The sequence below is a fragment of the Lepisosteus oculatus genome, chromosome 15, assembly GCF_040954835.1.
Source record: "Lepisosteus oculatus isolate fLepOcu1 chromosome 15, fLepOcu1.hap2, whole genome shotgun sequence".
In the NCBI taxonomy this organism is placed as follows: domain Eukaryota; kingdom Metazoa; phylum Chordata; class Actinopteri; order Semionotiformes; family Lepisosteidae; genus Lepisosteus; species Lepisosteus oculatus.
The window spans coordinates 30,842,155-31,337,909 of record NC_090710.1 but is presented as its reverse complement, the minus strand read 5'-3'; the positions used below and the strand labels follow the sequence as shown (position 1 = coordinate 31,337,909).

At 44.4% G+C, this 495,755-nt stretch overlaps 20 protein-coding genes and 2 long non-coding RNA genes across 62 annotated transcripts; 8 read left to right on the top strand and 14 right to left on the bottom strand.

Moving 5' to 3' along the window:
- Window positions 1-2,399: 2,399 nt before the first annotated feature.
- On the bottom strand, window positions 2,400-20,447 carry LOC107079496 (interleukin-1 receptor-like 1). The gene is made up of 11 exons (XM_015364125.2): window positions 19,333-20,447; window positions 14,310-14,389; window positions 11,886-12,120; window positions 11,206-11,368; window positions 9,423-9,573; window positions 8,585-8,650; window positions 8,089-8,245; window positions 7,383-7,525; window positions 6,819-6,956; window positions 5,206-5,370; window positions 2,400-3,147 (listed from the first exon to the last, which is right to left on the bottom strand). The coding sequence occupies exons 2-11, from the start codon at window positions 14,380-14,382 to the stop codon at window positions 2,831-2,833; spliced, it is 1,608 nt and encodes a 535-aa protein (XP_015219611.2). The 5' UTR covers window positions 14,383-14,389; window positions 19,333-20,447; the 3' UTR covers window positions 2,400-2,830.
- A 148-nt stretch (window positions 20,448-20,595) lies between these two features.
- Window positions 20,596-39,901, bottom strand: LOC102699051 (interleukin-1 receptor type 1-like). Of its 8 annotated transcripts, none has more exons than XM_069179135.1 (12): window positions 39,493-39,901; window positions 33,116-33,386; window positions 32,937-33,006; window positions 30,595-30,829; window positions 28,857-29,028; window positions 28,355-28,529; window positions 27,118-27,183; window positions 26,487-26,625; window positions 24,812-24,963; window positions 24,423-24,566; window positions 23,666-23,830; window positions 20,596-22,347 (listed from the first exon to the last, which is right to left on the bottom strand). In XM_069179135.1, the coding sequence occupies exons 2-12, from the start codon at window positions 33,116-33,118 to the stop codon at window positions 21,929-21,931; spliced, it is 1,740 nt and encodes a 579-aa protein (XP_069035236.1). In that variant the 5' UTR covers window positions 33,119-33,386; window positions 39,493-39,901; the 3' UTR covers window positions 20,596-21,928. The 8 variants fall into 8 exon arrangements, with proteins under 8 accessions (XP_069035236.1, XP_069035234.1, XP_069035237.1 ...); XM_069179133.1 differs by lacking the exon at window positions 39,493-39,901 and adding an exon at window positions 34,256-34,567; XM_069179136.1 differs by lacking the exon at window positions 39,493-39,901 and adding an exon at window positions 34,256-34,567 and having other exon boundaries at window positions 33,214-33,386.
- A 90-nt stretch (window positions 39,902-39,991) lies between these two features.
- LOC102698856 (interleukin-1 receptor type 1-like) lies at window positions 39,992-65,382 on the bottom strand. Of its 4 annotated transcripts, none has more exons than XM_069179142.1 (12): window positions 65,289-65,382; window positions 63,900-63,968; window positions 51,441-51,515; window positions 50,713-50,959; window positions 50,188-50,371; window positions 47,453-47,618; window positions 47,284-47,346; window positions 46,642-46,774; window positions 45,137-45,282; window positions 44,180-44,323; window positions 43,113-43,280; window positions 39,992-42,531 (listed from the first exon to the last, which is right to left on the bottom strand). In XM_069179142.1, exons 3-12 carry the CDS (start codon window positions 51,505-51,507, stop codon window positions 42,170-42,172), a joined length of 1,680 nt encoding a protein of 559 aa, XP_069035243.1. In that variant the 5' UTR covers window positions 51,508-51,515; window positions 63,900-63,968; window positions 65,289-65,382; the 3' UTR covers window positions 39,992-42,169. The 4 variants fall into 4 exon arrangements, with proteins under 4 accessions (XP_069035243.1, XP_069035242.1, XP_069035244.1 ...); XM_069179141.1 differs by having other exon boundaries at window positions 65,285-65,380; XM_069179143.1 differs by lacking the exons at window positions 63,900-63,968; window positions 65,289-65,382 and adding an exon at window positions 59,136-60,059.
- Window positions 65,383-73,018: 7,636 nt separating this feature from the next.
- On the bottom strand, window positions 73,019-86,793 carry LOC102698656 (interleukin-1 receptor type 2). Its single transcript, XM_015364130.2, has 12 exons — window positions 86,596-86,793; window positions 84,751-84,835; window positions 83,952-84,198; window positions 81,963-82,143; window positions 81,581-81,755; window positions 80,705-80,764; window positions 79,524-79,659; window positions 77,535-77,680; window positions 76,821-76,880; window positions 75,720-75,855; window positions 74,848-74,993; window positions 73,019-74,610 (listed from the first exon to the last, which is right to left on the bottom strand). Exons 1-12 carry the CDS (start codon window positions 86,611-86,613, stop codon window positions 74,483-74,485), a joined length of 1,518 nt encoding a protein of 505 aa, XP_015219616.1. The 5' UTR covers window positions 86,614-86,793; the 3' UTR covers window positions 73,019-74,482.
- A 5,193-nt stretch (window positions 86,794-91,986) lies between these two features.
- LOC102689948 (mitogen-activated protein kinase kinase kinase kinase 4) lies at window positions 91,987-192,297 on the bottom strand. Of its 11 annotated transcripts, none has more exons than XM_069179028.1 (32): window positions 191,734-192,297; window positions 191,272-191,337; window positions 152,440-152,496; window positions 147,143-147,268; window positions 145,617-145,727; window positions 145,152-145,242; window positions 144,637-144,767; window positions 144,146-144,200; window positions 143,559-143,637; window positions 140,162-140,337; window positions 139,228-139,300; window positions 135,438-135,648; window positions 133,736-133,897; window positions 132,526-132,612; window positions 130,901-131,113; window positions 127,986-128,147; window positions 126,381-126,623; window positions 121,758-121,864; window positions 120,170-120,309; window positions 119,427-119,524; window positions 117,007-117,182; window positions 115,819-115,936; window positions 110,168-110,350; window positions 107,077-107,194; window positions 106,298-106,465; window positions 104,987-105,130; window positions 102,863-102,997; window positions 98,410-98,510; window positions 97,763-97,912; window positions 97,203-97,362; window positions 96,740-96,879; window positions 91,987-95,734 (listed from the first exon to the last, which is right to left on the bottom strand). In XM_069179028.1, exons 1-32 carry the CDS (start codon window positions 191,788-191,790, stop codon window positions 95,651-95,653), a joined length of 4,122 nt encoding a protein of 1,373 aa, XP_069035129.1. In that variant the 5' UTR covers window positions 191,791-192,297; the 3' UTR covers window positions 91,987-95,650. The 11 variants fall into 11 exon arrangements, with proteins under 11 accessions (XP_069035129.1, XP_015219596.1, XP_069035131.1 ...); XM_015364110.2 differs by having other exon boundaries at window positions 106,298-106,468; window positions 191,734-192,296; XM_069179030.1 differs by having other exon boundaries at window positions 106,298-106,468; window positions 115,828-115,936; window positions 191,734-192,296.
- A 6,976-nt stretch (window positions 192,298-199,273) lies between these two features.
- Window positions 199,274-205,030, top strand: LOC107079497 (uncharacterized). The gene is made up of 5 exons (XR_011181617.1): window positions 199,274-199,348; window positions 200,980-201,041; window positions 203,850-203,879; window positions 204,739-204,777; window positions 204,888-205,030. It is a non-coding gene; the product is annotated as an uncharacterized lncRNA (long non-coding RNA).
- Window positions 205,031-210,203: 5,173 nt separating this feature from the next.
- On the top strand, window positions 210,204-213,373 carry LOC138216035 (phospholipid scramblase 2-like). Its single transcript, XM_069178754.1, has 4 exons — window positions 210,204-210,288; window positions 210,810-211,027; window positions 212,501-212,659; window positions 212,949-213,373. The coding sequence occupies exons 1-4, from the start codon at window positions 210,204-210,206 to the stop codon at window positions 213,117-213,119; spliced, it is 633 nt and encodes a 210-aa protein (XP_069034855.1). The 3' UTR covers window positions 213,120-213,373.
- Window positions 213,374-213,375: 2 nt separating this feature from the next.
- lonrf2 (LON peptidase N-terminal domain and ring finger 2) lies at window positions 213,376-232,687 on the bottom strand. Of its 2 annotated transcripts, none has more exons than XM_069178753.1 (12): window positions 230,286-232,687; window positions 225,642-225,760; window positions 223,969-224,091; window positions 223,555-223,692; window positions 223,241-223,463; window positions 222,740-222,842; window positions 221,056-221,170; window positions 219,070-219,191; window positions 218,060-218,218; window positions 217,737-217,764; window positions 217,043-217,192; window positions 213,376-216,394 (listed from the first exon to the last, which is right to left on the bottom strand). In XM_069178753.1, the coding sequence occupies exons 1-12, from the start codon at window positions 231,052-231,054 to the stop codon at window positions 216,236-216,238; spliced, it is 2,208 nt and encodes a 735-aa protein (XP_069034854.1). In that variant the 5' UTR covers window positions 231,055-232,687; the 3' UTR covers window positions 213,376-216,235. The 2 variants fall into 2 exon arrangements, with proteins under 2 accessions (XP_069034854.1, XP_015219610.2); XM_015364124.2 differs by having other exon boundaries at window positions 217,602-217,764; window positions 230,286-232,685.
- Window positions 232,688-240,000: 7,313 nt separating this feature from the next.
- Window positions 240,001-241,596, top strand: LOC107079499 (uncharacterized). Its single transcript, XR_001480429.2, has 2 exons — window positions 240,001-240,679; window positions 241,175-241,596. It is a non-coding gene; the product is annotated as an uncharacterized lncRNA (long non-coding RNA).
- Window positions 241,597-246,133: 4,537 nt separating this feature from the next.
- chst10 (carbohydrate sulfotransferase 10) lies at window positions 246,134-261,408 on the bottom strand. Of its 4 annotated transcripts, none has more exons than XM_069178976.1 (6): window positions 261,264-261,408; window positions 259,538-259,683; window positions 251,701-251,804; window positions 249,213-249,441; window positions 248,584-248,689; window positions 246,134-247,939 (listed from the first exon to the last, which is right to left on the bottom strand). In XM_069178976.1, exons 2-6 carry the CDS (start codon window positions 259,650-259,652, stop codon window positions 247,402-247,404), a joined length of 1,092 nt encoding a protein of 363 aa, XP_069035077.1. In that variant the 5' UTR covers window positions 259,653-259,683; window positions 261,264-261,408; the 3' UTR covers window positions 246,134-247,401. The 4 variants fall into 4 exon arrangements, with proteins under 4 accessions (XP_069035077.1, XP_069035076.1, XP_069035078.1 ...); XM_069178975.1 differs by having other exon boundaries at window positions 261,250-261,407; XM_069178977.1 differs by lacking the exon at window positions 261,264-261,408 and adding an exon at window positions 261,161-261,185.
- Window positions 261,409-266,003: 4,595 nt separating this feature from the next.
- Window positions 266,004-270,689, top strand: nms (neuromedin S). The gene is made up of 7 exons (XM_015364132.2): window positions 266,004-266,338; window positions 267,201-267,250; window positions 268,675-268,728; window positions 268,819-268,845; window positions 268,926-268,979; window positions 269,088-269,162; window positions 270,474-270,689. The coding sequence occupies exons 1-7, from the start codon at window positions 266,263-266,265 to the stop codon at window positions 270,543-270,545; spliced, it is 408 nt and encodes a 135-aa protein (XP_015219618.2). The 5' UTR covers window positions 266,004-266,262; the 3' UTR covers window positions 270,546-270,689.
- On the bottom strand, window positions 270,605-276,737 carry pdcl3 (phosducin-like 3). The gene is made up of 6 exons (XM_006639333.3): window positions 276,628-276,737; window positions 276,089-276,209; window positions 274,922-275,012; window positions 274,351-274,494; window positions 273,478-273,686; window positions 270,605-272,073 (listed from the first exon to the last, which is right to left on the bottom strand). Exons 1-6 carry the CDS (start codon window positions 276,631-276,633, stop codon window positions 271,931-271,933), a joined length of 714 nt encoding a protein of 237 aa, XP_006639396.2. The 5' UTR covers window positions 276,634-276,737; the 3' UTR covers window positions 270,605-271,930.
- Window positions 276,738-280,350: 3,613 nt separating this feature from the next.
- LOC102697841 (TBC1 domain family member 8) lies at window positions 280,351-301,385 on the top strand. The gene is made up of 20 exons (XM_069178856.1): window positions 280,351-281,563; window positions 285,098-285,208; window positions 285,690-285,808; window positions 286,251-286,479; window positions 287,060-287,300; window positions 287,683-287,890; window positions 289,209-289,406; window positions 290,334-290,492; window positions 291,171-291,321; window positions 292,016-292,230; window positions 293,379-293,496; window positions 294,147-294,432; window positions 295,091-295,220; window positions 295,373-295,471; window positions 295,950-296,018; window positions 296,909-297,155; window positions 297,773-297,838; window positions 298,481-298,567; window positions 298,918-299,018; window positions 299,377-301,385. Exons 1-20 carry the CDS (start codon window positions 281,437-281,439, stop codon window positions 299,788-299,790), a joined length of 3,375 nt encoding a protein of 1,124 aa, XP_069034957.1. The 5' UTR covers window positions 280,351-281,436; the 3' UTR covers window positions 299,791-301,385.
- A 1,660-nt stretch (window positions 301,386-303,045) lies between these two features.
- Window positions 303,046-341,886, bottom strand: rpl31 (ribosomal protein L31). 2 transcript variants are annotated; one of them, XM_069178858.1, is made up of 5 exons: window positions 341,883-341,886; window positions 307,609-307,715; window positions 307,081-307,206; window positions 305,885-305,997; window positions 303,046-303,119 (listed from the first exon to the last, which is right to left on the bottom strand). In XM_069178858.1, exons 2-5 carry the CDS (start codon window positions 307,713-307,715, stop codon window positions 303,088-303,090), a joined length of 378 nt encoding a protein of 125 aa, XP_069034959.1. In that variant the 5' UTR covers window positions 341,883-341,886; the 3' UTR covers window positions 303,046-303,087. The 2 variants fall into 2 exon arrangements, with proteins under 2 accessions (XP_069034959.1, XP_069034958.1); XM_069178857.1 differs by lacking the exon at window positions 341,883-341,886 and adding an exon at window positions 308,403-308,485.
- On the top strand, window positions 309,158-313,845 carry cnot11 (CCR4-NOT transcription complex, subunit 11). Its single transcript, XM_006639331.3, has 7 exons — window positions 309,158-309,820; window positions 310,316-310,480; window positions 311,070-311,222; window positions 311,764-311,966; window positions 312,553-312,755; window positions 312,966-313,062; window positions 313,472-313,845. Exons 1-7 carry the CDS (start codon window positions 309,502-309,504, stop codon window positions 313,667-313,669), a joined length of 1,338 nt encoding a protein of 445 aa, XP_006639394.1. The 5' UTR covers window positions 309,158-309,501; the 3' UTR covers window positions 313,670-313,845.
- On the bottom strand, window positions 314,277-332,322 carry zc3h13 (zinc finger CCCH-type containing 13). 7 transcript variants are annotated; one of them, XM_069178849.1, is made up of 21 exons: window positions 332,129-332,322; window positions 330,995-331,126; window positions 330,569-330,678; window positions 329,984-330,098; window positions 329,373-329,481; window positions 329,030-329,157; window positions 327,871-327,909; window positions 327,599-327,750; window positions 326,729-326,926; window positions 325,738-325,908; window positions 325,296-325,624; window positions 324,424-324,834; window positions 323,613-323,855; window positions 322,342-322,783; window positions 322,023-322,129; window positions 320,531-321,679; window positions 318,757-319,200; window positions 317,677-317,823; window positions 316,991-317,191; window positions 315,973-316,136; window positions 314,277-315,640 (listed from the first exon to the last, which is right to left on the bottom strand). In XM_069178849.1, exons 2-21 carry the CDS (start codon window positions 331,109-331,111, stop codon window positions 315,470-315,472), a joined length of 4,947 nt encoding a protein of 1,648 aa, XP_069034950.1. In that variant the 5' UTR covers window positions 331,112-331,126; window positions 332,129-332,322; the 3' UTR covers window positions 314,277-315,469. The 7 variants fall into 7 exon arrangements, with proteins under 7 accessions (XP_069034950.1, XP_069034951.1, XP_069034953.1 ...); XM_069178850.1 differs by having other exon boundaries at window positions 323,613-323,852; XM_069178852.1 differs by having other exon boundaries at window positions 323,613-323,834.
- cpb2 (carboxypeptidase B2 (plasma)) lies at window positions 334,574-345,748 on the bottom strand. Its single transcript, XM_015364060.2, has 11 exons — window positions 345,624-345,748; window positions 342,975-343,062; window positions 342,515-342,639; window positions 341,973-342,081; window positions 340,026-340,127; window positions 338,773-338,871; window positions 338,045-338,155; window positions 337,328-337,418; window positions 336,350-336,552; window positions 335,799-335,883; window positions 334,574-335,110 (listed from the first exon to the last, which is right to left on the bottom strand). The coding sequence occupies exons 1-11, from the start codon at window positions 345,692-345,694 to the stop codon at window positions 334,923-334,925; spliced, it is 1,272 nt and encodes a 423-aa protein (XP_015219546.2). The 5' UTR covers window positions 345,695-345,748; the 3' UTR covers window positions 334,574-334,922.
- A 558-nt stretch (window positions 345,749-346,306) lies between these two features.
- lcp1 (lymphocyte cytosolic protein 1 (L-plastin)) lies at window positions 346,307-365,330 on the bottom strand. The gene is made up of 16 exons (XM_006639206.3): window positions 365,223-365,330; window positions 359,253-359,340; window positions 357,348-357,511; window positions 356,480-356,609; window positions 356,223-356,355; window positions 355,459-355,540; window positions 354,786-354,951; window positions 353,979-354,121; window positions 352,791-352,886; window positions 351,539-351,734; window positions 350,637-350,715; window positions 350,369-350,483; window positions 349,533-349,666; window positions 348,995-349,118; window positions 347,797-347,921; window positions 346,307-347,135 (listed from the first exon to the last, which is right to left on the bottom strand). Exons 2-16 carry the CDS (start codon window positions 359,311-359,313, stop codon window positions 347,003-347,005), a joined length of 1,881 nt encoding a protein of 626 aa, XP_006639269.2. The 5' UTR covers window positions 359,314-359,340; window positions 365,223-365,330; the 3' UTR covers window positions 346,307-347,002.
- Window positions 365,331-367,345: 2,015 nt separating this feature from the next.
- On the top strand, window positions 367,346-380,056 carry LOC107079482 (leucine-rich repeat-containing protein 63). 5 transcript variants are annotated; one of them, XR_001480420.2, is made up of 13 exons: window positions 367,346-367,405; window positions 368,095-368,296; window positions 369,736-370,215; window positions 370,720-370,881; window positions 371,764-371,924; window positions 373,493-373,591; window positions 374,132-374,268; window positions 374,599-374,682; window positions 375,480-375,719; window positions 376,715-376,931; window positions 377,117-377,243; window positions 377,876-377,987; window positions 378,471-380,056. XR_001480420.2 is itself a non-coding variant. In XM_015364046.2 (11 exons), exons 2-10 carry the CDS (start codon window positions 368,200-368,202, stop codon window positions 376,914-376,916), a joined length of 1,662 nt encoding a protein of 553 aa, XP_015219532.2. In that variant the 5' UTR covers window positions 367,346-367,405; window positions 368,095-368,199; the 3' UTR covers window positions 376,917-376,924; window positions 377,117-377,508. The 5 variants fall into 5 exon arrangements, 3 of the variants coding, with proteins under 3 accessions (XP_015219532.2, XP_015219530.2, XP_015219531.2); XR_001480419.2 differs by lacking the exon at window positions 378,471-380,056 and having other exon boundaries at window positions 377,876-378,280; XM_015364046.2 differs by lacking the exons at window positions 377,876-377,987; window positions 378,471-380,056 and having other exon boundaries at window positions 376,715-376,924; window positions 377,117-377,508.
- Window positions 380,057-380,133: 77 nt separating this feature from the next.
- On the bottom strand, window positions 380,134-397,443 carry rubcnl (rubicon like autophagy enhancer). Its single transcript, XM_069179250.1, has 16 exons — window positions 397,182-397,443; window positions 394,580-394,678; window positions 392,205-392,325; window positions 391,098-391,691; window positions 389,944-390,038; window positions 389,069-389,270; window positions 388,706-388,768; window positions 388,086-388,146; window positions 386,153-386,288; window positions 385,296-385,432; window positions 384,290-384,354; window positions 383,309-383,547; window positions 383,018-383,079; window positions 382,530-382,683; window positions 381,942-382,032; window positions 380,134-380,677 (listed from the first exon to the last, which is right to left on the bottom strand). Exons 2-16 carry the CDS (start codon window positions 394,601-394,603, stop codon window positions 380,565-380,567), a joined length of 2,157 nt encoding a protein of 718 aa, XP_069035351.1. The 5' UTR covers window positions 394,604-394,678; window positions 397,182-397,443; the 3' UTR covers window positions 380,134-380,564.
- Window positions 397,444-405,034: 7,591 nt separating this feature from the next.
- Window positions 405,035-486,608, top strand: lrch1 (leucine-rich repeats and calponin homology (CH) domain containing 1). 5 transcript variants are annotated; one of them, XM_015364284.2, is made up of 21 exons: window positions 405,035-405,408; window positions 439,517-439,661; window positions 445,300-445,426; window positions 447,239-447,344; window positions 451,616-451,752; window positions 452,844-452,974; window positions 456,237-456,324; window positions 458,267-458,372; window positions 459,800-459,915; window positions 461,122-461,189; window positions 461,552-461,638; window positions 462,719-462,799; window positions 462,903-462,939; window positions 463,724-463,840; window positions 464,674-464,730; window positions 465,952-466,021; window positions 467,880-467,984; window positions 476,011-476,120; window positions 476,898-477,035; window positions 477,251-477,328; window positions 480,596-482,812. In XM_015364284.2, the coding sequence occupies exons 1-21, from the start codon at window positions 405,183-405,185 to the stop codon at window positions 480,812-480,814; spliced, it is 2,349 nt and encodes a 782-aa protein (XP_015219770.1). In that variant the 5' UTR covers window positions 405,035-405,182; the 3' UTR covers window positions 480,815-482,812. The 5 variants fall into 5 exon arrangements, with proteins under 5 accessions (XP_015219770.1, XP_015219773.1, XP_015219772.1 ...); XM_015364285.2 differs by having other exon boundaries at window positions 405,037-405,408; window positions 482,652-486,608; XM_015364287.2 differs by lacking the exon at window positions 463,724-463,840.
- A 624-nt stretch (window positions 486,609-487,232) lies between these two features.
- Window positions 487,233-493,394, bottom strand: esd (esterase D/formylglutathione hydrolase). 2 transcript variants are annotated; one of them, XM_006639204.3, is made up of 9 exons: window positions 493,308-493,394; window positions 492,683-492,752; window positions 491,918-492,006; window positions 490,739-490,837; window positions 490,398-490,522; window positions 489,840-489,959; window positions 488,895-488,993; window positions 488,585-488,752; window positions 487,233-487,434 (listed from the first exon to the last, which is right to left on the bottom strand). In XM_006639204.3, the coding sequence occupies exons 2-9, from the start codon at window positions 492,748-492,750 to the stop codon at window positions 487,354-487,356; spliced, it is 849 nt and encodes a 282-aa protein (XP_006639267.1). In that variant the 5' UTR covers window positions 492,751-492,752; window positions 493,308-493,394; the 3' UTR covers window positions 487,233-487,353. The 2 variants fall into 2 exon arrangements, with proteins under 2 accessions (XP_006639267.1, XP_015219774.1); XM_015364288.2 differs by lacking the exon at window positions 493,308-493,394 and adding an exon at window positions 493,259-493,280.
- Window positions 493,395-495,755: the final 2,361 nt, after the last annotated feature.

Sequence of the window (495,755 nt, the reverse complement as noted above, 5' to 3'; positions counted from 1 at the left end):
ATGCTCTACTGACCACAACCTGCCTCTGTTGTTATTACCTCTCAGACCAGGGAGACCTCTTGTGCTCTGGCAGGCTAGATAAGGTCTCCATTCAGCACTGAAGAGGAGCACTCTTCCATGCTCCCTAATTTATGATATTTTCAAAAATATTATTGAAAATGCTAAGCTACAATTACACAGCTAAAATACCTACAGTAATACAATACGACATGCGGATCCAGTATTCAATGGCAATCAGTACAAAGTGTCATGCTTCTGCGCTCTGTAGCGTGTCAGTTTGTCAGATGCACGTCAATAAGTTTTTCACAAAATTTGTTTATACTAAAAATACTAACAATACTAACAAAAATAGAGATGGGCAGAGAGAATGTGAATGTTAATGTTCAAGAATGTTAAGAGAGAGGGTGTCCAGTCCTTGTCCTGTAAGGGTCAATGTGTCTGCAGGGTGTCCAGTTCTGGTGCTGGAGGGTCAGTGTGGCTGCAGGGTGTCCAGTCCTGGATGTTTATGGGTCAGTGTGTCTTCAGAAGGGTCCAGTTCTGGTCTTGGAGGGTCAGTGTGTCTACAGGGGTGTCCAGTCCTGGTCCAGTCAGTGTGTCTGTTGGTTTTCTAGGTCTCTATAAAGCAACAGCAGCTGAAGAGCTGGGAGAAGCTGGTAAATTGGTCAAATAACTAGCTGGTTTAGCTTGCTGAGATTTGAGTTGGAATGAAAACCAGTAGGCACTCCAGCCCTGGCTCTCCTAGATCAGGATTGTGATCCCTGAGGAAAAAGAGTATGTAATTTGTATATCATTTGAGGAACATTGCGTATAAGCTTACAGCTTCCACGTGTCCATTGGTTTAAAACATTGGAAAAGTAAAAAGTAACTATGACTATAAAGTTCAAGATCCCCTTAAATTTGAACTGTAAGGTCAACTAAAGGTCAGGACTTTATGTTCATTCAGTAAAAGGAGGAGCAGTCATTTGTATAATCGAAAGATTCGAATTTTCATACTGATTTAAAGGATCTAGACAACCAAGGCACGCCGGAAGGAAACCTAACTTCACTTTAAAGTAAGATGGAAAACTAAATATGTTACATTTCAAACGTTTGAACTGCCACTCAAAGAGAGACCGAGGTTGCAGTTGCAGTTTTTGCGCAGTCGAGGATGTTGTAAAAATGTACTTCCACAGTACTATCATGGCCTATTTCAAACATGTGGTGGAACAGTGTTTACCATTGCTGCCTTGCAGCACTGGGGCCCTGGGTTCCATTCCTTGAGTGCTGTCTGTGTGGAGATTGTATGTTCTCCCTGTGTGGTTACTCTCTGGCTGTGGTCATGTCCTGTGGTTGCCACCCCCACAGTCCAAAGTCACACTGGTCGTTTATTTGGCCTCTGGGAAAACTGGCCTTGGTGTGAGTGTTTGCGTCTGTGTGTGTGCCCTGCAATGGACTGGCGTCCTGTCCAAGATGTATCCTGCCTTGCGCCCACTGCTTCCCAGTTATACGCTCTGGCTCCCTCAGGACCCTGTTTTGGAAGGAGTGTCTCCATCACACAGCTTAACAAGCAGATGAAGAGTTAATACTGTTACGGGCACCGCCGGACCTCGTTAATTACCAATCAGCATCAGTATTTGAGAATATAATTTGTCATTTAACAAGACACTCCAATATGAACATGGCTTCTGAAAAGATTTCTTGTGGCTAATTTTTACATACTGTAGAGTGCTTAGAAACCTAACAAGTCTCCCACAGATCTGATGAGCTGGCGATGTGCAGAATTCCCCCGGTGTGCTTACCCTCTTAACCTCACATTTGAGAAGTGTGGTAGCATAAAAAGAGGATGTACATACAGTACATCCCTCGTGGCCTGCCCCCCCTCCCCTTCCAGTACAGCTGTGTGTCAGACGAGCATATTAACTGGTACAGTCACTAAACAGTGACGTGGTTTCCATTATAAAATAGAAATGCAACGAAAATGTAAAAGCCTCAGCCCTGAAACTTGTGATTTTTCATCAAAAAAAGGGAACAAGGCTAGCAGTTTGTATAAGATGGCATGCTGTGTTTTTTTTTTACCATTTCTTATGGGAAATGTGTTCGCGTGGTGAGACTGGTTTAGATTCTGTTGCTTCGACTGACTGCGCTGACCCTTGAAGGTTCTAAGAAGAAGGAAGCCAGTCGTTTTGACGTTGTCTTTCCTTTTTAGGTATAGGAGGAAATGAATGAATGACAAATGTTTGACTTCATTAATCCAATCAACACTAACCAAGCAATATAGATACGTTTATATTCCTATAATAGATATCATACCTAAGTATTATAACTATTTGTGGGAAAATTGGAAAGCATGTTCCTTTCAATCACAAAATGAAATAAAGCATTAAGCAACATCTTTTTAATTATTTGATACATTTATTACTCACAAAAATAATATATAAAATGAGCTAGTGATGATTTTTGTAAAGACATTACAGGATAAAAGCAATCGAGCAAAGAGCCATCCGCCCATTATATGAAAAAGAGAACAGGCTCAAAAATGCAATATGTGAACCCCTTTCTTAACATTTAACTCTTGCTACTATTTCCGACTGCATAGTAGCAATGCATTAAATCCGCTTCACACCTCAGGGAGCTTAAAGAGAACAGAACCGTTTCTCATTGAAAGAAACTGGATCGTTCAGAGATTCCAGGCAAGATCACAAAGCCCTTGTTAAACACATTGAGGAAACAGGTCTTTAGCAAAAGGGCACAAATAAAAGAACAGCCAAGACTGCCAGGCCTAGCACACAAGAGAACTGGATTTGAAGGCACAATCGACAGGTAGCACAGTCCCAGCTGAAGCGCTTCCAGCTTAGCTTGACGTGTGGCCTGGCATCCGGTATCTCACATGTTTCCAAAACCCTGAGTTGGGTGACATTTCTCCTTTCCATTTCAGAGGTCTTCTCTTCTGAATAACGTGTTGGAGAGTGACGGGGAGATGCTCATAGCTAACGAACTTTTCAAGCTCAATCATGATGGCCTTCATTTCCTCTTGAACCAGGGCAGTGTACAATCCAAATTTTCTATCAAACACCTCTTCAGAGGTCTCCTCTGATGCAGATCCAGGAAATAAAATGAAGATGAGCCTTCTGCTCAGCTTTATACTGGTTTCCATAATCTCAATGAGATCTGTACACAAAACGAGAAACACTGTTGTCAGAACTACATAGTTTCATGTTAGCTTAAGGAGAAAATGAAAAGAAAGATGCTAACATGCTCGATAACAACTTCAGATTTTAGGATGGAACTCTGAGGGTGAATCTGAATTATAATCCACGTAAGCAGACTGATGCACGAAAGAAATGCATCGCTGACGTCTAAGTGAATTTTATCATATAGTATCAACTGACAGCAAACAAAATCGCAGAACTACAGTAACTGAAATGTAGAAAAAAATGTGTCTTCCTGCACATGAAAGCAAAGCCTGCATTCCTGCTCAGGGCTGATCATCCTCTGGGCTGATAGCTGGGAAATGTTCTGCCACACTTCCTGGTTCACATGTCTTCTGTCCTGTTGTTGAAGGACAAGACAGCAGTTGGGGAATTAATACCCCATCACCACTTAAGATGTTCTGTGGGCCACAGAGGTTGTAGATGCCAACATATTAGCCCAGCGTGGTCCCTGGCCATGTAAATCATTTTCATGATCATGGTGGGCTGCAGTCCTCCTGTTAATGCAGGGTGCAAGAGCACCGCCAGTCCAGAAAGCATGGCAGCCTTGTCTGGACCACATTCCCCAGAAGCCTTTGCAGAATGAGCTGCTGCCACCCTAGTCACCTGACCGTGTGACCCTTTAAAAAGCAGGAAGCCGAGGCTGTCTGTGTCCAGTGGTCAATTAATCTGCCACCTGGGGGGCAGGGGGCAGGGGGCAGGGGGCAGGGGGCAGGGGGCAGGGGGCAGGGGGCAGGGGGCAGGGGGCAGGGGGCAGATACTGTGTGCAACTGTCACCGAAGGGAGAAAGACTCACCATGGAACTGGGGTCCTGGAGAACTCACGAGTCCAGTGAAACTGAATTTTGAGATTTTTTTTGTGGGGGAGAGTGTTTTTGGATATCTGGGAGAGAGACTGGGTAGTCTTTGTGAGAGTGTGTGATCTCCTGTCACAGCCTGAGGAACAGTGAGTCTGTCTCCCAATAATGCTCAATATGTTTAAAGTATATGTAAATATTTCATGATATGTCTTTGTTGTAAATGTCTGTAATATATCTGTAGATTTTATTTTATTTATTTTTTAGTTCTGCTTTGTTTTGTTTCATGTTAATTTTATTTTTATCTGCTTTGGCAACACTGATTGTACCCAATCGGTCATGCTGATAAAGCCTTGAATTGAATTGACTCAGTTTCATGAAGAGTCTCAGAGGGAGACTTTAGTGTTGTGGGTTGTTTGTTTAGAAGCTGGTAAGCAGTTTAGCTGCCTGGCATGATAAACAGAAACTGTAGAAGTCTAAACAGGAGCTCAAAAAGGAGCTGAGGCCTTTTGTGTTTGGTGGGTTTCTGATTTCCCTCACTGTAAATAAAGAGCACTGTTTTTTTTTTTACCTAACACCTATGTGCCAGTGTCTCTTGTCCTGGACCTGCCTATGTTAGAAGATCCCATTACAGCACGCAAAGTGGGGAAACACCCAGGGTTACTCCCTCCTGGAATGTCTTGTGCTACAGCCCCTGCAGTCTGAAAACAAGCACGCTTGAGCGCAGAATGTGACAGTCCTGGACTAGTCTGCTGATGGCTTCATTCTCATTGGCTCACACTCAACAGGCGTTGCTCAGCAGGGACATGGTTGTATATTTTCTTTGCTCGTGCATTTGTTAAAATCACATATTTTGAATGGCTATTCCAACAGATTCCTAATCAGATAATTCTGCCCTTTTTTAGACAACTCAGTAACCAGCCGGTGAGCACATGGATTGTAACGAGATTACATGACTTGAGCTCAGTATTTTGTTATCCTGGGGGAATACACTACTTAATAAATAGGTGTATCTGGTGATTTTATACAATGTAAATATCATTATACCCGGGCTATTAATATACAAAACACAGACCATTGCTTTTTCATTTAATTCTTCATCAGTGTATTAAGAGCTGATTTTCAAAAATACTGATGGTGTCAGGGAACAACAAAGAATTTAAGCAAGTGAAGAAATATCGCATAGAAATGTCATATTTTAATTATATTATAATAGGTTACCTTGGCCAGGTAAATCATCTCTTCCATAAATAAAAAGTTTATAGCCACACTTCGTTTCCAGAATTTTAGGCATAACCACGTTGACGAAACTGTAGATCTTCTCTTCTGACGATTTTTGAAGGTTGTGTCTTGGATAAACAACATATGCATCGTACACCTTTCCGTCTGAAACAGTCAAGATACATCTACCTCATTTCCTGGACACATCGAGACATCACGAACAACCGCAGGTATTTATCAAAGACCCTGATGACCAGATCTCGTTTCCTTAAAAAATGTAGGACGCAAGCACAGGAATAAAAATATAAAATTCTGCGGAAGTTATAAAAGTTGCGTAGTATATGTTAACAAACGAGAAGGCCAGCTGTGATATTTAATCAGCAGTTTGTAAGAATCCAAAACAATATGTTTAAAATCTGGATCGCTGGAGACTGATGGCGTGTCTAGTATAAGAGAGTCATCTTGTGGTCAGACGTAGTAATTGCATGCGCCACAAAAAAAACCAGCATTAACAATACAATGGTATTAACGAGACTCTCCAAAGTGCTGGATATGGCCCTTTTCATTACAAAGGATCCCAAAAGGATTTGTAAGTATCAGGGGACGAAATTCATCCACTTCTGAAGTGCAGCACCCTATTCACAGTACAGTACTCCATAAACTGACACACAACAAGCCCTATTTCTGCAATCATTACAGGAAAAAGAGATCAATGTGTGTGGTGTTCACTTCCTTGCCATTTAAGCAGAAAGATCATGATTTTTCCAGAACAATCCGGTCTTCACTATATCGTTAAATAAACTGGAACGTATATTTCCAGTTCTGAGCTATCTGAGCTAAAGGTTGGAATAGATGCTGCTCAGGGCAGTGGCTCTGTGACTCAGGATCTGTGGCTGGGAGGTTGCCGGTTCGTATCCCACGGCCGGCAGAGGAATCCTACTCCATTGGGCCCCTGAGCAAGGCCCTTAACCCCAGCTGCTCCAGGGGCGCCGTATAAATGGCTGACCCTGTGCTCTGACCCCCAGCTTCTCTCCCTGTCTGTGTGTCTCATGGAGAGCAAGCTGGGGTATGGGAAAAGACAAATTCCTAATGCAAGAACTTGTATATGGACAATAAAGTGATCTATTGCTTTGAGGTAATGTAGTCAGAGAGGTGTGCAAAGCATTGTTCAGTACATTCAACTTTTTCAATGCTACTGGAACGGTTCCACAGGTTGCACAAGACAAATGTTTTATGGGATTTTAAAAAAATAGGAAGTATAAAAATGTATGTTTGACCCCACACCGATCCAGAGGCATCAGCCTGATATGCAGTCTGCCTACAACTGGCACCTTATTAGATTTGCCTGCAGTACTTACAGTACTACTTCTGTTTCACACTCCTTGATAATTACATTTGCAAACTACGTTAAGAACTGTTTTGCCGTACGGCAGGCAATTTTGCATCCACCAGTTACCCGCACGGACGCCAGGAGACAGAGATAATTAAACAGACTGTAATATCAAGATTTTGCCGATCGTGTTCCACCCTCGATAAAACCTCTTTTAAAATGACAGGCTAGAGATAGCTGGCAAAGAAATGTAAGGTTGAATGTGCTGTAATTCAACACTTACCTCTGTGAGCGCAGTAAGGTTTGAGCAAATCCCGGTAGATTAGCACAAAGTCAATCATATAATACTTGACCGCCACGTACATCAGGAGAAGGACTAGCAAGACAGGCAGGCTTATCGCAAAGCTTCTATAGATTGTTGCTGTATTAACAAGCAATGAGAAGAAGTTAAGAATTCAGAGAGATCTGTACAAAAGAAAATGTGCTAATTGCAGAAAAAGACTTCCTAGAATGAAATTCTGTGAGTGGCAACAAATGTAATGTATAACTTACACATTTCATTTTGGAAGTATGTTTATGATAGACAGGTTAGAAAATGCTAAGATTTGGAGAAAATTTCCCACCACCCTTAAATATGCCCAGTTTCCTGTTTTTATTAACAAAATGAACTCAAGACCCCAGAAAGAGGAACAAAAAATGTAAAATGCAAGACAGGCAGCAAAAGTAAAGGAGCTATTTTTTCTTCTGGCCTTGTTGTGTCATGGAGTTATTCTGGTGATCTGGCCTCCACCGTAGCACAGTGAGTTTTATATGTCCGATGTTTTAAAACGTCAGAGAGACCACTTACGCTGGGGCTGAATGAAGACAAAACCTTCAAACCACTTAATACTGTTCATTGCAGTGCACTTGAACTCTGAGTGGAAGTCCTGCTGAGAAACACGGGCGATGGAGAGAGTGGCCTTGTACAGGGTCTGATTGTTCTCTGTGTATCTGGAAAAAACAATCAGACAATAATACAAGTAATGCTTCCTGTTTGGGAAATATAGGACAAAAACGTTGTTTTGCCCTTGGGCAAAGTTAGATTGACAATCTAACTTTCAGTCAATGATTGACTAAAACAATCCTCGCAGTTTGTCATTAGTTCTCCATCCATGTGGCGTATCTGCTGCTAACACATCCTTTGAGCTTCCTGTTCAAAACTGTATAACAATTCTGTTCATATCATATAAAACATTTCCCTTTCATTTAACATCTGCATAGGAGTACAAACGAGGACTGTAATACTTACTATAAATGAATGCATTAGAATTATAAAGGTTACATATTTGAAAGGAACAACAGAGGTGCTTCTTTAAAAAAAATAAAAATAATAATTTTCATTTTTTTTGTGCAATCAATTTTCCTTTAAATCTGTAACTAAACATCCAAGACGTTAGCTTTGTCTTAATATCTTAAATTTGTATGTCATATAAATTTTGTTGTGGTCTCTCTTCTGACATAAACAGGAGCCAGGGAGCCAGGGAAATGGCTTGGTGTTTCCTCTTTCCATACACCTTTCATTCACCCCCCTGGGGCTCCACCACCTTGTCACGTTCTGCGAGTATCCGTTCGAAAATCTCACAGACGTCCCGTTCTTTTCCCACCATACTGAGCAAGTGTCTTCCACATCGAAACCGAAGAAGACTATACATTCAATTTTTTGGGGGGAACCTACAAAAAAAAAATTTCTTCAGAGTATTTCTGCACGTAATTCTGCCACACACAATTGGGGACAGCAACTATAGTGTTCCAGTCTTCCAAAGTATATCTGGGTTGCATGCAGTAGGGTGAAACTTAGTTCTAGTGCTTTTTTTCATTAGTGGATAAATCGCTTGATAAGCAATAAAAGTTCTTTCTTTGTTTAGAATACAGATGTTACAGGCATTTAGGGGCTGGTGACTCACTGCAATACACTGATACTAGGGCAGGTGATGCAGTCTGCTCCTTTAGCCTTCTGTCAGTCCTGCTCTGATAATGGATAGCTGTTAAGTGGAGGAGAAAGGTCCTTACCAGGCTCAGCTATCACAGTGTTGTTGGCTGGATACTGGATCACTGGGGCATGCAGCGCTGAGGGAACTGCACAAGAAGAGAGCAAAAGGCATTTTAAAGGCTCCGGCAACTGCATTAGTCCGGGGCCAGGAAAATAAACAGCTGCACGCAAGGTGAAATCTGCCCTCCACAAACGATTGGAAAAATTTGTGGTGGTTTTTTTTTTTCCCTCACTTAATCGATTAACAGCCACTGCAACCCAAACCCAGAATCAAATTCTCATGATGCACAATAAAGAGAAAAAAACCAACATTTGACATCTCTGAGATCCCTTACATGGCAGCTGGATGAGATTCTTCTATCAGTAACCTACCAATAAAAAAATTTAAAAAGCAAGTCTCCACAGTCCCCTCTCATCTGTAATCTGCTTAGTCCAGCAGAAAACGGAGATAATCGTTTCTTACGCACCTGGACTTTCACCTGGCCTGAGTAGTACCTGTCGAGGTCTTGGTAGCCCAGCCTGCCCAAAAGCACATCTGGCTGCTGTTCTTACTCAGCCTGACAGTGGATTCTGCTCTAAACATACGTGTCTATTGCTGGGTTCTTTTAGAATTTTCCTAGAACTTTTTGATTGTTGGCTCTGAATCAGGAATGAGGAAAATAGGACATGGCTTTTAAGCAGAATTGTCCCAAAATAATATCTTTGAACATGATTAAATCTGCTTCAGAGCAATAGCCCATCCAGTACAAGTGTAGCTTCATAAAAGTAACACAGTACATATCACACAGACTCTACAGAACATCTTCCATTTACAATCTATCATTTAAAGAAGTGTGGCTTTGCATTTTGCTTTCTTACCTTCAACTTCTAGTTGGAAGGATCTTGAGAAATTGAACACCTTCCCGTTATGCTCCCAGATGCACTTACACGTGTAGATTCCATTATCGCCCGGGTTTGTATCAAATATATACACATGGTCTTCTGTAGCATTTGGAAGAACCTGAAAATCCTAATTTGTGAACAGAAAGTAAAAAAAGCTGGTGAACACACGACATGAACTACGTGCCAAAGTGAAGCTCTTCTGGAAAATGTGTGCACTGCTACCAACAGCTCAGAAAAGAGAATGTGACACTCTAGGGTCAGGAAACAGACTACAGTATCTCTGATTCTTTTTTAAATTTAGAAACAACTCAGACAACTGCAGATTTGCATGCAGGTATATTCTAGGAATCAGAGTGTAAAATTCTCATTAAGTGGGTCGGGAGCAGAAACAGTCTCACATATCGGGGAAATCGAGGCCTTACCTACCTAAACTGCCAGCCATAAAAGGCAACTTTGACAAATGAAAAAAGGACATCCTGCCCACGTGGGTGGAGACAGAGGAACTGCCTGTATCAAAGCGTCCCGATGTCCAGGGCCGTCACTTTTGACTTGCGGGCCCTGAAAGTAGTTGAACTGTTGTGGAACCAGCGCCGGGAGCTAAGGTGACACCTGCAGGACCCCCTGCTTCTGCAAGGGCTCCGAGCACCCTCGGCGATGTTAGCCAGACAGCGGACACCCCCGCCTCACCCAGAGGAGCCCTACCCTGCCCTGTCTAGATCTGTACGTCGCTACCTCGTCAGGTATTCTCCGTTCGCACACATCTCCCGGGGAGGAGGAGGAGCCAGGGCAGTGAAGTAGAGCTTGTGCCCAAAAAGGGAAATGAACCAGAGGGAAAAAAAACAAAAAATCTGCGCCACGTGGTAAAGACTTTGAAAAAAAGGGAAGGGGGACGCTACAATATCGGAGCGCCCTCCCCTTGCGTGGGCAGCAGTGTAAGAAGAGAGGCAGGAGACTGGAACTGCACCTCTCTGGTTCTAGTGCCCTTTTCTGGTACATTCACAGGAGAGGCAGGTAGGAGGGCAGAGAACTGAGAGAATAACGGCTCATCTTGGGGGTTTGGCATGAGAGAGGGGGTCCCCTTATTTATAGAGAGAGGGGGAATGAGTCTGCAAAATTTGGACAGTCAAGCTCAGCCCAGGGGGCAGGACGCTACAGAGTATCTACAGCAGTCTTGTGGCCACCAGTGTATTAATAATACCTGAATGATCATGCCAGTGTAACAAGTAATCATTTCTGATGAGCTCAATCAAAATGCATGTTCTGGTTTGCTCTGTTGCTGGAATTCTATCTAAAAAACATGTTTCTACCCTTGAATTCAGATTGTTCTTGTTCTCTTCCTACCCTGAGCCTTCTCTGTTCAAGTAGGAGTCTTTTTTCCCATTAATTAGTGTAAATAAAATATAGCAATAAATGCAACACATCAATAAATGCTATTTAAAACAGCACAAACAGAAGAGATTAAAATCATCTAGTAACAGCTGAAGGAATTAAAAGACCATCAACATACAGTATCTAGAATTCTAAATCTAATAATAAATTATAATTATTACAATTATATGACACAATTAGTCAGGGTTAGTGCTCTGTCGCACCTACAGCACACCAATACCGGTTCTTGCTTAAATTGTTCTTTTTTAAATTTTAGTTTACTGTCCTTTCATGACATGTTTCCTGAATTGAGTACAGTCTAATTCTTATTGACATAAATGGCCCTGCATACATTATGTGTTATAAATGAAATTAACTAGGATGTACTTGCCTTGAACCAGGTTACAGTCGCATTGGGATACAAATCAGGACATAAGATCTTTTGATTAACTGCAGAAGTCGTGACAGGGGTGTAGAGGACAGAGGAATTGAAAGGCTTTGCTTCATAGACAGTCACCTTCCTCTCAAAATACGAACACTCATCGGTCGTATTCCTAAAACAGGACATTTACTCAGGTTTCGTTGTACGGAATTTCAGCTTGACAACACTGAACTGACATACAGTAACAACAGCCTACTTTCCAAGATGTTTTCATCAATAAGTCTCAAGGATTTAGGAAAAGAGACTTTAGGCACTGGTTTGTAACAATTAGAGAAAGATTGACATTAGTGACCTTTTTTCAATTAAGTGTGATTTTTTACGAGTTACAAGATGGCAGTATTTTGTAGCAGAACAAAAAGCTTGGAATAGGATTTGTGCATTGGCGAAATGCAAACTGAAGTACTGTACTGTATGTATTGAACTGTATGGTAGAAAGCAAATGATACGTGTAGGGAAATGCTTTCCTGCTTCTGCTGTGAAGGTTTTAACATCTAAAATGCTAATGCTTCATAGCTCAATTAAGGTCAAGAATGGACACATACTTTAATATCTACACTCATTTATTTCAGGAATGATTCTGTTGTGTTGTGTCGGCCCTCCTCTGGCAAAGCAAACCTCTATAAATTTACCAGACACAGGTGTACGTCCCAGAGTCCGTCAGGAGAACGGGCAGGAAGTACAGTATTCCCTCATGGTGGTGGATTCGCTCTGCTTCGGAAAAAGGCAGCTCCAGATTCTTATGGCTGTACCACGTGAAGGCCACCCCGCTGCTGTCATCTGCATCCACTCCCAGATAACAGAGCAAGCGCACTGCCTCCTGCTCGGTGACGAAGCTCTCCCCGCGGTCTGCGAACTCACAGCTGTCTGGAACAACAGGACACACGGCGCCATCTACAGGCTGACGATTGACTGAAGCACGCCAGCATCATCCGGACAACCACCTTGTCAGTCCAGTCTCTCGCCCTGAGTTCGTTTGTTTGGAGAAAAAAGGGGGGGGCCGGCTCTCGTGCATCCATGCAGCATTAGACCGAGAACTTTGTCTGCGCCAGATTGGAATTCATTTGGCTGCATGGCTCTGACATCGGTTGCTCTCCTGCCTTCAACAGTGGTACTTACAGTATATCTAGGCCCCCACGGCAGGATTTTAGTCTTATTGAACGATTCCCTGCTCTTCTTTTTAATTGTAATTAAAATGAATTTAATTTGAGGAAATCGGAATAATCATGCGGCTGGCACAGGAATGAGCATTGCTGCCACACAAGGCAGGGGCCCTGGGTTCACTCCCTGGAGGGATATCTGTGTGAAGCTCACATGTTCTCCCCGTGTTCGCGCGGGTTTCCACCTTCGATCCAAGTACGTCGCTGGCAGCTTCACTGGCTTATGTGTGAGCACACAGTACGTGTGTGTGTTTGTGTCTGTGTGTGAGCCCTGTGATGCACAGTGCTGGCGGTACCGTCCTGTACCCAGTACTGGTGCTCAGAGCTTATCAGGACAGGCTCCGCGCCACCACGACCCTCCACTGGACACACAGTTATGGAAAGTGATGGTGATGTGGTGAAAATGAATGTCAAATAACAGTGCTTTCCTTCACTGCAGTTCTGTGCCTTGCTGTGGTCTGCCAGTCAGTGACCAGCACTTTCTTAGACTGGGACCTTGTGCCACTTGTGCCTGGAGCTACTAACTCAGATGTTTCCCTAATCCTTTTTCAGTTCCTGTGATTGTGCTCTAACGACTAGCATTAAGAACTCTTTTTTACTTTATGCAGTAGCCCAACCTCTGGTTCCCTATCTGCAGACAGGACTAGGGAAAGTCTCATTCACATGTCACTGCCCTTAGTATCACGTTTCGCTCCATGGAATCTGAAGGATGCAAACCTAATTACATGACAGGACAGAGACATTCACAAGCACTTCTTTGTTTTTAAGCAATCACTGCAGTCCTGTAGAGATGCCCTTTCTGATTCCAGCTCAGCTTTTTTTTGTCAAATGCTCAGAAAAAGGGACAAATACCTATAACCCTATTTCTAAGAGTACATAATCTCTCAGACCCAGCTAATGACATGCTAACTGAAGAATCTACTCTCCTGTGCACAAAGTTCTCTGAGTTTTTACATGATAAAATTGATAACATCAGAGGTCAGATTGTGTCTTGCGATTCCACAACTGGAAACTGAGAAATCAATCTTGATTTCAATGGTTGCTGCTTTGTAGAGTAGACATTAATATTGTTTTTCTACAACAGCTCATTGGATGCTTTTTATTTATTTCTATTTTACTTTTTCTTCCTCTCTCATTAATAGGAATTGTTTCTTCAGCCTTCAATCTAGATGGTTTTGAGAATTTTGACTCAAAACCAGCAACACATTGAAAACCGGGCAGCCCAGATTCTAATGAAAACTATAAATTCAGAGAATATTCTTCCTTAAGCGCTTCCTGTTCCTCAGAAATTCAGAGTAAGGTTCAAAGTGCTCTAGCTTCCTTTTAAGACTTTGGGTGGATTATCTTAAGATCACAATAGCGATCACATTTAACAATTAATGATTAAAGATTACAAGTACTTGATTTTTAAACACCCCCATCCTGCCTGCTCTCTTGAGCCCTCGCCTCCGGCCCCTAGCATGTGGCACAGTCTAGCTGGCTGGGCTTTGTGCTCCTTTGCTCAGAGGCTGTGAAGTGCTCTTCCATCCCTTGTAAAAATCTTGTCAAGTTGTTTAGGTCCTGGTTAAGCACACACCTTTTTTACACTTGCTTTTCCTTCTGTGTGAAGAGCTTTTTGTTAGTGTGATTTTCTACTGAACAAGTTGTAGTGTTTGTCTCAATGTGTTGTTTGCTGTAAGGTGTTGTGTGCGTTTCTGGCGTGACAGGCAGTGTTTAAACTCAAGACGGTTATTACAAATATTGAAAACGAATCTGTTTTCTGAATGTGTCCGTGCCACTACACTCTACAGATAAGTTAAAGGATTATAAATTTGGAATTCATTTTTTAAAGTAAATAAAGTAATTTGTTTAAGTAAGCTTGCAACCACTGTTAATCAAATAAAGTAGTGATCCTACCTGCTATGTCTGATCTGCCTCTTGTTACAATCCAGGTCATAAGGAGGTGAGAAAGGAGTAAAAGATGGACCATTTTGGTTCTACGGAAATAAAAAATATTGTTTAGAAAATAAAAATAAAAACTAAAATTTCCATTTTATCTTTTTTTTTAAATACCCAACTGAATTGTGCTCCAGCAGATTCTTGTTTTGTTAAGAAAGAAATGCTGTGGAATCATAATGATTACCATTATGCAATGTTTGAAACTATATTAGAACAAAAAGTGTTTGGCTAGGGTTTATCGTCCAACCTGAAAGTGTTTGAAGAAATTCAAATATGTTCCAGGTGTACAGCTACTGAAAAAAATATTGATCAAGAAATCTTTGCAATCGAAGTTGGATGTTCTTTCCCATCAGAAATACCACAGTGATATTTATGATATTGCAATATCTGGAAATGTTTTTTTCTTTCTTCTTCCAGTAATACTAACTCTTGATTTTCAGGTTTGCAATGCAGAAATACGTTATGAAATTACAATGTTGAAGCTGGTCACTAATTAATCAAGCACTAAAAGCCACAGCATTACCCCACAGAGACAAACTGTGCCAAAAACTGACAGCTGACAAAAACTCCAGTTTGAAAAGAAAGTTCCTTCTTGAAATTCAAATAAAAACCACACTTCTATCTGAAATTCTAATTAAACGTTGTGTAATGCTCAGTCCTTTTTTAATGTTTTACATTTCTAAAGTAGTTTAGTTCTCTTTCTTCAGTAGAGAACTATGTTAAATGTTTAATATAGAATGTATATAGATAACTAATAAAATTATTGCAAGATTTCAAATAGAAAGAATATTGATGCAATCATTGTATATTTCTATGCATTAACTATATGAAATGTGAGTACTCACCTCACTGTAAGCTGAGATAAAATTAACAAATTTCACTCAGGCTTTTCCTTCTTCAGCGCCTTTCCTTGTAATCTTTAAATCAGTAGTTAGATTACAGTTTGCTTACAAGAACTTGCAGTACATCTAAATTTGCATTAATCTGCTAAAGTGATATATCAGATTAATTCTCCCCCTCAAAACAGGAACTGACAGAAAGCACGTTTGTAGGAATATCTCTTTTTTTTAGCTTACAAACCAAATACTTTGGACTGATTGCAGGATCCATACTCAAACTAAAGTTGACAGAACAGTGGAGCTGATAAAGACAGTCAAACTGCATAACTTTGGTCTTGTCAAACTTTGACAAGAAAAAAAAGGGAAAAAAAGGGTTTGTTGCATTTTTATCCTCAGCTAAGCAGTGCAGATACAGCTTAATTAAGGTCAGAGAGGTCTAGTGCATAGTTTTTGAAATCGAACTAGATCAGGTTAAGTGATGGTAACACTATAGCTTAGCAGATATCTCACAGAAAGTAAAATTCAAAAGTTTAAGGAACCAACAAAATGGTTATGCCCATTTTTTTATGACACACTTATGATAACAAAATGTTTGTACAGTAGATATAGTAGTATATACAGTAGTAGAGTATTTCCAGGGGATACTGTTATTATTTATAACAATCCAGAAGCAGCGCTAAGGATGTTATCAGATGTATGGAAACAATAATTATGATATATTACTGCGACTGTGCTGAAACCTTTGTTCCAGTTTTTGAAAGTACCACTGGTGTTTTGTTACTAACTTGTGCTTTGTTACTAACATCCCATTCTGTTGGGAATGGTGTTCCCTCCACTGACTAGAGTTTTGTGACATATCTGTGGATAACAGCAGCTCATTGTCTGACTGGAAGGTGTTACAGGAAGTGATCAGGTCAGCCCAGTCCATCACTGGAGTCCAGCTCCCCTCTACTGTGCACATGTTTACAACCCGCTGCCTCAGGAAGGCTGGGACTATCGCTAATGATACCAGTCATCCTGGTTTCTCACTTTTCTCCCTCTTCCCTCTGGGGAGCATTAAGGCATGAACTTCCAGATTCAGAGACATTTTCTTCCCACAAGCTGTCAGATTACTGAACTCTACCCCCACCACTGACTCACACATGTGTTTTTTCTCACACTGCTTGTCTGGCTTTGTTTTTACACTGTATATTATTTAACTCGTTGCTGTTGCTGCTTTTCTGTGTTTATATTTTTTGGTGATTCCTTTAATGTCTTTGTACAGGAGCACACATGCAAATAAGCATTTCATTGCACTTGTCCATATGACAATAAACTGAAGTGAACTGAACTGAAAACGATAATAAAAAGTCGTCATAAGGACCTCAGTCACACCAGATACCCATGTGTGCATCAAAGACTCAGGTCCTGTGGCAAGGTGGTAGTGCACTAAATTAAGAATAAGAACAAGAATAAGACTAATTTCTTATATCAACTATACATTATTGTTAGTATAATAACTATATAATAATCTCCTAACCATGTGGAAGATTTTATTTTCAGAATGCATTTATATGATCTATAAAAGTAAAAAAGTGCTGACAAGTCAGAAGGACAGGCATCATCAATAGCATTTAAATAAAGTTTTAATGTCATTTGTGTGAAGGACATTTCCTAGGCTCAGACAGCAGGTACAATCTTCTCAGCACCATCAGACAGCTGCGAACAAATGATACTTGGAATTGCACTTAAATCAGAAAACAGGAAGCAGTTCTTTAAACAAGGGGTTGTGGGATTTTGGAGCAAGCCGCCCAAGCAAGTTGTTGATACCGATACCCTGGGTTCTTTCAAAAAATGACTGGATGAGCTCCTCGCAACAGTTAACTTAGATCCTCATTTGTAACCTTTCTTATGGTCTCATGCAATGAGAGCCACAAAATTATTTGTTCATCCAATGGCAGGTTACAGTTTCATACACTAAATAACAAATAGATTCCAGTAATGGCTAACATATAATAAACGTAAATAATAATCATAATTTATTATATCAATTATACATATTGTTATTTGAATAGTTCTATAATAATCTCCAAAAAATGTGGAAGATTTTATTTTCTGCCTGCATTTACTGTATGTGATCTATAAAAGCAAAACTGTGCTGAAACATAGCTAAATCATCTCGAATGTACAAATAGAGGTTATTTACTGGTTATATTTTATGTCTTCACCTACAGAAGCTGTAGGCATCGTGGGACCAGGCAGCATCATTTGCGCTGATGTTGTTGCCACTTTGTCTTTTACTGAAATAAGAAGCTTCAGTATTGCTGAGGATGATTGTTGTGACTGGCTATAATTGTCACGATCATTACTCCTCCTCTTAAGGGCGCTCCAGCCCTTCCTCGTTCTGTCCCATTCCCCACACCTGTTCCTTATTCCAGCCCCTCTTTAGTTCCACCTTTAAAGCCAGACGCAGGCATTTGCCTGGGGCTTCTCATTGAATCCCGTTTCGTGAGAGCCCGGGGTCCTGCTGCGTCTGGCTCCGTTATGGTTTTAGTTTCCTGTTCCTGATTTCCTGTCTCGCCGGTCCCGACCCGGTTCTGGTTTTTAAATTACTTTCGATGGATCCCCTGGTCTCCTGTATTGGATTTCCCTTTTGGATTTATGCTTGGATTGTTTGCCCCGGACTCACTTCCCCTGGACACCTGCTCACCTCGGACACGCCCCCCTGTCTCCATCCCTACTCCTGCATGATATTTTTCCTATTGTTTCTCCACCTTCCGGATCGTGTCGTCCGCATAGGGCCCGGAAAGAACTGCTCCTGACAATAATCCTTTGGGCCCGTTCATGTATTCATAAGGACACATAAAAATGAAAGGGAGCACTTTCAGACCATACAGCCCGTTTGCTAGTTAGTAGGTCTGGTGTTACCCAGCGGTTTCTTGAAAGAAGCCAGGGTATGGACTTCGACAGCATGGCCAGGTAGCGTGTTCCACACTCTCACAACCTTGCAGATACAAAATGCCTCCTGCTCTCAGTTTTATGTGTAGTTCCTGCAGTTTCCGTCACTGCAGGTTTGATATGTTTCATTCTACATATTCTTTAAGTCTTTATTCAATCTCCTGGACGCAGAAAGCGTTTTTCAGCAGAATGTTATAGAGCGTAAACTCCAGCTTCTCTCAGACATTAGGAAACTGTAACTTCCTGGCTCCAAGTGCCTCGTTCAGTTCATTTCGTAACATGCTACGGCCCTCTTATTTCCTAAGCTTCAGATATTGATCTTAAGGTTTAGACAGTCTTCCTCAGTCTCCGGCCTTTTTCCTTGTGGCCCTTCAAACACCAGCTGTTGACGTGAATTTGTTTTTCCCCATTTTTCTTCTATTGTTTGTTTTCTCACCAATGCCTTCTGATAGGTCAGAATTGGAACCTTAACTCCAAAGAGCACCCCTCATGTCAATGCAGTCTGTGATAATGAGCTGTTTTCAATTTACAGTACATTTCATTGCTGTCTATTGTCTGTTAGTGTTTGATCTTGATCCTAGGTGTTTATTTTTTTACATGTTATTTCATATGATAGAATCACATGGTCAGCTGGAGGAGGGGCAGGTTGGCGCAGTGGTTGGCATTCTGCCTCGCTCGGAGCACTTGGTGGTCCGTATGTTCACCCGGGGTTTCCTCCGGGCGCTGCGGTTTCCTCCCACGGTCCAGAGGCATGCTGGTAGCTTAACTGGCTTTTGGGAAAACTGGCCCTGGTGCGAGAGTGTGTGTGTGTGCCCTGTGAGGGACTGGTGCACCCTGCCGTGCGCTCGTTGCTCTCTGGGATAGGCTCCGGCTCTCCCGTGACCCTGAATGGGATAAAGCGGATATAAAGTGGATCGATGCCCAACGGGAAGCTAGACTCCGGAAATATAGAAAGGGAAATACATTGCTCGTACCTCCTAATGCTGTCCTCACATACTGCTAGGTTTTCCCTCTCCGAGGAAACTGGTTTTCCTGTAATGTACAAGGCTCTGCCAGTTCACTGCCAATGTCTTTGCCTGGTCCAGACTTAGTGGAATAATAAAAGATAAGATCACTTTATTGGCCATATACAAAGATCATTTCATCTTATCATGTCATAGTAGCCCACAATGTTTGGTGAATAGCTTGAAATATAAATGTCCTACCTTTAAGACAAGTGCTATGTGTCACATGTTCTGGCCATCTCCTGCACCACACATCCAGCGACAATAATGTTATACAAACAAATAAAATACATCTTTATCGAGACTATACAATATTGTGATCTGCTCTAAGTTGTCTCTAACATAAAGGATCGTGATGTGTTTTTACATGTATCGCCCACCCCTAAAGTCAGTTTGACAAAAAATAAGAATTTCGCCTTTTATTCTATCAGCGTCAGATCTCTACTTTGTAGATGTGAGCAGCTTAAAGGGCAGGAAGGAAACTGTTACATTTTGCTTCATCACTTGCATATCTTCAACGGACATTAAGATAAAAAACATTCTCAGAATCATGGGTTTTTTCATCCAAGTAAGCAAACAAAGTGCACACTAAAAATGTTGAATTCAAAGTTTAAAAACATCTTGTCACTTACAGTGAGTAATGACATGGACTGAAAGCAGAAAGATAAGGATTTCAGTACTCAAGATTGCATTGCTAACAAGATCCTTGTTATCATGAGAGGATTAGGTGTAAGACAAGTGTGGGTTCTAGATTATAAAGGGATGCAGCAATCGTGGGAGGAAGAGTTATTTTCATGCATCTGATAATTTCTTTGAAATTATTTGTCACTTTGAAGGAGCTGAATTCTTCTTCAGTCACTTCCAGGTGAGTTTTAAGATCAGTTTCAGGGACATATTGTAGGAATGTGAAGTTCAGAGATGTTTGCAGACATTCCTTCAGAAGCTAATTTATGATATATGAATCTGTCAGCCTAAGGTGCCAGTGAGACTTTTAAGAATCCCTTTCCCCGCGACTTGGAAAACCAAACACTTTGAGCGTTTACCTATTCAGCCGGATGGAAAAAATGCCCTCCCCATAATGAAACATCTTTTCCGCATCACCCTACCAATCCTGATCAGACTTGCAGGTCCACACTGCCGTGGCCGATGCTGGCAGCCTGGTGGCACAGCTCTTGGGACCTGTGTGCCTTCTGTGTGGAGCCAGCACACTATCCCCGTGTCTGTGTGGGTTTTCTCCCATATAGACACAGGTTTACTTCCTTCACCCTAATGCATTCTTACTACATCACCTGGTGTCTCTAAACTGTCCCAGTACACCTTGTGAGGGTCTGGTGTCCTGTCCAGTGTGTACCCCAGCTGTGGACTCCATGGCATCCAGCATAGACTCCGTACTGCCACGAAATTAGGACGAATCAGCGCTGGTGAGCGCGTTTCAAACCACAATAAAAGAAAAAACGTACACAGTCAATTGTAAAACCTTGAATTTTCAACACGAAATACACAAGAGTTCCAGGTCTGCGCAGCGCCAGGATCTGTGACTTCGAACGAGGCGACAAAACATCTCGTGATGTCAAGTGGCCCTGTGACACTGCAAACAAGCAGGACCGTGACGACATCGCTTTCAATCCAACAGAAATATTGCTCTCGATTTTGAGATGGTTTTTCTGAGGAATTCTACTTCCTTGTTAACTCTGCATTTGGATCACGCTGGGAACGTTTCAGATCACATGTTTGAACACCGTTATGACATCAGTCATTACAGGGACTAGTGAGCAGGAAGGGCCGCCTCACATTGCAACTCTCGTGAGCTCTCGCTCTTGCCCCTGGCGAAACCAGAGGTTTGCGACAACGTGGCGACTTGCACTACTTTCACAAAGTTTACAATTTTGTGCTTAATTAAGAATTTTTCATCTTTTAAAAAAAAATGTCAATACATTTATTTTGTTACCGAGATTTAATAACCAGCCTCAGAAATTGGGACTGTTCGCAGATGCAGTTCCCCCTGAACTGACTTTCTGAGAACGGATGAAGTTGTTGAGCAGGCGCTCCAGTACCTTCATGCCCACCAGAAGGGGTGATTATTTTTATCTCCATATGCAAAAGATGCATTAACAGAGATCTGCCAGACACTGGCTGCTGTAGGTGCCTCTGAAATTAAGGGACATTTCAGCATCTCTGTACAAATGATTCAAACCGAGTCACTGTGTCAGTCTGACACTGAAAACACGGCTGTGCTAAGGCAGGAAACAATGAACCTTGCGTCGGGTACACTTGGAACACAGTGTACAGTACATATGAGCCCAGCAGATGCCTCCCACGCTCCCTGCTTTGGGCCTGCAAATGATGACAGAAGTATAATTCTTTTTTTTTTCTTCAAGATAACTGACCAAAGGGACTGTGCAGGACTACAGCGCGCACCACAGAGCACAGCTCGCAGGGCGTTGCTTCCTTTCTAATAATAATAATAATAATGATGATTCTTTATTAGCCCTATACAATTTCTTGCATTAGGAATTCATCTTTTCACATACCCCATCTTTTTCTCCAAGGAGACACACAGACAGGGAGAGAAGCTGGGGGTCAGAGCGCAGGGTCTGCCATTTATACAGCGCCCCTGGAGCAGTTAGGGTGAAGGGCCTTGCTCAGGGGCCCAACGGAGTAGGATTCCTCTGCCGGCCGCGGGATACGAACCGCCGACCTTCCAGCCACAGGCGCAGATCCTGAGCCACAGAGCCGCCGCTCCGACATCGCTCTCCGCGCCGAGCCGCTGCGGTCCCGCCTGCGCGCCGAAGGGTTTTCACAGCACACGCGTCCCGGGCCGGAGGCGGGGCGGGAGCAGGGAGAGCCGTCTTCGCTGGGAGCTCGGGGCTGTGGGCAGCAGCGGCTCTGCGCGCTCGGGGTAAGGAGGCATGCTGCAGCGCAGGCACTTCCAGAACCGCGTGTTTGTTGTCCGAAGCTGTTCTCCGCGGGAGTTCTCCCATCTTAAGGCTCCTTGCTTTTGCTTTATGTACCTGATAGACTCCGGCAAGAGAGAGTAGTTGATGTCCTTGTCCATCTCCACAAGGATGACTTTGATGCCGTCCTTGATCAGGGCGTCATACAGCCCAGCCTGCTGCTCGAAGGCAGCCTGGCTCCAGCCCTCCCCCTGGTGGGCTGTGAGAATGAGGATCAGCCTCCTGCTTTTCCTGATGGCTTCTTCAACAGCACTGTGCAGGGCTGCAAGACAAGCCATCACACACAGGAAGGTGAGAGCACGCCCCCCACCCATCGCACACAGGAAGGGGAGAGCACGCCCCCCACCCATCACACACAGGAAGGGGAGAGCACGCCCCCCACCCATCACACACAGGAAGGGGAGAGCACGCCCCCCACCCATCACACACAGGAAGGGGAGAGCACGCCCCCCACCCATCACACACAGGAAGGGGAGAGCACGCCCCCCACCCATCGCACACAGGAAGGTGAGAGCACGCCCCCCACCCATCGCACACAGGAAGGTGAGAGCACGCCCCCCACCCATCGCACACAGGAAGGTGAGAGCACGCCCCCCACCCATCACACAGGAAGGTGAGAGCACGCCCCCCACCCATCACACACAGGAAGGGGAGAGCACGCCCCCCACCCATCACACACAGGAAGGGGAGAGCACGCCCCCCACCCATCACACACAGGAAGGTGAGAGCACGCCCCCCACCCATCGCACACAGGAAGGTGAGAGCACGCCCCCCACCCATCGCACACAGGAAGGGGAGAGCACGCCCCCCACCCATCGCACACAGGAAGGGGAGAGCACGCCCCCCACCCATCGCACACAGGAAGGTGAGAGCACGCCCCCCACCCATCGCACACAGGAAGGTGAGAGCACGCCCCCCACCCATCGCACACAGGAAGGGGAGAGCACGCCCCCCACCCATCGCACACAGGAAGGTGAGAGCACGCCCCCCACCCATCACACAGGAAGGTGAGAGCACGCCCCCCACCCATCGCACACAGGAAGGTGAGAGCACGCCCCCCACCCATCGCACACAGGAAGGGGAGAGCACGCCCCCCACCCATCGCACACAGGAAGGTGAGAGCACGCCCCCCACCCATCACACACAGGAAGGGGCACAGCTGAGGCTGGTGAGTCCCAGCTCACTGTGGAGAGACCCGTCTCCAACAGCTTAGTAAAAGCTACAGAAGAACCCCTTGTTACATACTGTAATTGAATCTACTGTAAATCAACGTAAAGCTCAGCTTTACAGCACTTCTACAAAAAAAGAGACCTTAAAAGGCTTCCTACAAGGTTGGTAGAAATGTCTGTGCATTGTGGGATAAAATGTGTCCAAATTCGTTGTGCCCAGTGATCTCTTCCTTGTCCTCTTGTCATGTATTTATAAGATCTGACACTGTTTTCCCTTCTTAAAGGACTGTTTTGAAGAATGCAGTGCATTATTGATGAAATGATATTCTGTATGTAATGTGCTTTTATGCTACAATGAGGGAATTCTGCATATGTTAATTATTTAAATTTAAAGCAAAGCCTTGGAGTTACCTTCTCCAGGAAGATCATCTCTGTCGAAGATGAACAGCTGGTACCCATGCCTGTTCTCAAGCATTTCAGGAAGGATATGCAGAGCAAACTCTGCTGCCCTTGCGGAGACTAAGGAATTGTCTTTTGGATAACTCACATAGGCGTCATAAAGTTTTCCATCCGAAACTGCAATGAATCATCAATAAGGTTAACAGTTGTGTTTTTTATCTATTTGATACCATGAAGTAAAAATCCAAAGAAGCAAACTGATCATAGTGAATTTCTATTTAATCCCAATAGTAAAGACATGGTAGCAAGATTACATGCGTAAGATTAATTGCAGAAAAAAGTACTGATATTCATACAAGTATTTTCATGGTGTAGCATCTAAAAGTCTAAAAAGACCTTGCCATTCACTTATGCACTATACAGAGTAAACCAGAGCTGTCAGGATCTACAGAAGAGAAGAGACTATCTTTAGCAATGCAAACAACTGGTAAAAGAAATGATGGGACTGTGAATCTCTTAACACAGGACAGTAGGTACAGTAGTAGCACAGCCCATTACCAGCTGCAAACTAAGAGACATACATATCTCAGTTACCCTGTTTAACTGCTGTCAGGTCCTGTCATCAATTCCACCAGCCTCTTTGTAGTTAATTTATAATTCACACATACAGTACACTCCTCCAGCAAGCTGAATTATAGGCGCCTGAGTTGAAATCAATGCACTGCTATGGTAAAGAGTTTATAACACTATTTTGTGGAGTCATACTTACTTTTCTCATTCCTGAAGGCATGAGATAGTTTGCGATAACTCAGGACCATGTCGACCTTGAAATAATGATAAACCAGGAGCCCAGCCACAATCAAGGGGAAGAAAATGGCAACTATTATATAGAGGTGAAAGGCTCTCCGTGGTGCTATGTCAGGAGACAAGAGACAAGCAGGCAAAAAATAAGCACAGTGCAACAACCCTTTTCGTAACAGACACAGATCTAGTTACATTTCTGCTCAACCTGAACCTGAAACCCCTGCTGTGCTCATTTTAGGACATCGAATTTTCATCCAACAATTACAAGTACAGTTTAAGACCTCCTCTCATGTTAAAAGGGGATTTTCACAGCAAACAAGAACCTCACAATAAAGACTGATACAATAGGCAAACCTGGAATAAGTCGAACATGTCCTCTGTCAGCTCCTTGTGGATTCAAAACAATGCACGTTAAGGGCATGTGGTAGAACTCATTAGTCACTTCTGGGATTGTCAGGTTCAAATACCCATACATTCCATATCTTCCATCCTTGTGCTCTTTCAATCTGGAAGCAAACCAGTACAAAAGGAGCCCTGTTAATTATTTTTCCTTCTGTAGTGGGATCTACAGGGGACGTTATTGTTTCCCCATCATGCAATGCAGACAAGTCACTCTTGGCTGCTCACATATTGTCTGATGTAGAATTTAAAAGATATGATGACGTTCACAGTCCTGTAAAGGGCTATGTGTATAAATTGCACTGCAATGCTATATCTGTGGGCAGGACCAGAATCTTACAGCCATGCATGCTCTCCTGTGTGGTGTTGCAGGGGTTTGTAGCTGTGAGACCAGACGTGATAAAAAGACAAATTACTGTCCCAAATGAGCATTACAAAAACATTGAGTTCCTTAAGGAAGCCACATGCTTTTTTATCTGGCCTCATTCGAGGTGTTTAACAAAAACCCATTTCTTCTCTGATTGTGTTCTTGCAGTATTTGTTACCACCGGAGGCAGAATATTGTCCAAAAACGCGAAGTAAACTATGTTACGCCGACGAACCTCATCAGGGCCACATTTAGCATTTAAATCAGAGCACAGCTCTGTAACAGATACCTTAGTGAAATCCTGTATTTGGCCACCATGAATGAATGCCTGATATTTCTGCAATATCACAGTGAACTTACATAACGCCAAACTGTCTTTCCAGTTGTCTGCTGTTTTTTCTGAGAGCCGGACGGCACAGTTGAGAAATCTTTGATGACCATCTTTCCTTTTAAGCAACGTGTTATAAATGTCGCTAAGCTATCTTTTCTTCATCTAAGAAAATTAGACGTATTCTTTCTCAGTCCAAAACTGGGAGACTACTGCATGCTTTTGTAGCACTTAGGCTAGGTCATTGTAATAAATCTTTCGTAACACTAGTCATCTAACTGTATGTCACGACTCCTTCATTCCTCAAGGATGATCGTCTTCCAAAAACCTGTGATCTTTATCTCAAGGTCCCTCTAGGTATCACAGACAGAAAGTGTCTCTGCCCCGTCTCTGAGTTAGTCCAGACTCCCTGCTGCAACAGGGTCCTCTTCTTCCTTGCTGTCAAAGGTACAGTAGCTAGATTACCATTGTACAACTGCCTGCATCACTGCCCTCCGCTTGCCCACAACTTGATAAACATCCAATTCAGGCTGGGTTCCCAGGTGCTCAGGTGGGCTGACAGTCTAAAACGCAGCTGTTAGCGAGCAGGTCTGTGTCCCAGCCATGTACAGACTGGGTGGTGGCATCAGGGCCATACAACCTCCATTTCAGGAACAACATACCGTACCAAGGTGATGTTGGTGAATTTGCATGTGGCGCCACACATTAAAAACTCTCTGAGTGTGAAATAGATTACATGCATCCAAAAATGTTGGCTAGGCCAGTGTAGCTGTGCAACACTCTCAGACATCAAATCAGTGCCAATGGGATGATTGATTAAAAAACACTGTTATGACGATTAAGACAAAATTATTGTGATCTCAATTATATATTCCAAAAAGTAAATTGTGATGACAGGCTCTGAATGTACCACAATGATAAAACAGTTTACTTACATTTTCAGCTCTTCTATTAGTTGTTTGTCTTTATACTGCTCAATCACGGTGTTATTTATAGTCCAGTATACCAATGTCTCATTCTCTGTGTATTCTCTGAGACCAATAAAAACAGTGCAGGTCAAGACCATTTTGTGGCCTAGGAAACAAAAAAAATTCAAAGCTTTACACATACTTAATTAAAATGTTACCAATATTACATTCTATAAAACAAAAGAACAACTATGATGTTTAAAAAGTCAGTGTTAATGTTTCATTATTAATCAAGGTCTGACAATTTGAAAGCCTGCAATCTTATTTAGAATTACAAGTATTTTTGTTTTTGGAAATACGTGGTATAGAAACTGATGTTAGACATTTCCCCTAAGATATAAAGTAGAGCAGAACACAGAGTCAAGAGCAACACCCCCTATGGAACACAATAAAACAAAACAGTGGCCTAAACAAACTGAAAGTGTGACCCCTTGTGGTGGCATAAAAAGGAATTTCAAACGGATAAAAAAGTGTGTATAATAAAGGTTTATGTTCATCGGCTTAAACAAATCCCTTAAAATATCTTTTGCAGGCAATGTCAAGACGGAGAATTAACAACGATTTTCAGATTGTTATCTCTGCTATCACATCTGCTTACCGAGCTCAGCTTCAATGCTTTCGTTCTTGGGATGTAAAACTTTTGGCGTTTCCACCACCATTAGTTCTGCAACACATAAAACATGTAGGTTCTCTTCAATTGTCTGCTTCTCTGTAATGCTGTGCACATTTTGTTTGCCTTTTCACTTACTAGACATTTTTGATAGTGATGTGGTTTAATATTTGGTCTTTCAAGACAACATAAGGCCATCAGGGATATACAGTATGGCGAGCAGCTGTATCACCCTGCAATTTATAACGGAACTCAGCAGGCGTGAGCCTGGTCAGTACCTGGATGGGAGACCTCCTGGGAAAAACTAAGGCTGCTGCTGGAAGAGGTGTTAGTGGGGCCAGCAGGGGGCGCTCACCCTGCGGTCCATGTGGGTGCTAATGCCCCAGTAAAGTGACAGGGACACTATACTGTAAACAGGCGCTGTCTTTCAGATGAGACGTAAAACCGAGGTCCTGACTTCCTGCGGTCATTAAAAATCCCAGGGCGTTTCTTAAAAAGAGTAAGGGTGTCCTGGCCAAATTTCCCAATGGCCCTTATCAATCATGGCCTCCTAAAAATCCCCATCTATGAATTATCTTCATTACTCTTCTCTCCTCCCCACTGAGAGCTGGCGTGTGGGGAGCGTTCTGCGAGGGAGTTATAACTGCGAGGAGCTCATCCAGTCATTTTTTGAAAGAAACCAGGGTATCGGTATCAACAACTTGCTTGGGCGGCTTGCTCCAAAATCCCACAACCCCTTGTTTAAAGAACTGCTTCCTGTTTTCTAATTTAAGTGCAATTCCAAGTATCATTTGTTCGCAGCTGTCTGATGGTGCTGAGAAGATTGTACCTGCTGTCTGAGCCTAAGAAATGTCCTTCACACAAAGGACATTAAACCTTACTCTGGAGAGCTATTGATGATGCCTGTCCTTCTGACTTGAAAAGTGTCAGTGGTCTTTCATAGCACAAAGTTTGTTCCTTGTTGTGTCATTAATTCTAATGTGCATCCATCCCGTGTGTTTGATATATTCCTGCTCTGAGAGTCTTAACAGGTCTTTGTACATCCCAGTAGAGGATATTCTTTTAAGTGCTTGAGCAGTTTAATAGTGCTTCTAGTCAATTCAAACCGTCTGAAAACCATCTACAGTTCTAGTTAGGGAACATACCAAATAAATAACACTGAATGACTGAGAACACGTTTTCAAAGTTTTTCTTCAAAGCACTAGAATTGAGAGTGAAGTATTACCATTAGGTGATATCTTTGTTGTGCCCAGACTTGAAGCTATGAGTGTTTTCCCCTTGTGTGTAAAATTGATCTGACAGGTGTAATTTCCAACATCCACGCTATTTACATTGGCTATATAAAGTCCTCCTCTCACGGTGCTCATTTTGTCTTTATTCATCTCAATGGGCACACAGTCCTGCAATGCGAAAAAAGGTTATTTCATTTCAGACATGATGTAATCAGAAACTCTCAGGTGTCTGCGTGTAAATCAAAGATCCTCACTTCTTGTATTCTCTCACTATCAGTTTCCATGAAGTGCGGTGTCCTTTAAAAAAACAATTCAGCATCCTTTCCTCAGAACCAAACTATCTGCACAGCCATCATAAGAGCTGTTTATTTGAGGAAAGTTTCCAAAACTGACATGAACACATCAGAACTAAAGCTGAGATCGACAGTCCTACGGTATAATTATATTACACTGAAACTGAAAGTACTCCTCCCCCTGTAGTGTAGGTCATCTTACCTTAAACCACCTGACGTCAGGCTGTCTATCTAAAGTGCTAATTTCTTTGTATCCAAAGCAGGAAATGATAACTGGGCTGTTGAGGGTTATGAAGTTGAAGTAGTTCACATAGGAGCATGAACTCGTCTTCACAGACAGGAACATCTTCATTTCGAAGGGGAACTCTGGGCCTCTGGACAGAGCAAAGGATTCAAGCAATGAATTTTGAGAGCAGGAAAGGGTTTTCAGAACCGAGACAACGGGATGCTCACATGGCTCACAGCGAAACTACGGAACAAAGCCAGGGAGGGACGAGAGGGAAACTCCTACTGGCATCCCTCCCAGGGTGAGAAGGGCCGCCGCAATCGCCTGCCCTTTAAAAGGGGTGAATTTCGGTGATGCAGCTGTCCTCTCTACCACGGGATGGGGAGACTGTCTTGCTGTCTGTGTTGTCCATGAAAGGACAATTTACAATTCCAGCGTCTTTATCTAATTCACCATTTTATTTTCCCCCCAATGAGAGTGAGCCGTGTCATTTCTACCTGTCAAAAAAACAGCTAAAAACAATACACATTTAACCTGGGAATACGTCCTGACACTGTGTTGTAGTTCATCTATACGAAAGACGGAACACGTGCTCCTTTAAATCATTTTTTTTCCCCAACAAGAGGAGAGTGACGATATTCTACTGTTGCTAAAGTCAATGCTACTTTGCACAAGAAATTATTATTGCATATACAGTACAGTACAATGCAATATAAAGTATTAATATAGTAAGCAACATTGTTCACAAATTAATTATTGCATTTAAATGCAATCATTTTCTCATAGAAATCAGATATTTTTCTCTTTATAAACGCTATACTATCTCGTATAAATGAGATGATTTTTTTTCTCCGTGGCGCTAATGAACTACTGCACCGATCAGTACGTGTCAGGACTGTGGGAAGAGAGTGGAGCAGCCAGAGGAAACTCACAGGAACACGGGGAGAACATATAAAACCCTCACAATAGCACCCCAGGAATTGAAGCAAGTGGCAACAATTCTACTCACCATGTTACCATGCCAGCCATGATGCACAATACAGGATAATACATAATGTATTCAACATGAGTGAATCGTGAACAACCACTTACTGCAGAGCGCAATAAAATACCTTTCTGTGCCCAGCTCTCATATTAATGTTTTGGTTAATAAAGTTTTTATGTGTTGTTCAGTTGTTTGCTTTTAACATTAATACCAATTTCATCTTAAACTGTAATCTTAATCAGAATGAAGACCAACTCCAAACCTCAAAGAGAAGTGAGACAAGACTCCTTCACCAATCTGAGCAATGTGTATAGCATTCTCATCACGCCTGTGCGATACTGAAGAGTGGGACACAACTACTCATCCCTTAACACCATGTAAAACTTTACTGCAGCAAAGAGCAGAAATTAGAAGCATTTTTACATTTAATTCACAAATGTACACTCCGCCGGATTTGAACATCAAAGGGTTAATCAGTCCTGCCAGGATTTAAGGGTGACATAAGGAATTGTTTAACCTTACTGAAATATTAGCCTAGATAGGACCGTCTATGGTGTTCACTATGCAATTAAAAGTTTGTCAGCAATTAAAAACATGACAGTTTTAATTTGCAGTCATGAACATCTGCAGCACAATTATGTATTTGATAAATACTGCCCGTGTGGTATATTTGCAAAGACTCTAATTAGCACTGTGTTAAGGACCCAATCTGGGTGCAGCCCGTCTTACCTTATGTCACACCCATAGTATCCCGAGTCAGACAGCTCTACTGGTAGAAACCACAGCATGTCCTCGTGTGCCTCTACCCTTGAGCCCGTTTCATTCAGGCTCGTATTTCCATCTCTGGACCAGGCTACGGTCAGATTGTTGAAGCTCTCCCTGAAGAACGAATAGAGCCGGCATTTCAGCACAAAAGCCTCTCCGACGCCCACGTGGTAGGACTCGACCTCAACGCCCGCGCCCGCTGGAAGAGAAGGGACAGGGGGGCAAGACCCTAAGAATAGGAACTTGGGGTGTCTCCCGCTGGGGTGCAGGAGCGGATTTCAGCACAAGGCCTTCCTCAAAGGAAGCATTGCAGGCTCAGCTGGGACTCAGCTCTCCTGATCATCAGGAATGCTTTTAACACCAAGTCCACAAAGGACACGTACTGTAGGTGCACCTAAGGGCAAAGGAATGGTGGCAGCCAACAAGTGGTCATTTGGGCACATGTTGGTCATTTGGCTGCCAGTAGCAAATTGCTTCGAGGACCTCATCCAGACTTTTCTTAAAAGAAATTGGAGTATCAGCTTCTATGACACAGATGGAGTCACCAAACTCTGTGAACAACATTCATTAAAAAATTAAAAGTTTAGGCCTCTTTTCCTTCTAATGCATATGAAGGAAATGGGAAATGATTTCACAAAAATCTTTCGGGATGACAATTTGAGAGTCTCCACGGACACTCTTCATGTTAGGCTTTGATTTTCTCACACAAGGTGTTGAAAACATCTCTTCAATGCAAGGAAATGTGGTGACGTTTGGGAAGCGAACACGATTTATGCAGCCTTTGGTGTCTATTATTTTACACAATCAAACTTGGGGCAAACTGTACACTGTGCATCGGTTTAAAGTACTGACAGGTTTGCACCCAGTTTGACCACTGGAAATTTCCAAAGGGGAAAATCAGGCCTTAATATTTCAATTTAAAATGTATTACATCGTCACTATGTTCTACAGTTCCATTTTCTTTTCAAATGAACTCCTTATAATATATACTTGTAGCAGTTAACTAACATTTTATCTTTGCCTTTCTTCCTTTTCTGAGTATTATAGTGCTCCGTTTTTTATTTTAAAATACTGGTGTCCAATGACAATGTTTTCTTAACTGGAAATAAAGCAAGCCAGAAACAGGATATACCTGTTCTTGTGTGCACTCTGTTTAAAAAGGGCATTCAAAGAGGTATCTATCTTAAAGGAAAAACGAGCCGTTTCTAGATACTTTCAAAGTTCATTAAAAGAACAACAATGGAGTTTAAGCAAGAGAAGAAGCTGGGGTGAAGGTCAAGGTCTTACAGCAGTTCTGTGTTCCTTTAAAAAATAACAAGGCCAGTGAATGATTTTTTTCACAGCTAGATTTCCGTTTTTATGTCCCCACGTGTGACTTCTCAACCACAAGACCAGCCAAGCAGCCTGTGGTGTTTCCTCTGCGGTGCCAATGCTTACAAAAGTGGGTTGTGCGAGACGAATGGTTCAGGCAGACGACGCAAAGGGAGAGTGGAAGAAGCAGATTCTCTGCAGTCCTGAAAAACGAGCAACGCTATATCGGAACTGAAATTTATTTAAATGCATGATTTATTCCGATTGCCTGTGTTCAATATCCATTATGTTATCCATATGTTGTAATAATAATAATTGCTTACACTTATATAGCGCTTTTCTGGACACTCAAAGCACTTTACGGGTAATGGGGATCCCCTCCTCCACCACCAGTGTGTAGCCCCACCTGGATGATGCGACGGCAGCCATAGTGCGCCAGAACACTCACCACACACCAGCTATCAGTGGGGAGGAGAGCAGAGTAATGAAGCCAGTTCATAGAGGGGGATTATTAGGAGGCCATGATTAGTAAGGGCCAATGAGAAATTTGGCCAGGACACCGGGGTTACTCTTTTCGAGAAACGCCCTGGGATTTTTAATGGCCGCAGAGAGTCAGGACCTCGGTTTTACGTCTCATCCGAAGGACGGCGCCTGTTTACAGTATAGAGTCCCCGTCACTATACTGGGGCATTAGGACCTACACAGACTGCAGGGTGAGCGCCCCCTGCTGGCCTCACTAACACCTCTTCCAGCAGCAACCTTAGTTTTTCCCAGGAGGTCTTCCATCCAGGTACTGACCAGACTCACACCTACTGAGCTCCAGTGGGCAGCTGCAGGGTGATATGGCTGCTGGCCATATGTAGACAAACCACTCCACCCCATTAACATGGCAGAGAAGAAAACAGCAGATCCTGCATTGCAAAATAACAGCTACACTAAAACACTCAAATGCACTGTAAATGTGACAGAACTGCCAGCACTGAACTTTATCTTACCTTCGCTGTCGACGCAGGACGTCGAGAAGAGCCAGATGCAGAAAATAACGAGAAACCTCCTGGTCATTCTCTGCGGTCAAGGAAGAGGAACGAGCAAAAGCATTTTAATTGCAATATTTGTTAACACTTCACAACATGCTACGGACGTGGTGTTTTATTTTTTTTAAACTGTTATGTACCATGTAAAATAGGCCTGCTCCTTTCTGAAAATGTACATTTCTGCCTTTAGAGCTTTACAGAAAGTTCCTTTTTTAGAGTGGATGTGAAAGATGCTTACTCAACAGCTCAACAGTTCAACAAATGCTGGAGTGCAAACTATTGAGCTGGCCCACCCCTGCCTGTCATTCCTGGGCTGAGCTTATAATTTAATCCAAGGTGAGTGATCCACAGCATCCTATCAGGTACATGGAGATCCACCTTTGATGAAAATGGTAACATCGATCTGATCTCCTTGGCAAAACAGAAGCAAAAGACAAAATTGGCATTCTGCTCTTTTCTCATACGTTAGTTCACCATTTGACAACTAATCTTTTTATCTCTGCTCTCCCTAATGTAAATCTTGATACCTGCGTGTGCTCTGCACGTTTCATGCCTATAGAATGCATACAGTATGCACGAATAAATGCACATCTGTATGCATACTGTACATGTTGTGTCTGTGTATGGTTGTTCTGTACCAGTCTCCAGAAGCAACTCATTTACATAAAACATCAATTTCAAAGCATAAACAGCGCATTTAAGCAAGAAATTAGATTCCTGCCCAAATGTAGGTAAAAGTGATTAATGTGGATATCATTCTAATAGAAAACATGTTCAAGCTAATAGGTAGTATGCTGTTGCTCAGATTATAAGACTGAAAATATTACACATGCAGTTAAAGTTTTTGGAAAAATCACAAAAATATAATTATGTATAATAATATATACAGTACTTATTCTGTCCTTGCAATACTTTCATTGTAATGAGTTGAGATATTCTGATAACTGGTAAAAAACACTGCTCAAGTAGCTTTTACATACTGTAAACAGAGAGTTTTAGATGTAAAGTTTCAAAGGCACAGGGACATATAGTAACATATTTTAAGCAATGATGAATATTAGTATTTTTTATAAGGACAATTTTAACAAAACGAGAAGAAAACTATCCTGATTGTGGTGCGTTTTCTAGTTTCAGGTACGTTATCTCGTAGTATAGGAATGAGTGGTAAAGCACGGACAAAAGTTTAAGGTGGACACGCTGACAAATCTTTCATCATTTCTCACAAAGAGATCTCTTATATTCAAAGTTCGGTTTTCTGTCTCAATGATAAATGTACTTACCGCATCTGCTTACGGTGTTCAGAAAGGCTTGTAAACACCGTAATGCCCTGTTTTTTAACTTCAAGTTTTCAAGTTTTTCATGAAGGTGTTGGCGGTTATTTACCTTTAGTTTTGAATTTCATAGTTCAAAATATAAAAAAACATACATTTAACATAAAATGCAGGCTACATTTCGTATTTGGCGATCAATAAAGAAAATGCTCTTCCGACGTGTCGCGGTAAAGAAGAGCAGGTTTCTCCTCGAATGAGCTTTAAGGAAATGCATCTCCTTTCTTTCCAGAAAGAAGGTGCTCAGATCTTACAAGAACTGAAAAGGCGGAAGTCTTTCAGTGTACTGTAGGTACACTGACCCGCATCGTTAAAACTTAGATTGCAAAATGTACAGGACAAACGGGAAAATCAACAAAAATAAAAAAGGGTGAATTTCGGATTTTGGTTTGCTTTCTCCTACGTTTAAATACGTTTAATTGCGGTATTAATTGCCTCATCTACTATTAAAATGTATGTAGAATGTTAATACATATAAATTATTGTGATAAATAATTATTCCACACCGGTATTTACTGCTTTTCCAACCAAGAAAATGTTTGGCATCTGTAGAAAGGGGTGCTTAAGGTTTCTGATTATACTGCAACCCCGGACTGCACGGCGTATTGTCGCCGATGGATCCGAAACGCGCATACAATTTGTACGTGGAAACAGAAATCGCGTGTAAATGTCACTTCAAGGTGTGCCTACATTATGAAAATACTTGGTAACATATTCCAGAATATTTCCACTGTTCAGACCAAAACTTAGCACCAAACACAGAAGCAGTCCCAGCAGCGGTCATGATAACAGGTTAAAAACGAGGAATGACGGTAATCTTCTTGATGAAAGCACAAATTGGCTTAATTGAATTCTGAAACGAAGCTTTGATTGTTATTAAGATTTCTGCAGTGTTAGAATGGGTGCTGTAGAACCGTTACTGTCACCTGACAGGTTTTGGATATTGGGTTGGATTCCAGATTCGGGTGCCTGACGTGAAGTTTGCATGTTTTCCCTGTGTGTGTGTCTTGATTTTTGCTGGGTGTACCAATCTCCTCCCACTTACTAAAGACATGCCGATTAGATCAATTTCTATCATCTCTAATTTCTCCAATGTGTATGTATCCAACCTGTGATGGACAGTTTTGACTGTGATGTCCGAAATTGTGCTTTCACCCTGTATTTCCATGAAAGGCTCCAGTCTGCCTTTACCAGGAAGAAACAGGTTTCGGATTACGGATGGAATGGAACGGATTTACTGTAACGTACGAAGACTCTGATACAGTATCATGGTCACCAGCTACATGACCACCAAGACAAACTGTACGATGCGGGTTGCTTTGTTACATTATTTTAACACAAGACATGGTTACTTCTGCAGAAAAAAAATGAAACGTGTGGAATAATAACAATTTAGTTTCAATGCATTATTCTTAAAAATAAATCAAATGACTTGGAATTGAAGGAAATGCAAGGCGGTTTCACGGGTTTATAATAATAATAATAATAATAATAATAATAATAATAATAATAATAATAATAATAATAAAACTTTATTTTATATAGCGTCTTTAAAGTCTGCTTCTCAAAGCGTTTTACAGAATGACAACAATAAATAAAAATACACAAGATAAAACACAATATACAGAGAAGGATGTTGGTAGTATCCAGAGATGAAATGCTTAGTTCTTTACTTTATTAGCCATATACAATTTCTTGCATTAGAAATGTGTCTTTTCACCTACCCCAGCTTGCTCTCCATGAGACACACAGACAGGGAGAGAAGCTGGGGGTCAGAGCGCAGGGTCAGCCATTTATACAGCGCCCCTGGAGCAGCTGAGGTGAAGGGCCTCGCTCAGGGGCCCAACGGAGTAGGATTCCTCTGCCGGCCGTGGGATACGAACCAGCAACCTTCCAGCCACAGGCACAGATCCTGAGCCACAGTGCCACCGCTCCACCTGATCTCGTATGCTGTGTCTTCATTATGTAGACACGCCATACGATATCGAATGAGGATTTTCAAAGGCAGGCAGGAGACGTCCTTCACACAAGTACTGACTTGCAAAGGATACAAAGCCATTCTGATCAAGCTCTGCCACATTCTAAAATAAGTGAACGCATTAAGATTTTCACTTTCACCTTAGTGCCAGTAATTTGGAAATTCCCTACATGTCAAGCAAAATGAAATGAATTAACATGATTTTTTTCCTGAAGCTATTACAACCCATAGCAGATGGGGATTTTCATGATTTCCTATGGAGCAAAAGTTGATGGATAGCAAAATGTCAAGTAAACTTATTTATTACTGTCTTCATTGAATTTGCTATTGTGTTATTTGCTTATTTCTCTCACAAGCTTAGAGTAAGGTGAAGTTACATGAGATTAGTCCTGATCTTGAAGTAGTGACTAGGTTTGAATCCTCCTTTGGCATCTTAGAACATGAAATTAGATCATCTAGGAGCCTTCATTTGAGATTTCAGGTAGAAAACACTCATTCATTTGTTTACGCCTTGTCAAAACATCGAGCCATTTCCTTTAAAATGTACTGGTATTAACATTGTTTTAATCACAAAATTCACCGATTAGACCTTAACCTTTCTCTTCAAGCCCCCTCATTAAAGCAATTCAGGCTCCGAATGATGAAAATGTGTTTGGTTCCCATTTCTAACTAAAGAAATATCAGAATCACACACACTTGTGTTCTGAAAGATGAAACAGTTCTAAAGAGGAGTTGTTGCAGCAATTTAGGTCAAGATGTGACCTGATTTATTTTATAGGTCATGGCTTCAAATCTGTAATTAAGTGACACACTATTCACAAAACACTTCGCAATATCACTTTCCTAGCTTTAAAATAGTGGTTACTAAAACTAGGACATGCAAAAACCCCTACAGTATCTTCACTAACATATATTTACTGATTAAGAAGAAAAAAAGTAAGAAGTGATGGTACAGACTGGAAACCCATTTAAATCCTATTATGCTTTAGTAGTTCAGGTGGGTAGCTGCGTCAGCATGCGTAGGCTGCAAAGGAACAAGTAATAGGTTTATTCCATGCTGAAAAAAAGAAGAAAGAGAACACAACGTTTCGGCCGTGGAGCCTTCTTCAGGTGTGAGAGAGACAGGGCAGTAGGCAAAGGTAAAGTAGCTGGAGAACAAAGGTTGGGAGGGAGGAGGAGTGAGAGGCGGGAGCAGGGGACAGAAAGAGAGGCCAATCAAGAGGTGTGAAGTCAGAATGGGTGCAGAGAGGTGTGAAATGAAACTTCCAATGAATGGAGAAAATTTAAAAGAACAGTAATCTGTCGTTAAGGGAAGGGAGAATGTGTGATCCTAACTGCAGAATAATTTTAGTTTCGGTGGTCTTTCTGATGTATGAGTTCGGAAAACCGTCTTTGAGAACACAGATGGAGAGATTAGTGTGGTCGTGGCCGTCAGAGGTGAAATGAGAAACAATGGGCTTGGAGAGATCTTTAATCTTCACAGCCCTGACGTGTTCTCTGAAGCGGTCTCCGAGTCTCCTTCCTGTTTCACCAATGTAGATGGCTGGGCATTTACTGCAAGAGATACAGTAAATAAGGTTGCTGGAGGTACAAGATGCTGTCTGGGTGATCCGGAATTGTCCTGAGGGGCCTTGAATGAGTGTGGTGGTGGCTGTGTACTTGCAGGTGATACAGCGAGCTCTGTTGCAAGGGAAAGTGCCTGGTGTGGATGGTTGTTGAGGGCGGTCAAGGGAGCTGTGAACAAGGAGGTTACGCAGATTAGGTGGTCGGCGATATGAGATGATAGGGCGATCAGAAAAGAGGGCCCCAATGGAGGGATCATCCTGTAGGATGGAAAAATTCTGGTTAATGGTCCTGGGGATAGGAAGTGTGTTAGGGTGGTAAGGAAGCACCAAGGGAATGCGGTTGTTACGGCGGGAGTTCCTGATCGGGTTGATGGTCCGGGGGGTGTTTTTGGCTCGGGCAAGGGCCCTGTCAATCACACTGCTGGGATATCCTCTGTTGATAAAAAATGAGTACATTTCGAGGGCTTGGTTCTCGAAGTCGATGTCGTCGCTGCATAGTCTTCGTAACCTAAGGAACTGTGAAAAAGGAAGAGAGTTTTTAGTGTGGTTGGGGTGAAATGAGCTGTACAGGAGGTAGCTGTGTGAATCCGTGGGTTTGTAATAAACTGAAGTGGAAAGTCGGGGGTAGTTGATAGACAAGTGGATGTCTAGAAACGGAAGAGTGGTGGAAGATATGTGAACTGTATATTTGAGGGACGGGTGGAAGTTGGTGAAATGGTGCAGGAAGAACTCGAGCTGATCGTTGGAGCATGTGGCGGCACCGACGCAATCATCAATATATCGTTTGTAGAGGTCAGGGACATAGCCAGTGTAGGAGGCGAAGAAGCGTTCTTCTACCCAGCCGACAAAAATGTTGGCATAGCTGGGTCCCATTCTGGTGCCCATGGCAACTCCACTGACCTGTTGGTAAAAAAGATTATTGAAAGAGAATGCGTTCAGTGTGAGGACCAATTCTGCAAGGCGTACCAGGGTGTGGGTGGGTGGATCAAGCACTGTGCGTTTGTCCAGCGTGTGCTTGAGTGCTGTAAGGCCGTCATTATGGGGAATGACGGTGTACAGAGATGTGATGTCCATGGTAAAAATGTGGCATTCGGTACCCTGAAATTGGAAATCATTGAAAAGTTGGAGCGCGTGGTTGGTGTCTTTGATGTATGAGGGAAGATCTTCAACCAGCGGTCTCATGAGGCTGTCGAGAAAGGCTGAGATGTAAGTAGTTGGACAGTTACATGCTGATACGATGGGGCGTCCAGGGGTGTCCGGTTTGTGGATTTTGGGGAGGAGGTAAAATTGAGATACCTGTGGATGTTCTATTATGCTTTATATTAATACTGTAATATTTAAAACCTAATATTTATAAGGGAATCGATTGTACAGTAAGCTATAAATAAGGGGAAAAAATAAAAAGTAGACCTTGAAGCAAAGTGATGGTTCAGACTGGAAACCCATTTACTGTAAATCATTTATGTTTATACTGTAATAATACTTAAAACATAATATTTAGGTGGCCCTAATTAATATTAAGGCCACCAATTGCACAGAAAGATGTTTTGCATAAATACAGAGAAATAAAGATGCTAAATAAATGATATACTAAATCCATTCAATATCACATTCTCAACCACACTCAACACAAACGGTCTACTTACTCCGTGCATCATCTCAACAGAGCAGCGTATCCATTGCTTGTTCTCTCAATAACAAACAGCTCCTTCCGACAGGCAGGGGATTTTGAAGGCTACCTGGAGCTGATCGCTCTTGCCGAGAGTCTGGGCTCCTCTGTCCTCCAGTCCCGTCAGGGGTGTTTGACAGGGGAAGTGGCAGATCTTACACACCCCCAGTCAAGAGCCTCTCACTAGCAGGCAATGCCTGAGTTGTGATGGGCTGCTTCCAGGGGGGTGGCCTTGAAGAATGGGACACAAAGCCTGAAGGGCACTATTACCTCTCTGATCCAATACTGTTTAACAGGCCAAGAGGTGTGAATGAAGGAGGCGGGAATTCCAACAGGAAAACTGGGACCTGACAGCTGCTCCCCTTCCAGGTCAACAGCCCACCCCTATTGTCAGGGAATAACGAGCCGAACACTTAAACACAGATTTGTCTTCGCTTTCCGGTAAAGCGAAATAATAAAGCCAACGGAGAAGGGGGGACACATAAAAGAAGACAGGAGATATTTATTTATTTACAGCACTTTACAGAGAAACACAGACATGTTCACTATGCCTCTGCACAGGGTATTTACAAGAATTTCTAGTTTCAAGGGCCCCTCAAACTCCAGTGTCGGCAGAACCTGGAAACAGAATGAACTTCTGCGGAGCAAAGAGAGGGCACCTGTTTCTTATAAAACAAAAGATTCAACTCAGGAAGGAGTTACTAATGAGTTCATTACTCCTTAAAAAAAGGGATATTAAGCAAATTGGAACCTTCCAAACAATGTACTACTAAACATGTGGAAGATTTTCTTTAACATGGTGAAGATCATAAATAGGAAATCAGTATTAATATCATTGGTATAATCAATACCACAAGAATACAGTCCCTTACCTAAAACCTACAGTTGGTCTTTTCAGTGCTCAGATTATTTACAGTGTAAGTGTTCTTTTCTGATCAACTTAAGTGCAACTCTGTTATTAATTACAGTACATCAATCTGTTATTGCCCTGTTTCTCATTGTGGTATCTTCTAGATTTTTTGTCTTTCTCTCTTTACTACTGAAATTTCTGAATATTATTTGAATAATGAGACCTAAAGTCTCAAACACTTGAATGAGCAAAGGTGAAGACATGTTTTTGTGTTTTTGTACATATTACAGTAAAACACAAAGGAAAACTCAATGGAAATCATCTGAAACTCTGGTTTCTCTGAGTTAATTTAGAAAATGTCTTCCCACACAGAAACTTGCACAATATGTTTGGGGTTTCTCAACTGAACCAGCATTAAAAAACCACACTCTATACCCTGAGTGACCTATTTTCAAGACTAAGAAGCATGATTTTAAAGATCATTTACATCACCTTGCAAAATACTGATGGTATACTCTACATTGTTGAAATCAGCTAAATGCATCCACGTCCACACTTTAGTTGTTGCACTAGCAAGCTCACATTTTCTCCCATAATACCCTTTAAAGGAATAGTTTCCATTAGCTGAATTTCCCCTTTTCAGTTTCTCACTGGTTTTGTCTTATTATGGTGTTCTGTGTGGTTCTCTTCTTGGGGATTTTTGGCACATATCTTTATTTTAATTACTGATTTCCTATCCTTTTTCAAAAGGGCAAAAAACATGCATTATAAGGACCTTCAAGTATTTCCCTGTAAAAGTCCAACTTCAATTAAAAGGGGAACTGCAGTAACAATTTCTCAGACTAGTTATTAAATTTTGGAAACTATATAAATTCATTGACAGTATAAAATTTCGAATTAAGCACACAATTGTGAACTTTGTGAAAGAACTATGAGTTGACTCAAACTTGCATTCGACTTCCCATGTATTGCAAAGTGATGCAGCCCTTCCTGCTCACTAATCACTGTAATGACTAAAGCCGATGTCACACTACAGGACTCGACAAGACTTTTGGTCGGAGAGCGTGTCAGATTTAACGACTGCAGTTGCTGAATCTCGCTGCCTTTGCTGTCCTAGAGGGCGTCAAACCACACGACTAGGAATCGCAGGGGGTGACTCATTGCATGACTCCCTCACGACTTTTCATCACGGTTCCAAATCTCGTATTGTGCCGCGAAAGAACCGCGAGGTCGCCTCATTTTGGCAGCAGACTGACTTGGAGCAATAAGAGGAGGAGCACCGCACGCGAGCCAACACACAGCAAACACGAAATATCGAACAGACATCTGCGCGGGCTCCAGAGTTCGACCAGCCTCTCCTCCATCTGCACGGTCCAAAACACTCGCTTTCCTTCCTTCCTTGCAGCCACACTGTACTTCCGGCTGAGCGCTCACTGGCTGTTGACTGTCACAGACACAAGAGCCCCCTCCCACGACTCGCGACCCGCTACAAGAAAATCAAACCAGCTTGATATTATCGTAGCGGGTCGCGGAGAGTCCTAGGGGCTGTTAAGAGCGCTATGACTGAGTCGCTGGGGGGTGTCACGCTACACAACCGACGGTCACGGGCGCGAGCTGCAACTCTCTGCAACTCGCTGTGATTTTCTTGCGATGATGTAAATGAAGGCTACGGCTGACAATCCTAGGAAACGTCGTGTAGTGTGCCCGCATAATGTAATGTGATGTAGAGTACGAGCGAATAAGTACAGGTTGTGCAGCACCCTGTTTGATGTAACACGGTCACTTCAGAAACAAGTCTGTGATCCTAAAGATTTAACAGTATGGTCTTCTCTGTACAGGATGGGCTGTGCTTCACTGGCATGTGGTACCGTACCTGCTTCCAAAATCTTGCAAACGGGGAAAATGATATGTTGGAGCTACCACCTTTCCATCTTATGGCCCCCTGTTTCTGCTTTAAATACCTAATAGATTCAGGAAAGTCTGAATAATTCTTGACGTCCTCTAACTCGATCAGAATGGCCTGCACAGTCCCCTCGATCAGGGCACTGTGCATGCCAGATTGCTGCTCGAAGTACACGTTGCTGTCTGTGTCCCCAAAGGTGGTGGATGTGTAAATGATAATGAGTCTTCTGCTCTTCTTTATGTTCTCGGTAACATCTACCACAGCTGTTAAAAAATAAAAACAAAGGCACGTACGTAGATTAGATCTAAAAATTTGATTTGATATTTGGTTTTTTTTTTAATTGGTTTAGCATCACTGATTATCTTTTTGTAGAAATGTTTTTGACATCACTACTTAGGGCTACGAACCCTACAACCGCACGAGGGGAAAATGTGGAAGTATAGTACAGTATGTGTCTTGCCCAACACATCCACCTTTCTATCTCACTCTAGGATAAGTCCCTTTGCCTGCTGGAGCCAGAGCCACGCCTGTTTTCAAATGTTATTTTCTGATGATTTTAGCACTATAGTGGTAAAACTCCCTCCCTCTCACGCACGTTATCATTCTTCACAATTCAAGAAGGAACCGCAGTCTCATTTCGTTTTACCTTTGAAACTTTTCTGCCATAACACTCGGTTCTTTCCATGTGCTAGACTGGGTACCAGCACAATGGGAAACTTTCATTTCGGCTTTCAATGGCAACAGCAGCTCAAAGCAGGGAGAAACACTTCAGCAAGATCAGAAGCAAAAGGACTTTGCAGAATCGGATAACTCTCTTTTTAGAAAAACCAATAAAAAAGCCTACCTTCACCAGGCAAACCATCCCTTCCAAATATGAAGAGTTTATATCCACATTGTCTCTCCAGAACATGGGGCAGAGCTTGCAGAGTAAATGTTTCTGCACTGGTGGAGGTAGTCGAGTTGTAGAGTTTTGGGTAGATGATGTAAGCATCATAAACCTTTCCATCAGAGTCTAGACAAAACAAAGAGCATCAGATTTCAGGCATCAGCTTTGATCGCAGGTATGAAGTGTATCCTAATCGAGCAGTACACCGGCTACACAACAACTGTCATTAGATCTGATTGAATTACAGAATCGTGATATAACCAACCACTGGGCCATTTCTCTATGAGTATATTTACAAATGTGCAAATCAAGACTCTGACAGACTCAGAATTTGTTACCCTCAGGCCTTGATGTCAGTCATTCATTTCACCCTGCGACTGGAGGAATCGCTTCAATCAATTTCGGAAACTGTTCACTCTCGGCTCAGCGCACAGGTAAAAGCCCGTCAGCTACACGACTGGGGGAAACGAGCGCCGCGCACGCCTTGGTCGGCGCCGCTTGTGAACCACATGAGAAACGGAGAACCGCCTCAAGGCCCGTGTGTGAGCTCCACGGCGTCTTGCAGAAGAGCTGCCCCGCAGTGGGGCGTGAGGCGGGAGTGTCTCGGAAGCGCATATTTGCAAACAGCGCCCTCTAGCCAAGCCTGCAGACTGGCCCCGGGGGGGGTTCAGCGCTAGAATCGCAGTGGGTCGCTTCACCTGAACGCTCCCATATTAACTACGAGCCCCGATACATTCACGCCAATCCAGAGCTTGAGGCGGCTCTCGCATACGACGCTGCGAGTTGTAAGGGACCGAGCAAACCGAGAATGTACTGTTCCTGCACGGTCGGTCGGTCAGTCAGTTGAGCTTTGCCACCGTGTGAATCCTGGTCACTCTACAGCAAAGACATGACCAGGCTTGCGCTGACACGCTGCACACACGCACACACACACACACACGTCTTCGCAGTCTGAACCACTCGGGAGACACCTTTCCGTCACTCGCCCTGTTGTTGGGCACCAATGAGATAAGGCGTGCCTGTACCTGTTTGTCTGTAAAGATGATGAAAGGATCCTCTAAACCAGAGAACGATGTCCATCTTGAAGATCTTGTAGGTAACGACAATAATTACAAGGACAAAAGTAAGCGCGGTGAGTGTACATCCAATGCGCACGATTAAGCTGAGATCTACAAATAAAAAAAAGACAAAAAATGTGTTCAGTTGGACCATCAGTTAAAGGTCCGCGCTTCTTAAAAGGTCGTTCTCAAGGGTCCAGTTAATATTTTTTTTTTTGTCAGGAAGGTGATGTTCAGATGTTCAGAAAGTTTTCAATTAGCAGAGAGTTATAAATAACACGATTCCCCTTAACATAAATATGTCTTTCATTAGGAAGCAGACATTTTACATTGGTGTTTACAAGACATACTGTAGGTCATGTAAGATTGACCATACCTTTAAATACTACATTACTAAATACTAAACAAATACTAAAAAAACACGGGTCTACTTTTAATCTAGTAACATTGCTTCTTCCTTTTACTGTGTAAATCCCCTGAACTAAAACATTAGAAATCCGAAAAAGCGATGCAAGCGCGCCACCTACTGTTCAGGAAAGATTATTAAATTAGCGGAGACTTCAGTCTATCCTGGTGTCCTCGCCCAAAAATCAGAATACGGTTTTCTCAAACTGAATCTTGTTCTAGTAAAATTATATTAACCTATCAGATAATTTAGTAATTATATACTGGAGGGTGTTATTAAACGGAACTCATAATAACGTTAATTTAATAAAATAAACTGCAAGGTTAAATGAGAATGGTGAAGAAGCTCTCTCCAGTTACATGCGTTGTGTTTTTCTGGACATTGAGAGATAAAGTCCTGATGTAGTTCAAGCAGGGAGCTGCGTCAGCATGCGTAGGCTGCAAAGGAACAAGTAAAGGTTTATTCCCTGCTGGAGAGAGAAGAAATTCGGGAGCAGCATCTCGACACCCGGTCTTTACCATGAGGCTGTAAGACGAAGGAAGCCGCCGCAGATCCTTTCGCGCTCACGACGTAACAGGTGAAGTTTCTGTTCAGATCCTCTTCCTTCACCTCGGAAAACATCAGGGGGGTCTGGATGAGGGCGCCGCCCTTCACCTGCGTTTCACTGCAAAAACCGCAGAGACGGAGTTCAGGTCACCTCTCCGGTTCGAAGAACCCCCAAAAAAAGTTCGTAGTGAAACTTGAATGCACTCATCCCTCTCTGTACGAACGTGGCTGGTTCCAACATTTCCGTTTCGTAAGAATCATTCAGTGTAAAAGCGACACTAAACTACCACCGAAACATCAAAGTCTCAGTTTAATCTCAAGCATTCCTAACTGGAAGCAAACAAGTTGGGTTTCGGTACTTTTCTGATGTTTTTCAATGGTCTGCCATCCATAATGGCAAAGTATATGTTTTCAACAGGTCGAATTGACCAATACTTGTTTTTTTTATGCATGCTGTTGTGTTTAAATGCATTACGAAGCATCAACTAGAGAATTAAGGTCTCCACGATCCCCTTAGTACACAAAAACCTCACATACGACAGGAGCCAATTGAAATTCTAAACTATACGATTATTAGGTCACTTAAAAGTACTGTGCACTCAAAAACAGAATACCCCCCCCCCCCCCAAAAAAAAAAAAACTGTAAAGAAACCGCCTAGCTGTCTGGTGGACACAGTGTGCATTCGTAGCAATCTCAACAAACCATCCCACTGTATTAAGTAAATGTGTGAAACAACATTATTTTTGACAAATTATGCATGCTATATATATATAATATATTGCATATAATATAGTTATATAATTCTGCTCCATGGCTAGTAAAATACCCCTTCAATTCCTGTAAAGACAGCTCAGACAACAGAAGCCGAGAGGAGCGAAAATAAAAACGGAAGAACACGTATTAGCGTCTAACACAAAATAGGGACGAGCCGTAGTGTACAGTATATGGTTTGTATCGCTCATTTTAGCGCGTACTCGCGAGTCAACTATGCGTTTAAAGACCAGGGAGGGTGCTGCTTTAAGGCATGTGTTGTCTGACGCAGTTCGTGACCTTTTGTTTTGACTACTTTTAGACTTGCGGTCGCCTCCTCAAACGGGCCACCTCGGACGCTCCTGCGGCGCTGAAAGATCGATCTCATTTCAGCACCAGGTAGCAGAAAATTACAGAGTTCAGCTCTGAAGCGCTCGCATAGTACGGGCTTTACAAGGTGTGGATGCTGCACACTGGTGGTGGTGGAGGGGATCCCCATTACCTGTAAAGCGCTTTGAGTGGAGTGTCCAGAAAAGCGCTATATAAGTGTAAGCAATTATTATTATTATTATTATTATTTGAAAGAGGCACAAGGTGTATGAATCAAGTGCCATGTCTCTTTTGTTGTTGTCGTTGCGTGTTAACATTCACCGGTCCGCGGGAACACTGAATGAAAAGCCGCCACTCAACTCTCGTCAGATCTTTTCAGAAACAGACGGTACACACTTCTGCCGCCCTTGAAAGACGCGAGCCGAGCTGTCTTCGGGAATCAGACTTTGGTCGTCTATCCACAGCACGTCGGCGGAGTGTTTCCCCTTTCCTCCCAGGAACACCGTGCAGTTCGTGCTGAAGGCGGACCCTGCAAGACCGCGGCGAACGCGTTTTTGCACATGCAGCGATAAAAGAAGATAACACACCAAAGTGATCACATTGTACTTCCCACCCCCCCAATAACACCTTCTTTTGTAGCAGCTCTTGTGCAATTAGGTTCCCCGTATTTGTCAGCAGGTTTAATCTCTTTTCGGTTTTGAATATCACTCGAGTAGTCCCATGCAGAACCAAGTCACACTTGCGTCTGACGTTATTATGGATCAGAAAAGTGCCCTCATTTCAAAATGATACGGGGGGAGCCCCAATGTATAACTTGTAACAGTTATAACATTTTATTTAAGGGTTTTTTGTAACACCTGGCCTTTCTTCAGTAGACTGAGTAATGTCATATGCGCAGTTTCATTACGGCAGCACCGGGTGCTGCTTCAGCCAGCACCTTCATTGTTATATCGATCCTGTTGATGAACGATGCACAGTAAGAACTGTCCGCGATGGTGGACAGGAGTTCAGGCTTACAAAATACTACACAATACTTACCCACAGCAACTCCAACCGTGTTATTTATAGGATAAGTCACTTTCGGTCGCAAATGCCACTCCTCTGTAAATAAATAAGGCAGAGATTAAATGGCAGATCTAGAAGCCTCAGAGAAAGGAGATATGATCTACGCTATGTTTTAAAATGTGTTAAATACCAGCATGCTTACCGATGATATCGGGGTCTATAGTTCTTGATGCTGTGTATGTCGTCCCATTCAAGCTAAATGTTATTCGGCAGGTGTAGTTGCCTTTGTCTGCTGAAGAGACGTTTTGTATGAAAAGCTTATTGCTGTCGTACGTGTATTTGTCTCCTTCCACGAGGTGTACACAATCCTGCAAGGGAAAGAAAGGTTATGCTGTCTCAGTGACTTGTTTGAGATTGGTACCAGAAGACTCAGGGCTGTTTGTCTACAATGTTCCTACAGTCTGTCCACTTCCCTGTGAGGTTTTGACAGCACTTTTACAGTATGTAGGGTTTCTATAGTCTACAATGTTCTGTAGATTTTCTACAGGCTTCACACCGCTCTGTAGAGTTTCTACAGTGGGGGGAATCACAGCCAGAGATGTGTACACACTGTTCCACCTGTGACAGTGGAAGGAATCTTCCCCCGTTCACCACGAGGGGGCGCCTAACACCCCCGAGGCGGCCCTCTAAACTGCCGCGTGAGGATGTCTCTCATCAGCACCACCTGAGTTTCTAATTAAGAGCCCCTCTATTGCATTCTCACGCGACTCCCATTCCTTAGACCCACGCCATTGACTCCACAGCTGTGGTGCACTTTCATCTCTAAAAAAATATTTTTTTTCTCAGTTTTTCTCTCAAGCCTTATTGCTCGTGCTAGCTCACCTCGGTAAAGAACCATAAGTTTTGAGCGACTACACACCTCTACCTCCTCTCTAGATATCGATCCTCTAGCCTGTGACAAGGCAGTCCGAAGCCCCACACTGTTACAAAATAACATCAGCATCTTAACACGTATGAGCATGTTTTTGTCTTAAAATGTATAACTTAAGAAACCTCAGTAGCACTCTTCATAATGCTGTGTTTCGTAAAACTTGGTTGCTCCCCAGCGCAACATTAAAGGATGAAGATATTAATTAATTGCCCCCTTAAGGATAATACTTTCTCTTCAAAACAGACAGGCACAGGAAATAAACCCGGAAAGTTAACACTTTCACAAGACTTTCAGAATGTGTCAAACTTGCATAAGATTCCTTCACAGGAGACAATAGAATGAAACGAAGACCCGCCTTGAACAAATGTTATTCTGGTTACAGCTACAAAGGTTATATTTGTGTTCTTGGACCCTTCTGATAAGAATCTGGGAGCATTCTCTTGTGCCAGAGTACTTTGACAAAACATAGCAGGGGAGATGTCTGCATCTTAAAGGCCTATTCTCACCATCTCAGGTAGAGTAAACCCAAAGAAACTCTCCTCCTCCTTTTCTCTTTAGTTTTTAAGAGGACTGTCTTCTCGATGCATTGGTTTTTGAAAGCATGAGTGTTGTCCGCCCGGAAGAATGGCATTATACGGTATTTCATTGCTAGGATCTGTGATCTTATCAACTTTTGTCTGATTCTCTTTTTTTTTTCTCCTTTCCCCGCAAGGTTTCCTGGTCCCAGTCAGATAGTGGCATCACTCAGGCTTGAGGCCGTGATAGGACGTCCTGGGAGCTCGGCCAGTTGCTTCGCTGGGCAAGTATCTCTGCTGGCTGATTTCCTGGCACCAGCAAACGGCTGTCTGAGCTGCGATCTCTCTTGCAGCAGCAGTTTCCTGTGACCCTCGGTACCACACCGCTACAGTGGTTATCATCCCGTTATTCCTCAAGACTGCCGTTTAAACCAGCTTCTCCCCTCAGTCCCTGCTCCCACCCTGTGTGGTCCTGAGCCTCGCTTGCTCCAGAGTTTGGCTGTCATGTTTTTCTCCTGGTTGTTTGTGTTGGTGTTTCCCAGACTCTGAGCTGTGCCTAGATAGGGTCGACAATACATCTGCCACAGGATCCCCCACCCAGGCATCACAGCATGAACATGAAGGAATGTGAAGGATAAGAGTTGGCAGTCCTGGACACAAGCACAATATAGCCAGCAGCTCCATCACCCTGCAGCTCCCAGCTCCCAGCTCCCCGCTGGCCGCCCACTGGAGCTCAGCAGTGTGAGCCTGGTCAGCACCTGGATAAGAGACTCCTAGGAAATCTAAGATTGCTGCTGGAAGAGGTGTTAGAGGGACCAGACGGGGGCGCTCACCCTGCGGTCTGTGTGGGTCCTAATGCCCCAGTATAGTGAAGGGGGCACCGTACTGTAAAAAGACACCATCCTTCGGATGAAATGTAAAACTGAGATCCTGACTCTGTGTGGTCATTAAGAATACCAGGCCGTTTCTCGAAAAGAGTAGGGGTGTTACTGTTTGGCATCCTTGCCAAAAGTTCCCATTGGCCTTTACCAATCACATCTATCTCTGATCTGGCTTCATCACTCTGTTCTCTTCCCCACTGAGAGCTGGTGTGTGGGGAGTATACTGGCGCACTCTGGGCTACACACTGTCTGATGGGTGGTGGTGGAGGGGATCCCCTTTACCTGTAAAGCGCTTTGAGTGGAGTGTCCAGAAAAGCGCTATATAAGTGAAAGGAATTATTATTAATATACTTGAATACACTCTTGCGCTTTCATTCTGGATTATTAATGCTAATGAAAATGTATTACATTTAATGCAATGTAGCCTTTAAGCTGTTCAACAGTTTATCAAGGTGTGTTGTAACCTGCAAGCACCACTCAATTTCTCTATATTCCAAAAGTGATGTAAAATTGTAACCTTGTGTAATTTCAGGATTTCCCTTTAATGGGTGTTTCTTTGACTTTCTCATTCATTACAAACCTGTAAAGCAAGATTAAGCAGAGCACTTACCTTATACCACAAAAACTCATAGTCTGTCTCTTCGTTCATAAAGATATTTGTTTCAGGACAGCTAAGAACCCCGTTTGCTAATGCAGAGAGCTTCTGCCCAGACTTGGCGATATTATTGCAGTCACCTTTCTTTGTTTCATTTACTATCAGAAATGTAGCTTGTTTTTTGCACCATTCAGGGGTTCTGAGAAAACAAACAGATACGTTATTGATTAGGACAGATACACACTAACTGTACAGGTAATGTCCAGCCAGGCAAGATGCACATCATTTCAATACCACAAGAGGGCAAGAAGAGGCAGCACTAGAAAGACATCTATCACAATGAGTGGCTTTGAACAGGAAAAGTCTTGCCAGTTTGCAAATCCCCGTTAACTGTAATGTAGAATCTCAAGCATTACAACCCCCTCACCTCCAGCCCTAAGTGTACAATACAGTATATGTTTTATTATTATTATGAAATGATGCATGTATATAGCACTGCTCCGTATTCACATATAGAAGGTATTGTAAACACAAGTTTACCTGAGAATGCACACGTAGTGGCCTGTGTCTGCTAGAACAGAAGGCAGAAACCAGAGTCGAATTCCCTGTGCTCGGATTCTGCCCCCCTCCCCAGAGAACTCCTGCCGGGTCTCATTTTTATACCATGAGATAGTATACGTAGTGTTGTGGCCATTGGCCAGATGCTGTAAGGAACATTTCAGCATCACAGGCTCTTCCTTCAAGCTGTAGTACCTCTCAAAGTCCACGAAATAATCAGTGCAGTTCTCTGTGCAGAGAGAAATACAGCTGGAGTGAGTCAGCAAGCATACAGCTGGGAGTGTAATATTTACAGTAGATTGCAGGACTCTCGTCCTCAGGGGACAGTGGAGTTACATGACTGATCCCACAGGCAGCAGCCCCAGCTATAACGTTATTCCATTTACTCAGACAAAACAAACAACAGCAACAACAACAACAACAACAACAGTGCTGTCAGCATAACCATTGATGGTTAACGGACTAAAGCGATATTACCTGGACATTTGATGTAGCATGCTTGTGTCTTTGGAATCTGACCACATGAAGGAATGCTTGTTTTATTTACTGTCGATTTTTTAAAAAAATCAGACTTTAGAAAATAAACAGCTGGTCACAAAAGTTCTAGTTGGGGTCAGCTAGTGACTTGCAGAGGAGCACCATGATACTGAACAAGCAGTGGAGGTGCATTGGAATCTGGAATTCAGAATAAAAAGGCATTTTGTACCTACCTTCACTTATGAAAGGGTGGACATACAAGCATGAGGCAAGCAGGGCGAACAGCAACAGAAGACCCATAACTGAACCTGCCAACAATACAGGAGAATTACAACAGAGCCGGACTGAGTGGGACAGCAGATCAGAGGAGCCAGAAGGGCAGATGTTCGCTCTGCCTAGCTCTGAATGAGAGGAATACTTGAATGGCGCGACACTAGATGCTTTTGCAGTTTGTGGGTGGATCTCTCACAGACAGTGTGACTGTGGTGAACAACTGTCATAAAAAAGGCCGTTTCCAAAGGGGAGCTGTAAATAGTACGAAGAGGCAATGCCATCTTATCCCTTTGGCACAGACAGCTACAGCCTACTGTAGAGACAGCAGCTCTATCCGTGCAAAAGGGATAAGATGGCAGAGTGAGCATGCTGAGTGAATCTTCTCTTCAGAAGATGTTGTGAGTGGTCTCTGAAACAGCTCACGACTGGGATATCGGTGTGAACTGGGCTTTGTTGTTCGGGGAGTAAACTGCCCAGGACAATTGGATTCCACCCTGTATTAATCAGCACACCAGAAAACATCGACATACAGTAAGTAGGGTTTACACGCACATATCCCACAATCAACAAGAATCCAATTCAGTTCTCAATACTGTATTCATCCCCGGGAAGAACAGTTTAAGAAAACTACCTACTGTATGATTTACTAATTAACTACCAAAACTCTTATTAGAATTATTATAATTTCTGCCAGATTAAATGGAAAAAAAGAATCAGTCAGTAAGTAAATTAATAACTGGATAACCTTAGTTGATGGAAGTTAGTTGAGCAGACTTTTTTCACTACAGCTCCGACACGTGATTTCTGGGCTCCACTGTTATTGCGTTCACATACACAATATACAGTATACATATTTTTTTTAATGATATAGTAACGATTGAGCGATGTTGTTGAATGTTGTTTTGTATTATGGTGTTGTACTGATGTTGTGTTGTGTTGTATTATGGCTGTATATGTTACAATACATGTTTATGAGCTGCTGATGTGCAGAACAAGTTCTCTTTGGCAATGAAAGGTCAATTCAATTCTATTCCATTCAATTTGATCCGTATTTAATTTGTATTTTATGTCCACAAAGCTCTCTGAAAAAGAATAAGGAATACATCTGAATATTTTGTTACGGTATATTCGTCATGTTCTTGTGTTGTATATGTTATACTATATGTTCATGAGCTGTTGACGTGCAAGACAAATTCTCTTTGGAAAATTAAGGCTAATTCAATTCCATTCAATTTAAGGTGTAATTCTCAGTTTACGTCCAGGAAGTCCTCTGTGAAAGAATGAGGAATACATCGGAACATGCTGCTCTGTTCATCGGAAGCTTTGCCGTTCCCTGGTTGAAATGCAGAAGACGGCTCCAGTGGGGTGCGTCTGGCCTGGGGTACACCATGTCAGCGTGCGACACACTGAGGTCTTTCCATCTCTCATCAGCCAGTTCCTGCCATCACAACACCAAGAAAAAAACCTGCCACAGCTCTAGAGCACAGAGCTAAGAAACAATATCCACTGTACCTTCCGAGCTCCCGAGGGCTATAAAAAGCCTCATGTGTCTTGTTCGATCTCAGAAGAAGTATCAACGTTCACGCTCCTGTCCGAGGTGACTGCCGGCCAGCTGCTCCCGAATGGGGTCACGGAGTTACCCAAGAAAATCCGATCGGGAACGAGCCACTGCAAGGAACGCTGCCACCCCGGCCTCACGGAGCTCTGACACACTGAGCTGGCAGGACTCCCCCGCAGGGCTGAGCAAAGTCCAGGGACAGTCTCTCGCATGTACAGTAAATCACAGATACCCCCGAGAGAGAGAGGCCTCCACTGCAAGACTGCGACTGCACAACTCTCTCCCACTTCGGCTTCAAGCCAAAGACTAAAATAAGAAGTATGGAAATGCGTAGCATTTACCAGTGACAAAAAGAACGAGGCCACTTCAGATATCAGGTTTCAGCTCAACACCTTAATCACAGTTATTAAAAAAGTAGGCTGGAAGTGTCATCTCTGGGTTGTTTGTTGGAACGCTGTCTTTAAAGCCTTTCAATATTCTCGTGTGAATTGAATTGTTACAGATTTCCAGTCAACTATTTAAATCTATAAGTTTCCCTGAAATCTGCGTATTTTTAGGCATGAACTTAAAACTGTAACCAAGCTCTATTATTAGTTCAGTTAAGGGCTGAATTAATCAATCTCAAGATCAGATGGAAAAAAACACCAAAACATTTTTGAGTTTTTATTTTAAGTTTTTAAAGAGTCTCTTAACCACTTTTAGCGCAGGATTAACCTCAGGCACAGTTCTCTGATGACACCTCTTCACTCATAGCTGACAATAACCCGGTTATCGATGCCACTGGCAAAATTTATCCCAAACAAAGCCATTGGCCTCTCCCCCCTTCCAGCCATTTTCCATCAGTGGATTATTTCATCAACCAAATTCATCAATCAAGCTCCTGAGGCCCCTTCCATACCCAGGAAACAGGTCTGTCCTCACCCTAGGACAAGTTCAGGTGCTCCAATCTCTCTGCAGCAGAGACAATATTGTCATCAAACCAGCGGACAACGGTGGTGCTGTTGTGGTGTAGGAAAAAGACCTATATATCAACGAAGCCTCCAGACAACTTCCTAACATTTATTACTAACGAACCCCCTATAGTCCTCTTCCACAGGATTCTACTACTAACTACCAATAGGAAGTGGTATCCACCATCTCTCTTCTCCTCAGCAATAAGGAATTTAAGCTTCTCATCGTTGAACATCCTCAGGTATCTTAATTTGACCTCCTTCCGAAAAATCTACAAATCCAACACCCCAAGACACCCTGTCGTCTCAGTATGCAGCCGTCCCTTCACTCACATATCAGCCTTTCTCAAAAACGATAAGAAACCACTGGTCAAAGGGCTTCCTTCATTCCCCACAATTATTCTTGCAGCCCTCAAGCACATGCCGGCCAAACACACAGTTTCCTGACCTCCCCATCATCTCATATCGCTGACCACTTAATCTGCACAACCGTCTTGCTCACAGATCCCCTGACCGCCCTCAGCAATCATCCCCACCAGGCACTTTCCCCCCACGGCATCACCTGTAAGGACGGTATATATCCGATAAAACAAGCATTCAAGGCCCCTCTGGACAGTTCTGTGTCACCCAGAGGACATCGTGTATTTCCAGCGACCTCATGTTTCTGCACCTCATGCAGAAAATGCCTGGCCACTCACATTGGTGAGACAGGAAGGAGACTAGCAGACCGTTTCAGGGAACATGTCAGGGCTGCGAGGATCCAAGTTCTCTCCAAACCCATAGGTCCCCATTTCTCCTCTAATGGCCACCATCTTTCTGATATCTCCGGGTCTTACAGGGGTTTCGGGACTCCTATTGCAGAAGGACATCCAAAACCACAACCGTCCTTAAACTTGGATCACATCTTCCCCTTCCTCTCAACCACAGACTAATCTCCTTCTAAATCCTCTCCATTCATTTCCAGATTTAGCCCTTTCATACCCTCTTCCAATTCCCCCTTAGTTTGGACACTCATTCTCACCTGCTACACACCCAATCTCTTCTGCTCCCCGCCCATTCTCGCTTCCTGTTTTGTTCTCCTATGCCTTATTTCTGTGCACTTTCCCTCTCTCCTCCACACTTGAAGGAGGCTCTACAGAGGAAATGCTGTGTTACTTTCCCCTTGCTTCAGCATTGGATGAACCTTCCTACCCCTTCCTTGCAGCCCATGAAGGTTGATGCCGCTCCCAACTTAAGTCTGTTAAAATGCATTATGTTAATACAAGTCTCACAAAACCTCTTGCAAGACTTATCAACCTCTAACATCAGATTAGTTCACCACAAGTCAAGAGGAGTGAGTGTGTTTGCCTGTATGAATGTATTCAATAGCCACAAAGCCAAAAAAAAGCTGCTTCTTGGGTTTCGCTGTTCACTCCCATATACAACCACATAATTTATCTTGCATTCAGGCAGCTCTGAGACCAACACATTTATTTAAGCCCTTTCTTGGTCAGGTCAGTCTACTTGTTACTGTTTTTGCAAATATTGATATTGTATTGATGCCTTCTTATTTAATGTTTTCAGTCTTGGGGTGATAATATGCGTGCTCACATACTGTACAATCCATATATGCCTGTAAGTATGAACCAGGTATCATCGGGCAGAAACGCCATTTGTGTTTTTACAAAAGACAAAGGATTGTACTCTACAAGGATAACAACATAATAACAGTTACAAATGGGAATTATGCCCGTTGGCCCTAATAGCCTACTTGGTCTTTAGTAGCCAGTTGACCCCATGGTCTCTCATTGAAAGATGCCAGGGTATCGGCTTCAACCACACGGCTGGGCAGCTTGTTCCACTCCCACAACGATCTGGGCCACGAAGAGCTTCCTGTTCTCAGTTTTAAATACACTTCCTCGAAGTTTCCACTGGTGCGTTCTGAAGAAGTCCACGGGCTTGATTTTGTCAAAAACTTTGAGGATTTTGAACGCTTGATTCCGAAGTTTTGTTTAGGTTTTATTTTATTCTGTGTCGCTGTCTTTAGTGGGTATGTACAGAAATGGCACTGTGTACAGATGTTGTGAGGTGCAACATATTTCATACACTCAATTGTGATGTAAGCTATTTTTATTAACATGTGTTATACAGTAAGTAATTATGTATTATTATTTATTATTAGTGAAAGGTAGGACTGAGTGATTAGCTTGCACTAGCTGCAATCAGGGTTTTTTTGAATACTGAAAAAACCATAATGCAATAACTCATTATGGAAAAATATATAGAAATTACTAAGAAGATTGGACGTGTTGTTCTTGACAAAAATGTAACAATGAGTAACAATGAAAAGCTAACTTTACTCAGAAGAGATGCCAGAGATGAGCGAAGCTAAACGTAGACATGTGGGAGCCCCACAGGGAGGCTGCAGTACATACAATACGCAGGAAGGTAAATATTTACTTTTGTTAATATTTGTGTGCCAGGAAAGGATCAGGATGTCCTCCGTTTATGTACTCACGAACGATGTGCAACATATTCTGCTAGCAGGCAGTGTGCTGGTGCAACCCAGAGGACATCGTGCTATACTTGGTACTAATATATCACAAGACACCATCATCGTCTGTATACAGTACTAGTTGTTGCTGACCAACTGGAGATACTGACTGCAAATGGCTTCTGTTTATGGCCACAGACCCTGAAAAGATCACTGTGAACACAGTGATTGGTTGGAACACAGCTCCGAAATCACCTCTTCTCTGTTTTTTTTTTAAATTGCTGAGGTAGCTACTGCAAATTCTGGCAGCGACTAAAGGTTTTAAAGAAACAGATGCAGACAGGAGATCATCCTCATTCTGCCTGAAAGTTTTTTTTAAACTACTTTTTCAAGAAATTATCAACTCATCCATGATTGCCTAACTTATTTTGGTATTATAATAGCACGGATTTCTTACATTATTTTTATGCTTTCCTGTTACAGTCTATGACACACAATGTTTCCTGTCAGAAAATTGTTTTACTATTAGAATCAACCACAACAAGCGTGGGTCAGCCTTGGCTTAAATCACTGATTCACTGTGTGCCTCATTAATCACTTTTCATTTCACAGTCTTGGCAGAGCCAAGATCCCCTGACAACTCTCAGGGGGTGGTTTTATAATCTTTAATACTCACAGCTCTGTGTCAATGTACGTTTTGGGTCCCAAGTTATTTTTTAATACAAACTGCGAAATTAAAAATGTCAAAGTTCAGTTTTACTTTGTGCAGGTGTTTTAGATGATAGAAAACAGGAGGGGGAACTACCTGATTAAAGGCTTAAATGAAATCAGTGTGATACAACATTCCTGAGCCCCCACTGCTGCACAATGCTCCCACAGAGAGATTTGGCAGTGGAATATTTTGGAATCTTACTGTCTATTTACTGGAATCAGCGTCACAAAGATAAGCTTTTTGCGGCTCCTTACATTTCTAGACAGCCACAAAGAAATCTGAATCAACATCCAGCACATTAAAAGCTTGCGTAAAAATCAGGAAGCTAACCAATGGCCTTTCAAAGTGAATACTTGGAAATTTGAGCAATGTACAATGTTGGTATCACAATTTGATTACTCTGCATTTGTTGAACTTAAACTTTACACCTGAGACGTTAGGTTCCTGATGCATGACACCACTGCCTCACAGAACCCGACACAGCAACTCCTGGGCAATTGTCCCAGAACGGCAACAATAAAATGAAGCAACTGGATAAAATTGGAAAAGCAAGAGGAAGCACTTTTCATCCCATTCTGAAAATCCCAGGAAACCGGAAAACAAAGCTGGGAGTGAAATCCTCATCCTGAACCCTTATACTGTAAATGTTGATTAGTCTGTGGACAGAATAATACAGCGGGTTCACTCTCTTGAATTATATTCCTGTGTAATACTAAGATTTTGGCTGGATATTAATGGGAAGTGTTTTGTTGCCAAACTTGGTCTGTGCAAGTACTGTACTCACTGATTCCCTGAACTCTTGCAATGATAGTGATCAAGAACAGATGACTTTCACATAGAAACCTTGCTTCCTGTACATTGTCATCCCTTTTGGTGTTTTATCTTTGTATCTTAAACACCAAGTACCAGTATAATTGGTGTTCATATTCCTTTCTGTACTTTTATCTGGTTAGATTTAAAATGCGTTTTAGAAGCAAAGGCAACACTAATCTTACAGTATGTATCCAATGTTTCGAGATCTATACGAACAAAACATCTCAATGTGCACGTTAGATGCACTTTAGAGCACTGAAATTTGTGGACAAAGTCTGTGGTTGGGTTTTGGAAAAACAGATTACAAATGACTCTCAGGCTGTCTAACCCAACTCAACCCCTGTATCTGATTAAAACAGCCCCCACACCTTTTAATATCTGGAAACTTAAAAAACATAAAGAGTTCACATGGAACTAATAGACCTCACTGTGTTCAGCAAGGGGAAATCATGAACTATTAAAATAACTATTGGTTATAACACAGCAGCCCGGGCTAGCTCCCAAGAACAACTCTGCCTGGGACTGACTGGACTGACAACAGAACATTCATTTCCCACGATTCAGGACTCAAATATATTTTTAAACCCTTCCTGAATGCAATTGATTGCAATCCTGTAATAGCCAAGATCTCACGCAATTACATCAGGGCACAGTATATTCTTTAAGTGTCAAAGCTCTTTTACAAACGTACAGTATGGCTTCAACGATAGCAGCATTATGGAACAGTATGAGCTTAGGGTGGACAAAATAATACAACAGCTTCACCCTCTTGAATTATTTTCCTGTGTAACACTAAGGTTTTAATGTTAGGACAGTATTCTTGTTTTATTTTGCATTAGGTAATCTATGCGGCAGGACCTACCCAAGCAAAACAAATATTGATTCCTGGAGAGTAATTAAAAACGTTCTGTTCTCCACAGCTTGTTCAACATTGGCTGAAGTTTCCCTGCAGCCAATTGAGATAGTCTGTGTAGATGCACCCCAAGTTAATAGCCCTGCATAGTAATCCACAGTTCAAAATAGAGTGAGAAACCAAAGAACCGACACAGTATGTAACACCGATGCCAAGACTTGTCCTTAAAGAGCACAAATGCATAGTAGAAAAAAGGAAACAGTTTATACCGTAGATCATTCAAAGATAGTACTTACAAAAAAACACATTCTGACTCAAGCCACCCTCTGAACCAGTGAGTTATTTAAAAAAAAAACAAGAGAAAAATCCAACCCTGAAGTGTGATCTTCAGATTCACAGCTGGGCATCCAGAGCTCTGAAAGGAAATACAACGTAGATACAAAAGACGTTTCCTGTTTATACTTCAGCATCAGCATTTGACAAGCTGCCCCAGGCTTCCTAACCTCATTACATTCCACTGCTTTTATTGACCAAGAACCGCAAAAACCTCAACTTATCAGGGTTAATCCAGCAGATGAACAAGAAACACATATGCAAAGGTGGGAGAGGGTTTCAGTGTGAAATTTCATACCCACTTTAGACGCAGGATCTATGAATGCGAGCCAAGCCAAACGCAGGTATTGGCTCTGGAAGAAGTGGCAATTCTCTCGGCGCAGTTCCAGGGCACTGACATGACAGTGTGGAGAAACGCATGTGCAGCACATGTATGCATGAGCTCACGGGTTCAAAACACAGTTTCGTCTTCAAGTCTGGCGTGCAGCTGGGGGTGGGGGACTTAGGGGAAGAAAAAAACCCCACGGCATCTACACTTGCCCTTGAAGTCACACGTTGAGTCAAAACAGCTACCAGCAGCCTCACCTCAGGGATGAGCTGAGTCCCTCAGAGCCCGCTGCCTGAGGTGGATGGTTATTTCTCCTTCTGCACGGGGAAAACCTTTGCTCTTTGAATTATTTGGTGCAAAGGCTAGGTTCTTTCTGACATTATTTAGAAGTGCAGGAGTTAATAAAACATTCTCTTTTGTGTAAAGTGTAATGGGAAAAAGCCCTCAAGCGGTCTCTCAGGTTTCAATCTAGTTTAAGGGATGGAGAATTACTCAGGATAATGTGATAATTAGTGATCTTTTCTACTGTATATGAAATGGTTTTAATATTCAAACTTGATTCAAACTATTTCAGTATAAATATTCAAACCCAAGAGTTTTCTTGTCTTCCTGATCAGCTCTTTGAGTACAAATGTGAGATGACCTTGAAACCCGAGGTCCACATTTTCTGAATATACTGTATTTAATTAAGCAGGCGTGTTAGTTCATCACTCTGCAGGAGCTGCCATGCATGCTTCCATCAGGTGGCAAACATGCTGCAGACAGTTAAGAGTCTCAACCTGTTGGAGAGTTAACGGGTTTGAATCACCGTGTTAATAGAACAATTTAGGTTAAAGCTGTCAAACCTTCGTAGTTGCCTTTAAACCTTGAGAACACTTCACACCATTTTAAAAGTTCTGTGTTTTGGGGGGAAAGATGTACGGTATTAATTGTTATGTCTGTTCACTTAAACATGGGCATCCGGAGCTTCTAGAGTGTCTGCACACAGTATCTTCCCAGACCGCACACTAACTACTGATGCGCAGGCAAGAGGAGTCAAGGACAACAAGCACCAACGCCTGGAGGGGCTTCGGAGCTGTCAGATGGGCGAACTGCACCCCACTTACTGTGACACTGAGGATCTCCGCAAAAGTAAAGAGTCGCAAATTACAACTGTCAGGGATGCAAAGGGAGCAGAAGACTTTTCCATATCTTCGTCATTATTCCACAGTAAGATTCGCAGCAGGGGTAAAGACGATGCCTAAACTGCCTTTGCCAAGAGGATGTGGAGGGAGGACTGAAGGACAAAATGAGCAACCTTGCCCACTGTTATTCCAAACAGAAGTCAAACAATTTTCACCAGCAGAAGCAGCGAGATCTGTGTCCTTTAGTGCAACGTGCAACACAAGGAATGATGGGGAAATGGTGACTTTTTTTTCCCATCATGACCCCGACCTAATAATGTCTCAGAGTGTCTGGTCTGTTTTCCCCTTTTCACATCATTCAGGTGACTTGGAGACGTAACATACTGTAGTACGAAAGAGTCTTTCTGGTGGAGTCCCACTGACATACTGTAGGTGTTCTTCTGGGCAGACAAAATAGGAAGTTTTACTTAATCAACGGAAGGATGATTAAGAAAACTGGGTAACCTTTAGAGATTCTGTAACAAAAGGGGATAAAGTAACAATGAACCAAATTAGTCAGGAAGGTCTCTGATTAATCAGACGGCACCTCCTGTCTCATCTTTTTTTTTTTAACGATTTAAAACATTTCAGAACCGGATGGGTAAGACCGCTTTTACCCTGTCCTGATGATCAGACATCATACTCACAGAAAGAAAGCTATATGAGGTAGAGGGCACAGATCAACGGTGCCCAGTGTTGGGCAGTCCGTGTGTTGACACATTTCCTCGGCCTCTTCGAAGACAAAATGTAAGAACTTGTCCAACGGGTCACAATCAACTTGCTGAACTTGGCCATTAAGAGGTGAGTATGCAGATACTATGGCCTCACAGGACCAGGACTGAACACCTCCACTGTATGTTAATGGAAACACAGCGTGTCCGTTGTTAGTTCAAACCCAGGAAGCCATGAGCACTGACAGAATCTATCAGAGAAGCTGCACACAGACCAGGGGGATCTTCCTCGACTCCATCCCTGAGCAAGCTGCAGATCGCTAGGTGAATGACACTGCATGGCGATGGCCGACACAGACACATGCTGCCATCCAGCCTGTCCCATAAGCGCACGACAGCCTTACTTCCAGCGGTGCAGAACGCCCATTCACTCACGCTGGTGCCAGACTGGGACAGCAAGTTCTGGGAACGCTTGCTGTGTGAGAGGGGGCACTGTCCCGTGGAGATATTAAAGGATCATGCTTCAGCTGGAGCACACATTTCAAAATGTGGTAAACATGGCCAACAGCATGACCGAGGTTCGTGAGAAAAGACGTTTCACCAATATCCAGGGGACTGCGGTCCATATTGTTGTAAAAACAGTTCTCACACAGCCACTGCTTGTCTCCTGCTATTGCATATTTATCTGTCTCGCTTGCACACACCTGGGCTGTGGCACTATCACAGAATAGAAATCTGTGGGGCAGAACAAAGTTTGTAATAGTAGAAGATTTCATGTATTTAAAATCAACTCAAGGGTTATAATACGACGACAAATTATTAAAAAGGAACACACAAAATGAACACCAGCATGCAACAACTCATTTATTCCTTATTTAGTACACAGGCAATCTTATCTGAAGGTTTTGCGCTGCAGAATTCTGTCTCTTAGAGGTTGTTTTTTATTTTTGTCTTTTCCCGTCAGCCCTCTGCATGTTTCTGCTCGCTCGTTCTCCAACACATACTGTACGACACTGAGCTCAGCATTCCATTTTTCCTTTATTCTTTCGGAACAGCGCCCCGAAATGACCATAACTGTTATCTTCCATTTCAAGCATGAATTCCATTCCAGATTTCACAATTAGGGTCATTATCCTGCTGGAATTTACATTTCTGTCCCTCAAGTCTTCTAGCACTGCAAGCTAACCTGTGACTGAGAGAGTAAGCCTGCCACCAAGCAACCTACATCATCAACACTGAGGCCCACACAACAACACATACTGTACTGCCGCTTTCTCAGTGGAAACAGAAATCTGTTCTGAAATCGTCTGACAGGAAAAAGATAGTCCAAAAAAATCCAAAGGTTTCTTTATTTTTTAACTATTTGGAGAAAAAATCAAATCATTTTACTTCGGATTTTGACCGGATACTGTTTTCTGCCAAAAGAAATTCATGTGGTCACTGTCCGGCTTAATTGCTCACTGGAGCATTTCTTAACCACCATCTCTCAATTGTCATGTCAAATCTCTTGCTGTAACTTAAGGCGGGTGTTTTGGGGCTCCTCAAACTATTCCTCTTTCACCTTCTAGAGAGATCTTCTTGGCTCTTGGCTGAATAGTTCCTATTCTCCTGTGTTTGTTATAAATGGCCCTGTGCTGTTTCTCAGTAAAACATACATGTCTTATTTCTTGTTTCTTTGTATCACTGCCATTTTGAGACTGTTGCTTTCCCCTTTGGTTTTAATAGTTTTCATGTATTTCCAGTTTGTTTTTCAGTCCTTTTTTTAATTATTTATTTTCTTATTGTGCAATAATCATCAACGTATGGTTTTCAGGCATGACAAATGTTAATGATTAGAAAATATGAAATAGCTTGTTCAGAATACTTTGCATTTGACACATGCCTGGTAACAACTTGTTGCAATTGTTTTATTGCAAAGCTGAATCTCATTTGTACAGTATGTCTGATTAGAACAAAACAGAAACTGATTAAACCACTTTCACCAAAGAATTCTTCAGTTTATCTTTTAATTTGTCAACTTTTTGCTCTGTCCCCAACTACACATTAGTCTGAGAACCTCACAGGAATAAGAAGGGAAGATACAGATTATGAGAACAAATAAACTAAATTTTATTTTTGGGGCCAGTCTTCATTCACCTTTAAGTTTTTATAATGGCTAATAATCAAAAGTGAATATGTGAAAGTGAATCAGTCATAGTATACTGTATTATGTGCCTCTGGCACGCTGCAAGTAAATACAATTTTCATTAAATAGAGAAGTGCACACGTTTCCTTAGCATTCTTCAATAGGGTTAGTTTCACATGTATGGACTTATACAGCATGTACCCACCCCATGAATCATCACACCTGTGCTGCTTATGGTGAATCAGGTATGCTGTACTGTACCTTCTTGAAAAAAGAACTAAACATTTTTTTTCTATCGAAATAAGCTTGGTAATGAAATTATAAACTGCACTGTTTCCAGGAAACACAAACATGCCAACCGCAACATGCCACAGCAGTTCTTCGTTAAACAATCCAGCCTATTTAGTTAAAAAACGTAAAACAACCAAATCGATGGTTACCTCTCGATTCTCCTCCCCCGGTCTTCCTTCAGACCTTCCCCTCGGCTGGCAAACTGCACCCCTCCTCATCTGCAAGCGACATTTCAGGATAAAAGAGGACGGATTGAAAAGCGTGTCGGCCCCCCCGTTTTCTGCCTCGACCAAGTAGTAGTAGTAGTAGTATTAATAATAATAATAATAATAATAATAATAATAATAATAATAATAATAAGCGGACACAGTCTGTAAAAGCCCCCTCCTGTCCGGCACATTCCGCCTCCCTCCCCACCACCAGTACTGGTGCAACGCTCACAACTGGACCTGGAGGACTGGTATGAACCGATTCAAAACGGTCGCCAGTTCGCTTCAATCATCACCAGTATATTGTAAACTGCCTTGGCATTTTTGCGGTCATAACCTGGCCCCTCACTGGGTTTTGAAACGCGGTGACCTGGTTACCAGTAGATACCAGTTTAACCTTTTGGGTTTTTTTTTTGCATGAAACGCACTGCAAGATTCTTTTAAACGAATAAAATCGCATTTGAGCAAACTACGAGAACAGCTACAGTAGCTCTCTTAAAGTTGATTTTGACACAGGATAACTGCATTTAACTGGGGACGGTCTGATTCTACCAAGCGAGAAAATAATGATGCTCATGAGTTCATTTTTCACTACCCGAGACATTTTGTGACGGCAGATTTCTAAGGCAAGTCATAAAGAGACAAAGTCACCAAGAAGTGTTAATCTTTCATCTGCGGGACTTGTGACAGATGATCGCGTTAACCCGCCTCGTCTCGAAGAGTCAAAAGGAAAACTTTGTTTAAAGTGAAATGTCTACCCTGTTTCCTCTTCATCCACGTTTTTCCAGTTTCGTACAAGAAGCCAGACTGCGATCCAAGGTGAAAGACTAATTCCTGACTCGGTACTCCTGTCCTGGACAGATTGCAATGGGTTTTTTTAAGAGCAGCCTAAAATTTGTTATCCCTCTGTAGCTAAATGTTACTTCGGTAGTATGTTGAACACGTGTGATACTAATCCAAACTGAAGAAGAAGAAGAAAAAACAGCTTCGATCCATGAAGTGTTAGTTCAGGATCGCACTACAGGCTACAGTACACATAATAATATGAAGAATTAAATGAAAAAAATAAGTTTGACAGTAGTGTATGCGACACAGTAACGCAGAAGACCCGATATTAAAGTTTTCGATTCCACATATCAAGCATATCAATGTAAGAGTTCATGTCTTTGCCGAAGAAGGAACAATTCGCCTCCGGGTCTTTTTAGTTTAAAACCATTGCTTAAAACTTTCCCACGGACACGTTCCCTGCCATTTCGCACAAACATTTGATCTACTGTAAAATAGAATTTAACATAAAGGAGAAACTATAAAAAAGTCAGATGTACCTGCCTAACTAGACGTCTTTGCCTCGTTAGTTCCAGAGAGCAGCCGAGCCATAACTGTGACTGTTATGAGGATAAGTATTCCGCAATTTCCTTGACAAATATTGTGCAATTTGCAGGTTTACAAAGTCAGGGAGACACTGTACGCATGCACCATGAAGTGCCCGGGGCCGTGTCTCTTATCGGATTTAGCTAGGAGCTAGTCAAAACCATGAATTTCCTGCTAGGGTTGCTTTTCAAGATTCAAAACAAAAAAAAAGGTAAACCCTTTTTATAAGTGTAGATGTTCTGTGCTCTGTTCTTGTTTTCTTTATTCGTGGGACTTGGGGGAAATAAAAGGCGTTATGGTACTTTGTACTGTATGCTTCCTGAGAAACCTCTATCGCCATTTAAAAAAATCACATCCAGCTGCAAATGTGCCTTTTTGGATTGAGATATATATATATATGTGTGTGTGTGTGCAGTCCTTAACCATTCAACGTTTCTTGTAAAACGCCTAGTCTTCATTTTTTTAAGGAGCCATGATCAGAAGAAAGCATTTCAGCGGAGTGAGAGTCAGCCGCAGCCCGGACTCGGTCCGGAGAGCTGGGCGAAGAGGGCGGGATTAGGGGTGAACGGGAGCCCACTCAGAGCACAGACACGCAAGCACGTTTTTGTTTAACTCTAGGCTGCCTGTCATTGGAATAATGCGGGAGAAAACTGGAACACCATGAGAAAACACAGGCACACACGGGTAGAGCTTGCACAGTACATACAGGAGACACACTAGTCTCGCATTGTAACGTTCAAAATATACCGTGTAAGACGTGAACTCTGCTCCAATGCGACTATTAATCCAAATCCATTTAATATGCAACACAAAAGCTTTTGTTAACTGGAAGACAAGTGAGGTGCTCATTGCTAATGTGGGTACTAACGAAAGTGGAAATCACATTCAAGTTTCTACAAACTCCGCACCTCACGTCTCATTTTTTTTCCTTGTTCTTACACAACAGCCACGGGACACGCTAGCACACTGACTTCTGTGGCCGCAGAGTGATTACTGGTAACCTTTCCAGAGCTCTTGCACTATGTTGGAACGCTGACTCAGCGGAATTCTTGTATTGTGATATTAGGCCTTGTGTTCTCTTTTCATACAGTCAATGACAACACTGTTGGTTTGACCTCCTGCTGAAACTTTGCAAAATTTAAGGAATGTGCAATATAATAAGATAAGATCACTTTATTGGCCATATACAATTTCATGTATTAGCAATCTGTCTTTTCTCATACCCCAGCTTGCTCTCCATGAGACACACAGACAGGGAGAGAAGCTTGGGGTCAGAGCGCAGGGTCAGCCATTTATACAGCGCCCCTGGAGCAGCTGGGGTTAAGGGCCTCGCTCAGGGGCCCAACGGAGTAGGATTCCTCCTAGAAGTCTCATTAAATACAGGTGAAACACTTTCAAACACTGGATAGGATAACCCATTTGTGCTCTGTATTGGGAATGTACAGTATATTTCTTTTAAATGTTAGTTCATTTCTGAATTAAAGAAAATACACAGAGCACAAAATTATTATGCCTGAGCTCATAGCTCCTCGATGATAGTTTGGCATACATAGGTTGCTTAGGTAAAAGAAATTACTTGGCTCAAAAGTTGAATTAAGGCAGTTATCAGTTCTACTCACTGAAGGGTGCAGACGTGATACGAGGTTAGAAGAAAAAATCAATCTGCTCACTAAAATGGCAACAACAACAATAATAATAAAGGGCTTTTCCAAGATGGAAACTATTTTAGAAATACATTTTCGAAAATGCCGTGCAATTGAAAATCAAGGAAAAATCATGACTCAGACTGACTGGGGAAAAGCCAGAAATCTAGACAAAGAGTCTTTTTGTGGCAGAAACCAAGACAACTACAGCACTGTTGTCTACTGCTGTTATAAGCTTATTCCTGGACCTTTAACAGCCCAAACACCAGTGCAGTGAAAAATATCTGTCACGATCTCGGTCCCTCCTCTTAAGGGCGCTTATTTTACCTGATTAGGCGCACCTGCCCCCTGTTCTGTCTCCTTATCTAAACCTGGTGCTCTTGCTATTCCTGGCTCAGCACTGGGAGATGGACACCTGGAAGTCCGCCTACCAGCCGGTCCAGGAGAGACGTACCGGTTTTTAACCTTGTTTGTCTCGGATGGATCTCCCGGTTTTGGACTCTGGACTGCCCCGGATTCTGATTTTGTTTTCCTGCGCCACGCCCCCCCCCCCGAGCACTAGATCACCGTCGTCACGCCCCCCCTGTCTGTCTTGTAACTGGCTCCTGTTACAATAACGTCTTCACAATGCCCACAAAATAAACAGTTATGGTCCTTCTCCTGGCGAACATTGGTGCGGCCAGTCTTAATGGCTGTCTGTAACTCCCTTTATTGGACAATTGATGGTGATGCTGTAGAATTAAATCTCAGTGCTTTATAAACATGATAAAAACATTACATTCTTATAATAAAACTGCAGCTAGACTGTGAATCACATTTTGTTAGAAAATATTGAAAAACCTAGGTAGCTTTAGCATACTGTATATATGCTCTTAAGACACATCGATTAGAGGTTATCGTCTGCTTACAGTGTATGTTTTCTGATTTTTCCATGAGAAAAAGGCAAAAGAAAGCATATTTAGTCCTGTAACTGTGTTGTGCTGCATGTAACCGGAGTCAGAGATGTTTTCTGAGAACATAAATAGAGACAGTTTCTTTTAACAGTCAATGTGAAGTAGCTTAAAGATACTGATTCAAAAAGAAGGTTACGAAAAATAGAGAACACCTGGAAATACTGGAAAAAGACTGAGCAGGTTAGTCAATAATTAGAATGAATAATCATAACTCCCGAATTATAAAGATATGCCAAGAATAAACCCAAGCAGTTGGTAGAGGGACCTGAGATCATTTGTTCTCTGGCACAGCTATGGCAAAAAGAACAATAAGTCAAGCACACTGGGATAAACTAATATTTATTAAAATGGCAGTGACTCACACTAAACAACGCACAACATAACCTACGAGTCACTCTATTTACAAACAAGGAGTCTCAGAGGCCTACATCCAGACCACGCAAAAAAACCCCAGACTGTTACCAAGTATTCAAAGATCCTTTATAACACCTACACAGGTCAACGGGAGAGATAAACCTGTCCAGTAAACTAGACAGCACATGATGTACAGTTAAATATCTCTCTCTAAATCTGAATGATTCAAAGTCAATGGGTGTTACGACCTTAAAAATATGTCTAGGGTTTGACCAAAAGCCACAACATAAAAAGAACACTCGAGAGATCAGCTTCCCCTGGGAAAACAAATCAATTTTATTATCATCGCAAAACCAGGGAAATCGGGAGGGGAAAGACAAAAAAAGAATAAAAACCTAAGAAAAAGCTAACGGACTATAAAAGAAAAATAAACCAACTAGACAGACTAGAACCAGGAAAAAAAGGTGGTTGTGCCCAAACAATAAGGCCATACCAAAATAAAAAAGGTGCATTCTACACTAACCAAACCGAAAACACACAGAAATATCCAACACGTCTTTCCCCAGCCCAAAAACCACACACCGCTCAACTATCTCCGTTCCCCCTGTCCAATCTCTCAGCACCCCCTGTTTGCAGTCCTGTCTTCCCCTTTTAAATGCTCCCACCTCCTCTACTTAATTAATTGGCAAAACCTGGGAAAAGAGGAGAAAGCTATTAAAAAATAAAAATAACACTCTGACCAAGGACCGTAACAATGTGTCTCTCCATCTACATGCCTTTTTATCCCTCTGTTCCTCAGCCTTTAATCGCCCTTAATTATTTGCAGAGAACTTAATTAACCAAGGTAAGCCAGACGATTCCTTTGATCAATGTGACAAAGACCCGATACAACTCAGTAAACACCACAGTCCCTTTCTTGCTCTGAAGCTCCCTAGAACTGTAAATGTTGACACTGGCCAGGTTCCAGTTCTATTGGGCATCTTTAGCCAGCTCAGTGTAAAAAAGGGGTAAGACAGGGCTATTATTCATCTTGAAAGATAAACTGGGAAGCACAAACGACCTTTATCGAACAGTTCAATGCAGACCAGTCCCCAGGTGTACTGTATGTTCTGTACGTTTATTTCTACTGCTGTGTCGAAAATCAACAGACAAAAAAAAGTCTAAACAATAACAATATTTTTACACAAAGTATGTACAGGCACTGAAAAACAATTTCCTGTTTCACGTTTAATTTGGAAGGGTGCGCTCCAAAGAAAACCTGTATTGAAAATGTTTTGTGGGAAAAGGACTGTGTTCTGGAGAAGCAGAAAGTACTGCTTTACTCTGTACTGTACAGTATCAACTCGAGTCAATTAAATGCTTGTGTTAAACGGGCAAAATGAATGTGAACAGAATTGCAATTGAATGTTTGCTCTCGGCACAGCCGTGTCAGTGACATTAAGGGAAGTCAGGGCAGTGACAAGACATAACCCAGACTTTCAGTGTTGAGCTTCAGCTGTGATAACACAGGGACATGTGCTGTGGGAGTTTTCACTGCTGTTGCATTACTTGTCTTAATACACCACTATCCCAATAGAAGTCATTACTGAAAAGAAACCGCAAAGCCAAAGGAAAGGAAATGACCAAGCGAAAAAACAGAGTGTTGCGCCAGATTGCTCTAGCTTCCTTTACTGTTGGGTGCAAAGGACAGAGAGTGACAGAACTGGTCTTCCTTGTAGTGGACATGTCCTGGCACTAAGCTGTTATGAAGCTGTTATCAGAAGCTATGGTGTGTTTAGTTTACCATCTTGACCAGTTGGAAGTTAAAGAAAACGGATCCAACAGAACACAACCGGATAAGCAGTAAGAAAAAAAAACGAGATCCACACTCATGCAAGAGACACAAATACAACTCGAGCCGAGAAAGTCAGATGAAAAAGAAAGTGGTCCGTGCCATATGCTGTATGGCTTGATGTAACAAAATCCTGTTCCCCTGTATTCATTTATAAATGCCCCAACTCAAATTCAATCAGCTTTGAGCCGTGAAATCCGAACCAAAGGACGTCAGTGGAAAGTACATGGACGCACGTTTTAAAAACCCAGACCAGGTGGCATGCCTTTTACACAAATATGTATATGGCAATGGCCAAGCTGCTGAAGCAGATACCCTTCTGTCAAGACACAGCTCGATGAGATCAATTAGCTATTAACAGCCACATGGGCTAGACAGGCCACATGTCATCGTCCCATAGATAACTGTTCTTAGGATCTTAAGGAATTGATTTAATGCAAAAGTCTGGAATCAATGTTTCACTGTATTCATGTAGTCAGTTTATGAATACAGTTTATATAATGGTTAGGTTTAAAAAGCTGTTATACTTGAACTAAAGCAACCACACACCACAAACAGAATAGACATTTCAGCCACTGTGCGCTTTCATTTTAAACTCCCTCTTGTGAACATGTGGGACACGATGAGTTTTCCAGGAGCATTTTTAATAAGAGCTTTGAAACAGCTCTTCTATACAGTATGTATATACTTACAGTATATGTAGGTTACATAGTCTTGTTGGTTGCAATGTTAGAGATTTCTTAAACAAAAGACAGGCATTTTTTTCTGTGATTAGTTTTGAGTAAGGTGCCATTTCCTGACGGCTTCAGAAGAATGTTGTGTTATTTCACACTTTTGTGAAATGGAACGATTACAGGTGAACAGACTTGAACTGTTTTTCTCAGCAATGTCTGGTGCAATGAATTTCGAGTTTCCTGTTCACTGTTCATTATGCACTCTGAAAATATCCACTTATTAAGATGTGATGTTATCCCAAGTGTGTCTTTCAGAAATAAAAATATTGCAAAAATATTGAACCCTATGCACAGCTCTCAGTTTGTGGCTTTCAGGTTTGCAGTCAAGACACTTTGAAGTTTCGATTAGTATTTGTTACGTACATTTGCCATGATTGCATACATATTCAGACATTCTGCTGTGGCTGAAGTGGGACATACAGTATATACTGCAGATTTTCTTATATACTGTTTCCTTTCCTAATAGAAAATGTGCTTCCCAAAACTCTTCCCAAAGACCTGTCAGATGTGAACTGGCACGAATAAAGATGATGTGGAAAGTCAGAATACACTACAAAATTAAAACCACAGATGGTCGTTCCTTTATACTTTCAGCATTCAGTGCTGTAGGTTTAAACTAAATAAATATTAAATTGACATCAAACCTATCACATATTAACTCATATTAACTCTAATGTGACATGCACTTCAATCAAATTTACTGCCCACACAATGGGTAGTGAATGGTACTTAGTAATTTATTAACCCTCAGGCACAGTGCGTCCATTTGTAGACAATTGTTTGGAATTATGTAAATTCCTCTCTTGTGTGCCACCTTGTGGTTTTTTTTAGATGTTGCTCTTGATGTTTGATATCTCTCTGTATAATAATAATAATAAACTTTATTTTATATAGCGCCTTTAAAGGTGGCTTCTCAAAGCGCTTTACAGGATGACAATAACAATAAATAAGAAGACTACAACAATAAATAAGAAAATTTCACAAGACAGGACACAATTATAATTACAACAATACAACAATAACAATAGAGGAGACCGTGGAAGATGGTATTAAGAAGAGCAGAGGGGTGAAGAATGGAACCAGTTCAGTAAAGGCTTTTCTGAAGAAGAAGGTTTTGAGTCTGGATTTGAAGGAGTTTAGAGAAGGTGACTCTCTAATATCCTTGGGCAAAGAGTTCCAGAGCTTGGGGGCATAGCAGGAGAAGGCCCTGTCGCCCATACAATGTAGACGGGCTTGGGGGACAGTAAGGAGGGCAGAATTTGAAGAGCGGAGGTTGCGAGGTGGGGAGTAGGGCGATAAAAGTTCAGACAGGTATTGAGGTGCCAAGCCATGTAAAGCCTTGTAGGTGAACATGAGGATTTTAAAGTCTACGCGGAATTTGACCGGAAGCCAGTGCAAGGACTCCAGGATAGGAGTAATGTGAACACTTGCACTAGACCTGGTCAGGATTCTGGCTGCTGAATATATTTGATGATGTACTGTATATATGTATGATGTACAGTACAGTATAGACAGTGATATAGTGGCTTCCTCCTAGAAAATTCTAAAAAAAGAAAAAGAAATTCTAAAATCCACTGACTCAAGCAAGCAAGCAAACACTGGCAAAATGTGGGAACCTAACGAGCACGTTGGGATAGATGTCCTAGTGTCATTTGCAACTTTTTCTCCATCCATTTTCTAACCGCTTTATGCGATACAGGGTCACAGGGCAGACGCAGCCTATCCCAGCAAGCAACGGGAGCAAGGCAGGATACACCCTGGATGGGACGCCAGTCCTTTGCAGGGCAGACGTTCAAGCGCTTAAACCACACATACAGTAAGGTGGATGCTGCACACTGGTGGTGGTGGAGGGGAGATTATTATAATTATTATTATTGAATAGTACTGATATTTGACTGCTGCAGTCCTGCAGATTCTTAGTGTCTCAGTTCAGTGCTTCAAGCACTGTAGCTCCTCATCTGCCATAGGTGTCTTTAAAACCTCAGCTGCACAGGACAGGGGAAAGCATTGTTTGGACTGCTGTTTCCATGACAGCAGTAGCCTCCAAATGTATTCATTAACCTGATAAACCGTAACTCAATATTGATGCAGCAAAGGAAATGAAGACGCTTCTCATGATGTTGCAATACTCACTGTATGAATTAAAATGTAATAAAAAAGGTACAGAATGATGTGAATTTTCAGTTCAGTTCAGTTTATTTGTCATATGCACCAGCGCAATTAAATGCTTATTTGCATGTGCGCTCCCATACAAAGAGATTAAAGGAATCACCAAAAACATAAACACTGAACAGCAGCACTACTTCCAGCGAAGTATTGCAAGAGACAGCGAGTTGTAAAAATGTCCACAGTAGAGGGGAGCTGTACCCCAGTGATGGACTGGGCTGACCTGATCACCCCCTGTGACCCCTCCTGGTCAGACAACGAGCTGCTGTGATCCCACACGTGAGCACACTCTCGCTCTCAAAGGGCTCAATATATGTAATTACATATAATTTCAAATATACATACGCTGAAAAATACTCTGTCAATTCAATACTAAAGGTAATAGTCAGTTGTTAATCTGGTAGTTTCACTTAGTTTCCAAATCTTGAATCTTCAGCAGGTCACCTTCACTGCAAGTGTATCAAAGCAGCTGAACAGAGAAGTAAAAACTAAAAACTGCCTGTACCACTTGAAGATGTGGAAAGTCAGAGAACCATCCAAAGATATGAGGAAAAAAAACGCTTTGTTCTCCAGAGCTCTAGTGACAACTATGAAAATGCCCATGAGTTTTCAAACAGTTTCAACTGTGGAGCCCAAGACATTGAAGGATGGTGGGATGGCTGCTACCCAAATGTGCGTCAGAAAATTGGTCTAAAAGGCAAACACAAGACAACAATCCGGCAGCGTCAAAAATCAAACTGGCCTCATCAGGACATAGTGTAGTGTCTCCACGACGACCATTCAGGTGAATCTGGGCACCTGCGGAAGGCGAGAACTTGAAAATGATGTGGATAGATGACACAAACGAGAGTTTCTGGTCCTCCCTAGACCTCACCAGAAGCGCAGGAAAGCAAAGCTCATGTTAAAGCAGAGAATGCCACCCTTTTTGTGACGAGACTGACGCTCTAAAGTACGTTGTGATATTTCAGCCAAATACTGTAGCATTCGGTCAGACTGCTCGGGCTTGGTTGCAAACAGAGTTTACAAAAGGATAACAACATGAAGGACACCAGGTTCAAAGACCAGATGGGTGAGAGTGGGAGTTATTGATTGGTACAGTAATCTGTGGAAAGCTCAGATACAGGCTGCACACTCTGGGGAGCCGAGGAGGTTCTGCGGAAAAGGAATGTTTTCCCCATGCGGCATTTAAGAATCGAATAAATGACTACAGGAAGCACCTCCCTCAGAATATCAAAGATAAAGGAAGAGTCAACAATAATGATTGCTGGGGTACAAATACAGTAAATTTAAGCATCCTGCATTTGACAGATGCCCTGTTTATACATACAGACCTTTAGTTTTATTACTCATTTGTATAACAAAACACTGAATGTACGTCAAGGATGTTTATACTAAATCAAGTTTTAGTGACGGCTCATCTGGGATATAAATACATTTAGAGGCTCCAGTGCTTGCTGGAGGCGAACACCTCTTAAGATTTCGCTAAGAAATAATCCTTTTTGGAACGGGGCTTGAACAGATGGTAGAGGAATATGCAGACAACAGAGAGGAAGGTGGCTGTCCCGGTCAATCCCACTATAAGCCACGTCAACTTTGAATCTGGAAAATAGTAAAAAATGGAAAAAGGATGAAAAAAACAGGAAAGATGCTGAAATTCACAGATCTAGCAGAGTACATCACTGAAAATTAAAAAAAGAGGGTCATTTAAAATGCGTCGTTTTTCTTTGTTAAATTTTGTTCATGGGGGCATTTGAGTAATATGAATTCAGGAATGCTAAAGCACGGTTACAACTCGATCCACTAGACGAGAGGCAAGTGTTACAGATTTTGACCTACCTTCTAAATTAACCTGAACAATAACTTCATGGTATCCTTTGCTGTTCTGTGCAACACACTTAATTTCTGCTCTGGTATCCTCCTCGCGCACCTCAGAGAAGATGAGAATGATCTCAGAATAGATAGTTCCATTTTTACTGTACACTCTGCAAAAAGAAGGAAGCCAAATTAACATGACTGTTACACAATGTTTAGATCTCTGCTCCATTTCGTTAAGCATGCTCGGCGCTTTCTGAGTTGCAGCCAGTAAAACGACTCCACACATGTTGCTTGGTGTTGCAGTAGTGGTGCTGTGTTTTGCTTGTAGTTAAATTGAAGAAAGATAGATTTTCAGAGTGTGTTGCACGTAAGAAATTGAGGTTTATGGGAACACAGGGGAATGATGAAGAATATAGATAAGATAAGATCACTTTATTAGCCATATACAATTTCTTGCATCAGGAATTTGTCTTTTCTCATACCCCATCTTGCTCTCCATGAGACACACAGACAGGGAGAGAAGCTGGGGGTCAGAGCGCAGGGTCAGCCATTTATACGGCACCCCTGGAGCAGCTGGGGTTAAGGGCCTTGCTCAGGGGCCCGAGGGAGTAGGATTCCACTGCCGGCCCCGGGATTTGAACCAGCGACCTTCCAGCCACAGGCGCAGATCCTGAGCCACAGAGCCACCGTGTATGCTAATGATGCCCTTCAAGCATATTTAAGTGTATTTGTGATAATTAATATTTAATTCATAAGCTGATATTTGCCCAGCAGAGGCCCGCATACACTCTGCATACACTGTTTTTTAAATAAAAATGAGAGTGAACGGCTTCATCAACGGGACTAACGGGACTGCGATGTTCAATGAAGAAATGTAAGTTTCTCAAGATTACCTCTTATCCTCCTGCGTGACTCGACCACTCATGAAAGAGTCTTCGATCTCCCGGCCATTCATAAGCCACGTGACTTCGGTGGCGTTTTCCAGCTGATGGCCTGTATTCACTCGACAGGGGATTATCAGACTGGAGCCTTCAATTAGCAAAATTAACAGCAACATTAAGAAGTGAATCAACATAGAGACACCAGGGCAGTAATACAATACAGGCCGCCCCCCCCGCATATGGAAGGTTTACAGTATGATCCCCAAAACCTTACAGATACCAAAATCTACCCAATTCGGATTTCCCACTTTTATGGTGTGTTGGCATTTACAAGATACTGTTATGATCACGGTGCTGTAGCGATTCAAAATTAGACCGTTCACGGCACTAGAAAACACGTTTCAGCCGCGATTAACCGGGGATCACTGCGAACATACAGCAGACCTCCGGAGAAGATGGGCTAACAAAGATGTCTGCCTCTGCTTCTGCACGCTGCATGATTACATTTCCAGCTAATGTCAATTTTTTGCATCTCATGAAATTCTATGATTACTGTACCCCAAACACAGTCTTGTACGAAGACTTGGATTTAAGTAAGTCAGGGTAAGTTCAAGGATAAGTACCCTTAAGTGAGGATAGAAACCAGGAACAGTATAAATGGACAAGAGTTATAAAGCATAGTCATGATCGTTTTACAGCCCAGAGCTCTTGCTCAAGAGTAGACTGACTTATTGTAAAGCACTGTCTCTATTCTTGCTCCAGACTGAACCAAGACAGTTTTAGACAAACAGGAAAAAAAAGTGAAACATTAATTTTTAAAGTAGAAGATGTGTGCTTAAAAGTTGGTCACAAGAGCATTTGAAAGCAGAAGTATTTTTATGTGATATTTTGACCTAAGGTTGCGTCAGCATGCGTAGGCTGCAAAGGAACAAGTAAAGATTTATTCCATGCTGAAAAGAGAAGAAACACAATGTTCAGCTGTGCAACCTTCTTCGTAACTGCACTGTACTTAAAATTGACAGATACAATTGCAAATAATATGAGGGTAATCCTAACAATTATAACACACAGTATAATAATAACGTATAACAGTTTGTAATAGTAACGACTTACCAAGTCTGCTCACAAAGATGACATTAACTGGATAGATGATCCTTGGAGCAGGAATTTCATCTGTCACCAACACAAGATACTGAAGTTAGTGTTCACAGTATACAGTACCAGTCATCAGCCTGATCACTTCATATTCACTATGTAGAAAAGGTGAAGCTGTCATTATTCAAATTGGAGAGCCTCTTTAGAAGAAGGTATTGGATTTGTCACAGGCAGCAATGTTTGTTTTATATATCTAAAGACTAAATAAGGAAGTAATATAATTTCAAGATTGATTTATTAGTAAATATGTAACATGACTGCCTGACATCTCGTATCACATACAGGTTAATAACTTTGCACTAACATGGAACCTTTTTTAAATTATAATTGACATAATAATTATAAAGTTCTCGAAAGAATTTTCTGAATTATATTTAGGTGCAGTTAAACTTGATCAAGACAGCCTGATCCATACCGTGATATTGGAGTTATCCTCCTCAATATTTGTATTACCTAGGCTATTGATATATATTTCCGCACCACAGAAAGCAACATTTACAGAGCCACCCTGAATCAATAAAGATCCTGCTAACCCATTTTAAGTTCCTCAAGGCTTGGCAGTGAGTGATGAGGGCTAGATTACCCACTTGTTCGGCTAACTACACACAAACACTGGCTGCCCCATCTGGGGATAATCATAATCAATGGCTTTTTCTGTCCAGACTGGCATACCTATCAACTTTATCTTCACAGTCGACTCATGTGATCCCAGACCGTTTCTGGCAATGCATTTGAATTCCGTACTGACATCCTCTTGGCGTACTTGAGAAATGATTAGGTCTAGCCCAGCAAAATTGCCCTCTGGCTCAGTGAGCACACTGTAAAGAAAAACATGACCTTAGGTTAGCGTAACTTTTCCCAATGACTCATGAATAGGCATGGGTATGTAATTGTAACCGTGCAGATTTTGTGGATTGAGGAAAAAGCAGAAACTTCCCCATATATTTCATCGTCACTCTCATGATGGCAGCACACTCAGAAATTTAACTTATCATATTGTTTCAGACAGATTGGAACTCGAGCGTCCCTGCTTGAGTGCCTTACTCAGAAGGTTTGGAGCAATGGGTACTGTTTGGCAGAAGTAGTTCCAGTAGGGAGCTGCGTCAGCATGCGTGGGCTGCAAAGGAACAAGTAAAGGTTTATTCCCTGCTGGAGAGAGGGTGTGAAGAAGCCAAAGAAGTCTCCACAGCTGATACGCTGTGTTTTTTTTTCCTTCTCTTTTCAGCCTGGAATAAACCTTTACTTGTTCCTGTTTGGCTGTATTGGCGTAGCTGTCCTGGGGTCAGCAAGCAAGGGAACATGGAGGACGATACTGACGATAAAAAGGAGTCCTAATACTTTACTCAGGCTAATTAACTCAACTGTAAATCATTAAGACCGCCGTGTTAAAGAGTAAAACACCCAACAGCGACTGGGCCATTGGGAATGTACTATAGCATAAATACAGGCCCAGGCATAGCAGTTAAGAGAGGAGCAGACAGGAGACAGGAAGACAGAACAGGGAGGTGAAGAAGGACCATTATCATAACCATCATCCTCTTCTTCATTGGACATTAGTGCCATGAGAAGGTGGCTCCTTGAAATCTGATTCCTTTATTGAGGAATCCACAATCTAAGAACATCTCACCTCTTTGAGTCCTGCCTTGGGGTCTAAAGGAGAACAGGGAGTTCCCATTCATTTGTGAGCTCCTTTCTAGAGAGGGCTGTTTAGTCCTAAAGGATCCAATTTGTTTATTAGGCCCTGTGTGTTCTCTCTTTGGCCTGTAAAGGTGTTTTATGTATTTAGAACATAGAACAGAATTTATGGTTTTCTTTGTCTATAGAAAATAGGCTCCTGGTGCTCACTGATCTGTGAATATCTGTGTATAGAGTAACTGGTGTATGATGTGCAGTGTTCTGTGATTATATACCTGTGTTATTTGTTGTTAACAAATACTTGTCTATGTGTGGACCTGATTATTAATCTATTCTATCAAGCTGTGTCAGAGAATAATGGACACAACTGCCACATAATACTCAGTATTCCTTGACTTTAGGTGGTAAGATTTATAAAGACTTTACTCAGGATAATTAACTAAACTGTAAATCACCCTCTCATATTGTAACAATAACAATAATTTGGGAGAAAAAACACACTATTACTTGTAATTTAAATGTAATTTCACACATCACTCTAAAACACCCTTTGCACAAAAAGAGGATGATGTAAATTATGTAAAGTGAAGGCAGACATTTCAGGCACCTCTTCTTCAGAATTTTCAGTTCACGTTTGGCACATAAAAGAAAATTTTACTGAAGAAAACCTTGTCTAGCAAGCTGTGTTTCTAGACAGTAAAGGCCATGGATCGATTAAACAGGCAAGCGATGTGTTACTCGCTGACGTGCAATACTTCTTTGCAGTCTCGGCTATGACCCAGGACCAGTTTGGTTGAAAGGCTGTGTGATCCCTGTGTAAGTTAACTGGATTTCCCTCTCCCTAACCACACCATCTCCCACCATCAGGAATGGGTGAAAACCAGATATGGGGGGAACACGCGGGAAAGATTTGTGCGCTCAGGGAACTATATTTTTGCAACGCACGTGGAACCAGAAATGAAACATACTGAGATACTTGTGCCTATCAGGAATATGCATGGTCACAGCGCACTGAAAAGAACTTACTATTCCGGGCCTTCTGTCACTCTCTTATCAGGAAAATCCATGAATACGTATGAGTTATTTGCCAACCACATAATGTAAGGTTGTTGGGTGGTCTGGAATCCCATGAACACTTTACAGGGTACTAGTAATGTGGATCCTGCAATAGAAAATGCGTTAAAATGCATTAGTGACTGGTTACAAATAAACGTTAACATTCTGTCCAAAGTTATTAAGAGTTTCTAAAGTGCGTATTATTAAAGTTAGTGCAGTTATTAAATTCCATACACTGTTAAAAAGACATACTACATCTACTACAAATTTAAATTTGTTGCAATAATGGTAAATACAATTAGAAGGCTTCTCTCACATTAATTTTAATAATATGTTCAGAGCAAGTGGACAAGATGGTAATATGCATATGTAAAAGTTTAAGAAGCATTAAAATATTTGCAAAAAAAACTTGAGAGGGCTATAACATCAGCAGTCAGTAAGTTTGGAAACAAAGGTCCCAGAAGAGAACGTATCAGGTGGCTTTTCTTTGTTAAAAAAATACATAATGCGAGAACTCCGGCCATTGAACACTGAATCTTGTATCTAGGCTCTTAGAACCACTATTCTATCTAAAAGACAATACATTTTTGTTTTTGTTTGTAGCTGAGCATACATCATAAAGGCTCATATAAATTATAAAATTATAATATAAAATAAATACTTTTTGAAGGAGTGCTATACTATTCACATGTTTAAAATATTCAGTTTTAAACCAAGGAAACCCAAACTTCACACCAGACATCAATGTTGTTTAAATATGATTGTTTGACCCTCTGCTATCTTTGGTCTGCAAATAATTTTGAATTGTTACAACATCTAACGGCTCCTCTTCCTTTTGGAAGCAGTATGAAATCAACACTTAAGACTAGATTAGAAAGACCACATTCCTAAGAGACCAGAGCCCTGTATGAGAAAATGAGGAGTCAAAAAGCAACTTGACTCCACTCAGAAGGTCATGAGAAAGAGAGGTTACAAGTAAAGCTACAATTCTAGAAACTCCTGTGTAATGCAGACAGGGAGAGATGAAGCTACTCCTGCTTCAGTCATTTCATTTTCATTTTCAAGCTTACTGGCAACATTGTGTCCAATCCAATGTAAACATACTTCTTCAGGAATACATTGGGCCCTCAGTATTGTTTGGCTTTACTTACCTAAAGAGGTCTCAACTGTGTTGTTCAGAGGATTAGTTATGCGTGGTTTCACTGGCTGGGCTTTAAAAAAAAAAGGTTTACCATCAATTTCCCGCTGGCATCATTACAGAAAATCAACAACACAAAAGTCCTTTTAAATGCTCGGTTATTTAGGAAACATTTGTTTTTCCAGACCCATATAGAGTAAGCTAAACTAGTCTCCCACCAAGGCAGCCAAAATGTCCCTTCTCATTGCTTTAAGTGTCCTCTTCGAACCCGTCCAATTCAGTCTCAGGCGATTTCACAGCACAGAAACTGCCCCTGTTAAAGTTACTAATGATCTTCTGATGGCAGCTGATTCTCATTCTTGATCTCCTAGACCTCAGTGCTTCCTTTGACACTGTTGAGTACATTTTACTCTCAGTGTCTGGAGTGCCTGACACTGCTCTTAAACGGTTCAACTCTTGTCTTACTCATCGCCAATACTTGTCTCTCTTGGGGGTTTTAGTTCCCACTTGGGCAGATATTAAAATCACACAGTTTACGATATTAAGGAACTGAAAATCATGGAGTGAACAGAACCCCTTTAGGCTGTACCTGCAAAACTGTGTGCTAACTTAGGCTGTCCAAGACAGACTTCAGTGAGACAACCAAAAAATCTTTAGTTATTTAAGGAAAATTTGAGACATTTGATGTTAATTAAGTACTTCAATATCAACTCACTGAAATTATGCAAGGGACTCGGGAAAGAATTTGTAATTTCATAAAAAAATTTAATTAAGTAAATTAACAAAAGGCTTTTATCCCACTGTCAGGAAGAATTTTTGTATTAACAAGAAAACAGAACCCTATTTATGGTTGCTATAAGGTAAACATTTCAATGCTTTTTATAAATACCTGTAATCTGCAGTTTAATTACCCTTGACACTTTATAGTGTGTGTTGTTAAATGGAAAATTTAGCTCGCATGTGTAATATCCTTCATCGCCAGATTTCACATCTCGAATGAGGAGAGATGTCCCGGTCTTCTTGTAACGCGTTTTGTTTTGCGAGGCTGGAATAGGGGTGGATTCCTGAAACAAATACAGACATTATAAATACATTTTGTACGAATTTTGTATGTACAAAATACATTATATTGAAGCTGGCTGCACTCTCAAGAGATGAACATAGCCATTGTAAAATCGTTATCGATACGGTCACAGTAACAGTACGTAATCTTTCAGATTGAGCGTGAAAACGAAGTCCCAAGTCAAATGACACGCAAAAGGACTTTCTACCTTGTACCACTTCAGCTCCTCCGTCTTGGCGCTTTTCATGTATTCTGTTAAACGGGGGCAGAACACTCTTCCGTTGCTGCCGGAGTCCGCCGTGTTCGTGAACGAGAGGTCGTTCAGATTATCGTGTTTGCTCTCGTAGACCCTTAGAGAGAAAGGGCTGACGAGGCAGTAGGAGGCATTCCTGCGGAAGGGACATGAGAGACATCAGCCCCAGGACGGTACCATACAGTCAGCCCCCTATCCCTGGTCGATCCAAACCTCCCAAGACCCGATTTCCCATGGGAATGCTTTCGGCTGGGGGGGAATCCAGCACGGACCTACTAAAAACAAGATGGCGGAACTCCCAGATGAAAATAACTGCAGATTTATAATGGTAAGGTTTTTATACACAGTAGATGTTCTCATTTTTTAAAACCTAACGTTTGTTAATGTCCATCGATTCAGTATACAATAGGATATGAAGGGAAGACACACTGGCACCACTGTTAGTGGTGGGAGGTGGGTGGTGTGGAAAATGCACGAGTATCATGCCGGTAGGCGCGTTTTGATGGTGTAATCATCTTCAGTCCTTTTACTCTCGGCGAGTCGTCTGTCTCAGGTACAGGATTAGACAATAGAGATATTCTAGAGATGCAGTAAGTATGAGACCACGGGGCTCAGCATTGCTGCCTCACAGCGCTGGGGCCCTGGGTTCGATTCCAGATATACAGTACATGCGTGGGGTTTGTGTGCTCTCCCGGTGTCCCTGTGGGTCTGCTCTGGGTGCTCCAGTTTCCTCCCCCAGCCTGAAGACATGCGATAGGTTAATTGTCTACCGGGAACATTGTGTGTGTTTGTGCCCTACAATGGACTGGCACCCTGTCCAGGGCGGATCCATCGCCTGCTGGGATAGGCCCCAGCCCCCCTGCAAACATGGACTGGATGAAGTGGTTAGAAAACAGATGGATGGGAAGTTGGGGAAGATGGGAGATGCTCAATGGTGGGAAGTATGTTGAGACAATGATTTCCCAGCTGTCTATGTTTCACCTAAGTGTCGGTATTTTCCCTTTGCACGGCGGGTACTTCCAGACTATACTGTCCTGAACACTCTGCCAAGCTGTCTGTTACTGGCCTCACTGGTGTGCGTTAAAGTAAGAACTGGTAGCGTCCTCAGATAAATGTCTCTAATACCACATTCACGGTGTGAGCTTACGAAAGCATGAACACAAGTCATGAAACCCGGAGGAGCCGGAGCGACTCTGCAGGAGTGAAAAGGCTACAGTAAACTCCTCCTCAAAGTTATCCAGACAGCAGACGGATTGTCGGGATACAAAAACACTTGAACGTCATGGTGTTAGAAATACCATACATGCAACTGTTCTTTTTTTTTTAAATATGAACATTGAAATTCATACCAGTCTTTACTTTTGTTTTGTTTCTATCACCACCCGTTGAAAGTACACCTTCATACTAAAACAGCTCTCAAACTCTCTTATCTCCCTCAACTCTGTCTGAACCTGTTCTGTCTTCCCTGTTGGTACTTTTTTGTCGGTCATGTTGTATCAGACTGTGCCATAAAACAAATTCCCCCCAGGGGATAATAAAGCTTGAATTGAATGGACAGTATGAATACATTTCGGGGCCACAGTATGTGCATATATAGGCTTTAGAGGTGGTTCAACTGCACTTAAGTGTACAAGAGTGTACACAATGTCTAAATCATGCACCGTGCAGAAGGCAAGTTCCCGAGAGCTGGAGTCCTGCAGATTTTTTATGTCTTCTTCAAACCAGCAGCAGCTGAAGAACTTTTAAAAGTATTAAATTGTTCCAATTAAGATAATGATGATGATGAGCTTAATCAGGCCATAAAGAGCAGAGAAGGAAAAGACAACCTACTGATTCTGCACTCTTCTGGGAATGGGGTTCTACAAGACTGCTTGAAATAATCGGATTCCATTTCTTCCAAAACCCGACACAGCGCAGCAGTCGTGGAGGGGGCTGGAGACTGACCTGAGAATGCAGCTGTAGTTCCCAGAGTCTCTGACCACAGCAGGTAAAAACCACAGCAGCTCGCCCTGCGTGTGCACCCTGCCTCCTTGCGCGGAGATGACCTGCCCGGCGGAGTTGTTGACCCACTGGAAGGTGAAGCCCGGTTCCGCAGAGCGACCCAGGTACCTGGCCAGAGAGTGGCACTTCAGCACCACTGCCTCCCCCTGCAGGGCGTACAGGGTGTCCTCGGGAGGGAACTGGACACACTCTGGAAAGGAAGCAGTGGAGACAGGAATGTCAAGGAAACAGCAAGCTCTCATTTCCCCGAAAAAAAATCCCCAACACTGCTTTTTTTCTTCTGTTTTCAATCCTAAACAGTTGGCAATCACCAGGTGGGGAGGTTTCAAAACTTGTAACAGAAGCCTCAGCTCTTCCTAATGCTTAATGTGAATCACGTAGTCAGAAGAAGCCAGGTGGCTTTTTTCCTTCAGAATACTTGATGTGACATGTACTTGACTACTGCCATTCAACACTGAATCTTGAATCTAGGCTCCTAGAACCACTCTTTTCTCTATAAGTACAAACAAAATTCATTTTTGTTTGAAGCTGAGCATACATCCTAAACTCTCAGACAATAAAACATAAAATGCCTTTGCCTTTTGAACCCTTTGGGGGAGAACTTGTGCAAAACAGCAACGGGCATTAAAAAAATTGAAATGAACATTCCTGTCTATCTTACTTCAAACCTACGTAAAACACACCTTTAGCTGTGATTAATTTTACTACCTGTAGGATTTGGTTTTTAGACCTTGGTACGTACCTTTGGTGGGCATCTGAGGGAGTCTGAAAGCAGAGGCTCTGCTCACAAGTGACACGATAAGCAAAGCAGGAGAGACCAAGTGGGGCTGCAGAGGAAACGGAAACTGTCAAAGACTTCATTGTGAAAGGAAAAACCGAGATAAAACACACAGTGGTTCTCTCTTGTGGCACTGGTTATTTTGATTAAGAAACCAATGGAAAATCTCAAAGAAAATCTTAGTGCTCCTTAAGATGTGCCGTCTTTCCGGACACAGAACTTCTAAACTGATGAGAAGGACAGGTCAAGCAGAGAGGGCTGCTTGCAGAACAGGCACCACAAGCATAATCTTAACGAAGACGACCATTGTCTCCGAACTAAAAACACTCTGGACAAAGCCTATCTTTAACTCTGTAATAATCTTAATGTGTCAATTGAAAAAGCCATTTTTGAAGTAGGGCATTTACTGGAGCAATCTGAGTGACATCAAAGGTACAACAGTAGTGCCCCATCCAGTAACTGGAACCCAGGACGCTCCAGGCAGAGCGCTAATCACTACTCCACACCGCTGCCCCCGAATTGATACACAGTACAGTACACAATAATCTCCATACACGACTGCCTTCCCCATTCGACAGCTGTAGAAAAGTGCTTCAGCATTTTTGATTCAACAAACAGGGCTGCACATTGATTTTGTTTTTAAAACATCAAGAAACAGCCCCATATTTGGATACGTGTTTGCTGTTCCTGTAGGTGAGATGGTTGCATGCACAGTCTTTGTAGGAGGCAGTGAAAAAATGAGCTAGATGTAGTCAACAATGCTTGACCAGGAACACAGTAATAACAGATTCGTACATTGAACAGGAAATAGAGGAAATGAATGGAAAGTTCCAGATCCGATGACAAAAGCCCTTTGCATCATAAGGTTACTGAAAACACCTCAAGGTGTGTGTGTGAGATGTCCACAATATCTTTGTCATGATATGACCTGCAGCTTAGTAAATTACAAAGGTTCTGTACCTCCTGGATTTACAGACCTTGAGTTTCTGTTACACAGTTAGCAAAAACGGTTCGGGACCAGATGATCTTGATTAAGTCCCTTCAGTCTTTTTAACCAGTAATCTCAGTATTTATTACAAAGCCAAGCACAGAGGTTAAAATGTCTAGGATGTGCAACAGACCAGCAATTCTAACATACCTAAGGCTCATTTTAGAACATTCTTTCACTCCACTTTAGCACTTAAGGAATCTGGTGCTTATATTCAATACTGCGAGTGACGTTTCCAAAGCCTAACTTACTACTGTACATATAATAGACGGCTGCATGTGTGGTTTAAGCATGTAGAATGTGTGATGATTGTACTTCATGTGATTCCTGTAACGTGCTGTCCTTAATAACATTCATATATAGTGCCTTCAAATTTATCCTAAATATGTATGAGAGAACGTCTAGCACTTAAATTTGTCTAGAAAACAGGAAACATAAAATGGAACAATGCAGATATACTTATTTTTCTTTCCTCCATAATTCCTGAAATTATATAAGATTTCAAAACAGATATGCTCTAAAATCTGGAACACCATCTAAAGGGGTTAAATTGGAAAAAAAAAGAGATTAAGTAAGAATCTATGTGTACTATAGATTCTGAGTCATTTAACTGTGGAAATACAAAAGAACAGAATACAGGTAAAAGTGCAACAATTAAGCCTCTAAGACTGGATACTGTTAGTAATTCAATTAAATAAAAAAAAATCTCAGACTAACCAAGCAGCTACAAATGTCAGAAAAGTCAGATTTTTTAGATTTTATATTTTAAAAATGTCATTTCTCTGGAAAGTATCATGCAATATATAAAACAGGTCCCTTACCTTATCCCAGAGAAGCATGTTATTAAATCAGGAAAGACACTTTACAATAATGTTCCTTTTCTTGGATGATCAGAATGACAGCAGGGGAACCTGACTGTGACATTTATAGACTTGTATACTACACAAGGAGTGGAAATTCCTGGGCATTTCTCAATCAGCAGAAACACTGGCATATCTTCGGTTTCAGCTGCAACACATGCTGAAATGGACATAAAGCAATATTCTGTGTGAACCACCTAAGGGAATGATGGCAAATGGGCTCCATTCATAAAAAAACACAAAAGCCTTTCCCACCACATTTAAGACACTAACAAGTTTTTTTTCTCAGAATGTGGTATGAGCTTCCTTCATGTGCATAATTTTAAAGCACAGCACATTTCTCATTTCATGGGTAAAATTCGAGGGCTGTCATTTATAAGTCAAAACAGAAATCATTACTGATGCATTTTCTCCTGAAGGAAAAAAAATAGTCAAAGTGGACTTCACAGCTTTTTCTTGAGAGACAGAACATGAATCTCAAAAGGGCAGATGTGTATCTGCAGAATGTCCAGCATTTAGGCTTGTGAATAACAAAGTACATAACCTTGAAAATCATGCTATCGTGCTGCGTGTTGTTATCCTGTGCTGCAGTTACCCGATTGTGGCAGACGTGTGTAATTCTATTTTTCATATTTCTGTCGTTTAAATTTGTCTGGATTCATTTATTTATATGTGGAAGTGCAGGTTACTCCTTTGGAATTGCTCATTATTATCGTAAGACAACAGTGAAAAAAAATCCTACCCTCCCACACCACAACACCACAAAAGGATTTTGCTTCAAGAGAAGATGTGGACAAGTTAAAGGTGGAGACATTTTTGAAGGGTTTAAAAGCTTGAGAATTGGATTGAAATAAGAAATGTGTGGCTAGAATTGCCATGCTGAGCTGATCTCGCAACCATAAAGAGATTTCATATTTAAAGCCCGTTAACAACACAGAAAACCAAAATGCATCCGGTCATCACAATGAGTTTGTTATTTTAGCGCTAAGAGAGCACAAAAGAGATTAGTCAAAAACACAGCTCCTAGGATTGAAACCACTTGTGAATCGTAACACCAGTTCTACAGTAGATTTCCATGTGGCTTTTTAATAATTGGCTAGAATTCATGGTTTGTTCTTTTTGAAAAGCCTTAGCACCAAAACATTTCGCAAACGCAGCCCATCGCATCTGGAACAGTATGTTTAGGAACATGCTAAGGTATTGTGAAGAAAGGAAGGAAGCTGGTCTAGCCTTCCAGTTCCTCAAACAGCCTGCACCGCTAACCAGAAATGCTATTTTAACGGTTTATTAAGTGCTGAAAGAGCAAAAAAAAAAAAACCAGAGCCATCCTTTTTGTAGCTAAACACCCCCAATCTTTGGGTGCCGCCATATTCCTTTTCCTCAATATCTGGACAGAATATCCTGCAGCCCTCCGGCGTGACTGGATCCTGGTCTTTCTGTACATTATGAGTAGGAGGCTGTCTGCCTCTCAGATCCAGGGTGCCGAGGGGAGGACAGTCTCAGCTCAGACTGCTGATGCTGCCAACAAAGCGCTGTCCTTATGACTCCGCTGGGGCTACATGTCTTCTTTGGGCGAGAACGCCAGCAGGGAAGGGGGACGATTTGTTTCTAGAAAATCTAGAAGCAAACAAACAAACAAACAAACAGGGGCCTCAGGTTAAGACTGGGTATAGATGAATATCAACAGAATGCTTTCCTTAAGTATTCCAGGGACTGTTCATCTGTGCCGTGTGTAGGCTGAATTGGGATATTACAGACTTCAAACTTCTGAGGCAAAAATGCAGTTTGCCTCCAATTTACAAGGAAAATGTATTTTTTTTATTTCAAACACCCATTTTTTAATCCATTTTACTGCTTCCCAAACTAGATTAATTGCACATTCTTGAAGCATTATTGTGCTACGTGCCTCTCGTGTTTAACAGACATGTTTTTTTCCCTGTAATACTGATTAAACTTGACACTTTGAGCAAGACAAGGCCCAGAGGTCACAGTGCTTGTCTGTGCTGGAGCTGCAAAACAATCAGACTTATTCCTGCTCCTGACATGTACTGACTCCATTAAGGCGCTCCCCTACAGGAACTCTGTGTCCCTACTCCTAAAAGTTGCAGGAAGTTCACACTTCCTTATCTATAACAATTTCCTGCGCCTTCAATTTGCATCGCTGAAAAAACAATGTCTACAGTGTGCAGACAAACGTTTAATTATTTCACAGTTGGCTACATTTCAGAGGCATGACAACAGAGGACGTGGCAGAGCTTTTAAGAGAGAGTCCCATGGAAATGGTGGATGACAGCTTCACGGAATGTCCTGGAGAACATTTAGATCTTTCCTTGGAGTTTATTGCACGTTTTCCTCGACTACTACTAGGTCTACTCAGTTCCTACGCAAACGTGACCCGCTATGTAAAAATAACCAACGTGCCTTGATAGAGACCAGCCGAGTCCCAGCAGACAGACAGCAGCTTTCCAGTATTTAGGGCTCTAGATCCTAGAAAGATAAATGAGAACACAAGACCAAAACTGACATTTCTGAGTCACTCAGTGATACCTCCCTACCATGAGTGGCAGGAACCTCCAAAATCCAATGATTCAATAAAGTTGCGTAATGGAGTTGCGTGCTGTGGGAATTCAATTTGAAGCATGTTTCACAGTGTTGCCCAATTAAGCTTCCCGTTGCATGCTTGCAGGTTGTCATGCACAGAACACCAGTAAATGTCGCTTATCCTGTCCAGACATCCTTTTTACCAATGTCCCCGCGCAGACTAAAGTGTTGTCCAGAGGCTGGTACTCCCTGGTGCCCGGTGTCCTCCAGGTGTGGCCCCAGCTCACTGCAAGCTTCTAAGGATAAGATGGTGATTGCAAATGGACATCACACATCATGAAAACTCAATCAACATGGACTTTCTGTGACGGGGGGGCAGTTTTAATCGAAAAGCATGGACTCAAAAGCCATGTTCCGTTTGCTCTGGGGGAAACCGCACAAGCACGGCTCGGCGTGCTGCGGGTTCTTGGGGGAACCAATCCCAAAGTGGTGGCGTGCGACATTCCCAGTGGCTGGAAATCAAGGGTGGAGGACACTGGCGTTCAAGCGGGCTGGCTCCCATGATCCTCCAGGGCAGCATCCACCGTCACACCAGCTCAACCCATGGCGTTCATTTCTGACGTGGAAGTGACGCAGTCCGGCCGGCTCACGGCGTACTGCGAGGTTTCAGTCACAAATCAGGATTGAGAAACAAGCTCGTTTCGGATGGCATTTACGAAATCGAGAAAACCAGTGCCAATTCCAGTTTACAAAAACCCTCAGGCCTGATTTGTTTTGCTAAAGACCGCAAGAGTGACCCACGTTTTTGTCACATCCATTCCCTTCATTATACCCAGCACAATCTGTAGTGTTGAATTTTTTTAGTCCTGTTTAACTCTGCTGTTGAAAACCTCAACACTGGAAGACAGAGCTGCACTGGCACCTGTCATGAGCTGGCCACCATCGTGACTAGGTCACCTGTAAACCACAAACAAAGACCCCTCTATTTTAGTTTGCTTTTTTCAGATGTTAGAAATATTTCAGCATAATGGTAAAATAACATTTCAAAATGAGAACAAATGTGTACAAAAAACATTAGGGTAGAGCCATCCTTGTTTCAATTAATACATTTCAACAACCATCCTTCCTGTTTAATTGCTACATGACACAGTCTGAATGCATGTGCTGATAGTAGTTATGTAGGCACTATGTGGCAGCAGTTTTATCCAAAATGACAGACACAAACTAAACTACAGCATACACCAGCAGGTCCTGCCCCAGGGTCATATTTAGCATAACAGGACTTCACAGAAAATGACAGAGCACACAAGTGAGAGGTCAGCTCAGATATTGATCAAATCCAGGACTTATATCAGGAACCTCTTAGTAGCAAAAGTATTTTCTTGGCCACTGTTCACTTAGACTCCTGGTAAATGTCTTCATTCTTGCACATTATGGTGTCTTTTGTGACGTTAGCCTGCTGGTGGCTCTCAAGCAATGGTGTGTTAAATGAAGATGACAGTACATTTCTAAAAAAACACAGACAGGCTTTCGGTATTTGTAATTAGACAGAAGGTAAACCTTTAAAGCGTCTTAAATCCCCTGGGGAGTGTTTTTTCTCCTCAAACTTCAAACTTTTGTTTATGAAACATGACCATCCATGAAGCTGAATAAAAATGAAACAGGTCGCTCTGTAACGGAAACGCTCCACTCCCCCCCTTCCAAAAAAAAGATTTTGCAGAGAGAAGAGCAGCCACTGTTTTTGACACCGGTGCGTGCTGGGATTTTGATTCAGGCGGGCGCCAAGGCTGGGACATTGCCCATCGCCGGAGTCGGTAAAACTCCCGGTGGCGACGCTCTCCCAGCGGAACGGCGGCCCCAGCGTCACCGCGGGCTGGTGACGACACTTCCTGCAGGACTGCTGGTCCGGGAGAAAACCCGAGGGTGGGGAGCAGACCGAGACGCAACCGGTGGCTCAAACTTGAGTTTCCGTGCGTTATATAACAGTTCCTTCTCAGCTGCGTTTCGCAACGCAGCCGGCCGCTGTCCCCAACACCACTTCCTTTCTGTATCGGGGGTAACGTCTGCAACTTCTGAGCCACGTTTTCTTTTACTTCAAGGGTTGCAGTTACCACCTCCCACCGATCACGCAGGCTTCCAAAAAAAGTTGACCAAGGGGGGAAAAATAAAAACCCATTCATCCTCCCGGTGCCGGTCAGTTCAATGGTATTTTTCTCCTGATCTGGAAATGCCGATTTCTGTGCCTCCGCCCTCCACCACACACCCTCCCAAACAAACCAGTGCCCTAAACCTGTAGCTCAACATGGACAGTTACTTGAGGCTTCAAGACCACCGCTCGGAAAATCTGCAAACAGGCTTCCTGAAAGGCTACTTAATCATAATTCACATACGATCAAATCTGAGTTGTAATACATCACATATTATAATGTGAATACAAATTATATATTCACATCATAGAGGTCAGTTCCTTGTTTTGCAATTCCTGCAGCCTTGTCAACCAACAGAAATGCCCTACTGATGATGTCCTGCACTTATACAGTATATTACACTTTAAACTGTCTTGGGCGGAGGCACCTGGCAAAACAGCAAAGCTACTTCATCACCACATCACTTAAAAGTCTCCATTGTGCAGCTTTTGCTCATTTTGTTTTGGCTTCAAATCGTCTTTACATTCTCTTCACAACAACTTCAAGCATCTTCACAGCACACGTCACCACACTCTGGAAACACACGCTTCCCCAGATCTTAATCGCGGGATTTATTGCCTTGTTAGTACTGCGTTCGTGGCAGACAAAAACAAAACACGCTGTATATGACTTCCGAGTTTATTCAAGAAAAAACGGCCTTTAGGAAAATACAAGAATTCCCATAATACACAGAAGACATAAGTTAGATAGCATGGCAGAAACATAGGATGAAAACATTTTACCTGTACCTGGTCTGCTTTGCAGCTAGATATCTAGTAATAAACCCTTAATTTGTCATTTGTATTACTTTTGCATTTAAAAAAAATCAGCAGAGTTTAGGGTTATGGGTGACAAAACTGTGCACTTATAATAATACAAACCAAGCTAAAAAAAACACAGAATGCTTTCAAATAAACCTTAAATATGATGCACATTAGTGTAACAAAACATTGTTTCTGTAAACATTTTCTCAACATAACATGTGCATAATAAAAACACTGCAGTCGTATAATTAGGGTTACATAAAACACAGAAATAAAATTAACTATCATTAAGCTTAACTAAATCTAGAAGTTAAAAATATGATGCTTAAGAGTTCTTCAAAATGTTCTTGACGTAGTGGTTTTGTAATACTGTTACTTTTAAATGCCACCTTGGCACATTTCTTACAGTGGGAGCTGCGAGTCACAGACTGCGGAGAGAAAATGTTTTCTACTTGAAGCTTCAACAGATTTCTGCTAATGGTAAAGTCACTTATGTCTGAAAGGCCTTAACTGTATTGAGCAACAAGAACGAGAGACTCAGTAATTGAGGGACTAATTACCATAAAGACCGCATATGCACCGTTTGTTTTCTTTTAGGATTTCACATAGAAGAACGTCCGATCAAATGCTTCGCCACTACAAGTGCAGCGCCTTGAAAGGGTCAAGAACAGAAAGCAAATCCGAAGGACTGACCGCCCCCTAGAAAATGCGTTTTCCGGCCTTTGAGAACCGCAATCCCCTTTTGGCTACGGAGAGCTCCTCTTGGGGAAAACGGAAGAGGTAACCCCCGCTCTTCAGCTTTGCGGAAGAGTCTGAAGAACGGAAAGCGGGGCAGACTCGCAAACTAGACGCCGAGCCCAACCTCGATCGCTTTATCCCTCAAGCCGAGAGGGGGTCCTGTCCGCGTTTTCTCGGCCCTCACACCCGGACCGCTCGCTTTACGCCGGTTGGGTCTGCAGGGTGGCTCCAGGCTGGCTGAGAGCCGTGTAAACATCACCAGCCTGTGCCGAGCTGTCCTGGAGCTGGGCTTTACTCAAAGGGGCTCAGAGCTGTGTAGCCTAAACGCAAGCCAGCCTTAGGGCAGATCTGACAGCACCTGGCTGTGGGAAGAGCTCATGCCAATGAGTTCTACCACACGATGCCTAAAACAACGACTGACTGGATAATACTATACTTAACCTGTAGGAGTTTTTGTATAAAAAAAGATGCACACTCTGAACGGAAGTCTTTTACTCAAAACCGATCACGCATTAACAACCTGATAATCCCCTTCATAAACACGCCAACGTCTTCACTTGTCTATAAAAGTTATATGACTACCTAGAGGCTGAGCACAGTATGCATACTGACATTGGTAAACAGATTTTTTTTTTTACTAGTTGAAACAATCACATTCAAAACTGCAAAAGTTTAATAAGAGGGAGAGCATAAGAACTGTACATGAACACAGACAGGCACTGACTGAAGATATTTCAATTTATTTCTTTTTAATATGGTGTCAGAAAAAACGCAATGGGAGTAAAATAGCCATTGTTTTAAAACATACAACGTCTTTCTTATCAAATATGAATTTTATATTCTTCTGCCCCACATTTTTAAGTAAAAAGAACTAAATTATTTTTGGTTACATTAGTTTTTTTTTGGCTAAAAAAATGCCAAAGAAATCCACCAACCTTAGCACTGATGAATACTAAACTGTGACATGTCCGTCTGGGAAGGGAAATTCTGCAGTGGCAGTCAATATATAATCACATACAGTACATATCCTAATTCAGGGAGCTTGTTGCTCAGGTCTAAACTGTCAGTGTTAATGGGATATTAGATTCATTTTGCTACATCAAGTGGGAAACCAGTTACTTAACAGATGAAATCGTTAAAAGTACAACCTACCATTTAAAAGTTAAACAAGTGTACAGATTCAATAAAATGCCTACATATCATGCTGTTTCACACTGAGTCTGCAGAAGTCTAAGCCCTATAGAAACACTGAGATCCTGTTCAATAAATGAACAGCTTAAGGCAGCTGTCAGCACAGTACCCAAAAGGAGCCTACAGTAGGATAATGCAATACCAAGGTGTTTTATTACCTTACCCAAGTATTATACACTTCATCTCTCAAGTAATGAAAAAAATGAAAACGCAGAACTGCTGAAATGTTGCTGGAAATTTCAGGATTTTCTTTTCAGAGAACAAAATGGTTCCAGGTCTTCCTCTCTCTTCTCCTTTATTAATAACGCTCCAGGTTCAGATGTGGAGGTCCTGCATCAATGTTGCTGAAGATTATGCTCTTTACCATTAAGTCATATTTTTCTACATTCTCGAGATAAGATTTAGTGCATTGCATTCAGTAAATAAAAAAGATTAAAAAACACCACTGGTTTCCTACGACATACAGTTGAGAATTCTAACAAAAACACCATCTCCTACAAAGTCTGAAATGTAACTGAAGTAAGCAGTCGTGTCTGTATTAATCATCCTAAAACTATGCACGTGCTTCTGCTGTCTCATGCTCCTCCACTTCTGATCATTATTTGAAAGCAAGTAATTTGTCACTAGTGCTTTCAGACCAAAATCAATTTGCTGGCATGATAACTACAGTCCCTTCTTGTTTAAAAACAGTCCCAACAAGTCTACCATCAATTTGGTTTTTACTAAAATAATGAAAATATGAGACGTCTATCGTATTTGAATTCTCGAGATACAAAACATGAAACCACCTCCTGTAGTGCTTGTGTTTCAACATGAGGTAGGTCAAAAAAAAAAACCAAAAGGGATTTTTCCAAGCGCAAACCTTTTCAAAATGGGAAAAGAACAGTTGCGCTTTTATACCAGAAAACAATGAGCGTTACTCTGACATTTATCTTAACCCTGCAACTTAACTGAAACCTCTGGCCTAACACAACAACATAAGTGACTGACATGTCTCAGGTTCTTTGCTTTCAGGTGCAAACCGGCTCGAAGCAAGCACTCCAATCACCACCTCTTCCCTGCACTGAACTTTAAAACACTACAACCTGCCCCTGCCTCCCATCATCAGCGGTAACTCCATCGAAAAGAAATGCAGTTAAATACGCTATAGTAGTAATACTTTATAGTCTAACCCTCCGGGATTCTGCTGCAGCCTTCCCTCCCTCACTCTCACATGCAGATCCAGCGTTTGCCATACTGTATTATTCAGGTTAGGGCTCTGGGATTTTGTCAACAAGCAGAGTCATCTGAAGCCAACAGAATCTATACAGAGGTGAAGCGCTACTGTCTAACGGCGTCTCCGAGCCGCGGCGTGGCTGGAAGAGAACCGCCTTAACACGAACAGCACCAGGAGCTTTCACAGCCTTCGTGGTTCCCCCCCATCCCCCCACCCCTCCCCGTTTAGCAACTCCTAAATGTATCATCACCAGGTGACAGCGTTAGATATCGTATGGCCTCAGTGCAGCTTGCTCTCCAGTTGTAGATTAGTTCAAGGTTTTTTCCGACGTTCCGGGTGTTGTGAAGCGCGGGTGTCCAGCGTGTTCCCTGCTCTCCCTCCTACCAGCTCAGGAGCGAGCTCCTTCCAAGGGTCATGAAGTAAACTTGGCTCGATCCTCCGGACCGCACCGAAGCGAAGAAGACCTGGAACAGACAGAGCGAGTCTCTCAGTCTCTCCCCTTGTGCTAATGACATGCCCCGGCTGCAAATGTGCTGCTCCCTGTGGCTGAAGCCGGGGCATGTCGGTAGCACCTTCAGAGTAACCTCCAATCGGACTACAAACCGATTGACGTGCCAATCGCACCGACTTAGAAAGGGACAGAAGACTGTTTTTTTTTGTCAATTCAAAATCTGTTTTCACCGATAAAGCTGAAACAGCTCCCATCTGTTAAACTCTAACTTTGTTCTGGCCACTGGGCACAGGCTGTGACTGCAGGGGCTCTATTCTGCAAACATCCCTCGAAAACAGCACGCCATACAAAGCACCATTCCAGCTGGAGTCTGCAGCTCCAGACCTGTGAATGCTCATACACAACCCTTGAAAGAACACCGTGATCTCCTGTATGGAAAACAGCTCATACAAATGCATATAGTCAGGAGTGCTGTTTTGTGTTGAGAAAAAATATACACAAGCTTTAAGAAGCATGAAAGTGTGAACTGGTTAACAAATAAACAGTAAGGAAAAGCTTAAACTGTAGGTGCAATTCAAGTTCTAGGCCATCAAAAATAACGTGAGGGGAATATTTTACCCTCGGCTGCAATATTTCTGTTGAGAAAAAGATTTTCAGCCTTTTCTCACAATGACTCTCATAAACAAGTTGAATTCGGCATTACACCGTAGATACTACTGCAAGAAGGTGGAGCTGCTTATGTAACGGAGGGTTCTGTAATTCTGGAGTCTAGACAAGTTCCTTAAAACCGCCCTTCGGCTCTCCTGTTATTGTGCATTTTAATTTTGGTAATGGCTAGGCTGAGGTCATGAAACAACGGTGGAGATGCTCAGCACTGCAACTTCCCTCCAAAACCTTTTGCGCTTATGTCTTGCTATACAAGAAGAGGAAGTTTCGACCGTCTCGGGAACGTCACTCGACATCCCAGGTAAAAGGCGGGAACCCCCAAGAGGGGCCAACAAAGACGTGTCCCCCTGACCTTGTCGTTTCTTTCGCACAGGAACTTCAACCTCTGGGCCCTCTTGTGCATGAACACGCCGTCCAGGTGGCCCGTCTCCACGGAGCGGATCTCGATGGCCTTCTCCCCCCAGCCCATGATCTGGTTGGAGCGGATGTAGGCTGTGCAGCGAGGAAGAGGGGGGAAGAGGAAGACGACGGCAGGAGTGAGAGAGTGGGGACACTCCCGCTCTTCAAACTTCACCACAAAGTGAAAAGACTCCAACTGTCGGTCGGCGGTAGTAATGGGCGCTAGAGAACGGAGGCTGATTTCAATCCTCAGCCACACGTTCTTTTACGCAAACACTAGGCCTGACCGAAAAACGGAAACCGCCACAGTTAGAACCCACGGTCATCGGAGATATCCTGGGGCGGACACAGCTACCAAGCTCTTTCATCTTTCAGGGACCAAGCGACGGCGTTGCCGGCACCAGGCAGGGCCTTACCGACGGACGTGGGCATCTCTCCCCACTGCAGGACCACGTCCTTGGTGATCCTGCCGTACGTGTTGACGTAGACGCCCTCGTCCTCGTAGCACACCAGCAGCTCGATGCCGTCGGTGTTGGGGAGGATGATGATGGCGTGCGGCTGGATGCTGCTCTGGATCTGAAGGGGGGGGGGGGACGACGAGGGGAAAGGTGGGTTAGCCAAACGCCGGAAGCGAACAGTCTCTTTGCTGTACAAGTGAACCATGCTCTTTCATCGTTCAAGGACACGGAAAAAGACTCAATGGGCGCTATAGTATCCAGTACACAGCACAAGGGAGCGTGCCGGTGATTTAAATTTGGAAGAAGAGGTCCACACGAGTTTGTAGAGCTCAGAAAAGCAAAAAAACGCCGCTGTGCCCTCCCTTTCCCAAGGGGAAGCGGTCGGAACCACGTTCATCACGAACGAGGAAACGAACGGTCGGTGGTTTCTAGGCCGTCCGACGGGGCGAGTGGGCGTGGGTCTGCAGCCCGGGGCAGACACGCGCCCCACCCCTAGCAGCCGCTAGCCGAGTTCTTACGTGCGTGGGCAGGTAGATGTCGTAGACCGTCCCGGAGTCCACGTCCACCGCGTGGAACCCCGCACAGGAGCCGTAGATCACCTTTAGCCTCTGCCCTTCCTCCACGGTCAGGTCCACCAGCAGCGGCTTGTGTATCAAGTCCCCAAACGACTGCAAGTCAGGACAGAGGCACGCCGTCAGCGTCCGAGCCCAACCGGCGGCAAGGGCAGCTCTGGCAAATGCCCCCGGTGCCGGCAGAGAGCCGCGGTGACGGCAAAAACCCGCGAGAGGAGCAGGTCTCAATCATCAACTGACGAGCTCGTTCGTCCGTAACGACACCCAGGTCACGCTGACTGAAAGAGGTGCTTTTTTAACTTTAACCAGCTCATATCTCTTGAACATGTGTAAAAAACCGATCCGCCAAATTCTCATTGTCCACATAATATCAATATAATATATTAATCTATAACTTAACACAAACTAAGAAAGGAGATGTTTTCCTTTTTTGTTTTAATAATGGCTAATAGTCGTTCTAACCTATTCTATTAAAACAGTATCTTTGAGGACAGGCCGATAGAAAAGTGAAATTGGAACAGGTAAAGATTATACTGATTGACTGACTGTTTCAGGCAAAAACCTGTCAGGAAAGAACATCAAAAGATTCTCACCTTAAAGGCCATGAACTTGTGATACGGCTTTGGTGCCCATGCATAGACTTCCACTGAATTCTTCAATGCAATGACTAAGAACTTGATTCGCTCGTATTTTACTAGATAGAAAACGGGAAAGAAAAAGAGTCAAAAACTGTTGCCAATGTCTCAATATCCTTGCAATAGCAACAAAATGTATCAATTCGTGACTTAAGAGAAATGTAGACAGCAGATGTTTTCCTTTCATGTTCTATTTCAAAATGCTCAATGTCAGATGAGCTATTTCTACTTTAAACATCTGGGCAGATGTCAAACGACTAAGGGCTCAGCTTTACAGCCAAACTGCAATAATGAACCCAAGATCAGTTTAAATCTTTTCATAAGAACTCAAGAGGTTCTGGCTATTATAAGACGAACATGAAACCTCTTCCTTGGACACCAGCACGTAAAGGACTAATTTTGCACATGATATTTAGAATACATTTCTTTTTCTTAAACTTTTAATACACACGTGATCTGGATTTTCCCCTACAAACGAGTCAATGCATTGTTGAGACGCATCAGTTTTTGGTTTTTGTAGTTCTGTAGTGTTGCAACAATACAGTTCTTGTAATGTCCGTATCCACTCTTGGGTTTTCCTCTTAGGAGCACATCCTTTCTGGGGGGGCTGGGGGTTTATAAACCCTTCAAGGTGTGTTCTGCTGTTGGAAAGAGTCAAGGGGCCAGTCAAGTGACGAACCCCACCTAGAGCCACCAACCTTTTTGACAGCAAAATTACAACCCGTAGTCCTGTAGAGCATGATCTATGCTTTTATGTTCTCAGAAAGGCTGGCATGAAATTGATTAATTCTTTAACATTTATACTGTTTTTAGTTTTAGTAAATTTGTAAACTACTTCCAAAATATCACGGGCAGGAATATAAACTATAGACTTGTTCCATAAGAAACTATGAGGTTCTTATGATTTTAGTTTTATTACAAAATGTCCATTTTCCATCTCATCATAAGGCACAACTAGAGCTCCTTCTTTCCTGTTGCCATGGGAAAAACGCGGCTGAACTCCTTCTCTTGGTCCCTGCGCAAGAGGTCAAGTACTGGATGAAAAAGCCAGGAGCACAAAGATCACAAACGACAGGAGGCTGGCAGTCAGGAGTTAATTGTGAGAGCAGCTTCACCTCCTAGAACCTGTACTTTGGTTTTCTTTTGTAACCCCCAAAGTACATTTCTGATTCAGGCTCGTACTTGCTCTAGTGGCGGAGGAGAGGAAAACAGTCACCCTCTAGAGCGAGCCCTGCAGGAATGTACAGATAGTAAAGTAATTTTGTCGTGCTGATCGCGTACGTACGATACAAGCATTTAGTTGTGTCATTTACCATTTTAGGGGCAGCTAGAAGGAACTGAAATGCCAAACATAGATCATAGTTATTAACCACCCATTAGAGTTACTAACAAATGGTACAGTCATTTCAGCACAGCTGCTAGACACCTTACTTATTTGAAAGCGAGACATCTTCTCTGAATACACTTGACACCTATTTTTGACAGGCAAAGAGAGTCATATCTGCTACATCACAAGGCATGCCATGACTGATCAAATGAAATATACTGTACTACTGGCTTTCTTAGGATGGGAACAGTCTTGTTCCTCAATCATGTCTGGAAAAATATAATTAGCAATGATTTTTTGTGTTGTGTGGGGGAACCGGAGATTCAAGCACAATCTTTTTTGGGTCAGAAAGTACAGAAACTCTCCACTGTGGTCTTGAGCCTGACTTCCTGCTACTGTTGGTGTATCCAGTGCTCGCGGTAATGTGAAGCTCTACTTCCCTGCAGGAAAGTACAAAACAGAGAAACCTCTGGGGCTAGAGCTGCAGGACGAAGTACACTGCTTACACTGTCATTTTTTGCACACCAGGACGTGGAATCTTCACATCTGATTATTCTCATCCATTTTAGGGGAATATGTTGCACAATTACAGGATGTGCAGGATAAGACCGGTCTTTTTATTCATCATAGCCAGACAGCTGCTCTAATCTGTGCAGCACAGATAACACTACTAGAGCAATTCATTGCCCGCTGAACGTTAAACACGGCAAGCTGTGCTCAACGTCATCAGCCTCACCACAGTACTGAACTCGTCAGAAATGCAGAAATGTTTAAGACTGGAGTCTTAAAAAAACGTATTAACCAAAGTAGCCTAGCTTTGCCACAGCCCTTCATTACAAGTTTAAATAATTTCATGTGTAGCTAAATTCAAACAGAACTGCAGTTCTTTTCTGAAAAATTGCATAAATAAGATGTAGTTCCTCTTTGTTAAGAAATTTCCAGCTGTCTTTGAAGCTCAATTAGAACATGTGCCTGACCTTTAAGACTGCTATATGCAAATCCTATACCTTCCAGTACTACAATTTTTTCAGCACAATGCCTTCTCATTTGCACGTAAAAACTCTCTCGAAGTCCTACACTTTTCTTCCAGCTCAGAATCCACACATTTAACCTAACCAGGGTCTGAATGCTGTGACAGGTTAAAACGTGGTTTCTAAACTCCTTAGCCATTAAAAACAATTGTGCATTGACAAATTGTAACGCGCTCTTTATGCATATTCTGCTAAAAAGGTCCATTTGCAACCAAACTTGACGATCCTGTTATAAAGCACCAGCTTTTGGGCTACAACAGTATGGTGTACCAAGAAATCTAACACATCAAGATATTTACAGAGTCTGAATAAAACTGGGCACAGGGCAATAATGTTCGAGATAAGAAAATTCAGCTCGTCCGGTTGGTCATTATACTGCTACTGCCATTCAGAACAAAGGGGATGGATTTCAAAATACACCAGGACACTCCAACCTAAAACCTGGTATCCAACAGGCACCTGCAGGCGGGTTCCAACAGAGAACGTTCTAATTTGTGGTGAAAAAGCTTGATCCACGCCTGCGTCTTCTTTGCTGTTTCAGCTCAATTACACTTCATGAAGTTATGAACACGTGCGAAAACAGCCGAATCCAGCCATACCAGGCGAAATGCACACAAGAATACACGCGCGCACTGCGCAAAGTCGGAGACTAGGGATCTGCTCTTTACGTTGGGCTGCTTTCTCTCTCTTCTTCCCGGAATGTATCATCTTACTGTGGAGACAGCCCTGTTCTAATAATACACTTCATTTCACTGATGCTTTTTTCGGAATAGCCGCAATTTGGCAAAATTGGATTATTAAAAATGAAATTGAAAGATGCAACAACATCTGTTTTTTTATAAAGTGCAACAGAACTGGTAGCGACAATAATACTTTCAATTTTCTTTTGCCACATGCCTATTTTGTTTTGAGGTACTAAGTCCTAATTTCACTACTTTTTTAATAAGAAAACAACAATAGTTCCGTACAGGATTAATTCCGAAACTGGGGACAGGCAGTTTTCTCAGAATCCACAAAAATGACAATAGAACTATATAGAGAAACTGGATCCCTCCTTAATTCAAGTCTTTGATAAAATCTGTTTCTTGTTTCATCTAACCACCGACACTACCTGCTTTGCAGCACACTGCTTTCCTTACAGTATTCTTCCTCCGCATTAGCAACAAGAACATTATGTTAATCGCATATAAATGTATTTGTCCGAGTGTCTTCATGAAGTTCGTCCATTTTCAAAGACCGTTTCTGAAAACAACACTGGAGCGACATGATCGCAAACGTATTACCAACACAGCCACTAATTGGTGTAATAAAAATTTAATTTTGACATAACTGATAAAATACAGTATATTCAGAGTCTGTTAGTGGCCGTTAAGGATTTTTTTGGGGGGGGAATATATACGTATTTGTACATTCAAGTTTTTGACCGTTTGCTGCTCAAAAATCACCAAGTTGAAAAAGTGTAGCAAATGGCTTGCTTGCGTGGATTCTCAGACGAAGCCATGTGTATGCATAAATGGGCTATTTGGTGTATGTTTATCATACAATAGATTCATTCACTGCTTGGCTGTTTATCGCTTCACGGTTGTTATGGGAAGGCCTGTTTCCCATGTGGTATGTTCTCAGATAATTACTGTAAAGCAATATCAGGCTGTGATGAGTCAGGCATCTGAAAAAAGGTCCTGAATCACCCAGTTTTCTAAACAATGGAATTTAAAAAGCACACTCTAAACCTGGTGTTTCTGACTGATTTTATGTTGGAACCGCATCTCAAACTTCGGGTGCATGTTCTATACAAAAATGGCGATGATATACAACAGATTTAGTTTTGGGTAGATGTCTGCACAGTAGTGATGTGTGGGTTGACTCACACCCACAGGCAGGTAAAAAAAAAGATTTTAGATCGGGTCAGGCGGGTGGGGGTAAAGAAAAAAAAGCCGACCCGCGTTTGACTACTGCATAGAATGCTTCCTGTCACATTCTCCACAAAGCAAACCAGTTTATGGTTTTGCAATCCCATTCCCTTTTACTTCACACTGAGGTCAAGGGGACGTACCAACTTTATAGTGCACACAGCCTTCCAAATCCCCCACTGTTGTCCAGCCCTGCTTCTTCTCCACTTCTGGGTCATTGTGCAGGATCTTGTTCCTTAACCACGACAGGTAGTAAACACGCAGCTTGTTCTTCTTGCCTTGAGGAGAACATGGGCACCAGAAAACAAAGACCAAGAGTCAAAACCACAGACAATGACCGAAGTACAGGTTTACTCCCTTTAGTTAAGCTTCTCAATGTTATTTTTGAGTTTATTACTGCCATAGATACTTTCACCATTTATTCTGCTCCCATTTCATTTTGGATGCTTTTGCAAAACAGCACGTTTCATATTTGTGCAGATCATGTCGGTTCTACATGCGTGACGGAAGAATGGTCATGCACATCCTGCTGGCTTCCCGAGAAGAACGTTATCAGGTAGATCCCGCAGTAGCAACCTTTGTTCTGCTCCTGGACTCGCACATTCTGTACATTTCCGTGTCAGGAGGCTGCATACGGACTTCTGCTCTGGGCGCTCTTGAATGACATTTTAATTATGGAAAACTGCAGTCTTGCAAAGGAAACTCATTTGCTCAGGAAGGTCAAGGGTCTGACTTGAATTGAATTTCTTAAACTGAAAAATTTTTAGGGAACCCTGAGTGTATGTGCAATCAAAGATTGAACTTTTTACTCCGGGCTGTCCTTCTGAATCTAAAGCATAACGTCACAGAAAACTTCATATTTTAAGTGATGGTAACTTTGATACGACACAGATCTTTTCTTATTAAATTCCATTGAGTTTGTTTCCAATTGCATCACTCTTAAACGTAGGAAAAACAAATGCAGCCAAATCAGAACATTAGTCTGAAAGACTGTTATATTTGATGTCACATATTCTGCAAAACGCACACATTCCTTGCTCAACTTCCTATTTGTCCAGCAGTAGTCATAACTGATGGCAACACTTCCTGACAACGCTTGTGTGTGTGTGTATGTTTTCAAGGGGAAATTATGGCCACAAAGGGGAAAAAAACACCACCACACATGTAGGCACAATTCAGCTTTCCCCTTTTAACGAACTAACAAGTCTAATGCTTGCATTTCAAAAACATCCAACGCAACAACGTAACTGTTGACAAAGTAACTGTGAATCAGAATCAAATCAATGTTTGCATTTAAGACTGAAAACTGGCTTGAAATGTACATTGTAGGTAAAAACCCATTCTGTTTCACTTCAATGGCAGTGATATTTATAGTACTGGTATTACAGTACAGAAGTAATCAAAGAAACCTTTTTTTTAAAAGCTTGAAGCTACTTAAATTAAAACACTAGCAAACAGGAAAAAAGAACTAACAGTGTTCCTCTCAGACGTTAATTTGTGGCTAAGGTCTAATCTGCTGAAATGACAGTATAGCAACAAATCTTTTGGGTTATACTGTATATCAGGTGGCTCAAACCATGTATATTTCAATGCCCTTTAAATACCTGCAGGCTGCTGGTGAACCTGATTTGGTTAAACTCTGTACATACTGAGGAAGACAGACACCACTTGTTTTGAGTGTTTACAGAGAAATTGTGTGACATTTTGGAACAACTGGAAAGCAGGGGTCAAGCTTTATCAAAAATGCTACTGAAATCTGTATGTTTAAAGTTAATCCTGAATACATATTGGCCCTGAAATACTGCCTATGCTCAGGAAGCGTCGTTAAAACTGACATTCATGATAACAGAGAAAGTCTGAAGCAGATAGTGAGTTATAAATGTATTTAATTTTTCTAACAGTCTAAACTTATTTCAAAGGTCATGTTACATCATAGGGCAATACGGGCGTTTAGAGAGTTCAAACCTCTTTCAAGTCCCATTTTGGGGGTGTTAGCCCCAATATCCTGGCCAGATTTCCCTCTGGACTTTACTCCTAATAATCCCCATCTCTGAACTGGCCTCATCACTCTGCTCTCCTCCCCACTGAGAGCTGGTGTGTGGGGAGAGGACTGGAGCTTCATCCAGGTGGGGCTGCACACTGGTGGTGGTGGAGGGGATCCCCATGACCTGTAAAGCGCTTGAGTGGGGTGTCCAGAAAGGCTCTATATAAGTGTAAGCAATCATTATTATTTGCAGCTCTGGGCACATGGGAGAAAGGCATCTTACCTGAGATTGTCACCAGGACATTAAGGCCTTCAAGCACGTCCATCTGTTGGAAGCGCCTGCGGCCGATCAGGGGGTACACCTTCCCCTGACCGCTCCTGTCCAGCAGCATCAGGCCACTCTCAGTGCCCACTAACAAATTGACCCCTGCGGACAGCAAATGCATGGTTACCCCTTAGCGGTTCGACAGCTCCTCCCGCTCTGTGCAACTCCTCTCTCACTCGTTTCAGAACAACGTTTTAAAGAAAGCTTTCATTAAAACCTCACACACGAAACAATACGCTTCCCCCGTCCAACGTTCGCCCTTATTCACAACGGTTAAGGAAATGTAAACCAGTAAGGACCCTTCTGCCCAAAACTCGTACTGAATGTTGTTCCAGCTGTTTTTTTTTTATTGATCCAGTGTTTTACATCCCTCACGTTACATTCAGTGTAACGCAACACCGCACTAAGAAAACTGTTTCCCTTTAGTGACTTGTAGCGTGTGCCAGCAGGAGGCTGAGAGGGAGCAGGGGCAACAGAACAACAGAGCAGAAAAATGATCAGTAAAAAAAGCTCTGTTGGTTCCCGATAACTTCAGGTGCGAGATGTGACTATTCCATATCAATGCACAAAATCACTCTCCTGCAGGCTTTATTTTCTGAATGTGTGCTCCGTGTACTTGCTGCCCCCTAGTGGAAGCATTGGGAAACCTCATGGGTGTCGCGAGAGATCACAGTTCACTGGAACCTCTCCCTTGACAATAACTTGGGAAACGTTTTCATGAGATCAAAAGATGCACCTCTGCCAACCCGCACTCATCTGCAGAGAGAGCACCGCACCCAAGCCAACGTCACAACCCCCAGCGGAAAAAAGTGAACTTTTTCTCCATCCCCTGGAAAACACTTTCTACCCGTTTCTTAGCCCCCCAAAACGACTTGAGGATACAGCCCGTCAGCTGTGACAGCTGGTGTATCTCATGTACACTGCTGCTGCTCCTATTGTGCACTACATCGTTGGCGCACACACTATTGCCAGTTTTATGTTCTTGTCTCCAGCAATGCGTGATGTCAAATGAAGCCCTTCAGTGTACACGGGTACACGTGACGAGCCTCGAGCCTGAACTTGAAACCCAAAGAGAACTACTGTAGTTTGTTTCTTAGCTATTTTTTACTTCATTTACACAGAATTACTTGCTCATCATACACGCGTGTCTCTTGGTTAAGGGGTTCACGTTGTGTTAAATGTATTTTGTATTGTCTTGTGTCTTTTACCGGCCTGCAAGGCACGTGTCCGACCTGGGACAACAGAGTGAGCAAAGCTTGGACCACGTACCCCACAACGCGGCGCACAGGATCTCCGAGTTGAACCTCTTCTTATACTTCCGGATCTCTGGGGTGTCGCTTTGGGGCCGCGTGTTGGTGGGGTTCACGTTCACCACCGAGCCCTTCCGGGTGGGGTCCTGCCTCAGGGCCTCCGATCTCAGGGCTTCGCTGCTGTAGCCTGCTGAAAGGGGAGCTGGCGTTTCCCTGGGGCTGTGGTTGTCTCTCGCAAGAGTAGAGGCGCCATCACCCCCAGAACACACACGCTGCTGTAAAAGCCCCCCCCCCGGTTTTGAAACTTCACGGTATCCAGTGGTGCACGGCTGACATTAAAACATTTTCTGTGTGGTAATTAAGGCTGGTTGAAGGAGATAAAGGAGAGGCTGGCATTAACTGTTCCTACATTCATTTGGATCTGGGAACCGACTGCAGCTTTCACTTTCCGCACTTGCACTGACCAGCACAGGCATACAGGAACAGCGGCTGCATTTTTAATACCTCTCGGTGTAACAAGCACACACATCCAGCTGCGTGGCTCTTTCAGAATGGAAAAAAAGGGTCCGATTTCAAACCGGACTCTTGTGCCTTTCAGAAAGTGCTGATCTTTCGGGGACCCCTGTAAAGGAATTACAGTGTAAAGTCACCGCGCTTCACCGAAGCGATGGACTAATTATTCCCCTTTCCGACCTGGAAGAGACCCTTCCTGGCGTGCAAGGTGGCGATTCAGGGCAGGGCCGGTCCTGCACCGCAGGGCCCAGGTGAGGCGGGGTGCTGGCCTGGGGACGTGCTTACCCACAGCCGGAACGGTGGTCCCGCTGGACGGGGAGATCTGCAGCAGCCGCGGGTCAATGAAAGGCGTGAAGGAAGAGGAGGATTTGTGTTTCTGCAGTGTATTACTGGCAGACTGCGTCTGGAACACAGAGGTCAGCGGATGAAGGCCTGGGAAAGCACCAGCCTCAGGCAGCGGCGATGTGAATGGAGCACACAGAAGGCTGAACCCCCAGCGTTAAGAGGCTGAGCCCCAGCGTTAAGAGGCTAGTGCATTTGCAGTGCCTGAAACATGGTCTACACAGGACAGCTTAAGGGTAAAAAAAAAGCAAGGACTTTTTTTAAAGGTGTGATTATGGACAGAGCTCAGCCCCCTATAATCTGGTTAGACTGGACATCTGCTAAAATGACAAAAAACCTACACTTTCGCAGATTTGGTTTGAAACACAGCTCGGGTTATTAAAAATTATTTCTTCTCATCTCTCGCATGTAAGCCTGACCATCAAAATAAATATTTAAACCTAACATTTAAATTCTACTCACTATAAGAACTGGATGATCATGTTTTTTTTTCCCGATATCCCAGATCTTGATCATGCTATTGGACTTTTTCTTTTTAATTTGGACATATTTAACACTGGCTGCACGTCTTCAGACTAAAAATCCACACAGGCCGATAAAGGACTGGAGCTGAACTACTTTTCCTGGTTGTAATATTTGCATAGTTCCCACTGATTGCTAAAAAACAATTATAGGAATGACCTCTATGGAAAACATTCCTTCAGAACCTCAAAGGGCAGATATAGACTATATATACGATCTTAAAACGATCACGTCTGTACCACAAAATAGTCAGTAAACAGGTGTAAATTCATCAAAATCTAATGTGGTCAGTGGGAACTGACAGATGTCCCTATGCAGCCTGCTATAGAACAGTAAGACGTGATAAGGTATATTTTGACCAAAATAGCAATCAATATCAAAGGTAATAGCAATAGTATCAATCAGCAATTTATCCACCCATTTAGCATTTCAAGAGGAATTTGTTTCCTCTGATGCGGAAATAAATCTAAACAGTGCATGGAGGCCACTCTCATATCTGTGATACCAGCTTGGCACCAGCCACAGCAAAACCCAGACGTCTGCAGCATTGCCAGTGGAGTGGACAGGTGTGCTGGACACAAGGGTAAGGCCAGCCAGCACTGCAGAACAGACTCAGAAAAACCAGACTCGCACAGACTGCTCCCGTGCAGGGCTGACTGTTGAATCAGGCAGATGATGAGAGTGGTGCACCATCCACACTGCTCAGACCACGGGACAGCCAGGCTTAGCTTTTCTTCTCTAACGAGCTACAGCCCTCATTACTGGGAGCTTGAAGCCTGTCGATTGGTCCAGTGAAGCTGTTCCCCCACCCCACCTTCCCGCAACCCCTCAAAACAAAGCAGACTTGTGAAGAAAAAGGGCAGGGGTTTTGGAGAAGCACGCAATGAGGTAGTTAAACAACAAACCACAAGGACGACCACAAGAACCACAGACATAAAAGACAGAACAGGGTGGGGAAAACAAAACAGACGGAACGGTCATGGGAAACTAAAATAGAAGGGACGATTGGGGGGAAAAAACTTGCCAGTTTAGCATGAGCAAAACATTATGGTTACATTCTATCAAATGGGATGACGCCTGCCTGCAGAGTTCTATACTAACTTTTTGGAACTAAAATGCCTAAAAGCCCATTTCACACAGGTGAGTCACAACCGCGTGGCCTGGCACAGCGCCGGTGCGAGGCGGCTTGCAGACAGCCCAGAGGTGCCACAGCCGTCCCAGCGGAGGGCTGCCCTGCCTCAGAAGCCGTGTGGTTTAAGGAAGACGTCAACACGTCAACCCGTGGCTCTGCAGGAATGGGTGCCGCTTTCAAGTCAGTATTCTTTCACAGTCAGTGCGGTGCGAGGCTGGAGGGCGCAAGAAGTGGGAGTCGTAACGTTGAGGGCTGGACAGGAAGCGAGACGCGGCCACAGGGCCAATGCTTTTTGTGAGGACGGATGACAAGCTGCACGAGCGTCTCTGCGGCTGTGCAAAAGACGCAGGTTTGGGGCCGATGGCAATAGCTCCGAAACGCGCGGCATCATCACGAGCTGCGGAAAATGTTCCGTGTCCACCTTTTTGTCAAAGGTCCCAGAATAACAAGACTACAAAGAGATCAGCTGATCATCAATTTGCAATCTAGCCACAACTAGACTAGGCTTTCAGTACCTTGATCGCGATGCCACTCTGCAGCAGAGCTCAGAGCTCAGGACATGCAAGCCTCCGTCCCTTCAGTTCCAAGTACAGGTGTTCGCAAGAGTGGGGTGTCTCCTGCTAGGAGTTTTGTTGAAATGGAGAGCCCTGACACCCCTTTAACAGCACTGACTTCTGCCAGTTCGAAACTGCAATCCCTAGGCCCATCTTGGAGACGATTAGAAGAACGATTTAGAAACCCAGCACATATGTATACGTGCACATATGTTCCTTAACGAAAGAAAAAAGCATAAATGTCACGCGGATCCATGTCGTGCTGTAGACGGAAAATGGAATCTTTGGTATTTAACTATTCAGCAGTTTTAGGAATCTGTTAAGACGTTACAAGCTTCGTAAAGGCGAAAACAAGTCTCTCTTAGTTCACAACTTAACAATGAGGAGTAAAGAGTCGGTGCCTTGCTCAGTCAGACGCACAAGTGACAGTCCACATCCAAAAGCTGTCTTTAGAATCTCATCGATCGCACTGATCTCATCAGGAGCTTCCGCCTGGACGAAGGGCACCGGCCTGCAGCTGTCTTTGCCACAGAGCAGAAACAAGCTTCAAAGGCCCCTGCCGCCTCGCAGGCTGCGAGAGGCGAGGGGCAGCTGGAAGCGAGCTCGCGGTGAAACCTGGTGAAAACTGGCAAGTCGGGGGGGGTGGAGGGGCACTACTGCGCTCTAGCGTCGCCCCGCTCACTCGGCAGGGGGGCGGCCGAGTCACACCGGGGGGGCGGGGAGGCGCGGCGGGGCTTTCGACAGAGGAGCGAGGAGCCGAGAGAGGAGCAGCCAGAGAGAGCGGCCGGCAGCGGGGGGGACGCGGGACGCGGGACGCGGGACGTACCTCGTGAGCAGCGAGCTTGTCCAGGGGAGTCTGGGGGGACATGGAGGGTGTCGGCTGGCTGGAGGATGGGGAGGAGGTGGAAGAGGAGGAATGGCTTTGCTGTATGAGATCTGGCAAGAGGTGAATGCGACCGGCAAAGCCATTGCTCTCCTGATGACTGGGGTGCTTTTTGTCACCTGCGCTCTGCAAGCAGAAACAGGCACACTTGGTCTGGCTCATGGGCTGCGGAAACTAGTCTACTTTGCTGATGCAAAAATAAATAAAAAAGAGAAAGAGGTCAAACGAATCCACATTTGAAAACCCATCCGGGGATTCTGGATTAACACTTGAAATGGAAATCTAAGAAGTAAATTGATTCTTAAAATGCAGAGAGCTTTGCAAAAAATATACTGGTGCTTTTAGAAAATATATTTCAAGGATGTAATTGCTGTGCTACAGTACGAGCAGAACTTTAGAAAACAGTGCGTCAACAGAGTACTGTTTAGGTTCCTTTAGAAGACAATGTACCAAAACAATATATGCTGTCTGGGTCATTAGATTAGCTGAAAGTAACGGATAAGCTTTGAATAACAAATCTAGTGGTGCTTCTTCTTTCTTTTTATGATGTAATCTGTTTTGTCTTAGTGAAAGGGGAAGTTTTAGAAGGGACAAGGCGCTGAGCTTTTTTACAGCGCAACATCTTATAAAAACCCTGTACTGCTTGTAACAAATTGAGTCTCCGGTTGCACTTTGCGAAGTGGCAACAGGGCTCCCAATATTGCAATATTGAAATAAAGACCTTACTCAGGTGAGAACTCTCTCTTGTGGCTTCCTTGATAGGTACATTTCCACGACACACTAGAACTACTGGAGGCACAGCTGCAACTACAAGGACCAAAGCGATCACTCTTACCTTGACAAAACATGAAAAACATTCCCAAGTAAGGGAGAACAATCTGATACTAGACTGCTACTGTATGTACTTAGGACTGTCCGATACAGCAACCACACAAAAGGAAAATGTAAACTGACATTAGAAAAGAAACAAGTTTATATAAAGAGGATTTATACTGTATATGCAACTCCAGCCGCATTGGTATCTGGATTGGTGTAAATAAACAACTGCACAGAAATGGGCTTATTAATGTGAAATACGACATATAAAAGAGTGCAGCTCCAGAATCGATACTTGAACAGAAGGGAGTTCATATACAAGCAAACCCGTAAAATACAATTAAAGAAGAACCCTGGTATTCAAAAGGGCTCTGCACCTTGCAGTCGTCACGAATGGCGAGACAGCGAATGCAGGACCTAATAGTTTAAGGGACAATAGGGTATGGTTCTGTGGCTCACTAAACAAGCAGTATTTCTGCAGCAATATTTGCTATAATTTGACTATTTCAGAAATAGTGTTAGTATGTAATGTTAATACTCAATGAAAATGAAGACTATAAACTTAAAGCATCATTTTTCCCCTATAATTCAGTTATTGCACGTGCAAACAAATTAGTTACTGTATATTATAGCTTACCGTGTATTAGACTTTTAGTATTGCACATTTTCTTTACTTTGTACAGCGTTTCTAGAACTATTATAAATGCAGTGCCACTGTACTGTAAAGGTTTATTACAGCACAGTAATAAAAGACTCTCCTATACCTGCAGCTTGTCTAGTTCTCTTTCTTATTGTTAATAAGGCACACGCCACGATACTTGGTAGCTAAGACTGTAATAATGTAGGGGCCAAGATGGGTTTCATTACGTTTTTTATATCACTGAATAACACTCATGATACAGGCATTACTTTCCTAACAAGTCCACACACAGCGCACATCTAATGCTTTCCTGACAGAAACTGAATAACTAAAGCGTCACACCCATGATGCACTGCTACGTAAACGTGAAACAAGCCCTGCCTCTTCTACAGAGACAGATGCAGGCTGGGAGAAGCAGAAATGCAGAAAAAGTGGTCATTACTCATTTTGTGCAAGCAGGTGAAAAAGTGAATGTAGAACTCACAAATATCAAGGTTTTACTGTACCATACTGTTATAATTAATAATAATAATTGCTTACACTCATATAGTGCTTTTCTGGACACTCCACTCAAAGCGCTTTACAGGTAGTGGGGATCCCCTCCACCACCACCAATGTGCAGCCCCACCTGGATTTATGCATGCATAAGGTTTACTAATAACCCTTTGCTTTCTGGAACAGCCTATGTTTTATTCCTGTCCATTATTCTTTTACAAAACTATATAAAACTAGATCAATACCAACACACCATAAACGTGTCAGCAGAAACAAATACAAAAACAGACATGACATATGGCGTAAGGTGCAACTATTGTAATTAAAGGATTCTGTAAATAACCTTTCAAACAGAAAGGGGATTATAGAGGCACGAGAGGTAATCCTACAATTAAAACTAAACAGGTGCTACAAAAGGAAAAGCACAATGACAGTATTTTTCCAAATGTATTAAGAGTGCACAAGCTTGAACGCAACTATGCATATTTACACAGCTATAACAGTGGATCAGATTATTTGACGGGTGTTAGAATACTTTGGAACACTAACAAATGCAGATAAAACTGAATTAAAAAATGATAGAAACGAGCACTCCAGTAGCTCTAATGTTAAGCACAAAGTGAAAATGTTTTTAAAAAGTTAAGCACAAAGTTCCAATTAAAAAAATAATTGAGGGAACGTGGCCTGGTCCTGAGGACACAGCTATCGGAGCCCCTGACAAACCCAGTCAGAATTTCACACCGATGATAGAGGACTTTCCAATGCCCAAATTATGATAAGCATACTTTTAAGAGTTGATTTTATTTTGGAGGAATAGAGTAGGTTTTTAGCACCCCATATAAGGCAAATTCTTGAATTTCTATTTTCCTTAAATCTGTTATTTCAATAACTAGGAAGACTAACAAAAAAAAGCCTATATTTGCAGTGTCAGGACAAGGCTACTTTTTTTTATGAGAACTACCGACAACCTGTGGGAGTTCCGGAGAGCTGATATTTGTTATCACAGTAGACTCACAAAACAACACTAAGCTCCCAGAAAGGGGGAACAGACCAATTCTGTATTGGAAAAGTTTGAACTGAGGGAAAGGACGCTGTGATTTGTGTTTTAGAAGAGTGAAGACAGTCCCAAAAACAGCATAGATATAAAGGATGGAGACAGGATTTTATAAGGGGAACCAGAAATATACCAGGTACAATGTCAGATTTAGAGCTAGGGACAATAGCAGGACCAAGTCAGGCAAGAAGCTAAGAGCATAGACACAGGGCCATGTAGGACACCTGTGAAAATGGAGGCATGACATTAGCTGCATAAGCCATAGACGCACATGTGCAATTACAGGGCCTGATCTATGGATGATCAGGGGGTGTAAAGGCAGGTGACAAAAGTTGAATGTTGCAGATATGGGTTAAACTGGACTCCAGCTGGAGTATTAAAATAAAAGGTAAGAGGGTGAAACCTTAAATGGAAAAATAGGGACCATAATGCGCTAGAATAGCAAGCAGAGTGCATGGGACACCTGAGCTCATAAATACCCAAAAATCAGAGGTAAGTGATGGAGGCAATAAATAACCCGGGCACACCAATATCTAGAGGCTGAATACATGTCACTGAGGAGACTAGCTGAATGCCCACAGCTTCCACAATACAGCAAACAGGCCTGAGACAGAAGCTGGCCTTAACAGCACGACGCACACGGATACACCTGCGCCTAGGGATGTGACTCACTGAGGAAGACACCCCAGGCTGAGGAATAACGACGGGGCTTTTCTTGGAGGGAAGCAGGAGAAAACTGAGGTGGAAACGGCATGCTGCCAGAAAGCAGAAAGCAGAGGAAATGGCGAGCAGCGCAGCAGCTGGCAGCATTGCGACTGCTACCAAACCAGCTCCCGCTGGAAAACTGCTTGGGTTATTGGAGAGCCATGGCCAGCCCACGACGTGCCGAGGGAATGATGCTGGTCACGGACAGGAAGAGCGGAAAAGTGACGTCAACACTCAGGCAGGTAGCTGCTGGCTTCACACGGCAGCCGGTGAACTGCCTTCAACAATTTACTTTCTCTGCCAGGTAACGAACAGTATGAAAAATTCAGATCAACAAACAGAAGCTGTTACTGAAGTAAATAGCAGACGCATATGAAGGCACTATGACCTAAATCATAAGAAATCTTTGCTTATATGCAAGACTCTTCAGATTTCGGCAGTATCGTCCAAATCGAAAACTTGCAAATTTACATTTACCTAGAATAGGAAACAAAACCCCACCCACAATCCTGAACGTTTAATTTTTTTTTTGGCATTACCAAAAAAAATTAAGGTAAAAGAACTCTGAAAAACCCCATGAGAAAATGAGAAATCGGATATGTTCATTTGAAAAAAGGCGAAGTGCTGCAGCACCATCTAAATCAAGCCGATAATACAAATAAGTAACTGGCTCCAACATACCATTGCAAGTGAGAGGCAACAGACCAGCTGTTTACAAAGAAACGGAAAATAAATGCCGTTTAGGAAAGACGACAGAAGCAGCAGCTGACTTTCAGGAACACTTTAAATGAGCCAGGAAACTGTGAGCCACCTGGGATTGAGCAGAGGAGCAACAGGGAAAGGGAAAGGGGTGCCTTTTACCTGCATTTATTCTTATACGGGCATGACTGAGGGGCTGGTCTTAGTCTCAAAACTTCAGCAACTCCAACGCACCCACTTAAAGCACCATAAACTTGACAGCATCTTACATCTTTTTTCTCTTGCTCCAGTTTTGAAAGTTTCTGAACTGCAAGCGTATGAAAAGAGTGCACTAGTGCTTCACTGCTCTAGCCTAGTCACTGAGCATCACGATGCACAGTAACGCTCAGCACTCCTGGAGCGGAGTAGGGTTATCACACAGCCCCTCCTGAGAGTGCTCATCAGCTCGAACGTGGTGGGAGAGCAGAACAGAAGGCTGGGGCACTAATGCTCAACGAGATCAAAACCTCTTACAAGACTTTTGCTCATAAGTTAATGGTCCAGTAAATGCAGCAAAGCATTTTGGAACATGGGCTTAAATAAACATGTATGTAAAAAACACGCAGAGGTCTAAAGAGACCTGCACAGTTTGCAGCAATTTATAGCAATTTATGAACTTGGTATTATACACAGCTGTTTTGAGCACCAATATGTTCAACAGAAAAACATACATTGAAGAAACGGGCCCTTTGAAGAAACGGGCCTTTAGGTCAACCACAGTTGTAACACTACTACCGAAGAAGTGGAAGATCCAGTGAACTCTTTAACATTCACTGCTTAGGGGAGTTGAAAAGAGCAAACAATTTTTTAGAGGTTTCCTCATTTTCCTGAGAAAGCAAAAGGAACTAACTAAAGACTCTCAGAATCTGGTCTTTCTTGCTTCCTGTCTTAGTAAACCGAAAAGAAAGTGGAAAAAGAGTGGGTGTGAGAAGCATTTAGTTGTGCAAACAGTTGTGAAACAGTTGCAAACGGGGGAATATCGTCCTCACAAACTAACTCAGCCTGTTTCCTTCGCTGCTCTGTGAGCTGTATCAATGACAGGAAGCATGCACACAATCAAAAGTCAAAAACAAAAGAAAAACAAACAGGATGGGGTCAGTGACTAAATTAAAATGTTCTTAAACACAAACCAAAAGTATACTATACCTGTCTTACAATTAAAGTGCCATCTTTGGAGGGGGTGACTGCAGGATCACTCTCCACTTCATCGTGAACGATCATTGTCTTCACAGATTCTGTCTCTCCGTTACTCAACTTAGAAGATCTGGTGGAAGCAAGCCAGTGGCAGAAGGATTTATGACAAATCACAGAAATGGTGTGAACACAAACAAAAAGTATTCTTCCTACCAGCGATGTAGCTCTTGCTGCATTTATGATTTAACCAGAGGCTATTTTTATATATATATCAACCATACAGGCTTGAAGCTTTGCTTACCATAATGAGGGGATATTCATGACCAATGTGTAAGTGTTCATTTCACAGCAATTTGTTAAATAAAATGTTTAAACGCATTCTGAAACAGTATGTGATCCTCATTTATGAAGATTATTTTATTAGCACACATCTCTTTGTAACTGTTTTTTTATCCTTCACAAACAGCCCATTCCCTAGAAAAGCTCGTTAAATGTACATCTTGATCTCAGACCAAGCCAGTTACATCACTAATAGACCCAAGAGGCTTTGTTTTCCCAGCTCTGACCTATTTTTAAGTAAAAGCAAACAGTCTCCCTTCAATTAGCAAAAATTAAACCGTCCACAGCCCTTGCCTGCATCCTAAACACTGTGCATTAAGTGAAACAGGATTTTTTTTAATGTAACCATATGAATTTTAATTTCCATAAATTTGCATGTCATAAAAACAACATGTTCTCCGTATTAGTTAATTTGCTATGAATATCTTAAGCTTTCTTGCACAACGATCTTCTCAGTTTAAATCCCTCAGTCTCGCTCCATCTGTCCGCTACTTGGCTGAAGCAGCATTGAAAACACAAGCAAAACTGAAGGCGCTTTCCATTTTAAAACGCAAAACGAACTGGGAGGAACTCTTGTCATCTTCATCTAACTCCACCCCTTAACATCACGCTCAAATCTGGCACGCCGTGCCAGCTAGAACCAAGGCCACATGCTCCTCACCCATCGCGGCAGACAAAAGAACATAAGGCTACGTCTTCGGCAATATGTCAGAAGAGTTTTGAGAATGAATATGTGCCAGATTTCTGTGTGGGAAGCGTTGTGTTTTCAGGTTCCCTCCACCGGTAAGTTAATCAGCTGAAGGAGTGAAGAGAAGGGGCTGGACAGGCTCAGTGAAGTGGAATCAGGGATCTGGCACATACACGGCTCTGGAGTCTTCAGGGCCCGAGGTGGACTCGTCCGCTCCCTCCTGGTCCAGCTCCTCGTCCTCCTCGTCCGTGGTGCCCGACTCGTCACTGGACGAGGAGTAGTCGGTCACTTTGTGGGGCGGGCGGACGTCCTCCACGGCCCGCAGCTCCTTGGCCAGGGCCGTGAGGTCCTGCGGACGAGGGGAGAGGCATGGGCGGGGCACCCGAGAGGCCGGGCCGCGCGTTTCCGCTGCCGGCCACCCCTGGGCCCCCGCCGGCCCCCGAGACGGGCGTCCCGAGGCGTCACCGCGAGCCAGACCGGGGCCGGCGGAGCTCACGAAGAGGACTGCCCCACCGGGCTGAGAGAGCAGCCGACAGAACTCCCGGACACATTCCGGGACCCGGGGCAGGCAGCGGAAACGGCGGGCGGAGCAGAGTCACCGCAGTGCGGCCGTGCCGTTAATGTCAGGGAAATGGGGATGAATGATGGACTTCATCAAGGTGCAAGTTATGAACTCTGCTGAAGGTCCCAAATCAGAAATGACACCGTGTGCAGTTCTAAGGCTTCAAATCTTTCTGTCCCTCCCCAACTCGTTCACTCGCATTCCACCACCCCCCCAAAATGGGTGACATCAGACGCAACGACGACGAGCCACGCGATTTCAGCCACGTTTTTCCATCTGACAGAAGAGAGTACAGTAGGGTCTCGACATCTGTGGCTTTAACACGCGCAGTTTCACCTGTGATGAGGCCTGGCTGACGGTGTCTTGTACAGGAGAAGAGCAGGGCTGGAAGCAGCCGAGCTGAAGGTTAAGTGCCACTGTTGAATTAGCGGCACAACACTCTAGGACTGAGACGAATCTAGGGCGAGAGAGCCTCTCCCTGCCCCCTGCCCTGGTACCCACTACCCAGCACCCCCACCTCCTGTTTCTGCATGGTAGCGAATGCTCCAGGTTCTGTGCCAGCAGTGTGGGCAACGACAGGCTGGAGACGACTGTACAGGCCCTCCGACAGTCCGAGTCAGTGCAGCAGAGAGATCAAGTACGAGCTGGACGCAGAGCATGGATTCATGTTTATTTTAGCTGATTACTTTAAGTTTGTGATCTTTTGATCTTGTTTGCATCTTTTAACTGATCAGTTTAAAGCATTATTTAAATAAGCTTAAAGCCAATGCATTAGTATTTTAAATGATCATATAAGGGAGGGTTTAACTTTTTTCTTTTAACCACACATATAGTACTATATACTTTAGTACATTATACATGCGACTGTATAATACAAGTGGACAAGTGGTGATTTGTGAATGTGGCCAGCGCTGCTCTGCACTGACCCCCCGTGAATGTCGAGACCCTGCTTTACGTACACACTCTGCAGGAATGCCTGTGATTTCAAAGATGAAGGCTCATCTGCCTCTGTTACCGTAGTTTCAGAAATATCACTTTGTTCATAAAAAAAGCTAATAAAAGTCACAAGCCAGAAACATTTTGTGAAAGAGCACTGGATGGTAATAAACTAATTTACAAGTGTGGTAATGCCTCCTCTCTATTGATTGAAATTCCCCTACAGACCTCTTGTAAGTTCGATCGGAAATGCAGGTGGTTTTGCTTATACAGTTTGCCCACTAGAGCAATGCCATAAAACCGTAATAACAGACGATTACGATTATATCACCTACTGGCAATGACCGTCATTCAGGAATGAGCCATCCTTTCATTACAGGACTTTACATTTTCAAAGAGGATACTGCATCAGCTAACCCGGCCAATCTAAGATGGGTAGAATGAAACAATGTGAATTTGTGGGTTTGGATCTCATTTCTTTAAAAAAAAAATGGGACAGTTATGCTTGGGGCAGGGTGTAGGAACGGATCCATTTGATACTACAACAGCAAGCCTTCCACCAAAAGCAAAGGGCTCGGGTCTCTCAGATGGGACAGGCAGTAGCAGGCAGTGACTTCATGATTCACATGAATTCAAATGAGATGCAGTTTGATGACAGAGCTTACCACTTCACCCTACAGAATTCACAATCATATGATTAGGCCATTGATGCCACATGGTGATGTTGGCAGCGCAGCCAGCGAAAGAAGAACAAAAAAACGCACAGGTCAGCATATTGGTACATGAATTGCCGCTAAACTTTGTTGCAAACAAGATAGCACTGCTGTTACTGAGCTAGAAACTCTATGCATTTAATATTAGATGCACATTCCCAGCACTGACTGCAATACGGAGTGCAGAAACCATTATACAAAATGACCTCAAAACAGTAAACAGTAACAGGTTGAAGAGTTTGGCACATCACAAAATTGCTCAATGCAGCAGAAGGTGCAAAGTTGACACCTACAGGTTCGTAGAAAATTTGAGGAATTAGGAACTGTTTTAACATCCTTTACAATAGTAATCACTCCAGAAAATAAACACACAAGTACTTACAGCAGGCCTGCTCGGTCTGAAAACATCTTTCTTCTCTTCAGGCTTTTTTGCAGCATTTTCTTGCCGCTGTGATGGAGAGCCCTCCGATTTTGATGACGCTGAATACAAAGAAGGGCATATAAACATTATAGGTCTTGACAAAAATGCTCAGGGATCACATGTATATACGAACATCGTTTGTGTTGATCTGAAGAACAGTTTTTACAATGCAATGGTTATGACTATACTGCAGAACTACACAATAACCGCTGACAAGGAAGAAATACAACCCAACCTAAGAAACCGCTGACCTGCTTGTCTGTAATAACCAGCACTACGACACTCCCAGCAGTTTAAAAAGAGAGGATTTTATATGATTTTCAAGCTATTGCAGCACAACATGGTCAAAAGCAGATGTAAGTGGCTGCAGTTCGCTTGGCTCGGCATCTAGCCCGAGGATAACGTGCAGGGATGTCAACCAACGGTGCAGGAGATACGTGCTGCAGGCCGTGCAGGGCGCCGGCGTGCCTGTCTCACGGCCACTGGGGTCACTTTAACCGGTGAGCTGTCACAGTGTGCCTTCCTGAGATCGTCCCGGGCCCGATTTAAAGCGCTCTCCAGCGCAGACCCGGGCTTCCTTGCTTCGTCAGGAGCTAGAGGGCTGCCGCCAGCCCCGACACAACAGGCGAGCCCTCAGGACAGGGCCGGAGCCGGAGCCAGGTCACGCCCGGGTCCCCCCCCACCCCCCCGCCGGCGGGGCTTACATCTCACGCGGAACCTCTCCCCGGAGCCACTCTGGGAGCCGGGCTGGGAGCCGGAGTTGCTGGAGCCCGAGGAGCTGCCGCTGCCGGGGCGCGGGACCAGCTTCTCCACCCGCTCCCACAGCAGGCGCGGCTCGGCGTTGCTGCGGGGAGACAGGGCCCCGGGGGGCCGTCAGCGAAGGGGGCCCCCGCACGCCTCGGAGCGCGCGGCGGCGGGCTAGCGAGGAGCGCGGCGGCGGGCTAGCGAGGAGCGCGGCGGGGCCTTCCGGGGGCCCGGTTACCACCCAACCGGACCGGCAGAGACGACGACGACGATTCACGTATCGTAAAAACATCGGCCATTAAAATAAGAGTGATCCCCACGTCCTTCAGGAGAGACCCTAAAAACGGTCATATGGAACGACCCCCCTCTGCCGTCTCCTCCCTGCAGAGGCATTTTAGTTGCTCAGGCCGCTTCTCATATCAAGCTAACGACGCCGACGTTGCTGCCGAGCAAGGCCCCCGCTGTCACCCGCCCCGCTACACATCGTTCCTCACCGACAGCGCGGGTGCGCCGCAAAAAATTCACCGCGCTTCACCACGTTTTTCAAGGCCCCGTTTTTTCGCGGCTTTTGATCCAGAAATGGGAAAAAAAATATATCAGGGAAGCTCCAATTCTAACTTTAAATAATTCTTCTTGTAGATCAGGCAAGTGGCGCGTGGCTGAAATCGTGAAGCGTCGTGCCCCAGGATGAAAGATGAGCTGATACCACCACACAACGCGTCGCTCGTCCAATCAGTGGATCAAGGTTTGATCACTGATTTTAAATTCCGAAACGGTGTGCGGAGAGAAATCTTCCCTGGAGTGGCAAGAGACTCTGCTGGGTCCGACAAGGTCACAATTCCCAAGGAGTTGGGGATGCTGTCTAATGCTAATTGTTTTTCCTGGTTTGTAGGTACATTAATTGTATGTACCTGTACGTTGAGAATGCAGAGGAACAAGTAAAGGTTCATCCCCTGCTGAAAAGAGATGAAAGGAAACAACGTTTCGGCTGAGGAGCCTTCTTCGAGTGTGACACCCGAAGAAGGCTCCACACGCACCTCCGAAGGCTCCTTCACATATCCGAAGGAGACCCCACAGCTGAAACGTTGTTCCCTTTCATCTCTTTCCAGCCTGGAATAATCCTTCTTTCTTTGCAGCCTTTGCATGCTCACACACCTACCTATTAGAACGGCTGTTGGGAATGCATCCTTATGGATATTATTTCCCCTTTTGCTGTAAGTGGCGTTATTTGGGAACACAACTTGGATTTACAATCGGATGCTCTGTACCGTATATGGCACCTGCAAGCGAAGTGCAAACTAATTCACGGTCCCTAATCCAAACATAATCCAGGAATTCTATCCTCCACATTCACACTGTTCTTGTTCTCCCTCAGACAGCGCCTCACGACGGACGACGCGTATCGGGGGACTGCTCCTACAGAGCTCTCTGTGGCGGAGCAACGCCGGGACCGGACGCACGACTAAAACGACGCACAAGCGCGCATTTCCAGACGAGCGGGAGCGCGGCCGAGGTCTCGGGGATTGGGGATTGGGAGGTGGGCATTACCTGGAGGAGCTCCTCTGGCCAGCTGGGCCGCTGGGCTGTCCGACAGCCTGCAGGGGAGAATCCCGCCGCGACAGGACCGGGGACCGGGACGTCGTCCTCACTGGAACCTTCCGAGCAGAAAGACACTTTCACAGGGGTGGGAAGCAGAGACAGACACGCCCGCGGACAGCCTCCACCGCGCCCTCCCTCTCCGACTGCTTTGCCTTTGTACAATTCTTTCAGGACCGTGGAAGACGGGGGTGGCTCTTCGGAGTTTGTACATTAATGGCTCCCTGAGGCAGCACATTTTCAGAGAGGAACGTCTGTCGATTAATAATCTGTATAATTATTTCTGACGATAAAAGATCATGTAACCTTCAAGCCTCATTAAGCAAGTAAAAGAATGGGACACGCTAGGCCCCGATATTAAAGCACATGATGAACCGCGACACTGCAGCTCTGCAATGAAACGGACAGGAGGAACCCAAGTGGTCTACAGGCGCTCTCGAGAGAGACTTTCTGAAAGATCTTTCTCATTTCATAGTGGCGTGCTAGCCCAAGTACACTTTAGTAATATTCAGTATTTTTTTATGCAAGAGCCCTGAAAACCTCAAACAAAATGTAATACATTTAGGATGTCTACATTTCTTGTGTTACCTTCATTAAAACTTTTTAGATTATGATCAGGCTAACTGTTCTTGTGTATAGTTTGGGGGGGGGGGGGAAAGTGTTACACTGGAGGGAAAATGCATATTTGTGCATAACCTTTTGCGGCTTCTGCAAACTACGTTTTTCTTCCTTTAAAAGAGTGCATGATAACAGGTGTTTGATGTACACAATTATTTGAACAAATGAAAGCTACAGAGTTCCCAAAAGCTCCCAAGTTAGTCTGATATTTCAATAAGAATTTATTTCAATGTTCCAGAATGCCATTAAGACAAAACACCCCCTTCCACCGAAGGGACCAGGAACAGAACCCCAGATCTAAAGCAGTTGTTTAAGCAGATGAACTTGGTAAACGAGGGTGTCCGAGTGACGCCAGAGCCTCAGCATGGCAACACAAACTGGTTAACAGGCGATAGTCTCGCAAAACCACAGGAGAAGTTCCGAACAGCATATATTGTAGCAGGAAGTACAGTATATGCTGTACTGGCCAAGGTAAGCCAGCCCCTTCTTGGTTAGCTGACAAAGATGAATGGGGCAGATGCACAAAAGGTTTGTGTAATGAGGTATTTTAATTAAATAGATACATTACACGTATAAATACCAATAAAAAGCACTAGGGGTATAAAATTTATTCTGTAACGGGAGCAAATCTATTCTTGTCTGAATGTTAGTCGGTTAATAAAGCAATCACCCTTCCTTTCAGAAGCCAAAATAAGCACCACATTAAAGGTTATCGTGAAGATAGATCAAGTAGTGGAAAACAGCCATGAATGTGTAAAACAATTTTTATATGTATACAAAAAGGGAATTTAATTCCCTAAATGAAAGCTCAGTGAAGAGGTCTACAGTAATCTGAACTCTGTACTTGCATAAACAGATTAAAAGAAAATGACGTTTTTGAGTAAAGGACAGACAAAATAACTGAGTAAAAGTGCTATATGTTTAAAATCAATATCCCAAATGTAGCAAAAGTCTGTTGCAGATGAAACAGTCAGCCTTCATCAGACATCGAAGCAGCTGCTCTTTAAATACAAGCACCAATTCAGATGACAAACGGGTGACTATACCAGCATTCATTAAGAATAAACATAAAAGGTGAAATTTATGTATATTGCTGCAACCCTCTTATAAGGAATCTAGTAAAACGCTTGTGAAAAACATTTTGTCAAAGGAAGTGTTTGAAAGTTGCGCACAGGGATGAGCCAACAGACTGACTACCGATAAACCCAATAAAATAAATCCGATGGTTGCTTGCCCCTTCACAGTATAAAAAAATACAAAAGGCAAGGATCGGTGAAAAGGGTTAAAGAGATGCTTGTTGATGTTTCACGTTGGCAGATCCAATACGCTTCCCGTTTTGTAAAAACATGGATACCCCCTCAGTTATCAATGTGTTCTTACTGATGCTGAGATTAATTCAGAAGCTTAACTCCTATTCTTACCATCTACTGATCGACGCTTTATCATGTTGAATCACCTTGTATTATTATTTCCTAATTATGTATTCTGCTCTTTATGAGGCCTTTACTCAGTAATTCTTCTCCAAGATTTATGGCTACATGTACACTATTCCTTGTTAAAATTGAGTTATGTTAATGGTGATTTAATGGTGAAAATTACTTACAAACTAGTGGTACAGCTAAACATTCCAAAAATTCAGACACTGGATTTATAAAAAATAATAATATTCTGTTGGAAATGAGACAATGTATTTTTGCATTAAAGGAGAATAACAAGTACGCACAGTTTGGGATTCTCACCTATTACACAAAATGAAAGATTTATGTTGGAATTTACTCAGCTTTGAACTTTTTGGATGTTAGCGAGGAGAAAGTAGTCTTACGACAGATGAGTTTAGAATTTTTTTCATAGCAGTCTGCTTTTAAAAAAATATCAATAAGACAGGTTTATGTAACCTTTTTAGTTGGGAAGGATGAATGTCCAATTATCTCAGGAAAAGTAAATATTTTAACATAACCCACGATTACAAAACCCATGATTCTACACATCAAGTGATATCAATAACTAGATTAGCTAGAACATTAACACACACTCCGCAACCTTTTAAAAATACTACACTTAAAATTTGGCAAAAGCAGTTTGTAAAATAGTGCACTAAATAATCCCACTTTATTAATCCCTGCAGAAAGCAATTTATGATACTTTCCTAAAAAAAAAAGATCAGGTAAAACAAACCCAATTGCAGGAATGCTGTTACCAAACAGTAAATCCGGTAATGTTTTCCATGTTATCTACTCTCCCTGGGGACTTCGCTACGTAGCTGAATTCTAGACCTAGAATTTGTAAACCCAGGAGTGCAATACCATGCAAATGAGGGGATCCTTATTCATGACTTGTGTTGGAATGGAGAACATAAAACATACCAGAAGGAGCTGATTGTGTTCTCTCCAACCTACTGAAACCCGGGATCTGTCAAGTGGGAACATGAACAGCTCGAGGTTTTCACCGAATCGACTGCTGCGTCGCCCGTTTGTCACCCATCCTTGCTTTCGATGAACACTGGCCGTTCCAGCGGAAGGTGGCAGACTTTCGCACACGAAATTAAAGTGTGAGATTTCAAGCAAGTGTTCTTATTTTCTCATTTATTATTTTTGTTTCTCTCCAACAGCACTTTCACCCATGTTTTTGATTGAGCACCCTCACACCTGGAAACACTGTCAATTGAAATTTAAACAATTAGGAGATGGAGGGCATAGTGTTCATGCTTCTCTGTATTTTATACCGAGTTTTATCTCAGTTTCCATTATTTCCAATACCACTTTTGATTAGGGAGTGCAAATGGCATTTAAAAACTTTATAGTGTGTTTAAGTATTAATAGAGTAATAAATGTGGTAAAAATAATCCTCTACTGTAGATTTGGATGTTCGTAAACCTACAACACTAACCCTAAGGAGTAACTTTCATTACTGTTTATAACATCACTACTAACGTAATAGCTCAGGCACCTGTAACAGCCTTGAAGAGTAAAAAGCTTAACATTCATATCATTCCAAAGTCTCCGACGAAAAGTAAAGCAAAATTTTAAATCCCCACGTTCCCTTTGATGAAATGTCAGAAATGACCTATTCACATCCTTTTCACTGTTGTGAAAGTTGAACAAAAACAGATTCCCACATCGGTCACGTTTCCAAATGAGCAGCAGACCAGCCCCAGCATGTGATTGCAAAATCTAGCCTTTCACAGGCCAGGATATGTGAATGATTATAAAGTTTCCTTCTCTGTGAATACAGGTATTCAAGCATTTCTACTACAACATTCCTTGAGCTCAACAAATGTATCAACATGTATACTCTCACAGGCTCATCTAAAAGCCTTGAACATTTTCTAAGAAACACAGTTAATCGATCTTTGTTTTTTGATATTAGAGATCTCAAAATGGCTTATCCTTGAATCGCTTTTAAAAACCTGAGTGCTAAAAGTTCTGAATGAAAGCAGCAGACTGCCCGGTCAGGGGGGTCTACGCAACAAAACTCGTTTTGTCTTCACAAAAAGGCTCTAAATTTAGCAAGAGACATGAAACCTCAAGCTGGATGGAGGTTCCACAGCTTTACCGGTGTCCTAAACCTGTCCAGAACAAAACACAGGTTTTAACATCGAACTGAAGAGAAGCTCAAGCAGTCAATGTGTCTTTTCAAACTCTGCTTCTATGTACGCACCGGTCTCAAGGCCTGGGCGACTTGCTTGCCAACGCAAGAATACCCTGCCCGTTACATCCCATTTGGGGACACAGCGGTGGTCAGTCTCTGTGGGGCCGCATGCAGACAGAAGCCACAGGCATCACACAGAAGACTTCTTCAGATTGGCAAAAGCCTTGAAATCCCAGGGCTGCCATGACTACAGCCTGGGCACTGGAGGATGCGTCACCCGAGTCGCCGCACACGCGGAGGGCCTGCTGCTCTTTGGACACCCGTTTCCCGATGGCAGGAAGCAGGCGAGTCCTGCATGCCTGTCCTTACCCTGGGAGGGACCTCCTCACTCTCTGCCTTAGTCCGGGCCCCTGGGTACCTATCCTTGGGGCTAGGCTCAGGCATGTCTGCTCTAGGCTCAGAGACTGGCTGCATGGCAGTGCGTGAAGGTGGACATGGGTCCTGAGAGCGAAGATGAAGATGTGCAAAAACAGGAGAAGGGTCACTGAAGGAATGGGATCGAGAGACGGGGGAAGCGTTACTCTTGAGAGATGCCAGTTGGGACCACTGTACCTTACAGGGAGAGAATAAACAACATTCAGCTTGGAGTTTGGTGCAGTGCACAGTACAGACCAAAAGGGGGAAGGAGAATGGGGGGGGGGGAAAATGGACATGATTTCAGACAAACAGATTCTTGATTATATACGCGCGCACGTGCACACACACACACGGAAGCTGAAAAACAATGCAGGTTATACAAGCATGTGCCTCACTGGTGTTCTCAGGGGTTAAGAAAAACACAAAACTGCATCTACATAACATGATTTTAAGTTTTGTAAAGCTGGTAACAGAACTATAAACATCAGTAATCTCATGACCATCTGTGGCTTCATGACATCTTGGAATATTTGCTCCCTTTAGGACGTTGCTGCCTGTTTCCCTCACAGGAAGGCTGTAAAATTATGGCTTTTAACAAAAATCAATAAAAAAGGCAGCTGAACCAACACCTCCTTTATCCTAACTATTTTTGGCAATATTATTGTACAAATGACAAGAAGGTGCTACTCAGATGCGAGAATATTCTGATGGGCTGTTAACAACTGGTATACAGCTGTCTGTGCCACTTTTGAGTCAGATTGCCTAAAATGAGGATCTAAGATAGGGGCTTCTTAAATTATTTTTTTTACATACTTAAATCTGAAGCACGTCTGACTGGCAGTGTACCTTCCGGTTAACTGGAACCGGCAGTAAACCAGTCAGTTCACTGAAACGTACGGCAGATGCTTGGAATCATCCACAATTTAATATTTCACCTATGCAACTTCAAAGTGTGTACACCACATCTCATGGAGTGCATATCCACAGATTCCCATCGTAAAGGAAATCCATAATCGGGGGATCAAATACTTTCGCACTTGCAGACGGCTGGCACAGGCTTCTCAAGCCCGCTGGGTAGCAGGATTCACGGTGCTCACTATGCCTGCTTCACTGCATGCGCTCTCTCGCCACGGCATGCAGGATAAAGCAGCTGTTGGCACTACCGAGCAGACTAGTCAGAGAGCGAAAGGGGTGAACTGTGCTGGGCAGCATGGATGGGTGGCAGGCTGGCAGCATGCAGGGGGGGGGGGGGGGTTTCCTGCCATCAAGACTAAAGCTGAGCCTAAGAGCGGGCGGGGTGGCGGCGTGGCATCGGGTGAGGATATTCGACTGCAGCACTCAAAGCCAGACGCCACTCGTTACCTTGTCACCTGCTTCTCGACGGACCGCCTGCGCCAGAACCTCGGCGTCCAGGTGGGAGAACATCACGAAACGGGAACACACAAGGTTGCTCCCCACACACACACACACACTACGCGAACAACTGCAGAAACATCATCCTGACCGGGGAGGCGCGTTACCTGAGAGGAGGGTGACCGCGGGGGAGACGATTTGTACCTGAGGTTCCACAGGCCTGTGCAGGGCAGGTGGGACGGGCTCAGAGTTGCCATTCGAGAAGGACTCCGATCGCGAAGGCACTGGGGGGTCCAACACTTTGCAGGGCTGTCTGGACTGTGCTTGAGGTGAGCCCTGAATATTCTTTCGGAACCTCTCGTCAGCCTGAGTGGACAAACGGGGAACAGGCTCTCATCGACGTCCAAACAGGGCAACCAACGCTCAGTGCTGCCACAACGGGACCAGACACGTTGACGGCACGACGGAGACTCTTGAGATGAAACATCTACGCCCCCCACCCCACCCCCCCAGGCAATGCTGGGATTGTACAGGGTACGCCAACAAGCAAGCTGGAAAGGGTTTCAAGCAGCCAACTTGGTTAACACTGGTTTGGGAAACATGCGGGCGGAGGGGGAGACAAGCATCACTGGGGTGGAGAACATTCTCACCAATCACTGTCAAGCACACCACATCCCGTTTTGAAGACGCTGATCTAAGCAGATAGAAGATATCTGGAGAGCAGCTCGACAAGCTCTCCATTGTAAGGCACTCATCTCTCCGCCCTGGCCTGAATGGTGGGACTACGGAGGGTAATCTCAACTAGCACTTCTACCTGAAGAACGCCGATGGCCACATGGACCATCATGTCCATGTGAGGCAGGGTGATGATTTTTAAGAACCTCAAAAGGAGCCAGAACACTTTCAAGACGTACAAGTCGATACACATAATTTTAGGCTTAATAACCGATCCCTCGTGTAAGGATATAAGAAATCACTTTATTAGCCATATACAATTTCTTGCATTAGGAATTTGTCTTTTCACAGACCCCAGCTTGCTCTCCATGAGACACACAGACAGGGAGAGAGAAGCTGGGGGTCAGAGCTCAGGGTCAGCCATTGTACAGCGCCCCTGGAGCAGCTGGGGCTAAGGGCCTTGCCCAGGAGCCCAACGGAGTAGGATTCCTCTGTCGGCCGCGGGATTTGAACCGGCAACCTTCCAGCCACAGGCGCAGATCCTGAGCCACAGAGCCACCGCTCCGCCCCAATAGAAATGGCAATAGCAGAGAATAATCTGAGTGCTGTCGCATGATCTAGCAACTACTTCCAACCGAAGTCTTTTTCCACTAATAAATGTAAATTGAGACCGTAAAAATATCGGCTTGTAGCACGTTATTAATTTTTACTCCTTACAAAAACTTAACATCCTCCATCAATGTGGCGAAAGACTGGCACAATGTGACCCTGCCCACTGAAATGTTACAACTGCTCCTAAATCATAACCCCTTAAATCGCTCCATTTTTTACTGACTTGTGAATTGGCTCTGGTTTTCTTATTACCGAGTAAATGAAAGCTATTGTTTAAATAAACAAAACGTAAAAAAACCTTGCAAGCCTATGATCACCGTGTGATGAAAGTAAAACTTTAAACTTCAAACTGATGTGTTAAAAAGCTTTCCATGATTAAATTAAAACTATTACAATTGTATATTGATGCTAACAGTACACACCAGAAAACATGCAAGATACTATCATGCAGTGCTTACCATTCATAAAAATGAAAGATCCCTGCATTCAGTTAATAGTTCAGTTCTCAAACAACACAGAAGTAGCTGATTTCGTTGAAAACAAAAATGTTTGGTATCGGAAGCATCGATACCACATTTTGGTACCATGCACATGCAAATCTAATAAAAGGCCCCAAATAATGAGCAAGTAACAGCAACACATTTTGTTCTTCTTTGGAATGAACCCTCAGACATCACAAACTAGATATAAATTAGAGGAAACATTGTTTAACATTCCAGTACTACAGAACTGCATTAGCTGTCATCAACACTCACTACACAACAGTCAGGCGCCATTAGAAAGTCTGAGAATTAGAAGTCAAGGATTCCAAGGCTACAGTGTTCATCTCTCTGTGAACTTTCCTGCTCCCTTTCCACAGGGAAATCATGGTTTGCAATCTGGCCCAAACCAGACATGAGAGTCTGATGCCACATGAATTATCTGGGAAAGGATTGGAAAGAGGGATTCCGGCGACTTTACAGTTAGCTGCACAAAACGTTCAGCCTGAAGTCTGAAACAAAGTTGAAGAAGACCAAGTAAGCGCAACAGTTAGTTGTTCAGCTTACACTCGGGTAGAGCCAAAGACAAGTCGGGCACATCAAGCAGGACAGCAAGGAAGAAGAAAAATGTTTATTTGCGCAGGAAACAAATGAGACAAAGTCAGGGCTGGGAGAAAATGCAAGCCTTTTCTTATCTTGAAGACCCCGGTCCAGCCTTGCTGAGGCACTTAAAAGAAAGATGTTTCATCTTAAGAGGACACAGACTTGACACGGAGAAGCAACTAGGCTAGGAGCTTCAACAAAGCAGGGCCACACATTCCAGAAGAGAGGCAGAACACACGAGCTGATCTGAGGACGCCGTGGTCGTGAGTGGCGTCTGTTTCTGGCGATACTGTCCGTTCTCTGTGCGACGGCGGTCACGAGTGGAGAGCTCCATCAGAGAGCCCTCTCTGTGCCTTCGTCCCGGCCCCCGCACCGGCCTCGTCACGCATGGGAACACCACACGCAGCACAACGGCCACGGGGGACAAGGAAATGGACGGGTTTCCTGGTTCTGTGCTCAAAAGGGGAAGACCTCAACTGAAGCCAGACTGGGCTCCTGTCTCTGTCAGCCACAGACCGCCTGTGGGGACAGGGGACGGAGAGAACACCCCACCCCCCAGCTACAGGAAATGAGACGGCCCACCTCAAGCTAGACTACGTAGTGGATTTAAAACAAAAAGAAAAAGTGAGAGAGAAAACCAAAGCCAAGAAGGTACGCCGCCCACGACACTAACGCCACCACCTGAGCAGGCCTTAAGGCCGCGGCGCTGTGCGACAGAAGCAGCCGGAGGGTCTAGGCACGGTCGTTCACCTCTCGCGCGCTGTCTGGCGGCTCGGGAGCAGGGGGTTTCTGCTCTGCGGGCTGGGGAGCTTGCGGCGGCGGTGGCGGTTTATTCCTGTCCTGCGGCTGTGGCTGCTGCCTATGGCCGTGCTGCAGAGAGAGGAGGTAGGCCTGCTCCTGCTGCAGCTGACGCTGAAGCCTCTCTGCCTGACGCTGCTCTTCCATCTCCCGCCATTTGTACTCCTGATGTACAGAGAGTGCAAGGTTTGAGGCACACAGGGGCAAACGGGGCTCTGGTTCACACTAGAGGGGCCCGCCTGAGGCTCTTGCTCAGGGCCGGGCGGCTGGGAAGGGGGGGGCTTCCTCATCCCAGAGCAGCAAGGAACTACCGAGGTCCGCCCAAGTCACGGCAGGACTTCCAGCGCATTTTATCAGGCCTTTCGGGATTCCTAACCGGTCTGCAAACGGGATATTTTATCGGGGATGCCCTGGTTTTAACCCTGGACTGATGGTGGTGGTCATGACCGGCCAGCAGCAACAACAACAACAACAACAAAAAATAACACCAAGAACTCAAAATGAAACCTGTCTAACTAGCTGTCAGTGTGCGTCGGGGCAGAGGGGGGCTGGGCCAGACTGCCCAGTGAGGGGCGTGCTGTGGGATCATCTCTACGTGTTCCTCCCAAGGACAGCGGCACCCTCTGCTGGCGGGAGGCAAGAACACCACTGCTGGATAAGAATAAAGCTGCTTCTCTGCAAGATCCATTTTTGGGGGGTTTTCACACAGAATTCTATCAAAAAAAGATAGGCCAGTTTATGAGAAGCCCACCATCTGAGAGGATGAAAACACACTAACAGTACTCAAAAAAACCTGAATGGTTTTTTTTTCATTTTACTCTACATCTTGAAAGATTTATCCATTTGAAAGGACTGCTCCACGGTTCCATTTTTAACTTGCTTTTGTTAATATCCGGTTTTGCAATAGGCATATTTTAAAATTAAGACTGTGAGCAGTCATCTTCTAGGCAAATGAACATGTCCAGAAATCCTTCATCTGCGATTTCAGGAACAACGCGGAACAATATCAGTCACGTGTGACAGGAGCAGGTGGGAAACGAACGTATTTCCTGTTGAGTGGACTTGAGGCTGCATAGGCACTGCCGGGACCTGTCTCCACCATGTCAACACTCGCAAGCCATTCCTGTTCCTGGAAATGTAAGACGACGAGCTGAAACATAACACGAGCAGTCCTATCAAACTTCCGGAACCGTTGTCCTTCCCACCTTCCCAGTCATACTTCACAGAAACGATGAGATGGATCCTAATAAACTGTGGGGGAGGAAGAAAAATCTCTTTGCAGTGGTGGAACCCTTTCAAAAGTGCCCCCCCCAATCCAAACCGTTTCCCCTTTCCGTACGTTTCATCCACGAAGCAGGTCCACCTCGTCGAAGAACAAACCTTCAGCCGCAAGGCCAAACAGGCCGGGCCTACGCCAACACGAACCCCCTGGAAACACCCGCCTGCTGGATAGCCCATCACCAGCCTGAGACAAACCCAACGACCGCATCGGCAACTCCGGCACACCCTGTACTACACCAGCCTCACCCCCCAGCCCCGGCCCAGCCCCGGCGAAGGAAGGAAGAGCAGCAAGTTACCAGCAACATGGCCTGTTCGTGGAGCAGCTGCTGCTGAAGAATCTCCAGGTGCCTCTGCTCCTCCTCCAGCTGGCGCCTGATGTACTCCTGCCGCACACAAGACACAGCGACACACGGGGACCGCGGGTCAGGGGCGGCTGCGTGCGGCTCCCCCTTCAGGCCGCGCAGAGCCCCGGCTGGAGGGACCGCGGCCTCCAGCCCGGGAGACGGCCCGCCAGAACCACCACCTGCTACAGGCGCGGTTCGCGGGAGACGAGCTTGAACTCCCTCCCGCCTGTACAAAACCCACACAGGGTGAACTTGTACAAAACCTACCCTGAGAGCGAGATGTGCTGAAGTCTGCTTCGCATGCCTCTTTGAGGACGAACTACTTCAAACCACATTTTTAATCTGGAGATTGGCTCTGCAAGGCGAATCTCCAACTGGGGTGGCGCCGCAGGAGATTAAAAGTGGCGATACGGGGCCTGAGAGGGGTGATGCCGCTGGGATACTCTACTGCAACTCACAGCTGGCAACCCACTGGAGCTCAGCAGGTGTGAGCCTGGTCAGTACCTGGATAGGAGACCTCCTGGGAAAAACTAAGGCTGCTGCTGGAAGAGGTGTGAGGGGGGCCAGCAGGGGGTGCTCACCCTGAGGTCCATGTAGGTCCTAATGCCCCAGTATAGTGACGGGGACACTATACTGTAAACGGGCGCCGTCCTTCGGATGAGACGTAAAACCGAGGTCCTGACTCTCTGTGGTCATTAAAAATCCCAGAGTGTTTCTCGTCCTGGCCAAATTTCCCATTGGCCCTTACCAATCATGGCCTCCTAACAATCCCCCTCTGTGAATTGGCTACATTACTCTGCTCTCCTCCCCACTGATAGCTGATGTGTGGGGAGCGTTCTGGCGCACTATGGCTGCCGTCACATCATCCAGTTGGGGCTGCACATTGGTGGGGGTGGAGGGGATCCCCATTACCTGTAAAGCGCTTTGAGTGGAGAGTCCAGAAAAAGCGCTATATAAGTGTAAGGAATTATTATTATTATGTCACTGCAGCGCGTTCTTCCCTTTCTCTAAGGTGACCAAGGCCTTGGCTGCCCCAGGCTCACGCCCCGAGTTTGCCTTTCAGACCATCCAGATATTCCAGCGTGTGCCGATGTCCAGGCCCCACGCCCCCGTTCCTGCTCCGAGCCGCACGACGGGGCGGCAGCGCCGCGGCCGGCCTCACCTGCTCGCGCTCGGCCCGGCGCCGCTCCTCCTCGGCCCGGCGCCGCTCCTCCTCCTCCTTGCGCCGGCGCTCCAGCTCCTCGACCCGGCGCTTCTCCTCCTGCTCGCGGCGGCGCTGCTCGCGCTCCTGCTGCCGGCGCACCTCGCGCTCCCGCCGCTGTTGCTGTGGCGACGCGGGGAGGGAGAGAGAGAGAGAGCCGCGGCGTCAAGCACCCTGGACCCTGGAGTTCGCTTACGCCCCGGCTTGCAGCGACACCCCCTGCAGCTCATGGGGGGGGAGAGGGGGCTCAGGATGCCACCCCCCCTGCCCGCTGCTCTTCTAATGTGCCCCCAGCAGCCCAGCCCCGCGTCACAGAGCCCAGCGCCGCGCGGCGCCCATCCTGCCCAACCCTGGGGCGGCCGACCGCGCGCCATCGCCACCCAGCGGCGCGACCCCGGATCGAACCCGGGATCACAGGGCTCAGCTGAACTACTGCATTTCGCCTTCTCTAAGAGAGCTGGCTTCCTAGATGTGAACTACTTATCTGGCTGAATCTGATCACACCACCTGCTGCGCGTGAGGCGCGAGAGAGCTCAGGTCTTTCCCCGGTGAGGCAGAGGAGTGCTACAGCACTTTTAAGTCTATGGCAGTAGACAGTCAGAAACTAGCAGGGTTTCAAGGGGAAAGGCAATACCCCTCTATCGAAACTGCTTGAAAAATCACTGATAATTCAAAACATTTACAAATATTTTTTTTGCATTATGAAAGGCCTTAAAAAACTGCAAGGCACATTTGGATATAAGGCACATAAGAAAACCTACTTGGAAACAAAACTGTAGTGGGAAGAAGAGATCCCACTGACAGAGCTCTTTCCATAATTCGTGCCAGATACTTCAATAAAGAGAAACACTGACCCTGTTACAACAAGCGGAGGTTGTTTTTGGAAAAGTTAATAAAGCTCCACAGTTCTACAGAGCTGAAACCCTATAAAAACTCAGGAATCAACCTAGCAAAGAGCATAAAACATCCGAAGAATGGCCGAGGTTCTAAATAGTAACAATCGGGTATGTTTGTCCATGATGAACAGAAATATGTCACAGCCCTTGCAGCAACAGAGCCAGCGCAGTCGCAGTGCAGAGAGCATGCCAATTATAGAAACTGGCCCAAAAGGCGAGTGACCTCTAATGAGGATGACTCAAAGTACGAAATACGAAAAGAAACATCAAAACAGGCTCCAGACCTCGAAGGCCGAAAAGCAGAGAGAGTCAACAGAAAGCCTGGTAAAAAATCTGTCTAACCCTGCATACGAAGAGGGCCGCCTGAAAAGGGAAAGACACCTGTGGTACAAACTAAAGTAAATGAAACACAAAGTATTTCTATCACGGCATTATCCAGATTAGAAATGGCCCTCGTTCACGCACGGCTGCTCAGAAACGGGATCACGGTGGTTGCGTGCCAAGATGTTAGATGTAAACTCCCTTTCCAGGTTCTTCATGAGGATGAAAGTCAGCCTTCGGGGGAGGCTGCGCAGGTGTGCACAGATCAGGATTTCGGGCTTGCAAGTTCAGTTGTAGTGGGCTGTGGCCCGGACGCCCGCGGCGAGCAGCTCTCCGGGAACGCTAGTCATTTTCGGGGGACTCTCAGGGGCCACAAACCACTTGGGGGCCACAGCTCTCAGGGGCCACACCTCTCGGGGGCCTCGCGCACGCCGCAGCCGTCTTACCTCCTCCAGCCGCCGCCGCTGCTCCTTCTGCTGCTCGATGCGCTTCTGCCGCTCCGCCAGCAGCTGGCGCTTGTACTCCTCCTGCTCGCGCAGCTGCTGCTCCTGCAGGAGCTGCTGCCGCCGCAGGGCCTCCGAGCGCTCCTTGTTCTCCTGCTGCAGGCGCAGGAAGTCCCGGCGCAGCGTGGACTCGCCCGGCACGTTCACGATCGAGCTGCGAGCGGGGGGAGAGCGGGGCGTCAGGGCGGCTGCGGGCGAGACGGGGGAACCGCAGCCCCGGTCTCTCAGGCCCGGCCACTAAATAAATTCACCGGCGTTCTAGAAAAACAATCTACGCATTTCAAATTGAGCACAACATCTTGAACTTCGTGAAGGTACCGGGAGTCGCCGTGTTCCCAAGAAATGCGACATGATTCGGCCCTTCCTCCCCGCTAGCCCCCGGAAAGACTAATGCGCTGTGTTGTACATCTCACCGAAGAAATGTTCCAACATGACCTGCACGTTGCACGCTGCAGAGTTAACAAGTAGTATTTGTCAGCAAAACCGTCTCGAAGTCGAGAGCAATATTTCTGCTGGATTAAAAGATGCATTCATTATTCCTTACAATGTCACAGGGCCGTTTGGTTGCCCCGTTCGGAATCGCAGAACATGGCGCTGCGCACACCTGGAAATGTAGTCTATTTTGTGATGCAAATCGCATCACTTTTATAAATGACGGCGCACATTTTACTTTTATTGCGGTTTGAAATGCGCTCATCAATGCTGATTTTTTTCCCAAGCCTGAAATATAAAAATAGCGATGCAGTTCCCCTTGAATGGCCTAGTATCCAACAAGAACGGGAACTTGAAATTTCGACAGGGAAATTGTGCACAGCGGAAGAGAAGCCCGAATGGATCAAGACAGAAGACAAGGTGCAGGGAGCAGTTAAGCCTGGACAGAGAACAGCTCAACACTGAGAACCTGAATCACAGAAGGAACACAAGCAGCACAGGAGAGACCTCTATCATTGAGTTAGCACCAAGGCAATCACTCCTTCACTCCCTAAAGAAAAACTTTCACAACCCCATCATTTTCACGTACAGACCATTTCCTTAAACCAGAAATCCTCCGCATACTTCAGCATTGAGTGTCCCCAGAGACTTCTGACTGACTGCTGCAAACCAATAGCAAACTGCTACCACAATAAATTAGTGACCAATACAACCACACAACATGATCAATTTGACACGTACACCGGGAAAGAAATATCTAATGGATTTTAAAACGCTTTCAGAAGTAAGACACCTGGACACCTGCTACTTGTCAGAAATGGCTTTCTGCTACACCTCAGAAACAGTAGAGGCGCATGAAAGCTTATAACTTTCTCAGCAGGACAAGGAACACAAACGTTTCCATCAGAGGACAGTGGTGTGTTGGGTGTACAGAGAAGTCCGGTTCAAGTCAGGTGGTCAGGAAATGACATTGCGCCTGGATTGTGGTTAAAAACAGTAATTCAATGCAAATGGGGCACTGCCCCTGCAGTTGACCACAGTGATTTAGACTTTTCATTTTTCACCTATAAATTATACACAAAAAACAGAAAACATTCTGCTGAAGTCTTGATCACATTTCAGTCTTGGAGGAAGTTGCAGTTCTACTGCTGCAGTGTGGGTTACAGATGAGCAATGCACAAGACACATTTGCACATCACTTCAGCACCATCAACACTCAAGTGTCATGCCGGGTTAAGATGCAGATTAATACTTAGTTCATGTTGTTCAGATGTTTACATTCATGTAAGTGTTTTTAACCAATTGCATATCCGATTGATAGACCTAAATATGACAGCTGGCCTCAAAAAGCCCAGGAAACGCTGCAAAAAAACTATTTTAAAATTGCAACTTAACTGTAAAGAAAAAGAAGCAAACTACTACTTAAAATGAATACTGGTGCTTAATTGCTGTGGGAAATACGGACTCAGATGGCAGCCTTAATATAATGACCACGTGTTTTATTTTTGGAGAGTTCTCAAGAAACTCAAAGCAGTATCTGGCAGTAAACACTAAAAAGTCAACAGACTTCAGCATGTCCAGAATTCAGCATCCCTGGTGCTGAAGCACTCTGCATCGGCACATACTTCCTGTCCTCCGTAAACTGCACTGGTTCCCTGTGGAATTTTGAGCGGACTTTACGAGGCACTGAAGGTGCAGTTTATTTTCAGGACGTACTATATAAATCTATTCCAGCTCTTAACCTTTGTGTCCAGGAGAAGACCAAGCTCTGTACACAACGGCCCATGGGGCTTCCTGTGTGTAACACCATGACTACAGAACTAATTTCCCACATTCATCACACTTTCAGAAATCAAAAACTTAAAGATCCATCTTTTAACGACGAATTTCACCCTCACTGCTGGTTTTCACAAAGTCACTTCGCAGTACCTTTTTCACCACTTCGTTTTTTGCTTCAATTGTGTATTGTGTGCTACTGTACAGTGCCTCGAGTTCTTTGAAAAGCTCTTGAGAACTGTATTTAGCAAAGTCGAGTAACACAAAGTAAAGGTTACAGTAGTTACAAGTAGGGAGCTGCGTCAGCATGCATGGGCGGCAAAGGAGCAGGTAAAGGTTTACTCCATGCTGAAAAAAGAAAGGAAATAACTTTTTGGCTGTGGTGCCTTCTGTGGGTCTTCATCACACCATCATCACGTTTAAAAGAAGCCGAGGTTCACTAACTAGGAGTCAAACTTTGAATCTGAATAGGACATAAAGATCACCTCGAGCATATTTTCCACCCGATTCAGCAGAGTGGCATAGCTCACAATATCAAATGCTGCATCTCAATCCAGGAGAAGACCATTAAGTAATGGGTCAGAGGCAAAGCATCGACTGCACGAGGAAGGGCCATTTCTGTGCAGGCTCTGAACCGAGACTGAAAAGGTTCAAAGTGCTCAGATGCAAGATTCAATTTTTTTTCCATAGCACTGTAATTTTCCACCCAACATACCACTGTAATCTTCCACAGTATTTTGACTCCACTGTTATGCTATAACACTGTATATACAGGGGATATAAATATTCCTTAGGATCTCTTGGCATCAGATAAACCAGATTTTTTAAACTTTACATATTTACAGCGGTACTGTCCACAATCTTAAAATGTCTTGGTTTAAATTAAATGTATAACTGTTGCTTTTCAGGCCAACCTCAACCCAGGGTCTAGAAACATAATTTTTTGTAATATTTAAGACTGTTATGAAGGTTAACATAAAAAAAACTGTATTCCTGCTTGTAAGTATAACGTTTGTGGACCTCTCCTGATCTATGGTTTCTGGCAATTATTTTTATTCTTGGCTTTTATAAGCTTAAACAGACAACCCTGTTAAATTATGCACTAGATTTAGCTTGAGCCCTCTCTATTTCATGCCTAATATCATTAAACCAGCGTTTATCAGAGCACAGATTTGACGCCTGGCAGCTCATAAATATTCATATAAACCCATCTATGGGCCTGGTGCAGATTTCAGCGGTGTACTTGCGCTGACACACTCTTGCTGCCAGGAACAGGACAGCGAGCAGGCCTCTACAATCTGGAAAGACCTGCCTGGCCCTCACAGGCCTTATTCGCTTTAAAAGAGCTGCCAGCATATCCAGAACACCCCCCACAGACTCAGCAGCACACGCCCAAGAGCCACACAAGGACCAGAGAAACGAAGCGCACCGTTTCCGGAACGCACCCCAATGGCTTTTGTCGGGATGGGTCCCTTCAGAGCCCGAGTGAGAGCGGCCCGTCCCAGGCCCGGCGGAGCGTCATTACCTGGGCTCTCCCTCCTGCTCGGGCGCCTCTTCCTCCTCCTCCTCGCTGCCGCTGTACTCGTACTCCGTTTCGTCTGGCAGGAAGGCGGGGGGGAGAAAAAACAATTGCAAAAACAAGGTTTTGCCCCATTTTGTAGGTTATTTTTGCCGAATCGGTGACTAGGTGGCGGAAGAGGCAGTGGGCCTAGCTGGGTCTAGAAGCATAAGGGGTCACAAACCAGCCTGCAAAATAACTGCAAGAATTGTCCCTGACGCTAGGACAATTCAGTGACGGACAGTATCGGAGCATCATTACTGATCACACTAGCAACGTGAACGTTACAACATTCTTCTGGTGTACACGAAACAGCAGGACTAGCTTACGGTTTAAATTCCTGTTAAGCGCTAGTGTAAGAAAAACGGGGTTCTACCTAAACAGTAAATGTTCGGTATGTGAATCTGCCTGCAGTCCTGTTATGGCAGGTTATGGCATACGATTACGTTTCACGTGGCGCGGGAAAAATTTTGACATCAATTTCTTAGAAATACAGAGCACTGATCGGACACATATCCGCCACTAATTTGACCCTTCGAGTTTGCTTGGTGTCGTGGAGGAGTCTGGAGGAACAGCTGCCTGAGCAGAGCGGGTCTCCAGACAGGCGGCCACGCTGCAGCTGGTGCACGCTGCGCAGGCTCCGAGGCTGGGCGCGCGCCGCGCCGCCATCGGGCACCGGAAAGACAGACGGCATCAGGGGACAACTAAAATATGACGAGACGGCATCCAAACCCCCTTCCAGAGACGGCTCAAACAAACGCGCCTCCAGCCCCCTCACAACCCCCTTTGCAGCCCACAGGAGCAGGCAAGGCCCCCTGACGGGCTGGCGGGCGCGCGGCTGTGCCGAACCGGGCGGGAGGCGGGAGGCAGGAAGCGGCGTGGCCCCAGCGGGGCCCCATACCTTTCTCCCCGCGCTTCTTGCGCGTGCGGTCGATGTGGTCCTTGAGCTGGATGCGGACCTGCCGCTCGTTGGGCTGGTCGCGGATGAAGGGGTGCTTGAGGAGCTGCTCGGTGGGGGGGCGCTGCATGTAGTTCTTCACCAGGCAGCCCTCGATGAAGCTGAAGAACTTCTTGGACCTGGGGAGGAGCGGACAGCGTGAGCCGGGCGCTCGGCCATTCTGCAGATCGCGACACCGGGGGGGAAACGACTCATGGCGTGCCGGGCTGGGCTAGATGGGCGAGAGGCTGGTAAATGAGCTGGTCTCAACCTGGCTGAACATGAAGAAGCCGTCGCTGGGCTTGCCAGTTCCAGACCGTAGCACAGCTTCTTTAATGACCACTCACTTAATGACCACCTTGGACTGCTGCTTTGGCATACAGAGGCATTTTTCACTCCCACACCTATTAGTGCATTAAAAAGGAAGTACATGCATGATACTCCTTTATTTCATCCCAGACAGTCCAGCAACCTTATCCCTGTTCAGCACCTTCATATTTCTCTGACATTCACCCATTCATTCTCTAACCGCTTCTCCCAGTTCAGGGTCTCGGGGGCGCCGGAGCCCATCTCGGCGTGTAACGGGGGCAAGGCAGGGTTCACCCCAGACAGGACACCAGTCTGTCCACCGCAGAGCACAGGCACGAGCTCAAGCGCGCACTCACACCTGAGACAGCTCTCCCAGAAGCTAATTAACCTACCAGTGCGTCTCTGGACTGCAGGGGGAAACCCACGCCAGCCCGAGGAGAACATGCAAACTCCGCACGGACAGCACCCCAGGGTCCCAGCGCTGCGAGGCAGCAATGCCCGCCACAGTGCCCCCGCCCCTGCCACCCCAATTTTCTAACACGGTTTCAGAAAAAACGTAATTAAAACCTCCTGTTTAAAATCATGCACAGTTCAAATTTAGAAACGAGTTTTAAACTGCCATGGAAAAAAACTGATTTTCCACATCAGACAATGCTCTGTCGAAACTGTGATTCACCAGAACATTACCAGGAGTGACAGCACATACTGTATATAAGGGTGTAGCACCACAGAGCATTTTCATTGAACTGCCTTTGTTCTGCATTTATTCCAAACCACAGAAAGCCACATACAAAAACTTGACTTTTCTCCCTCTCTGCCAGAGATTGTTCTTCTGCATTATGGTTGTTTGGATTCTAGACAGATCTATATCAAAAGCTGGACTGGAAAACAAAACAATGAAGTAGATGATTTCAGATGCAAAGAAAAAAAAGGAAATCGCATCTGGAGTGAGGTTAAACGTAATGACCACATGTTTTTCTAACTCTGCTCTACAGCAGTTATACAAATCTATCAAAAAAGTTAGAATGAAGACAAAAAAAAAATCAATAGAACAGATCCCATAGGAATTATGCCAATGTTCTATTTATCCGTATCAGACTGACTTATCTATTTTAAAACACTCAGGATGTTTTCCATCATGTTTGTTTTAAAAGTACTTTCTTTCCTAAATAATGTCCTAAATAAATAGCTTATAATCCATAACTGCTTAATTAAATCAATGTTTGCACTGCTTAGTGCATTTAAGTGTTTAAGACGGCTAAAGGACCCTTATAATAATCTGCTTCTAACTCTTATTATAATAATAATTATAATTGCTTACACTTATATAGCGCTTTTCTGGACACTCTACTCAAAGCGCTTTACAGGTAATGGGGATCCCCTCCACCACCACCAGTCTGCTCCCCACACACCAGCTCTCAGTGGGGAGGAGAGCAGAGTGATGAAGCCAGTTCAGAGATGAGGATTATTAGGAGACAATGATTGGTAAAGGCCAGGGGGAAATTTGGCCAGGAGGCCGGGGTTACACCCCTACTCTTTTTGAGAAACACCCTGGGATTTGGGGGGGTTTTTAATGATCACAGAGAGTCAGGACATCGGTTTTCCGTCTCATCCGAAGGACGGCGCCTGTTTACAGTAGTGTCCCCGTCACTACACTGGGGCATTAGGACCCACACAGACCGCAGGGTGAGCGCCCCCTGTTGGCCCCACTAACACCCCTTCCAGCAGCAGCCTTAGTTTTTCCCAGGAGGTCTCCCATCCAAGTACTGGCCAGGCTCACGCCTGCTGAGCTCCAGTGGGCTGCCAGCTGTGAGTTGCAGGGTGATATGGCTGCTGATTAAAGGATCCCCCAACTGCACACATTCCAGAATTTCTTACCTAACAAATGAATACAAAAATAAAACCGCTCGTACTTTCTGTAGATAACTGGTGTGGCAAAGGTTTAAATCTGAAACACACAGCACCTCATAAAATCCATTGATTAGGGATGGCATTTGATGATCAGAAACGAGACTTTTTGGATCAACGACGAGGAGGCTGAAGCAGAATGGTGCACCCCCTCTATTCACGACTGACTAACACCTGCTTTCCATGATGACATACGAGTCCCGGGGCCTCCCCGTCCCACCTCCCCCGCTGACAGCCTTAATGGACTGAGAAGCACCTGACGGCATTGTAACTCCCCCCCGGGCCCCGATCACACTGCAGGCTGCGATTTAAATCGTCGAACACCGCGTAAACCTGTTGAGAGGCAAGGCCCTGACTGTACTCAGCCCTGGGGCAGGGCTCAGCAGCACAACAGGGCTCAGGAGACGGCGGTGGCAGTTTCAGGCTGTGAAACATGAGCGGCTCTTTCGGGACTAATTGGGGGGGGGCGGGGGGGGGTCGTGTGGATCGGTGGCCTGACAACAGCAGCTCCTCACAATCCCGACACCAGACACAGCACTCTGCCCCCGGTCACCCTCGCCTGCCTCATTCTCCTTTCATCTCCATTCGCTCCTGACCGATTCACACAAATCAGCTTGATCCGAGTTCCTGTCCCACTTCAGACGCCGATAACTTTTTTTTTTTTAATCACGTTTAAAACCTTCAGGAGTTCAGCACCTGCGGTGGAACCCGATATCTGTAAATTCTCTCCGGCGCACATCAATTCACCGGGAGCCATCAGGGGACAACTAAAATATGACGAGACGGGTCAAAAGTCAGTGTGAACTGAGAACTGGGGGGAAAAAAATATTTTTTACAAGCACCATACTAGGTTTCTCTTCCTGCATATATACCTTAAGATATTTATTTCTAACTTTTTGCTCAAGATCTTCTCCTGACTTTTTACCCCCGATTTAAAACTAAATTTAAAAAAATCTAATATTCTTCAGATGTTTCAGCAAATAAATCAAGCTCATTTCCTTAACTACCAAAGATTCCAGATTTGCACCTTTCAATTATTACTGGGTATTACAATCATTCAGGTAAAACGGCACAGGACATGTGGAATACAGAATATTACAGGCTTCCGTGTACAGGCTTCTCCTCCTGATGGGAAACAACCTACCATTTTTTGGATTTCAGTCTCGGTGGGGGGTTTCTGGGAATTAGGAAAAGTGCTCTCATCGGATGCATGTCACAAAGTGCTGAAAGATAAAATATATATATATATTGGAGACTTAAAAGGAATCAGTGCTTCAATATTATAATTTATAACTTGAACAGAGACCTTGCCCATAGGATATTAAGAAACCTCAAATTCAAAAAGGCCTACAACTGCATTGCATTTAAATACCAAGTTTCCTAAAACAATTCTCAGATTTCTGCAAGGTTACAAGCAGTCTTTCACAAAGGCTTTGCCGAAAATGAGGTTGAACTAATAAAAAAAAAAAGACATGAGTAGATCACAGAAGAGATGAAGAGCCCCACCAGTTTATCCACTGAAGTTTAAGAAAACATGGGTGTCAAAAAAAGCACAAATCCATTACGCGGAAGAGCTCGCTTTTACAAGACAGTCTGTGGTAGCAGTACAATTTGCAAGTAGAGCTTCATAGTCTCGGCTCAGCCTGGGGAACAGGGGCGCCAGGGGAGACGCAGATCGGGGGGGCTGGGGGAGCGCGTGGTGTCCCACGGCGCCCAAGCAGATGTACTTACGGGGAGCCCCCTCTGCCATCTCAATGGCTGTAATCCCACAGGACCACAGGTCACTCTGCAAAAGAATAACACCGGTGAAGAACCTCAGCAGCACAAGCTGGAATCGAGAAGCCCTTCTTGAGTTCTTTCAAAAGAAGCTCCAACTAGAGTTTTTACACAGAATGTTCTGAGCCGCCTCCGGAGCCCCCTGGCATCTACTGCAATGGTGGCTCTGTGGCTCAGGATCTGCGCCTGTGGCTGGAAGGTTGCTGGTTCAAATTCAGCAGCCGGCAGAGGAATCCTACTCCTTTGGGCCCCTGAGCAAGGCCCTTCACCCCAGCTGCTCCAGGGGCGCCGTCTGTGTGCCTGTGTGTCTCATGGAGAGCAAGCTGGGGTATGCGAAAAGACAAATTCCTAATGCAAGAAACTGCATCAGGCTAATAAAGTGATCTTATCAGATCACGGAAGAGTGTAAAATGATACTGCTGAGTGCCTGGGAAATTCTGGCTTACTCTGTAGTCGTAGGTGGCATCCGGGTTTTCATCGCAAGCAATGACTTCTGGGGCCATCCAGTACGGAGTCCCGATGAAGGTATTCCTCCTCCCTACCGTCCTGTCGAGCTGAGCGCTGACACCAAAATCCACTGCAGCCGAGATCGGGAGGAAGAGAGGTGGAAGTTAACCCGACGTCGTCAACTTTCGTGACGATACGGACGTCCAGTGGTCCCTTTCTTAGCCAAAGAAAACAGCCAGAATTGTTCGTGGACCAGAGTTTTGTACAATTTTTTTTAGGAAAAAGTGGTTCTGTGGTATGCAAGTAAAGAGAAAGAGCTACAGCATTACCGTAATGATTAAGCTTTTTAGCATTATTATAATATTTTTAAGCAGAAAGCAGAGGGAATGAAAATCTATTAACCAACATTGTGGATAATATTCATAAGTTCATGAAAGGCATTATAAAAAATGAACATTTTTACTGTTTTCCAGGCAGAGATTCCTGTTGCACAGACCAGCTCCCCATTACGTACCCAGCTTCACTTCAGCGTTTTCTGTCAGCAGAACATTTTGCCCTTTGATGTCACGGTGAATCACATGGTGGGCATGAAGATGTGCCAGCCCCTGAGAATCAAAGCGAACACAGACATCTGGTTTGCATCTCTCGCTGGAACCCTCACAAAAAAAGACCGGAGACACTGCAAAGCCAGCAGCAGAGCCTGCTCGTGCAGAGCACCCAGAGCGCAGCGTGTTTTCAGGAACTGTATAACACAAAGCTCTTCCTCCTGAAACCCGCTCTTCAGCAACTACAGCTTCCCTGTACACCTGAGTTTCTCAGAAGTCAACCAGTTCTGACTGTCCGGTCGAGTTTTTTCTTCAAACACAGACCTAGCCTGCTCCAACCTTCCTTAAACCAGTGATATGAAAGTGAAACACACTCCTCTCCGTCAAGTCATCGATAACGGAGCTCAGCTCAGCAGCACGGACTCGTGACTCACTCGCAGGATCTCTCGAGAGATGTAGGCGATCCAGTCCTCCTTCAGACTGTTGCCCTTGGTGTTCTTCACCAGATCCGTGATGGATCCCGCCCCACAGAACTCCATGACGAGCTGCACATTGGAAAAATTCAGATTTACAGCAGAGAAACCGCCGGGGAACATTCAATGATAAAAGAGCAGCTTATCGCAAAACACAGAGCAATACAATGTTCTTGTTCTCATTACCAAACATTCACAATTGATGAAGGTCTTCAATGTAGCTTAAAATGCTTAATTACCTTTTTAAGGTCTATTAGCATAAGTGTGCCCTACAGCTAAACCAGGCCTGCTGAGTTCTTATCATTTGTTTTCGTTACATAAGCATGAAACTACCTCCTTCGGTTCTTTGAAAGGCTTTGCACTTCATAGAAGGAGCAAAACAGACAAAAGAATCTGAAAAATGCTCATCCAGCCGCTTGGATTTGGGCCGAGCTGATTTCTGGGCACAGATGAGACGCTGAATGGCGAAGGAAAGGTCAAGTTTAAGAAGCGCAAATCCGAGTCGCACTGAAATCTAAGGTCAAGGTCACTTTTTCGTCGCCCATCGTCAGTACGATGCCATTCCTGGTGAGGGTTGGGGGAGGCTGAAGCTCTCCCCAGAAGCACAGGGCACTGGTTAGGAAAGAGCCTCCTGCCCTAGATGGGATACTAGCCCACTGTAGCCTTTTAGACATCCAACACATCGCTGCACAGAATTACACAAAACCCCAGAAATCTACACAAGCGTCCGGGGCCACAGGGTTGAACTACACAACCATGTGGCACATGCATTCAGTAGTACTTCCAAATATCTACATGTGATGAGACAAAAATGCTGAGTGTTTCTTCAGAACAGATATATAAAGAGCAACCTGTGTGACTAACCTAATATTATACACTTAACTATGCATCCACATTTAAGATGAAACGGACCACCGACTAAAAGATTGCTTCATATTGCAGCACTTTCGTTTTATTTTTTTGCTTCATCGCTTTTGCTTTATTGCATTTTCCATTCTGAAAACAGAGCTTTTAATTTATACGGTACTTGACTGCAATGTGGCGTAAACAATGACAATCCTGGTTTGCAAAATGAAACACCAAATAAATTTCTTATTACATCGTTTGCAACACGAGCTCTTGGTAAAGTGCGCAGTCATGTCGGAGTTCTGGAGTTCCAGACTCCTTCATGTCAAAATACTCCATGGCACTCAGATGTTTTGACAAGAACGTACAGTCGAGCCGAGGCTATTAAATGTAACTTAAGCAGAAAACGTATATCTAGAAAATGACTTGAGGCTTTCGGGGGTCGGAGGATTAGACGGTGAGATGGTTCGAAACACGTTCATGATGACAGTCTTAGGGACCAGCGCAGGCCTGATCATCTGGGAGCCGGTGAGAGAGATCAGGTTCCCGGGAGCTGTGCGAGATGTCCGGCAGGGCAGTCCTGAGCGCCGGACGGGAGGTTTATAAGGGGCACATTGACCGGGCCCAGGTGACACACTCACCCAGAGCTGGTCGTCGTGCCCAGGAGGGCTCTTCTTAATGAAGGCCCCATAGTATGTGGCGATGTTTCGGTGATGAGAGTATTTTTTCAGCATATTAATCTCCAGTTTAATTTCCTCTTCTTCATCCTAAAGAAGCCACAGGGAGGAAAAAAAACATCAGAATGGTTTTCAGAACCTTTTCAGTGTGCAAGAAGGATATGAACGCAATATTCAGTTTAAGAAACGTGGAAAGATCGCGGACAACGCCCTTGTAGGAGTTGACCATTCACACCACATGCTACCTGCAAAAAAAGTATAAATGTCAAGACAGTTATTCATACACATGAAATCTCTTACTTTGTTCTGCCAGTATTTGTAATGTATCTTTAAAGTGAGCACCACGTCAAAGAATTAAGGTTTAACAGTAGATGCCTTCATCTACACCGAAACAAAATTCGGAGGCATCTATGCCTTTTACTTAAATACAGAAATGGACCAACTGCTACTTCAATTAATCTAGACCAGATACTCAAGATGAAGCAATTTGAATTGACAAACAACTTCAACAATAAGCCAGTCCTGAAAGAAACAGATTTTCCACTGTCCTCATCAGTGTTAGTGACGTACAGCAAACCTGAAAGGACACCTTAAGAAACCACAGCCAAAACGTCTTTTTCAACAAGGACAACTATTACTTGTTTCCTTGCACCCAGCGCACAGCTGTAACTCCTCCATTTAAACTTCAGCTTTCATTTCTCTCACGGCCACACATGACCCTCACAGCAGGGAATGATGGGATACCTCCAACACCCTGACGACCTGCGGAGGGACCCCAGTATGTTCCAGTCCACTATTTTCAATGCTTGGCAAGAGACTTGAATTAAAAAAAAGAACATTGAAGAAGCTTCAATGAATCCTGTTTCCCCTGTTCAACATTTTGAACTTAAAAAAAACTTGGACAGCCAGACACAAAAAAAAACAGCAGACTGGTTTTATCTTGTGTGTTTTGTAGACAGGCAGAAATCGAAGCCATTAATAAGTAAAGGGATGCTGTTCACCATGAATGTGTGATTTTCCACAGACATGTTTGGTGCAGCTGTTGGGATTGTTATTCACTGCCTCAAGGCCCCAGGCAACAGTTATAGAGTTACACTCTCTCTCGAATGAGTTTGTATGGCAGCAACCTAAACCAACGTTTATCACAGTATAACCACATAATACTCTTAATATTGTTCAAGGAATACACCTAATGATTGAACAGGGATGAAATTCTGGTGTATAAACAATGAGGCTACTTCATTTGGATGCTTCCAATTAACAAAATAAAATGACATGATCAGGAACAAAATTAAGTGGAAAGAATACATTCTGGTGTGAGGGATTAAGACTTCCTAAACTAATGTACACCACAAAATTGAGTCCTAAGACTCTCCTAGATAAATATCAGTGTGATGATGAATCGCAGAAGAAAGCGGATACCTAAAACAAATTAAAACTAACAAATTAAGTAATTCACAACAAAAATCATTTAAGAGCCAGCGAACATCCTTGAGAGTCTTGTGAAAGGAGCTGCAAAAAAATTGAACCAGAAAACAAACCACACATTAACTTGGGCGGAGTGGTTGCTTTGTGGCTCAGGATCTACGCCCGTGGCTAGAAAGTTGCCGGTTCAAATCCTGTGGCCGGCAGAGGAATCCTACTCTGTTGAGCCCCTGAGCAAGGACCTTAACCCCAGCTGCTCCAGGGGCACCGTCTGTGTGCCCGTGTGTCTCATGGAGAGCAAGCTGGGGTATGCGAAAAGACAAATTCCTAATGCAAGAAACTGCATCAGGCTAATAAAGTGATCGTAACTTCAAGTAGTAAAGAAGAAAAGCTGGTTTTGGCTATGGAGCCAAAATGTTTCATTTTTTCTTCACACCCGAAGAGAAACAGCTGGAGTTTCTTCTTTATACTTTTAAACCTGGAAAAACTGTTTCCTGAAAAGGTACAATATTCAACTACAATGTGCCCCAGAACCCTAAAGGAGAATCAGCTGAGTTCCAGGCTTTTGTCAGCAAGCTGATGGATTCATATTGTACAACAGTGTTAGAACACAATGTCATGATAAGAATCTGCTGTAAAATAACTAGAGAATTTGATGCTTAAAATGGGAACTGTTTTCTACCCAGCTAGGTGCTACCACACACGTCTGAACAGATGCAAAACCATTCTTTTGCTGGTAAAAGAAATTTGGAACGGAATATATAGAACAGGAAGCACAATATGGGTCAGGGCAACCTTGCAGAAATATGCCAGTGGAAATGATGCACATCCTGGAACACTGTCTTCAGTAACCAGAAGCTTGCCTTAAAAGAAAGCTTGCCGCAGTTATGGTCCTTTTGTAGATAACCTTATGTTGACAAATTAAAAAAACAAACAAGGTCTAGCCTAGAACTGATCAGAAAAAGTAAAGAGTGTCACAGTGTCAAAGAAAAATTCACAAGCCATTTAAAACAATTTCACACATTTTCCAATTCAATTAATTATTGCATTTAAAGGGGTACCTGATCTTTCCAGCCCTAACATGTAAACTATTTTTTTAATCTGGACAAATTAAGGATCACTGCTCCCTAATCTAACACCATTTTAAATTCTTTAACTACACCATGCCGAGATAGATCTCCCCATCTGACAAAAAACAAACTGAAGGTGTTTGTTGGCCACACGCTTGAATTCAGCAAGGCCCAAAACAACTTTTTAGTAAGGGCCTGGTGGAAATGAGTCTCTTAATACAGCTCTGATGAGCAACTAAAAACAGCTCAAATCTTGCTTGACAGCTCGCTCTTTCTAGCAGCAAGTAATGAAGTGAAAAATATTTAAAGCCTCATGCAAAAAGCTTAAACTGGGTGGCTGAACAGCAGGGGAAATCATGAATTACTCAGTGGGCAGCCCAGCTCACCACATGTATCATCAAGGACACCTACAGCTAGTGCTGGCTGGAGCCCTTCCAAAATCAGTGCTTGTGCACAGGTACAAGCCTGTAAAAGCCCTGTGTGTAACTGATGGAGGATCAATCGAAAGAGTAAAAACGGTAGCATTTAGTCTTGCATTCAAACCTGAACGCCATCAATATCAGGAACGACATCCCCTTCAAGAAGGACTATGACACGACTAAAGATGGAGAAATGTGCCAAACGGATCTCTGGCACACACAGAGCCATGGCGACTGTGATTATACATCTGCTGATAAACACCTAGCAGGTAAGAACACGCATCAATAAAAAAACTTTCTCCACCTGCACCAGAGAGGCTTTGCAAGTACAGGCACCACAGATGGAAAGGGGACGGGCAAGAGCCGTGTTGTGAGGTGTCTTCTGGGCTGGTGACATACTGGTGATGTGCTCTCAAGGCCTTTACACACCCTTGCAAAGGGTACAATTGTGCAATTTCTGCTGCACAGAACTGTCTGATCACAACGTGCTGATAACTGGGGGGGGGAAAGGGAGCGGAGACAAGACTGAACATGATTAAGTTCACAGGGAAACACAAAAGGCTGTATATCAAAAGGCCAGCAAAAGAGCACAAGAAATTAGCTTATTTAGCCTTCTGTCTATGAAAGCTTGTAACGTTGCTAATAATGGAACCCATTCAGACCCATTCTAATGTAATTGCTGAAAAACTCCACTGAACAGAACTTGGAATTGACACTTCTGCTCCAGGGCACTGTGGTCAATGGCAAAGGTCTATACTTGAGTGGTTTTGTATGCAGCTTTAAACTGGTCATATGGCGTCCTGGTCTGCAGAGCTGCTCAGAACAGACAGACTTCAGCAGAGGAAATGCGTAGCTCTGAGGAAGACTCCCCCTCCACTACCAATTGCAGTTGGTCTGTGACTCAGATAAAAGGGGCCCAGGTATAGCAATGAACGCAATGAATCGGACAAGTGGTCTCCAATTGTAACCGTAGTTTCACCTCCAGAATCATGCTAGTAGCAGCTGTCAGACCCCAGCGTCACAGAGTTCCACAGAAAAGGGCTCCTCCTCACGTTATGGCCAGTTTGTTTTTTCTGCAAAATGGGTTCTTCAATTTTAAACTGCGCAAGAACACAATCCTGATTTGTTCTTCGTTGTTTGTTATTTCTAAGAAGAGGATTTGGGGGAAAAAATTATTTGCTCCATGCCAGTTACTGCGAGACTGTCAGGTTCTGAACTGCAGTATCAGCGGCATTTTCACAAGTTAGTGCCTCAGAAAAATTTAGGGCAGATCTCGGGCAAAACTGCAGAAAAATCTCTTGGCTGTTACATGACTAAGAATGGGGTCAACAGAAAATAATTTACTTCCAAACTCCCAATTTCTCAGACCGGTTATTAAATAGCAGCAACAAAATAAATTGATGGTAATCACAAAATATCCACCTGCATACAATAAGTGAGGAACTGAACTCGATGACATCGATCACGTTCTGTATAGCGGCTGTCGAGGGCTTCCTCAGGCACGTTCACGCAGCGCCAACTTGACCCACACTCCTTCGTTAATATGAACAGGGCTGGAGATGACCGCTAATGTACGCCAGACCAGCTCCGGGTGTGTGGAATAATGGATCATTATGCCATCACGTCACTGCAGCAGCTGCAGCTCTGGAGTCCAGGTGGGGATGCCCTGGGAATATTCTCCGCCTGCTCTGTGGGCTGTGTGAGTGACCTCTGCCATCCAGAGTTCCTTGCATACTACTGTAAATGCTACCCGCCCCCCGCCGCAGTGTTACACATTAAAAAAACACCAGAGGTGTCGCATATGGCAAGAGAAAATATTAACAGTCTGTGACTAGGGAATGAATTTCTTGCAGTCGGGCGTCTCCTCTCCTCACGCGAGGGGCAGGGGTCACGCCGTGGCTCACAGGGAAGAGTCACTCTGGGGACCGCGGCAGGGAGCACGTGGGGGTGTCCCAAGACAAGCCGCGCCTGTCCCCGAAAGGGGGGGTGACCCCTTGTGTTGATAGGGCGGTACCCCTCAAGAGCAGTGTAGGACAAGAGCACATGTTGTCAAGCGTGCGACCCCAGGCAGTCAAGAGTCAGAGCAGTACGAGATCCTCAGATGACCTCCGCTGAACACAGTCCTAGAAAGCAGTACTTCCACTGAAAAACGCTCAACGATTCTTTAAACAGCAAGGGCCAGGAACTGCTAGACATGTCAATAACTTTATCTTCAGCGCAGACTATCCTGTTAAAAGCAGGACTAGAAAATCACCTTCCAATGCTGCCATCTAAGGATGTCAGCAAAGTACAAAACGTGATTCAGCACGGGGCCGGGGGAGATCACATTTCAAGAGCTCACTCTTACCTCGGTGACATCCATAACCTTGATGGCTGCCAGCTGGCCGGTTTTGACATGTCGTCCCTGCAGAGGAGAGAGGAAAATGTTACTCGAAATGTATTACAGAAACAAACATGCTACAGAATTGAGACAAACCCCGAACGGCAAACAGCTAGTGCCAAGCAGCCCGCTGTCGATGGAAGGAAGACTGCACAAAGTACTGGATCGCTACAGGAGACAAGGTGAAGGTTATGGCAACACAGTACCAGTGTGCTCAACTCTTTTCAATTCAACTTTATTGTCATTAAACGTACACAGGGGCATAGTATAATGAAAAGTGTTTCTCATTAGTCACTCAGGTGCATTATATAAATAGGACAGGAGATAAGACAATAGACAGTAACATTTTCTTCAATGTTATTGTATTTTGTTGGATTAGAAATGTGTTTTGGCCGTGGCTCCTCTGTCAGGAATGGCACACGCAGCATGCTCGCCCTTGACTCACGGTGAAAGGGTCTTGAAAAGTCACAAGCATGGCATCTGCACAGAGCAGAAGAGGGCGAGAGACTGCTGTACCGTGCAGCAGGCCTCAGCCCGCTCGAACACACTCTACATACTCCAGATACACCCACAGAGGTCTCCTCAGCCTTTCCGCACAGTTCCGCACTCACAGACGGGTTACACCGATTGCATTACAGGGATCTATTTATAAACTTAAATGAGCTACACAGGCAGCAACAATGCTAGATCACGCTCATCTTCAGCTGATTCAGGCAGGCACAAGTGAGCAGTTGCCTCTCTTTAACACAGTCGCCATACAGTGCAGGTTTGTCCAAGACTGGACCCAGAGATGAGCTGGAAGGAGGGTAGGATATAAAAAAAAAACTAAGGCAACATTCATTCTGCTCAATTCATTAGCCCTTACTGTGTTATCTGCTTTCGCCTCAGCTACCCCACTGGAAAGAGATGCAATGTATTCATCCAGACTTAAAGCTGTGTGCAGGCAGCTTTCAAGTTTCAACACTGGATGGTCCATAACCATTCCATGCAGAGTATTTGAAAGTTTATTGCTTCCTTCATATTATTATAATAATAATAAATGCTAACACTTATATAGCGCTTTTCTGGACACTCCACTCAAAGCGCTTTACAGGTAATGGGGATCCCCTCCACCACCACCATATTAAATACTTTATTAAAAGCAGGACATGAGGAAGCCAAAGCATACCGAGTTCCACACAAGCAGAGCAGTATTGAAACCAGATTCACTACAGCCCTTTAGACAGCAGTGACGGCTACAGAAGAGGCACGCAATACACCAAACACACATTGCCCACATTTCCTTTTTCATCTGTCCCTGTCCTCTAGTCTTTTCACTGTTGCAGAGAAAGACTACCGCCCTTCAACTCCTACAAAACACCCTCTCATCTTCAGGACAGATGAGATGGTAACAAGCAATCACTTTTATACCATACAAATTTGGAGTCGTAAGAAGCAAGTCTAAACAATGATTCCTTCCAATCTACCCATGTCAGATGGCCATCTCATGGCACTACAAACAGTCCTTTTCCAACACAGAAGTTACTTTCAAAAAATGAGAAATTAATATTTATGGAAATAAGCACTATTTGCTTAAAAAGGACAGAACCGTTCCAGCATAACCACTGTTTCATACGGTAGAGCTGTACTGTGGTACTTCCAAAGGCTGCTTTGTGCGACCAATCTCATTACAATACTGTATTCACTATTGTGATTGTCCTGTTGCGATTTAAAATACCAGCTTTCCATAAGTGAAGTTTCAAGCCAGAGGGCTTTAAATCTGCTCGAGTCATTTGTTTGTAAAGATGCCAAAAGGCTGTAGCCTTGGAAAAGAGCACACATACACTGCAATTTCCTCAGTTACCCTGCAATCTTCTAACAGCTAGAATAATTCAGGAGGAGAGATATGCTAGGCATTTGGTGCCTCCTACAGCAATCATGATGTCATTCTGGAAACCTTGCTCTTAACAGGATAGCTTAAAATGAAAAGAACTTAGAGAACACCACTAGAAATAACTGCATTAAAATAACAGGAAACATACTTTTTTTTTAAAAAGAGAACAGTTCAGTTCCAATGGTTAAAAACTATTAGCACATCCTCTAAAACACAATGAGCAGGGAACACTGCCACTGTCCTAGAACGATAGCAGATACAACCGTCGATATTTCCTCAAAAATAAAGAGGAACAATCTGCCCACAAGCAATTAAGTGAGGAACTCTAGGTGAGAATATGCTTCGAGTTTCTCTAATAAACATGCCAACCAGGCCTGTCCAGCATTTTATGAAGGACCCTAAGCATGCTGGAATGTCATCTGCTTAAGGCAGGAGGAGACACTTGTGAGGAAGCCCTTGCTTTCAATACACTTGGTGTCACTAATTTACAGAGATTTTTTCTTTTGTTGTCCACTACCTTAAGTTTAAAACATGAATGTTATGTGCTAAAGAGAACTCAAACCATTTTATCAGACAGTGGGCTGTGAATTTGCTTTAAGGCAACTAGCAGTACAGAGAGCAAGCACAGCACATTAAGGTTTAATGGTTGACATTTCCCATTCTAGTGGAACCAAAGGTCAGCTGGTAACAGTAAAGGGGAAACCAGCTTGGCGACTAACCCTCTTGTGAATTGTGCTTCGTTCTATTTGAATCTGAACCTGTCCGAGAGGGATGCAACACCAGGCCCACAGCACAGACAGGCCCCAAAGACGTGCGCATCAACCACTTTATCACATGGGAGTTTGCCATTTCCTTGACCCTGGGACATACATGTTCCTTAACAACAGTGCGCATTTTCAAAGGTTAAAGCAATTTGTATCATCTTTGTGCTGGAAACATTGCAGAGCAGCAAATATACAAAAAAGACCCAGAAGTAATTACAATACTACAGCAATTTCTGATCACTTTTCATCAAAAATATATATATATTACTCAAATTAATAATCACAGCTGAGACGTGGAGGATTTTATTAGTTATCTGCAATGAAACTCTCTCTCTGGAGGAACACTCCAGTGTCAATAATTGATGATGGACCAAACCATGTGAAGATGCGCATGGCTTCTGGGGATTCGTGTTCGTAACACTCGCAATGAACACTTAAAGTCAACCGTAATTCACACTAAAGCACTTCCGCAGACCACTGGAACCTGCCTAGACATATGGTTTGTTGTGAGAGCAGCCACAGTGGCTCAGAAAAGGTCTTCGCAGCTTTAGAGATCAGTTGTATAAGCCATATGTCACGTTAAAGTGGGTATCTATTACAGCGTACCAGGAACCAGAAGGCTTCATCGGAGACAACTTTAACCTTTTACCTTCACCCAGGGCTGCTCAGCACTACAGAGATTTAAAAATGGCATTTAATTGTCTCCTCAGTTAACTGCTCGGCAAGTCCAAAAGTACCATGGAATCAGATTATTGAACTCTACCCCTCACCACTGACTCCCACCGCTGCTCCTTTTGCACACCACTTGCGCCGAGTTTTGAGCGTTATTTAACTTTGCCGTCGTCGTGTGCTTAAGTGGGTGTTTCCTTAATGTCTCTGTATTGGAGCATACGTGCAAATAAGCAGCTCGCTCGACCTGTGCATATGACCAGCTAAACTCCGAACTCTTAACTCGTCTTGTTGCAACACCAATTCTGCTTGCAGTGAATGAGGCAAACCAGACCCACCACAGCCCTGCGCACACGTGTGGAACCCAACCGGCTGAAAGAGAAGGCAAAACACGCCAAACTACGACAGAGCATCGCTATTCCGCTCCTCTCACTTGCTTTGCCTGACCCCAAAAGATCAGGCCACTACAAAACCAAAAAACGCAAACCGATCTAATAATAGTTTTCGAACATTTATAAATGTATCACCAAACTGCAATCAGAACTGAAACTTGGTACGTTTCACTCTCCCCACCCAAGAAACAGGCAGGGAATTCAGTTCTCCAGAGTCTCGCTCAGAATCTGCTGCCCTTATCAGAGGCGTGGTTGTTAGGTTCCCAACAGGGGAGCAGCTTGATCCAGCATCTCCTATCACTTCGGTGCACATACTGTACATAAACCTGCTATGGCATTCAGAAATGCACAAGAACAGGCTGGACCTGTAGGCATCTTGAGACCCAGGCCATCCGACAATTCTCAGCACGCAGCACTTGCTGGAGCTCCAATAAGGTAACTGTGCTTTACTCCAGCAGCAATAGAATTCAAGGGGAACTGCGGTCCCAATTTCCCAGACTGGTTATTACAAGTCGGGCGAAAAATAAATTCATTTAGAGAAAAATGTAACAAATTTCGAATTAAGCATAAAACTAGCCCACGAGATCATTTAATGACTGATGGGACGTGATGTACAGTATGAGCGAAGAAGTACCGGTTGTTCAGCAGACATTTCACACAGAGAAATGTACAAAATCTGTCTCAAAATCAAGAGCAATATTTCTATTGGATTAAGAGAGATGTATTCACATCCCTGCCTGTTTACAGTGTAATCATTTGGGGTGGAGTGGTGGCACTGTGGCTCAGGATCTGCACCTGTGGCTGGAAGGTTGCCGGTTCGTATCCCGCGGCCAGCAGAGGAATCCTACTCTGTTGGGCCCCTGAGCAAGGCCCTTAAGCCCAGCTGCTCCAGGGGTGCTGTATAAATGGCTGACCCTGCGCTCTGACCCCCAGCTTCTCTCTCCCTGTCTGTGCCTCTCATGGAGAGCAAGCTGAGGTCTGCGAAAAGACAAATTCCTAATGCAAGAAACTGTATATGGCCAATAAAGCGATCTTATTTTATAAGCCTGCTTCACGACACCAGAAGTTTTGTTTCCTCTTTCTGAATCACAGAACATGGCGCTGCACATACCTGGAAATTGTGTCCATTTTGTGATGTAAATTGGAGGTTTTGCACGGTACGTGTATATTTTCTTTTATAGTACTCAGAAAGAAACTGCACTGATGAGTGCATTTCAAACCCCAGAAAGTAAAAATAGCACTGCAGTTCCCCATTAAGGGCAGGGACTGCGCTAGTAACAAGCTGTGAGCTGGGGTTGCTGCTCAAGAGAGAAACTGGTAAGTGCAACACCCAGGGCCTCCGAAGTTTATTTCACATCCCCAGGACTGCTGGGGCAGGTGGTGCCACTGCCTCACAACTCAGGGGTCCCGAGTCGAGTCCAGAGCAGAGGGACATAGGAGCAACACGTGAGCAGTGTTATTGCTAAAAGGATGAAAAATATTTTCAATACAGGACTACTTGGAGTGCCTATTAGTATTGATTCTCATTCAACCTTCCAAAAACTAATGTCGTACAGCCTTCTAACATTTAATGGGACATTAAAGTCATTTTAAAATAAGGAAATCCCCACATTTGTGATGCAATACCATTCCAGAAGTGAGACTGTGATTTGTCCACCCCTGCATTCTCTACTGAGCATCAAAAGAAAGCTCCCCTATGGATGCATTTTTTTTCCCCCAAAATAAAGGATTTAATCAGTATCCAAAATGTTTTTGGTGTCATTTTGTCCATGATACACTTGGGTGACTTTGTTGCATACGCACTAAATCACTTTATCAGCAAGAGTGTTGATTGGAAATTGCTGATGATCTAACCTGCTGAATGTCACACCTGGTGGAAATCAAGAAAAAAAGACAGAGGAAGCTATATACCCTGCTTATCAATAGATCACCACCCCTGAGCCAGTAGTCTGCTGCAGCAACAACTCAGCTCGACTCCCCACCAGGACAGTTGAGTCCAGTTTGGCAACAAACGGAGGTTTTGTGTAGACAACACTGAAGGGTGTTAGTGAGTGTCTCAGACATGCAGAACAATACTCTTACTGTTGTGTGCAACAGACCAGTTGAAGGGGAGGTCAGAGAGTATCTTGTTGCAACAACAATTCCACCTGCAGTGAATGAGGCCAGCCTGACCCAACACAGCCCTGCCAACACACGCCAGACAATGACAGAGCATCACCATTCTGCTACCTGCCGGGCGGAACTCAACCCCAGCAAGACCGCTCCCCTGAACGCCCTCGCTGGTCTCGCGCCGTGCAAAACCCTCCGGCCCGGCGGGCCCGGCGTGCAGACCCGGCCGAGCGGTGCTTTTCCAAGGAAGCTGCTGCCTTGAACGAGGGAAACAGCCTGGACCACGAAGAAGACAGCAATCACGGCTCCAGAGCACCCAGGTTCCTTTCCAGCGTGGCTACGGTCACTATTGTCTTATATCCAGCCTCCTTACAGCACTTCTTTAACTGCAAACGTCAAGCAACACAATTCCTACTCTTAGCCCTGAAACTGGCTCCGGGTTATTTTTAGCCCTTGGAATGTTCTGAGCATTGTGCAATACAGCACTGGACAGCCTGGGTAGCTGCAAAACTGTTTAACCAAAAATTCTGTTAAACCAGATGTTGCTTTCACAAGCATGGAAATTAATCATAAAATCCATTATTTTTAACATCTGACATTTTGATCAAATTCTGGAACACCTTAAACCTGAAGGGGTGACTACATCTGAAAGCTCAGATTCGGAAACATGCATCCCTATTGCCAAGACAGTGGAAATGATACGTGATTGTCAGGTATGAAGTCAAAAACCTCAGCTGGGGAGCACAGAATGTCACTTGAAAGTGCATGTTTAGGCACTCCTACCCAGGAGGACCTGGCAAAACACTAAATCACCGCACAAACCAGAGGGGAAAAACATTTACACGACATTTCCTCTCACACAAAAAGACGCATCACTAATAAGTGACATGAATCAAGTTGCCATCTGAGATCAATGTGAAATACTGCAGCTTCAACAGTCCCCCGATGTGTCTACAACATGCAGAGTCAACAAGACTACTCTGCTGACAAAAGCAAGGCTTGCTAGCAGGTTTTGGGAACCATCAGCCAAAATTTTGGGATACAGTAAATACAACCAATGTGTAACTAAAGCATACTGTGGCTTTTTCACCTTAACTTACATTGAAATGTCAATTCTTCCAACGAGGGCAATGAGGACGCTTTTAGAGAGAAAGCATACTAGCCGTCAGCTGACGGTCTGTCATCTCAGCCAGCAGATCCACTATCAGCACTGAGCCCGAGTGGAGAAGTCTCATGGCTGCACAGCATGGCACCACAATGTGCTTCCTGTTACAGAGCACAACAGTGACACAGAGTCAGGAAAGTGTTTGTTCACAGCGTGACCACAGAAAACTGGCAAAGAAGTCATCACTTACACTTTAACCCTTCCAGGTTCACGTTCATAGTTTACCACTGGCTTTGAGTGTTAATTTTGTGGGGGTTTTTTGTACCCCTTCTGTATCATTTTCACTGAAATGATGAGATGACAGGCGGAAAGGTTTGAGAGAATTCAGGTGTTGACTCCCCTGCACTGCACTGCACTGCGTAAGGACTGAAATTCAGAAACCTGACGGGCAACTGGACCTGCTCTATTAATTTGTGGCTTGGAGGGGTGGTCAGGGCTCTGCAAGTTCTCAAGCCCCAGGTGGAGCACTGAGGTTTCAGGTTGCTCCTCTAAAACTCTCAGCTCAATAAACTCAAAATCATTTTAGATAAAAGCATCAAACAAAAACCACTTGCATAACCTTCCTAGTACATGAGAAGCAGGGTGTATTTCACCTCTTTCACGCGTGCACACCGCACATGCCCAGACATGCCTTCTCGTGGAAAAGAAAGCTGACCATAAGGTTTCCCTGAGCAGGACCCAAATGAAGAAAGATGGATGCTGCCAGAAAAAAAAAAGGTACAAGATGCTGGCTGCTTGCAAACCGTTTGCACCAACACTCTGCACGCTCCTGTGTAACTGTTACAGCTTTACTGAGCTCTCCGGGGCTTGCCAGACGCATCCAGGCTTGCTCAACATGACTGAGCTGCAGCGCAAGAAACAATACAGCCGAATCCGTAAGAACTAAGACGGCAGGAATCCCCCCGTCAGCCCACGTCACGCCACTGACTGGACTGACGAGGAGGGCACAAAACTCACCCGACTAGAGCCAGCCACCTGGTCCACCAACCTCTCCTCCGCTCGAGACTGCTGCTCCCCTGCAGCAGCCCAGTCTTCGGTCTGCGCCGAAGCAGCGTCCGCAGACCGGCAAGGAGCAGGAGCTGCAGGTCCCGGCGCCAGTCCGGACGAATGCGGCGAACTTTCTGAAAACGGGTCCGAATCCCAGAGCTCCACTGCCGCGTTTACTTGCAGAATCGCTGACGCGCGTGTCTCACTCCGGGGAACAGCCAGCGAATCGCTGGACCCTGATGCTCTGGACACTATGCAATGGAAAGCGACTGACCGCTGAGCAACAGAGGGTGTGACAAGCACCCAGAGGACCCGCCGCTGGCTCTGGGCAAGACAAAGTCTTGTATCCGGTTACTGGCTGCTTCAGCACATGTACCAACAAACGGAAGCTGGGTTCCATATCCGGGATGCGGCTCTGGTATGGAACCAGGGATTGGAAGCCTCTGCTGTGTGCGTATAAACCTGTCACAGTGGCTGCTGGGAGTAAGAGTCGCTGAGAGTGGGAGGTATAAGGTGGACAGCACTTTACACCTCAAGTCGAAATGCACAGAACGTGCCCCCCTAGCCTTCAGGAGAGGACAGAGATTAACTGGTTTTTAGGCAAACTAAAAAAATTTCAATATCCAGTTATACTTCATTCTCACTTCATGTTCATGTTCCACAGTTTTATTGACACACCACAGGAATCATGCCCTATCAATTCAATAGTGAGATTACAAACACAGTGAGGGGGAAAAAACGTCATCAGCAAAACTCCAGATTAACCTAAAACAAAGCATGAACTGAAATGAGGATGTTGAGATGGATTCTGCAGATTTCAATGAAGGATAAAATCAGAAATGAAGAAATCCGTAGACGATGTAGGGTGGTGGATGTGGTTGAGAAGATGCGAGAGGCGAGGTTACGGTGGTATGGACATATCATGAGGAGGGACGTTGAGGAAGTGACAAAGAGGGTAATGGAATTTGAGGTGGAAGGTAACAGAGGAAGAGGCAGGCCTAGAAAGAGATGGATAGATTGTGTGAGAAAAGATATGCAGGTATGTGAAGTGAGAAGATGTGCTCGACAGAGACAAATGGAGAAGAGCAACCAAAGCAGCTGACCCCAGGACAGTCTGGGACTAAGGCTGTGAAAAAGAAGAAGAAAGCATGAATTCCACTCTAATGACACCAGGACAAGTCCTTCTGGATCGGGAGCTCTGCTCTGATTATTCAGAGAAGACGCTCATCTCCTTGCCATCCTGAGCATGCCATCAGGACAAGCTGGAAAACATCAGGAACCTTAGGGAGCTTTGGACTTCCCTAAGGAAATACCAACCGAAGGCAGTCACGCCAGATTGTCTCAGACCAGTGAAAACTGGACACTGAGACAAGCACACGGGCTCATCGGTGACACTTCATACTACCTGCATCTCCAGGGAAACGAGAAATATTTACGTTATCATTCATGTCTTTCACAAAAAAACTCTTCTTGCAAACTTGGTACGCTAAGCACAGCCCGCAATATGGCATGACGCTGTATTTTATTGTACTGTTACTAGAGAAGATTTCTGTCACTGCACACTGGGTCAAAGCCTAGGATAACATCCGTAGCAGTTTTTCCTCCTCGCAGTTGTGCTAAAAATCACAGTTTTACACCTTTTCTGCTCCTTCCGAACTCCCTTGCATTGTACACAGCGAACCCAAGACCAGCAGAAGAAATCTAAAAGTTGGAAACCACAAAACCAAAAGGCAGGCAGACAGACCTAGAAAGTCATGCATGAGCCCTACGAGGCACGAACATCTCACAGAACGCAAGTACTGTGCACAGGTGAACTGCAGCTGGACCGCGGCTCCATCGCACCGACCGCGCCGTGACAGCCCACAGGGACAGCGTGAGGGAACTTCCCAGCAGCCCGGAACACGGGAGTCCGACCGCTCGGGCTTCCTCACAGTCCGAGGAAACGGTACTTTAAAAAGGGGGCGGGGGGTTGGGGTGCACCCGCTGCAGCGGCGATGTCTAACCCATTTCCTGTAGTGGGAGCTTCACCAGCATTGAGCTTTGGCACTAACTCGCAGCATCTGTGGGGCTGCGCGCCCCCCCCTTTCCCAATTCCACAGCCGCGCACACGGGTGGCGGGTCGCGACCCCGGCGGTGCGAGTGCGCGCAAGCGCCGCCGCGCACGAGCATTCCCGGTGACGACGCAGCGCCTCCCCCCAAAAAAAACTACAGGCACACGCTTCCCTCTCGGGGGGGAACAGAAGCGGAGCCTGGAACACACGCTCACAGGACTGACAGGGATCCTGCACCTGGCGCTGGAAATCCCCAGTACTGACCCGGGTATCAAAGAGCCCCTTGTGCTGAGCTGAATGCGCCGGTTTCACTGCGGCGCAGAGTGTATCTGCTGTTGCAAGAATCCAACCGTGCCGGGATAACTCCCTCGCTTTCTTCCCTCCCTCGGCCGAGACAATCTCCTCTTCCTTCCAGTTTCCCTTCCGAGACTAATTCATCTGCAGCAGGCGGACCACGGTGCGTGACGAAAGCTAACATGTCTTTGGTCTAAAATACAAATTCAGAACCGGTTCCTCCCCTCTTCTCACCTCACATGCAATTCTACAAACACCAAAGAACAAGGTCCCGAACTCAAGACTGCGAGTCTGGAGCAAACTACGCGGTCGTGTTATCAATGCCTGTACTCCTACTCCTCTCAAGGAACAGCTGGATGAGATCCGCATATCAATTAGTAACAGATCAGATGCTCAGTACCGGGCTGTATCGGGCGATACCACATTCCACTCACAGCTCACAGCTCACGCAATAGGTTTAAAAAAAAAGTGCAGATACTAACTATGACACCACCCATCCAAGTTCTGACGAGTTCAGATCAGTCCTAAAGCCGCCTATAAGTAAAGATGATTCCACCCAGCATTTAGTAGTAATAATAATTCCTTGCACTTAAATTGCGTTCTTCTGGACACTGCACTTAAAGCTCTTTACAGTAATGGGGATCCCCTCCACCACCACCAGTGTGCAGCCCAACCTGGATGATGCACCAGTACTCTCCCTACACACCAGCTCTCAGTGGGGAGGAGAGCAGAGTGATGAAGCCAGTTCAGAGAGGGGGGTTATTAGGAGGCCATGACTGATAAAGACAGTGGGAAATTTGGCCAGGTCACCGGGGTAACACCCCCAATCCATCTACACATGATGTAGCCTAGCACAGAACACCTGCTGTTGTAAATGATGTACAGCAACATAGGAAGAGGGTTAAGGGAATATGGGATGCCAGGTTAGGAATGTCAACAGAGCCCGTTCTTAGACCTCAAACTTGTAACTAGTAACTTGTCGGTTTTCAGATACAATGCATGGTGTCTCCTTCCACCAGCGAAAGTCCTATCACAACACAAGCCGAACCGAGACAGAATTTAGTATTTGTAAGCAAACGCCATTCTTCTGCCATTAGCAAGATTGCTTCATCTCCACACATGACTATAAAAAAAGGATCACAGCCCTTATCAGCTCACATCTGGGATTCAACAGCCACGAAATGTTGAAAAAGTTGGTGATGCAAAATCTTCCGTAACGGTAAGAACAGCACGTCTGCCTGCGCTGGGACTAAAGCATCGCCTCGACACTTCATTTGAAATGGTCTGTCAAGAGGTGTCAACAGGCCTGAGTGAAATGACCCCGGCTTCCTTGACACACGTCAAAAAGTAACCAATGTAACGCACCATATATTTAAAAAAATGTATTGACTTTGTTCCAAATGGATGACAAATCTGACTTGAAACGACACCCATCTCCAACGGCTTCAAGGAAGTACGAACCGGTAAAAAATACTACTAATAATACTTGCATCACGTTTAGCGATGCGTATCGGGGAGACCCGGTGTATGAGCATGGGGGAGGAGGGACAGGAAGGGCCAGGAGCTCACAGCCCACTTCACAGCCCAGCAACAACGCGCCACAACACCCCACCTCTCACACCCACACTGTAACCTGAAACGGTCCCACATTACACTGAAGTCACCCTGGGCAAGGCAGAGACAGGCGGGACAGGTACAGGGGTCATTTAACACAGATGGTTCTCAGAAACTCACGGACCAAAGCTGAGCCCTGACAGGCAGTAGGCCTGTAGTATAGGAGTTTGGTCTGTTGTGCTCCCATCCCCTGGCATGAGAAAAATGCATTTTATTTAAGAGTCATCTGTGCGCGTGTGACAGTCGCTGATCTGTCCTTCAAGAACATGACCTCTCTTAAAAACAGGCTGACGAGAAAGGTGCCGTTCGTCCAAGAGCAGCGCAGTTCTATTAAATAAGCCGCACCACATTTTATCTGCACGCATGAATATGCAGCTAAATTCCACACGCAAAACAGGAGAAAATGTGAAACCCTCCCACAGAACTTTTAAATTGTTGCGGGCATTATGAAAAGTTCCACAGCCATAGGTGAAAATAAATAAGATACTCATTTGCAAGTACATATTACTGCTCAAAATCAGGAGCAAGGGTTTCAGGAGTTAGAAACAGTCCTTAATCCTATTCTCCTTCAGAAAAACAAGGTTTATAATGGGGGGAATCTTTGGGTTGAAGCTAAGAAAATACTGAGAACACACTATTTCCCTTTATCTGCACACAGAAAGCTGCTACGAAAAATAAGCTGTGGCTTGTGAAAGGAAGCTTGAGATCATCGGAGTGTACCGAGTCAAAAGGCCAGAGATGCACAGAGGGTTTAGGGAGATGCTCACACAGACCAGGCGTGGGTGACAGGAACTGCAACACATTATTCTTCAATACTGCTTACAGCGAAACTGATCATCCATTTCCACAGCTGCACTTCAGAAATGCACAAACTGCACAAGTGGCTCAACATTCAAACCCACAAGAGGCAATAAAAATGCACAGGTGACCACTATTAATTACACAAATTCTGCAGTTCTAGTACAAAACGGCTACATTCGAATACCTTTTTTTTTAAATTGGTGAACACATTCTTCATAAATGTGTAACAGTTCTAACTATTAAAAAAATGCTTCCTGAAAAATATGCAACAAATTTTGCCCATTACTGAGGCTTTGTAATTCCAAAATGGTTAAACACGAGACTGACATTAATTAGAGAAATCAGCCTTGTGCCTACAGAAGAGCTCAAATTTACTGTTCACCAACACATGTCCTGTTAGTAGCCTTGGTCACGTGTAATAAAGTCATGTCTGCCAAAAGAGAACAAAAAGGCTTTGCTAGGAGGCCTGTGAGACGGCCTTTAAGCATTCCAAAAGACAAAACCCTACCAAAGGCAGAATTATGCTCAAATCTCTATGGGCAGCCATTAATGTCCTGCTAAAGCTTCGTTTTGCACAACTAGAAACCGTGACAATGAGGAATCTCGCAGTTTATCCTCAATCAAAATCTGAACCTTCTACAAATGTGTGCAGGTATGTTGGTAGGCATTTGTCAACTGACAAAATGAGCAAAGAACAAAAAAAAAGATGTACTTCTTGTGCAAAGCGGACTTCACGCTGTACTAGAGCACATTCAAAAGGACGTTAATGTTTTTGTTCTCCACAAATGATCCCTGAAATGGTTAAAGTGGTGCATTTGTAGAGAAAGTTGTTTTTCTGGTTCTACAGCCTCAGTGACAGTTGGAGCTGCAGGTATAAGAGCTAAACAACCCAGACAGAGAAAAGCAGATCTCGCCGAGTACAGAATTGCCCAACACTTGCCTGACTGCTCAGGAGAATAGTGTGTTGAATGATTAGTGGCTAGATAGTGCTCTATTGCCAGAGGGGTTTATGGCTTCAACAGGACTAGGGCCTTACTTGTTCTGTTTTGTTTTTTATCTCGATTACAGTGACATTTTGAGATAAAAAAACTGTGGACTTCCACGACTGGACCTGGCCATTAGGGGTCGTAATGACGGAGAACAAGCACTGATTTTACAGAAACCTCAAGCAGCACCAATGCTGCACACAGGTGTGCTGATCTGTATGGAACCCTAGACCGTGCTGTCAGAAACAGGACAGCTGACGAACTGTAGCAGCACTGTGCTAACACGCCAGTGAGGGTATAACCCGGGCATTGCTCTCCCAAAGACATGAGTTGTACACTTCGGTGTAATGACTTGTGCAGGTTGTGCTGCTGTCCAGTAATCAAGGTGCTCACTTCAGCACCACGGACAGTTCTGTGGCAGAAAGGTATTTCAACCACCTGTTCCTCTGCGGTGGACGCATTTCATTTTCAGCACACGAACAAGCTTCGATGAGAAACTCCAAGTTCAAGACATGACAGAAACCAAACTGGCTTAATACCGCACTGTGGTCCTGAATGGTCCTCCAGAAGGCGGTACTGTTTATTTAAGAGACCAGCACCGAGAGGACACACGCACGGCCCCAGCCCGGCTCCAAGGCGACCAAGCTCCGCCAGCAGGGAGTATCTGTAGAAAGGCCGATCGATACGCTGAAGACATGGGTGCCTAGAACCTGCAGGGGAAGTTAATGTTTCATCTGGATCTGCAGCCGCAACCATCGGCTTCTCTACTAGGATGAAGGATGAAGTCCCACAGCGAAAGGCCAGACAAAGCCTGTGAGGGCAGCAGGTTCCCCCCCCTGCCTGCTAACGCAGAGGTAACCCCATCCAGAACCCCAGCGCTGTGACACCCCGACACCCCACTGCTTACCTGGAGTTCTGCAAATGAGAGGTCAACCAACTGTCCATTACTTCCAGTACAGATTTTCCACCGTCAGTTACTGTTAAAAACTGTTTTTTTATATACAAATACACAGTACTTTGATTTTCCTCGATGGTATGTTATTTATTAAACCTTTCACCCCTTATTTCTATCACCTGCGAACACGGACAAGATCAAAACCGCCACGCTTCTATGTCCTAAAATAATCTTCGGTTAAATATTTCAAGTCACAGCAGTTGTTTTTAGCTGATTCATGGGGACAAGTGCATTTTAACACACACCACTAACTTAATATCATTCACATATACTAATTCAAAACCCTGCCACAGGGGCGCCGGGTGTGATCAAGCACCCCCAAGAACTGGTCAGATGAATATGCAAGCGAGAGGGGGTTGCAGTCTTACTCTGTACTCGTCTGAGAAACCGCACAAGCAAGACGCCAAGCAACTACAGAACACGTACTGTATCTGAACGATACAGAAGGCAGGGCAAGAGGGACAGCTGATTGAGAGCTTCAATAATGGCGGGTTGCATCCCCCACAGAGAAGAATGGTGAATTAAAAAAAATCGATGAATGGTACCTCTCTCTGCAAACTGCCAGCAGTGCCAAGATTTACTGAAAACCCCTACTATGAGCTAGCCAGTCTGCGTTAGAATATACAGCTGTCATCCCCGTCTTGTGCATCTGGTTAGAAAGTCACACAGAACTCCAGGGAAAACAGTTTTTCTAGTTCACCGCCAAAAAGAGGCTACTATATCAGATAAAGGAAAGTCCCCGGAGCTCAGTGCCTGGAATTCGTTAATGAGAAACGTGCCTGTCCACCGCACGTGACCTAGGTTTATTCTACGTTTTGCCCCCAGTTTTGGTAATATTTTAATTTTAGCAACATTTTGAGATCTCGCCATCGCGTTCTCTTGCCGAGCGCTTTAAATATATAATGGTATATTGGGCCAGTCACTGTAACTCTAATTGTGGAAGTGAAACAAGCAGGAAAAGGGGCCTTTATGACCAACTTTCTTCCTCCCCCAGTTTTTTTTTATTTGATGAATACAAACTCAGATTTACTTTCCGGGCCAGCCATCCTCTTCTGCCAACGGGCAGTGGGTGAGAAGGTCGAAAAAATCCACTCGATCTCACAGCTATTCCACAGACGGATTCCCGAGAGGCTCGGCTTCGAGCCAGGGTCACGCCGCCGGCCGAAGGACCGAGCGAGCAGCCGGTCGCCCCGCGGCCTCGTCCCGCCCCGCGCGCAGGCGCCAGGATCGAGGTTCGAAGCCGAGACGTGAAAGTCACGGAGCCAGCAGGTCCAGCTCGGGGGGGAGCAGGAAGAGTCGATTCGAAAGCATGTTTTGTACCGGGGGGGTTTCAGAACATCGACTCCACGTGGCTGTTGAATTTTAGCTGCACACCTCCTCTAAGACACGAACGCACCCCTTACCGCTGCGAGCAGCCCTTAAACACGGCTCCGAGTGGCGAGTGGCGGCTCTCCAAGTGACGCTCGGGAGTCGCACTCAGCTGGAACGCCAGGCCCGTGTCGACCCATGGATTCCAGCCACTGGCACGGCAGAAGCTGGAGAAGCCGCTCGATCCCGGGCTCCCTGGGTGTCGTCCCGAGAGAATAACCAGTACAAACAGCCTGGGAAAGAGCTCTTAGAAGGGCCCTCAACACCTCTTCTCGGACCACAAGTTAGAGCCTATCCAAAAGGACGAATTAATAAAGCCGAGGACTCAAGGTGCCATCGTGTTGCTACTGACTATGACACAAGGAAGGATTACTGTGCAGGTGAAAAGCACGAAGAGTTTTCACAGCCTTCTCAGGGAGCATCTGCAGTCTTTGTTCTGTATATACTGGTTTACAGGGGGGGGGGAGAGTACATTAGACGTGCTGCATAGAGTTTTCCCTGAAAAATCCTTACTAGTGACTCCCAGTGATCTTCATTCCGACTGGCTGCGACTCTCAAGTCCTGCTCACTTTCAAGCTGCGCAACAATTTACTTTTCCTCTGGGATTCTGTAAGGTGCACGTTTCACACTCAGCACTTCAGAGGATTTTACCGCAAAATAACAAAAGGACTGCCGTCCAGTCGAGAAATGGCCACTATGGGACAGATACGGGGGGGGTCAACGTGCAAGGTCTTCGTGTATCACCCCCCAAACGGAAATCGCTATATGCCTTTCACTCCACTTGTACACCCAGTTAAAACCATCAAAATCGCCCAAGCAGGCAGCGCAGGTTTTAATGACAGTAAGCGCACATACTCCAAAAATCCTAAATGGCATAATTACAATGTAGCGTAAGGTGTGCCAGCTTACACTTAAGACATAATTGCGTATTGCTAACTCCCCTGAACAGCCGAGTTTGAATAGTGAAACAATTAGAAAGATACATGGCGAGGTAAGCAGTTGTTAATTCAACATTGATTTTGGCAGGAAGATCATTTTTTTCCTTCTGGTAGAGAAACGGATTCCTTTTTCAGCATTGAAATGAACACCCAACCCCTCCATATAGGAGCACATTTAAATATTTAAAATTACACGCACATTGTTAAATAAAAATACCTTTTTGTCCACACATCCCATTACATTCTGTCAGCTACTGACATACCCAGACTGAACCAGTAATAACAGCCCTTAGCTTCTGCATGAATGGTTCCAAAAGACCACTATTGTTTTAAAAGCCAAAGAGCTGTGTTCGGTAAACAGTTTAGTTGATGCAGCTTGAAGATCACATTACCTACTCCCAAACTAGCACCTGCCTTTATCTTCAGTACATTGTAAAGGCAGCTATTTGGCACAGGAAAAAAAATTACATAGCTTTACAAATACTTTGTCAAAAAAATAAACCCCACTGGACTGCATTTTAGATTTCAAGTACCACACTGCAAAGACTCTTTCCAACATGCCTCAAAGACACAATGCTTGCACGTCTGTGAAAAGCCTGCTGGAATACACAGACCTCTACAATCAAATGACTGCAGAGTCGATGCTGGCCTCTGAATAAAACATGCGCTCTTGATTCCCACTGGAATCTAGCCCTCTATTGCATTGCAGACTGCAAGTATTGCATCACTGCTGAAACCACCTTCCAGCTGGTCCACACAGAGCAGGTGGCACACTCCTGCAGCTCATCCAGTCGTGCCCGCGAGAGACTCTCACTCGAACCTTCGACAAACATTCTCCAACTTATAGATGAGGATGAATCAGAATGTTGTGCTCTGAATCGCAAAAAGCATGCAGAGATTTTTAATTTGATTTCCTTTTAACGACATTACTGCCGTCTAGAAATTAAGTATATTATTGTGAATAAAATATAACTAATGCTGAGGAAATTAAGTACTTAAACAAGAAAATGACTAGTTTATGAGCTAGTGACACGCAAGTTTGCAAAAGTACAATTACTGGAAAAGCAGCACAAAACAAAAGCAGTTATCAGCATATTAATGTGAAGCTGAGCTCTGAACAGTCAAGGCCTGTGAGGTCATGCATTCGACAAGCTGTATCTTAAGACATGCTTCCGTTGCAGTCGGTTGCAAAGCTTAATTTCTGCGATGACAAGTGCTGAAAAACCTGCTTCACGTAAGTGATCTCTAGAAAGCTGTAGCAAATCTTTCAGAGCCTCATTTCCCAGAATCAGAATTTTTCTGTTTTTGTCCAGAACCCACTTTCAGTGATTGTATTTGAAAACTGTAGCACAGGGTCTCTTCGTTTTGGATCTCAATAAGCTGCTCTTGAAGGCCATGCTTGAAATGTCATCAGCCAAGTCTCCGACATCAAAGCCGAAAGGGCCGTGCTCCCTCCTGTATTTAGTCATATCCTCGGTGATATGAGCAGCCCTTCAAGGAATGTCTGACTGTCACTGTGTTTAACCCAGGAATGCTCAATTACCGATTACGAGGAGTTACACCCGAAGCCTCAAAATAGATTAAAGTTTTCTTTACACTTCACACTCTACAAAGGGGGATGCAATGTCATTCTTTTATTCTTCTAAACGAAGATGGTACTTTCATGAAGGTGGTACTGTGGCTCCTAAACTATCTTTAAAGAAAAACACTGCAAAACGTTTTTTCAGGTTTTTCATTACTGTTGCTGAACAATGCAAGCGCGTAATAATATTTGTCGTCCACAGTGTTAAAAGCCTTGTATAGGAGAAAGCTCCGATGTATTGAAGAGGATCATGGCAAACCACCCTGAACAGCATGGTGGGCCGTTCTGGGGTCACGGCCCATACGGAGAGGACCGCTGATGTAAATATAGACGTTTACTCTTTTAGCAAAGACATGAAGCAGACTGTGCATGAACAGTTTAGGAAACTGAACCTCACGAAAAGGACAGCCGCACAGCAGATAAGAGAAATGGGCCCCAGATCAGGAAAGAGCATCGCAGGCCTCGTTGATTAATTTGGGAAATGAAATATTATACGAAACAAGGAAGTGCATCATTTCATAGGTATGACAAATCTCGGTTTATACATTATGCTTATGATGGAGTCCACTCCACATAAGACTTCTAACAAGCATGTGGCTGGTGTTCTCCTTTTTTAGACCAGAAAAACCTAGTTACGGAATACCTGACTTTACTAATCAGTACCCGATGGCAACATCCGAGGAACACACCTTGACTGATGCTCCCTCCAGAGGTTCCGAGACATCACTTAAGACACTTAAAAATCCCTTCCGGTGCCTAAAAATCTCGGAAGCGCCTTTGAGACGCTGGACACAATTCAACAGTGTCTTTAGAATTAGAATTTCAATACATATACTATATGATTCACTATTTTAATGCATAAAACTATTACTGATTTTGAACTTGGCTAAGCAGCATCTACTGACCCAGCACATAGACCATTATGCACTCCAGCTGTAGGAACATAAGCAAAGGTTCATCCATAATTCAAAACACAACTCAGTGGGCTGGGAAAAGATCCACAAGCGTAGGATCCGCTCATCACCGGACTCAGGATGACACACCTTCTCTTCTTCCAGTTACAGTACAACAGCTCAACATCACAGCTGGAGGAGAGTGCAGAAGAAGCTCTGGTGTTCACTTTGTCTATTCATCTAAAATAATTCTAAATTAATCCAGCAACCTGCCTATTTACCCAAGTTCTGCAGAAATGGCGAATGTGTTGCCATCTTAATTTACAAAAAAGCCAAACTGCATGTACTGAGCTGCAGGTACAGAGAGCAAATATAAATAGTGTCATTCAGCACGCTTTCCTGTCCTCTATCCTAACAAAATGGATTCAGACATTGACATGGGAAGTAGAACTAAGTAATTGCAAGTAGAACAAAAATAATTATTGATTCTAAATTTACAAAAATAATAAAGCTCATCTAACATGCTTGATGGCACGTGTGTGTCGGGGGGGAATCGTTAGGAGCCGATGCCAAAAATAGGCTCATGTTTAAGTTCCGAAATCGATGCAGCTCATTTTGTAACATTTATATCAATGATTCTGCTGAAAATGCAACCTTGAAAGCAGCCAATCTGCCTTGTAAGCACAGCAGCACAGGTGATTTTACCTCCTTTTAGGAGCAGAATTTCCCTTGAATCCTGAAGAGGAGCGCTAATGAGCTTCCCTGGCACTGGGCATTTCTCACATTCAGGGTGCAGCAAAGGCTATGACTTCATCCCCACTGAGAAAATCAACGGGCATCTTTGCCATCGCTGGCTTCTTGCAGCTGGTTTAAGAGATCATGCCAGCAAGAAAACCTGTTCCTCATGGTAAGTGAAATGAAACCCGCCTCTACACTGTTGAATATCCTTGGCCCTTGCGCTTTGCCACAGACAAATGCTGAACCACAGGAGTAAAGACTCCAGGAGGATGAGAAACAGATCTTTAGCTGATGAGCTTAAAGATGCCTGCAGGACGCAAAAGAACATAAGAGTGTTAGAAAGCTTCTAAACTAGAGGGGGCACTGAGAAGCTGGGACTGTGAGCCAACAACCCAAATCTACCAAACCGTACAGCAAAGGCCTCTAAGGACAGAGGGGGGGAAAGGAGATAACCACACCTTCCGTTTCAGCTGGGCGACTTCAATTTGTAGTGGACCACCAGGAAAACCCCTCTGATTTCTCATGACGCTGCAGGTCTGGTCTGCTCTCACAAGAGCTATGGAATGACTGCACCCCCCTGCTTTCACCATTGCCCCTCTTCCCTGAGCGCCACCCCTTGCGTCCAGTCCAGGGAAGGCGTGGTTTGTGAAGCACATGTTTTCAAGTTTTAAAGGCCTCACTCTTTCCAGCAACCGAAGTCCGTCAGCCAGAAACTAGCGGATACGCGCCTCGCACGAGAAAGAATCTCCTTGATATGCAAACCCTGAAGTCACATTTCTCCACCAGCGTCGGGGCATGTGCTCTCTCAAAGAAATGCTTCTTTGTTGGGGACATGCATCACAGGGTTGGTTGCCAGTTTTAAGAGGGATCATGCTGTTTCGGAAATCAGCCTAGCATTACAAGCACAGCAGATAAAAAACACAGGATGATTTCACTCCTTTCATTCTGAATTAGGTAATGAAATGAAAACGATGACGTTACTTTGTTTTTACTGAAAAAAACTGATTTTGTTTCTAGCTTTTATGAACTTTTACATAAATGACACTCACAAGACAGACTAACATTCCCTTAAAACACCACCCAGAACAACCTGAAGCTTGTGTTGCCTTTTTTTTTAAACCTTTCACATTTTTAAAGCCACATTCTAAGGTGTAGAGGCTCCTGTTAATTGACAAGCAAAGAGGCCCAGGCTTTTCTTATGGGACTCCATAGCAACCTCAGTCATGAGCCACAGATGTTAAAATGTTAACCAGGTATAAGCTCTGCAGCCTTTTGCAGACCTTAAGACTAGAATGGTAAACAACAGGAGCAAACTATCTCTGGCCTGCCTGACTAACTTCAGCAGAAACCAAACACCCTGCGCACTGCTCTCTTCAAACACTACTGTACACACCTCCCCCAGCCTGCGAACAGGGCAAGAGACAGGACATTCCATCTCCTGATAACACGCAGTGGAGCACAGAGTGCACAAGCCCAACAAAAGCCCAGCTGCGGTGGGGCGACACTCTGCACTGGACAACCACATCTCAAACGGGGCTCCAGCGACCTCCTTGCGTAAGGACCAATGCACATCCTCCAGATGTACCTTCTAGTGCCCCAGCAGGGCCGATCCGGGTCGTTCGGCAAATCCCAAAACGAAAATGATCCGTTTTTTTTTATCCTGCAGGCATTTTTGGTTTTTGCAAAAGATGCATACCACTTCAAATGCAGACGGAGACGGGGTCCCCTTTCAAATCGCACGCGGTGCAACAACTCAGCTTCGAGCGCTGTGTGCATACCATTCAAAACTAGAGAGCCTTGCAGGTCTGTGATCTAACTTGGGGTCAACATGTAATCAAGAAATCCCCGACTTATACTTCTGGATCTGCAAACCCGAGGTGCTCTCGAACGCGTTCAGAGTCGCAGCGGCTGTCCGCATGCTCTGGTGGTCCTTGCTGGGTGAGAAACCCAGGCTCTCCAGCCAGCAGTAATCAGATCAGCAGAGTTCGGTGCCAAAAGTGAAACAGACACCTCCTACCAGAGGTCCTTGTCTTCTTCCTTCTGCGAGTACAAGGGCAACACCAGTGGCTGCCCGAACTGGCAACAAGAAAAGGCGTTGTTTTTTTTTTATTTGGACCAAAAATGACAATTTGAACTTCCATTTCTCTTTGCTCTTTTATACTTAAAAGAAATACGCCTGACCTTTACACAACTCAAAATACAACTTCTTTCCAGCGCCTTATTATTTCACATAAATTCAACCAAAAACGAGTTTCTATGGCACGTTTTTTCAGTACCTGCACGGCACTTATGATGTGAATTGAGTATCATACGTATTCTCAAATTTAAATCAGGTCTCAGGGTAAACGACAGGCATTCATGTGGCTAAACAATGTGTAACTTTATCAGAGCATAACAACATCAGCAGAAGCTTTCACTAGATGGTAAAACAGTGGAAACGGGCTAAGAGAACTCCAAAGTAAATCACAAACTGCATGCCTCCATTGTCACATATTTCACATAACTTCAGTGTTCACTTGATTATCAAAACACCCCTTGATATTTGACATGGGAGAGCGACTGCTTTATCTGTGCCACATTCCAGAAAGATCTGGTCAGGGGTGAACAGAGTCTGCAGTGGAGTTTCAGGAAAAGAAAGTCCTCCAAAAGAGCTCGTCTTCACAGTAACCAACCTTTCCTGCCTAAAGGCACAGAATCAGAGAAGGACCCAGAATGTTAAAAGGCAAAACAAATTAAAGCTTTTAAATCAAAGAGGGGTCAGCGGACTCTCGAAAGACGCCGTGACGGTGAACCACAGCTACGGAGCAGCACAGCAGAGGATGCATCAACAATAAAAACTACAGGGGAAAAAACTCAGATTGAAGAAATCATATTGCAGAAAATGCAGCAAACAGCCTTCTGTACTGTCCACTTCGAAACTAAGCTCCTCTCCCCTCGGGCACGTTACATTTGCTGACTGCTGAGTTTTCCACCCCAAGCAGCAAGTCTATCAGCAAGTCCGGCTGCGTAGTTTCTTTTTACCCCAGTACACCAAACACTGGCTGCACTGTAACTTCAACCCCCAGGGGCCCTGAAAGGTCTCTCTTCCATTCAGCTCCCTGGTGCAATGACCTTATTTCAGGCTTTCACCTGCAGAGCACAGAACAGGCCAAGAAAATCCCTTCCAAATGGCAGAAGCAGCCCTTTGTGTCAACAGGTCATATCCTTCTCCGTCTTAAGAGCCCATATGGCACAAAACTAGTCGGATAAGAATTAACAGAGCTTGCGCTACAGATACAGTTTCCTTACAGCAGGAACAGATTGGGCCTGCAGAGGTTTAAACATGCTTAGGCCTACCCTGGGGGAGACACACGCACGCCGAGAGCACACTAGTGCGAAGCTCAGCACTAGGAGATTCCAAGCTGAAAGCAAGATTTCAAAAGAAGCTTGCATTCTCCTTGCATCATCTCCTCACCACCATCCAACTCATGAGCTAAGCACCACACGTCTGTGTCCATCACGCGATCCATTTCACTAACACAATTGCCAAAACCCAGGCTGCTGGGGGGGGGAACTTTCCAGCATAAAGGAAAAAGGACAAGACGGCAGGAACTGAAGGGTTGTTTGTCACAGCTGTTCACAAATCAAGAATAAAAAACAAGCCCTTCTGAACAGGTTAATGTACAATTATTAGAGGATTCATCATTAAAAGGAAGCAGTGAAGTACTCGCCTGCGATTTCAAGAGTTTCCAATGCACTGTTGAAGTCTGCTGAATATGAAGAACCTACATCCAGGGGACAAAGTCCAGGGTTCGAGCTAGCAGGCTCTTTCATGCAAGCCATCTTCTCTCTATTACAGAGCTCGAAGACATGCCGAAAGGCAACAAGCTAGTGAGAAAGGAGCGAAGCGATGAGCACAAGCATGCGTTTCAGTTCTCAGACTTCACTCGCCTAAATTCAAGCACCCAGCAGCTCAGCAGTAAAGCACAGAGTGTGCCACCTGCACGCGGAGCACAAGATGAAAGGTACGAACAATAGGATGTTTCCAACGGCAAATCCTGGGAAGGTCTTGAAAGAAAATCCTAAATTCAGGGAAAGGTCCGGTTTTATTCTGCACAATCATCAAAATTTTAAACCAGAACGGGCAGCCAGCAGGGAGTAAAATCCCGAAGAGGATGCAGGGAATGGAAACATTCCAATCTGCAGTTAAAGACTCGTTGAAGAGAGGGTCCGCCACTGTGCCAAGAGGAGCGAAATTCAGTCGGCTCTCACAAAGAGCTCCCACTAACACCCAGAGGGGAGCACAGCAGGGGCTGGTCAATATCCCGGCAGCCTGTGTCAGCTTCCCAGACCGACTGGTGCTTTTTCAGAGTGCTCCTCTGAAACACGTTCACCTTTTCACCGCCAAGCAGCAGCTGTGGTCCTTCCTGTCTGTATAGGGCATACAAACTGTCCTTTCAATTACAGATCACACAAATCGAAGATCTTGCATGCTTAAAGTATTTCAATGCATTCCAGCAGCAGGTTCCGAGTACAAGAATAAATAAGCTTTCCTTGCACTCCTGCTCATGTACCTGCAGTTCGACAGGATCAGAAAAGATGGGGCGCACAGTACGCTGAAGATGAAGTGTTAATCGATTAATAAACAGCAATATTTCTTCATCTGCTCATCCTGAAACCTGTTGTGTTCGATGCTTCAGTAACACAGAGGAAGACCACATTTGACACATATGGTGTTGAAGAGGTTAATGTGCTACAATACATCAGCTTCAAAACCATTAACTCTTTCCTGATCTACAATTAGACATGGCGGCTGACTCTAGAATTCAGTGTCCAAAAATAGAATCCATCCTAGCCTGCCTGGGAAGTTGCCATGGGTCTAAACACAACTGTGGTTACCAAGGGCTTGTTTTAATCATTGGAAATTTTAAGCCGTTTTCTTGATTACAGTGAAGAAGTCATCAAAAGAAACGAGCTCTGAAGCTTCTCTCACAGTTCCTCAGCTTCTCTGTATAATGACAGTTTTATTGTCTAGTTTACTGCTGGTGGTAAGCCAAAAACCCAGTGCAAATTATTTCAGAGACAATGAGAGATCCTGAAGTACAAGACAGGTCTATACTTCGGTTATGGGAATTTTCTGACCCTTACTAAGAACAGTTCATGGCAGCTACATTTTAAAAAATATTCAACTTATCACGGCCACCTCCCCTCCCAAGGAGACCCACAGAATGCCTGTAATAAATGCAGGACTCACATTTTCCACATCAGAAACGGACTCAAATTACAGGGTTGAGAGTCAAATTCCCCTTCTAACAAACTTAATGGTTTAAAGCAAGGTCACCAACATGCAAGCTGGTCACTGAGAAATCATGGAGCGCACAAACCACTAAACTACACCAGTGAGGTACAGGCCTGGCCTCCCCCATAGCCCAAGCCTTCCTTGATTTTACGGTTTAAAAAAAGGGGGAAACGACTAGGATTTCTTTTGCACCTTGTTAATCTACAAACAAAAGTAAGTAGCTGGGCTTCTCAAGAACCACATCTTTCCAACATTCAGAGAGAAGTTTTGAGCCAGAATTGCTTCCTTTGTGCAGGTGACAGACTGAAGCCCAGCATTCAAAACACATTTTTTTTTCCTGTTATTGCAACCTTACGACAATACAAATGCTCTACCCTTTCCAACTAGGGCTCTCCTGCAGTTTGCAAACGAACTGGAAGTGGCCCTCGAGGGACTGGTCATGCCTACCGTGGTATTTTAGACACTGTCACACGGCTACTGCGCCAGTGCACCGAGATCTCTTTTGGAACGAGACGCGCTGCACAAGTACAAGGAAATTATATTGACAGGGGTGTACAGAAAGTGTGAGAAGCTCAGCAACAGCGATTAACTCATACGTGAAGATGACAGCCTTTAATTGGCAGACAATTCACTCAAGTACAGTGCCAAGCTCAGAGGAAGACACCACTACAAACTCCCCTGTAATCCAATTGTGTCATGTTACTAAATTTGCTCAGGGCCGTTCACCTCCCCCGACATGGCAATCAAACATCCCTGGGCAGGCTGGGGGCTCCAGTTCACAGTTAAAACTCTGGAGCCGTTCCTGCAGAGACCACTTCTCCCACTCCTCCCTGTGGGCCGACCCGAGCGCTGGCAGGGGTCTTCGAGGAATTTCTCATCGCGCACAGAGGGAAGTGACTACATCTACCAAGAACGCAAAAGGGGAAAAAAAAACAGAGGTTTTCCCCATATATGGCTATTTCTGAATAAAGGAGCCCGTAATCGGAAAGGGAACTTGCCGAGCTGCACTCATAAAAGGGTGTTTGTGCCCAGTTTCTTCCCCCCCCCCCCCAGATACCACCTGAAGCTTTCTGCCGACTGCCACCTGGAAAAAGGCCAAAAAACTTGTCAGATCTCGACTGTCACTGCCCCAGGTTACAGACGCTCTGTACACCTGTCTCCTGTGTAGAATATCCCATGCGGTTCACAAGGTTCACTTAACAGATATTGCTTTCTTCTGAAATGTTGTTTTTCCTCCATATTATTTCTCTTCTTTGCAATGCTCCTCTTTTGCTGTCAAAAACACAACTTGTGGCACGTTTGCTTCCAGTGCTATTATCCGATTAAAGCAAGTTCAAAGCTGCTCGTATCACGTTCATATCCGTGAACAATCAAGTAAGAAGTGATCCTCAGACAATGGGCAGTTCTCTCTTTCTTTTTTTTTTTAAGGGCACGTGTGAACGAGCCACGCATCTGAAATCTGCTCAAGCTACAGACAAAGAAAGGAAAACGGCAACTGTACCATGTCTATACCATCGCACACCACTGACAATGCAAAGTAAGCTAGTCTGGCCCAACCAGGGTATCTTCTCAAAGATCACTGTCAAACACCCCCTCAGATTTTGTGTATAGACAGAGGTAAAATGGACATGCTCAGGAGTTTAGCAGCCAGCTCTGTAGCGTGAACCTTTACCATAGACGTTACGCTCTGCAGCTTGTTTAACAGGTAAAACCCTTGCATCTGCCTCAGCTTGTTTGCTCTGCCAAGGTGTGGTGTTTTACGCAGGGAAAGTGTTTTTCGGCGATGGAGAGGGTGCCTTGCCCACATCTGAAAACAGCGATGAGCAGGGCAGGGCAGGTGTGAGATTATAGTGGTGGAGGAGTACTGAGCAGGTGTCATGGCTCCTGCCCACTTTGGGCCTGCCCATTCCATCGAGAACAGGATTCAACAGTATTCACCTCCGCAAAGACACACGAGGTTGGCCACTTCGCAAAAAAAAAACTTGAAATGCTAAAAAAAAAACAGTTCAACATCATCTCCATTTCTCACCATCTCAAGACATAATGGCTCATATCTTGGCTGGCTGTCAGCTACTGTTCCAGGTGCCAGACTCCTAGAGAATTTTACATTTAAGACGCTTTTCTTAGTCATTATGTTTCTATGAATAAACTGCACATCAGAAGTAAAGCAAGAACAAAATACTCTGTTCCCTGTCAAGGTTAAAAGTTTTTCCCAAAGGATTAGGCACTGAAGGTAACGTTCAAATATTCTTCTATCCTGGTACTGCTGAAATTTAAAGATTAAGTTGTGCCAAACCCACACATAATGTCTTGTAATTGTGAGCAATGTTTTTGTAATTACACAGCTTTCTCCTTTTTCAGCCCGGCCACGGTTATATTCAAGCACTGGTTTAGGTTAATTCTGGAGTTCAGGCCATTTTTTTAAATTATCATGCATCGAAAAACCCTGATTTTGGTCACCATCTCATTTTCTATAAAAACTGATAGCAGTCCGATTAAATTGTTATGTCATGAAATAGCCATTTAAAAGTCTACTTGTTTAGCTTTTTCTTAGAGAGAATAATACATATGTTTTAAGCTCGAAGGGGGAAAAAAGACCTGAGTGTTTTAGGCTATTAATCAAGGCCGGTTCAAGCCATTACACACGTTAATGGAGATACCTAAAGGTAAATGGTAACCTTAATCCGCCCCTTCATCACCCATCAACTCAAAACTGGCCTACACTACAAGTTCAAACTTGAACCTTTTCCTGTGGGCAGCTTTCTGTTATCAAGAGGCCTCTGTCTTTTACTCATAGGAAATCTGCCACTAAGCAAGGTCATTTGTGATCTTGGGTGGGTTGAATTTTTCGCCAGTCCCAGCCCAGGCTTGGAAACCACTCGTTCACGCCCGTCAACGACAACGAAAGTGGTTTTGCCTTAAGCGCTGGGCATGCTCTAAGAGTCTCTTAGCCGAGACGCACAGTAAAGAGGCCTGCGTGTGCACCCAGAGAAGAACGTCACCCAAGCAGACATTCGCTCTGGCCCAGAGTCCCACTGTGGAGATGTCCAACACTGGGCACTATGGGGCTGCAAAAAACGACAAACAGCCTGCATACACATGCTCATGTGACAGATCACCCAACATCCCACAAAAATAGGTGGCAAATACCGATTTCACATTTGCTTTCAAGTCAGCGATGTCTGGCAACATTCCACATGCTCAGTGATCACAGTACCAAGCTCTGTAGCCTCTAAGAAAAGGAAGACGAAACTGCAGGAAGCACCGGTACATACTGAATCTCGGAACATACTTTCATTCAAATACAGATCTGAAAACCACAAATAAGCTGCATCTTTTCAGAATAAACTGACAGGTTGAATATGTTCAGCAGAAGAATAAATAATGCGAAGCTTAGAATTCTATGAATGTGCACGATCCGAAAATCATTGCCAAAACTCTTCTCACTGTAGCAAAACGTGTGTCACAGCACAACACAAGCTTGTGACTTAAGAGCAACGGCTCCAGTTCCCGTCAGACAGACGCAGGGATGGCCAGGAGCACTGGGGAGGGCAGGGGACCGAGCAGGAGCGAAGTGCGCTTGGCAAGGGGTGGGGTCAAACTGCTCGGCAGCCTCCAAACCCCAGTCAAACCAAAGCTCTCTGGTGCCGCACTTGAGCAGGTCTTCAGAGGGCAGAACCTGCCGTGACGCCCAGGGGTTGCTGGGAGCTCACAATGTACTACCACTGACTTTCAGGCTACCCTTCGGCCCCTGGGGGCCACGAAGCTTCAGACGGGCCGGGCAAGATGTGAGTTTCTAAAGTTGTGGTGCTGGCGGGGGCGGAGGGAGAGAAATGTCTGTCTGTAACATGTCTGTAGATACATGTCTGTAACATGTCTGTAGATTTTATTTTACTTCTATTTTTTGTTTTGTTCTATGTTAATTTTATTATTTTTATTTGCTTTGGCAACACTGATTGTACCTATCGGTCATGCTAATAAAGCACCTTGAATTGAATTGAATTGAATTGAATTGAGAAGTGATTGATAAACGGAGCTGCCAGCATTCGGAAGCTGACAAGAGAACAGGCAGGAAAGAAGGTTCAGACTCCAAAAACAAGATGGCCGAAAGAAACCTGTTCAAAGTTCTTGCACCTTTTTCTCACGGCATCCACAAGGGCTGACGTTTTACCCGACACGTTCCGTGATGATATAAAGTACATTTGCTGGACTGGCAGAACTGAGTCATTTCAAGATGCAGAAAATGATGAATAAGAGAGCAACTGACATGACTCCTGAATGATCAGTTATGTGAACACCACAATCACACCCTAGCACGATCTCAGAAAGACAGACGCCGTTACCAACCCTTCGTCGTTCGCCGGAATACTAAACACCGTCTCGCCTAAGTTGCAAGTGGACTGGTTTTTAAAATATCCGAACCGCGAGGATAAACAAACACCCTCTCAACAGAAGACTAGGCGCAGCGTGTTCCAGAAACACTTCTAAGATCAGTTCAGCGCCAAGCCGCCTCTAAAGATGATACTGTTTGGGACAGACAAGTTCCATAAATACTAAAACACATCCGGCATCAGAAAGCACCAAGGTGAGAGAATTAAGCGGACACCAAACCTGTATGTGTGTATTAGGAGACAGTCCTTTACAGGCTTTCATGACAGTCTCATTTTACTATCAAACAATTTAGCCAACAACCTCTAGAAAATTTTTTTTTACTCGTTTATTTTTCTTTCTGGAAGTACTGAGTACACAACAGCTGTTCATAAAGACACGTCTCTCTACCCTCCCCACTCCTTTGTGTGCGTCTTGTCCAGATGGCCCTTGTACGGTAGCTCTGTTAAGCACCTTCTAAACCCCAAAAGCCAGCAACAGCTCAGACTGCACACAACTGTTAGCTCATTAAGAAAAGCATTTGAACGCGTGTGGGATGAAGATCAGCAGCATACAGCTCTGTGTCTGAAAACCAGTTAGAGCAGCACACTATCAGGCAGCAGGTGAGACAATAACATCCTTCAGCTAGCATTTGTCAGGACATTGTGCTTCAGGGCCTTCAGCTACATGTATGCACGTTTTTGGGTGCAAGATAGTGAAAATCAAACGTTTATGAGGCTTCCAGAGATGCACAAGAATACAGCTTCTTTAAACATTCCTGTTTAGCTAGACACCACAGTCAGAACAAGCTTGCATCTGGTGCCGATTGATGTGTAGGCCACGACCAGAGGTCAGCAGCTCCTTCCTCTGGGTCAGCCAAGAGACAGCGCCCGAGATTCACCATGAGCCCAGCACCCGTTCGGGCTTCGAGAGGACAAGCTCGGCAGAGTCACCGAGCCATGGGGAGATAAGCACACAGTGGTCCTTACAGCCAGCCTACAGCACACCGGCCACTCAAAGAGAGAGGAGAGGTCAGCGCTGCCCAAAGACCACTGCCCGAGAGCTGCGGACTCCAGGGCGGGGCTGGGGGCTCGAACCCCTGACCCGACGCTCCCTCCAGCAGGGCTGTTCGCTCCGACCACTGCAGCGGGTCCTCCGGGGTAGAACTGGGTTTCCGGCTCGTCACGGGGAAAGTCGCTCGCCTGGTTTCTCTAAAGCAGGCCAGCGCCCTGGAGGAGCCCAGCAGTTTCATCTGCCCTCGCTCCAGGAGGTCCGGGAGCTTTTTAGAGTCACGTATCCAAGACTCTTTCAAGGTGAACCCCCGAGGACACCGACTCGACGGTAGAGCCCGAGCAGGGACACGGACATGCCCTCCTCCCAGCCCTCCGGTGGACTACTCCCCGTCCAGAGACGCCACCGCCACCACCTGCTACACCGGGAGACTCAGAAAACCAGCCCCGTCTGCCGATCCCAACGGGATAGAGCGGCCTGGCAACCCATCAGCTGCCAAACGGAGCCGACTGAAGAGCGAAACGGAAACGCCCGTGCATGAGAAACAGCACATGTCAGAAACCAACATTTCGGTGCAATATGTAAGCTTTCTACCTACAAAGACGTACAAGATTTTCGTCCGAGAGCCATCAGGGCAAATACCATCATAGGAGAAGCTGCTTAGAATGTAAAGTAACTTTAACTGACTCAACGACCAAAAGCTCAGCACCTTCAATCTAGTGCAAAAAAAATAAATAACTTGCACACAGAAAGTATCAACCCGACTGTACCATCTTAAGTTAACGATTTATTATTTCAGATGTTCGATAAGACAAGCAGGTCTTAAAAGCGCCAGGAGAGAACGGAAAAGATGACTGACAAAAACAATGACTTCAATATTCATATTTCAATAACAGAATAGTCCACCTTTAACTCATCCCATTACAGGATCTGTAATGTCCCAACCCATCCCAGCTAAAGATTCTGGCCTGAAAAACGAGATATTAAATTGCATGCGTCAACTAGAAATGGATAAAGGTATGTGTTATTTCAAATCGGCGACGATGAACTAACGTTACACGAAACTATTTTACCCTCAAAAAAATTCAGCAAAATGTTTGAAGTATTTGCCACTTCAATTGCAGTCTGAGAAAAAACAAATTCCTTCACTGAATGCCAGAAGTGCGCGTCAAAAAACGAAATACAAGGTGCATGCCTCAGCCCAGCCTGCAGAACGGCACAGTGCTTGCTCTGTGACCCACTCTCACAGGTGAGACAGCCGACGAGCTCGGAAACGAGCTGCAAACTGAAGAGAAGGATTCAGGCCGCAGGACACAAGCAGCGCCTCAAGCAGCGTTAATTCTTAAACACAGTCCAGCTGATCCCTCCTTACGGACAAAGCACAACAGAAATAAACACAAAAAACGAATAGGTAAGTCTTAACCATATTTGATCAGCAACGATGGAAAAACGTTTCTACAAAAGTCTGTGTTCCAGAGTGTTACAGAACACCAATCAACCCTTGCCATCATTTAAAAGTCCTGTTCCTGGCTGAGCAGTTGACTATTCTTGCTGTTATATTTGTGTCAAATGCCTACACGTCATTTCACAAACTGAAAGGCACGGACAGCACAGCCATGCCAACTCCAAGACACTGGCTGAACCACACAGGCCCTTCCACAAAAGTTAGAATCTGTATGCCATTCATCAAAAAGTGACAGGGTTATACTCATCCAGATATCAGGAAAGAGTTGATTGGACACCTCCTGCACACTTTTGTTAACTAAGACTGCAGCAGAGAAACATTACGTTTCGGTGAATGAAAAGCTAAAGAACGAATTTGAAAACAGAAGGCTACACAGCTTGATTAAACTGCATCAGCTTCTTTATCAAGAGGATCTGAATAAGTCACAGGGTAGTTCTTTCCTATAGATGGCCAACACGTTCCTAATTTGATTTACAAAAAACGAAAAATGTCCTTCATCCGTTGATTTTGCATTAAAATAAACTTGGAATTTATTTCCAAGACAAACCCAACTTTGGCAATTGACAATCATTCTCATCGCTTAAAAATGTATCCAAGTTAAAGGCTTAAAACTTGTCATGGCCCCGAACAAATTACACAGAACCTTTAAATGTTTATTTTGTAAAATGTAATACTAATACAATAGGGTGTTCTGTTACAAATTTCTACCTCGAAAATAAATTCAGTGTTATTTTATTCCCATTGATTTTCCTGACAGATGTGACTCATCGGCAACCTATACACAGGGAAACAAATCCGAAGTCCTGATTGGAAACGAGGCTAGGAGGAAATCCTGCGAGTTCAAAATGACTTGCTAGCTGCGGTGGCTAACCGCTCTTGCAGACCACAGCAATTTGAACAAAACACCTTTGTAATAAAACCAGATAAGAGCCCCATCCTCAGCAGCTGCCGTTAACCCACCTGCAGCACAGACCAGCCCAGCACTGCCTTCGGCATTCCCCATGCTCCGAGATAAAGACCCGCCGAACAGGGCTCCTTTCACAACAGGCTGATTCTGCGGCTGAGGCCCTGGCACACAAGCACTCAAACGTGCTCATCAAACCGGCCCTCTGTGACCGCGAGCTGGCTTCCCCAGGCAGGTGTGCCCACCTGGCACGGCCACCAGGGCAAGCAGGCCGGCCTCCAGCCGCCCAGACCCGTCCTCCGGCGAGACCTCAGCGCCAGCGCCGGCCAGGATGCCCACCAGCTCACCCCACGAGGGGGGGGGTACAGAGGCGGAGGCCACTCTCCTCCATCACACCCAGACCGCCGGGACGTCAGACACCGCGGACCCCCCCCCCCATCAGGGCTCGTGTGTATGAGACGGAAAAAAAAACACTGGCTCCTGTGCCAACCGGCGCAAGGGAAAAAAAAATAAACCGCTAGTTGAGATGCCACAACCAGAACCAGAGAGGGAGAACGAGCGGAGCACACAAAGGCAGCAACATTTCTCAAAAGACATCGTTTTCCAGAAACCAATGACTGGCTAAAGTATAAAATTACCACAACTCCTAACTGCATAGCTGTTCCTGGATAATACTGTAACAGTCATATAAGCCATACCCTTACACTTCACCCGTGTCAAATATACCACTTAAAAGGCTCTACTTTGATATTCTGTCCTAATATGTTTACATGGTCAAAGCATGACCTAAAAGCTGGATTCCAATTCGATACACCACTGGCAGGCTGCTTGCATCTTCCATGTTTCTTCAGACAGAATCAAGTTTGACTAATTTATCCACCTTCTCGGCAGCATTTTGCTTGCATACTAGCTACTTCTGGGTTTTCTGCAACAAAAACGTGACTTTTACTGTATTGTGCAATAGATCTCGCCTGCTCTTCCTAGTCCCAAATGCACAATTTCTGCATGAAAATATTTGGCTTTAAAAACAACGCTGTAAATGTGAGCAATTAAAGGGCAGCAGATTCCGAAACCACACTTTGACGTGGATTGTAAACGATATCAAAAATGTTTAATTTTAGGTTTTATTTACACACATATATATATAAAACCAAAGGTCCCTGAACTGCCCTGAAAGATTACAGATTATACAGCGCACGACATACCCAGGCCCACATGAGCACTGCAGGTAGTCTTTCACAGCCTCTGCATCACCGCAACACTTACTGCAGAACCCCGAAATCAAAGCAAGACGTATCTAAACCCACCACGCTGCCCACCCTTCACGTGTCCTTTAATGCTGCTACTTGTTCAAAGACCTCTAACAAGCAAGACTGTTTCTATATCTGTTCTAGATCTGTTGACGATCCCTTGTGATCTTATTTCCACTCTAGATCCTCCAATTTAGCTCTACGTTTTTCCACAACCTCACTCGAAACAGACGGCAGTCAGACTCCGTTGTCTGGAATGAATCGGCTCTATTTTCCGCGTTTTCCCGGAGAAGCAGGACGCCGGCCGGCGCTGCGGTCCCCGGTCCCGGCCGACCGCTGGAAGAGCCGAGGTGCAGCAGCGGCACCCCTGACCTGGGCCGTGGACCCGCGCCCCTCGGGTCCGGAGCCCTAACCACAACTCCGCACTGCCGCCTCGGAAACGCACGACACCTGGGGACGCGCGGGAAGGAAATTCACGGACCACGGCTGGCTCGCATCTCTGCAGCAGCTGTATGCCAAGGCTCCTCACACACAAAAAGGGGTCCAACTTCATCCACCGGGGAAATGTGGCGCCCACCCGGGCAGCACCCGACTGCCGCTGTGTGCCGGCGGCTCCGCTGTGAAGCGGATCAGGGGGAGACGGGACAGATTTCAGCCTCGGAATTCAAGTCCACTGCAGGCCAGTCCGCGCCGGCCCAAGGAGAGGCTCGCCTCCGGGATCGCCCAAAGGCCGTTCAGGCAGGAGCCTCATCCTAAGGACAGGTCCGGAACTGCAGAGCCATGCGCATGGAGTCTGCGTGTTCTCCCCGGGTTCTTGCGGGTTTCCCCCAGGTGCTCCGGTTTCCTCCCACACTCTACCCAGTCTAGACTCCAGAGACGCGCTGGTGGGTTCATTGGCTTCTGGAAAAACTGGCCCTGGGGTGAGCGCGTCTGTGCTCTGCAATGAACTGGCATCCCATCCAGGGTGTACCTTGCCTTGCTGGCACGGGCCCTGGCGCCCCCCCGACCCTGTATTGGATGAAGGGGGTTCGGAAACGGATGGACGGCTCGATGGAGGATGAACCAGAGAGAGAGATGTACCACCTGCTGGTCTACCTCCCACTTGCAACAGCAGCCTGTGTTTGGCTTGGAGATCTCCTGTCCAATACCAATCAGCCCCCTCTTCCTAATGCTACAGTTCTGCAAGTCACCCCACAGTTACTCCCTCTCCCAGTCCTGTAGTCTCTTATCCTTGGGCATACATTTTCCCTAACCCCCTTCCTCCAATTAATCCAGGTTTAATTCACAGATTTAAGCAGACAGAGTCAGTATATTCTGGGCTTATCCTAACCATTTTCATCGACTGTTATGAAGCATTGACAGTATGATCTTAAGCTCAGAGAAATGCTGTATGGCTACAGTATATCCATTAGCTTTAGGGCCTTTCTGTATGATGCTTTTCGGTAATCTGTTCATCCAGCTATATATAGCCAACTATAGGCTTGTATATTTGTTATGCAAATAGTGCATGTAGGACTTTCGCTACAAATCCCAATTATGACGAAACCCACAAAAATAAAGCCATTTCAGTTTCTGTGCTTTCATGCACGCGCAGAAACAAATGTCCCAAGAAAGCTGATCAGATTCATATCAACACCACAAATCTGAAAAGGTGCCTTCAGCATCCAGCACTGCTTTAAATTGGATCCTTTGAGGAAGTAAAATGGAACTATATAGCTTGTTGCTATGCAAACTCTGAAGGAACACTCACAGAAGGGAGAATGCCTATTCCACATTTTACTCAATCCACACATCTGTGACTAAAGGTTACTTCTTCAATATGCAGAATGTTAACACTGAGAACACAACATCCCGTGTTAAACTAAGAGCTGCACACATCTGTTAAAGCTACCAGAATGTAAAAACAGCTCCTCTTCACAGCCATCGCCAGGGGGTAAAAGTTATCAATATCACTCAGCATTTCTTAAAATACACAATCGAAAAAACTCACAAAACAAGTTCGACTGCACCCAAGTCTCCGTTACTAGCAGACACTTCTCCGTCTCTCTGCTGTGCACATCAGGGGTCTCTTACAAATTCACAGAGCACTGACCAGCACAGAGCTGGAGGCTGGCTGAAAGAAGACCTGCTCCCCAGTCCATTAGCACCCCGATGAAACGCACCCCGCGGAGACAACGACCCAGTCACACGTCTCCTGGCACCTCGTGTGTGATGGTTCAGTTTCTGCAGTCTAGCCTCTCCCTGACGGGAGCACGAGGAACAGCCCGGGCAGCCCGTCCCAGTGTCAGCAGCGCTCTGCCCGCCCGACAATCGACTGGCGGGGCCATCGGCCACAGGCCCAACACTGACCTCCCCATGAGGGACTCATGTGACAGGCCCGCAGATCACACACAACACGCTCTTTGTCAAAGCCCCAGCAGTGCTGCACATTTTGCACATCAGGGCTCACGGATAAGGATCTACTCTACCGCCGCTCTTCTGGAAAACGATAAGGTAGAAAACCCGCTCGCTACCTTTCATTTCCTTCACTGCAGCGCGATGCCATCTCAGATCTGGTCTATAGCTTCTCAAGAAACGCTGAGCTATTTTCTAACCACATACCGTTGACAGAGGCTGGTTTGATACGTTTTGCGGCAAATAAAGAGATCTACAAAATTACAGCCCTTTATCAATAAACTGACTATATTTTTTGGTTTACATCCCCTGAGGCGTGTGTGTTTATAGTGTAACAATTAATAGTGAAGAAAAGTAAAAACTCGAACTACAAATATGGCTAACACCACTCATGTCACCAAGACACAGAATTACTTGAGAAGCAGAAGCACTTGTAGAATTTAAAATGAACCCTGATGTACCACTGCCATAAAGGCTAGAAAATGTGACATTCAGTACTCTGTGAGACTTCTGTAAGAGAAGACGAGCTTTTTTTAAAAAAAAACAGATCCCTCCCACCCCCAGCTCCAAACATTTTTCATTCAAGATTCTAGCAGTCACTGAGGACAGAAATCAACATCTAGTTCCTCTAACCTCCCAGACGGGGACACCGTGAGACATCCATCATCAGGCAAGCGTCCTCTACACGGGTTTATTTTTCAAATTTCCCAAGAACGAACCACCGGAGGCCATATCAGCACTGTCTGTTGAATGATTCAGTTTTCCCAAACTGAACACCCCCCAGGTCAAAGCCTGAACTTGATCTGACTTGTGCATAAGGGAAGAAACACTACCACATCGCTACACACCTCTCCGATACTTCCTTCTCTCCATGACACTAAAACTTAGGTTAAAGCCTTGACCTTTCCCGAGACCTCAATACCACAAGTGGCACGAATCCCAGAAACCGACCAGCCACACCACGCACACAAAGAGCACTGACAGAGCAACCCCCCACACAAAACATCTCAGCAAATAAGAAATACTGGAGTGTGCTGGGATTTCTTCATTCAAGACCCTGAAACTGTTTTGGACTGACGGTGCACCCGAAGCGTAAAGACAGCAGAGAGAAGAAAACTTTTTTTGGGGGGGAGGGGGGAAGAATTAAAAGACAGGACTGCGTTCAAATTAAATCCCATTGTCGAAGAAAAATCTAGTTAATTCGTCGAGGCACCACCAAACGGAGAACATTTCAAGTGCGGCGTGAGCGAACTGCATATCAATTCTGCCCATTCCCCTCTCTCCCCTCCTCACCAGCAGCACGGTCTGCATAACAGGATATGATGTACTACCACACATGCACTTTGGGAGGCTTAGAGATGGGTGTTTGCAAACAGGGTCTCGTTGTTTTCGGGGCCTCCACCACTTCTTCTTAAATGCCCAGATCCGCTTTGTGCTCGCACGTTTCAACCTTTAGAAACATGTGTATCCCCCCCCTCCAAAATAAAAAAAACCCATCTCTCGGAATAAATGACGTAACCCTCCGCCGTCCGCCGTGAGAAATGTCAGATTCCGCCCTGGAAGTCGGCTGAGTGGGGCGGGGGGCTACACCTAGTTTTGTCCTGTGATGACGACAAGAAGAAGAGACAAGGACACGCTTCCCCCAAGCTATGTAGAAATGATCAAACACGCACCCCGGCACGAAAGCGTAAAAAACAAACAAACAAACAAACAAAAACACCCTTAACGCATCGGATAACGCGTTATCTGCCCTGCATTGTTTAAAACAATGTGCTCCGGCACCACAGACTCCGGATCGTCACTCTGCGGACGCCGACCGGGGAGGGGAGGGGAAAAAAAATAACTTAATTTTTATCGGCTGCTTGCCGTTCAATCTAGCCGAGTGCGGGGTGCGGGGGTGGGGGAGGGCAGGGGGCTCCGGTCCGAGGCAAGATAATTTCAGGCACAAACCTTGTAGACTTGTCCATAGGTGCCATTTCCCACGACCTCCACCAGTTCAAAAATCCCAGCTGGATCCTAAAACGACAAAAGAAAACGGGAGGTTGAGAACATGCCGGCGCGATTGCCAGCCGCTGCAGTCGGGGGTGAAGGCTGAACGGGGCTGTTGCGCCCTGTTTGCTCTGCACATGCCAACACACGGCAGACAAAGGAAAGATCCCCAACTCCACCAGGGGCTGCCACCCCATCTCCATTGCCAGCGACGAATATGCCCACAGCTTTTCTTTTCTCTCCACCACCACCAGCAGCAGCACGGGCAGATCAGCCCATCCTTTTCGCGACACGATCCGATATTTCATTCCGCCCTTCCGTGCGCCGCGGAAAAACGCACCGTCAAAAAATTTCACGCTTTTGTCTGCCGTCCCCGCACGGCGCAAAAACGAGCTGCTGCCCCCCGCTTGTCCCGACACTCACCCGCAGGGAGGACAGGTCGATGTCCACCAGACTTTTAGCAGGAGAGTCGTTCGCCATCTTTTAAAGAATAAATAAAAATTGCAACGTCCTGTCCTTCTTCCTTCACGCCGACTGTGCCTCCGCAACGCCGCACGCCTTCATGGGTGAAGCTCGGCGTTATTTTGTTGTTGTTTTTTTTGTGTGCCTTTTTTTCTTTATATTTTTCCCCTCCTCCTCCCCCCTTGAGGCTGGACGCGGATCCTCCTTTGTGCCGCCGGAGACGAGCGCACACGGCTTATAGCATGTTGAGGTGGCAGCTCCGAGCCCTGCGAGGTCCACACACAAACACAGGAAGCCGGCTGGCTGGATCACACACACGGAGAGAGAGAAAGGCTGGGCCCAGCAACAAGCTGGGGGAGGTGGCGGTGTTGTGCGTGTGCGTGTGTTGCAGGCGAGAGGGGGGGGGGGTGACTGGATTGGAAGATGTTTCAGGGGAAGGGAGGGAAAAAAAAGTGGAAAAAGAGCTCCCCCCCTCCCCTCTCCTTCTTCTCCTCCTCCTCCTGCAGGAAAAACACACGGAAACAAGCGGTTGAGGGGGAAAAGAAAAAACACCGTGCGCTGTGCGCCGTGCGCCGTGCGCCGTGGCCGGGTAGGGTCGCCGGTAGCCCGGCGTGTTCCGGAGAGGTAGCTCTGCTCACGCCTGGGTGTGGCGAGGGGCGCGGAAGGTCACGTTGATGGACTCGGGCATTGGGAGATGCGCCAGCCCACCAGGAATTTGATGTAAGGATCCTGGAAAAGAGGAATATAGATTTTTTTAAAAAAAAAACATTTAAAGATTTGAGCATCCAGTGAAGTATACCGATCCCCCGAGCTAGGGAAATACACCAGCAAGCCTCTAATCAATACATCTGTTATGGTGGAGATGTGTTCCTTTTTTTTGTTTGTTTCTGTCTGTTAACTAATACTTTTTGGAGAGCTGTCGCGTTGTCACACATCGTGATGTAGGGCGAAAGCGATATATCTGATAATATTGTCACCTGGGGGAAACTTCAGAACATTAGGTTAGCATTTAGCATTTGCTCTTGGCTCTTGGTTCTCGGGTGATCTTGTGAACCAAAAAAAAAATAATTATAATAAACGCGCAGATCTCGTTTATCTGTCAAAGGCGGCTGCTGTTCAGTCCCGAGGTGCACAGGAAAGGTCGCTGTTACCCCCTGCAGTGTGTAATAAGGTTCAAGCCTCCTGGTTAATTAAGATATGATGAAGCTTGCTCTGTGCAGTCCAGCTTTGCATTTAAGTAAGGCAGTCTACTTTAGCATGACATTTCACTATCATTGAGCGCCTCAGTATGTAGTGAGGAGCTATGCTGGTGGATAGTGTTGGAATGACCTAGGGGACCTGTTGTCCCTTCATTGTGATTCCAGCACACAGATCCTTGTGCCCAGCAACGTCACTGCAGAATCCCCACCGAGCTCCTGGTACCACCAGCAAGGCAGAAACCCAGTGGTGCTGTGATCCCAAACTCAAATTAATCAAATCCAAGGAAGGCAGTATGTGTGGAGTCACCTGCATGTTTCTGGGGGGGGTTCTCATGACGACCTGTTCTGCTAAAGATATGCTGGCTAGGGTAATTGATTAGGTCAGGTGAATTGGTGTCTCTAAATTGTCTGTGTATAAGATAAGATCACTTTATTGGTGTAATTACCATTTCTTGCATTAGAAATTTGCCTTCTCACATACCCCAGCTTGCTCTCCATGAGACACACAGACAGGGAGAGAAGCTGGGGGTCAGAGCGCAGGGTCAGCCATTTATACAGCACCCCTGGAGCAGCTGGGGCTAAGGGCCTTGCCCAGGGGCCCAACGGAGAAGGATTCCTCTGCCGGCCGTGGGATACGGACTGTCAACCTTCCAGCAACAGGCGCAGATCCTGAGCCACAGAGCCACCCCTCCGCCCCACTGTGCACTGCAGTGAACTACTGTCCAGTCTAAGGTGCAGTCAAGCTTTCCTCGCAGTGCCTTTGGGACAAGCTCTGGATTACTGCATTCGTCACCAGGAATAGGCAGCTTTTTCACAAAGCATGGTACAGATTCTTCAACATAAACGTAATAGAAGTACGAGTTAAAAAACATAATGTAGTCAGAAGTAGCTCATGTTTCACGTAGGCTGTCCTGAACTGTCCTCTTGTAGGAGTCCCCCAAAGAAAGACGGTAACCAGAGGTCCCTCTCTCATTCTGTGACAGCTGGCTGTTGAGCATCTTATATTTTAGTGTAATATAAATAGGTTAAAATAGTAGAAGCCACTCAAAATAAATAATACAGTAGCAGTGTATCACTTGCAAACTCAAGCATACTAAATGTGATTAAGGGTTAATCAGAGCATGCTCATTTTCAGCTGTGCATAGAAAACCCCTGATTTTAATTTTGTTTTCGAAGGTGGTGTTCTTCTCTCTTTCCCTGAGATGTGCCTCCCGAAGCAAGGATTTTAAATCGTGAACACGGATCGCTGGGTCTTCAGATAGGACCGCGAGCCCTGCTGCGCTTCTTAGGCCGTAACCTGCGCTTACGAGCTTTCCAGGAAGAGGAAACCGCAGCAGATATCTCACAACTTGCACCCTGGGACAGAGCTCTGCTCACACGTGATCAACTCTCATCAGCTCTTTTCAAAACCCTCGGACGGGAACCGCTAGCTCCACATCCCACACCTGCGCGCACAAACAAACGGCACATCGTTTGCATTTCAGTGGGGAAGTTCAGAGTGATTTTTGCTGGTGTCATGTGTTTCCTTCTACAGCGTGTAATAACTTCTATCACGCAGTCCAGCACACTCATATACAGCAAATAATATGTACATTTAAAGTGTGTAATGCTGGCTTTGCGACACTGCCTGAATGACTTTGCGCACAGACCAGATGTCTGGGGGGTTCCTGGAGATATACTGTACACACTGAGCATGTCCATTGGGTAAGACTCACCACTGAGTGCACATGTGAGTTGAAAGTAAAGTTAACATGGCATCTGCTTGTACTGTGTTGGCCTACCATCTCATCCAGCCAGTAATTTACTGCTTCCCCTGTCTATACACATTTTTAACTTTTCACACACACACCCACAAACACACACACACTTAAGGCAATATGGGTTTTATTTCATTCAGCAGCAATAATATATAATATAAACTGATCACGCAGTGCTGGAGATATGTTACATTTGTTCCTTGTCTAAATAGGAAGAAATAAGGGGATCAAATGGCTTGGCGTCTGCTTTTTTATGCCCGTAACAGATCGGACTTGTTTCCACACTGGATGAAATGGTTGTTCATCCAAGGACTGGAAAAACAGTGTCATTCTATCAAACAGACGTGCTGTCTTAAATAATGATTCAGAAAGATGCGTGAAGTATCAGGGAAATTCCACTCAAATCAGACAGCTGAGTGTGTTTTGCGTAAGAGTCCAGGCCTGATTTCTGTTTCTGAAACATTTCATTCCTCTTTTCCAGGATCTGACCTGTTAGCCTCACATGTCCAACATGGTCTTCGTCTGTGGCCTGGAAAATGTCTGTCCCATGGTTATTTTTATTTGTTTTATTGACAGGAATCTGACTGAGAAAGGAACAGGTAAACTCACTTCCACGCAGGGAGCTGCGTCAGCATGCGTAGGCTGCAAAGGAACAAGTAAAGGTTTATTCCCCGCTGGAAAGAGAACAAAGGAAACACAATTGACAAACAAGTCAATTCCATGGTCAAAAGTAGATAGAAGAAACACAGCTACAGCATCTGGGCTGTTGAGCCTTGACACATACCCAGAGAAGGGACACATACACGGGGACAATGCAGAGACGCTTATTGAACTGGACACCCTATCTTTGGAATTCGGCACGAAAGTGAAGCACACAGAGAAATCTCACGCATTTTTTGGAAGAACATGCAAACTCCACACGGAATGTGCCTCAGGCAGTCTAAGAGACCCCAAATAATGGGCCCACAGATCAGGTTCCAGGGTAATCTGGCATGGGCTCTGGCTCTTCAAATCTCTTCATTTAGATATCCAATCCTAGAAAAATTAGAAGAGATTGTAAGTCACAAAACCATTTTATGAAAATAGAGCAAAAACACCACCTAAACAAACACCACAAAGATGAGCATAATGTTAACTATATTCTGATGTAGTTTCTCTTTTATTTGTATGTTTTTGCTTTCAGGGAAACAGTGCTACTGGCTCTTCATGAGATCAGGGTCCCATCTCTTAAAAAAAAATCTTCTCACAAGTTAGTCGAATATTTGGTTTTGAGGTCAGCCCTCTTGGCGAAGGTTGGTCCAGAAAGGTAATATTTACATACAAGTGACCCCACTCCTGGCAAATAAAAACAGCAAGGTAACATTAAGTCCCTGAAGGACATTCCAGTTTCACCCTTATTGTTAAACTCGATAACCTTTAAAAGATTATGAAACAGGATGGCTAACCAAGAGATTTCAACAGTGTACACAGGGAAAGCTTAAGCTCAATCAATGGCATTGTTGTGCAGAGAGGTAACTGAAACAAATGTGGAGATCCCCTACGAAAACACCCCTTTTTGATGATGGGAGTTTTGTATCTTTCAGCTGTGAGGCACAGGGCTTGGTGCAGGATTAACTCTGAGTCAGTAAACCACAGGTACTTCTTCAACAATACATCTCTGTGAGTGAGTATCGTAAGGAACCAAAAGATCCTTAACCCTTAATTAGGTTTAACCTTTACTCAGGTTAAAGCAGTGGTACTGTATGTCTATAACCAGCAGGTCCCAGAATGTGATGTGTCACATCTCATCCGCTGGCTGTATGTTAAAATACAGGCTCAGCTGTTCAGATCAACTATGGTGGTATTGATGACTTTTGCCCTTTGCTACACCATACCAGACACACCCAAGTGTAAACTGCAGGTATTCAAAGACTACCAATCTGTTGATCCAGGAAACCAAGAATCCTTTCTTTATTCCCAGTTACTTGTCTAGTTGAACCAGCCTGGTAACCAGGAATAGTCGTGACAGGAGGACATTTTCAGAGCGAATTAAAGTAAACACTCGTGTTTTAGTGGAATGAAGCAAACAGAAAAGTTATCTTGCGGATTATTTGGAGCAGTCGGACACGTATGGTTGCGACAACCACAGAAATGTTGTAGATGGACATCCAGAATATGGTGTACTTAAATCCAGCGGATTCCCATCAATCTGTCACCTCTGGGCAGCTGTGGGAATGAAAAGATCCATACAGACAGTGATATCACAGAGAAAATCGACTGTTAGGGAAAGGGGCCATCCTGCTAAGGGTGGAAGGTTCTTTATAAAGATAAAACCCAGTCTTGTAGGAGACTACTGTGAAATTTTAATATTTGTAGAAGAATTTAGAAGGTGGCATCAACACCAGTTGAATATGTCATTTAAACATGACATGAGATTTTCAAATAAAAAAGATACCCAGGGTATATCAGTATTTTCACCTGTATGCCATTACACCTTTCCCAGGTTTTTAAATTCTTTGGCATGCTTTTGTTTTTACTGGACACTTTCCAAAATCTAAATATATGTTCACCTAGCTTGCTATCGCTCCAGAGAAAGAAGTGAAACTACTATATCCAATCTGCAAAAGTCAGACTTGTTCACCTGTTTGCAGGTTTCGGGACGAATGCTCATTTTAACAGCTTCTCTGTTCAAGAAAGATGTCAGCTGTACTGGTGTTAGGAAGCAGAAGAGAGGAAGTTTGCGTGCAGGTGGGTAAAGAACACAAATGACATCATACAAAACAGCTCATATTGCTGTAGTGTTGGGACGGCTTCCCTTTTCCTCTCAGTGTGTTCTTTCAGAACCCTTTAGCCTGTGTGGGTGTAATTAATGAAGAAGTCACGTTCTTTTGTGACTGGGGGAGATTTAGATGATAAGCAAGCTTATACGGATCATCTAAAGGTTGTAATGCCAACCCAGCGGTGCTTGTGAGCGAGCAGGCGCGGGAGCGTTGTTGAGTCGTCGTGAACTGTGTGTTCATGAGAAGCGACAGACAATGGCACTTGCTACAGCCCAGACAATAAACCTTCCAGAGTAACAGCAGTGTGGCAAGTCTTTCAGTTGCAACAGGTACTAGATCCTCAGTGGCTGTAGGTGTGTATGAATGCTTTGTGAAACTACCTTCATCATTCTTTGGGCATGTCCAGACTCAGCTGATCTTATGTTTGATTTTCTTTTAAATCGTTCAAAGGTCACATAGTGCCATTTATTCTTCAGGCTCATTTTACAGTGACTAATAATTTGAGGTGCAGCTGATGTAGAAGTTCGCACTACAGTTCTGTATAGCCATTGAACAATATAGATCATATTTACTCAAATTACTTTGCGAGGAAAGCCTAAAAAAGTAAAATTGTAATTCCTATACAGGCAATGATTTTGTAGGTTAACAATCTATAGAAGATTTATGCCTTTATGTCTTTAAATTCACGTTTTATTGTTATTCCTTTGCCTGTGTCATGTTTTCAGCCCAAAGTAATATGTCATAGAGTGTTTTGCTGTCATAAATTCCATCCACTCTGCTAGTGAGCCCTAAGAATCTGGGTTTTATCCGAATATGGTTGTAATGAACCCCAGCCAATAAATACTCATGTCCCCAGATCACATCTGCCTTTCTTCCCCCTGATCTTATATCAATAAGGAGTATTGCATCACGCCCCTCTATTCTTCAGAAGAGGCCCGGAGCCTTTTCCCAAACCTGTCCTCTTCACCTGACAGGTGTCCCACACATTGACAATGAAAGGGGTGGGACGAGCCATCTTCCCTGGGGCAGAACAGAAGCCACAAGGCCACAATATCACCCCTCCACCCTCTCAGCTCTTTAGGGATGGTTTGTATGCTTGGCTGTTTTGCAAAAAGCACAATTTTTCAACATTCCACCATGACACAAAATCATACAAAATTATCCTCAACACAGGCTTTCTTTTTATAGCTGTTCGTCAAGGAAGATGGTCTTGCATAAACTAAGCAAAGCTACAATTAAGTTGCTGCCTGTGGATATTTACAGTAGCACATTGCTTGTCCAGCTATAGTTGTATTGACAGAACAGCAACTGTATACCTGGCAGTGGCGAAATTAAAAGCCCATGTTCTATAACATCTCACGTTACATCGCAAACGCCCTGTGGGGAGTTTATCATCAACCTCCAGCAGTGTCCAAAATCTCAGATACTTAACAACTTCGACAAAATGGGTCCATACTAAAACAAAGAATGTGGCTTTGTTGAACCAAAAGCGATAGGATTTTTATGGAAGGCAGTACTTTCAATGGTATTTTCAAAATCAGTAGGAATGGGTGAAAAATTCAACAGTGTCTTTGCCGATCAATGTAAAAAGCATGTTTGTAACTCGAGTACAGAAAAATCAAAGAGTCTTATCCCTGAAAAACATCTAAATGGACTGCTAATCTTCCCACTGAGTGAGTACCTCACACAGAGGAGATTACTGGTTGTATTAGGCAGAAGCACCACACCTCTGGGTCTGCTGCTCTGTATAAAGGACTCAGAAGGAAAAAAAGCCACATACCCACTGTGCAGACAAAGACGGGCCACGGCTTCATGGTCAGTCAGTTGGAGGGACATTATCATTGAAATATTCCCAAACACGGTAAGAAATAAACATGAATTCAAAACCGTTGACAGAAAGTAACTTTAAAAACCTCAGTGCTTTTGACTAGCGTGAAGGCAACTGCGTTTAAAACAAGTGAAAAATACTATGTTGTACCTTTGCATTACAGAAGGCATGTTAACACTAATAAATTAATCGAATTTATTTTCGGTGATATGATTGATACACAAGTTAGCCAAGCACCTTGAGATTTTCCTTTACTATCCGCACCGGTTTAGTAATGAACAAGAAGAGGTTTCTAACAGAACATCAGAAAATTCATTTGAGGAGACTGGGCAGACTTGCTTCCCAAACTGAATGACATCTAAGGCAGCTCAGCAATTGTACAATTATTTTGAGTCATTTCATGACCGGATTGAGGGATCTTCATGAGACATCGTAACGAAAACAACTTGACTTTCAAGTTCAATTGTCTGTGAAGTCCACACGGGCTAAATAGAGCTGATATACCATTAACTGTCCATAAACAGACCTCCTTTCAGCAGATGGCTTTTTACTGGATCTGGCTAGAACTGCACTTTCGTCTTGATCTGTGCATTTTATTACAGGGGATGAAGAAACCACGACATGAATAACCTTACTTGACTGTAGCCCTTAGAATATTAAGGTCATGCCTGCTTGCTTTTAATTGGACTTGATTGGGATTGATGATCTGTCATCAATTCACCCACACTAGGCAAGGTGATTCCACTTGCAGGCCTGTCTGAATTCAGCCCTAGGGCAATAACAAGCAATTAGCTAATTTTCTGTTGGGCTGGGCACATGTTAATTAGGAAAGGGCTTCCTGAGATAGGAGAGTAATGCCGTGTCCGTTTTGCATGGATGCTCTTGAGTAAGCCTTTCATAAACAGATAAGGCAACATACCTGATCTCTACAAGCACAGTAGGCGTCTTAGGGATGTTTTACAAGATACGAATGCACTTCTGAACTAGCGTGATGTCCGAAAGACATCAGAGCACAGATTTGCATGAATTGTCTCTCTTTGTTGTTGCTATCAGATTGGAATTATGGTTCTGAAACCTGGGATCATATTTCTTGGATATTGATTTTATAACGCTATCATTATAAAATGCCACCTATTCGTGCTATTTCTCCCATCAAATAAGTTACTTTCCTCTGCAGTTCATTCCTGCTAAAGTTAATTTTAAAGCTATAGGAAGCTTTAAAAGGATCCTCTTTGATCTCTCACAGGGCAACTCTAAAGAAAACTGCTCTTCCTATTTTTTTGTGCCTCTTATTTTGTCTGGTAAATGAATCTACAGAGTGTTTCATAAGCCCAGTGTTTGACGGGCACATCATGAAGAACTGTTGTTCCTGCTGCTCTGTAATATTTCATTATCCTAATTTAGGCACAAGGAACAGGCCCTGATTAATTATACCTTCACAGAGCCTTTCCACTGGTAATTGTGAGAAGGTTAGTTTGTTAAAAGAAGCTTGCACTGTGTTTCAAATGGGATAAAAAAAGGCAAACAGCAACATGTCTAGCCTGTGTTATTTAATTCAGGCTTAAAACTCAAGTTTTTAGTAAAGTGCAAACGAAGAGTCTTTTTAAAAAGATGACTGAACACAGCAGAAATATAACCTTGACTGAGTACTGCTTATTTTACAGGTGTTATTTTGTTTCTCCACGTCGTTTTGCTAAACAAAACGAAATCCTAATGACTTCTAAAAGTAAGTATTTTTTCATTTTCAACAACAAAACTAGGTTCCTCTCTCATCTTTTGAGCTTATCTTGTAAATATGGTCCTGGGTCTTAGTAGAGCTTCTAAAAATATAGATAAGAGTAGGTTAGTCACCTAACCTTGTATTGTAATTTTCTTTTTGTCACACTGGGCTGGAAAAACATGGAAGACAGAATTTACGCTTGCCTTGTGGGTGAAGTAATTTTATTGCATACCTGAGTGGGTTGAATATGCTGGTACACAGTACTAGACATCACAGTTTTATCAATTTTCTCTTTCACAGATTCACGCTTTTTGGGAGAGTTTAAACGATCATAATGTCAATTTGATGCTTTCTTCTCTGTATTGATTGCTCTGCATGCGCTGAATACATAGGTACACGCAGTACTAGACTTCACATTTTTAAAAAACGTACACTTTCACAGATACATTAAGAGCTGCCCTGTGATTTTTTTAAGAGAGCTAGAAAGAAGTGTCAGCTTGGTGTTTTTGTTCTCTGTACAACCTGCTCTGGGAAACTCATTAGGAACCTCACCTGATGACTTAAAAGTAACTATGTGTCATATGAAGGAGTATAAGGCCTTAAAAAAGAGTCAATTTGATTTCCTCCCCTAGCTACACATAGCTGTACAGTACATGCACACTTTCTGATGGAGGGCACTGAATAAGCTATAGGCTGTAGGCCCTTCCACTCTTCACCTGGGCACCTGCAGTACCTGAGGTTCCAGGGTGTGTGGCAGCCTTGCGGTATCATCTGTTGTCCTTCCGGACTCATTTACGGCTCTCCAGAACCGGGAGTCCCCTCAGCTGTTTGTGAAAGATGACAAGGTGCCGGCTTCAAAACATGCCTCAGTAGCTCGTTCCATCCCTCCCACCACCCCCTGTGGAAGGGCCTCCTGTTCCCCTGTTGGAGAACAGGACTGCGGGTGCTTTCCGTCTGCGTCCTCTGCCTCGTGTTTCACGGGGGCTTCTGAGGAAACCCATCGGGTGGACACGGTCAATTTGTTTGAGGGTTCTGCTCAGGTCAGGTTGAATCATTATAGTGCTCTCGGTTTAAAACTAGAAAGGCCCCGTTCCTTTAGTTATCTAGTTATCTGTTCCTTTAGTGATAACATTTCTGTGAACCTGGGAATGTGTGTGGTTCCTGTACGTGGGACTCATTCCAGTTCAGCAATATTTTCAGTGACCATTTTGTAACCACCAACATGTGCACAATATTCTGTATGAGTTTTAATAAGTTTTGCATTCTACAATTTTAACATAACATCCCTTGATTTCAATTCTGAGCTTTTAACTGCATAATTGAATGTCCTGTACTGTATGTCTTTGTTGTTTTTTTTCCCACATTGTCTAGAAGTGGTACGTGATGTGTCACCATGAACACCAAAGTATTTTCAGCATCTTTAAGCTCAGATTCCTATGTACTGTTCTACATTGATCTGCATCAAATACCACCTGTTTGCCTAGTCTTGAATTCTGTTTTCATTTTCTTCACTGATTCTACAGCATTTGCTTATCCTCTTATTTCAGTATCATCTAAAATGTCACTAATGAGTTTCCTCATGATACCAGAATCCAAATCCTGGATATAAACAATGAAAAGCCGTGGTCCCCACAGATCCATTAATTGTATCACACCCTGACAAGAGCATTCAGCCCTTAGCCATTCAGATACGAAAGAACAACCACACACAGCACACTCGAGTGCCAACTGTTGAACGTTTGCAACTGAACGTTGGAAACTGGTAAATTGGGGGGGTTATTCTTAAACAATTAACAACCCAGAAAATGTTTAATTGTTTATTCGGCCCCTTTAAATAATTTTCGTTTTCTATTGATGAATGGTTAATATCACGGAAGACATTATTCATTTCAATGGCTGTATCGTCACGATTTAATATTTAAGCTGTTGCTGATAAGCAGAAGTTAAAACACTTTCTATGGTATATCTATCTTAGACAGAGACATTTCCAATCTTTTTTACCTCCGACTAAGGTATTTTCACTGGTTGCTCTTATCAGGTGGACACTGCCCTGCTGATAACCTTTCAGTATATTGGCCAAGCACAGAAAAAGTTATGCTTTGTTTTGTTTGTTTGTTTTTGTAAAATATTATTTTCTACAGAGTTCTACATTTTTACAGAGTTCTGTAAAATGCTTCCCATGGAAGTCCACAGAGGAAGTAGTGACAGCTTTTTCATAACCAATACTGGGATTACTGTGACATATCGAAACGCAATAGATCGTGAGCAGATTGTGTAACCACAGCTTTTTCATTATGTAAGCTGCAGAGACACCTGAAGGCCATTGGAGATTGGTTTGCATTTTGTTTCTCTCTACACACTCAAACACACTGCATCACGTCTGCTGTCTTGTACATTATTCTCTACTCACAAATATCCATGTACCTGACAGTATAGCCAAGTTATTTGATCAGGGGAGCTGCTTCTCACAGCTTTGAACCCCCAGCTCCCTTTCAGTTTCCAGTGGACGTCGAGTCTCACTGGACCAAAGGTCCTCAGTCTTTTCTCTTTCTTTCTGTTACCTTGATCCATCCTGGAGCTAAACGGAAGAGAGGTTAAAGCCAGCTTGAAGGCTGTCCCACCTGACGGGCATTTCCAGAAAGCAAAGATGCGAGATACAGGAAAGAAGCAGATGCAGAAGACTAGAGTTTTGCTTACAAACCAAACACAACTGTTAGATAAGAGCATGTTGAAATGTGGACCCACACACCCTATGATATCTGCATGGCTCAGTTACCAGCTGTGTAAACTGTAACTAGTCTTCAAATGTTGCAGGTAAAAGAACATTAACCCTACCAACGTACGGTGAGTAGAAACCGGCCCAACCGGGACACTTTTAAAGGCACATTAGGGGATTATTTTCTTTTCCTTTCTCTTAATTTTCAGCAGCTGAAATCTGCAGCATTTCAGTTTTCGTGTTGCATTCACATTTTCGTCTTCAAATGCTAAATAAAAACTTTACTCAGGCCCATTCCCAGCAGGTGCTAGAAGCTGCTCAGTTCTCCAGAGCACGACACGTCAGAGATCAGAAAATCCCTGACTGTCTTTCCACAGTCTCCTCTAACTGAAATATCTAATGTGCTGATGGCTTTTTTGCTGCCCACTCATTCATACTTTTATAACAGAAACATTCGAAAACCTAGAAATGAGCTTTTCCCCTTACCTCAGACTGCTTTTGCAGTTTTAAGGGGTGGAGCATAGCAATATATACTATTCCCTTGTTAAATTGATCATTAACATGGAAAAAACTCCTAAATATACACTCTGTATTTAAGGCTAAGGCTTTCCTTGTGGGAAAGTAATATTATTCATCCATTTAAGTCAGATAATTTGCTATTTTTCTGGGGAGGGTGAAGGGGGGGTAGCTCTTATGACAAATGTGCTTTACCTGTCAGAGATAAAGAGCCAGAATCTGGGAACTTGGTAAGTAGCTTCTTTTTGGAATTTGATCATTTCGAGATTTCACGTTTTCAAAAAGCTGCCAAAACAAAAAATGCTGTCTTGCGAACATCAAGCGAATGGCAACCCATATACTCTAATAAACTGGAAGCTTCTGTACCTTATTTTATTTTGAAAAACTAGCGTTGAGATTCATCCAAGTATATGGCAACTCCTTCCACATTCCCTTCCCTGTGCTGAAATTTCACCCACTTTCTCCTTTCAGTTGCACATCAGACGTTAGAGGCATCCTCAGCTCACAGTGGTAGGTGTACGTTGCATCCTTCTGAGCAGTGAGCTTTTTTTCTCATTTTGTTTTCATTAAGGCAATGTACGGTAATGGGCAATGTGTCTATCTTCTTGTTTCTCTTCAAGAGAAAAGAACCAGCTCCAAGCAAACAGTGGAATGGGTACCAGCGCCAGCAGCCGGGCACGGGGAGCCCTGTTCTTCTGGACTGGAGTACCTCAGCGAGGCAAGACAGCTTTTCACTGGCCTAGCGTGCAGAGCAGTTCCCCTGGTCACCGTTTCAGGAAGTGCTGTTATTTCACCTTCTGTCAGCACTTGATGCTTTTGTACCCCCGCAGAGTAGGAACGTAACCATTGCCTTGATCAGCAGAGAATGGACATCCCTTCGCCACAGTTTTTTTCCTAGTAAATACTACATAGATAATAACAACCGCGTCATTCTCCCTAGTAAACCATTCCAGCATAAATTCCGCCTTAGGTTGTGTTTCTCTGTCCTAGGTGTCTTTAGAGGTGCTCTGAGGGTAGGGACTAGAACTGTTGCACTGCTGTGGAGAACCTTATCAGTGGCTGTGCTGGGTCAGACGAGGCCACTGTGAAAATCGGGCTCTAAGAAAGAATTATCAGTTGAAAAAAAAATGGTTAAATGGACACCGCTTTACAAACCAAAACTTCCACCCTACGGAAGCACGAAAAACATTCTATCCTTAATACTGAAAAGTGAAGTTGGGTTAAACTTTAAACCTTTTCCATTTTATTTGTATTTCTTCTTTGTGTAATTATTAATGGCGGTTGCAGGAGTAGTAGTGCTGTGTTTTGTCTTTGTTTTTACTTTGGAAAGGTTGTTTTATCGGCACCTGTTTATTTTTATCACTTAGTCACTTTTATTAGGATGCTCCTTTTCAGCCCTGCTAGTTTTAAGAAAAATCGTGGATGATTCCTAAACCATGTAGCTCATCTAGAACAAACGGCAGAACACCAGATGATCAGTCCTGCCCCAGGCCCAGCAGTTTGGGTCTTGTGAGAAATTAAGAAAAACACTGTTGGAAGAATCCCATAGTGCTGTAAGACTAAGGTGGGTGTTGACAGCTGTTTTGAGTTGTGTTTTAAAGGCATTATTGGGCGTTGAAAGGCTGAAAGCTTTAAAATAAAAATGACAGCTACAGGGAGAAAGCCTGTTTTTGTTCTCAGTCTCCTGGGAGACATTCCCAGATAGGTGTGCACCGAACCACAGATTCCAAACACTTGCTAGACTGTGCATGCTGTTTTGTTCCAAGACGCTTTTATACACTGAATTGGGCCCATTTTGAAATAAGACCACTGCAATGCTAAAAGACCAAAGAGAGATTGGGGGGGCCTTTGGCTGCCTGCCAAATCGAGTCCTATTCAGTGGGTACAAGAATGAAGGACTGGACACAGGCTGCTGTCTGGACAAAGCGCCAGAGCTGCAGGAGCTGTTCACGGCCCTCCTGTAAATGGTGTTACTTCTTCCGCGCTCATGAACAGCCTTGCGCGGAGCTTCGTGGCAGTCCAGGTGGACAGCACTCCAGCCGAAGGCGCCCAGGCGGGCTCTGGCCTCAGCACATTTCAGTCTCGGGACTCCCGCTCTCGAAATGAAATCCTCCGCGCCTGCCAGCTGATTAACACGGCTCGCTTTCATTCGTCGCTCACACCCTGAGCTCCCGATCTGTCTCGGGCGTCCCTCAGAACAGGCCTGGTTTCACATACGGTATGTTTCCTGAAATTAAAGTCCGCTCCTCCTCTGTTAGGTACCAAATTACTTCACTGCTGTTCGGACCCGTGTTTTATAGCTGATATGGGTGCTGTTGATGTCAGTTTCATTCCTGGGGTGTTTTCTGTGGCTCTACGTGGGCAGCTTTAAGAGATTGGGGTAGGGATTGGCCCCTCATTCAACAACGTTTAAAACAACGTTATAGCCCAATAGTCCCTTGATCTCCCTCACAATCTTTCCACACTGTGAACAGGCTTTTCTGCTGTTATTCTGGTGGAAAACAGGTGAAGAAAAGCTTTCCATGTATTTATGACGCTGTCATATCTCTGCCTCAATCGCCCCTTTGGGTTCTGAGTATTTCCTGTATATTGTGAAATCTTGAAGGCACGACGTGAGATAAAAAAGAAACAGGGAAACTGAGTTGAGATTATGGAATTTAATGTCATGGTTTCAAGTGAGCATAGGTCTTAAGAAGTGGAGACGACTAAATGGAGTTTATAACACAGGTTCAGGAGGGATGACAACAGCCAAGCTCAATCAGACTCTGCTGTCAGTAATTGGCAATCGCTCCTGACATCCATTCCTCTCCCAAACACCATAAATACCTGCGAGATCCCCATCTCTCTCTCTCTTGCATGTCTCTTACATCCCACCTCCACCCCATCTCCCCCTCTCCCCCTCTGCAGCTGCCCCTCGGTCACCCTGCAGGGGGGTCCTGGCCTCCTTGTCCTCTGGCCGGGAGGTCAGCCCTCAGCCAAGCGGTTTAAGCCAAATTTTCACTCCATAATCCTTTCATGACACTTTAATCCTGGGTGTTGTCATTCCTAGTGAAAGAGGAGACTCCCTGTATCTCCTGATGTTTTGGACGATTGCTGGTTAAATTTGACGGTTGCTGAACAACAAAAAAACAAACAAACAAAGAGTATGCTCTTAGAAGTTATAATAAGTTATTCTTTCCCTTTGGGTGTGTTTTCAGCTGCCTAATTCTTAATTTCTAGACTGGCAAACACCACTGTGGCCATACCTGGAAGAAAATGGAAGAAATCCTAAAGCACATTCTTTGAGGATTTATTTGAATGCCTTGCCAACGTATTGTTTGCTACTGCTCATTATTACTCTTTCCTGTCCAGAACGCAAAGGCACGATGAGCAAGGCAGGCAGCTTGTTTACTCTATGGGTTTACAGATAGACCACACCTCACAAGGCTTGAAAGCACCAGAAATACTGTAGATTGAGGACGCTCAGCTGACAATCATTCTTGTTAATAATATTCTGGAATTAATACTAATTAAGTCATACTGGAGGTATTAGGATATAACAACCGAATACTGAAAAAGATGAAGCGAGCTGGGTTTTCTCAAGAGTCCCAGGGATTCAAGGTTTAGCTTGCTGTCAGGAGTGACTCATGCACTTTAAATAGCTGGAGCCCATTCAGGCACATTCCATATGATTATACGATGATGCAGATCTGATCAGGCGCCTTCAAGTCAGTGATTAAGGAAGAGACTTTGATGGGGGGATGCAGACCGTTGGCCAGGTCTCAGATCAAGCCCCGAACCTCGGTGTCGTCAGATACATGCTCCAACAAGCAGAGGGCAGCCCACGACAGTCCTTTTTCCCTCTCCTGCTTTAATGCAATTCGTAGGCCCAAGAGCAGGTGGGATGCTCTTCATCCAGAGCTCCAGCTTCCTGTGGTATGGAAACGTTAGACCTGCTAGAAGTTCAAGTAGTTCAAGTAGGGAGCTGCGTCGGCTGCAGAGGAACCTAGGACTGCGAGGAAAATTGTTTATTCCATGGTTTAAGGTTTATTCCCTGCTGAATAGAAAAGAGACACAACGTTCTGAAAAACTCCACGCCCGAAGAAGGCTCCACAGCCGAAACGTTGTGTCCCTTCTGTTCTCAGCAGGGAATAGAGCTCTACTTGTTCCTGTGTCAGACCTTTGTTCAACTACAGCCTGAAGGTGCCTGTTAAGCCAACCCGGGGCAGAAAGATCAGTTTTCCTCGCAGTCCTACCATTGGCTGCTATGCTGAATGAGTGTTCACAGCAAGTGTCCCTTCAGGCAAGCGATGAGCTCCATCACCCCTCACCCCAGGAGGCCTTTGTGTTGTGTACTGCAAAGTGTGATACTCAAAATCCTCATCACGTGTCCATTATGTATTTTTACACAGCTGATCTGCTTGTTTCATACACATTTCCTGTCTATCCAGAGTTTTCCTATGACCTCCCTAGGGACTAGGGAAATACAATACAAGTTCAGGATGACAAAAAAATTAAAAAGAGAGATTTAAAACTCACACGCTCATTTTTCAGGGTCAGCATTCATAGCTGGAAGAACCCCTAGCATGAAGTATCCAAAAGCTTCAGTTTCAGCTTCAGGCTAGTCTCAACCAGCTTTGTATCTTTCACACACGCGGAGAAGCTCAGAGCATGGAGAGTGGTGTTTGGTCACGTTGATCTTGGCCAGCACACAAAGACCAGACGTTTGCAAGGCTGAATTTGTTGTGAGATTTTTTTTCAATTATTCCTAAATTACAAAAACCGCATTATTTGCAACAGATTTTTTTTTAATTCCATGTGGTAGTAGTAGTAATAATAATAATAATAATAATAATAATAATAATAATAATAATAATAATAATAAAATAATAATAATAATGTACTTGAAATAAAAGTTTACATTTTGATTCTTTTTTGACAATTAATTAAAAATAATGGGAATTTTCTGGCAAAGCCGGCTGGTTTTTAGACAACCTCTAACGTGCGTGGGAAACAACTGGCTGCAGTCACTTCACCTTGGCTTATTAGCGCTATCTACTGGCAAAAAGCTGCACTTGCAGCTCATTCCACAGGCATTTCCATTGGAAGTTCTGCCCAGCAACAGCGGTGTAAATGCTCTGTAAAAACCACTGCTAATGTACATTTGTTCAGGCCAGACCAGGTGGTGTGTATGCCTGCTTGATCCCTATCAGTGGCAAAACGATGTTTTATGCGGGGAATAACGACGGCACTTCATTGTCAAAATGTCCATAACATAATTAAAATCCTGATGCATATTTTACAGGCAAAAGGATTGAACTTAACTGAATGACTATGTAGTGGGCAAGACAGCTTTTCCATGTGCTTTGCAGTAATTCTGATATCCCAGTACCTTTTCTGGAACTTGAATAGTTGTTCAGTAATACTATACTTAAATTGTCTCAGATTAAAAGATATATTTTAAAATATAAAAATATGTAGCCAACATAAATCACAGATGACAGCTCACTGGAGCTCAGCAGGTGTGAGCCTGGTCAGTACCTGGATAGGAGACCTGGGAAAAACTAAGGCTGCTGCTGGAAGAGGTGTTAGTGGGGCCAGCAGGGGGCGCTCACCCTGCAGTCTGTGTGGGTCCTAATGCCCCAGTATAGTGACGGGGACTCAATACTGTAAACAGGTGCCGTCCTTCTGATGAGATGTAAAACTGAGGTTCTGACTCGGTATGGCCATTAAAAATCCCAAATCATTTCTCAAAAAGATAGTGGTTTTATCTTGCATCTTGGCCATAAATTCTCAATGCCTTTACCAGTCATTACCAGCCTCCTAATAACCCCCATGTCTGAACTGGCTTCATCACTCTGTTCTCCTCCCCACTGAGAGCTGGAGTGTGGGGAGAGTACTGGAGCATCATCCAGGTGGGGCTGCACACTGGTGGTGGAGGTGAAGTGTAAGAAATTATGAATAATTGTTTACATTCAGGAACCTTTATCATTTTTCAGGTTGACCAAGTCCTCCTGCATCCCCAGAGAGTTCTTCTTGAAGGTAAGTATCCAGATATATAGCACACAATCTATATGGGAGATATTTTTTCTCCCAGTCGCAAAAGCAGTGACAACAGGTGCTCAATGTATTTTGGTATACATGCAGGTACAAAATCCCAGTGAAAAATCAGTGTAAATTGATTTAGGGCACAGATATTTGTGCAGAGCTTTTAGGAGATGTTTTGACATCACAAATGTGAACTAAGCTCCTGAATAGTTCATGAGTTGTCTGTGATAAAGCTGCTGTCCCATATCACTGAAGGAATGTTGCCTAAGTAAATTAAGGGCTTCTCATTTGAACGCTCTCTGTCCTCTGCTTTGTAAACCTTTCAGAAGACTGTGGAAGAAAATTCTGAAGAATTATTGGAAGTAGATACCACGTTATTCTGAAATGCATTTACCGTGCGGACCCCAGTCACGGCGGTCTCAAAGTGACATGGAAATTGGGGGGGGGGAGCGTGTCAAAACAATTTTAAAGTGCTCCCGAAGGACGGTCCCTTGACTCGTTCCCCTTCTGTGCAGCGTTTGACGGCCTGCCCTGCACGCAGAAGTTCCAGGTGAAAACCGCCCGGGGCCAGATGATGTACTGCGCGGTCCAGAGGACCGACCACCAGAGCCAGCCCTTCCGCGGACACCGCCGGGCTTTCCAGATGGAGATCTATGACCGCGGCGCCCGAGAGTCCATCCGCCTCCGCCAGCCCTTCGTCTGCTCGCTGTGCTTCCCGTGGGGAGCGCAAGAGGTGAGCCGCCCCCCCCCTCCCAGCAGAGAGCCTTGACCAGGAGCTCTGGGCAACAGGGACGTAGTGCTGCACGTGCATTAGGACACAACAAAACCAGTTACCGATCCAAGTTACCAGAACCGCCAATCAGGAACAGTGTGACAGGATGGCCAGTAGCCACATCACCCTGCAGCCCCCTGAAGCTCAGCAGGTGTGAGCCTGGCCAGTACCTGGAGGGGAGACCTCCTGGGAAAACTAAGGTTGCTGCTGGAAGAGGTGTGAGGGGGGCCAGCAGGGGGCGCTCACCCTGTGATCCACGTGGGTCCTAATGCCCCAGTAGAGTGACGGGGACACTAGACTGTAAACAGGCGCCGTCCTTCGGGTGGGACGTAAAACCAAGGACCTGACTCTCTGTGCTCATTAAAAATCCCAGGGTGTTTCTCAAGAAGAGTAGGGGTGTTACCCTGGTGTCCTGGCCAAATTTCCCATTGGCCCTTACCAGTCATGGCCTCCTAATAATCCAGCACCAGGCTCAGGCTGGCTTTCACATGTGTCTGTTACTGAGAATCTTGCATGGGAGTGCAAGATTGGTGGGAGTGTGGGTGGCACTGTCCTGCATGGATTGTATGTGTACGTGGAGGACGTTCATGTATTTGTATTGTATTGTATTGTTCATGTATTTGTCTCAGCCTGGTCAAGGCGTATATCTGAGCACGACATTAACTGCTGTCCCTCAGCCAGTCCGTGCCCAGGGAAGCTCTGGAGTGACTGGAGACTATTCCAGGCAGAAAACCTCGGAGGGAGGTGCCATCGAGTATCTCCTCTGTGGGACGCTGAAGCTCCTCAAGCAATTTTTTTACACCTCTGCGAATTGAAGAAAAGTACAGAAGACAGCATTTTCATAGCTAATTAGTGTTCATGTTCAGATACGGGTTGGGTAAAAAACACGTGCACTAGAAAATCCTTTAGTATCCAATATACGAAACGCTTGCCGTGTGGCATCATCTCGCATTGTGACTTTGGGCCCGTCGAGAAACGTTGCACAGAAGAAGATTGTAAAGACAATGCGATATCGGGAATAGATATCCCACGCGTTTATTCTGAAATGCGTTTGCAGTGCAGACTAGAGTCACGCATGTCTCAAAGTTAAATGGAAGCTGGGGGAGGAAAAGCGTGTCGAAGCAAATTTAAAGTGCTAACGCAGAAGGACTTTCCCCGGACTTGTTCCCCTCCTGTCCAGCGTTTGACGGCCTGAATTTCCAGGTCAAAACCTCCCGGGGCCAGACGATGCACTGTACAGCCGGGTACAAACCGTTCGTGATAACGGTATAGAGGCAACGATATCAGATTGAGCTGTTGTCCAAGTCCGCGTGTGACTCGTTGCTCTAGCCGTGCAGCGGTGCCGAAGCGACAGGGAGATGCTGTGAAGGTGTTGTGCACATTGCACATTCCGGGCAGCGTCTTCCGTGCTCCCTCTTTAATCCCGTTTTCCAGATGGAGGTGCAGGCTCCCCCCGGGGTGGTGGTGGGGTACGTGCGAGAGCTGCTGCACCCCTGGGGGCCTCGGTACGTGATCAAGGACTCAAGAGGAGAACCAGCGCTGCGGATAAGGGGCCCCGGGTACATCACCTGCTGCTCCCCGCCGGACTTCACGGTGAGAACCGAGCCGCCGGCGAGCGGGTTCAACCAGAAACCAGGCTGCATTCGGCAAGGTTCAATATTTTGAAACCAAACTGGGGGGCCGAGACTGAATAGTGTCAGCAACTGCCCGAACTCAATCCTGTGGCTCCAAATTCCTAAGAAAGGGCGTTTTAAAGTTGACAGCTATAAGCTTTTCGGTTGTGTAAACTAAATTGATCGCAAAGTACCCGTCGGCGTTTCGGACTCGAAGGAATTCTCTCTCCGGGCCGGTTAACGGCGACTCCGCCTTGCTCCTCTCGTAGGTTTTTGACCCGAGCTGGAAAACCAGGCTCGGCGCCATCACGGGACAGTACTTTGGGAGCATTCAGGGCGACTTCGGAGACGTGGTGGCGGTGAAGTTCCCACGGGACCTGGACGAGAAACTGAAAGCCTTACTGCTCGGGGCCAGCTTTCTGATCGAAAGCAAACTGTAGGAGGAACACGACCCGCCCTGTGAGCAGGGTTGGAGAAAACAGTTGCTCTCAGACTCCATCCCTATCAATATTCTTAGTGACCGTCACAGGCTACCTGTAAGATCTTTGTTCCAAGACGAATATGTAATACCTTGAATCTGCCTACCATGTGGATTGTAACTGCCTGCCATATTCCCCAAATTTATTAACATCTGCTTCCTTTTCCTTCTCACAGTCCTTGCCTGTCTTTGTGTAATAAACCCATGCAGACAGTGCGTCTTTTGCATCTTTTATTTCAAATACAACATCATTTAAATATACCTTATCTTTTATCATACAAATATACAGTAGGTGATAAATGCAGCATTTCTGTGATAACACTAGACAAGAAATGAAAGGCTAACAGTGGATGATTCACACACGAACAAATACTGAGAAAAGAGTCAACTGAAGGTAGAAAAAGTCTTACAGGAAACATTTAAAAGGCCTCAATTGTACATTGATTTTTTTTTTTTTATGAGTCACTGAAGCTAACAAAATCATACAGTAACACCATTCACATTAAGTCAGTTACAACATACAAATTAATACTAGTTCAATCCACCACCCAGCCCCCTTTAAAAAGTATAGTAAATTGAGACTGAAGCCTGGATCGCTTCACAGGAATTGAATTAGACCCTTTAATGTCTCAAAACATTTTGCAAAGTTAAAATACTAAACAACACACACATTGCGTGACGTATTCCAGATTAGACAGTAACATTCTTTACTTTGGCCAGACACAGTGCATGTTCAATCTGTAATCTCAAGTCACTTTTACAAAGATCTACAATGCTACCACTTGCTGAGCGGTACATAAGGTACAGTGCATTTCACAAGGTCAGATCCCGGTATTTTAAGGCAGCTCCTCTCTTTCACCTCGGAGTGAAAACATACAGGCGAACGAATGTGCAATTCATCCTCAAGAAACTCCTTTTCAATCCCGAGTTCATCCTTCTCCACCTTTTATTTCACTAGTGCGTTTCAGCAGCGTCCGTAAGTTAAACAACAGTTTCATTTAGATCCAACTTCTTGAAAACCAAACTTCACAAACCTAAGCTTGTTATACCCTGCACACTTAAAACGGAAGTACAATTTCAACATGGGGGCATCTGAGCTCAAGGTTTCTGGAGTTTGTTTCCCTCCCATGTTTTTTGGAAAAGCTTCAACTGGAGCACGAACAGACCAACCACGGCCCTGTGAATGGCAACGACAGTCATGAAATATCATTATCAAGGTGCAATTCCTCCTTCATGTACCTGAAATACATGTCACAGCCCTTTGTTTAAAGGAAACGAATAAGCAGGATGAAATTTACCGAACTATAACCTCTTTGGCAAGCTGATGAAGAGGTGTCTTTATGAACAACATTTTCCCCTTCTTTAACGAAAAATCGTACATCAACTTACTTTTTTTCCAAAAAGCTTTATATCCTGTGTAATTAAAACATTTTGCAGACCTATAAAACAGGATACAATATTTTCAGTTGTAATTCATACTGTTTAGTTCCGAACGGGCCAGATTAATCCATTTTCCCGTTAGCCCAGCAGTCCCCAGTCCTGGCGACTCACACACCTGGGGGGGCGTGTTCCAGCGGAGCCCTCAGTTACACCCTCACTGACTTGATAACATCAAGATAAATGTGAACCTTTTGTTCCCAGCTCTTGAACTCCTTAGAGCTTTCGCCATTGTATCTTCTAAGTGAAATAAAATCCCAGTCATGCGACTAGAGACAACGCAAATATTTCAATGCAGCAACTTCTTAGATCAAGTAAGGCTTCGGTTTCCTAATGAAGGCGGGCTGGCATGAAAACCGGCAGGTGTGTGGGTCACCAGGCGCAGTTACCAGTGTATAAATAAAATGAAGCTCATTCTTAAACTACATCTCCCTCTTCTAGCAACCCTTTGAAGGTGAAAAGGTCATGATCTCAAAGTCTGCATAACAGCACAGTCAAGAGACAAATCAAACAGCTTTTGTAAACCACTGATCATGTATCCATCTGTAGTACCTAATTTGTTAGAAGGTGCACAATAGGATGAAGGATGTTTGATGTACTCCCATCCCCGAATTTATGAATGCAGCACTCTCCTCAGAAACGTTTCACAAATTAAATTTTGTAAGCCGAAAATAAAACTCCCACAGCACACAATGCATGGAAAACCTTCAGATTTGCTTGGAAGGTCAAGAAAATCATACTATTATTTTTATTCTAACAGAGCACCAAGAAAGTCAAAGTGAGAAAGCTATTGCTTCATTATAATGGTTAACTAACCCAGTACAGTAGTTATCAAGGTAAATGCAAATATTCTAGGAACAGTGACCACCCACATGACCACGAGGATAGCATCTTCCATTCGGATATGAAAGCCAGGATTTTGTTGCAGCAAAAATGTCTTCATAACTGCGAAGAACAGGTATGAAAATAAATGCTTCAATACAGCAGCTGGGTGTTCGTAAATCAGAGAGTGAGTATAGGTGCAAACGACAAGCAAAGGACACCCGCATTTCAGCATTCAACATGATGAATACATTTGATAAATTTGCAATGCAGACAAACGAATAAACCACACCTGGCAATTCCTAGTTAAGTCACCCAGAGGCATTTTTTGTGCTTCGGCCAGCCAGAATACAATTCCAAGAACCCCCCCGCCCCAGCCCAGACAATGCAGCAATCGCTTCTTGTGAAACAAATTCCAGCAGAATGGCTCATATATGTCAGGGTAAACAGGCACAGTCTGAAATACGAATGTTAAAATAAAGATACTGAGTAACAGTAGCTCGCATCCCAAGCTCAGGGCCACGATGAGAGCCTTTTGTGCTACAGACTTCTGCGAACTTCCACTCCAGTGCAGCAGGAAAGGCCGTGGGGTTTCAGGGAAAATCAGAGCGTTTCCGTGATGGTTTTCAGAATTTCTTAATGCTCATTTGGCACAAAAAAAAAAAAACAGATGTTACTGGAGGGGGCATCCCCAGCACTGATTATCACATACGAGCCTTACTTGTCTGTACTTCAGGGGGCGAGCGCTCACTTGGGATTTTCAAAATGAAAGAAACTTCCACGCCGAGAAAACGGAAAAGCCCTGAGGACCCACGGCCGTCATCGAGCTCTTTTGCGGGTGACGAATATGAGCACGCGTCGGATCGCATTCAGGCGGTCCTTGAGCGACGTCATGGCCAGGATTGTGAGCTGAGCTCGGTTCTCCAGGGGAAGGACGGCCAGGAGCCACCAGCACCAGGCGGGTCCGCTGGGACTGGCCTAGGGAGAAAGCAAGACAGAGCCGACACCCTTACTCCCAGCCACAACAGGCGGCAGCCTTATGGGACTCGGAACTGGAAGGTTGCGGGTTCAAATTCCATCTTATTCCCATGAGCTGGATTCTTCACTTTCAGTAACTGGTCCAGTTATATAACTGGGTGCAAATGAAAATCCTTTAATTGATTATAATAAAAGCACTATATTCCATATTATGACCAAAAGCAGCAGTACCATACGTATTATTGTTAATGTTAATTATTACGTGTAACACTTCAAGACTTTTTAGCACTAATCTGGATTAACACAGCATGTTATGAAATGTGAGAAGGATCTAGACCTTATGCACTAAATCATGGAATGCATGGATATAGGGACACTTAATGGCTCTTTAGTAATGATTTAGTAAAGATACCGATTCCTATTGAACTGGAAAACCTACAAGGATCATGCCCACATCAATGTGATTTTTTTTTTCCCAATTTAACCTACGGATATACTAGTAAATGCAAATATGTTGATCAGCAATGGACTGGAGAGTTTTACTACTCTTGCTTCACATTAGGTACATTTCAATAATCCCAGCTCAAGTGAAACTCTTACAACCAATATTCTGACAGATCGGATGATGAACTAAAAATTTCCTTTTACCTGAGGATCCGATTCTTTTCCAGGCATGGATCCAAAGTGGCTGAGAATCTGATTCTTCATGTTGTCTCGGAGAGATGTAAACCAGGCCACGGCCTGATCGTACACAGAGTCATGGATACGCACCAGCTCGACATATTCCTCTCCCTCCGCCTGGGGGCAAAAGAGCAAAGTCAGTCAGCACCATGCAATATCCTTCACTGCCATTCATAAGCTTTAAAAGCACTTTACAGTAAAGAAAAAACAACGATGGGAGATAACAGTAACAGCACAATAAAAAACAGTTTTGAGTGTGGCAGAAGAAGCAAAGGGGCAGACAGACATTCATTAAACAAAAGGTAAGCTTGTTCAGTGTGGATTTAGACACACCAGCGAGCAGGACATTACAGTCATGAACTCTAGAGAAGACAAGGGAGTTGAGCAGCTCTTAAACTAGTCAGAGACAACAGAGAACACAGACTGGCAAAGCTTCTGAGATGGAAGAATGAGGTATTTACAATATTTTGCAAATATGAGGTTGGAACAGGCTTATAATTTGTATCAACAAAAGCACAGGAGGTACCTTCTTGTCCTCTAGGTATTCTATTTTAGCAGTATTATAGCCATCTCTCTGCCCGTGGCTTAAAACTTTAAAACGGGACACACCAATGGTGTCCACTACTGATCGGCCATCCGGAAAGAACTTGACGTCTCTGACCTCCAGCATACAGCCGTAGTCCGCAAACCTAAAAAAAAAAAGAAGACAAAATCAATGTGTTTCAGACCTTTCACAAAGCGGCTCCATTAAACATTTATACACGATATGGACACACAAATAAATAGCACAACTAAACACCTTTGACAGCAATACTTTCAATTCCACAAAAAAAAGAGAAAATGAATTTGACACTTCGTTCCAGTTCTCGTATGAAAGGAACGGGCACAGCGCAGCTCCCCTCTTCATTAGACGTTCTTGTCCTGAAGGTTACTACAGATAAACTCTGCTCAAGGCCCGACGAGGCCGGACGCCGGGAAACTCACCCTTTAAGCTCGTCGGCGATGCACATCCCGAACTGCCTGGTGCCCGTCTCCATGGACCTGCGGATCATGAGCCGATACCGCGGCTCGAAGACGTGCAGCGGGCAGGGGATCGTGGGAAATGCCATGGTACACACGAAGATGGGCACTTCCTTATTCAAGCTGCAAGGAAAGCCCATGTTACAGCCTCCCTCGAGGGCAGCAGGCACACAAGATTGACTGACTTCCCCAGACTACGTGCACGTGAACTTCCCTTGCACCGCCACAAGCAGCCTTGGGTCTGGCTGGCTTTTAAAAATATTTTGTATATATTCTAACCATTTCTTCCAGATCGCGGCGGAGCCAGAGCCTATCCCAGCAGGTAACGGACACAAGACAGGATACGTCCTGGACAGGATGCCAGCCCTTTACAGGGGGACACACCGACGCAAATGCACACGCACACACTCTCACGGCAGGGCCAGACCTCCCAGAAGCCAGTTAACCCAGCCCACAGTCCAGAGGCAAGCTGGTGAAACCCATGTGAGCACAGGGAGAACAGACAAACTCCACACACACAGCACCCTAGACCCCAGCTCTGCGAGGTAACAATGCTGGCCACTGCGTCATTCCATTACAACTGCAATATTCTTAAATCAGAAAATACTACACTATCGAAAACTTGAGGACAAAAGACAAATAAACCTAAGAACCTCTGCCTGAAATAGAGACGCAGTTTTTTTTTTGTGCCAATTTTTTCCTTCCTCAGCTAACCTGAAAACCTCCTCGCGGAGGAACTCCGCCGAGACTTGGGGGGGAAAAAAAAGCAGATGCACATACAGTACAGTCTGCGGTAGATGTGTAACATACATCAAGACACAACCCCTTTCACAGGCAGCGTGGCCACGGTGGACCGACAGGAACGACATACGAGAAGGCCTAGGAAAACCCACAGCCGTGTAAAATTAAAGCAAAGGACGTGCCGCTGATCAAGCCCCCCGGGGACCCCCGCAGGCGAGAAGGGCTCGGCTTACTTGGACAGCTCCCTCAGCTCCTCCTCGTGGACCTTCTTCCGCTCGGCCAGCTCCTCCGACAGGAAGCGGACCAGGACCTCTTCCATCAGGCAGGTCTTGTTGTACGCTCTGGCGGCCAGATACTGCGGCGAGAAGGAGATCCGAACCGTCAGGGGCGAAACTTCCCCCCCGAAATAAAAGATGAACGATGAGCACAAGTCAGAACCGCCAAGTCTTAGACCTCCTTTGACAGGTCTGAGTGCCTCAGACCCCAGACACAGGGCTCAGGAGCCGATGGGCGTGAGCAGCCGGAGGTCTTCAGCCCACTCCTCCAGTGTTACTGGAGAGACATCTTAATGAGCAAGAAGGTAACAGACGCGCGTCTTGAGGGTACAGAAACTCCCAAGGCGATTCCAAACGTTTCCACCCAGAAAAAGGTGTCCGAGAGGACTGACAGGAACAGACAAGGACCTTCGAGTCCCGACAGTAACGTCAAGCTTCCAAAACTCCGAACAACTCGGCGGTCTGAAAAGCTAAACGTTGTTCAAGAGGTTCACAAAAGGAACAGGGAACAGAATTGCTACCAACGAGCTGAAAACATGATCATTCGTTAACTGAACGGACTGGACTCCCAACGCGTTGCACAGATCACTCGCCAACATGCAAGAAAACAGAAACGGGGACAGCGCACCAAAACCGTACAGAAAAATACAGATCCATCTTGGTAAAAAAAAAAAAATTAAATGCCCTCAGAGTTACAAGACGTAAACTTAGAGGACACAAGCTTCACTCATACGGTGTCCCAGGAATGTCTGGCCGAGTTCCGAGACTCTTGCTCAGCTCGGACGCTCGCCCCTCTGGCTTGGCGAGGGTTGTTTATACAGTCCTGGGACAAACTGCTTCAGAAGTACGAAGGGGTTCTTGGTGGGGACTGGCTGCTGCTTCAGAACGAATGGGCTTGTCAAGGGTGTACGAGAGCAGAAGAAACTCTGGAGCCTGGAGCGCTCTGCTGGGGGAAACTCCCCGACTGCCAGGCTCACAGGCCAGTCGACATGGGGCGTACTCGTCTCCCCCCCTCTGTTAGTGTTTTTTTTTGCAGAATGGTTTTAAAGAAGGCTGCCCAGCATGGCTGTAATTTCCCTTCTTACAAGAAATAACTTCATCCCAAGGTTGAACATCTCTGAGTGAGCAAGGAAAGACCTACACTCTAACACAGAGTTGATAAAAAAATACCTAAATGTGACATTTTACAACTGGAAGTTATTTTTTATTTTTTTTTATACTACCTCATAACAGTTACTTTGCTTTCTTATTTATTCCACACACACAGAAGAAAAGACTGGTTGGTAAAGTCATGTCTCTGCTCATCAATACTTAAGTCCTTTAAAATTGTAACATTTATTAAACATTAAATCTTTATCATCTATGTAACATTCACTGGGTTGCTTTGGGAAATTAGAAAACAATGGTTATTTATTATCTATTGGCTTTTTTTAGGAAGAAATGACATGTATATGAAAGAAGCTATTCAGGAACTGGACAAATTTAAGTTTAGAAAACTGTTTTCTTGAGAATTAAGAGTAACCTTATTACTTTATTAAAGCGCGGTCAGTCCTTTTAGTTATTTCTATTTTCTTTAAAATGTCACTTTTTGCATAGTTGTATAATATTATACATTTCAACTACATGAGCTTTTGTTGGTCAGTTTTAATAATCATAAAACACAACCTTATTGTCTAAAATGCAGCCTTTTCCCCTACGTAAAGGTTTTGAAATTAACCAGCAAACACAAGAATACATCATTTTTTTTCATCTTCACCACATCCACGTTCCAAGAGCTACTTGTGGACTGCGATTACTTCCGACGAGCTCGGCGAAAGCGAATGGAAAAGAGGAAGATGTGGTTCTGACACCACACTTGCAGGAGCTCTAGAAGGGTAGGCTGTGCTCACTGAGGTACCCTGAGTGACATGGCTGAAATAATGGGCGTTAAGACAGGCGCTGTACCTCCGAAAGATTCTCTTTGCACAGAGGGCAGTTGGGATTGTGGTCAAGGCAGCGCTCCATACATCTGAGGCAGAAGGTGTGCCCGCAGGGAGTGGTGACTGGCTCATAAAACAGCCTGCAAGTAAAAAAAGACACAGGATAAAAGCCATGCAACTCAGGCGTACACAGAGATGGGGAAGAATGAACCACAAGGATACGTGAAATAGTTTTGTACATCTGTAAATCTCTGTACGGCTACTGGATCTACTTCAAAAGATTTAATTTCAATGTATAAATTCACATAGTGTTTGCAAGTGTGAGTAGCATGCTGGCTGTTTAGTGGCAAATAGAAAATTATCTAGCAAAACAATTTTCCAAAAACATTGGTTGTCATCAGAATACATTTTATAAAGTCCTTCTTATAAAACTTTCTTTTTTTAAATCAAGGACAGCACTTGATTATTTATAAAGTAATGTACAATTACAAAGTGCTTCAACCTTCAGGTGTAAAAATAATCAGTCTAAACAAGCAATTGTTTGAGACGGGACTTAAAAATAGGCCGAACTCAACAGGAGGAAAAAAACATGCTAGATGTGCTCAACCTAATCTCGTTTGGGGGCCTTACAAGTAGTCAGTGATTGAAAACTAAAAGATACAAGATTCCCTCTGCTGCCTTCAAAGTTAAAGGTCAAAATCTCAAAGTCAATGCAAAATGGAATAAAATGAGGTCCAAGCACTCCAGCCCGTGTCTGGATCTCAGGTTTAGATCCCACCCTGGTGAACCCATCACAGATCTGGCTGCCATCTTTCAAGAATGCATCCATACAGCAGAGCCAAGCACGTTTGCGTCAAGGAAATGAACATCTATGCATCGTTTACTACAGAGGACGACATCTGGATTGCGTGCTTCTGAAAATCTGATGAGCAGTTTGGCTGTAGCAACGAGCTATTAGTAAAGTAAAAAAAGGCTTGGGTTATAGATCTTTAAGAGGCCAAAGTAATCAATATTTAATCATTTATTAAGCCCGGAAATGCACAGTTACCCCAGAGAGCCTCCACTTATGCTCAGTACAGATGTGTACGAGATGGGTCATGTTTGTGTAGGGCCTGAAGCCCTGAAAATGGCAGTCAGTGTTATGACAGAATTGACCATGTCATCCAAGGCGAATGAGCCATTCAACTCATCTTGCTTATGTTATCTTTTAGTAGTTAATTAACCTGAGGATCTCACTCAGCTGTGTCCTGAAAGAAGCCAAGGTTGTTGGCTACAACACTATGGCTGGACAATGGCCACAACACTTTACAGTTTAGTCGTGTCCAGTCTGTTCTCAGTTCGCACCCAGGACACGAACGCACTTCTTAAATCCACTCGATTTTAAAACAACAAAAAAAACAACGAACTCAACCCCTGCTGCGACTGGGAGCACCTATCAGCTGCGAACAGGCACAGAAGTCCTAAAAATTCAGTCACCAGACGGGATGGTTGGGAATCAATGTGTATATATAAATCTAAGATGGTACTTCTCATGCATTTTAATTTACAGCACGAGTGTAAATTCTAATTAAATGCATGTAAGTCATCAGAATGTAGGGCACACCTGGAATATCAATTTATTGATGGAGATCCAAAACACACAACTGGGCTGTTCTGGGTGTATCTTTCCAAGGTCAGTCTTTCTAGCGCCGGTATAAAGGGGTTAGTACCTCATGCAGAGAGAGCATTCCATGTCTGAGCTGTCAACAAGCTGAGTAGGAACTTCCCTCCGTCCATTAGGAGCTGTGGGTTTCTGAGGTAAACAGTCCCCACCTACGCAAACCAACAATGGAACCAAAATGTATTAGTCTTTATATAACAAAGTCAAGTAACCAGCTGATGAAAGTGAATTATCTACAGCACATTCCATGCAAACCGATCTCTTAATTCACCATATAGCTCCTCTAAGAGTTGTGCACAAGTTATTTTATGTCAGCTTGTTATGTCTGAAGGGTGCCCCTTTCGTAACGATCCCGATCAGTGGAGAACTTTCTTCCTCTTTATTTTGTCGAGTTAATTAAAAAAAAAACTCAAAAGTTAACTCACAAGTTCCCCTCTCGGACGGTAAACACCCAGCCGGACAAAACTCAAAAACAACCGAGAACACAAATAAAGGAGTAAAAAGCTCAAAGCAAAGCAATCCCCCCAAGCCGCCGCACACAGATCTTCACCTTGTCTAAGCAGTTTGCTGGGAGGACCATAGCTGGCCAAGTCACTGGGGCTTTTTCTCTTGAGGACGGGACCAGGAAGACTTGAAAGCACAGGCGTCAGGGTCTTTCTGTCCTCACAGGGGAATTCAAGTTTCGACAAAGACTGAGGTAACTTCACAGGACCGACACCGGAGGGCGCTCCGCTCTCTCCAGGCGGATTCCTGGCTACTTTCAACACCGGGTCCTGCAAAAGAGAATTTTTCTTTTCACATCTCGGCCTCTCCGCGATCGATTCCCGAGCGGGGCGCGAGCAAGGGCTGGAGCAGGAGGCGTACCTGGGAGGAGCCCGGCCGCGGGCCGTCCCCTGCCGTGGGGGCGCCCGGGGAGCCGAGGACAGAGGGCTTGGGGCAGGCAGACAGCGGCGCAGGCAGGCTGCTGTTCTCGAAGACCGAGGAAAACAATTCGCTCAGGATCTGCGGATGTAGAGGAACGGGAATGACACTCCGAGGATTTCAAAACACACCCGTGATCATCTCCTTCAGCAGCCCACCACACTCTAAATTAGGGCATGATCACATTTTTGCAGACGTTTATGGAAAAAAAAGTTAACATACTACCAAGTCACTCGGCACCCTTGATCCCCCAGCGTTTCAGAGATGTCCCCGGTACTGCCTGCAAACCGTCACCAGAACAGGCGGCAGGAACGCAAACGTGACTTTACACAGAATATATGGATGGGCACCCTCTACCTTTTGCGCTTCTAGTTTGGCTGAACTCCAGTCGGGTCTCAGTGCGACACAGAAGAAATACTCCTGCAAGGCCTCCTCTGTCCTCCCAGCCTTGGCCAGAGCTGCTGCCTTCAGGAAGTGGGCCTGTTCAAGGGCACAGGGTACAGAGGTTACAATACTTCAAGTAACATCATCTTCCAGTCCACAACTGGAAGGGACCAGGATGCTCACACTTATCTGACTCGCTTCAAGCCTGAAGGATGACGCTGCGACAGATGTGAAGGCTTAGGTAAAGGAAAATGACCAGACTATAACTCAGAGTGGAGAGACTCAAAAGAGTTGGTTTTGAGATCTAAAGGAGCTTTTTCATATCTTGAAACACAGGTGAAAAGATAAGGCTTCTCTAAAAAGCAGGCAGTTTCCGATGCATTTTGTTATGGGCAGGTGGCATCATGTAACTTAAAATGAAAAAGTAAAATCCCTTATGTGGCACAAATCTATATCCAAATTTAAGTCTGGTCATCAGTTGCTAAGCTACCACACCCTGGTGACCCCGAGGTGACCTTTGATAAATGTTAAGTTTTCTTGAGGTCCAAAACCACCAGCTTACTTCCTCTTAAACTAGTTTACGGACACAGCCAACAAGACATTGTCGGACGACTAATCTTAATTGAGCATGTGTGCGAAGAAAAGAAACTTGTTTACTTCTGTTAATGCATCTATGATTTCATTAAAGCAATCCAATATTACTTTAATGCACAGATAAATTTCCATTCCTTCAGATGAGAAACAAATACGAAAGAACTACACAAGGGGCAGGACAAAACAGAGAAATGGCTGTGGGATGCATTTACATAAGAAACACTATGAGAACAACTTGAATAAATTTAAAACAGGATGCGACAATGACATACCCCACATTTGAATTACTGTCCAACACCAGTCAGGAGAATGAACACCTATATCAATCAGATTAGCCACTCCATGCTCTTAGAGGCAGCCCTGTTTAAGTGCACTTCAAGCGATAAATTCAAGTGCTTTTCAAAATCATAAACCTGCCTGAATTAACAGTTTCCAATACCACAGTGCTACAGTCTACTACTATAGTTTTTTTTCCAAGCACATGGTTTATTTTTTAAACACAATGAAGATGGAAGATTTTTTTTAAGTTTTCCTCAGAAGGCTTTTTGTACATCAATGCTGTAAAATAAAAAGCTATAATTTAACATGTATGCAAATACATGGTGCATAAACACTGTCAAACACTTTCTGTATTACAGAGCAGCGTGCATACACTGAAAAGAAGATGCATACAGTAGCCGTGGTCTCACACGGAGAGCTCAGTCCTGTCTGAGCAGATAATCTATTAAACTGCAAGACCGAAAAAATGACAGACGCACTGCATATCTGGCAATTACAGCCTCTTTACACATTAAGAGAGCCATCTGGAGTGACTACATGTTCAGCGTTCATGTGCGAAGCCTCTCATATTGCAAGGCATATGTTATTTCATGGTAACTTTTTGGCATTTTTACACCACAGAATAAACGAACAGAAATGCCCTTATGCAGTGCCTTGTAGAAAAAACTAAAAAGCACCCTGAGCAGCAATAGTTTCAGCTATGCCTGACTTTGTGACTTCGCCAGGTACTTTTCAGCACACATATGGTCGTAACAGATGTCTCGGTGGTTTACCTTGGGCCAGAGTGGTCTCAGCCTGCATGTGCTGTCCCCATCTTGAATGGCCTGGTTATAGTTTTTCATTTCCATATGGAGTTCAGCTCGCTGCCCCAACAACATGTAGTCAAAAGGAGCTGTGAAATTCAAAGAGCACGCGTTAATGTAGTGACAGGGTGAGTAAGAGAATACACTTTCCAGACACCAAAAACAAGGTCAGTAAGCAGCAGGGGGAAAAAAAAGTCTTAAAGGATTCAGAAAGTAACTTGCCAATTAGGAAACATACTTTACCAGTAATAATGAATGCGAGGAATCAAAAGCTCATTCATGTGTATTTTGGATATTGATTTAAAGTTCTTGGAGTAATTTTTATTGATTGGTCACCGGGATGCAGCGGAGGAGATCAATGCTCATGCAGCAGACTCATGAGCGAGAGAGAGTTCACTGGCAAACCCAGTCAGGATTTTCCTAGACGAATGCCAAGCCCGGCGTTAATCAAGAAAAAAAAAAACTAGGAAGGTTATACATCATCATACATGGCTTATCAAGAAACCGACGCCTTCGTGCCCTCAGTATGTTGAGCTGACAGCTCGGTTAAGCATCTCCAGCAATGAAGCCTAGGTTTTCTTTAGCAACAACCTCCCTGACGGACTCCAGCAAGGGTCCCAGAGAGGTGCGTAGGAATACACAACTGCCTGCGGAGAACCGAACGCCTGCGAGGGAGGGTCAAGTCTGATGTTCAGGACAGAGGCGGTGGTTCCCTGCAGAAACCTGCTCTGGTTAACCAGACTGCACACCGCTGCGCTGGTCAGGGCCCTGGGACCACACTTCCACCGGTCCATCCCGACGGGCAGAACAGCGCACGCCCTGTGGCTCGTGCAGAGATGGCTCTCCAAGAGCCGGGAACGAGGTAGTTCAGCCTGGGAGGACCCAGCTCTGCAGACGTGAGCCCAGACGGAACAGCAGTGGGACGAGCAGAGATGGGACATGGCCGACAGACACACGCTTGTCCAGCCCCTAGGAGAGGAAAGGGGCTGAATCCCACAACACAACATACGTGTCCTGATGCATGCCATGTGTGCTCCACATGCACAGTATGCATCACTTCCAGCAACAGCTGCTTGTGATTTTCACAGGAGGCTCCCTGCTCGTCAACATCATTACTGTGCATGATGTTACTGTACCTGCCCAGGCTATTCAGCAACATTGAAAGGCGAGTACAAGAACACAGGCTGGCAATGTCTTTTTTTGTGATTTGCTTTGTGGATTTATTTCCGTTGTAAGGGCTGCGTTTCTTCTGATCCTCAGTATAGCTCTTGACAAAATACTTGGACAAAAAGTGAACAGATATACTTTATATGAAAGACAGTCCCTTCACACTAGCCATTTATTAGCACTACTAATTCTATGTGTATAAGGGAATTCATGAATAATTATGAATTCTATACTAAACATATCCTTAAGGCAGAAATTAACAAAACGGTTAAACATAACAATGCTGTCCTACCATATAAAGTACTTTTTTTTTTAGGTACTGCACTGGTGCTCGTCATAGACATGCAGAGAAGAAAGGCAATTATCAATGGCCAATTCTAGGCTGACCTCTCAACCCTCAGATCTCCCACACCCTTCCCCCAGCACGCTCATCCACGTTTCTCATTTTGACCTTGTGAACTAAGCCTTGGACCAGCCATTCTCCTTGATAAATACATGCCTCTGGTCTATGCTGACAAGTTACAGCACTTCTGTCACTGTGTAACGCCGTAGAGTAGAAGGTGCTTCAGCAAACATGCCTGGTTCATGATGGATATAAAGCCTAGACCCAATTGAAAGAAATGATGCTGAATATTAAATGCTGTTATTATCTGAAATTAGCAACCTGTAGGACGTATGCAGCAACATGCAAGGATGTTAGAAGGAAAATAATTGAACATTAGCATTTTTGGCCTTTAGACATCTGATTAATCAAGACCACAACTGTTCTCCTTTGCCTACCTTTCTGGAAGCAGGGCAGAGCCAACCACTTCTAACTGCAAAAGAGCTCGATCTGAACAGATAAGGTGCCGAAATGGCTGGACCTGTGATCACACCATAGCCTTCTCTATGGATTCTACAACACTCACTGTTTCACAAGTTAAATTTTGCTTTTTAATTTTGAACTTCAACCAAATTATTCGCAAACATCTTAAAACCTAATTTCATAACAGCATTACTAGCTCTGACCTACATCCGAAAGGGATTACACAAGCAGCAGACATGTGACTGCCTTCAAATAACATCTTCTCTGCCAGAGACCAGATGAAATCCGGATGATATTTTAACTTTTTTTTTTTTAATAAGTGGGAAAAGTTTTTGCAAAAAAAAATAAATAAGGCAACTTCCATCTTTCAAAAGGTTGCAATATCTCATGGTTATACTACAGTAACATTTCAACAGCAGATGAAGAAAACTACATATGACCCCAAGAGCCACACTTCATGTTTAGACAAGCCTGGTTGAGTCTTGTGTCGTACGGACCCTGCCAGTGGTTATTTTTAGCCAAACTTGAGTGGACTGGGGTTTAAAGTTGAGAAGGCTGTCTAAATTCCTTAAAATATTTATCCACTCCCACAAAGTCACCAAGCCCAGCTCTGTGGGTGACTTCAGTGGAAGGAAGTGGCAACACAGTGGACAGCTTTCCAATACAACTGGAGTGTTGCAGTGTTGCTGACTGACAGCTGCCAGGTCCCGGGCTCAGTTCTGAAGTGGGGTGACTTCCGTGTGGAGTTTGCATGCTCTCTGGGGGCACCACTCTGCTCCCGGAAGGACATGCTGGCTAGGTTACCTGGGGTCCCGTCTGGGGTGTAGGCGGCCAGGGCAGGTTTTTGGGAATCCATGACCTTTACCGGGATTAATCAGCTTTCTGATCATGGCTGGGCTGACACGCTGGTCTTTGCATGAACTGGCTAGAGCTCCCAATGACTGCAGAACTGTGAAGGAGTGGTTCCCCTCTCAGTGAACCATACTCGTCTTCGCCATATTCAGACTGAAGCATAGTCAGCAGATTCAAGACCCTGGCTTTCCAACCCTCTCTCCCCCTCACCCCCTTTAAGAAAGTCTTACTTCTGTACAAGTGCTGTGCCTTTCTGCACTGGGGCACTCCTGCACCGCGTGTAATATCTGTTCTGCACTCGGCTGTGTGTTTTTACTGGACAGATGGACCCATGTTTTTACTGGACAGATGGACCCATGTGCTGCTTGCCCCCATCAGCTGTCTGAAGCAGTCCGATGACGTCACACCAATAAAGGCCGTGAGGAAATCAAACTTACAAACTAATACACAGCCCACACCGCCGAAACCAATCCCGCAGTTCAGCTGAAGCCTGTACCCAGGCTTCTTCCCAGAAACGGCTGGATGACATTCTTGGATCAATTAACCACTAAAAGACAAAATGAGCTGGATGTTGTCTTGGACGAAACAGCTCAGTTCTGTCAAAACGCTGACTATCATGCTCCCTACTTTAACCCCGGCACAAACATGAGCCATCTCCTTTACCTGCTGTTCTGTTCGTGTACAGCTGAGCAGATCCCTCTGAGTGCTACAGCTGTACTGAGCAGAAGTGTAGGTTCTCTTCCTGTCCTTGGTAACCATTATGTTCATGTCAAGTTTTACAATGATCATAGCTTGTTTCTAAGAATGTACAGAAGGTATCAAGCTCCCTGAAGGGAAAGTTCCACAACTCCTCAGAAGCTCAGAGATGGAAACGTACAGCAGTATCAGTCCCTGATAGTTAACGAAGACTTACAGCCATCGCGTCAATACAATCTCACTGCAGTCATTTTTACAGAAGCTGCTGGACGGTTACAGGGGTCTACAGCACACTACGGGGAAGTGTTAACGATTATAATCACCAGCAGTCGGGATGTAGAGCTTCAGTTGTTTTTTTACAAAACAATATCCATGCAAGTTTATTTTAAATACATTTCAGAGGAAAATCTTCCAAGACTCCCAATTCCAATAAAGACGCCAGAGACATCTCGCAGCCAAAACACACGATGGAGACATTTCCAGACAACGTCATCCGTGCGATCCTATCATCTGCTGAAGTTTTCTGTCATTCTTACGTTTATTACACAAAACTGTAACTCGGTTTACAACGCGTGCCGTTCAACCTTCATGACGGCTGAAGTCGTAAATCTAAAACGGGTGCTGAACATCATGCACATGCAGGCCACAGTCTAATTCATTGGATGCGATCGGAGAAGACCGGATCGGGCAGCCTTCTGTAGTCCACCTACCACAAGCAGTCCTACTCATTCTTAAAAAGCCACAGCGCTCGCTGTCAGCAGCTCAGTTCTGTGCAACTGGTAAGCAACTGGTGCCGAGAGCGTCCTCATCAAGGCGCTCGACCGGCTCCACGATCTAACCGCATACCGCTCAATGCAAAGACGCAAATCGGAACTTTTTTTCCCTCCCCGGGGCAAGGGTTATAAAAAGGTTTCTATTTAGACGACGTCGTTTCATTTTGGGGGGAGGGGACACAGCGCCTTCCAGCGTCGACATGTATATCGTCGGAAGAAAGTAGGTCACAGGCATAATAACCCGTTTTCCGTGCATCCGGAACCAAGTGGTTACATACGCACATTTTATTCCTAACAAAGCGCGATAGAGAAACCACCTACCCAGCTCTGCTGCTCTGTCGTACTTCTCCAACGCGGTCTCCAGGTCCCTTGTCTGCCACAGGCTGTCTCCTTCCAGCCACAGCCTCCGGGCTCTGCTCTCGGCGGCGAACCACTTGTCCAGCAAGCCGCCGAGGATGACGTTCACCTTGAAGCCGAGGGGGAAGAGCTGCCCGTGCCTCTTATCCAGCTTGTACGCACAGACCAGGCACTCGGTGACCGCGCCGTCCTCCAGGCACGGCTTGCAGAAAGTGTGTCCGCACTGCAGCGTGGTGGGCTCGGACAGCAAGCGCTTGCAAAGCCGACAGGAGAACAAGTCCGGCGGCCCCTCTTCCTCGGCCGGGTCGCCGCCGCCGCCCTGCGGGCTCCCGTCCCCGCCCGGTTTCGCCCCGGGTCGGTCAGCCGCCTCGCTCTTCTTCCGCTCCAAGCCGGACAGCTCCTTGTCCCGGAGGGTCTGGGCGATGCTCTCCACCAGGAGCCGCAGCTCCTCCGCTCGCAGCCGGCCGAGGCGAGCCGCCGTGCAGTACGAGTCCAGGGCTTCGGAGATGCGCCCGGCCCGGCCCAGGGCATCTCCCTTCCGCAGGCACAAGCCCCGGTCGGGCTGCGGGAGACCGGCCAGCTGCGAGGCGTAGATTTCGGCCGCCAGGTTGAAATCTCCGGCTCGCCAGGCTTCCTCGGCGACCTCCAGCATCTCCGGGCACAAGCCGGCGGCGGCAGGGTTGGACAGATCATGGATGAGTTGTTCCGAGCAGTGGCGGCTACTCGTCTCCATGTCCTTTGTTGCACACGCACAAGACTAGTCTGAAACAGACATGAAACTACAAGCTCGGCAGTAGTACTACAGCAGCCTAGGTACCGTAGCATAAAAGTGATACAACAGTTGCATGTTCCAAGTCCAATTCATTTTTTTATTATTGTTGTTGTTGTTGTTGTTGTTGTTGTTGTTGTTGGTCTCTTCACAAGACAATACCCACCGGGGAACTCAAGTAGGCCTAGTCCCAGAGTACTCTTACGTCTGCTCTTCGTGACCCTTATATAACAAGGCGCCTTCCCCTTCCTTCAAGTCCGTGCATCCGCGGATGAGCCTTGAAAAGCCATCGTGCGGTCGTGCGGCCCGGCGACAGCGACATTAAAACGCGCCCGTCCTGGGCGCCCGGCGGGGACGGCAGCGTCTGACCCAGCCAATCTGCGGAGATCCCGGACGGCCGCCTCACCATCCTCACACCGGGCTCAGGGGCCGGGGGGCTTCGGCGGCTGCTGCGCAGCTTTCCATCTCTTCCAAAGTACGGGAAAATACCACACACACAAAAAATAGAGGAAGACGGCGAGAACAGAACCGTTTTAGCTCTCTCTTTTTTCGTTTCCTTCCTCCTCCTCCCCCCAACTTGCAGTGTCTCCGGTCCCCGGGAAGTTCCTCTATGTAACAAAACTCTTTCAGCACGGTTGACTTCTCAAGGCGAGATGTCTCCCCCCTCACCCGGAACAAAAGAAAATCCCCCTTCTTACGGCTCCCGATGCCACGCTGAGGCCAGAGAGACGAGGTCAACTCCACGCCACCTGTTCTATCAGACCAGGAGCCCCGAAGCCTGTTCGCCAGTAACCCAGTTCACCACCGTGCCCCGGAGCCTCTGGAAAAACGGTGACCGCCCGTCTGTTCAGCTCTCCGGATGACAGCCTTGGCCTGCAAGCTGTAATGTCGACTGCTGTTTCTGAAGTACGCGTCTTCTGTTTTTTTGTTTGTTTGTTTCCTCGTGTTTGCTGCGCTGTGCGAGTTCCCCCTCGCTGGTCTCGGAGATCCTGCAGAACCGCAGCAGGCGCCCGGACTGTGCAAGAACACAGAGGACATGTGACTGCCTAGAAACGGGCTCATTGGCCCCTCTTCTGGCACGCTTATATAACCGGGAGGGTTGTGTAACCGTGTCAGCCAGCCCGCAACACTGTTGTCCCTGTTACAAGTTGTAAAAAATTGTATCTTCATTTTGGGACGAACTAAAAAAAAACCCCAAGTCGCTCCTAAAGCCGGGAATATAAAACAACAACAACAAAAGAGGAGAACTGCCCTTGTTTAGGTCTAGGAAGCGGGCAATGAGGAAAGAAAAGGCTAATGACGCTTCCTTTATCACAGCGACAAAAATGCAGTTTGGAGAATTTCGGGTATCTGAGCAGGTTGCCGAGATATCGGGAAAGCGAACGTTCTCGGTAATAATTAAAATTGTTTTTCGTCTTTTGGAATACGTCTTTGCTGGGTTATTTCTAAGCTGAAACGTTACGATTTTCTTCAGAAAAAGAAATTAAGCGTCAAGCAACTCGTCCCCCCCCAATTTATTCAAACCCGAAACTGAACTGTGCACTGCAGGAAATCAACGACATAACCCGGGACTGTACAGGGACTAGAGACTCGTTAATTAAAATCAAGCGAAAACTTCATATTATATATAATTTGTCGTTGTATTTTTCATTAGGTGATCATGCCTTTATTGCAACCCGTCGACGGTGTTACCCAAGATTAAATTCTTAAGCAGTGTCGTAACGATGACAATAGCAATACTGGGATTTCGCCTCTTGTGAGTCACTGCTTTTACGCAACTATTCTGTATCGACTGTGTGTGTGGGGTGGTGAGCAATAGGTAACGTAGGTAACAAAGACCTTTAGGACACCTCCCTGCAGTGGCTGAGTTTTGTAAAAAAAAATAATTCTAAAACGTCGGAAGAAAATATTCCATGGTTAGAGTGAGTGGTTTCTTTGATCGTGTCTTCCGAGACGCGTTTTGTTTTGTGATTTTGCACCGTTAAAATTCACTGATTGTAATTCGCATGGGATAATCGGTCAGCTCAATTGGAAATAGCGGGATATTAATTTTCAGACGGTTTCTGTCTCGCTGGGCAGTTATGTAAGATGATTTTCGTCCATGACTAATAGGAATTTAGAGACAGATTTAAAAAAAAATACTGTAGGAAAGGAGTATATCAAACCCCCCACACACACCTGAACCTCACAGCTCCAACAGATTTATACTAGTTTTTTATTATTATTACGAATAATACTGTAACTGTTACTGTACTGTAACTGTAATCGGTTTTTCATCCCAAAGCACTTTAAGAGGGGACTCATTTCAGCCCCCTTGGCTGATGTGTGGCATAATTTTCATCTGCTGCACATAAAGCACATTCGGCAGAGAAGGGATGGATTACTTAATCATACTTCAGCAGCGGAATTAAGAGGGGAATTTATTTAGGAAGGTCGACACAGTGGCACAGTGCTCAGCACTGCTGCCCGGCAGCGCTGGGGCTCCGGGTTCAAGTTCAGACCTGGGGTGCTGTCTGTGTGGAGTCTGCATGTTCTCCCCCTTTTTGTGTGGGTTTCCTCCAGGTGCTCTGGTTTCCTCCCAACAGTCCAAAGACCTACTGGGAGGTTAATTGGCTTCTGGGGAAACTGGCCCTTTTGTGAGTGTGTGCTTGTTTATCTGGGTGTGCCCTGTGATGGACTGGCATCCTGCCCAGGCTGTACCCTGCCTTGCACCCTTTGTTTGCTGTACTGGGCTACCCTGAGACCCTGAACTGGATGGGGCTGTTAGACAATGGATGCATGGGGTGGGGTAGGAGGTTATCCCAGTCACTGGGTTTAAAACTACTACTCCTATATGACAACTGCTCAGGGATCTTTAACGACCAAGCAGTCACAACCTTGTTTATTGTTTCCTCTCAAGGACACTACCTACAACAATGTTTCCAGGTCGTTGGTTTTGGGAATTCTGTTCCGGACAGAAGAGCGCCACCTGCTGGTCTGCTGTTGACATTGTATGCTGATCTGTTGCATCGCCAGGTGGGATTCAAGAGCATGTGCACCTCAAGCAGGAAACATCAGTCAACGAAGGCTGGTGCTGAATTCCAAGCTGATATTATTTTCCTGTTGGTAGTCTTGAAGCTTCACTTTGCACTACATGTAGTCCAGATTGTAAAAAAAAAAAAACTTAATTCCTAGTTTATTGTTGTTTAAAATAATTAAGTCAGACAAAGAATTGTATTTAGTTTGTTTGCATGAAGTATATATTTCATGTATTTTCCATCATTGTTATCTACAATACTGTACATGACATTAACTTAAAATATTTCAGGTGGGTAGCTGCGTCAGCATGGGTAGGCTGCAAAGGAACAAGTAATAGGTTTATTCCCTGCTGAAAAAAAGAAGAAAGAAAACACAACGTTTCGGCTGTGGAGCCTTCTTCAGGTGTGTGGTGTCACACCTGAAGAAGGCTCCACGGATGAAATGTTGTGTTTTCTTTCTTCTTTTTTTTTCCAGCATTTACTTAAAATGTCCAATAGAAGAAATTCAGTAGAGTATCCTCCAGGCAATGAGCAGGTTTTCATAGTTTTCCTTCAGGGCAATGCCAGAGGAGATTTTATTAGAGAAACCCAGGTGTTGCCTTTCAAACGAAGGGTCTGAGAGTGACTTGTTCAGCCTGTGTTCAGTGGATAAGTGTGTGTTGCTCCAGAAACTTGCAGCAATATGGAATTACAGTTAGAAACTTGAACTTGGAAATAGACTGGGATAAACTTCGATGGGTGCTCATCGTAGTCCAGAGAACTCCTCACTCAGGTGTGAAATACTCCAGTAAAATTGTGAAACCCCTGCTAGCTCTGTACAGTGTAAATTCGGTTAACTGTCAGTGCTGGCAGTTTCTCACAAGAAATTTCAGTTCCTGCTGTATTAGCAAAAAAATCTGTCAGCAAACAAATGCGTATTTGGCCATGAGTCTAATATTTACATTTTTATGACGCTGTTTAAACTAGAAGCTGTTATTAATAGTCGGCATGTTCCCTCTGCAAACTCAAGTCAGCCACGCGTGCAATGTGTACAGCTGCTCAAGCCTGCTTAGAAAGCAATCCCAGAGAATACAGGAGAAGGCAACGTGTTCGTAAGGAATGGAAATGATCTGTTGTATGATTCAAGTGGCTGTTGACAGGCTGCCACACTTTATTAACTGCGAACTGTGGGGAGCTGAGACTTGTGCTGGAGCAGATTCCACCCACTCCTGGATGATGGCGCTGGCCTTATTTTGCTCTGCTGGAGGGAATGCCTATGAATAACTGTGCAAGCATTTGGGCTCCTTCACACATAATGAACATAATGGAAGTCACAAGATGCATTGGGACTGAGACCTCAGCCCTGCAGTCTCCTCCTCACACACACACATACACACACACACACACACACACACACACACACACGTTTCTTTGAAAACTCATACGACATCGTCGAACAGCCCCCCACCCCAGAAGAAAGCACAGCACAGATCCGGACCGATGGAGCATCACAACTTCGTGCATGAGATTTTTTTCCCTTTAAATCCTCAAGTGTTCTTTGCCATAAGACCCCAAAATGCTTTAAAATCAGCACCCTGTTTGTCACTTTAAATTTACATATTCCTCAAGGTCCATTTCGTACCAAAGAGCATCGCATGGAGCTGATAAAGAACCTTTAAAAGGAAGAAGGGGTTGCAAAAGCTTTGTTCACATGTGAAGTTAGCGTACTGGGATCGAGATATTTCCTTTAGGCTTAAATAGGATGTTATCTTTCTTCCTATAAAGGACCTAACAGCTCTTTTTCTCCTTCTACATCTCAAAGCTCTGGAATTCTGGATATCAGAGAGCCACCTCTGCTCAACGCCTTAAAATCCAGACTCAGAACCGCCCTCTTTAGAAAGGCTTTTATTTCATTGATGTCTGTCTGCCTCTTTGCATCTGCTATTACATCTTTACATCTGCTATTACTCAGCGAATCCTGGAAGTATTTGGTCTTACAGCATTTATCATAAACCCAGAATCTGCAGTTTAAATTCAAGCACCAGATCCCCAGGGCCAAAAAATGTGACTTAGACAGCAGCCAGTAAGAAATGTGTCTCCACTGCAAAGAAATATTGCCACCAAAATGTTTAAACAGAACAAAATAGAGAAGGGGGGGGAGTATTGCAGAGGTGGGGTTTGAGTTTACTACTTGCAAAGGAGCTGCAAGCACTAGAATCAATTTCCCAGAGTCACTTTCCTCAAAGGGTGGACTAGCTCACAGGCAATCCTAGAGCACTTTCGTGTCCAATCAGATCAGCTTACAGAAGGACAGAAACACGACAAAGAGCAGAGCAGCCAGATCCCCGGCCCACGTGAGAGGCAGGTCTGATGGAGCCCTGGACTTCTCCTCGCTGGCTCTGGTCCTAAGACTGTCGTACAGCAGCTTTGAAAAGGTGGCTCCTCTCCACCATGTCAGTCAACGGTGAGCTTCATGCTGCTTAACCCAGTGCAGCTCCAGGGAACGACTTAAGAAAGGCTTATCCTAATTGGGGCTGCCAACATAATCTCCCCTAATCAAGAGTGTTTTATAGTGTTGTATAACCGCCACAATGCCAGCAAGGCTGTGACAAGAACCAGCTGAATTTGTATTCACTGTTAAACAACACAGGGGAAGTGAAGTTGATCAAGGAACAAGGACCGGAAAAAGAAAGAGAAAAACCGTCTTCCTATGCAAACCAAAGACTAGGACAGTTTTAGTCCTAACTATCATTAGGAACTGGGGCCAAGATACAGCTGGTTTGAAAAGTGTTGTAGAACAGCCTTTTTTAAAGAAATGACTTTTGCTTATGTTAACCTGAGAACTGTAATAACAAACCCAGAGATAAATAAACAATAAACACAATGGCTTCAGGTTCCTGCCAAATGAATTTCTTCCTTGTCATGTGTGACAGGTGACAAGTCTCTCTGTTGGAACATTAGAGACTGATGGACTTTTTACAGTCATTGAAGTCATCATTGTTATTTCTGATATTTAATTAATACATTACTTTTTATTCACTGGTACTTTTTTACCAGTTTTTCTATAGCTTTGTCATTTCAACTGATTTGATCTACTGATATGAAAGACAATCAAAATCATGGAGTGACACAGGCACATACACTGGAAAATAATCAATGCTAATGAGCAAATTGTTTTTCATTGCCAACCAATGATGTCATTGAATAAAAAATTACCATAATTTAGTTTTCCTGAAAGAAGCCAAGATATGATCTTCCACCACTTCTTACAAGCAGAACTGTGAGAGAGTTTACATTTGACATTGGACATTGTGCAGAGTAATTAAAAATGGTACTGCTGCCAGCTTTAAAAAAATAGCAATATTTTAGGTTTTCTTTGAATTAAAAAAGTTAACCTTACTGAAGATTATTTAATTGTTGACAGTTAACTGTCACTTATGTCACATATGTGATGTTTTTGCAAATGGATGGTCGGGTGAGTCACGGATTTACCTTCAACTTCCTCGTGGAAGTCATTTCTAAAATCAAGAGAAAACTGAAAGAAATACCGCAAGACAGACTGAAAAACATATTTTTCTTTGAAAGTGACCTAAATGCACAACACATAAAACCCAATCGATCTGCGCTGCTCCAAAACGTTATCTTTCAGTAACAGGGAAAGGGAGCAATATGATACCAGCAGCAGCAATAGTCCAGTTAATCCTTTGCTGCACATGGAGATGCAGACATGTGTTACAGCTGTATCAAACATGCTTTGTCTGTAACAGGAACAGGAACTTGTATTCTCATGCAACATGTTAGGAACGCGTGACAGATCTGACTGTCTAAACAGAATACAAAGTATAATAATCTGCCCTGCTTGGCTTTCATCACTGTTACAGCTAATCAAGAGAACAAAAAGTGACTTCATAATTATCCTGCGAGAAGCATAAAAGGTGTAATTTGTAAATCCTGTGTAGGGGGAGTTAATGTTTTGCCTCTTTCACGTTTTTACATTTGAAGGAAATGTGATATATCTTTTTTGTGAAGATCAAGATTTTTTTTATAAAGTCTACCTTTGCGGGAAGAGAAATTAAAATGAGGTTTCTAATGCTGCTGGTTACTGTGGCAACATTGAAGATTAATATCATGTGTGTCTGCTCTCTAGTTACCCTTACAGCCCTAAGAAGACCATCTCACGATGTCTGGCGATAGACTGAAATAAATATGTAGGATGGGAGATGAAAAACATCTGAAAAGGAATAATTGACCATTTAGTTCAAAATTATGAACGCAGTCAACAAAAAGTGTCCCAAAGGTAAAAACATAGCACAAGGAGATTTAGGAGCTGCACAAAGGAGTACTTGTCCGAACCTCAGCGAGATTAGAACAGTTTGCCAGGCTGTGCTGCGCAGTCTGGAAGAGAAGCGTCCGTCACAGATCGGCTGGCTGTCGTCAGAGGTGTGTTTGCTGTGGGGTCTTGAGGCACCTCTGACGGGATGATGTAGTTGCAGGACGCTGTGTTGGAATATCCTGTCACTCTGACGCCTGGAATTGGCGGTCAGGGAATGGCAGTGCATCAGCCCTGGGATGGAACTTTCCGGCGTCGTGCGGGGCTGTTCGGGGTGTTTAAACGGACGATCGGGGAGGTGGTTATGACTGCGCTGAACCAAACTTAACAAGACCGGGGTAACAAAGGCTTTAGGCCTCCAGGAAACGTAAACTACACAGGTCCCGGAGCAACAGGCTGGCGTGAACCATCCCTCTGGACGTGAGGTTTCTCGGTTTGAAAGGAAGTCATCACCTGAACAAAGGGTTCACCTTCATTATAAGATCACTTTATCAGCCATATACAATTTCTTGTATTAGGAATTTGTCTTTTCACCTACCCCAGCTTGCTCTCCATGAGACACACAGACAGGGAGAGAAGCTGGGGGTCAGAGCGCAGGGTCAGCCATTTATACAGCACCCCTGGAGCAGCTGGGGTTAAGGGCCTTGCTCAGGGGCCCAACGGAGTAGGATTCCTCTGCCGGCCGTGGGATTTAAACCAGCAACCTTCCAGCCACAGGCGCAAATCCTGTGTAGTGTTCTCCACAATACTGAAACGTGACCAAAGTATATGTACAATATAATAAAAATCTTCCTGTACTTTTGTATCTGTTGAACGTCTCCCAGCCAAGAAACTGAAGAATAAGCTTTATTTGGTTCCGTTGCCTTAGCAATCACAGGAAGACAGTGTTCATGCGCTCAGTGTTATGAGGCATATGACCAGGAATGATTATGAAAAAAATAAAGCTTACGTCAATATTAAATACGAATAGCAAACTCCTCGGTGAGACACGTTGTGTTCTTTACTTCATTATCAGCTTTATTACTTCATTATCAATGACGATTAACGCCTTTCCAGTCACCAAGCTTTTCTTACAAAGGAAAGCTGTCAAAAAAAGTAACTTTAAGGAACACCACTAGAGGGTAGTATTTGTCTTTTCTTTCCTCTGTATCGAACTACTAAGAACTAAAATTGCAAATTAAAACACGCATGTACTACATAATCTAAATTCAAAGGCTGCATCTATTTACTCATCCGTTCGTTTATTAATTTTAATAAGCGATTAAAATAATACATTTTATTGTCAACATCGATGCAGAACACGTTTTTTTCCTTTTTCGTCCAGGGAAAAAAACAAACAGCGAACATCAAAGGAATCTTATCACTCTATGCACGTAGATTTTCAAATCAAGTAAAAGGATCTTTGGTATTGATTAAATGTGTTGTCGTCGATTCATTCGTTATCAGGACTGCCCATGATAAACTCGAGTGACTTTGTTGCACAAGCCCCTCGTTAGCGAGAGAGCTGTGCGGGCACAGGTGACGATGAGGTGACGTTACCTGTTGAGTGTCAAGGCTGGTGAAAATCAAGACCGGCGCAGGCGCAGAAAGAAACCGATAGGCCTCACGTAGCGAGAGGAACAGACCTTTTGATCCGTCAGGTACATAGGAGGAAATAGTTCAGAAAGGTAGCTGCGTCAGCATGCGTAGGAACGAGTAAAGGTTTATTCCCTGCTGAAAAGGGAAGAAAAGAAACACAACGTTTCAGCTGTGGAGCCTTGACCCGAAGAAGGCTCCACAGCCGAAACGTTGTATCTTTTCGTCCTTTGTCGGCAGGGAACAAACCTCCTCGGGTACATAGGAGACCGAGCGAGGACCGCGTACTGCTGGTCTCTGCCGGGACTGGCGGCACGTTGGCTTGTGTGACCAGTGAAACACAGATGCATGGGGCTCTCCGAGAGGATCAGGGCAGGGTCCCCCGGAACCGTCTCTGCAACAGTTCCTATAGCTCCCCGACAGCAGCCTGTGACTTTCACCGGAGACCCCCGGCGATGAAATGTGGGTTCAGCGCATTGCGGCCTTGGAGCGCTAGGGGCTCTGGCTCCGGGTTCAATCCCAGAGCCGGGATGCCGCTGTCTGTTTGGAATCTGTAGGTCCGCCCCTGTGTTTCCTCTCCCAGTCCACAAACATCCTCCTAGATGAGCTGGCTTCTGTGAAAACCGGCCCTGCTCGTCAAGGGAAAATGCATGGCCACAACCAGCTACAAAACTCCGTCGAGAAAAAGGTTAGAGTACTTACGAAATACCTTTAGTACGAAACCAGCTGCTGTTTATTTTATATGCCAGACATTTATGTGACAACAACACTGGGTAACGGCATTTCGATAAGTTCACCTTAAGAAAAGACTTCCATTAAAATGAGCGGGTAAACAACGTTGCACTTTTGAAATAACTTTTTTTCACCCGATTGTTAAGAAAACAGAATGTTCTCTATGTGAATGTACAGTACGTGGTGAACGAAAGGACTGTTCATCTATGACGTTTCTAATGCCGTTTCTCTATGAACTGGCTTCATCACTCTGCTCTCCTCCCCACTGATAGCTGATGTGTGGTGAGCGTTCTGGCGCACTATGGCTGCCGTCGCATCATCCAGGTGGGGCTGCACACTGGTGGTGGTGGAGGGGATCCCCATTACCTGTAAAGCGCTTTGAGTGGAGTGTCCAGAAAAGCGCTATATAAGTGTAAGCAATTATTATTATTATTATTATTGTTTCCTCCAGGACCATGAAAGGCATCATGATGACTTTCTACAAGTGCTTATCCGGGTCACGGTCACGGGTGGCCCAGAGCCTGTCCAGGAAAGCACTAGGCTCACGGCGGGGACACCAGTCCAACACAGGGCGCACACAAAGACGGACACACACACACAGCAGAGCCGGAGCGGCCGGAGGAAACACAGGCGATCATGAACCGCATGCAGACAGCGACAGCAGCTCGGGTCCGGAATTGAACCCAAGGCCCAAATGCGAGGACGTATTGATGATCATCCCGCCACCGCTCTGTCCCCCGAGCGCCACCATCAAACAGGGCAATAACTCGAATACCGAATTCATGAGCTAACGAGTGCACGCAAGCAAAATAAGACCTGAATTTCAGACTGTGTCTCAGTTGTTGAAAAAAAAATAAATAGAATGCCTGCTTACCCTGCCTACATATTAGCTTTAAATATTGATCGCCGGCTTTCTTGTGCAAATGTCAGAATTACCAACTTTCAGCGGAGCTGAGACAGTTCAGGCAATGCAGAAACTTGCTGCACACTTTAAATAATAGATGAACTATTGCAATTCACAAGGGGTTAAGGATTGAGGGTAATGATTACTTTGTTGTAAATACTTTACTTTTCTTCTTCGAGATTTATAGTTTAATATGCCTGTGTACCACGCCATGCCTGGTAAGAACTCTGATCCTCCCCCAGGCCTTTATGCAAGATCCTACCGTGTGTTATCAAGGAGTGTTACGCTTGGGAATGCCGTAATAGCATTCACGTTACGAGACCGTTCCAGCAAACATCGAACTAATGAGTAATTTAGTAATCCCGCTCTGCTGCTAAAGGCTATAACATCAATATCAGCCCCGTATTCTGGGAATTTAAGGCCAGCAGCCACATCACCCTGCAACTCACAACAACCCACTGGAGCTCAGCAGGTGTGAGCCTGGTCAGTACCTGGAAAGGAGACTCCTGGGAAAAACTAAGGCTGTTGCTGGAAGAGGTGTTAGTGGGGCCAGCAGGGGGCGCTCACCCTGCGGTCTGTGTGGGTCCTAATGCCCCAGTATAGTGACGGGGACTCAATACTGTAAACAGGTGCGGTCCTTCAGGTGAGATGTAAAACCGATGTCCTGACTCTCTGTGGTCATTAAAAATCCCAGGGTGTTTCTCACAAAGAGTAGGGGTGTTACCCCGGTGTCCTGGCCAAATTTTCCATTGGCCCTTACCAATCATGGCCTCCTAATAACCCCCATCTCTGAACTGGCTTCATCACTCTGCTCTCCTCCCCACTGAGAGCTGGTGTGTGGTGAGCGTACTGGTGCATCATCCAGGTGGGGCTGCACACTGGTTGTGGTGGAGGGGATCCCCAGTACCTGTAAAACGCTTCGAGAGGAGTGTCCAGAAAAGGACTTTACACATGTAAGGAATAATAATAATTTACCCTGGATGCCGAGGTTAAATACCTGGAGTTTTCACCTCCTCTCCGTGTTTGCGTGGGTTTCTCCCACACTCCGGAGACACGCTGGAAGGTTCATTGTCTGCTGTAAAAGAAACTGGCCCTGGCCCGGCCTCTCGCCCTGAGTCCAGTGCTTCCCGGACTTCGGAGACCGTGAACTGGACAAGCAATACATCTGAAACGTCTCCCATTTGCCACCACCCACTGGTAACGCTCGAGCTGTGTGATATTTCATGTTTAGTAACCAGCGCATTATTCACAATACTAAATGCACGCAAAAACACCGAAACAGCTGTAGTCTCCTGACTCGACGCGCCCGGTTTCTTAAGCATTTTGAAAACAAGTGCGCTTCAGGAAGGATTCTACACACCCTGTATTTTAATCCGGGTCCGCCTGGAAGTGCACCAGCACAGGACTGTGTAATGTGACCCGTGTGCACATGCCTCCGTGGGCAACAGAACCATCATACCTGAGCTGAGTCTTACTGTCCACACCTGGGCGCTGGCGATGAGCTGAGGGTTGCGGCACGACTCACGCTGTAGGTCTCTTGGCTTCTGCCCTAAAAACATACTTCTTTTTCACGTCTTACGCGCTTGTACACGGTGAGGGGTAAGGTTAAAATTCAGGGAATTAGTTAATTGACCTTATATTTTAGAGTATTCAAGCAATTAAACGAATGAGAGCGCAAATAATTCTCTCAACATTAAATAAAAAGAAGGACTGAAATAAGATAAGGCTCGATACCGATCATGTAAGAACAAATGATCGTTTTCATCGCTGGTTCATATTGTAACGCAACGGGGGCTCAGGCGGGCGCCCTTGCCGCATTAGGTCGGCCCCTGCACCGTCCGGGGCTCGAACCCGGGACTTCCGCGTCTCTCTGCAGCGACCTAGCCCCGTGAGCCAAAGAGAGATCTCCCTACAGCCCAGTAGCTGTGGTCCTGCTATCACAGGGAAGGGCGGTGACGTCACCCGCTCTGGTACGCCGGCTCTTACACAGCGCCCTGTCGGCCGTAAGCGTTACACTCTCCCCCGCTTAAATCGCCGTCCCCGGCGAAGGGCTATCCCGCCCCGCTTCTGACACCAATGTAACGCAACGGGGGCTCCGGCGGGCGCCCTTGCCGCATTAGGTCGGCCCCTGCACCGTCCGGGGCTCGAACCCGGGACTTCCGCGTCTCTCTGCAGCGACCTAGCCCCGTGAGCCAAAGAGAGATCTCTCTACAGCCCAGTAGCTGTGGTCCTGCTATCACAGGGAAGGGCGGTGACGTCACCCGCTCTGGTACGCCGGCTCTTACACACTGCTTGTCGGCCGTAAGCGTTACAATATAAAAGCTGCGTGACATTTTTACAGTCAGCAATTTTACTTTTACCATAAAATACAAAACCTGTGAAGTTTAACTAAGGATCCCACCCTATACAGTACCTTCGTCACCACGTGCGTCCTGACCCGAGCGTTATCAGGGCGGTAAACTGCCAAGTCTTACGAGAACTGACCCATTTAAAAAGTGGGCGAAACGGGGTAAAAACTTCAGTCTTCAATAAAACCAACTCAGCTGTATCAGACGGCAGCTTTTTTTCAGTCCACGCGCGGCACATGTGGTTTGGCTGCAGCGTCTTAAGAAAAATAGTTTTTTTTTTAGCTATGTGATATTCATTAAATCACAATGTGGTTCATTAAAACCACAGGACCTTCGTAAAGGCAGCTTCACGTACGGTCCCGCTGCTTACGGATTAGCACTAATTAAGGGCGGTTATTAAGTGTCTAATCACTGGTTGACTCATATTTGTACGGAAGCGCGTTGCTGCCATAAAGGAAAAATAAATCCTCGCCCTCCTCTCGTAATTACGAGAAGATTGTCTCTTTATGTAATCACGCGATGGCACAATTGTCATTTAATTATACCTCTAGTATTGCGGACTTGCGGAAGTTTTAAGCAGTGGGACTGATAGCACGTATAACTGTTCATAACGGAATCACCATGGCTTTGATCTCTAAATCCCACAAAACCGGCCCTCATGCTTATAATGATTCTGTTCAATTTGCTACATCATTATGACTAAACCCCAGTCGAAAGTAAATCCGTACAAATTCTGCAGCGCTGGACATCGACCCAATCATTAAACCGAAAGTGCCCGCCGAGTTCACGGAGGCTTCCAGATGCGTTCAGTGCACAACGGTACCGGTTGTACGGTACACACATTGAAGTAATAACCGCTATCTTGTAATTACGAGATAAGGGGTGATTGATCTCGGAGAACTGCAGGCATTTCGTACCTCGACGAACAAGGCGACTGGCTCTGCAGAACGGACAACGCCGGACAGGCAGCGCCCTTGTACTGGAACACGGCGTACTGTGGGTGGAGACACCAGGGGACACAGATGACCATCAACCACACTAGCATCAGCAAGAAAAGAAAAATGACATCCTGCACACCAACAAAATAATGAGCACCCTCAAAGGATGAAGTACCATGGTGTGGGTGAAGAGCGCCGATTAAAAGGAAAGCTATTCTTGAAATAGAAGCATTCCTTGCCAGACCCATGAGAGGTCTCTGAAGGGCTCCATGTCGCCCAACTCCGCGCTGTGGGCAGTAATGAGAAACTGCGGTATAGGAGACACAGGAAGTGCGCTGCTTGCTAATAAGACAGCTTAAAAATAATTCTAAAAATGAAAAAAAAAATATGAATGGCGATACCTTTTTTTTTTACATACCATTGTAACTATGCCACAGTGCGAAATCATCCCCAGATAATTTTAACTTTGATATACATTTCACTACCACCCTTCTGCTTACTGTGAAATGATCAATGGACAGCGGTATCTGGGAAGCTGAGGCCCAGTCACAGCCACTGCTGTCAAAGGTTGTGTCTGAAGTGCTGGACTGTGCACAAGGCAAGACCTTCATTTGGCACCTGCGACCTACAGACTCAGCCATACCATCCCTTTCTCCTCCATACGGATCAGTCCCCTGCAGGCTAAAATAATGGGCTGTCGGACGCACACATTCTTCCTTCACAAATACGGATTTGCATTTCGAAGGCCAACCAGCAAACACGTCGGTAAGCTAATCGTCTCTACAGTCACGTCATTGCTTCTGTCCCACACAGCGTGACAGAGATGCTCATTGCTCTGAAGAGGCAGGATAATGAGAGGCCTGAGCCAAAAACCGCAACGCTGCTCTGCAAAGCATGCCTACAGAGCTCACACCTACACGGCGCTGTTCTCACAAAGGCTCTGGTTATTCACTTCCCCTTGGGTATGCGCACAGGAACACAGCTGCTTTTGTGAGTGTTGAGCAGACCTTTGAGCAGTGTTAAGTTGGGCCACAGGGATGTTCAAACACAGCAATGGTATTCTTTATTTGTTGCGCAGACCTCCTTATCTAGAGTGACTTGCAAAGATAGCTACGGTGTAGCTGTATTTCATTTTTAACAAGTCAACCCCAAGAGCAAATGAGTGGTTTAAATCCAGTCAGACCTCCCGAGGTGAGAAGATTCCAATAAGCGCTCATGGATTCTCAGCATTTGAAAGTTTATTTTAATTCAACTGCACAGTTAGGATTCTCTAGTTTTTTGTGTCTTTGAACAAAATTCTATTAAAGTGTGTAGCCATATGGAAAAGATTTGGTTATCAGTATCACCTACAGGATTGTACACAGAAGACCTGGCCACTGACTGCTATTTGGTAGCTATACCAAGAGCACTGCGAATAACTTTCTCAAGCCCTGATCTACAAGGTTCATTTTGTTAGGCAATGATACAAATGTTTCCTACACGATCCAGCACGTTGGTGCTTTAATAAGTGGATCATCTCTGAGGGTTTCCAGTTCACAACAATCCTCTACATCAGAAGGCAGGATAATTCGGCTCAGAGGTTTGAACGGGGAGCCGTGTCGCTGTGCAAGCTACAGAGGAACAGGCAGAGGTTAACGGCACCCTGCAGGTATAATGAAGAAAAAAAAAAAGGTTTTCGTGGTGGAGCCTTCTTCAGGGGTGTGAACAAGGTTTCACAGCTGAAATGTCTCTTCCCACCTTTCTGCGTGGGAAGAGCATCAACTAATGTTGTTCGGGGACATGGAGACATTTAATTAGCTCATGTTCATAAGGCCCATCCAGATCACTAACTTGCCTTCCCTAGAGAATACTTACTTTCATGTCATAAATTCTTCCAACACCGAGCGTCAAAAAACAAGTCATGCTTGCTGCTTCTCTCAATCCTTCTGAACAGAATATCCCATTTTAATTTTTCTGCGATGAGAATCAAATTGTCCTTATAGGCCATTCACTACTTACCTCATTATAAAGTCAATCTCAACACATCTCTATGAACTGGAAAGCGATAATCTCCACACAGCTGCAATACACATCTTTATGGTTCACTGACTAGCATGAGCCACTATTACAATATCTCCTCTGCAGTCATAAAGAAACATGTTATGGCTACAAGTACTTCAAAACACTGCCTAAAATACAACACATATGGGAAAAGCAAAGTTGCAAGGATCTTTTGAGTATCCTCCAGTAATCCTATAAACTTGAACAGATCTCTCTTTATGCAGATGTATTCCACAAGGACATGCTGTAGCACATGTCAGAGTGAACAATAAACGAGTTTCCTATTCTGCAGTAAAAGGGCCCAAACAAAACTCTTCCTTATTTACCATGAATTATTACAGCATGCAGTTTTAGTCAGGCAACAAATAGTATACCCCTCCCATCTGGTCTTTAATTCCATACCATACTGAAACGTACAGATCCACCAAAAAAAAAAATCTAATTTAGGTTAGTTCAATAAAAAATCAGGTTTCCTGTAGCCAAAAAGACTAAAGTCACCTTGAAAGCGCGCGTAGAGACGACGGATATCTCTTTTGCCGATTCCGGAGAAGTATTTCTCCACCTTTGTCCTGTTGTACAAGGTAATGCCAGGGGGGATAGTGGGATATGAAACTAAATGGTCGATACCAGCAGCCTTTAAAATATACGGGGCGTCTCGCTCCAGACTTTCATGGTGTCCGATCACGCTGTACTTGACGTCACAAGGAGCACACAGCTCCACATAGGTGACCCAGTGGATGATGTGATCTCCAAACTGCTGGTCCAGTCGCCGGCGGCCAGGGTCGCCCAGGTAGCGGATAAAGTCCTCAAAGCGCAGCCCCGTTGCTTCCGCGCGGCTCTTCCGGTACTTGCGGATGATCGCGGGCGCGATGTCATGTTTGTACCAGGGCTCGAACCTGGGGTTCTGCAGAAACTTGTCCTTGAAGGCAGAAATCAGCCTCTCGAACGGGTCTCTCACGATGAAGAACTTGAAATACGTGTTTAACCTGGAAACACAAACACAGCACTCACTGCTCGGGCACATGCCATATTAAATATATCAAAAAGATACACTCCGCCGATCTACGTGCGCCGGGTGCAGAGTGTTGCTACAGACCCTTAGGAGCTAGTTACAATGTACCAGCTGTACCAGGTGTCTAATTCTAGAGCTGGATGACACTCATTTTACAATTTCCCACTGCAGCTGCACTTTTACCCCGTTAATAATGTTATAATAATGTAATAATGTTTCTTTATTAGCCCTGTACAATTTCTTGTATTAGGAATTCTTCTTTTCTCAGCTTTTCTCCATGGAGATACAGACACACAGACAGGGAGAGAAGCTGGGGGTCAGAGCGCAGGGTCAGCCATTATACGGCACCCCTGGAGCAGTTGGGGTTAAGGGCCTCGCTCAGGGGCCCAACGGAGTAGGATTCCTCTGCCGGCCGCAGGATTTGAACCGGCAACCTTCCAGTCACAGGCGCAGATCCTGAGCCACAGAGCCAATGCTCCGCCCTTACCGTCACCCATCCTGAAATTCCCTGTCCTGGGGGGAGAGAGTAACCGCTGATTCCAATGGAGCAGGGAGAAAAGCCACCTCCACCTTTGTAAACACTGTGTTTCTTCTCTCCCCCGTGGGAGTTTCGCTCACCTTTCCGCGATCTCCCGCTCGCTCAGGGAGGACAGGCGGGGCAGGCCGTTCCTCTCATGGTCGTGAACCAGCGCCTCGGGAATCTCCTCCACCGTGGAGAAAGCCCCTGAGGAACAGCGCAGAGGAAGCACGCGGTCAGGTCCGGCCCCTCCCCGCTCCGCGGGCACACCCAGACCAGCCGGGAGCGCAAGGAGAGCCGCAGTGCGCGTGTGTGCCTTTCACCACCCCAGTCGCCAGCCCTGCTCTTACACTGCCCCACTGATCTGGTTTTCAGCTACCGGGTTACGGGACCACCAGTGTTTAATGCTAGTTATTTGCACAGATGACAGCTGGTTGTATTCAGTTAACTGAGACCGTTGGGTCAGATTAAGAATTGATGAATTGATTGAAAAAAAAAAAAGATGAAAATTTGCTCCAAAAAAAAAGCCCCAAACAGAGTCACAAACACCAAAAATTAAAAGGTGTGACCAGTCAGCATCCACAACAAGCCAGCCTCAGTTGAGACACTGCTTTCCCTCTATGTTTTGGAGCATCGGCGCAGACAGCGGGTCTCCCCGGGTACAGAGATCAATATTGCTGTACAGTATCACCCCCAGAGGCTACACCTACAAAATCACTCTGCCATTTACCGTTGAGCACAATGAGGACCTTCTTCCACTGCGTGTTCCCTACTTTGGGAGTCTGGCAGAAGAGGATCTTGTGCTTGTCACACACAAAGATTCGGTCCAGGACAAACTTGCTGATGGGAGTGTGGGTGAGGTTCTTCAGCGTGCTGTTCCTGCACACAGCCGATACCAGCTCCAGTCGCTTCTGCGCCACTGTCTCCCAGTCGCCCCCTTCCACAGGGCCCTCAGGACCCTGCAAGAGAGACGAGTGTCTTCATCACCACCGGCTCAACACCCGCTGCAGTTACTGCTGTCAAGGAAGGTTTTTCACTAGTACTTATTCCGAGGCTAGGCTATATCCCTGCTCATTCATCAGTCTGGACTGAAATTTGGGATCTGCTCGCAACGATCTTCTCCGATCCCAGATGCTCATGTAAAAGATATTTCAGAAAATCATAATGCCTCTCGAACTGCAGATTGCCCAAACCGGCAATTATTATTAAATGCTAAAGCTGAGTTTTTTTTGGACAAAACTGGATTTTCCTAAGCCTACAAGATCTTGGCATTTCATAAGACACAAAAGAGTCTCCTCCTTAAAAGGACACCATAGAGCTTTTTTAGAAAGGAGTGTGAAATGACAACCCAATCTGTCATTTGCTGTCCAAGAAAGCGCAGTTTGTCAGGCTGTCATAACTTGGTCTTAAGTGCGTCATCTTATCTGCCTGCAATAGAGACTCCATAACCCCCATAATGCAACCTGCAGTATCACCTTGCCTTCTGTTTCCTTCTACCATCATGAAACCATCTGTGTGTAGGCCATTTGTTTACTCATTCACGTATCCCCAGACACAAATAAAGACCAAATGAAACCCAATGCATTTAAGAACTCCCCTTCCTATTACAAATGGCTAAGGACAAACTATCTAGCTTTAACACAGTCGTAAGTTATCCACCCCCTGAAGCATTACACACCACTGCCCACAGAACGTCGTTTTGAAACGGAGGCAATGAGCGTTTAATTTTTAGAGGAGACATTTGCAGCCCCTACAGTTTTTACAGAACCACATCACTTCACATATGGTCACTGCCTGCAGTGAAGAGCAATAAAAGACAATTAACTTGACCAGCCACGAAAAGAGAACTTCAAAATGCGTCATTACAGGGAAGGAGTTCTTACATGTAGGAAAGACAGAAGAAATCCAAATTTAGAGCGATAATCTGGTGGATTATGTGCATCACCTGTGGATTTTGTCAAGGCACCTGAAGGACAATGAACTAAATCAACATAGATAACAGAAAGTCATGCCTGGACAACACGTTTCCGGCTCTATGAAGCAGGATTCAATCACATTCTTCATCCAATGTGGCGCACAACACATTCAGCTCATTCATTCACTATGGGAATTCAAAACTGAATGAAAAACCCCTCCCTTGTAGCAGGTGGACAATTCAAAGTTCAAGTCAAGTTCTCAACCAGGTTATTTCCCTAAAGACTGTCACAAACCTTCCCTTCATATTGTAGGCCCGAGTTACGAGAATGATATTAACGCAATTGAATATTAACGCAAGCCAAAAATCTGCTTGCGCACCACTAATTGGAAGGGTGAATGTGGGGGGAAAAAATTGCAACTGATACCGTATGTCAAATTCTGTCCCCATTAAAATACACTTTGGTAGAAGCAAATTTTTTCAAATTCTTATAACTTAGTTTCCTCGCATGTAGACAAGTTTATAACATCAATTTTTATCCTGATAAAGAGAATATGCTTAATATGTATTGATAACTAAAAAGAGAAAACTATTAAATATTTCGTCTGTAAAGCCTTCGGCCAGTCACAGGCCACTGTTTTTAGAGCAGTTCTTACTCAAAGCAGAAAGAAAACCCCATGCATAAGACACAAAGCTAAAAACAAGCGATCGTGTCTTACACCATTGCTGATTTGACTGACAGTCTTGTGAGAAATGTATTTACAGTAAGAGACTGCAGTTCTGTTGGGATTAAACATTTATATTACTACACCATCTGGAAAACAAGTGCAATGCACACTGCAAACCACACTGAGGACTGATATAAAATAGAGACACCAAACAAGGAAGTCAAGTATTTAAATAAAGAAGAAGAACACTTCTTCCACGCGAGGTGTGGGAGTGATCTGAATGCAAGCCCTCGAGAACTCAGCTCTTGCCCAGCTATTCTGAACACGTGAAGAGCCTAACGAGAAGAATGCGCTGCGTTGGGATTTGCACACTTTTCACAGCCACTTCTAGACAGGATGGGAAAGAAACTGAAGGACGTTCGCCGACTGCCTGCTGGCAGAGAAGTGCAGTTCCCTGCCTATTGACGCCTTTGCGTTTGTTAAGCCGCTTCAGCTGATGACGTCATCTCATACAGCTTGCACTAGCGGCTGCTTTTATGTTCATTTTCTTAAGGAAATCCTATCACTGCTTCTGCACCACTGGAGAATTGTGTGTCCATCCAGTGAGGGCCTCACGGTGAAAGACAGGCTCTTACTTGATTTGGCTTTGTTCTCTTCCTCTCGGGCTCTTGCACTTGGGACTTGACATCTTTTGTGGCCGGCACAGTCCAACTTAATGATTCTGACTTACCCCCGTAGTCTGAAAAACAAGACCGCAGAAGTGTCAGGTCTCTCTGTTACTTGAAAAATATCAAGCAGCTTGGTGAAATACCCATCCATTTCTTTTGTGAATGCCTTTCAGGCCACGATAATCCCATCTATTAAAATCCACTACAAAACAAAATAAGACAGTTCCAAACTTTCTCATAGAAAATGTACAGAAACAGTGCCAAGTGCCTCTATCAGCGACACATTTTGTATGCAATATTCAGCCTGGTTATTTTACATAACTATATACCTCTCTCTAAACTGCAACTAGCAGGTTCCAATCCAGCAAAGCTTATCTATTGCCCTCTGGGTACAATGTTTTCATTATTTTGAATACTGCAGTTGTGATAACTGTATATCATTGAGCAGATTTTTGCAGGAATATCCCATTCAATAACGAGCACAAATAAATATGCACCTCAATACACACATCAGCTGGCGAACTGCACGGGCGAAATGCTCGTCAGGCTTTGAGAGACGGACAAGGCACGATTCAGCGGCTGTGATATGAATTGAAAGGCTGTTTGCCCTGGTTTGGATTAAGTACAGTTTTAGCGTTTTTAACTGGGAGGCAGAATTGGCAGCAGAAAATTACAAGGCAATGTCATTTGACAATAATTAAGGAACAGAAAACTAACCAATTCATGCAACTGATTGAAAAATACATAGGCATGAGTGTATTTCAGCCCATTTCCTCTGTTTGGAACGTCTAAGTAAGGAGTTTTCCCATCCATTATTGCTATCAAAATGCATTCTGATCTTTTAATTTTAAACATTTCACTGTAGGTATTAACCTATGGAATGTACAGAATACTTTTAAAAGCCACAGAACAATTGAATTTTTAGTGGCTTTTTTAAGCAAGAGCGTTTCATGAATTTTAAATGAACAAACCCTGATTTAAGGGCGATTTTTCAATCCTCTCATCTCGAGCGTCCCAGCGGAGACGGGGATCAGGCCGTCTCTTTCCCCGGAGCCCACGAGCAGTGGAAAGTACGGGATTATCCCTGGGGAGCCGAGCAGGCTTGGCGAAGGGCCACACGGAGTCTTCCTCGGTGACCTCGGGAGCACGAGTTCGCAGCCCCTGTGGAAGTCCAGCCGCGGGTCCGAGACCTGGGCCCACAGCGGCCCTCACCTCCTCCCCCACAGCCCTCTCTCCATGCGCATGGAGATGGGAACCGTTTCTCCTCAACTTAGGAGAACAAAGGGTTCTGGCCCTTTCCTGCAGCGGCTCCCCTCGGGTTCCCAAAACATGTTCTTGCACCCAGATCAAACCTCACTGCAGTCATGTGAGCTTCCGATGATTTACCTCCAGGCCCGTCTCACCCCCCCCAGAAAGGGCACCTTGCAGGCCAGGTCAGGAGCCACTGGACGAAACCAATCTGCTAATGTTTCTTCTCCACAGCAACATCATTCCAACCCAGAGTTGTGTGGACTCATTCCAGATACTTTTGATACCTGATTCTGCTTTCTGGTGTTGGTATCTGTGCAAAAAAATACTGATTGACCATTTTTGCATTGTGAGCATACCTGGGCTTATGAATGAAAGCCTCCAGTGAGAATCACCCCTCAGCAGTGGAGATTTTGATTCAGAGCTCAGAACCAGCGGAGACACGAGCTGTTTCCTGAAGCGTGTTTAACTGAAGCACAGAGAAAGAAGGTGGCTGCGCTGCTGCATCACCTGCGTCTCCAGCGAGAGTTAATCCACAACTGTTCTGTCTGGGACTGTTAAAACAAACCTAACAACACAGTACGGGAACTCACTGAAATAGATAATCAAGCACGGGCTAAATGAATTAACTAAGGACATGGTATTAACTTATGACACACCTGCACCTTTTTCAAACCATAGCCCTGAACCTAATAAAACAAATTGAATTTGACATGTTAAATGCTATAATCCTTACATGGTATTCTGATACAGGTATTAATAGCCGTTATCTTGTAGTTTCGTGATAACTATAATTCGCCCTTCTGCAGTAGCGTAGTGCCATCACTAAATCCTTCCATCACAGTATGACAGTGCACTCACAACCATGGCAGCCTAGAGCTGGAACTGGGTTTTTGCTGTTGTAGGACAGAACTGAAGAGCTGCAGCAGGTTATTACAGCTTCATCAGTCTTGATGGAAGCAGCTCTCTGAGCCTCACTGGAGAATGGCTGTTGATCAAGTCCACTATCGAAGCTCTCGGGCTATTTACAGAAGTGACACTGGAGATGCCAGCGGAGTCATGTGGCCATTTTGAAGGTCATTCCTCTGGCAACAGTACTTCAGAAAAGAGCTTCATCTACAGAGCAAAACGCCTGGTCACCTGAAGCATAACTACCCAAGCAATGCCAGAGTTAATTTGAACATTTAACAACATCGTAAGCCGTTTCAACAATACTTAGTATACTTTGCAAAGCTTAAACTCTCAATACTGCCCATCCCTACTGCAAACAGCTGTATCTCCTGCCATAGTTACATACAGGGATTTCACGAACGTCCACACCAAAGCACTTAGTGGAACGAGGTGCCAGCCTCCAGATAACACATCTCAGCGAACTGGGGTACAGGCTGCTCGGTAACAGTCAGTCATTCAAGACCCCATGCCACTTCTCACAACAAAAGGCGTTATCCCCCAGTGTGATGGCTAAAGCCCACTTTGGACATGAACAATACAAGAGATAAGATAAGATCACTTTATTGGCCATATACAAGTTCTTGTATTAGGAATTTGTCTTTTCGCATACCCCAGCTGGCTCTCCATGAGACGCACAGACAGGGAGAGAAGCTGGGGGTCAGAGCGCAGGGTCAGCCATTTATACAGCACCCCTGGAGCAGTTGGGGTGAAGGGCCTTGCTCAGGGGAGTAGGATTCCTCTGCCGGCCGTGGGATTTGAACCAGCAACCTTCCAGCCACAGGCGCAGATCCTGAGCCACAGAGCCACCGCTCCGCCCACCTCACGGCTCCCTACATCTCAGGGGTAAAGATATTTCTCACTTCGGCACGTGACCAAGCATGCAGCCAGGGCCTACAAGGGGGCGCTCTGTCCTTCAGCGGAGGACGGAGCTGGCACCCCCCTGCCTCCTCCTCCTCTATAGGCCAAGCTAGGATGAAGAGTGCTCCACAAAACGAAATCACAGAGAAAACATCAATCAAGCCGTTTCAGAGCCTGACAAAGACCAGGATCACTGACGATCCATCTGTCTCGCACTTTGTCGGATTAAGAACCAGCCTCGCTAGCATCAGGTTTCCTGCTCTCCTGAGCCTGATAAGAGGCTGCCCGTCCGCCGCGGGAGACGAGGAGACGCAGCAGGTGTTCCTGGAACACGAGGGAAGGAAACACACTCCTGTGTCACACGGCCGCACCTCAGAACTGCAGTGGCTCCAAGTGACAGAGCACATGGACCAGCAGCCTCGGGGGGTCTCTTCCAGACCAGCAGACCTCCGGCTGACAGCTCACAAGGCCTTGTTAGCACTGTGAGCCTGTATCGGAGCACTCAGGGTAATTGGGAGTCGCAGCCGGTGGACAAAAGGGTGTGAATTGTACCGATGCTGCTGCCATTGTTGTTGGCTTCTAAATTACTTTCCCTCCTTAAACTAGACGCTTGCAGGTTCAGTGCCCGTGATGGCGAGGTAAACAGCTGACAGGCCGCTTCTGTAACTCCACGCCAGGCTCTGTAATTGCGCTGCAGACAAGTGCCTTCCCACTCCTGCGGGAGGTTTCTGCTCGCGCACAAACGAGGAATGAATCTTCTTCACTTCACCGCGGTAAGGAAAAAAGAGAAGTACAGCCCTCGGCCTCACGCGGACCTGGAGTCTGCTGGGCAGAACGTTTCTAAGATGAAATGCAGGGGGTGCTTCAGGTGTGCAGCTGGCGTTGACAGCTGAGTGTGGCAAGAGACCCACAGCCCTGTGACCAGCTGGCTTCTCCCCAGGGAGAAGATCAGGAGACCAAGTCAGGTGTGCGTCCCGCAAGAGGACATGACAGGAGGGTGCAGGCCAAAGGAAAGAGCAACACGATGAGCTGAAGGAGCACCAGTCCTGGACAGGGGTCCTGAATGGACAGGAAACCAACGGCACACAGAGAACCCAGGTGTTACTTCCCTACTACTGACAGACAGAGAAGATCATTGCCCAGAACGTTAAAAACTTCCATCTACCTGATAACCTTCTCATTTCTCAAACAACGCATTCACCCGTGATGACAACAACGACCACATCTACAAAGCATAAATTGTTAGCGTGTCACAAATGAGTAGGTAATGCAGGCTGATGAACTCAAAAAGTGCAAGTGGCATTTAATAAGGTTTTAAGAAAGGCACAAGGACAAGCTGCCTCCGCAATACCTGAGTCCTTGATGCATAATTAATTCAGGATGTTCCAGCACTAAAGTTGAGACGGTAAGGTGAGGTGTGTCTAAATGAGTTCTCTCCAACAAGAAAACAAAATGCGCCGAAGCCGCAGGCAACTGCGAGACGTAGGATTGCTCCAATTTGTTAAGAGAATGTCTTCAACCCCCACAGGCCAGCCTTTAATAGGCAATGTGGTGAAAACATCGCACACATAACCAGAGCCCCTGTAATGGTTACAAGGCAGCGAGATCATTTTCTGCCACAGGTGAATTTAAAGACGAGAAAGCAACAAGTCTTTCATATCCGCAGTACACTCTTCAAATTCGACAAGTTAGGAACAGATACCGGTATCGATAAGGATGAGCTGGAGTACCTCACCGCCCAGAGCTGATGCCACCCTATTACACTGTATGAAACTGCTGTATCATCCCTCTTGCTCGTGTCTCTGTCTCTCCACGGCGAGCTGTGGAAGCACCTGCTGGCCGTCTCTCAGTCCACAGTCCCCAGTCAGCCTGGGAGAAGCTCAGTAACAACTACTTACCACCACCCCCACTACACAGGAGACCAGGTGGGGAAATGAGCAATCACTTCAGTTTAATTACGGGAATGTTACACAGGGCAGTGTAGCCCCATGCAAATGGAGAGAGACGGATTTAGCCAGAAATTAGCCAAGTTTTACGTCTCATCCGAAGGACGGCGCCTGTTTACAGTATAGTGTCCCCGTCACTATACTGGGGCATATACTGGGGGCATAGTGGTGAGCGCCCACTGTTGGCACCACTAACACCTCTTCCAACCTCAGTTTTTCCCCAGGAGGTCTCCTATCCAGGTACTGGCCAGGCTCACGCCTGCTGAGCTCCAGTGGGCTGCCAGCTGCGTGTTGCAAGGTAATATGGCTGCTGGCTGTCACAAATTATCCGTCGTGATAATGAACATCTTCAGAGGGCACTTTGGAGAGGCTGAGGCACCTATGCTGTGCTCTCCAAATTTGGTTCATTTGTTTAGTTTTGCTCCGTCTAGCACGTGATCTAGAGGAAGTGATGCCAGTGAACAGAGCCTAGCAGAACGTCTCTGAGCTGCATTCGAACAAACTGAAAAGGGTAAGTAACCTTCCAGAGCGACTATCACCTTTCACTCTAGCTTGTGGTCTCCCTGCCTCAGAAAAAAACAGCAGGCTGATATTAACTTCCTGCATCCCAAAGGGCAGCACAAGCCTATTACTGCCCACACCATCCAGACTGACTCACTGTAGGCACTGCGAAAGCACTTTCCTGTTCAAATTATCACCCCTCATAAAGAACGAGATCCTCAACAACTAGAAGTTGAACAGACATCAAAAACCTATGGAGGAGGGAAAGTACATCCTCAGCACAGAAAAGCGATTGATTACTATACATCAGGATGACCACCGGTAAATGAAAAATTCTGTTCAACTCAATAGAAATCACTTTGACCAATTCTGACAGGTTTTCTGTTGGATGCCCTCTCCCCCTCATCAAACTCAGTGATTCAAAGGACTTCAACACTGGTGATGCACCACTTCAAATAATAAAAATTAAAAATGCACTGGCTGGTTAGCGAAATCAACAGTTGTAAGGACTAGAGTGCAAGGAAAAGAAAACTGTGCAAAACTCAATATTGACTCGTTCATTTGCCTCCATTTGTTCCAGTCACTTGCGTTAATGGGTCACCTTGGCAAGGCGATTACAGCTGCACTTTGCTGCAGCCAGTAATTAGCAGGAGAGTATATCAGACTCCTAATCCAACGTTTGTTTAATTGCATTAGTCGTACAATGACTTTATTCACGAAGCACACCTGACATTCTGCGTTCAGCTCTGTGCTTTGTCTCAACCGATGGTGGGCACAAAACCGTATGTATTTTGTCACTGGATGAGCAAGTTTGGTGCATCTTACAAAATATTTTAAAGGGAAAAAAAATGTATCCCCCTTTGTGGGCTTTCAGATAAGCCCATAAACAACGTACGTGTTTTTTGGAGGGATTCATGGCCTTGTAAAAGTCAGAAGAGATCCAACATTTGACCCACATTGATGGCCTGTAGCTCAGGTTACAAGCCTAACATCTACACTGTAACCACGGCTTCCAATGGCCAACGCATTTTACAATATTCACAAAATTAAAAAAGGGGGAGATGGATCTGTCCTTAATTGGAAAGCCTGGAATGTGCTTTCAGATAACGTCTGTCCCTGAAGCTCTTGGTCCAGGGCAGCACTACACCCTGAATGAGACAGCAGTCTGAATGGGGAGGGCCTGTTCAGAGATACTGATTGACCCAGTCCATATTTAAACATTACAGTGTCGTTAACAGTCTGAATACATCATTTACATCCTCGCAGGACAAAAGAATCTGATGAACATGTCTCAGGGTGGTGAGTGTGCCTTCAGGCTATGCTTCTTTCATGTATCTACAATGTAAGATAAACTTTGATCAGTATTTGCACATTTTTATGGAATTAATTTACATCCATACAATGATATCAAACAAAAGTGTTTATGACCTGTTAGATTATAGGATCCGTTTCGAAGCCTGTAACACCTAAAATGAACAGCTTTTCAATTATGATGCTGCATGCCGATAAAAGCTTTACAGTAGTGGGAAACTGTTTAATATCAATTCTCAAGAGGGATTGGTGGCAGTGTCGCTTCAGAAACCCTAACTGAAAAAAGCATTAGATCTCCTCAGGTAACGAACATAATAAAACAACGAAAAACAAATCTGTTAGGAATGTCTTCAATCATTTGTACTGTGACAATTGTGTCCGTCATGTAAAAAAAAATCAATCATGCTTAACCTTCTTCGGCTGTTTACAGGCATCAGAGATTTTGTGAATTTCGCTCTACTGTATTTACGATGTTTATCGGTTCAGTGGAGCAACACCGGCTATATTATTATTGTCCAACTCAACAATAATTACGAGCTAAACTGGGGTCCAGTACTTCATGTAGTACTTCAAGGACAAGGCAGGTTTGGCTTAATTGATTATTCGGGACTGTACCCCAAGACCTCGTTCTCTGCACCCCCTTAGCCGACTGGCATAATTAAGCCATCTCCTGGTCACCGGTGGCACCACGCTGCAGGGGGATGAGAGAGTTAACATCACAAATCGAATCAGCTGCTAACAACGTCAGGTGGGTCAATAAACCTCAAGCCTTTAAAATGCAGTTCACATGGTGACGGAGCAGCAACACTTCTTGACCCGACGGTCTCAAGGGCAACTTTTATTGAACTCTTGCATCCCTCCTGCGCCGACCACCGGGCCTCAAGGCAGCCGGTATCCAGGAAACCGTCTCCTGGAGCCGGCCTGCACATCCGTCACAGCCCCCCCTGGGGGATTTCGGGATAAGCAGGTCCCCCGGCTCGGAGACTCACCGTCGGGGACTCGGGAGCTGAAGCTGATGAACTTGCTGGCAAACATCAGGATCAGCAGCACCCAGCCGCAAGCGCCCAGAAGCAGCCAGCGGTGCCGCATCGTGTCCGGCGTCATCCGCTCCCGGGCATCGGGGCAGCACCGCGACCTGCGGGCCCGGCGTCACAGCGCAAAACAAAATAGAAACAAAACAAAACAAAACAAACAGGAAATCGACGTGAATTCACTGGTCAGGACGTTGAAGGCGAGGGGGGGTTGGGTTCACACCTCGTAAGGTCCAACACGCCACGGGAGAATAAATCGATCACAAGGACACCAGACCGACTGCCAGCAATGAGATAAATCTACACCCCCCTCCCCTCCCCGTCTCCAAACTGCAGCTCAAGGACAGCGAGCGTCCCAACATGTGTGCAGCCCCTTAACCGAGAAACAGCTGGTCACAGAGCCCGACCCTTCTGAACTGACCCTCTGCCCTCCTTAAAAATAATTGAACGTCACACGCTGTATTCAACGTAAATGGGGAGGTGGAGGTGGGGGAGTTGGGCAAGGAATAGTGCAGGCGCTTCTTTTTAGCTCTTGTGCAAAAAAAAGTGTTGCAAAAAAAAAAAACACCGAAGCCTTAAAAGTCGCTCGATGTGACCCCCCCACCTCCCCAAGGATACACTTTACCAGAATAAACGAATCCGTCGTTTTCAACGCTCACCCGGTCACTGTCACCTGCTAAATATACCGGTTTAAAACATTTTTTTTTTAGAAAATGATGAGCGGCTGAGTTTTGAGAGCTGCTTTCTTTTCTTTTTAATGGGCTTGACCACTGTCGCGATACGTATTTGGATTGAAAACGACACGGTGACGCGTTTCAAAGCGGCTCGGGTGTCTGTTTTGGGCGTTTCTGACATGCCCGTCTACAAGAAGCACTTTTTAAACTCATGTCAAGACGAGCTGCGCTAATCGGGACTGCATTTCCGTCTCCCCTTCACGTTTTCTTAACTAGAACCCCGTCACGGACGTACTGGAAACCAATGATGAAATGCGTGTGTTGTTATACGTACACCAGCACTAACAACTACTGTATCTCCGTGTCTTCGTGCTTCTGCGCTGCTCTTTCTGCAGGTGTTGGTCTGTTAGCGGCTGTTTTGACAGACAGGACATATGCGTGTTACTTTTGAGTCGCAAGTTTCTCACACCCCCCACCCCCGAATCGTCTCGGTGTGTTTTCGTGGGATTGTAGCCTCTATAAATTAAATCACCCAGGAGGTGCGGCGCCCGTGTTAAATACACGGTTGCGACCCTCACGTCCCCAGAGTGGGAGAATAAGCGTCCTCATGTGGTAACAAAAAGGGTACGTGTTCCCCGTCCACTCGGCATAAAACATCTGCACGGAAGCCCCAGAGTATCTTCCTACAAATGCACGATGCACGCTCGGATTCACCCTTCATTCAAAAGCAAAAACACACAAACGTGTGTGGGGCGGAGAAAAAAAAACACACAGATAAAAGCAGGGAAGCGCTAGTCTTGACCGGAATTACAATGCAACGCTGCCCCAGCGCATCTACTGCATATCCGTTTTCCGAACAGCCGGCCCCGGGCCTCGGGTCCCGCGGCGCAGCGTAGCCGGGGTGTACCTGCACCGAGCCGGGCTCGTCGCAAGCGAGGTGGCGGTGCAGCACCACGGGGGAAAGCGGAGGAAACCCACAGTCGTGCATGCACCCACCTTCTAGCTCATACCGTGCACGGCGACGGAAGGGCTTCGGCCGCGTCAGAGCCACCGCCTTTCGTCCATAACGCCGAAAACATATTCGTTTGTTTATTGGCAATAACTGTATCTTCTTTTCACTGTTGGGTAACAAAAAGAAGACCGAAATCTGTCGCCCCCTACCGGCCAGTGGATACAATACAGTTGTGAATAAACACGTGTCAGGTCACCGCAAGAGGCAGATGGGATTAGGACTACTCCTAATTCGCAGTCTGTTTCATAACGGATTAATCTTTTGGCGCTTAGGTGTACGTGTGTGACACGCTGAAACCTAAAGAAAGTGCAACATAACATTGTATTATAATACTTCATAAACTGCGTGTTTTCTGGTTTTACTGGCAAAATGATTGAACATATAGTACTACCTGTACTAGACTCCTATGGAGTCACCTGGAAATCCAGAGCTCACACCTGCCTCCGTTCAAAGGTTTACGAGCGTGTTGGCGTGGCCGTATGGATTACAAAGCGAATGTCTATATTGATTGCAAAGCCCGTCTTTTCACCACTGCAACTATCTCGTTATCGCAGTGCTGTCAGTTTTGTTGCCGCCACTTTATCTGCTGTTTTAAAGTGTGTTTCCCATCTCCTCTGCTTCAGTTGGCTTTAGTATATCTCCCCAGCAGTGCAGAAAACAACGGGGGAGACATTTACTGTGCCTTCGTGCTTCAATTCAGACATGTTACTGAGACAGAGCATGTTCTCCTTCCCGAGATGCATTAGGTCCGTCATGTTTGAAGACGGCATTCATCCAACAGCCCGTGCTAATTTTAATTAACGCGCAGTGCTTAGCTGCTGAACAGTGCTGGAAATTGTTTTTAAATCCTTTCTTTCATTGTTTTATAGTTTGTATTCTGTTCAATCCTTAGGCGATAAATTACAGATTTGCAGTACAAGACTAAAAGTAATCTGGAAACCTTTTTTTGTGTCGTACACCGTAGAAGGCAGATGGGTTTTACCTCCCAGACGCCTTTTTTCCAAGGCTCAAGACCTGAGACCTGTCCTACACGAGCGCTGTGGCTCCTGGCTGTTCTTTCAATTAGGCAAAGGCCGGTACGTTTTCACACGTCTCAAACCTCAGTGGGGATCTGAACTATGACAGAGTATTCCCGTGTCCATTAAACAGCACTACTGTATTTCTATCAATGACCTCAATTAAACCGCTCCGAGAGTCCTTCATGGAGGCACGCTGGGTGAAACATCGTGGCTTTGCGTCCTACCTGACTCACGCCCGCCGTTCTCCAATCCTGCTTAATATCGGCTCAGTCACAGAGCCGATTCCAAATGTTTCACACCTGCAGTTATCAACACCTTTGCCTCCTGCAAGGAAAAGGTGATTACAAGCCAACTGCACATTTTTTTATAGCTCCTGAAGAAATCCTAGAGAAATGCTCCTTCTCCTTTAAAAAGAGAAAACGGTCGAGCCACTAACGATGTTTTCATTTTTGTCTCAGGCAGCATCTGCGTTTTCTTCATTTCCTCCACCATTTTGCTCTGGGCTGTTCCAAGATGTTTGATCTGCTGCTCCCGAACATTTGCCCACTAGAGATTTTACAGAGTGATGAAAATGTATTTAGAGAGTTTGTGTTTGTGAAGTTGAAAGTTACATAAAATGTGCATTGCTCCCACACACTGCATTCTGACTCCCAATTTTGTTGTGTGTTGTGGCAAGCAGCGTTGACGTTTTTTTTTCCCTCTTTTGCAATGATCGTTCTGCATCACGGATAGTTATGTTGACCGGAGTCATTGATGACTCCAGCACCTCAGCTGACTTGTATGTTAGTTCATCCCTTTAGAACTATCAAGGCCATTAGCCTGGTTGACTACCAAGTGCTCCGCATATTGCATTTAGATCTAAAAGCATGTGCAATGATGCAGTTTCAAATAAACCTGTAAACACAAATTGGTGCCAAGCTCCTCTGCTGAGCTTCATCGTGGAGCCCCTCGCTGTGACATAATGCTCTGTGCTCTGTAACTGCTCCAGTCTTCGGGGGGGAAAAAGCCACTGTGAACAAAGAAAAAAAAAGATATCCAGAATACCTCTGACATTGTGTTTCTCAGAAATATATCCAAATCTGTGCTTTTCTCCTCTTTAGATGTACATTTATTTCAAATGCGAATATGCCGGCCGTGACTCTCGATGGGAAACTGCTGTTGAAAACGGCCGGATCGATGCCACTGCGTCCTGGAGATGGGCTGAAAAGGATGTCAGCCCAGAAAAATAATTGAGCATGGCACATTTTGGGGTTGTCTGAGAATGTTTTTCCAGCCTCATCGTCTACTGCCCTGGCTTTCTGTACGCTGCCCTGGATTTAAGAATTCATTCAAGCACCACGTTCTGCTGAAGGCTCTGCATGTAGGTTCTGAAAATAACTTGTAAATTACACCTGAAAGTACATTTAATTGGCACTAGTGTAAAAATATTGTGCACAAACACTGTTCCTATATGCACAGCAAATTTTATTTTTGCTGTAACTTAAGTAGAAAATACGCATGATTAATAAGCTCAGGTACTGTATATAGATCTCTTTATTTGTAATATAACCAGGTTGTTTCACATCCCACACAGTGAAAATTAGAAAGGAGGTTGTATGTCTGTTTCAGAGTCTTTAAACACAGTAGTAGCTTAAAGACATTCTCTAATTGTACAAGAAATCCATCATGAATTCATTCTACTTTTTTTTGTAAGGCAACCCTAATTGAGTTCTCTAATTGAGACCCACATCTTAGTCAGGACTGAATCACTGCATTTGGCATAAGAAGAGGTTGTGAAGATAATGAATTGCCTTAATGGAAGACAAGTTAGGTGATATCTCCCATGGTCAAAATGTCATGCCAGTGTCAGAGCAAAACAGATCACCTTCTTTGCAGACTGCAAAGGAACAAGTAATAGGTTTATTCCATGCTGAAAAAAAGAAGAAAGAGAACACAACGTTTCGGCTGTGGAGCCTTCTTTGGGTGTCAGACAGTTCTTTTCAGACTGTTTGAAAGCTGTATTATTTCATTGCATGATAATATTTAAATATACCTCCCAAAAGACAGAAAGGTCAGTTTATGTGAAGGTCCTCATAGTCTCATAAAATCACCCACGCTAAAGTATTATGTACAATTTATTAAAAATATTGAATATATAAAGCCAGATATATAAAACATAGTTGCATACAAAGTAGTTTACATTTTGTAAAATTCTCCTAAAAGTATCATAAACATATATTTAAATACAGAGAAAGCTGCAGAATATTGCCAAGATTCTCCTGATGATCTGAACTATTAAGACACAGTATCTAGAATTCTTTTAGTCACTTTTTAGGTGAGGGATTGTAGTCGAGATTTTACAAGTTGACAAGGAAGTAGATACTATATGTTCACCAATAATCAATCTTGAATTGAGAACACAGAATTGGTCATTGAACATCCAAGTTTATAGTCTTTGATAGAAGGGTCATAAAATGGGATTAACTTTTGTGTTTTTTTTTTATTTGAGAATAGGAGAATAAACAGTGTGAAGTCTTTTTAAGCAAAATATATTTTTTAAAACTGGCAGCACTTTAATTTTACATAAAATACTTGCCTGAAAGGCACACAAGCACAGACTATGGTCAATTTCCTATTTCATATGCATCATAAATAAATTTTTAAAAATGAAAAAAAATAGGAGAACAGGAATACATATTAATGTTGTAAATCATTAAAACTACACCCTGGAGTATATCTTTCATACCTGATGCACAGGCTTTATGGTGATGTGAATATGCCAGCTCTTGCAGCGACTCAGGCAACTGTGTGTACAAGTGCCACGCACAAGAGAGAAACTCCAGGAAGACTGAAGAGTGGTTTCAGAGGAAAATGTCGAAACAGCCGTACCAGTAGGGTAGATATTATAAGCATGAAGAAATTCGGTGAGGGTGTTGTCTCAGTTTGAGGGCTTCGGAGGTACAAATAGAAAGTCAATTCCATGCTGAAAAACAGATCCAAGAATCCAGGCGTTTTACTGCACAAGATCTCAGACTAAATCAAGATTTGAATCCGAAACGCAAAAAGCAAAGTCGAAAGGACCCCGTATTACCCCGAGAAATACTTGCATATTAATCCCTTCCACTGACGTAGTAGCGTCATTTATGCGAATAACATAATTAAACAGTAGCGGAGACTGAGAGTTGTAAAAGAGCTTGGGCAACTTGTTATAACAAGACACTACTCAAATGAAGTAAGTCGTAAGTACTTCGAAAGCACCAATTCGTGACTGTCTCTGAAAGATCCATGGGTGCCTGTTCTGTGTGTCTCTGTGTGTGTGTCAAGTCATTTCGCTGTGGCTCAAAGCTTGAGTTAATATATATATATATCATACTCTAAAGTACAGTTCATTACAAAACAAGTGCACTTCGGGCAGTACAGCTGTTTACACAAACTGAGCCGATCTTATTCCCATCCCCTGTTAACTGCATGCCCAACAGTGTAAGGTGAAAATAGGTTATTTCTATATTTTCTTTCTAAGTTACATAAACTAAATTATTTTGTGAAAAAAAAACAACACAAAGGGCAAGCGTAGTATGGCTAATATAGTTCCTGTTTGGCTCCAGTTGTGTGTGTTTTTTTGTACATCACATTGGAAAACACGTCTCTGTTTCGCAGACCAGGGGGTGGAAACAGAAATATAACTCACGATAAATTTATACTTGAGTAACCCGAATGTATTAAGCGGTCCAATTACCGCAAGAAAGGCAATGACTTTATTGGAAAGACACACCATGACAATAATGAGGTACCGGGGGATCCAACAGGGTGCTGATTGGCCATCTGTCCACGCGGGAAACCGCTTATAAGCTCCGCCATTGGAAGGCGCATGGAAAAGTCTTGAGACGGCATTGAAGAGTGCGGCGTCTACAGCTCAGTCTGCTCACCAAGAGGGTTCGGTTCGGTTCGGACTGCGCCTCGCTCTTCAGTACGGCTGCCAGCGAGGCTCTGGAGAGCGCAATGATGTTCCACCAGCGTCAGGTGCTTTTTCTCGCCTTCGTGTGCTGCCTCGTCTGCACCTTGTCATTAAGTTCAGGTAAGACATTCAAATATACTGTCATATTTTTCGCGGAAAGCTGGTGTCGCAGGTAATAACTTTTATTTTTTAGTTGTTCTGAAAAGTACAACGCAAGCATTTTTTTTCCCCAACGTTAATTTTATCCAAGACTTCGATCTCGTTTTGTGGATGGATGAGGGCACAAAGAATTTAACTCTATAATAAACATTTCTAAAACTTAAAAGGACGATATATACAAATAAAGACCATGAAGACACGGGAAAAGCCAGCTAAGTCTCCGTGCACACAAAATAATTGCATGGCCCGTTTTTATATATATAGTACAGATGACTGCTCTTGGTGCGTGACATCTGGAAGGTTTTGTAGCTGTTCTACAACACTTTGTGTTCAGTAACAGTATTGGTGTTTTTGTTCTGGAGGCACTGATATTGGCGTAAGAAACACAATTTTTTTTATCGCGCAGACTTTCCATCAGTGCACGGGAAAGGTCTGCGCGTTGTACTGGCTCAGCTCGACTCTCTCAAGGCTCGATCCGTATGCTGCTCGGGCTCAGGGCGAAGTGTCGGCTGTCCTTCTGAAATCTCCTCGGAATGAGGAGGGCTAGGCCAGACTGGACAGTACGCCCTTGCGCATGTTGGTATCGTACATTTGAGAAGATCCACTAAGCCATCAATGGAGATGAGAGTTCAGGATTTCACACACATAAAAATCAGACTGATTTCTCCTGAGTGGCTTATCATGCGTTTTGTTTTCACTGTAATTTGACAGCGCTACCAAAATTTTAGCTAAAAAATCCCTCTTAGTACGTTCTAGTTTTATTTATGCCTTTGCCTTTCACTTTTGTTCACGTACTGTTTCCCTCTTCATGCACTTTCTCTAGGTTCGCCTCCACTGTCCGTGGCCTGCCCTGAGCGCCCTGCTTTGAACAAGGTAGAGTCTGCTCCGCAGCCGCTTGCGACTTTTGTGCTCTCTAAAGGAAGACCGTTTTCGCGAAAAACGCCACAATGCTGACTGAAATTGGTTTCGGATGTGGACGCTTTCAAACGTCACACGGGTGGCAAAACTGATTGTTCAGAGCATTTTTGCAAAAAAGGTGTCTTGAGGTCATAGGACACGTACTAAGGGGACAGATGCTGGGGTAGGTTCTGTCCCCAGAAGCTAATGCACTGGTGCAACACAGACAGAAAATACAGGCTGGATATCTTTAAGTGACGGTTAACCTTACAGTATGAATGGCTTTTCGGTCCTTTTCATTCTTCTTTTCTTCATGGAAACCTGGTATGTTTTAGCTTGGTCCATTTTCAGAGACCTTCTCAGCCGGTTCAGTGATACTGACAGAGGCCTCTGCAGGACAAGTGGGGGTTCCTGTGAGGAGGCTGCTCGCCCTGTCCAGCTTGCTGGGTTGCTCATGCCTCAGTTGCCTGTTCCAGTCTCCCACCACTCTTTGTGTGAGGGAGCACGTTTTACTGTCTCGGTTACACCGCTCTCCTCTGCTTCACACATCGCTAGCTCTGAAGTAGCCATCGGCTTGACTTTGTCAATGCACTTTGAGTGATTTGAATACTTGAGTCAGGTCCCTCCCGTCTCCTCCTCCAGTTCCTTGCTCTATTAGTGTAAGCAGGTATTCCTGTAAGCCCAGGTATTTTTCTGATTTTCCTTCCCGGTAGACATTCCAGAGCAGCCCTCGTCGAAACTATTGTTCGCCCGAGCCGAGTACATAGCTGTGATTCCATCTGAGAAGAGCCGCGTTATCTTAAGGCTCTCGCGTGCCCTTCACTGTTATCATCTTCATCTTGGTGTTATTATGAGGCTCTTGGCTGTACTCCTCCTGCTCTCATCCTTGCATCATCTGCTGCACGAGGATCAGAAAGAAAATGTTCAGCGGGTTGAACAGATGATTGGTGTCCTGAGGGTGAGGACAGGTGGGCTTGAAGAGAGAGCGGGAGACCTCCTCACTCTGGGGCAATGGAGTGGTGCTCCACAGGTGATCAGTGACTCACGCACCAGCCCAATCACCGATCCTAACACTCTGCTCCCTGAGGTTTTCAGGGAGAAATGGTATTTCTGCAGGGACACATTTCCTCCTTTTCCTAGCAGTTAATAACTCCATAGCTCCCTTTGCTGTGTCAGACCTTAAAACCTTTTTAAGATGTGAAGAGGTCTGGGTTTTCATGCGGCTTTTCTTTTTGTTTTCTGGGTGAAAAAGTGAAGCGATCCCTATAGACCGGGCCCCTTCATTGCTCAGCTCTGGTTCTGTGGTTTGGACCCCATTGTATTACATCTCATCATTCAACATGTTCTGCTTAGTCAGGTCGTATCGACGGGGAGTAATCTGAATTTATTTTTGGTTTTAGATCCCCCTCTTGCTGAAAAGCCTCTGTGGAGTGGAGTTTGAAAACCCTAATGAGGTACAAGGGAAATCGTTTCCTTTTAACAATCCTGCTAATGTCTGAAAACGACCATGACATTCTAACACGGACGTTTTCCCTTTATTTTAGGGCCAGATTCAAGATGTGTACAAAAGGGTAAGTTCCACATTATTTCTGCAATGAACTTGGTACTTTGGAAGGCGTCACCTATTTACTGTTTACCTCTTGTCTTTTAGTTCCTTTTTCATTATTCCAAATCTCGAGATCCAAGTCAGGAAATACAAACCCAGGTAAGGAAAACACGAGAGTGTTGGTGAAAGGTGTCTCTGATTTGGTTTTCTTTCAGCCTTAAGTCCATTTAAAGCAGTTGCTGAAGTCTGACTTTTTTTTGCTTCTAGTCCCATCCTGTCCATCCTTTAATGCGACTTGCTCCAAAACTCTCAGAGAGGACAAAGAAGCAGATTCTTCATCCGGTATGAGCGATTTTCCCAGTCTTTGATTTTAAGGCATTGTATCATCTTTGAAAGGTGTAAATAATGTTAGATGTGTTGTGAGCCAACACGGGGTGTAGAGGATGGCACTGCCACCCACACCTGGGGTGCCATCTGTATGGAGTCTGCATGTTCTTCCTGTGTTTATGTGAGGTTCCTCTTACAAAGACATACTGGGAGGTCAATTGACTTTTGGGAAAATGTCTGTTTGAATCTGTGTGTGTCCTGCAATGGATTGGCGTTCTGTCCAGGGAGAACCCTACTTTGTGCCCTGTTGCATGCTGGGATAGATTCCAGCTCTCCTGTGACTCTGAATTAAGAGAAGTGGTTAGAAACTGCATGGCTGGATACGTGATGAGAACAGGTGGTGCCTCGTTATTCTCTGTTACTTGGAGTAAGACATGATGCTCAGCATTTTGTGTTCCTGATAACTGTTTTAACTTGACCGCCAATAAAATCATCAATCAAATCAAAAGCCTGTTACTCTATCCATAGTGTTAGAAAAATAGTCTACAGGTTTTGACTTTATTGCATCATGTCATCAGTGAGCAGAGGACCGTTTTAACGTATCGAATCACATGCCAATGAAAATGAAAAAAAGGAATCAAATTAGCCCTGCTTATCAAGAGACCAACGCTTTTGTGCCATTGCTATGTTAGAGGATGGAAAAAAAGCCACCTGAGGTGAGATGGCTATTAGCGGAGCCTAGTCCTCTTTGATGAGCCGAGGTTTAGAGTAGACCACGCTGATGGAAGTTGAGAGCATAGGACATGAGTAACGCTATGCCAATTGTGGACAATGGCAGATGGTGGGGAGGTCCATGTGTTCTGGTCCGGAGTGCAGGGGTGGCACAGAACTCCCCTAGTCAGGCTGCCATCAGCCAGTTCTATAGTGCCCTACAGTATACAGTATTCCTGCACCGCCAGGGGGCTCATTCTGACACGACCACCTGCCGGCAAGACTGCAATACAGGTCCTCATGCTGCTTGTGTAAGGGTGACGTGGCGAGAATAGGAATATTAGTGTCCTTCTTGTCAGACTTCAGCTCCACTGAATATCTGCCGCAGCAGCTGAGCCAGCGTGTGGTGCCCAGGGCTCAAGCTCCGGGGAACACCCACATGCTTGAGCAGGCTCTAGCAGGGAACCCATTAATATTCTCTTCAGTGTGCAGAGCACATCCAAAAACTGTTAACAACTGTAAAATGGTCAATGGCCACAGTGCAGAGATACATCTGTCTTTATTTGGCACTTGGACTGAAAAATGTATTTTCCTCCTCTCTCTCTCTCACTCTAGCTGCAGGTCATTTTCTTGAATCCCTTGCAAGAAAGAAAACACCAGCCTGAATTCTTCCTTAGAAATTTGTAAATACTATAACGGAACTAAAATTGTACAGAAATTACAACAATCCCATAATCCCAAAACAATTCCTTTTTAAAAAAACGTTTAATTTCTATCGATTTACAATGCCAACTGTGATACGTGTTGAAAAAAATAAAAGAATGAAAATGGTACTGTTTCCTTCCATGAAAAGTAAAATGAAGCTTACAGGTCTACGGCACCATTGCTCTTAAACATTAAAAGCCTTTCTGCAATGTTTGTGATGCTACATGATGACAAAGTATTACCAGGTTTTCTAATCATTAAATGACAACAGCTACAGTATACATACCTATGCCAGCTTAATCTGGTGACTGCCAGCAGACTGCTCTACGGTCAAGTGGAAAAACTCTGGAACAACAAGGATCTACCCAGGGATGAAGGTAATGTATTTGGCAAAACATTTTGTAGAAAGGGAAATCAATTATTTCTGTTGCTCATTCTTCTATAATAAGAAGGGTAAATATAAATAAATTTAAACAAACCTACAGCATGAAAAAGAAAAGCCTGGATTAAACAATTGTGCATGGTGCAATTTTGTACTTAATGTGGCCTCCGTCAGCACCACTGTGCAAATGTCTTTACCAATTTGGATGAGTTAATGGCATCATGCGTGTGATCACTGTCCCCTCATGATAGTGCCTGGATGTTTCTGCAAACTGTTTTGTTAAATTGCACATATTGATTGCTTTACTATTACACTGCATTTTTTCTTTGTAACACAAATGTCACTTTCAATCCATTCCAGTATATATGTTGCACACCGGTAAAACAAATGGGTTCACTTTTAAAACGTAACTTCTGCTTTTACCTTTAAAAGGTCTTGCAGTTGTATATTTTTTTTCTTAGTGACACTACAGAAGTTTGTATTTATAATTCGTCACCCTTAGGTTTCAAAAACGTTGACTTAATTCATAAGAAATTGCTACAATTTGCTGTTTTATATGGAGTTACAATTGCAGTTTAATACCTTCTCAAAAAAAAAAAACATACCAGTGAGTGAGACGATACTATATTTGGTTAAATAGAACACACACTGTCTACCTCCCTCCTCTATTTTAAAATTAATTGCCTACAAATAGGTTTAAAAAAGGCAGAATTTTCCAAATAGTTTTAGTAGCAATTTTCGTAGGTTTGGGGTGGCACATGTCTATCAGTTCTCACAGCTCTTCAGTCCTCCAAGCAAGAGGCGATTTCATCTCGGAGAGGACAGTGGGAACAGCCTCTCTGTGGACAAATAAGCCAGTGTAGAGAGAGACATCCCTGTGACACAGGCCACTGCCACACCAGACAGACAAGGAAATAATGCACTACATTTCATCACTCAATCAGGGGTAAAACACAGATCGGGGCCCGTAACATTGTAAGACGTTTCAATCATCGTCCGAGTCGCCGTCCTTTTGTGTGGGGAGAGAGCATCTGATCGACGACATCAACTTGTCCTCGATTTGTTTTCGAGGATTTTCTTCCAAATCCGTCTTGACGGCCCCGGGCTCCGCGAGCATCCACTCCAGCTCTTCAGAAAGATCAATTAAAACAAAACACGGGTTTTAACAACACAGGGCTCAGCCTCGGCCTTCCGAAACACTTCCTCTTCATGCTGGGACATCTCCTCCACTGAGAACCTCTGTGGGAGTGAGGCTCGTAGTGTGCGATTTGCGCCTCACATTAGTGGAGACTCATTATCCACTGCAATTGATTTGTTAAATCTACTGATTTACTGTGGCTTGGGAAGCGGTTTTTCTTTAATTAGTCTTGTACAAACAAACCATGTGACTTTGTCATGAAATACAATAATTAAAATCCCGAATGCCTTAACAACTAAGCTGTCTATTACAATGACACAGGGGCACCTCATACAATCAAACAGTAGTTATCACAGTTAATTCAGTCAGACACACGTTCACACACATAACACTTTAGAGCACAGGTCTCGAACGCGATTCCTAGCCTGCCTAAAGCCAGAGCGCAGTCAATTAAACTATTAACCTTATTATCTGTAGATGTACAGAGCCCTCCAAAAGTACAGTATTAGGAGAGCATATTCAAAACTAACAGGTTTTTATTACTGTTAAATTGGATTTGTTGTGTGATGAATATAAACACAACATACATTTCCCAAAAGATTTTATGAATACTTATAATAGTCAGAAAAAAGTGCTTTTGTGTCTAAGCTAGTCATTTTAAGTGATAAGAAGTATTCTGACATATTCACTGTAGGTCAATTTCAGTGTAAAAGGCAGAACGTGGTTGCATATTCCACATTGCTGAACACTCTGTGCAATCATTTGAGATCCTCTGCTGCTGCAACTTTGAGATCTTCTCTAGTCTTTGGGTGCTCCAACCCTCAGTTTCGGCTTCCGCCTGTGAACTGCACCCTCATGTTGATTTAACTTGCCCTTATGTTAAGGGTCATAGTCGTACGGTACTGGGAAGCACTGTCCCATAAGAATGAAACCCGTTTCTCCTGCACGAGCAAGAAAAATGATTTTGTTTACTTCAGAGCTCATCCTGCCGTTGCCATCGTCAGACAAGCGAGTCTGCTCCATACGTGGCCATTACGTTCCTTACAAAACGCTATCTCCAACGTGTTCAGGAGCTGAAAACACTTCAAGAGTCCAGACCAGTCCTATTATTGGGTCAATTAAGGGTTCAGTTAACTTAACTGGGAGCTCACTGGGAACAAAAAACAGCACGTGTGGGTCCACAGGACAGGGCTGTGAACCCCCGATGTAGACGACAGTGTAGAAACACACAAGTTAGCAGACTGGGAGGAACTGGGGCTTCTCTTTCTTCAGGAATTTTTCATGAACTTCACCAGGCGTTGTGTGAACAACTGCCATAAGAACCACAGACTATACTCAGGCATTACTGATAACGCAGAAGACGGATAAACCTTATGACATAAAACATAACTTACCTTCTACTTTTAAATTCATGCCACCAAAGAGCAGTGGCCCAATAAACTGTGCTTTCATTTCACCTTCCAAGTACACAAATATAGTCGGCAGATTCCTGTCAGGGTAGTTTGGTATGCAGGTTGTCGAGATTGACTTGAGGAATTTCGTCTGTGGGAATTTTCTTGCTAGTACAGTGAGGTGCTGATTTATCAGAGAGCAGAGAGGGATGCTGAAAAAAAAAAACAAACATGTATAGGAAGAGGACAGAGATTACAAAAGGATTACCTTTTAAATAAAAAAAATTATTTATACTGTAAGTTACACAAAAACAAAGATTTTAGGAGCTCATACTCTAGACTTAACACGGTACATCCACACTGAACGAGGGCTAAGACTTCTCTGGGTTAAAGCTCAGGGCTATGGCACTAACGTACCCTTATATCCCCCAGTCCTTGTAGCTAAAGTTTTTTCACACCGTATACAACCAGAGAACCAATATCAATTTGATCACACAAATACTTAAATCTCCCACTAAATTGGAGTCTCATAACCTGAAAAGAAATAGGTCTGTAAAAAGACCTGTGAAAGACAAATAGGTTTAGAATTTCTGCAATCCAGCAAGGATCTGGGGTCTCTTTAAATCCTCAAAAGTTTAAGACTAGTAGAGGAGTTAAATGTGTGCAATTAAACATTAATTGGACTAGTTCAATCTATCAGGCAGGGTAAAGATGTTAACCACTTAAAGAGAAGTAGAGATTTGATGCATAGTAGACACGAAGACCTAGAAACCATTTTTTTTCAGGGTCCACTAAATAACTTTAAAAGAATTACTCTTTACTCATGGAAATAAATTCTCAGTTAATGGAATCGGTGAAGAGTAACACTGAACTTACCCCTGTTTGTACAGATGTAATACAACCCAAATTCCTTGGCCAGCTTTGTTCACTTCTTCTATATAATCCTGTCCAGATATTTCCTTTACCTCTCCAAAAACATTTTTCATCTGATTAGCTTTCCACTCGGCAAGTCTTTTCTGCCTGAAATTTTACAAATAAAAAAAATCAGAATTATTAGACAAAATGAATCTAGTCGAGACTCATGCAAAAAGAAAGTACAAAACTGTAAACTAAGACAATAGTCTACACAAATCCTAAAGGAGGCTGATGCAGCCATGTACGGACCCACAGAAATCACAGGCAATTCGTGACAGCGTGAAACTGCAGTTCTGCCCTTCATGAAGGGTTGAGGGAGTCTGAAACGCGCTACCGAACCATGCTGTTGAAGCAGATTCCCTAGCATCTCTCAAGCACCACCTGAATGAGATTAATAATCTACTAGCAACCAATTAAACTACATGAGCCATGTGGTCTCCGACAGTATATAACCTTCAACTGGGTGCATGAGCCATTGAGACCTGTAGGCTTAGACTCTTAAGGCTGCTGCTGACCAGGTTAATCGACTGACCTGTACATCTCCATGGCCCGCTCATCCTCCTCACTGAACTCGTCCTCATTCTCATGCAGCTCATCCAGCGTCATTTCCTCATACGTCTTCACTGCGAATCAAAAGACAAAAGACGAACACATTTTGACCCATGTAACTCAATGATATGCAAGATATCAGATACATGTTGTAAACTACACTTCAAGCATAGTGGGTTTACCAAATCATACATTTAATTAAAAAATGCACTTATTCAACACTGGTGCAGCAGATAAGTAAATGTATCCTGAGCCTGAGCACCCTGCTTGTGATCAGCTAGAGCATTTCAAAAGGTAGTGATGTATCTACAGCCAAGCGTGTATCCTACCCCACAGCTGCTGGCATAAAAGCCAAGCAGGCATTTTAGCCTTGAGGCAGGATCAGCTCGTCCAGAAAGCTGACATTGGAAACCGCAGACACCACTTAGCTCAAACCCAGTGCGATGTACTCCTGCAACCAGGAAAGCAGGCTATACAGTCCCCAACAAAGCAAGACAAGACATCCCAGCATGGGATACGCCAGCAGCTACACCACCCTGCAGCTTACCACTGACAGCCCACTGGAGCTCAGCAGGTGTGAGCCTGGCCAGTACCTGGATGAGAGACCTCCTGGGAAAAACTAAGGCTTCTGCTGAAAGAGCTGTTAGTGGAGCCAGTAGGGGGCGCTCACCCTGTGGTCTGTGTGGATCCCAATGCCCCAGTATAGCAATGAAGACACTATACTGTAAAGAGGCACTGTCCTTTGGATGAGACATAAAATTGAGGTTCTGACTTTCTATGGTCATTAAAAACAGTTATCCCTGTGTCCTGACTAAATATGCCCCTTGGCCTTTACCAATCATGGCCTCCCAATAATCCCCATCTGTGAACTGGCTTCACCACTCTGCTCTCCTCCCCTATGAGAGCTGGTGTGTGGGGAGTGGACTGGTGCACTTTGGCTGCCGTTGTATCATCCAGGTGGGGCTGCACATTGGTGGTAGTGGAGGGGATCCCCAGTCCCTGTAAAGCGCTTTGAATCGAGTGTCCAGAAAAGAGCTATATAAGTGTAAGCAATTATTAAGATTATCGCATATAAAACAAAGGGAAGGTGCACAGACTGGAAGACCTAAACACTGCACAAGGACAAGGCTACTTTAAAGAAAGCCCTCACCTACGGACTGCTGTAAAACCTGCTGCTCCTCCTCCTCCTCCTCGTCGTCTGGTTTCTCTTTGGGCGGCAGGATGCCTTTCCTTCGCAGGATGTCATTCCACTCCGTATCCGCGTTTGGGTCCTTAAGAAAAACTTCAACAGCTCTAATTCACCGGACAATGCATGAACGGGCCCTTTTAATTTTTTTTTGGTTTGGTCACTAGGTATCCGCAGATGCCAGATAACGCACCCAAGTTACATCAAGTACGTTGACTGCTGTAGTTAGTTAACATAACACCACATGCAGCCGATGTCAGAATTGAAACGCAATTCTTCCATTTAGCTAATGACAAGGTAATTTCAAATGCTACAACATCTCCTAATGCTACACATATACAATGAAGTTAGGACGAACCACTTCATCTTTTCTAAATCTTGACTTCGGACTCTTCCAATCTTCTGTATCAGATTCGTCATACTATAACTAGCCAAGACCATCTTCCCTCATTTTTGTACCTCAACAAAATGAAGCAAGGATATTTCTTTATTACTGTACGTACCTGCATTTTTCTCCCTTTTAACAGTTCCGAATGAACTCACGTTGTTGCTGCGCCCAGATAAAGAGGAAGCTAAATGGCGTCAAATAAAACCTCCCCCCACAGCAAATGAGGTTTTCGGTTCTTTAGTTCCTACTAGAAAATCCAGATATATTTGCGTTTACTTTTTTATAAATTAATAGGAATAATAAAACCTAAGCAGTTGTGATCATGGATAACTGCCCCTTTAAAAGCTCCAAAGAAGCTGTTATTTCACCTGTGTGGGACAAATAAGCAGTGTTTGTGCGGACAATTATAAATGTGGCACCAATTTCCTGTGTGTCGCCTCACTATGTCCATATTAGGTGAAAGAGCTGTGTTTTCCTTATGAGGTAACCATAGCTTTTACGACGTCTAACAGGAGGAGACAGGAGACAACAGCTGTAAATATATCTCACACAATGGTGTGCAGTTTCCCCGTCATTCTTGTCGGGGTAAAGATAAATTAATCCCTAAATTACTGTAAACCAAATTATCTTATCCGAGTCCAATAACATTTTCGTCTCGGTGTTTATCGTATTCTGATTTATTATTCACGTATTAGAGTATTCCAGTTGTATTCTAGTGTAACTGTTATGAACAAAGTCGTTACACATGAAGGCAGAATACTTTCTAGTTTTTTTTTTTTTGTTGTCTAATTCCTCTGATGGTTTGAGGCACAGGTTTTCTATTAAGTTCGTCCTGGGATTCATCTCTGGAAACTGCTGTACATGTGATCATTCAGGGGTGAAGGAAATGCAACGAGTAATGTTTTAGAATGTTTTAAACTACAAAATGTAGTTCGGAAAATTCATTTAACGCTGTAAAAATGTAGTGCCCTTAAGATAAGAGATTTCTGCGAGTGGATGGATGCATTATTAATCCTTAGAAATCTTGCTGAGCTACTCATGTCTGGATAAACAACGTGCATTTGAACGGCCAAGTGAAAATGTATTGCCTCCCACAGTTATTACTTTCCCCAAGATGTTAGGTGAAGGAGTTAACGACCAGATAAACACGATGAGAAACATACTGTTCTCATACTGTCACACTGGCACAGAGCAACACACAGATGAACGTAGCTGAGTACGCGCGATGGTCGATTGGTTTATTGTTAACTATGAACTGTTAACAATCTTAACGGAATCTTCTCTTATAGATTTCTAGAGCAAATAAAATAATATCCGTTTATTAGCCATATACTGTTTCTTGCATAAGGAATTTGTCTTTTTTCACAGACCCCAGCTTGCTTTATATGAGACACACAGACAGGGAGAGAAGCTTGGGGTCAGAGCGCAGGGTCAGCCATTTATACAGCGCCCCTGGAGCAGTTGGGGTTAAGGGCCTTGCTCAGGGGCCCAACGGAGTAGGATTCCTCTACCAGCCACGGGATACGAACCAGCCACAGGTGCAGAGCCTTAGCCACAGTGCTAAGGAGATATATTGTCACAAGAGAATAAAATACTGATTTATAATCAGAACCCTTCTGTACAGTCTTACAAGAATCTCACAGAAGATTTCAGACACGATTTGGGGTCTTTTAAATTTTAACTACCCCCAACTGTTTCGTGTTCTTGAATTATTTCCCAGTGGTGAACGCTGCAGATGAAATGAATATTTTTGTCATGATAAATTCTAATTTGTTATAGGTAAAGTTATAATATATGGTTAGTGCTTCCACATTATTTTAGACTAGAGAAAGCTTATGTTTAGTTTTTAATTATAAATCAGTTACTCGTTTATGTCATGCAGTTATGGTTTATCCATATCTTGAATGTCATCAGCGAAATACCCCAGTGACACTTAACAACAGTGAATATTGAAAAATACAAAATATTATTTGCTTTGCTAATAAAAACCCTTTTATAAGTGAAAGCTGAAGGAATACCTGGGACTGTGATTTAAATAGATTCCATTTCCATGTTTTTTTTTTATTCTATACTGTATGTGCTGTCTAAATATATAGCAGCTATTGTGATTCGAAGAAGCAATAACTTCCAAAACAATTAAACAATTATTACAAGATGTTGAAAATAGCTTAAATAGAGACACTAGACTGTCAGTAATAATGTACTATTTGTTGTTGTTGAAACAGAAAAGACCCATGGATTCTGCTTCGTCACTTCCCGTGAATGCAGTTGTTAAGATTGCACACGCTAGGACTGTCTCCACAGGTCTGCTCACTCGTCTGACACGCACGTTCACTGCCCCTTCACAAGAGCAACCTCCTGTGGTTGCCGCGGTATCTTGCTCGCTTGGCTTCTATTTGATTGTAGCAATGACATGGGAACGTGTTTCATCTTACATTATAGTATAATTATATTATACTGCCACCTAGAGGAGACTTTCTCCTTGACCCACCCAGACGTGAGGAGCACGAATTCTACATCTAGACCAAGTGCTCGTTTTCCACAACCTACAGAAGACGACCGTTAAAACTACGGGATTTCGTTTTTAAAATGAACACCCCCACTATTTTCCTCGGCAACTTTCAGAATATTGATTTGTGTGAGATTACGTTTGAAAGACTGAGCAGCTTTTGACCCGTAACGCAAGGGGTTTAAAGGGTGTGTGAGTATCAAGTCGCATAAGATGGTTGGCCGCCTTGTTGGCCGCAGGGTTTACTGGGCGGATGAAGTTAGATAGATAGATAAGACTTTATTGATCCCGAAGGGAAATTGATGTGTTACAGCAGTCCAGCCCAAGACAAGCAAAAACAGACATCAGAATAGACGAAACATTAAAATACGTACAGTAATACAGAATAAATAGGTGTGTGCAAAATATGCTCATAGTCACTGTAAAAAACAATAAAATATGTGCAAAATGTGCATAGGTCTATACAGATAAGAGTGTTGGTCCCAGTTTACATGAAAAACAGTTTTCACATCTTTTGGGATTAAAACTGTTACATAAATGCAACGAATTGTCTGAATATTTTATAATAGAATTAATTATATTATACATATAGCTTATTAGATATTCCTGAGATATTTTTAGTATCATTTTGTGCACAACGATACACTCAAATGACGCTGACTGTTGCATAATCACTAAACCACATAATTTGTGAGATTAATGACTAGCCCATTGCGCACAGGTGGTGGAAGTAATTTAACCTGTTGAAACCTAAGCATGAGTAAAAATAAGATAAGATTTTATTGTCCCCTGAGGGAAATGTTTTATGGACACACAGCACTCCTGTACATTTAAATAGAATGCAAACAAAAACAAAGAAGACGAAAAGGAAAACATGGCACGTTAGTCTATTACAAAAAATAAGAAAAACGTTGCACATCACTCTGTTGCACGTGTACAGTGTAACACATAACAACATGTAACATTTCTAACACATCACAAAACATTTTGCTCTCAAGGGGGCTGTTAAGAGTCAAAACTGTGTTTATCCTTGACAATTGCCTTGAGAGCCTTAATGGATAGTGGAACACAGGAATGTTTGTATCTGTTTGACTTACATTGGGGAACCCTGAAATGTTTGCCAGGAAGAAGGGCAAAGAGGGTTCAGCTCTTTGGGATGCTCTCTCCGTGTTCATGTGGGTTTCCTCCCACAGTCCAAAGACATGCTGGTAGGTTACTATGCTTCTAGGGAAACTGGCCCTGGCGTGAGTGCGTGTGTTTATCTGTGCCTGCCCTGTGTCAGACTGGTGTCCCACCCTGGGGCGTATCCTGCCCGGCGTCTCGTGCTCGGATAAAGAGGTTGGAGAGTGAACAGAGGGTGAAACGCCTCTTCTCGGGAGAACGCCCTCTGCGCCACTGGGATGACCTGGAGCTGGACTGGCCAGCAGCGGAGCCCGGTCCTGGAATGGGCTGGAGATGAATGAAGGCTTCGCAGGGGCCGTCCAGTGGATGTGTGGCTGCGCCTGCTGCCCTCCCTGGGGGCTCATTCTGATGTGGGGACAGCCCAGCAGGGCAAAGCCCGACCTCATGCTGCCTGAGTAATTGCACCTATGTCCTGACGTGTGCACCCTTCTTGCCAGACAGGATGACTTGTGACATGTGGGGCCCAGACACCAGCGAACAGATCGGGGAGCCCAGGCTGTGCCAGAGGAGAAGGAGCAGAATCCCACCAGTGTGAAGCTGGTGTCACACAGATGTACAACTTGCACTGACTCCAAAGGTGTCCACATATCACTGACCCCCCTCCTGCTGCTGATGAATATCCATCAGCATGGAGAACTGACTCGCGTCGCGTCGCTGCGGCCGCTCCACATCGAGGGACAGTACACGTTTTCTTCGTCATCGTGCATTTGCGAATCTGTTGTCTTCTGATGCTAAGTGTAATCGCCCCTTGCTGGGGGGGGGAAACAAAATACAGTTAACATCTGGGCGGACTGATAAAAGACTTATCGGGGAGCAAACAGCCTCCTCGCCGCTTTGGAGAAACAAAAGGCTACTGTCGTTTCTAGTTTCTCGCTTTCCCTCCCCCCCATCGTCGTCGGAAAATCCCGGACCCGCATTCGCCGAAACCGCCGCCAACCGTGCGGAGGCGCCGGGATCCGACTTCCTCCGTGCTCGCCGGAATTGTGGGATAGGTGGGGCCAACGCGGAAATCAGACGCGTGTGTTTACATGCAGGGCAGTGCAGAGCTGGCCCGCTCCGTGCACGGCGGGGCGCAGGCGGTCAGGCATGGGCGGCACGGCGAGCCCTTCTCGTCTGTAGCATCGGATCGGACAGCGGCGCACTTTTAAAACTCCGTTGTTCCTTCTGTATGGTTGCCGTCGTCGTCGTCGTCGTCGTTGTTGTTGCTGTTGCTACTGCTGCTGCTGCTGGAGAATGTGGCTGAATCCCGAGGAAGTTCTGCTGAAAAACGCTCTGAAGCTGTGGGTGACACAGAAGTCCAACACGTATTTCCTTCTGCAGCGCAGGAGGGGGCACGGAGATGGCGGGGGCAAATTAACAGGTAGAGGAGAAGCGCCCGTGTGCTTTCAGGACGGGGGTAGAGCTGACCGACTGGGGAGGAGAGTGTCTTCAGTTTGAAATGCGTGTGGACATGCAGGAGCGCCTGAGGTGGTCTTGGGAATAGAGTTCAAGACCCTGTCCCACCCCCCACCCGCAACACACCTCTAAAGAATAATCAGTAGAAATGAAGAAATCTCATGTCTGCATGTAGATGCTGTACTGTATGTATATTGGTTAGGCTACGTTAGTATAGCTATTGAGTTAGACATCTCCTTTATATATAGACTACATTGTAGTGCGTTAGAAGATGTATTTTTTTTTAACTGTGTGAAAAGGTGCCAGTTTTTGTTCTTTGCTGGTAATGAACTCCCGTTTTGAAATTGCGCAGGGAAGCACACCCAGAGTTGAAACACGCGTAGTAAATTTAATAAGCAAAAAAAAAGTTATGAATAAAATTATATATTTTTTAAATGTTTGTATCGGCAGGTGAAGACCTGCGATGTCTTTGCCGCTGCTTGTAATGAGTTCTTCTATAGTTATAAACGAACAGGCTTCAATTTGGATTGTCAAGTTTTTCCTCTATAGATAGTATTAATGTTCCTGCAACATTTTTTAGAATAAAACAACTGGAATTGTGATAGCGGACTGTAACGTTATAGATAAGCCTGAATAAGGACGGTATAAATCCACATAGTTATTGTTGGCTTTATGTAGTTTTAGTTATTGTAAAGAGAGTCATTTGTTACACAAAGCATATATCAGGAAGTTCAACTCTATTTTGTGTGCAAGAGCAGCACGTTTATGATCGCAGCTTTTAAATACAGCGTTAGTGCAACATTGTGAAATTTGTTTAGACATTTTTTAGGATGAAGCAATTGTCAGAAGTTTCAAATCCAATGTGAAAAAGCAGAATCTGAGCTGGCAGTCGGTAAAAAAAAATACATTGCTCAAGTGTACAGTTTATATTAACTCCTTGAGAAGCGTCTTACTGTTAGATGAAGTCTGTCAAAAAGGTGGGACGAGGATTACAGCTAGATACAAAGTCGACAAAAATGAAAATTTATTGTCTGTACTCAGAAAATGCTGATTGTTTTTATCTTGCTAAAATCATGTCTGCTAAGAAGGTGAAATGTACTGAATTTTGACAGCCGTCTTCCTAAACAACAAACAGTTTACAAATTCCACTGGTGTAATTGTGAAAATATTGCTTGGATGTTATTATTAGTTTTTCTCCATGTAATTGCAAGAAGCTCAAAGCTCTGGAGAACTTATCAACTGACTGAGGGAAAGGGTGTCTAGGTTTTGATTTGATAACATGGTCAAAATGTAAGAGAAGAAAAATTTACTTTCCATGACAGAAGTGAGTTCATTCTGAATGGAAAGGAAACTGTAGCACAGTCTATAAAGGGTACATGCAAAAACGACAAAAGCAAACAGTAAAAATAGCAGTGGGCAGCCGAGACCTTCATGCCTTACATGTGTTAAAAAGACCACATTCAGGTTCAGGCTGATGAGCAGAGGAGCATGTTGAGAAGCAGCGTTTTGGGAGTTTTTCATAGGCGTGCTTCAGAGTTCAAGGGCTTGGGCAGCCTTCCGAAAACGGGCTCCCTCCAGTGTGGGGCAGTTGTCTAGATCTCCATCTCCCTCACGCCCCTGTCAGGGTGTGCTCCTCCAGAAGAAGGGCCTGGAGCAGGCAGGGTGAGGAGTCTCGAGGGCAGGCTGGCAGTCGCTGAAGGGCTGTCTTGCGTCTGTTTTTTATCGACAAGATGAAATATCCGATTACTCTCTCAGTACGATTCGCATGTTTCTTTTGTTTTGCTTCTCGGAGCAGGGCGATTGCAGAAGACAGCACGCGTCTAGGCCCAGGAGGTTAGGGGGGTTTGGAAACTGCTGTGCGATTCTCTTTCTATATGAATAACCCTGTACATCTTCCTCTTCCTTCACCACTGAGTTCTAAACCCAGGCATGGCCTGGTTTCACATCAGCTTGGTGTGAGCGGGTGAGATTAAAATCATGTACGATCACGCAGTGAAAACACAGCACCCTTGAGGTCAATGATCACATACCTAGTGTTCTAGTTATTTTAGTGACAGCGTGTGTTTTTTGAGATAACAAAAATAAAGCACACAAGCTATGTGATTTCAGGAAATGTCTTATTAGTAACGTATTTATGGTACAGTATTCTTTTCAACGCCAATGCTATCAATGCAGCCATTGAGTGAGAAAAGATCCAGAGAATGATTTATTTGCATTTCAGATAAAGCAGTATATATATATATAGAAAGAAGATGGGGAAAATGCATTTTTTAAATCTATAATACTGATTTTTGTAGGTGTATTTTAAGTTATGTCTCTGAACGTACAACAGTACCCTAATCTTAACTGCAGTACACAAAACATACTGTCCTGAGCAGAGTCTAGACTCTGACATTTTGTCATTCTCATTTCCCCTGGTAGGCTGAGCTAGACATAGATGTTTACCATCTTGTGTATACAGACTGCCTTTGTTTTTACTGAGAGGAATTAAAGGCAACAAATGTTATTGGTTCCAGTACTTATCTGTTGGAATTTTAATGCCTCTCAGTGTGTACTTTTTCTAACATTGTCGTAATTAGAACTGTGTGTATTCCAAGAAGGACATAATTTGTTAACTGTCACAAAAGAAGTAAAGACCCGGTGTATTCCATCAAGCAATGCAATGCTATTTTTAAGAGCTTCTTTGGGGAAAAAAAAGAAAAATATATCTTACAAAATGAGATATATTTTATACCCAATGTCAGATATTTTAAGGACAAAACAAACACCCCTGACCCACTGATAAGGCTTATCTTCTGGCTAGCTTTGATAGACCGAGAGACTGTGCTTCAAGAATTGACCTATGAAGCCACCCATTGTGGTTGAAGAATAAAAAGTGACCTATGAACCCAATCACAGTTGGAGTAAATATAGTACTGAACACATGACACTAATTCCTAATTACTGCTGAAAGGAACTACTGTAAAGATGTGAAACAGTTTCATTGTTTCCCAGCGTCTGCTGTTGATTTCATTTCCCAGTTTGTACAAACCCTCCCTGTGGCCCTCTGTCGAAGCAGAGGGAGAGCAGATGGTGTGAGGAGCTGCACTGAAAGCAGTGTGACTCACTTCACTGTTTCTGCTAGCGTAACCCAGCCAGCAGCCAATAAGAGAATACCTGAGCCCTTGGCTCCAGCAGTTGTATTGGCAGCTGTCAAAGAAGGGCCAAACAGGTACTGAGTGAGAACAAGCCATTAGTACTGCGTGTTTGGAGGAAAATGTGTTTTGCTTGCCTCGTGTGCGGCCTCGGATGAGCACGCCACAAGAACGACAGAAATGCATTCCCGTGGTAGTGCAGAGTGGGTGAAGGATATCGGTTGTTTTTTTTTATGGCGGGTGGTTGTTTGTTTGTTGAGTGTTCGTGGACTGAGGTTCCTGTCCCGCTGTGCGGCTGGGCGGTCACTGTGCCGCGGAGTCCTCGTGTTTCGCTCTTCTATCCTCTCTCTCTCTCTCCCTCCCAGGCATGCTAGTGGGGGCGCTGGACACGGTGCTGGACTCCAACGCCCGCGTCGCCCCCTTCCGCATCCTGCTGCAGGTCCCAGGGTCACAGGTCAGCTGGGCCATCGCCAGCGGTAAGCTCATCCCCTGTTTCCGGCTCCACCGCTCAGCCTCTGGAGAGACGCGAACCTCGGTTTTCTCGCGAGTCCGTTTTGGAAACCGTGAGAGTAAAGTTCACCTTTTGAACCTTAAACATGCAGAAACCACCCAATACTCATTTAATTAGGGTCGCATCCAAGACATTGGCAGAACTTTGACAGCAGTCATTGTCTAAGACCTACATCTTCCGCTCTGTCCTTCTTTCCTCCTTCATCCTATTTCTTTGTCGCTTTCCCCCTCTCCCTCTCTGCCGAAGAAGGTTCCAGAGCCGAAACGTTGCTTCTTTTCTTTGCCTTTCAGCACAGAATGAACCTTTACCTGCTCTTCTATATCTTCTAAATTATTTATATATGTATTTCTATAGAAATGTCAAATCGTTCCTGTTAAAGTTTTTGTCAGATTCCTGGACAGACTGATGTCCCCCTGACGTTTCTGACCCGTTTCTTGTGTTGAAAGGGGCCACAGCAGAGGAGGTGAACCGTCACTGGGAGTGGCTGGTCCTGAACCTCTCGCACAGCCTGTCTGTCTTTGAGAACAAGGAGGACGTTGCCAGTTTCGTCAAGGGCAAAGTGAAGGTAGGAGAAGGGCACGGTCTGCCAGGAAGGGCGTGGGCCAGCCTTGTCCTTGGGAGAGTCCAGAACGGGCAGGACGGCCGGGCTTGGGTTTAGCCAGGGAGCTGCCAGCTGATGCCGGGAATCTTTTGCGAGGCTGGGCAGTTCCACTGAACTGAGTGAAAGGAAGATTTTCTAGGTTTACCACAGAATACACTCAGGCTCAGGGTGTTTTTTATAGGTGTGCGTTCAGAAAAAAAAAACCCTTACTCTCTGTCTGTTAAGGGAGTGCCAAAAGGTTCATTATGGACAGTGATGGATCCTTCCTCTTCTTCTGCTTTTCTCGTATCGAGTAGATTATAACCGCGCTGCAGGCACTGCGCCCATCACAGGCTTTAACTGCAGCACAGACAGACAGACAGACAGGCACACCCTCCCGTCCTGAGCCCCTGCCCCTCTCCCCCAGGGCCTGATCGCCGAGGAGGTGCGGAGCAGGCAGGCCGCCCAGGAGGAAGACCCGGAGCGGTTCCGAGAGGCCTCGCTGAAGTTCGAGATGCGCTTCGGCCTGCCCAGCTCGGAGAAGCTGGTCCACTGCTACTCCTGCTGCTGCTGGAAGGGGCGGGTCCCCCGGCAGGGCTGGCTGTACCTCAGCATCAACCACCTGGCCTTCTACTCCTTCCTGCTGGGCAAGGAAGGTGCGCCCCCCCCCCGCCAGCTCGCGGAAAACTGGCTTGGCCAATGTTGCGATGCCGCCTGGCCTCAACCGCAGACGATTTCTTCCCGTTAACATCCCGCTCGACATCACCATGCTGCTTTTGTTGACGTGGTGCGAGCTGAGAAGTGAAGATGGTCATCCCCTGGGCAGACGTGACTAAACTAGAGAGCCAACTGTCCTTTCGAAGATACTGAAATAATAGTTGACGGAGAGATGTAGTACTTCATCCATCCGTTGTCCGAAAACTCTTTATTCCTGATGCGGGTCAGGCTCCAGCACGCCAGGACTGCATCCCATTGCGGGTCCCACAATTAAGAGGCTCCGGGACATAGGCACAAGGATTATTAAGACTCCCCGGCTAAACTGGCCAGGATGCCTCCGAGAGGTAGAAACTGTAGCACCTGGGATAAAACCCACATGAACAGAACATGCGAACCGTCCAGAACTGAGCCCACTGCCCAAGCGCTGTGAGGCAGCAGGGCTCGCTGCCAAGATATGTGGTCATTTTTGTTTTTTCACTATATAATGCATGCATTCGTCTGTGTCCTCCCCCGATGCAGTGAAGATGGTCATCCCCTGGGCAGACGTGACTAAACTAGAGAGAGCCACTAGCAGTTTCATGACGGACACTGTCCGGGTGACGACGAGGAGCCGCCAGAGAGACTTCTCCATGTTCCTGAACCTTGAGGAGGCCTTCCAGATGATGGTGCAGCTGGCTGACATCACCCTGCGCAGGCTGCTGGACAACGAGGTCTTCGAGCTGGACCAGGCCCTGCAGCAGCCCGCTCACATCACCAAGAGGTCAGCCCGCACGCCTCGCGCAGCGTAGAGACGAGCTTCCCGGGACTGGGCCCCTGCACGAATGGGCACAACCCGCAGGGATCACAGGGGGCCCAACCTGTTCCAGACAACACGAGCGGGTCCGTAATCTCCTTGAGAGAAAATCCCTGGAGATGAGTAGCGGATAGAAACATCTTAGCCTCTTGTCTTACCAAGAAACTGAACTGGTATAACTTAATCCCGTATAGCCGGGAAAGTGAGCTGAATCTGTTCGTTAACAGTGTTCGGGAGCTGAAGGATGTCTTGGGATCAGTTTACAGGGAGTCTTGACAGCTGTGCTCTTGTCGCGTGAAACCGCTCCGTGTTAAAGAGCGGCTGTCCCCGCGCGCGTGTGTTGGAGCAGGGTCCTGGAGGAGCACGCCCAGAAGGAGTACTTCCTGGCGCTGTTCCGGCTGCCGCGGCGGGAGAGGCTGCATGAGGCGGCGGAGTGCTCCGTCTGGACGCCCTACAGCCGCCGCCACACCGCCGGCACGCTCCACGCATCCGACAGCTACGTCTGCTTCTCCGGCCGGGAGGAGGGCAGCTGCACCTTGCTCATCCCCCTCGCGGAGGTACCCAGCCGGCGGGTTTCACCGGCCGCCTTCGGTCCATCCAGTTAGGGGTCCCGGAGAAGCCGGAGCCGGAGTCTGGGGGCAGGAAACACCCCAGACAGGACGCCAGGCCGTCGCAAAGCACACACGCTCGGACACAGGCACGCACACACTCGCAGCAGGGCCGGTTTCCCCAGGAGCCGGTTAACCTACGAGCATGTTTTTGGACTGTGGGAGGAAACCGGAGCCCTGGGGGAAACCCAAACAGGGGGAGGAAATCCAAACTCCGTGCAGACAGCACCCCAGGAGTTGAACACCTGGCCCCAGCGCTGCGAGGCAGCAATTCTAACAACTGGGCTACTGGCCTTAAAATATTCATAGTACACTTGGTGAATTATAAGCAAATTGATCCAAAACACATTGGTTCCTTGAGTTTATGAGCTGCTACAGGGTAACTAATATGAGCTGCTTGATTAAGCCTTTTCAGGACAAGGGCTGGTAACTTCTGCTTTAGCAATTTGTGAATAAGTGTTTCATAGCATGGCAGGCCTTAATGCGAATTTGGTATCACCGGGTACTTTCATTTATCCCGACCGCCCTCAGTTTGACACAAAGCGCACAGTGATTTCCGTGATCTGGTGCTCGAAGCTGTGTTCTGAGGCAGGGGGCGCTAGGGAACACCTCAGGCTTTTTTTAACCTTCATTAATTCTCCCTCTTCTTTTTCTGTGAAACAACAGTTTCTTGGTAAACGCCCTAGGTAGAGAGTTGAAGAGCAATGGTGCAGATTTCGGCACTGTTCCCATGCTGTGTTCTTTGTTGTGAAGCTGTAGCAGATTGAATGTCAGTGCTTATTGAAAGACTTCAGAAATTTGAGAGGCAAGGCTCTGGAAAATGGTGTGCTTACAATGTACAACAGCTTGTTAGACAAGCTCCACTGTCTCGGAATTGAATAAGTTCCATAATTTTACACAAACTCTTTGTTGGCAAAATTATGGAGTGTTTTAGGTGTGTGTTTTTTTTTAGCTGCAATTTTACTTCATGAACTTCCCAGTTAGAATTGCACTTCTTCACAGTGCAATCACGTGCCTCTAAGCCACAAGTTTCTCTGAGGTTTCAGAATATGTTCCTAGTTTTGGGTAGTTCATTTTCTTACGATATTAAAAGATTTAATGCATTACACATATGGAGATGCAAGTGAGGGTGAAATTTTAATATTAAGGTGAGAGTCCTTTGCTGGTATGGGAAATAATCAGTGTAGGTTGCACTGTGTAAAGTCTTTTGAAAACGGGCCATAATGTCATACTGTGTGCAAAGCCTGCCTTTTGCCTGTTCATTCAGGTGGTCACTATAGAGAAGGCGGAAAGCACCAGCCTCCTGCCCAACCCCATCATCATCAGCATCAGGAGCAAGAAAGCGTTCCAGTTCATCGAGGTCAGGGAGCGGGACGAGCTGGTGGAGAGCATGACGAAACGGCTGAGGAGTGTTCAGTGGAGACGAGGGGTGTTCCGCAACAAAGAGAACCACAGGAAGACCCAGGTGAAGCACGGGCTTTTAAGGACGCAAAGCGAAATGCGATGTCTGTTTCTGCGTGTGCGCTTTCCCCTGGTGCAAAAAGAACAATTAAACAGGATAATTGTAGGCCCTAAACACTACTCTATAGGAACTGGGGTTCCTTCAATTTATCTTCATCATCTGTTTAAGAGGGTAATTGATTCATGGTTCTATGTATTTATACTGCGCATTTTCACCCCCCCCCGAAGAGCAGAGCCCACCTGGGTGGCAGCTGGCAGCCCTGAAGGGCCTGCACAGCAGATCAGGCAGAGAAGCGAGAAATCGCTTACCTGGTTGAGTTAAGGAGCTTAATTTAGCCAAGATGCTAGGAGTTAACAACCCTCATTTAATTATCAGTGCTTTGGGATCTTTAATGCATAGTCAGGTCCTTGGTTTAACATCTAATTTGAATTATGATACTTCACACAGCATGGTGTCATCTATTGCCATACTGTTTTTTGGAAAGGAAAGGGAAGAGTACTATCTTCTAGTCCATCTGTAGCATTTACAGTCCTGACCAGTTTAAATTAGAGATCTCCCATCCTAGCACTGACCAGACAGCTTTGACCAGCCTGACTCTTAACTTCCAAGATCGGATGAGATACAGGCGACAGGACGGTAACTGTTCCATCTACACAGAAGACTGACCCACTCGTATCTCAGGTTCTTTCATCCTGAGAAAACACAGTGTTAAAATTAAACTGAATTTAGTGGGTTTTAAAGACGTATGACCATGATATGAGACAAACAAGTCAATTTCTGAATCCATCCATGTGTCTTTCTACTTGAATTGAGATTAAACACTGTCACTTTTCAGCAGAGGAAAATGAGGTACCCATTCTTAATATGAGGGCTCAATGTTTATGGCTGCACCTGTAAGTGGAAATAAAATTACTTTTGTTTTTTTTCCAGATCACTCCTGCGCTTTACTACACATTCTGCTACGATAAAATGTATTCAGACTGCGAAAACGCTGAGCCGTCCAAAAAACAGAACAAACCTCTGTTGAGCACAGAAGCCTTAATGTCAGCTTTCCATCACAAACTGCCTGAGCCTTCAAACAGCACATCTGTGAGTGCAAAGTGCTTGAATAATTGCTTTTAAAATTGGGGATATAAAGATTTCATCTGCATGTTTAGGTAATGTGGTTGTTTGCGGAGGCATTTAAGGGTGTAGCTAATGACCAAGTGACAGATGGTACATTCCTCTTCCCGTTTTGGCTGAGCGCACATCAGACAAGGTAGCTGCGAAACAGCAAGCAGTTTACATCCGAGCCTCATGTAAGAGTTGCTGCTTTTAGTACTCCCATGTGTCACTGACCTCCAGGGGCACTTTGTGCTTGGAATGGTCTCCCCTTTAACAATTCGTAATAACTTTGTAAGTATAGGCAGTAGAGGAACAAATAATAGGTTTATTCCATGCTGAAACGAGAAGAAAAAAAACGCAACCTTTCGGCCGTGGAGCCTTCTTCAGGTGTCACAGTAGAGGCGTAGATGATAGAGGCCCGGTTCAATTTAAGCTAAAATAATCCCTTTTTCGGAACTTGAATAATACATTGGAACCACGGTTCACATGATTCAGCCGAGCCTAATGTTTTCAATGTGATACTGATCCCCTCAAGCCATCTCCCAGAAGAGACCTACGACTCTGAGAGAACCTTTCTTGCTCGAAATCCCTGAAGGGGTGTCAGCCCTGATTGCTAGCCCGGCGTCGGCAGTATTGTAAAGGCTGTTCCCTGCTGTACTCTAGACGATGGAGCAGGCGAAGGAGAGACTGTGGCAGGACCACTTCTCAGAATATGGTAGGGGCGTCTACATGTTCCGGACGGAGAAGATCCAGAAGCTGGTTGCCATGGGGATCCCAGAGTCGATGCGCGGGGAGCTCTGGCTGACGTTTTCAGGTGCGTTACGTGTTTGGGCTGCTGTGGGGGTCTGTCGTTCGGATTTCAAGTGCAGTGCAGGTTCTCTCGCGCCCCGACTTCCTTTCCTCATGAGAACGCGCCTCCGGGGAAGCGTGAGCGATGCGCTCTTGGGTGTTGGAGTCCGTCCTCCCTACAGCGGCTGTTCGCCTCGGACCTTTTCTCTCCTCAACCGCTCAGCCTCGCGCGCAGAGCTTAGCAGCCCCCCCTCTGACTGTCTTTATTGGACGTAATTAAGGAAATATTCCCGTTCTGTTCATGTTTCTGGGGATGGGCCAACACGGCAGCGTTTTGAACCGAAACACGTTTGTTGTTTGGATCTGTTTTGTGTGTTTTTAACTTTGATGATTAGTTTCACTGCACTATTGCGACTATTTTGTGTACCAAAGTCTTCATGGGTCTTACCTTTTTGGAGTTGGCACACCATGACTTCAACATGGACTTCAGCTTGAAGGACTAAACCCAGAGGCTAAAATTGTGTACTTGTGTACTTCTAAAAGTTTTACAAATAATCTTGTTCTACTCTTACGATTGCACTGTGCGGCACGCAATGCATCCTGTAATCCTGCAAAACCACAGTATAACCGTAAATCCGGTTCAGAGTGCTTCAAAAGCTGCCTGGAATGTTTCCGGTTCTTGTGCCGTCGGGGAGTTAACGCCTCTGGAATTCCCACAGACGCTGCCTCCGACCTCGCCTCCCACCCCGGCTACTACGCCGCCCTGGTGGAGGAGTCCATGGGCCGGTGCAGCCTGGTGACGGAGGAGATCGAGAGGGACCTGCACCGCTCCCTGCCGGAGCACCCAGCATTCCAGAACGACACCGGCATCGCCGCCTTGCGGAGAGTGCTCACCGCCTACGCCCACAGGAACCCGAAGATCGGTTACTGTCAGGTACAGTAGGAGCCCCCCTCCTGCGCCAGGGAGCTGGGACCAGTGGACAGCCCCTCCGTACCACCAAGAATTCCTCCCTGTTTTGAAACCGCTGCCCTTTTCTTGAGTTTCCCTACCATGGAGGGACAGAAGTGCTGTCGCCCTCCACAACACATCACATCTGGCCATACAGATCAAAGCGAAGAGCAGACTTCTCCGGGCACCACGCACCCAGGACGCTGGCCGAACACTTCCTCTTCCTCTTCCTCTCGTGTTTTATTCCTTTTTCCCCTCCCTGTCCACTAGTCGCTGATGCTCAGGAAGTAACTTCCCTCTGGGAAGCTGTGCTCTTAAAGTGAAGGGAAATTCCTTACTTCATCTCAGAAAGAAAACTTTGTCTAAGCCGTGAGACAGTTGTAATAGTTTTTCTCTCAGCGTCGTGGAGTTCCCCTCTTTAAGTGCTGGAGTTAACGGTAAATTTCTCTCCAGGCAAGAGAAGGATTGTAATTGAATTGCTTTGCTTCTGACAAAAATGTATGCCTGACTGATGTATAAAGAAATATCAGTGCATGAATAATGTGACGCTGGGGGCATGTGTCCACATAAAAGGACAGTTTTTATTAAATATACTCCACCTTTCCGTTTGTACTCCAGAGCTATAAATAATGAGTGAAGTACACAAGGCTACACTCTCAAATTCCAGCTTTATTAAAGAAAATGATGGTAAAACAAAGAGCTCAGAATGTACAGTACCAAATAATGCTGTTTGCTGTAATGGAGATTCACACAATCAGCCAAACCTTTCAGGATGTTCCTTCCTTAAATAAACTCAGGACACAGATTCCCGACACTTCCATAAAAACACTAGCAACTGGTTCGTCACTCCTGTAACGAGCTTTTAAAAGCAGGATACATGCATGTTCATGTAGCATCATGAAATGCACATCTTTAAAAAAAACCCCAACAGCCTCGAAGGTTCTCGTAAGGTTGCTACCTTATCAAAGGTGGTTGGAGTTTCCGCATTATATTCCACTTTTATGGCTGTCTGGCATTCACTCATTTTGCCCGGGGATGTCTGATGTCACGTGTGTCGCTGTGGAGGTAGTCTGGGTTTTGATCAGTTTCCAGCTGTTCAGGTTTAACCCCTTGTGTCCCTGTGCCTCCCGCAGTCCATGAATATCCTAGCCTCCGTGCTGCTGCTCTACTCCAAAGAGGAGGAGGCCTTCTGGCTGCTGGTGGCCGTGTGTGAGAGGATGCTGCCAGATTACTTCAACCACAGAGTCATCGGTATGTTCCCGCCGTCGCCCTGTAGGGGCCCAACAGCGTGCGACAGGAGAGCGAGCCTCCCTCTGGCCAGAAGAGCGCCGCGTGTGGCTGGGCTGCGGCTAGCGAGGCCTCACCGGCCTCTGTCAGCGGCGCCTGCTCCTGGCCGGAGAGCCTCAGGAATGTCCTGGACAGTGAACCAGTACATCACAGTCTTGCGTTCCAAGAAGTTACTTGTAAATGCCTTGCAGCTTCGGATTGACCTTATCCTGTTGGCTAATTCGTTGCTCTAAATACTCCCCCGTGTTTTTTCTTTTCGATAAAAAGAAAGCAGTGCTGCTAACCCTGATGTAAGGCGTTCTCTCATTTTTACCGGTTAAGAAAAGACGGCGACTCAGTGCTGAAGACCTTAACCTGCTCCAAGCCTGTTTAACCCCCATGTGCAGCATGGCTTTCTGTATAACACCATTATCTTCTTTTCTGTCCAGTTTTCTGGAAATAACGCCGTGTACGTTTTTATGGGTGAATAATGCGTGCCTTCCTTGCAGAGTGTACTCACTCGTGTGTGTCCGTGTGTGTGCGAGCCTATACAGCACAGGGTGCTCCTGGTGTAGCTCAGTCCGTCCTCCTGCCAGCCCACTCTTACCCCTCCCCCATGTGCCCTGTGCTTGCAGGAGCCCAGGTAGACCAGTCTGTGTTTGAGGAGTTGATCAGGGAGCGTCTCCCGGCGCTAGCTGAGCACATCCCTGACCTGGCCCCACTCTCCTCCGTCTCCCTCTCCTGGTTCCTCACCCTCTTCCTCAGCATCATGCCCTTCGAGAGCGCGGTCAATGTGGTGGACTGCTTCTTCTTTGATGGCATTAAAGCCGTCTTCCAGCTGGGACTGGCGGTGCTGGACGCCACGGCCGCATCTCTCTGCAACAGCACCGACGACGGGCAGGTTTTGATGATTCTGACCAGGTACGGCGTCTCCACGTCAAGTCTCGCGAGACCTCCGCAGCTTCCGTCTCCTGGGGGGAACTGCTATGGGAGCGATCTGTCCGCGCCTGTGTGCAGATGAGGGCTCCAGTCACAGTCGTGTCCCGCCGGTGGAGTGGGGAGATGGTCAGGAGCCGGAACCTGTCTCCAGTAGAACGTGAGGTTGTTCCTGAGAAAACCGTGGGAGATGCAAAGAAATAATTGGCCTTCCGCCGTGGAAAGCGCATGCCCCTTAAGCACTCAAAGAAAGTTTTAGTTGTTTTGTTATGCATACCAGTGTCAAGTACTAATTGCAGTAAAAAAGTAGAGTCTGTATTTCACACAATCTTCATTTGTTTCTGAATTCCCTGAAATCCATTATTCCTCTATGTTTTATGTGTGTATTAGAAGAGCACGTGACTAATAATGTCAAAACGATTAACGATATTGTGAATTTTCAACTGACTGAAAACAACATGACCTAACAGTGTTTAAGGGCTATCCTGCTGGGTCTTTTTTTTTTCTTCTTTCCCCGAGAGGCATTAATAATGCAAACAATGCTAATTCTGTATGCTGTACATGGACGTGTAACAGTATAGAACAATGTATATAGTTCGGCAAATAAAAGCAGTGCTGAGCTTCAGCCTCTCCCTCCTTCCAGTTTTCTAGATCATGTCAGGAATGAAGAAAGTTCCTGGCCCTCGGTGAGGAACCAGGCCTCCTGTGAAGGATCCGACAGAGACTCCACTGAAGACACGCAGATCGTCGACCTGGTGCGCGACTCCCATGAGGTCAGCACTGTCAACTCTTACTACCGGGGACAAGAGAGCAGGGGGCTCACTCTCCGCTCGGGAGACCATAGATCCCCCCCGAAAAGAAAAACCTCCTTCCTGCGATGCCTAACCGCGTTTTGGTGTGGCCTGTGTTTCCCCCGCGGCTGTAGAAATTCGGGGACCTGACCGTGAGGCAGATCGAGCAGCTGCGCCGCAGACACAGGGTGCAGGTGCTGCAGGCCCACGAGGACACCACCAAGGAGAACGTGGTGAGGGAGCCGGGCTGGGCACGCCAGACAGCCCCCCGCCGACCACCGAGCAATCCCGCTCCGTGGCGCCCATCCCCCAGCCTCGTTCAGGAAGCACCGGCAGCCGCTGACTGACGATGATCCGCGGTTACTTGTCCTCTTTATGTTGGCACACGTTGGCGATCTTAATCCAACTCAAACGCCAGACACCAAGCTTATTTGTTGTTATGAAATCTCAACCTATGAGCTCAGTAGTTCCTCCCACGAAACACTACTCCTCGATAATCAACACACGCACTGTATGTGCTCACTATTTAAAGAGTAAATAACAGATACGGCTTTCCTGGGGTAGGCTTCGGCTCCACCGCGACCTTGAATTGAATGAAGCAGTTAGAAAATGGGTGTGTAGGTAACACATATTGATGTCGCATGGCCGTCAATTGTAAATAATTCAAAATGACAATGAAGTAATGAGAGATGCTTTTTGTCTACCTGACAGCTCAGAGTTGTGACACAGCGTGTTTCACTCTCAGCAGAGGAGTTGGGAGATGTGTACGACCTGTTTAAGGTAAGATAAATTATTCAGTTCATAACAGAATTAGAAGGTACTTTTGTCCATCAAAACCGGGCATTTTCTACAAAAAGATTTCCTAGAACAGTTCTTGTCCTGTTTCTCATCTGAGAATAATGTCTTGACATTTTTAAACTCGTTGTCTTCTGTAAACATGCAGTGTTTCTGGATTAGAAACATGTCTAAATCATTATAACGGGTGACACATAGTAGAAATGCTGACACAGGCTCCGAATTTGAATTTCAGGTCAGGCTGTTTGTTTTCCCCGTGACAGTGCGGCAGATTTTCAGAGGAAATACAATTTTGTTTTGCAGTGGCTGCAGGTGCCTTTAGGTGATAATAATAAATAATAATACATTTTATTTTATGTAACCCCTTTAAAAGTGTCTTATCAAGGTGCTTAACAGTAAGTAAAGAAGAGACAGCAGAATGACATTGTTATGCTAAGGATTTGGAATACAGTAGGAAAAGCAAAGGGGCAGATACAGAACCATTTCAATAAAAGGAGAAGGTTTTGGGTCTTGATTCGAAAGTGCTCAGGTAAGGTGACTCTCTGATGCCCTTGGGGAGAGAGTTCCAGAGCTGTGGGGCAGAGCAGGAGAAGGCCCTGTCGCCCCTAGAGTGTAGACGGGCTTGGGGGACAGACCAGTCGGAGGAGTGAAGGCTGCGAGGTGGGGAGCCGGACGACGGTAAGTTGAACAGGTGCCGAGGCGCCAAGGCATGTCGAGATTTGTAGGCGAGCATTATTTACATAGCGGTGGTAGTGTGGTAGTATGGACGTTTAGCACGGAAGGGTCTTTGTGTCCCTAGCTGCGCTGTACGGAATGACACGGTCCGCTCCGCTGGGACTGGAGTGCCCACGCTGCCTCTCGTGTTTGCGTTCCAGGCGCAGCACTTCATCAGCTGCTACTGGGGGGGGCCGGGGCCGGGGCCGGGCCTGCAGCGCCACGACCCCAGCCGGCAGTACGCCGAGCAGTACCGGGTGGACCGGCCGCAGTTCAAGAGCCTGTACCAGCTGCTCTCGCCCTGGCCGTGCGGGCTGCACACCGACACCGTGGCTCACCGCACCTTCGCCCTGCTGGACGGCGACGGGGACGCGCTCATCAACTTCGGGCAGTTCGCCGGCTGGCTGGGTGAGCAGCGAACCGCTCCCGGGTCTCATCCGGTCGGAAAGAAGCCTCAGTCGCCAGCTGGGCGGCTCGTTTCATACGAGTGGAGCGAACACGCGCGGAAGCTTGTTTAGATTTAGCTTTCTTTCGGTTGTGCGTAATCTTTGTGAATTACCGGTCCTGCAGTGCAGGTCAAGCAGTCTCCTAACAGAGCTTGACGTGGACATAGAGAGAATGTTGTACTTGAAAATCTTCTTTGTTCTGGCACAGTCTGGAAAACAGTATGAGCCCAATTCAACTGAGCACTGACAGACTGAAATTTGAAATAAAGTAAAGTAAATTTAGTAAAAAAAAAATGTTTTCTCTCCATGCAACTGTTAGTTTGTTTATCATTACATTTAAATCCGTAATAAGCCATTTTAAAATGAAGCCCGGAGCTTGGAACAAAGATATTCCACAGGAAAACGGAACAAAACCAAGAGCTGTCTCTGTAATCTGTTACATTCATGTAATTGATAAAAATATTTTGTCTTCTGAAAAAGGGAGATAGGTTGAAAGATAATAAAAACATCTACTTCATTTGCAGAATTAAGTCCTGTCAACATGTCAAATTGCAAAAATACTTTTGGTGTCTCTGACAGATACGGTCTACTGTGAGGAACTGAATGAAAAAATCCGGCTGTTGTACCGACTGCACATCCCTCCTGGTAAGACCACACTGCTTGTGGAGAACGCATTGAAGCACGAGTCCCCTCTTCTCTCTGAAACGGTCTGGACAGTTAAAACAGTCCATTATGCAAATGTGGTAACGGGGGTATTTGGACAGTGGCTAGTAGGGGAAAATGGCGTGACATTTTTGCATACCAGCACTAATAATTGGAGTTCTTTAATGAACGTTTGGGAGGGATGACGACAACCAAGTTACTGTCACCCCAGCTGTCTTAATTTGTAATTATTCCTGGTGTCATTTCCTGAAAGCGATAAATCCCATTTTTGCATTGCCCATCTCCCCCTGTGCAGCTGCCCCCTGGTCACTCCTCAGCCCGTCCTGTGGCCAGGGGGCTGTCCCTCCGCCAAGCAGCTTAGGCCACATCTCACAGGCCCAAAAGACTCAAGTAACATCCTCAAACACATCCAGTTCCTGGGTTCAGTTATGGACACAGAATTTTATACTGCTCTGGAAATTAAGAAGGTTAAGAGGTTTTGTTGCTCATATTTCAGTGGTGGTTTATTATGGGGTCTTTCTGGGGGATTGGGAGCCTCATTTGCGTTGTCCTCTTTTTAAATTAGTCTATTCTTATAATTGCATCTTATTTTAACATTGACTGTTGTTTGTCCATTTGGTGCAGCTCTCACAGAGAATGAAGACGAACCCTCCCCACTGAAGACCCCATTGTTGTCTACCACAAGGCCCTTGTACGTTGAACTTCCTAATGGTAAGTGTCGCATTTCTCCTGCTTCCTGTCGCTGTGAGTAAACTCGGGGCTTTACACCCGACTCAGAATCCCGACAATGCTGCAGATGCCAAATGTTAAACTTTGCATGAATAACGCAGTCGCAGTAGTGTCTTTCTTAGCTCTGGCCAATGAAGGAGGAAGTAGAGCCACAGAGATCTTTAAACAGAAACGATGCAGTAGGCACTTAACCCTTTGAGGAGAAAATGAACTGGAGGTGGCTTTGGCGAATTTACATTTTAGATCTATTGCACAGTTTTGTTTTCCCCTTTGATTGTGTTATTGACCGTGACAACGATGACGCTTTGTGCTTGCATGTGCTGTACTCAAAGGGGAAATGAAGGACTATCAAGCGCAGCTGAAGCAGATGCTTAAGGATCTCGCCAAAGAAAAGGAAAAGGTGACGGAGAAACCCCTGCCAATGATGAACCAGGTGTGACAATCTTCGAATTAGACACAGACGGCAGAACGCCGTGGTCCAGAGCGCGGGATATTGCTGCAGATTCATCTGTTGAATTACACTTTTTTTTTTAGATAATTCCAGCTGTCAGAGTAAAACGAGTTTTCTTCTGTGTTACATGAATACTTCTGGGTTATTTTCTCTGCTTTACAAATGTCACCGTGATGTAAAAAATCAGGTAATGGTGAGGAGCTTGCAAATAACCACCTTAAGAAACGTCCGTGAACTTGTAGTCCGACTCAAGGTGCTTGACAAACTGTAATCGTAATATTGTGACTGTCACCTCCAGCGTAACGCCAACGGTTTCTCACGTGTGTGTTTTTTTTTCCAGAGGGAGTTCATTCAGTTCTGCAAGACCCTGTACAGCATGTTCCAGGGAGAGCCCAATGAGAACGAGCTGTTCCAAGCCATCGCCACGGTGACGAGCCTGGTGCTGCAGATAGGAGAGGCCGGCCAGAGGGGCCGCACCTCAGAGACCGCGGAGGAGCGAGAGGCCGTGGGCAGCGCGCAGACACCCGAGGGGCCCCCGGAAGACCCCGTCCGCGTGGACGGTGAGAAGACCGCCCTGGCGCAGGCGGAGGGGGGGTGGAGTGTGACGTTCGAGCAGATCCTGGCCTCCCTGCTCACAGAGCAGTCGATCTTCAACTTCTTCGAGAAGCCGCTGGATCTCAAGGCCAAGATCGGCAGTGCGAGACTGAACCAGTACCACGAAAGAATCCATCTCCTGACGATCCAGGAGCCGTGAACTCGATCTCCGCCCTGCTTCGTCTCCGGCTCTGATGAGGTGTGGTTCACGTTTTCTTTTATAACCCTCCTGCCCTTCAGCTGAAGGTGTCTACCGACGCCACACGGCAACAACCTCGATACAAAAGCTGGTCACTGAAAACCGATTCTGTTGACAGAAATGAGACGTTTTCAAAGAGCAGGTGCGTGGCTTTACCACGTTTTAATGAAAATAAGCATAAGCAAAGATGAAAACTGAAACTAAGGCTGCATCACAGGATTGTTCAGTCTTGTTTATGTGCTGTTTCCACTTTAATGTCGCTAATGGTCCCTGACTGGCACATTTAAAAATACCCAGTAGTTTTATCCATAGAAAGAAGTGGCTTTAACAGAAAGCTACTTATGAAAATGTGTAAAAAAAAACAGTTAGCCCACTACCATCTGCCAGGTTTTGACATTTTGTTTTACAAACCATTTTAGCTATAATTAGAAAATGCTAGGGATTAATAATAAATGAAGAAACAGGATTTTTACAATCCTACAAACTGTAGCACCGCTGGTGGCTTGTGTCTTTGGGAGGTTGCAGGTTCAATGCCCAACCAAGCTCATCAGCATTCGTTGACCATTGAAGGCAGGCAGGAAGAAGATAACTCTGGGCTAGGCCCAGCTGCCTTAACGAAGGCTTGAAAACAGCTTTTTTGTGTGTTCAATCAGAAATTCCCTTCACCTAAAAAGTGTTTAGGTTTAATTCTGGTCTCCCAGTTTGGAATTTGCCATTGTGGAGTTGTTGAATTCTGATTTGAACCTCAATCTGCTGCTTAAAATGTAAAGGCTGTGAAGACAATCCTGAGTTTGGATAATGCTCAGATCTTTACTCACATTCTTGTGGGAAGTGGAACTTAAGTAGACCATTTAAATAATTTCTCTTTTTACTATAATCCCAGAAAAAATAAGAGATTCCCTGATTAAGCTTTCTGATGCACCCGAATGAAGTCAGCAGTTATTTAATGTTTCTTCAGTTCTTGAAAGAGGAGAAAAAGGCATCTGTAAAATCAACAGTGCAAAAGAATTCAAGTTTCTCATTTTGTTTGTGATTGAGAATGTAAATCAATAGTTCTTAAAGAACTCAATTTAAACGTGATCAGATCTGTAGACCAGTATTAAATGAATATGAGCCTGTTTGAAGAATAGTTAGCTGTTGTCAGGAATATTTTTGGGTTCTGATTGGAAGCAGGTATAACTTTGAACTCGTAAGGCTAGACTTACAGCTGTGTCCAGGGACCTGAGAGAAAGCAGAACCTACCCCTGACTTCAGGAACGGAAGCTCCAGGTGTGCCTCATCCTGACATTCCCCAAGAACTTCATTCCAAGAAACGGAATGTGAAGCCATTCGATCAGGATGTGAAAGACTTTGAAAGGCATTACCTGCCAGACAATGCCTGAGTATTGCCATGAGTGGCAAGAATCTCTGCACTCCTTTCCAGTTCAGGCCAGCTTCACTTGTAAGTTAACTGTAAGTTTGCGGTTTGTAATTTTTTATTTTTACTTCCTGATTTTACTTTCAAAACGGTAACGTGCAAGAGTTCTTCGTCAATCAATAAAAGTAACAAAACATGGTATTCTGTGATTTTTTTTTAAGACGAAGCACTTCTTGCTGTGAGCTGCGTTTAGAATTGGGAGTTTGGGATATTTGAAGATCTGGTCTATTTTTTTTTCCCCTTTACCCGAACTAATCAAGTTCCATAAAATAGTAACAGACCGAAGTGATACTTCTGCAAAGTGTGATAAAATAGAAATAAAATGTTGCATAGTTTGCTGCATTTGGATAAATGCTTGAAGAAAGCTGCTGTGTGTATTTAAGCCTATTGTACAACTGGGTCTGTGATAAAATTTGTGTAGAATGAAAGATCTCATGTCTGCATTTTGCACTCTGTATCAAAGTGTGTAGTGGGAAAAAAAAAAGAACATTTAGAGGTGTGCACGTTCCCATCTGTACAGCCACCGTTCTAGTCAATAGGTGCAGAGCTTTACAGGTTTCTATGGCAGTGCACTGCTCCGGTGGTCAGTGAAAGGGCAGGGAGAGCTGCTCTGAGACTGTTACTGACACAAGCAGCCCATCCAGGTACCTTCATGATCACAGCAGTAACACCACATCGCCAACCAGACCTAGTCAGCTGTGGGAAAACACCAGGTGGACCCGAAATGAGCAGGACTACTGCTGGAACACTAGAGACGCAGAGGACTGAGCTGCAAGAACTCTCAGGTGTCTCTTACGAAGTCTCAGCTTCAATAGCTTAGTTTATGCGGTGGGAATGTCCCAATACACTGCCACAGGTATTGTGAATTCTTGTTCTAATTTGGAGATGGTACTGCACATCTGTGGGGAAAACTCACAGATTAGCCAAGACCCGTATTTAAGTCATAACTTGAAATATCTACTGATTGTTTCACCACACCAATTTACATGGTAACAGTGGACAAACTTAGCCCTGTCCTTGTATTAGACAGAGGAACCCTTGAGCTGAAAGGAGCATTTGGCCCAATAAACTGACTCAAGCTGATCAAGCGATTCAAAATCAAATTGTCCACCAAAACATGAGAAAAGAAACTTAATACTAGATCATCTATTTCTTGAGTAGTCATTAGTAAAGAGCTCTTCCGGAACCCACTGATGTTACAGTGCTCCTGCTCTCTTCATCAGGCTGTAAACTGGGCTCTGGCTGGAAGACTTTCTGTAGTATAAACCTTGGAATCCCTCCTATCAAGCACTTGCAGCATACCCAAGAATTGTCTGCCCCCATTTAACAATACCCATTTGCTATTACTTTATGCAGAAAGGACACTGCTGTGACATTTTTTGAGCACTGCATTCTTTCAGTTCAGGCAGTTTATACTGATACACCACAGCAACAATTAAAAACCATTCTTTTCAGGACATCTACAATGCTGTTTTGTTTCTTCTTTCAATTAAACACACTGCACGTACAACGCATTTTTACAGCAAGTTCTTTCATGTATTTGTGTTGTGCAAGTTGAAATCAAAAAGGTCTCATTATAGTCTATTATATGTTTTCAGAACTACAGCAGTATTTCATTTCAAACTAGGTTCTTATTTTGGAAACACTGGTGACCCATTGCAACAAAAGATGAATACTGCTTGAGGATGCAGATTTGAAACATTAGATCATAAATACCGAACGAAGGTAAAAAAACTCGAGAGCACAACTTCAAATGTGATGTTCGTAGACAAAACCCACAACCAGAAAAGACAAAAGGAAAAATTTTACACAAATTTATTTTATCAACAAGAGAAGCAGTTTTAATTCTCATCAACGTTGACTGTCTGCAGACCTGCAAAAACAAAAATAAAAAGATGTATCAGCATTGATATGCAAAAAACTAATTTCCAAGCCCATGCACATAAAATCTATGGTCTTTACTATGATGCTAATGATGATCACTGTGACGGCATTTCAGCACACTTAAGTATTCACTGTCCAAGAGGTTTTGCACCATTCTACAATGATAATCACGTGTAGAAAGAGGATCATCAGTGCCATATTAACACCAGCTACCTGGGGCCCAACCTTCACTTCATGAAGGTTCAGGAACACGACAAGGGCAGGGCAGCAAAAGTAAAATATTTTCTAGCTGTTTTCCTAGCTACACTCGTAAAGTTAAAAACATGAAACAATCATGAAATCCAACATTTTAATGTGAATATTAGTGAACAAATTATCTCATTTGTTTGAGACACTTTGATAAAGACTGGATACTATTTTGTAGTAGATTGTACAGTGCACTGTGGTCCGGCCAGCAGGTAGAGAGAAACTAAAAGATGATCCGCTAGACTCCTGCTATCATGTATTAATATAATAAAGTAAATGGGAGATGAATGCATTATTAAACTCAGTGCAATAATAATTACGACTGCTAGCAAAGTGACAACAGCTTCTGCTGCTTCAGCTAGACCACAGACCATGCTAACTGACTTCATGTGGTTTACTACATTTGAAGGCTCTGAACTATCCAAAACTAAGCACTGTATTATCCTGTTAAACAAATGAACAGAGACCCTTAAAGCCAAGGAGACCCTGCAAGCTTCCAGCAAGAGTTGAGGCAGTCATACTGCTGCTCAGACACACCACAGGCAGACACACTCTCGTCTCATTTTTAACTTTGATTTGTTTCTTCTCCGTTTTTTGGTCAGTCTCTTTAATTAAATAATTCAGAATGCACCACAATCCCACACGTTATATAGGTATTAAAGATCACTGGAATGAGTAAAAAACAATTATCAAAACCTTCAAAGTTACAGTAGCAATACGAAAACATTTTGTTGAGCTACGTCACCCTGCATTTAGTCACTTTGTCAAGTTATTCTGAGTACAGAAGACTCAAGCAATTATGTAAAATTTAAAGGAGACATTTCGTGTAAATTCCCCAAAAAACATTGTTATTCCTCATAGTGTATTAAAATGTGCACGTCTATTTTGACAATCCAATATTTCTTAGCCAGACTCACTTACACACTAAAGCTGTAATGTCCGTGAGCGGAATGTCTTAAACTGCCCCCCTGGAGATGAACCATCTGGAATTGAACATCTCTGACCTCCACAGGATGGGACACACCTTATTTCCAAACCGACCACCACCACCGTTTCTTGAGATCTTCTTAAAAATCCAAAATCGCAAACCACACAAACTGTTGCACAAATTGGCCAACTCGGCTTTTATGAATCACATTACGTAGAGCCTACTATCATTTGTAACCACGACTAGTCTTCAAAATACGGACCTGAGCAGATTTAACGAGTCCATTCTTGCTTCCTTTAAAAAAAAAAAAAAAAGGATTCGGACACCTTCAGCACGTGAAGGTTACCTGAAGACTCCAGCTCCTACTTGAAGACGCCGGCTCTACTGTCTTTTAGCACTAGTTCAGTGCTTTGTATTAAAAACAAACCCCAACAGTTAACAAAACTGTATCAGCGCACCAAGACAGGTAAGGGCCACCACAGAAGCACATGGGCCACGCGGGTCACAAGAGCCCAGCGGTCTCCCACACGCACTCCTCCGGTGTGGGTGTCCGATGCCGACTGGACTCGACACTAGACCGCAGCCCATCCCTCTACTTCAAGCTGCAATCCAGAAAACGTTCTGAAATGCAGAGCTGGGGGTCCAGCCCGACCCGCCTCTTCACTGTGCAGCCGCTGACAGGTAGGGGATTTGGCCCGCCTGGCTGAGGTGGACTTCAACAGACCGCCCCGCGTTCCAGTGCCACATTCTCCGCCAGAGCCATGCCTGGCTGTCACACGCACTGCATAAGGTGACTGGACAACATCTGCAGCAAGGCAGCTCAAAGGACACTTGGGGTACCAACTTAGATCTTTTCTCAATCACTTTTATTTGATACAAGCTGCCTTTTTTCCCCCTCTAAGAACACTCAACCTCTTTGCAATGCTTTTTGCATGACAACATTCTCTCCTTTTTCAACCACCATAATCCTCCACAAGGGAACATAATGAACAAGCACTGCACTACAGTTCCACTAGAAGCAAACAGGATACACGTTTCTGCTCATGCAGATTGCACGGGTATTCTGTCCACCCTGACTCTAGGAAATAATATTCTTCGCCTTGCTTTAGCAATGACACAAAAGTATATGAATTTTTAAGAACAAAAGTATTAATTTCAAACAATATTTTGATGTCTTGCAAAAATACAATAGGATAGTGTACCAAGATGTAGTTCAGTCACCATTCGAATGACCTACCTACACATTGGTTAACTCTCCTGGAAAAAGCTATAGAAACAGTCATCCACGACGACCATGATTTCTAAGGCAAAAAATGCCAAATCAATTTTGAAGTGCAAGATGATTAGCACCTCACTTTGAGAAACTGTTTTCATGACAAACATTCTGCAAAAAATTAAGTGTCGTAGAGGCCTAGGTGGGTCACCCTTCGAAAGGACAGAGTACCATGAGATTCACGGATGAGATCTGTCTCCCAGTAATCAGTCTTTTCAGCCAAACTGTCTCAAGTTGAAACTGCAAACCGAGGGATGGGACACACTGCGCCCTCTTAATTCACGTCTGCTTCCGACCTGTGGCTTACCTTTGTACGTGGTGACAGGAACGTATGTGACCAGCGTGTACAGTTTGTTGGGAGAGTCCTCGTCCTCGTTGCGCTTCCTGGACAGACGCACGCGGATTCGATAGGGCACGTTCCTTCAAGCCCACCACCCCAGAAAAGAGCCAGGCGTAAGTGAGTCAAGCAAACCTCTCAGAAAACAGTGTCATGGCTCAGAGAAAGTGCTGCACACTTGTTCTACGGTTACTAAGGACCACGGTAACTGAAGCCATATGAATGCAACAGCTTATCAAAGTAGCCCAAGGAGAAATGGTTCCTGCATTACTTTTATTCTTTAGGACACAAGTTTCGTCTTCTTACTTCCAAGTATGGGTAATCATCAGCAGTTGCAATTTACGTTTCTTGACATGTTGCCAGCAATAAAAATTATTCTGCACAGTGAAAAAAGTGAACTACCAAAGAACAATACAAGAAGACTAGATAAAAAAGCACATCTAATCATCAAAGACAAAATGATCACATTAGTAAACAGTAAAATACAAACCAGGGGTCCCAAGTGGAAACGAGGGGGAAGTACAGTTATAACAGGAGACAACTCTTTACCCAAAGAGCTGCAGGGGTAGTTAACAAGCCACCAAACCATGGTGCTAAAGGTGAAAAGGCGGGATAAGACTCCTAGTGCAAGTAAATACTGCCAACTGGGCTAGAGGGATCAAACGGTCTGTTCCTGGATTTTCTGTTTCACCGCTGGAATATGAAAATGTCACCTCAGACGCTGTCGCCTAGCCAAACCGGGACTTGCCTCGTTTGCAAAAAGGTTTTCTGTTCTTGTTCACAAAACAAGGATGAGCCCTCGCCTGCTAAGGGTTCATTATAAAGTAACAAAACCGCTCCTGGCCCTAATGTAATGTTAATGTAATGTTTCTTTATTAGCCCCGTACAATTTCTTGCATTAGGAATTCGTCTTTTCTCATACCCCAGCTTGCTCTCCATGAGACACACAGACAGGGAGAGAGATGCTTGGGGTCAGAGCACAGGGTCAGCCATTGATACGGTGCCCCTGGAGCAGCTGGGGTTAAGGGCCTTGCTCAGGGGCCCGAGGGAGTAGGATTCCTCTGCCGGCCGAGGGATTTGAACCGGCAACCTTCCAGCCACAGGCACAGATCCTGAGCCACAGAGCCACCGCTCTCCCTGCTGGAGGCTTGCTGGGGGACGCGTACCTCACGCCTTTGGTCCACACCGCCTTGTTCAGGCGCGTGTCGATGCGCACGTCGGGGGTCCCCATCTCCTTGACGGCGAACTTGCGGATCTCCTTCAGCGCGCGGGGGGCTCGCCTCTTGAAGCCGCTGGGGAACAGAAGAGGGAGACCCGGTCTCGCTGGAGGTCCGCCAGAGACACGTTTTTTTTTTCGCTCCGTGGCGAACGGAGCACAGCCGCACAGACCGAAGCGCTGGCTCAGGGGAAACGGCCACCGCCAGTCACAACACGGCCCGTGGACACGACATGATGGAGGTGGGGGGGGAGTCCGAGAAGCCGAAGGGTCAGGGCAGGAAAGCGGGGGTGTGAAAGAGTGCAGGGGCCTCTATGCCACTTGAAACAAGTTTACGACATTCAAATGAACAACACAACAATAATCAGCCCTTTAAGACGAGCAGCAAGATATCTGCAACTGCTCTGGCTCCACAACCCCCCTAGCACAAACACAGCACCTCAAGCCTATTCAGACCCCCCCGACCCCGAGGACTCACACTCCATGGATGCGCTTGTGGATGTTGATGGTGTATTCCCTGGTCACCACCTCGTTGATGGCGGAGCGGCCCTTCTTCTTCTCGCCTCCTTTCTTAATGGGAGCCATCTGAACAGACAGGGGTGTCAGAACACGGGGGAGAACCGCCTTTCCCTTGCGTGAAGCAAAACCGCAGCCTTTCTAATCAAGTCCCGGCAAGAAGGTTTTTAATAAATGTATGAAATTTTAATACAGCACTTCCTGACGGACAGCGGGCTGTTTCCACGGCACCTCCAGACCGCTCTAAAGCTGCAGCCATCTGATCACAGTCTAGGCCGTGTTGGTCCTATACACCTCGGTAACAACCACACTCACAGCACCCGTGCCAGGAATCCGTCGTGTTTCACAAAACGCATTTAATATCACATGCAAAAGCAAATGTAGGCAACTTAAACGTGTGCCGATCGGTTTTCTGGCCCCATTACACACAAACTCTTAAAGACCAGCACAACTTCGCTTGCTTTAGACTTAAAATGACTGAATACTGAACAGCCAGGGCACAAGTACAGTCTGTCAGGGTTTTCAGCCGTATGCACAGAGCCGGGTATGAGTTAACTCCAGATCTGTAGCGGCAAGTCAGCTTTTAACATAGCGGGCGTTTCTCGTACATTTATGCACATCACTTCGAAATACTGTCATACTTTTATTATTTATGTACAATTCTACGCATATCTGTGGTTAAAACGAAAAATTAGGCGTCAGGAAAGGCAGGATGAAGTCGGATTTTACAGGCGGTTGAATTCTCAATGTACTCACTCTTCCAAGGAAAATGTCGGAAAGGAAGGAGTTGAGGATTCTGGGTAGTACTAAACCTGCGGAAGAACAATCACTTCCGGGGCAAAGACAGACTCGGCTGACAGCTCAATTGTTTTTAGACAACAACAATAATAACAAATACAATACAATACAAACAAAAGAACATATAACATATCAATAACATCGTCAGGGGTACATATTACAATACAAATACACATTATGAAAAAAGTTTAAACACAGTAAATAAAAATGAGGTCCGTACTGCTTTGCCAGCTCAAAATTAGAGGAACGATACAGAGCCTCACAATGAGGTGGTAATAAAAGTTGTAACTATATTGTAGTTAGGAAATAGTTTCGTTGATGCAAGTCCAAAAGCCCGTCTGTGAGCGATATTTACACCTTATTCGGCAACTCCGAGTCTGATTTGACTGTAATGTGTTTTTACTGTAACAGGATAGAAGAGTCAAGGCTACCTAGAAAATACTTGTACAAATAGGTTCTGAGGATATATTTGTGGTTTAGAAAATAATTAAAATATATTGATATAAATATATGGAGATGGAATTTAAGACATAATGAAGATGTGGGACCTACATTTATGTATACATTACTTCTTTGATCAACATTAAAATACACAACTCGTTGCTTTAAATTTCCTGTCGTTTAATCTCTGTGTGTATGTTTATTTGTATGATACACAGGTAAGGAAATCGAATGGACACATCCGACTACATTTCCCAGAAGTCTCCGCAGCGCCTCCTGTCGTAAAAAACAACCTGACGACAGTGCCGTATTTAGAAACCTTCAAAACGATTGGGGTGTTTTGTTTCTAGTCGTGGAGTTCTTATGTTAATGAATGGTAGACTTTGAGGTTTTTGTTAGATATTCATGTAATAAAACCGTCGCCTGGTCGTGTCTGTATGTTTCTTTTCATGGGAAGAGCTTGGAAGAGGGCGGCTGTACATCGTTTCAAGCAGCAAGACCGTGTGGGCTGGTAATATGACCAGCCCGCGTTGCTGAAAACACTCGGGGGCGACTGATTCGGCTTGACTTTGTGTGGTGTTTCTTTTACGAAAAACAACACCTCCCCTGGAGCACAATGACACTTGCCCCGAAGGAGCTCTCCAATCTCCTGGGGATCATCTCCGAGGAAGCCTGTACCAACTCCTTCGAGGGCCTCTCGTCCGCATTCCACCACTACTTCGGCAAAGCCGACCACTTCCGAGTGGGCTCGGTGCTGGTGATGCTGCTGCAGCAGCCGGACCTGCTGCCCAGCTCCCCGCAGCGCCTGACCGCCCTCTACCTGCTCTGGGAGATGTACCGCACCGAGCCGCTGGCGGCCAACCCCTTCGCCGCCGTCTTCGCTCACCTGCTGAACCCGCCGCCGGTGGGAGACGAGCAGGAGAAGCCGCTCTCGGGTGAGCTCTCCCCGGGCAGCCTGGCCCTCGCTGAGCCGCGCTCCGGTGACGGGCTGCTTCCGCCGTCCCCCTCGGGCAGACCGGCAGCGGTTCGAGGACAAAACACCCGAATGCGAGTTTATGAGGACCGGCTGGAGTCTGAGGGGATGGGGGGATGGGGGGACGGACGCCTGTTACCTTTTCATCCGGCACAGTCCCGGGTCCCGGGTAGCTTGAACGGAGCTACGAGTTAGCGGGGATGGATTATGTGTGTCAGAAAGACACGTTACGTTAAACGTGTTTGACCATTTTGTGTTTCGCGGACGCGCATTGGCCAGATATATCGACACAAGTATTGTTGTCTCTCCCCCTTAATTTTGTTTCTGCCGCGATCAGAAAAGCGCTCATTGCTGGCGAGGGTTTTTGCGACCGCTCTCACCCCGGCCACCCAGCGGGAAAGAGGCAAAACTAGTTTCACGACCGCCGGCCGCTGCTGATCCTCTCTTTCCTTCACAGGATTCCTCCCTCCTATAACGTTGCCGGAGAAATTCTTCCTCTCCCAGCTCATGCTGGCGCCCCCGAAAGAGCTTTTCAAAAAGACGCCCCGGCAGGTGTCCTGCATGGACGTAGGGAACATGCCCCAGTCAGTGGATATTAGCGGCCTGCAGCTGGCTCTGGCAGGTATGTGGACTGTAGGAGTTACCTATGGATGTAATAATGTTCTGACACTCAGTAGTGGCCCTATTGAGTCACTGGGCACCTCTAGTGTTGGCATATTAGCTCTAGAGTGAGGGGTGAAAGTAGTTATTGTCTGTGTTATACTGTTAAGTGTGCCAGTCTGTCAAGTGAACCTGCCAGCTCACTTTCAGAAGCACCAGCTGGATATGACTCTGTGTTGTGCCCAGTCTGCCACACACGTGGTAAAAATGAAGGACGGAGTTTATAAGGGATTCATATGGAAGTATGCTCACCTTGAATGAAATTCGTTTTGGTTAAGATTGTAAGGTCAAAAGTTGGGTTGCACTTTTAAGAAGAGTGTCTCATGTATCAGATCCACTCTGCTGCTAGTAGCTTATTGATTTAAGGAGATTCAGATGTTTCCTGTAGGTATGTACCAACCAGTCTAAACTACTTTATTACCTGGTGGTAAAAATTGTGTTAGCACAGCTTCTTTTACTATAATACTTTTGACTTTGCCCCTCCTGACCCTGTAGTGGATAAAATCTGTTAGAAAGTGGAAGGAGTTTTGAGTTTCTTTTCTTTCCCTCAGAGCGACAGTCTGAACTCCCCACGCAAAGTAAGGCGAGTTTTCCCAGCATTCTTAACGATCCTGATCCGGATTCCTCTAATTCTGGATTTGACAGCTCAGTGGCCAATCAGATCACAGAGGCCCTGGTCAGCGGGCCACGCCCACCACTGGAAAGTAAGTCTCACTCCTTCCTTTATCACACTATAAAAGGATTGAAGAACACAAAATGGAGATCTGTACATAAAAAGCATGTACACTAGGTTTAGATATTGGCAAATTGCAAGTATGGGCGTTGCGGTGGCTCTGTGGCTCAGGATCTGTGCATGTGGCTGGAAGGTTGCCGGTTCAAATCCTGCAGCCGGCAGAGGAATCCTACTCTGTTGGGCCCCTGTGCAAGGTCCTTCACCCCAGCTGCTCCAGGGGTGCCATACAATGGCTGACCCTGCGCTCTGACCCCCAGCTTCTCTCCCTGTCTGTGTGTCTCATGGAGAGCAAGTTGGGGTATGTGAAAAGACGGATTCCAAATGCAAGAAATTGTATACTTATCTTAAGTATATAAAGTATAACTTTACTCAAACTACTTCTTAAGGTTAGATCAGTAAGACACACATGGAGCCCTAGTGTTCATGTTGCTTGGCTGTGCTCGAGTAGAAATCCAGTTCTTTCGGATCATTACTCCTGCCTCATCCCATTGCCTTCATCTTCATGTGTTCAGGCCACTTTCGCCCCGAGTTCATCCGGCCTCCCCCCCCTCTCCACGTGTGCGAGGACGAGCTGGCCTGGCTGAACCCCTCGGAGCCCGATCACGGCGTGCAGTGGGACCGCTCCATGTGCGTGAAGAACAGCACGGGAGTGGAGATCAAACGCATCATGTCCAAGGCCTTCAAGAGCCCCCTGTCGTCACAGCAGCAGTCGCAGGTACGCCCGCGCTCCGGGCCCGAGCAGAGACAGCTGTGGTCTGCCCGTCCTGTCGAGAATGAGCTGAATGTGAACTTAATTCACCCGACCTGCACTTAAACTTACCGTAACTGCAAGGGTACTGTTGAGTGATTTGACGGTAAGGATCAGTGTCTCAGGCTTTGCAGAGGTGGGTGTGCTTTGTTTCTAACCCGTTATAACAATCTGCGTGCATCTGTTGTAGAATTTGATTGCATCCTGAAGCTTCAGCTCTCTGTCTGGAAGACACTATCCAGAACTGTCTGGTTACTGTTATGGTTTTAGTTTCATGCAAGTTTAGGTTGTGTAAAAATGGTCATTTTACACAAAGTGGTGTGCTGTGCATGGCTTTCCTTTTATTCCTTTTCAAACTACTTTAAACGTTTTCCAAGTTTCAAAAAGCATTAAACTACTTAAAACTATTTATAACAGGAAACATTTATTCTATTCTTGAATGAGTATTTAGTATACTATTGCTTGTGAAGCAAAGCTGGGTAAACTTGTGTACGTTTCAGGCTGTACAGTTCTTTCTCTGAGGAGACTGTGTTGTGCTATGTGCCCTTGTCAGCTTCTTGGAGAGCTGGAGAAAGATCCGAAGCTGGTGTATCACATCGGGTTGTCCCCGGCCAAGCTGCCTGATCTGGTGGAGAACAATCCTCTTGTTGCCATCGAGATGCTGCTGAAGCTGATGCAGTCCAGTCAGATCACTGAGTACTTTTCTGTGCTGGTCAACATGGACATGTCTCTCCACTCAATGGAAGTAGTCAACAGGTGTGTATGAAGTAGGCAAAAAGACTCCTAACCACACAAGATCTTAGTTTTGTTTGGACTAAGTACATATTATACTGTACACAGTATACTGTGGCACGTATTACAGTAGTTGAATAAGCTCCAGGCTACCTAAATACACTGAACTGAAAATACAGATCTGAGAGTACTGACACACGTTACTCATCTTTTTTTTTTTTTTTTTTTTTACAGGCTTACAACAGCAGTTGATCTTCCCTCAGAGTTCATTCATTTGTACATTTCAAACTGTATTTCAACCTGTGAGCAGATCAAAGACAAGTACATGCAGGTAAGAAGCAGGTTTGGGCTCTGTAGCAAAGAAGGCAATTTATACAGCAGTGCCATAAGCATGAGTATGGCACCGTCACAAAGGCTAAGACCTGATACATGGCTAGAGGTGCCGAGTGGCTTCCCCGTTTGTAACGTATGTTCTAGAAGTGGTAGACACTAACCTGGTGTTCATAAGTTCTGTATCCTTAATACAGTGAAGTGACTTATTTTTCTTGTTTTCCTGTTTCTTGTTTGATGCCTAAGTCTTGTGAGCAACCCATGCCCTTCAAAAACACCTGCGTCCAGATAAACTGCATCACACTGCTAATCGTAAAAACAATGGAGCCCCCTGTGCGTTTTGTTTCTGGGTGCAGAAAGTGGGCTGCACCCCCTGAGCGAAAGAGTGAAAATGTCTTCTTGCTTTACAGAACCGCTTGGTGCGCCTCGTTTGTGTGTTTCTCCAGTCCCTCATCCGCAACAAGATCATCAATGTGCAGGACTTGTTTATAGAGGTGCAGGCTTTCTGCATCGAGTTCAGCCGCATCAGAGAGGCAGCAGGCCTCTTCCGGCTGCTGAAGACACTTGACACGGGAGAGAACCCCACAGATCCTAAACCTGGCAAATGACCCCTGCCCAGAGCTACTGAAGGACACTGCGTTTCAAGCAGTACTATAAATCCTGTTGTCATTTTTGTATAAAATGTTTACAGCTTGAATTGACAGCTTGCCGGTTCTAATTTCTTTGACGGTATTAAATGTGATAAAAATTAAAAGTACAAGGAGTAAAATCCTTTATGTTCATATATTTAGAATCTCTGTTCCTTCTGTACTGGTCATGTTGATCCTGCTGTATCTTTCACTAAAGCAAGAGAAATAATAGGAAATCTGAAATTTTCATTAAGCGATGAGAAAAAAAAACAGAGCTTGTCCTCAAGCAAAGTTTACAGCTAATGTTAAACACTTGTCCTAGAGCCCAGAGACTGACTCACTTTTCAGTCCTATATTTTGCTGACGTGTCTACATGCTTCTGTATTTTCACCAGTTGTTGAATACACCTTCCACCATAATGTTATGCAGAGTAGACATAGTGATGATGTAGCAACCAAGAATTTTGCTTCAGAAGGAAATGTTATTGTAAATTAGACACCAAATGATACTTAGATGGTACAGTCCATTAAAAAAAAAACCTTTCAAGAGCAATATGAATTCAACTTAGTATAAAAATACACATAGATCTGAGCCTTGAGTTTAATCTAAGAAAAAAATGTCAGTTACAGTAGAGATATGAAACTCTCACATTTCAGTTCCATCAGGAAAACCGAAGTGAGCTACTGCAGGAAACCTCCCTCTAAGCAAATTGCACCTAAATGGCTGGAAGAGCCTGGTAAATGGGTTGAATTGAGCCAATAGTGATAGTGTTTAGGGTACAAGCAGTTTCACTAAAAACCTGTATCCACGTAAACAAGGCTCTGCTGTTCTAGCTTCTCACTAAATTATTCATACATGTTTGTGCATTCCTTGCTATTAGTAACCTTAAGATTGGTAAAATCGGCAGAATGTTTGTAGTGCTGGTACTGGGAGACCCTTAGTTCAGCTGGGTTTCATTTCATGACCTGGTATTCTCTGGTTTAGACAATACTACTTGTTTAGACTTGTCTATCTGTTCCTTGCTTACCCAATACCCAGTAACAACTGTATCGTTCTAGATGCCTAAGCTCTTGAAACTTTATTCAAATTCTCTTCACCTGAACATTTTGGACTCCTGTATCATAACAGGTAATGAGTAATTTATGATGAACAGAAATGGAGGAGTGGCAATTAATCAGATATGGCCAGTGTATTTCTATCCTTCTACAGAGGTCCAATTTGACAATTGAAGTAACACTAATATCTTAACAAGGGCAGTTCTGAAATCTGGAAAACGGTACAGAATTGATACAAATATATGACACATTCAATTTTGTAAGAGCTCAAAGCAAGTTTAAAAGTTTATCTCAGATAAAGACTTACATCTATTAGCCTCTAATTAACTACTTGTCAGGGACAAAAATAACAAGATATGGGTCCCCCAGGACCAGGGTTAAGTATTACAGGTCCCACATCTGTTATCTCAGGAAGTGATCCTGATCTGATCTGAAATCTGATTCTTTCATGTAGTAAAACTACATCATAAAGAAACTGTACATCTCTCTCCAAAGAGCAACAAAATCTAATGGTCTGTTTAATAACCAATGCACAAAATTAAATTTTAGTACAGTATGTTAAAAAGAACAAAATGGCAGAACAAAAAAAAGCATTTTCCGTACACTGCTCTAAAAATGATTTGCTGAAACATTATTACAAATTCAGTGCAACGCACAGGACTTCCCCCATAGGCTAGCAATTACCAGTCTCTATGAAGTCTTTCCAAAGTGAGGGACTGTAAACTTAAGTTACGCACACTTCAGGTTGTGCGCTTGGCGGAGAAAGTGTGCTGCTTTCAGTCTTTTCCTGGTTCTGGGGCTGACCCGCTGTCTTTCTCTTGAACAAGCGGATACTCAGCTGTAGCAATTCATTGTCCACCACTTGAGCACTGGCGTACACCTGTTTTGTTGCTCCCTGTGGAATTAAACAGAAGGGAAGTGGAGTTACTTTTCAATTTCAGAGAATGTCATGGATAAAGTGTACGTCGGTAAACGTTTAACAAAGGCATCACACTTTTGACGGGTCTGTGTCCCACACGTCTTTCTGTACCCTCGCCAGGCTTGACATTCAGTCGGTTAAATCAACCTTCTCAACCTGAGCCCAATCAAGTCTCACTAATGATGGTGTGCTTAAAAAAAATGCTTACCTAGCACATCCACGTAAATCAAAACAGAGTACAGAAAATCAACCACCTGACTTCCGAAATCAGTGAATCAGGATGCCTTCGGCGCACTGTAAGCGCTCACCTTGTCGTTCTTCAGCAGCTGTTTGCGGATGGCGATGTCTCTCCGCGAGCAGAGGGCCTTGCAGCACGGCCCCAGGTTACTCAGCAGGCCCGCTCTCTCCTCTCTCCGGTTCAGAGCAGCCATGTTCAGGGCTCCCAGCTCGTGTTCGAACAGCTTATCAGCATCTGGGGAAAGGGGACACTGCTCAGACCCATGCTGAAGGGAAAGCATTTACACTGACAGATAACCCTTTTCTAAATGGCACCTGATCAGCTCACTTGTGCATGTGGTTCACACCCTGAGAACTACCTCAACAGCGAGACTGAATAAAAAGTGTGCTCAGCCGTCTGCATTTCAAAAGTAAGGCAAATTCAAATACACTGTAATCAACAGCTGCCTTTAAAATATTTCGTTTTCCAAGAATATTCTGCTCTTAATTAAAAAAAATAATCTTCAGTTCTTTTTAGAATAAAAGAACAGTTGAAAACAACAGGAGGCCATTCAGTCCACCTCACCCCCACGGCTTGACAGCGGGGATCCAAGGACCTCAGCCAGCTGCTTCTTGAAAGAAGCCAGACTAGCGGATTCAACAGCTAACTTGTACGTTCCCACAGCCCTTTATAGGAAGAAATCCTCCCCCCCCAGGCTACATTTTAAAAACACTTCCCCCCACTTAAACTTATCTTTCCATAAATCTTCATGAAATAATTATATGTAATTAAAAAAAAACAAATGTTCCGTCATGCCCCAAACAGTCATTAACAGAACAGCATGAGCTGCATCCCTTTTAAACGAACTGATACAGCAGTTGTCCTGTTCACATCAGCAGCTCCATTGTTTTAGTAGGAAATATGACTGGTGGATTGCCTTACTAAGACTCAATTAAAAGCTAACACGGTCCTTTACTCGCTTTAACAATTTCTATGCCGAGTAAATTCCACAAAACATGCAGGGCCCTGTAACTGCAGGGCGGAGGGATGTGGGTGGTGAATTGTACTGTACTGCAGGACAGCTGTGCAACCTGCCCGTTGCCACATACCCTTGGGGTCCTCCAGCTCCCCGCTGCAGACGTCCTTGACTCGGGAGAAGAGGTCGGCTCCAGCCAGGCGCTTGGAGATGCCCGTCCTCAGGAGCACCGCCCCCGGAGTGAACTTCAGCAGAGCTGCTCCGGCCTCCCGGGACTCCTTCTTCTGCTTAGGCATCAGGCTGGACCAATCCACGTCAATCACATCCAGAGGATCTGCAACACGGCCCACACCGCTTTCAGCTCTGTGCATGGCAGTCCGCCACAGGAAGGGAAGTCTGTCTCCTTCACCCTTACTAACATTACCTACTTAGTCAATGATATTCTGCCCCCCCCCAGAAAGACTTAATAGGCCAAGGCAATTGTGCAAAATATTCCAAAGCCGTTCATTTTTTACAGGAGCACACACCCGAGCCTTCTTTAAAAGCATGGGCACGAGGAAAAGCACTGAAAACTGCTCTGCTAGAACATAAATCCTGATCTCTTTATAAAGGACCTTTCATGGTGGATCTTGCAGAACTTTAGTTTTAGAGGCAAGGCTCTTGAATACAGAATTAAAGGCTAGTTATAAAAGTGAACTGTGCCGGTGATGGTTGCTGGTACATCACCAGGCACTGAATGTAAATTAAGCAGTAAGCATCTTAGAAAAATGCTATATAAAGATCCTTTTAATTATGAAGGTTATCCGTCTCCAGCAATACCTGGCATATTTTCTTCATCCTGATGGTCTTCTTTTTTCTGTGCGCTGTCGGCCAGTATCTCGTCCAGCTCATCATCGCTGATGGGCTCATACTCCTCGCCGCCTGACACCATGGACTGCACTTCATCTGCTTTCCCGTCATCCTCACCTACAGGAAGACGCATGAAGGGTCACAAAAGCACCTTCACCGTGGGACAGCTGTGACAGCACAAGGCTTGTGAAGAGTTACATCTGCCCCAACCAAGCATTTCATATCTAAGGTGCTTCTGATAAAAGCATCTGCCAAATGAATAAAGGTAAATCTAAACAAAATGCAAATAAAAATCAGATGCCAAATAGGCGAAGTGTCTCAACATATGTGTTGTACATGCGTACATTTTAGGTATCGCCTACAAATGCCTTCCAAGTGAAAACGGGACAAAGAAAAGTATCCCAGCAAAATGTCACAAATTCCTTAAATTGGTAGTTCAATATTCATGAATTTGGATTGTGTGTGGGAACTGTGCAGAGATGCCATTGTTATGAGCTAGATTGCGTGTTAGGGGTTGAATCAACTTGAAGCACAGCAAAAACGCCGTAAGTGCACTTTTGAAACGGTACAATGCCGATTCGGAATGTCAATGTTAAGGCACAATCAGGACATCCACACGCATCAACACCGGCACCAGACAAAGGAATTGGGGTTCCACACTTCTGTTGCCAGAAGCTGAAGGCTACAACCATCATTTGACTCTGCAATTCACATTGACGCCCCTAATCGATATTAATGCAGATCAAGGTGCTTAGACAAGGATGATTACACACTGCTTTAGGAATGCTTCATGGATTGCAGATCTAATTATTTTCTGAAACATTTTAAGGCAGTATTTAATGACCGATGCAGCTCATGTCTTTGAGTGAACACAAGGAAATGTGAAAGACAAAGCTACACATAATACCGTTGTAAAGCAGAATTATTTAGTGCTATTTAGTGTCTGAAATCACGGGTAATATTTCTTTAATAAAAGGCAAGAATCTTGGGGCAGATGTTTCCTCAATCCTCTTTCCTAACCCAAACCCCTCTGTATTTCAGTGACTCTACCATCTACGCTGTCCGGCTTCTCCGTTTCCTGCACGTCCTCCGTGACACGCAGGGTGTCCAAAGTCTTTTCCGGCCTGACTGCCTCAGAGGTCATGCTCTCCCGCGGCACGGGCTCCAAGTCCCTCTCCGGCTTTGGCTCAGTCCTTTTCATCTCGCTGTGCGCCGGGGCCTCCAGGAGCCTCTCGCGGTCCCGGTCTCTCTCGTGGGCCTCGGGCGGGTGCCTCTCTCTCTCGGGGTCAGCGTCCCTCTTCCTCGGCTCCCGGCTCCGGACGGGCTCCCTGCCGCGGCCCCAGTCCCGGCCGTCCTTGCGCTCCCTGTCCCTGTCAAACGGCTCCCGGTCCCTCTCCCGCTCCCTGCTGTCATAGGACCCCGCTCGGGAACGAGCCTGGCGCTCCGACTCCGGGGAACTCCGGCGCGAGCTGTGGCTCCGGGAATCCTGGCGGTCTGGGGAGAAAGAAACAAAACAACCCTCCTGTTAAAAAAAAAAAAATACACAGACTCCTGAAATCATTTTTAGTCCATTCGGCTCTTTGAAAGTGGATGACATGGAAGCTGTGAACAATTAGCAACACTGTCAAAGAAGATGCGAGCTGCATCATCCTCGTTCTATATCATCCATCCGTGATCAGGATCCCACTTCTCCTAGGCACGGCTTGCAGCAATCCTAAAATTATTCCGGAAAAACAGGGGCTGCCAGTCTATTGTGGGGCACAGACTGGTCTCCGTAAGGAAAACTGAAGAGACAACTGAGTGTCTTTGCAAGGAGGGAAGAAACCAGCACACCCAGAGAAACCTTAATGAATATGGGACGAACATGCATTGGGTTACAAAAAACATCAAATGATATTGCCTAGATTTCGGTAATACCGCAGTGCTCTTAAACCTAGTGTCTTGCAAAAGATTCTGCAAGTCGCAATTTGTCGGATTCCTCTTTTCTCCAACTCTAGGTCACACCTCGTGGCCCCAAGACAATTCACGTGGTGGCCATTCATGCACTAATGCCATATTATCTCCCATATTGATATCTGATCCATTTTAATTACTAAGAAGTATATTCTGGATCAATATCCTGCTGAAAAAAGTATCCCCCCCTGTAGTTCCTAAAAACCCAGATAATGACAATAATAAACTTTATTTTATATAGCACCTTTAAATGTGGCTTCTCAAAGCACTTTACAGAAAACAACAACAATAAAACTACGCAAATTATGCAAGATATGCGCAATGAAAATACACAATGAGAGGAGACAGTAGATGGGGGTACTGAATACAGTAGGAGCAGAGGGGTAAATAACAGAACCAGTTAAGTAAAGGCCCTTCTAAAAAAGTAGGGTTTGAGTCTAGATTTGAAGGAGTTTAGGGAAGGTAACTCTGATATCCTTAGGGAGAGAGTTCCAGGGTGTAGACGGGCTTGGAGGACAGATGGGAGACCACAATTAGAAGAGAGAAAGTTGCGAGGTGGGGAGTAGGATGATAGTATTAGACAGGTACTGAGGTGCTGAGCCATGCAGAGCCTTATAGGTGAGCGTGAGGATTTTGAAGTCAACACGAAACCTGACGGGAAGCCAGTGCAGGGACTCCAGGATGGGAGTGATGCGATCACTGGCACTAGACCTGGTCAGGATTCTGGCCTCTGAACTTTGGACATGCTGGAGTTTATTTAGATATAGAAACTCCAGCAAGCAGAGTGTTACGGTAGTCAATTTCGGGAAAAGACAAACGTGTTGATGTGCAAAACAAACACCGCATCAGAGGAGCTCTCCGCTGGTCTTACCCGACGACGTGCTGCGGCTGGGCTCCCCGCGCTTCAGCTGATCGATGCGGGATTTCCTCTCCACGGGCAGCTCCACGGCAGAGCCCTTGTCCCTGTCGCGGTCTCTGTCCCGGTCGCGTGAGCCCCCCTGGAGCCTCCTCCTGCGGACGCCGTGGTCCTCCCCGCCGCGGTGCGTCGACTCGCTGGAGGGAGACCTGAGGTGGCGCGAGGACGCGCGGCTCTGGTTGCTGCACTGGCTGTTGCTGCGCTTCTGCTCCGGGACTTTGCGCAGGAGGTGCTGGGGCATCAGGGGCTGCAGGGTAATCGGGGGCTGCTGCAGCAGAGAGGGCGGCTCTTGAGCCAACAGAGGAGCGATCGGAGGTTCTGCTCTCTCTTTGCCCTTCAGTCCCTTCTTGGGAGCCTCCGGCGGGGCTCTCTCTCTCTCGACAGGAGGCAGCGAGACCATGTCGGCCCGCTCGGGGACGTCTTCGTCGGACCAGTCGCTGAAGGTGGCGTCGGCCTTGTGGGGCGGGCAGGCCCCCGGGGCAGGAGTCTTCTCGGGAGCCTGGGCAGGGTAGCCGTCCTTGACGGCGGACGGCCCCAGCAGGGGCGGCGTCCTCGGGCCCCGCTTCTTCTTGCTCGGCGGCTGGGCCGCCTCCTCTTCCGAGATGTCGGACTCCCCGCCTCGCGAGTGCTTGCGCTTCTTCTCCACCGTCTTCTTCTTGGGCCCCTTCCTGGGGGACTGCAGCGGCGCCTCTTCGGCGGCCGGCGCCGGAGGCTCCGGGTTGAACCTCTCCGTCCCGCTGCCTCCATCCTCCTCCTTGCGGTTCTTCTTCAGGCCCTTCTTCTGGGACTTGGTCTTCTTCTTGCCCTCCTCGTGGGCGGCCTCTCTCTCTTCCACGGGCGGGTCCAGCGGCTCCTTGCCCCTGCGGGGGTCCGGGCCCCCGGCCGTGCCAGTGTCCAGGAGGTGATCCCTCTGCCGCTCTGCTCTGGCAGCCCCCCGGTCTCGGAGATCGGGCTCCTCGTGCCTCGTCCTGGTGCCGTCTTTCCGCTCGGCCTTCCGGTCCTCCTCCTTCCAGCGGCCGGCCTTCTCCTCGGCGGCGGGGCGCGGCGGGGAGCGAGACGGGTCCTGGGGTCGCACCACCTGGCTCAGCAGCCTGTGCTTCTCACCTGGCGGGACAGGGCAAATTTAAAAGGGACACTATGAGTCAATGAAACTAACAGCCTTAGTAATGACAACGATACAAATGCACTGTCCAGGAGGTCATCATCCAAAGGATACATATTTTTCTACTGGTGACTAAAAATCAATTTTAATTGGCTGATATAATTATTTATAAGCATCTTTGTAAGGTTTCCAGAACTCCCCCTTGGACTATAGGCACATAGATTTTAAATTCTACTTTTCCCACTGTTTAATACAATCTGCATCTATTGCCTTAAAGAAGAGGCTGCAGACCAAGCTCCACCGGTCAGTGTGGAGTGCTGTACGTCTTGTGCTTAGGAGGCTTACTTTTCTCCTCTGCGCTGTTGTAACCGTCACTGTCTGGGCTGGCGTCTCTAGCTCTCTTAGGGGAGGGACGTGGGCTGGGGCTGCTGTCCACACGGTGCCTCTTCCGGCTGCGCAGGGGGCGAGAGACAGAGGCAGGATTAAACGCCGCACACCGCCGCGGGAAAAAACGACAAGCGACGCAACACAAAACGTCAGATCAGGCATCTACATTTTTTTTAACTGGCACCTGGATTATAAAAACAGACCGCTGATTTGTAAATGTCCAACGTAACACTAGCGTTGTCGAGTGACACCGTTGGGTCACCCCGAGGACCCTCACCTGGGCTTCCGGTCTTCGTGCGCGTCCCTGACGACTCGATCCTCTCGCTGTTCGTCCCGCCGGTCTCGTCGCTCCTCCCTTCCTTTGTCTCGGTCGTCCCAGTCTCTCTGCCTGTCCCTCTCGCGCTGCTCCCTCTCGCGCTCCCTGTCCTTCCTCTCCCTCTCCCTCTCCTCCCTCTCGCGCTCCCTCTCCCTGTCCCTCTCGCGCTCCCTCTCCCGCTCCCTGGCTCGCTCGCGCTCCGCCTCCCTCTCCTTCTCCCGCTCCTTCTCCCTCTCCTTCTCCCGCTCCCTTTCCCTCTCCCGCTCGCGGTCCCGCTCCCTCTCCCTGGCCCGGTCTTCCCGCCTGTCCTCCCCCCTGTCAGCCCTGCGCTCGTCCCTCCTGTCCTCTCGCTCCGGCTCGTCGCTGCGGCCCTGGTGCCTGGCGGGCGAGGCGGCTCTCTGATCTGAAACACAGCAGCAGGGCGAAACACCTGAGTCCTCCAATACGGCAGAGGGGGGTGAGACAAAGCGCTACATGAGTGACCGCGGAGGGCGCTTCATCTGCCTGGAAGCTGTACCGCTACGTGGATTCTCCATGTAGCGCGGCATGCCAGGGATCTTCTGGCAAATCCTCTTGCACACGGCACGCATCTGCATACAGCTCAAGACTCAAGGCTAATAACAGCTGTGATTGCTACGAATAATCAGATATTTGGGTGCAATGTTTGAGGTAATCAAATATCAGGTAGTCGTTATCATGCTCATTCGTTGTTATCTGGTTTAATATACACTGCCAGTCGGAATGATGGGGACACCACACCTGGAAACCCTCTGAAGAGGATACCACAAGCTGGGCGAAATGCGCAAATTGCAAATATTAAAGTAACCGGTCTCCACATTGGCGAAACTTATTTTGTCCGTGTCATAACATGCCACTACCGATGCAAGGGGGAGACAAGAGGTCTTTAGTCCTATACTAGGGGGTTGCAACATGAAACATTCCACATACCCCTGCTGTAAGGAAACTGCAGCCGTGATTGCTAAGAACAGTCGAATATTTGGAGGCAGTGTTGGAGGTAATCAAACATCAGGTACTAGTTATATGTTTAATGTAGTTTAAAGTACACTTGCACCTAGTGTCCAATCTAACCTTGTGAGCACAGATTCGGCAAAAGCAGGTGATTTAAGATTCAACAAATGGAAAGGCTTAACCACGCCCTGTAAGGAGGTCAAGAAGAACCCGCCTGACAGTGTGGGAACTGACCACCGCGGAGACCGGTCTACGCCTCTCACCTCTGTCCCTGGCGTCCCGGCGATCGCGCTCCGCGTGACCGCCCCGCCGGTCGAAGGACGCATCGCGGGCCTGTTCCCGGCGGTCGGCCTCGTAGCGCTCCCGCTCCGCCCCCCTGTCGGAGCCCCGCTCCGCGTAGCTGCCGCGCGACTCCCAGTTCTCGTGGAAACTGCTGCCGCTGCCGCTGTGGCCGTCTAGCTGGGCCCCCCGCGAGCCGCGGATGCCTGACGTCAGAAGAGAGGCTGCTTTAAAATGGGTGAAAAAGACTCGATGACGTCCTTGCATAAGCCACAGGCTAGTCTTCATCTTCCACTAGACTGCCTTTCTTTAAAGAGAAAGAAGATTCATTGCACACTCCCTGTCTTAGAGCTCATTCGGCCCCCAAACGCGTGGACTAAAGGTGGCAAGAAGTGAATAACTGCAGTTACAACCAGTTACTTCATATTTCTAATGAGGGACAAAACGGGTACCACCAAAGTTCTGGCTCCAAACCACGTAAGGGGGACCGTTTTCTTAAAAGTTTCATCACTAGTAGCCTCCTGAAGCTTTGTGTTTGAAGAGATCTGGACTAGATGGAAACTGCAGCAAGCAGTTTATGTTCCGCACCAATACGTTCAATATGTACGTTGCGCACACACACAAGCCGTGGTGAGAATGATGTCAACAATCTAAACAGAAGACTGAAACCGTACGTTTCGTTGAAATACTTCGGGAATCTATTACGCTCTAACGAAGATGACAGTACTACTGCCGTGATAAAGGCGTCTGCTAAGGGAACCCCCATGAGCAGCGATGAAAACCGGGTCTTTTTACCCTTCTCGGCTGGCTCCGCCCCTCGGCCCCGGCCCCGGCCCGCCCTCTCGCTGCGGGTGTCGCTGCGGGTGTCGCTGCGGGGCTCGCTCCTGGCGTCTCCGCGGCCGCCCTCCTCCTTGGCGTGACCCCGGCCGTAGCCCCGCTCCTCCTGCGCGGGCTCCTCCTTGCGGTGCGCGTCCGCGCGGTCCCGCTCCCGCTCCCGGTGCTCGTGGGAGTCGCGGGAGGAGCGGGCGTCGGCGCGGGGCTCCTTGGCGTCCCGGTGCGCCTCGCGCCCGTCCCGCGCCTCCCTGCGGTCCCGCGCCTCCCGCCGCTCCCGGGCCTCCCGGTCCTCCCGGGCCTCCCGCGAGGAGCTCTGCTCCGCCTCGTAGTCCCGCTCGTCCCTGGAGTCCTTCTCCCGCTTCCCGCGGCCCTCTGCCCAAACACACAACGGGAAGAAGGGCGACATTAACGCCTCTGCGCCCATTTCCGGAGCCGAACAGGAATCGCGCATCCTAATGGATCCTGCAACGCTCTTTCAACGCGTCGGCTCACACATCGTGCGCCGTTACTCCTCCTGGCTTTTAATGATGACATTAATTTGATCAACAATTCATTCTTGTGCGAACACCAGGAAGAAAACTTCAAATTGGTGCCTGGACAAGGCAAAGAGCTAAACAGCTGTCCCAAGCATGCTAAGGAGGTACGACAAAAATGACACCGGTTGGAGCAGTTATTTCAAAAACCTGGCTACGGCACAAAGCCTGAAGTGGATCAAGAACACCACGAGGGTTTGTTCACCACGACCGGACCGATTTCAAAGCAGGGCTCTGTGTTTGGCTCATCAGCTCCGCCCAGCGGGCGGTGGGGGGGGAGAGCGTGACCGCGAGCCGTACCGTCTCTGCGCTCGTGGCGGCGGTCGTGGGCGCTGGGGCTCCTCTCCCTCTCCGGCCTGGCCTTCTCTCTGCCCTGGGAGTGGTGGCGGCCGGGGCTGGCCCGGCGCGGCGGGGGCGGCGGCGGCGGGGAGGAGGCCCGCTGCGCGGCGGGGGAGCGCGAGCGCCTCGGGGCCGGGGAGGCCGCCGGCTCGCGCGGGTAGGGCGAGGCCGAGCGCCGGCGGCGGGGCGAGGGGGAGGGCCTCTGCGCCGAGGAGCCCGAGTGGGAAGAGGGCGAGTGGTGCCGGGGGGGAGTCGGGGTGTGGCGGTGCGGAGGCGGCGTGGAAGACCTGCTGAACACACCAGAGAGAAAGACACCCTTCAGACACGGCGGAGGGGAAAGACTGCGGTCCTGCAAGGCGAGGATGAGGCACAGGAGTGGGCGGGGGGAGGAGATCTGGAGTACCTGTGGGATGGGGACAGGGGAACTTTGTGAGCTGCAGGTCTGGACACGCCGGGAGAGGCCGATTTCCTCCTGGCCGAGGGAGAGGTCTCCCGGGAGGGCGAGGAGCTGCTGCCCGAGCGGGCCTCGGGGCTGAGGGACCGCTTCAGCTTGTGGGAGCTTTCCGAACGATCCCTGCGCACACAAATACAAGAGGCGCGTCTTAGCCGGCAGTCAGCACCCGAGCCATCAAAACGGACACCAAGCCACAATGCACTGTGAACAAAACCAACAGCTGGTTTCTCCTCACCAGACATCCGCTGCGACTAACATTTCATGCAACGCTTTAAATCACAGCCATTAACTGCATTATAATGGAATTATGACCATAAATATCTTGAACACAGATTATGGGGGTAATTATAACATTCCTGTTATATAATAATTTCATACACTCATATAGCGCTTTTCTGGACACTCCACTCAAAGCAGGCAATGGGGATCCCCTCCACCACCACTGTGCAGCCCCACCTGGATAATGCAACAGCAGCCATAGTGCACCAGAACGCTCACCACACATCAGCTCTCAGTGGGGTGGAGAACAGAGTTCAGAGATGGGGGTTATTAGGAGGCCATGATTTATAAAGACCAATGGGAAATTTGGCCAGGACGCCAGGGTAACACCCCTACTCTTTTCGAGAAACGCCCTGGGACTTTTAATGACCACAGAGAGTCAGGACCTCAGTTTGACATCTCATCCAAAGGACTTTTTACAGTATAGTGTCCCCGTCACTATACTGGGGCTTTAGGACCCACACACACCGCAGGGTGAGCACCAACTGCTGGCCCCACTAACACCTCTTCCAGCAGCAACCTTAGCTTTCCCAGGAGTCTCCTATCCAGTACTGGCCAGGCTCACAGCTGTTGATCTTCAGTGGGCTGCCAGTTTTGAACTGCAGGGTGACGTGGCTGCTGTCAGACCGTATTGCACAGCCTCTGTATGTCATTTCCTTACCTACGTTTCTCCTTCTTCTCCTTGTGCTTTTCTGCATCCCTGCCCCTATCTTTGGCCTCTTTGGGCTTCTCCTCCACCTTTTCTTTAGTCTTGTGTTTCCCTTTGTGCTTCTTACTGACGGGGTTCTCCTCCTGGGCTGGAGGAGGAGGGCTCGGGGTGCGAGGCCCTTTCTTTTTCCCATGGATGATCTTGGATGATCTGAAAGGAAACAGCGCAAGGATGTGAAGATCTCAAAACTCCAAAACACCCTCTAGAATGGCATCAAGAATGAGTTGCTGGAGCACCTGCTAAGAGACCCCCTGGCAGGCCGGGGGGTCCTCCACAATGACAGAACTAAACGTTTCCACAAATATCTTCTACTGTATATTTAACACTGCTGTGCAAAGAATGACAGTACTCTTCCTGATTAAACACAAAGGAGGACAGTCAATGAATTCCACACTATAAAACCTTTGCAAAGCAAGAGGTTGTGAACACTCAGTTTTTCTGGAGTCCATCAGAAACATGTCGCACCAGCCTTTCCATAATGCTGATACGGTGCACGCTGCTCCTACAGCTTTGCAGCAGAATCTCACATCGCATTAATCAAAACACCTGCATCCCAGATATTGGGCTCGGACTCGTTCTGAAGACAAAAGGCGACCTAGGAACACGTGAAAACTGATCCGTTCGAGCGCTTTTCACAGCTTCTGTGCAAAATCACACTTGCATTCGTCAAATCAATTGTAAAAGACAGATGTCAGTAAGAAGTGGACAGATATCAATGATTTCCTTCACTTCTCAGCATTAGAGGAATACTTAAAATTCGAAACACAACGTATGAAAAAACATCACCCCTCTTTAGCAGCTCTTTGAACGTACAACACTGACCGTGCCTGATCCGATACAGGTGAGGAGACAACCGGGGTCTTTTTCTCCTTCTTGCTGGAGGAGACAGCTTTAGAGCTGGCTTTGTGTTTGGGTGATCCACTGGATTTTCTCGATGAAGGAGATCCTTTAGAACTGATAGGCTCAGGAGAGATCTTTAAAAATACACAAAAGAGCCATTAAATGACTTGTCTCGTTTCACACATGGCCTCCCTAATTAGGCAGCTTGTTCGCGGAGGGTGGAAACCACTAGGCCTGAAGACAAATAGCCTTACCTTTGAAAGGTTGCTATTCCTGCTCTTGTTGTTCTGTTCCTGTTAAAAAATGTTATAGTGTCATTTTTCTGGTAGTCTACACATTTCTTCAGTAGAATCTACATTACTTTACTTTTTAATAACATTTACACACACCCACAATTACACATTACATCAAGGGGTGCCTGTAGTTGTTCACCTTAATACTTCATTTCATACTTCACAGACTTCATTTGGTCCACTGCTGAATGACTGAATGAATGAATGTTTGAAAATACTGGGATGCCTGTAGTCAGATGCCTGGAATCTGAATATTAACTCCATTTTTACAGCTACTGCCCTGCCTTTTAGTCTGCACTCCAGATTTATTGAAACCCATCATTCCCCAGTTTCAAAGAGGCCAAATCACTTTTTATATTGCCGCTGTAATGCCTTATTCTCAGCGACATAAACTGCAGATTGACTGAGATCCTGTATTCATTACGAAGGGCACTTCTGCCCAGTGAATTTGAGCACTGTCTATTCTGGCAACAGGAAATCAGCTGATGAAGGTGGAAGAAAGAAATCTGGCTGCACCATCTACCAGTCTGGCAACCCATGATGTCTAACAACCCCTGGCAGAAAGCCCACATCTTTCTCTTTTGCCTGCTCATGTGAATCTACAACAGGCCAGTCTCTAACAACCCTTTAGCACTTTGAATTGATTTCTTCAAACAAACACAACCCGTAATTCAATCATAAAACACAAGAAGTTGGCAAAGGCAATGTACAACAAACGATGTTTACGCATGAACACCTTAATTGCTACCTGTGTGTAAAGGAACAAATATTCAGAGCAGCTCTAAATTGTATGCTTGCCGAATTGTAGCTCAACACGAGTGGATTCTTTAGAATACCACTCAGCTATTACACACGGTTCACTTTTTTGAGCTGTGGATTAGCAATACAGGCCATCTTGACCAGATGACTTCTTGACTGTTTTATGTTATATTACAATTATGTAATATGTAATATGTTATATTACAACTAAGAGGTATCACTTTACTATTTAACAAACACTGAAAAATATTAGCACAAACGGTTTAACAGATGATTCTGATTTACATTTCTCAATAGTAAAACAAGGTTCAAAGAGAGGAAACATTATGAACGCACGAGTGAATTCCGAGAACACACATACCTCCTTTTTGATGACTATGTCTTCTCTTTTCTCCATGTTCTCTTGCTCCAGCTTCATTAACTCTCGCTGAATCTTCTGCCTTTTCATTTCCAGAGACAATTCATAATCGTAGTCCCCATTGTCAGAATCTGGAATTAAGCAATAACGAAGCCCGTCTCAGAGCAGGGCGCAAAAGGCGGTCCCAAGTCTGCGGAGCACGAGCTGCTCCAGCTCATGCGCGGGAATCCAACAGATTATGTGCTGGATGCGTAGACAGTATTGCCCTCTGGGGGGTGGGTGGGGTGGGTTTGGGGTATTCTATCCTCTCCGTGATTAAACTAACACGCTGGCGGTTCCACTCTACCTTCCCGACTGGCCTCCCACTCCGCCGGCTCGTCTTCGCTCTCTGGGGTGCGCTCCTTCGTTATCTTAATGTCTTCCTTCTCCCGGTGCCGGCTTCGCGAGGAGTCTCTCTGCCCGTCGTTCAGAGAACGAAAATCAGCTTTGTGACAAACTTCAAGGGCGATACATTTTTTTGACACGCGCATCCGGTTGTTCCTGTTCTACAGAGATGATCAGACTGACTCAGTACTTTGCCTTTGCTTCGGACCCATGCTGAACGAAGGCCCGCAGACACGAGTTCTAACACAACTCCTGCACAATTGTGACGAAAGGTAGATGACGTCTAAAAGAGTGTTTTAAAGGAATAAAATGAGAAAACTTTCACGACTATTTTAATGAGTATTTATAACTTTCATGAGTATTTTTTAATGTGATAAAATCCAAAAGCACTTCCCCAGGGTCTCGGACGGTAAATTGATTTCAAGGTGATATAAGAAGCCTCACTGTTTGGGTAAAAGAGGCCTTGGAGCAAGTGCTTGTCTAGTGTGTGCCCTGCAAATATACCCGTTTTTTGTAGTTAAAAAAAAAAACAACATTAGAAGAAAAATCCACACGGCCCGAGTACAAACTCACCCGAGCGGCAGGGGAGCCGGGCTCTTCGGGGTTTCTTTTCTGAGTATCAGGCTCTGCCTCCTGGCGTTTGTTCTTCATCCTCTCTCGGAGATCTCCAGTGGGCCTCTCGGGTGACCTGGAGGGTCAGAGAGAAGTGGCGTCACCAACACGGGAACGGCAGAGGTTAAATCCTACCTGCAACAACCAGGCTCCCTGTCCAGATCGATCGGCTTGACTCTTGTAAACGAGACGGAAAAGGGCACCGGAGTGAGCAACTCCGTTTACAAATACTTTACATGGTAAACATCTTTTAGGATAAAATACTTAAATTGTCCCCTTGGTGGGGGCGGGGGGGGGGGGGGTTTGGGGGTGAATGAAGTATTTTGAATTTAAATAGAATTACGATCAAAAGTAAAAACAGTCACCATAAACAAAGCAGAGATATAACGGGGAGCTTCTGGGAGGAAGTACGGTGCTAGCTATGAACAAAAAAATATTGAGGCTTTTGTTTTTAGTGCGCAATTTTAAAATATTAAGAAGCAAGAGTCGTTTCCAATAGTATATTTGAGCTGTGGCAGATTCATCACAAAAGCCCGATACACTCACCTTCTGTACGTACCACTGTATACTTTGCCTCGGGGCTGAGTTCCATGTGTGAACCGACACGTATTCCCGTAAATACAGCTGCCGGTCTTTAGCCAATTTCGACAGTGTGTCTACAAAAGAAAACCATCATCAGAAAGATGCACGACGTCAGACACCCAGAGCAATTCCCCCTCCCCTGTCGTTATCCATGTCAATCACTTCAAATTAACCCCACGCCAAAAGCGCGGCATCGAATGAACGCAACAGTAAAATCATTTATTACGATGGCCAATAAAAACAACTTGAGTCCCCCTGCCAATCAAATCTAAACTGTATTTTCCCCAGTTCCGTCTGCACCACATTTTGCAGCTCATCTGAAGAAAATCAACATGAAGTGCAAATCACTTTCTGTTAGTTTTTTTTTTAAATTTGCTCAGAGATACATACTTCAGGATTACTTCCAGTACTCGGCCCAAGTCTCTCGAACACACTGGGTCGGCGAGAGCTGCTGTCAGATATGGTCTTAGAATTCTCCACTGTTACCTTCCTCCTGATCTTGGACATTCTGTACGGCTACAACTTTGGCACACAGACAGACACGAATTAAGAGTCAGAGTCAAAAAAAAAAAACACATGTCACCGGCCCCCATATTCTTAGCAGAATACATTAAAAAATAATAGTCAGGATGAGATAAATTAAGATGAGGGTGTTTAACAAATTAAATGTTGAATAGGGAACAAGTAAAGGTTATTTGCACGGTGAAAAAGTACCAGAGCTTGCAAGAAACACAAAGTTTCGGCCGGATTTAACGAGCACAAGGCAACCTTTCCTTTTACGGCTCAGGTCCATTAGACCCAAATTTAGTTTCTGCCAAGCTTTTACAGAAGAGGATTAAAATCGTGTAGCTACTCTGACATGGTCACTTAACTGTGTTCTAGAATAACGTAGAAAAACAAATGCTTTAGGTGAAAGTTCCCCGGTGTATTTACACCAGTAAAAATATCTTCGCTCTTTTGTGATTGCTATACATTTACCATTTATACTAGGAAACGACAGTGCTTCAGAGACGTTTATAAATACAGCTACTAAAAAAAAAATACTTCTTAATTTGTCTGAAAAATACATCCGGTCAATGACTCTACAGACAGATGCACGTCGTGCAAAGACCGTGAACGTGAAAGAAGCCAAAAACTCTGTTGTTATCGTCCAATTTAATCACGGTTAACCAGCCTTTCATAGCAAGAGGGAGGACTGGCGGTATCGAACTATCAATTACTTCGATTTGTGAAGTGGAGTAACTCCAGCCTGATCACAAACGAGTGGTCACGGCGTGAATAAACATGCAACACGGTATTAGGCCAAACAGATCTCGCTACACATGTCGAAAAGTATACTACGCTACAGAAACAAGAGTATTGTAAAACCCAAGACTTGACAATCAATAATTCTGCAGTCCAGCACAAGGGCACGGAACACAAAATGCTCCCAGACTGGACTCAAGGCTTATACTACGGCCTGCCTTTCTCTGCTTCTCCTAACTACAAACCACTGCAAAGAGAAATCAAAACAATCGCAATTACCCGTAAAATGCTAACCGGAGCCTTGTCCAGATCAAAAGTGTTTGTTTGTTTCAAAAGGAGGGGCGACAGGGAGGGGGCTTATTTCTTGAAATTATGAGTTATTGCCTTGCATTTCAAGCGCTCCTAGCTCCCAGCTCCTCTTCATTTCTCCCGTAACAACAGCTCCTCCACTATCCCATACTGCCCGGGCGGGGCGCAGGGCATTGTGGGAAACTGGGTGTATTAGGAGTCCAAAATGGTTGACGTGACTACAGTGTTCATGTTTTCAGGATTTACCAATCTGGTTCCTGCCCACCAGTTTAATTGAGCGAATAAGGTTGTTTTTTTTTCCGCAAACTGAAAATTGGAGATTGTCGAAGCACAGTTGTTTTAATACAATCTCCTCCGAAACATTTAAAGAATTGAAAACTATTCAAATTAATCCTATTATTAAATTAAGAGCTCAGCTACAGCATGTAACTAACAAATCGGTTCGATCGAAATGCAACATTGCATTTACTTTGATTTACTCGACATTTTTTTACACAAGGTAATTAACAAAAATAAGTACAACTCATAAGTAAAGCAAGTAACTTTAGCTTAGATAAGTTATGCAGTGATCGGAAACCCAAACTAGGAACACACAATTGTCTTTAAAAACTTTGTTCATCAGTAGCGATTATTTCAAACCGCGTTTGGCCAGAAATGATCAGACTTTCTGTGGATTGCCTCTTGTGCTGAGTTCGTAAAGGTATGCGCTGAGTCTAATACAGTGTACTATGCAATACAAATAACTTGAACTGCTCCCAAGGGAATTAACGCAAAACGTTTTAAATAAAGCTGGTCTTAATGACAGTTTATAAATACTTAGTTTGAATAGTGTTTTAACTTTGAGAATCCAGTTGTGTGGCTGAGTTGATGAGCCCAGTGGGGGATTAGCTGAACCCACAGATCCACATTAGTTGGTCCCAGCTCCCGGTAGCACAGTGACCAATGCTCCTTAGCGCTTGAAGACGTGCGTTGTGGATATAAGAAAAAATAATTATTGAATTTAAATAAACAACAATAAATTACAAGCGAAAATAAAATCGACACTATATTACGTTTACTGAAAAACAAAATGTTTACATGTTCTAGTTGGTGTACACTATTTGAGAAGTCCATGCTGCCCATCTCAGATTATAGTGTCACGTTGTTATGTCATGTCATGTTGTTCACAGAATGGTCTCTAAAGCTATTTCTGCTGTAAGATGTATAACTGATGTCCCCTATTGCATTCATTACTGTGATCTTTACTTCATGATTAATAGTCCTTCTTGCACACTAGATGGTTTAGATTATTGGTAGTTTACAAGGTTATTTAGGAGTTATGGACAAGGAAATACCTAAACTTTAGAAATGAGAAATGAGAAATTAGAACGATTGTGCCTCTCTGGTCAGGGAGTCACTTCTAATATTTTGACTTCAAAGTCACATTAAACCGCTCTGTGACATCTTAAGATAAGATAAGAGATAAGCCCCATGCAGCTACTGTATTTTGGACAAAAAGTATCCTTTGAGAAAGCCTGTATCAACAGAATATGCCTCTGTGATGGGTTGGGGTCTGAGAAAAAAAAAAGATACAGAGACACTTCTCTCCCCCATCTGTTTTTAAACCAGGAACAGAAAGCCCTGCTGGCCTGCTCTTTTTGCTGTGAGTGTAAAGGAATCAAGCGGGCATGCAACCGATATGGAAACTACATGACTGATCATCAGCGTTTTCAAGCTCAGGTTTCTAAAATTCTTCAGTTATGTGTGAGGAGGTATCATCAATGCTTTGCAAAACTTCGTGTCCCTGGGCAGAAGTAGTTTAAGTGCCCTGAAGCACGAGGATAGTGATAGATCTGATAGATCTGTAATACAGCTTTATGGACATGATGTTAATGACAAGGAACACCTGACAATGGGTCCACTGCATTTGTTCGGTAAATGTTATGGATGACCTATTTCAACACTTCATATTGGCTGCCCATGTGAAGTCGACCTGTTTTTTTGTGATCATTTTATTGACAGTACTGTGAATTGTTAAAAGACAAGCTTGGTTTTGTCTCTCTAATACGAATAGTAGATAATTCTTTAAGGGACTTTGTATATTGTTGGTTCTTTTAACATGTATTGTATCTCCTGATTGTGACCAAGTCTTTTGCCGATATCTCATAGAGTGTATGAAGACAACCATCAGGGAATGCCTTCTGTCTCTTTTATTCTATTCTAGTGACAACAGCTTATTCATCTAGAACCTCAATTAAGAATTTTCTGGCATGTTCATACAGTATGTACCATAAAAAGTACTGAATATGATTTTTCCTACACTGCTTGTACAGAGTTTTGTGAGGTAGGTTAGTCAGGATTGAGACAAAAAGCTAATTATGATTTGGACATTCAATATCATTCAATAAATTCAGATCTCAAGGGTTCACATAAGGCTGTTATTACACAAGGCATGACTTACCAATTTTATTTTGCAGTTTTTTGCATGACACAAAAATATCAACTGCTCCTGCAATATGCAATGAAGAACAAAGGTCTTTTTATTTTGATGAATAAAGTTAAATATGTTGTTTTATTGCCACTATAGATTTATATAGATGGGTATGTTTTGTGAAATATTTGATGTTACCCTTTCTAAAAACAGAAATCACCCTGCTCATAAAGAGTTGGTCTTGCTGTTAATGTAGGGACTTGGTGGCATGATTTTAAAGTACGGTGCAGTTCTGTCGTGGTCAGAGAGAAGGCTCCGGTCCTGTCTCTGAGAGCTCCTGGTGATGACGAGAGCTCATCCCATTTTCTTGACGATACCCGTGGCGATGGACTTCACGGCTGTGAGGGCTTCATTGCAAGCGACCGCTATGTAACTGGGTGGGAGCAGAAACCCGTACTGGCCCCTGTCCCGGAGCTCAAAAGTGAAGGAGTAATCGATCCCTATGTCATACGCCCAGTCGTCAGACCCGCCTGGTGCAAGATCTAATTTGAAATAAAAGACAGAACGAACAGCATTCTCAATACCGCATGACTCTTGGATGAGGCTGATCGCACATTTTTCTCAAAGCAGCTTCTTGAGGAATGCAGTCACTGCCTAACATTCAAGGACTTTTTCTGTCCCATTAAAGAACAGGATCATCTCAGGATTGTCCTGTCAACCAGGATTCACTCGGCTCCTGTCTAAGAATTTTGCACCCTGCATATGATCGTTACAGAGAGCATGAAAGATAACGGATTGAGTCAATTCTGTGAGCTGGCCGTACCAATTGGCTGATTTGGCTTCATTATCTGTGCATGGCTATCACAGCTCAGGTAGTGGTTTCTACACTCTCTCTCTTATCTTGTGTCAGTGGGCCCACTTGTGATGGAGAGGGTGATTCACTCCACACATGACAAAGACTGAACTGTCATCTACTGACTTTTTACCAGGATACCCAACATGGGTAATGTCATGTGGTGATTTTCTATCTTGGGAATTAAAATCCTTTGGTAGAAACATGCACCTTTGACTCATGATCCATGCTAGATTTGAGTCCAAGGACGTCTGGAAGGAAAGAACTTACAGGAACATTTTGCACAAGAACTTCAGTTGCAACAGAAGAGGTAGTGGAGGTTCCTGGAGGTAAAGGGAAACCTTTTACAAAAAATCTAAGACAGCACATCCACTTACAGATTGTTTTTGCTCCAGCGCCATATCTGTAGTGGTTCCCATAATGCCTTTTGATTTTCAAGGCTGCCTCTCTTGCCAGAGTAAACTGAAAGGAAGAGTCAGTTTATAAATTTGTGTTCTGTATTCGAACAAAGTGACTAATTTATGACATTCTCATTTAGGGTTTCACATTTTTCTGTTAGGCATTTCTTTACTTAACTAGCTCTGTTCTTTACTCCTCTGCTCCTACTGTATTCAGTACCACAATCTACTGCCACCTCTCGTTGTGCATATCTTGTGTATTTTTTTATTGTTGCTGGCATTCTGTAAAGTGCTTTGAGGTGCCACCTCTAAAGGCACTTTATAAAATAAATTCATTATTATTATTATTTTGTAAGTGAAGAATCTGCTGTGACAAAACAGAATTGTGCGTGTGAGACAAAATGGTGCAACACATTTCCAAAGCAAGCTTAAAATACAAATTTACTGGGATTGTCATGAAACTGAGCTTCAATCCTATAAACATCCTTTTTTTAAAAAAGCCTCTGTTGATGCGACTCTAAATGACCTACCAGTTCGTTGTGGTTGTCTGCCTGCTTGTAGGTGTAGGAGTAGGGGAAGAGTAGCATCTGAGAGTAGGAGTGGATAGAGATATAGAGCTTCATTATGTGTTTCTTGCTACGGAGGAAGGTGGCCACTGCCTTTGTCTCTGATTCCGACTCGGGGAAAGGCCCACAATAGGTCTCATCGCAGGGCCTTGGTGAGGATCCCTCTGCTGAGAAAGCAAAACAACAGTTTACTTCCCATTTTCACTTTTTCTTTGTCCCCAGCCTACCCTGCCTCTTTGACCAACCCCAACCGTGAGAGGGTAGAAGGGTCAGAAAGATGGAGACTCTTGTCTGAACTACATTACCCAGAATGCCCTACGTGACTGGCCTGCTGTCCTTGGTCACCTGAGTGGTTGATGCAAAACAGTTGGTTGGGTGACAGTTTAAAAAACAGGAAGGTGGGGCTTGATTGTTTATCTGTTGTCTGGTGAAGGAGAGCCGACCTTCTGATATGCAAGTCGCACCAGAGAGAGAGGGCAGAAATCATCAGACTGAAGCAACAACTGGAGCTTGTGAAAGTTTATGAGAAAGAGACTTTGCTTTGGAGCTGGCAAGCAGCTTAGCTGCCCAGCTGCTTTAGAGAGGAATTGGAGAAGTCCTGTGAGAAGCTCAGGGAGGCTTTTTATTTGTGTTTTTGAGTATTGGACGACTTGTTCTTGCACTGTAAATGCAAGAGCACTGCATCTTTACCTTTCAGCTGCTTTATGTGTTTGTTTTAATTAAGCTTGCCTCTAGATATCCCTATTTTATGACACCCTGTCACACCCCCGACAACATTTTATAAAATGTAACGGCACCCGTGCAGAGGGCCACTTTTTTCAGAAAAGCACATCAAGAAACAATGGGAAAAGGACAAGCTAGACACACACAGACACACCTAGTTATTTCAGAGAGCACGTGAAGTAAGATCACTCTGCAGAAGAAGTCATATTTGTTACTTACTGCACCAGTTTGCATCAAAGTTCCTGTTCAGATCAGCCCCTATGCAATCACTGTCTTCGTACTGCGAGCGATTCTTCCTCCACATTCGATTCTAGTCAATAATAATAATCATCATCATAATAATAATAATTGCTTACACTTATGTAGCGCTTTTCTGGATACTCCATACAAAGTGCTTTACAGGTCATGGGGATCCCCTCCACCACCACCAGTGTGCAGCCCCACCTGGATGATGCACCAGTCCGCTCCCCACACACCAGCTCTCAGTGGGGAGGAGAGCAGAGTGATGAAGCCAGTTCAGAGAGTGGGGTTATTAGGAGGCCATGATTGGTCCCATTGGCCTTTACCACTGGAGTCACTGGAGGCCTTCAGCACTGGAGTCATTGCAGTTTTTCACATTTGAATTCTACTTTGTCATCCAAATGACTTGATAAAAAGGCATACGATCTGAGCGCAAAATCAAATTGAGTTATTTGTCTGTCATTCATTTAAGAAAGAATGAATAATAAATAAATAAAATGTTGTATTGTTAAATGTAGTGGAGAAAAACAGAAAAAAATCATATTGATAATGAAACATTAATATCAGTATGAAATGTCAAAATGTGCTGTATGAATCCTTTTGTCATAGTTAAGAAATATAGTCTTCGGAATATGTGTCGGTTAGCCCTTTGTTATGATTTGTATTAGTATAATGTCTGGACTGAGAAACACTCACATTTGTCCAAGTGAACAAATACCCATCAGGGTTCAGCACTGGAAGAATATAGATATCCATGTTGTCAAGAATTTGGGTAATCTCAGGATTTGTATTATAAAACTGAATGACCTATGCATAAAGAGAAAGGAAAGACATTAAATAATTAAAAATGTTATTAGTCACATTTAAATTCCTTCTAAATAGTAAATATTAAAAGGGTAAAAATACAAGTACTTTTATTTGCTGTGATGCTCCTGTACTGCGCTGTGTATAGAAAATATTAACAGTGGGACTGAAGAAGGACCTTAAACAGGGTATAAAACCAGACAACTCTTTCACAGCTCTTGTGTTTGAAAACTGAAATGTTGGAGGAGCTCAAAAATATACTGAATAGGCATGTATTTCATTCTAGATGTACAATATGTTTTTTGATTTCACGTTTATAATACATACCTTGATCAAAATTCAAAATGTCTTGGTTTTGAAGAAGACTGCTTAAATCTTCTATCTCCCTAACTGTTTTTTTAAAGCCCAACTGCCCATACGTAATGCAGTCACGTTGCATTCTAACTGTTTGGTCCACTATTCCTATTTTTTCATAAAAATATTTATTTTTCTTAATTAGACACCTGTCCTCATAAACTCTCAACTCAATGTTGATGCTGTGCTTAAAATGCAGTTTCGTGCAGGAGCTGATCTCTTGAGTAAATGTCCGAAGTGACGTCGCAGGAACGCTGTGTACTCACATACTGAACAAACCACAGACAGAAGGCAGGAGAGATCCACTCCCTGGCATGGATCCCACAGTCCATCCACATTGCTCTCGAGGGGTTTCTTCCTGACAGCTGAGAAGTCGCAGTTTCATAAATGCATGAACAAGCGACACTATCAGTTTCACTGAACTTAATCCCACTGGAAAGACCTGGAGTGCTCATTACTTTCTACCCATACTGTGAAATTAGCCTGACGACAAAGCTGGCACTGTTGTATGGGCATTTCTGATTTACAAGTAATAGGTTTATTCCATGCTGAAAAAAAGAAGAAAGAGAACACAACGTTTCGGCCATGGAGCTGTCACCTGAAGAAGGCTCCACGGCCGAAACGTTATGTTCTCTTTCTTCTTTTTTTCCAACATGGAATAAACCAATGACTTGTTCCTTTGCAGCCTACGCATGCTGACGCAGCTACCCACCTGAACTATTTCTGACTTACACCTAAACTATTAAATTAATTCCTTACACATACAGTATATAGCACGTTTCTGGAAACTACACTCAAAGCGCTTTACAGGTAATGGGGATCCCATCCACCCCCACCAGTGTGCAGCCCCACCTGGATGATGCGCCAGTCTGCTCCCCACACACCAGCTCTCAGTGGGGAGGAGAGCAGAGTGATGAAGCCAGTTCAGAGATGGGGATTATTAGGAGGCCATGATTGGTAAAGGCCAGGGGGAAATGTGGCCAGGATACTGGGGTAACACCTCTACTCTTTTTGAGAGACGCCCTGGGATTTTTAATGACTTGGACCTTGGTTTTACATCCCATCCGAAGGATGGGCCTTTTTACAGTACAGTGCCATCAATATACTGGGGCATTAGGACCCTCACAGACCGCAGGGTGAGTGCCCCCTGCTGGCCCCACTAACACCTCTTCCAGCAGCAGCCTCAGCTTTCCCAGGAGTCTCCCCTCCAGGTACTGACCAGGCTCACACCTGCTGAGCTTCAGTGGGAGGAAGTTGTAGTTTAAAGCCGAATGAAAATGTAACCTGTAACATAATACCCTCAGAGAAGTATAGTTCTACAAATGAATAATAAAAAACAAATAGCATTGAAGAATAAGAGAGAAAATACATATACTACTAGTAGGAAATTGTTGATTATTACATAACATTCTGGAAAACATTAAAAAGATTTCATAGTGTAATTATTAATACTTATTTAAAATATATTTAATTTCAGATACAGTGACATTAATTTATTTTAGAAATCACCATTTTTTACCTTTAAAACGTAAAGGGGACGCTTTTCAAATGTTGAGCCGATCAGTATGGTCCTCACCAGATGTGGATTGTCTTGAGCCGTTTTATTTATCCAAGAGTATATCTGACAAAAAGACACACATTTTTATCAAAACATCTTTCCGCATGCCATCACTATAAAATACAGATCTTAAAAAGTCACAATTTAATGGGGCTGCATTCAGGAAATGTGAATTGGACAGCAGCAGTCAGAAATGCTAATCTGTATCTGTACCTGCGTACTGAATCTATACAGTACATCAGTTTATCTGTCTACATCTACTACAACCTGATACCTACACCATATTGATAAATATAAATCCACAAAATGCTGATATTATGTAAATAAATGTGTTTTTTACAGAAAACTCAAAGATTTGAAATTACATAAATATTCATCCTCCTTTGTTCCAGTACCCCTACATTAGTCCAGAAAAAGCACAGTTTGAAAGGTTACAATTACTGTAATGATTGCTGTTTGTACGTAATGTAGCCACCTGAGAAAGCCACATTTCAACTGTCGGCACCATGGAGACAGACCATAGTAGAAATATAAGTTTCTTCGCAAAAATGAACCAGCATAGAAAAAAAACACTCCAAGTCTTTATCAAATTTAACAGTACAGTCGCCGTGTAGGAGATAGAGGTCTACAGACATAGAAAAATGTGTACCCCAAATTTTTACTCGTCCTTTTGGGTTCGGCGAAGTCAGTCTTGAGGAAGTGGATTGAACATCACACCACCCCAGCACTTGGTAGACTGGCGTTTGGTTTGAGACGCCACTGTGAAGCCAACAGTATCTTTGAAAGAGCTGCCAATTGGTTTGTCAGGATATTGACACAAAAGAGGCCTTTACTAATCTTAAAAAAATAACTGAAAAATCTCACGAGATACAGAGCACTCTTGTGGAGGAGGTTCTCTGTTAATATGAGAGAAAGAATTTATGAGATCAGCATCATGTTAAGGAGATGCGTCTTCTCAGATGTAAGTAGTAATGTAGTCAGTAATGGATGGTGTAATGATGAGGTGAATCCTAGAGGAAAATCTACTAATCTAAAAGTGGAGAATTCAGGTTTCAGCCGGACAGGGACCTGAAGCACAAAGCCGAAGCCACACTTGAGTGCTCTGGTCTGGTAAGAAGAGAGAGAATGTCCTTGAGTGATACAGGTAAATTCCCGACGAATCCAATTGAGTCTGTACAGTGAGGCTTGACAATTGCAGTCAATCAACTCTCCCCAGTGAACTTGTCAGAACTGCGCTGTCCCACTGCACCAGGTTGGTAGAGGCCTGTGCAAAAATATTGACAGCAGCATTGTAACTAGTACTGTAGCAGGGCGGGTTTGAAGGAGTTGCGGCGAACGCTGGTAAAAGCCGATGCCCCGTTTGCAGGGGCAGAGGCGCTGGCGGGAGGTCAGCCTGGACGTTTTTTTTTTTTAAAAAAAAGGGGGCAAAGAAAAATCGCTGCCTGTGACAGCAGGATCCAGACTGGACAGCGCTTTCTTAAACGGCACCCACAGCTGTGGCTCATCCAAAATGAACCGCCTCAGCTGAGGTGGTCAAGACAACACGTAACCCTTAGCCAAGGGCTCCGCCTCCACACTGAACACACCCTGCGTAGTGCCACAGCACCACGGGCTGACCTACACGAGATGGGAGACTGAATACTTATGCAATCAGTAAATGAAACCTGGTGCACCTTCTTTGCAGGTTTTGCAGACATCCAACTTCCATCACATATAACAGTGTTCAGTTTTGAAATGGAAACCTGTAACGGCTGAATAGTCTGACCCTGCGTGATGCACAATTTGATCATTGGAGAGCAGTATTTCGAGACAAAAATTTCTTCCAAGAATGTTTTCCATGAAGGGGAGCAGCAGACACATTTTAATTCAGCACAGACGTGAGAGAGAAGTAAAGTAAAGCTTTCCTACCTCATCTAAAGGATGATACCTCTCATAAAAGGACACGGAACTCCGAGGGTCGTTTGAATCATTTTTAGTCTGCATATCGATCAGCTCCTGGACATTTTCCAGCAAGACCCTGAAAAGCCAACACAGACGGGTAAGACCTGACAAAGCACGAGAATCATGTGTGGCTGGAGAGCTACAGCAATGTTTGACTTTCAATAAAGACATCTACATCATTTCACAGCTATACATACAAGAATATTTCAATTTAATACAACTAACAGACCTTGTAGAGATGTGATCATGTTATCTCAATCATAGATTATCAATTTTATCTGAAAGGTAACAGGTCTGGCATAGACAAAGTCCAAGAAATTCACTGATGAATATTATGGAGCATAGCTTTCTTTCCCCAAGCCCTTTTTTATGATAAATGCAATTTGAGAGATGTGTAAAGCTCAAGAGAGGAAGAGCAATGATTCGAAAGCAGGCACAGTTTCCTCTAAGACGTCCACTGCATCACACTGACCAAAAGCATTTCTAAACCAATCGATGAATTTACACACGTGTGCTTAACCCCATTCTGATGCAACAGCTCTTTAATCCTCTCCACACTTGAGCCAGGAATGTAAAGGTGTGTTTCTGTGCCAGCTTTAATGTTCTGGGGGGAGTCTGGCTGCCACAATACCACCTGCAACAAGAAGAGCAGTCCCAGTGTTTGGTAGAGAGTACACACTCGTTGGCTTGCTTAAATGATAAAACCAGGGAGTTCCAGCACTTCAAGCAGAGATCGTGCTTGAAGCAAAGGGTTATTTGGACTTGTCAGCTTTGGACTTAGGCCACATCCCACCTCTTCTAAACTTGATAAACTATTTAATTTAAGAAAAGATCATTTTGCACCATACTGTACAGTAGTTAATGCATTTTTTCTCTCTCACTTCTAGGGTTAGGTAAACCATACAGATCAGGTCATTCACATTCACATTGGTCAAGTGCATGAATGCAGGGTGTTGTACTGTATATTACCTCAGGGTGGCTGGACACGTTCCTGATAGTGGCAGCTTCTTCTTCCGTTGCCACAGTCATTGAAAAAACTTTATCAGATGTTTGATTCCTGTGTGATAAGATATAGTTGCTTCAGAGACATGCAAAATAGAAAAAGCTAACGGCTACATCCTCCTAGCGGCTTACAACAGCCCCAGTCAGTAAATCTTTCGACTTCCTTTAGGTTGTAGTTGGTTGATTGTCATGTTGGGCTTCAGGAGTAGTAGTACAGAAGCTAATTTCTATACGAGACAAAAATAAAAACCGTTCTCAGCTATGATGTTCACTTCACTCTCTCAGCATGCACTGACCAGAGTGACTGGACTGAAAGAAGGGATTTAGACTAAGAGCTTGCACTAATCAGAATAACTATTTTTTTTTTATCAGATATAACAAATACATTGCAATGCAAGAATGAAAACACTTCCCCGACTCCCAGTTACTCCCCTTCTTCCACCCCCATGGACTCCAGAAGTACAAGAGCAGACAGTGGCAGCAGGAGCCCCTTGGCACTACGCCGAGAATGTATCAGCCGCACCTCCCCAAGGCTCCTCTCACCAGCGCTGAGGGCCCTGGGCTGCGAATCCACCGTGTGTATGATGTCAAGATGCCGGCAGCCATATCACCCTGCAACTCACAACTGGCAGCCCACTGAAGCTAAGCAGGTGTGAGCCTGGTCAGTACCTGGATGGGAGACCTCCTGGGAAAAACTAAGGTTGCTGCTGGAAGAGGTGTTAGGGGGGCCAGCAGGGGGCGCTCACCCTGCAGCTCATGTGGGTCCTAATGCCCCAGTGTAGTGACGGGGACATTATACTGTAAACAGGCGCCGTCCTTCGGATGAGACGTAAAACCGAGGTCCTGACTCTCTGTGGTCATTAAAAATCCCAGGGTGTTTCTCGAAAAGAGTAGGGGTGTAACCCCGGCATCCTGGCCAAATTTCCCCATCGGCTGTTATCAATCATGGCCTCCTAACAATCCCCCTCTGTGAATTGGCTTCATTACTCTGCTCTCCTCCCCACTGATAGCTGGTGTGTGGTGAGCGTTCTGGCGCACTATGGCTGCCGTCGCATCATCCAGGTGGATGCTGCACATTGGTGGTGGCGGAGGGGAGTCCCCATTACCTGTAAAGCGCTTTGAGTGGAGTGTCCAGAAAAAGCGCTATATAAGTGTAAGCAATTATTATTATTATTATTATAAGACAGGCCAGGCTCAAAAGGAGAAAAGGGAGGGTAGTATTTAGTACCCTATTTTGCCTGTTATGCCTTTCACTTGGGGGCAGCAACATCCTGTTGCTGTTATCATAACATTTTGTTTTTACGGGACAGGGCTGTTAGCCTTGTGCCCAACCTCCAACCCGGAGGACCTGGCGCCCGACGTGGGACACGCACCCACTACCCTGAGATTATGAGTCTCGTGCTCTACTGACAAGAGCTAGCCGGGCCGCAGCATCTTTTAATCTGAAGGTAAATCAGCTCTACTGATCCACTGTTGCTGATTTACGGTGATTAGAGTTATCACTTAACGTGAGTATTGAGTGAGAACAGGACCTATCCAATCCAGAATTTAATGGACGTAGAGGAAGACACCAGTGTCTAGAATTTAACCATCTCTGAACAAACCAGAAACATGGAAAATGGTGCTAACGTGTCACATGATATGCACTCATCTCCTACCAAATGGACAATAAATAGAGGAAAAGCTTCAAATCTCCTACGAGGTGTCAAACGCACAGAGGGAACTCTGTGCAACAATGTAAGTGGATCATCATCATCATTAGGACTTGTGGATGCAGTGGGTCATTTTTTCAGAATGGGAAAATAGAAAAGACTCCAGTCCAGAGTGCTGAGGAGTCGATGGAGAGAAGAGATCACAAACATACACTGGGACTAAACCATTTAGAGCTTTAAAAGGGAGAAATGGGAATCAAATTTAACCCTGAACACCACAGCAGAGAAGCTTCGTGGTTCATTGGGTTTAGAGATTCACAACAATTCAGGATGGAAGTTGGAAACTATTGTGATCTTTTACTAAGAAATAACAGTAAAAAATAATAAAAGTGCAATCAATTATTGTCATTATTTTTTATGGAAAGGGTGTAAGTACCTATTCCTTATAATTAAAGAAACACAAATGTGTGCAATGGAAATCAATTCATGTTCTATGAGTATATTAAATACATTAAAAGCTGGTGAAAATTCTAAACCAAAAATATGAAACCCGATTTGAGGTCACAATTGGCTCTTTATCCATCCTTTGATATTAGAATGTCTAGAAATCTTACCTGGACCAAGCTGAGATTGGTGTTATACTGTACTTACTCCCTGTTAAAAAAAATGACTTAAGGGCTGAGCTCGAACTTTGCTCAGGGAGTATCGATTTGGCTCTAACCACCATTTGTTACTGCTATATAACAGACAATAGCCTCTACTGTTATCAGCTTTTTACAGAGTTAAAATCATTGTCATTCTCTAGCTTTACATCACAAACCATCTGGTAAGGTCCAGTTGTGTATTACAAAGCATATCTACATTTTAGGACCTTCATTCAGGATAGTTTATATCTTCCGGAAGATTTCCAGGATAACCTTCCTTTCTCAATCAGCAGTTATAAAATCAAGACGACTTACGGTACCTTGTCGATGTGAAAAATCCATTCTCGATAAGAAAAAATGCCAACAGAGGAGCCACCACAAAATGCTTCATTTTCAGTAGTGGTCTCAACCTCAACAACAGATTCAAAAGTAATGAGTTACCCACTTGAAAGAATCATATTGATTCAGGAGAAGAGTTGTTTGTCTTGTGGTTAAAATTTAGTCATATACTTTAGAATGAAGGCAGTGGTTCCTGAATATTTTTTAGTCCTGGAATATAGGATTCGTGTGCTGTTGTTTCATCACACGGGCATCAAACGAGGTTTTTGAGAAGAAGCGGCTTTATAGCTCATAGTGCTTTTAATGGAAACCAGACCTCATTGTGACATAAACCTAACTGGGAACTTTCATAACCACGTGTCCAGGAGATGAAACAAAGAACATAGCCAGCTGAGCAAAAAACAACAACAGGATGGACAGATGCTAGTCTGTTTGTGACTGCGAGGGATCTGGAAACACACGGCCAAGTCATACGCGATGAGCAACAGTATCCCACTAGGATACCCAGGGACACAAGAGGCTTGAAGTATCAAGGGCCCTTTACTATATTTTCCTCTGACATGTTCGGTCAATATGTTTCTTCTGATCTGAACGCTTTGACAGACTGATCTATTCTGTAATGCTACCATATCCTATACTTATAAAAAAGACACATCCCGCACAGTACATTAAATATTTTTATTAAAAGCTGGTAATACAGGTCACTTTTAACACCAACAGAAATGCTGCCAGGTAATATTCAAAAGACCTTCACAATTTCTCCTTCTAATATTGTAAACAATCTGTATTTTCATTCCGTGTCACTGATCTTTTTCAGTTAATTCCCTCAAATGATCATTTATACTGCTGATGTTAGGAAGCTTTCAAAGAAAGATTCTTGTGCGCAATGCACGTGGTTAAGCAAATATCATTTTTTTGCTTTTTTTCAAAAACCTTATTACTATCTTGGCTGTACCACGAGATAATCACATGATAGTGAGCACGACAAAGATGAGAATTAATTGATTTGTATAGACTTCAAAAACTGTCAAGTGAGAAAAAGTGTATATAGTTGGGGGTTTTTTTTCAGCCACAAAGCACTGGATTATTATTTAAAAAATCTCAGATTATGTAATGTTGATGTTAAAAATGCTTCAAAGAGGAAGAGTGAAAACACCATTATCATTCTGGACGTGAAATGTCACGCTGCAGTATTTGCTCCTAATAACTCAGTGCTTCAGGCTTTGAGAGATGAGTGTAAGGCTGGTCATGTGTGTGCGTGTGCGTGTCCATAGTTCCACAGCCCGCGGTGCGAGTTGGGAGTGTGCAGGCGGCACGTTGTCTGTTCCTGTCTCAGCGTGGGAGGGAGGGGTCCCTGCTCTCACACTCTCTTCATCCCCCGGGCCATGAGGCAAGCGAAGACTGTCATCACCATCTTGGGCTTCACCTCCACCAGGTCCTCCGGCAGGGCGTACACCCGGGCTCCGATCTTCCTGGCCATGGAGATGGCGTATCTACGGAAAACCACGGGAGAAGACAAATCTGAAACTCTCCGAGGTCCACAGCAAATCGAAAAAAACAAAAACAAAGGAAGAAATCAGCTAAATCATCAACCAGCCATATTTTTTGGGGGGAGATGAGCCACCCAATGGATTTTATTTTCTGTCACTCTTCCTAATAAAAGTTTGAACTGGGTTCCAAGACATTCGCTCTTGTCTAGATGTTAGTGTACTGATGAAACCAGATAACTGTCCCTGGAAGACAGAGAAATGGTCAAAGAGTGCTTTGGAATATTGTAATTCTCATTCACCGCCTCCTTCCTCCCTCCACCTGGCCTGACTACCATTACTGTTAAAACTTCACACTACTTTTTACAACACAAGCTGACATCTCTGCACAAGCATTTTGTACTATGCTTGAAGTCATTATTTAAACAATAATTAATCCGTTCATGAGAAGGATGCATGTTTACTGTCAACAAGGTGTTGATACGATTAAGATACTAAAAATGGGCACATGATTTGGATTACAAATACAAACATGGAAATCATCAGTCTTCTCATAACTCACTGCGTTTCACAAATGTCACAAATGTGCTGCTTGACGTGTCAGCAAAATGATTTTTCCTGGTGACCCCTGGGATAAGAAGACATGACCCCCCGAAAGTCCACGTACTTGGCGTTGTTGAGTTTCTCCTCATCGGACAGGTCTTCAAACTTCAGGATGTCATATCTGATGGAGCCGGGCTGGATGGCATCAATCAGGTCCAGCACTGGCTTGCTGGTGGTTATCTGTCCATCCTGGAGGAAGAAACAAACGGTCAATTGAAAGATTTAGAAAACCCTATGCTTAATCTGTTATTGTTGTGCTCCACTGCGACAAAGACAAACTTTGCTCAATGCTGTAGCCATGTGTGTGCACACTAGAACCAGACAATCTTCAGAGCACTTTGCAGACCGGTACAATTTGTTCCTCTGTTTCAAGCTCCACAATCACCCTGGTTCATTTTCCAAGAATATGCTTAAAATAAAATTATTCCGTAGGGGGTTACTCATTTGAATTTTGAGTTCGTTTTCTGGATCACAGGAAAGAATATAGCCAAAAATGCTTGGAATGTTTCTTGGCACTGTTTATCCAAGACAGGAAAATGACAGCAAAATTGTCATTGCTGAACAAAATACCATTTTGTGCGTCTTCATTTTGAAATACACCACGCTGCACTGAGATATGGCATGCATTTCCATTATTAAAAGTTATTTTATCACCTTGATTTTGTCTTACTTGTGTGTATTTTTTGGTACTGCTTAGATTGTTTCTTGATTGTTACTATGAACTGGCTTTTGTTAAATATTAAGGAGGCTAACATAGAGGATGTCATCTACAGCTCAATCCATCCATCTTCAGGAACATCTTCAGAACAGAAGGTGGCGCTGTTTCCTTTGGAGCACAATTTACAAACCACTGAGTCACTATGGTGACACTGTGTTACAACAGGAGCTGAGCTTCCGATTGGCACTGTTTGTAAGACGAGGTGTATCCTGCCTAAATATTAAGCCTATTTTGGGCCTGTAGAGCCTAACCTACCTAAAGGTCTTCTTAATTAAGTCTCTTTTGTCTTCCCCCTGCACATATGAAGGCAGTCTGCTTTATTGCATTTTAGAAACTCTTTTTCTTTTTTTTTCTTTTTCTTGTAAAAATTAGAAATGCACATAGCAAATAACCGAAGACTGGATCAAACTTCATCATGCAACCAGTAACACACTAAAATGAATAAGGCTCAGAGAAGTTGAAATCAGAGGTGTGGAAGCTACTGCAATATTGCCTCTGTAAGTGCGCAGTGGAGACCAGGCTCTGGAGCTGTGAAGTTCTCTACCTTGAAGCCTGAGATGGAGGTGCCTTTTCCAGCCTTTGCCAGCGTCTCATTGACCCAGTGCACAATGATGTCATCATTAACCTTCTGGCCATCGCCAATATCCTCCAGAATGTTCAGGGTGTACCTAAGGACCAGATCAAATCAATGAATTACATGTAAGAGTGGTTCCTTAATTAACACAGAAGGAAAACACACAAAAATAACTAAGAACATTTTTTCTTTCCTTCACACTACATATTATACATAACATTGATCATTAATGTAGCAGATCCCTGTACTAAATGTTTAGATTACATTCAAATGTAGCTAGTGTTAACTACTTGTGCTTTTTTACCATTTGTAAAAGAAATACAAATACAGTCAAATTCTGTTCTGTCTTTTTGGGTGAGGTTACACTTACGATTTTGAGCTAGCACCGCTATATCTGCTTATATGCTAAAAGCGTGTCAGGACTAGAATTGTCCTGAGACTGGTGAAAGAAATACAGAGGACATAGAACAACAAGCTTCACGCATTGCTTGATGTGAAGTTCAGTTACCTCCTCATCAGCTGCCACAGTAAAGCCAGAGTTAACGTGCGGTTTCCTGCATTCAGGTCTTGTCCAGCAATCCCCACCAGCGAAAACTTGGCCTGGTTCTTCCCCAGCTCTATTGCATAATTGCAGTTTTCCAGCTTGCATTAAGAAAAAAGAAGAGAGCTGCCATTAGTCGAGACAAGAAGATCTGTCTGTGAGGCTGCTTTGATGGGGGTGTTGTTGTTAGTGGCCAATGTTAATGGATTCCACTGAGTATGGTGGAGTAAAACACAACAAATAAGACTCTGAAGAGATCCGTAAAAAGGCAGCTCCAAAAAAGATTCAAGTTCAGCGGAGAGCAGGGCACATAGTTAGAAATTAAAACTGGAAAGTTTCAGGAAGAAAAAGGCACCCACTCAAATTCAAATTCTTCAGCAATGAATGCCAGGACTCTGTTGTGCATATGCTACATGTCCGGCATCTCCTCTCATGTTGAATTTATCTCATGTTTTCTTAACTTTAAAACACTTTTAGACTTTATGAAATCATGCAGTCGCAGATATGGACCACAGAGAAACAAAAATGCTAAAAACGATGAATGTTGGTGCTATGCAAGGGTATGACAAGCCTCTCCAAGTGAAATTGTGATGCCACATGGCCAGGCTGTCTCCCCCGTGCGTTGCTCCAGGCACAGGGACGAGGGGGTGAAAGGGAGATGATCCCAGATGAATGCGAAGAACCTGAATTGTTGCAGCGATGAATACCTTTCATTTTTGATGAACAGCTTTTTACCGTTTAGCATCGATACATGTGTGATGCCAGTGCTACAGATTGCTGATATTTAGGAGTGTTTGTCTTACCTTCTTCATGTTTCCACCAAGTTTGGGGTAAGGGGGATTGTTCACCCTTCTCCAGTCCACTGGAACTTTAATCTTCTCGTAGAGCTGGAAGATCACCAGTGCATCTGCCAGATCCCTGGAAAAGCGTTATACCAGCCACTAAGATCATCAATCACAATAAGACACAGCGCATGACCTAGAAAGAAATTCAAGCCAATCTGCACAGCTTTACATTTTCTGTATCACACAAAATCAAACAAAAAAAATCATTGCTGCTGCACTTGCTCACCCATAAAGGTGGTTGACCCGTGGATTCACGCCAAGAGAATTAATCCAATTCCTGAATGTCCTCTCTTCCCTGGTCTCACCTGGGGATGGGAGAGATTGGAAATGCAGGTAGTGATAGTGTAGCAGTGTAGGACTTGGATGTTTATTTCAAAACAGTGTTCCATATCTCCTGCTGTGTGTGCTCTATAAGTCCTGCTGTGTGTGCTCTATATGTCCTGCTGTGTGTGCTCTATATGTCCTGCTGTGTGTGCTGTATATGTCCCACTGTGTGTGCTCTATATGTCCTGCTGTGTGTACTCTATATATCCTGCTATGTGTGCTCTATATGTCCTGCTGTGTGTACTCTATACTTTATGTCCTGCTGTGTGTTCTCTATACATTCTGCTGCTCCATATGTCCTGCTGTGTGTGCTCTATATATCCTGCTGTGCGTGCTCTATATATCCTGCTATGTGTGCTCTATATGTCCTGCTGTGTGTACTCTATACTTTATGTCCTGCTGTGTGTTCTCTATACATTCTGCTGCTCCATATGTCCTGCTGTGTGTGCTCTATATATCCTGCTGTGCGTGCTCTATATATCCTGCTATGTGTGCTCTATATGTCCTGCTGTGTGTACTCTATACTTTATGTCCTGCTGTGTGTTCTCTATACATTCTGCTGCTCCATATGTCCTGCTGTGTGTGCTGTATATGTCCTGCTGTGTGTGCTGTATATGTCCTGCTGTGTGTGCTCCATATCTCCTGCTGTGCATGCTCTGTAAGTCCTGCTGTGTGTGCTCTATATGTCCTGCTGTGTGTGCTCTATAAGTCCTGCTGTGTGTGCTCTATATATCCTGCTGTGCATGCTCTATAAGTCCTGCTGTGTGTCCTAGAGAAATCCTATAAGGACAAGACCACACTCACCCTCAATGCTGCTCCAGTCGATGTCCTGGTTCTCTGGCTTGTGCAGGGCTGGGTACTTGTTGAACAAGTTAGCGATGAAAGCCAGGTTCAGCTTGGGGTTTCCACGGACAACGTCAGTCGCCGTGACAAACTGCCGGCAGCCCAGGCGGTCGGCCTGGTCCAGCATGCACTCTGCTCTCTTCAGGTCCTCCTTTTCCTGAAAGAGCAGTCCACAGCTCACAGTCAGCTCTTCCGCTGTGATTCATGTGTTTCTAGCTGTGCGTTACAGAAATGTGCTAAAACAATGTGAATGAGCATGTACAGAGATGCAACAAAAATTGAAACAGTTATTTCATTTATTAATTTATTAATTTTCTTTTTGATTGCTTGAATTTGTTTATTTATAAATATGTCTCCCATCTTACTTGAAAACATGGTCTTTCCCTTTTTACAGCGCTATTAATATTATTCAGATTTACAACGTTGTGATCTCTGTGGTATAATATGTGTGTTCTGCAAAGTTGAATCTTTCCTCCTTCCTGGGACTGTTAGGTTCTGAATGTGAGCGATGTAAGAAATATTCATGTATTTCAGCATGAAAAACATTGGATCTCAAAGTCCAAAGAGCATAAAAACCATTGGGAATCATTGGTTATTTTCTATCTCTTTCCTCCAATCTGCAATTTCTTGGTACCCATCCACTTGACTGGCTGTGCAGCACTCTGAGAGCGATGGCGTGCTCTTGTCGTAGTCTTCGTACAAGAGAGTCGGTGTTGATTGGTGGAGTGGTGCTTCTGTCACTCACATCAATTCACAGGCACCTGGCTCATCACTGGGGTTACTATTGTTACCCACTATTATCTACTATTATCCAATATTACATATAGTGGATACCCCCATCAAACATAACCCTGCCACCCAATCCTAGAGAAAATTCAGCCTTTACTTAAAAACCACTTGGGCGATCTCAGTGAATCTGGCAAAGGTCTTAGTATGTGCTGGAAACACCTCTCTTTACTTGCTAAACTTTGAGAACGTTTTTTCAATGACTCTCTGTTGTGCACCATGCATGGCGATGGTACCTTAATATGCCATTCCCCACTCCACGCCTCTCAGGCTATATTCCGGACACGGCCCACTGTTCAGTACCTGTCTGCAAGCCAAGTGCTGCCAAGTACATCTGACACACACAGGGCCCGTTCAGGTGAATGTAAGGGTTTGTCCTTTGGATGTGGAATTTCATTTCCATCACTTACTAACACATCAAACTTACTCTGAGCCCCGACATGTCAATGGCTATGGGAGGGATTCCTTCATCGTCACCCTTGGGTGCAATCTGGTTGAGCAGATGGTAGTAGGCCTTGGAGTCCTTTAGACAGAAGAAAGACGGTGTCAGATTGCTGCGAGAGCATCTGCAGAACACTGCTTGTGCAATACTAGTTTTGAGTCTCCTTTTTAATGGAATATCTACAAAGCCAATTTGCTAGATCCAAGTCAGTAAAGAGAATATGACAGCAGCAGGGGAGACAGGTCAGCAGAGAAAATATGACAGCAGTAGGAGACACAATTTATATCCCACACAAAGAACCTAGTTCCTCGTTCTCCTTGTGACTTTTAAAGCATGTGCATTTTTATGCAATCAATCTCTATGACTTGAGTTTCCTGATTTGGGGCATGCTCATCAATGAAATCCTTGAACAAGGAAGATGCATTTCCAAATCTTTTACACACGGAGCAACATTCCACAAAACACTCTTCCGAAAGATAAATAAAATTCTGTGTTTTATCTAAATAATACAATTTACCTTCTGCATTCTGCAAAAGTTTACTTTTGGTTATGCCACAAAACAGGAAATCTCACAGAAAGATGTAATCTGTCTTTTCAAATACAACACAGCTGTTTGCAAATCATTGTGCAACTCCAGTTCCTTCTCTCTTGCTCTTCCTCTGTGGCACCGGTTTCCCCAGTAGAAGAACCAGCTATAATATCATCCTTTTAAATGCAGTTGTGAAGGATTGCTTTGCTGAGAACACATACAGTAAATGTGGGTATAAACGCTTTTATCTTTTAACACGATCAGAGTAATCGTGTGTACTGCCACACGCTGGATGTAGGAAGTACACTGCACGGTTTACATTTGCAATATACATTTCCGTTAAATCAGCTCAGGAAACAATTGTCATGGCGAATCAGACACTACTTAACATGTGTTTTATCTATAAGGTGGATTGAGATGGAATTATGAATATAAAGTCGTACCGATGGCTAATGTTGATGTGTGTTGCTTTTTGATGCCGAGAGGAAGAGCAGTGCTACGTCCACTGTTCCTGGGGTGGTTTCTGGGCGTGTGAGTGTTGTGAAGAGAGTTTTTAGAGAGGAAGAAACTCTGACAAGTCGGTGGGCAAGGTGAAAGCTCTGCAGAGGGCTGGGGTGGGGACAGGCGTGCCCAGGAGCACTGACCTTGATATCGGAGGTGAAGTTGTTGATTTTGCCGACGCCTGCATTCTCCAGGTGGTAGTTCGCCCAGCGCAGCAGGAGCTCCTCAGGAGAGAGCTTCATCAGGTCCTCCAGGCTCTCTCCTTCTCGCAGCAGGGCGATGAGAGCTGCGCTCGCACACACACAAGACAAGGGTCAATCGTCGGCTCTGTCACGAGGGAGTGACACTCCTTCGTCTCCTGACACACTTATGGACGGACGCCATGATGCTTTGTAATGAGTGGGAACATGTCCAGGCATCATAGTGATCACTGAAGCATGCACAGTAACCTCAGCAGCTCAATACTAACTCAACACTGCAATTTCCATATCACACTTGTCGTGTTCAGACCTCCAGGTTGGTAATTTTGTGTTCTTGGGCCGCCACATGCGCAAATCGAGCTACAGATTGCAAGACTTATGACATCAGGCTCAAATGTTTCACTGAGACCGGTCTTCCATTTTGGAGGAATGTTCCTGTGCAAAAGCGCAGCACATTTTTTTCTGATTTGACCGGAAAGCAATTAATGGCAAAGAGTGCTTCATGAGTGCCTGTTTACATCAGGTTTGAGCTTGTGAGCACAAACCTGTTATGTGGAGCTATGCTCTGGGTGCAAGTAAAGTTGCTAAAAGAGGAACTGCTTTCCTGAATCACCATGTACCTGTCAGGCGATGCACAGACCCTACATTGGTATCAAAGGACCATGATTCTTGACAGTGAGGCATGCTGTACCTCATGAATGAACGAGTGAACGAATTTTCTGCCGCAAAGACTCCTGACGGTTGGCTTACCCTCGTTCCTGCTGATCTCGATGTCCGCAAACAGCCCGATCTTGATGACCTGCCACAGCAGACCCAGCACCAGGTGGGGCTTGCCCTCCTTCAGGTCCTCAGCGCCGATGTTCACCACATGGCACCCGATGGCAGAGGAAGAATTCAGCGCCAGGTTCAAGTTTTCCTGCCAAAGGGAAGACCGTGCTCCTTTACAGCAATGCCCCCATGTAGTGTTATGGAAAAGCAGTATGAGGTAATGATGCAGTTAAATGACCCCTGTATTAGTTGACGGATATCTTCCAATGATGGCAGGGAAGTCAGAGACAAGAATTTGTCATTTCTTTAAAAATAAAATAATTCTGTTGCGTTTAAGTGTGATACTGTATCACGGCTTTTCAATGAGCACTATGGTCACATGACGCAGTAAGAAACTAAAGATTTTTGCCTTTCCATTTATTTTTTTCCTTTTAATGCCTTTTGAATCTTTTTTAGGATCACCAGTTCTTTTGGGACTGAGCTTATGCTCTCAATGGGCAACATCCCTGGTTGACACCTCACAAATATTTCATCTGGGATTTTCAAATTCAATAAGACAAGAATTGCTCCGGGACACCCTGATCCGTGCAATGGAGACCATACATCAAATCAATTTAAGCACACAGCATAATGCTGACAACATGAGACAATTTACCTGTATGGTGAAAGGAGTGAGCTTCTTTTTGTTGATTGTTCTTTCATCAATGGTGTCAGGAACAGAGAGGTTGATCATCTTACTGGAAAAGAAAAGTGAGAGGTTAGGTAATGTGTAACAGTCTTGGATGGGACAAACAACTGTCCTAAACCAAACTGTTAAGTCTTAGTAAAATGGCACAAATTTCGTACCTGAGCCAATGACCAGGCTGTGCCAGAGGACACATCAAAAAACTTTAATCATTAAGCCTCTGCCTTATTGTCTTTGTAATGACGCTGTTTGTAATGGTTGTGCACTATGAAACTCATATTGTTGGGGAACACAAAAGCAAGCCAAAATTAAAATAGGCTACAGACAATTTGGTTTGTAAATTAACTCATGACATACTAATGTATATTAAGGAATTTATTTTTAATTAACAAAATATATTTGACAGTATTTCCCTATATATATTTTGTGAAATTCCTGTTTTTACATTTTCGCAGTAATGTAGGTACTGTACGTCACAGAGTGTGCACAGGAAGAGGTGAATATGTTTATCACCCACTCCATTCCAATGTGGAAAGGATGTAGATAGAGCTGTATAAGAAAGACACCCCACACCGAGGAATAAGAAAAGCACCTGATATGAGAACATTTCCCCCACCGTCTCCTCTTCCTCGTGTTTCATTAAGTCATAGTTTAGACTACCCACTAGATGGCGCTGCACTGGCTGTTTAATGGTGTAGTTCAGTCAGGTGCAGGGGGCTCCAGAGACAACTCACCAGAGGACCAGCCCGTCCCCAACCGCGCTGAACAGGTCGTCACTGTTGGGATCCATGGGAAGAACATGCTGGCAGTCAGGGTCTTTTTCAAGCGCCTTATTTATCCAGTTGACAAAGGCGTATTTTTCTTCCTCTGCGGATAGAAAGAGGCGCTCTTAAAACAGGGCGGCCCTCGAGGGGCTTGGCTCCACCTTGGTTGGGGTTCCTGAGTGTTGCCGCCTCGGTTGGTCTGACCGTCCCCGAGCGTGCCTCCCCACCTGAGTAGGAGTGCTGTGTTCCCGCGCAGGACTGCTGCGACGTCCCTCCGACGGCGCAGATGCCCTCTTTCTTGTTGATGGCCTTCCTGAACGTCTTCGCCACCTCCGTGCTCTTCAGCCCGTGTACAACCTGCGGAGGAAGAGACGACAGCTTAGTGCTTTCAGCACACTGGGCCTCGGAAGACATGTGCTCTGATGGAGAGACTTTTTAAGAACTCAAAGCTAAGAGAGAGCACTTCTGTGGCTGATACGATTCTATTTACTCATGAGAATCGATGCATTAAAATTCAAATTTTCCAATGCATGTATGAAGTATTAATGAATGGAACATAATCATGTTCAGTATATCACTGGAGTGCGATGTGATGGGTGGCAAAGTGTAATTAAGCACACTTTTCCCCATTCTGTCCTCGCAGAACCTCTTTCTACATCCGAGTGCTGTTCTGGTGAGGGACAATCTGTGATTTTAAATGCATCTGTTGGCAAAGAGCCCCCTTGTGTTGAGGAGCAGACTGTGACATCCCCGAGCCTGAGCTCTAACACAACACTACACACCCATCGCTATCACCTGGTGCTTTTGAAAAAAGGCCATAAAGACTTTGGGAAATTTCTGAAGTAATCACTTCAGTTAAAAAAATACTGGAATTTCCAACTTGCTGGTTTCATGGTATTGTTATTTTTTAGCATTTGCAACAGCAATTTAGTCCCTCTTGTGCAGAAAGTCTATTACATTCCAAAAAGTTGCAAAGGTAGGCAACACACACTCATTCTATAGCATTTTCTCAACCGGACAGTGCCAACCTGACTGGATAACCTGCTCCCAGCTTGGGGCTCTCAATTTCCTTCCTGACGGACACTTTCAACTCACGTTGATGAACTCGTCGAAGCTGATTTGACCGTCGTTATTCAAGTCCCCAGTGGCCATGAGGTTCTGAATGATTTCTCTGATTCTATACCCTGGCAGGGGCAGGTTGGCTGCCTTGAAGAGGTCATTGAGCTCATTGGTGCTGATGTACCCATTGGAGTCGACATCTGGATAAGAGGGAAGTCGGAGATAAGTGAAGACCTGCTTGCAAGAAAAAAGCACTCCGAAGGCAATGATTAGTGTCGTTTGACAGACTTGCACAATTTACTGGCCATCAAATAATGTGAACAACAACTAAAATATAGGCATTTAAAGTCATTTAAATAATAACTCATTTAAAGCATGATTATTTTAGTAAGTCTTTGGGTTTGTAGACACAACGATAACATCAGAGAGTCATTGTTTTTCTGCAGAAACACTCATGTGAAACTGGTAAGAATAAACAGCCGATGAGGGCTGTTGATTTCACTCCACCGTGTGTTTTTGAGTAAGTGTGTGACAAATGTCTGTTGCACAAATAGAACCTTTAGTTCAGGTGGGGAGCTGCGTCAGCATGCGTAGTCTGCAAAGGAACAAGTAACAGGTTTATTCCATGCTGAAAAGACAAGAGAGAAGACACAACGTTTGGGCTGTGAAGCTATGTTTTCTCTCTTCTCTTTTCAGCATGGAATAAACCTATTACTTGTTCCTTCATAGAACCTTTATCCTTTCTAAAGCAGACAGAAGAAAAACATGTAGCCAAAAAGGAACCCCCCTGCGTGCATATTTTCATTAACATTCGAGGTGACTTTGAATTTTAATTTTGCAGCCAGGGCTGATCATGTCTAAAATGCTCAGGGGCAGCTCTGAGGCAGCTCTGAGGCAGCTCTGAGGCTCACCACATCCTGTGTGAGAGTAACAGTGAAAACAGACAAACCTGCAGATGGTAGCGATGTGCTGAGCTGACACTGAACCTGGAGCTCAGCATCAGTAGCAACGCTATCTTATTAATACAAGTATGTTTCAGTATATTAATGTACATATAAAACAAACTTACTGAACATAATCTGTTTAAAGTGCCCCATATCAGTTATACACACATTAGGTATGTGCTTATTTGACTACATCTTGTTTTTTGGAAGTCCAGATATTAGCTGACACAATCACCACAGATCTTCTTTACTTGTTGATACTGTTTGTGTGTGATCGAGCGAAACTCTAACTGAATTCTAGTTAAATTCGAATTGAACTGACCCCGTGTCTCATTTAACATCTGACGATGAATGTGCAGCAGCCTGGCATCTTCGCACAAAGGATTAGAGGTTGTAAGGAGCGTCAGAGCAGAAAGCAAGCAGCAAAGGAAACACTTAGAAGTCATGCTCATGTTGAGATCCTGCATTTCTTCTCTGTATTGCTGTGTTTCAGCACTTGTTGATCTTTTTCTGCTACTACCCGCTGCATTTTTGTAAGCACACAAAGTATCTACTGCTGCTGTTGCTACTACTCGTACTACTGCTAATACTAGGCAGGCAGCACAGGGGCGCAGTGGTGAGCACTGCTGGGGCCCTGGGTTCAGTTCCAGACCTGGGGTTCTATCTGCTTGGTGCTTGTATGTTCTCCCTGTGTTTGTGTGGGTTCCCTCTGGGTGCTCAGGCTTCCTCCCACAGCCCAGAGGCACGGCTTCTATAAACCTTTGCCCTCGTGCAAGCGCGTGTCTGTGTCTTACAGGATGCCCCCTGCCTTGTGCCCGTTGCTTGGCAGGACAGGCTTCGGCACCCCCGTGTCCCTCTGCTCGCTGAGAATAAAAATAGCAATGTGCTGAAAACGAGCAGGAATGGATGTTGAGCACTTCTTCATGCGTCAGGCCTTGCGCAGAAGCAGCTTGCAGCCCAAGGCTCAGGGAGGCCTGTAAACAGTCCAGTTTCTCACCAATCTTTGAGAAAGCTTCTCTCATCTCCTCCATTTCCTCCTGGGTGATCTGGGCAGCCATCTTTCCACTGGCTAATCAATCAAGGACCTGGAATGACACCATCTAGCTGCATCAGATAGTTCTCTTAAAACATGCTGGTTATTTGGGGGTTCTGTTAAACTTTATATGGCGACAGTGGTACTGTAGAGGTAGCTTTATTGGATAACAGAATTTAAATCAGCACAACAGACTCGATTATAGACCTGTTGTGGACTTGGTCACATGATGTGCTGAGCTAGCAGTGTTTTACTCCTCTCAGTGTTTCGCAGTCCAATGGTCCAAGATTGCTCCTTCCTGGGAGAATGGAAAGGAACCACAAAAAAGCTCTGTGGTTTAGAAAGAGCCAATTAAATCTACTTTTGGTGACAATAATACATCTTGTATCAGCAATGGTGAAAACAATTCTATCATTTTACTTGCACAGTGCACGGCAATTTCTAAAAGATAAAATCCAAACAACTTATCCAACACACAAAAAAGAGTTCTCCAGTTCCTTTAAAAAAGCAGTTTCTTCTGGGCTTCAAAGAAGGGCAGATATTTTCATCTGGAAACTTCCTAGCACATCAAAAGAATGGTTGCTCATTGAGAACAGTAAGGCTCTTTACTTCATGGCATGTGGTCAGAAGTTCCCCTTGAGTTTCGTTTTGAAACTTCCTCTAAAGCGCAACTTCCGCTTGAGCTGGGTTCTTCTGCAACTGTTCTCGCATACAGCGAGAAATAAATTCAGCCTGTTGTTATGGATAAACATGCTTACACAGCTCTATGTCCATAAACCCAATTCGTCCCACATTCAACCAAGTTGATCTGGACTACACTGTTGGTAGCAACAGGGGGATCAAAACCACTGGCTCCTCTTCCACCATTGGAAACTTGTTAGATGCCCTGTTAGACAGGCAGCCTCTTCGCTCTGCACAATACAATCGTTACATGTTCTCTACAAATTGTGCTACCAAGCAGTATTACAGTATGTTTCTCTTAACAATAGTAGTAATCCTGTTCACTACTATAAATATCATTACCACACAATAAATATGGCACATTAAAATAATTCAACAGTAAAGTCATTTTATATCTGATATGAGGTTGCTAATTGTTGTCTTTGCACACCGCACAACAACACTTTCACAACTTCATATATACAGTATATAACAGTAACCAAAACACTCTGCGGATTAAAAAATGAAATCAGTCCAAAACAGAAAGCAGTCATTTAACCTTGCAGCTTGTACTGTAATTATCGTTAGCAAAGTCAATGGTATCTAAGCCCCGTATTAGGAGCGAGATGGTTTTATCATGTCAAAGCTCTGCAGTAACATATTTTCTTTCATGCTTTGACGGAAATGACTACAACCGAAAGAGTCAGCTTTCTGATTTCGGCATGCTGCTGTTCCTCTATGCACTCTATAGATTTTTCGAGTCACACTAGTGAAGCCACAGAACCGCTGGGACATGCTGGGCTGGCAGGAAGTGATCATGCAGTTACAGGAAGCAGCCATTTTAAACTGAAATTTCATTATGTGCCCCTCAAAATGTGCTTAACCACAAAGGTAAAAAAAACCTGATGCGGTACGCAAAAACAAGATTTCATTCGAGAGCTCAGATCATGATCATTGCATGGGCCTCAGTGTTGTTTTCTTCTGCAAACGCTTTGAAACAATAGGTGTCTTGAGAGCACTGTGACATCACCTTTTTTATTTGGAGACAGACAGTATGATTGACATGCAAATACAAATACTTTGCTCCTGATTGCACATCAGGAATGATGTGATAAAGAAGATGAAAACTATAATAGAAAAAGAAAGAAGACATGCTCATTTGCTATTTGCATTTGGAGAAAGATATACAAAGTAGACTTAGTGACACAACGTTGTGTCCTAAGGCACAACGTTGTACCCAAAAATATTCATGGGTGCCACTTTGTGACATGTGCTTATAGGATTAAAAAAAACACTGCCCACATCCTTATGAAGTGAGAGGAAGGCAACAATGCAGTGAAGGCACACCTCTTGAGTGACCCTTTCTGAGAATGGGAGATCATATTTCATCTTCTCTACTCACAACCATCTCACCAGCCTCTTAGAATGAGAGATGTGGAAAAGTTTTAATTTTATTTATTTTATTGAGCTTTTTTTTTTTTGAAGAAAGGACAGGGATATCCATAGGAAATTTTCAGTTTTATAATTCCTTCCGGTGTCTCAAGAAACCCATTCCAATGACTAGACTAGGTTTCCAGTTCCTTAACACAAACTGAGCACACGTCCATATAGGTAATCTCCCCACAGCACAGATTTTGAATATGCTGTCTTGTTCCTCCTGTGATACAGGCTTATGTTTCCTTTCTTTCATTCGGCAGCCCATTCCAAGCTCTGCTACTTGGAGACCGTCTCTCGTGCCTGAAGAAGGCTCCACAGCTGAAACGCTGTGAGTCTCTTCTCTATTTTTCAGCGTGGAATTAACTTTGCAGCCAGCATGCCCTGAAGCACCTCCCCACACGAGTGGCTTGAAGCTGTTGTTGGTGCCTTACTGCTAATACAATGATAGAGGTGGGACACCATAATATGGCAAGAAACTTACTGGAGCCCTTTTGGGAGAAGCACCTAGCTGAAAGGCACAAGAGCCTCATCTGCCCTGGGAACTGAGAACAGCAAGGCTCACAAGGCAAAGAACAGCAATTGCTGATAAGCAAGGCCTCACATGCATGACATTGGAAGCCAAGCAAGAACACAGACTTTCTCTTATAGACCTTAGCTCAAACCCCTAGTAGCACTTCATCTGGCATACTTTCATGTTCTCTCCTTGAGGACAAAAGGCTCTAGTGGCCACCACACGGGACTGGCAGAGATTTGGTGTTCTTGAGATGGTGTGACATGTCAGTGTAAGGGATGCCATACCGTAAGCAGGGGAAATTAAGAACTTTCTTGAAAGAGCCATCAGTCTATAGGCAAATGCTGGCTTCTGTCTAACCCCATCATTTTACTTTGTGGTCAGAATACTGGATCACACAGCGCAGTTCTTCTTGATAATAAAGACTGCTTCCCCAAAAATGTTCACCACCACCAGAAAAAGAGCTGTCAATTAAAAACTCACATAGTTGGGAGTGCTTCCTGAAAGCATATACACTTCTGACTTGGAAGAATCAGACTTTCTGAGTGTTATTCAAACGATCGGACACCTTTGCTAATGAATAAAGAGAAGGTTGTTGTCCAGTTCTGATTTCTGATAGGCACAGTTTACTCTCACTGACTATGGGCTGCAGTTTGCAATTGCAGTTCATAAACCTTGGGTAAATAATCTTTAGGAACTATCCCTGAAGCTCTTATTTTATAAGGATCTTAAAACAAGGCATCCCGAGGCACGTGCATAGATCCCAGGTGTGCTGGCAGATTGGCCAGGTGGTGAGATTGCAATCACTGACACTGAGAATTCTCATGGCCAAATTGACCAATTCCAGTGGTAAAAAGCTGAGTACTTTTCCCAGTATCATTAAATCAGTTCCCTACTGCCAACTCATTTTCCTTCTGACATTATTTGTAAACCCTAGAGGAAAAAGAACAAAAAAATGAACCGTGACTTTCTCAGAAAAATCGAATGCATATCCAGAGATGACAAAGGGCAGGTCCAGTTCCTTCCCACCTATTTGGTTAATTTGTCTTAGAGTTTTCACTATCTTCTTCTGCCACATTTTTCCATGGATTTCGTTTCACTGCCCTTTTACTGCCATTTACTTTGGTTTACTGCAGCTGGTCTTGGCACAGCACCATACTAAAATCACCACAGTGGACCACAGTTCCTCATAAGTGAAAACCTTTTCCCTAGTAGTTAAGTGTCAACGTAGGTGTTATCTAGGAATCAAGGAGGTAACAGTAATAATGAAAGGATCCCCTTTCACACACCATTTAAAATTCGGAACCTGGACTGTTTTGAACATTCCCTCATCAACTCATTTGGCCCAAATCTCCCCAAATCTCCCATGTCACTGTGTGAATCATCTCCTGATCAGAATCCCCGTAATGTAATAAGCGAGGGCTCTGGAATTCGTTTGTTAAAAAGAATAAACTGAAATAAAACTAAAAATAGAACATACTGCCAGGTTTCCGTCTGTATTTGTCACACTGCCCCAGTAAACGGTTCACAAGCTGTGAGGTAGAGGACACCTAGTCAGCCTAATAGGACTAATCTTTACTCATCTTTACTTCCTTTTCAATTTCAATAGTCTTGAAATTCAGGACAGTAAAAATAACCATTGCAATAGGAAAGTCCCAAAGTGCCTAGAGATCAAATACAAAAACTTCCCTTTATCGTTTTCTTTCAACCTAGAATAACTGCCTTTCCAGTCGAAATGGGTGATGTAGACATCAGGACATTTTATGTCAATACCCAGCTTTATCACTGCAGTCCTATGTTTTGTAGATCTAAATGCACGCAGAATCTTTCCTACTCTTTCCTAACATTGGAATGGTTCAACCGGAGTTGGGCAAGGCCTTGTTATCAGTTCCTAAGTGTCCCCTGAAAAGGGGAAAAGGGGAAAGAAGACTTTACTGCATAATACTGGTCATGTCAAGGTTGTTTAGATGGACACCAGAAATCTTTCTGCTCATGGAGTACATCTAGTTTAAATCTACATCTTAAGACTTCTTATGTATAGTGTGCTGTGCATGTGTGATACCTTCAATGCTAGTTCTGAGGCAACCTGAATGCAAATATAGAATCTACAAATCAATCAAGGTTTGCATGGGATGCTGAACGTAATAGGATGTTTATCGCTATTGTCCTTTTAAGAGTCTCTTCCTTCCCCCAAAGCAAATCAAGTTAAACGCAGTGGCAGTGAAGAGGTGTGCTTTAAGCTATTAAACTTGTCTCTGTCCACTAAAAGCCCCTGTGCAGGCAGTGAACTATAAGAAAAACTCATGACCTCATGTGTTTTATAAAGCCTCCATATATAAAAGGGATTTAATAGTGCCTGCAGTATGTTTTATGTTTAAGTCATTAATATACATGAACATACATTTTTTAAAAAAACAATTTAATGGACTTACACTTTCAATCTTCATTAAAAGAATAATTCTGTTTGTTAAAGAGAGTTTAGTTTAACCGAAATACTAACACTGTCACAGTGGAAGAGCCCAAGATCACGTCTTGGCTCCAGAACTACTGGGACAAGAATTTTGTTGCGTTAAATAGATTAAGAACACAAGAATGGCTACAAACCCAAATGAGATTTGACCCAGCTAACCTATTTGGTAGTAGTTCTTCAGTAGTTCGACGGCTTGGCTGGGTAGCTTGCAGAAAACCAGAAAACCATAGCCCTTATTTGTCCGAAGTAGGATTCAAACCCACACTTCCATCTGGACACCCAGTTTTCAAGAAGGATCCCTAAACCTTGCATCTGATGCCTTCAACGACTCTACCACATTGCCAACCCGACACTTACAGAATAAAACAATTTGACTGCTGTAACGGTGTTATCTCAACACATTGGCTAAATTGACAACCACAAAAGCTTTTGAAACCACACATGATTTTGACAACTCAGGAAAGTCCTCTGTATCACAAGAGCAACAAAATGACACAAAAAGCCTGCCAGAAAGTTGACCAGAAAGGCTGAGAAACCCTTACAGAAATTAAGAACGAAATAATGACATAACAGCAGCAGTAACGTTTGACTTCAGTGCTGTACATTCAAAGAACTGGCTCCACGCCCTTGCATGACAAAAAAAAAAAATCAGGCAATGTGCTTCTCAGTCGTTCACCGTTTCAAAGTGCGACCACAAGCTTCCTGTTCGGCTATCTGCTCCACCTAATGTTCACAGTTAACCTGCATGTCAATAAGCGCCTGAACTCAACTAACAACAAGCAGAACACAAAACACTGGTCCAGACAGCGCAGCCCATCTGGAATCAGGGAGCAGGGTGTAGGCTTCAGGAGGTTACCTGGTTTCAAAGAGCTGGTGTGGTTCTCAGAGCGCAGCAAGACTCTCTGTCTCCCTCACTGCTTGACAGGCAGCACCGCCACTAAAAGTAAGAGCGACAGCTAATCTACTCGAGCTAAACAGGAAGGAAGCGACAAGTGACACATCACTTACAGAATGAAAGATTTTGTCTCTATATAAGGTAATATGGGTTTCAGAAGCAAAGCTTTCCATGCTTTGTATTAATATTTTAAGCACTCTAAAACATCTTCTACGGTTTGTCTGCTGGCGCTTAGCTTTATGTTCTGGTAAATGGAAAACGTTTTTTAAGGGCCTATTCTTTAAAATTCACCACATTTTATAGGACTCCCTTCAGTGGGTCGAGACACTTACATAAGCATATCAAGGCGGTGCCAGCAGGGGAAGATGCTACTCGTTGGAGATGATTTTATTTCATTTGTTTAATAAAACTTAATTAAAGAGATTCAGATATACCACCTGTGCACTACAGACGTCTGTGTTACTAATGGAATAACATTTCTGAAGACATCTGTATAAAACATACAGATCACTTCAGTAAATCTCATCCCAATGTATGAATAGGAAACAGGGGACACACTATTACTGTACTGGACTAATCGCTTTAATATGTAATAATGTGTAATATCACATTTCTAACTCTCATGCAATGAACTAGCAATTCTACAAATTGTACAGCTAGTAGAATTATACGTGTGCAGGACAACACATTCATCGCAGGGGAACAGCACACTGTGAAAATAAAGAACAAATGAAAACCTAACTATTGATGTGTCTTCTGTTTTTCGTTCCGACCCCATTACTCTAATAATTTATTTCCTTGCATAGACACATGTATACAGCACACACTGCACCAACAAGCAAAGAGAAAGTGGTGAGCAGAGAGTGAAACTGTATTATATGATATGTGTTGAGAGCTCTAATGGATTTGGACACTCAGCTCCACAGACGTGGTATTAAGCAGAGTGAGAAAACCTGAAACAGCAGATCAGACATCAACAGCTGGACTGTACACTCATCAACAATACTGTACTATAGGACTCTAATATACAGTATATAATGTACAAATTCACTGTACTTGAATTACAAATCTAAAGTTGGGGATGATATTTGATCCAGGATCGACGTTTGACCCACATGTGCGAAATACTGTAAGGCTAGAATTCGCCAGAATGATGACCGGGTCTTGTGCCAGTGATCACTTTACTCCTGTCCTGGAGTCCCCGCACTGGCTTCCTGTCAATTTTTGTGTTGACTTCAAAATCCTCATGCTCACCTATAGGCCACTACGTGGCTTTTTACCTCAGAACCTGCTGAATCTATCGCCTACTCCCCACCTCACAACGTTCGATCCTCTGACGCTGGTCTCCTGTGTGTCCCCCAAGGTCGTTTACAGTTGCCTTCGCCTGCTGCACCCCAAAGCTCTGAAATTCTACCCCTAAGGAGACTCGAGACCTACTTCTTCAGAAAGGATTTCCTTTCAAGGGGTCTGTGTGCCCCTTTGCATCTTCTCCAGCACTTTTCCAATTTCCATGTTTTTATTGGAGCAAATTTGATCTCCTACCTCAGTTAACTCTTTTTTCCCCTGTAACGCTCTTTGAGAAGCTGCTTTTAAAGCTGCTGTACAAACTTTTTAAAAAAAAATATTATGATAAATCTGGCCTTGAAATAATCTGGAAATTCACAACCCTGTGCCCTTGAGTGTGCAGACGAACCTGACAATTGACTCACTGGGAGCTAGGGCAGTTCACAGACGACAGGAGCCGAGAGCAGACGAAGAATTTTTTAGGGGATTTGTGGGGGGAACGTTTAAGTCAGTACGTGAATTCTGGACATACCAAAGCCTGTTTCAGTACCTTAGATCCGGTTTTATCTCATCAAGTTTTATGCTTTTTGATCACGCAGTTAAATAAAATATTTAGACCAACTACATAACCAAGACCTCTGGAGGTACAGCAGGCCCTGAAGGAACTGTGTGTGGAGAACCCCAGTTTTGCCCAGCAGACTATTAACCAGCCCACTGGAGAATGGCAGGCTCACAGGGGCTGAATTTGGGGCCCCACCCCCGTCAGCCCTGCACCCCACTCACGTGGTGCGGTTGCTAGGGCTGTCTCCAAGGACGCTGCAGTCCACCGGAGCCGCGTGTTGTGTTGCTGGCGAGTTATAGTGAGTTATAGTTTGTAACGTAGATATTTTAATATATTTTAAAGGGCGTTTTTAGGATTATAATATGTGTTGGCTGTCACATATTTACCGTTTACGTCTGGGGAAACTGGAATTGTATGTTTATATCGCTGTTGTTTTTTGCGTGTGCTGTGCAAAGAGGCATTATGTGTCGCATTTTTGCAAATTTGTATTTGGTGTAAAAAGTGGGCGTCTTCAACAAAATCGTGTTACATTCTTCGCGTTACGATAGCGAACGGAAGAATAGTCAAATTCGCCGGGAAAGGCATGAGGACCATTAACATGAACAGCGGCAAGAGAACATACAAGTATGATCAGCTACGCGAACCTGCCGTTCTGGAAAACAGAAGTTAAAAAGAGCGAAACTACATTTCACAGACTTCAAGGAATCCAGGTCCCGGCCGACACGACTCTTTGTAATCTGTCACTTGTAACAAGTCCTGACTTCCGCCAGGATTTTTGCCTGGTGTTTCTGAACCAAGCAGGAACGACCCCCCTGCGTGTATGATTTAATGACTTGTCTGTCTCTGGACATTGTGTTTTTTCGAGGAACGTGTTTTTATTCATGGTATTATTCCCACCCACCTCCCCGTCAGCAGAAGCGCTTGCAATACAGAAACATCATAATTATTCCGCAGTGCATCCATTTATACAGAGTCGTTTTCCACCAGGTTCGTCCGGTTACGGTCCTGGCGACAGCAGGAGAAAGCATGGCCCTGCTTGTCCTTCCTCGGGGCACGACGAGATGAGGACTCCGTGCGGACACGACACGCAGGATGTCTGAGGACACAAAGCTCCTGAGAAGGCCGTTACCTCCTAAGACATTGCCGGCCCTTCGCCCGGTGTCGCCCGCTAGGAGACCTGCAGGTCGGGGTGAGTACCCGGCTCCTAACGAAGTGCTAACCCATCCACTCTGGGGAGCCGTACCCCTCGATCTGATGAGACCTCCCCCACCCCCGGTGATCTCTCAGTAATGTTCCACGTGTTGCACGTACACGCTCCCACGATGCTGTGTTTGCATCGCACATGTCTGTAGATGCCGGGTCAGTCGTACACGTACACAGCCGCAGTTCATCGGGCATACCGATGAAGCCGACCTCAGCTGGATGGGCTCACATCAGGGATCGGTTCATTTTAGTTTCATCCTGCGGGGATCAAGCTCACCTGTGCCTCCTGGTTCACCTCTTTGTCGGACACCCAGTCTTCCCACCCAAACTGACGCACTAAGGTTGCGAGATCGGAATGAGAGGGACTCTGTTTTGTAGTTCTCGCTTTTCATAAAAATAAATTAGGGAAACACGCAGCGGCTATCAAAAGTGTTTCGCCACCCTTGGGGAATTTTGTTGCGCTACAAAGATGGAATCGTGATGTTTTGGAACTGAGCGACACAAAACACTCCGTGCCGTCAGAGTGAAAGCAAAATTAGAGATCCTCCCGAATCAATTAGAAATTTTAAAGCAGGAATCACCAGACTGCAAAAGTATTCACCTCCAACCTCGTGTCAGTGTTTGATAGAGGCGCCTTTGGCAGAAATTACAGCCTCGCGTCTCCTTGGAAAAGCCCCCGAATACGGTAGTTAATTTAGGAGGATAATTTACTCGGTTCGTCTATCAGCAAGCAGTTGTTCCCAGAGTCTGTTCCCCGCTCTGTCCGCTCTCAGTAAAGTGCAGCTCTGGGCTGTGTCGCTTGCGGGCTCGCCGACTCGGCTACCTTGAGGTACACGATCGCACTACGAGTCCCACCTTGCTAGCGCGACATCGCAGCCCCCTGCTGTACACAGCCCCCAGTGATAAAAAAAATGGCAGGATCACTCATTGTGTTGTGTTTTCAGGTTCTTGGGAGTGTGCACTGCTGTAGTCACTTTGCATCAGTTAATAGGAGTTTTAAACTAAAAGGAACGCGTACTACCGCTGACCATTTAGGGATGTGTTTTTAGATGTTCCGCCAAGCACGGCAGGCAATTTAACAGCCCACAGGGAAGTGATTTTGAATTACATGTGTGTGTGCGCTTCTCACTTGTTCAAACCATACAGGGAGAGAAAACATCTGCTCGGATTGCTTCACCGGGCAAGTGTTATGTAACCTGTGACAAAATGGGGGTATCACAATAGTTGTGATTGTGTTATTGCGATTTCAGTAGCAGCTGAAATATCCACTGAATAACAAAATCATTGGAATGATAGAGTGCTCTTGTATTTTGTAGCGTATTTCTTAAAAATAGAAGACGGTGGGTCATCATCTTCCTGTTTAATAGTTTGGTGTTCAAAACAGCTGTCTTTCCCTTTGCCTTCTGTGTCCTTCTTCCTTTGCAGAATCAGTCTTTAACCCACTGCCGCCTGTTCAAAGAAAACCTGCCCCAGATGGCAGAACGGAGGTGATGCACAGCTGCAACCATGCCAGTGTGCCTTTTGCCTCGCCAGTCCACCAGGCCGTGCCCAACCCCAGGAATCGACTGGCTGTGATCCCCAAAGGTCCCGGTGGGTTCCCCTGCAGGGCCCCGCGCACCTGGCCACAGGTGCACCTCCTGGGGACCCTGCAGGACGACCCTCGTTTCTGTTCCCAGCCGCCGTTCACCCTGAACGACTTTATGGGAGGCCACTGCTCCTGCCCGAGGCTTCGGATGCAAACGCTGAAGCAAACTGTCTTCTCGCGTGAGAACTACAGAAAGCTGGTGGAACTGCTCCTCGCTGAGCTCCACAGGGGCAGGCGGCCTGACGTGTCCACTCAAGTGCTGTCCAGCGACTCTGTGCCTGTGGCCACAAAGAGGACCCCTCAAAGGCAGATCATCTACGGTACTTTAATATCAGCATTATTAACATTCTTAAAAATCAGTTTCTGCCAGTGCCTGACAGTGTATATGATAGGGGCATTAGAATCCCATCCAAACTTTGGCTTTTTTTCTGAACCTGATATAGCAGTTCTATTTTTCACCAGCTTGACGTGTATATTCTAACACTCTGTGTGCGGTGTGTGTGTAATTCAGAAGGTGTGCAAAGAGTTCATATGGATAAAACAATTTCCAAATGAAAACTCGTCTTAGGGTTTTGAGTTTTGACAGAAATAAAAAAAAATGATTGCATGATAGGTTTCAGGTTTAAGGCAATTGTAAATACCACTGTGAAAATATGGCATTCTGTTTTTAATATTAATGGCATCAGAACTAAAAATGAATCAGGTTGGCATTAGAAATAGACATGACACACCTTCAGGGTGATAAGAGGACTGAAAACTGATCAATCCATTAACAAAAGCTTTCATTTTTCACCTTCTGTGTTTGCGTACTCTGCTTTATGAAGAGCTAGCCGCTTTGATAAGAGAGCAGGTAAGGAGTCAGACTTCAGCCAAGAGCTCCCACCGGGAAGACAGAGATTCAGCTGTTGGATGTGGCTCTAAAAGAGTTTCCATATCTGGGCAAAGAGAGGCTCTTCAGACACTAAGTTCCTCACAAGAACATCCTGGTCAGTATTAATAGAAAACTCGCATTCACTCTAATCTTTGTAGCTTTTAACTCAAATTTTAGCTAGTACAGTAGTCTGTTTTCAAATAAATCAAGCATTATTAGATTTACAGTCTGTTTAAAACAGTTCTATTAAATGTATAAACTAAGAACATCCAGTTGATCGAGTTGATGAACCTTTTTTTATATTACTTAATAAACTCATTTTTTATTTTTGGCAAAATTAAAAAAGGCAATAAATCCCATATAGACACATATAGAAATGTAGGAGAGGGATCCGCAGTGAGTAAATCCAACTAATTGTTTTTTCCCAATATTAAAATAAGAGCAACAAATGTAATCGTGTAATGTACACTATTATAAAAAGTATAGTGTTTAAATAGTGTATTACATTACTCATATTTAGAGAAGCTAAAACAAGGGCTAAATTTAGGACCTGAGCAAGAGGCAGATCAGCTTTATGTGAAGTAAAGTTGTGTTCAAAATAAATGACAACAAAGTGTGTGTTTAGAGCATTTCTGAGCGTGTGTAAAATGCATATAAACAAATATATTTGTACTTCATCTTATGAGTAAGCTATAAGCAGTATACGCAACTCGTAGAAGCACCACATGTTCAAACTGTAGCTAGCTGCATTGCTTCAGGACACAGGGATTTCACATATGGGAACTGAAGCAGAAAAACACAGAAGATTCAGAACTGAAGCAGAAATACACAGAAGATTCAGAACTGAAGCAGAAATACACAGAAACCTGAGGTTAACATGACGTACAACGGCTCTCTGTAGAAGTAATAATTCCAAAGTGCTCTAAATGTACGTGAGATATTTTTGATTGTACTAAAATCCATCCACCGGAATAAAATCCTTGATTACATTCTCTAGGATCAGAAATCATTTTGAACTCCGTTACCACAAGATATTTTCAAGGGTCCCGGCGCAGCCAGTCTCCTTTTCTTCAGGACGATCAGTGTGGTGTCATTGGGCCCTCGGAGCTGGCCATACTGGACTGCCTGGTGCAAGGAGGCGTTCTCCTGAGTCTGAAGGTGATGGCTCTTCGTCTACGGACCACAACGTGATGTCACATCATGACTTACACTGACTAGTACCTTTCATTTACAAGGCTCTCGTTGAACTTTTTCGGTCAGCGTAATTGTAAATACCTTGAAGGAGCACATACATTAGACGAGCAGTATATCAGATTGTGTGAGCCCAACTTAAGACCCTAGTAAGATGCTGAAGGTTGTGACAGATGTACAGTAAGTCAAGATAAGAATATGGTCAGGGTCAAACTGTGAAGTTATTTAGTTTGGACCTGCATCAATAAATAATATGTTTTTCTGGGTGCACACAGTGTACAGGGATCATAACTCTGATATATGTAATATTTGGATATTGATTTATTTATGGATATTAATTTAATTCTGTATTTACAACACTTTAATTGAACAACGTTATACAGTGTATGGTTTGCGCAGTTACTTAGATGTGTGTGAATATCTAAAAAAACGGACTGGTCTTTAATGTCGTGTGCATAAATAGTGCAGTCACAGTCTCATTCTGTTCTGACAACATTAGGATTTAATATTTGGAAATACTCTTCACAGTCAAAACATAAAGCAAAAAACAACCCCATCAGAATGGAGCTGTGGAGCTTCAGAAAGAGGAAGCATACACATTCAGTATATACAGATAATACAGCTTATTTGCATTGCCCTGGAATCTGTTTGTGATAGTTAAGGCTGCAAAGTAACACAGTGAAGTATCAAATATTCTTAATTCCAATCCAGAGAGAACCCGGCACACTTCTGTTTTTACTTCTCTTTTTCTGCTCCTACATGAATGTCAATTTGTAAAAAAATGAGGATGTAATACAACTAGTAGTGTATTCGCTGTTTGATTTAATTGCACCGTGTGCATTAATGTTATTAATATTAATCTTGTTTGACTTGCATGAGTAACTTATTACTGTGTGTTCTTGGGCCAAAGAAACAGTTGAAAAGGCTATCGGAGTTCTGCAGAGGGAGGGAATGACTGTTAATGTTTTGAATTGGGCATAATAATATTAATAATTATAATAATAATTGCTTACACTTATATAGCGCTTTTCTGGACACTCCACTCAAAGCACTTTACAGGTAATGGGGATCCCCTCCACCACCACCAATGTGCAGCCCCACCTGGTTGATGCAACGGCAGCCATAGTGCGCCAGAACGCTCCCCACACACCAGCTCTCAATGGGGAGGAGAGCAGAGTAATGTAGCCAATTCATAGATGGGGATTATTAGGAGGCCATGATTGGTAAGGGCCAATGGGAAATTTGGCCAGGATGCCGGGGTTACACCCCTACTCTTTTCAAGAAACGCCCTGGGATTTTTAATGACCACAGAGAGTCAGGACCTCAGTTTTACGTCTCATCTGAAAGAAATCACTGTGTGCTGAAGAATCGTTCTGGATGTTTTTTTTTCTCCGATAGTCAAACCCAGGGGACACAGTAGTAATGGGGGTGAAAGGATATGAAACACCTAAGAAATGACCCACTACAGAAATGCAGAACACGAAAAACTTCCTCTTCAAGTTGTGCATTAGTAAAGTATTTATTTTCTTCCCCAGGCTCATTTTATTGCTCGGGTTCCTGATTTGACACCGCTGGCTCACAGTTTGCTTTATCTAAACCTTTCATTTAATGAACTGAATGTGTTTCCTACAGAGGTGAGATAGTCATTCTTGCTATGTAAATATTAGTTTGTATTCAATATTTATTGTCTTTATATGCCATTTTCTTTCCAATATAGTAGTGAAAAGTAATGAATTAACAAGGTTAGGGGACCCTCCACAATTTCCCCATTAAAGGTTCATGAAACTTATTCCTGGATGTATTAGAAAGTGATAAACCAAAAGCTAAAATCATTATACTGAACATAAACCTTGACTTTCCAATCAAGAGATTAATTTTTGGATTGATAACCTTTGTATGGATGGGAAGTTTAAAAAAGTTTAATTCAAGAAGAAGACTCATTGGTGTGCCTTAGAATAGCTTTTTTTTAATAGAAAATACAACACTAGGTGATAACAGACTGTATATCACAGGTCCTATATAATTTAAGGACTTGAAAATATAAAAAGTTAAAGGTTTGAAAAAATAAAGAATAAACAAGACCAAAAGCTAATTCAACAAGACCAAAAGCTAATTATACATCTGTTATGGTTGATTCTTTCATTGGAAATTGCTTTGCTTTCTTATTTTCTCAGGTTTATGACATCCCATGCTTAGAGGTGTTAAAACTAAGAGACAACCCCATTAAAGAAATTCCAGACAGTATACACAAGCTGTCAAAACTGAAGACCTTTGTCATTTCATTCTGCTTAATTTCAGCCCTTCCTCTTGGGTGAGAGCCTGAGTTTATCTCCTTTTATTGTTTATAGATTTATAGATACTATATATATATTATATTAACATGAAAATGTTCCTCAAAATTAATTAATAGATGGAATGATCGGTTGAAATTAAGCTTAGTTTATCTCAAATAAGATGCAGATGAAACCTAGGTCATAGACAATATGGAAGGGCATTTTATTGGTTTGTATTTGTATTACATAATGCAGATTAACCATCTCATCACAGAAATCTGAAGAACATTTGGTAGAGAAATGTTTGACAGCGTTTTAGAGATTTGTTAATAAAACTTTCGTCCACTGATGCAATTTATGTTTCCTAGGTTGTTCTCTTTACCGTGCCTGCAGTTCCTGGATGTCTCTTACAACATGATTTCAGCCATCCCCAGTGACATGAGGAATCTCAGGTATCGCTCGTCAGCATACGGAAAAAAATGACATGCTGAGGGTAGAGGTGCTCACACACCTATTAAACAGATCTAAGATGCTTTAATATTGTGCTGTAATTTGGAGTCATAAATAGAAAAGTTGATAAGTAAACCAAGTGAGAACGGAGAAAATGCCAATCCGTGATCTGGTTCACCTGGGCAGATTTCCATAAATGCTCAGGGTGGGTCACTGAACAAAGCAACAACGTATCTGTAATTCATCCTCTCTAGATTGTTCCAGACTTCACAGTAATGTGCTGTTAAGTGTTAGAGATAGTTATTTTTAGTACAAGTGCTGATTGGATGCAACAGAACTTCCCAAAAAGAACAAGAAGTCATTTCCATTCTTCCTGAGCTTTTAATATACAGATGGAACAAATTACATTTCCGAGGACTAAATTTACCATCCTCCTTGGTTTGTAAGATGCTAAAAATCACTAAACTTTTTGACCTGTGGTCGTCCAGAATTCTTAGTGTTTGTTTTTTGCTAATTATTACCCGTGCTAATTGCCCAAACACAAAAATAGCATTTGAAAAGCCTTCAGGAAGCTGAAGGAGAGCAACTGAAATGAGGAAGTACCATGTGCCTGTGCCACGCTAGTAGACACTTCTGCATATTACTGCACCATGATTACACAGAATGAGCAGTTTTATAAATAGTGCTTGTAAGCTGTGGCAGGAGTGAGGCGAAAAGAGATTTGCACGTTATGGCCCCTTTTCTGTGACGTTCTCTGTCGAAATGCCGACTTTTCAGCTTGGTCTGTTCTCTCCCGCAGGGCCCTTGAGTACCTCAATGTGGAGGGGAACCAGCTGGCTGCTCTTCCCTGTGGGGCTCTGAGGCTCTGTCTGAGGGAGCTGCGAGTCTCCAATAACTACATGCACCCCTACTTCTGGACAGAAAACACGCAGAACCAGCCCCAGAGGCTCGTCCACCTGGCAGCCCTCTGCTTCTCAGTGTATGGTCTGGACCGGCGTTACACCAGCCTACCCTGTGACATCCAGCAAACCCTAAATAAGTAAGGGCTTCGCCTTCGGGTTTCTGGGGGTCCTTACTGTCACCGTCCACCATCTCTCATATTCTCCAGAGCAGTGCAGACAACTCTTAATTTACAGGCTTGCAACGTGAGTGGTTTTGTTGTAATGCAGCTCGGGACACTATACCACTTCTTATTTTAGGACGCTACTGGTAATCACTTTAGCACACTTTGGCGAAGCCAGCAACAGCTGACGTGGAGGAACAGCACGTGCTGCACTTGAGATGAGTGGCGGCACTCGTGTGACACAACACAGCACTCACCCGCCGCGGTTCGTCTCATCTTATCCAGTGGCTGTAGTTCAGAACGAAAGATCGGGAGGGGTGACAGCCGCCACGTTCAGTCGGCCTCAGCTGTCAGTAATCTGTCATCAGCCCCAACATCATTCCCTCACTTAAAACTTCTTCAATGCTGTACGTGATCCCCTTCTCTTCTGGGGTTCTGCCATCTGGTTCACGGTGGATCTGGAAAGCAGCCTGCCCATTTACAGGCCACACCCTCGCAAACGTCTTCTCGCCTCCCACCTCCACCTCTGCAGCTGCCCCTTAGCCACTCCGCCCTGTGCACGGGGGGTCCCAGCCTCCTACGTTCAGTACGTCTGCTGCATGTAAACATCTTGCACGAGGAAATCTGTCGTCTCGGGGGGTTCTACCATCCGGTTCGGAGTGGATCTGGAATGTAAAACCCCCCTCCCTTTATTACAGGCAGTCTTCTGGAAAGTTAGCTGTTCATCCTGAGATTTCTGATTTTGAGATTTTGAATGGCTCGTTTTGACAACTGCCTGTACGGTCAGTCGTATCTTTCATCTTCCTTTTGCTTCTGTGGCGTCTCACCCTGTATTTAGGCTACATTATGAAAGGCAGGTCATCTCACGGAACGTCAGCCATACAGCGATTTACAGGACAGTAGTGCCATACGATTCGGCTTGTGTGATATCAGACTTCTGACATTTTTTATGTTGAATTTTGCTCCATAAGTGTGAATACGTGCGACTGCTGCAGAGGGCCCCTTTTCGGTCCTGGACTGCGGTTGATCAGGCCTTGTGAGAAGATATTTGGAGTCCGAAAAGTTCCTTTCCTGTTCTCCGCCTGTTCCCCGTCTTGTTACGAGAGCTTCACCACTCAGACTGAGAACCTCGTCCAGCTACTTTATGGAGAATCAGCATCACAAAACAGTTAATCCAGCAGGTGAAATGTATGTTTCATAGCAGATAAAGGCTCTCTTTGGGGTTTTTTTTCTGACATTTACTGTAATGTACCTTACCCTTATTAAAAAATGATAGCATCATCTTCTCATTTCACACAATGGGAAACCATAGGAAGGGTCTGAATTCTTTTGTTGCTCTGATATTTTTAGTAAAGTAAATTTTCTATCAACAGGAGATGTTGGTCTAAGCAAAGAGAGGCTGACAAGAACAACTTCTGAAAGAAGCAGAGAACAGGAAGTGAAGAGGTGAAGACGGTAAAAAGGATGTGATCTGCAAAACTGACAAGATAAAGAATACTTGTGAGACCAATTTAATAGCAGTGTTGACATTTTTAAACTTGGTGGAAAATTAAGAAGGATCTAACAACAAGCAAAGTCATCCATTCCTGTTTCCATGTTGAAGTCTGGTGACTAGGTCATTTAAGCTGATGGCAAATATTTTTTTGCAAACACATCGCTTGAAGAATCTGAAGAAACTGACAATCCATAGGAACCGATTATAAAAATTGCTCTTCTTTTTAAGGCCACAGAAGACGTTGGGTAACCAAATAAAAAAATAACACTTTGTTTTTATGATTTATTGGAACCGATCTGAAAAAAAAAACCCTGTATAAGTCAAATAAGAACGTCAACAGGGAGGAGCAGAGGCACTGTGGCTAAAGATCTGTGCCTCTGGCTGGAAAGTTGCCGGTTTGTATCCTGCGGCCGGCAGAGGAATCCCACTCCATTGGGCCCCTGAGCAAGGCCCTTCACCCCAGCTGCTCCAGGGGTGCTGTATAAATGGCTGACCCTGCGCTCTGACCCCCAGCTTCTCTCCCTGTCTGTGTGTCTCATGGAGAGCAAGCTGGGGTATACAAAATGACAAATTCCTAATGCAAGAACTTGTATATGGCTAATAAAAGTGATGTTCTAAATGAAGAATTTCCCTGCAGGGTTTGCTGCCCTGTAGCACCACGTAGTGGAGAACCGTGATATGAACTGCTGAGCTGTGGTGAGAGGTGGAGTCGCTGCTCATCAGACGCAGTGTGGTCGGCGTCATGAAAGGTTCCCAGTTTTGTTCCTGCCCCACTGACTGCAGCACGTCACTTTCTTTCCACCGGTCATGCTGCAGTATCACTGTCGCTTCAGGGCTCAGCTTGTGTGATTGATGGCAGACTGGACTGCACCTTGCACTCTTGATCTGATGCTCGGTGTATGCCTTCAGCTATTGCCACTCATAGGGAGAACTATGTGTGATAATAGCTGAAGGTAAGCACGAACAGCAAAAGGCTCTATTATTTGTTTAATACAAAAGATTAACCATAACAGAGGAAATAAATTGCCAACATAATGAAAAACAGTCTCAGTAGATTGATAGTAGAACATTATGTATGATTAATTCTTGCCTCTCATCTGTACTGGCTGATGTCTTTCTTCACCTCCGCTGCGATATTTCTGTCATTTTCGTACTTCGGGAGTTCTGTACGTTGTGCTTTTGTCTCGCACCTTTTGTATCACTGTATCCTGACTCCAGTTTCTTCTCTTCAGGGCCACTTTAGGTGAGGAAAGCCATCTAGCTTGATGGCATTTCTGTGCCAAATGAGACAAACCCAAGCTAGGCAGGGCACAACAACCTTGGAGACAAGTGGGTATGGAAGAGCCACTTGAGTTTCCCTTGATCTAAGGGCCATACAAGATATTAATACACTGTGAAGTAACAGGAAAATTATTCTTCAGCAGATTTTCTTAAGTGAAATACCTCTTTTACAAAACCAAGCCCTGGGCTTCACCCTTCAGGCCATGTGAGACCTCCTTGAACTAGAGTCCTTGCTGCATCTCCAGCCCTGAATGATGGAGTTTCCATCAAGGTCTTTTAGTCTCCACATCAGCCTGGTTTTAAAGCTGGGCAGTCACTGGGGTTCTGTCCCTCACACCCTGCTTCCCCGTCCCTCCCTCACCCTGCCACCACCCGAGGCGTGGGCTTCAATTTGCCTTCTCATCCTACCATCTGGGAAATTGTGGACAGTGTGTCCCTCGTTTGGTAGGGACGGTCTCCTGCACCAAAAGGGGTGGGTGGGCTGTTGACCTCGCCCTGGCCCTACTCAGATCTAACAGGACTGGCTTCGCAGAAAATGCTGGGGAGCTGCAAGCTCAGCCCAGCCCAATCAGCAGAGGCATGTGCTGAGGCTGGATCCAACTGGACAGCTTTGGTAAATGTGCTTTGCAGAAGAGCAGTGATGTGGCAATTGTATCCAAATGAAGACTGCGTTCCCTTTTCATTTAACTTTGGATCCCTTAGTATTTCAGGAATCTACACTAAACATCAAGGTGCACTAAAAATCTACCTTTAAAAAAACAACCAAAGCAAAACCCACCGAAAACAAAAGCGTTATTCTGCTTTACCTGTCTCCATCTTCTTTCTGGGATAACTGATGTGTGTAGAGTTGTTTAAAATGGTGGAATGTTTTCTAAATAGTATTTTGTCACATAAACTGGTACTGAGTACAGATTTTTTTGTATCTTGAAGACAAAAATCAATATGTGAATGAGTTCAAAGTAGCACCTTCAGAACATGTTTTTAGCTTTTAGTTCACGTGTTTAGTTTAGGGAACCTAAATCCTTTAGTTTACAAAAGTCTGTCCTTAATGAAGCGGATCATCTATGAAATGAAACTGAACTGTATTTGCATGTCACGCTCAATCACCCTGCATAAACTATACAATGAAGCAAATGAAAAAAAAAACTACATTTTAAATGAAAAACATGAACTAGTCACAAGGACAAACTGTGAACTGAAACGCATACAGTCGACTCGCAATTTACCTGGGGGTTAGGGATTTTGAATAGCGTGTAACGCCAGATACACCTCTAGTCAAATTTTACCGTGTATCCCAATAAACTCCTGCTCGCCTTACGGTCATTCAAGATAAGTATAAAAACAGTAAAAAATACGACTGTAGAGGCTTTTTAACTAGCTCTCGTAAGCGCGCTTGACGGTTTCAGAGAATAAAGCATTTATAAAGCAAGTTGAGAGCGCGTTAGGCGAGAGTCACTTTAGGTTCCAGATCTTGCTCCCATGATATTGTATCCTCAGCTCAGTTTCACCGCGGCATGTCATTAATTCATTATACTTTTAACTTTTAAACTTTCGGTTTGCACTTGTCCGTCATTGCCTCATATTACATTGCACAGACCTCCAATACACGTGATATATTATTTTTTCACAAGTTTATTATTAAAATAAACATTACAAAACAGAATTCAATTGTTCTTAAAACACGATTGTACTAATAATTACCATAAAAACCATCGTAGCGTTATTGCAGAAGGATTCAAATGCTCATCGCATTCCCCAGTTTATCAGAATACTCGGTATTCAGAATAAATAAAATATAAAATGACTCTGCCATTCAAATAAGCATAATATTATGCAAAAAACGTTATTTTTAAATGCATAAGGAATTTCTCCATGTAGATTATTCAAAATGGTACATTTACTGTACACACGGTCAGTTTCAGGTTTTTATGTAGCTGGTTTTAAAAGGCGATAGAGAATTCAAAAATACTTCTTGGTCGCTAACCATCACGTTAAAAACGCTCCCTCTTAAATGCCCTTTAAATCTTCTCCGCTTGATGTGCGCCTTATAGGACATCTAGAGAGAAGGCATCTTTCAGCTTTTTCCGTGCCTGTATCCGTAAGCATTTAGGACACTCTTCTTCTTTGAAACAGTCTTTGTGAAAACAGGCTTTGCAGTCTGAAAAAAGGACAAAACAGAAATTTTATCAACATCTTCATTTGAAATAATCGCAGAAGAAAATCTTTATTTTGTCTCCCCATTCCTATTAAACCTGCACATAGTTCCCAACTTGAACATGTAAGTACTACAAGAGGTTCTGCATTTTTGGAAAACTGAAGTCGTAGGGAGATCCTATATTGGCATACTAATAATTAATAATAATTGCTTACACTTATATAGCGCTTTTCTGGACACTCCACTCAAAGCGCTTTACAGGTAATGGGGATCCCCTCATTGATATCACCATGCGACGATGATGCGACGGCAGCCATAGTGCGCCAGAACGCTCACCACACACCAGCTCTCAGTGGGGAGGAGAACAGAGTAATGAAGCCAGTTCATAGAGGGGGATTATTAGGAGGCCATGATTGGTAAGGGCCGATGGGGAAATTTGGCCAGGATGCCAGGCTGACACCCCTACTCTTTTCGAGAAGCGCCCTGGGATTTTTAATGACCACAGAGAGTCAGGACCTCGGTTTTACGGCTCATCCGAAGGACGGCGCCTGTTTACAGTACAGTGTCCCCGTCACTATACTGGGGCATTAGGACCCACACAGACTGCAGGGTGAGCGCCCCCTGCTGGCCCCACTAACACCTCTTCCAGTAGCAACCTTAGTTTTTCCCAGGAGGTCTCCCATCCAGGTACTGACCAGGCTCACACCTGCTGAGCTCCAGTGGGTTGTCAGTTGTGAGCTGCAGAGTGATATGGCTGCTGGCTGCATACAGCAGTTGGAAAATGGATGGGTGGCCAAATTATTATAAATATCTCTCTGTCTTACCAGACACAGCCCTAAAGTGGAGCCTATGAAGCCTATCATGTTTGTTTGGCTGTTCGTGCCTTATTTTTCCAAGAACCTTATCTATTTTCTCAAGAATCACAACAGCAGCAATCTCAGCTCATTGTGGATTTTGTTTGAATAACTATCTGTGTGGGTTAGAGCAGGCAGGAGCATCAGCGTCCTGCAACCTTTGGAACCAGCAGAAATTAATTACATGCTGAAGGACAGAAAGAAAGCAAAACATATCATGTTTGTGTGCAGCCCTGTTCAGGCATGGGCTGTTAATAATTGTATTTTTTTTTCCTGTAACATCATACACAGACAAAAAGTTAAAAAAAAACTAAAGTGCAACTCGTCTCTTGCTAATAATTTGTAAAAATGAACACAATATAAATCTCATTGCAGTGCCATCATTCGTCTGCAGTATATTTCTCAACACTTACCTTCACAGCGTTTACAGGTCTCTTTCTGGAAGGGAAAAAGCACGTCCTTTCCCTTACAAAATTCACAAATAAATCCCTTGGCTAAGCACAACTGAAAAACAAGTGAGCTCAGCATTACAACATCATATCACCCTTTAAAAAAGAATCACATGCAGATTTTACACACAGCTGCAAAAGTCTGTAACCTCAGCATTACTAGTAGGAAATGACCGAATGTGTGGCTAAGGATTGTATGCAAAAATATTTGACATGCAGGTGAAAAATTCCGTTTTCCCTTAATAATGCCCTGACATTATCAGTCAACTTTGATACCTGACAACTTATTAAACTTTTTAAAATGTGTTTAATTTTAATGTGTTCATTTGTCTAATTTTGAAAAGGTTTTCAAGTTTCCAAAACCTGCCTTGCGGTGGCTATTGTACAGAAAAGCTTTCACTGAAGGTGCTTTCTCATCAATTTCCCTACGGGATTAATAAAGTATTATCTATCTTCTAAAAGACCATCTAAAACTGGAAGGACGTTTCCGTCGCAGCGGGAGGAACTTCTCTCCCGTTATTGCTCTCCAGGGAGCTGAGCCGGCCCGTTTACCTCGCAGGTCTCCACATGCGCGGAGGCCACGCGCAGCAGGGCCCTGGCCTGGGCTGGCAGCAGACCACGCTTCACCCTCACCAGGTCATCCAGGGAGAAAAGGTGCAGCTCCCGAGTCAGGTGCTCGGGCAGCTGGCTGAACTCCTGCAAGACACTGACACAGGGGGCGGCGTGAGTCTCGCGCTGCCGAGCCTCCGGCCTCGGAGCTTCTCACGCCTTTGCCCTTTTTAAGCTTCTGTGAAGAATGCAAATTAAATCTTAAAAAACAACAACAACAACAACAACAACAACAAAAATGGCAGATAAATGTTACAGGCCAGTCTTTCCATTCAGGTTAGAGGGTAATAGGCCTAGCCCCTTCAACATCTGAGCCTTTATTACACTATTAACAGAGTACACTTTCAAAAACTGGCATTTCCGATGGCGTTTCTACTTTCTGTGCAGGCTGGTAACAGAGTAACATGAGTGAACTGTGTGCATTAACTTACCACTCTGATAATCTGCAAGTCACCAGCAGCTTCTTCATGGCCAACAGTTGTTCCTGAAGTTCCTGAGGGAAGCAGAAGGCAGCAATAAGCTGGAGTGTGGAGCAGGAGCCTACAATGCTGCTACATTATCTGAGCGCCCAGTGTGTTCTTCCTCTCCAAACTGTGGAACCCCTGCGTTACTGGAATTTAAACTGGGGAACGTCTTTCAGATGCTGTTTAAAGTGATCTTATGTGCACCATGTTTCCATCACTCAAAGGAACGAATTGACTCATTTCCTTAAAAACACTTACCCTGAACCTGTCCAGCTCCTTTGCTTTGGCATACAGTGTTTTGTTAATGCAAGACACATTGAAAAGGGGGTTGTGCCATATGCTGTATAGCAGATGCTTGGAAAAGTTGCACACAAGGTATTTGCTGAAGTCCCACTTCATTAGGATGTGCCCAGGGATGACAGACTCCGAGTCATTATGGCAGCAGTCACAGAAATACTTCCCCAGGTATTCACAGTATCGCAGCTTCTTAATGTACTCTATTTGGAGAGAAAGTCATTTGCAAACAGCTTGATTAGAACAACTGAAGCGATGCATATAGACACTGCCACAATATGTTTAGCGACACCAGCCTCCCGGATAATTTTTCTCCAAAAAGTCAGGTGATGACATTGAAGCCTGGTGAAAAGCTCTTCTGTTTAGGACATCAAATCTTCAACCTTTGAACATGTCACTCCATCTGTGGTGAATTATGTACTGTATTATGCATCCTGTATTTTTGTTGGTGTAAAAAGCAATAAAAACGCTTGTCAAACAACCAGATGTGTGCTGCCATGACAACATTTGTGAACCACTAATATAATGATAGGAATTACAGTTTCTTATTACAATACCCTTGTTTAATCAAAAACTAGTCATTTGTTACATAACTGGAAGTTTTTTAATGCATGGTTTTGTATTCTTGTATGGCATATTGACATTCAAATCCTGAAAACACCTGTAAACAGAAGGTCTGCTGCATTTTATAAAGTAGTCACTTTATCTGTTGATCTCTGTTCAAGATATCTGTTCTTCGCAAAACCCCACATAAATCTTACAGCACACCAACAGGATGTCTGAGAACTGGTCATTTCGAAACCACTGATGGAAAATATGTAAAACAAAAAAGAAGTCTTAAAACTGTAAGCTGTTTTTAAATGTCCTTCATTTTTCACAATCAGCACTGCATGTATCAATCAGTAACCACTGGGGCTCTGCAGTCCCACCTGGGGTGGTACTCACTTGGTTCCACTTGGGTGCCACAGCCAGCACAGAGGTAGTGCTGTGAAGCTACAACAGTGCTCCTCCTGAAGGGAAAGACATGACTGGTAGTAAGACCTCATTTTCCACCCTAGCAGCAGCTGGTAGACAAAGTTTTTAAAAGGCTGAATGTGCACTGAAGAACAAATTCGGTCTTAACAAACCATTCTGACACACACTCTCTCCCGCCCAAATGTTTTTTTTTTAATTCTACAAATATGTAAGACATTCTATAGAAATTATCTTAATATAAGAAATCCATGTACTCAGTGATCCTCTTTCGTAACATCTTAATTATTAATGTATTAATGCAATGTTCAGTATTAATTATAATATTAAAACATTTTTTAATTGTCAAACAGGCCTATATGCAGTGCTGTGCAAATGTCTTAAATATCTTAAACACAGTAAAGAGTTAAGATATATGTATGTTATGAGCACCTGAGCACCAAAGAATTACTTAAAGCTTCCACTATTTTTTCTATGATTATAACAATGCTATTACTAAAACAGTTTATCTTGTATAAGAAAACACCAAGTTTAGCATTCGGCATTCAGCAGTATGTAATGCATACTGATCAGAATTTTCCAAAACTTGATCACAACAGCTCCTGATAAAGTATACATGAGGGTCAACATGACGCTTTGTACAATAGTAGTTAATCTCAGGCGTCCAGTCCAATCTAAGTGACACATGGTCAAGTGTTCCTTCACACATCCATCAAGCTAAAAGTCTATTTTCTGTACACCAAACAACAGACCTATCAGAAAAAAAACAGCCTGAAATAAAAAGGCTAAAATATTAGTACAAGGTAACCATTATGTGTCTGATTAAAAAAGGAAAAAACGCTGAGTGAAGGAATAAAGTAATAATATTTCTATGACATTTGCACACCAGCGTACACCTGGAGACTGTGGTATAGCAGGCAGACCCCACATGGTTAGAAGTCATAGTATTTCCTGTTGACAAACAACCCCAGGAACTCACTTCTGTGGTGGGTGGATGTTGAAGATGATCTGAAAGCGGGGTGGTGCCCAGATCAAGGTGCCACGCATCCTGGCCTTCTGTTTAATTTCCTCCGCCAGAGTGAGACTGTGCTCCACGTCCATGACATCAACTGGGAACTGTGGAAAAGGGTGAAGTTATCCTCAAACTTACCTTGATTCACTCCCTGGTGCTCGGCTTATCCTCACTCTCCAAGTGTAAAATCAAACCCAACCTTAACCCAAGCAGTTTGTAACCCTGCCCTCAGCCCAGCCATGAACCTGTCTTAACAAAACCCTCAACTGTAAACCCATTTTTAACCACAAACTAAACTCAAGAGTTACATCATATTAACATCACCACAATCCCAAACTTAAATATAACCCTCTTCTACCTAGAGTACTCCTGAACAGATCTCAGTTAACTCACTCTACCGACATAAATCCATTTTACTCATTCAAAAAAACAAAAAAGATAGGGCAACATTTAATGACCCTCGTAAAATAAAAATATCGAATCACCTGCAAATTGCATATTTAACATAGACCTTGATGGAAGATTTCTACGTGATGGACAAAAGACGCCTCTGGCACATAACATGCTGCCATTGGGTACTAGATATACAACGTTTGTGTGAGGTTAACCCGTTTGTGTTAACCCAGGCCTAAATCTGTGTCTGGGCACAGAATTATCAAAACTGACACAATCTGGACTGTCCTCATTTTCTTCTTTTTTTATCTTCCCAGTGCAGCTGCCATACTGCAAGATCAAAATGACCTGTTGACACACACGGCCCGTGTGTCAGCGTTAGACTACACAGTCCGTTAAATGTGGGCGATCAAACCACAGCAAATACTCACTTCCTGCAGCACAGAAGACAAATTGCCCAAGCCGTGCCGTTGACTCTCTGAATGTATCCACTGCTTCCGGAATATTCTCAGCAGCTGTGTAGCTAGGTTTTCCGCAGAACAGGGGCTCACTGGGACAAAGGAGGAACTGCGACCAAACACACAGAGTGATAAGATCAGGGACAAAATGTCTTACAAATCTGAAGTTAGGTCTTAGACGAAGAGGGTTCTGACACTTAGCAACTGTAGTTTTCATAAACGATCTTTACATGTCGATTTATAACACAAAGCAACGTGAAGACCCAAGTGGAATCTACACTGAGGTGCATTTAAAATACCGAAGGGGAGGCACTTCTCTACCCAAAGTGTGGTGGGAGTGTGGAACAAGCTAACCAGTTTTGAAGTCGATACCATGTTTTCTTTCAATAAAAGTATGGATGACATCCTCAGACCAATTAACCACCAACCATCAATCAGAAGGGGTAGGCGAAGTGGACAGACTCTTTTGTTTGTGACTATTCTGATGATCCTTAGAGCAGCTCCACAAAAAAAGCAGGGGGACCCAGCATATTTCTATTTGTTGCCTCTGTCCTAAATAGATGACTCATCTGTTTTAATAGAAGGTACAGTACATATTTCTTTCCAACAATCTGAAAATTTAGACACTTACTTTGAATATTTAATTTTTATCTACAAGGTTACAAAACACTGTTGTAGAGGCTAGAATAAGTAGCAATTTAGTACACTAATGAAGACATTAAAGCCCATAGTGTGTGTGTATTGCCATTATGTGTATGTATGTACACTATGTGTATGTATATACAGGGTTATTTTTAAATTGTGTCGTGGAATGTGTGCAATAATTATTGGCATACTGTATGTTAAATTAGCCATGTCGCTCTGACTTGAGCTTAACAAGGTTACAGACTGAATTTCAGACTGGACCCAAAGCCTGAGCCTGAAAGGTACTAACCTGTCACAGATCACATGAGGGAGGTCTTTAGGAAAAGGGTTAGAAAACTTGGGCAGTTTGTCTGTTCTGTGGGGCAGACCCAGCAGTGGGGCTGTGGTACTGTGTTTACTGAGCTCTATAAAGGCTGAGTCTACACAGGGCTGTCTCCTGCTCTTCTCTTGAAGAAAATCCCACAACAATCAGAAAGCTGCTTCACTACTGGAGTGTCACAGCAATATCCCAGCCTATATGAAGGCAGCAGCCACATCGACCTGCACCTCAAAACAGAAGCTCAGCAGGTGTGAGCCTGTCCAGTAGCTGGATGGGAGACTCCTGGGAAAGCTAAGGTTGCTGCTGGAAGAGGTGTTAGTGCAGCCAGTAGGAGGCGCTCACTCTGTGTTCATGTGCATTCGAATACCCCTGTTTAGAGACGGGGACCCTATACTTGTAAAAAGGTGCCGTCCTTCGGATGAGAAGTAAAACCGAGGTCCTAACGTCTGTGGTCATTAAAAAAAAAGAATAGGGGTGTTACCCCGGTATCTTGGCCACATTTCCCCCTTTACCAATCATGGCCTCCTAATAACCCCCATCTCTGAACTGTCTTCATCACTCTCTCTCCTCCCCATTGAGAGCTGGTGTGTGGGGAGCGTACTGGTGCACTATGGCTGCTGTCGCATCATCCAGGTGGGGCTGCACATTGGTGGTGGTGGAGGGGAGTCCCCATTACCTGTAAAGCGCTTTGAGTGGAGTGTCCAGAAAAGCGCTATATAAGAAATTAGTATTGGACAGGGTACAAGGTGAGATTACATCTGGGAAAGAACACCAGTTTACCCAATATGGAAGAATACAATAATACAATTTTTGGAAGCAGAAATTTGGTATGAAAAGTCAGTCTACAGTAATGAACACCTCTGCATCTTGGTCATTTGAAGCTTGGTTGGTGGTGTGAGATTCCAAATCGAAACAGTTTCAACATTAATGTAATAACTGTACCTCTGAAGTGAAGAGGTTGTGCCAGTGTCTGCGTCAGGATTTTGTTTCTCTAACGTACGACCTAAAACAGAAAGAGAGAAGGGTCAGTAGATATAACTGAGCTGCATGTTAACGTCTGCTGAGAAGACCCTCCACCCTGTTCTCCAATTTCTGTATTAACCTAAAGTGCCAAATCAGGTATTATTACTGGGAAATCAAAATGTCCTGGAGATCCATCCTAAGATAATGTATGTGGAAGTTTACCCTAAAAGCAAGAAAAACACAAGAGTGAGAGATGTTTGTAGAGATGTTTTTCTCCCACAGTGAGACACAGTTCCAGAGGCAAATACGAGAATTGTGTGACTCGTCTGATAGTTCACAAAAAAACACAACTTTGAAGGCAGACATTGACTCATCTTCTTTAGTTTCACATGGAGGCTGTACTTGTAAAACAGGTTTCTGTTCTTCCATGCTTGGACTGAGTCATATCTTGATTCACAGTCCAAGCTAGAGGCTAAGCAGAAACTGCAGCAGCTGTTTGGCTGTCAGGGGAATGGCACTGGACTGTCTTCCTAAAATGAACAACTCTTCTCAAAGCCTTGCAGACTGATTAGTCCTGACCAATATCTAGAGAAACTTACTTGTAACTGCGATCTCATTGCCAGGCTCCTTCTGAATATGAAGAGACTGGTGTGCAGAAAATCCTGAAGATTGATAAAACAATTCAACACATCAGTCAACTGAATTAAAAGCAAAGCATAAGCATACTTTCTCTGTGATCAGAGACAACTAGGCTCAGAAAAAGTTGTCAGGAAGCGCAGCTTTAAGTGAAGAGAGGCACAAACAGAACAGCACATGGAGCATCTCTGCTTTGTGGATCAGGAGGTATACAGCTCTATATTCCAGAGACAGCTTTTGCTTCCCCAGTCTTCTCCACAGATAAAGTTGGGTATTGCTTGTATAAGCCTTTAGTATGACTGGCCGCTGTCCCCCGCAGTAACTACCTTCATAGCCACTGTCGGACGAGGCCACTGACTCGGAGTGCCTCTTTGAGAGGGGGCCATGGCCGGTCTCCTCCTCTGGCAGGCCTACAGGACAGCCCAACTGCCCCCTCCCAGCCTGGCCAGCCCTCTGACTCCACAGTGCGCACTTCGTGCTCTCCAGCGCTTCAAGCACCATGTCCACGATGATGAAATGGGCATTCTCCTGCAGCGCAGCACAGAAAACAGCTCATCAGCTAATATTAAAAATACACTGCTGCTCTGGAATTAGTTTAGAGAAGATTGCCCAGGTACATTCCCGGGCTGAAAAGAGCGTTTTACTCTGACTTGCTAAAAGGACCAAACCCTAAGACTATGAAGAAACCTGCTTCAACATGCTCAAAGGCTTTGACAAAGCCAACCCTACGAACGTCTTCAGAATCCAAGGCAGATGATGCAAAGGGAAACTAATAGTGAGAGCAGGAGTGAAGGGTTGGGGAGGGATCTCCAGGCTACTCAGTACTGTAGAAGTGAACACCATTGCTTCTTTTAAGACGCAGAGAAGTCATTGATCATCGTATCACTTTGCTGCTAAAAAACAAACAAGCTAGACATTTCAAAGTTTTTACGCTCTGCTTCTTTAGTAAACACTGATGTGATAACCGCAGAAGCTCCTTAATGACACTCTTTCTAAAGCTCATGGTTGTGCAAAGCTTTCCCACACTTTTCATTTACCTGTAGGCACTGTAACAGTCTTTAAGGCTAGTTACTGGGTTTTAATTCCTTCGTTACAGGCTGGATATACTGTATGTCACTGGGTTAATAATGATTTAATTAACTGTAACGTTTTAAACATTCCTGATCATTTTGCATGTGAATGTATAAAATAAACGTCTCACCTTGTCAAGGTCGCAGCTTGTTCTTGAAATGTCATCGGGGGAGAGTGCGACGTGGGAAGACTCTCTGCTCACGGTAGCTGTGTCCTTGCACAGCACTGAAAGAGAGGGAGATGAACACCTTAAACTGCACCAGCCGGATCCCCCTTTCTACACACTGACCAGTGTAAATACTGGTTATGTCCTTTTTTTTAAGCAAAAAAAAACACTGCTTTGCTCAGATTACAAACAGGTCAGGAAACACAAACACCAAAACAGGACAAAGACTCTCATGGTAGCAAGTCTCATTCCTGTTTCAGTCTAGCTGGAAACCTCTTCAGGTTTCGAGCGAGCTGCGCGAGAAAGTTTGCAGACCGTAATCTGAACAACAGCATGAAACCAGAGGGGATGTGACTAAATCTCTGCGGGGTTTGATGCCTGTTATCTGTCTAGTAAAAGAGAACTCCAAGGGGACAAGAACAACCAGTGCAGTAACCAGTGGTTACGTATTCAATCTCCAGTGTGTTATGATACCCTTTCCTGCTTTTCCAAAGTATTATTTGTCCTCGGCGGTAGTTTTCAGTAGCCTTTCAGTGTGTAGATCCAGAACGCCAGTAGTGACTGGGGTCAGCTGGCCCCCCAGCATCGCTGTGCCTTATGAGCGAGCGAACTCTCGAGCGCGTGCGGAATGCGCACAGCGCCATTCGCTGAGAGACTGCAGGTCCACGTCACGTCTGAGAGACAGTGACCACAGGACAAACTAAGGCCGGGCCATCGGCAGGAAACGCACAACACAACACAACACAAGCAGTTCATCTTTCACGGAGCTGAGGTGCCAGTGCAACAGGGAAACCTGATGTGGTGTCCAAATATATATATATTTATAGATGCAGTACTGTATGTAATAAGAGTCAGCAGTGACTGTTACAGCACACATGAGCCAATGACTGGGACTATCTGGATCAGAATTTCTTCTGAAAACAACGGGAAATAAAGTTGGTTGCTTTTGTGGGGCACCGGAAGAGAACGAAGCAGCTTAAAGTGCTTCCGTGCAAACTACTGACGTCAGGGGCTCTAAACTGACATGGAACCGGACGGGGAACAAAGCGATTCTGACGGCCTCCGTTTGACGCACTGCTACGCGAATTGCGAGGCGGTCGAGCCGGAAGCGTAGTTACCGGGGTAAATGTGGGTGTCGGAGCTGGACCGAGGCTTGGGGCCCCCGTCCACGAGCCCCGGAGCTCGGAAGGGCAGGAGGCTGAGCCCCGTGGGGAAGCGCCAGTTGAAGTTGGCCGACAGGGAGGTGCTCCTGGGCTTCTCGGGGTGCGGCGCAGGGCCGAGGGGGACCTGCCGAGGCGGGGGGCCGGCACCCGCCCTGCTCTCGTCTAGCACAGGACTGGGGCTGGGAGAGGGCGACCGGTCTACGGGGGACGATCCGGGTGTCGGCCCGCCCGACGGCCACCGGCCCCTGCGGGAGATGACGGGGCTGCTTCTCGGGAGGTAGTGGGGGCCGGCGTCGGGGCCCAGACGCGAGGGACCCCGCTCGGCCGTGCCGCCGCCCTCGTGTGGCGGCGGGGTCTCGTCTCCGCCGTAGCCGTCGTCACTGTCGCTCGAAGCCCCCGCTGGCGGGGGGCTCTGCGGCCGGGGCTGGTGCGTTGCCCCTCCCGAGCTCCCGAGGACCGACAGGAGGATCTCCTTCACGGTTTCCGGGGTGGCCGAGAGTCTCCGGGAGCTCCCGTAATATCCGATTACAGCCGGCTTGGTGAATTCTCCTGTAACGAGTCGCCAGCGTGACTCAGACTTGAAGGCAAGAAGGAAAGAAAGCACGACTGATGTTTCAAAAACACCCTTTAGTCACTGTGCCCCATGCTTTATCTGGAAAGTAGCTCTGACCTTTGAACCACTTCCCACGTAAAGGCACACTGGGAAGGTTAAGGTTACCGCCTAAACATGAGTTCTTGGTACTACTACTGACTTGGGACAAGCAACTGACGGTGCTTCAGTTGGCACACAGGAGAGAAACCTCACTGCTTAAAGAGCCACAAAACCTCATAAATGTCAAGCTTCTTTTTGAATGCTTTTCTGGTTTGCCGTAGGTGTAAAACCACGTTTTTTTGGAGGTTTCGTTAATTTCCCTCGTAGCCTCAGCAGACTGGAGAGCCAGTAAACAGCCTAGAGAACTCAAACCCGAGAAAAACCAGATGGAGAAGATAAGAATTCTCTGAACGCTTTGTGAGTAAGAAGAGTGTGTGAAAAGGCGCGTGGCGCTAACTGTGCTCAGGTACCTGCTAGCATGGAGGTGAATGGCCTCTGGCATGGAGAAAAGACCTTCCTAAGGACAGCATCCGAGGGTCCTTTCACACAGTCCGGGGGCAGGTGGGGACACACGGCACTGCCACTGTCAAGCTGCCCAAGAAAGGAATGAAGATTGACAATTATGTTACAAAAGAGGCTGGCTCTGGCTCTGGCCCAGTGTGTTGCTGAATTTTTTTGGGTGGGATGAAATTTCAGACAAAAATCCTATATTTTATAAATACTGTGATGTTAATACTGAACTATCAACCAAGGCACCAGTGCTAAGCAGTAATTAGGGCTCTGGACTCAACTGGGAGACTGTGGGTTAAAATCCCATATAGGGAACTGCTGTTGCACCTCTGAACAATAGACCTTCCTTGGATTACTGACATAAAAAGCCCAGTTGGTTACAAAAGTAAGTTGTTTTGGGTTAAACTATTAGCCAAATAAATTAATAGTTTCTAGCAAAAATAGTATGTCCTAAGCTAAATTCATAATCTAACAATAACTGCAAGTATTTTTTAATCTAGAGCAGTTTAAATCATTTACATCAGTTAGGGTTAAAACAAAATGGGCTTGTCAGCTTTTTACATCGTAGCTCAATGAGCTACAAGCCACAGCAGATGTCCACAGAGCCTCAAGTCTAAGTGGCACAGGAGGCTGCTCAAAAGAGTTGCAAGACAGAACCCCTACTTGAGCCACTCTTATGAGAAGCAGCATGTCACTTTGGCCACAGTTATGTGACTCTACTAGTTACATGTAAACTGTTGAACCAAGCCTATTTGAATGACTAAAGTCCCTGTTGCACATATGTAAATAAGGGAGTGCAAGATATTTATTCTAAGTGCATCTGGGAACTGAACTCATGTGGCTCAGTACACTTGCAACACATGGGAAGCTACCCATTCTGCAGACTACTTTTCTTCAGTTTTAGTAATTACTATTTATAAGTCATTTTAATTGCATTTGTAGTGAACATTGAGTCCTATTTATCAAAAGAAAATCCCAGTAATAATTTCTACATTTTCACAGCCAAAAGGTTTCAGTTCTCATATCTGAAAGCACTTATATTTTGGAAACTGAGTAGTGTAGAGAGGTCCCTCACTGATGGAGTCAGCCTCAAACCGGCTTCATATTTTACTTTCAAATAGAGAGAAAACATGGTAAACCACAAATCTTTTTTGGAAGGAATGCATGATCAATTAACAAGATCTATGCAAGATCTATATCCAGCTCATCATCGCATTCATTTCCTTGTTATCTGACATCTTACGTGCGGCAGATCTTTTCCTCCTTTGACCTCCTGCTCTCTGCTTTGTTTTACACACAGCCCAGACTTTTCCAGCACTCATCTACAGAATGACCTTCTGAAAGCTGGAGAAATTAAAATGGGGCAGGGGGTCCTAATCAGTACTGAATTTCATATCCACGCTGCTGCAAAGCTCCCTGCTGAGCAACTGCTCTGCTATGTTTCCAGATTCCTTGCAAACTGTTCAACACGCTAGGCCTCGAGAATATTGTGTACGGTTCTGGTCATGGTAGGAAAAGATAGTTACTGTGGTATCGGTCCAGAAAAGAGTGACCGGATCCATTTCTGTGCTTAGAGGAACATGCTACTCCAACAGGCCAAAAGAGCTGAGACTACGAGTGGACCCAGGCGTTTCAAATCTTCAGTCCTCAAAGGCCTTGACAAAGTCAACCTACTGGACGTCTGTAGAACCAAGAGTGCAACACCAACCAGAGGGCTTGAGTGGAAACTACAGGGGTGTAGTAGTTTCCCCTACTGCTCCAGACAGGAGGATGGGGACAGGTGGCACTTTTACACGAAGGGGTTGTGGGAGCGTGGGACATGCTGCTTTTATGTCTTCCAAGAAGCAGCTGGACAAGACCAAATGCCGTCTTGTGATGCGTAGCCTTTCACGTGCTTATGCCCACACTCAATCTGTACTTCTGTTTGACTAGCAAAGCTGTAGAAATAAACAATGATTAAGCAAGAGCACAGATCATAGAATACAAAAGTCAAAGTGCACTAAAATCTTGAAAAGTGCGGACGTTGTCTTTGTCTCCCCAAGCGCAGGTACAGTACATGGGTCATTTTACGAAGAACGGTTAAACAGGAAAGTCTGCAACACCTGTCGGAAAATCTTAAGAGGTGCATTGCAAAAAATCATTTTTGCAATCCACCGTGTTGTGAAAACATGTTTACAGCTACACAACACTAACCTTCCTGCGTGCGGAACTGTGCTGGCTCTTCGGGGTCAGCATCACTGTCTGGAACGGTGCCTAGCTATGTTACCTCGCAAGGGTAACATGAGAGGGATGTACTGCTGAACGGAAGATGTGGACCATGTTAAATACGACATACCATGGGCTGCGGCTGAGGGTCCATCGCATTCTTTTACAGGCGGTCTGACTCCACGTCACGCGTCAACAGTCTGCCAGGAGCCCATTATTTACGCACCAACTAGAAAGGCAGAAGATAGACCCCTGAGCTGAGGCAGCCTGACCACACTGGTCACAGTTCTCCACACACCCTGATCTGAAAGGCCAGTGGGGCAGTTCCTCCTCCCAGTATTTCCATAATAAATTTTCTCGACAAAATTCTTTTGGGTAAAAATATAAGTTTTTTTTCTGGGGGGGGGGGGGATATATTAACGATGTGAAATCACACTGAGGTACTAAAATGTACAAACTAAAATTAATAATTGGTTGCTCCCACGTTATTTAGATATACTAAAGCCTCATTGCATGTACTGTACAATGCAGACTGGGAGACTGGTAGAATAGAGGATGATGGATAATATGACCCCCTTAATTAAGCTACATATAAGCTCATATATTATGTATAATATTTATACAATTATTTTTAAATGTCTTTTGTTGTGCCTCCATGTGTAAAGCAGCCTTTAAATACACATTGAGGTCTACAGAAGAAAGCAAGGGTGTAGTTATTTAAATTATAACTGCAGGAACAACTTCTGCAACACCCCAGTACACCACAACCTCACTAAACCCGTAATCCCAGTACAGACTGCAGAGTGCACACACTGCCGCTTTCTCTTCTTTCCCATTTCCTTTGTTACAGAATACAAAAGTGACAAATGTTCGGACGATGACTTTGGATAACAGTTAAAATCACAAAAAGGGTCTAAAAAGTAAAATTGCAAAACAATACTCACTTGCATAAACAGTGGCTCCAATTGCAACTCTTAGGCTACAGGTACATCATGCTTTAGCAAGCTTAGAAATGCACTCAAACATGTCTACACAGGCTTCAGAAATCAAAAACGCAACAAACAACAGAGAGTGAAACAAAAAATAAAAAGCCTATATGCAGTATGTTGCATAATTAACCTTTTAATTTAAAGAAAATGAAAGTGATCTGGCAAGTATGGTTTTACTATACTTTACTATACTTTTTTAATGTTGTTTTGTAAAATAAAATTTAATAAATGAAAGCTTTTACTGAAATTCCTTTCTCTGTATTGTTCGACGGTATGCCATACTGTAGCCCTGAAGACACATTTGAACAGAATCAAAGCCCATACCTACACTATTGAAGATGTTCTTAATACTCTAAGGATGAACACGGGACATGACAGGTAACGGTCACAGACCCTGTTCTCACGGTATGTCCGGCTACCATTTAAACACATCTTTGGACTGCAGGAGAAAACTTGGGAGTATCTGGAGAAACCCACGTGAACCCGAGGAGAACATACAGACTCCACGCTTACAGCACCCCAGGTCCAGAGCTGAACTCAGGTGCACCCCAGGTGCGAGGCAGGAATGTTAACCCCTGCACCACTGTGCCACCTCCCTGGATCAATGTATTAAACAGAGAGGAATTAAACTTTGATCACGCTGATAGTTTTCTGAGTGAAATTCTAGCATAAACAATAATATAAAAGATGCAGTTCTGGTCAGCTGTCCTGAGGTCACCAAGCAAGTCACCCGTCAGAAAGTCGCGATGAGCAGTTTGTTGCAGAAACAAACATCAAAGAGTGACCTTTCCTTGTCAACACTAATAAGTAATGGAAACCGTAAGGAGACAAGAGTCTGTGCTTGCTGCCTCTCAACCAGAAGGTGCACTGCAAGCTGAATACTGGGGTTTGTGAGTGGGGCCACAACTGAACTCACTCAAACCAGAGCCATCAATCCAGACCGGACCAGTCATCTGGACGTACTTTCAGCTGTTTCCTTTACTATTATACACTGGCACAACAACATCAATCACGCACTCCAATACCAGACAGTACAAGGGCTCTGGACCTCAAGGCATTTGTCCAGCAACCATCCAGCAGGGAAGACTCACTCACACCTCTGTCACTGCCTCCAAAAAAACTGCGGGGTGTTCAGGACTCAGCAGCTAGAATCTGTACCCCGTCCCAGTCTGAAGCTCATGTTTGCTCCTGTTCTTGAATCTCAGCAGAGCGGACTTTAAAATCTTGCTGAAGTCCTCCGAGGCTTTGAGGAGTGATGAGGCTATGAATCTGGGCTCCTTAACACATTTCAAAACAGTACTGCGGAATCCTGCTCAAACTCCATTTTGTTTACAGGCTTAATCCTCTCAAGTTCTTTATTCTCCTTTTTTATTATCTCCAGTTCTATGTAATGTGCTTTGGGGTGATCTCGTGGGTGACACTTTATAAAATAAAGACTGTTACCTAGATGGATATTTTAATGTATATTCCCAATCAGATCTGCACACGAAGGCTTTTTCCTAAGAATCTTCACTTACTACGTAAAGAAGTTCACAGCCAAGCCATTCGAGATTCATGCTTTTGTTTCTGTTGCCCAATAGCTTGCGCGTCTAATTGTTAATTAAGCTGTTGTCCGATAACCAAAGAAGCAGCAGAATACCTTTTGTAAACACTTCACACGTGGTTTCCTGGGTACCTGTAAAGAGCTGTGCACCCGTGGTTTCCAAACAGCAGGATCCTGAGCCGAAAAGACCAAACACTTACCGGATAAACGTGCTGGTTTCGTAGGAAAGTTCTCCCACCCGGTTCTGGTCCTGCTAACTGCACCTCACGCCGGGCAGTGTCATCTGTGTAGTGTGTGCAACCTATAGCTAGTTTTGAAATCTGACCTGATTACCTCACCGAGCGCTAAAGGAGTCTGTTTAACCTGAACTTCCTGTCAGCAGCTGCTAGGACAGTGTCTCCTCCTGGGCGCACAGAGGGAGCATTTATTTGCTTAATGAGAACAACCCTCGCCTCGGCCACCGGCAGTAGCGCAGCGGTCCGCTGCTGATAACGGGGACGCTCCTTTCGAAAATAACTTTCTGCAGAGCGTGTGGACAGACCTTTATCAACGTGTAGGGTCTTGTAGGGAGGTCAGATGTTATTTGGTATAGGACAGGCCAATAAAAGAAAACGTATGTGCGCGATCGGAGAATATGACACAAACCCTTCACTTCTATACAGCATAGAGTCAGAAAACTTATCAGGAAGGACTTTACGAGGACTGAATAGGACTGCATCTGTCAATCAGCCTTATCCTACATAGATTTCAACTACCAGCGTTTGTTTCTTTCGAAAACAATTCACGATGCACAGTCTGCACCTTTAGACATGTTCGCCATGTTAACGTATCGCCTTCCCCGCAGCTGCAGGTGAGGAAGGTTAAGCGATGCAGCGAGTTTGGACGGGCGTTAGTAAAGTAACACCCCAAGACAGACGTGCTGCGGTAATTCGTGGAAGAACATTTTTCAGAGAAACCGGTTCAGCGGGCTCATGTCGAAGGTGCGTTGTCAGCATGGGTGTGTCTTCGTCGCTTAATAAATTAAGACTTTTTGTAAATGAGGGGTGTGCGCTGTAAAACGTAGCACTACACATAACGTTTAAAGGGTTGTGCACCTCTCGTAACATTGTAGGCATCCCACAGGCGAAGTCTGGCTTTTTTTTTAAATTCGGATCAGATTCAATTCCTTGCACAAAATGAAATGAAATCTTGGTTGTAAGAAAACAGCTTCTGCAAAACCCAGCTTCTCCTTTTCCGACTGAGCTAACAGCGTGGCGCTTTGTGGCTCTTCTTTCGGTTTTCTTGGCAAACTTCCTCTTTTGCACATTTGTTTTTTGGAGAAAAAAACCCTCACAAACTTATAACCGCACCACAGCGTAATTAAAACAAAAGGCGCGCTCTCAGGTTTATTAATACAGGCCATTTCAGTCACATGATAAATACGACAGTTTACAAAGTATTTTCAAGTGTTTATTTTTATCACTGCGTTAGCGAGTGTAACAACACACACGTAATAAACTTGGCAGAGGTGTAAAGAACCAGTAAAAAAAACGAATGAAAAGTGATATTTTAAAGTAGCGCATGTACCGGATAGGACTTCATCGACTGGTCCGGATGACCAAAAACAGCACAAAAGACGTTTTTGACGCGGACAGAATCGTAAAACTGAACTTGGGCGCCGCAGTACTGTTGCCGCAAAATACAAAGCACATACAGGTATAAGACAGTTCAAATCTTAGACTGATCTTTTAAATTATTGCAAAAATAATGAAGTATATCTACTTGTCCTGATCAGGCTAAAGTTCTAGTTTGTTCCCTGTGATTCTGGTATAGATTCTGGGATTATTGCTGCTGGGAGAGTTTAAACTAGGAATAAGTGATGATAAAGGATTGACAAATTAGTTATTAATTTCCCAATCTCGATTTCTCCTCAGTAGCGTACTGCATCTCATGTTCCGTAGCAAAAATATGATGCGTGGAACAGAATGTCCACGTCTTTTTTAAAGCACAGTAACTTGTAACAATTTAATTTACTCTTCAATTAAAAAACAACAACATCAAAACATCAAGCAGATGTGGGACTTGTGAAACTATAAGCCTTTTCCTGCTGGCGGTTTTTGTATATCCACGGTTTTGCTGCCACCCTCTGGACAACCCCGCCATTGTTACTTCTGACCAACGAGAAGTAACCTGCACCTTTCCTTCTTCCTCCAGGGGCACGGGTACGGCACAGCCCGGACTCTTCATGATGTTTTACAGTCAAGTGATTCGTGTGAGTGCTCATGAGATTTCACTGGGCATTACAGCACCCAAGAATGAAGTGTACTGAAAGGATGAAGGAGTGTTTCAGTGAAAATGGGGTTAAGCAGGCTTGGCTAGAGGACGAGGAGGCTGGGACCCCCCAGCAGAGTGAGGAGTGTCCCAGGGGCAGCTGCAGAGGAGGAGATGGGCTGGAGGAGGGATACAGGAGACCTGTGTGAGAGGGGGATCTTGAACGGTGTCTATAGTGTTTTAGGAGAGGAGATGATGTGAGGAGTAATACCTGATTACTGACAGCTGAGCCTGATTGAACACGGCTGTTGTCATCCTTCCCGAACTCTCGTTACAATCTCCATTAAAATGAGTTTACAACATACAGTACTAGTTGATTTAGTTTTGGCTCATTCCTGGTCGAGGGAGCTGTGGCCGTGAAGAAGGTGGCGATTCGGGGGCTGGGCAGCGGTGTGGGCCGAGCGGCGGGGCTCTGCTGGGGCCAGAGAGGAGGCCGTTTGGAGTGCGGGGCGCTTCTCCCGGGGCCGATGTCGCAAGGGCCGCCCCCAGCTTGGGCGAGGGCTCCGTTAGGCGGGGTGGGAGCGAAGGACACCCTGTCCGTGGGAAAAGATGGCAGTTTCAGGCCTCTGCTGTGGCGCCGCCAGTTGAACGACACGGCGTGAGGCACTGCAGATCCCTTCGAGTCGCCGATCCCCATTCCCCTGGAAAAGTACCTGTCAGACTAGCTCCCTCTCCATCTGTTGCTTTCCCTGAGGCACCTCTCTCATGCTTACCCCTGCCCTCTCGTCATTAATAACAACCCCTCCCACCTGTATAGGGCTTCTCTGGACACTCCACTCAAAGCACCACCACCAACCTGGATAATATGACGACAGTGCCAGTCCGCTCCCCACACACCAGCTCTCAGTGGGGAGGAGACCAGAGGGATGAAGTCAGTTCAGAGATGGGGATTAAGATATATTGGCCATATACAATTTCTTGTATTAGGAATTTGTCTTTTCTCATACCCCAGTTTACTCCCTATGAGAGGCACAGATGGGGAGAGAAGCTGGGGGTCAGAGCGCAGGGTCAGCCATTTATACGGCGCCCCTGGATCAGTTGGGGTGAAGGGCCTCGCTCAGGGGCCCAATGGAGTAGGATTCCTCTGCCGACCGCGGGATTTGAACCAGCAACCTTCCCCCCTTAGCCGCAGAGCCACCGCAGTGCCCACTGCCCTGAGTGGAGTGTCCAGAAAAGTGCTACATAGGTGTAAGCAATTATTATTAGGAGGCCATGATTGGTAAAGGCCAGGAGGAAATTTGCCCAGGACACCATGGTAACATCCCTGCTCTCTTCAAGAGACACCCTGGGAGTTTTAATGACCACAGAGAGTTTTACATCTCAACCAAAGGACGGCATCTTTTTATAGAGGAGTGTCCCCATCACTATACTGGGGCATTAGGACCCACACAGACCACAGGGTGAGCGCCCCCTGCTGGCCTCACTCACACCTCTTCCAGCAGCAGCTTTATTTTTTCCCAGGAGGTCTCCCCTCCAGGTACTGACCAGGCTCACGCCTGCTGAGCTCCAGGGGGCTGCCAGTTGCAAGCTGCAGGGTGACATGGCTGCTGGCTTCTCTTCACGTGCGCCAGGAAGAGGAAATGCTGCTGAAATTGTGTCGTTTGCTCTTTTGCTTCGCTGCTCCCCCAGGCTGGTGGGTTTCCGAAGAGCTGGCTGGAGGCACTCCTCAGCCACCTGCAGACAAGAGCACAGATCTACACAGTGCAGCAGGAAGGAGGCCGGCCTGTGAGCGTGGGGGCATCCTTTAATATCACAGGGACGTCAACGCCTGAGAAAACATCACTGCGAGAGCAGTAACTCTTCACAGCCGCTCTGGGGACGTCCCCACAATTGAAATAGGTTTTTTTTTAGAACTCAGATGGCATCTTTTTCTAAGGCTAAATGTGCCCAGCGCCCTTTTTTGGGGGGTCCATTTTCACACCCTGTGCAATTTCACTTGAGCGAGTTTGGGGGCGCCAATAAGAATAACGAGCATCAGTCGAGAGCCCCCCTGAAGCCCCCTGTGCGCATGCACGGCAGAGGCAGAGACCCTTCTTCCTTCTGCCATGTTGCTTCAGCCAAGTATGTGCTGAATCACAGGGCTTGTTGTTAAACTCTCAACACAGACATGGACTTTTTCTCAAGCTCTTGCAAGTGACAGAGATTTTTCATCAGGAGTTTTATGTCCAGAGTTACACACGTATGCACTACAATCATTACTGACATATTCGTGTATATTCCCTGATGCTTAAAATGAGTCCTCATGTTGCTTTTTCAAAATATGCGACTATCACTTAAAGAATTACTTAAAAGTATTTTCTCAGTTTGTAAAAAAGCATCTGGAACATCCTACAAGTCTTTGTTTGCTCCACAGCATGTCTCAGTGCTAAAGGTATCACCCACCAAATGTCTGCCCTATGTGAACGATTTGTACTAACCGTGTGTATAAAGATGGAAGTTTACATTTCTTTTTTAGCAGTGCTTATTCTGTACTCATACACTTTATGCCTGTGACTGATGTTAGCCTAGTATTTGTGTAGATCGTATATAATGAATGTACTATGGTCAGTGACTTGGTAGCAGAAGTTTATCACTTCTGTTCTGTCACATTTTTGTACATTCATACACACTAATCATCAAAATAAATATTACTGCACGTACATTTTAAGAAAATTCAAGAACATATTCATCGCATGTTTTTTTGGTGTCATTTTTGATTGATCATTCATGACTAACGGTCATACACCTGAGTGACAGACAGTTGTATATCCACTAAGTTACCATGTTAGTGGATCAGTGAGTTGGTTGGACACAGGTAAGGTGATTTAACATTTTTAATGTCAGAGCTGGTGAAATTTAATAATAATGTATAAAGACGGGTGGAGCGGGGGCTCTGTGGCTCAGGATCTGCGCCTGTGGCTGGAAGGTTGCCGGTTCAAATCCCGCGGCTGGCAGAGGAATCCTACTCCATTGGGCCCCTGAGCAAGGCCCTTCACCCCAGCTGCTCCAGGGGCGCTGTATAAATGTCTGACCCTGCGCTCTGACCCCCAGCTTCTCTCCCTGTCTGTGTGTCTCATGGAGAGCAAGCTGGGGTCTGCGAAAAGAATAAATCCTAATACAAGAAATTGTATATGGGCAATAAAGGGATCTTATTTATTTAAAGACACAGCAGACAAATATGCCCCTGTTATCAAGAGAACACTGTTGCTCACTGGCTGTTGTGTTTACAGCTGGTAGTATAACCTGGCAAAACATTACGGTAGAACGAACAATATTTCAATGGCCACGTTCTGGTAGTTCTTACAGAGCTCCACTTGAGTACTGATTGATGGCAACCTACCTGCACATCATGAACTTGATCCAGTCCCGAGTCCTCACTGGCTCTCCTTCCTGTGGGCTCGTCCTCTTGTGACATCATTCCAGCAGCACAACACACACTGGTTGTGTAACAGTGGCTATGTTGCAAGATGAGAATGTAATCATTATGTTGCAGACTTTTCTACTCACCAGAATCAAGCCCCACTTTTATGGGATGAAGATAAGATCACTTTATTGGCCATATGTAATTTCTTGTATTAGGAATTTGTCTTTTCTCATACCCCTACTTGCTCTCCATGAGACACACAGACAGGGAGAGAAGCTTGGGGTCAGAGCGCAGGGTCAGCCATTTATACAGCGCCCCTGGAGCAGCTGGGGTTAAGGGCCTTGCTCAGGGGCCCAACGGAGTAGGATTCCTCTGCCAGCCGCGGAATACAAACTAGCAACCTTCCAGTCACAGATCTGTGGCAGATCCTTAGCCACAGAGCCACCAGTCCACCCCTGGGTGCCTGGGACGCCTTGTGGCCTCTAGGACTCAGAGACCAGTGAACAGGCCTGTCCTTTTCCTGCTCTATGTCAAAACCTCTACAGAATCCCACAAGGCAGCAGCTGCAACCTGCTGCAAAGCATGTGTCACAGATGTACAATTTATATCGCTCACTACGGTTACCACAGACTCTACTAACCTCTGTGGATAATCCCTGCTGAGGAACAGTGTATATCATCATGTCGGATTTACCTGTCATGCCTGTTCAATGAAATGTCAGCACGCCTGCAACAAAACGTTGCTCTGTGTGAACGTCTCTGGCTTCAGGCCTTCGTTTTCCTTGATCTTCCTCCCACCTCTTTCCAAAACTCTGAATCATCTCCTGTTTAATCATCTTCCTGAAAGAACAGACTCACACCAACCCAAGACATCTTAACAGCTTCTTTGTATTCATGTTATTTATAATTTTAGATCTGAATATTTATTTTTAAAAAAGCATGAAATAAAAAATAATATAAGCTTATGTTGCTTGTTATAGTTCGCACAGATCCCATACAGTATGTCGTATTACTGTACATAGTTAACAGGGAAAAGTGTGTCACGTTTTTTTCATCAGTTGTGTCCTCTGGAGATATTAGTTGCAGTACATACTTTATAAAGGAATAACCTTCAAGTGAATCCCTTGTGAAACACTTTAATGAACTCCTTAATCGGTAGAGATGTGGAGCAGGGGTGAACAGCTGATCTGTCTAATTGGAAGACTGTTGCTCATGTTCTTTTTGTGAGTGTTCAATTATTTGAACATCAGTTCAGCACGTGCCCATATTCTATTGTGGTGTTTTTACTTTGGTGTTTTTCTCTTCCCTTTAAGTCCCTGGCTTTCTGGAAATGATTCCTCGTGCCACTGCACAGCTTGTTTTTTTGTGACCTTGTCTGTCTTTAAAATGAGATCCCACTGGACACACATGGCTGTTGCAAGTCTAGTATCTTTTTACATTTACTGCTTGCGGATCAGCAGGGTTAGCTCATAACGAGCAAGAACTGAATAGATTAAAAAAAAAAAAGTGATTTGATGCCCTACACAAACACCCAATGTTTATTAACAAATGAAAGTGAGAGTGCACTGAAACTGAGGTGTTTTTGGTAGATGCTGCCCTAGACAAGATAAAGAATGAAACAAACGTTCTTCTGTTCCGATCAATTGCTCATCCGTCCCGTCCGAACTGTGTGCTCCACAAGGGGCTGACAGGTTTCCCCCAGGTCCAGTGGGATGTGTCTTAGCTTTCAGCTTCAAAAAGCAGCGCTGCTGTGAATCAGTTGCTTTAGCTCCCCTTTCCCAGCGCGGCCCTGCTGTCTACTTTGCTTTTAGACGTCCCCAAAGAAGGCTCCACAGCCGAAACGTTGTGTCTCTTTTCTTCTCTTTCCAGCAGGGAATTAACCTTTACTTGTTCCTTTGCAGACTACACATGCTGACGCAGCTCCCCGCCTGAACTACTGAGAAAAGATGGCAATGATGCTGAAGCATAAGACATAACCATTCGCAATGTAATCGACTTATTTCGTTTGTCCTTGACTCTCGACTTCAGTCTTAAATATCATTTCATTTACGGATTCAAGATCTCGGCACCACTTAACAGGCGCAAAAGGCTGCACTGAGGCCAGAACAAGACTATCAATATCACTTATTTGCTCGTTCTTCAAGCTGCAACTGGATAGGAGTGGGGATACTGGGATACGAAGATGCACAGGTGTATTTTAAGCTCCCTTTCGGTGTGGTCCAGATTCACCCGCATCTCGGGTTTGGCGCTGCGCTGCGTTGTTTGACGCTACAGCCTTTTCCACAACCTTTTCAGCGTAGACGGACAGAACATGTAGTAACAGGGAGCGACCAGCAGACGGAGCAGATTTCGCACAATTTGTCTGCCTCCCCCTCCCTCCCACCTCCTTGGCTGGACTTCAGCGTCGTACAGTAGAGGCGCAGCCGCAGTGGGCTGGCAGGCACTTGGAGAGGAAATTCGCGAGCAGTTGTAGTCTCCGCGTCGGTTATTGCTGGATACAAATACTGTATACAGTGCGTTACATTTAATATAAAGGAAGGGGCAAAAAAATGGCGACGCCGGGATCGGATTCCCAGCCCCATTCCCAGCTCGCTTCTGGTTTGGCTCAAGGTAATGTCAGTGGTGTGGGGTATCACAACATGCCGCTCAATCGGGGTCTGGAAAGGACTTTGGAGGAGGCGGCGAACTCCGGGGTGTTGAACCTCAGCGGCAGAAAACTGAAGGAGTTCCCCAGGAGCGCTCTGAACCACGATCTGTCCGACACGGTGCAGGCAGGTAAGACACAGGCGCACCTTCTCCACCGCCGAGCCCGGCGCGTAATGCGTCTGCTGTCCGTAAGCCGAGTTCTACTCCCGTTATTGACTGGGCTTCCCAAACTACTGCGTGATATGTGCCGAAAGTCTTGAAGGGCTACACGTCGGTTTTTTAAACCGCCTTCCTTGTTTTATTTTTACAGATCATTGATATTTTCAGAGTGCAGAAGCAGAGGGTGTTGATGATAAATGCTTCTCTGCTACTGTTTGTACTCTCCAGTTACTGTAGGGCTGTTAAGACTGCATCACGGAATGTGCGAACGGCATTAGCTGTGGACAGCGCTACGGTTCTCCAAGTTGGTAGTTTCTCTAGGAAAGTAGTGTTCATGAGTTGGAATCAAACGATGTTTTCTTGCTTTTCGCGATTTAGTTATGCAATGATGGGATAACAGGTTAGATTGAACGCCATCACTTAGGAGAAGTGGAAGTGATCATGTCCTCTTCTTATTTACTCTGCGCGAATGTGTACAGGATGTCCTGGAATTTCCCTGTGAATTCCCAGAAAGGACCAATTATCAGTTTCACACATCACAATATCACCATCGTTTTTTTTAAAGCAATCTAGTTTTATATTTTTATGCCGTTGAATTCATACATACTTATTTTTTCCTGTTCATTTTATTCTTTCGACCACTATATAACACGAGCCCTTTAATGTAAATAGCTCGTATTCGTGGTGTTCGGGGCGGGGGGGCGTTTTAAAAAGTTATTGTTTTCGTACATTTCCTTGATAGCGCAGTTGACAGTGTAGCTAACGTGCTTGTAATTTTCGGGTTTCTCTTTGGAAGGAACCGCATCTCGCAAACGCGGGCTCTGCTGCTGCGGCTGACCGAGGACAGTTCTTCTTTCAAGAACACGATTTCCGCGGCGGTCGCTCACAGCGCGTCGTGATCCTCTCTGCGCCGAGTGTTATTTTAAAAGGGAAGAGGAGAGCAGGATCAGCTAGGAAAGCACTTCGGGAAAACTAAATTTCCTCAGCCTTTGGCGTAGCGGAAACACTTCGCTCTGCTACACGGGGCTGCTGTACAGCACTTGCTGTACTCCTCCTTCAACAGGAGAGGAGGCGAACATCTAGGTGCATCAAGTGACCCGGCCAGCAAGCCGCAGAGACAGCCACAAGCTCCGGGGCGGTAGTGAAGTCAACTCGCCGTGCTTGTCCTGAGAGCGCAAACCCGCTGGCGTTTAGTGCAAAATGACTCAGACATACACTCATCTTGAGTGTGCAAGCGTCGACGTACTTCACTTCATAGCAGCTGAAGAACCACCCGGGGACTCGTGTAACACTAACAGGAAGGCTGGTTCGTTGTACCGGGTGGGGCACCCCCGTTGCACCGTGTATGCCAAAATACTGTACTCACACAGCTTCAGGAACTAGTGGGTGCAGATATAAGTCACTTTGTTTGAAAGCTTTAGCCAAATAAATGAATTATCGTAAATACGCCGGGCTATATAGCCGCTAATACAGCAGCGTGCTTTGGGAAGTTTTACAGAATTTGTGGTGGGAAGGAGGGGGGGTTTCTGTTTTGGTGGTGTGTGGGTGTGATGTCTGTGTCTTTTAATTTTCATTTCCAAGCAGCGGAGCACTTAAGTTGCAGGAATGGGGCACATATGCATATCTGGTAAACCCTCTGTTTGCAAAAGAAATACTGTAGAAGGTTTCGCCTTGTACAGCACAGACATTGTCCAGTTCAGATGGTCCAGGGTCCCCTTGGAGGACTGAAGTGGGGAGGTGTTGCTTCATGTCCAGTCTGAAGTGAGGCTGTCACCCCTGTCACAGACATGAGATTTCCCAGTTCCTGCCCACCAGCACACCTTACCAGTAGGAAAGCAAGAGATTACAGGCCAATTGTGTGTCAGACTGCATTAACAGGGTATAGTGTTGTAAGTTGTGTTTGTATCCAGGTTAATGGAAACCACCTGTATTGTTGAGTTAGGTTTTACTTCTGTTTTCACCCTGACTTGTTTACAGGAACCAAGCGAATAGATAAACATGCCAAAGAAACTCCCCCGGCTAGTGAAAAAGGCACGGTCACATGAATCTTCAGTGCTAAGTCCACAGTGAACAGGTGAACGTGACTTACACGCGTGTTGACCTGACATGCAGCTCAAGTGATTCTCGGGATGTGATCTTGCATCCCAGAACCGGGAAAATCTAGGAATGTATCCCATTGATACCTGCAGCCATGTTATTAAGGTGTTCTATCTGCTCTCCTCCCCACTGAGAGCTGGTGTGTGGGGAGCGTTCTGGCGCATCATCCAGGTGGGGCTGCACACTGGCGGTGGTGGAGGGGATCCCCATGACCTGTAAAACGCTCTGAGTGGGGTGTTCAGAAAAGCGCTGTGTAAGTGTAAGGATATTATTATTATATTTAATATTATTTTTTATTATTGATAGATGTATGTTTATGCCAGGCTTCTGGCATTGATATGAGGTATATTTCGATCACACTACTGGGAAACTTGTAATCTAACTTTTTTCTTATGAGTGATATGGCTTGCCGTATCACTTCACAGCAGCGTGGAATGCCTGTTTGAGCCTGCCACTGCATTGAAAGAGACAACCTATTTAGGTTCAATATAAATAACTTATAAATATAAATAACAGATCAAGTGTATATTGGTTCATGACCGCACCATTGTATCTCAGAGATCTGCGTGCTGTCTGGACTGAAAGATTTTGTGGTGAGGGATATATGTTTGAGGGACATATGAGTTTGAGGGACATATGTTTGATCCTTAGCTAAGGCTTATTTGAAAAGCATGCTAGAAGTCTTTAAAAGTCACACTGGTGCACACACACCGATGGAGACTAATGACAAATGCCATCTATTTGTAATTTTCATTTTGATTATTTGAAGTACAGGAAGAGTTTTTTAAATCAATACAGCATGAGTATTCGCAATGAAAAAAAAAATTGAACACCCCCTTCTCCTGAACAGTGTGGCCTTTTCGTCTAGCCCTGCAGTAAGAGTGCTTTTGTTTTACCTGCTGTTCCCTGGAATTAGCTGGGATGCAGGGGTGAGACGGTTTTGCACTGCAAGGGAAAGTAAAAAGCTTCCTGTTTCCAGCTGTAGACAAGCTGAACTGAACCCTGTTTGTCGCATGATCCCAGCTTCGTGAATTTATAACTGTCGAGTATGAAGCTCCCTTTGACTGATGCTGTGTGGCGTTTATGAGTGTGAAAATGTGTCACCATCGACATATCAAATGCGGATAAATCACGTAAAGTTTCTTGATTTTTCATGAGATGCTGTTATCAAGGGTGGTATGAGATCAGTTCATTTCCTAATTGTGTGCACATACTGTACTCTCCTGTAATTACTGGTGAGAGGAAGGGAAATTGCTTTCTATAGACAATTAACCTCATTATTTAAAGGTGTTTGAGCACATGAAGGTGGAGCCAGAAGCTTCCAGCATATTAATGATCCACGTCACAGTACTGATTCACATGATTAAGAAATTAGTTGAAAGAGAGGAAAAAAAGTTTATGATCATAGAACTAGAAATGTGTTATGACAGATGAATAAGGTATAACTGTGATAGTGTTATAAAAACGATGCAGATCTCTGAAATAGCTGGCTTCTAGGAGCAACACAGGAGTTGTCAGAGAGCATTAGTTGCCGAGACTCCCTTCAGAATATTTTCTGGCTTAGAATATGTATCCCCCCTCTGCTATTGCACAAGTACACCATGCTTGACATAGGGTACACAGGAAGCTCTTATAATTTCCATCTGCCGAATGTAACATTTCCAGTTTTTCAGATTGTATTCACTGCACAGTGCAACAGAACAATGGCAGTTTTGTACTGTACATTATCTCACGTTCACAGTGTAGTTCAGACCACTGCCACATGATATGTGGACATCCAATTCCAGTTAATCCAAATGGTGGCTATATTGTGCAGTAATTTGGGATTATGAATTGCTCAAGATAACTGTTTAGAAAGCTTGCCCATTGTGTCACCGTTAACAACATTTTTCATGCCCCTGTCAACGAAGAGGTCCTCTGTGTTCATTACATTGAACCATTTTTTCATTTTTCAACTCTGACCGTGAAATTGTTCTGCTTCGCTCATATTATTTTTACTAGAGCTAATGTGCTGGTCGTTATTCCACCTACAGAGCTACTGTATGTCATGGGGATGGACTCTTTACCATTAGCTCATCTTTGGGAGAGTGTCAGAAATCTCTTGCTGATTTGCATACAATTAAGGTTCTTCGGTAGAATAAGAAATAACCAACTTACTCTGAGTGTTCGTGCTGGATTTTAACTGAGCTACTCAAGCACATTTGCTGTCTTCTTGTTAAGCCACTCCACACAGTAGATTTGGCCTTCTGATTTGGGGTCACCGTCCAGCTGAAAGGTGAGTTTTTGTCTCAGTTTTAGGTCTTTAGGAGACTGAAGCAGATTTACCATTGTGAATCTGAGCTCTGCCATAGCTATGATTTGTTTCTGAAAGGATCCTGCAGGAAACTTGGTTCTGATTAAAGCAGCAGTGAAAATAAATGCTCCTAGGTCTAGATGGGTTACTTTGCTGGCATTAAAAGTATTTTTTTCTAAGTAAGATGGACCTACTGTTTATGGCTCTCAGCATCAAACCCAGGGTGCTTTTAAAGTGTTTGATTCTTCACTCGTTCTAATATACCAGACAGCCATGAACTTACAAAGGCTGTGCATCAAGCTGTTTAGAATGTTCTTCATTAGTAACATTCACTTTGAGAGCACACAGTTTGGAAAGGAGGATAACCTTGATTACTCTGGCTTTTTCAGCCTTTTCTAACTTCAAAATACGTGAAGGACCAATCGGATTGGCAGTCGGGCTTGTAAGGCCTCACAAGGGGGAATTTTGTTAGACGTACATACAGTATTTAGAATGCCTCTCCGAAGTGGTTTTAAGATACAGTAAGTTCTCCACCGGCTTGCAATATAGGCAAACCAGATAAACTCAGCACCCAAAGAGTAATGCAGTGGAGCTTTGAAGTTATACCAATAGATACTGCCTGTCCTGCTTTTGATTAGTATAATGCTTAAGCGGAGAGGGGAGGACATGGCAGCTCTCAGTTTACCCTGCTCAGGGTCTGCCTGTTGCTGGACCTCGATGTGTGCATGCTGAGGCTTGAGGCCGTCTCCTGTACGCTGGCTAACTGCTTCGCAGGCCCGAGCTTCAGAGCAGGAAACTGCTGCACCTCCTCCCACTTTCTCTACCGACGCTGGAAAGAGCAGGAAGGGGTTATTTTTGGCTCCGTTTCAACCACTTGAGGCTGCTCTTCGGAATCTGTCCACCCTTGGCCAGGCATCCTTGTGGGACTGTGCGACAGCGAAGGCATGCGAGTAATGCACGGGCAGCCTTGAAGTGGTGGGCGACCGTCCGCCGGGGCCACAGCCCAGTAACCCGCGTGCCCAAACACACTGACCCTCTCGCTCAACCCTGAAATCTGAGCTCCGGCCTGCAGCAGCTTCTGTAAATGGTTGCCAAACAGCAATGTGGGAAACCTGAGGAAGAAGCGAGTATTAGGGCTTCTGTTGTGCACTGTTTGCCAGAAGCTCTGAGGAAGGGACTTTCATATCAGTGATCACCTGCTGATTTCTTGCTCTACCTGATGTTCATTTTTTGAGCAGTTTTCTAAAACAAAAACACTTTAGGGCCTTTTTAATTAATATTGCTTGCTTCTACACACCTACTGCACCTTAGAACCATTTCTGTGGTTTCCTTAAATTTGAGGTGCTGTACGTATGGTTCGTGTGTTGTCTATGCGTAGGTACAGTCGGTGCATTTCTGTGACTACATGAGTTTATCTTTGTGTTTACAATTCAAATAAGTAATAAGGGAAGAATTGCCAAATGGTGACCAAGCATGCTGCTTTCTGGCAGACAAAGGGGCTTTGTGGCCAGCCAAGACTCTATCTGTGTATTTGTAAAAACTGCTCCTCAAAGTCAAAACCCCGCCTCTCTGTGTCTAATTTCTGTGTCCATCTTACAGTGCCTTGATGTAAACGGTCACCCTCCTTTTAAGCAGGAACAGAGCTGCTTTAAAATTTGGAGAGGTTTCAGGCCTGAGAAAAGTACTGTAGGTTTTGTGAGCACGAGTACTGTAGTTTACACAAGAGTGGTAAGGTACAGTTTTCCAGATGAGAAGTAAATGCACTGTATCTAGGGCAGCCCTAACCGTGTGGGGACACTCTGCCATTCTCTAGACACAGAGCACTGCTAATTTTACACTTGGCAGAAGTACACGTCCTCACAGAAAGAATCCTTGCTTTTTGCCATTTGCCCCCATTTCAGCACAGTCTTTCCCTCACTGAACAGTCTTTATCAAGGGGAGGTGCAGTTAATAAATTAAGTGCTGAATACACTACTTTTAAAGTGTTTCCTTGTTCCTTGATTCCTGCTTGACGCTGTTAACACACAGACTGCAAGAGCTGCTGACAGACTGTGAATGGTGGAGTTAAAATAATCATATGTATGTGTTTGGCATACATACCCTCACACAGGGTGTTGAAATGGGAGGTGATTACATGTATGTGATTACATGTAAGTGTGAGCCACAGGACAGCAGTAGAAACAAGATGGACGTGTATTTAGAACTGAAGACAGGAGGCAATTCTTTACATAAAGGGTTGTAGGAGTCTGGAACAAGCTGCCCCCCATGCGGGCATGACTGTCAGATCGTTTAGCTGTTAGCAACCATTTAATATAGTCGGGTTTGATGGCTTTCTCTTGTTTGTAACTTTTCTTGTACTGTATATATGTATACTAATAATTTGTAAAAAACTTTGAATTTATAAATATAAAATTATTGATAAATAATTAAAACACTCCTATTGGAGCTAGTGTGTAGCATGTGAAACAAGTGTCTGGTGTGGTCTCTCTCCCTTAGAAGTGTTTTCCCAAAGAAGTCTGAGTTGCCGCAGCAAAGGAAAGCTGTCATTTGCAGATGAAGAGCGGCGTGGGGATTGAGCTGCACAGGGCAGGGGAAGGCGAAGGCTGACACTTCATCCCACTGTGTGGCACGCAGTATCTCCTTAGACCACTGCGGGCGTGACTGCTGATTGTACTGCTGGATGAGTTCACTCGCGATCACATCTGGAATATTCTCCTCCACCCCGCAGTAGGAACACGCTTTTAGCAGAAAGAGAAGACAGTAGCGTAACAGTTCAGATTAACAAGGTGTGAGCAGTGCTGTGTACAGCCCTGTGTCTGATTGTTTTTGTGTTGTTGTCTTTGGTTTTGTGCCACTGCTTGCCCTGAGCCTGTGCTATTTCCTGCCACGTTCAATATCTAAGGAGATCAGTTTGTACCTGCTGTTAAAAGTCAATGTCTTCTTTATTTTTTTTTTGTCTGGTCTTGTTTGTGAAATGATGGAGTAGAGTGGTTTGCAGCTTTCTGTTTGTCAAAGACCTGTCAGACAAAAAAACGTCATTCAGGCCTGTTGGGCATGATCAACAGCCTTGGTGCAGAGCACTGTTGTGGGGCTGCATTAATCTTTCCTGATCAGGAGTAACCTTCTTTTCTAAAAGCAAATTCAGCAATATTTAGAGGAAGGTGGGTCAGTTTTGGATTTTATGAGAATAGGGCTGTGTTAATGCTGTCTGTTGCCGTCAAGACAGCGATGCGGTTTTCGTAGTAATCCTCCATACTGTACTAGGCTCTTAGGGAGCAAAACAACATGACGTATTTGGACAAACCAAGCTTTCCTCCTGGTGAGCTGAAGATGCTGTAACTCTTGATCTTGAGTTCGGGGGAGAGCACAGAGAAAACCAGACTGCTCTGAAGCTCTGACAGTGCAGGTAACACACTCTGTGATCGTTTGGAAATGGGGGTAGCCTGTGGCCTTGACACAAGTATCTCATTTCAGCAGTGCAGTTTTTACTGCTGTTGATAAGAGACGAAAGACATTTTCCCATGACGGCCCACAGTAGCTTGCATAACGCAGAAGCATTTCCATTCCCAAACACCATGGCATTTGTTGCAGAAATATACCCGCTGGGAATTATATGTCCCCTGTGTGAAGGAGAAGGAATGGTGAGCAGTTTTGACTTCATGTAGTAGACATTTATGGGTGAAGCAGATATGGTAGCAGACTATTAAATTAAGCATGATAGGGTACTGTACCACATGTGCTGCAGGACAAGATTTATTTATGTTCATTACGTGGCTTGAGATTCATTTATAGACAAAAGAAATAGGTTGTCTGATTCGCTGTTATAAGCGCAGTAATATTTTTTCATCTACTTTTGCTTGTAGGTCCTGTTTGGGTGAGTTAAATTAATTTAGATTCATTTAGAACTGCAGGCTTAAGAGGCTGTACTCCATGGTACTGGAGAAATAGCTGGAATATGAATCGCACTGTTTTGTTCTTTCTGTGCTGCGGTGGTGTTAGTGCCCGGGCAGCTCTGCCTTGTTCCTGACGCCTCCTGACTGGGCCTGGTGGCCTCTCCCTGAATTTCCCCGAAGCTGCAGGCCCAGTGCTGGTGAAATCCCAGCACACCTTGCTCTGGCAGGGACCGGAGGGGTGCTTGGAGTCCAGTAAGGAAGAAGGCCTTGTCAAGGGACAGGCCGAGGCACTTCTGACCAAGGGAAGCGTTGCCAATGAGGATCTGACAAACGCAAAGCATGTAGTACGTGTTCATCCTGGGGATCGTGCTCCTGGGTGCAGCTCACCAAGCAGTCAGAGGCAGAAGCCTACTGAGTTTGTCGCATCTGCTTTTTCCTTACAAAAGCACTACTGCTGTGTGATACTATGCTGTGTGATACACATCACTTCATTTTTATATTGTAATTGGATTTTTTAAATTATTTTTGGTATTTTGTCATGAATAAAAAAAACATTTAATTTTTTTTAGGTTAGCTGTTTTCGGGTAGTGCTTTTTTTATTTCTGTAATTTTAATCTGCATGCAAACGTGTTTTCAGATGAAGTGAGCCCGACGATAAAGCGATTTCCTTCTCTCGTGTGACATGTTAATGGCGGTCTTCCTGGATCTTCCTGCCCGGGACAGAGAGCCCTTTGCCCTGGCGTCAGTGATGACCAGTGAATTACTTTCAACCAGACTCGAAATGAAAACCCAGGCACACCTAGGTGCTTTTCTTTTCGACAGCTGGTGAGTCTGAAGTGGACATTGGTTCTTCTACACCCAGGCCTTGATTAAAAGGGAGAACAAAAAGAGTAAAGGTCTTGTGGATTTCATGTCCTGCCAATAGGCAGTATTATATATATATAATCATGTTCTTATGGAAGAGGCTGCTCTCAGTTATGAAGCCCCCTGCTGTCTTTACCTAGTGGGTGTTTGCTTTAGGGTCTTAACCTTTTCCTTTTTTAGCCATCTGAACGAGGAACTAAAAAAAACACACTGGAAAATGCCCTGCATGTAAAGATAAAATTACTGCAGGGCTGTGATCCTTCTGTCATAAATGTAAAGCTTGAATCTCCTTGATAAATGCCGCGCGGTGTGTTTGTACTTTGCCGAGTTAAAGACTCTCTCTGCCCAGCGGTGTGTTTATAGTCCGCCCACTGCCACACTCACCCTGTTCAGGGTCTTCTGCAGCTCGGTTGTCCCAGTTAGGTTTCCTTAGAGATCCGGTAAACATGCTGTCGTACAGAACTGTGACCTGCTGCTTGGGCTAGCTCGAGGGCCATGGTGAGTGGACCCTGTTAACAAAAGCCTCTCATTTAGCTGTGTTTTTGTCATGGGTTGAAGGCAGTTGGCAGGTCGGAGGTTGTTACACCGTCCTGAAGACAACACATCGAGAGTGTGTTTCCCTGGAAACAAACTTCAGACTTAAAGACTTGTCCCGGGTCCCAGCAAGACGGATAGACAGTATGTGAATCTGCTCAAACCAAAATGGCCGGACTGCCGATTTTTCTCTTTCTTTGGCTTTGATCCATGTCCCATACCACTTAATCCTGGTGTTTATAAGAGCGTGGTTGGTACCCTTGTAGTTTACTCGAAGTTCACTCACACTCTCAAAGTACGTACATAGGGACTTGTCTGGAAGCCTTCAAATGTGGGATTGTTCTTTGTGTTTTTCTGAGCTGAACTCTATAAAGATTTTCCTCCTTCTTGATTCAACACTGTTCTTCAGCTCCAGTGGTTTCTGTCAGCTGTCGATCAAAGGAACACCGATTTGAAAGGGCCTGTGAGAAACATTGTGTGTTTCAGTGGTGGAGAGTTTGTGTAATCATTTCCTTTAAAAAAATGAACACAAACTTTTGTGCTGAAGAACATTAGAGAAACAAAGCTCCACTCATTTCATGTTAGCCCTTAAATCCTATCCTAGAGTTACATAATTATTTGAATAATTACACGAAGTTATCTGTATTTCAGTACAGTCTACAAGTGTATGAGTACATTTGAAACAACTGTACAGCTGCCAGCTTCTAGTTTTCTTTCTAAACATTTTTTGTTGTACATTAGCCAGCAATTTTTATTAAGAGTAAAAAATCAAAACATAAGCAGTAAAGTGGACTCAACTGTATGTTCAGCCCAGTGCAGATGGATTATCGACCAGATTCGTTGTACATTATTTGGGTAAATCAGAGTGGGAGGCTGTGATAGCATGTGTTGGCTGAAAGCAGTGGCTGTTTCTTCATTCTGCTGTTCTGTGTGGCATTGATTTTAACTTGTTCCTTTTATTTGGACGCTACCTTTTGTGCTGTACTGCATTACATTGTTTCAGTTGAATTGCTATATCCTTTTTATGGAGAAACTGGCAATTTCCATAAAAGAAATGAAATTCTATTGGCAAAGATGCCTGTCTGCCTGAAAAATATCTTATCCTTTCCTTTTTTTTTTTGTTTGGGATATTGTCCATGCATGAAACTCTGGCAAAGCAGACCGTAGGAATGCATTACACAGGAAGTCATTCTATTCCTCTTGGTGTGGTGTGAATTCTGAGCATGCCATCTTGTTCTATGACTGTGGTGTGCTGTCGGTGCTTGGAGACAAGGGTGGTGTTAGTTCTAATTGAATGTACTATAAAAGAATGACTATTGAAGGGAAGTCATGCAAGTTCTTATGATCCTCGTTAATTACAACAGTCTCCAGGAGGTTTTGGGGGGGGCATTGCCCAGCAGTGGATATTCATTTAGTTTGCTCACCATATTTAGCTCTCCCAGATAAGAGCATTGCATTTCTTTTGAACCGTATAACGTTTCTGTCATTTGTTTGTGTAAGATATGACTTCTCACAAAGATGGTGCCTTCACTTATAGCATTCTTGCATCATAAACAAACTGGAACAGTGTTCCAAGATGGCTTTGATACGCTGCACAACCACATGACTAATCCTTAATTAAGATAAACTGAGGCCCAGGCTGGGGCTTCACTGTACTTGGAAAACAAAAGCACTCATCAGCTGATAAATGGCGTATCAATGAAAAAAGGAACTTCAGCATTGTAGGTGCTTGTATCTTTGCTCTGTTTGGTTCCATTCAGGAGTTGAAGCAAATTATGTGTTTACATCTGTTTCAACAGCTCTGAGTGATGTTATTTTACTTTTTATGCATGAAACCAGAGCACAACTTGTGATATGAGGGACAGAGCTTCAAAATGCGGTTTTGACTCCTTATCACATCTACAGTTTCGCAAAGCATGAAAATACTTTGTTTCTTTTGATCCACATTGTGTAGGGGTTACATGCCTTTTAAGATAGATGCCTCTGCTCAAAGCCCTTTCCTCTTCCATATCGGGGAGTTTTGTCAAATCTCACTCCTTTCTTTTGATTTACAAACAGAAGAGAGAAAAGCATCAGGCGGCCCGCTGGTGTAGCCAGAGAAGTGAGATAATTAGCTGCCTGTTTAAAAACACCAGTTGTGAATGGGCTGAGTGTGTTGTTAAATACTGGAACACTGGTGTCTAAGTTGCTGTTCAATCAAGGATGCTGATTTGGAAAAGCCGTGTAGCTACAGGAAGGCAGATCTGCTATGGCAGGAGCTCCTTCGACAGCCTGACTTGGGGTTTGCTGAAGAGAGGAAGTGTTTTGTGCTGCTGTGCTCCCAGACAATGAAAAGGGGGAGGTGACACTTCCTGGCACTGTGTTTGAGAACAAAGTGAAAAGCACTAAGCTGCAGCTTATAAAAGATTGTTTTTCCTTTTGCACGCCTAACAGTTTCAAAAACTGAAGTCCATAGGCCTCAATACATCACCATAATAGTCTAGGAGCAGAAATAAATATGTTTCTCTCACTGTAAGTTTCATGTTTCCATCATACAGTACATATAAACACATTGAAAATTGTGGCTTTGAAGCACTTTGAGTGCTGTATGTTTTCTCATACAGTAGCCGCTGGGAACATGCATTTGACTGAGCTACAGCTTTCTGGAAATTAAAAGAAATGAATGAAAGTGTTAGATATCTTATGAAAGTAATAATCTACAAGTTAAAATCTATTCACTAACATTTTGTGGTTTAATGGGATGACTATGAAACTCTCTTGTCATGTTTAATAATAATTCCTTGAATTTATGTAGTGCCTTTGTTCCCACAAACTCTCGACTGCCTTTACGCACAGGAAGGGCTCAGCCCATCCACTGCTGAAGTACCTTCACCTGCGAGAGCCAGGACAGTCATCACAGTATGTGCCAGCAGTCCCACTACGTGCTCTTTATCGTGTATTAAAATATATTCTCTGAACACATTTTAGTCAAGAGGTTCTTTATGCAGAATTCTGCATTTTAAGTTCAAACCTGCTCCAGAAGAGAACAATGAATTATGGTAAAGCTGGACTGGCTGGGATATATCAAAAGCAACACGGACAGCATTTGCTTAAAGGCTTTCAGTTTGTTGAAAACCTTGCGGAGTGCCCAGGGAGCACAATGCTGTCAGAAATGTGCCTTGATTTAATTAGATTTTACCAGTCCTAAGGTAAGGGATAAAGATTCCCAGCTATGAAGAACTCCCTGGGGTATCTATAGTTTAGCCTTGGTGTAGCTGATACTGTAGGTACTGGAACTTATCTGGGTGGTTGTTTGGGAAAATACAGATTTGTGTAAATACTGTATGAAACACAATTTAGTCATGATTCATGATTTATTTGCTCCTTCTTGTTAAGGGAGAAGGGGTCTATGTTACCTTTAGACTACATACTACTGTACACATGCCTCGTCAGAGCTGTGCAGTGTCTTCCAAGCAAACTCATTTTGGATCAGGAGCAAAATTCCTAATGAAATCTGGTGCCCAGCCAGGGTCTCGCATAGGCTTCCTCTGTGGGTACACAGGGTGATTCAGCTCTTTCTGTTGGGTACCATCCTTTACAGAGCAGTGTTAAAAGTCCAACGCTCAGTTCACTTTTACAAGGGATGCTTAAGTCAGTGGTGTCCAATCTTTGTCCTGGTGGGCTGGTGTATCCGTTGATATTGGTTGCCTGTTACTCTGACATGACTAAGCAAACTGGCCAAAACAAAGAGATCTTGTTACTGACTTCCAAGGCTCTAAGCCATCTGCCTCCATCATACATCTCTGAGCTCCTCCATGTTCACACTCCCTCCTGCTGAGGCTGGTCCTCTGCTCACTGTACCAGGGACTGAATCACGGACCTCCGGAGACAGTGTCCTTTCTGTCATTACTCCAGTGTTACAGAATGACTTCCTTAGACTCTAAGAGAGACAACTTCTTTAACTCGCTTCAAATCCAAACTTAAAACTTACCTTTTATACCAAGGTCTGTGCCTGATTGCCTGTAAAAGCCTGCATGTACCTGCTTATTTGGTCTTTTTCTTTATTCACGATGTCCTTGGGTTCTGGAAAGGCACTTTATAAATAAAAGTTATTATTATTTTCATTCACTCTCAGTTACCAGTGAGTGTAACCAGTTGGTCGTTGGCCTAACTGGGCCTGTTAAAAACAAGATAATTACCTGCTGACAACCCTGGTCCTCCAGGTCAAGGACTGGATACCACTGGCTTTAATAAACTAGCTGGTGTCCATTTTGGCATGTTGCTCTTTCCACTGCCAGTATAAAGGATTCCTATACAGTATGTCACTTGTTAAGAGTAGTATAAATGCCAGTTGGTGAAAAGAACAAAAAATATTTTAAAACACTTGAATCCCTTGTTGAATGGGCACTTTACTTACAAGTGCTCATGAAAATGAACAATGCGTATACATTCCTGTTTTTTTAGACTGCCTATACATCCCTGTTTTTCACTAATACAAGCTCCAAGTGTGTAGCTTGTTTTTCCATTTTTATTTTTCAGACGTCTCCGCTGTTGTTGTCTGTAAATTTATTTTTTCACTTATTTAATAACTAAAAAATGCAAATTAGGGGCCTATTATGAAAACTGCTACACTACAAATAATATAGGATTTCTTCCATTTTATCCTTAATGTCACCGGATACATACAGTTGCTGTAACTGTCCTAACAGAAATTGAGTTATACCTGTAAAGGTGTTGAATAAATATGTTGAATGCTTTATTTAAAAAAAAGGTTATTGATCCATGAATTTTAACATTTTATACAATTAATTGTTTTATTTTGATTATAAATGTACAGTGTCAATCGGTATCCCAAGACAGCCAGATAATTTTACTTTTACGGGTTTTATTCTATCTTGTCTGCACAAGATTTATTAACTAACATAATACACATTTTTTTCATAATAAAAAAAACATTTTTCATGTGTACTGCAGAGATCTTGCTAATTTTCTTTTTCCATATAACTGTTTTGTAATACATTTAAACATTACAACTTGCATGTATCAGAACAGTAACTGAACTCAATTGGTTTATGTTCAGTTATGATACTTTTACATGCACTTCATTGGGAATTTAGTGTTGTTTACACAGTACAGTAAGTGTTTCCACCAATGGGCAGAAAGTTTGTAACCAATTGTACTTCTACAACAAGGGATGTGTGTACAGGTATATACAGTAAGTACAGTACTGCGAAATTTCAAGGGCTTTAAATCCCTGTTAACACAACCCTTCAAAATGAGAAACATTTATCCGTGTGCTTTTCAGCTGCATGTGGGTCTGATCAGGACATAATTGTTGTTACATTTATGCTTGAGCTAGCATGATTGTGCCTGTTCTGTTACAGCTGTGCTGTGTCTTGGAAAACTACACGCATTTGTCTTGTGTGATGTGGATAAAAATCATTCGGAATTAGGACATCTCCGGCGTCACGTTTCAGGCTAGGTTTAGCGGTGAGCACATGAACTCAAGCAGGGGGGATCGACTGTCGGAGGAGCAGTTTTGCTCCTGTGTCGACAGGTTTGGAAGGAAACCGCGTCTTGACGAAAGTATGGAAATACTAGAGCAGACTCCTGAAGTTGCCACATCCCCGCCCGCCGCTCTGCTGGGAGGTGTTACAGTGTACTGCGGCTCAGAAGATGAACATGAGCTGCTCAGCCTCAGAAGGGTGAAGGAGTTCAGCGCAGGCATGAGAGTGCACTGAAACTGGAACTACTCTAGCAAGGCTTTACGCGCAAGAACGATCCTCCTGTACTGTAACACTTCGTTTCTTTAAAATATATATATATTTTTTTTTTACTCTGAATATAAGGTAAACTGTCCCTGACAGCAGCATTACACACTAGTTAGTGGAAGTGAAGACAGAAGGTGGGGTGAGATTCCTGTCAATCAGTTATTCCCCCGACACTAGGGACCGTCCCAGGAATTTGATTGTATTTTTATATTTTTGTCTCACGCCGTGCCCGGTTTCTGGAGTAGCCAGCGGTGTGCTTGTCCACGTCTCAGCCCCCGGCGTGTCTGCAAGCGCCTGGGTGGCCGGGTGTGTGTGTGTGTGGTGTGGGGGGACTATATCACTGAGAACCGTGAGAGCTCTGACCAATTCATCACACTCTACCTGCACCGAGCGGCACCGAGCCGGTTCCGAACCCGTGAACGCTGAGCTCAGCGTTTATCAGATAAGCCCCCGGAATAGCCCCCAGGTGGGGCTGCACACTGGTGGTGGTGGAGGGGATCCCCATTATCTGTAAAGCGCTTTGAGTGGAGTGTCCAGAAAAGCGCTATATAATTGTAAGCTATTATTATTATTATTATTATTATACTCTCGAGACGAGGGGCTATAGTTGTCACTTTCGTTTCTTTTCATTTGTAGTTCAGAGGTACTTTGGCTTTGAACCGTCTTCTTTACGAGTTTTTCGTACCGTTCATTTCCCCTGCTGTTTCTGCAGCTCTTTTTCGTTTCGTTGTGAGGATTGAGTTATTTTCAGATCTGTTTTTTCTCCCTCTCTCTCTCCCCCCCCGGGATACTGGGCTGTCTTTCCAGTAGTGTTTTGTAACATTTCTGTCTGTGGAGTGCTCAACGTGGATGGCCCACCCACCCTGTCAGCTCTTGATTCTTTGTGAAACTTCGCACGGAGTGGATGTGGCTGACAGCTGTCAGAACAGTGTCTGCCAGCCGTGAGATCAGTTCGCTACATTAAAGTGAGGTCGACTGCAGTTTTTCCGTCTTGTTCCCTGCTGGGAAGCAGGGCTCATTTTGACTTCTAAGAAATAATCATTACGAAAGGATTCATAAGGGTCCCTTGGTGCAGACAGTAAACCATGGCTTGTTAGTAAAAAAAAAGCCTCCGTTTTACAAGAGTTTTTAAATGTGATTTTTACAGATGTATGGAAAGCAAAGGCAGCTAAAAATAGACCTTTCAAGTTTTTTTCCCCGTTATTCAAGTCTGAACTGGAGTCTGGGTGTATAATTTTGCCTTTTTTGTCAGCTTTTCTTTTTGAATTGTCATCTCTCTCCTGCGGCTGAAGGCAGTGAGAGTGGTCGTGTTTCTGTGATGAGCTCATCATGCTTGCAGCGACAGCCGCTCCGCCCAAGTCAAACGTATCCGTGTCCGCAGCGCCTGGGCTGCGAGGGATCACAGAGGTTGTGGGAAAGGACAGGGGAGAGGTAGTATGCAAAGTGAAACCGTGATGTGCTCCAGCCTCGTGTTTTGGAGATTTAAAAAAAAAAAATAATAGTGTGACCCATGAGGCGGGGAAGACAAAGAGGTTTTCCGCAAAAACACAGGCTACGCAGGATCCCAGCAGTGTGGGAGGAATACTCCTGCAAAAGAAGGCTACCAAAACATCCCTCAGAACAGCGTGGGTTTCCAAACTGTTGAATTCACAGGAAAATTAAATATATATATACAGTATCACACAGACTCCTTGCTGAATGTGTTCCTCTACTGCCAGGGAGACGCTCAGAACGCTGTTTTCCAGCTGTTTCCTTATTAGTACACGGAGACGTGCCTTTTGCGTCAGTTTGAGCTAATTAAAGAAACTCATTCCATACTGCTCGCCGACTCGGGGTTCCTCAGCACTCGTCGGTTCATCGCCGGCTCTCCTAACAGTAGGGATTAGAGTCCCTCACACCGAATAGACGAGGGCTTTCGGCAAACTGAGGTAGAAGTCGGTCTCAGTTTGGAAGTACAGTCCCTGGCTGAGACCCTAATTGAAATGTACGTACTGTATACAGCGGCAGCTATACAGTACGTCCAAGAGGCATGTGTTTTTCTCGATTTTTCTTCTCCCTGACTGCGGGGTGATCAGCAGACGCTTGGTTGCGGAGTCCTGTGTTTATGTGGAAGCAGTGCTGCAGGAAAAGACATGCGATGGGACTTTCAACTTGGTGGAAGGCAGGTCATTCAAAGTTCCTGTGCGGGCAGACATCATCCCTCGTCGTTTCTTGAGAGCTGTTGCTGCCTGTCCTGTCCAGCTATCAGTTCACACGGAAACTGAAGATAAATTGGGCTACATTGCTGCAGAGACACCGCTGCGGTCCGTAGGTCGTCTGGGCGAACTGTTCATTCCCCCATCCCCACTAAATGAGCGATGTTTACCCCCGAAGGAATATCTGACAAAATATTTATAGCCGAGTCTCAGCAATGATGGCTAAAGTGTTAAATAAAGAATTTTTTTTAAAAAAATGTTTTAAATTTAAGACAGCAACTGGACGCTGTTTCAGTATCCAGTGGAACCCCTTTAAAATACTTTGTACAGGCGTTTAAAGGCCTGGGTGAAAATAAGTTCTTCACCTCTTTTGTGTTTCTGCACTGTTTGTGCGTATAGAGTGAAGAGGTTTAGAAAGCACAACTTGGGAAGGTTAAGACCTCTGAAATAGGCCAAAAACGAAGCCCAGTGACTTAAGCTGTGGCTCTCTGGTATTCGGTGCTGTGCTCCTACACTCCTCCTGCCTGTTTTCCTGTGGCTGACTTTGTGTGTGTGTGTGGGGGGGGTTGGCTGCTTTTTTATTGCACTTCCTCAGAGCTGTTGCTGCTCTGGCACACTCCTGTCTTTTCATTACGGGGTGCCGTTCATCGCACACTTGACTCCGCTTTGTAGCGGGGACATCTGTATTCAATTCTTCTCTAGATGCAAAAAAAACCTCCCCACACTTCATGTTCCACAAGTCTTCATTTTCTTTTTTTAGCTTTACAGGAGAGATGAAAAGCAAAGCGCAGAACAAATGTTCTTGCAATGAAAATTGAGACGCCAAGCTGCAGTTTATAACTTTGTAAGCCACTGTCAACAGCAGGAATAAGACTATATGTACAGTAGGAAACTAAGATGTGACGAGCACCTTTTTATAGACGCCCTTAATGCTGTTCAGTTTCTTTTCATGTTTTATTTAATTTAGTGTGGTTTCTTTCTTGATCCCTCCATAACTCGCTGTTCATATTTAAGATGCTAACTGCAAGCTCCATGTCAGGCGAGTCTGTCAGTGGACTAAGGTGACTTTTACTAAAACTGACATTTTCTCGTAAAACAGCAGCTGTTGCTCAGGCTGACTTGTACATCAAAGAGACTGAAGTTTTCATTTTCTCAAAGCAGGCTTTTTATAGCTGTTGTTTTTAATATCAAACCTACCCTGTTATTACTGGGTAACCATAAATAGCCAACTTCCTGTTGGCCCTGGACTGCGCTAGAAAAATAAACTGGAGCTTAACACTGGCCTGTTTTCCTTACATATACTGACAATATGCTTTTGTCAGTGATAAAACAAGGATGTCAGTGTGCCTGTAACTACTGTAGAAATAGCATGAACTGTTTTACTTGTTTTTTCCTCAATTGCAGTTAGGTCCTTCAGCACACATTTTATGCTGATTTTAATTGTGCTTTTCCACAACTTAAACAATTCAGGTCTTTAAAAGCCGTTTTCTGTGCTTAATGAACTTTTATTAGAACACTGATCATGTGTTTTTTATGTTTAACTACCATTTTATTAAGCTACCCTTTACAGTACCGACCCCTTTTTGGTGCCATAGTTTAATGATTTGCTTCATGCATGAAACTGTCTAGCCTTTGAATCTGTTGTCTGCTCCACCTCAGTCTGTTCATATGGGGTCAAACTCCACAGAGCTGGCAGCCGTGATCTAATGCTGCAGTCTGTGGAACAGAGAGTCAGCCTTTCAAATAGTTTTTTGTTGTTGTTGTAAATGTCTTCTAATTGTTATTGCTTTGTAATTCATCAGTTAAGCCATTAAACTGCTTGTGTTTGAATTTGATTCCAGTGTACCCAGAGGAAAAAGATGTTTTACTGTTGTAAAAAGCTTGTGGCTTGTGTCTGGACCCAGTGGGAGAGCTTTACATTTGCTGCAAATCTGTGAAGCCTCATATTCACATTCCACAGATGCAGAATGGGAACTATTTTGTCCAGAATGTAGATGAAACATTAGCCTTTGAACTTCACCCAATAATGATATTTTTCTTCTCTGTGCCTTGTGTAGGAAGATTTTTGCATGCCTTCTTTGTTTGTATGTTTCGAGCATTGGGAGCTTACATTACTGCACAGTGAAGCAACAGGGATTGATTTCTTTTGGGTTCATGTTATAAGTGGCTTGAAAAACGGGTTATGAATATAGACGTTCCTCAGTACTAGCCTGAACCATTTTGGCACTGTAGTGTGTACTCTCTCAACCCCTACATTCTGAAACTTTCAAGAAGTTGAAGCCTCCTTTTTATAAATTATCTGCATTGTTATAGCCTGAATTTATTTGGTCATTTTGTGCCTTTTTTATCACACCTGTTGTGCCTTTGTACGATACAGATGTACAAGAGTAGGTAAAACAGAAAGAAAAAATGCAAATTAAACGGAGGTTTGTGTGTTAGAGCCAGTGTTACTGAGTGACAGTTATCTGATAGTGGAAGTGAAGAAAGGAAGAAAATCTATACTCGAGTACAGTTAGATTACTTTCCCTGAGAACGATTGACTGTGGTCCACTTAAGAGTTTGAAAGCTCAGTGAAATAATGGTAGAAGCCTGAAGCACGTTGAAGTAAAGAGAGGGAGGCATTTTATAAAGCAGGGTTACCATAGCAGCATGAGATAAAGGTAGAAATGCAGAAGTACCACACTTACAGTGCTGATGATCTGATTACAGTATGACGCTTACAGTGATGATGACCTTTCATACAGGTTTAGCCGAGACTCTTTCGGTCTCAAGGCCGCAGTCAAATTCAAATTGCTCGAATTGGTTGGGGGATAAAGAGGAATTTGCCTTTGCATGTGAAACCCAGCCTCCGTGCTTGGAGTTTCTATTGCAGAGGTGCAGTCAGAGAAAATTTCAGTTTTACAGGGAAAAAAATAATCACACGTCTGACAAAGTGGTTGATGGCCTGAAATTCAATTCAATTCAAGCAGCAGGCAGGGCAACATCCAACACATCCCAAATAAAAGTGATAAAAACACGGTATCAAAACATCTCTAAGAAAAAAAAATAGAAATGAAAAAAAGGTCAGTAAAATGATTATGAAAGTAGCAGAGTGCAAATGCATTGCAGGGACTCTGGCTTATACTATAGAATAAAATAATACTCAGATCTTTAGATATTTAGGAAAGTTTTAAAGTACACTTGTAGAGGGGGCTCTATCCAACAGAGATCGCAGTGATAAAACCTCTTTACTCTCATTTTTTGCAATCCTTATGGCCTCTGGGACAAAGCTACATTTTCTCCGAGTTGTCTTGCCCTGTGGACAGTGAAAACATCTTCCTTAAAAGTTCAGAACACTGATGAAGATCATCAGTCTTCAATGATAGAGACGAAGAAAGAGGAAGAAGATGAAAACAAAAGCCCTGTAGAGTACTGTACATAGATTTACATGTGCATAGTACAACCATTTTTCACATCAATGCAAAAAACATGCATACCAGATTCAAGGAAATTTTCACATGAAAGAAAAAAAACAAAGAAGTACAGTAATTAAACAAACCCTGAAGATGAGGAACAACTATCTGACTTCCTCTGTCCTGGTTTTTGCACAAGCAAAACGTGATCTACGCTGTTATTCTCCCCGTACAAGCAATTTCTACAAATGAATGCAACCGAGCGCTGTTTAAGGGCATCTCGAGCCTCCACCCAGCCTCGTGAAGTATTTCTGTTAGCGGCGTTTAGACCCAGCAGCAGAGAGGTGCCGTGTCTGAAGGCCGGTAGCGACTGGAAAGTGATCATTCGGCAGGAGTGGAGGAGGGCTCGCTGGCGCGGGGACAGCCGATATCTCCAGCGCACAGCAGTGTTCAAGCGCTCTGTCGCAGGACACACCCAAGACCTGTGCAGGTTTACCGGCTTCTCCCACGACACGTGTGTGTGTGTGTGTGTGTGTGTGTGTGTGTGTGTGCGTGTGTGTGCTCCTTAAGGTCAAGCACGCCACTGGCAGCCGGGCTTGTCGGGGATCTTGCGGAGGGCGGGAGAGCCCGCCAGCTCTGCGGGCAGAGCTGTAGCTGCCGGGGAGCGGGTGCTCTCCTGCTGTGGGAGCTGTAACGAGCAGTTCTTTCCGGACCCTATGCGGACGACACAGTCCGACGGAGTGGGGAAACACTGGGGAAACGTCATGCAGGAATACGGGGCTGAAGACAGGGGGGCGTGTCCAAGGTGCACTGGTGCACGGGGGAGGTGTGGCCGAGGCGAACAATCCGAGAGAGTAATCCTTAGGGAATATCCAAAAACACAAGGGTAAGTCCAAAACCAGGAGATCCATCAGAACTAGGAATTAAAAACACGAAGGCCGGGTCGGAACCGGCGGACAGGGAACAGGAACGGGAACAGAGATTAAAACCTTAACGGGACCAGGCGCTTCCAGGTCCCGGACTCGCGCGGCACGGAAACCAGATACAGAGCCCGGAAGAGCGTCAGCGCCTGGCTTTTAAGGTGGGCTGGGAATAGGGATCAGGTGCACAGAATAAAGTCTGAAGTGAAAGGGCTGGAGCACCCTTAAGGAGGAGGGACTATAATCGTGACAGGAGCCGGCTGAGCTGAGCTCCTGGTGCCAGCCCCTGGGCTCCTCCAGCCACGCTCCGCCAGTCTCGGCCCGGAGAGGGATTTGCACATCACAGGAAACACCTAGCCTTTTCAATAGTAATCATAATCATAATCATAATCATAATAATCATAATCATATTAATACAAAGCAATACATTCCCAAGCCTAAGGATGCTCTACATAGTGATAAAGAAAAAGGTCCATCAGACATGGGCCCTAGTAAAGAGATGAGGTGTGAGTTGGGATTTGAAGACAGAGAATTTGTCTCTCGTGGAGTCTGAGGGAGGACGTTCTATGGTGAAGGAGCAGTGTCAGAAAGGACACTGTCTCCGGAGGTCCGTGATTCAGTCCCTGGTGCAGTGAGCAGAGGACCAGCCTCAGCAGGAGGGAGTGTGAACATGGAGGAGCTCAGAGATGTATGATGGAGGCAGATTTTGTTAAGCCTTAGAAGTCACTAACAAGTTTTCGTATTGAATACTTGACTTACTAGGCGACCAATGTAGAGACTTGTAGAGTGTACTGTCAGAGTGATGTGCTGCCAAGAATCTTCTCTTTTTGACAGATCTTTTTTTAAATAAAGATTTCAGTTCCATCCTTTCCTTTTCACAAAGCCACTTATTAGTAAGGGCGATGGCAGCAGACGCACAAAGTCTGTCCTGTGAGGCTGCAGCCCGGACAGGACTCCAGTCGATCACAGGCACCAGTTAACCTGGCCAGCATTTCTACGCAAGGTGGAAGAAAACCAGAGCACAAGACTTTTAATCTCATTAACAATGTTGTCTAAAACATTAATTCCCACTGTTTTCATATGTTCTGAACCTTACAGTTGTCAGCGTTAGTACACAGAATGTGCTCTAAAGAGGGCGCGTCCCCTCTTTCTGTTTAGATTTTTACCTGACTGAAATAAGAAACAGTCTTGTAAAGCAAATTATGTACAGTTAGTTTATAAAGGGAATTCTGGTTTATAAAGGTTAATATGTTAAGAGTGTTTCTTTGGGCTCTTCGCTTGGAACATTTCTAGTGTTGTGTGACTTCATCTTTAAATGAAATCAAAGTTTATCAAATCAAATCAAAATATTATATGAAAATATTAGATGACCATGTCCAACAGTTTCTTGTGCAAGTACTCTGGATTTGCTATTACTTCTTGTCTGATGCAAAGTACTGGAGATTGGTCCAGCGATAATAAACTCAAAACTTTGCATGGTTGTGGATAATGGATAATGAGTTAATCCTTTAATAATATACAGTGAAAATTAATTTACAATTAATTTTATTTTAATTAACAATTAAAATAGAGAAAGTTGTCTTATTATTATTATTTTTAAGTATGTCCTCTCTAGCTGTGTTGCTGTGCTGTGCTGGTGTCAGCCTGGAAAGAACTTAAGTTCTTTGATCTTTGTATGAATGGACATTTCTTCAAATGTTGCCTTTTTCTCCTATTACTTCTGTCTGATTTCCTTGTTCCTTATTTCCCCCTGGAAAATTCAAAATCTGTAGTATAGGTTAACACTATTCAGGGATTTTATTTACGATGAGTATACAGTACATAAATGATGCAATTTCGGACACCTACAGACCCATTAACACTTCCTTGCTAAAATCATCCTGATGTACAAAGCAGCATTCCTGAGTGTGATGTTTCTTGGTAAAACGGTTTGCCACTGACAGTGCAGAGCTTTTTTAGTTTCTTGAATCCCCATACAGTTCAGCATGCTTTGAAACCAGGAATTCAATTATTCAATCTAAATTGGAATATTATTTTTTTTTCTAAAAAAAGATACACCTTTTTTAACCACGTTTCCTTATTCGGAAATAAAGTGTGTTCAGCCAACATCGTTTTTAAAACGTTTTGTGTTAACCCATGCCACTGAGTTAATAAGAGAATCATAAATGTGAACAGGTGTGGTTAGCAAAGTATTGAAAATAATATTCTTTTATGGTAGTAACTGATGTATAATTAATTTAATTTAGAAAAAACAGGGTATCAGAACACATTACGTCTCTGAAGAAGCCCTAATTACAGTCATAGTATAGTAGCCTATATGTTGAAATTCTATCAGTCTGATTATATGTTGTATTATATGTTATTTCTTATATGTTCAGGTCTGCGGTGTAAGATCTCAAACAGCAAAGACCTCCCTGCAGGCCTGCCCTGGCGTAGCCTGAAAGGAATGGTAAATAGCTGGGCTTACGCATTAATAAATAACATAGGGGCATTAAAATAGTTGTCTTTTGTTAAACGTGCATTAACTGGTTGTTCTTCGATATTGTTGGGGGTGGCGTTAGCCCTCTGAAACAATGGGGCAGGGTGTCTGATCCGTACACCACCCCATCCGCCTGAATTTGTTTTTAATTAGTCAGCCGATGCCTATTGTTCTTCGACAGCACTGAAGAGCTCATATGCACTGCAAGGTTGTGAGCAGGCTTTCTTTCTTCTGTTCCAAGAAGCATTTCATAAGTTTCCTGGACATCGATGAATCAGTCGCAGCCGTACCACGCGAATAGCTTGATGAATGTTATTGATTTATTTTGAACAGGTGGCTTCCTGGAAGCATGCATGGTACACATTGCTCTGCTGAACAGAAGAGCATAAGGCTATTAGCAAGAGGAGGCCTTTTGGCCCACCTAACACTTTTTTTTGCTGGTAGCTTACTGATCTGAGGATCTCAACCATGTGGCACCAGAGTGTGTTCCATACTCCTGCCACCTTTGGTGTAAAGAGGTGACTCCTGTTCTCCTACACGCCAACTTTTCAGAATGATGCGAGGTGATTGTCTTAATATTCATTCCCATGAGTAAAGCATTTCTCTGCCCACCTCGTGTTAACCTAACATCAAAAATAAGGCATGCTTATCTTTAAGGAAGGCTGCATTAATTGCAGGTTAAGGAGAATGTGTTTCTTCATGTTGTGCTTCTGCTGATTAAATTATTTACGGCGTCTAAAACGTCCAGTGAAACAGGATCTGTGAACATGGGGCTCTGAAATGTGTTGTGTTTTTCACAGTGGAACTTATCTTTGCACATTTCGAAACGTTTCTTACCACGTGATGCCACACGTCGACTGCATTGTCAAACATTGCACCTTCTGTTTTTATAGAAACGTTACTGAAGCCCCTGCCTTTTGCATCTCAGTTATTGGAAAGAGTCGGTCTCTTGTTGTCATTGAAGACGAGCTGCGAGGACGTGGTTGTTCACGTCTGCTGAAGTTTCCGGCCTTTCCAGGGACGTGCTCCTTACCACAGACTTCTGTGTGGCTGCCAGACGTCGGCTTACATGCAGCAGGATGTTTTTTCTGATGCTCATTTTCCAAATGGCAAATGTATAGATTTCTGAAATGCATAGCTCCTAAGAAGCTGGCTGAAAACTGTCTCACTCTCTTCAGGTGTCCCCCAGTGCTCTCTCCCAGGACCTGGTCTGTTGTTAATCTGTTTACTCCCATTAAAGAAGTCTTGTTGGTGAAAAGGGGGGCTGTTTATATTTTTATGTTGACGACATTCAGCTTTACGCCTATATCTTATCCAATCTTCCATGCGATGCCTCGTTTCTGTCAAACTGTCTGAGCAAAATTGGTGCCTGGTTGAGCTCAAATTTCCTCCATTTAATATGACAACTACTGAGGTAATGTAGATAAGGACAGGGAAGATATATTTCTTTGATTAAATTCCCTACACATTGGAAAACGTAGCCTCAAATAATGCCCTACTATAAGAAATCGGGGGTCTTGTTTGACCCTGAGCTCTGGTTTGATGCACAGATAAAAGCCACCTCTAAAGTCTCTTACTTTCACCTCAGAAACATTGCCTGCATTCGGTCTTTCCTGGGTCACACTGCTACAGAACCTCTGATTCCTGCCTTATTCACGTCTCGAGTGGGTCACTGCAAGAACCTTTACAGAGGCTACCTACCTACTCCCTAAACAGTCTTCAAATGGTCTAAAACTCAGTGACCACATCACCCCAGTATCTGACACCTCATCGCCTGTCCCCCATCACTCAGCGCATTCACTTCAAAGTTTGACTTCTGTTTTCCAGCCCGACACACCACATCCCTCCATCTCTCGTTACTCTCTGTATAACGAGCAGCGGTTCACACTCTGCTGAGGCACAGCTTTTAGTGCTTTCTTATACTGTGGGTGTAAGAGTCTCAGGGCGCGTGGCTTCAGCCGCCTTGTCCATCTGGGAAATGTGAACTCTTGCAGTGTTTAAATCTAGACTAAAGACTTGTGTGTTTAGTCAAGCTTTTAATTAGCGTTGGCCATTTCTCCTTTCCACAACTCTTTATCTCTGTCTTTATTTCTTTCTGTTCAGTGCTATCCTGACTTCTTTTTCACGTTTTGTTTTATTTTACAGTGAAAACTGCCTGAAACACTGTTGGTGCTGAAATAAATCCTTGTAATTGTTTACGATCCACTGATAAGTCACTAGACGGCAAATTTACTAAGTCATAATTAACTAAGAGCCAGACACGTTGACTAGACGAGTCCAGTACAAGACCAAATTATTAATCTTTGTGATTGCACAGTTGTAAGGTAATCCCCCGAACCATCCATCCGTTCTCCAACTGCTTTATCCAGTTTCAGGGTCATGGGGAGGGCTGTCCCAGCAAGCAATGGGAGCAAGGCAGGATACACCCTGGATGGGACCCCAGTCTCACACACGCTCACACCTGGGCCGATTTCCCCAGCAGCCAATTAACCGGCCGCCTTGTCTATGGTCTATAAGGGAGGAAACTGGAGCACCTGGAGGAAACCCGAGCGAACATGGGGAAAGCAAGTCCTCTCCAGGATCCAGGACTGAGCCCAGGGCCACCGCGCTGCAGGGCAGCCATGCTGACCGCTGCGCCGCAGTGCCGTCCCCAGACACACACACAGTACATCGCTAAGTCAGCCCCTCTGATATGTAGTATATGACCAGAAGTCCTGGCTGCTCGTGAGCGCACACGGCACCGATGGAGCTGGCGCCCACCTCCAGCTTTGTCAGTGCTTTACCACTGTTTGGATATCCGTAGCACACAGGACTTCCAGGAGATAAATGAACCTGCAGGGAGCGAGCCAAGGCCATAAATAGTTAACACTATTAGCTCATGGGTTTGCTTTGTTTTTCAGAGAAGCATTGTCAGCGAAAGAATGGGAACTGATTGCAGTACAGACAAGTTCACTTCCTACCCTGCTGCCAACAACAATTGCTCTGTAGGGGCTCGGGGGCCGTGTAACGCGTAGCTGACTAGCACCAGCAGTGAGAAATGGCATTTTTTCTATGTTGCATGTTCAGTTTACACCCTGGCTGGGTACCTCGGTGTCTGCCTTGTTGACTGCGTTCTTCTTTAAGGCCCTGGTCAGATGCAGGCTGGCTGTGATCCAGTCTGAAGTCTTTCTTTAAAAATTGTTTGCAGTTTTAAAAGCTGGGACTGCACCTGGGCTTCTTAATGTTATGTTGCATTAAGGAATCTTGCTGGTTATTGCTGTATGAAAACTCTGACAAATTCCTTTAATAATCTTCTGACCCAGGGCGCCAATGTGACCTTATTCAGAGTACTGCAGGAACCACTGAGGAATACACACAGCGTGGAGACTCTGCGGAACTGTGTGGGAACACAGCGGTTGTGCTGTACTTGCCTAATGTTGAGTCCTTATACAAGGGAGTACCTTGTGGGACTTTGTATTTCACTTCATGTTTAATCTAAATTATTTAATTTTCAGTTTCACTTTGAATATCTTGAATGGAAGGGCAGGAGCAGCAAGCAGTGGTCTCCCTAAACGGGTTTTGTACAAAGGCAGAGCACGCGAAACGCTAACCGCAGCAGGATGGTGAGATTCGCTGGCCAGCGGTGAGCTGCTAAGCCAGCCTAGACGAGGTCGTTGACAGTGCTGCAGCAATTCTGAAGAGAGGAGAGATAGAAGAAGTTCAGGCAGAGCTGCATCTTAGTTGTGTTTTTTTTTTTTTTCAATGCCGTCTGGATTTTTGTCATAATTCTTGTAGACAACCAATACGTATAACTATCTCATTGAGGAGTTGTAAATGGGTGGCGTTTCTTTCTGTTCTTTTTTCATATTTAGTGCGCACTATACTTTTGTATGGAATAATAATTGTGTGTAATGAGACCAACACACACGTTTTGCTTTACCTTGAACATGTACAGTAGTGTGAAATGCACTTTGCTTGTCCTCACTATTAGCAGTTCCTATGTAACTGCTCATTGCATAATTACTCAGACATCTTTGCAATATCATTAAGTCATATCATAGAGTCATATATAATTCGAACTCCATGATTGTTTTTAAGTACTGTGCAGTATATAAGCACCAGATAGTTCATTATGATCATCTCTTACACATTGACCTTGCATTTACAAATAATATAAGGACATCTAATTTGAATGAGTGTTAGTATCTGCAAATCTGTAATCAGTGACAGATAGGTCACTAGCTGTCCTCCTGGAGAGACCTCCTGATTCCTGATAGTGGTCTTGTGCATGAATTCCTCCTGAATGGTTCACTGCAGCTCCAGTAACCAGACTGCATGCGTTAATGCCGGTCAAAGCCCATCCTGTGAAGACTACTGTAGGCTGCTATGCCATTCTGTCTTCTTGTTCATTATGTGTGTGTGGAAACTTCCCAGCCTCTCTTCCAATAGGTCAGCGAATACCTGTTTGCCTTTGTTAGATGTGACATGACAAGGAATTTAAATCTGCCCTGTAATTATCAAGAAACTGATGCTTATACACCACACTAGTTGAATGGGTCAAATGCCCTTGTCTTGTCAGCAGCCTTTCTTTCAGAGACTCTTCTGCTCTAAGTCGTTCCTCTCCTCAGTCGATCCGTGCCTGTTTCTTTGGAGACGAGCAGACGGTTTTGCACGCGTTCAGGAGAGTGCGGGCCGGGGGGATTTTTTGTTCGGCGCTCCAGGCTCCACCTCGAGCCGGCTGGCATCAGCCAGGAAGCACCTGCGGTGGAGGTGGGGCGTCCCTCATGCTGGCGGGGGTCAGCAGCTCCGGGGGACAGGGCCGCGCACACGCTTCCACACGCGTGTTAACGACGCTGAGGCGGGCGGGACGGTCCCGTCTGTGTCCTTCAGCCATTGGTATTTCCCGGGTGTCACAAATCAAGATTTTTGTGTACATATTTCTGTAGTGAGGTTAGTGTTATATTAAGTAACACAGACTGTAGGTATATACCTATATATCAATGCACATACAATTCACTAAAGCTGCAGTAAAAGTTTTGTTTTTACTTTTTTTCAGCTATACAGTATATTCAAATTGAACATGCTTGATTGTGAGCATTTCGATGCAGAATTGTTTCACCGGGGATCGTGCTCAGCTCCATTGTCATCGTCGGAATGATTTCCCAGGGAATTTCCCAGAGCCCATGCCTCAGAAGTTGTCCTGACTGGCCATTGTCGTAAGAGTTAGGGGCTGAGACTTTAAACAAAGTGGAGTTTGATTTGTCAGCGTGATAACAGGCTACTACCATGTCTGCCCTGGTGCTTGTTGTGTGCATCAGGCTTTCTCTCTGTTCGGCCATTGTGTATTGCTGTGGTGATCAAAAGCGATTCAGCTTCAGTATTTGATTATATGGCATTATATACCAGGGTTTCGCACATTTGAAGGAGAAAGTAATGACTTCATTTAAAGCTTTCTGGTACAGTTACACTTTTTCAACCTTTATTTTGTTTTATTTTTTACTTCTTTAAAGTTGCGGAGCGTTTGGAAAAAAAGTTAAAGTGGTCCAGGCTGACGGCAGTGCTTCAGAGGAAGAATAAAAGCTCTTGAACAAGATCCTTCATAGAATCCTGAAAGCTCCTCTAGGAACTTGTCAAGGGGGACCTGTCACACGATTCTCCAATGGGCGACATCCTTTTTGAGATCCTAAAGGAATGCGGATTTATGGAGCGAGATTTGCCGGAGCAATCCAGGAAAAGTTCACCTGTGACATGATCCCATCCCTTACGCCCAGAGCCTGTAAACCACAGTTCCTCACTGCTGCCGGAAGATTTCAGCATTCCTGGTGGGAATTTATTTAAAGGTCCGCTTAGATCCTATGACTGGATCCCACTGTGTCATACAAGGATCCTATGGAATGTTGTACATGATTTCTAAATCTTGTTAAATATAGAATAATGTATTATTAATGATGTTATAACATATCCTGTCGGGTTCTCTGTATTTTATAGGATGCCTTTGACTAGATTTTGTTTAGGATTGAATATAACTCAAATAAACCTCCATATAATGCTTTATGAAACCCTGCTGGTGAATCTCCAGATCTTGCGGGATTGTAAGATTGCCAATATCTTACACGTGATCCTGCGATCATATAGGATCGGATTCTTGATGCTCTTAATATTTTTTGGATCCTGTCGGTGGCGGCCATTCCCTACAGAATCTGAAAACAATGAAGTATTGAAAATATGACTTTTATGACTGATGTTTTTCGAAAATAAGTTGCTTATTTAAAAAGGCTTGCAGTAGGGCTCAAAAAAGGAACTGTTTTAGTCTCCATGGTTACCAGTTTGGACTTTATGTCACAGTAAATCAGTTTTTGTTGTTTGCAGGCAATATTTGCATATAGGACATGATATTTAGGCTAGTTGCCTACTGCTGACTAGGAATATTTTATTATTAAAATGCTGCTGGACCTCTGTTTAGTAATAATATAGCTCTTTACTGCCTGTAAAGCGCTTTGAGTGGAGTGTAATTATAATAAAACAGGTAACAGCACAATCGTTCAGTCAAAGTGGTTTGTCTTTACTGCAAAGGAAGACCTTTGTATTTTGTTCCCACTTGTAGCAAATCCATTTCAAATGAAGTCCTGACATGTTCCTAAATTTCATGTCCTATGAACTTTGTAAGGCTTTGTGTAGGATCATGCTACTCGCATAGCTGAATATGCAAGATTGGTCCCTCTCTGTGGCTTAAAGAATAAAGGAATCAGCCCTGCTGCACGGGGTGGTAGAGGTGGATTGTGGAAACAGGGACATTGAAAAGTGTATGTTGTCACTGAAAGCAGAATTGAGAGCATTTGTGCACTACTGCGTTAGTGCTCATGGGAAATGAAATTAGAACAAACTGTCTCTCTTTTCCTCATGCTTTGGATAAAAATGCACTTTCATCGCAGACAGTGTTGTGGAGAGTCCTTAATATGGAATATTTTAACTTTTTCATATAGGAAATCCTTACTGTACAAAAACGTTTGTGCTTTGTTAGAGCACTGTTGGCCTGAAGTATTCTGATCTGACGTGGCAGATGACTAATAGTTGAAGCTTGACTTTTATTGTCATTAAGCATAACTGAATTGGTGAAAGAGTGAAGCTGTGGTTTGAATGAGAGGTAATGGACAGACAGTATGCAATGCTGGTTGTTGTTGCTTCGGCAGCTGAATTCAGTCCCAGCAGAAGAGAGAACTGACAACTCTGAGCTGTGAAGGTCGTTCTGTTAAAGCAACCAGGCCCACTTGCCTTAATATGGAAATGCGGAGTAGTGAAAGAATTAAAGCTATTGCCTGTTCATGGGGATATTTCCAGGTGCCTGTCTAAGGACCATTAGCGGTCACAGCATCAGAGAAATATCCGATTGTATCTCTTGGTAAACGACTCTGGGGATGTCATCGGGGAACCGGAGAAATTAAAAACAACCTGGGAAAACGGCTTTGGTTTATCCAGCCTGTCTCCTGTCAGACAGCTATTGGTCTCCTTGCGTTTCAGCACTGCTGATGCTGGTGGTGGCCCCCAGCAGAGAGGCAGTTCATCGTGTGGACAGTGAAGTGGTAACACATCTGTATATAAAACTCAAGACTGGAGCTCTGTCCTGCCCTGTCTTCTTTGCCCCATTGGGTAGATGTCCAAGCACGATCAAGTGTTTGTTATTACTGGCTGTCATGTTATTAATTGCACCTTCAAAATACTGAGATTCATGTGAAATACATTCATTCAGTGATTGAGATTCATGCACACATAGCATGGTTTTGACAAGGGGAGGATGTTGTGAGGGCACTATCTCCAGTCTGTGACTGTGCTTCTGTGCGTACAGCCTCAGTGTTGGAAGTCAGTGAAGCCGTGACATTTTGGCACTTACACTGGAGCCCGGGTACAACTGTGAGCTGGGCTTGGTGATATCCAGTTGATATCTGCAGTGAGGAGAGGGGACAATGGCATTTTGGAGCAGTGTATGTATGCATGCATCTGCTCGAACGGGCTTTAGAACAGAGTCCATCACAAAGGATTCCACAGCAATGTCCATACATGAGTAGCATGAGCGCACCAGCAGTGACTAAGAGCATGTCTGTGGACAGTCTGAGCAGTTACTGAGCGGGCCTGTTTTGAGCTTCTCCTGACAGAGTACACTATCCACACCTGCGCCTCCCTTGCAGTTTCCGCTCTCTGTAACGAACAGTTCTTTCCGGACCCTATGCGGACGACACAATCCGACGAAGTGGGGAAACACTGGGGAAACGTCATGCAGGAATACGGGGCTGAAGACAGGGGGGCGTGTCCAAGGTGCGCTGGGGAGGTGTGGCCGAGGCAAACAATCCAAAAGAATAATCCTTAGAGGGTATCCAAACAAATGGGTAAGTCCAAAACCAGGAGATCCATCAAAACACGGAATTAAAACCAGAAACCGGGTCGGAACCGGCAGACAGGGAACGGGAACAGAGATTAAAACCTTAACGGGACCAGGCGCTTCCAGGTCCCGGACTCGCACGGTACGGAAACCAGATGCAGAGCCCGGATGAGCGTCAGCGCCTGGCTTTTAAGGTGGGCTGGGAATAGGAATCAGGTGCACAGAATAAAGTCTTAAGTGAAAGGGCTGGAGCAACCTTAACGAGGGGGGACTATAATCATGACACTCTCCAGTTGGATCCCGCGCTGCAGGGCGCCCCAGCGGTGCTGTCCAAGTGACCACACCGGACAGCAGCGGTCAGACGAGCTGCGGGGGGGACTGACGCTGCCGTGAACATCCCCACCACGCGTGCGAGCGAGAGTCCCTCTTTCATGGGCTTGCACCCTGCTGAGTCTGTCATCTTCTGAGCTGGATCCCATTAGGGCTGCTCTGCTCAACATGCTTGGTTTCAGTAGCGTGTTCAGTGATATACTGTAAAATAAGCACTGAACCCCTGGGGTTGTTAAATTGTTGCCTTTAGTATTATGGAGTGACAAACAGTCATAGAGCACCTCGTACTTCCTACATGTAATTAATTCAATATACATCTCCAAAACGGAAAACTGGCGTTTGCCAGAGTTTTCAGATACTTGACTGAATGTGTTGGAAGTGAGTGCCATTGTGTGTGGATATTCTGGGAAGACCTTCTCAAAGGTTGCATCACTATTGAAAGTCAGGGGAACGGGGATCAATGGTTTGTTATACCGAATCACTTCTTTGTGGTCATTAGAGTGGCATCTAGTGGTGCACGTGTGACACTGCAGGTATAGTGACTCGTGAACCTGAAGGAATTGTGAATGTGATGATCGATGTCCAAATGCTATATACTGTATGTGACTCTCCAAATGGGTCTGAGTGGAGTTCCCAGGTATCCCAAGCATTATAAGAGCCCGATTACTTCAATTTACTGAGTCTGAAGTTGCATAAATATTGATCCACTGGGTATGAAAACACTTTTTCACTAATTTATTAATTGCAATAATTTCAATTTCACTGTCTATCATAAAGTCCACCTTCATCCTGTCTTCGTGGGGGCGAGTGAGGCCTGAATCTTCCATTGCTCCTCAGCAGGTTGCCTTTCCAGATTTTGTGATGGCTGGAGTGCTTATATCTCCAGAACCTCTGGCTGCTTCTCCTTCATGGAAAAATTGCCAGGAATGATAAATTCTAGTAACTAACTTTCTCATCTCTTTTGCTTTTTTCTTCCAGACCTGTCCAGGAACCGTCTGACTGAAATCCCCTCGGAGGTGTGCCAGTTTGTCTCTTTGGAGACTTTGAACCTCTATCAAAACTGTATTAAAGTCATTCCAGAGACTGTCATCAGTTTGCAGATGCTGACCTATTTAAACTTGAGGTAAGAAGAATTAACTGTTAGATTGGTGCTCGTTTATGACAATTTCCTGTTCTGTCCCATCTTGGTACATAACGAGCCTAATTTCTTGAATCTCTCTGATGCAGGGACATTTCTGTGGAACGTGAATAGTTGTGTTTAAGGGTCTTACTGTGATTTTTGACTCCTGCAGTGACCTACAGTACAGCCTACTTGTGGTCTTTGCGGCCTGTATGTCTTCTAGCATCACAGCTTTGTTTCCAGTCCAGACGTGCTAATCTGCTTGAAGGACAAGGGCGCAGCCTCGACAGTATGTGGATATGATTTAGTTGCATAGCAGTGAAATATTGCACAGGGTTTTACTTATAAATAAGTACTTATAAAATGTCCTTCCTAGCAAATTTAAAGGCAACCCTTCTAAGGGTTAAGTACTTTTGTAAAGATAAATATTATTCTAAGAAAATCAGTATCCCTGAGCTCCAGTAGGGGGATTTCTTTAGTAGTTTCCAGAAAGGGAAAACCAGTATTGGCTGAAGGTCCAGGTTGCAGCAGGTTTCTAAACGGGAATTCTGGCTGATGTGCAATTAAATCTTCATGCCTGACAGGTGACGTTGAATACTGTGTAGTCACAGATGATTTAAAGTGTTTAGTTTCTCTACCCTACCCACTCACTGGTGTTAACAGTATTAAGTTTGACGACACTACAAGAAGAAATACTTGACTGATACAAGCCTACCTTGGCTGTTTAGTCACCGCCTTGCAAAAGGTATTCAGCCCCCTTGTATAGTATATGCTTTGGTGACATTATAAGATGATGCATTGTAGCTTTTGTAACTTAATATGTTACTCAGAATCTGAATTTTCAAACCTAAGCCATGTTACAGTAGATATAAGCAAAAGCTAAATAGAAAAAACTGGAATGTGCTGGTTGCATACGTATTTAGACCCATGGACTTGATTTGTGGTGGAAGAAGATTTGTGGCACTTGCAGCTGCAAGTCTTTTTCAGTTGGTCGGTGTGAACGTTTCACACTAGCTTGGTAGCTATTTCTCCAGCCCATTCTCTTTTTTGAGTAGATTCTCAGGCTCAGGCTCGCTTCAATGGCCTGGGGGTCATTTAAGGATTTTCAAGTCTTTCAACAGATTCTCGTTAAGAGTCAAGTCAGGACTTTGACTGGGCCACTCTAAGACATTCGCTTTCTCGATCTGAACTTTGGCCTCGTACAGTGGATCAGTCTTGACAAGCTTCCCAGTCCCTCCTGATGATTTCACATTGTGGGTTTTGTCCAAATGAAAGGATCTCCTGACACATTCACCAGCAGGCCAACACCTAGGATCCTGAAGTTTATGCTTGGGGAAAAGCGTTCTGGTCCAGACCATGAAAGTGCCTTTCACAAATGCAGCAATTTTGCCAGAAGACGCAAGAATTGGTTTTGGCTCAAGGATATGCCCCAGTATGTCTTCGCTGGATTACAGTTTTTTTTCTTTATCATTGTGTTTGATCTTGAATTTAAATTGACTTACGTCTGGTTACCAGTTATTCTGTTGACAGTTCCGTTCTTCATAAAAAAAACAAGCACCGATCTTATTTGGACAGCACGCACTCTGTCAGTCTGCTGTTTACTGAGCACAGAACTCTGGGATGGATCTGTGAGCTGGGAGACCCTATGACATCATTATAGGAACTCTGAGGAGCTTCCAGTAGAGTAATGAAAGGTCCATTTAATCTTGGACCACTTTACTGGTCCTGCTCAGCCTGCCAGGGATGTTCCTAGCACCAGTCTACCGTACAGTCGGGCTCTCTTGTCTTTCAGCCTGCCCAAGGAAAGTGAAAAAATCACAACTAATCTCGGAAAGTACAGTGAGCTGTGTGATCTCTTGTGAGGATGTTTAACTGCGGCAGCTGTGTCTTAATATAGGGTACTTCCATTATAAAATTACCACACAATATAAGATATAAGACACAATGTCATTTATGACAGAGATGAATAATGATTACCTTTGTTTTAATAGAAAATGTTTTTTTTTTCCAGGAGGGAAAAAAAATAATGTCTGTCTTGATTAACACAATTTGAGGTTAAAAAAGCTGTGAAGAAAAGCTATTTATGACTCCCTCCAGGGTGTAGCCTGCCTTGTGCCCGTTGCTTGCTGGGATAAGCCACAGCTCCTCCACGACCCTAAACTGGAAAAGGCAGTTAGAAAATGGATGGATGGATAAAATTCTGGTTCCATAGTTCTGTTGAACAGAGAATGTCTTATGGGCGTTGTTTCTGAGGTGTCTGGAGTATAAGGACATCTCTGTCTGTAGCTGATGTGTACTTCACTCTTTCTTTTACCTCCATTGTTACCTGTAATTCCTACACCTGTTAAAGCTTCCTTCTTCATGGTTATCTGAGAAATAAGGGGGGTATTATTGCTCAAGTGGCCAGTAGAAATCATAGCTTCTTTGGTAAAGAAATGTGAGACGGCCTTGTTATCTTTCTGGCAGTAGATTGTGAAAAGGCCAGATTCCAAAGATTTTAGCATTTTGTTCCAAGTTGAAATACAGAATAGTCTGTCAGCAGGATCCATCACTAAGCAAATGACATTTTATGGGCAGATTGACCCCGACAACATTGGGACAGAAACAGCCCTGTGCCATTTTGTGCAGCAGTACTCAGAAGAAGATGTCTCTGAGCTTGTAGGATTTGAAAGTGAAGGGCTTGGTTCCCTTTTATGGTGCTAAAGTCTTTGAAAATGTTGGAAGTAAACTGCTAAGCACAGTAGTTCTCAGCTGTGGTACTCCTACCATTCCTTTCTTGGGCTTTGGTCTGTGCTTGGTCAAGGAAGTTTTCAATTCGTTTTTAAGTTCCAATGAAGACTTGCTGGGTAACACTTAAAAAATATCTAAATGAACCTGGATCACGAAACATTAAGGTCACTAATGCATATTCCTAAAACTGCGATATTTAGTTCATGGTGTGTATTTACACAGAACTGCTTTATCTTGGTTACATGTTGTTGTGCTGCATGCAGTGAGAGAATGTGCTTGGCTTTTCCTGCACTGGTTCACAAGTACAGACGTGAACTTTGAACTTTATTTTAGTATTTTTTTATTTCCTTTTCCTGAACAATGGAAACGTCCTTTTACAAGGAGTAACAAAACATGTTTGTAGCCCTTGCATTACAACATCATCAACCTGGCGAAGCAAAGAGTCATTTGTAATGCAAAACATTCGCCAGAGAATACAGAAAGCAACTGATAGAGGACTCAAACGAGAATTTAAATAAAAGCAAAAGGTGGTGAATATGCTGTTTATCTTAAGTTGCAATAGTTTCAGCTGTTCTCATCTGTTTCTAACAGTTCATGTGTTTACATTTTTGAGCCTGATGAGGAAGAAAATGACTCAATTTTATTTTTCAAAAAAGTCTTGTTTCAGTCTGAATTTGCAGTAAACTGGAATATCCTATTTACTTTATAACTTTTGCTTTGATAGGTGTCATTGTACACAAGACCCCTCTGTAGTTAACAGTATAATGTATATGTAGTAGACATAAGCTTAGCTTTTGGCATTAGTATAATTTCCTTTCAGATTGGAGGTTTTTGACAAATTTGACAAGTTTTGATTACACACAAAAAACTTTACAACTCTCATTGACCATTTTTTGTTCCCAGCATTTAAACAAATTACTATCACTCTTTTCTGGGAGCATTCATTAAGAATCTATTCAGGTCAGAAGCACTAATAATGCAATTCACCTGAAATGCATTAAAATGTTTTTGTAATGGCCTCAATACAAGATATAGACGTTCTGGCATCTTACTTTCTTAAAAAATAAATATCTGCATGTACTTACTGTTATGCTGCTGGCTCTCCTTCTTAGGCATATTTCAGAACTAAGTGAATAAAGCCTTTATTTTCCACGATACTGGTCAGTCCAATTTATTGTCAAATTAAAAATGTTACAATTTTCCATCTACTTCTGCTGCGTCTCCTACTTGGCCAAAAACATTTTTTTATTTGCACTATTTTTAAATAGTGGGTTTTAAAGCTGATGTCAAAGAGTTTTTCACCAGGTTGTCTCTATTCTTAGACTGGCTGTATTACATAAGAATCGAATTATTGTAAATATGACCATGTCTGCCCACATACTACAGCTCAGAATGCCCCTTCAGAAGAGATAGATGCACATCGGGTTTTTTATGAGTTTGTACTTTAACCTTATCTCTCACATGCTTTTGGGTGGTAAGATGCCGGCTCATCGGGATCATTTTTGAGGATGAATTTTTCCCATTTTCAGCCTGAGTTAAGCTGCTGCGAGCAGCCTTGGTTCTTCTTGAAATCCTGTTTTTATGAGGTCAAAGCTATTTATATCCTGTAGACTGCTGTGGTTTTTCTTTTTGTATGTGTTTCGGTCCTACAGCATTAGCTGTGTCATGACCGAAAGTGGCAAAAACAAAAAAGTTGGTCTGTGAGTCTTTTAGATAATGTTGCAAAGGAAAATTAAACCCCTCCTTCTTTTTCTTACCCCTTATTATCTTTAAAAAAGATGATGTGTTGGCAAAAGTTTAAAAAATATCTGTCTAAAGGAGTTGAATGTCATGTATCTGTCAGGGAGAGTTCTTTCTGGACCCTATGCAGACGACACAATCCAAGGTAGAGCGAGAAAACAGGGGGAAAAGGCATGCAGGAAGCGGGGAAGAGAACAGGGGGCGTGTCCATGGAGTGCTGGTGGTCAGGGGAGGTGTGGCCGAGGCAAACGATCCAGGGACGAGTCCAAAGAGAAATCCAAAAACAGGGCATAAGTCCAAGGCCAGGCGATCCATCCGAGACGGAAGATTAAAATCCAGAACCGGGTCGGGACCGGCAGGGGGCACGAGAACAAGAACAGAAGCTAAAACCATAACGGAGCCAGGCGCATCCAGGTTCCGGGCTCGCATGATGCGGGAACCAATGCAGATTAGCGTCAGCGTCTGGCTTTTAAGGGGGAACAGAAAAGGGGCTGGAACAAGGAACAGGTGCGGGAGATGAAACTAACAAGGAAGGGCTGGAGCGCCCTTAAGAGGAGGGGTTGCGATCATAACAGTATCTCCTAATGTCTGATGGATTTTGTATTGCATATCTTGTGGTTTCCATGTTATTGTCTCCTGAAGTGTCACCATAGTCCTCTGCTTGCTTTCAATATCTACCTTTCCAATTAATTAAATTGCAGCACAGGAGAGGATGAACTGATGTCAGATATTTTTACTGTGATGTTTGTGTGCCACGTGTGTATTTCCTCTATGCACACGAGGCACAGATTTGGTAAACAGCATGAGAAATAAAAAAGCAGAAAGTTACTTTTAAAAGTATTCTTGTAAAGTTACCGGTTGTGATTTATATAAGGGTTTAGTCTTAGAAGTATGAAGCTGGGGGAAATTACTGAAATACATGATAAATACTGTACTGTATCACTGTGACTTTTTATAATTACTTTAATTTTCCTCCTTAATTTTAAATTGTAATTCCTTCCTTAACTAACTTGCAACTATTATGGACTATCCCCTCACATTGGTTAAAAATAATCCCCGTTCTTAATTTATAGCTACTCTTCCAGCATTATTATTTCCACCCTTTCTTTCCCTCCAGCAGAGTGACTGTAAGGTTCCGAAATGTTTATCATGTCTCTCTGTTTTCTCCCAGTCGGAATCAGCTCTCTGCCCTGCCTGTGTGCCTGTGCGGTCTTCCTCTCCGCGTTCTAATAGCAAGCAACAATAAGCTGGGGTCCCTGCCGGAGGACATCGGCCAACTCAAGAATTTAATGGAGCTGGTTTGTATTTGTTTTCTTGCAGTCGGGCTTTTCTTGATTTCCAGCTAACTTGGGCTTACTCAGATTCGGCCCTTGGTTTCAGGATGAAGGGCTTCAGCAGCCCTTAGGTAACTGTGTGATTTCACCACAGGGCAGAGTGAATGTAACCAATACTTGAGTAATTTCCTCAGAAAAAGGAAATAGGAATAGTTGGATGTGGTGCTAATTGGGCGGGAGTGTCTCCATTTTTAATGTTCTTTGGAAAGAAAACAACATTACTAGTATTATGCATACAAAGATTAAGTGTGGTCCTAATTCAGCACAGAGTGGAAATACATTACTGTGCACTTTCTACTGAGCTCGCTTTGCAGCTGTGTAAATATGGATCTGGTGCTGCTGTTTAATTATTTGACTAATTCCTTTTCTGCGCTTAGTGAGAGTTTGTAAAATAAGGAAATTCTCTGCCTCAGTATCTAATTCCGCTATGCATGTAAATTTTCATTTTCTGATTTAAAATTACAGGACCTTTTCTAATGTCGCACTTTCTTGCTAGCGCATTGTATTCTTTTGTAACGGTAGGATTGTACCCACATTTGAATTTTGCAGGCACTGCATTTCTTAGCAATTCTGTGTTTTTGCTGTTAATATTTAGTACCATTCTTCCCAGTTTAGCCAAAGAAAAACCGCCTGATTATGCTGGATTTCAGCAGGGAGGTTTTCCTAAGTGCACTTGGTCTCCAGTGGTCTACCTCACAGGGCCACACCACAGCCCGCCCGAGAGGAAACAGCAGGGATAGTAGCTGCTTCCAACGTCAGCGTTGGGTTTTTGTCCTGTCCTTTTGTTTTTCAGAGAAGCCTTAAAACGTTCACCTCGTGTGCAAAACATCTCCCATGATGGACTTAAGTGCACATATCAGAACTAATGAAAACTTTGCTATTCCAAGAAAAATCCCACTGCAGACTCTATTAACTTTTCTCTGTTCACCCTAGAGAAAAACAAATCATGCGTGGAGGAAATACAGCAGACGGAAACGTATTTATTTTCGCTCGACCCTTGGTTGCTGTCCAATTTGAAAAGGCTGTTTTTTTTAAAACAAGACAATTATGCTTATGTGTTACAAATCTCAGTCTGCTCTGTCTTTTTTTTATATGGAGGGACTTCCAGAGGTCTGTCTACCTTGGTAGAAATGTAGAAAGAAATAGGATCACAGAGATCGCACTGAATCATGCAGGCCCTGAACAAAAGATAATCTCTTATAGAGAGTCCCCAGTGTGCGTGAGTGCTCTGCAGAGGTGTGATGATAAATATATCCAGGTATACATATTGTAATGATTAGTATATATAAGTATAATATAGTATGATGACTGTAACCTACAGTATATAATTAGTACTAACATAGGAATAGGTCCAACCTACAGTACATCAGTGTAAATAGTAACTGCCTTGTACTGTATAATAGAAGGCGTTATCAATGGCTTCAGTGGAATGCTATTGATCAGTGATAGGCTGGCATGGTTCCCCAGTGTATGTGGAGGTCACAGTAACAGAACCCCAGCCTGAAGAGCCGCTTGTTGTCTTAACACTTAATGGCCCTTTTGGAAATAAATAAATAAATTTGCCCTCCATCATATTATTGGAATATTCTTTGCCATCCCCACCTCCTGGCGCCGGGTACTGTAAGCGTACAGTAGATTGCCACGGGTCCTCTTTCCCCGAGATGCTTCACGGCCTCTCCTCCACAGAAAGCCCAGACCGGGCAACCCCGGGTAGCAGCGCGTATCGTGTGAATTCAGGGGGCAACCTGTTGACCTTTTCTCCCGTGGTTACGACAGGACGTCAGCTGCAACGAGATCACATCCCTGCCGCGGCAGATCGGGAGACTCAGATCCCTGCGAGAGCTCAACGTCAGGAGGAACTACCTCAGCCTGCTGCCGGAGGGTAAGCTCGTCCTCTGACTGCTTCGCCTGCTCCTTCTCCTCTGCCGCCTCCTTCCGGCCTCTGCCCACTCTTGCGTGCTCCCCCTTCGTCTCAATACATCTAGTGGATGGTCAAGCCCTGGAAAAGCGGGGTATTTCAGCTCTTTCGACTGCCCTAGTTCATTTTTCTGCTCCCGTCCCTGCAACGTCGCAGCATTTACTAGCGCAAAGAACGCACACGTTTGCGAGCGCAAATATGTATCACCCCACCAAGTGCTTGATTATTTGTACAGGAAACCCGAGAAATCCGTGACAGGGACCTTAAAACGGCTCCCTTGCAGGTCTGAACAGTGCGAGAGCGCTACTGTAGCGCAGCGCAGGACACCCCCTCTCGCTACGCTCGCACCGGCGGCCCTCCAGCTCAAACCGAGCTCTAGCCGAGGCGCGGTTAGGCTGAAGGTGCCGAGCGAAGGAAAACGCACTCGTCTGTTTTGATATGGTCACATAAGCGGAATGTAGTTTTCACCATCTCTTCTTTCCCCGCACGAAGAGGGTTTAGACCTGAACTTGATTTCCTAGCAGTTTTAAAAGAAATGTAGTATTTCTTTCCTTCGTTTTCACCTCCCTTTAACCTCTCTGGTTGATAAAGCTTGTGCATCACTATGTCTTTAACGGTGTTTGGCAGTGTTTTAAAATGTCAAATTGCTGTAGAACACACAGGATGAGCCCGTGGAGGTCTGTAGTGATGTTAGCAAGACCCCAAAACAGACACTCTCACCTCTGGTCATGGATGTGTTTTTTTCCTCCATTCCAACTTTTTCCTTGATCCTCTCTGGGAATTTATGTATTTTTTGTTGGCATTCCAAATCTTTAGGAGATTAATAGACTTTCATTTGTCAAAACCATATGGTTACAAGAAGCAGCGGTTTGTGCTACTACTGCAGTTATTATTTTCTGTAGTGGTAATCTAAAAAGGTTTGTTATCAGGAAGTGTTCAGAAAGTTTTAATACAGGAGTGGAGCTTTGTGATAGAGGTCCAGAGTTGTGTGGTCTGTGATTTTCTTGTTGGTGGTGTTCATGTGGCTTAAATACTTCCAGAATGGATACTCTTACCTTTGATTTTGTTTTAAATTTGACAATCAACCAGGGGGATCATGAGGAAACTCCACAGCTTGCTGGTGTTGGAGGTTGGGGAAGGCTGGATGATGTTCAGCTGGTGTGTACGATGGGGACAGCGAATGTGTTGACTTTCACTTCTGGGATGCCAGGATAGAAATGAGCAGGGAATCCTGTTTTTAAGGGGAACTGCAGTGTCAGTTTCTCAGACTGGTTATTAAAGCTCGGTAACAAAATAAATGCATTGCGATGGTATCACAACATTTGACAAATTCCTAAATTAAGCACCAAAGCCTGAGCTTTGTGAAAGTACTGTATGGTCACCATGTTGTCACAATCCCCCGTCTTGCCACAGGCAGGAGAGAGAGAGTTTGCGTGAGTTACGACGTGACGCGGCCCTTCCTGTTCGCTAGTCACTGTAATGAGTGATGTCAGAAGATGTACGAGCAAATCAGTACAGGTTGTGCAGCAGCGAGTTCACTGCAGAAATGTTCCAACATGATCTGCATGCAGAGTTAACAAGAAAGTAGAATTTGTTGGCAAAACCGTCTCGGAGTCGAGGGCAATATTTCTACTGGATTAAAAGAGATAACAAGCCTTAACAAGCCTGCTTGTTTAAATGTAATGTAAGACTGCTTCACTCGCCAGATGTTCTGCTGCCGCGTTCTGAATCGAAGAAAATGGTGCTGCACACGCCTGGTCATTCTGTCTGTTTTGTGATGTCAGTTGAAGGTCTAACACGTTATGGTGTACAGTTTACTTCCACTGTGGTTACAGATGCACTCAGCAACACTGTTTCTTTCTAATCCTGAAATACAAAAATCCCGTTTGCAGTTCGCCTTTAACTCTAAGCTTAGTTAGGCAGGGGCTCACAAGTCTCCTGGGGTTTGTAATGTACCTCTGGTCAGGTGGCAGGGTCTGGGTTAGTTTATAGGGTTTTTATTAGCCAAGGGTTTCGGGGCAGTGGACAGCTCTCACTCTCCTGAGACACTTCTGGACCAGCCTGCATTTCTCCTTGTGTGGCTTTGGAGAGTTACAGGAGTCTGGCCCTGTTCTGGGTCACAGACCACACATGCTGTATCTCCAGTCCGATCCAACATGCCACTGCTCTTCTGTCCCTCGTCTCGGATAGCTTCACTCCGGTGAAATTAATTCGATATAATTAGAAAACGTTATTCATAGAACTGACCCAGAAAGTGTGTTTGCAAAGGGAAGTCTTTTAAAAAATGAAATTAAGAAGACGGCCCTAAGGGGGCATCTTAATTGTTGCTTTCTGATAATTGTATCTTTTAAGCTTAATATCACTTGGGTATTTAAAATTTCATTTAGATAAAAAAATCTGTCAAATATGCTCTTAAGTGTTTTTTTAATGCCCTTCAAGATGTGAGTCTCCTGCTAGCATGTCACACTCATCAGCCTCTCCCTAGATATCCTGCTGCAATCACCTGCCTGCACAGACTCCCTCATCATGGCTTATACACTAAATCATTTGATTAAAATTGTCCTTTTATGACGGGTATTTGACAGAATCCCAAGAGCGGATGCTGTTGATTAAAGAAATCATGTTTTTAAAACAATCCTGATTTCAATGTTTCCTGAAGTGTTTCACTTTTGGAACAACTTTCATCTTCCTCCATCTCCTGAACTCCCACACAGAGCTGCCGTTGCAGTCTGTGAAGTTAACGTTTTTAATTTTTATGTGTTTATTTTTAACTTTGAAGCCAACACACTGAAATTTGGCAGCTCTGCATCACAGAGCTCTGTCTAAAGAGAAAGTGACAAGATTCATCTGCTGTATGGTCTTGGCTCTTACACAATAAGGAATAATGAAGCTGTGGTTCATGTTTTTGTGCAATTACAAAAATATCTGATTATTAAAAAGTATCTACAGTATTAGCTGCCTTTTAATAGCATCATAAAAAACATGTAGTCATGTCATCAGTAGTGTTGTCAACATTAAGAAGGGGTGGGGGTATGGTAACCATAGTATAAAAAATGGTAAAACTACAAAATGGGACAAAGCTTTGTGAAAGAAATGTCTATATTGCTGGATTCATAACTGCTGTTTTAAATAATACTTTTAGCTAAAATTGTGTTGTAGTGTCCCTAAACTGGAAAAGATACAACTTTGAAACTATTGCCAATAACCTTGTGTTAGGAGAAGACACATGTAGGCACTGTTAGGTAAGATGAGTCATTACCCTCTCCTTTTGATTAGCTTGTATGGGGTCCTAAGATGGACAAATCTAGTGTACGTGGTCTTTTTCAGCTCTGTCTCCTTGGTTACCTGATCAGACTGTGAAAGCAGGTCTGGACGGAGAGGTGCCTGGAATGGCTGTGTTAAAGGAAACACTCTGCTTAGTTTCCGTAACACACGGCGCTGAGTGGCTGGGCTTGTCCTGTAGGTCCAGCCCGGCACTGTGTTTGAAATGGAAAGTCAGTTCTCCACACAGACACCATGCTGTGCGGTGTCATTGTCAGAATTTGGTTAATAAACCTGACCGGACCGGTTCTCACTCAAGTCAGCTTTTTGATTCTATCTACAGTCTAGACGTACCCAGTGCTGTAGAGATGGAGAGATTTATACAAAATGAGAATGGCCATCATGGGGACAGCCTCTTTTTTGTCTGAGTATTTTTAAGTCCTTCTGCAGTTTTGTGTTTGTGTTGTTTTTGTCATGAGGTGTAATGTGTGTGAAAACTTCATTGACATTTTACAGTTTGGTAAGGGTGAAGGTCCAGGTGTCACAAGATATTTATTAAATTAGAATACTTTTACATATTTATGACCTGTGAATAGAAATGCCATCTTCACGCTACAGCTTTTGAAATGTTCTTTATAATCTAACCTCCTGATGACGAGGTATGTCATTTTCGAGACTCAATATGCAAAATAATCCTGCTGTACATGGTGTGTCTTAAGTAAGGAGTCGTACAGAATGGTGGCTGTTTTGAGTTGTTTTGTGGAAGAAAAGTTAAATGCGTTTTCCTGCGTGAGTATCATTCAGTACCAAAACAAAAAGAGGAACAAACAATACAGTAAATTTTGAAAACGATATCAGCATAATAATATCGTCTTGCAAATAACCATCTTTCCAACTTAGTTAAATATTTGATCACTTTAGAAATCCGTGTGTACGGCCAGAATACATTTTCAAGCAGACACCTTTCGTTTCAGATCTTGTGGAGCTCCCCTTGGTGAAGTTTGACTTCTCCTGCAACAAAGTGTCCGTGATCCCCATCTGCTACAGGAAGATGGTGCAGCTGCAGTCTCTCCAGCTGGAGAACAATCCCTTGCAGAACCCACCTGCCCAGGTAAGACAGAGGCCTCTTCAGACAGGTGCCAGTGTGCTGGAGATGCGCGCCCAAGTCACGTTTAAGAACAGGAAACCAATACTGACGGTACGTCAGGTCGGTGGAATAGTGCGGCACATTGAGTGTGGGAGTCACGCGCGGTGCGAGTTACTGTAAAGTCTTCAAAGATTCATGGACACAAAAAATAAAAATGGAGGCCTGATCTGAGAGAGCGACTGAGCAAGAGTTCCCGGTTCCACTGTCCCTGGATCCTGCCTGGAATAAGCAACCGCGCACTTTGAGGCAAACTCTTGGATGAGTTTTATCTGCAGTATGAATAATACCGTGCTGCTGGGCAGAGTCCGACAGCGGCGGAGGTGTGTCATGGGGTGGAAGAGAAACACTGTGTTGTGGGATAGCATGCGGCAGCACATTGAAACCAACTGGAGACCCGGGAATAGTGTATGAACTAAAATATTTTCTATTTTTATTTTCTATATTTTTTTGGTGGTATCGTGCTGGGGATATAGACATAAATTGAATTAGTTCAAGTAGGGAGCTGGGTCGGTATGTGTAGGCCGCACAGGAACAGGTAAAGGTTTATTCCTTTCCGAAAGGAACAGAAAAGAGACACAACGTTTTGGCCATTAAATTGAAGTAGAATAGTACCGCAGTCCATGGAACGGATCTACTGTGGTATAGTGTAAAATCACAGAGAGTTTGAAAATATGATGCAAATCATAGTAAATCATGATAAACCAATTGCGTAAATCTTGCGAAGATCACGACCTTCAGTACCAGTACAAATGTACAACATTCAGTTTTATAAAGGATACAATATGCTCAAATCTATGGAACAGAGTATTTCAAACTAACACATTAGAAAACTGTACTGTATAAGACAGAGACTTTATGGCCACAGCACATCAGCTCTCAAACTCAAAGAGCAGTAGAATACAGAGCCCAGCACTACCAGTGTGGAGGCTTCAGACAAAATAAGTGAACATGTGCAATTCTAACACAGTTCCATCGTCCCAGAGAAAAGAACTGTAGGCCTCTTTTAAGGGCCTGAGCTCAGCTGTTGGACACATCCGGTATCTGATGTTTCGTAGATCTGCATCAAAGGGAAGGTGCATATATTCAAATACCTGACCATCCAGGCCTGCAGGATGGAGAAGACCTCAGATTCGCTGTACCTGCCCGCAATGGAGAGGCTCAGTCTGTCTCAGCCGGCCGCTGGCAGGTGAGTGGATACCCTGAAGATTTCAAACTTCGAGCCGCCAAGCTTCTGCTGCGCTGGTGCTGGAATCGTGGCCCTCTCTGAATGTACTGTACCTCTCTGGTCGGTTACTGCAGACTCTCCCGATACTTTAAAGTTAATTTTTTGCAGTATTTCTCCCTGCAACTTTTTCAGCAAAGAAAACATGTTTTGTCTTTTACATTAAATTAAATCCAAGATGTTTTTATTTGTCTTCAGCTAGGCAGAGCGAAGCAAAGGAAAATGAGTACTGAGACTGCCACTCTACACAAAATACTGTTACATATTATAAAAGGCTAGGTGGTGCCAACAAATTACAATGTGGAAAAAATGGAAGATCAGCTCCTAAGACCAGCTTGTTCTTGCAAGCAGAGTTTACAAGTAAAATACTGGGAAGTGGCAGCATAGATATCTGTGTTCCCAGACACAGTGAGATGGCAGAGCCATGAACAAGGCAGACAAACTACAAAACACATATTAATAAACACACAACACACAACACAAAGCCATTGTAGGTAACAACACTATTAGTTTGATTTGGGTGAAATCTGGAATGGCTTGCCTTTGCATCGGTGTGCAGTCAAATTGTTGTACTCCCCATAGCCTGCTCAACAACAGCACCTGGCATCTATTTACATTTTGCAAATCATTACTGACAGGGGATTTTGTCAAGTGCACAACACAGCCAGAAATGGAGGAGAACCTGAGAACTGTTATAACTCACCAGTTTCTTACGATGAAGACCTAAGGTCTATAAGCCTTTCTTTGCTAGCTGCAGGTTTGCTAACCTCAGAACTTGCTCATACTGGGTGCCTGAAACCCTTTTTTGTGCACAGTTGTGCCCTCAGAAGCTTTTAAAAAGTGCATGCCTCCTCGTGACTCAGCGCTGTCATCTTGCCTGGTGCACCATGCATTTCTCCATCCAGCTAGGCGTGCAGCTGACTGTTTTTCAGTGTCCATTTGTGATTTCAGTGCTGCCTTTACTCTATTCACTAGTATTTGTGCTGGAATATTTGTGCTTTTTCTTTGGGTTATAGGAATGTAACCCCTATGTCTGGTGAAGAAAGGCTGATGTTCTTTATTAAATTGTTGACATCCTAGTTTAGCTCCAATATTTTTAGGAGGAGAGATGCATAGATTGCTGAGAAGGAGAGTTTTATTCTGGTAGTCCAAATTATTTTGCAAGAAATGTATATATACTGTACTGTATATAGTTTCGGAACACCATCACCAAGTGTCCGTGTTTGGATTGCACCTGTCAATTTCTAGGCTGCAGCCTTTTTCCTGACTCTGGGCAGTCCTGTGTGCTCAGTTCAGCTCACAGTGAGCTGCCATACAGGTAGAGAACTGTGTAGCTGTGGAAAAAAAAGGTTGTGAGCAGTTTCATGATGAACACTGCCATTATAAGACCGTGCATATTTTAGAATGTCTCCTGCTAAGCATGTAAGATTTCTTTCTCTTGCTTTTAGTTTTTTTTTCTTATTACCAACAAAACTGGTGCTGCAGTGAGGAAGTGCAGTAACATAGCCTGGCTTTAGTATTTCTTACATATGCCTACTGCATGGGTCTGAAAGCCACTAAATTTCAAAGGTTTATCTTTTTTCCTTTGAGGATTTAAACTCTACATCATGGGAGTGTCCCAAAATAAACTCTTTTCCAACTGTAGAAGTAAGTGCATTTTTATTTGTCTGATGTTTTTTATTAACTAGACTGCAAAGTCAGTCAGTGGACAGCTATTTTTAAACCCTTAAATGATGCTCTTCCACAGTTTCCCATGCTACTTTATATGTATCTGTTGTTATTTTTGAATATTTCATTTAAATGAAGCTGATGTGTTGTCATCTTTATGCAGGAGAGATAACGTATTAGCCGTCTTTGTGGTCTTAAAATTGGCTCAGTCTCAAATTGTCATAATCTTTACTTTAAGTTGGTACAGCTGCTCTAGTCTTTTTTGACTGGGATGATTTGTCTTTAGTGGTTTACATGAGACCTATTTCTTGTGACAGAATCAGGGTGTCACCTGGGCCAGGGATCCCAGTTGCTGGAGGACCACACACAATGGACCCTTAATTTACTCAACAATAGGAGTGTTTTCAGCTCTATAACATGCTGGGGAAAAACATGCTGCCTTTTAACTGTCGCATTTCATGCATAACATAATATTCTAAACTTTTAAGTGGAACAAAAATTGGTAAAACCCTAAAGTGGATGAAGTGGTTAGAAAAAGGCTGAATGGAAAAACTTGTTAATGTTCCCGTCAGACAGCTTGTCAGTTCAATTAAGGCTTCAATTACGTAATTAAGCTCAGCTGAAATGAGGTCTGGAGGCCTCAGCAGTGACAGGATGAGGAAGCCCTGCTCTGGGCTACAATCCCCCCTCTCTGAACTGGCTTCATCACTGCCCTCCTCCCCACTGAGAGCTGGTGTGTGGGGAGCGTACTGGCGCATCATCCAGGTGGGGCTGCACACTGGTGGGGGTGGAGGGGATCCCCATGACCTGTAAAGCACTTTGAGAGGAGTGTCCAGAAAAGCGCTGTAGAAGTGTAAGCAATTATTATTACAGCTACATTCTGACACCCTGTATAGCAGGAGGGCACAACTCTGCCCCTGAAGGGCTTGACTCTTTCCAGTTCTTTTCCCGCCTGAGTCATCATTACCTAACTAAACTCATTACTTTTTAATTGGACAAGCCGAAGCCTGTTCTTAGGAAGCTAGAGGTTTAAAGAGGCCTATAATACCCTTTGGACAGTGGGCATCGAGGACCATAGTAGGGCCCCACAGCTGTATAGACTAGTAGCCCCTGATGCAATCTGACCCCGGCTTAGGAACAGACCGTTTCTCATGGCATTTCCTCCATACATTGTTGTAAGGTCTGAAGGAAGGTTTTGTTGGAACCCCTCTTTAAGGAACAGCTTTGCACTGCAGCCATCCCTCTGCAGCACAGTTCTCTGTCAATTATTTTATCCACTTTTAATTTTTTTTCTAAATTTTAATTCAAAAAGCAGATTTAGTGCCAGAGAGTATAACGGCTCACCTCTCTGGAGACCCAGACTCTTTGAAGTGAGCACACGAGGCAGAAGACTATTATGAGGGTTCTAATTTTGTGATTGGAGCGATATTCAGTTCTGCTCTTGCATTGCGATTAACAGCTCCTTCCCCAGCCTTTGCCTCTCTCCTTGCTGGATTTCTGTAGTTCACCGCCTGACGTGATGTGTACATGTTCCACTTCTCACTTTTCGTCCCCCTAGCATTGAAGATATTGATCAGAATAAGAAACAGGACACTGATTCCGGAGTTGGAAGTGATAATGGAGATAAGCGCCTGTCCGCCACAGAGGTAGGCCTTTCAGAATGTCTTCTGGGTCAGCGTATGTGTTCTGCATATTAACCATGACAGTTTTTATGTAAATATGTGGTGTATTGCTGTAGTTAGTATACTCTGAATGAACAATAGAATAAATATTAGGATGTAGTTGATGACTACTGGTATGTTGTGCTATGTGAGGAAATTAACTTATAGAAACCCATTGGTTTTCACCACATTTTGCAATTAAAGTTTCTAAGCTCTAAAAATAACAATGGTGACATAGCTGCTTTTCATACTACACAGATTAAAATTGTGCAGTTACTACATATGTTCAGCTAACAAAACACAGCTGGTTATCAACGCTAATATTTACTGTTTTTTCTTCTGTGGTCTTTATTATGTGGCTGGTTCTGCATATTCAGAGCAGAAAAAATAGCTTCTGTTTTGGTTTATCGGGTGCAGCATCAGGGTACAGATTTCCCAGAGCGGACACAGGGAGTAATTCAGGAGGGAATGAGAGATGATTGATTCCTTCCTGGGGTCTTCTAGTGCTAGCTAGAGTCTCACAAGATCAGTTCCATGCTTCATTAAGGTGCTAAAACTTTCATATCAGTAAAAGGGTGTCTTTTGCTTGCTTTGTGATAGACTACTAAACTGTATAACACTAACCGAATGTCTGAAAGAATAACAAAACCAGGCATTCTTATCAGAGATGGGAAGGGTAGGATATTATTCACATAGGATGGCCTGGAAGTGAGCTTTTCTTTATTCTGGTATGTTTAATGACTTTGCGGCTCACAAACAGAATGAGGTCACCTAAGCTTCTGTTTGGTGAAGGTCTGTGGGTATACAGTACAGTATATGAGCAAGCACCTGTGTATCCCACCTTTCCTTGTGCTTTCTCCAGACACTATTGTTCATCATTTCTGCAGATCTAAAGGATAGAGGGTAGATCTCCAGAATCAGCGGGCATTCAGATTTATGAAGCTCGCTGCAGCTGAGTGTTTTAACCGGTCAGCTTTGAAATAACTGAGTAGGCATAAGGGAATTAACAGATTCGTAACGTGGTTGTTCGACTGTAAAATGAAAAACCTTTGCTTTGTAGTAAAAGCCAAGCAGCTCTGCTGGGTTTCGTCCCTCTTCAGTCTTTTTGTAGTAAGGCAACTCTGTAAGTACAGTAATTGATAAGTGATGAAAGTGCATGTTAATTCCATGGCAAAATGATGAATTTGTGTCACCTACACTTACGATTAACCAACCCCTGTCAAGTTTATAGAGGCCCTGTTTTTGTCAGTAAGTGATTATCATCAGTTTCTGGCGATCATTTCATCTGTTTTCCGTAACATACCATTTGAGGTTTATTCAGGATGTTGGGTATCATCAAATTATCTTTGACAGAGAGGCTCGTGTCCTGTATGCTTGACTGCTCCAGACAGAGCTTAGAGTTTGCTATTCTCATTGCCCTCTGTCAAGGAGAGGAGCAGAAGGGGAAAGTCCTGTTTATTGTTGAGCTATAAGAGAGTGCAGAGAACTTGGATTGAGTTTAGTACCACACATACACTTCTTTGATCGTTGTTCAGTAGCTGAAGCGAATATCTGTCAGAAATTTGGTTACTGGAGATATGGTTTTGACAGATTTTATGGTTTTTGTTTTCAGTTAAGGATGGAATTGCCTCATGTCCATCCTGCTGGGCGGGCAGGATGGCTTCCTCTCTTTCAGTAACTTTCTTCCCCTCTGGAATTCCTGCAAACTATCTGGCACAGCATCAGCCTTCCAGTCATGGCCTAATAGGTCCAAATCTGCTAGTGTCACTGTTTACAGGCTTATAATGTCAGAGGTGGGGGGGATATGTGTTGTATGGAACTAGGGTGCTTCTTTGCTTGGGATGTGTTTAGAATGTGGATTTTGTCAAGCAAAATGCGCTCTCTGGCATGGCCAGCCACTCACACAAGGAGCTTGGTCTCGTTTCAGCCATCAGACGAGGACAGTCTGAGCCTGAACGTCCCGATGTCTCACATAACGGAGGAGGAGGGCCTGAGTAAAGAGGACTCTAGTGAGCAGATCAGCGCACTGAAAGGTACAGATCAGTATCTCTAGCTTGCAGGGGCTCGTTCAAGCGTGCTGTAATGTGACACGCCGACTCCGTTGAGCTCAGGTGCTCAGCGTGAGACAGGTGCACAAAAGGCATGCCCTGCAGGCAAGGCCAGTACTGTACTTGTGCAGCGTGTCCATGGGAATTAGGCTCTGCGCTTCTGTGAAATGCAGAAAAATGTAAACATGTTTTGTTGGACAGCTGAGAACTGTTACACGGCACACAGTGTCCGGGTTTTTTACAGTGATAGTGAGTCAGTGGAAGTGCTAATACTCGGATATAACAGTTCGGTTTAAGATTAAGATTTGAGAAGACTCTAGGATCATTAAACTAGATGGGCCTCTTCTTGTTTGTCACCATTCTTATTTGCTGGTTTTGTAAATACCAATATTATACAAGTGCCAAAGATACAGCAGCAGTGCACTGATTAGCAATGAAGTAAAAACCCAACAGTTTTGCCACTTCTTTGTAGAGCTTCAGTGCTTCTCATTGTGATTATCATGTTGCAACCTATTTCCAGGGAGTGATAATAGTTAATATTAATACGACCACCAGCAAATACAGTGTGTGTTCATGTATATACAGTATAAATCATATGAATTCAAACTGTAAATTCCCCACTTGCTTTGGGGCTGTGTTGCTGCCCTGCACAGCTGCTTCTGAGCAGCATACTTGATCAGTATAATCACAAAATCATAGGTGTCATGAGAAAAGACAGCAGTGGGTGTGATTAGTGAAGTACAATCTCAGCTCATTTTCTGACTTTGTCGTCTGTTGTATACTGTATGTAGACGCTTATGCTCTTGAAGTAGACTTAACCTAAAGCCTGTCTTCCTGTCTTAAGCAGTTCAGGTCAGTCTTACATTACAGTAACACACTGAGCTGAAGGCTATATGGCATAAATATCACAAGAGCTCAGGACACAGGACATCAGGGGTTTTGTGAATTCTTACCCCACACAAAACTGGCCTGGTCACAAACACAGGAGCTACACAGGAGTAAATTCTGTCTTCATCGTCCATCCTTTATCCTTCCTGATACAGTGATTTAATTATCTGTGTGACTGCACTCCACAGCATCAGTTTCAGTTCTTAAATTAGGTCCCTTGAAGTCTCAAATGGGAATAGAATCAGGGTTTTTTATTTGCTTTTTTTCTAGGCCAGGAATAATATTCTCTCAAAGATTTCAAGGTGCTTTAACTGCTTAGTCTTTTAAATCTTACATACTGTACTATTGTACAACACCAAGGCCTGTGAAGAGACTTCACCTTAGTAAACAAGATAAATATTTGCTATCGTATATGGTATGTTCCACTTAAACACCTGAAGAAAACAATGATTAGTACAGTATTTGTTCAAGGCCAGATTCGTGTTTAAATGCTTTGTTTTTTCCTCTTCCTGTTTTTTCTATAGTGGATTCTGACCAGGACTGTGTGAAACTGATTGAAAACAGTAACACTGAAGTGCGACAGGACAAGCCAGCGTACAGAGATTCTGGCTTGAGCACACAGTTCGAAAGCTACATAAAGGCAGGTCATCAATATTCTTTCACTCTGGTTCCCCACGTAGTGCTCCTTGCAGACCCGCCACCATTGTAAGAGTTCTATAAAGCGGGGTGAAAAAATAAGAATTGGTGAAAGATTTACGTTGCCTATAATGCAGTGGACTAATGTTAATCATTTTGTGGCTTCTGAATTAAGATAAGATGAGCTTTCTGTTGTATAAATAAATCTCGTATACATTCGTATTTGGTGTGAAATCTGGACGAAACTGTTGAAGTGAGGCCATTCATACACCAAAAGCTATATCTTAAATACATATGTGATATACAATACCCTTGTATATTCTTTATTAAATGAACTATTACAAATAAAATGTTGCTTTGTGCGGTGCTATTAAGACTATAGTGTCTTAATAGCTATAGTGTCTTAATACCATACAGTAATACAGTATGGCATGTTTTGAATTTAAGCTAGTGTCTTTTTTGTCTTTAAGCAAGACATATTATGCAATCTGTAACTCATTCTGTTAGCGGACAGTTTTATTCATATAGCTGGGCTATGAAGAAATCTGGAGGTTACTGTATATTTTTAGATATCATGGTGTTAAACTGGTTCTAAAGCAGTCTAAATGGGATGTGTGTTGTTTACTTACATAAGCTGTGGTCTAAGATGAAAGTGTTAACTGTAAGACAATTGAATATGAACTAGAAAAAGCTGCCTGGGTGTGACCTCTAGCTACAAACATGAGATGAATGCATGGCTTCTTCTGCAATAAAGATGAGTGCTGACTCCATTATTTTCAGCTGCAGATTTTCAAAACAAGACCGACACAAGATGAGTCTCAACCTGACCTGACTGTGTTGCTAGAACTATTTCGTTGAAGAAGCTTCAGGGCTTTCATTAAACAAGCCTTGTGTGGACTTAACTCGGTTGATTAAAATCCTGACTTGAGATAAGCCCTCTGCGCAACTTCCCACATTTCCCTAAATGTATTTGATTCTGCTTTTTTTCTCTTGTAGTTTGGACACAGTAGACGTCAGTGTACAGTACATCAGTTTGTGTGAAGAGCCGGGAATGCCCTGTAGCTGGACAGCACTCTTTATAAGCCCTTCTCAGGGGGTCAAGGCACTAGAGGCTGCAGCTGACTTTAGAATTGTGGTTGTAAAGGAGTAAAGACTGATTGTGCGCAGTCCTGGGTTATACTGTACTATGATGTCTTCTGCTCTCTGACAGGGTAGAGCTGCAGAGTTTGATGAGCCACTCAGAATAGAAGAAGACACAAGCTGGACAATGGAACAAATGTGAGGGCCTCTTTTGTGTTTAAAATCCCATTTTCTATTAAAAAGTTCGGAATACCCGACTTCCACTTCCAAATTTCCTACACAGCACTAATCATGCACAAAATACACCCCCTGAAACACGTGCAGGATCAGAATGAGTGGAGCCTGTGGTGTTTAAAAGCAGCCAGCCATTTGATGGTCAAATGGGCAACCAAATTAGCAAGCTTTGAAAGAAATGAATGGCTGTCAGTCCGTTTTAAAAAAAAGAATGAATTACAATTCATGCATTCGAAATCTGTGAAAGGAACCACTGACAATGAAAGATAACCTTTGGTTTTGGTGACTTGAATGTAATGCCTTCAGTGTCTGGTTTTCTTTTGCAGGGCAAAGCCAACAGGTAATCAAGAGATTCAAATTGAAATGATCAACCAACTAAGGGAGGCAGTGGAATTATTACAAGACCCTAACAGGTTAGTTCCTTGAAACCTCTCCACTGAGATATTCAGTCACGATACTGAAATGTTCATTGTTTTCTGAGCCTTATCTAAAAGTACTCAAAGTATAACTGGTGATTTAATGCACGTGGACATTTTGAACTTTTTCTTTCTCGCAACAAAAATCAGAGAGATTCAGTGGCTATTTTTGCTAGCGCAGGCAGTGCTTTACTGTGTTTGTTTGATACAGCCTCACATTAGATTAACACAACATTTGTACTTTGTACTGTCAAAACTAGCTCATTTGTTTTCATATTCAGAGCACTGAAATAACTGCCTTTCCAGAGTTAGAACAGCACTCAGGCCTTTTGGGACACATTTGCTGTGCTCTAGGATGCATTTGAAATGCAGGAAAAGAGTTTTTTTAATAATTAGTTTTATAGGACAGGTCTGATGATGAGCGCTGATTTAGACCAGCTGAAATAATGGTGGTCTGAGGCAGAGCCTTACAAAACCCCCAAACTGCATATATCACATCATGTTACAATCAAAGGAACAGTGTTCAGTTCTGTTTATTTGTCACGTGCACAGGTGCAGTGCACGCACTATTTGCATGTAGGCTGCGATACTGTAACAGCTCACTAATTGATCCTCATTATCTCACCACGCCTCTTCTTCCGCTATTTAAACCTTCATCAACACTGCACCGGTGCTCGGTATCAGGAGAGCCTCCAACCTCGAGCTCACCGCCCCCTCGCGAAGTTTGTTCTGTCTCTTCAGGACTTTCTGGCTTTTTGACCTCGACCTGCTCCTGCTCGGCCACGCTTTCTGTCTCTAGTCCTTCAGATCCCGTTTGCCTCGATACACACCCCGACCTCTAACCTGCACCGGGTCCTGTAACCACCTGCTCTTAGCAGATACCAAGACATTAAGGAAACATCAAAACATAAACACAGAACAGCAGCAACAACAACAAGTTAAGTAACGAGGATGGAACGATGACAGAAACTGACACGACACCTTTCTCTTTTGACTCCATCTGTCCTGCCCTGGCTGGCCGCCAGGGGTCCGACCTCAGTCCTGTTGAATTTCTCACTCTCGCTATGTGTTCCCCAGAGTGAACACGAGCCCCACGGACAGCGCCGAAGTCCTCCTCTACCCTGTGGACACGGTCTCATCGGAGGACTCAGTGCTCAAGTAAGCCTTCTTGTCTCTTGTTGAGACGCTTGCCCATCAGTCTTCCCACGCGGAGCTGGCAGGTGGAGTGACTGTGCTCCTTCTTGTGTTTCCCTGTCCACAGCGGCCAGACCAGCACAGACGGGCCGACCACACCGAAGGTAAGCCATTCCACAGCTGTGGGCTGCTCTCCTGTTTAGGCAGGCCTGCTCACGTGAAGGCGTGTGCCCAGTCCAGTTTGTCTTCACCCTGCTACAGTATTAAAGTGCAGTTCAGTATTCAACTCTGGAGGCAGGCTGTTTACATTGCTGTGGTCTCAGTGCTTTTGCTTTTTGCTTTGTTGTGCTATATATGTATTTACATGAGTAAGTGCTGTCCTTAATCCTGTGTTGTCATGTTCCCTAATCTTGTGTTGGATTCTTTTGGGTTAGGACACTATTCTTGTTAAGAGCCAGAGCTGACAGCAGGATAGGTCTGGAGTTCACAGAGCTTTCCTTGTCAGAGGAAGGGAATGCAGTTTATTTGTAAATCGCAGTTTTAGAATTAGTGACAAAACAAGGCACAGAATAACAGTTTCTAAAACTGTTGTATCATTTGTAATGGAAGTCACAATCTGCATAACAAAATTCTTGACTCTTTCCCTGTGTTGAAATCTTCAAAAGCTTATAGCGATACATAACTGTGTACTGCTTTAAAGAACAAGAGAAAATGAAACCAGGCTTCTAAAAAAACTGGAGCATTTCTTGTAAATGTATCTTATCTTTGCTTGCTGAGCCCTTGCAGTGTTGTCTGGAACTAATTCAAGCATTAAAACCCTTAGTGATCTTTTTCTCCTGGCATTCTTCTTTATGCATCTGCTATTAGATAATACAATCTGAGCCATTTAGTTCTCATTTGGAGACGCATAAAGAGCTGATGAATGCTAAGGTGCTTGATATGTTGTAGAGTGAAAGTTCTGATGGAGGGCTTGAATTCCAGAAGAAGAGGGAGTTGATTCTAGAGAAAGCCAGGCTTGAAGCCCAGCTTGCATGCCAGCAGTTTGAGAGACAAATGTCACAGCAGGTAACGAACGAATTCACTGAGGTAAAAACACCTTCTGCCGCAGCGCACTGCCCAGTGCCAGACTCTAGTCTCCACTCATTCGTGTGTGTGTAGCTGTTGCATCGTGACGTTCCATTCTGTTCACTGTGCCAGACGAACAGGACAGGATACTTCTCTTTCCTCTGCCTGTTGTGTCTCTGTGTTATGTTCTCTGCTTGTAATGGACTCTGAGAAACAATCAGAAATGAAAATGGGCCTCTGTTCATCGGCAATGTGGGTCCAGAGCTAGACTCCCTGATTTTCAATGGGCTTCTGTCAATAGCTGTATGTTAATCAGGTGCGTGGCGGTTCGCCTCTAATATGTTAATGTGGAGAAGTGAGTCTTATTTTTAATAATTTCCTAACCATGTTTCAAGTCTTGCATTGTGCAATGGAACATAACCGAATGATCTCATTCCCATCTTGTTTGTTTTTGATCCAAACAGATAGTTTCAGGAAAGTGTTTTGTAATGGTTTGGAAAACTGTTAGGAGTTTGATGCAAGAAAGACTCCTGATGACCCACAGTAGAAACAGTAACAGTTTGCAGTTTATATCTGTTGCCTAAGAAAATGCCTGTAGTGCCCGAGCAGCTGTGAAAGCAAAAATAACATTTGACGAAGAATAAATGTGATCTTTGTGGTAAGAATTTCAAAAGCATCCAACAATAAACTGATCTGGAACATCAAAATGTAAACAGATCTTTTATGAAATATAACTTAGGCTGTAGACGGGGCACACAGCCAAGAGTGGCCACACAGAGCTACAAAATAATGTGTGCAACCTGAACAAAAAATGATGTTTTTTTTATCTGCAGAGTGACTTGAGTGCACAGGGAGCACAGAGTGAACTGAGGAGGGATTGTGGGGATGGGGTAAGTCCCTGATAAAGCCTTCCTTTTTTCCACACTTTCTCTTCCATTTTATTTCTATGCCTTTCTGTTAGTTCTACCAATTATATCTTTAAAGTGACCCAGATAGAACACTGGCTTTGTGAAGTGCTTTTTTATTAGACTGAAGATAAGGATCTTATTGCACTGGAAATGTATTAGAAAGAGCTCAGGAAGGTTTGTTTTGACGTCTTTCAGTATATCAGAGTCCATTTAAATGTGTCCATTTTGTAGAGATGTATCAGTCTTTTTTAACTTAGAGAAAATGCAGGTTATTGACAAAAACATAAAAACATAAATATACAGTCACTTAACAGGGCATTGGGCCTTCATCGCACAGCTGGCATGGCCTCTGTGCACTGTAGTACAGAGCCGGCCAGTGTCTGCAGGAGGGCTGCAGCACCATTTCTTGTGAAATGTGGTAGACATGACACTGCGTGGATCTATCAAATTACAGATGGGGCGAGAATAATGACTCTGTGATTTCAGAGCTTTTTCTCAATCACAACATTTATTTCTGTTGTATGCTTTTGCTTCATAGGCCTATTGTAAGAATATAAAAGTGTGACATGACAATGATTTCCAGCAGCGAAGTGTTCTGAGTATCTTATCCAGCCGCTTTCTGAAGCGGGAGCAGTATTTGTTCATGGTTGAAGCTTGAACACCTACTGTCTTTTCCTTAATGTTTTCTGTTTTTCCATTTTCTTCAGAGAAACAAGTTAAATAAATGCACTATATATGGAATATATATTATATATATATAATTATTTTAAAATATTTTTATTGTTATAAAAAATCAGAAAACAGCTATCAGAAATGAGAACAAAACACAACTATTCCTTGTATTCTACAACTACAGCTACCGACTCTAAAACTAAAGAACTATACTAAAAACTACGCTTAAAAAGGATAAAAAATCACTCAATCAAAAATCGCGTGACTTTCAACAAAGATAAGAACTGAAAAACATATGAAATATGTACATATCAAACCAAAATAATGATTTCACGAAGATGATGGCTGACCCCCGTGATGTGCGTCAGTCGATTGTAGATATCAGTGTGGATACAGGCTGTGACTGGATATCCTTTCTGCTGACGTTCTGCTGATTGTATTGAGCAGCCTGGTCAAGCTCTCCGAAGGGATGGTTTTACTGGTCTCTCGTTTTACATGCTGACTTCCTTCTTTTTGTTCTGGTCTGTCCAGGGGGAATCGGGAAGCTGTGCATCCTCTCCCTCGCTTAACTCTCCCCCTTTTGGGCTGAGGCCTCGATCAGGTAGGTGCAGACCTGGGTTGTGACCGGGGTTGGGGGGTGTCCTCAAGGGGGCAGCCTGCACTCACAGTTACCACAATTAAGCACTGTACTGCGACGATATAGTGGGTATATATTGACACGGTATATTGCTACAATTGTATTGCAACAGCAGAGCAGTCTGCAGACACCTAGATGAGCCAAGAGGTGAATCTATGTTCGATACAAAGTATATCAATCATGGGTCCGGCATTTAATGTTGCAATTTCAAGGGTGTTGTACAAAATTTAGATAGTACTAAACTGTTTACATAACAGCACATGGCAATAAACTGCTTAACAGAGGACTATGCTGACTTTATGGAGAGATCCTACACAATGTCCACAGATGAAGGTATGAGAAGACTGCGGTTAAGCGCCTGTAATATCGTCCTCTGGTATTAAACAGGACAGTTGTCACTCTTGGTACTGATGAGGGAATGCTCATGAAGGACTGGATGATGTCTGGGCCTGTTACATGATGGTACATCTCGGAAGAAAAGCAGTAAAAATTCTGTTTGGATAAAAGGATGAATGCATTGGATTATCGAGAAGCTTCATATTTCCAGCTCTCCTCTCCCATGGTTTCTGTCAGTAGAACCTAGGCTAGCTCTTGTCCTCCCCGTACTCATCACTTACTGAGTTTGGGCCATTAATCACCTCAAAATGGGACAGAAGCGCCTGGAGCAGAAGAGATTCTGTTAAGAAAACCATTTCAGGGGGCTGTGGTTTTTTTTTAACAAAAATCCATTGTAGAAAATCTCTCCTTTTATTAAAAAAACTCCTTTTCCTGCCAATTGGCATGTGTTGCAGAGCTTATCTAGAGCAAACAAACATCTTGCAGCCTGCCGCTGAGAGACAGGACATCTGTGCTGTGTGATGCCGTGAACAAGCCCAGGCCTGCCGTTCAGGCGCTGGCCTGGAAGCTTGACGCTCCAGCAATGCAGGCCCTCCTAGGCAGCAGCAGTTTTGTTTTAGTGGTTAAGACGCTAACAAAACGGAAAACTGTACCCAGAATGCTTCAGACTTTCAGGGGGCAGAGCGGTTCTGCAAATCAGAGTCTTCTGTCCTGAAGAGCCCATCCTTAATGCCATAAACTTGTCTCTTAACTGGATATTTAGAACTTTTTTTTTTTAAAAAGACCTTTCCGAAAACAAACCGGGTTCTTAGCCCATGCACAATGTACTAAGCTTGCACCGCGGATTGTCAGACACCACCACGAGGATAGACATCTGAAATTGGACATTGAGAAGGGAGTTGTGCTTCAAGCTAATAAAGCCAGATTCTGTAGCTACAGTAACTGACCAGTCCACTGGGAGCTGGATTACAACTACAGAATTGCAGCATCCCAGAATTACTGCCATGAGTCTTCTGACAGCCCCTTTCCTCCTCACAATGAATGACCTGAAGCCTCTGGGTACAGTTTCAAGGAGTCTGCTGCAAACAACTTGCTCAACCTGCTGCTCCATCGCAGTCCCACTGGTTGTAACAATAGCAAGAGGCAGGAGTTTAGTCTTTCCCTGTGTAGCTTTAACAGCTAGCATTAACTGCATGCCATGAAATCAAAATGTAAAAGCACTAACATTGGATTTTTTTTTTATTATCCTCCATGTTTCTGTTGCACTTCTTTGGCACTGTTCCTCTCTGCCCTGTTACCCCCCCGATCGCTGCATGACTCCTCACGCCACCCTCAACGACTTGCACCCCTTTTGCCTCCCGTGTGTGTGTGTGTGTGTCAACTGCTGCTGCTGGTCCCTTTCTCCTTCTCTTTTCTTGTGTGTGTTAATTTTCTGGTTTCCCACTTCTGGGACATGGACCTGCCCTGCCTCCCCCCGCTCCTCCAGAGCCCTCCTCTCCCCCCCCCTCCTCTTTCAGCCCCGCCACACAGGCCCTGACAGGGGATACAGGCACCCTCACTGCCCCAGCTGAAGGAGGCGTGCGAAACAGGGGTAGGTTCTCTTCCTGTCGTACCCGGTCAGAGCTGAGCGAGCGCGGGGCAGCGGCTGAGCCGGCTGGGCCTTGTTTCGGCTCTTCCTGTGGGTTGCGGGTACGAGCTGTCACATTTCAGGTGGGGCTGTAAAACCGCTACACGGGAATCTGCCCGGTCCAACAGCGCGACAGGGCTGTCTCGGGCCCGTCTTCTAGCTTCTGCTGAGTTTGAACAGAACTTGCTGGGTCAGCTTCCTCTGTCGGTGTGAGCATGCGCAGGACACGGGGCTGCTGGCTCGTGGGGAGGTTTTTCTGACGTTCAGCAAATGTTTGTTATAAATATGTGTCTACGTTAATTCTGGGTTTCCGCTCATTTCTTTTGGGAAACGTGGCCCGTGGTTGTTTATTCTGCTGTCGGCAATCCCAGTAAGTGTAGGAGACTGGACGATCAGATTATCTGGATTTTTTTTGGGTTGTCTTTCTGTCTTACGTTCACTCAAAACAATACTGCTCTCCCAATAGCTTTCCTTTCGCAGCTGTGTCCCGTAGTGAGTCTCGGATAGTGACTCAATGCTTCCGTTTTAAAAAGTTCCTTTTTAGATTGAGAATAGTCAATTATGAAATTATTGTTTTTGTTTCCAAAACCCATGACCGCACGCAGGGGAGAAAGACCATCTTGTCGCGTATCACAGGCAACTCAGCCCCATACTGGGGGTTCAGAGCTCACTGACAGCACTGTGTGCCTGCAGATGACCGGCGCTTAGAGAATCCGAGTCTCAGCAGGCTAGTTACAGGATGAAGGTTCGAACCCGTGATCTTAGAGTTTACCCCGCACTCAGGCCTCGCCAGTTACTGAAATCAATCCCAGCACTGCTCTGTGGTTCAACTAGATGTGGTTGGCATGACCTCCAGACCCCTTCCTTTACCAGGTGTTAGTTACTGTAGCACATCAGCACATCTCTAGATGAGGCTTAATGACCCCTCACCCCGGCTTCAACGTGTGTGCCATTGTTTTCTGAATGCTCATACTGTAGGACACTAATGGTTGATTTAGCAGAAGACTGGTTGATTTAGTTTCCCGCTACAGACAGAAAAAGTTAGCCGCAGTTTCAGAGGTTCGTACGCCTCTTCCCTCTGTCTCTGAGGAGCGTCCCTGACTGCAGCCGAGAGTGTGCTCTGATACGGGCTGCTCAATACGGGCAGTAGCTCCGCGGAGGAAGGGCCTGTGTTATCTAGAAACTGTAGATATACATTTGTGGTGAGTGTTGGTTCCCAGCAGTTAAGCATTTCCCATTCACTCAGTGTACTGTAGGTGTTTCAGGAAATATCTCTGGGAGGACAATACACTCTCCACTTTTTACCCAAAGCTGGACACATTTTCGACCCATTGCTGAGAGGGCTTGCAATACATTTCGACACCGGCTTTGTGAGTTCGGGCTTGTGGGAGTAGGCAGCAGCCCGAGCTCCTGGGACCTCCTGGTCAGGGTTTGGAATGGGAGAGCTGCGGAGACAGAGTGCCGCTACGAGTGGTCCTGGGGGACCAGCGGGCGAGACTCTCCCCTCCGGACGTCCGTTTCTGACCCAGCGCCTCAGCCTGGTGACTGCTGGGGACATTGTCCTGTTGGAGGTGCTGTCCTTTAGACGAGGCGTTTAAAAGAAGTCCTTGGTCATGAAAGATCCTATGAGCACCTTACATCACTCTGGGCTTGAACAATCTGGACTTCCCACAGCTCTCCTGTCATTCAGCTGGTGAGGTGTTTTCTCATTCTTACCTGATCTTTTACGTTAGTGGGGCCTCTCCTGTGTGTAAAAGCACTTCGGGGATCATTTAGGGCAAGAGCTGCTGTATAATGCAAAGAACTGTTATTAATTATTAACTCCAGGATTCAAGGATTTTCCTGTCTCTGCTCTGTTATGGAGGAACCCGAAGTGTGAATATACACTTGTGGTGAGGGTGAAGACAGAATTGTTTTCTTCCATAAAAAAACATTTCTCTTGTTAACCTTGGGTGAGCTGTCCAAGCCTATTCTGTGGACTGCACTTCATAAACTGTCCTGCGCATCTCACTGGTTCAAATGCCGGCTTTAACCGTGTAAATACATCTGTAATTTATTTTGCTGATGGCTGTCATGTGTAAAAGTGGGCGAAGTACACAATGCAGAGCAACATTAACACTGTCGGCATACATTGTTCACCTGCACAGGGCCGGTTCGCTCACTGTTTGTGAATGGAAATAACCGGAAGAAAGTGCTGACTGAGAGAAATGGAAAATGAATTAATGGGTAGCAAGGCAGCATCATCATAGTGAAGTGAACTGATGATCTCTGTACTTTACAGCCCCTCACACAGAACAGTGCTTTAGCAATTGGTCTGTTTCTATTAGCTGACATTGGCTTGGGAATACAAGGTGTCCTTACTGTTCTTTCCGCTGGTGTTTCAAGACATCTTGTGATCGTGGCTGTTCCTTTCAGTCTTGCAGAGCTTTCCAGGTTATAGATTTACCCACAGCGTACTGACGTACAGTATGCACCCATCAAAGATAAGCAATCAATAACACAAAACACCTGCATCAGGTGGAGATGACCTGCTCATGAATCATTAAAGTGTTACCTTGTGTGGCAGCACCTTGTCTTTCCAGGACACGGGCATGGTCAGTGAAAATAAACACCCGAGTAAAGACCCAGTAAGCCCCTGGATATGAAGCCCAGGGTTGAAATCTCACCCTCTGGGAAAGGAAGAGTGTTGGACTGAGCCAGCTGTTTAAAGGACAAGGGCTTGCTTACGGGTGGGCGTTCGCAGATCTTTATTTATTGTGTCAAGGCTGATTCCAGCTCTTTTCAGTATCGTTTTTGGCCCCGTACCAAAGACGTTAGCGTGTATGAATAAAATTGTTGTTTTCACATTGAAAAGCTCTCAGAAAAGGATTTTTAGTCTATCGGGGGATAAAAGGGGGTTTATTAAGGGTGGCATCGTGGAGCAGTTGTTTGAGCTCTGGAATCCAGAAAGGCAGGTATGGGGTCAAATCTTGGGCGAGACACTGCTGTTATTGCTTTGAGTGTGATACTTTATTTCGGTAAACTCCAGCAATTTTCTAACTGTTTATCCAGTATAGGGTAGCAGGGGAGCCGAGCCTATCCTGGCAAGCAGTGGGCACAAGGCAGGCTAAACTCTGGATGGGATGCCAGCCCATTACAGAGCAGACACAGACACAAACACTGACACGTACACGTTCACAACCAGGGCCGTTTTAACAGATGCCAGTGAACTTGTTGGCATTCAGGTCCGCCCCGTGTTCGTGGAGGTTTCCTCTGGGTGGGAGGACATACAAACTCCACGCTGACAGCACCGAACGACTCACACCCAGGGCTCCAGCGCCGTGAAGCAGCAGTGCCAACCACTAAGCTGCCCTGCGGCCCTCAGTCGGCGAGCAGTCTCTGAAGTCATCACTGTACACGAGCATTTTGTGAAAGGGCTGATTGAAGAGCCTGCCCATGCTTTCCGAGGGCAGAGACGCCCTCCTTGCGTGATGGAGCATTATGACTGCTCAAGCTGTCCAAGGCAACGTCTTGAGTTTGCGGGACAGAACTGCGTCGACAGTTTTTCCAGTCCCTTTGCGGTAGAGTTTATCTATGTTTGTTTTCACTGTGAGTTACGTTTGGTCCCTGGGGAGAAAGTAAAACAAAACGGCGTGGAAAAATGTTGCGATATTTCATCCCCCAGCACAATCTTTTGAGGGCAGCCAAATGTGAGGGCCTGCTGACTCCCGGTGGGCCTTCCGGGACGTTGCTGTCCGTTGCTGTGGAGCGTCCTGGACAGGAATGTGCTGTTTCTCAGGGGTCAGGCCAGCTGACCCGTGTGCCTCTTTTTCCACATGACCGAGGGTACCCTGGTACCCTGGCATGACACCGCACTGCTCTGTCCTTGACTCTGGCTGGCAGAGGCTATGTTCCATGATGCCAGTCTCCCGTCAAAAAGCACCAATTTTCCGCCCGCTTTGTAAGTGCGCTGCAGCATAGCCGGCACATCATTTGCATGCGAAGGCGGGCTGCTCTGGTAGCTTTTACAGTGCCCTAGTGTTGGAAAATATTCTCTTTCACGATGTGTCTATCGTTTTTTTTTTTTGCTTTCGGCCGTCTTTGTGACAGGTCAGGTATGATACATGTTGCCCTGCAGACCAGTGATAAGGAATGAAGCGCAAGATAGCAGGGAATCCTCAGTTCTGCTTGTAAAGCCCACACACCTCCCCTTGTTTTTAGCTTGTTACCCATCAGGATGAGGCTCACCTCTGATGACGTCTGTCCTCTTGTCTGGCAGAAGGCAGCCGAGCGCTAGATGAGCTTTCTCTGACTCGTCCATATTCTGTAAATGTAACTCTACTGTTATTCCTCTGAGCATAATACTTTAATTTGGTCAACTCCATCCATCCATCCAGCTCGGCGTGGCTCTGTCCAAAATGAGGATTAATCAAGGGTATCTGATAGTCTACCAGAAAAAGTGCAAATTAAAATGTCAAGTGAGCCTGCCCAGTAAACTACTCCGGGGTAGCACAGTGGCACAGTGGTTAGGAATGCTGGCGTTGCGGTTCAGGGGTCCTGGATTCAGTTCCACAACTGGGGTACTATCTGTGTGGAGTTTGCGTGTTCTCCTTGAGTTTACCTGGATTTTCTCTGTGTACTCTGGTTTCCTTCCACAGTCCAGGAACATGTTGGCAGGTTGATTAACTTCTGGGAAAGTTGCGCCTGGCGTGAGTATGTGTCTGTGTCTTTCTGCGCTGTGATGCGATGGCCAGGGTGTACCCTGCCAGTTGCTTGCCAGGATAGGCTCCAAGTCTCCTGCAACCCTGAATTGGATGAAGAGGTTAGAAAATGGATGAATAGATGTTACACACCATAGCCTAGCATAGCCTTTCTTGTGTAAGGTTTAGACTGTCCCTAACATTTCTTCGTAATCCAAATCTTTGTAATTTACATTGGAGGAAATTCAGAATTCCCCAGAGGCTGACCTGTCCTCCACACACATCCCTAAATCACTTGGGCTGGAAAAAATTAGCTGACAGATTCTCCTGCTCCCATTCCGTTGGCAAAAATGAAAGAGCAATAAATCTCTCTGACGACTTGTTATATAACTATGCCTTTCAATTAACAGCTGTATAAGGCTAGTGTAACTCAGAATAGTTTAGAAATTCTGTTCAACAGCAATCGGTTGTCCTGGTGAAGTCAGAGACATTCTGTTACTTTAGCTGTTTTTTTCTCACTTCTTACTTTAAAAAATCATCAATGTGTAAAAACCAGTGAACGTTAAAAGGGGTCTTTAAAGTGTAACATGTTCCATGCTTGTCCAAAACCAGAGCATATTGAAAATTAAATTATATTTGTCTCCTCAAAAAACTAAATCTACCTTAGTTTACTGGGTGTTATCCAGAGTTCTTGGGTGAAGTCAGGACTCTTTCTTTAGGAGAGTGTAAATGGCTCAGACAGCCTTAGTAAGATTCCAGATAAACACCAAAATGTATCACAGGGTCATGGGACCTGGATTCATTCTTTTGATCCTTTCCAGTTTAGTTTTGCCCTTGCAGTCAGTCACAGGGGTGTTTTCCTTTGTTACACAAAGTACTGTGATGTGTGACCTTGAACTAATCATTTCCATGGAAACCCTGAGAGACACAGTTCTGTGGCTGACAGGTATGATGACAGTTGAGAGCAATTTCCAGTTCTCAGCGTCTGATTACTTCTCCGATGTCGGGACAAAGCCAAGCATCTGAGAGAGGGGGAGGGTAGACCTGAGTCAATGATGAGAGACTGTCCCTGAGCAGTGTTTGGTTTTCTCTCGTAAACTTAGTCTGCTCATATTACTAAATGTCTTAAAGGTTTTTGAGTTGAGCCTTATTTAGAATAAAAAATCTCAGTGTTCTTCTGTGCTGGCTGTGACAGGACAGCTCTGTGGCATTGTTTAGTGGATTAAGTGATGTTTTATATGGCATGGGTTATCAAGAGCTTTCTGGTGTGGCAGATTGTGTCTTTCTTATGTCTCTCTTGTAGTCTGGGACTGTCAAAATCATGTAGGTTTTAATCTGGATCTGGGTAGGAACCCCTGATGTCTAGACTGAGATGTCTGGAGTGCCAAGCATGTCGTGTTTATCTGGTCTCCTCTCAGATAAAGGAGGGATCATTTGGGTGGCCTGCCCAGTTGAGTTCATACTGTACTTAATGATTTCATGACTCTACTATGAAAATTAAGTCAGAACCGATCATTTGGAAACTTTAAGAATGGGTGACTTTTTTTTTCTCTGGAATGTTTAACTAGGAAAATAAGTGTGGGAATACAAAACTAAACTATTGCTAGAAATAATCTTTTCTAGGACTTTTGAGCCATAGTGTTTCGAGAAGAACTGCCTTGCTTTTATTTACTGTACAACAAGAGGAAAAGAGTTAATTGCTACAGTATGTGGTATGATATGCCTAATCGGAGGAAAGCGAATGTATAATATACCCTCTGGTGACAAGACGTTTGAAACAGTAGGTTATCTTGACTTTCCTGAGGCAGCCCAAATCTTTGGAATGTGTACACCTTTGTCTCTGAAAGAAGGCTCTTTCTTAGGGTTATTGCAAACGTTCAGCATTTGACACAGTGTTGTTTCAGAGCTCAGACTGAATTATTTCCCTAACTCCAAGTCTTAATCAAGTAGGTGAGGCAGAGTGGAAAAGTATTGTGTCTTGTAGTTTTCCATGCTGTTACCCTGAGCCAACATTTTTCATTTAATGTAACATTAAAAGCAGTTGCTGAGACTGATCTGCCCTTTGAAGTTTTACTGTTAAACTACAGGCTTCAGATGCTCAGATTCTGGTTTGCTTATTTTCCATGATGCTTTGGGTACTGCAATGATCATTCTTATTTCTCCGTTTCGTATATATCACAAGATATATACAGAAAACCCATTACAGAGCACAGAATTGGTGGAATTTCCAGAAAGAAATTCAGTGCTGTGTGAAGTGGAGTTTCTCTCAAATTAGGAGCTTGTTTCATTGCATTGGTCCTGGTCTGGTTTTCATTCATGTAAACCTGCCTCTATGTACAGCACTCGCAATCAACCTTGTCCTTTTTGATCATTTTTTCATCCTTTCTTAAGTTGCTTTTCTTTAAGAAGTTTTGCTTTTAATCTGAGAGAGACTATTCAGAGGAGAAATTAATAGTTTCTGTTCCTTTGAGACATCTGAATTTTTAATTCAAGAATGAATAGTCGGAATTACCTATACGCTGTACACTGGCTCCCTCTTGTGACCGAAGTATAAATTCAGGATTCATGAAAGGGCTTGAGGATTTCATCTTTGTGATGTGTAAGTTTCAGTTCCTGTAAATAGTTGAGCAGGCTTGCACATGCATTATCATTTGTCTTGTTGTCAGTTGCAGCTCTCAAAAAAACCCATTTTCCAGTGTCTTTACAGTCAATGAATACCATGCACTGAAACAAATCCGCAGTGTGTTTGGGTAAATAAAGTAAGTTTTTCAAAGTAGTTTGTGTATTACTGTTTTACCAGAAGCTATGAGATAATTGTTAGATTTTGTAAACACTTTTTGTAATAGTTTCAAGGCTTCTATGATGTTTCTTCTCTGTCTTTTGCTTGTTTGTGCGCTCGGCAGAACCCTAATGCTTCTGCTTGATTCCTAAACGTAAGCTAACAAATCCCTCAATTTGTCTTTTCAAGCTGTGCTGTGTTTTGCGTCTTTTATTTTATGCCGCGAAATCTGACAGCTCATCAAGAAGAGAGGTGATGCGCTGAACAAGTAAACACTGTGCGTGACAGCTCACCAGCCCAGTGGGGAGGGCGGGCAGGTCATTGTTTTGTATGTTAGTCCATAAAAGGGAGTAACAGGTAATATACTTCTGAACGAGACTTCGGTGTCGAACTTAAAGCAAGATCAAAAGAATAATCCTGCCCTGCTTGATTTTTGAGAGCTCTTATTGTCTGGGTTTGGGGATTCGCGCGTCCAGGCCTTCGATGGGGACGTCTTTTAATTCTGCTGCTGTTTTCCTCTCCCTCCTAACAGTTTTCTTGAGGACCCCCAAGAGCCTAGAATCCGTGGACCCCCAGTTCACGATCCGGCGGAAAATGGAACAAATGAGGGAGGAGCTGGAGCTGACGGGGCAGCTCAGGGAGGTGAGGTGACAGCAGGACAGGGGGCCCCTTTCCACAGCTTCATTTAGGGATATTGGAGGCGTTAAAGGCTTTTAGGCAGCCTTGGGGTTTAGTTACTGAAACCTCTGTGGCTGCCAAAACCGCGGCTCGCAGAAACTCGACAGTGTGGGAGAGAGGGGCTCTGGTTCCCAGGCTCTGATCCACTCGTCAGGGGCTGACACAACCCGCAGGCTTCTCCCTCTTCACAGCGACCAGCACAGCCACTCAGCACGTGAAAGTGCTAAAAATGAATTTTGAGGAGAAATTAAATCATCGCGGCACACGTGCTATGAAACGGCAAGGGCACCGACACCGCGTGCACACGCTGCTGTAAAAGTCTGCAGCTAGACGCCTAGCTGGTCTCGGAGGGGCGCTGGTGGGGCTGGGAGATGTGGGAGGGTGGCTTCGTTTTCGAACGCTTGCGCGGGGAAGAGCCGAGTGCGAGGCCGGGCTGTGTGAGCACGTTCTGAGGTTGGCGAGGGAACGCTGCGGTGGAGTGTCATTATTAGGACTCATAGAGGAAGTGGTACTGTGTACTGTCACTGCCGCGGTTGGTTTTGCAGAGAAACGGGTGTTTCGGAAGTCCTGTGTCCCCCGGGATGTGTAGGCCGGTGTCAGTCCCACACCGCTGCTGTCTGCTGCGTTGGCTCAGTCTGTCGTGCAGCAGTGGGGAGGGACGGCCTGGGGGAGGCTGGGCGACTTGGCTGACTGCTGTTTCCCTGTGCTCTCTCCGCCACGCGCTGTGCGCTGGATCCCCAGGCCATCGAGAGCCGACTGAAAGTGGTCTTACCGGAGGACCTGGGAGCCTCCCTGATGGACGGCGTGGTCTTGTGCCACTTAGTCAACCACATCCGCCCTCGATCGGTCGCCAGCATTCATGTCCCATCACCAGCGGTGGTACGTCAGGGTTCGGAAACCCTTCCTAATCAACACTGTTCTGGGCCCAGACCGGCGCATTGCGTGCATGACTTTTCTTCCCCGACATAGACTTTCACATTGTAGTCATACTTGTATTACTTGTATTCATGCAGCAGTTCCCCCTCTAACAAAGTGGCTTTTACTGTAGCTTCTTGGTGTTCTGAAATACGTCTTTGCAACTGTTCCATCCACAGCCTAAGCTTAGCATGGCCAAGTGCCGGAGGAACGTGGAGAACTTCCTGGACGCCTGCAGGAAGATGGGGGTGCCAGAGGTAAGCCCGTCCTGCTCGTGGAGCTCGTGGAGCATGCCGTTCTGCAGAGGGAGGCCTGGCTGTAGTACTGGGATGAACAGAAGCTCGTCCAAGGTGGAGCTTGAACGTCCCTTATTGACTGCCCTTCCGAGGCTGTAAGCCTGTGTTCTAATGGTCTTGGCTGAAAGGGTCATAATAAGGCATCAGAGGATAGTGTTTTCATCCCAGCACTAGAAGCACTGGGACCTTGACAGTGGACGACACCAGTCAGTCAGGGAAGCACCATTTCGCCGATTCATGTGGCCTTGGCATGGCTTCAACATACAGTGCCTTACTAGACTAATTTCTGTCGGAGGAATGGCCCTACAGGCCTCATTACAATGTGGACATAGACGTGATAGCCTGTAGATTGATGTGATAAATGTGGAGGGGAGATGGAAATCGCCAGGGAACCCTTTGTATAGTCACTGTAAACCGGCTGTAAGAACCAAGTCAACAGTATATGAGAGCCCCTTCTGCATACAATAGACAATTTCCCATAGCCCGTTATTAGAAAGCAATTTGAATCGTTACCCTAACAAGTGCTTCTTCTTAATCTCATCTCCTTGTGGTGTGATCGGCTCAGCACCTAGACTTTTAATAAAAGCTTCTTTGCGGCACGTGAAACGTAGACGCGCCCAGGCAGAGGGTCGTCTGTTAGAATGTTGTCAGACCAGGGCTGGCCTTTGTACTGTACAGGTCACCTGGTTATTGGAATTAAAGTAGGAATTCCTGGTTGGGGGATTGTGCTATGATGTTGTATTCAGATGCGCTCTTCTTCTGCCACGTTGCATCTAGAGGGCGGGAACACCCCCCAAAAGATTCTGATACAATCGAAGTAAAGCGGTCTTTAAAACGCAGCGACCTGTTGCATGTAGACTTCCGACATAACTACCGCATGCAGTGGTTTGACAGGGTTTTTTTTTGTGGGGGGGGTTGTGTAAAAATGGATTTCAATGGGAAAGTTTCAATTCCACGCTGTGCTTAATACAAAATAAGCCTGGTCTGACCTCCCTGCGTCCCGGCTGCAAGACAGTTAGTAGAGACGAGGGAGGACTGGTCAGTGAAGGCGTGCAGTTTGCAAGAGCGCTGACAGACGCTGCTGTGACAGCAGGGTCACTACTGTACCTTCTCCAGCTCGATCTCGTTCTGCCTCAGGCGCTGAGCTCGGTCAGATGGGATGGGAGACCTCCAAAGAAAGCCAAGTTGCCGGTGAGAGTAGTTTTGGTGGGTCTGCAGGCGGCGCTCTACCCTCTGGGCCTGCATTTCTGAACCCGTGCCCCACACTGGTGACACTGTGCTGCAGGAGCTGCTGCCCTCCGGGTAGCAAAGGCGAATGTTTCTCATTCGTTGGCCACGACAGATCCCATCGTACTGTGTCTCCACGCCGCCCCCCGGTGGCCTAACCCACACATGACACCCCAGGTCCGGCAGCTCCATTACGGATGGTGTTGACACTCTGTCAGCCAGATACTCTGTCTGGGTAACAGCACTGTTCGGGAAGCTGTGAAGTCCCTCAGGGTTTCTGTATATACTGTAATCAGTGGACTGTAAGTGCAGTTTCATCTCTGGCTAACGCGGAGTGAGCTGTAAACACGAGTACCCCGTGGTCAGGGGTTCAAACTGCAATGATCTACCAACTCGTCTAGGGGGAGACATCTGCCCTACTTTTAGCATGGAGGTTGCGGAGAGGTGGTGTTTTTTTCATTCTCTGTAGTCTCCTGGAACCTCTCTTCGGTTATTCTGAACAGCTGAACAGATCAGTGTGTGCTGATCTGGAGACCTGGACGGTGTCTCCTGGTCGTGATGAGAGAGGGACCACAGGGCCAGGGCATTTAGAAGATTGGTGTTTCCTGATTACTGCCTGATGTTTTTTCCATGAGTTCTCATGTGGTTGTTTCTGGCCGGGGGTGTTAACCCACCGTAAAGTCCTTATAAGTCGGATTTCACTGTAAACTCCCTGTGGAAAAGGTCAATGCTTGTGAGTTGAGTGTCTGACACAAATAAGCCCCTTTGTTCCCTTTTGAAGTACTTCCTCTCTGGACAGGAAGAGGGTTCCTGTCAGCTGATGGCTCACCTACTGATAGGAAAGGACCTTATAAGTGATCCTTGATACAAACAAGAGACTTATAAAACATGGGTCTGCTACAGTACATGAAGGTGCCCTCCTCACTTGGGGAAGTGATCTGGAACTCAGGAAGAAAAGATGTGGTGAAAGAAATTGTGTACTCTACACTACTTGGCAGCTAAACTGCATGAAAAATCATTTTAGTCTGAGTCCTAGAGACGGGGGCAATTATTGTTGCCTTACTGTTTGATTCTCACCAGCCATGAAATAGTCATTTCACCACGTCAAACGTAATTTTAAAAAAATTGAAAAGAGATTTTTTTACTATAGGAATCCCTACTAGAATTGTTAACACGGGATAGATAAACTCTCACTGCGGTTTGGCTTCTGATGGTAACTGTATGTGTGCTCATGTAATGTACTGTATACAGTAATAATGTGGCCTGCTGGTCAGATGAATCATGATTCATTTCCTAATTCTCTGTTGAAATATGTGGTTGACGTGGTTAAGTTGAAGGTAGTAATTTAAGCCATGCTCATTCACTGTATGGATGTAGCACAGCACTACCGCACCTGTGAGACAGCTCACATCACTGACTATCGCCTGGCTCACAGATGCCCAGCCTTACCTGGCTGCATGTCTTGAACTCTCCCAGGTTTTGCAGGTCTCCTGGTGCAGGTGTTCTCTGCATATGTGCCTGTTCTCACAGCATAATGCGCAGCTACTGTGTGCCTGCTCCAGACTCATTCCTCACCCATACTTTCACCAGTGCCACTCTTGCTGAAAAAGACAGTACCTCGTGCAAGCAACTAACAAAAGTCTTAAAAATTCAAAAATCTGAAGTAGTGTGACTGCTTACTACCAAGGAAGCATTTTTATGGCTGAAGTGTACCTACTGATTTGTAGTACTACTGGATGTGCATGCAATTAAAAAAAAAATTCCCAAACACTTAAAATCCCGAACGACAGCGTTGCATTTGGGGTGCGAGTACTGGACACACACACCCCGTTCTGTGTTAGTGACGATGTTTGAGAGGCTCTTGCACTGTCTCTTTCACAAACACTGGTCTTGCACAGAGTCAGGCTGTCTCTGCTCTCACGACTTGATCTCTGATTTCTACTTCCCTGCCTTGTTTTTCTCTGTCCCGACGGCTGCCCTGTCCTCTCCCCCGGGGGACAGACTGACCTCTGTTCTCCGTACGACATTCTGCAGTCTGACGTGCGGCCGGTCGGGAGGACCGTCTGCGCCCTGCTGGTGCGCACAAGCGAGAGTCCAGGCCTGGGTCCCCAGGCCCCTCCTCCTGCCTGGCACGTCTGGGACCTTATAGGCTCCAGCCTCTTGCACGTTTTCTGCCTAGTCCTGCTATTTATCGCGTACAACTGGAGTGAACTAACATAACCTGGGATGCGTGTGCATGACGCCTTGTCTTTTCATTTCAGTGCTTCTATCAAGTCTTTAAAGCCTCCAGACAAGAGCGGTTTAGTGAGCCAATGTTTCCATCTTACAGCACACATTGCATTACAGGTACCAGGAAAGCACATATCTGAGAACGTCTTTTAATCAACTGTCCTGACAATGCTGAGCTCTTTTCGTTCTCCTTCCTCCTAATCAATTGTTTTACACCTGATCTTCCTTGGCCGAGTTGTGTCAAAGGTAATACTGGAAGATCAAGAGGCATTATGGGACTGGTTTGGGCTTGGAGATGGTAATTCTCAGATAAGAAAGACACCTATAGTTATTTGACAGCTTTAGCATTAAACGTTTTAAAATGTGCACTTCTTTACTTCTTTTATTGGGACTTTTCACTCTTCTTTCGGCATTCATCGGGTTTCATTAGGCTTTGTCGTAACGACACACATCCTGCAGACTACGTATATATTCTAAAATGGATCTTACTGGCACTTCTGTTAATATGTCTCCTTAGAAAGACTAGTTCACGTGTAGAAAACAGCCAGTGGTGTATTAAAAATGTACAGTATATTAAACAATGATACATTCTTGATAAATAGAACTGTACAGAGTAGTATTCATGCTTATTTGCAGCAAAGAGATATGGGTAGTTTTGTATCTCGCATTCTTATGAAAATAGCCAGTTTGTCTGACTTTAGTCTATGTTAGGGCAGCTTTATAGCCAGATATGGGTATTTTGTATAGTAAAAATATATAACCTAATTCCTGTTCATACTGGGAGTCCAAATATGAGATGACCTGACAACAGTGAGAGTGTCGATGGGGTTGTTTTCTTTCCAGGCTAAACTCATTTTTTCTTGAACAATAAGTCCCTTTTGGGATTATTATTCTTCATCAATATGAACTTTAAATTTTGCCAATTTTCTCTCAAAAGGAGAATCTTAATTATATTTTATGCTCATATCACGGTATATCTACTTGAGTCAAAATACATTTCTTTGTGTTGTAAGTGAACACTTTAAATTCCTATCTACTCTCCCAGTAATCCTTCTTTTTCATATTTTGCTTGTTCATTGTGATTCTTTCATAAATGATTAAGGAAACACTGTAGGAAGGAATCACACATTTTTCATGCTTAATTGCTCATTTGGCTGCTAATTTGACAGAATTAATGCTTATCAAAGCAATAGACAGTTTAGATCACTTTGGATAATTTTTTTAGAATTAATGTGTTTAAGAAGTCTATCCTATTGTTTTTCTTTACTGTTTTTTGTTTTAATATTAAGAAGTGTTAAGTATGATATTTATTAGGGTTTTATTTTTACTGCTTGCATATTTATTAAATATGGAAATTAAAATATATAATTTGATGTATTCTTACTCTGATCGATCCAAACCGGTGAAGTGATGTTCTTTTTCGCTATTAAATCCTGAGTTATACATACAGTAGTTTGTTCTGAGTGAATTGGCGTGTAAAGAATTTGAAACCATCATTCTTGAGATCTGTGTGATGTCAGAAGTTTTCAAAGTGCATTATCTGTAGCTGTACGTCAATATAATAGATGCTGGAAAAAGGCCACAAGTAGAGTTGAGACCTACAGTATCAGCAACAATCTGAAAATGAGTTCAGAGTTCGATCTGACAACCAGTATTACTTTCTTATTCTTATTGGGTGGTGTATCTGAAACTATTTAGATAAAAATTTCAGCATCATACAAGTATCCCAGCCTGCTCCACATGCTTCCTCTGTGTTAATTCATTGTATTTGTGCTGTTTGTCTTCCTGTTTTATTCACGTTTTCTGTGCTGCCTTCTTTTCATTTTAGGAGAAGTTATGTCTGCCCCATCACATACTTGAAGAGAAAGGCTTGGTTAAAGTCAGCATGACTGTCCAAGCGCTGGTGGACGAGGCCACAACCAAACAAGCCTTGTTTACATGAGCGCCAAGTAAGACGGAGAGGGAATCAGGCTCACAGCAGTGCCTGAACGAGCAGCGACAAAAGTGTTTCTAGCACACGGTCATAGCCAAAGTGAATCAACACATATTGCCGCTATACCTCCTGAAAGAGAACTGTTTTTTTTTTTATAAGGGAGCATTTTTCAATTTTTATACTGACCACAAAGCTTTCAGCGCTTGTTTTTTTTATGATTATTGCTGTTCATGGAGCAGGATTTGCTGGCCGGTTGATGCAGATCTTTGTTTCGAGAGCTGCCCACCCACGCTCCTCTGCCCGGCTGGAGCAACTGTGCTCCTGGCGGAGGTGGTATTCTAGAGCAGCATGGCACCTTCCAAGGGCTTGGGTTCATGGTCTGGACTTCTTTTTAAAAGTTTAGGAAAATTTGAGCATTCTGTATGTAATATAAAAACAAAAGCTGTTTTTTTTTCAGTTAATGAACTTTGGGGCCAGTTGGATCGGAAACCCAGACAGGACCGGGGTCTGAGAACCAATATTTAATATACTTCTATAAGCAGAGCATCCTGAGCTTATCAGCGGTCTGTTACACGGACTAGCATTACAACCTAGTATTTATATTATTTATTTAAAGTGTTTAGTTGTTCAGGAGGATGATGGATGTATACTTCACTAAAATGTATCCCAAAAATGCTTTTTAACACAGTTAATATATTTTGATATACAGCGAGTGTAGTCTGAAAGTGTATGTTTTCTATCATTGTTTTTAAAAGTCAAGTGGCTCTCCATTGCGTCTCAGGGGTTAGTGACTTCCTGCATTGTGGCATTTCATTCCATGGCTGGTGCTTGTATGTGCATGTATTTGTACTGTGGGACATTCTGGAGTTTCGCTGACCACTCCAGCTCCTCTCACATGAGACACGCGTGCTAAAAGCGGGCCAAAATGTTGCTGAAAACCAGTCAAGGTCTCGAGAGAGAGAAGGTGTGGAGGCGTTGGAACGAGGAGCAGAGTGGTACATACACTAGCACAGCACAAAGCACCATTTCGTGACTCTTCACTGACGTTAGTTAGCGTTCTTCTGAAAATGAAACAACACTGTGAACGAGCTGTGTCAACGCAGTTTTGTTTTGCCCAATTGTTTTCATTGTCCCCACCACCGATAACTAAACACTAGGCCCTGATAAAGACCAAGTAGAGGTTTATTCCATGCTGAAAAGAGAAGAAACACAACGTTTCGGCTGTGGACCCTTCTTCGGGTGTTTCTTTTGCAGCCTAGGCGTGCTGACGCAGCTCCCTACTTTCACCGTGCCCTGGTGACCTCTCTCGGTCAGCGCAGCTGTGCAAGTGCTCGTTTCTGGTTTGGAGAAACGCCGGTTAAAGGAAAGCAGGGCTGTGTCTAACAGATTGACACTCTAACTGACAACACTAGCTCAGTTGTATTCTTTTGGGTCCCATATCTGTAAGAAACTGACTTCGCATCTTATGTATGAATGGAATAGAAATGTTGAATCGGCAACTTCTGTAAAGACATGAAAGGCAGAGGTGCCAATAGCATTAGAGGATAGTGTCAGTCTTTATTTTGGTTATGTTTCCAAAGCAGAAGTATGCGCGACATGACCGAAGAGGTCATGATCTGTAAGCGCCGAGTCTGTCCTTTTCATTTTCCAGTTTCAATTGAGATTTTTAAGCGTTTGGATTTTCTCCTTCCTGTCTGAAATCGTGTCCCATCACCAGGATTTGAAATGTTATTTTCTGACTAAGTTTATAAATCACTATAGCAGATTGACGTGGTTGAAAACTATGCATCGTTTGCACAAATTTAAACACTTCAATGGAGCTTAGATTCTAGGCTATTCTTCTGATGCATTCATGAGGAAGACATTGCACTTTCGTGGTGAAGGGGTTATTGCACAGTGTGGATTTGTATTTACAAGTGTTGCAGGATACTCAAAACATGATGAATGTGTGATGGAAAGGGGGCTCGGGGCTATTTTGTGAAATTTCATATTAATGGAGCTTGGCATCCTAATTTAAAACTACTTCAAGATTCAGCAGCAAAATACAATTTCAATAGAAGTGTATGATAGATGCCAAAGGCCTGGACTATCCTTGGAAATGAAAGTTAAGAGCAACGACGTTCATACAGTATTGAAGAAGGTAAAGGAGACTGGTTAAAACAGAAATATGTGTTTTTCTAATTTAGCATGTATATACAGTATTTCAGATGTTCAGATTATTTTTAGACTGGATCTGGATATGTGTAAATGGAGCTGCAAAGTGATGTAGGTTTGCGCAAGTAGGGTTTCAGAAAATTTAGAAAGTTTTTTTTTTATTTTAGATGTCATGTATTTCTTGGAAACTAGAAAAGCCTCCCCTTTAATTTATCCAGGTAGTTCATGCTGATAAACTTAACCATGTTTCGAATACTCCCATGACTGAAAATATTCATTCACAAAAATAGGTGTGGGTTTCCAAACAACACAGGAAGTTCAGGCTTTCCTCTTCTTTTACTTAAGAGCTCTTCCTAAACCAAAAGGGCTCTGCATGTTTGAATTCCATACTTAAAAGGTAGCCTGTTTTTACAATGAAGCACAGGAATTTATGGGTAAAAACAAGAAAAAATCATTCAAAATGACAATGGAAGCCCACATATTTTCCTAAATTGTGTTCTTGTTTTTCCAAGCACGGCACACCACATTCAGTCAAGGAAGACTGGATCCTAATCTCAAACACTTCCTCTTGCCTAGATATAGAAATGTCGTGCCCAGAACTTCCTTTCACTAATCTCTCTCACATTCCCCCCACCTCCCCGTCTCCACCCCTTCAGGAGCTCCCTGGCTCATTCCTCACAAGAGGGAAATAACTACCGTGTAACTACTGAAATGATCTGCACATGCCAGTGACTCGTCTTGTTTAAGTAATTTGGTTGGATCCTAAAGAATGTGAGAGAAAGACATATGTATAAAGTATTTGGCAAGGCTCATCTAGCTAAGGGAACAGCAGCCTGTCTGAGGCTGGATAATCTGCCCAAACTCCCTCTCATTCTGGCAAGGAACGAGCCAGGGAGCTGCTGCAAGGGTGCAGGTGGGGTGAAGGGGGGGTGTGCAAAAGAGATACATGAATGAAAGCCCTGAGTGCAAGAAGTATATACTGCACATAAGCACGAGAAAGTGTGAGAGATTTGGATCTGATCTTCATCCCAAATTTCTTTTCTAAACTCCATTGATTGTCTTTTAGGAGACAAGACTATCAGACCAAACACATTTGAGTGCATGCCCAGAATATTGTGGCAGCATTTAAAAATAAATCTTTAGTCCATTAACGGAATGTACCTGTAGCTACATTGCTTGAAACCTTAATGGCAGCTAGCTTGTTTGACATAATCTGCACTTTAATGTTTATTTATTATTTTTTTACAACATGTAGAGGTGGTGATAATCATATTTTGGTTGTTTAAAAATACACAATACTTGTAATTGAATGAATTAATGAAAAATGAGGCTCTTTCTCCTTTACTCCAAAACGCTAACTGCTGAATCTTGAGTAGTGTGTTTTTATAGAGGAACTTGTAACTTTTTTTACAGATCTGGATTTTCTTGGTCAGATAAGTTTTATTTTGTATTAATGAGTTTTTATGTATGTTTAAAGTCAGATGTACCATGAATAAAGTATGTTAAATATTTTGTTATACTGCTTTTTACACTATGTCCATGAATATGGCTATTAGGGATTTCAATAGTCTTTGTACAGCACTACTTCTTTAAGTGTATTAAACATATAAACCATTTTTACCATCGCCTTAACTGCTGTAAATATTGTACATAGCACAAATGTTACTTTAACAGTAAATGTCTTATTTGTAAAAAGCACTCCCGCCTCTGTCTTTTTTGTGAAAAATAAAGTTACAAAGTGAATCAGAATTTCAAACACAGAAGAAGGCATCATGTCGTTTGAAACATGCAACTGGAGACCGTCATTAGAAAACCAGGTACTGGCCCTGGACGGGCTGTGCATACTGTACATACCTAACTGGCATCAACATTGAGCTTTTACATTTTATAGAAATTTGAATTCTGGATCCTTACCCCAGAATGAATGAATATAATGTAAGGGGGAAGATTGTATTGTGTAGATTTTCATTGTGTTGGATTTGGATATGTCATGTAACTCAGGGCTCATTCATTTCAGGCAGAGAGTGTAGGTTTTAGTTAATGAAGGGAAGACTGACTCAAGTAAACTGAATATTCAGATGGAGGGGTGAACGTGCACAGAGGGCACACCGGGCCGGAATCGAACCCAGGACCCAAGAACTATGAGGACTGTCTAGCTAACAGAATCACCAGTCAGCTGACGATGTGAGCAGGAAATCGGGGCGATACTGCTGCCCTCCAGGATGAAAGTCTGAGACATGTAACCCCCTCAACATTATATATAACTAAGGGAAATGCTGGGATTGCATGACACAACACCTGAATGATTATTTCAGACACTGATGCCAGTCACATACAGTACCTTTATTCTGTTACAAAACCACTGTGAACTGGGAGAAGCCGAGTTGCCCGGAGCTGGGCTCCCAGGCATCAGAAGGCACAGGCGACCCATGTGGGTGGAGATTTAAGCGTTCAGGTACTTGGCATGGTGCTTGATGTGATCGGCGATGAAGGAATACACAAAGTAGTAACTGTGATCATAGCCCTGGTGGAGGAAAGAAGAAAAGAAGCATTTAACACTACATACCACTAGGCGAGGAACATTATCGAAATCTCAATAAAATAAAATCATGCTGCCAAATAACTAGACCTTTTCATGCTGTCCACACACCAGAGAAAAAAGAACAACACTAAAACAGCCATCCATTCCTCTTCTAACTGCTGTATCCAATAGGGGGTAACAAATGTCAGCAACAGGCACAGGGCAGGGTACACCCCGGATGGGATGCTAGTCCACTGGAGGGCAGACACAGACACCAGGGGCACTTGTCCCAAAGCCTAGTAATGCACCAGTACGTTTCTGGACCAGAGCACCCAGACGAAAACCACAAAAAAAATGAAGAGAACATACGAACTCCACACAGAGAGCACCCCAGGAACTGAACCCAGTGCCCCAGCGCTGTGAGACAGCACTGCCAACCACAGCACCACCATGCCACCACCCCAGAACACTAAAACGGCATTTAAATTTCCTGTCTTTATTACATTCTTACATTACATGGCTGCTGGCAATGTCATGTAAAATGTTTTTTACATGACATTGCCAGCAGCCATATCACCCTGCAACTCACAGCTGGCAGCCCACTGGAGCTCAGCAGGCGTGAGCCTGGTCAGTACCTGGATGGGAGACCTCCTGGGAAAAACTGAGGTTGCTGCTGGAAGAGGTGTTAGTGGGGCCAGCAGGAGGCGCTCACCCTGCAGTCTGTGTGGCTCCTAATGCCCCGGGTATAGTGGCGGCGACACCATAATGTAGTGCGTGCCTTCTTTCGGAAGAGACGTCAAACCGAAGTCCTGACTCTGTGGTCATTAAAGATCCCTGGGCATTTCTCGATAAGAGTAGGGAGTTATCCCGGTGTCCGGGCCAAATTGCCCCATGTCTGACTGGCTTGCACTTGCCCTGTGATGGACTGGTGTCCTGTCCAGGATGTACCCTGCCTTGTGCTCGTTGCTTGCTGGGTGGGCTCCGGCTTCCCACGACATGATATGGTATGCATCAAGGATTCTCATTTTGTCACCTCTCCCACCATGACAAATGTACTCTTTTATCTGGCCTACAGGGTGTTTTTCTTTAAGAACAAACAGGTCTTTCCCCTGTTCTCGCAGGCTGGGAGGGACGCGGACGCAGCCGAGCTCACCTGCTGCAGTCGGAACACCACAGGGATCTTCTTCTCCGTGCAGGCCGCGATGAAGTTGTCTGGCAGGAGCTGCCCAGCTGCAAGGAACTGGTCATCCTTGCCCTGGTCAATCAGAATGTCCAGCTGGGGGCCAGAATAGGAGCTCACCAGCACTGTGGCATCATAGCTCTGGCAGAACACCGCAGAGAAATGGACACCGTGCATTAGGGCAGGTCCATGAGGAAACAACACCATCCGCACACCGTCACAAACCAACATTACTGAGAAACCGCGAGTCAGAGCTCCAGCACTTCATTCCAAAGGGTCCTACCTCCCATCCCGAACTCTCTGAACCCAGATACCCCCTGAAGGCCTTCTGGCCCCAGGCACACTGCATGGGGTTGCAGATTGGAGCAAACGCTGAAACAGCCTGCGAAAAAAAAATCAGGAGCAGAAAACGGTATTACCCTTCTCACCGTGACAACTCGTGATTTTAGATAACAGGTAATTGCAATAACATTTTGTTCCCTCGATAGTAACAGAGCTCCTGCCTCAAATACAGTATCTGAAAAAGGGTTGTGGTGAAAATGAGAAGATTTGGTTTTACTTCTCTGTGTCCCTTATTCAGCAGTGGCAGGAGCTCCCTCTCCACACACTCTGTACCTATACCTATACCTAAAGTGCAAACGTCTTCTAATACTTACCAGTAGAAAGAAAAATCTGACTTTTTAGGTCAAAATATAGTGAAAGCTGAGTAAGTCTCTTAAAACTTGTAAGTGCTTAAGAAAGTAAGAAGCAATTAACTGTATTAAGAGTGAGTGCCCTAAATGTGCTCTCCGTGGAGACTCAGGGTGTCTTTCTATATTTCTGCATGTAAAGGACAATACTGTCACCTTCACTATGGAAGTATACCTTAACAGTTTGACGTTTATAAATTATTGTCTAAGTTACACATGTAAAGGGCTGAGAAACACATTTAAAAGATACTTAGTCAAACTCTGCAATAATAATTACATCTGCAGATAAGCGTTTTGGAAAACTGAATTTGCAAAGCCACAGGTTCACCATAACTGCAGGAAAAGCCTGTTTTTTTCTGAATAGCGGGACTGGGTTTGTTTCAAACAGAAGACGAGAAATGAGTGCTCGAGTTCCACGATCAAAAAAAAAAGAGGCTTCATCTCGCGAAGTACAATGGCCTTCTCATCTCCCAGCAGACACAGTCTGAACACTGAGGCAGAGCCGGAAAGCATCGCCAAGGCACTGGCGCCCAACCTGCCTTGTATTTCCCAGGATTCTTCAGGGCGCAGATCAGAGCTCCGTGGCCACCCATGGAGTGCCCAGAGATGGACATCCTGTCAGGGTCCGCAGGGAAGTTAGCGTTGATCAGGCGAGGGAGCTTGGGAAGAGAGACCAGTAATCATAGGAGTCCTAATTTAACAAATCCGAATATTAATACTGCACACTAGAGTGCTCTGAATACAAACAGCTCCATTACAGAGGGAGACCTGCAGACACACTCCACAGCAGAGGATTATTCAAATGTCACTGAGCCTGTGAAAGCAAAGGATAACTAAAGCATCACATTACACAAGACTTCACGTGCAGAAACAAAGAGAGAAGCAGAGGTAGCGCACAAATTCACAGGCCCAGATCTTAAATAAACCGAGCAAACGAAGAAGACGATGGCAGCAATTAGGCGAAATGCAAACAAAAAAAATTAAATGCAGGGATTGGCCAAAGCTTTTTTTTTTACGAAGCTATAAAAGCAGGCGGAGATGCGAAATCCAGCCAGTGAAGCGAACGTGTGATTTTGCTGAATGGTTAGATGACAAACCTCCTCTGTGACGTAGGAATACATCTGGTAATTGGTCTTCCAGGGCTCCTCTGTGGCGTTGACATAAAAACCAGCTCCAGTGCCAAAGTCCCAGCTCTCATCCTCCCCTTCGATACCGCAGCCCCCTGGGACCGGCGAGAAAGAGCACGCAAAGGTGAAGAAAACAAAAGGGCAGATTTTTTTCACAATCTAACTGGTGAAAAGGGGCCGAACGTGATGAAAAGTCTTCCTTATTAGACCATGTCTGATGCGTGAAAGATTACATGATGCTACCAAATAACTCCGGGCCTTGTGCTCGTGTCGTGAGCGAGCTTGAATGCGAAGGATGGCGAGGGGCTTACGAGGACTGGTGTCCGGGGCCACGATGATAACCCCGTGGTCTGCGGCGGCTTGCTGGCTGCCTCCTTTAGTAATGAAGTTCTGCTCTGTGCACGTCAATCCTAGAGAGACAAACGGGATTTTAGAGGTCAGGAAATAAGTCAGAATGCACACGATTGCTGTTATCCCGCAACAAAATCTTTCAGTACTGTACTGTACGTCTACAGCCATAAAGGTGTGCGAGATGCAGGCAGGAAGGAGGTGGCAGAAGGATGGGTTTGCTTACTGTTTGGTTCTTGATCAGTGTATAAGCCTTTATACAACACGGCCCTCCCAGTTAACAACACAAGAAAGGATGCAAACACTATGAGGCCTTTCGGCCCATCTAGCCCGTCCACTAATTAGTAGTTAATGGAGCCAAGCAGCAATTTGAGTAAAAGAGAAAGTATTTCAAACAATATTACAATGGGTACTGTACAAAGAGGCCCCGGCTAGCTCTGTTGTTAGAGCACGAGACTCATAATCTCAGGGTAGTGGGTGCGGGTCCCACGTCAGGCGCCAGGTCCTCCGTGTTGGAGGGTGGGCACAAGACTAACAGCCCTGTCCCGTACAAAACGAATGTTACGGAAACAGCAACAGGATGTTGCTGCCCCTACATGCTGGAAGGCATACTGGGCAAACAACCATCCACCGTACAAAGACGTGTTTAATGATCTCGTCTCTACAACTGTGTCCCTTGTGTGTGACAGGCCTTCGATCCAAGAGTTACATTCGGAATCCCGCGTACAACTTCACGGTCGAAAGAGACTGCCGTTGAAGTTCATAATTAAAGTCATTAACAAGATAATAAAACAAATAAGCCCTTCGGATAGTCCTTTTGAGGAATAACTGGAGTTAGCACACCAAATAAGCTAAGTTACAACGAATATTTAAAAACACTAAAGAAAGGTGAAGGTTTTGTAGCAGTTGGCCCGCAGAGCTTGTATTTTACGGATCATGTATTCTGTTAATCCTTCACCTGGTTGATAAAAACACCCCTCCACAAGATCACAGAGGCTTCACTTCTTCACATATCTGAGGCTTCATGTATTAGCAGGTCCTGGGCTTCACAATGCTCCCCATTGGCCCAGCCAGCCATTATATAAGCTACAGTACAAAACACTTAGCAGAGGAATCGTAGAAATCAAAAGTATCAGACTCACCAGAAAGCCAGTACATCACCGGACATTTTCCACTCTCTGCCTTTGGAGGTAAATAAATGGCGAATTTCATTCTGCATTTCAGCTCGGTGCTGTTGAAGATGTAACACAGGGAAACATACATATGGACAGATATTCTAAATAAAAAATGTTGCCACATTAACAGATATAGTAATTTACTACTAACTTCTGAAATACAATGAAAGACTTAATTGTTTTGGAAATACTGCGTGTCCTACTTCACCTTCTCTCAATGGAAAAGGTAACAGGCTTTGTCTGGGACATTTGGTGAGAGAAGTTTGTCTTAACCCGCAGGACAAGGGGGATCGAACCTCAGACTGAGTGACCCAGGGGCAGCTGTGAGGTGGAGATGGGCTGAGGGAGTGATACTGGAAACGAATATGAAGGGAGGCGTTTGTGTTCGATAGAGCTCATTTCTGTAATGATGGGGATTGGGCATAGCTGCGCTAGAGTTCAGTCAAAAACTTCCATTTAAAAGTGAACGTCAATATTCTGCTGTATAGGACCCTAAGAAATCACATCTACAGTTTGAGTATACAACAATTATGTCATTTTTTTCCAGCTTGAGTAGTCCAATAAACAGACAGAAGACACGACACTCATAAGAATCCAGGAACTGGGACTGAGATTCCCAATTTATATTCTATTATGGCGGATTGTTGTCTTAGGGGGGGAAAAAGTCCTCGGACAGAAACTCAGGTTTACTTTAAACAACCCCCACAAGGAAAATTCATGTTGATAAATTACCTGTCATGCTCGAATACTTTCTGGAAGCCGCCGCTGCATTTGTTAGATGAAACCTGTGTCAATGCCATTTCTGTTGAAGAAAAGGTCGTTTAGATACGGTACGGTACTGTAGCTACTGTACAACGGGTGAAACTGGCGACAATTCACGTCTTCATTAGAGGTCCTTCAATAACAGCAGGGAATCCACACAGATTGAGAATAAAAGTAAACCGAACGAGGATCAAGCATTTACAGTACGTTCAAACGCGTTATGTACAGTAACACTGAGGCATTTGGCTAACTACAGTATACTAGCACGGCCTGTGCATAACACTGACCATATTACCTTGCAAAGCAGGGCTCGCAATTAAGAAAAACATGTTATTGAGAACTCCTAATGAAAAGCGCAAGGGTTTATAAATGCATAGTGGGCCAATACTACTAATCCTTCTAACCTCGCTACTTCCAAGTGAACTCGGGTCAGGATGTCTATAAATAACTATCCTGCCGAAACAGTGATCTGACTTGGCTTTAAGCAGGTTTATGGAAGCACTGCAGGTAGGTTTCTAGCGAAATGTGTTGGCGCTCCAAGATCACCTATTTAAGATCGACGTGGACTGCGTTACCCGTGCTGAAAAGCTCGTACCTGTTTTACGGGGAGCGTAAAAACCTGTTATTTCTCTCCTGGTCTCTGGCGCACAGGCTCAGGGCTGTACAACCCCCTTTTCCGTACGGAAACGTGAGGACGTACAGTCCCGCCCCCCTACCGTACAAGTCCTGAAGACCACGCCACACTGTCGCTAGGGGGAGCTGTTGTAAAAGAAATGTGCACCTTCTGAATTTTATTTTCCAGAACTGAACACATACTGTAAAATAATTTGTTGAGGTTTGTGTGTGTGTGTGTCTCTAAGTAAGTAAGACATGAAGACATGAAGAGCAGGGTCTGTCAGGCTCTTGTTTAGTGATCTGGTTGTCCAAGCAAGGCTAAATGATTGCTTACCAAAACCCCCTAACTTGTAGAATAACAGAGTGATTGAAGAAGTAACAATTTCAATTGCTGGCAATGAATGTATTGTAAATCCGGAACAAGGTCAACTGGGAGAAATATAAATTTTCTTGTTTTTCCATTTCAGCGATAAGTTAAATGCCGTGCTATCTATTTTATGTTTCCTATTCTAATATTTTGCCAAGGCATGATTTCAGTGGTTGGGTCTGATGCCTAGGCTTTATGATTATGCCTGTTCTTTTGCGGGGTTTAAAACAGTCCTTTTGGCTTCTGGGAATGCGAGTGTGTCTGAGAATTGAAAATATATTTATTTTGTCTAAGCACATTATAAAACTGGGCCCTGTCATTGACCTTCGTGCATAAAAGCATAATTCATCGAAAAAAATATTTTTGGATACTGTGCATCCAAAAGAAATATGTCACAGCTCCAGGAAGGTAATAAAGTTACTAGTTTTTTCAGTAGGGGCACTGACATTTTATTGAATAGACTTAACATTGCCAGCAAGTTTACCTACGTTTACCCACAAAAGCATCATTCTCTTGGTAAGCAAGCAATATTGGAGCCTTTCTGTGTTTTTCTTTCTTGGTTTTCACCAGGCTAGACATTCTACCGGTATAAATCAGCATCCAAAATCCATATATTTCTTTTTTTCTGAGACAAACATGCGTAAATAGAATAATAATTATCAGTATAGTTTTGTAAAAAAAAGAAACCATTAAGTGATCCAGAAGGTCAGATGCTCAAATTAATCTTGTCTGTGAAGTAGGTATTACTCCATTGCCTTGCAGATTGTACTGTACATGTACTGCACATAATTTGGATTTAAGGACTAGCTATGCATTGTTGTGTGTACTGAAGGCCCCTAGAGATTAGATCTTCTAGGGTTATTATATCTTTATTAAATCTGTTATAAACTGTAGGTGTAGCAGCATTTTTAATACTATACTCATATATAAATTATATAATTTCTAATTATATTAGAAAGAAAAGGTGAAAAGGTAGTCAGTAAAAAAAAGCAACATGAATATACAGTGAAGTACAATCCCAGCCCTGGGATATCAATTTCTGTTTACAGTTTTCTGTTCACAATTACAGTAGACCTAGTTTATTGTTATTTCTAACAGGGAAACTTAAACTGACTTTTGACACATTTTTATCTCTGTGAGCTGGAATCTATACTGTGGTTCAAGGGATGATAGTTTAAACACAAATAATAGTTACAGTTACTATGGATGACCTTAAATCTATTTGCTGTTAACTACCCAACAGGCTCAATGGGCCAGATGGCTTCCTTTCCTTTGTAAGTGTTCTTATATTCAGTTTATGAATTGGGTTTACATTTCACTCTGGAGTCAGGAACCTTGTATGAATGAGAGGTGCCGGTCACTTTTTGAGGTCAGCCATTGAGTAAGGGGTTGCTTAATGCTATTGATTGCTGGCTTTATTGCTCTTGGACTTTAGGCTTCAACAAAGCCATCAGCTGTTGTAGAAGTTTCGTTTTGAAGAGGCAGTGATACTTGTCCACATGTGACAAAACCAGCCCACAATAAATGCAGGCACTGTCACGTCCCCCCTGGAAGACTTTGAAAAGGTAGACCCGACTCCATAACAAAGTGCAAAGAGTGCCTGTTTTCTAATTGTCCTTGTGCAAAGAAAAATATTTACATATGAGACAAACATGATAAACTGCAGTTCCTCCAGGAAGTTTCTCATTAAGAGTTCTTAAAAGTACTGGTCTACTATAAACCAAGCTGTGCAAGAGCAAGAAGACAAGGATATTCTGTACTTGCCGCAGAATCTACCGCTAACTTAAACACACTGAGCTCTGCCCCCAGGTTCCCTCATTCAACAGGCAGGCATCCGTCTGAAGCCAGAGGTGAGTGAGAGTCTGGAACCCGACACAAAGTGGTGCAACAGACAGGAGATAAAGGCAGCACTGTGGGTCAACAGGTAAGACAAATACAAACAGCCACCAATACACAAGTGAAACTAACTGTTCTTATTTACAATAACAATGCAAATGGTTATGCAAATGAAGCATCCCCTGTGTTTCCATTTCTTCCAAGAGGAAACAAGAGAATAATGAC

Bases quoted from the DNA above. Each gene is read 5' to 3' on its own strand.
- LOC107079496 (XM_015364125.2), bottom strand. From the start codon at position 14,382: ATGGTCCATCTTTTACTCCTTTCTCACCTCCTTATGACCTGGATTGTA. The intron at 6,957-7,382 runs GTAAGTGGTCTC...TTGTTAATACAG, and splicing joins TGTCTTCATTCAGCCCCAGC to CAACAATCTATAGAAGCTTT. The intron at 5,371-6,818 runs GTAAGTGTTGAA...TGACTGTTTCAG, and splicing joins ACCTTACTGCGCTCACAGAG to ACGGAAAGGTGTACGATGCA.
- LOC102699051 (XM_069179132.1), bottom strand. The intron at 28,530-28,856 runs GTAAGATGACCT...TTCGCATTGCAG, and splicing joins CTGACGTCAGGTGGTTTAAG to GACTGTGTGCCCATTGAGAT. The intron at 22,348-23,665 runs GTAACTCCAAGG...CTTGTCTTGCAG, and splicing joins AGATGATCTTCCTGGAGAAG to CCCTGCACAGTGCTGTTGAA.
- LOC102698856 (XM_069179140.1), bottom strand. From the start codon at position 53,026: ATGAGGCTTTTTATAGCCCTCGGGAGCTCGGAAG. The intron at 51,516-52,992 runs GTACAGTGGATA...TATTGTTGGCAG, and splicing joins AGCCCTCGGGAGCTCGGAAG to GTTCAGTTATGGGTCTTCTG. The intron at 42,532-43,112 runs GTAGGCTTTTTT...ATTTTTTAACAG, and splicing joins GGATGGTTTGCCTGGTGAAG to CTGTGGTAGATGTTACCGAG.
- LOC102698656 (XM_015364130.2), bottom strand. The intron at 76,881-77,534 runs GTATGCCAGTCT...TGTTGGTGACAG, and splicing joins TGTGAAGATAAAGTTGATAG to ATGAAATTCCTGCTCCAAGG. The intron at 74,611-74,847 runs GTAGGTCAAAAT...ACTATTTTCCAG, and splicing joins TGTTCAGGTTAATTTAGAAG to ATTCAAAGTTGACGTGGCTT.
- LOC102689948 (XM_015364110.2), bottom strand. From the start codon at position 191,790: ATGGCGAACGACTCTCCTGCTAAAAGTCTGGTGGACATCGACCTGTCC. The intron at 147,269-152,439 runs GTAAGAGTGAGC...TGGCTTCTTTAG, and splicing joins AGGTTATGGATGTCACCGAG to GATGAAGAAGAGGAAATTAA. The intron at 132,613-133,735 runs GTGAGGCCGGCC...TGTGTGCGGCAG, and splicing joins GCCGGGCCGAGCGCGAGCAG to GAGTACATCAGGCGCCAGCT.
- LOC138216035 (XM_069178754.1), top strand. From the start codon at position 210,204: ATGAATAATTGTTTACATTCAGGAACCTTTATCATTTTTCAGGTTGAC. The intron at 210,289-210,809 runs GTAAGTATCCAG...CCTTCTGTGCAG, and splicing joins CCAGAGAGTTCTTCTTGAAG to CGTTTGACGGCCTGCCCTGC. The intron at 211,028-212,500 runs GTGAGCCGCCCC...CCCGTTTTCCAG, and splicing joins TCCCGTGGGGAGCGCAAGAG to ATGGAGGTGCAGGCTCCCCC.
- lonrf2 (XM_015364124.2), bottom strand. From the start codon at position 231,054: ATGGAGACGAGTAGCCGCCACTGCTCGGAACAACTCATCCATGATCTG. The intron at 223,464-223,554 runs GTACGCCTCCTG...TCTCTTTTGCAG, and splicing joins CGCGGCCGGGCTCCTCCCAG to GACCCGGTGTTGAAAGTAGC. The intron at 221,171-222,739 runs GTACTAACCCCT...TTTTACTTGCAG, and splicing joins GAATGCTCTCTCTGCATGAG to GCTGTTTTATGAGCCAGTCA.
- chst10 (XM_069178976.1), bottom strand. From the start codon at position 259,652: ATGACGCCGGACACGATGCGGCACCGCTGGCTGCTTCTGGGCGCTTGC. The intron at 251,805-259,537 runs GTGAGTCTCCGA...CTTGTTTTTCAG, and splicing joins CAGCTCCCGAGTCCCCGACG to ACTACGGGGGTAAGTCAGAA. The intron at 249,442-251,700 runs GTAAGAGCCTGT...TCTCTCTTGCAG, and splicing joins AGAGAACAAAGCCAAATCAA to GGTCCTGAGGGCCCTGTGGA.
- nms (XM_015364132.2), top strand. From the start codon at position 266,263: ATGATGTTCCACCAGCGTCAGGTGCTTTTTCTCGCCTTCGTGTGCTGC. The intron at 266,339-267,200 runs GTAAGACATTCA...CACTTTCTCTAG, and splicing joins CACCTTGTCATTAAGTTCAG to GTTCGCCTCCACTGTCCGTG. The intron at 269,163-270,473 runs GTATGAGCGATT...CTCTCACTCTAG, and splicing joins AGAAGCAGATTCTTCATCCG to CTGCAGGTCATTTTCTTGAA.
- pdcl3 (XM_006639333.3), bottom strand. The intron at 274,495-274,921 runs GTCAGTCGATTA...GTAAAATTTCAG, and splicing joins CGGGCCATGGAGATGTACAG to GCAGAAAAGACTTGCCGAGT. The intron at 273,687-274,350 runs GTAAGTTCAGTG...TTTTTTTTTCAG, and splicing joins TTACATCTGTACAAACAGGG to CATCCCTCTCTGCTCTCTGA.
- LOC102697841 (XM_069178856.1), top strand. From the start codon at position 281,437: ATGTGGCTGAATCCCGAGGAAGTTCTGCTGAAAAACGCTCTGAAGCTG. The intron at 281,564-285,097 runs GTAGAGGAGAAG...TCTCCCTCCCAG, and splicing joins TGGCGGGGGCAAATTAACAG to GCATGCTAGTGGGGGCGCTG. The intron at 294,433-295,090 runs GTACGGCGTCTC...CCCTCCTTCCAG, and splicing joins GTTTTGATGATTCTGACCAG to TTTTCTAGATCATGTCAGGA.
- rpl31 (XM_069178858.1), bottom strand. From the start codon at position 307,715: ATGGCTCCCATTAAGAAAGGAGGCGAGAAGAAGAAGGGCCGCTCCGCC. The intron at 307,207-307,608 runs GTGAGTCCTCGG...TCTGTTCCCCAG, and splicing joins CACAAGCGCATCCATGGAGT to CGGCTTCAAGAGGCGAGCCC. The intron at 303,120-305,884 runs GTAAGCCACAGG...TTGTTTTTGCAG, and splicing joins TCCTGTCACCACGTACAAAG to GTCTGCAGACAGTCAACGTT.
- cnot11 (XM_006639331.3), top strand. From the start codon at position 309,502: ATGACACTTGCCCCGAAGGAGCTCTCCAATCTCCTGGGGATCATCTCC. The intron at 310,481-311,069 runs GTATGTGGACTG...TCTTTCCCTCAG, and splicing joins CCTGCAGCTGGCTCTGGCAG to AGCGACAGTCTGAACTCCCC. The intron at 312,756-312,965 runs GTGTGTATGAAG...TTTTTTTTACAG, and splicing joins TCAATGGAAGTAGTCAACAG to GCTTACAACAGCAGTTGATC.
- zc3h13 (XM_069178849.1), bottom strand. From the start codon at position 331,111: ATGTCCAAGATCAGGAGGAAGGTAACAGTGGAGAATTCTAAGACCATA. The intron at 319,201-320,530 runs GTAAGACCAGCG...CTTTCTCCCCAG, and splicing joins CAGCCGCAGCACGTCGTCGG to ACCGCCAGGATTCCCGGAGC. The intron at 317,824-318,756 runs GTAGAGTCACTG...GTCTTCCTGTAG, and splicing joins GAAGCCGGACAGCGTAGATG to GTGAGGATGACGGGAAAGCA.
- cpb2 (XM_015364060.2), bottom strand. From the start codon at position 345,694: ATGAAGCATTTTGTGGTGGCTCCTCTGTTGGCATTTTTTCTTATCGAG. The intron at 342,640-342,974 runs GTAATATACAGT...TTCTTGTTGCAG, and splicing joins ACGTGTCCAGCCACCCTGAG to GTGGTATTGTGGCAGCCAGA. The intron at 335,884-336,349 runs GTAGGTCATTTA...TCTTCCTTTCAG, and splicing joins CAGACAACCACAACGAACTG to TTTACTCTGGCAAGAGAGGC.
- lcp1 (XM_006639206.3), bottom strand. From the start codon at position 359,313: ATGGCTGCCCAGATCACCCAGGAGGAAATGGAGGAGATGAGAGAAGCT. The intron at 355,541-356,222 runs GTGAGTTGTCTC...TTTCTTTTCCAG, and splicing joins GGGGACGGGCTGGTCCTCTG to TAAGATGATCAACCTCTCTG. The intron at 347,922-348,994 runs GTAGAGAACTTC...TTCTTCCTCCAG, and splicing joins CCTCCATCTCAGGCTTCAAG to GATGGACAGATAACCACCAG.
- LOC107079482 (XM_015364046.2), top strand. From the start codon at position 368,200: ATGTCTGAGGACACAAAGCTCCTGAGAAGGCCGTTACCTCCTAAGACA. The intron at 371,925-373,492 runs GTGATGGCTCTT...TTTCTTCCCCAG, and splicing joins GCGTTCTCCTGAGTCTGAAG to GCTCATTTTATTGCTCGGGT. The intron at 373,592-374,131 runs GTGAGATAGTCA...TTATTTTCTCAG, and splicing joins TGAATGTGTTTCCTACAGAG to GTTTATGACATCCCATGCTT.
- rubcnl (XM_069179250.1), bottom strand. From the start codon at position 394,603: ATGGACCCTCAGCCGCAGCCCATG. The intron at 392,326-394,579 runs GTATGTCGTATT...TTTCTTGGGCAG, and splicing joins ACCCTCAGCCGCAGCCCATG to CTTGACAGTGGCAGTGCCGT. The intron at 382,684-383,017 runs GTAAGTTAATGC...CCCCTGTGTCAG, and splicing joins ACTTGCAGATTATCAGAGTG to TGTCTTGCAGGAGTTCAGCC.
- lrch1 (XM_015364284.2), top strand. From the start codon at position 405,183: ATGGCGACGCCGGGATCGGATTCCCAGCCCCATTCCCAGCTCGCTTCT. The intron at 439,662-445,299 runs GTAAGAAGAATT...GTTTTCTCCCAG, and splicing joins CTGACCTATTTAAACTTGAG to TCGGAATCAGCTCTCTGCCC. The intron at 451,753-452,843 runs GTAAGACAGAGG...GATGTTTCGTAG, and splicing joins TGCAGAACCCACCTGCCCAG to ATCTGCATCAAAGGGAAGGT.
- esd (XM_006639204.3), bottom strand. From the start codon at position 492,750: ATGGCATTGACACAGGTTTCATCTAACAAATGCAGCGGCGGCTTCCAG. The intron at 492,007-492,682 runs GTAATTTATCAA...CATCTTCAACAG, and splicing joins AAAGTATTCGAGCATGACAG to CACCGAGCTGAAATGCAGAA. The intron at 488,753-488,894 runs GTAGGACCCTTT...GTGTTCTGCCAG, and splicing joins CAGAGAGTTCGGGATGGGAG to AGCTATGATGCCACAGTGCT.